The sequence below is a fragment of the Dermochelys coriacea genome, chromosome 11 (genome assembly GCF_009764565.3).
Source record: "Dermochelys coriacea isolate rDerCor1 chromosome 11, rDerCor1.pri.v4, whole genome shotgun sequence".
NCBI lineage: Eukaryota > Metazoa > Chordata > Testudines > Dermochelyidae > Dermochelys > Dermochelys coriacea.
In genome coordinates, this window is record NC_050078.2 from 76,708,726 (window position 1) to 77,285,441 (window position 576,716).

Below are 576,716 nucleotides of genomic sequence, written 5' to 3' on the forward strand. Positions count from 1 at the left end.
ACTTTGGGCCAATGGTATACCAGCACTGAGGCTCTACTACAAGCTGAAATCACAAAAGAGCTAAACTTACTAAGAGCTGAAATTACTGAGTGTTGTGTTAAGTAGTGGGGGAGCCTGAAGATATATTGCAGAGCAGTTTGCGGAGCAGCTCATGGGATGGCTGGCAGAGCAGAGTGGCTGGTGGAGTGGAGCAGTTTGTAGGATGCCTGGAGCAGCTCATGGGGGCGGCTGGCAGAGTGGAGCGATTCATGGGACGACTGGTGGAGCAGAGCCCCATGGAGAGGTGGGGCAATTGGCTTTGGACCATGTAAGGTGCCCCTTAACCCTCCCTCCCCCATCTCCACCCAGGTTGGGAGATAAAATTGCAGATACACTTTCGAACTCTGGTGCTGCACTGACCAGGGACACAGACTTTTGGGGTGTTGGACTTTTGGGGGGAGGGATAGCTCAGTGGTTTGAGCTTTGGCCTGCTAAACCCAGGGCTGTGAGTTCAATCCTTGGGGGGGCCATTTAGGGATATGGGGCAAAAATTGAGGATTGGTCCTGCTTTGAGCAGGGGGTTGGACTAGATGACCTCCTGAGGTCCCTTCCAACCCTGATATTCTATGACTTTGAGTGATTTTGGGTTGCTGGACTCAAGAACCAAAGGGAAAGGACAAACCCCAATTTGCTTGGGGTGCATTTTTTGCTCATGGGTTATGTTATGAATCCTGTTGGTGGTGTTTCCCCAACATAATGCCACCTTGTTTCTCTCTGTTATTAAAAGGCTTTGCAACACTCAGACCCTGTGCTTATGAGAGGGGAAGTATTGCTTCTTGGAGACGCCCAGCGGGGGTGGTATATATTTGTCCCAGATCACTGGGTGGAGGCTCGAGCCGGTTTTGCATTGTGTTATTGGAATGGAACCCCTAGATACTGAACCCGGCCCTTGCTGCTGCCAACTCTGATGGGCAGAAGGGTTACACAGGCAATGCAATGTTTATTGGGGTTAAATCCAGGCAAACATATTGTCATAAATATAAAGGGAAGGGTAAATGCCTTTAAATCCCTCCTGGCCAGAGGAAAAACCCTTTCACCTGTAAAGGGTTAAGAAGCTAAGATAACCTCGCTGGCGCCTGACCAAAATGACCAATGAGGAGACAAGATACTTTCAAAGCTGGGGGGGGAGAACAAAGGTCTTTTCTGTCTGTGTGATGCTTTTGCCAGGATCAGAGCAGGAATGCAGGTCAGAACTCCTGGAAAGGTTTAATAAGCAATCTAGTTAGATATGCGTTAGATTCTGTTTTGTTTAAATGGCTGATAAAATAAGTTGTGCTGAATGGAATGTATATTACCATTACACAAACTTGTTCACTGCTAATATGGACAACACTGGTGGTACACGAATCTGTCATTCACAGGTCAACAAGCGGTTCTTTCATCTCCCCCAGTTTTCTTAAACCCTGATCATTAGGTATTTTTTCCCACCTATTGATCCTGTTACAGTCCAGTTTTTCTACTGTGGAATCAAGGAAGTCTGAAAGCCAACAGTCCCAATTCCAGAAAGTAACTTAATTAAAAGAAATAATCCTAACCTGAGGAAAAATTACTTTATCATTAAGAACTTTAAGTTTCAGCTAATGGTAAAAACTGATTTAAAACAAAATTTTCAACTGATCACATTGTGAAAAAAGGTTGAAAGAATCTGATATGTTCCAAAGTGACTCTTTTGGCTTTCTGCCCAAGGCAGTTCATGGCAAACCATTTTACCAATTAAGTTTTAGGCCTAACTAGTTCAGCTAATGAGAAACTAGTTTATACAGATACATTCAATCTCATTTTTCAGAATAGGCCAGGTTCTGATTAGCCAGAGAACACAATAGATGTTCGGTCATTACTAAGCCAAAGAGAATCTAGTTTTTCCAATAATCCTGCAGAGAGAGAGAGAGAGAGAGACGATTCATCCCTCCATTATAGCATTATATCATCAGTGGATTGGAGGGGAAAATGTCACTGGAACTTTCTCATAAGATAAATGTATCCCATTTCTATAACTATCGGGGTTTGTCCTTATGTTTTATCCCCCAACCTGGCTTGGCGTTGGCATTCACATAGCAACAGATGCCCATTAGCCCATGTCAACAGTCGGTTGCATTGACCATCTTTGTTAAGTAAACTTGGGTGGGCCACAATTCATTTGTGAAATTGGTAGCTGAGTGAGTTGGGGCTGGAAGCTGTGGCCCAGTGTAAAGAGAACCACATCAGTCCCTGCTGGGTGAGGAGGAAAACACACATAAAGGCCCCCCCGCCTGCAGTCACCGCTCCTGCCCATGCTGGGCAAGGGGCAGCCCCATCCCTTACCCCCAGTGAGGCTCCAGGCAGGGGCGACAGCAGGGGAAGAGGCTCACGCAGCTCCCCCTGGCACCCACCATCAGGGAGGCGAGGGAGATTCCTGGACCTGAGAAGGGCCCTAGAAGGACATGCAGTGACAGTGGTGGGGGTGAGTGTGCTGCTGGGGGTAAGAAAGGGGGGCTCCTCCCCCAGAGCTCACTGCTGCCGGCAGGGAAAGGGCTAGGGGGAGTCCTCCTCTCTGGCCCCTGGCCCGGAGCAGCCAGCCTGCACCCCAAACTCATCCCCAGCCCTGCCCCACCCCAGAGCCCACACCCCCAGGCAGAGCTTTCCACACCCTCAATCCCCTGCCCCAGCCATGAGCCTCTCTAACACCCCAAATCCCTCATTCCCAGCCCCAGCCAGAGCACTCATCCCCCCCCACACCCAACCCTCTGCCCCAGCCCTGAGCCCCCTCCAACACCACAAACCCCTATCTCCAGCCCCAGCCAGACCCCTCATCCCCTGGCACTCCAGCCCTCTGCCCCAGCCCTGAGCCTCTCTAAACCCCAAGCCTCACAGCCCCCACACTCCTACTCTCACCCTGAGTCCCTCCCATACCCCAAACCCCTCATCTGCAGCCACACCCCACAGCCCTCACCCTGCACCCCGTCCCATCCCCAAACTCCCTCCCAGAACCTGCACCCCAATCCCCTGCCCCAGTCTACTGCCTGCACCCCAGACCTCCTCCCCCACCCAAACTCCCTCCCAGAGCCTTGGGCAGGTGTGGGGAGGAGTTTGGGCAGGGGCGGGTTCAGGGCACCACCAAAAATTCTACAAACTTGCCACCCCTGCACACAAATGGCCAGCACGGCCAGCAGAAGAGAGGGCGCAGCAGCTAAATCATCCTGCCCTAGCATCATGAGATTTTCCCAGGGCCCCCCAAGTTGCCCGAGGCCCCTGGGCATGGGTCCCCTGGGCCCGGGAGTTAATCCACCACTGCCTGGAGGGGACTCGCCCCTGGTCTGCAGCAGCGATGGCTGCAGAGCTCAGGATCCCGCGTCCCAGAAGGCCTGGAATGCCGGGTGGAGCCAGAACACACGGGGAGCCAATCAGAAGCCGGCGCTCGGGAGGCAATGGGCTTGGTTCACATTGGATCGTTGGCTGTTGGTGGAGCAGAGCGGAGCGGAGCGGAGGGAGGCACAACACAGCCTGGGACGTGCTGGTACCAGATTTGCTGTGACCAGATTTTCCCGTTACTTTGGGGTAGGCTCATTTATTAGGGTTACTCTTCTGGGGGGGGGTCCTGTAAATCTATCCATGTATTGCTTATGTCACTTGTGTGTTCATATGGAGCGCTACTCCTCCCTTCTGCAAGTCCCCTCTGTAGCGAGGTGACGACTCACCGGTGTGGCACCTTCTGCTGGCCGTCTGGGAATTAGCTCTTTTTCCAGTTTACGGAGTGCCCTCCGCAGGCCAGTGTCTCGCCTGCCGCTGGCCCCGTGTCCCTCCCAGACTCTGGTGCCCTTTACCCTGGGGTTCTGCCCCAGCAGTACCCCAACACTCTGGGTCTTCCCTCCCAGGGGAACTCCAAACCCTCTAAACCCACCTTGCCTCAGTGGCTACTGCCAGTCGTCATCTAGGCCCCGCTCACTGGGACAGACCTCACACGGTTCTGCTTTTTTTATCTCTGGGGGGGAGCTTGAGTGGGAGATCAGACACTTGGCAGAAGCTGTTGCCATGGTGGAGAACTATCTGATGTCCCTTAGGTCCAAAGCTGAAACACCAAAAGCCAGTTTTGTGCAGCACTGGGGCCCCAAGTACCACTGAGCCCAAACCTCACATGGGGACTTGGACACCAAATCCTAGCAGAGTTGGAATACAAAGGCCAATAGTGGAGCCCGGAAGCCCACCCTCAACTAGCCAGGAGACATTTAGGTCAAGCAGAGCATCCTCATTAGAAGGGGCCATCCCACTCAGGAGAATTAATGGTGAAGCCTCTTTATCCCATGGGGCTGTTTTGAATGTGAGCAGCCAGGCCATTTCAGATGGGACTGCCCATTCATGGACTTTAATTATGGGCAGGCATGGACAGCGGATAACTGGGCTCAGAAAAGGGGCACAGGGAAAATGTAAGTGCCCTTGCTAGTGAATGGAGTAAAAGTACAAAGATTAAAAGACTCTGGCTGCCGCTGGACCTTGTTCAGGGAGCAGTTGGTGGGGTTGGAAGGAGAATCTAGAGGCATGGTCTTCCTCCAGTGTATCCACAGGGGACATACAACCCTGTCTGATTAGACTGGTGCAACTGACTCTGCAAGACCACACCGAAACAGTGCAGGCCAGAGTGGCCAAAGACCTGGCTCATCTGGTCATACTTCGGCATGAGTGGAAGTTTTTCAGGGAGGACGTCCAGGGATGGCCTGGAGCATCTGCAGAGGGGCTAGAGCCTGGACTAGAAGAACCAGGAGGACAGGAGATGGCCATGGTGGCCAAGAGGTGGTGCCACGAGGAGACAGCCCCATTGGAGGCCAAAGATCCAGGAGAAGGACCACCCTCTTGGGAAAATGACTTTTCACCTGAACTTAACTGGAGCAGTAGAGGCCTGCTACCACCTCTCAACCTGGACCGGCTGTCTAGCAAATAAACATTGTGGAAGAGCAAAGGAGGGACCCAACCATGAGTCAGGTTTATGAATGTCTCACCCATGTGGATGACAAAGAGTTAGACGCTCAGGAGCTGAACCTCTGGCCCTATTTCTGATAGGGGAGGTCAGAATGCAGTGTCTGGTACCCATGAATTTCCAAAGGGGAGGTGCTTCAATGGGCCCATGCAGTGCTGTGCCGGGGCACCTGGGGACAGAGGAGACACTCAATGGAGCGACCATGGAGTTCTACTGGCCAGGCATCCACCCCAGAGGTACGAGCCTATTGTGCCTCCTGCCCCAGGTGCCAGTGGGTGAGCCACAAAAAGATCTGAAAGGCCTCCTTAGTACTACTCCCCAGTGCAGGGTTCCCTCTGGCTGCCAGATGCTGGGACTGGGGGACATGGAAAGGATCACTGGATGATTGCCCTGTTGTGTCCATTTCCTTGGAAGCATCTGGCATTGGGCTCTGTCAGAAGAACAGGATACTGGGCTAGATGGACCATTGGTCTGACCCAGTATGGCCGTTCTTATGTTCTTATGGATTGGCACAGAGCTGGTGGGACCGCTGAACATGTCTGCCGCCAGGTACAAATGTATATTGATGATCTTGGACTATGCCACCACATAACCTGGGGCCATTCCCCTCTGGTCAGAAATGGCAGTTATTGTTGCCAGTAAGCTCATGAAAGTATTTGCCTGAGTAGGGATCCCCAAAGAATTATTGACAGAGCAAGGGACAAACGTCACCTCACAGTTAATGAACAAGTTGTGTGTCCTGCTGCAGTTCAAGTCCTTGAAGATGTCGGTATACTACCACCAAACCGGTGGAACAGTTTAACAAAACATTAAAGAGTTAAGGAAGTTCATGACCACTTACTTCTGACACTGGGACCACCCCACCTGGCCTGCTCAGCACCTGCACGGTGCCCCAGGCATCCACAGTTTTCTCCCTATTTGAATTACTGCATGGGAGGCAGTCAAGGGGAATCCTGGATCTCCTCCGTCAGACATGGGAAGGGCAGAACTCCAGAACAACCAATTTAGTGCAGTATGTTATACAGTCAAGAAAGAAATTGAAGACCTGGGGGGCCCTTGCGAGGGAAAAGTTGCAAAAGGCACAACACAACCAGGAGCAGGTCTATAACAAGGCCCGTCTCTGAGAGCTCCAACCTGGAGACTGAGCAATAGTTCTGCTGCTGACATTGAAATGCAAGCTCCTGGCATGATGGCAAGGCCCTTTTCAAGGTGGTAGGACCGGGTGAAGGGGGAGCGGGGAGGGAGGTTGATTATGAGGTCCAGCAACCCAGAAGGAAGTCGACCCAGGTATATCATGTCAAGCTGTTGAAGGCTTGGAAGGGACAGGAAGGCCTCCTGGTCATCCCATTCCCTCCTGACCCCAAACTCCATACTCAGGCCCCCACATCGAAGATCATACCCCAGTGTTGGTAGGGAAGAATCTGTGGTCCAACCAAGAGCAGCAAGGAAATGGGGTAGAGTGAAGAGGCTGGGGGAAGACAGGTCTTTCTCTTGAAATTCCTCATGGAAAGTTGAACCTGGGATGGGAACAAAATGCTGGTGAGTCCCTCATGCAGTGCCGTCACCAAACCCTGCCCTTTCCTGAGAACTGGCAGGTCCTGTGAGGTTCTCCTCATTTGAACTCTGTTCAGTTCCAGACTGTTTGGACTCTAGGGGACCATACTCCAGCTCAAAGAGAGGATAGGTAGGAAGTGACCCAGGATGGCAGGCTTACAACCTCTGCATGGATGCTTGTCACAGGGTCCTGGGCTGTGACCCTGTGGAGAGGGAAGACTCTGGGTCCCCTTACCATGCTCCGCTTGAGAGCTAGGCCTGAGATGGTGTGACAAAGTGGGGAATTTTCTTCTTGCTTTGTATTGAGTGCTCTGTGTGCCTCAATTTCCCCTGTGTGCTGCATATTTAATGAGGTGGTGGGAGAGGGTGTTTGTTGTTGCAGAGTACCAGGTGTGACCCTACCTAGCAGCTTGAATCCAGACAGCTTGGACACTTTGTAATTTAGTGACTGATGGCCCAAAGGCCCTGGAGGCCTACCCCATCTTGAAGCTAGCTGTTTTTGTTCAGTGGCAGAACAAAGGGCGAAGAGAGACCCCAGGTGATCTGGAAGGCAGTTGGTTCTGGCCAGTGGGAGGTCAAAGAGTGGAAGAGAGAGGGCCCAGGAGATCTGTTTGCATGGGAAGAAGACAAAGGACAGAGGAGAGGCTTTTGGGCAGGTGTTATAGGGTGGCTGGCTGGAAGGAGGTCACTTCTGGACTGGGACAAAGAACAACCTTGAGCCCACTTGGATGCTGGACAGACCCAGATGGACCATGCTGAGAGTTTCCGTGCTCGAGACCTTGAGAACTTCCCATGCTGTGTTCAGACATACAATAAACCCCTCTGTTTTAGGCTGGCTGAGAGTCACTGCAGGCTAGAGATCAGGTTGGCATTGCTCCCTCTGGGGGTGGAGGTCTCGGGGGTCCAAGATGAATGGACTCCTGGTGGGGGCTCACAGAGAGACAAGTGTGCTGAAGGCTCAAAGGTGCGGTCCAAGGAGGCGGTGAAACCCAGGGCTTAACCCCTAAGAGAGAGTACGACTCCTGAGAAGCACCATCACACTGAAGGGGGTTCCCTCCCAGGGACCATACGGAGCTGAGAGAGCATGGGGGCCTTGTGAGTCTGTGACAGATGGGCCAAAACTGTGATGCCTCCCACCTAGGAGAATGGGTAGGCATCTCTACACCCTGCCCCCGCCTTTGAAGCAAAAGATGGAAAACCAGGGATGCTAACCACTAGGCCACCTGGCCCTCCTGAACAAACTTACATTAATGTTATGAATTTTAGCTGAACATTTGTACTAGCCCTTGAAAGCACGAAAACGTTACTAAGTATTATATTGAGATAGGCCAGGTTATATCGGCCCATAGAATATTCACATGCCTTTATATCAACAAATGTCATGTATTTGTGTGTTCCTGGCTCGCTGGGGGTTAGGGTGGGGAATGGGTTTCCTATCAGCAGGGGGTAATTAATGCCAAATTCCAAGGCTGATTATGCAGATATCCAGTGTTTGAGGGTTTGTTCCCCTTCAGTAAGAGAAGCGACTGTTGTTACCTGTTTAAGGAGACTGGGGAACAAAGACAGATTTAGGGGCATAAAAGGCTGTTTGAGCTGAGGGGGTGTCCTTGAGTACATCTACACTGCAGAAATGAAACCTGACAGGGAGCCTGAGCCCAGGTCTGCAGACTCGGGCTTGCAGGGCTCACATTACAGCACTAAAAACAGCCATGTACCTTCCTGCTCAGGCTGGACCTCGGGATCTGAATCCTGGGGCAGCGCGTAGGTCTCAGAGCCTGAGCTTCAGCCACAGCTGAAACATCAGTATGGCTACTTTTAGCGCCGCATCATGAACCCCTTGAGCCCGAGTCTGTAGACCCAAGAGGCTTCCTGCCACGTGTGTTATTTTGCCGCGTAGACATACCCACTGTCTTTCTGGATCCTCTTTAACAACCCATTCATACCAACCCAGCCACTTCATGTCTCCTCCTATGCTGTTTGAGCAGTTTTTTAGCCCTTTTGCACCCCCTGGCTAGTAATCCCTAGGCAAGTAGGTCACTGCTGTGCATATCATTCATAAACATTATACAGAAAATTCTCACTTCATCACATCTCTTCCTCCTTTCAGACAGGACTGAGCAGGGTCACTTTAACTGATGACCTCAAGAATCCCAGAATTGTTATCCAGGGATGCCAAAACCAATCTCCATCTCCTTGGTAGCTGTCCTACCAGGCATGTCATAGAATCATACAATCAGAGAAACACAAGGTTAGAAGGGACCACAAGGGTCCACAATTTTTATAGCACAATTTTCAAAAGAACATAAGAACGGCCGTACTGAATCAGACCAATGGCCCATCTAGCCCCGTATCCTGTCTTCCCACAGGGGTTGGTGCCTGATGCTTCACAGGGAGTGAACAGAACAGGGCAATTTATCAAGTGATCCATCCCCAGTCACCCCATCCCAGCTTCTGGCAGTCAGAAGTTTAGGGGCACTCAAAGGTGATGAGGTTGCATAACTGACCATCTTGGCTAATAGCCATTGATGGACCTATCCTCCATAAACTTCTTTTCCCGTTATACTTTTGGCCTTCACAACATCCCCCGGAAACCAATTCCACAGGTTGTATGTGTGTTATGTGAAGAAGTATTTCCTTATGTTTGTTTTAAACCTGCTGCCTATTAATTTCATTGGGTGACCCCTGGTTCTTGTATTATCTTCCTTATCCGCTTTCTCCACACTTGACTTTATAGACATATCTCATCCCCATCCTGAGTCGTCTCTTGTCCAAGTTGAACAGTTCCGGTCTTTTTAATCTCTCCTCCTACAGAAGCTGTTCCATCCCCCTCATCCATTTTGTTGCCCTTTTCTGAACCTTTTCCATTTCTAATAGATCTTTTTTTAGTTGGGGCAACCACATCTGTACGCAGTATTCAAGATGTGGGTGTACCGTGGATTTATAAAGAGGCAACATGATATTTTCTGTCTTATTATCTATCCCTTTCTTAATGATTCCCAACTTTCTGTACGCTTTTTTGGCTGCCACTGCACATTGAGTGGATGTGTTCAGAGAACAACCCACACTGACTCCAAGATCTCTCTCTTGAGTGGTAACAGCTAATTTAGACCCCATCATTTTATATGTACAGATGGGATTATGGTTTCCAATGTGCATTACTTTGCCTTTATCAGCATTGAATTTCATCTCCCATTCTGTTACCCAATCACCCAGTTTTTTGAAATCCCTTTGTAATTTTTTGCAGTCTGCTTTGGATTTAACCATCTTAAGTAATTTTGTATCATTTGCAAACTTTGCCACTTCACTGTTTACCCTTTTTTCCAGATCATTTAGGAATATGTGGAACAGAACTGGTCTCAATACAGACTCTGAGGGACACCACTCTTTACCTCTTTCCAACATGAAAACTGACTGTTTAGGGCTTGTCTACGCTGCCAATGAAACAGCGGAGGTGTACACACTGCAAAGCTACTTTTGGCAATGACACTGTTCAGTTTAAACAACATAATAAAATCACCTTGACAAGAGTCATAAGGCTTTTGATGCAAAAGTTTTATCGCCAAAGTGCCAGTGTAGACACCATGCTTGATTTTATTGCTGTCATTGACCTCCGGAAAGGGTCCCACAATGCTCATCCTGGTCAGCAGTTCCAATTCCGCTGCCCTGCAACCAGGTAAACAACCTTCCGACCCTCCCCCTTTAAAGCCCCAGAAATTTTGAAATTAGCCCTCCTGTTTGCTCAGCATGGAGTGCTCACATCGCATCTTCGTGGGTGACCATGGCGGCTTTCCCACTTGGAGCACTGTGGAGCCATTGGATCTGTTCGGTATTTGGGGAGAGGAGGAAGTGCAATCCCAGCTGCGCTCTAGCTGTAGGAATTTTGATACCTTTGGCCAGATTGCGCGCAGCTTGCGTGACAAGGGCTGTAATTGAGACCAATGTTCCCTCTAATTTTTTACATCCATGTGCAGAATTAATTTTATTATGTGCACCAATATGGAGATGATGTGTGGTGGGGGTGGGGCCAGGGATGAGGGGTTTGGGAGGGGGCTCAGGACTGGGGCAGAGGGTTGGGGTGCGGGGGGTGAGGGATCTGGCTGGGGGTGCAGACTCTGGGGTGGGGCCGGGGATGAGAGGCTTGGGGTGTGGGAGGGGGCTCAGGGCTAGGGCAGAGGGTTGGGATTGAGGTATGGAGGGATAAAGGATCTAGCTGGGGGTGAGGGCTCTGGGGTGGGGCCAGGGATGAGGGGTTTGGGGTCCCGGAGGGGGATCAGGGCTAGGGCAGAGGGTTGGGATTGAGGTGCGGGGGGTGGGGTAAAGGCTCTGGCTGGAGTGAGGGCTCAGAGTGGGGTTAGGGATGAGGGATTTGGGGTGCAGGCTGCCCCGGGGCTGTGGTGGGGAGAGAGGACTTCCCCCAGCCCTTTATCACTGCAGCAGCCCTGGGGCTGGGACCAGGGCCAGAGGAGAGACGCCTCTCCCCACCAGCAGGAGCTCCGGGGCCAGGGGAGAGGCACCTCTCCCCGTGGCAGCCCTGCATGTCCCAACTTGTTCCCCTCCCCGCTTACCCCCTACCTCTCTCCTCTACAGGCCCCCGTGGCTGCACGCTCGCATGGCCCTTTATAGCCTGCTGCACGGCTTTGCAGCTTAGAGGGAACTCAGAAACACTGCAGTACCGAGCAAAGGTGAAAGAGCTGATGCATGCATACCAGAAGGCAAGAGAGGCAAACTGTGGCTCTGGTGCTGTGCCCCAGACCTGCCATTTTTTAAGGAGTTGGACGCTTTTCCAGGTGGTGTCCCTACCTCCACTGCCAAGAGCACCGTGGATTCTTTGGTGGTTCTGGACCCAGTGGAAAGCGGACCTAATCCAGAGGCGGAAGTCATCGATGAAGAGGTGGAGGCAGAAGAAGATGTGGAGCCCATGCCGGGTCCACAGGTGCTGCGTGCAGTCAGGAGCTGTTCTCCATTCCAGAGTTATCTAGACAGTCTCAGCAGTCACTCCCCAGTAAGCACGAAGCAGGAGAGGGGACCCCCAGTAAGTGGTTTTGCTTTGTAAAGTTTGGAGGTGGGTTGAGGACAGAGAAATGTACAAGGCTGGCTGTGTTTCTGTGTGCTGGGCATTTCCTCACACAGCTAGGCAGTACGGCAGAACAGGGTGTTGATGCACACTGAGATTTCACGGGAATCCTCCAGAGAGATCTCTAGGAAACTTTCCTGGAAATACTCGGCAATTCTCTGCCAAAGACTCCTTAGCAGAGATGCTTTGTTCCTTCCCGCATTGAATGACACTTTCTTGCAATACTCTGCAATCACTTGCTCAGGGACCAAAGCGGCATACTGGCAAGCAGCATAGGGACCGGGTGGAAGCCACAAGCATGCTTCCTTGCTTACTCTCAGGAGTGAGATACCTGCCATAATGACCCCTGCCTATGAAAAACGGTGGGAAAGTTTAGAGTGTTGCCCCCCATAAGTGCACTGCGACCTTTTCACATTGCTTTTCAGCAATGAACAATGTCCCCACCCCTGGGTGCACTCACCATGCTTGGGATGTTCACCGGCATGGGTGCTTGCCTAGGGTCAGTGAGAAAGTGATAGGTATGTTACCAGCGGTATATTTTAATGTAGCGTTTCAATGTCTGCATGTAGTTAACAATAGTGATTATGTTTGTTATTTCTTGTGCTTCTACATATATGACCTTGAAAGGCATCCCCCCCAACATCCCCTAGCAGCAGAGCATCTCCACCAGATAAGAAAGCACCCGACATAGAGCAAGGAAGATATGTTCCGGGAGGTGCTGCAGCATTCAGATGCAGAAAAGATGGAATGCAAGCAGTGGAGGGAAAGCGACAATCAGGGAAGAAAAGAAAATGAGGCGTACACTAGAGACGCCACAGAGAGGCTGATAAAAGTTTTGGAGAAGCAAACCAACATGCTGCAGTCCCTCCTGATGCTCCAGACTGAGCAGATCCGTGCCTGCCCTCCTCTTCAGCACATTCTGAACTCTTTCCCATGCCCTCCCCAAACTCCACCCGTGCATTCCTTTCCGATTTCTGGGACTGTGTGCTTTCCCCTACACTCCACCTCTGCAGACACCATTTCAAACGAAACCTAGACTTACACTCAGCTCTGAAAGTCAGCCCTCCCCTGGTATCTTCTCTCCTCTCCTTCCGAGAGAGAGAGAGAGAGTGTGTGTGTTGGGGGTGGGGGGCAGGGTGTTAGCAATAAAAGCAAGGTTATTTTAATGATAAGCACTCTTTATTTGTTTCCATGCAACTTTATGATAGCAAATGGCAGCTGCAAATCAACAAGCAGTTTTATCAGTTGCTTACATTGAATTCTAGGCCTGAAGAATCACAACTGCTTCCTAGCCTAACAAAATTTGACTTCATTAACCATTGTAGTCCCAAGCATAGCAACAAACATTACTGATTTTCATCTTCGAAGTGCCTCAAGGCATCCCTGATTCTTATTGCCCCACATTGCACTCCTCTAATAGCCTTGGTATCTGGCTGCTCAAAATCAGCAGCCAGGTGTTCTGCCTCAGCAATCCACAGCTGAGCAAGCTTTTCGCCCTTCCCTTCCCAAATATTATGCAGCGTGCAACACCTGGTTATGTCTATGGGTATATTTTCGTCATTAAGGTCTAAGCTGCCATATAGGCATCGCCAGCATGCCTTTAATCTGACAAACGCACATTCCACGGTCATCCTGCACCTATTCAGCCTATTGTTGAACTACTTCTTACTGCTAGCTAAGTTTCCCATGTATGGCTTCATGAGCCATGGCATTAAGGGGTACACCAGGTCTCCCAGGATCACCATGGGCATTTCGACTTCCCCTATGGTGATCTTCTGGTCTGGAAAGAAAGTCCCTGCTTGCAGCTTTCTGTACAGGCCGGTGTTCCTAAAGACACATGCGTCATGCACTTTTTCGGACCAGCCTGCATTGATGTCATTGAAATACCCACAATGATCCGCAAGCAGCTTCAAAAGCATGGAGAAGTACCCCTTCCAATTGATGCACTCCATCACAAGATGGTCTGGTGCCAGATTTGAAATATGTGTACCATCTATCATCCCTCCGCAGTTAGGGAAACCCACTTCTGCAAAGGAATTTTAGGTATACTGCCTCTGCCATGGACAGCGTCCAAGTCTCTGGCAGTAAGTTCAGGAGGAGGGTGTGATGTTGCACTCCATATGATTTTATGAAAATATGCTAGTTCATGTGAATATAATGTAACTGGAATATGTTTCATGCAAAAGGTCTCTTGTAAGGTATCATTACAAAGCTTATAATCTACTGAGTGCATTCATCCTATTTGTATGGATGTATCATTCTTGTATCTGAAACTAGAAATATGAAATATAACTCTGAGGTCCTATTGTAATTATGCAAAACGTGGGCCATTAATGGCGGTTTGGAATCTTGATGGCTCCCATTAACCAGGACAATTGATTGTAGATGGTTCTGTTTACTTGCAAACCTTTCTGTGAGTCAGGCCGGGAAGAATGAAGGCTTGGGGTCTCACAGGACATGTGACCATGTCACCTGGTACTGAAATCCATCTTAAACCTGGTGCTTTTCCATTTAGAAGGAGGGGTGGGGACCCAGAGAGGCAAAAGATTCCTGCCTTGTGCCAAAGCTATAAAAGGGGGTGGAACAGAACCAAGGGGGTTCCAGTCATGAGAAATCCCCTAGTTACCACCTGAACTGGAGCTACCAAGAACTGTACTAGGGGAAAGGATTGGGCCCAGACTAGAAAGGAGTCTGGTCTGTGAAAGAAGCTTATTGGAACATCTCTGAGGGTGAGATTTACCTGCATTTAGTTTTCTACTGTATTAGGCTTAGACTTATGTGTTTTTGTTTTATTTTGCTTGGTAATTTACTTTGTTCTGTCTGTTATTACTTGGAACCACTTAAATCCTACTTTTTATATTTAATAAAATCACTTTTGCTTATAAATTAACCCAAAGTAAGTAAGTAATACCTGGGGAAGCAAACAGCTGTGCATATCTCTCTATCAGTGTTACAGAGGGTGGACAATTTATGAGTTTACCCTGTATAAGCTTTATACAGAGTAAAGTCGATTTATTTGGAGTTTGGATCCCATTGGGAGCTGGGTGTCTGTGTGCTAGAGACAGGAACACTTCTTAAAATGTTTTCAGTTAAGGCTGCAGCTTTTGGGGGATGTGGTTCAGACATGGGTCTGTGTTTGCAGCAGGCTAGCGTGTCTGGCTCAACAAGAGAGGGTACTGAAGTCAGTCCCAAGGGGGTCTCTGTGACCTAAGCCATCACAAGTACCCCTTCCAATTGATGCACTCTGTCACAAGATGGTCTGGTGCCAGAATTGGAATATGCGTGCTATCTATAGCCCCTCCGCAGTTTCCATTTCTGCAAAGCTATCCACAATTTCACGCATGTTGCCAAGAGTCACAGTCTTTCGCAGCAGGATGCAATTAATGGCCCTGCACACTTGCAATAATGCAGCCACCAATGGTCGACTTCTTGACTCCAAACTAACTTGTGACCGACCAGTAGCAGTCTGGAGTCATCAGCTTCCACACTGTGATCGCCACACGCTTCTCCACCAAGAGGGCAGCTCTCATTTGGGTGTCCTTGCGCCGCAGGGCTGGGGCGAGCTCAGCACACAGTTCCAGGAAAGTGGCTTTCCACATTCAAAAGTTCTGCAGCCACTGTTTGTCATCCCAGACCTACGTAACAATGCAATCCCACCACTCAGTGCTAGTTTCCTGAGCCCAAAAGCAACATTCCACCATGTTCAGCTTTTCTATGAATGCCAAAAGCAATCTAACGTTGCTGCTTTCCATGTCGGATACAGCGTCAGGCAACTGTGACTGCCGTTGCCTTTGTAACTTCAAGAATAACTCCACTGCCATTTGCGATGTGCTAGCGAGAGCTAGCGGAGCAGTGCAGGACCCTTTTCTGCAGATAGATATGGTGGGGAGAGCAGAAAACAAGGGACATTGAAAAATGCCACGAACTGAAGATGGAAGCACATGGAACGCTGGGAAGGAAAACAATGCATCATGGGGCATTGAACCCAGACCCATGATGTGCTGCAGTCCCCTCCGCCTTACCACAAGGCCCAGTGGCAGAAGGGGGAGCTGCACTGTGGGATAGCTACCCATAGTGCATTGCTCTCACTGTTGATGCAACTGCCCCAAGTGTGAATGCACTACGCCGCCAGTGGAAGACACTGTGAACACAACAGCGATTTTCTTTAAACACTTTTTGTTTGTCAACCAAACTCTCAGCGAAAAAAACTCTGCCAGGGAAGACATAGCCTCATAACTAGGTTTTGTTTCCTATCTTTTAATGAGTTACTAAGCCATGAGAGGACCTTTCCTCTTAGTATGCTTAGTATGTTTAAGAGCCTTTGGTGAGGGACCTTGTCAAAGACTTTCTGAAAGTCCAAGTACATTATATCCAATGGATCACCCTTGTCCACATGTTTGTTGACTCCTCAAATAATTCTAATGGATTGGTGAGACATAATTTTCCTTTACAAAGTCGTGTTGACTCTTCCACAACAAGTCATGTTCATTTATGTGTCTGATTCTGCTCTTTATTATAGTTTCACCCAATTTACCTGACACTGAAGTTACACTTACCAGCCTATAAGTACCAGGATGACCTCTGGAGCCTTTTTTTTAAAAAGTCAGCATTACATTAGCTGTCTGCAAGTCATCTGATAGAGACACTGATTTAAGCGATTGTGGAGTGTAGACTCTGAAGCAACAAGGCCTCGGCAGGGATTCTGTATGAAAGGACTAGGATCCCCCACAGCTCCAGAGCCCCCAAACCTCTTCTCCTTCCCACTGACCCACCCTGCCCCATTCCTGGGTGCCCTTCCTCCACACTCCTCTTCTTTCCTCCCACTGCTCTCAGCCCTCCCCACCTGCTGGTGCCTTGGGAGCACCCATCCCTTGTATTCTCTTCGCCTTTCTCACTGTCCCATCCCTCCCTGCTCCTCCTGAGCCCTGATCCTCCACACTCCCTTACCCTTCTTCCCACTGCTCTCAGCCCTCCCCACCTGCTTGCATCCCAGCAACATCTACTCCCCTCCCACTGCTCCGTTTCCCTGTCACCCATGGACTCCTGAGCGACAACCTCCTACGCTCGCCTATCAAAAGATGGGCTTACCTGACTGTCACGCCGTCCATGCACCATGTAGTTCTCCTGTTTACTGGACTGTATCTAGAATTGTACCAGCTGCACAGAATCCCCTTCAAATGAGAAAGGGGTGAACACTCTATTTATTCATTACTTTTAATGCATCCAATAAGAATAAATTAAACTAAATTTTATAAATCATATTTTTTCCAAAATGACCGACAACATCAAATACACACACGTCCAGAAATGACACCAGGGAAGGACATGGAGCAAAAAGCCAGGCATGGAAACCTGCCAAAAATTACAGGCTGAGTAAAGGTCAAGAGTTATTACTACTCGGGTTCTGTAGAGACCCCACAGCTTCTAGTAACCAGGGCACAGGAATCCTTACCCAGTGAGGCCACAGTGGCATAGTTCTCCTTCATGACCTCCCTGTAGAGGGCTCTCTGAGCAGGGTCTAGCAGAAACCATTCCCACTTCGTGAAGTATACAGCCAGCTCCTCGAAGGTCACTGGCCCCTGAAAGAACAAGAGTCGCCCACTTAGAACCTGCTGCCCAGTGACAACACCAGGAGAGCAGGGCCAGTAAAATGAATGGTCTGGGAGGGACACGGTAGCAGATTCCCATCCCTATCCCACTCAGAGCAACCAGGAGGCATCGGGGTGAGGAGGGTAAGAGAGAGCCCCTTGTCCCTCCTAGCACACACGGGGAGCAAGGGCCTTCACATTTATCACACGCCTACTAACCAGGGGCTGGTACAGGAGATGGAAGCCCAGCAAGGTCCAGGGATAGTCCCTGGTAGGAATTCCAAATCCACGCCACAAAAACACAATAGATGGCAAATAGAGGAAAGGGAAAGTCGACAGGAAAGAATATAAGTCAACAGTTTGTAATTGTAGAAAATTCATAAGGGAAGCAAAGGACAGAAGGGGGAAGTCTATGGCCAGCAGAGTTAAGGAAAATATGAAGGGTTTTCTTGTAAGTATATTAACAACATAAAGAATCCTAACAATGGTGTTGGTTAATTACTGTGATAGAATTATCAATGATAATACAGAGAAGTATTCAGTGAATACTTCCGTTCTGTATCTGGGGAAAAAAACATACAGATGATACAGTCATGTCATATGATGATACTGACACACCATTCCATTCCATTCCAATAAAACCCATAAGGATGGTAAACAGCAGCTACTAAAGTTAGACATTTTTTAAATCATCAGGCTCAGATAACTTGCTTCCAGGAGTATTAAAAGAACTGGCTGAGGAGCTTGCTGGACCATTGCTGTTGATTTTTAATGGGTTTTGGAACACTGGGAAAACTCCAGAAGAATGGAAGAAAGATAGTTCTGTGCCAATAAACCAAAGGTTTAAAAAGAATGACACAAGTAAGTATAGGACTGTCCATCTGACATTGATACCAGGCAAGATAATGGAGCACCTGATAATTGTACTAATAAAGAATTAAAGGAGAGTAAATACAATTAACACCAATCAACATATGTTTAGATCCTAGCAAACTAACTGCATATTTTTTGAATGAGATTAGAAGTCTGGTTGATAAAGGTAATAGCACTGATGTAAGATACGTAGACATCTGTAAGGCATTTGACTTGGTTCAGAACGATCTTTTGATTAAACAACCAGAACAATTCAAAATTAACATTGCACACATGAAATACATTAAAAGTGGCTAACTGATAGGTCTCAAAATGTAAGTGTAAGTGGTGCAGGGAGGGGTAGCTAGGGGTTGTGTGCGAGCAGGGGGTAGCTCAGTGCAGGGAGAAGGTAGCTAGGGGCTGTGTGCGGGCAGCGGGGTAGCTCAGGATGCATGGTTGAGTAGGTGTGTGTCTAGTGGGATCTCACAGGGATCGGTTCTTGGCCACATGCTATTTAACATTTTTATCAATGACCTGGAAGAGAACATAAAGTTGTCATTGATAAAGTTTTCAGATGACACAAAGATTGGGGAAGCGGCAAATAACGAAGTATATCGGTAGGTTCAGGCTCCAGCACTGGGAGTCTGGGAAGTTTTCCTAATTCTGGCCAGGGGGCGTTATATCCTATTCCAGCAGGATGGAAGCAAGCCCCAGAGTCAACTAGTTCCAGCTGGATGGTCACATCCTGTCCCCTCCCTTTCTCTCCCTTGCGTATTTCCAGCCCCCCTCCTCCCACCTCCAGCAGCTCCCATCCTTCTGTGCATTTACTGCCCCTCTCCCTTCCGCCAGCTCCCAGACAATCCCTTACCTGAGCCGGCTCCACTGATGCCATTTCCTTTTCCCTGAGAAGAAGGGATGATCTGGAGCAAAATGTGGACGTTATTCTGCAGCCTGTCAGGCAAGAAGGGCAACTGGAGTGATTTCAGAAGGGGTTTTGTCCATTTCACATTCTCAATTCATCGCAGGTGTTATCCCTGCAGACAGACATTCTAGGTTCTGCTGCACTGAGAAACACTTAAGGCAGTGGCTCTCAAACTTTTGCATGGTGACCCTTCAATAGCAAGCGTCTGAGTGCGACCCCTCCTATAAATAAAAAACACTTTTAAATATTAACAGCATTATAAATGCTGGCTTGCAATGTGGGGTTTGAGATGAGGCTGACAGCTTGCGACCCTCCATGTAATAACCTCACGACCCCTGAGGGGGTCCCAACCCCCAGTTTGAGAACCCTGACTTAAGGTATGTATACACTGCAGTAAAACACCCATGGGTTGCCAGGGCAGTGGACTCGGGCATGCAAGATTCAGGCTACAGAGTTATCAAAGGGGGGGGCTCAGCTCAAACAAATTGCAAAAGCTCAGTGTGCAGACTAGGGTCTGTGTGCAGACAGGGGGTAGCTCAGGGTGCAGGCAGGGGGTAGCTAGGAGCTGTGTGCAGGCAGGGAGCAGTTTGGGGTGCAGGATGTGGGCTGTATGCAGACAGGGGATAGCTCAAGATGCAGGCAGGAGGTAGTTAGGGGCTGTGGGTGGGCGGAGACCCAGGGGTTGCTCCTGGGGCTGGTTTTGTTCAACATGTTGATTAATGACCTGGACGATGGATTAATTGCACCCTCAGCAAGTTCACAGATGACACGAAGCTGGCGGGAGAGGTAGATACATTGGAGGGTAGGGATAGGGCCCGAATGACCTAGACAAATTGGAGGATTGGGCCAAAAGAAATCTGATGAGGTTCAACAAGGAGAAGTGCAGAGTCCTGCACTTACGAAGGAAGAATCCCACGGACTGACAGGCTGGGGACGACTGGCTAAGCAGTAGTTCTGCAGAAAAGGACCTGGGGATTACAGTGGACGAGAATAGATATGAGTCAGCAAATGGGGGGTTAGACTAGATGATCTCCTTAGGTCCCTTCTAACCCTGATATTCTATGAATGTGCCCTAGTTGCCAAGAAGGCCAATGGCATATTGGGCTGTAGTAGGAGCTGTGACAAAGTGGGACTGTTCTTAATAACAGGTTCAGAGTAGCAGCCGTGTTAGTCTTATTCGCAAAAAGAAAAGGAGTACTTGTGGCACCTTAGAGACTAACAAATTTATGTGAGCATAAGCTTTCGTGAGCTACAGCCACTTCATCGGATGCATTCGGTGGAAAATACAGTGGGGAGATTTATATACACACAGAGAACATGAAACAATGGGTTTTATCATACACACTGTAAGGAGAGTGATCACTTAAGATGAGCTATTACCAGCAGGAAGGGGGGGGGAAAGGAGGAAAACCTTTTGTGGTGATAATCAAGGTGAGCCATTTCCCGCAGTAACAAGAATGTCTGAGGAAACAGTGGGGGAGGGAGGAGAAATAACATGGGGAAATAGTTTTACTTTATGTAATGACCCATCCAACCCCAGTCTGTATTCAAGCCTAAATTAATTGTATCCAGTTTGCAAATTAATTCCAATTCAGCAGTCTCTCATTGGAGTCTGTTTTTGAAGTTTTTTTGTTGAAGGATAGCCACCCTCAGGTCTGTAATCGAGTGACCAGAGAGACTGAAGCGTTCTCCGACTGGTTTTTGAATGTTATAATTCTTGACGTCTGATTTGTGTCCATTTATTCTTTTATGTAGAGACTGTCCAGTTTGACCAATGTACATGGCAGAGGGGCATTGCTGGCACATGATGGCATAGATCACATTGGTAGATGCGCAGGTGAACAAGCCTCTGATAGTGTGGCTGATGTGATTAGGCCCTATGATGGTATCCCCTGAATAGATATGTGGACACAGTTGGCAACAGGCTTTGTTGCAAGGATAGGTTCCTGGGTTAGTGGTTCTGCTGTGTAGTGTGTGGTTGCTGGTGAGTATTTGCTTCAGGTTCGTGGGCTGTCTGTAAGCAAGGACTGGCTTGTCTCCCAAGATCTGAGAGAGCGATGGCTCGTCCTTCAGGATAGGTAGTAGAGCCTTGATGATGCGTTGGAGAGGTTTTAGTTGGGGGCTGAAGGTGATGGCTAGTGGCGTTCTGTTGTTTCTTTGTTGGGCCTGTCCTGTAGTAGGTGACTTCTGGGTACTCTTCTGGCTCTGTCAATCTGTTTCTTCACTTCAGCAGGTGGGTATTGTAGTTGTAGGAATGCATGACAGAGATCTTGTAGGTGTTTGTCTCTGTCTGAGGGGTTGGATCAAATGCGGTTATATCGTAGAGCTTGGCTGTAGATAATGGATCGTGTGGTGTGATCTGGGTGAAAGCTAGAGGCATGTAGGTAGGAATAGCGGTTAGTAGGTTTCCGATATAGGGTGGTGTTTATATGACCATCATGTATTAGCTCCGTAGTGTCCAGGAAGTGGATCTCTTGTGTGGACTGGTCCAGGCTGAGGTTGAGGGATGGAAATTGTTGAAATCATGGTGGAATTCCTCAAAGGCTTCTTTTCCATGGGTCCAGATGATGAAGTTGTCATCAATGTAGCGCAAGTAGGGTAGGGGCATTAGGGGACGAGAGCTGAGGAAGCGTTGTTCTAAGTCAGCCATAAAAATGTTGGCATACTGTGGGGTCATGCATTGTTCTTAATGTTTCCTCTGAATACTGTAGGGGTGCCACAGTTTCCCCTATGCATTTCTTAAGTCTCTAGGTGGTGGGATAAGGGGATGTAATGTTGCAGAGCAAAGAGCCAGTGTCATAAATGTCCAACACTCTGTCTCCTGGCAACTGATGGTCTGGGCTCTTCCCCCCGCAAAGTGAGAGCTAAACTGTTGGAGAACAAAGGAATCAGGTGCCCTCCTGGCCCGGGAAACGGACAAATCCCAGATGAGGGGGGGGCTGGAGAGTGAGTCAGTTTGGAGCTGGCTGGGGATGTGGAGTGAAGTACAGACGTGGTTGTCTGGCTCACTGCCCCTTTTAGTGGACCAGCTGAGGGGTCCTGTTCTCTGTACTTACAAGCTGTTTTAGACTGTGTTCTTGTCATCTAATAAACCTCTGTTTTACTGGCTGGCTGAGAGTCACATCTGACTGCGGAGTTGGGGGGCAGGACCCTCTGGCTTCCCCAGGACCTCACCTGGGCGGACTCGCTGTGGGAAGCGCACGGAGGGGCAGAGGATGCTGAATGCTCCAAGGTCAGACCCAGGAAGGTGGAAGCTGTGTGAGCTTTTTGCCCTTGAGACAGTCTGCTCCCAGAGAGGAGACTTCACCAGAGTCCTGTCTGGCTTCATAGGGAGCAGTTCCAGAGCATCATCCGGGGACTCCGTGACAGGAGCATTGCCAGCAGATCAAGGGACATGATTATTCCCCTCTATTCAGCACTGGTGAGGCCACACCTGGAGTATTGCGTCCAGTTTTGGTCCCCCCAATACAGAAAGGATGTGGACAAATTGGAGCGAGTCAAGCGGAGGGCAACAAAAATGATCAGGGGGCTGGAGCACATGACCTGCAAGGAGAGGCTGAAGGAACTGGGCTTATTTAGTCTGCAGAAGATTAGAATGAGGGGGGATTTGATAGCAGCCTTCAACTACCTGAAGGGGGGTTCCAAAGAGGATGGAGCTAAGCTGTTCTCAGTGGTGGCAGATGACAGAAGAATAAGCAATGGTCTCAACTTACAGTGGGGGAGGTCTAGGTTGGATATTCGGAAACACTATTTCACTAGGAGGGTGGTGAAGCACTGGAATGGGTTACCTAGGGAGGTGGTGGAATCTCCTTCCTTAGAGGTTTTTAAGGGCTGGCTTGACAAAGCCCTGGCGGGGATGATTTAGTTGGGGTTGGTCCTGCTTTGAGCAGGGGGTTGGACTAGAACCTCCTGAGGTCCCTTACAACCCTGATATTCTATGGGTGTAGCTCAGAGTGCAGGGAGGGAGTAGCTATGGGCGGTGCATAGGCAGGAGAGTAGCTGAGAGTGCAGGCAGAGGGTAGCTAGTGGCTGTGGGCAGGCAGGGGGGTAGTTCAGGGTGCAGGCAGGGGTAGCTAGAGGCTGGGTACGGGCAGGAGGGTAGGTCAGGGTGCAGGGAGGAGATAGCTCAGGATGCATGGATGGGAAGGGGACAGCAACGGGCTGTGTGTGGGCAGGGGTAGCTCAGGGTGCATGGAGGGGGTCAGCAAGGGGCTGTGTGTGGGCAAGGGGTAGCTCGGTGCAGGGAGGGGGTAGCACAGGGTGCAGGGAAGGAGTAGCTGGAGGCTGTGTGACAACAGGGGGTAGCTCAGGGTGCAGGCAGGGAGTAGCTAGGGGCTGTGTGAGGACAGGGGGTAGCTCAGGGTGCAGGCAGGGAGTAGCTAGGGGCTGTGTGAGGACAGGGGGTAGCTCAGGGTGCAGGCAGGGCGTAGCTAAGGACTGTGTGACAAAAGGGGGTAGCTCATGGTGCAGGGAGGAGGTAGCTAGGGGCTGTGAGTGGGCAGAAGGTAGCTCAGGGTGCAGGCAGGGCATAGCTAAGGACTGTGTGATGAAAGGGGGTAGCTCATGGTGCAGGGAGGAGGTAGCTGGGGCTGTGTGAGGACGGGGGTAGATCAGGGAGGAGGTAGCTAAGGGCTGTGTGCTCAGAGGGCTCCCCTGTGGTACCTGTTCCTGGAGGCTCTGCCAGCCACAGAGCCGGGTCCCCTCACCCAGGCAGCTCTGACCAGCTGCCTCTGCTGGAGCAAAGGGGGCTGGGAGCTGAGGAGCAGCTTCAACCCCGGGCACCAGCAGCAGACGGGGGAATGCCAGGGCTGCCCACTCCATAGCACCAGGCAGAGCAGCAGCTGCCCCGCAATGCCCGGCTCTGTCTTCCCACCTCTGACCTGGCCAGGGGGCGGGGAGAGAAGGAAGTGGGGAGGAGTGTGGAGCTGCCCCCAGGACTGCCCTGCTCTTTCACTGCTGTTTTGGGGAGGGCAACATCCCCGTACACCCAATTCTGCCCATGGGCTCAGGGCTTCTGCCCCACATAAAACACCTGAGAGCAGGGCTTCATCCCTGCGAGTCCTGGCTTCAGCGCGGGGGTGTGTGTGCCAGGGATGGGGGCTTCAACAGGAGGAGGGGCGCCAGGGATTGGGGTTTCAGCCCCACAGGGGTGTTGGGACTCAGGCTCTGGGTTTGATCTGCGGGGCCACGCGGACCCCCTGAAAGGGCTTGTGGACCCCCATTGAGAACCGCTGTATTCCAGTACCCGTAGCTCCTGTGGGGCACTAGACCTGTGCTTTGTCAACAATAAAACTGGCCGAGCACCTTGGCCACCGAACCGAGCCTGTGGTCCTTATGGACAACCTCGAGGTCTGCTGAACCCACACACTGCCCTTTCTGCTACTATACCCAACAGTGGAGCTCCAAGAGCAGTGACACGAGCACCACTAGCTCCACCCTGCAGCAGGAACCCCACATACTACTCGGGTAATAGGGCTCCCGTCAGCTGCAGCTCAGAGTCAAACACCTCCCCTTTGCTGAGACAAAATCTGGTTTTAGGTGAGTGGCACTGAGCAGGACCTACCTACAGCTCTTCTACACTCAGACAGGGAGCCTGCTCCCCAGAAACAATCCCCACTTGCTACACTGAGCAGCCCCATCTCCATTAGTCATAGGATTTCTCTCCAAAATCTTTCACTTATCCATCATTAAACACAGACAGCTCTCCTATCCCACCCAAAGGCTGACAATCCTCACGGCAGGGAGAGCCCTGTGCTGAAACAAACTACACAACGCAGTGTGCAAATGATGTAGACTGGATGCTCAAGGTACACATGCACCTTTTCCCCTCAATCAGGCCGGGGGGACTCAGACCCACAGCTCCTCATTCACAACCACAGCTCTGTGCCAATCTTCAAATTAATCCCCAGCTTTCCTCACCTCACAATCACACCTCTACCCAGCTACTCCAACTAATGCCTCTGCTATTCACTACAGCTTCACATAGCCCAGTGAATACAGCTGGAGTACATGTGGATAATGCCCAGTGGCTATTGCCAATTCCAAGGGGGCAGAGTTAAGGTTGCACAGGTATGGACCTTCACTCTGGATTTCCTACTTTTGAGAGATTTGAGTGTTGTTGAACTCGGCCTGCTGGAAGGGCTCAGGACAGCACTGGGTAGACTGGATGCTCAAGGTACACATGCACCTTTTCCCCTCAATCAGGCCGGGGGGACTCAGACCCACAGCTCCTCATTCACAACCACAGCTCTGTGCCAATCTTCAAATTAATCCCCAGCTTTCCTCACCTCACAATCACACCTCTACCCAGCTACTCCAACTAATGCCTCTGCTATTCACTACTGCTTCACATAGCCCAGTGAATACAGCTGGAGTACATGTGGATAATGCCCAGTGGCTATTGCCAATTCCAAGGGGGCAGAGTTAAGGTTGCACAGGTATGGACCTTCACTCTGGATTTCCTACTTTTGAGAGATTTGAGTGTTGTTGAACTCGACCTGCTGGAAGGGCTCAGGACAGCACTGGGTAGACTGGATGCTCAAGGTACACATGCACCTTTTCCCCTCAATCAGGCCGGGGGGACTCAGACCCACAGCTCCTCATTCACAACCACAGCTCTGTGCCAATCTTCAAATTAATCCCCAGCTTTCCTCACCTCACAATCACACCTCTACCCAGCTACTCCAACTAATGCCTCTGCTATTCACTACAGCTTCACATAGCCCAGTGAATACAGCTGGAGTACATGTGGATAATGCCCAGTGGCTATTGCCAATTCCAAGGGGGCAGAGTTAAGGTTGCACAGGCATGGACCTTCACTCTGGATTTCCTACTTTTGAGAGGTTTGAGTGTTGTTGAACTCGACCTGCTGGAAGGGCTCAGGACAGCACTGGGCACCCTTAGCACTGCATTAATGAAGTTGTCAGGGAATATGGATGTTCAATAACCAAACAGAAAAGGATGGTTCCCCACCCTGCCTGCCATTCACAGGCCCACACAAGGCAACTTGAAAGGGGAAAGGAAGGGGGATGGAGCTGGGAGGTTCCCTGGCAGTGGGAGGGGGTAGCAGCAGGGATGACTGGCAGTGAGAATGGGGGGAGCAGGGTTGGGTCATGGTCAGGGGCAGCAGCTGGGACTGGGTAACCAGGGCCTGGGTGGTCTCCATGTGGGAGATTTGTTTCTCCCTTCCATGCCCTGTTTCCAGTAGAGAATGGGCATCCCGGGGAATGGCTCAGGGCAACAATTCCCTACCAAGCAAGGACAAAGCACTGCAGATCCAAGGGGTAGGAAACACCCCAAATCTAAGGAGATTTTAAATTGACACCGGAGAATTGGAGAGAAAATGGGACAAAAGCTGAATGGAGAAATTATAAATAATTTGAGAAAAAAAGACTGAAATATTGACAGATTTTATATCCATATTTGATAATTGCTCCCGATTCCATCACATTTCTCTGTAGATTTTATAAATCTTTCAGAGGGAAGTGGCAAAATCACAGGGGATTTCAAGCTCTTCTCCCCCCCCACGCCCAGACAATTTCCTGACTGCTCCCAACTCATACTGTCTCTCCCTCCATCTCTGTCCTTCCCCCACCCTTCTCTGCCTGGCACCTCCACACCCCAGACACACAAAGGGGAACCCCACAGAGCTGGTCTCTTTCCCCTCCTCAATTCCCATCTTTGCCACTGGGCAGATCCTGGCAGGAGATCAATGGCTCAGTGTTGTTAAGGCAGCTCAGATCCCCCCCACAGGTGCATTAACAACAAGTAGCAGATTCCCAGGGGCTGGGAGATCCAAGGCTCCTGGTGACACTTGTGCAGTCACTTTTCTGACCATCCCCCGGTCGCTCTCAGTCACCTGGAGTCTCTGGCTCAGCAGTTGAGGTTGGCAGAGCCTGGGCTGCCTTAGGGGACTAGTTCCAGCCACTAGAGGAAGTCCCCGCCGGGACTGGGCAGGGAGGAGCCTTTCATGAAGGTCTCTCCACAGCACAAACCTGCTGAGGAGCAGCAGCAGCTCAGCCTGGGCTCCCAGATCCCAGGGGAGGCAGCACCATCCCACCCAAGAAACTCAACCCTGATACTTTGAGTAAAGAGAGACAGAGAGAGCAGCCTCTTTTCCCTTAGCAACAGCCAGAGCCCTCTGGTGAGAGCAACTAAGGACACCACTTCCCCGATCTTATCCGCTCCCATGTTAATCCAGAGTCACTCCTTTTCCTTCCTTGCAGCAACTCTGGAGTCAATGAGACCAGAAATGTGACACTGGAGGGAGGATGCCAAAATCTATTTAAACACATCCCGGGAGGGGAGGTTTCAGGCCTTCCTCCCCCCGCTCACCACATCTGGGGCAAGGACTCAGAGCAACTATCTTCCCTCCAAACCCTGAACATCCTACAGTTCTGAAGGGGAGAGAAACAAAATTTGTGGTGATTTTATATTAGTATTTGATCAATGGAGAGAAAGTTATCACTGCCCCCGACCAGCCATTCACACAGCCCTGGGCAATGCTGCTTTAACAGGACACAGGAGGGGATGGAGGAGCCAGACGATTCACTAAACTTCCTTGCCCTGTCACTGGCTAATAATGGCCACCATGGACCCACCCCAGAGGTGGCTGGGTCTCAGCACTGCAGGAAGAGACCCCTCATGGTGACCGTTCACCACCAGCTCTGGGGACCCTTCTGGTGAAAGCAGCTATCGGAAAGTGAGGAGTTAGTACAGGAGGATGGAGCGTCTCAGCTGCTCTGGGCGCTGCCCAGGGGAACAGGGACTGACCCACCCACGCACAGGGCAGCCCCATGAGGGGAGTGAACCCCTTGTCTCACACCATCTGGGGAAAGGAAAAGTAGTTAGGATCCAGCCACCTCTTCATTTTAATGGAAATAAAGGGGGAAACAAATGATTCTCAAATGTGAGAGGGAAAGTTGATCACTGGGGAATTTAACCCCACTGCAACCTCCACTGTGGAGAATGACTCAGGGTAACAGGTTCCCTCCAGAAAGGAGAAGTGGCTTCACGTGAAAAATATTGGGAACATCTCGAAGCCAAAGAGGTTTACTAGCTATCAGGAGCAGCTAATAGGGGAGTTTTGTGAGGGAGTTTACAGGGCGAGTGTGGGGAGGTGCTAGATAAACTTAACATTCTTTAAACTTAAAGCCAAAAAAAAAAAAACTCAAAAAAAGAAAACAACAACAAAGGAATGAGCTTCAGGAGTAAAAATAATAATGCAGGGAGAAGTCCAGCAACAGAGCGGGGGCTATCCAGTTTATTGCACCCAATGCAGCATGTATGGGCAGGTGGTGTGTGTGTGCACTCAGTGCAAGGAGCTTCTGGCCCTCAAAGACTGTGTAAGGGCTTTGGATGCCAGAGTGGGTGAACTGGAGGAGCTAAGGGAGTCAGAGAGGTACATAGATTAGACTTTCTGGAGCACGGTGAAACGGTCCCATCCCCGGTCTGACAGCCTCTGTGCTGTTGAGGAGGATGAAAGTCTCAGGGAAGGAGAACATCCAACTGGAGCAGAAGGAACGATCCATAGTTGGGACACTCCTTCAAGATGATGTATGTTGTATCCTCTCGCACTGAGGATACTCTCCGGGGGAGGAAGTCCCAATTATTAAGAAGAGACAGGTATTGCAATTTTGATTATAGAAACATAGATAGCTGGGTTTGCGATGACTGGGAGAACCGCAATGGTGACTTGCTGGTCTGGTGTGAAGGTTGCAGATCTCTTGGACATTTAGATAGACTTATGTGTAGTGCTGGGGAGGAGCCGGTGGTCATGGTACATGTAAGTACCAAGTACATAGGGAAGGATAGAGGAGCCTGGAGGCCAAATTTAGGCCTCTAGGTAGGAGATTTGTGTCCAGGACCTCCATGGTAGCATTCTCTGAAATGCTTCCAGTTTCACGCGCAGGGCCAGTTAGATAGGCGGAACGATGGATGAGACAATGGTGTAGGGAGGAGGGGGTCAGATTTATTAGGAACTGAGAAAATTGTTGGAAAAGGGGGAGCATATACAGGAAGGATGGGCTCCACCTAAACCAAAATGGAACCAGATTGCTGGTACTGAAAATTAAAAAGGTCATAGAGCAGTTTTTAAACTCAGGGCTGGGGGAGAGCCAACAGGTACGGAGGAGTACGTGGTTTGGACAGAGACATCCCTTAGGAGAGAATCTACTAATGGAGATTCTCTGTGTCCTAGTAAGGAGGCGAGGACGGAAGGTAAAATACAGGTACTATCTGATGAGAAAGTCAAATGAAAAAAAGTCCCATTCAATTACATCATGTGATGGCAGACAGCTAAAAAGTGACAAGCTTTTAAAAAAGTGTTTATATACCAATGCTAGGAGTCTAAATAGTAAGATGGGTGAACTAGAGTGCCTCGTATTAAATGAGGATATTGATATAACAGGCATCATAGAAACTTGGTGGAATGAGGATAATCAATGGAACACAGTAATACCAGGGTACAAAGTATATCGGAAGGACAGACCAGGTCGTGCTGGTGTGCGAGTGGCTCTATATGTGAAAGAAAGTGTAGAATCAAATGAAGCAAAAATCTTAAATGAACCAAACTGTACCAGAGAATCTCTCTGGATAGAAATTCCATGCTTGAATAATAAGAATACGACAGTAGGGCTATATCACTGACCACCTGACCAGGATGGTCATAGTGCCTGGGAAATGCTCAGGGAGATTAGAGAGGCTATTAAAATAAAAAACTCAATAATAATGGGGGATTTCAATTATCTTCAGATTAATGGGGTACATGTCACCTCAGGACGGGATGCAGAGATCAAGTTTCTTGACAACTTAAGGCTATGTCTACACTACCGCAGTAAGTCGACCTACGCTAGGCAACTCCAGCTACATAAATAATGTAGCTGGAGTCAACGTACCTTAGGTCAAGTTATTGTGGGGTCTACACCACAGGGGGTCAAAGGGAGAAAATCTCCCGTCGACTTACCTTACTCTTCTCATCAGGGGTAGAGTACAGGGGTCGACTGGGGAGTGATCTGCAGTCAATTTGGCGGGTCTTTATTAGACCTGCTAAAATGATTGCTGGTGGATCGATCTCAGAGCATCGATCCTGGCTGTAATGCAGACCTGCCCTGTATGACTGCTTCATGGAGCAGCTAGTCCTGCAACCCACAAGAGGAGAGGCAATTTTTGATTTAGTCCTAAATGGAGCATAGGATCTGGTCCAAAAGGTGACTATAGCTGAACCGCTTCGTAATAGTGACCATGATATAATTAAATTTAACATCCCTATGGTGGGGAAAACACCACAGTAGCCCAACACTGTAGCATTTAATTTCACAAAGGGGGACTACATAAAAATGAGGGTGTTAGTGAAAAATTAAAAGGTACAGTGCAAAAAAGTGAAATCTCTGCGAGCTGCATGGAAACTTTTAAAAGACACCTTAATAGAGGCTCAACTTAAAGGTATACCCCACATTAAAAAACATAGTAAGAGAACCAAAAAAGTGCCACCGTGGCTAAACAACAAAGCAAAAGAAGCACGGAGAGGCAAAAAGGCATTCTTTAAAAAGTGGAAGTTAAATCCTAGTGAGGAAAATAGAAAGGAGCATAAACTCTGGCAAATGAAGTATAAAAATACAATTAGGAAGGCCAAAAAAGAACTTGAAGAACAGCTAGCCAAACAATCAAAAAGTAATAGCAAATTTTTTTTAACTACATCAGAAGCAGGAAGCCTGCTAAACAACCAGTGGGGCCACTGGACGATCTAAATGCTGAAGAAGCACTCAAGGACGATAAGGCCATTGCGGAGAAACTAAATGAATTCTTTGCATCAGTCTTCAGGGCTGAGGATGTGAGGGAGATTCCCAAACCTGAGCCATTCTTTTTGGTGACTAATCAGAGGAACTGTCCCAGACTGAAGTGTCATTAGAGGAGGTTTGGGAACAAATTAATAAACTAAACAGTAATAAGTCATCAGGAGCAGATGGGATTCACCCAAGAATGCTGAAGGAACTCAAATGTGAAATTGCAGAACCACTAACTGCAGTCTGTAACCTATCATTTAAATCAGATTCTCTATCAAATGACTGGAGGAGAGCTAATTGTATGGCCAATTTTTAAAACAGACAGCTGCAGTGGCACAGGTGCTAGCAAACAGAGCTGTAAACAGGGGAGTTTGAAAGAGGAGTTTGTATTGTGGTGCTTGTTTGGGGTTTGCTTTTGCTGTGGGGGGTGGTCTTTTGGTGTGGCTTGTGTTTCCCAGATTATCAGGACTTAGGTGGGAAGGAGATGACAGATACGGAGGCAGCTGTGGGAGTGACTCCTGTAGTGGAAGACACAATGAGGATGACTGGATGTGGAAGCTGTGGTATGTACATGATCCTGGAGGGGGGACCTGGTAAGAGTTTTTTTCTGCATGAAATGCCGTCTGATAGAGCTGATGGAGGAAAAGATCCGAGGTTTGGAGATGCAGGTGGAAAGTCTGGTTGAGTTTAGGAAGGGGTTTGAGCAGATGATGGGGCAAAGATGTGAGGTATCTGAAGGGAAAAGCTCAGACTTACAGATGGAAGCAGGGGTGGGGAATTTTGAGGGGAGACTGGGTGAGGAAAGTGGTCAGTGGAAGCATGTGACTAAAAGAACCAGGCAGAGGAAAGACGGGCTAGTGAAGGAGAAATAGAGCTTAGGAACAGGTTTGCAGAGTTGGAAAATGAAGAAGGGGCTCAGCAGGTACTTGTTGAAGGTGGAAGGGTAAGGAAGAAGAGAAGAGAGGCTAGTCCTATAGGAAAAGTGGAAGAGTCAAGGGAGACTACACCAAATATGAGCCCCAGGAGGATACAGGATGGGTTGAAGAGGATTATAAGGGAAAATAGGAATGGAAAGAACTTGCAGCCAGAGGAAACAGGGGAGAGACTGGAGAATAGCACTGTCACCAGGAAAAGGCAGGTCTATGTGATCGGGGACTCTCTATTGAGAAGAATAGACAGGCCTGTAACTAGAGCTGATCCAGAGAATACAAGGGTGTGCTGTCTTCCGGGTGCTAAGATACGGGATGTAGACCTGAGGTTGAAAAGGATCCTAAAGGGAGCGGGAAAGAATCCCCTAATTATCCTTCATGTGGAAACAAATGATAAAGCTAGATTCTCGCTGGAAAGTATTAAGGGAGACTATACTAGGCTGGGGAAGACGCTTAAGGAAATTGAGGCTCAGGTGATCTTTAGTGGGATCCTGCCTGTTCCTAGAGAAGGGCAACAAAGTTGTGACAAGATTATGACTGTCAACAGATGGCTTAGGCAGTGGTGCTATAAGGAGGGCTTTGGGATGTATGGCCACTGGGAGGCATTCACGGACAGAGGACAGTTCTCTCGGGATGGACTTCATCTGAGCAGGGAAGGAAATAGACTTCTAGGATCCAGACTGGCACAACTGATAAAGAGAGCTTTAAACTAGGAATTTGGGGGAAATGGTTGGGAGATGTCCAGGTAATCTCCACGCCAGATTTTAACATTGAGAGGGAAGAAGACGAAGTAAAAAAGGATACAGCCATGGGTAGGAGAATGTATATAAGGAGCGAGGGCGGTGTGGATACTAGTCTAATAGGTTATACTGGCTGTAGAATGACTGTGCCTAATAGGGTACAAAATGTGAGCGAGGCCAAACAGCAAAAATTAAGATGTTTGTACACCAATGCGAGGAGTCTAGGTAACAAAATGGAGGAACTATAGCTACTGGTGCAGGAAGTGAAACCAGATATTATAGAAAAAAGAAAAGGAGTACTTGTGGCACCTTAGAGACTAACAAATTTATTAGAGCATAAGCTTTCGTGAGCTACAGCTCACTTCATCAGATGCTGTAGCTCACGAAAGCTTATGCTCTAATAAATTTGTTAGTCTCTAAGGTGCCACAAGTACTCCTTTTCTTTTTGCGAATACAGACTAACACGGCTGCTACTCTGAAACCAGATATTATAGGGATAACAGAAACATGGTGGAATAGTAGTCATGACTGGACTACAGGTATTGAAGGGTATATGCTGTTTAGGAAAGACAGAAAAAGGTAAAGGTGGTGGAGTAGCATTGTATATCAATGATGAGGTAGAATGTAAAGAAATAAGAAGTGATGCAATGGATAAGACAGAGTCCGTCTGGAAAAAAATTACACTGGGGAAGATAACTAGTAAAGCCTCTCCTACGATAGTGCTTGGGGTGTACTATAGACCTCCGGGATCTAATTTGGATATGGATAGAGCCCTTTTTAATGTTTTTAATAAAGTAAATACTAATGGAAACTGTGTGATCATGGGAGACTTTAACTTCCCAGATATAGACTGGAGGACCAGTGCTAGTAATAATAATAGGGCTCAGATTTTCCTAGATGCGATAGCTGATGGATTCCTTCATCAAGTACTTGCTGAACTGACTAGAGGGGATGCCATTTTAGATTTAATTTTGGTGAGTAGCAAGGACCTCATAGAAGAAATGGTTGTAGGGGACAATCTTGGCTCAAGTGATCATGAGCTAATTCAGTTCAAACTGAATGGAAGGATTTACAAAAATAAATCTGCAACTAGGATTTTTGATTTCAAAAGGGCTGACTTTCAAAAATTAAGGAAATTAGTTAGGGAAGTGGATTGGACTGAAGAACTTATGGATCTAAAGGTAGAGGAAGCCTGGAATTACTTTAAATCAAAGCTGCAGAAGCTATCGGAAGCCTGTATCCCAAGAAAGGGGAAAAAATTCATAGGCAGGAGTTGTAGACCAAGCTGGATGAGCAAGCATCTTAGAGAGGTGATTAAGAAGAAGCAGAAAGCATACAGGGAGTGGAAGATGGGAGGGATCAGCAAGGAAAACTACCTAATTGAGGTCAGAACATGTAGGGATAAAGTGAGACAGGCTAAAAGTCGAGTAGACTTGGACCTTGCAAAGGGAATTAAAACCAATTGTAAAAGGTTCTATAGCCATATAAATAAGAAGAAAACTAAGAAAGAAGAAGTGGGGCCGCTAAACACTGAGGATGGAGGTTAAAGATAATCTAGGCATGGCCCAATATCTAAACAAATATTTTGCCTCAGTCTTTAATAAGGCTAAAGAGGATCTTAGGGATAATGGTAGCATAACAAATGGGAATGAGGATATGGAGGTAGATATTACTATATCTGAGGTAGAAGCGAAACTGAAACAGCTTAATGGGACTAAATCGGGGGGCCCAGATAATCTTCATCCAAGAATATTAAAGGAATTGGCACCTGAAATTGCAAGCCCATTAGCAAGAATTTTTAATGAATCTGTAAACTGAGAAGTAGTACCGAATGATTGGAGAATTGCTAATATAGTTCCTATTTTTAAGAAAGGAAAAAAAAGTGATCCGGGTAACTACAGGCCTATTAGTTTGACATCTGTAGTATGCAAGGTCCTGGAAAAAATTTTGAAGGAGAAATTAGTTAAGGACATTGAAGTCAATGGTAAATGGGACAAAATACAACATGGTTTTACAAAAGGTAGATCGTGCCAAACCAAACTAATCTCCTTTTTTGAAAAAGTAACAGATTTTTTAGATAAAGGATATGCAGTGAATCTAATTTACCTAGATTTCAATAAGGCGTTTGATACCTTGCCACATGGGGAATTATTAGTTAAATTGGAGAAGATGGGGATCAATATGAACATCAAAAGGTGGATAAGGAATTGGTTAAAGGGGAGACTGCAACGGGTCCTACTGAAAGGCGAACTGTCAGGTTGGAGGGAGGTTACCAGTGGAGTTCCTCAGGGATCGGTTTTGGGACCAATCTTATTTAATCTTTTTATTACTGACCTTGGCACAAAAAGTGGGAGTGTGCTAATAAAGTTTGCAGATGATACAAAGCTGGGAGGTATTGCCAATTCAGAGAAGGATCGGGATATTATACAGGAGGATCTGGATGACCTTGTAAACTGGAGTAATAGTAATAGGATGAAATTTAATAGTGAGAAGTGTAAAGTTATGCATTTAGGGATTAATAACAAGAATTTTAGTTATAAGTTGGGGACGCATCAATTAGAAGTAACAGAAGAGGAGAAGAACTCTGGAGTATTGGTTTCAGAGTAGCAGCCGTGTTCGTCTGTATTCGCAAAAAGAAAAGGAGTACTTGTGGCACCTTAGAGACTAACAAATTTATTAGAGCATAAGCTTTCGTGAGCTACAGCTCACTTCATCGGATGCATTTGGTGGAAAAAACAGAGGAGAGATTTATATACACACACACAGAGAACATGAAACAATGGGTTTATCATACACACTGTAAGGAGAGAGATCACTTAAGATAAGCCATCACCAACAGCAGGGGGGGGAAAGGAGGAAAATCTTTCATGGTGACAAGCAGGTAGGCTAATTCCAGCAGTTAACAAGAATATCAGAGGAACAGTGATCATAGGATGACTATGAGCTGCCAATGTGATATGGCTGTGAAAAAAGCTAATGTGGTTTTGGAATGCATCAGGAGAGGCATTTCCAGTTGGGATAAGGAGGTTTTAGTACCGTTATACAAGGCACTGGTGAGACCTCACCTGGAATACTGTGTGCAATTCTGGTCTCCCATGTTTACAAAGGATGAATTCAAACTGGAGCAGGTACAGAGAAGGGCTACTAGGATGATCCGAGGAATGGAAAACTTGTCTTATGTAAGGAGACTTAAGGAGCTTGGCTTGTTTAGCCTAACTAAAAGAAGGTTGAGGGGAGATATGATTGTTCTCTATAAATATATCAGAGGGATAAATACAGGAGAGGGAGAGGAATTATTTCAGCTCAGCACCAATGTGGACACAAGAACAAATGTGTATAAACTGGTCACCAAGAAGTTTAGACTTGAAATCAGACGAAGGTTTTTAACCATTAGAGGAGTGAAGTTTTGGAATAGCCTTCCAAGGGAAGCAGTGGGGGCAAAAGATCTATCTGGTTTTAAGATTCTACTTGATAAGTTTATGGAGGAGATGGTATGATGGGATAATGTGATTTTGGTAAGTAATTGATCTTTAAATATTCAGGGTAAATAGGACTAATCCCCTGAGATGGGATATTAGATGGATGGGATCTGAGGTACCCAGGAAAGAATTTTCTGTAGTATCTGGCTGGTGAAGCTTGCCCATATGCTCAGGGTTCAGCTGATCGCCATATTTGGGGTCGGGAAGGAATTTTCCTCCAGGGCAGATTGGAGAGGCCCTGGAGGTTTTTCGCCTTCCTCTGTAGCATGGGGCACGGGTCACTTGAGGGAGGCTTCTCTGCTCCTTGAAGTCTTTAAACCACGATTTGAGGACTTCAATAGCTCAGACATAGGTGAGGTTTTTCGTAGGAGTGGGTGGGTGAGATTCTGTGGCCTGCGCTGTGCAGGAGGTCGGACTAGATGATCAGAATGGTCCCTTCTGACCTTAGTATCTATGAATCTATAAAACGGGTTCCAGAGGTAATCACAGCAATTACAGGCTGGTAAGCCTGACTTCAGTACAGGGCAAATTCGTTAAAACTATAGTAAAGAACAAGATTGTCAGACACATAGATGAACATAATTTGTTGGGGGAAGAGTCAACATGGTGTTTGTAAAAGGAAATCATGCCTCACCACTCTACTAGAATTCTTTGAGGGGGTGAACAAGCATGTGGACAAGGGGGATCCAGTGGATATAGTGTACTCAGATTTTCAGAAAGCCTTTCACAAGGTCCTTCACCAAAGGCTCTTTAGCAAAGTAAGCTGTCATGGGATAAGAGGGAAGGTCCTCTCATGGATTGGTAACTGGTTAAAAAGATAGGAACCAAAGGGTAGGAATAAATTGTAAATAAGTTTTCAGAATGGAGAGAGGTAAGTAGTTGTATTTCCCCACAGGGATCTATACTGGGACCAGTCCTATTCAACATATTCCTAAATGATCTGGAAAAAGGGATAAAGAGTGAGGTGGCAAAATTTGCAGATGATAAAAAAACTACTCAAGATAGTTAAGTCCTAGGCAGACTGTGAAGAGCTACAAAAGGCTCTCTCAAAATTAGGTGACAAAGTAATGCACACTGGAAAACATAACCCCAACTATACATATAAAATGATGGGGTCTAAATTAGCTCTTACCACTCAAGAAAGAGATCTTGGTATCATTGTGGATAATTCTCTGAAAACTTCCATTCAATGTGTAGCTGCAATCAAAAAAGCAAACAGAATGTTGGGAATCCTTAAGAAAGGGATAGATAATAAGACAGAAAATATCATATTGCCTCTATATAAATCCATGGTACACCCACATCTTGAATACTGCGTGGAAATGTGGTCACCCCATCTCAAAAAAGATATATGGGAATTGGAAAAGGTTCAGTCAAGAGCAACAAAAATGATGAGGGGTATGGCATGGCTGCCGTATGAGGAGATATTAAAAAGACTGGGACTGTTCAGGTTGGACAAGAGACGACTCAGGGAGGATATGAGAGAGGTCTATAAAATCATGAGTGGTGTGGAAAAAGTAAGTCAGGAAGTGTTATTCACTCCTTCTCATAATACAAGAACTAGAAGTCATCAAATGAAATTAATAGGCAGCAGGTTTAAGACAAACAAAAGGAAGTATATCTTCACATAACGCACAGTCAACCTGTGGAACTCCTTGCCAGAGGATGTTGTGAAGGCCAAGACTATAACGGGGTTCCAAAAAGAACTAGATAAATTCATAGAACATAGGTCTATCAATGGCTATTAGCCAGGATGGGCAGGAATGGTGTCCCTAGCCTCTGTTTGCCAGAAGCTGGGAATGAGCAACAGGGAAAGGATCCCTTGATGATTGCCTGTTCTGTTCATTCCCTCTGGGGCACTTGGCATTGGCCACTGTCGGAAGACAGGATACTGGGCTAGACAGACATTTGGTCTGACCCTGCATGGCCATTCTTATGTTCTTGTATTTTAAAATCAACAATTGATAATTATCTGGAAATGACAAAATCTGAAATGTGACATTAGTGTTCAGTAATTAAAAAGAAAAGGGAGCAAATATAAGAAATTTGTCACAAATTAAAGGAAAGTGGAAAAGTTTGAGGGATTTTATATCAATAGTTGACACAAAGTAAAGAGGTAATATCTGAGTGGATTTCATATCAATATCTGATATTTTGTGAAAAAAGGGGCAAAATGTGGAAGGATTTTACACCAACCAATATTTAAGGATTTAAGAAAAGGACAACTTTGGAGGAGATTTGATGTTAATATCAGATGATTAGATGGGGAAAATCTCAGGGGATAATAAATCATAGATAACGAGAGAGAGAAAATGCGACAAAAAAACCTGAGGATGGCGCCCCTGCGATAGGGTTGTAGATAGAAGGGGTCAGGTAGGGAGAGGCCCAGGGAAATCGCAGTGATGGATTGGAGCGAGCAGTGCATGGCTGCTGTGCGTAGGGTCCTTGGGTTGGAACTAGGGTTGCCAACTTTCTAATCCCTGAAAACCGAATACCCCAAGGCCCCACCACCTGTCCCCCGTGTCGCTTGCTCCCCCATCCCCCGAGATTCACTTGCCACCCGCAGAACCAAGCTAGGACGAGCTGACGTGGAGCCTGCTTGCCTGTGCAATCGAGCCATGGCGGGGGTGCCCGCAGCGAAGGGCCAGGGAAATCAGGGGCACAGCAGGGGGCAAACACGCTAGCTCCCCCCTCCCATCCCCTGGATGGCACTGGTACCTCCTTTGGAGCCCGGTCCAGGAGCAGCCATTTCTCTTCCTCAGTCTGGGGGGGCTAAGCAGAGCCGCTCCCCCAGACTCCCCCCGCCCGTGGCAGAGGCTGGCTACTGCAGCTAACGGGACTTTTAGCATCCGGTCAGCTGTGATGTAAAATAGGAAATGGTTAACCAGTAAGCTTTAGCCTTACTGGTTAACCCACCCCGATCGTTAACCCCAGCCACGCCGGCCGGCCAGAGCGACCCTGGCCCCAGCCGCGCCAGGTGGCTGGCAGGAGCAGCCCCTGCTGTTAACCAGATAAACGATATAATTTTAATCGTTTAAATGGTTAACTCTTTAACAATATTTACGTCCCTACAGCCTATGCTAGTTTCCCTTTTTGACTGGACATTCTGGTCGAAAACCAGCCACCTGGCAACCCTATGAGAGTGGGCAGGTCGGGGTTCCCCTGGCAACAGGGAAAATGGTGTAAACCCCCAGAAGGGGACAGGCCTCGTTTGGGAGCCTGAACCAAGGGCTGAATGTAAAGGGCCGAGAGCTGGGGCTGAAGCCCTAGCGAGGAGACGCAGACTGCTTCTTTGTTGGACTCTAATACCCCGGCAGGCTTCACGGAGACTTTGGGACTCGGCCCGGCGGCCGACCACGGAATCCCCCGCAAGCCGGCCGGGGCCTGCAGGGGACCCCGGGGGAGACGAGCTCTGGGATGCTGCACCCTGCTGCTCCGAGATGCTCCAGAGGCGAGTGCCCCACCAGGCATTATCCAGCAATGTACAACAAACAGCACAAGGCGATGGGTCCCCCTTGCCTGACATTCACGGGGCGGCAGGGAGCCCTGGGCAGTGGAGGAGCCAGAAGGCCATGGGGGTGGGCAGTGGGGTCTGGCAGCTGGTGGCTGAAGGGGTCCGGGCTGGGGAGACGGGGAAGCAGCGGGGCTGGGCAGCCTCCGCTTCCCCACCCTGCTGCTGGCTCCCACCCCAGAGGCAGCCGTGCCTCACGGTGCCCCCAACTTGCCCCCATAGCCCCATCCCTATTGGCGAATGACTCCTGGCAACAATTTCCCCCCAGCACACGGACAAATCGCTGCCGATAACATGGGCGGGAAACCCCCCAATCTGAGGCAATTGAAAAGTCTCCGCTGGGGAGGGAAAGGGGCAAAAGCTGTGGCCGAGACCCGAGGACTCAGCGGGGCAGGCGAGGGGAAGCGACAGGGGTTTTACACCCCGACAGGCTCATTCTGGAGCGGCGGGGCGGAGGCGGGAGGATTGTATCGCTCTGGGAGAGGGAAGAGATAAAATCAGAGGGGATTTAACCCCCTCCCCTCCCGTGTGGGCCCCGGCTCTTCTCCTCTCCCTGTAATGTCCTGGCTGCACAGAGATGGGTAAATCTACCCCACGTCACATGGTCTCTCTGCTCCCCACCCTCCTTCTTCCTTTGTCCTGCCATATTGTCTCTCCCCCCGGCCTTGTCCCTGGGGCAGCCTCCGGCTGGCACAGTCCTAGCACGGGAGCAGATCCCGGGGTGGGGAAATCCCGGGCTCCCAGGGACATGGTGCTGAGTCACTTTCCAGCCAAGCCCAACCCTGTCCCAAGCCCCTTGGTTCCCTGCCATCTCCAGCCCGGACCTGGTGCCAGCAGAGCTGGGGGGCCCTGGGCATAGGCACCAACTCCGGGGCTGGAGCACCCTCAGAAAAAAATAGTGGGGTGCTCTGCACCCACCAGCAGCCCCCGCCCCACACTCAGCGTCTTCCCCCCAGTGTCTCCAGCCCACCAACATGCCCTACAGATCAGTCCCCTCCACCGACTCCCACCCTCAATCAGCTGCTCAGCAGCATGCAGAAGGTGCTGGGAGGGGCGGGGGAGGAGCGAGGGGAGGGCGCGTTGAGGGAGGGGACAGAACTGGGCGGGGTGGGAACAATCAGAGCAGAGTGGGAGTCTTGACCCCCATGGGAAGACGGTGCCTCTGGCCCTGGGTGGCTAGTACTGCCAGCCCCGCAGAGGAAGCACCGCTCTGGGCCAGGCACAGAAGCAGCTTTAGCAAAAGTCTCCCCATCAGGGATGACAGATTCTTCTGAAAAGTGTGTGTGTGGGTGGGAGGGGCATGAGGCCCCACCCCTGTGCCTCCTCTTCTCTCCAAGCCCCACGTCCCAGCCAAGCCGGAAGCCACAGCCAGGCTGGGAAGCCCCAGGCCCCTCCACCTGCCTGGGGTGGAAAGGCCCAAAAGCAGCCCCCAGCCCATGTCCCTGCCCTCCCCTGACCCCTGGGCCCCCCGCCCAGTTGCAGGTGGAGGGTCCGCAGCTCCTCACAGCTGCCCGCATAGCTCTTACCCCAACCCGACTCCGGCTTCCGGCCTGGCCATGGGAACTTGGGGGCTGAAGGGCCCAGCCAGGCCATGGTAAGAGCTGCTTGGGTACCTGTGGGGAGCCCCGGACCCTCCACCTGCCCTGGGTGGGAGGCCCAGGGTGTGGGAACATGGGCCGGGGGCTGCTCTTGGCCACCCCCACCTGGGCAGGTGGCGCGTCCGTGGCTGCACAGGCTTCATTTACCTGCTGGGCTCCACTTCAGGCGTGGCTGGTATGGCGGGGTCTTGGGGGGAAGAGGAGCTGGGCCAGGCAAAAAGAGGACAGGACAGGCCCCTCAATTTTCAAAAGTGGGAGGGCCATGGCCCCCCTTCTTCTGGCCCCCCTGCTCCCCAGGGGTGCTGCTGCTTGGCCCTGGTTTCTGGATCACAGGGGAGGCAGCAGCACCCTGTAACGTCACAGCGCTCCCAGCCTGGGGCTGCACAGGAAGTGTTGCCAAGTCTCTCGAGAAAAAGAAACGGCACTGCTTTCCAAAACAGCCTTTCGAACAAGCCTGAAACAAGCCCAAGCCCATTTCCAATTTATACAAATTCCATCATTGTTTTCAGTAGTTCTAATTTTCCTGCACACAACATTGTTACAGGTTAAAAATATTAAAATAATAAATGTGTATGTACGTTATTTAAAAAGGTCATCCCAGCTCTCTCCAGCCTCCTGTGTGCAGCATCTAGCCCAGGGGTGGGCAAACTACAGCCCAGGGGCTGGATCCGGCCCATGGGATTGCCAGTCCCGTGGCGCCGTGGACCCCATGCCGCTCCCAGAAGCGGCCAGCACCACGTCCCCGAGGGGGCAGGCAGAGGGCTCCGCACGCTGCCCTCACCCATGGGTACCTCTCCCCCCTGCAGCTCCCATTGCCCGGGAACGGGGAACCGCAGCCTTGGGAGCTGCGGGGGAGATACCCGCAGGGCAGTGCGTGAGCCCTCTGCCCTCCCCTCCCTCCAGGGACGGGTGCCAGCCGCTTTCGGGAGTGGCGCGGGGCCAGGGCAAGTTGGGAATCTGCCTTAGCCCCGCTGCGTGCAGCTGCCACCCCAGAGCCGCGCCAGGTAAGCAGCGCCAGGCCGGAGCCCACACCCCGAACCCCTCCTGCACCCTGCACCTCAACTCCCCGCCCTGAGCCCCCTGCCCTGAGCATCCCAACTTATGCTGCACCCCTCCTGCGCCTCCACTCCCTGCCCTGAGCCCCCCCACGCTCCTCAGCCCCTGCCCCAGCCCTACATCCATGGCCCTGCCTGCAATTTCCCCACCCGGATGTGGCCCTCGAGCCAAAAAGTTGCCCCCCGCCCGCTCTAGCCCCCTCGCCCCGCAAACACGCGCCCTGCAAGGAGCTGTGACGAGTGAGCGGGCCCGGGCCGGAGGGAGCCGAGCAGCCGGCCGCGGCCCCCGGGCCCCTGCGGGGCGAACGCTTCCTCCCCCGCCCCCGGCTCTGCGGACGCGCCCCCGGGCGGCTCCGGCGCCGGCCGCCTGCCGCACCCCCCCCGCCGGGCCCAGCGCAGCCCGGGCCCCGCCCCAGCCGCTCCCGCACCGAGCACGGCGGGGCTGGGGAGAGCGCGGGGCGGGATGGGGCGGGGCCGGGCCGGCGCCTCCCGCTGCTCGCTCCCGTCGGCTGAGGCGCCGGCCCGGGGCTGGGCACGTGCCCTGCTGGCCTGGGGCCCCCGGGGCAAAGCCGGCGGGGGCGGGAAGAGGCCGGGCAGGGGGAGATCAGGGGGAGGAGCTGGGGCAAGAAGGGGGCGCAGGCGCCGGCAGAGAGGGGGCGGGGGAAGCCGGGGGCGGGGGGGGCATTTTCCCTCGCCCAGGACGCTACGTTTCAGCCCCGGCTTCCCAGGGCTGCCTTCTTAGAGGCCCGGCGCGTCCCAGTGCCTGGCCTGGCTGCTCTGCCCGTCCGCCTTGTGTGTTGAGCTAGCCGAGGAGCGCGGATTCAGGGAAATATTTTACATACACCCCTCCACCTACAATGTTCAGACGTATTTTTAGTGTTTAAAAGAATCTTTCCTCAGCCACGTGTGCGCATAAAGCCTCAGCCCCGTTTACAAAACTGTCTCATGTCCCCTCCTGCGGCCCCGACCGGGTCTCCTTTCCTTGTTCGCTGCTGTAAATGTGCTTTCACTCCATTAAATAATTTACTTAGTTCTTCATCATTTACCTTTGATAATATTGTGAAGATGGATGTCCTTGTGCTATTTATATTTTATTAGCAAACAAGTATTGAAAATATTAATAGTTGCTAGGCTCTCCAGCAATCACATCTGTTTTTAGTGTACTATTTCCTGTTCCTAATTGCAATACAGTCATTTACAGTTTTTAATTATAATGGTTTGTTCTTTTTATAACACAAGTTTGTTCTCTGGGATCATGTTACTTCAAGGTTAACTAATTTCCTGGGTTGCTGACAAAACGGCTTCAGTTTCCTTTGATCCACCACTGGAGATTACCTTTGTCAACCATTGTTTTGCCTTTCTGTCCAGCACCCTGGTGAGCGAGGATGTCACCCCTTGTGTGTAGAACTTGGTTCCCAAATGTTCACTCAAGGTCAGATTTTTCAAGACTTTTGAAAATCCTGTAGTCATCTTTTTAAAATCTGGCCCTAATGGCGCTATCCTACCTTGTTTGAAATCCTTCTCAAAGGAAAATTTCTACTAAACCTTTTCTACATATAGATATACAACCCCATGATAAATTGACAGCCAAGAATTCAAAAATTGTGAAATAAACACCAAAAGACATTACATTAAAACCAACACACACTGGTTCTTTTTATTTGCCCTCTTGCTTCTGAGACTCTAGGATGCACTAGCTCCATATGCATCCGATGAAGTGAGCTGTAGCTCACGAAAGCTTATGCTCAAATAAATTTGTTAGTCTCTAAGGTGCCACAAGTCCTCCTTTTCTTTTTGCGAATACAGACTAACACGGCTGCTACTCTGAAACCTAGCTCCATACACACACTTTTGCTATTACCTCTCTCAAAGAATCCATATCCCCAAAATGATCTTACATTCTACAACATTCAGTATTGTTTTGGCGCTCCAGTAACATATGATTTCTTCCCCCCCCACCGCAACCTTGGAACTGAAAAATGATTAAACATCCTTATTTTTTGTAAGTAATCCCCCATTCTGCAAACACTGAAGTCCACACTTTATTCTTCTGTAACTTCATTTGTGGCATAGATAGCTATTGGATTTTTCTACTGAATTGTTTATACTTTATTTAATTTCATAGCCTTTTATGTGTGCTAGGTATTTTGTTATGATACCGTTTGGGGATGTTCTTCATTCTGACAAGCTTACTGTTTTACACTGCGGAAATCAATTTGTTTTGTTTTTAGTTTATAATGAAGTATCCTGTTACTCCTTTGCACTGGTTGTGAAGTTAACGCACATAAGTTGCGGCGCCTTAAACTCCTGTGTGGATGCTCTTATTCAAAAGTTTAATGGTCTTAGGTTTGACAACAGCAGTCAGGGCAACCATCAAACATTGTAGGAGTCTTTCCCACAAACACTGTTGTGGCCTTTGACCTGTCTTGAACATTTTTAAATTTTGTATAATCAAAAACCTGGTATGTGTGTGTATGGGGGGGTGTTAAGCCCAAAGAGGGGAAGAGAAGCAGGGGAGCAGTCATCTTAACTTTCCTGAGCCCAGCACTTCAGTGTTTGCAGGATGCGGGAGAGAAAAGCCTATGCAATATTTTACAGGCATCAATTTTGGCCTGACAACATTTCAATAAATGGTTCAAGATTAAAATGTAAGGTCGTGTCACTGCTTTTCTCCGCCCTGCACTGGTCAAGACATATACCATGATCAGAAGAATGAGTGCCCAATGGTGCCCTGGTAGAGCCTGCTGTGCACACATAGGGTGTTGGCCTAGCTGTACAGTGATGGCCTCTATAAACAAAGTATGTAAAGTGATGGCATTTATGTCCCATTATTATGAACCATTTGATCCACAATTTTGGTGCTTTAAACTGTAAAGATACCTCATTGATCTCAGCCTCTACATGCTGCTAACCACATGTGATATAAACCTTATCTTTTACTAAGTGTGCACTCCCAGGAAAATTTAATTTAAAACACAGCCTTGTCTCGTACATCTTTCTTACCGTATGATGGTAAAACTAATGAGTCCATGATTGCGATATCCACAAAGGTGTGAGGACACAGTCTGACCTGCTGAGACAAACAGATGTTTTTCAGCTCACTTACTACAGTGTGCTATGGTGTTTCAGCACATGTGCAGGGGTGACCACCGGGTGCAGAAACCTCCAGAAATAGGATGTGATTGCAGTTATTAGACATGTTCTGTATTTGTTTCTGAAGCTATAGAGGATGCTGTCGTTAAAGGCAAGCCACCTGTTGACTGACCTCAGAACTGAGCCAAGAAGCCCTGAGGGGGGAAATGTTCTGAATATCTGCTGGGAGGGATGGCTTTGCTGACAACACAGAGAAGTGTTTGGAAAAGAAGGGGGATGCTGACATTCTTATCAAGCCAGGTGGGAACACTACATAATAGAGCTACGGTAGAGACTCAGGACTAGATTCACAAATGTATCTGGGCACCCTCAGTTTTAAGCTTTGTGACTGCAAGTCACAAAACCACTAACAGACCCTGTCAGTGCCTAAACTCCTCCATTTTCAGGGTAAAAGCTCCCCAGGAGCATAAGTTTCTGTCTGCATATGCTCCAGATGCCTGTCTTATGCCTAAGTCCTGGAGTGATTCATGAACCAGGGAAGATAGGTGGGATATCTATCTTGTGTGTTTCAGAGTAGCAGCCGTGTTAGTCTGTATTCGCAAAAAGAAAAGGAGTACTTGTGGCACCTTAGAGACTAACAAATTTATTAGAGCATAAGCTTTCGTGAGCTACAGCTCGATGAAGTGAGCTGTAGCTCACGAAAGCTTATGCTCTAATAAATTTGTTAGTCTCTAAGGTGCCACAAGTACTCCTTTTCTTTTTATCTTGTGTGTGTGGCCCATTCTGGTAGGCATGGTCAGAAGCCACTTAAGTGCCATTCAGAACCTGGCTGGAGGAAGAAGACATGGTGTCACCACTCACCTTGTAACTCTTAGCCCATGAGTTAGTGCATTCACTTGGGGTATGGGAGACCCAGGTTCAGTTCCCCCATCAGGCAGATGGGAAGAATGGCTGTGAGCAAGGGTCTTCCACACCTCAGGTGAGCGCTCTAAGCACTGGGCTAAAAGCTATAAGGTGGGCACCAGCCCATCATCTTGTTTTGTGTGAAGTTAGGCACCTGCTTACTTCATTCTCATCAGAAACCCCTTAGTCACCTAAACCACCTGACTGGAGGGGGCAGGTTCCAAGCTCTGGGTCCCTAGATGCCCCCTCACAGCTGGGACTTGGGCATCAAACTCTGTGACCTAGGACACACCCCTCTCATCAGCATCTCCCATTGACTAGCTTAGGTGGCTCTCAACCTCACACGTTAGCTTTCATGAATTGCATTCTAAGGAACCCTTCTCTCCCCATTCCCGGTGTACGGAGCCTGGGCCCCAACTCACCACACGGATCCCCGTGTTCTTCCTGTGACTTTCTAAGTGCTCAGCGTCAGGACGCCTAACTTCCATTCACATCCCTTTGCAAATCTAGCCACTGCTGAGGGGTGTCTTTTGTTGTTAGTACTGGGGGTAAACAAGGTGTGTGAGCTAAAACAGTGGGGGACAAGGCACTTCAATTTTATCAGTGAGGAAAAGGCCTAAGAAAATGTCTCTGAAATAAGACCAGAGGGCAGTGCGCTGACATGTGTGCGCCAAGGTACAAAAGTGCAAATATTGTGTTGAAAACTTGTTCCGTATGTGTAACAGTGACAATGAGAGGAGGGGAGGGGGAAAGAGTCTGTGTAAGGAAGAGTGGTAAATTTTGTGCCTAATAGCTTGTGTTTAAAAGGTGTTCATAAGTATTCCAAATACTGTTTACAGTATTTTCAGTGGTTTGTATGTACAGTATTAGATATTTAGGCCATATTGTTTGCTATAGAAACTATCTACTGTGGAAAGAAACTAACAATGCCTTAATTCAGGGTTTTACTTAAACAGCTGTGACGTTTAACTCTGTAGAATGCTTTTCCAAATTACAAAAATACCTTTCTTTGTGTCCAAATTAAAAACAGAGATTTCACAATGGTAGCAAATTGTGACAGGAGTGCCTCCATCCCTCACAACTTGCTACCCCAGGACCAGGAGATTCATAGATTCCAAGCCCAGAAGGAATCACTGTGATCATCTAGTCTGACCTCCTGCGTAACCAGCACCCAAGAGCCCTTCCTCCCTCCTGGGATCTGCAGTGAGACTGAGTGTGGGTGGGGTGGGTGCAGCATCTGGGGTCCAGCAGCCCTAGTTCCTGCTCTGTCTCTGCCTCTCTCAGGGCGAGACCCACCTGGTAGGGTTGCCAGGTGTCCGGTTTTTAATGGAACATCCGGTCAAAAAGGAACCCTGGTGGCTCCAGTCAGCACTGCTGACTAGGCTGTTATAAATCTGGTTGGCATGGGGCTGGCAGGCTCCACGCACAGCTTCGTGTTGCTCCCGGAAAGCGGCCGGCATGTTCCTCTGGCTCCTAGGCATAGGGGCAGCCATTGGGGCTCTGCATGTTGCCCCCGCCTCAAGTGCTGGCTCCGCAGCTCCTATTAGCTGCGCGGAGCCGCCTGGCCGCACCTCCTCCTAGGAGCTGGAGGATGTCGCCATTTCTCGGGAGCTGCCTGAGGTAAGCGCCGCCTAGAGGATCCTGCACCCCAAACCCTCTCCCGCACCCTAAACCACTGCCCCAGACTCCTCTCACACCCAACTCCCTCCTGAAGCCCACACCCCCTCCCGCATCCCAACCCCTTGCCCCAACCCTGACCCCCCCACACACCCTGAGCCTCTCATTTCTGGCCCCACCCTTGAGCCCTCACCCACACCCCAACCCCCTCTCCCAGCCCGGTGAAAATGAGCAAGTGAGTGTGGGTGGGAGAGAGAAAGCAACTGGGGGAGGGGATGGAGTGAGCGGGGGCAGGGCCTCAGAGAAGGGGCAGAGGGCAGGGCAAGGGTGTTCAGTTTTGTGTGATTAGAAAATTGGCAATCCTACACCTGCAACCTGTGGCGAGATGGAGCAACCCCACCCTTCTCACTTCCTGCCTAGCAGGGGGCTGCAGCTTTGAGTGGGGGACTCTACCCCCCTGTGCCCCATGGCAGGGAGTGGGGCTGCAGGGGAAGGCTGGGGCTGTGCTGGGCTCCCACGCCCAGGGCAGGGGGCTGGAATTCCCCTCCTTCACCTCTCCTGCAGAGCCCAGCCACCGGGGGTTTATCCAGTGAAGGGCAGGGAGGCTGCACCAGCCATTTCAAGCTCGGTTCCAGCTGGCCAAAGGAGTTTATTAATATTCCCTCCCCAAGTGCTCGGAGGCTGGGTTTGCTGGTGTGTTATGGGAATGAGCAGATGAAAAACCATTAAGAACTGCCATATGTCTGCAGTTATTGTTAAAGTCCCCATCCACCCGTCTTCCCTCCGATGAGTTATAAATAGCTCAGCTGCAGCCTTGCGGTGGGCACTGCCCCTCTCGCCTCCCCTACTCATGCTAACGTTCTTAAAACAGGATGGGGAACCATGCAGACACTTGGGGCCCAAAGCCATAGCTACTGAGCAGCCACAAGTTAAAATGAAGTCTGGCTCGGTATCTCCCAGGAGCTGGCTTTCGTGCAAACTAACAGATGCTCCCCAGAAACGGACATTTTATAATGGAGGGAATTTTATTGATCCACTTACTGCTGGTGTAACCCGGGGTTCCCTGAACCCAAAGGTCTCCGTAACTTTAAGCTATGAGAGGTGGTTGCAGGACAAACCAAGGGCAATGCAGCGCTTCCATCTGCTATGTGCCTGATACAAACAAATCAAAACCACATGCTTTCACTTTAAAGCCAGGACTTTATTAGTCTCTAGTATTCCCACTGGAACACAAAGTCACTGCTTTGTTTAGTCTCAAGCACACCAAACACAACAGGTTACACAGCACCCCAAACCGATAATTACCCCCTCAGGCGTTTGGAGTAGTATTTGGACTCAGTCGCAGATTTCTGCTGGCTGGTCTTTCGTCTGTGGCTGGAGATCGTCTTGATGTGTCCACGAAGCAATCTGCCTGACCCAAACCCACAGTTCCCTTCTTATACTGAAAAAGTTAGAGACATGTCACTCAAAAAAAAAATGTTACATAGTTAACCAAACAAAATCAGTCCCTAGGCAAAAAGCAGGTATTACAAAAACATGTTACTAAACAAATAATTGTTAAGCAAGCAATTTCCAAGCAGTTAGTTTGGCACTTGTATTTCCCCATAACAACAGTCCTGAAATATAGCCAGACTTCCTGTTTTTCACAAAAAGAACAGGAGTACTTGTGACCTTTGAGACTAACAAATTTATTTGAGCATAAACTTCCATGAGCTACAGCTCACTTCATCGGATAATGTCTTTAATAAAGTAAATACTAATGGAAACTGTGTGATCATCGGAGACTTTAACTTCCCAGATATAGACTGGAGGACCAGTGCTAGTAATAATAATAGGGCTCAGATTTTCCTAGATGCGATAGCTGATGGATTCCTTCATCAAGTAGTTGCTGAACCGACTAGAAGGGATGCCATTTTAGATTTAATTTTGGTGAGTAGCAAGGACCTCATAGAAGAAATGGTTGTAGGGGACAATCTTGGCTCAAGTGATCATGAGCTAATTCAGTTCAAACTAAATGGAAGGAGTAACAAAAATAAATCTGCAACTAGGATTTTTGATTTCAAAAGGGCTGACTTTCAAAAATTAAGGAAATTAGTTAGGGAAGTGGATTGGACTGAAGAACTTATGGATCTAAAGGTAGAGGAACCCTGGAATTACTTTAAATCAAAGCTGCAGAAGCTATCGGAAGCCTGTATCCCAAGAAAGGGGAAAAAATTCATAGGCAGGAGTTGTAGACCAAGCTGGATGAGCAAGCATCTTAGAGAGGTGATTAAGAAGAAGCAGAAAGCATACAGGGAGTGGAAGATGGGAGGGATCAGCAAGGAAAGCTACCTAATTGAGGTCAGAAGATGTAGGGATCAAGTGAGAGAGGCTAAAAGTCGAGTAGACTTGGACTTTGCAAAGGGAATTAAAACCAATAGTAAAAGGTTCTATAGCCATATAAATAAGAAGAAAATAAAGAAAGAAGAAGTGGGGCCGCTAAACACTGAGGATGGAGTGGAGGTTAAAGATAATCTAGGCATGGCCCAATATCTAAACAAATATTTTGCCTCAGTCTTTAATAAGGCTAAAGAGGATCTTAGGGATAATGGTAGCATAACAAATGGGAATGAGGATATGGAGGTAGATATTACTATATCTGAGGTAGAAGCGAAACTGAAACAGCTTAATGGGACTAAATCGGGGGGCCCAGATAATCTTCATCCAAGAATATTAAAGGAATTGGCACCTGAAATTGCAAGCCCATTAGCAAGAATTTTTAATGAATCTGTAAACTGAGAAGTAGTACCGAATGATTGGAGAATTGCTAATATAGTTCCTATTTTTAAGAAAGGGAAAAAAAGTGATCCGGGTAACGACAGGCCAGTTAGTTTGACATCTGTAGTATGCAAGGTCCTGGAAAAAATTTTGAAGGAGAAATTAGTTAAGGACATTGAAGTCAATGGTAAATGGGACAAAATACAACATGGTTTTACAAAAGGTAGATCGTGCCAAACCAACCTAATCTCCTTTTTTGAAAAAGTAACAGATTTTTTAGATAAAGGAAATGCAGTGGATCTAATTTACCTAGATTTCAGTAAGGTGCTTGATACCGTGCCACATGGGGAATTATTAGTTAAACTGGAGAAGATGGGGATCAATATGAACATCAAAAGGTGGATAAGGAATTGGTTAAAGGGGAGACTGCAACGGGTCCAACTGAAAGGCGAACTGTCAGGTTGGAGGGAGGTTACCAGTGGAGTTCCTCAGGGATCGGTTTTGGGACCAATCTTATTTAATCTTTTTATTACTGACCTTGGCACAAAAAGTGGGAGTGTGCTAATAAAGTTTGCAGATGATACAAAGCTGGGAGGTATTGCAAATTCGGAGGAGGATCGGGATATTATACAGGAGGATCTGGATGACATTGTAAACTGGAGTAATAGTAATAGGATGAAATTTAATAGTGAGAAGTGTAAGGTTATGCATTTAGGGATTAATAACAAGAATTTTAGTTATAAGTTGGGGACGCATCAATTAGAAGTAACAGAAGAGGAGAAGGATCTTGGAGTATTGGTTGATCATAGGATGACTATGAGCTGCCAATGTGATATGGCTGTGAAAAAAGCTAATGCGGTTTTGGGATGCATCAGGAGAGGCATTTCCAGTAGGGATAAGGAGGTTTTAGTACCGTTATACAAGGCACTGGTGAGACCTCACCTAGAATACTGTGTGCAATTCTGGTCTCCCATGTTTACAAAGGATGAATTCAAACTGGAGCAGGTACAGAGAAGGGCTACTAGGATGATCCAAGGAATGGAAAACTTGTCTTATGTAAGGAGACTTAAGGAGCTTGGCTTGTTTAGCCTAACTAAAAGGTTGAGGGGAGATATGATTGTTCTCTATAAATATATCAGAGGGATAAATACAGGAGAGGGAGAGGAATTATTTCAGCTCAGCACCAATGTGGACACAAGAACAAATGTGTATAAACTGGTCACCAAGAAGTTTAGACTTGAAATCAGACGAAGGTTTTTAACCATTAGAGGAGTGAAGTTTTGGAATAGCCTTCCAAGGGAAGCAGTGGGGGCAAAAGATCTATCTGGTTTTAAGATTCTACTTGATAAGTTTATGGAGGAGATGGTATGATGGGATAATGGGATTTTGGTAAGTAATTGATCTTTAAATATTCAGGGTAAATAGGACTAATCCCCTGAGATGGAATATTAGATGGATGGGATCTGAGTTACCCAGGAAAGAATTTTCTGTAATATCTGGCTGGTGAGTCTTTCCCATATGCTCAGGGTTTAGCTGATCACCATATTTGGGGTCGGGAAGGAATTTTCCTCCAGGGCAGATTGGAGAGGCCCTGGAGGTTTTTCGCCTTCCTCTGAAGCATGGGGCATGGGTGACTTGAGGGAGGTTTCTCTGCTCCTTGAAGTCATGATTTAAGGACTTCAATAGCTCAGACATAGGTGAGGTTTTTCGTCGGAGTGGGTGGGTGAGATTCTGTGGCCTGCGCTGTACAGGAGGTCGGACTAGATGATCAGAATGGTCCCTTCTGACCTTAGTATCTATGAATCTATGGATACATTCAGTGGAAAATACAGTGGGGAGATTTTATATACACAGAGAACATGGAACAATGGGTGTCACCATACACACTGTAACCAGAATGATCAGGTAAGGTGAGCTATTACCAGCAGGAAAGGGGTGAGGGGGGGATTGTAGTGATAATCAAGGTGGGCCATTTCCAGCGGTTGACAAGAATGTGTGAGGAACAGTGGGGGGGGGGGAGGGAGCGGAATAAACATGGGGAAATAGTTTTACTTTGTGTAATGACCCATCCACTCCCAGTCTTTATTCAAGCCTAAGTTAATTGTGTCCAGTTTACAAATTAATTCCATTCAGCAGTCTCTCGTTGGAGTCTGTTTCTGAAGTTTTTTTGTTTAAGAATTGCCACTTTTACGTCTGTAATCGAGGTAACAAAGAGACTGAAGCGTTCTCCGACTTTTTTTTTATCAATGTTATAATTCTTGACATCTGATTTGTGTCCATTTATGTTTTACGCAGAGACTGTCCAATTTGGCCAATGTACATGGCAGAGGGGCATTGCTGGCACATGATGGCATATATCACATTGGTAGATGCGCAGGTGAATGAGCCTCTGATAGTGTGGCTGATGTGATTAGGCCCTATAATGGTGTCCCCTGAATAGATATGTGGACACAGTTGGCAACAGGCTTTGTTGCAAGGATAGGTTCCTGGGTTAGTGGTTTTGTTGTGTGGTATGTGGTTGCTGGTGAGTATTTGCTTCAGGTTGGGGGGCTGTCTGTAAGCAAGGACTGGCCTGTCTCCCAAGATCTGTGAGAGTGATGGGTCATCCTTCAGGATAGGTTGTAGATCCTTGATGATGCATTGGAGAGGTTTTAGTTGGGGGCTGAAGGTGGTGGCTAGTGGCGTTCTGTTGTTTTCTTTGTTGGGCCTGTCCTGTAGTAGGTGACTTCTGGGTACTCTTCTGGCTGTTAATCTGTTTCTTCACTTCAGCAGGTGGGTATTGTAGTTGTAGGAATGCATGATAGAGATCTTGTAGGTGTTTGTCCGTGTCTGAGGGGTTGGAGCAAATGCGGTTGTATCGTAGAGCTTGGCTATATATAATGGATCGTGTGGTGCGATCTGGGTGAAAGCTGGAGGCATGTAGGTAAGTATAGCGTTCAGTAGGTTTCCGGTATAGGGTGGTGTTTATGTGACCGTTGCTTATTAGCACTGTAGTATCCAGGAAGTGGATCTCTTGTGTGGACTGGTCCAGGCTGAGGTTGATGGTGGGATGGAAATTGTTGAAATCATGGTGGAATTCCTCAAGGGCTTCTTTTCCATGGGTCCAGATGATGAAGATGTCATCAATGTAGCGCAAGTAGAGTAGGGGCATTAGGGGACGAGAGCTGAGGAAGTGTTGTTCTAAGTCAGCCATAAAAATGTTGGCATACTGTGGGGCCGTGCGGGTACCCATCGCAGTGCGCTAATTTGAAGGTATACATTGTCCCCAAATGTGAAATAGTTATGGGTGAGGACAAAGTCACAAAGTTCAGCCACCAGGTTAGCCGTGACATTATCGGGGATACTGTTCCTGACGGCTTGTAGCCCATCTTTGTGTGGAATGTCGGTGTAGAGGCTTCTACATCCATAGTGACCAGGATGGTGTTTTCAGGAAGATCACCGATGGATTGTAGTTTCCTCAGGAAGTCAGTGGTGTCTCTAAGATAACTGAGAGTGCTGGTAGCGTAGGGCCTGAGGAGGGAGTCTACATAGCCAGACAATCCTGCTGTCAGGGTGCCAATGCCTGAGATGATGGGGCATCCAGGATTTCCAGGTTTATGGATCTTGGGTAGCAGATAGAATACCCCTGGTCGGCGTTCTAGGGGTGTGTCTGTGCGGACTTGTTCTTGTGCTTTTTCAGGCGCTTACCCCCGCATGTCAGAGAAGGTGTAGAATTAAGCTCACTTCATGCGATCGCTATTCCCCCGACTTGCCTTAGTTATGCTAAGCCCTGCAAAGGCCTGCTAAATGCAACAAGCAAATAGATAGATAGATAGATAGATAGACAGTCCATCCCAATACTTGGCAGTGGCCTGGACACCCGGTTGGTTGCTAAAATGCCGCTCTACACTGGGACCTAACAATAAAAGGAACAATCCAGTGCAGGTGCCTCCCTGAGGGGAAAGCTCTCTTCTATCTGTACACATCAACTTAATCTAATCTGGGACCCACAAACTCAAATGCCTTAATCACAACTCAGGGGTGCCATTTAGGGAGGGCGGTTCGGGCACCCCCTCCCCAGCTTCATACCACATTTGGGTGAAGTTTGCATCAGGAAGGAAGATGCTGGTCCTCCCTGCTGCCCTGCTATGGAGCCCCCACTAGCCAAGTTGCTTGGGACCAGAAGTCTCCCTCCTGATCTGCTGCACAGAGCCAGGCAGGGGCTGATGTTGGGGTGCCCGTGTACCTGGTCTCTGCTGAGCTGGGGGGATAAGGAGTCTATCTGTGCTGGTGCCCCTGGCTCAGGAGTGGGAGCAGCGGCTGCTGCTGTACTGAGCAAGCATTCAGGCTCCTGAGTGCTCAGCTTGAAGAGACAGTGCGCTGACACATTCACAAAGGCACACACACAGTCTTCCACGCATACCTCCCCCTCATACACACACACACACTGATAGAGTCTCTCTCACGCACTTCCCCAACACTCCCTCTCTCACACGTGGTGGTGGTGTTATTTCTTGGTACTTCCCATCAAAACTTACATAGATTCTTGATAATTTTATTCTTTCAAAGCTCGGTTATTTTAGTTTTTTGACTGGTCTGTGCATTTCATAATTTTATTTCTCTCATGCTTAAAGTTAATTCTTTGCGTAGTGAGTTTTAAAATGCTTAACCTGTCCTGGCCGGAGTAATTATCAACAATATTTTTATTACCATATTGTGCTTTGTCATTCATCATTTAAAGTGGTACAATCAAATAATAGTATCCTTCTAGAATGGAAATTTAGCATGTACTCACCTTAGCAGTGCCAGTTTAAGAAAAAATAGCTAAATACAGAACTTTAGACACTGGGCAGATGACGATCGCTTATTTTCAACTTGTAATTTTCATTATCTCTGTAAAATCACTTAAAATTTGTATGAAAATAAACATGGTTCCAAGTCTGATACTAATAGTAATGATGGAGTCAAATGTTAGCGAGTCACGTGCATGATGGTGATCAGTAAATGTAAATGCCAGAATAATTAGAAAAATAAATTCCCTTTCTTAATAAAAGAAATTATACTACTATACTACTATAGAAAACTCTTTCCTGGTTATCTGGCTGGTGAATCTTGCCCATGTGCTCAGGGTTTGGCTGATTGCCATGTTTGGGGTCGGGAGGGAGTTTTCCTCCAGGGCAGATTGGAGAGGCCCTGGAGGTTTTTTTGCCTTCCTCTGTAGCATGGGGCATGGTTGACTGGAGGGAGGCTTCTCTGCTCCTTGAAGCTTTGAACCATGATTTGAGGACTTCAATAGCTCAGACATGGGTGAGGTTTTTCATAGGAGTGGGTGGATGACATTCTGTGGCCTGCGCTGTGCAGGAGGTCGGACTAGATGATCAGAGTAGTCCCTTCTGATCTTAGTATCTATGAATCTATGAATCTATAAATTAAATCACATATGTTAAAATTAAATAAATACATTTTTAGTGGAAGGAAAAATAATTGATTAAAAAAGAGTAGATAACGGCACAGAGTCGGACACATCACCTCCATATTGGTACACAGAAAAAATTTCATGTGGTGGGAGTGGGGCCGAGGGGTTTGGAGTGTGGGAGGGGGCTCAGGGCTAGGGCAGAGAGGTTGGGGTGCAGGGATGTGAGGGCTCAGGCTGGGGGTGCGGGCTCTGGGGTGGGGCTGGGGATGAGGGGGTTGGGTGCTCCAGGGCTATGGTGGGGAGAGAGGACCCACTCCAGCTCCCCTCTGCCTCCTCCCCTGAGCACGCTGCCGCATCCTGCTTCTCCTCCCTCCCTGCGCTTGCCCACCTGCGAAACAGCACTGGGGGGAGAGGCGGGACCAGGGATTTGGGGAGAGGTCCAATAGGGGCAGGGAGGGGTGGAGTTGGGGCGGGGCCAGGGGCACCTGTACCCCCAGCTCTCTCTCTCCCCGCAGCAGCACCTGGGCTGGGGGTGGGGAGAGGCGGCCCGGGGTCGGGCGGGCACAGTTGCCAACTTTCACTTGGCAAATAAGCACCCTGACTTTCGCAATAAGCCAAAATACAGGTTAGTCCCATTTCAAAACAAGCCAGTCCCTAAGAACCCCAACACCCTCTGTGACTAGATGCCCCCGGAATGAAGTCTGGGACTGTGGTGGGTTCACTCAGCACCCCTGACTCTCTCCCTACCATGCCCCTGCTTGCCAGGAGCAGATCAAAAAAAAAGAAGCAACAAGCTACAAGCCAAAGACTAGCCAACAAGCAACTCACCAGCCAATAAAGCCAAAACAAGGCCAATTTCTGCATCTCCCCGCCGGGCTTGGCATGTCTGCGGGCATGATGCTCTACAGGCTGCTGTGCGCCCGCACAGCTACAGGGTACTGAGGACACCGCCCTGCTCTGAGCCCTGGGTATGGGCAGTCTCACCCCGCAGCGCACCGGGCTGGCTGTAGTCTCCCTGCATCCCCCCCTCCTGCATGGTGCATTGTGCGGGCTGTAGTCTCCCCCCAACCCCCCTCGTGGTGCATTGTGGGGGCTGTAGTTGCACCACGTGGTGCATTGTGGGGGCTGTAGTCTCCCTGCATTCCCCCCCTGCACGGTACATTGTGGGGGCTGTAGTCTTCTTGCGCACCCTCTTTCGTGGCGCGTTGTGGGGGCTGTAGTCTCCCTGCATTTCCCCCCCCGCATGATGCATTGTGGGGGCTGTAGTCTCCCTGTATTCTCCCACCCCCTCCTGCACGGTGCATTGTGGGCCCTGTAGTCTTCTTGCGCACCCTTTTTCACAATGCATTGTGGGGACTATAGTCTCCCTGCATCCCCTCCCGCATGGTGCGTTGTGGGGGCTGTAGTCTTCTTGCACGCCACTTTTGCGGTGCATTGTGGGGGCCGTAGTCTCCCTGCACTACCCCGCATGGTGCATTGTGGGGGCTGTAGTCTCCCTGCACTCCCCCCGCATGGTGCATTGTGGGGGCTGTAGTCTCCCTGCATTCCCCCCCCCGGTGCATTGTGGGGGCTGTAGTCTCCCTGCATTCCCTCCCCCCACGGTGCATTGTGGCGGCTGTAGTCTCCCTGCATTCCCTCCCCCCACGGTGCATTGTGGGGGCTGTAGTCTCCCTGCACTCCCCCCCGCATGGTGCATTGTGGGGGCTGTAGTCTCCCTGCATTTCCCCCCCCCGGTGCATTGTGGGGGCTGTAGTCTCCCTGCATTTCCCCCCCCGGTGCATTGTGGGGGCTGTAGTCTCCCTGCATTTCCCCCCCCACGGTGCATTGTGGGGGCTGTAGTCTCCCTGCATTTCCCCCCCCCCACGGTGCATTGTGGGGGCTGTAGTCTCCCTGCATTCCCCCCCCCACGGTGCATTGTGGGGGCTGTAGTCTTCTTGCGCACCCCTTTCGCGGTGCATTGTGGGGTGTTGTTTCCCCAGGGGGGCAGGCTGTACTCCGTCCCCCAGCGCGTGGCACGGTCCCTGCCGGGCTCCGCGTGACTCTGCAGCCCGGTCCGTGCGCTCGGAGCCCGCCGGGCCCTGCCCCCAGGCTGGACGGGGGCTGCGCAGCTGCTGGGGCGGGCCGGGCCTCGGGCGAGGAGCCCAGCGGAGCCCTTAGCAGCAGCCCAGGTACGGCGCGGAGGGATGGTCCAGGGGCTTCGCCCCGGGGGGGGGCAGCGTGAGGGCAGCGCCCCGCGCAGCGGCCAGAGCCCGGGGCACGCGGGGCAGCTGCGCGGGCGCCCGGGGGCCAGAGCAGCGAGGGACCGGGCCGGCTCTGTTTTACGCTGAGCAGTTGTTGAGCTCGGCGCTCACCCCGACACCCAGTGATCCCGGGCGGGCTCGCTCCCCCGCGCCTCGCGGCTGCATTTTCTGCACTCCTTTTGGGGCGGTGTAATGGCCCATTTACCTGGGTCGCTTTCAATAAAACACCGGCACGACAGTTCCCTCCGCAAACCAAATCCCTGGTCCGCCTGAATTCCAGAAGCGTCTGTTCCGCAACGTTGTCAGTGGGGGAAAGCGAGGATTTATAGGGGAACCTCTTTTGCATCTTTTGCCACGGTGGTTGCTTTTGGCAGCGGATACAAGGAGAAGAAATAGTAACTGACATGGATCGAGACTCCTCTGTCTTTAAAATGCGCCCCTCTGCAAAAATCAATCATCTGCTTCATTCCAGGATTTCCTTCCAGTGTTTGTTGTTGCTGTTGTTTAAAAAACCCAAACAAAATACCTCCCTTTTATTTTCCAAGATCCTTACCATTTCTCTTTTTGGTTTTGGACTCATTTTAGCCAGTCCCCACATGAGCCCTATGTTCCCTAGAATATTACTCTGCATTAATTTTAAGATTGCAAGTTTCTGACCATTGCCATTGTTTTATCCCCGTTTCCATTTCTACATTTCCCTCTTGGCAATCATTGGATTGTTTCCAGTATTTGCACTGGCACAGATGTCCATTTGATTCAATGAGGACAGTTCCTTAACTGTGCACCCACATTATGGAGCTCAGCCAAGCTCTGGGAGTGGGGTTTTACTTGGCACAAGCATTAATTTTGGGATTGTTACAATTTAGGTGGGGTCAATTTGCCAGAGCTCTTTATGGGTTCAGTCCTGCAATTACTTATGCACAAGAACAATGAGGAGTCCTTGTAGCACCTTAAAGACTAGGGGCTTGTCTATACTGTCAATTAACAGCGCTGCAACTTTCTCGCTCACCAAGTTGAAGCACTGTAAAGCGCCAGTGTAAACAGTGCCCCAGAGCTGGGAGCAGTGCACCTTGTTGAGGTGGTTTTTCTGAGAGCACTGGGAGAGCTGTCTCCCAGCGCTGCACCGTGACCACACAAGGCACGTTAAAGCGCTGCCAGCGTAGACTAGCCCTAACAAATGTATTTGGGCATAAGCTTTCATGGGCTAGAACCCACTTCATCAGATGCATGGAGTGGAAAATACAGTAAGCAGAATATATACACAGCACATGAAAAGATGGGAGTTGCCTTACCAAGGGAGGGTGGGGTCAGGGCTAATGAGGCCAATTCAATTAAGGTGGAAGTGGCCTATTCTCAACAGTTGACAAGAAGGAGTGAATATCAAGAGAGGGAAAATTATTTTTGTAGTGCTAACGAGGCCAGTGCAGTCAAGGTCCACATTGGCTATTTCCAGTAGTTGACAAGAAGGTGTGAGTATCAGCAGAGTGAAAATTACTTTTTGTAGTGACCCAGCCACTCCCAGTCTTTATTCAGGCCTAATTTGATGGTGTCCAGTTTGAAAATTAATTCCAGTTCTGCAGTTTCACGTTGGAGTTTGTTTTTGAAGTTTTTTTGTTGAAGAATGGCCACTTTTAAGTCTGTTATTGAGTGTCCAGGGAGATTGAAGTGTTCTCCTACTTGTTTTTGAATCAGGTTTCAGAGTAGCAGCCATGTTAGTCTGTATTCGCAAAAAGAAAAGGAGGACTTGTGGCACCTTAGAGACTAACAAATTTATTTGAGCATAAGCTTTCGTGAGCTACAGCTCACTTCATCGGATGCATTCAGTGGATGTTACCATTCTTAATGTCTGATGTTTCCATTTATTCTTTTGCATAGAGACTGTCTGGTTTGGCCAATGTACATGGCAGAGAGTGATTGCTAGCACATGATGGCATATATCACATTGGTAGATGTGCAAGTGAAGGAGCCCCTTCTTGTCAACTGTTGAGAATAGCCCATTTCCACCTTAATTGAATTGCCCTCGTTAGCACTGACCCCCCCCCCCCCTTGGTAAGGCAAGTCTCATCTTTTCATGTGCTGTGTATATATATACTGCTTACTGTATTTTCCACTCCATGCATCTAATGAAGTGTGTTTTAGCCCATGAAAGCTTATGCCCAAATAAATTTGTTAGTCTCTAAGGTGCCATAAGGACTCCTCATTGTTTTTGCTGATACAGACTAACACGCTCCCCCTCTGAAACCTGTCATTATGCACAAGAGTAACTTGACTCATTTGAGTGGTCCCAGTGCAGCCAATGGGAGGATTTGTGTGAGTGAAGTTATTCATGTGTGCGTATAGGATCGGGGCCTATATTCAGAGTACTCTGCTCTGCTTCATGTCTGCAGTTTACCAGAGTAAAACACTGAAGGAATTGAGTTGAATCATTTGAGTCATAGCAGATGTCTATAGAGAATGGAAATAAGGGCCTCTCATCGTGATTAAGGGGGGCCAAAATTCCTGTACACCTGTTTGATCAACCGTGGGCGGCTACCTGCAGTAACTTGTTCTCATCATATGCTGTGACAGCTATCCATTCAAATCCTGCCCAGACCCAGAGCTCTTGGGGGAGAGGGACAGCAGACTGACCCATTGCTCACGGGGGGGGGGGGGGGGAGGGGATCGGGGAGCACACTGACCCATTGCTCACCGGGCGGAGGGGGATCGGGGAGCACACTGACCCATTGCTCACCGGGGGGAGGGGGAGTGGAGAGTAGACTGACTCATTGCTTACAGGAGGGGGGAAGGGGAGCAGACTGACCCATTGCTCGCGGGGGCAGGAATGGTGAGCAGAGAGCAGACTGACCCATTGCTCACAGGTGGGAGGAGGAGTGGGGAGCAGACAGACCCATTGCTCACGGGCGGAGCAGGGAGCAGACAGACCCATTGCTCACAGGCGGAGCGGGGAGCAGGGAGTATAGAATCATAGAATATCAGGGTTGGAAGGGACCTCAGGAGGTATCTAGTCCAACCCCCTGCTCAAAGCAGGACCAATCCCCAACTAAATCATCCAAAAATTTTGTTTTCTTTTTGCCCCAGATCCCTAAATGGCCCCCTCAAGGATTGAACTCACAACTGTGGGTTTAGTAGGCCAATGCTCAATCCACTGAGCTGTCCCTCCCTGACTGACCCATTGCTCACAGGGGGGAGTGGAGCTTACCTGAGCTGCTGGGTTCTTTCTGTTTCCTTTTTCAGCCTCCTTCAGCAACCCTGATTGGCTGCTGTTCCTCTGGAGGAGGCGGGGCAGTGGAGAAGGCAGCCAGGCGGGGGTCGGGGGGTTCCCTGGGCTGGGCTGAAGACCTCAGGGGGTTGAGGTTCTTGTGTGTGGCAGCCAGGATGGGAATCCCGTCGGGGTGACATCCTCCTGGCTAGAGCGGGTGCCGCTGTCACCCTGGTGTAGCAATCCCATGTGGGAAGGGCAATGAACTGTGCTGGCATGAGCCACCGTTACCCTGGGGCTGTCCCAGTGAAACCGTGTCAGTGAGAGTCCCCTGTAACGGAATTAGCTATGCTGGCACCCAGTCTGCATGCAGAACTGCTGCAGCCCCTGGGTATTGACACTGGTTTCACTTAATCCAGCTGCTGCCACTCGCTGGTGTCGGCAAGGCCTGAGAAACCAAGGCCTGGTTGATGCTAAAAGGTTAGGTCCACATAGCCACGTCGGTCAGGGGTCTGAAACAGCCACCCCCCTGAGTGCCGTAGCCACGCTGACCTAGCCGTCCGTGTGGATGCAGTTCAGTCGATGGAAGAATGCTTCCATCGACCTGGTTGCTGTTGCTTGGGGAGGTGGAGTTCCTACAGTGATGGAGAAACCCCTTCCATTGCTATAGTCTGCACCAGCGCTACAGCGCTGTTACAGCCAGCAGCTTACGGACGGAGGGCACCACAGTTATGCCACTGTACTGCCTGTAGTGTAGACATAGCCTAAGAAACTTTGTTTCCATGCATGGTTGCTAGACTGTACAGCCAAGCATACCAGTCCTTTTCCCTCCCCCTCCCCCCCCCACATCTGCCCGCCCCTCACCCACCCAAAGGCAAGTACTCCAAAGTCAGGAACGGCAAAGTTCCGGTTTTCGTAGCACCTAGCTCTGCAATATCTGTATTAAGGCCTAGATGAAGGATTAGCAGACACCTTGCCAGTGTGCCATGTGCAAGAGTCCTGCTGCTGTGGGAACCTTCAGTCTGACTTGCTTTGTTTTTGTTCTCCTTGGCGCTAACTCTTGGGTGCTAACTAATTGTTTCCCGTGCACAGCCTGCACTGGGTTGCACCTTGGAAGTTCTTCAGGGACTGGGGATCAGGGGAAGGAATCCTTCCCTGCAGACTACTGGAGACTGGACCAGTATTTGCCAGAGGCAGAGAAAGGGAGAAATGGAGGGGCACCAGTGCCCAAGGCCCACATGATAGCAGGGAAATGATTACATGAGAGTTACCCAGTTGGTCCCAGCAAGTGACCTGCACCCACACACTGCAGAGGAAGGCACCTCCCCACCCTGCCGCCCCCAGGGCCACTGCCAAATCTGAGCTGGGCAAAAATTCCTTCCTAGCCCCACCTATGGCGATCAGTTAGACCTTGAGCATAGGAGCAAGAACCAGCCAGCCACACGCTCAAGAGAGAGAGAATGCTCAGGGCCACCTCAGAGCCCTGGCCCATCCTGTCCAGTGTCCCATCTCCAGCCATGGCCATCCCTGGTGCTGCAGAGGAAGGAGAGGGGAAAAGACAAATGGGATACATCGGGGTGGGGAAGGAATCCTGACCTCTGCAGGTGACCAGCTGAAGCACTGAAGCATGTGATTTTAGGAACATCAGATGTTAACTGGACGGGACCCCCGGGTTGCTGAGCCCTGCATCCTACCACCACACGCATCCCTGTCACACACTCACGCTCATATATTTGTCCGCCTCTCTCTCAGAACTAATTAAATTGCCCCCACAAATCCTGTTTGGAGGCTGTTCCAGAACTGCTGCGCTCCCATGGTTAGAAACCTCTTAATTTCCAGCCTGGATTTGTTCCTGGCCAGTTTATCCCGATCTGTTCTTATGCCCCATTGTCCATTAGCTTAAATGGCTTTTCACCCTTGCTGGCATCGCTCTTTGTTAACACAGCAGGGGATGACCCTGTCTGCTCTCAGCCTTTCTCAGTGGTTCTCAAACTGTGGGTGAGGACCCCAAAGTGGGTTGTGACTCTGTGTTAATGGGGTCATCAGGGTTGGCATTAGACTTACTGGGGCCAAAGCCAAAGCCCTCGGGCTTCAGCCCTGGGTGGCGGGGCTCAGGTTACAGGTCCCCTGCTGGGGCTGAATCTCTTGGACTTCGGCTTTAGCTCTCCACCCAGGGCAGCGGCACTCGGGCAGGCTCAGACTTCGGTCCCCCCTCTTGGGGTTGTGTAATAATTTTTCTTGTCAGAAGGGGGTCGCGATGCAATGAAGTTTGAGAACCCCTGTGCAAGGCTAAAGGAGCCAAGTTCCTCCAGTCTCCTGTCAGAAAGAAGGGCCAGATGGTATTGGTTGTGTCAACAGCTGTATAGCTAACAGTGCTTTCTTAAGTTTGAGTAGCAGCCGTGTTAGTCTGTATTTGCAAAAAGAAAAGGAGTACCTGTAGCACTTTAGAGACTAACAACTTTATTTGAGCATAAGCTTTCGTGAGCTACAGCTCACTTCATCAGATGCATTGACATAGCTCACGAAAGCTTATGCTCAAATAAATTTGTTAGTCTCTAAGGTGCCACAAGTAGTGCTTTCTTAGAACACAAGATGCTGGACACACTTAGTGAAAGAATAAATGCTGAATAAAAGTGTCCCAAGCCAAAGCCTCAGTGGGAGAGCCCTGAATGTGCCTGTAGGTTTCCGCTCGTACCTTGATTTGCTTTGTCAGCTCATCGCTAGAGGTTTTGGTCTTCAGCCGCTTACACAGCGTGCAGTTTTGCTTACACAAGTGGTGCCGTGGACTTTGGCCAGATTATCCATGTGTATCAGCATGTGCAGGACACGGGCCTTTAGACATAATCTGCAAATGTGATGACCTAAGAAATGCCAGCTGCCTCCCCTTGGCTTCCTTCTCTTTGTTCTTCAGGTTTCTGATATGAATGTTCCTGGCTGAGCCTGTGGTACAGCCAGGAAGCTGGCCACACTCCTCATTTGCATCTCAGCAAGCCTCCTGAATCCTAGAATCTCAGGGTTGGAAGGGACCTCAGGAGGTCATCTAGTCCAACCCCCTGCTCAAAGCAGGACCAATCCCCAATTTTTGCCCCCGATCCCTAAATGGCTCCCTCAAGGATTGAACTCACAACCCTGGATTTCGCAGGCCAATGCTCAAACCTCTGAGCTATCCTTCCCGCCGGTGCACAGACTTCTGCATAACTGTGAGCTTCCCACATTCGCTCCAACTACTCCAGTGATAGTCAGCCTGTTGTTGCTTGGGATATTCGCCCTTGTGAGCAGTGGCAGCAGAAAGGCCAGCGGTTGGTCTGGGGTCTGAGCATTACCCATCCCCCTTAGAGATGGTTTTCCAAGGACAGAGCTGTGGTGTGTGGGCTGGTGAGAGTGGGGAAGCTTGTGCTGTCACTGCCTGCACTGAAATGGCTGGTCTGCATCAGTTAACCCACCTATACATGTCTAATCCATTAAAGAGCAGGTTTCAGAGTAGCGGCCGTGTTAGTCTGTTTTTGCAAAAAAGAAAAGGAGGACTTGTGGCACCTTAGAGACTAACAAATTTATTAGAGCATAAGCTTTCGTGAGCTACAGCTGATGAAGTGAGCTGTAGCTCATGAAAGCTTATGCTCTAATAAATTTGTTAGTCTCTAAGGTGCCACAAGTACTCCATTAAAGAGCAGTGACTCGCCCTCTCTGTCTGGGGAGCTGGTTCTGCTGTGGGTCAGCTGGTAACGAAGGCTTTTCTGTGCCGCAAAGCTGCACCCTTGAACTGAAGATACAGCTTTAAACTAGTGCCAAAGGCTGTGCGGGTACCCTGAATTCAGTTAGCTTACGTCAGTTTGGAACAGGTTTAAGCTAAATTGAAATAAGCCTCCCTTGAACTGAAGGCAGAGTGTCCACTGAAAAACTGATTTACGTTATATGGGTGCTACTTCTGCCATTGTGACTGTTCTGAAAGAAGTAACCGTATGGTGGGAGATAGACAAACGCCAGCCCAGTGTCAGCACTGAGAGTCAATGAAAGATAGTCCTAAAAACAATGCATGAGATTTACAAAATACCACACAGCAGGAACGAAGCTATGTGGAGATATAGAGGGCAGCCACCCTGCTGTTATCTGAGTCACGCACAAGCCTGATCCGCTTACATCTAATAAATAATAGCAGCAGGTCTAAACCCAGGAAAAGGCCTTGAGATAACAGCAAAACATTCCTCCTACCCTGTAGCAGGACAGGCCAGCTTCTTAGCTGTGCACTTCACAGGCTGCCGCTCAGTGGGAAGGACGGTGGTTTTTCATTGTCATAGAATGTTTTTGCAGCTTTCTTGAGCTCACAGATGGCCAAGAATGGCCTTGCCCAAATGTCAGGGTTTGCCCCCAAGTGTTTGTGAGTGTGGGGGGGAGGGGGGCAGACAGAGGGAAGAAGTTCTCACCGCCCCATAAGGATGGTTATGCTGGGTCAGATCAATGGTCCATCTAGCCCAGTATCCTGTCTTCTGACAGTGGCCAATGCCAGGTGCTTCAGAGGGAATGAACAGAACAGGTCATCCTCAAGTGATCCATCCCCTGTCATCCACTCCCAGCTTCTGGCAAATAGGCTAGGGACACCCAGAGCATGGGGTTGCATCCCTGACCGTCTTGATTAATGGACAGTGACCTTATCTAGTTGTTTTTTGAACCCTGTTGTAGTTTTCACCTTCACAACATCCCCCGGTAACCAATTCCACAGGTTGACTGCGTTGTGTGAAGAAGTAATTTCTTTTGTTTGTTTTAAACCTGCTGCCCATTCATTTCATTGGTGACCCCTGGTTCCTGTGTTATGTCAAGGAGTAAATAACCCTCTTTATTCACTTCACACTACCCTTGATTTCATAGACCTCTCTCATCTCCCCCCTCGGTCGTCTCTTTTCTTAGCTGAAAGTCATAGTCTTTTTACTCTCTCCTCATATGGCAGCCGTTCCATCCCCCTCATAATTTTTGTTGTCCTTTTCTGAACCTTTTCCAATTCTACTGTATTTTTTTGAGATGGGGTGACCAGAACTGTCCACAGTATTCAAGGTGTGGGTGTACCATGGATTTATATGGAGACATTGATATTTTCTGTTTTCTAATCTATCCCTTTCCTAATGGTTCTTAACATTCTGTTAGGTTTTTTGACTGCTGCTGCACATTGAGCGGATGTTTTCAGAGAACAGCTAATTTAGACCCAATTGTATATGTACAGGTGGGATTATGTTTTCCAATGTACATTACTTTGCATTTATCAACACTGAATTTCATCTGCCACTTTGTTGCCTAGTCACCCAGTTTTGAGAGATTCCTTTGTAACTTTTTGCAGTCTGCTTTGGACTTAACTGTCCTGAGTAATTTTGTATTGTCTGCGAACTTTTCTACCTCACTGTTTACTCCTTTTTCCAGGTTATTTATGAATATGTTGAACAGCACCGGTCCCAGTAGAAACCCCTGAGGGACACCACTATCTACCACCTCTCTCTATTCTGAAATCTGACCATTTATTCCTACCCTTTGTTTCCTGCATTTTAACCAGCTACAGCTGTAGCTCATGAAAGCTTATGCTCAAATAAATTTGTTAGTCTCTAAGGTGCCACAAGTACTCCTTTTCTTTTTAGGGTTTACAGTGTGGTTCAATGGCTCTCAGCATCCTCACTATAAAAATTGTTCCAACATCCCTGCCCAATAGTTACTGTAGGTGCACAACTTCATATCTGCTGTATTCACTGGAAAAAAAGGGCCTATTACATTTACTCTAGAGTCAGTTGAATTCTTTTTTACTCTCTGTGGAATTAGCTATGTCATCGTGATGAGTGTGAGGCCACTAGTTTAACAGTCTATATTTAGAACCGGCCTAAAGAGAAAACAAACAAGTTTTAAAGAATAGGCCTATAAAGCTTAACAGTGGTGTCACTAGTAGGAAGTTATGGAAACGGCGCTCCTAACCTACAGACCAGTGGTGAGCTGGAGCCAGTTTGTGCAAACCGGTTGTTAAATTTAGAAGCAGTTTTAGAACCGATTGTTAAGGCTCCCTGAGCTCCCGGCTGGGGAGGCTCCCCCAGTCCCTACCCCGCCTTCCCCCCTCTTTTCAGAACCTCAGGGTGCCGCTCTGGATTGCTCCTGGGCAGCTCTGCAGCTCCTGCTGCATTGAGCAGCATGGTGGGGGTGGGGAGCTGCGAGCTCCAGCGGGCCGCGCGGCATCCAGACACGCTGCCCTGAGCAGCATGGTAAGGGGGCTGGGAGGAGGGGTTGGATAAGGAGCAGGGAGTGGTTGGAGGGGGCGGAGGTTCTGGGGGGGGCGGTCAGGGGACAGGGAACGGAGCAGGGTTGGGTAGGCAGTCGCTGCCCCAGAAAGTCCCAGCCAGGCTTGGGCTCGGCTGGGGCAGCCCCCCAGGTCAAGGGGGCCCCGACTCGCGGCGCTAGGGAGGGTGCCTGGTGAAGGGCTCAGTGTTATAGAAGGGGGCTGTTGGAGACAGGGCCGGCTCTAGGCACCAGCAAAACAAGCAGGTGCTTGGGGCGGCACATTTTTAGGGGCGGCATTCCGGCGCCGGCCATGCTGCCCCTCGAAATGTGCCCCGCCGCCCCAGCTCGCCTCTGCCTGCTCCCCTGAGCGCGCCGCCGCCACCGCTCTGCTTCTCCCCGCTCCCTCCCAGGCTTGCCGCGCGCCAAACAGCTGTTTCGCGCCGCAAGCCTGGGAGGGAGGGAGGAGAAGCTGAGCGGCGGCGCGCTCGGGGGAGGCGGCAATGGTGGAGCAGAGGTGAGCTGGGGCGGGGAGCGGTTCCTCTACCCCCCCACCTGTTACTTCCTGCGCTCCCCCACACCCTTGCTCACCTCTGCTCCGCCTGCTCCCCTGAACGTGCTGCCTCCCCCCTCGCTGCTCATGCGGGGGAAGCTGTAGGAAACAATGGGGGGGGAAGTGTGGCACGCCCGGGGGAGGAGGAGGCAGGGCTGGGGATTTGGGGAAGGGGTTGGGAAGGAGTGGAGCTGGGGTGGGGGGGGCATGAAAAAACAGGGGCTGCCAAAAAATTTTTTGTTTGGGGTGGCAAAAATCCTAGAGCCGGCCCTGGTTGGAGAAGGGGCTTGGTGCTAGAGGGAGGAGCATGGAGCAGCGCCATTGGGGAAGGGCTGTGGGGCCCTGCGTCCTGTCTCGGGGCAGGGGCCACGCTGCAGCTGGTACCTGCACTGCGTAGCCATCCGGGCAGCCGCTCTGGGGCCCCGCGGGCAGAGGCCGATCCGATGCCGCCTCGTTCAGCAGCTGCGGCCGAGCTCCATGCTGCTTCCTGCCCAGCCCAAGAAGCACGACTGGCTGCACTGGGCAGGGAGATCAGGCACCATGTGACTGGGCACCTCATAGGGCCGGGGAGCCAGGCCCCTGGCAACAGCAGCCGCCTCTGCCCCAGGAGCCGGGCAGAGCCGGCTGGTGCCATGGCTGGGGTCTGCCTTGGTCTCCCCCCAGTCTCTCCCGCTCCTGCGCTGTGGGGCTGTCTGGCCTCTGCCGCTCAGGGATGCTCACATCCCGCAGTGGGGAGTCAGGCAGTTGGCAGCCTTTGCCTGCAGGGAGTCGCCGCCCCGCATGCCGGGAGCGACCCCACTGATGCAAGGGCTGCAGGACTCCTGCGCCCCCAGCAGGCACCCGGGATGGAGAACGGGCCTGGGGGGGGGGCAGGACGGGGCAGGACAGAACCTGGGGGGAGGTGGGAGGGGGCAGGACAGAGGCACATCCCTTAAATCAGAACTTTTTATAGGGAACCAGTTGTTAAGATTTTGGCAGCTCATCACTGCTACAGACTATTTAATAGAGAATGGTAACCATCCCACAGCATTCTACGGTGGGGCTTTGATTCTCTGTTAAATTCAGTGGGACTGAGTCACTGCAACATTCCCATTTGCCTCCCCTGGAATTCAGCATCTTGGGGAGTAAAACTTTCCAGCTGAGAGAAACAAACCAATCTGCCTGGCTTTTCGGTGGAACAAGTGGGGATTTTCAAGTATTAGCTAAAGAGTGAGGGAAAGGAACAAACAAACCCCTGTAAACCAGACTTACTGAGAATTGCGATTTATTTTACTTAGTTCTTAAACATCCTCTGAGAACACCCATCTATTTGTGCTGCCCACGTCTTCGAAGGAAGTGTGTATCAGCTTTTTTGTTTTTGCGACTTTGCAGCTAGAAAAAACATATACCAGAGAGAAAGTTCAGGGTATTTGTTTGCAATTATTTTGCAAAGGAATTTGATTTGTTGCCAAACTCTGCTATATCCACAGAAATTCCAGCAGCACCGAGATCTATGGGTGGGAGATTCTCTCTGCAAGGAGACAGAGAGACTGGCTTGAAAGTGGCTCAGCCTGTCTGACGGCCACCTGGGAAAAGGTCGTTTCCCTCTGATGTACCAGAGAACGGCCACGGCAGAGCCATGTCTGTCGAGGATGATGGCTCTGTAATGCACCCCCCTGAGTCTGCAGTGGACCAGCGCTGGAAGTTCCTCGTCTTCTACCTCTGCTTTTACGGCTTCATGACCCAGATCAGACCTGGGGAGAGCTTCATCACCCCCTACTTGCTGGGAGCTGACAAGAACTTCACCATGGAAGAGGTAAGTTTGCGGAGTGTGTCTCTCTGCCTCCCCCACCATGCAGCTGCCATGCACCTGGCTCTGGAGAGCAGCAGTCTGCAACGTGTGCTCCTTTTCAGCATCTCTTTAAGGGCAAGTTAGGCTCCCGTAAACACTGCTCCTGGGGGGCTGCTACAGGGGCTCACTGAAGTGATTCTCTCTGGTGGATGGGAGAGCAGTAAGTGCTGAGATGAAGCAGTGAGGGGGAGGTGAGAACAGCTACGTGCTAGTGATGCAAATCTGTCTGTGAGGTGGGACAGCACCGGACTGGAGTGAGAGGTACATCCATCCGGGACAGGTGTGCTCTCTGTACCAGCAATTCAGAGCCCTCTCCCCTCTGGTAGGTCAGTGTCTGCCCCTTATATCTGTTTGTGCATGCGCAATTCCTTGTGTTTTTCACACAACCAGGCAATGCTCTTCTCAAGCAGCAAGAGCGCCCCAGCACATCTGCAGGGGTGGTGGGAGTTCTTCTCCGTCCCTGTGTGCTAGTCCCCTGCTGGGTTACAGGGTTTGCCTTTAGGTGGATTGCAACCTACTGCCCCTTTGCATGTGGTTCAAGAGCTCCGAAGGCCAATGGCACCTCAGGGTGAGGGGTCCATCTGGGAGGCTGTCAGTGAAAAGGGGACCCCTCTCCAGCGTTATCCAGCGGTGTGAGGGGACACAGCCTGTGCATACATATGCTACATTAGAGTTTGGAGACAGCACCGGTGCCACGTTCTTCACATGAGGCATTCTCAGCCCCTTCGTAAGAGCCGCTACCTCTGGGAGCTCGGTGTGTCTCGCTGAGCCGTGGAAAGGCCACAGGAGGTGCACTCTGTTCCTGTGCCCACAGACTAGCTCGCCCCAGGGCCACCCGCATGTTGGGGCTGAGTTAAACTAAGCTGGTTTTTAAATGTGAGAGCTGGGCCAAGGGTAGCCCAAGCTAAGACCCTGCTCCCTGTAAAATCCTCTGTGTTTAGGGGAGATGCCTGAGACCCCCGCGTCCTGATGGATCCTGTGTAAAGATCCTGCTTCCCCATGCTGTCCCGCTGCCCTCCCCATCCCTGAGTCCAGAGCTGTTAGTTCCTGCTGCATCTGTGCTGTGGCCGCCCAGCTCAGCCAGTGGAAATGAGAAACCCTTCAGACGGGCATGGTCAGAGATGGCAAAATGTAGCAAGGCATAGCCCTGAGTTACCCTGCCTCGCTGGCATGCAGGAGAGAGGAGACAGCTGCGCTGGGTTTCTAGGGGAGGTGTCTGAGTCGCTGTAGTTCTGAGAGGTCAGGCCGTGGGCCAGCTGAATACTGCCGTGATGGGGGGCAGTCTGAGGTGCACGTTTCACATATGGCTTGTCAGGGGAGGGAGAGGCTGTAACATCCTCTCTGTGATCAGCCAAAGGGCTCCTCGGCACTGCCCAGTGCTACCGCGAGGGATCAGCCCTGGGCCTTGTGCTCAGGGCTCCCGAGGCAGAGCCTGGTGGGAGTGACAGGGGAGCCCGGCAGAGAGGACACAGAGAAGGGTGGGTGGGGAGACAGCGATGGGCTGTGGTTCGGAAACACTGGCAATGTGGCACAGCTCCCCCATGCTGTGTTCTCATCTGAGTCTGGCAGGCCCAGAGAAGTCAGCTGGGAGCTGCGGGTACAGAGGAGGCTGCTGTCAGTAGCAGGGAAGAGTGGGTACTTTTCATCCCACTTTATCCCATTGGTTCTGCAGGGCCCACAGCTCCCCCACCTCCCACCCCGTGGGGATGGTCTGTGTGCCAGACCCTGCCGTGGATATGGGCACTCCCAGGCTGTGGGGGGAGCATACAGCATGCTTGGGGACGACATGGTTTCTGGCTGCCTTTCAATCCAGCTGGCCCAGGTGTCATCCCCCGGCGTGATTGCTCTGTGGGGTGTTGGGGGGTGCTAGCGCAAAGGAGACTCTGTGCCCACCCCCTGCTGCCACTGACCCACCCCTGCTGGCCCCTCCCAGAGAGTAATGGGCTCATGTGCTTCCATGGGCCTTGCATCTGAGGTTCTCCAAACTCCGTGACAAATGTGGGTGAGTGTTGTCCCTGCCCCTCTGTCCCTGCCCCTGCTGCTGTTGTAAACAGGTCCGGTTGGCTGGGGGAAGGCGAGGGAGGGGAAGGGGAATGGGCAGTGTGGGGGAGGGCAGGACCTTGAATCAGCGCAGGCTGTGAGTTCCCTTTCTGCACTGTGCCCCCAGCTGCCAAGGGGCCAGATGAAGCCCAGCGCCTCTGTGAATCCTGGCTGAATGCTGGGAACGGTGCCCCTCACACAGATAAGGAGAGTCCTTCTCTCACCCCTTTGTGGCACTAGAGACCCAACCCCTGCTGGCTGACGGGGCACATGCAGCCGAGCCGGGCAGCGCTGGTGAGCAGTGGTACCGCAGCGCCGGCTCCTGGAGGCGTTCTCGGCTTAGGACAGTGCAGTGTGTGCGCTCACCATGCAGCCTCCACGCTGGAGTCGTTACTCTCCGTACTCGCAGCCCGAATGGAATTACATGTCACAGCCCTGGAGGGGGAAATGCCAAAGAAAGCCACCTCAGGAGCATCGAACCTCAAAAAGGGGAACTGCACAGAAGTGAGGACGCTTGTGAAATGGAAATTGAAAACAACATGCCAGGATGAAATGCCAGCAAACGTCATGGAGACTATTTAAAAACACCATACTAGAGGATCACACTAAATCTATACCACAAATGAAAAAAACAAACCCGTATGAGGATAAAAAAAATGCCCCCATGGCTAAATAGCCAAGTAAAAGAGGCACTTAGAGGCCATAAGGCCTCTCTACAGCCTGTTTCTTCCCTCTCAGGTGCCTGGCTTTGCACTGGGGGATTCCAGGGTGAGGAGTTGCACAGAAGACCCTGGAAGAGATCCTGCAGCCAGTTGAAAAACAGGGAAAAGGATTTGCCCAAATCCAACAGTATTTTGCATTGCGCTGGGCTTGGAAATGTGTCGACAGACTCATTCCTGCGCTGGAAACATCATGCTTTTGAAGGAAATGTTTGTGAAATCGGAATTTTGGAAAAGTGGAGATTTTTAATATTGAACCTCCCCCATGTGACTAAACTGGAAAATCCAGATTGTCAGCACAACCCCCCAGTCATGGAAATCTAAACAACTCCCCCAACCCTTACAGTGTCCAAGTGTCCATTGTGGGGTTGAAGCTGGACAAATTTTTGGAAAAATAATTTAAAAAAACGATTTTGCAAAAGTATCTTCCTTTGTCCAAATGCCAGATTTGAACTGTTCTCTTTGGTTTGCAGCACCAACAGACCCATGTGATCATCTGGATGGTATAATTATCACACCATAAACGAACCCTGCCTGGCTTTCCTGGTGGCTTAGGTTTTAACCCAATTAATCGCCTTAACAAGTAGCAGTTTCTGCTACTCTGGAAAGCCTTGGCTGGAGTGCACCTGGCTAAGCGCACGCGATCTGGCATGGGGGTTACAGTGTGCCAAGGACTGGTGCAGAACACTGCGTGGACTAGATCATGTCACCCTTGTGCTCTGTGCTCAGGGCCTCCCTTCTGCCTCGCTTTCCAAGAGGTCAAATTTCAGAGCCATCAGCTGTGGCTTCCTGTGTGAGCAGTTTGGGTATGTGCTGTGGGAGGGGGAAAAACAAGGAGCTTATAAAGAAAGAAACGTGTTTACAAAGGGCTTTTAAAATGTGCCCGTTTTAGTTAACCTTTCTGTGCCCGATGCATGTGCAGAGCCTCGCCAGAGAGGGCACCAGCAGAGCTCCATGGAAGCAGGCCTGTCTGATTGATGCACTGGTGCTAGGGCTGGCGAACGCTGCCCTGCCAGTCAGTGTGTTTGCCTTAGCTCTCGGGGATTATACTAACAGTATTGGGGGTAGGTGTAATGCCTGTGATTACATCAGATGAGATAATCTACTGGTCTCGGCTGCCTGAAAATCAATGGATGCACCTTTAATTTGGGTAGTGTCTTCTGTATGAGCCAGAGCCCGAAGTGCTTCACAGAATCCCCTCTTGGTAGCGCGAGGGGCAGGACGACGGATGGGAGGCAAGGGGTCTGTACTGTGGCCTTGTGGGCCAAGCACGGGATTGCTGCTCTCCCTGACTCGCTTCCCGTCCTGGGCAGGGCCGCTCAGAGGGCAGGGAGAGGCTCGTCTGGGGACTCTGCACAGTTATCAGGCCATGGCTGCTCAGCAATCCCAGCCGGCTGGGGAGATTCAGAAGTGTGGAGAAGCAGGGCAGGGGCATCCGGTCTTTCTGAGGACAGGGAGTCTCCTTCCCTGCTGCCTGCACCTTCCTGCTGGTGGCAGTGGGGAGGGGAGATGATCTCTGGGCACTCTCATTGGTAACGCTGTCCAGCAACACTCTCCACTCTGGTGACTAGAGGGCTGTGTCCTCTTGTGCCTGCACTGACTTGCTGGGACGGTGGCTGCTGGTGCCCCTGTGAGGTGTCCAAAGTGGTTTTCTGACGACTGCAGAGCTTTGTGGGGCTGCAGTCATAGAATCATAGAATCGCTGGCCTGGAAGGGACCTTGAGAAGTCATCTAATCCAGTCCCCTGCACTCATGGCAGGGCTAAGTTTTATCAGACTGTCGCTGTCAGGTGTTTGTCTAACCTGCTCTTAATCTCCAGTGATGGGGATTCCACAACCTCCCTAGGCAATTTATTCCAGTGCTTAATCACCCTGACAGGAATTTTTTCCTAACATCCAATCTAAACCTCCCTTGCTGCAATTTAACCCCATTGCTTCCTGTTCTGTCCTCAGAGGTTAAGAAGAACAATTCTTCTCCCTCCTCCTTGTAACAACCATGTAAGTACTTGAAAACTGTTATCATGTCCCTCCTCAATCTTCTCTTTTCCAGACTAAACAAACACAGTTTTTTCAATCTTCCTTCCTAAGTCATGTTTTCTGGATCTTTAATCATTTTTGTTGCTCTTCTCTGGACTTTCTCCAATTTGTCCACATCTTTCCTGAAATGTGGCGCCCAGAACTGGACACAATACTCCAGTTGAGACCTCATCAGCGCAGAGTACAGCAGAAGAATTACTTCTCGTGTCTTGCTTACAAAAATCCTGCTAATACATCCCAGAATGATGTTCACTTTTTTGGCAACATTGTTACACTGTTGACTCATATTTCGGTTGTGATTCACTATGACTCCCAGATCCCTTTCCGCAGTACTCCTTCCTAGGCAGTGATTTCCCATTTTGTATGTGTGAAACTGATTGTTCCTTCCTAAGTGGAGTACTTTGCATTTGTCCTTACTGAATTTCAGCCTATTTTCTTCAGACCATTTCTCCAGTTTGTTCAGATCATTTTGAATTTTAATCCTATCCTCCAAAGCACTTGTAACCCATCCCAGCTTGATATCATCTGCAAACTTTGTAAGTGTACTCTCTATGCCATTATCTAAATCATTGATGAAGATATTGAACAGAACTGGACCCAGAATCGATCCCTGCAGGACCCCACTTGTTGTGCCCTTCCAGCATGACTGTGAGTCACCGATAACTACGCTCTGGGAACGGTTTTCCAGCCAGTTATGCACCCACCTTATAGTAGCTCCATCTAGGTTGCATTTCCCTAGTTTGTTTATGAGAAGGTCATGCAAGACAGTATCAAAAGCTTTACTAAAGTCAAGATATACCATGTCTACCGCTTCCCCCCATCCACAAGGCTTTTGCCACTGGTAGTAAGGTTCTTCTCTGTGGAGTATCCCAGCACACAGCCTCTGTGGGCTCTCAAACACCCAACCCTCTTCTGCAGTGAGAGGCAGTGTGGAGCTGGACACGTGCAGCTGGGAATGCAGTGGCTGTGTAAGAACAAATAGCAGCAGCTTGGCTGGAGAGCGCCCGTGGCTGGGATCTTCACTGTCTTCTGGTAAAGTCACACTCACTTCTGATGTTCTCTGCCCCACACTGACTGCTCAGTTACTGGCCTAGGCAGGCAGCTTGGGAATGGCTGGATGAGCACGCTAGCCAGAGCCCCTTCTGTTCTTTATTGTGTGAGAGCAGCGCCTGGGCCCTGAGGGAGAACAAGCCGCATTGTGCCAGGACCTGTACATGCATGCAGGGAGGGGTAGGATCTGTTTTATGGGGGGGCACTGAGATACAGAGAGATTAAGGGCAGATTTTCCAAAGGTCACTCCCAGTGCACACATCTATGTTACTGTGGAGTTTGGGCCCGGGCTGGAAGCTGTGAGGGTCCTCTGCTAACATGGGCACTGGCAGAGCTGGTGAGGGCCCATTCCAGGCCCTTTTGCTGAGTCCGTGCTAGTTAGGGGAAGCCTTTGCCTTTCTCTCTAAGCTCCGGAGTTGAAGCTTGCCTGCTTCTGCCCTGGGTCCTGGCTCTGCTGCGCTCCGCCTCTTTGCTGGTGATTACTCAGAAGCCAAAGCACCCCTTGTGGCATTGTGTGGGGAGATCAGGCAGAGAGAGGCCACTGCGTCTGAATGCAAACCCGAACTAACAAGCCACGTGGCCTTCCCCTGGAATCCGCCGCCACCGCTACAAAGATGAGGGGAGACAAAGGGGTGGCTGAAGTGTGTGCTTGGAGTGTGTGTGTGCAGCTACTAGAGATCTTCACGAGCCAGGAAGCCTCAGCCCTGAGAGCAGAATGTGCACCTGGCCTGTGCTTCCCCTCTGTACGGGGGTGCTTCCGCCTCCCTGGACTGCCTCTGCAGGCTGCCCTGCTCTCCCTCTCCCTCTCCCAGCTGTGGCCCCATCTCTCCAGCGCTGGGGAAAGCAGGGAGCAGGCCACCCAGCTCTCCCCTGCCCTCTAGGAGAGGAGGAGACTTTACACTGCTTAAAATACCAGTGGCAACTCTTCATGTTCCCCTGGGCAAGCTTCAGAGCTTAGCCCCGTGTCCTGGGCTGTCAGCCCAGCGCTGAGCTCCCTGAGGGCGGAGAGCTCCCTGCTCACGCGCACACACCAGTGCCAGCAGCAGAAGCTCTGCCCACGCAGGCCCGGCAGAGTAGGGGGCCTGGCGGAAACGTTCTGCCTCAAGATTGCCCCCTTCTCCCATGGCTGTGAGTCCTTCCCCCTCTATCGCACCGGTCCAAGCCTCCCCCATCGACAGTGCTGTGTGTTCGCTGTCGGCTGTGCCTGTACACACTGGGCTCTGGCCTGGCAGGCCTTGCCCTGTGGCCATCTCTGACCCTGCGGAGGAGCTGGGACGCAATGGGGGGGTGCCAGGCATTCCCGTGCCGTGGAGCTCTCTGCACCGCCGGCAGGAACACGGGCTTTGCATGAGAGAGGACTTTGGCTCCGTGCTAGCGTGTCTGTGGGGGGCCAGGCTGGGAGCCCCGCGCTGATGATTTTCATGCAAAGGAATGCTGAGTTCCAGGCAAAGGCATCTGCTCAGTGCTGGGCCCAGCACAAGGTAGGCTGTCGAGTTCACTGAGATAAGGGACCCAGGATTTTATTAAGCGGCTCGGCCTCAATAATGAGGCTGCTGCGAACGGCCTGCTGCTGTGTGTAGGGCCCAAACTGTTACCGTGATTCTAAGACCCCAAAGCTCTTGGTAACTTACTCTTGGCGAGGCGGTGCAGGAAATAACTCCATGGAGACACGGCCGTCCGACTGCTAGGTGGCTGGCACAAACGGCACAAACAGCACAGTGCAAGAGCGCTTTCACTTTATTTAGTCTCAATCACTTCCACACATCCACAACCGGTTAGTAAAACACCCCCAAAATCAATAATTACTGAAGTCTGGAGCTGGCTTTGAGTGGTGCAAGGACAGCTGGCCAATTGGCCAGTCTTCCTGCCTGCGGTTGGGGACCCTACGGTGTGCCCACGAAGTGCTCCCGGTACATCCACCGGCCCCATACTTTCTCTCCTTGTTTGTTTGGCTTAGTGTAACAACAACATGTCAATAAAAAAATTTGTTAAACAGTTTCAAAGTTTAAACAAAAGGTTTCCTCAAACCATTAGTTAATGTGTTTTTGCAGAGTCCGCATGTCTTAAGGGCCCTGAGAAACGCATCCCAAAGGGCAGATACAGATAATTTTCCTGTTTTTCTAAATCACATGCATCAGCAATTTCACCAGAGCTCTTACTGCGAAGGACAGTGGGTCACCCCCCTCCTTGGCTGCTTGCTCAGCTATGCTAAGGCTGTTGCAGAGGCCTGCTAAGATCTACTGATTTAGCTGTTTTTGGCAATAAGGGTGTTAACTGATATTCCAGTTATTGGTAGTGGTCCTGGCATGTTGGTAGTCTGTCAAGATCTCCCTGTACAAAAGGACACGGTTTTGCATGTGTTACCCTTTTTCCCACTGTCTCCAGCAGAACCTCTGAGAGTCAGTGTTTGCTCCTGGCTTTCACAGACAGGCTGTGCTGGAATTAACCTGCTGCTCCCCTGCACATTGCGTGGTGCGGGCTGGTTGTCTCAATTTGAAAGGCATCCCACTGTACTCAGTGCATAACCTGATCAGTAGAGGCGTGTTACTGGGTGCAAGGTCATCCAGAAGTGCAGCCTAAGCCCTTCCCCAGTTCCCCACTCGTGCCCTGCATCATGTACTTCTATCAACTGAAAGAGGCTTGTGAACATGCCTGCCTGGGGGGAAGGCTTCAGATTCAGGCTGACCACAGGCCCTCCCGCCCACTTCTACCTGAACTGGGGAGTGTTTGGTGGGGAGCAGGGCCTGAATCATCCCCCCTTTGGATGTGCCCTGGTGTAGGTAGTGGAGATGCTTCTGTGGCAAAGTGCAGTGTGAGCTGGCTATGGGACAATGGGTTCCTGTGACACTCTGTACCTTGGGGGAGGGCCCTGTAACCCCCACATTTCTCATTTATATATAATGGTGATCTTGCATATGAAGCATGCCGTGTAAGACATCAGGGGAAAGGTTATGAGTTGCTGAAAGTCACTGTTCTATCTAAATATGTACATCATTAGTGCATATGAAGTTATGAGATTGTGTGGTATGGTTATCAGTAAAATGTGCGGTAAGTTGCGGAATCGGCCAGATATTATCTCCCAAGAGACAACAGCAAGGAAAGTAACCAACGTCCGGGCAGGTGACAAATAACCATCAACAACCATTGTTCAGCATGGGAGCTACAGTTCAGTGACTCACCAGCATAAGACCACACCAGGGGAATTGCTCAACCTTGCCTGGGGACTCAGCAATGCCCCCAGACGTGCCTGGACTTGTATTCTCCAAGCACATGGACTAAGGGTATAAAACAAAACATAGGGGACCCATGCTTGGCCCTTTCTTCTCCCTGCACTTATGCTGCAAGCAACAAGGACACCGAGAAGACTGAAGACTCCAACAGAAGACACGGGCCCAGGTTTCAAGGGTGAAACCAGTGTACTATGAACTGCAATATCCAGTGGAGTGAGAAAAGCTGCTTAATTTAGATGTTGCCCAGTCTAATAGGGTTGAGAGTTTAGACTGCGTTCTTATATTTTCTTTTCTTTAGGTAAGCACTCTGACTTTTTGCCTATCACTTATACTCATTTAAAATCTATCTTTTATCGTTAATAAACTTGTTTTACTCTTTATCTTTACCAGTGAGTTTGCCTGCAGTGGCTGGTAAATCTGCTCAGGTTTGCGAAGGCTGGTGTGTATCCACTCTCCATTGATGAAGTAGTGAACCAATTAATAAACTTGCAATGCACGCCAGTATATTCCTGAGGTACAAGGCTGGGAGATGGGGCGATTTGGCTGGTACCTTTCTCTGTGTGATCCATGAGTGGCTGTGGGAGCATTCATGCAATCTATACTCCTGGGGGAATTCTGCACCACTGTGAATGCCCAGAATTTATGTCCCCTGCAGCCTTTCTAATGGGGAAGCAAAGGGAAGCCACAAGAGTGGTCATGCGACCCTTCCCAGCAGTATATTTCAGGTGCCCAGAGCAGCCAGCAAAGAGATAAATCACTGTGGGCAGGAGGCGGGAAGACCTGGCTTCTCAGCGGGGAAGCCTGAGCCGGGCTCAGCTGTTTGGCCTGGCTGGGGCTGGGGAGGATGGGACTTCCTTTTCTCCTGCACAGCATCCAGGGCCAGGTCAGACCCACCCCCAGATTTCTCCCTGGCTGCAGGAGCAGGAAGCTCTGCAAACTCCGCCCCCCGCTTCCTGCAGCTATCCTCAGCTGCAGGGGGAGGGATTCCTGTACAGGGATCTGCTCCACCATCCACCCAACCCTTGTGCATCCAGACCCACTCATACCCAGACCCTTCTGCTGAGCCCCCCCCCATGAGCCCCACTCCCCCTGCACCTGGATCCCCACTCCAAGCCCCACTCGCCCAGCATCTGGACCCCCCCTTTAAGCCCCCAAAACCCAGACCCACTGCTGAGCTCTATCCCCCACACACCCAGACCCACTCCCCGCTGAGCCCCAACCACCTTCACCTGGGCCCTCCTGCAGAGTCGCATTACCGTTGCACGCAGAACCCCCCAAGAAGCCCCTGTGCATCTAGATTCCCCCTGCACCCAGATCCTCGCCTGGCAGAGTTCTTGGCTGCTATGCCGGAAGCCCTGGCGGGGTGATGAGGAATTTGGGGTGTTTCTGACTCCGACAGTTTGCTGAAGTGCCCAGCCTTCAGGGCTCCAGAGCAGACCAGCTTCCAAAGCTCAGCTTGTGCAGTCCTGTTGCTAGAGCAGTGGTGCCCAAACTTTTCCTCTCGCATCCCCCCGACCTGTAACAGAGTTTGTCTGTGCCCCCACCCCGGGCCCGGAGTGGAGTCCTGGTGGCCGGGAGCTTAAAGCAGGGGCCCGTGGCCGAGGCTGAGGGCCAGGAGCAGAGCTGGGAGTACTGCCCTGGCTGGGGTTTGGGGCCGGGGTGGGGTCAGGGCAAAGCTGGGGCTCCCTCCCTGCCCCTTTGTGGGGACTGTCCTGGGCCCTGCCATGCCCCCCTGGATGTTCCTCGGCGCCCCCACAGAGTTTGGGGACCACTGAGCTAGAGCACTGCAGTGCAGAGGTGTGGCGTGGGGGGGGGAGGCTAAAACGAGGTGCCAGGATCCGTATTCAGACGTCTGTGGTCAGCCTGGTCCCAGCCCCCCAGTCAGAAGGTGGAGCCACCGCCAGCCTGCCCCACGCCCTAACATACCTTGCTCTGCAGCCTTCGTGTGGCGACATGTGAGCGTTGGGGCTCAGAGCATGCCCGTTTCCTGCTCTCACTGGTTTGTGTTGCCTTGCAGGTGACCAACGAGATAACTCCCGTCCTGTCGTACTCCTACATGGCCGTCCTGGTGCCCATCTTCCTGCTGACAGATTACCTGTGCTACAAGCCGGTGCTGGTGCTGCAGAGCCTGAGCCACATCTCCATCTGGCTGCTGCTGCTCTTCGGCACCGGTATCTTGGCCATGCAGTTCATGGAGTTCTTCTATGGCATCACCATGGCGGCCCGCGTAGCCTACTCCTCCTACATCTTCTCCCTGGTCACCCCCTCGCACTACCAGCGCATGGCCAGCTACTCCCGCGCCGCTGTGCTGATGGGGGTCTTCACCAGCTCGGTGCTGGGACAGCTCTGCGTCACCGTGGGCAGGGTGCCCTTCATGACACTCAACTATGTCTCGCTAGGGTTCATGCTCTTTGGGCTCGTCCTGACGCTCTTCCTGGAGCAGCCCAAGCGAAGCCTCTTCTTCAACCGGAGCGATGGCCCCTCGCCTTCGGAGCTGGACAGGATGCACCCCGTCGGGGGCAAGCCAGTGCCCCCTGCACCCTCCCGCTGGCGCAGCTCGGCCCTCTTCCGTATGCTGAGGGAGCTCGGCACTATCGCCAAGCTGCCCCAGCTGCGGCTCTGGTCCCTCTGGTGGATCTTCAACTCTGCCGGCTACTATCTCATGCTCTATTATGTGCAGCTCCTGTGGAATGAGATTTACCCTACCACGGACAACAGCAAGGTCTACAACGGCGGGGTGGATGCTGCCTCAACGCTGCTCGGTACACGGCCCTGTCTGCCTCCGGGGGTCCCCCTTGCTCCCCTGCACTGCATGGTGTCCACAGGGGTCTCCGGGGGCTCTTGTAGCACTACCCGGCAGGGGAACAGAGGGAGGGGCTCTTGGAGGCCAAGGGGATTACGAGGCATGAGCCCCACTTGGCATGTTCTGAGCCAGGCACTCATTCCCCAGGAATGCACCGCATGTGACCTTGCTGGGCTTTTCTGAAACAAAAGCTGCTCGGCACAGGGGATTAGCTCCCAGCTGGACGTGAGTTGCTGCTCACAGCGTGCCTCCCTCGCAATGCGTGTCCCAGCCCAGCGCGTTTCTGCGCCAGGCAGGCTCCTGCTGGAATGGGAGCGGGCGGGGTCTAGGAGTCCCTGTCTGGCAAAGGTTTTCTCTGCAGCACAAAGCATTCGATGACTTAGCGGATGAGATGCCAACCCCTGTGTGGATGCTCTGATTTGGGTTTAAGAGCCATTTAAACTTGTCTCTAATTGACGTAAACTAGACCCCAAATTGGTTTAACCCCAAATCAGCATCCACGCAAGGGGTTTAACTAAACCAGTTTGCTGTCTGTCTGGTTGTTACATGGGTGCAGCTTGCCCATGTAGCCACGGGCTGAGTGCAGGAGCCTGGCAGAGCATCTGCCCCCAGACTGGAGAGCTTCGCCTCCGTTTTCATGAGCACTGAACTCACGATTTAATCTGGCAGCACGGAGGCTCTCTGAGCTGTTGCACTCAGCTGAAGCATGCATGGCGTAGCAGCCTGTAGTGAGCGGGGCAGGGGGCATGCCCCGAGTCAGTCCCACAGCTCCAGCTGTAGCCAGAGCTTGGGGGCTGTACCGCGTTGGTTCTGGAGGGTGCCGTGGTAAAGCTGGGCCTGTCCATGCAGCAGCAGGTTGGGAAAGCACTTAGCCAGGGGGCATCCCTAGCCACTGAACCTCCTCCCAGGGACTCTCTGAGTTAAAACTCCTGGGTTTGCAACAGCTCACACCTGTTAACCTCATGGCACTTGGGCCATGCTCCTCATAGGACCCATTTGGACTCAGCAGGGGGCTGAGGTGGCTGTGTGCTGCTCCCGAGGGGCGCCCCGGGTTGTGAGATGCCTCACCACCACCTGCCCTGAGCAGGAAGCCGTCTTGTCTGTGGCTCAGAAGTGACCAGGTAAGCTGTTCCCGAAGAGACAGTGTGCGCACAGCTTGAGTGGCACAGCTCAGGGTCAGGCCTTCAGAACAACTCAGCACGGAGAGCTAGTCAGAGTGACAACAAACAGAAGTTTATTTACCAAGGTTAAAATTTAAGAGCACCAGTAATAAGAACACCAGGTGACATGTAAAACAAAGGGGATAACGCTTCTTAGAATCTAAACTGAACTCTGCCAGCTAAACTCCTTGTCTACAGCACCTTCTCCCCCCGAACAGTTGCCCCACAGCACAAGCCCACATGGCTCACTAGTGTCCTCCGTGAAGGATGAGCCAGGGGTCTGAGCCCCTTCTGAAATGCAGCCCCTCATAAGGCTCTTCTCCTCCATTGCTTGTCCTCAGGTGAGCTCCCCCTTGCTTTCCCATCAGCCTGCTTTTCCTGTTAACTTCACATGCCAGTGGGGCTTGCTTCGTCGCTGTCCATCAGGGAGAGGGGACTAGCCAGGCATGTGTCGGGCACGAGCCCAGGTTGTCCACATGGCCTTGGGACAAATTTTAAAACATGATTTCAGTACATCTGCACACTTCCTTTGCTAGTGTCAGTACGTGCATTTCACTGTGGCATTAGCCAGCAGTGTGTCAGCACTTGAGTCCTCACAGGACACTCTTTGGATCAGTCATAGGAGCGCAGTGTGTTGGGTGCAGTGAGTTTGTCAGGCCTGGAGGAGTTGCTGGCAGAGAAGTGAGTCCTTTGCCTTTTGGCATTGAGAGCTGGTTGAAGGGAGGTGACAGAGCGGTGATGGCTGCGTGGCAGGCCGCAAACGCCTTAGCATGCCCCCCCAGACTCCACGCAGCACCGCGCTCCCAACCGTACTGGTGCCTGCCAAGAGAGTGTGTCCCACGGGAAAGGTAGAGCCAGGGCTGTGCCAGATGTGGCAGGGCTGGGAGGGCAGTGCCATGGCAGAGTGACTGTGAATGCCTTGGGCCTGCTGCTCATTCTGTGGGGCAGACGGGCAGGTGAGCGCTGTGCTTACAGGGGCCCAGCTGCATGCGTGCTGCCAGCTGTGTGGCCCTGGGTTACATCCTGTCACTGTGGCGCCAGATGCAACCAGGCAGGCTCCTGCCCTGGGCACGGGCCCACCCTGCGGGCAGGCTGCAGTCACTGACGCCTTGTCTCCCCAGGAGCCATCACCGCCTTCGCTGCGGGCTACATGAAGATCCGCTGGGCGCTGTGGTCGGAGCTGGTGATTGGCGGCGTGACGGCCTTCCAGGCGGGGCTGCTTTTGCTGATGAGCACCACCAGCAACATCTGGCTCTGCTACGGGGCCTACATCCTGTTCAGGGGTTCCTACCAGTTCCTGGTCCCCATAGCCATGTGAGTTGGGGGGGGGGTCTCACTCTGCTGGGTCCCCCACTAGTAACATGGACACAGGTGTATAGTCCTGGCTGCAGCTGGACACTGGGTCTGCCACCACCCCGGCAAGCGCACTGGGTATCAGAGTGCAAAGAATGGGGGCTGCGGTGAGGGGCTGGCGGCTGGGCTCCCTTTCCAGCAGAGGGACAGGACCAGTGCAGCCGGGGCTTTCCGGTGGGGCCCCTCAGCCCACATCCAGAGAGGCCTGCTGACCCTCGCTCTCCATGTTGGCGCAGTGCCTAGTGGGGCTGGGTGGCACGGGGGTTCGTGTGAGTTGTAGGTGGGACCGTTTCCCATGAGGTATCTCCCAAGCCCCTGGCCCTTGACTGGTCCAGGCCTGGGGCTGGTGCAGGTCACGGCTGTGCTGGCAGTGCCGTAGAGGCAGCTCGCATGGCAGCTGCCTTCTCCAGCCCCTTACAGGCGTGAGCACAACAGCACCACTCCCTGCAGCCCAAAGCACACTGGAACCGGAGCCTGCAGGAGTCCCAGGCCCGCAGCACCCCCCAAGCACTGCCTCGAGGGCTTAGATGGGCTCGAGCTGCCCTGGTGCGGAGGGGGCAGGTCTGCCTCCCTGAAGGCTGAAGCGGCAGAGAGAAGGCCACGGGCACGGCGCAGTCAGACGCAGTGCCAGGCTCTGCCAGCCTAAGGCAGGAGGTGGGCCTGCCAGGAACTCCATGTGGCGTATTTCCTGTGAGATCTTGGGAGGTGATGAGTGAGCACAACCTCTCAGACCCAGGGCGCCTTGAGTGCTCCCGTAAGTAGGCGCTTGGTAACGCCCACCCTGTGCCTCCCATAGAGATCCCAGCTGGGTCGCACAGGCCCTAGCCAGGGACTCCTACCCCTGCCCTATAAACAGACGGACGTGTCACAGGCTCAGCGGGTGTTGCCAGCGCAGGTCCAGGCAGGGCGCTCGTGGCACTGGCTGAGGAGCTGGCTGTACGTTCACCGCCAGACACAGATGCCCCGTCGGTATTTGTACGGTCGTGGCTTTGCCTTGCCCAGCTGAGTGACTGCTTTCTCTTCGCTTCGATGGCAGTTTCCAGATTGCCACCTCCCTCTCCAAAGAGCTCTGTGCCCTGGTGTTTGGCGTGAACACCTTCTTTGCCACTGTCCTGAAGACCATCGTAACCATGATCATATCAGACAAGCGGGGCCTGGGCCTTTCGGTGCATCCGCAGGTAAGGGGGCTGCTCAGCTTCCCCTGGGGAGCCGCTTAGGAGGCCGAGCGGGTGGGGTTGCCCCAGGCCGAGAAGCCTATTGACGGGCTGGTTGGTGGCTGGGCAGGATAAGGGAAACCCCCGACCACTGTTCCCTCTAAGCTGTGTGCATGTGCGTGCACATAGACCCTGAACTCCACGCACACGGCGAAACACGGTGTGCACAACAATTTGCACAGAAGAATTTTTTTGCAGACACGGTCTGTCAAACATCAGAGGGAACTTTGCCCCCAACAGCCATGAAAGTAGCCCCATGGCGGGCAGGGCAGGGTTGTGACTGGGGATCGGTATTGCTCACCGTCTGGCTTTGCCCTGGCTGGTTACTGCGCCCGCCCTAGACCTGTATCATGTGGAAACCCCTTTTGCACTTGAGCAGGCCCCTGCTGGATGGCGCTGCAGGCCAAGTTAGCTCATGCCAACGTGTGGGCCCCCAGCCTGGCTTCCTCCCTGCCCCTTCCCTATTGTTAGGGAAGCACCTGCTACAACCTCAGCTGCAAACAGCTCCCCCCCTGCCCCGTGTGCATTCCTGGATGATGTACGCACAGCAGCATTGAGTCAGCCGAAGAGGGTTAACTTCACCGTGTGCCCCATTTTTAAAGAGCCGTAGAGGCCCAGCAAAGCCTTGGAAAGTGCCCTCAGCCCAGTGTGCACAGGGAACAGTACCCTGGCTGGCTTGGATGGGGAGGGGCTCATGCTTTGCCCATGGGGCCAGGTTTGTGCTTTTCTGCTGCTCACTTTCACAAATGGGAGCTGAGCCCGAGGGCTGCCGAGTTCCCCAGGCCCTGGGAAATGAACACGTGCTTAGGAGGAACTCGCTTGGGAAAAGGCTGATGGAAAAATATGGCACCCTTCCACGGAGGTTGGTGGCGGGAAAGGGGCAGAGTTAAGGTTGTTTGGGCCAATTTAATAGTGTTCCTGTCATAGAGCCACCATTCACCTGCAGCACCCTCTTGTGACAGGCCATGGCAAGACTAATATGCCTGCCTCAGTTTCCTTCTCAGGTAACCGAAGGACGCTACACTAGGCTCTCTTGCTTTGGTAGTACCCCTCCTTGGGGCTGGTTTATTACAAATTTTTCAAAACATAACTCCCCAAACGGTGTAGTTACCAGTCCAGTGTATGTAGTTTTCAAACTCCCATGACATGACCTCCCACATATCACACGCCAGCATCTTCAGCCTCACCTGGGCTCCTCGGGTCCTGCCAGGACACCCTCCCTCCCCCAAGCCCGTCAGCTGGAGGGCAACCCTGCTGTTCCCAGCGGGACCCAAAGCCTTTCCGGTCAAAGATGGGGGTTTCACTCTAGCCTCTCATCCTTGCCCGTAAAGCATCCCTCACTCCCCTCAGCCCCTCTCTCTTCTCCTGGGTCCAGCCCTCCCATGTGGGGACAGGGCTGGCCTTAGAGAAAATGGCACCCTAGGCAAAATTGTATTTGGATGCCCCATCCCCCGCTGCCTCCCCGCATCCCCCCTGGCCCCCACTGCCTCCTCCCTAGTGCCCCAAGCTCCCTTCGACGGCCACATGCCCCAGGCTTGCCCTGCTCCTTGCCTCGGGCGCCCTGGGCGGGGATGTCAGGAGGAAGCTCATCCACTGCTTCCGGGCCTCTGCCCGCAGCTTCAAGCCAGCAGGCACCTTCCTCGCCTGCTTTCGTGGCCTTCCCCGGGAAATGCCTGCATCTCCCTTCTGGGACCGTCCACAGTTCCCCGGCAGCTCTCACCGGCCCCACCCCTGTCCGCCAGGGTCTCTGACACTCAGCCACCCCCAACCTTTTCAGTCACTCTTGCTGCACTGCCCTCTTGGCTGGCTGACAGGGTGCCCCTGTTCTTTCCTGGCAGAGGGCTGCCCCCCAGGCTGGGCCCAGTGTCCGGGGGTGGCCCAGCTCCCGTTCTCAGGGCTGGTGGGCGAGAGCCGCAGCCAGCGTGGAGCAGCCCGCTTACGGCTGTTCCCTTCGGTTGCACGCTCGCCATGATTTTTTGCCGCTCCTCCAGGCCCTGGTACAGCCGCCCCCCCCAATCACACAGCAGTTAACGGGGAGCTAAAGCGGCTACCTGCCGCTGGGTACAGAAAGTGCGGGGAGAGGCACGAGGTCAGCACTGCGGGCTTAACCTGGGCTTGTGCTCTCTCTCCCCCTCAGTTCTACGTGTACTTCGCCTACTTCACGCTGCTGGCGGTGGTGTATCTCGGGGCAGCGGTGTGCGAGGCCGTGAGGCACCGCCGGCGCAAGGTGCCGCAGGAGCCGGCCTTCGCCAAGGAGCTCTGCAGCCCTGCTGAGGAGGCACCAGGGAAGGAGAGGAGCTCGGAGCCGGGCAGCGTGCACATCTGAGTGCAGGTGGGAGAGGAGACGCAAGGGAGTGGCCTGTGTGCATACCCCAGCCGCGTCACCGTCCCAGGGAACGGCGGGCCCATCCCAGCCAGCAGCCAGCCCTGCCGCGGTCCTCTCACCTTCCTCGCCGTGTCAATGCGCAGCTGAGAAAGCCAGTAGCGCAGGCCAGAGTGGGGCTACAGTCCTGGCCTAGCTCGTAGGGGCCGCTAATCCCCAGGCTGTGCTCACTCTTGGCTGCCAGGCTGCCACTCCTGCCCGCGGCTCTGCTCCCATCACAGCCTCAGCGTCAGAAGAAGCTGCACCGTGCAAACCCCAGTGTTAAGAATTGCCTTTGAGGACAGAACGGCGCCAACCCGGAGATCCCGTCCCAGCGCCAGGCCTGCTGCTTTGAGTGACACGGCTCCGTTTCTGATGTGGTTCCTGAGCCGGGTTTTCCCAATCGACACTTGTGCACACACACACTCATTCAGGGTGACCTGTGCCAAGTGAACCAGAAAATCAGGGGGGGGCTACACCCAAGATGTTGCTAAGAAAAGCCATTGAGGCCCTTTTCTTAACCTCTGGTGTCAGCCCTCATGGGTCCCGTGTTCCAGCTTTGCCCCACAAGGGCTAGAAGCGTGCTCTCTGTAGTGAAAGCTGAGTATCCTGTGTAATCACCTGACTCCAGGCTCTGGGGCTTGGAGCACTGCACCCGATTGCCCCTCCCCCCATGCACTGCTTCGGCAACTGTCTGAATGGCACCTGTGCAGCCGCTGCAGCTACTACTGCCCCAGCCAGCTGCTTCCTCCATGGCTCCCCCGGGCCTTGAATCTGCTGCCACACCGGGGGGGGGACACCAGCCATGCCCTTCCTGCACACGGGTCCATAGCTTTACAGCATGGCCCACTGAGCAGCCTTGCCCTGTACTACAGGGCTGGAAAGTCCTTGTGCTAACCTGGGGCCTTGTGGCATAACTACGGCTCGTACTGCATATGTCCAGGGAGCTTTGACCCAAGCAGGACTGTGGTTGGCTCTCCTTGCCCCCCCACTGGGCAGCTGTGGGTCAGGGTCAGGGTCTGGCCTGGGTGAGGCTGAGCGGGTGAGCTGTGCCTTCCTGCCTGGCATACATCAACTGACTGTAACAGATGGCCGAGGGCAGCTGGCAGCCCAGCGCAGGGCTAGGGGGCCCATTGCTGCCCTTAGATGCTCTGCTCCTCTGGGGCCTGCAGCCTGCACGGTGGTGCAGCGGTGGCCACCGGGGCTGGGCAGCTCGAGACCACAACCCTTGTGTGCTGGGGAGTGGCACACAGCAGCCTGCGTGCCCGCAGCCTGATGGGCAGTGCTGGCTGCACACACCCATCTGCCCTTGGTATCTGGGGGAGGTGCCTGGCCCGTAGCAGACACCCCGCTGTGACAATCTGCTGAGGACCCAGCCTTATGCGCGATGTCGTTACCCTTCCCCTCCCCCCAGCCTGGGGGCTAAGCTGCGGGCCAGCAAATACTGCAGGGCTCTGCCAAGCCAAACTGTGCCTTAAACTGTGAACCCCCCAACGCCCAAATTCCACAGCAACAGCTCCCGCCAGCAGCCAGCACCTGTCTGCACACGCTCAGGCAGTAGTAAGGGTTTTGCTGCTTTAAAGAGCTCATACACTGAGCCTGCTAGCTTCCTGGGGGCAGATGCACTCGCCCTCTGGTTAGCGCACACCCCCTTGGCTGGTCACAGGGCTAAGTGCTACCACGGGTCAGGAATAAAGCTGGACGGTTACATGCAAGCAAAAGTAAAATGAGCCCGTGCGGCCTAACGCCCGAGGGACCAACAGCCTCTCATTCAGCGCCTGATTCTCGCCAATGGCCTGGACTCTACCCCTGCCCCCAGCACTCTCACTCCCAGCCAGGACCCGTGGGTCATTGCTCCAGCCCAGCCCCAGCACAGGGGGACAGGCTCAGGGGGTCACCCTGATGAAAGAGGGTGGCCCCAAAGGAGGCCCTTTCTCCTGCACAGCTCCAACCCACCACCTGCTGCCCCCTCCCAGCTGTACATGCAGCCAGGCCCCGGCCCTGGCCAACAGAGCCAACTGCATGGCCACAGCACCTGGGGCTGGGAGGCCCTGGGCACTGCTGGGATCCAACACCCTCTTGGGGATTTCAGGGCCTGCCTTTAGCTCCCAGGTATTCAGCTCGTCACTCCTAACCCCTGCAGGACAATTGCTGCAGCCTGTTGGTGTGAGACTCTGGGTGGCACCGCAGTGCCAGGGGGCCCAGGGCTCCATCTGGTGCTAGGGCTGCAGGGATCTGGGGCTTCATCTGGCACCATGGCACTAGGGACATGGGGGCTCTGTCTGGCGCCGTGGCACTAGGGGCTGCGGGGACCTGGGGCTCTGTCCAGCACCATGGCGCTAGGAATTGCGGGGACCATCTGGCAGCACAGCATGGGGGCCTGGGGCTCCATCCAGCACCGTGTTGGCTGCGGGCACAGGCAGAAGGGGAAGCAGCGAGCTGGTGCGGGGCTGGATTTAACACCCACACTGACTGCTAGGCATGCGCTCGGTAGTTATTGACATTTCACCTTTCCATGGGGAGCCGCAGCTCGGGCTAGGCTGGGGCCTTGCTGGGTAAGTTCAGGGTCCCTCGACCTGTGGCCATGGAGCCGGGGAATCGGCTCCTAGCACAGCACCCCAGGGGCAGCGATGTCAGTGCCATGCAGAGAGGCAGCCCTTGGGCCTCTTCCCCCAGCCAGCCTGAGGCCAGGCAGTGTCCCCCTGCACTGCACAGCCTCGGGGGGGGGGGGGGGTGTCTCAGCTTCCCGAGCATTCCCGCGGCCCAAGGGACGCTGAGCCTGGGAGCTGGGGCTTGCCAGTCCTGAGCCAAGGGCCTTGTCACGCCAGTGGCAGGGCTGTGACTGAGGGACCAATGCAACAGGAAGGCTGGGGCGGGCAGGAGGTCTGTGCGCAAGTTATTAGGCTACTGCTGCATCAGCATGCTGAGCGGTCTCATGGTACCAACCTAAAGGTGTGGGGAACCCCCCAATGCCTTCCCATCAACCACAAAACCTGGCTCCACTCCAACAGGAGCCGGACATTTCTCTGAACAAGAGCACCCAGAGTGACCCCAATTAACCACAACTAGGCTTTGCCAAATTCATGGTCCATTCTGGTCAAGTTCAGCCATCTGATTTTAAAAGGTCAATTTCATGGTTTTAGATGTGGTGGTGTAACCATGGGGGTCCCGACACAAAACGTGGGTGTGTGTGTCATGGGATTGCCAGGCTCACTTCTGTGCTCTGCTGGGCGGCCAGAGAGCAGCGGCTGCTGTCCGGGTGCTCGGCTCCGAAGGCAGCACCCCAGCCAGCAGAGCACAGAAGTCAGGATCACAGGGTATAGGGGGGAGTCACCTTTGCAGGGGCAGGGCCGGCCTTAGAGGTGGGCGACTGTGATCATGGCACCATGGTCCCCCACAGCCTGCTCAAGGTCCCTTTAACCCGAGTGCTGGGCCCAAAGCCAGAGAAGGGCAAGGCTGAGGGCACCCCAGCCAGGGGTTCCTACCATGAACCAGGCTCCAGCTGCTAGTCCCGGCTGGGCTGGGGAGAGACGGGATTTCCTCTGCCCCTGCATGGACAGCATCAGACCCACCTCTGGGAACCTCCCCCGGCTGCAGGAAGCTCCACAGCTGCTCTGACTCCACAGCCCACCCTCACTTCTTGTGCTGCCCTCAGAGCTGGGCTCCCAGCCAGCCAGGTCCCGGCCATGGGAGTGGCCGCTGCAGGGGAAGAGGAAATCCCTCCCCAGCCCAGCCCAGCCCAGCCCAGCCATTGAAGTCTGGCACATGACAGGAGCCCCCCTCCACTAAACAGCCAGATTTCACAGTCCCTGATGTGTTTTTCATGGCCGTGAACTTGGTAGGGTCCCAGTGGTGACATTCTGGAAGGGACAGTAAATCTCATGTCTCGGGTGTCAGCCAGACTCGAATAGAAACCAGAATGAGAGCAAATGTGGATACTGCACAAGACGAACCTCAGATCTGCTCCACGCAGGTGTTCCTCTGACCTTCTACCTGGAGGAAGCCAGAGTTCAGCTGCCTGCGTTTCTCAAGGGCTAGCTCCCATGCATTCACACCCGTACCTCTCTCTTCACAGCCAAGTGACTGGGAGTACAAGAGGAGACGTTCCTTTATTCAGTGCCTTTAGAAAAGGTTTAAAGAACACAACTGACAAAAAAACAAAAATCCACAGGCTTTAAATTGCATTAATTACACAAATACAGTAGACAAGAAACAGGAATTGTGTGACTTGCACAGCCTTTATGGTAATAATTTCAGTACAGTAAGAAGCTAGTTAAAAATTTAGCACCTCAGATTTCCAAAACTGATTAAAAAAATCCTTTAGACATTAGTGCTTCACAAGTACGGTATATGAGGAGTATAAAAGTGTGTGGAAGGCTTCTGGCTTTGAGGTGGGACGTTCTCCTGGAGATGATGCTCAGCTGCAACATGGGACCTTAAATCCCACACCCAGACGTTCTCCTAACATTCAGACTTGCCCGTCACGGGCTGGGGCTCCCTCTGGAAGTCAGGTTTTATGGCAGCAAAGAAGCACCTCCACCCCGTAATGCTCATGGAGGTCACAAAACCTCCTGGCCCTGACACCCAGTATTGCTAGAACAGGTATTTTTCCATCTGCCCTCTGGAAAGTGTCAAACTTCCCCTGCCCCCAAGCAAAGGAGAGTACATCCAGTCCCCTCGTCAGCGCACGCTCCCTAACCAGAGTAAGGCACATGTTGGCCAGGGTTTGGTGTGGATCGGCTGGGCTAGCCTGCGGAGGGGACACCCGGCTAGCCAGTGCCCTGTGATGGGGAAGGCACTGCCCAGAACAGTTGGGGCGAGGATTCGGCTTCCATTTTACTTTCCTCTTATAACAAACCCATTTGGTTCTTCCGAAAAGGACACAAGTCTGCTTTCAAAGGACTGAGCAGCTCCCAAAGTACTGCCCCACTGGCAGCTTACCCATGCCATGGGGGGGACCCACCTCTCACCACCCATTGCGGGGAGCAGGGCTCTGCTGGCAGGAACCCTACTGCCAGCTCAGAGGCACCTGTGGCTGGGGGCCTGGCCCCACTCCAGCTGCCCTGGAATGGAGGGAAGAGGGGAGGCGAAGCCAGGGGCTATCAGACCCAGCTGAGGGGGAAGCCGACCTGCAGACAGGGACACAGCTAGAGACTCGGGGCCTTTCGCCCAGCAGGGCGCGTGGTCCGCGACAGACAGCAAAGCCCTGGGATGCTCTCAGACCATGCGGTGACAGCCCGCACTGCTCCGGCTGCTCCCGAGGCCAGAGTGCTGTCCAGCGGGGGCCGTCACCCACCCCATAGCCCGAGGACTGGCCGGGCAGCCAGCTCTCCAGCTGGTCCTCCCCGTCTCCACGAAGAGCATCTTGTGCTCCAGCATCCTGCGTGGGGACCGCAGGGCCCTACCTGTGACAACCATCCTAGCAAGGGGGCAAACAGAACCAAGGGGAGTTCACCCAAGAATACAACTAACCTGGTTAAATATGAGGGGGATTAAAAGAGAGCCCCACTGCATGTGCAACGGAGATGAGGCAAGGGCCAGTACAGCCAGCCGGCTCAGCCCTCCAGATGCTGGCCAGCACCGGGCTGGAGTTTCAAACTAGCTCAACACTCTTTGGCTTTTCATCTGCTTCTCTGGGAATGGCTGCGTGAAGGGGGAAGTGGCTGCCCCACGGGGGTCCCTCCTCTCTGTGCTCCGAGGCGCGGGTGGGGGCAGGTCACTTTTTGGAAGAGGTCATGAAGCTGTTCTCGATACACAGGACGATGAAGGCGTTCTGGCAGCTGCTCACCTTCTGCTCCAGGAGCTTGCCCGAGGCCAGCGAGGAGGCCTGGCCCATCACCACGCTGTCGTCCGTCCTCCATGTCTCGCAGTAGCTCTCTGTGAGCCGGCGGCCCTTGGCGTCAGAGCCGTGCCACACGTTCTTCTGAGGCCTGCCACACAAGGCAACAGCTCACTGCCAAGCCCGTGGGCACGAGCAACGGCTGGAGTGACACTGTTTGCCAAGAGACCCTCCCAACCAACCCTGGCCTCCCTTCCAGGAGCAGCAGGCTAGGCCGGAGCTGCCAGCGCTCCCTCCCCTGCAGCTTCCCGGGCGGCAATGAAACACAAAACTGCACAGAGACTGCGACTGCAGGGAGGGGGGATGGGACAGGACCAAAGCCGCCCTGGGGAGGGAGGCTCGAAAACCGGCGTTTCCAGAGCAGCCCAGCATGGAGGCCCCCTGCTCAGTGAGCGTCACTCGTTTGCACGGAGCCCCCACCTCATCCAACCCCCCAAATCCCTCCATTCCCACAAACAAAGCCAAGAGAGGGCCCTGAGGAATACAGCCCAGTGAGCTCCCCCGCCTGGCGGGGGGGGGGTTCCTCCCACACAGAGGGGAGCCCGGCTGGCTGGACACAGCCATGCTATCCAGGCAGGAAGGCCAGTCCAGAGTTCACGAACAATGTGGCCCCTGTTTGAGCCAGCACTAGCCAGAGATCTTACAACACCCGGACCAAGGGGATCCACTCCCTCCCTCTTCCCTGCCCGTTACCGCACGCTGCTGGTTACACAAAGGTTCTGCCCCCCCTGCCCAGCTTGGTGACTGCGGGCACCTCGCAGGAGTCAGCTCCCCACCGCCAGCTATCACGGCTCTGCTTCCCTGCACACAGGGCAGATCTGGGGAGCAACATGCAATCCAAGCCCATGGGAATTAGCCTGGGGTGGGAACTCGGCCCAGAACTACCCAGCACACAGGCTAACCCCAGCCCCTGGCACTGCACTTAGCCAGGAGGTGGGCTTGTGCCCCCTGAGGAGCCCAGCACTTGCCCTGGGAGGCTAACAAGCCTTTCTCACACGCGCTGTTCCTACAGCAGACGGCTCATTCCTGGCAGAGCCAGCAGCTTCTGCCCATGGCATTCGCTTGCCTCGCGTGATGCTGGTTGGGAATCACGAAACCCCATCCCCTTCGATGTCAGCCCGAAAGGGGCCCCCCCGTGCTGGGGGGACCCTGCAGCTGCAGGAGGCAGCTGGTCTGGGGCACCTACCACGCAGAGTCTCTCAGGACATCTCTTCCGTCGAACGAGAGGATGCGAGCGCCAGCTCGGAACTGAGCCTCCGTGCCCGAGAACAGCGCCTCCCAGTTGTTAAACAGCACTTCATCCTTCAGGAGGAAAAGCTCGTCACAGCACGCAGCATCGTGTCTGCTGCGACAGTGCGCACACAGACCAACCAGAGCCCCACTCCCCCGCAGGACGCACAGGAGCTCGGTCTCTCCTGCACTCAGCGGGCAGCCGTCGGGAAGCAGGGCTGCCGGCCCAGTTCTGCACGAGGCTCCCATGCTTCCCGCGAGGTGCTACCACCCCAATCCCCACCTGCCGTCGTGGGAGTGAGGGCGCTTGGTGCCACTTGTCGGATCAGGCCCTGCCACTCCAGGGGTGGGTGCACCAAGCACTGACGAAGGGCTTGCTGCACCTGCGTCTGCTGCGTGCGTTGCTGGCACGCTGGCCTGTGCTTGTGGAGGCCTGGGCTCAAATCCTGACTGGGTCACATATGCCGCGGGGCTGACATGCCCCGCACACGTGCTGCCTGCACCGAACTGCCCCGGGGCTCAGCAGGATTGCCCTCCCCAGGCAGTGCCGCCAGTGTGGGCAGAGCTGGAGGACAGAAGTGGAGCCCACCTTTGCCAGACGCCCCTGCTCCAGCCTCTCCGAGTGCTAGCAGGCTAAGCCCAGGGTGTGTACGTGCCCCATGCCCCGCATCCACCCCCGCTGCGTACCCGGAGGTTGACAATGGGCACCCCGCTCCTGTCGGCCCTGCGCACGATGCTGTACAGGTCTTGCAGCCGGGAGGACAGGAAGGCTCGGAACGTGCCCATCAGCCCGACTGCCCGGGCCTGCTGGAAGCACTGGAAGTCTGCTCCCCGGATGCCGCGCATGCTGCCGCTCAGCGGGGCGTTCAGTGCCACCAGATGGAGCTGGAACGACAAGGCAAAGAGGACCCTACGTGGTCAATGGCCATCGGCATCTTGCCCTCGCCCCCAGAGCCGCTGCCCCCTCCTGCCAATTGTGTCCTCCCAGCGCCACGAAGAGACCTGCCGTGCATGGGGAGCAGGCAACAGTGCCCGCTCCAGGGAAAGTTCCAACGTAGCTCCTCCTCAGAGGTCACCTCCTCCAGTGCTACCAGCAGCATCTCTGCAGGATGCTCCCACAGAGGCCGGTAATGGTCACAGGAGCTAACACTGCTATCCCTGGTGTGCCCAGCCAGTACCAGCAGCACCCCCAGACCCAGCCCAGCTTTTGCCGCGCGTCCCTGCCCCTCCCCATGCTCTCCTGCCAGCCAACGCACTATCTGCCCGACAGGGATCTAGTCTGGCTGCCTCCTCCTGGGGCTGGCAGGCTCCGAGCAGCGGGGCAGGGCTGGCAGGCCAGGCACAGCGCTGGAAGAAGGGGTGCGGGTGGGGATTAGGGGCATGGTAGAGCTGAGCACGACCCTCGACTTTAGCGCCTGCTCTCAGCATGAATGCAGGTGACTGCATAGCCTGGGGGGCCCTTTCCCTCTCACTCTTCCCAGGGACAACCCCCGCCCCCAGTCTCTGATGGTTTGGGCCCAGCTGCCTCGTTGCACTGCAATAGGGTGGCTTAGGGCACTATCCCCTCTGGCCGCGCGCACAGCTCTGCTCTCACTCGGCAGGGGCAGCAGCCGGGGAGGGCAGCCGTGGCTGGACAGTACTCACGGCGGGCTGGAAGTCGTGGTGCGCGTGACCCGCAGAGGGGGCACTCTCGCCCCGGCGGTGGGAGGAGAAGCTGTCCAACAGCTCTTGCTGGGGCTGGGCACTGTGGGGCGAGTGGTCGGGAAGGCGGTGGTGGTTGGCGATGCTGTCGTCTGCTCGCCAGGGCCGGGCTGTGGAGGAGGGGCTGTGCTCTCGGCGCGGGTGCAGGAAGTCGGAGGAGGCAGTGCCACCATGCGAGTAGTGGACACTCGGCGGCTTGTCGTACACTTCGTTGTCCTGTTGGGAGAGAGCGCGATGCTCACTGCCCAGCCCCGGGGGCTGGCGAGCAGCCCCGGCCAGCTGGAGGAGAGATCCCTGGCTCTGTGGGGCAGAGTCGCACTCCGTAGGCCTGAGAGCACAGCCCTCGGGGGGAGAAAAAGGGGCTCACTTACCAGCCCCGGGCTGGAGACGGAAGTGTGTTCCTCCAGCTGAAACAAAGCAAGGAGGCTGACATTACTGGGGGAGTCAGGCACCCTCTGTCCAGGCAGAGCCAGGCTCCACGGACAGCCACACCAAACTAATGAGAACAGTCAGTAAAGGGAAAGATTTCGGGGGCCGTTCCAACGCAGCTGGCAGGAGGCTGTGGTCCACGGGCTGCCCAGTGACCACCCCCGCGTCAGAGGGTGCCAGGCTCTGTGGAGGAGCGAGAGGCAGCATGCTCCAGCTCCATGCAGACCACAGGCTTCACCACAGACTGGCCAGGGCCGAACCCCCCTCAAACCTGTGCCAGAAATCCCACGCGTGGGGCTACAGCTCAGCATGGGCTTACTATGTGGGGAGATTCCCAGTGCAGTGGGGGGGTCCCTGAGCACCTGGAGCATGTGTGGGGGGATTACCAGTGGGGTCCCTGAACGTGTGGGGCATGTGGGGTCCATGAGCAGGTGGGGTGCGTGTGATTCCCAGTGGTGGGTCCCTGAGCAGGTGGCGTGTGTGGGGGGGATTTCCAGTGCAGTGGGTGTCCCTGAGCGGGTGGGGCATGCGAGGGGATTCCCAGTGCAGTGGAGGGTCCCTGAGCGGGTGGGGCATGCGAGGGGATTCCCAATGCAGTGGGTATCCCTGAGCGGGTGGGAGGCAGAAGAGGCTGCCAACGTTCACTTAGCAAGCAGCATCTGGGGCTGCGAGTGGCCCAGCAGTGCCAGGGGCTCCAGCAGGAGCGATCGGGAAGGGGAGCTGTGGGTGCTGGTACGCTGGGGGTCAGTGCAGTCCACACCAGGGGGACGGTACAGGGCTTCTAAAGAGCATTCCCTCCTGTCCCTGAAGAGAAGGATTCTGCCAGCCCCACAGCCGGGCGGCGTTCTGGCACTGTGACGATCCAACCCATGCTTCCCTCCCAACGGGGTGGGCAGTGCCTGTGAGCAACACCTGCCTCGCCCACAGCCCAGAGGCTCCAGACCCAGCCCACCAGCCTGGATAGGAGAGCAGCTGGAGAGCACCAGGGCCCCGCACCACCCCCACTTCCCAGCCAAGGGAGCCACACGAGTTTGCTGAGAGGGCCCCCACTAGCTGTGTGTCATTAATCCCCAAGGGACAGGGCTGGGGTGCCCTTCCTGCCAACGGCTCTGGCAAGCCAAGCCGGGAGTTGCAGCAGCACTAAATCCCAACCTGCCCTCCCCATCAAACTGCCCCGGCCCCACACGCTGGGTGCAGGGTGTGCCAGGAACAGACTGGGCCACAGGCACCAGGAGAGCCCCATGCATGAGAAATGGCCCCTGCCCCTGTGCTGTTTGCTCCCCTTGGCACACAGAACAGGCACTGCCAGGCTCAGTTTCTGGGGCTCTTCCCTGGGAGTGGCAGTCCCAAGGGCCTGCTATGTGTCAGTCCCACGCTCAGCCCTCATTCAGCCTGCCTGAGTCTGTCAGCAGAGAACGGCCGGGGCTCTTCTCAGCCCCATTCTGCCCAGCACGCAGGGTGACCCTGCCTTGTTTATCCGGGAGCCGGACGGTCAGAGGTCTTCAGATTTCACCTCTGCCCATGGCTGGACTGGCAGCAGGCCCAGCTCCTGCTGCTGGAAATGTCCAGGAGGCCTCTGCAGGGCGAGCAGAGCAGGCTGCAGGGTTGGGCTCGAAGGCCCCGATCCTGACAAGAGACGCATGCTCAACCATACCCACTGTGGGTCTTTCCCTGCCCTCCACAGGGCTGCTCCTAGGGCATGTGCTGTGTAGGACTGGGGCCTTGCGCCAGGCGCTGCCAGGCAACAGACCTGGCCCTGGCTGGGCCCCAGCACACCTGCGGTGCTCTTCAGACAGATTTGGACGCAGGTATGCGCACAGCAGCCTATCCTCCCGTAACAGTGGCGTTCATCAGCCCCAGGCCCCACCTGGCCATGCTAACAGGCCCCTTCTGCTGTATGACACCCGCACAGTCGCTCCCCGGTAGCCTGGCCAGGCTCGGCAGAGCCACCCCGTACTCACCCGGACTCTCCGGAAGCCGCTCCGCACCCGGACGTACAGCTCTTCTCTGTCCTGTACGAAGACCAGCCAGCCCTCAGGCACCTCCTGGGCCATGCTCAGCATGGACTGATACGATGGCAAGATCCGCAGCTGCTGGGGGACACAAGCGTCAGCGCACAGGCAAGGGCTGGGCTCAATGACAGGATGAGCCTCTGCAGCCCAGCATGGAGGTACAAGGGGCGGTCTCCCGTTGGCCCCGGGGGCGAGTGCAGCAATGCTGCACAGCTCCCGACGCCAGCATGGAGTTGGAGGAGAGGGCGGAGAACGCCATGAAATGGGCTCAGCAGCAGAGGGCACATGAGCACTGGATGCTTAGTGCTCCGGCATCAAAGGGCTCAGAGATCACCCCTCATGGAGGCTGTCCAGTGGGTGCTGGGTTTACACCCTGTGTTCTGGAGCTGCCCTGGTGCATCAGAGCAGGGCCCTGCCCAGGACAGCGGCCAGAGGCTTAGGGGACAGCGTGAAACTCCTCTGGACAATTCTGCCATCACCCACCCCGGGGGAGGCTCCTTCCTAACGCCAGGGATGTAGTGGCTGCTGTATCTCTTGGCATGAGAGCTGATCCCTCTTGTGCCCTTATTCTTGCCATGGTAAGCCTGCATGCTGCTATTCTTACAGTGGTCCAATCCTTTTCTGAACCTGGCATCTCTGTTTCTATAATATCTTGTAGCCCTGAGTTCCACAGCGTAATTCTGCCTCGGGTGAATCAATTTTATTTTGTCAGTTTAAGATTAGCTGCCCCCCTAGCTTATTGGATGTCTCCTTGTTTTGCTCAGGAGGGCCTCACGCCTGGCCTTCTTCATGCCACTGGGGTTTATCTAGTTAGAACGACCCCTCGCCCCCATCTCCTCTCTGCACTGAACAGCCCTGTCTGTCTCTTCCCATCTATGAGTGTTTCTATGGCTCGACAGCTTCCACTGCTCTTCTCGGCCGAATGGCGGATACCTGCCTCTCACAACAGGCAGCGTGGCCTGCTGCAGAGAAGTGGGCGATCACTGGGACACAGGGCCCTCCTGGCACAGAGTGGCACCGCAGAGGAACCACTCTTGCAGCCACGCTGCAGTCACACAGGAAGGACCCGCCGCCTCCCTAGGTAAGCTGTGCCAAGGGTTGATTCCCCTCACTGCTAAAAATCGGCCCCTCATTTCTCACTGCAGCTCCCAGGCAGGGGGGCTTCTAGACTGGAGAGCCCCCTGTGCCATGAATCTCTTGGTAGGTACTTACTGTCCCCGCCCCCCTTCTCTTTGATAAACGCAGGGGTTTGCACAGATCCCCTCACGTGCACAGTGCAGTCAGCTCCGTGAGCCCTACGGCATGGGGCTTTTGGTCCCCTGTCTCTGCCAGTCCTTCCCACGTGGCTCTGCTCACAGCCCAGCTCCCACAGAGGGTATCGCTTGCTTTGCATTCATGCATGCCACAGGCAGGCCCCCGACTGCCCAGCCAGCACTAAGCAGAGGGCACTGATTTCCTGACTAGTGCCACCCCTGGCAACCCTATGGCCTGGCCTCTCCTGCTCCTCTGGGGTCCCCATCTGGATCCCGCTCTGCCCTTCACCCGGGATATTCCTCCTGAGAGCAGATTTCTGAGCTCTCCTACTAGGGCTTGTGTCTGGGTCTCCCCACTGCACTGCCCCCGCCCTCCCCCAGGCCTGCTGGGCAGCTCCGGGCACCCTGCTCACAGACAGGCCCTGGCCAAGACCGCACACGCCACCTGTCCCCTCCCCACAAGCCCTGCCTTACCCCGGAGGAGGTCAACGACCCGCTGGTCCCTGGAGGTCCTGGTGGCCCTGGAGGCCCAGGTGGGCCAGGGATGCTGACAGCTGGAAGGAAGAACAGGCTGGCACTAGGGGGGTTTAGTACCTTGGTAACCAGGCAGGTCTTAGGCCTGGTGGGGGTGGGTGGGACGCGAGGGGCAAGAATGAGTGGGGAGGCAGAGCGTGGGGAGGGGCACAGAGATGACTTCCTGGGCACATACTCACTTTGTCTGTGGGGTCCTGGAAAGGAGGGGGGCCCGGGAGGCCCAGGGGGACCAGGGGGGCCCTGCCGCCCCTCGTACCCAATGCCAGGGGGGCCCTGAGGCCCTGGGGGGCCAGGCAGGCCTCTAATGCTGTCCCCCTTGGGACCCTGGGAATGCACAAGGGAGAGTCTTCTTCAGGTTAAGACACACAATCACTCAACCCACCCCTCCCAGCACCATCCAGCCCCTGCAACCCCCCTGCCCCCAAGGATGCAGAGCGCTTGCTTCCCCCTTGTCGACCCTCCCACCCCAGGATGCCAGGCGCTCGCTGGCCCCACTGGCCTCGTGAGGCCTTTCTCCCTGGGCATTGGGCAGCTGCCTGACTCTGTGGTCAGTCCCATCTGTACAGTGGAGTAGCATTGTATATCAATGATGAGGTAGAATGTAAAGAAATAAGAAGCGATGCAATGGATAAGACAGAGTCTGTCTGGGCAAAAATCACATTGAGAGAGAAAACTATTAGAGCCCCCCCCCGGGATAGTGCTTGGGGTGTGCTATAGACCGTCGGGATCTAATTTGGATACAGATAGAGCCCTCTTTAATGTTTTTAATGAAGTAAATACTAATGGAAACTGCGTGATCATGAGAGACTAACTTCCCAGATATAGACTGGAGGACCAATGCTAGTAATAATAATAGGGCTCAGATTTTCCTAGATGCGATAGCTGATGGATTCCTTCATCAAGTAGTTGCTTGACCGACTAGAGGGGATGCCATTTTAGATTTGGTTTTAGTGAGTTGTGAGGACCTCATAGAAGAAATGGTTGTAGGGGACAACCTTGGTTCAAGTGATGAGCTAATTCAGTTCAAACTGAACGGAAGGATAAACAATAAAATCTGGAACTAGGGTTTTTATAAATAAAAATAAATCTGCAACTAGGGTTTTTGGTTTCAAAAGAGCTAACTTTCAAAAATTAAGGAAATTAGTTATGGAAGTGGATTGGATTGAAGAATTTATGGGATTACTTCAAGTCAAAGCTGCAGAAGCTTTCGGAAGCCTGCATCCCAAGAAAGGGGGAAAAATACATAAGCAGGAGTTGTAGACCAAGCTGGATGAGCAAGCATCTCAGAGGTGATTAAGAAAAAAAGCAGAAAGCCTACAGGGAGTGGAAGATGGGAGGGATCAGCAAGGAAAGCTACCTTATTGAGATCAGAACATGTAAGGATAAAGTGAGACAGGCTAAAAGTCAAGTAGAGTTGGACCTTGCAAAGGGAATTAAAACCAATAGTAAAAGGTTCTATAGCCATATAAATAAGAAGAAAACTAAGAAAGAAGAAGTGGGCCCGCTAAACACTGAGGATGGAGTGAAGATTAAGGATAATCTAGGCATGGCCCAATATCTAAACAAATACTTTGCCTCAGTCTTTAATAAGGCTAAGGAGGATCTTAGGGATAATGGTAGCATGATAAATGGGAATGAGGATGGGGAGGTAGATATTACCATATCTGAGGTAGAAGCGAAACTCAAACAGCTTAATGGGACTAAATCGGGGGGCCCAGATAATCTACATCCAAGAATATTAAAGGAATTGGCACATGAAATTGCAAGCCTATTAGCAAGACTTTTTAATGAAACTGTAAACTCAGGGGTTGTACCATATGACTGGAGAATTGCTAACATAGTTCCTATTTTTAAGAAAGGGGAAAAAAAGTGATCCGGGTAACTACAGGCCTGTTAGTTTGATATCTGTAGTATGCAAGGTCTTGGAAAAAATTTTGAAGGAGAAAGTAGTTAAGGACATTGAGGTCGATGGTAAATGGGACAAAATACAACATGGTTTTAAAAAAGACAGATCGTGCCAAACCAACCTGATCTCCTCCTTTGAGGAAGTAACAGATTTTTTAGACAAAGGAAATGCAATGCATCTAATTTACCTAGATTTCAGTAAGGCGTTCGATACCGTGCCACATGGGAAATTATTAGCTAAATTGGAAAAGATGGGGATCAATATGAAAATTGAAAAGTGGATAAGGAATTGGTTAACAGGGAGACTACAGCTGGTCCTACTGAAAGGTGAACTGTCAGGCTGGAGGGAGGTTACCAGTGGAGTTCCTCAGGGGTTGGTTTTGGGACCAATCTTATTTAATCTTTTTATTACTGACCTCGGCACAAAAAGTGGGAGTGTGCTAATAAAGTTTGCAGATGATACAAAGCTGGGAGGTATTGCCAATTTAGAAAGAGACTGGGACATCATACAAGAGGATCTGGATGACCTTGTAAACTGGAGTAATAGAAATAGGATGAAATTTAATAGTGAGAAGTGTAAGGTTATGCATTTAGGGATTAATAACAAGAATTTTAGTTATAAGTTGGGGACGCATCAATTAGAAGTAACGGAAGAGGAGAAGGACCTTGGAGTATTGGTTGATCATAGGATGACTATGAGCTGCCAATGTGATATGGCTGTGAAAAAAGCTCATGCGGTTTTGGGATGCATCAGGAGAGGCATTTCCAGTAGGGATAAGGAGGTTTTAGTACCATTATACAAGGCACTGGTGAGACCTCACCTAGAATACTGTGTGCAGTTCTGGTCTCCCATGTTTAAAAAGGATGAATTCAAACTGGAGCAGGTACAGAGAAGGGCTACTAGGATGATCCGAGGAATGGAAAACTTGTCTTATGAAAGGAGACTTAAGGAGCTTGGCTTGTTTAGCTTAACTAAAAGAAGGTTGAGGAGAGATATGATTGCTCTCTATAAATATATCAGAGGGATAAATACCGGAGAGGGAGAGGAATTATTTCAGCTCAGGACCAATGTGGACACAAGAGCAAATGGGTATAAACTGGCCATCGGGAAGTTTAGACTTGAAATTAGATGAAAGTTTCTAACCATCAGAGTGAAGTTCTGGAACAGCCTTCCAAGGGAAGCAGTGTGGGCAAAAGACCTATCTGGCTTCAAGATTAAACTTGATAAGTTTATGGAGGAGAAGGTATGATGGGATAACATGATTTTGGCAATTAATTGATCTTTAACTATTCATGGTAAATAGGCCCAATGGCTTGTGATGGGATGTTAGATGGGTGGGATCTGAGTTACTACAGAGAATTCTTTCCTGGGTATCTGGCTAGTGAATCTTGCCCATATGCTCAGGGTTTAGCTGATCACCATGTTTGGGGTCGGGAAGGAATTTTCCTCCAGGGCAGATTGGAAGAGGCCCTGGAGATTTTTCGCCTTCCTCTGTAGCATGGGGCATGGGTCACTTGAGGGAGGATTCTCTGCTCCTTGAAGTCTTTAAACCATGATTTAAGGACTTCAGTAGCTCAGACATAGGTTAGGGGTTTGTTAAGGAGAGGGTGGGTGAGATTCTGTGGCCTGTGTTGTGCAGGAGGTCAGACTAGATGATCAGAATGGTCCCTTCTGACCTTAATATCTATGAATCTAGCTCAGGGATCTCCCTGCCCCTCCCCGAGTCTCCTGAGACTGGTCTTATGAGGGACCCCCCTGGGGAGGGCTACAGTGCTGGCTGTATGCTGCCTGCCCCGTCAAACTCTCCATCACTGTGCCCAGGTGTGCCCACCCTAACCCCATCCCCTTGCCAACAGTGGCACCTCACCGGAAGGCCAGGATAGCCCTGAGGACCTGGAGGTCCAGAGACGCTTGGTCCGTACAGTCCTCCCCCGCCGGGCTCCCCCTTTTCTCCTTTCAGTCCAGGGTCCCCCAGGTCTCCTTTTTCACCCTGCCAAAGGGGACTGACATTAGTCTGGGCTGTCCGATGTCCCCCTCTCCCCCCACAGGGACAGGGTGCTGTGAACTCCTCCCCACACCCTGCTGCCTGCAAAGGCCAGGACTGGATGAACACAGCCCCTGAGGGCAGGGATGCTGTGACACGTGCCCTGGAGGGCTGGCAAAGGCTGCGCCGCCCGTCCCTGCAGTGCCTGGGTGGTGCGTGCTCAGTGGGGACAGACAAGCAGAGCACGCCAGCTCCAGGGAGTTACCGGGTCTGCCCTCTGCAGGGTGCCCCAGGGGTGCTCAGCCTGCGGCAGTGCCCGTAACACAGGGTGCCACCTGGATAGTCAGGGACGCTGAGCGCGGGCATCACTTCCTGGGGTCACAGCGCTGGAGCCAGGCGCTTGAGCCACACCAGTCTTGCCCTGAAGCCACAGCACAAAGGGCTCTCCGTGTGCAGCGACAGCTGGGGACGCCCCCTGTGACTCCTGCCAAGGAGGGGCATCGGCTCCGTGCACTCCTTCTCCTAGTGCCCTCAATGGCAGCAGTCTTGCTGATTCCCAGGGGGCAGCCCCACATCTAGGCAAGGCACTTACCCGGAAGGTCGAACCAAATTCGTTGAGATCATAGGGGAACTGGCCTGCGAAGAGACAGGAACAGAGTCAAGTGTGGCTAGCGGGTGCTGTTAAATCCCACAGCTGAGGGTCCTGGTACATTCCCTGCCACTCTCCCCACTGCTTCGTCCCCAGACAGCTACCAATGGCTCACCATGCCAGGCTGGGGTGACTAGCGCCAATTGCAAGGGCCTTCTAACACACTAACGGAACATTATTAAGGTGCAAAGTCAAGCACCCGGAAGGTAGGAAAGGCTGGAATTAAGGCTGCCCGTGGGAACAGCACTCTGCCCCTTTGTGTGCATTGGGATATCGTCTCATGACATGATGGCTTGCTGTTGTTTCCTCAGAACCAGAGCACAGGCAGGAGGTGCTCCCTGATGAGCGGCTAGTCCATATTTGGTTTTCTTTTCATCATTCAGGCCTTATTTACTGCCCCCTGTTCAAACCCTGCTCTGAATTCAAATGACTCATTTCCTCATGAGCTTTTTTATGTAGCTCAGCACTACGGTATCCGAGTGCTCTACAAACAGTACTGCATTTATCCGCTCCCACTCACCTCTCATTGTGCTGTATTATCCCCTTTTTACAGATGGGGGACTGTGGCACAAAGAGATTATGGTCAAAAGTATCCACTAATTTGGGATGTCCAGTTTGAGACACCTAGACATTGTACAGCACAGCTCCCATTGACCTCAGCCACAACTGTGAGTTCTCTGCACTTCTGCACCTCACACCCCAGGGCACCCTGAACATTAGGAACAAACCAACCAAACTTTCATAGGTGGTCACTATTAAGTGACTTTCCCAGCATCACACAGGAACTCTGTGGCAGAGGCAGGGATAGAATCCAGTTCTGCAGGGCAGCATTCAACTGCCTTCCCCACAAGACCATCATTTCTCTGCCAGCCCCGCCTCATTTATGGCGCACCTTCCAACTTCAGCAACAATGGAGGCAGGTCCCTGCAGACAACACCCTCCTTCGCTGCACAGCCCTGACGCTGCCTCAGGGCAGATCCGCCCTGAACGAGGCCAGGGCCTCACCTCCAGGGAACATGGAGTTCACAGCTCCCGGGCTCAGCCACCCACGTCTCTTTGTGGAGACTGCCAAATGGTGCGATTTGCACTGACCTGGTCAGCACGGTCTTGCACACGCCAATGCAGAGCCATGAGGCAGGACCAAGTCTGGCGCAGCGCAGAAGGAAGATCAGGGATGAGCTCACTTACCTGGGGGCCCTGGGGCGCCTGTGTCACCTCGTTCACCCTTTTGTCCTGGGGCACCCTGGTAGCCTGACAAAAGAAAGCACCAGCACTGGCCTAAGACCGTTCGGGCAACGGAGGAGAGAGGCCGGAACTACCGCAGCTTTTAACTGCGCCCACCACGTGCCCAGGGCGGCACTCCTGGAGTAACTGCAGGCCAATGCTGACCTTCCAGTGGCAACCACAGGACACTGGAAGGCAGCACACACCCGCACAAATACCCTCCATCCGAGGTGTGGGGGACTGCACAGCCCCTGCCACGTGACGGGGCGCTACTTGGCCATATGCTAAAGCAACCATGCTGCACATTTCTACTGGCCAGCAAGAGATATGAAAACAAAACAGTCCCCTCCTGAGCACCGGAAGAGACAGAGTGGTTCACATGCACAGTCAACTCCCCTGGCAGCGAGAGAAACAACCGAGCAATGGAGTCAAAGAACAGGGCTCTGGGTGGGGTCCAAGTGCTAATGCAGAAGAGACATGCTGGAGGTGGGCTTCCTAGCGTCTTCCCACCCTAACCAGAAGCTAATGGCAGGATCTCTCACCACACGAGAGCCATAGCCCTCCACTGGCAGCCAGCAGCAACAATCTCCGTTTGCAGCTAGAATGACGAAGGCTATTAGCACAGCCTACACCCAGCATTATCCCTAACAGCGACCAAGGGTGTGCGAGGCAGCTCCCCAGCCAGACCGACCACGGGTGCTTACCAAGTAATGTTAGTCAGGCCCTACCAGGGGGTAAGATGCCATAGCCAGGGGAAGAGATACAGCCATCAGATCCGGGGTTACTCAGGAAGTAGGGCTTGTGGAAAACTTTCCACCAAAACTGTTTTTGATGGAAACCTGGCTTTCTTAGGTCATGAACGCTTTTGCAGAAAATGTCTGCTTGCCACAGAAAATGTCAACTTCTCATCAAAAACCCCAATGCATGAAAACCAGCACCTGAAATATTTTAACTTGGATATTTCAGTTTCCAGCCAAAACATTTTGGGTTTCATCTCCTCACTGAAAAGCTGAAATTGCGATTAAAAAGAAGGATTTGTTCCTCTTTGTAGGACCAGCTCCGTTCCCTGCCCAACCCTATCAGTGAAGATTGCAGCATAACATGGCACAACACAGTAACAAAGGGGTCCATTATCCCGTAGCCAGCTTAGACATCCCATAGCATCCAGCACTGTAGAATCCAGGACAAGGGTAACCAGTCATTACAAACAAGCCCCCGCTTTGTACGTCTCCTGCTTGGGGCTTTCTAAAACCCCACCCTTCCTCACAGCCATGCTAAGATCTCCAAAGCCGTTCAGGGCGGCACCATCACAAAAGGTTCATGGGAAAAGCTCTGATTTCCTTCCCCCTTTGCTGCAGAAAGCCCCAGCGCTAGCATCATCCTTACCAGGCAATCCTGGAGGGCCGGGAAGGCCCGACTCACTAAATGCCTGAAAAGATAGAAACAGCATCGCTTTAAAACAAAGCACGCTTGCCGCGTGCTACAGCCAAGGTCTCCCTAATGATGCTACGTTAGACCATGTGCCAAGTATATGCACAGAACCTCCCCTCTTGCTGGGACTCTCCCTGCCAGCAAGCAGGGCTCACTGGTTCCTCTGCGTTTCCCAGCGCAGACGTGCTGTGACACAAACCATCCACCTCATTAGCGAGCACCATGATCACTGGGAATCCAAGATCCTGCCGCCTGCCCAGTCCCACATGCTGCGCGCAGGCCTGGTGAAGTAGGTGGGCTGTGGGGCTGCCCAGTGTGCAGGGGGCAGAATCTGGGCCTAGATTTCACTCTCGGGTTTCAGAGCAGGGTTGGGTGTTTGCTCACTCTGGGTTTAGGACTGCATGGTGCGTGCAAGGCTAAACCAATGACAGACTGCCATGAATGGCCACTGCCCAGCCCCTGCCCAGCCCAGCCCTGGGGAAGGCTTTTCTCGGCCGCTACAGGGGGATGGCAGGCTCCATGCTCCCACCACCCCGTTGCTGGGCCAGCACGGGGGTTGCTTGGCTGGTCCTGGTTTCTAGGTGGATTTACCCTGAAGTTGTTGAGCAAGACAGAGAAATAAATGGGGGGCCCTGGGCCCTAGGAGACGCAGCTCACTGCTCTGGGTAGCTGGACATGGCACCTTCTGTGCAGTGCTCTGAGAAAGAGGCTCTTCCTCTGGCTGGACGATGCTGCGAGACAAGTTAGCTATTGGGCAGGCTGGCTAACCCAGCGGGTGTAGCATGCAGCACGCACTCAGGCTGTCATCCTTCAACAGCTCCCGAGCACACTGCCTGTTAGCCCCCCTCCCCAGTTGTGCTCATGGAGTAAGTGCTCCTGGACACGCCCACCTAGTGAAAGCACCCGTGTGCCCATCTGTGTGCCTGCCGCCAAGCACATAGGGGGCAGTAAACAGTGGGAACACCTTTCATGGCCCTGGCCATTGTGTGACCCTGACCCCAGAGCATGGTGCGATGATGTGCCAGGACTGTTACTCACGTTATTGTCGTAGATGGACACTACACTGCCAGGGGCACCTGGGGGCCCGGGGAGACCCGGCGGACCCTGCAGAGAAAGAGTTCATTGGGTTTCAGGCGGCTGGACTGATGCAGTCAGCCTGAGGGTCTTACTCCTCCGCAGACTAACCAAGACCCCCACTGCGGGTCTCTGCCCAATACAGCTGGACGCAGACACCCATGTCTCCGAAAGCACCTGGACACCTCTGCCCCTGAATGCCCAAATGGAGACGCGGAAGGCCTGGTTTTCAGAGGGGCTGCGCTGGGGTCACTGGGAGTGGCCGAGGGCTCAGCCCCTCAGAGTCAGGCTCTGGGGGCGGTCTCAAGTCAGGTACCCAAAACCCTGAGGCTTCCAATGTCAGCACAGACTTATAGTCACAGCGCCGTCATCCACACTGCACCACAATCATGGGCCTGGAGAAAGGCACCCAGGGGTAGGGTTAGGGGAGGGAGAACACACACGTTCGCTGAGGGGGGCCAGCTCTCCTGGGCACGTTCACTGAGGGGGGCCAGCTCTCCTGGGCTGCCCACAGGAGAGGAAGGTCGAGGCTGGTGCCAAGGGAGCAGACCAAGGAGAAGCAGCGGTTGTGAGCCAGTGCACGGAGGGTTTTGAATACAGACAGCAGCAGCGAGCCCTGCCTGATGGGCAGGCTGGAGATGGGCACAGCGTGGCCAGGAGAGGGAAGCAGTGGCAGAGGCGGAGCATGGGAAGGGGGACGAGGGCTTCAGTGAGCCATTGGCATTCATCATGGCCCCCTTCCCCCTGCCCTCTCTGCCCAGGACTGGCTCCCTGCTGGCACTGCCATGCAGCGCCCAGTAGCGTGTTGGCAAGGTGGGGACAGCGGCAGAGCGCCCGTGACTGATGGCTGTTCCCCTCAGGGCCCTCCGCTCCTGGACCCTGCACAGCAGTAGCTAGGCTAGGACACGTGGGGACGGCTGCCCCTGGCCCACGTGCCTCTTTCCTTTCACAAAGCAAACCAAGCTCCACGCCGACAACATGGACACCCTGAGCCCAGCCCTCTCCCCGGGGCCAGCTCTAAGGACGGGGCGGATGCTCTGGCTGCCGACCACAATCCATCATCTCCTCTCTGATTGGCTGGCTGTGGGGTTTTTCGGTGCTGTGGTGGTCGGGGAACCCTGAAAACGTTTTTCACCCTGGGTTGCTCTTGCCAGCATCCCTGTCCTCCGTCCACCCCCCAGCCCAGCCCTCTCCCTCACTCATTAAACCTGTATGGTGCCTCTTCCCTGTGCTGTGATAGTTGGCTCTCTGGGCAGGGACTTGTCCTCTGCACAGAGCCAGGGCAATGCGGCAGGCCATTGCCAAAGTCAGCTGCAGCACCTCCGGCATGCCATCGTCCCCGGGGGCACTCACCTGCAAGCCGAGCCCTCCGGGGTCCCCCTTCTCGCCCTTCAGCCCGTTCATGCTGGGACGACCCTGTAGATAAACATCAAACCCAGGGTTCAGAATGGAGTAACATATAGTAGACACTGCTCACTCCCACAGCTGTGCTGACTCCAGCTGACGGCACAACACCACACACTGCACCCAGGGAGGGCTGTCTTAGGCAGCATTCCTCTTGCTAAATCAGAAGGGAAAAAGCCCCCGGGAGGGCAGGGAACATGCCTCCAACGAATCGGAGACATTTGCGAGCCCCCAAACTCTACCACTTGATGTACTTCTCCTGACCAGTGCTCTGACCATCCAGTCTGAGCTCCCGTACCGCACACTCCAGAGACCTGCCCCACAGTAATTCCCAGCACAGAGCTGGCAGAAAAACAGCCGATGTTGGCTTAAAAATTGTCAGTGCTGGAAAATCCACCACGACCCTTGGGAAATCGTTCCAATGATTAATTACTATCACTGTTATAAATGTACACCTTATTTCCAGTCTGAATTTATCTGAAATAAACTTCCAGCCATTGCAGCATGTGAGAGCTTTTCTCTGCTAGACCGAAGAGCCAGTTATTAAACATTTGTTTCCAATGTAGGCACTTACAGACTGTGATCAAGTCACCTTCTCTTAGGTAAGCTACATAGATTGAGCTCCATGAGTCTCTCACTGTAAGGCAGGTTTTCAACTCCTTTAATCATTCTCACGGCTCTTCTCTGAACCTCTCTAATTTATCAACATCCTTCTTGAATTATGGGCACCAGAACCAGACACAGGATTCCAGCACTGTTTGCACCAGTGCCAAATACAGAGGCAAAATATCCTCTCTACTCCCACTCAAGATTCTCCTGTTTATGCATCCCACGATAGCAATTGCTCAGCTTGCTTGTGAGCATCTGGTGAAAACACGAGCACAGCGAGAGCTCCCCAAGTGAGCCAAGCTGTGTAGCATCACCAGTATTCCCTATTAGTCTCAGCATGGGGGTGTCTCCACTTCTTTCAGCCAGGGAGGTAATGGGGGCAGTGCTAGCTAGGGAAAGGAGCACCAGACCCAGCTCAGGGAACAAACCAGAGACAAGTTAAGAGAAGTTCTTACCGGTCTGCCAGGAAAGCCGATTTCCCCCTTCTGTCCAGGTCGTCCATGCGGGCCCTAAAGGGGAGAGCAGGAAAGGAACACACACTCAGACTGCACACCCGTGCAGGAATGACATGGGCAGAAACAGGGGGATAAGAAGTGCAGCTGGCTCTGTGCTGAACTACTAGATACGAAGGACAAAGGACACTGGAGTGGAAAAGCCTGGCCATGCTTCATTCCTTTGTCCTCAGCATGCACCTCCTGGCTCTGTGCATTCCTAAGTACATCAGAACAGCCATACTGGATCACACCGATGGTACATTCAGCCCAATAATCTGTCTTCCAACCATGACCAGAGCCAGGTGCTTCTGGCAGTCGGAGGTTTAGGGATACCAAGAGTGTGGGGTCGTGTCTCTGACCATCTTAACTGATAACCATTGACAGACCCATCCTCCATGAACCGATTTAGTTCTTTTGTGAACCCAGTTATACTTTAGCCTTTACAACATTCCCTGGCAGTGAGTTCCACTGGTTGTCTGTGCATTGTGTGAAGAAGTACTGCCTTTTGTTTTAAACTTGCTGCCTATTAATTTAATTGGGTGACCCCTGGTTCTTGTGTTATGTGAAGCGGTAAATAACACGTCCCTAAGCACTGTGTCTGCATCATTCATGATTTTACAGACCTCTGTAACGTCCCACTCTTCAGTCATTGCTGAACAGTCCCTGTATTTTTAACTTCTCCTCATATGGAAGCTGATCCATGCCCTTAGTCATGTTTGTCACCTTTCTCTGCACCTCTTCTCATTCAGATATCTTCTTTCAGATGGGGTGACCAGAACTGCACACAATATTCCAGGTGTGGGTGTACCATGGATTTATACAGTGGCATTATGACATTTTCTGTTTTATTATCCATCATTTTTCTAATGGTTCCTAACATGGTTATCTTTTGTTGACTGCTGCTGCACATTGAGTGGATGTTCTCAGAGAACTACCCACAATGACTCCAAGATCTCTTTCTTGAGTGGTAGCAGCTAATTTAGATCCCATCATTTTATATGTAGAGTTGGGATTATTTTTTCCTATGTGCATTGCTTTGTATTTATCAACATTGAATTTCATCTGCCATTTTGTCACCCAGTTTTGTGAGATGCCTTTGTAACTCTTTGCAGTCTGCTTTGGACTTAACTATCTTGAGTAGTTGTGTATCATTTGCCAATTTTGCTACCTCACTGTTTACCCTTTTCCAGATCATTTATGAATATGTTGAATAGGACTGGTCCCAGAACTGGTCCCCTGGGGGACACAACTACTTATCTCTCTCCATTCTGAAAACTGACCATTTATTCCTACCCTTTGGTTCCTATCTTTTAACCAGTTACCAATCCATGAGAGGACCTTCCCTCTTATCCCATGACTGCTTACTTTGCTTAAGAGCCTTTGGTGAGGGACCTAGTCAAAGGCTTTCTGAAAATCTAAGTACACTATATCCCCTGGATCACCCTTGTCCACATGCTTGTTGACTCCCTCAAAGAATTCTAGTAGATTGGTGAGGCATGATTTCCCTTTACAAAAACCATGTTGACTCTTCCCCAACAAATTATGTTCATCCATGTGTCTGACAATCTTGTTCTCTACTATAGTTTCAACCAATTTGCCTGGTACTGAAGTCAGGCTTACTGGCCTGTAATTGCTGTGATCGGCTCTGAAGCCCGTTTTAAAAATTGGATTCATGTTAGCTGTCCTCCAGTCATTTGGTACAGAAGCTGATTTAAATGATAGGTTACAGACTACAGTTAGTAGTTCTGCAATTTCACATTTGAGTTCCTTCAGGACTCTTGGGTGAATCCCATCTGGTCCTGGTGACTTATTATAGTTCAGTTTATCAATTTGTTCCAAAACTTCCTCTAATGACACCTCAATCTGGGACAGTTCCTCAGATGTGTCACTAAAAAGGAATGGCTCGGGTGTGGGAATCTCCCTCACATCCTCTAGGGTGAAAACGTATGCAAATAATTTATTTAGTTTCTCCAAATAGCCTTGTCTTCCTGGAGTGCTCCTTTAGTCTCTCCATTACCTAGTGGCCTCACTGCCTATTTGACAGACCTCCGGTTTCTGATGTACTTAAAATTTTGTTGCTGTTAGTTTTTGTGTTCTTAGCTAGTTGCTCTTCAAATTCTTTCTTGGTCTGCCATATTATACTTTTACACCGGACGTACCAGAGTTTATGTTCTTTTCTGTTTTCCTCACTAGGATCTGACTTTCACATTTTAAAAGGCGCCTTTTTGCCTCTAGCCACCTCTAGCTCCCCTGTCCTTGACGGCTGGGCCTATCCTGCAGCTCAGATAGTGCACGTGAGTTGTAGGCATTGCTCAGCACCGATTCACAGACATCCAGGTTGGAGGCCACACACTTGCTCCTGGCAATCTGACCCTGGCTATATAGAGTCAGAAGGGCTCCAGAGCAAGCTCTGGGGTTTGCCAAACCCTTGGTTCCTCTGGCCGACGGCCCCGTGTGGGGCTTGCTAATGAGCACTCACTCTGAGCGCCACCCACTTGGGCTGGTATTTCTGTCGCAGATCCAACTTCGGTACGTCTCAAACCAGTTCTGAGCAAGACAAAAGGAGGCTGCTCCGGAGTATGAAGACCATCCCCTGAACACACAATCTGTTTGCGTGACCCCCAATTGTAGTAAGCACCTGGCACACAGAGAGCGTGAAAAGCCATCCCTTACTGACAGAAGGCTAGAAAGATGTAGGTGCTAACTTACTGCTGGGCCCATGGGTCCCACGAGTCCCTGCTCACCCTGTGTGCAAAAAACAGGAAAAGAATTAGCATTATGATGCACATGTGGCCACCCACAGTCTCTTCCTGGGGCTATTTCTCCATCACCCCCATGCTGATGTCACCTCCCCATCTAGGGGTGCTGCGGCCCTCCCTGACCAGTGGGAAGGAGGATTCAGCAGGCTGTGCCTTCCCTGTAGTCCCCAGCACCGCTCACCCTGAGCACAGCTACTAACAGTGCTCACGTACCGCTGACAGATACAGGGGCCCTGGGACATTTGGGGAATTGTGTCTGCATTGTCGACAACACACTCGACTGCCCTGCAACCTCTCCAACCACGAGCCAGCCTCAAACTCTCCTCGCTCCTGCAGTGAGCTGATCTCCCTCGGCAGGATCGGCCCTGGCAGCTGTGGGGGGTCGAAGGGCAGGGACGGCTCAGTGCCCTAGCTGAGCATCGGAAGGAGGTGTGGGGGGGTGAGCTGAAGGAGATGGGCGCAGGGATAGAGCAATGTAGGCCAGTGGTTATTGGCGCTTACAGTGTAGTGAGTCATGACCAGTCGTTGCAGCCCCAATTCCCCAGGCTGGCATGGGGAGTGAGTGTGAGCCCTCACTACATCCCCCGGCTGCTCAGTGTAGCCACTGCCCCCCAGAGGCAGAGAAACCTTCATGTGAAACTAGCCCCTGCCCTGGGGCTGGCCACCCCCCACTTCCCAGAGCGTGGCGCTCCACCCTGCCCTGGAGCACCCAACGCTGGGTGAGCACCCAAAGCAGGCCAGGTGAGAGCCCGAGTCCGTGCGTGACCTTGTCTCCTTTCGTGCCGGCCGAGATACCCGTCCCATCTGGGCCGATGATTGCTCCAGGCTCTCCTTTCTCACCCTTCCAGCAGGAGATAAAACAAGCAGGAGTCAGAAGAAAGACAACCCAGCCCCTGCCCAAACAACAGCTGCCTTCCCACGGCTCTCTGTGACTGCCCAGGTGGCAAGGGAGAGCTGCTCTCAGAGTTTCTCTAACAGTTAAGTACAAGCCCATGAGTGCCACAGAGGGCTACGCTCCGGCTGTGAACTCACCCTGGATGGGGCGGTGCTCTGCTGCACTGCCCAAGAGCAGACTGTGACCTAAGAGAGGTATGGCTGACAAATGGAGGGGGACTTTTGTCCCTTTCCTCTGCTTCTCCACTATCTCTCTGGGCTCCCAGTGTGGGAGACCACAGTTTACCGTAGTAAAGTGTCATCGCTAAAGACTGGGGCTAATGAAAAATATTGGCACAAATTACTCCTAGATTCTAAGGCCAGAAGAGATCACTGCCATCATCCAGTCTGAGCTCCTGCACAGCACAGGCCAGAGACCTGCCGCACAATCATCCCTAGAGCAGAGTTTACAGACCAATGTCCAATCTGGATTTAAGAAGTGCCAGTGATGGAAAATCCATGACCGTTGGTAAGCTGTTCCAATGGTTCATTGTTCTAATGGTTAAAAATGTATACCTCATTTCCAGTTTCAACTTGTCTAGCCTCAACTTCCAGCCATTGGATCCTGTTAGACCTTTCTTGGCTAGATTATTAAATATTTGTTCCCCATGTTTTGTTACCCAGGTAATCAAGTCACCCCTTAACCTTCTCTAAGTTAAAGAGGTTGAGCTCCATGAGTCTATCACTAACAGGCCTGTTTTCTAATCTTTTAATCATTCTTGTGGCTCTTCTCTGACCCCTCTCCAATTTATTAACATCTTTCCTGAATTGTGGGCACCAGACCTGGACACAGTATGGAAGCAGCGGTTGCACCATTGCCAAATACAGGGGTAATATAATCTCTCTGCTCCTACGCGAGATTCCCGTCTATGCATCCCAGCATCGCATAGCTCAGTTTGCTCAGCTTCATTGTGAGCATCAGGGGACAGAGCTAGCACAGCAAGAGCTCCCTGAGCCAAGCTGGGGCTTCTCACGGCATCATGGAAACCCCATGATTGGAGACATTCAGAACAAGACTCAATGAAAGGCAGCAGGGAGCAGTCCTGCAGCAGCAGTGGGGATGAAGGGATGGGATAAGCCAGTAGGTGATTTTACACCTGGCATTTCTCTCATTCCGCTGGGTTCACTGGGAGCACAGCTGCTCTCCTATTACTCTCGTGGGATCTGGTGACTCCTCACAGAGTGACGGCCGCCAGCATGGTAACCCAGGTACCTGAACCAATATGAATTGCCATGCCCCATGGGACTAAAGGAGTTCAAGGCCAGTGCTGTGACAGGACTGTGTCTGGTCCCTTCCACTATGAACTGGGAGTCAGCGAATACCCATCAGTGGGGCTGGGAGTCAGAGAGCAGGAACTTTGTAGACACAAGAAACATCACATCACCACAAATCAAAATCATCCAGTGAGCACTGGGGACAGAGACAAGCAGACAGGCCGGCCTACCTTTGGTCCTGGAGTACCTGGGAAACCTGGCACTCCTGAGTCTCCTTTAGGTCCCACTGGGCCCTGCAAACGGAGGCAGGGAGGAATAGCCATGAAGACAGTGTAATGATGCAGGATACCCCTTTACTTCCAGTACTGTGGGCTTCCCCCAGGGGGGCTGGAACAATCTGTACAGTGGGGGTGCTGAGAGCCACTCAACCAAACTGTAAACCCTGGATATGATGGAATCCACTTCAAGCCATTGCCCCTAGTTCCAGCACCTATGACTTCTCCCAAGGTGGGGCAGGCAAGGAGATGCCTTCCCAGGGGTTAGAAAGCTCAGGCCCACAGAAGATGTTTGCAGCTTGCTTCACAAGAAGCCTGGTTGCTTTGGCAGGCAGGAGTTTGCACTCAATGTATTTGGTCAAAAACACCCAAACAAAGGTCTGCAACGTATTACTGCAGGCAAATGTACTGTGTGGCCCCAGCGTGTCTCGCACAGCCTGTGTAGCAAGCGCGTCTCCACAGACAACGTTACACGGTCGTGTAAACCCGTAACACTCTTGAAAGTGACGGGAATCGAAATGAACCTCAGCTCTGGCCCAGTCACAAGCAGGTCTCCACAAACGCCCCGACCCAGCATCTGACAGAGTCGGCGTCTCGTGGGTGCCACGTTAGGAACAGGAAAGGGGCCAGATTCCCAGCTAGTGTGCGCAGGCTTTGACTCCAATGGGGCTACACGGATTTACACCAGCTGGGGATCTGGCTCAGAGAGAAACTCAACATTTAGCTCCAGGTCCGGACTGTGAACACCCCGGATTGGTGAGTGTCTGGATCTGGGGGGTTGGTTCGGGCTCCCACCGGGGACATGGGCTCCTCAGCATGGGGCACAGGTAGCCTTCCCATTCTCAGGGCTCTGTCAGTAAAATCATAAAGCTACTCACCGGGAAGCCAGCTTGACCTTGTCTGCCCTGAGGAAAGAAACAGACACCTGTAAACTCTCTCTCCTCAGGCACTGGGATAAGTGTAAAACCATTGATGCACAAAGGGGACTGCTGGGGCTGCTGGCTGGGCAAATGGCAGGGGGATGCTCAGGGCTACGTACCTCAGGGCCTGGCAAACCAGCTAATGCTTTCTAAAAAGGAAAAGATACATATTATACCACAGATCCCCACTGTCTTCCTCCTGCCTACCTCAGTGATGCCAAGAACTGACTTTCTGCCAAGGGAGGGGCTGACCCAAAGCCCCCTGGGGTCAATAGGAGACTTCGCACTAACTTCAGCCAGCTTTGGCTCAGGCCCACTGCTCTGCTTGTTAAGGGCGATGTGCCCTCTCCCAGCGTGAAATGCCCCAGCCGAACTCGAAAGGCCATGCCGATGGGTTCTACGGGTTTGGTCCTTTCCACTTAGCGCCACTTATTCCTTCTCCCACTGTCATGCTTTTATCCTCTCTGCTGCACGCAGCCATTGTGTCAGGGCCTGGAGACACACGGCCACATGTACACGATATAGGCTCTGTGCTGAAGATCTCACCGTTTAAAACAGCTCGAGATAACCAAGCAAGCTGTCTGAGCCGTTAGGAACATAGCCTAAGACAGACCTCTGCCCATTTACTCAGTTTAGCTTGTGCTTAACCGTCCCATCAGTTTGTTCTAGCCCATGTCTTTAATCACTCATTCACACGTCCAGGGGCACACAAGCGTCCTGTCATCATGTTCAGGGTGCACACAGGTGGCGCTGGACTGGGCTGGATTTCCTGCGGTGTACTTTTAATTATGGCACTGGCCTGGTCTAGCTCCCATTTGTCTGCGTTTCAGCTCCAGCCAGCTCTGACTTCCCTTTGCCTAAACCCTCCCATCTCTTCTTTCCTCTGCCGGCCCTTACTGGAGCTCCCTGCCCTCCCACCTGGCTCTCTGAACAGTGCTAATGTTCACACAGCTGAGTTTGCAAAATGGCAACAGCCTCCACTCACACAGGTCCTGATCCTGCAACTGGAGGAGGACAGGCAGCACCCGGCCCCTGCCTGGAGCCCCGCCCAGGCACGAGGTGCAGCAGGGCACTGCCACTTGCAGGGCTGGCCCAGGCATTGCCTCTCTGAACTCACAGGGGTATCAGCATGTGGGAGCGCTCTCAGTTTCGGGGCTTTTACTCCAAGTTAAACAGGTGCTTCTCCCCAGGGAGCAGCTCCACAGCCCGGACCAGTCCTGCCAGCGGTGACACTCTTGCTGAAGTGGGTGGGTGAGATTCTGTGGCCTGCGTTGTGCAGGAGGTCGGACTAGATGATCAGATTGGTCTCTTCTGACCTTAATATCTATGAAGCTATGAAAGTGCACTCAAGCGCAGCCCGGCTCCAAGCTGCATGAGCCGTGGGATGCTGGGGCCCCAGCTGGGGGTCGGCACCAGCCCATAGTAACTCACCAGTGCCAGGCAGGCACGAAGGTGCTGCTCAGCCTGATGCTAAACCCAAGGGAACTGGCACACAGCAGCCGGTTGTGACTGCTGCAAGGGTGTGGGCAGAGAGGGAACAGCCTGGGCAGAGGGGGCCCAGAGACAGGAGTGCAGGCCACAGGGGAGACGCGTCCTTACCTCTTCACCCGACGCATAGATGACCTGCCCCGGGGGTCCAGGGAGCCCAGGGGGGCCTGGGGATCCCACTCCATCTTGGCCTTGTTCACCCTGAGAAAGACAATTCAGTGCAGGCTTCCTTCCTACCGCATCCAACCTCAGCCCACATGGCCCCTTCTCGCAACTGCAGGGCCCTCCCCACAAGCCTGCCCCCCCTTACCGTGGGCCCAGGCCCTCAAGCCCAGACCACGCCCCTCACTGGGCCCCCGAGCCCAGACCGTGCCTCCCCCACCTTGCCCCCGTGGTGCCCAGATGGCACCGCCCAGATGGCGGCCAGGCCCCCGATCCCAAACTGCACCCCCTCCAGCCCAATGGGGCTGGATTCCCAATCCTAGCCTCCCCCCACCGCCCTGAGCAGCTGGGGGTGGAGACAGAGCTTGGCGATCAGAGCAGCCCAGAGGCTGGTGGGCCAGAAGCTGGGCTGGGCCGGCATGGAGGGAAGGGAGCCAGCCAAGCCGGGATGAGACACTGTTCAGAATCAACAAGGGACCAAAATACGCACACAGATGCCACCCCCGAACCAGAACAGAGCTCAAGGGGCTGGGGGAGGTCGCGCCGTGTGCTCCCCAGAGAACGGCAGTGTGCACCGGCACCCAGCACAGTACTCACCTTAGACCCCTGGCTGCCCTTGTCACCCTTGGGTCCCTGCAACGAGAAGCAGGGGCGAGAGCTGCTCACCTCCACGCCCAGGAGAGAGAGACAACACAACACAACACACAATCTTCACATTGCTACGGTGGCCTCTGAATCCACACTACAGGCGTCAAGTGGCAAAGTGCCAGCCTGGCAGAAGGGGCAGGCTCCGGTACCTACGAGGGTCTTGCGCTCACTTCAGAGACAAACTAGTCCTGCCTCTGCCATCACGGAAACAGCAGGGGAGCTGGTCCAGAGAGAGCAAAGAGACAGAACAGGCTCTAACGTCCCAGGACGTCTCCTGTGGCTAACAGGCTGTACCCATTAGCGACCGTGCGGCGAGGGACAGCCCTGGCGGGAACGGCGCCATCACACAGGCGAGCCGCTTGAATGAACTGGGAACGGAGGAGCTGAGCCTGACGAGGTAACCAAATGGGGTGAAACAGTCCCTCTTGGGGCTAGCAGGAGCTGCAGCTCTGCTGATGAGAACGCTCCTGCCTCTTGGCATGGCCCGTCCTGTCCCCAGGGGAACAGCAGATGCCCCCCATGATCTATCTGCTAGTGGAGTTTATACACCAGTGCAGTCTCTGCACCTGGGGCAGGGCAGGGCACCAAAAGGAATTGGAAACCTGGCCAAACACAGAGCAGAATGGGACCCTCTAGAGTGCTGGGGGTGTGGGCAGGGACAGCGCGTGGAAGAGCTGGGAACCAGGTGGGGGTGGGAAACGATGGCCAGGGACAGGCTGTGAACAGACCAGGCAGGTCTGCTCAGCCGACGGAGAGCGACTCAGATGCATTTTATCAGTCTGCAGCGAGGACTTCAGTGACAGGGCAAGGGACACCTGACATTTGCCACTAGGAAGCAGACCATTTGTATGTGTCACATAGCAGTGAGAACAATCCAGGCCCTGCATCCGCAACCAGCACGTGCTGAAGTTGCCCCACTACAAACACCTGGGCAGGGGCTCTAAGAATAACAGAGACTCCACAAAGAGTAGTTAGGGTGGGTCAGGGAGCTGGAATCCCGACACTCACCTGAGGTCCTGGGAAACCTTCCAGCCCTGGGCGCCCATCCACACCTGGAGCCCCGTGGTCCCCCTGGAACACACAGACAATCGTAGCACACTGAGACTTTGCTTTTGGCACTGAGAGCCCTGGTCTTTGAGGGTGTGACTCGCATTCCAACAGTCCAGAGTCTGGCTGCCACAGGGCCCCACCCAGCTCTAGGCAGACCTCTAAGCCCAGAAGGCACTCTGGGCAACCTTGCTCTAGGGTCCACACAAGGGTTTTTGGTGGATTCTGTGTCACAAAACCACACACTTTACAAATCTGCCTGATGACACTGTTGAGCATTTTGAAATATCAACCTGTCATTCCATCTCGCCACCCCTGTCCCCCCAGAACCAGTAAGACCGTGTGTGATCTGCCGCATACAAAATTAAGTTCTAATCTATGAAATGCATGCATTTAATACTTGCTATAGCCATCAGTACCTATATATTTGAATCACAGAGGTACAAGAGGAGGGGAGTCGGGGCAGCCCTCGATTTTCATTAGATATACCAACCACTCTTTTAATGTGAAAAATATTCAGCACATTATATTCAAGAAGAAGAATAATTTGAACCAAATTCTTAACATTGGAATCATTATAAATGATTAGTGATCTCCCTCATTCAGACCACTAAGTGCCCCAGGATGAATAATACGAGTCATTGCTTGTGATCTCCCAAAGCTAAAGCTGATTTCGTCAGGTCATTGCTACACACTACACCTCCCTGCCCTGTACAGAACATGGTCCATGGCAGTTTGGCGCGGTTGCATATGCATCTCATAGATTTACAAGGTGCATCACTCTCACAAGAGTACTTGTTTAACTTCAAAATATCCAGAGAACAAGCACAGCATTGTCTGCTACAGTTTTTGGAAGGAGAGACTTGTCATGGTGGATCCATCCCTAATGGATTCCAAGCACTTTTACCCACACACGCATGGAGATGTGCTCATTTTCCATTTTCTTTAAATGCTTTGGTCGTTGAGGGTAAGGAGCTGAGCTCTGGTGGTACCTTTGCCAATTTTTGCTGACCGATTTCTGCCGTGTGTCTGACGTGGTGGCAGTTTGAGTGTTTGTAGCTGGCAGCCATGAATTTGGTTGCCTGTTCAAGGACACCAGGCTCTGCTGCACTGATGTCACTCTGCAGAGAGAGGGAGCATCTAGCACACAGAATCTTCAACAGTGCCTTTGCCAAGACCATACTAGTTAGCTACTGTATCACAGCCTGAGTGCATGGGAAGGTAACAGCCCTTGTACAAGGTGAACCTGTTCCTAATTAGCAGTAGCATGGATGTCTAGTCCAGCTCTCCCTTGGATTGAGGGGGTTCCATGCTCACTAAAGATATTGCGCCCTGTTTGCAGTAATGGTGCAGGAGCAAGACAAATACATCAGTGTAGTCTGATAACACGGATATTCCCACCTGTTCCTCTTTCGCGACCATCACCATTTGTTTTACAAGGATGCTGTCGGCCTCCTCATAAAAGACGGTCATATCTTCTCGGTTGATCACCACACCTCCCTGATTTATTTCAACTGGGCTGCCGTCTCTGCCTGTGATGATTAGCTTGTGCTTTAGTATGAGTCGTTAGTTAAACTTCTTGTCTTGAATGAGTTCTATACAAATCTTATCAATCAACTGTGTCTTATTTTCAGTAACCATCAAGAATTTTCTGTGGAGGTGTGACAGAGTGTGCTAAAGAAAAGGAGTACTTGTGGCACCTTAGACACTAACAAATTTATTTGAGCATAAGCCCCAGGGTTCTATCACTCCCGCCATAGAAAAAGAGCAGCAAAGAAGCCCTCCAAGTGGCCTAGACAGACTGTGCAGGGAGCAGCAAATCAGAGGGTTGCAGACCCATTTGGAAGGAGCTGTAGAGTGAGAGTCAGGCAGTTGCTGCCTGGAGTTGGAGGAGTGAGAACTGTGTTCCAGGCTGGCTGAAGGAGCAGCACCACAGACAGATCAGATGCTGGCAGGGAGCAGGGGAGTAAGAGAGAGGGGTCCTCACTGGCTGCTGGGACGGCGAAGAGGACTTCGGCCTTGCGGTAAGGTGAAGGTGAAGGTGCAGGAGTGGGGGAGTGGGCCAGGGAACCTAGCAGCACAGTGATTAATTAAAGGGGTTTTGTTTTGTTGAAAGCCCACAGACTGTGTGTGAGACTTGGCTGGAGGGCTGAGTCACTGAAACCACCTGAGAAACCAGCCACAGAAGTCACCACAGACTGAGGGAGGTGCAAATGCACACCCAGGCAGGGGGTGCTCACGAGAGGTGGGTACCACCTTGTTGCAGGAGGTAGCTGTGTGCTTATATTCAACAGATGCACTTCCGTTTGTTTCTGTAGCTCTGCTAGATCTTGCGACCCTCTTTGTGCTGAATTCTTGGAACCTGCCAAAGACAAGATACACATCACCTGCTGCTCGCTTGTGCTCAAGGCAGACTTTGAAACTGGTCATAAAGTCCTTGATGATACCACCTGCTGGCCAGTGAACTATCCAAAGAACTGCGGAACCGCCAGTGAACAAGCCGGTGATTTCTTGTGAAGTATATCTAGTTGACACCTCAGTCTGCAGCTGCTTCTTGAGGCTTGGTAGAGGAGCAACTCCTGTGATAAAATATTCTTGATGTCAACTTCTCATGAACTTGCTTGTAGGCCAATCACTTTTGAATAGATAAGGCTAGTATCCAATACCAACCTGTACCTGCTTTTTTTGGTCACTGCCAGTGCCTCTATTACCCTTGACATTGTGTCATACAACCATCTGGGCCAGCTACGTTCAAATTCTGGCATTTGGCGAACAGCACTTGTAAGCGTGTGTTCACTCATTGCTTGTGGCGTCTCCTGCTGGCTGTCCTGGGAATTAGCTCCGCCAGTCTTGCACTCTCCCTCCAGTGGTGTCTTCCCCCACCTTGTCTCACTCCGTGGCCCTGCTCACTCCAGGATCAGCAGTCTTCTCCTCATGGCTTGGCCTCTGGCCAAGTCAATAAGGTCCTCCCCTTCTGGGGCATTCAAAGTCTTTTCAGACTCACTGTTCAGCTGGTGCCTCCCATAACCTGGCCACTCCCCGGTGACGGGTTGGGGAACCCAGGCCCACCCTCTATACTGGGTTTTAGTCCAGGAACCCTGTAACAAGCAGCCATGGTCCAGGTACAGTCCTATGCCTTGCTGCTGTTTCTCTGGGCTTCTTCCTACCTGTCTGACTTCCCCACTCTCTGGGTTTGCCAGCCTCCAACTCCCTCCCCACAGAGTGACTGCAGCCTACCCCAGCACCAGATCCCATCTGCAGTCAGTTACCTGGCTTTATACAGACACTGCCTGTTCCTGCATAGGTGAGACTGTTCCTAATCCTGCCTAAAGTGTCCCTATTTGCGGCCTCAGTAGCTGACTGGGCCCTCCTGACTAGTGAGAGAAGCACATGCCATTACAGTGCGTCATCTACACTGACCAATGGTGGTGCCACTACCACCACCGTCTGTTATTGCCCTCTGGTGCTTCCTGGGGTGTAAGGGATTGATGCAAAGCGCTAGCTTCTTCAATGGCTTCTCTATCCAGTGCATCTGCACCAATGCTGAATTTCATTACTTCTTTGGGGAGCACTCGTATTTGTGCCTCATTGGGGTCTTTCATGTTTGCAATGTCTTCCACCAGCCAGCTGCACTGGTCAAGGCTAAGAGCCCAAATCTTGAGCGTCTCTAGCTTCAGGCTGATCCCAATGAGGCACCCATCCGTCGCCTGACATGGCATCCCGGGAGGTATGCTGCCTGCCAGGGGTCCGTATCCGAGCCGCTACAGAAGGATTGTGGAGGATCATCTGGTCCTCTATTACCCCATGCTGCTCATCCATGTGGGCACTAATGATACTGCGAGGTATGACCCTCAGCAGATCAGAAGTGACTACAAGACTCAGAGTAAGGGTGAAGGAATTCGGAGCACAGGTGGTGTTCTCTTCGATCCTTCTGGTCAAGGGTAGGGGCCCAGGCAGAGACAGATGCATCCTGGAGGTGAATGCCTGGCTGCAAGGATGTGTCACCAGGAGGGCTTCGGCTTCCTTGACCACGGGATGCTGTTCCAGGAAGAAGGACTGCTAAGCACAGATGGGGTCCACCTACTGAGGAAGAGGAAGAGCATATTTGTATACAGACTGGCTAACCTAGTGAGGAGGGCTTTACCCTAGCTTGGAAGGGGGCATGTGATCAAAGCCCACATGTAAGTTAAATACATGAAGACCTGGGAGAAGGGTCGGAATCTGGGGGGGAGCATAGGCTGTTACATCAGGGATAAAGGAGAGACAAAAGAGAACTGGGGGCGAGAGGAATCAAATCAGTATCTTAGATGTCTGTGTACTAATGCGAGAAGTATGGGGAATAAGCAGGAAGAACTCGAAAAGCTAGTAAATAAACACAACTATGACATAGTTGGCATCACAGAGACCTGGTGGGATAATACACATGACTGGAATATTGGTATAGAAGGGTACAGCTTGATCAGAAAGGACTAGCAGGGAAAAGAGCATGGAGGTGTTGCCTTATACATTAAAAACATATACACTTGAACTGAGGTTGAGATGGAAATAGGAGACAGACTTATTGAAAGTCTCTGGGTAAGGATATAAGGGGTAAAAACCAAGGGTGATGTCATGGCCCGGTCTACTACAGACCACCTAACCAGGAAGAAGAGATAGATGAGGGTTTTTTTAAACAACTAACAAAATCAGCCAAAGCCCAGGACTTGGTGGTGATGAGGGACTTCAGCCACCCAGCCATCTGTTGGGAAAACAACCCAGCAAGGCACAGATTATCCAACAAGTTCTTGGAATGTATTGGAGACCATTTTTTATTTCAGAAGGTGTAGAAAGCTATGAGGGGAGAGGCTGTTCTAGATTTGATTTTGACAAATAGGGAGGAACTGGTTGAGAATTTGAAAGTGGAAGGCAGCTTGGGTGAAATGATAGAATTCATGATTCTAAGGAACGGTAGGAGGGAGAACAGCAAAATAAAGACAGTGGACTTCAAGAAGGTAGACTTTAGCAAACTCAGGGAATTGGTAGGTAAGATCCCATGGGAAGTAAGTCTAAGGGGAAAAACAATTGAAGACAGTTGGCAGTTTCTCAAAGAGACTTTATTAGGAACAAGAGCAAACTTGCCCACTGCATAGGAAAGACAAGAAGTATGGCAAGAGACCACCCTGGCTTTACCAGGAGATCTTTAATGATCTAAGAATCAAAAAAGAATCCTACACAAAGTGGAAATTAGGTCAAATTACAAAGGATGAATATAAACAAACACCACAAGAATGTAGGAACAAAATTAGAAAGGCCAGGCACAAAACAAGATCAAACTAGCTAGAGATATAAAGGGTAACAAGAAAACATTCTACAAATACATTAGAAGCAAGAGGAAGACTAAGGACAGGGTAGGCCCGTTACTCAATTGGGGGGGGGGAGGGCGTGCGCACGCAGGGGAAATAAGAACAGAAAATGTGGAAATGGCAGAGGTGCTTAATGACTTCTTTGTTTCGGTTTTCACCAAGAAGGTTGGTGGTGACTGGACATCTAACTAGTGAAAATGAGGTAGGCTAGAGGCTAAAATAGGAAAAGAACAAGTTAAAAATTACTTAGATAAATTAGTTGTCTTCAAGACACCAGTGCCTGATGAAATGCATCCTAGAATACTCAAGGAGCTGACTGAGGAGATATTGGAGCCATTAGCGATTATCTTTGAAAAGTCATGGAAGATGGGAGAGATTCCAGAAGAGTGGAAAAGCGCAAATCTAGTGCCCATCTATAAAAATGGAAATAAGGACAACTTGGGGAATTACAGACCAGTCAGCTTAACTTCTGTATCCAGAAAGATAATGGAACAAATAATTATTCAATCAATTTGCAAACATCTAGAAGATAATAAGGTGATAAGTAACAGTCAGCATGAATTTGTCAAGAACAAATTGTGTCAAACTAACTTGATAGCTTTCTTTGACAGGGTAACAAGCCTTGTGATTGGGGGAGGAAGCGGTAGACGTGGCATATCTTGACTTTAGTAAAGCTTTTGATACTGTCTCACATGACTTTCTCATAAACAAACTAGGGAAATGCAACCTGGATGGAGCTACTATAAGGTGGGTGCATAACTGGCTGGAAAACCGTTCCCAGAGAGTAGTTATTAGTGGGTCACAGTCATCCTGGAAGGGCATAACGAGTGGGGTCCCCCACGGATCTGTTTAATATCTTCATCAATGATTTAGATAATGGCATAGAGAGTACACGTATAAAGTTTGCGGATGATACCAAGCTGGGAGGGGTTGCAGGATAGGATTACAATTCAAAATGATCTGGACAAACTGGAGAAATGGTCGGAAGTAAATAGAATGAAATTTAGTAAAGACAAATGCAAAGTACTCCACTTAAGAAGGAACAATCAGTTGCACACATACAAAAAGGGAAATGAATGTCTAGGAAGGAGTACCCGCGGAAAGGGATCTGGGGGTGACAGTGGACCACAACCTAAATATGAGTTAACAGTGTAACAACTGTTGCAAAAAAAGTGAACATCATTCTAGGATGTATTAGCAGGATTGTTGTAAGCAAGACATGAGAAGAAATTCTTCCACTCTACTTTGTGCTAATTAGGCTTCAACTGGAGTATTGGACTGGAGTGTCCAGTTCTGGGTGCCACATTTCAGGAAAGATGTGGACAAATTGGAGAAAGTCCAGAGAAGAGCAACAATAATGATTAAAGGTTTAGAAAACATGACCCATGAGGGAAGATTGAAAAATTTGGGTTTGTTTAGTCTGGAAAAGAGAAGACTGAGTGGCGACATGATAACATTTTCAAGTACATACAAGGTTGATACAAGGAGGAGGGAGAAGAATTGTTCTTCTTAACCTCTGAGGATAGGACAAGAAGCAATGGCCTTAAATTGCAGCAAGGGCGGTTTAGATTGGCCATTAGGACAATTTCCTAATTGTCAGGGTGGTTAAACACTGGAATAAATTACCTAAGGAGGTTGTGGAATCTCCATCATTGGAGACTGATAAGAGCAGGTTAGACAAACATGTGTCAGGGATGGTCTAGATAATACTTAGTCCTGCCACGAGTCCAGGGGACTGGACTAGACGACCTCTCGAGGGCCCTTCCCGTCCAGTGATTCTGTGTCACCATGGCTGCAGCTATACCTTGTGAAGGTGGTTTCAATGTACGTATCCTATTTCTGGAACATGGTGCAAGACATCCTCATCCTTTGTGAACCGCTCTAAGACGCTATCTGGCGCGGATTCCGTGGGTCACAGGTCCTATAACCCTTTCCATGTTAGGCCTTGCTGAAGCCCTAGGCATGGATAACAGTATGAACCAAAGTAGGCCTGGTCTTAGCAGAACAGTAACACACCAAATATTAGCTCGCCAAGCACGCACCTTCCTGACCAGAGAGCATGGTACAAGAACATCCTGCATTCTCAAGAGAGTCTCGGGCAGCCATGTGTTAGTGTCCCTGTGACCCATTGGACAGGGCGCTAGGACCGTGCTTTGCTAACAATAAACCTGGCCGAGCACCTTCGCCACCAAACTGAGCCTGTGGCCTCAAGTAACGTTGAGATCTATGGATCAGCAGGTTGCTGAGTGCCGCTAACGCTGGTGCTCCTGAACAGCAGAACCAGCAGCATCAGAACAGCAGCATTCTGCAGCTCGACCGCCGCCAGGCAGAGCGGGCTCGCCCAGCCGCCAGGAAGTAAGGCAGCATCAGCGTCACTGTTTCTAGATGCAGCGGCCTGTCTCCTCTCTCTACATGTACGTACACCATCACGTCTCAGTTCGGGGCAGGGGAGGGACGTACCAGCAAGGTATACTGCTAATGCAGACATCACATATGTACCTGGGAGCTAACCCTGCTGCATAACAAGGTATTACTCTGAAGTGTTCGTTACAAATAACTGAAATCCAAACAAAGTGGTTTCATGCGTCAGCTGGCTTGTCAGTCAGGAGGGGCTGGAGGATGGTATCAAGGGCTCACATTTCAAAATGCTCAACAGTGACAAGGTGTCAGCAGGGAGGCTCTCTGAATTCAGGGTCTTGACATTCAGAATCCACAAAAAAAAAAAAAAAACACCCCCACCCCTACAGTCTAGACACTAAAACACGCTTTTTTGGCTTGAATTGGCTCCCGGTCTTCTAATGTACTGGGCGGGGCAGGAGTGGAGCCATCATCCCTCCGGCTAGAACTCATAAGACGGGGTGGAAGATTTTCTGCAGCTCTATGAAGTGATCCTACCTTTTGTCCTGGCAAGCCAGGCAGCCCAGGGCTGCCAGTGTCCCCCTGGAAGGTAAAGAACAGTAAATCAGTAAGGAGGAGGAGCTCTCCTGCGTGTAGCATGGGAAATGGGTGCTGGAAATGCACATTTCAGAGGTTGCACAGACCACCCCATGGATCAGGCATGTGAAGGGGCCAAGGGGCTGACAGCCAAGCTCCCTGTACCCATGCTATGGCTCACCAACACCGTCCTTCCTTCCAAGGCAATGATTTCTCAAGGCACAAAGGGCAGTCAGATGGCTAATTTCCAATGACTCAGCAGCAGCCAGGCCCCTACCTGCCCTTTGTGCCTCTGGAAACCTCCGCCCAGGCTTTCAGAGCACTCCTGGGGATGGGGTGGGGTTTGTCCCCGCACAAAAACAGCTCCTTGCTGGGAGAGGCATGTCTCAGCATAAACAACTCTGCTGGGAGGCAAAGGAATAACAAATATCACGGAAAAGTCCTGGGGGGACATCCTGGCTCCAGGGAATTCAATGGCAAAACTCCCTTCGATTCAGCAGGGCCAGGATTCCTCCCTTGCAGACTGGTAGTGGGGCAGCACTCGGCTGGATAACAGCACAGCGACACTCTGTGTAATGTGTACCGCATTGACCAGATCATGTGGGAACGCGGAAGTCAGCGGAGAGCACAGCAGGAGTTAGGATATTTTGCCGTTGTCTCAAAAAATCTGAGCAGTAGCCTTTCGGCGTGGTCGATCTGACCAGCGCTCAGAACGGACCAGACATGCGCTGGTCAGATCGACCACGCCGAAAGGCTACTGCTCAGATTTTTTGAGACAACGGCAAAATATCCTAACTCCTGCTGTGCTCTCTGCTGACTTCCGTGTTCCCACGTGATCTGGTCAATGCCTATTAGAGAAGGGGGCAGGATCGTCTGTAACACATGCCAGAGTGGAGAACATAGGAGGGCGGGGGAAAGTTCCCCACTCTGCTCGAGAGGGGGACTCCCCCGAGAACAGCGCTCCCCAGGGACAGGAGCTGGACCAGCCCCAGGGATTGGCCCTTTCATCAGAGGACACGTGTCACTGTACTCTTGGCTGGGGCTGAACAGTCCAAGTCCTGCTAGGGCAGACGGGTACAAATAGATTCCCAATGGCTCCTGACCTTGAGTCCGGGGAGTCCCGGTGGCCCCTGTATGAACAGTGAATAAATACAACACGGTATCAGGCGAATGAGCGTGTGTCCCCTCAGAAGCCCCTGAACCGCTGGGTACTTTGGTGTTTGTTAATAATTTCACTACAGAATGACACCAGCGGAGCCCCCAGGATCACACGCTGCCCCTGGGGGCGCTGTCGCTCACTCCCAGCCAGCACCAGCAGGAGAAGGCTTTTCCCAGCATCCCTCCCCCCCCCCGCGCTCTGCAAACACCTGCCCCTGCTGGCTTCACACTCCCTGCCTCACAAGCTGGCCTGCCATGGGTCCGGGAGGGTGCTGCCCGGCCAGCGGGCCTGCCGGGGGTCCGGGCGGGTGGCCTGCCGGGGGTCGGGGCAGGCGCTGCCTGGCAAGCTGGCCTGTTGGGGGTCTGGGAGGGAGTTGGCAGCTACAGGCTCGAGCTGCAGACATGAAGTCCATGGACTTGGGGGGTCATTTCCTTGCTTAGCACCCTGTGCAATGCCCGGTTTCCTGGGCAGGGTGGAAGAATCCTCAGGAAGGGAGAGCCAGGGTTAACTGACGGCCAGGGGGACTTACCTGCAGCCCTTCGGGTCCGCGTTCTCCAGGTAAGGTAGAAAGGAAAGGCATCCCCGAGCCTTCCATGTCGCCCTAGGGTAACAAACACCCGGTGAGATGCAAACACGGCTCACTCCGCCACCCAGGCCAAAGTGAGGGCAGAGGCATGGAAGCTAGGCTGTTTTGTAAGGCAGAATCACAACAAGCAAACAGCAAATGGGAGCCGTGTCAGCCGGGAGCCCAGGGCCTAGCCGTCAGCTTGGCCTTTTCTTCACATAGCGAAGCAGTGGTGGCATGTGGTACCCGGGGCACAGCATGCAGGCCTCTGTGCTCGGACAGCAGAACAGCAGCCGCCTGAGAGGCACCGTTACTGTGCACAGCCAGAACTCCCAGGGGCAGGCCCTTCCCCTCCCCGTATCCCGCCGGAGCAGTGGGAAGGGAAAGGTTCCCCACACACTGGGAGGGACACTGGAGTTCTGCCCCACCACACTGCTGCAGGGCCTGCCAGCTCAAAGCCACTTGACTAGCGGGTTGCAGGTCAGAGTGAGGGGGCTGGGCACACACATCAGCCCAGAAAGGGGGTCCTACAAGCAAGAACTGGGATCCCATTAGGGTCCCAATGGAGGGTCCAATGCAGGCACCAGAGCGGGCAGACAACACGCTCCCTACGGGACCCCGAGTCCAGCCCCGCAGAGCACACAAACAATGTGCCCTTTGCAGGATCTGCCAAGTGGGGCCCGCACAGAGCACACGGGCAACGTGCTCCTCATGGGATGCCCGGGTGGGGCCCCCAGAGCACACGGGCAATGCGCTTCCCACGGGACCCCCTCAAGTGGGCCCCCCCAGAGCACATGGGCAACGTACTCCCTGCAGGACGCCTCGAGCAGGGCCCCCAGAGCACAGAGGCAACATGCTCCCCCTGCAGGATGCCCACTAACTCATGGCAGGAATGGAGTGTTAGGATTTCAATCTGCTTAGCAGCCACAGCTGGTACTTACAAATCCAACCTCGTAGCCTGGCCCAGGAGGTCCAGCAGGGCCTGGGGGACCTGGTGGTCCTCGTGGTCCCATAGGTCCAGGAAGGCCTGCCAGCCCGGTTTCCCCTGGGGCTCCGGCCAGCCCCATCTCGCCCTTACCGCCCTGCAAGTAGGAACAAAAGGAACCCTGTCACGCAGCCATGCTATGGCCCGAGCTCTGAGGCCGCAGAGCCTGCGGGGGAGGGTAGCTCCCAGGCACACATGGCCCTGTCTCGCCAGAGCAATGGGATCGAACAGCCCAGAGCGGAGGGGAGCGTTCCCTCCCCCACTGCCCCGCAGCCGGAAGGACAGCACAAGCCAAGACTGAGCAGCAAATCAGACAAACAAAACAAGCGACCCGAGACCCATGTCAGTTGCCAGCACTTCCCAGCCAGTCCCAGAACCGCTTGCGCTGGCAGATTTGATGAGAGACACAGGCACATTCTGGGTGAACGCACCTTTCAGGAAGGTGAGAAACTCACCCCCACAGTTAGTGCCAGGTACGGTGAGGGCAGGTTCTGCGTCCTCACTGCTCTGCTGGGGCACCCTTCCTCTGCCCTGCAGCACCCATTCCGCTCCTGAGCGGAGACTGCCAGTCCCACCCCTGTATCGCAAGATCAGTGCTCTCTGCAGAGTGGAAAACGTCCCCCAGGGTATGTGCATGAAACTACCAACCTAATTCTTTCTAAGGAAATGCTGCTCAAAAGCCTGCCAGCTGGAAAGCCAATGAACTGAGTCAAAGTACCTCTCCACACACGTACAAGGAAGCAAGGGAACGGCTAGCATCCCTCTGCAAGTTACATGTGCAGAGACCCTGCACTGTGTCTCCTAGTACAATTCTGTACGTCCTGGGAGCTCAGAGGCATGCCCCTGGCTTAGCCCAGCCCACTTCATGTTTTCCTCATTGGTCAGACAGAGCCATTCGCTGCACTCGGAAGTTTGACTTTGCATGACATTTCCCTCTCACTATCAGAGCATTAAGGGTTGTGCAGACGGTGGGCAATACAGAATGAAAATACCGTATGGAAGGAGCAATATTCAACAGAAATTGTGAACTACGTTATCCACGTTATTAACTCCTCAGACAGTAATAAAGAAAAGGTCAGCATTTCAAATGCTTTCCTGCTTGCACTGAATAAATGCTTTTACAAGTACCTATAAACCATACACAAAAGAGACCTGCAATTAACCCAGACATGCAATTAACCCAGGAGACGGATGCTTCTCAGGCTTGCTTTGCCTCAGTCTGTCACTGCTTTGTGTTTCTACGCTGCCACCAGACTTTTAAATCTAGTAGCTCTTTATATTCAGTAACACAACACTTCCACTGATCTCATGGAAAAAATTCCAACCAATTTTGTAGCATAAAAAGTGTAATTCCATAACTGATGACATGTGATCACTCGCCTCCGGTGTAAGAGAGGCAACCACCCCCCACATGGCTGGGCAGAGTTTGGATGCACTGGACTCAACCTACAAACAAGCTCAAAGAGCACAGATTTGCCATTGATAACCTGACATGCAGAACCACACAGAGCAACTGGATTTAAGTGACTTTCCTCCATAGGATTCTCTTATTTTTGACAGCGAGAGCTCTGAGACACATGCGCCTGTCTAAGCCATACCGTCGGCACGCATGCACGGAACCTTTACCTCGAACCTGGTCTCTCCCACAGGTGGGGATGTAGAGTAGTAAGAAAGCAGCTCTAGCAGGTAGGAAGGGATAGGAGGCAGGTTGCTCTGATTAGATGGGAAAAGAGTGAGTGGAGACGGAGAGAAGAGTGACAAGAGAAAAGAAATCATTTCCTATGAGCACTGGTGGCAGAGCAGACGTTACAGCCCCATGGCCTTCCAAAACAACCCTTTGCTGGGAAACAGGCTCAGGAGTTCGTATTCCTATCTTCTGTTAGATCAGTCCCAGATTCCACACGGGACCTAGCAATGAGCTCAAACCCAGAAGCCAGCTCCTGCCCTGGCTGGTGTAAATCAATGGAGCTCTGTCAACTTCACGTCTTGATGCCAACGTGCACCAGCTGGGCGCTGGCCCCAGCGGCTTCGGTTTAGCACAATGGATCCACGTGCTCACCCTGGGCCCTCCGACTACCCCTCCAGAGTAGCATCCATGTGAGTGGAGCCCAGGCCTTATACCCACCCTGTGCAGAGCGATGCATCTCACCCGCTCCCAACAGCTGGGGACATGGCCTGGAGAACTGCAGATCTAGGCCCCAATTCTTTCTAGCACTCAGGCCCAGATTTAACGGGAAGCCTCCGTGTCTCGCTGCTGTGACTGAGTCACAACGGACACAGCGCACGCTCCAGGGCACTGGGGAATTGCAGCCTCGGCCCAGAGCTTCCGCACCCTGGTGCTCAGCCAGAAGGGCTTGAGTTGTTTTGTGCCCACAGACCCTCAGGAAGAGCATGTGTGCTTCCAAGCACATGCTGCCCTCACCCAGCCCAGACATGACATCAGTTATACGTGTGCTCTGGAGAGCGAGACAGAGGAAAGAGGCAGGACAGAACAAAACACCAGTGGCAGGCAGAGGGGAACATGCAGGGAACGGGACCCACAGTGGGTAATCAGGAGACTGAAGGAGCCACTGAATTGGCCAAGGGTAAATGGCCTAAATGCAGGTACTGATCCACTGTATTCATTCCCAATTCAAGTATCTCTGTGCACCGCTCGTCGACATGGGAATGGTTGTCTCAGGAATGGCAATTGCTGTAAGCTAGTTGGCCAGCACTCCTCCTCTTATGTGGATCATCCCCTGGATTTGATTCTGGATTTCTATTTCTAACGGGGCGCTCTATCTACTATTAAAACTCCACGCGCTTGAGCGCCAGAGCCAGTTTTGCAGCACTGAAAATTCCCAATATTTTAAAATTACATTGAGTTCCTTCTGCGTGGGACATCCATCAAAAAACCAGCAGAAATAGCCTTTCCCAATTAGGAAAACTACACTTTGGCTTTCTTGGTGGATCTAGGCTGTGGCAGTTCTCGGAAGAAAATAAAAATCAAGAAGAAGAAATTAGAGACCCAAGAGCTTGAAAGAGAAGCCATAAAGCAAATGGCTTTTGCCATATGGAATTTTGTTAAAGTTTAGATAATGTTAAGGTCCCGTTTCAGTTTAAAGCACAGACGTCCGAATAGTGACTGTCAGATGGACGCCTTGTGGGTATGGGGAAGGCCTGACCGTGCGAAGCCTCAGGGCGGCATGGAATTCTGCTCACAAGAGGAGAGTAAAGTTACACAAGCGAGTGTTTGCAGGATTGGGGCCTTATCCCACATCAGTGACTGCATTGAATGTGCTGAGCATACGAGTTAAAAAGTATTTCCACTAGTCACGTTGTAAGCTCAGCCAGGATTGTGACGAGCCCTGAGCCAAACTGCAGATATACATGGGACAGTGTCCTGCACCAAGACCTCCCCCATGCTGATCCGTGGCTGGGAAAGAGAGTTGCTCTCCGACAATCGTGCTGAGGTCTGAGGTATCCTTGTATCCTCCTGGCCAGCATGTAACACCTGCTGCTATGCTGGAAGCTGTGCAGCCATTGATGGGAAAGCTCTTTACCGTAAAGGTGCAGAGTCCCCATTTCACAGGTGGGAAAGGTGAAGCACAGAGTGTTTCCTGGTCAGCATCACAACCCGATTCAGTGACTGAGCTGGCAACAAGATGGCAGTGCCCTGGCACCACACTGCCGGCCACCACTCAGGAGATGTGCGAGCGGCACATCACGTGTCACGTTTCCCGTCTCTTCCTGAACTTAGCCACACATCACAGGCCTGCCTGTGACACCTGCCATGAGCTCTCCCTTCCACCCACCCTGGCTGGGTACAGCCTGCAATTGAACGAGAGCAGATAGATCCCCAATGGAATCTGGGTGCTGGTTTCCAAGTCACCTGCACTACAAGGGGCAGAGTTATCTCAGAGCAAGACAACAGTTCTGGGGGAGGGGAGGTTACTGTACCTTGGGTCCAGGAGCTCCGGGGAGGCCAAGCTCGCCTGGGTCCCCCTGGGAACAAGAAGGGAAGGAAGAGTGAATCGTCAGACAGAGTGCTGCAGGCCAGGGCAGAGGGGAGAGCTGTCCGGTCCAGTGGCACACTAGGACAGCTGGGGGGACTGTGTAACCTGGAAGTCATGGTGGGTTACCTGTTCACACACTTCTTTGGAGTCTTTTTTGACACAGAGCTGGGGATACATTATTACCTCACACGCCCTTAGCTACAAGTCTGGGTACACTTCCACCAGCAGAGCTACCACAGCCCTGCTCAAGATCCGATCCTGGGCACCCAGGACAGTCGCAATAGTGACCAGAACAGCTTCCCGCCACCAAGAAAGCTACCACAGTTAACACAGGTCTGATCCCCGATTTCTGGGGGCGCTCGCTCCCTGGTGCACAGCATGCGTGGAGCACAAAGGATCCTGCCAGGTGTGTGGCAGTGCACAGACTCCAGCCAGGACACTGAAGGTGTGGCACGCCGTGAAGGACTGCAGCAGGCTTGCACAGCAGCCTCACACCGGCTCCACACAGCGGCCGCACATCCCACACTCTGTCCACGAGGGGACGCTGGGAGCAGAGGCCCCGTCCATAGTCCCCAGTCAGCCGTGATCATTGGGGACCCTGCTGCAGGTTTGCACTCTGTGGGCAGGGACAAGGCAGCCTGCGGGGACCAATGTCAGCCCGAGTCAGTGGCAACCACCAGGCTGCCATCCGCAGTGGGCGTGCTGGGCAGATGCCAGCTGAAGTGGGGGCATATGAGTGGGGTGTGGGCTGCTTTATTTTCCACTCCCTGATAGCTGCATTTCCTGCTATGCCTCCTGTCCAGCCCTCTCCGTCTGTCCGTCACATTCGCTCAGCACACCAGGGGCACGCAAGTTCCCTCCAGCCCTTTGCCACCGACCCCTGCCGTGGGCCAGGCTTGCTCCTGAGATGGGATTTCTTATGACGCTCTATGATGTGTACTATTTGAGCACCTAGAAGGCCAGGGATGGCCCTGGATCCCTTCGTGTTAGGCGCTGCACAAACGCAGAGCAAGACCACACAGCTGCGGTCGGCTCACAGACTGCATGCCCTGACCTGCCCCCAGCCACCGTTGTGATATATCCCATACTTTTCACTACCCAAGGCAAAGGATACTTGTTCTGACTCCAGGCAGGGCTTGGGGCAGGACAGAGCTACCCCCAGGCTCTTGCCAGCCTCTAGCCAGCGAGTTACTGCAAAGAGTCTGTGGTTCTAGCCCAGGACCCATTAAGAGGGGACACGTACCCGTTCTCCTCGAAGCCCAGGCTGGCCAGCAGATCCATTTTCTCCTGGAGGACCCGCAGGACCCTGCAAAGTTAGAGAGAGGTAATGTCAGTTGGAGGAAACATTTCAGACCTGCCATTTTCATGCTGGTTTATTGCATTAACTCTTTACATGTCAGAGGAAAAGGTCCAGCTGCCCTCAGCGGTACATGGCCACCATGCTGCGCACTGACAGTCACGCCCGGGAGTTGCTTTAGCTTTCGATGAGAGTCACTGCACACCGGGCTCCTCGTTAGCCATGCCCCCTGCTGGGCTCCTCTCCAGCCATGCCCCAGCCCAGGCCGTCATCCCTGCCAGGCTCCTCTCCAGCCACGCCTCAGCCCGGGGACGGGCCGCCAGCCACCAGCCCAGGCCATCACCCACTCCTAGAGCTGACACGTTTCCTCAGGTGTCTCCATCCACTCTATTGCCCCGCACCTCCCATCCTCTGACCACCCAAGCTAAAGGCAGCACCTGGGTATGGCTGCTGTTCGTGTGTACCAGGTGTCCATCCACCCCGAATTCCAATGAGAATCAGTGCCCCATGCCCCCCCATGCTCCAGCACCTCCAGCCAGAGCAAGACCCAAAGGCCCTGGCACTGGCCCTGCCATGGGAAATGCTGGGGCACTTCCCTTAATGCCGGCAAGCACCAGGAACAGCCCTGGAACACATCGCCATTCCCACCACATGCTCCCCTCCACGCTTACTGGTAGGCCTTTGGCTCCGGGGATGCCAGCTCTGCCTGGCAGGCCGGGGGGTCCTGGCAGCTCAGTGCTGTTCATCCCAAATCTTCCTGGCTCTCCTGGCAGGCCAGGCACCCCAGGAGGTCCGGGGGGCCCTGGTGGGCCTCGGGGGCCCTGAAAAAGAGTAAAGGATGTTTGGCTGCACATGGACACATGTTCTCCTGCGCCTGCGGCACCATCTCCAGACGCCAACTGGTGTCCCTTGGCATGCCATGTCTGGTGCCACTCACCATGGCAGCCTGTAGAATACCGCCCAACACCAGGGCAAATGAAGCCCTCAAGAGGCAGCTGGAGCAGCCCCCTTCCCTGCGCTTCACCACTCACCCGGAAGCTTTCCAGATCGCCTCCAAACCCAGAGCCTTCCATGTCGATGAACGTCTGGAAGAGAAGCACACAGACGTGACTCCCATGGCACAGGGGAACTGGCACACGTTGCCAGCAGGGACTCAGCCCGCTTCTGTGGTGCTGGGGAGTGAAAGGTTCAGTTGCCCAGACCTCGGCCCCTGCTCCTGAACTAGCAGAAAGCACCTCCGGAGAGGCTGAGGGAGTCAGACTGGACATGGGGGGGAGCAGTTTCTTATCCACACCAGCACAGAAAGCAGGACAGTCCAACTACAGAGGGCAGATACTCCCCACAGGCAAACGCCCAGCACGAGGCTCAGGTGCTGCATGAACCCACTCACAGCAAGGCCTGAGTGGGGCTGAGGAGGTGCCCAGACCTTGGGCTGGCCTCTGTGTAAGGGCCATATCTCCCATGGAAAAGGTGTTGAGCCCTGAGCCCTGCTGCAGCCTCTGTCTACGGGGCCCAGTCGGCTTCCTCCGGCAGCGCCGAGCACAGCCTCTGTCTACGGGGCCCAGCCGGCTTCCTCCGGCAGCGCCGAGCACAGCCTCTGTCTACGGGGCCCAGCCGGCTTCCTCCGGCAGCGCCGAGCACAGCCTCTGTCTACGGGGCCTGTCTGCATAGACTCTGTCTACGGGGCCCAGCCTGCTTCCTCCGGCAGTTCCGAGCACGTAGCAGAATCCAAGATTCCGATTCCAAAATTCCAGTTTTCTGTTGGTTCCAAATCCGAGTGAAGAACTGACATTTCAAAATCTCTCATGGAACACAATTCAAAAATTTCATTTAGGAAAAACTGAAATGCCATTTAATCAAAACGTTTCATTTCAACTTTATTGATTCAACTTTTCTGCTAGAGTATAGAATGATTTGTAACATATTATAAAAGTGAAACATTTTGACTGTTATATAATGATATGATATAATATGATGTGACATGACAACAATAGTCAAAACATTGACTTTTATATAATATTATAAATGACAATATAATAGACTTATTTTATAAATTGGTGATTGGTTTTGGAATGGGTATTGGTAATAATTGGTTTGGTAAATGATCCTTTGTTTACTCCACTCTTATTGTAACTGGTAATTTCCTATTGCAATTAGTGCAACAAAATAGTATAAAAATAAAATTAAAAATAAAATAAATGACAGGACATATTAGACAATGACATGACAGAATAGGCAAAATGTCTCTATTATCTAAGATTGAAACAAAAGATTCGCAAAAAGAAAAGGAGTACTTGTGGCACCTTAGAGACTAACAAATTTATTTGAGCATAAGCTTTCGTGAGCTACAGCTCACTTCATCGGATGCATTACTTTTTCATCGGATCCTTTTCTTTTTGCGAATACAGACTAACACGGCTGCTACTCTGAAACAAAAGATTGTGACCTCACTGAAAGGAATAAACTCATAACTTTTCACTGAAAATTGATAAAACTGGTAAGTTCTGGTGGAAGGATTGATTTCATGGGATCGGCATTTCCCAACAAGGAAGCGTTGCGTAGGGATAACTGTGAGCACCCTTCACACTGCAGAGTGGAGCTGCTCCATTTTACTGCTGTACTAACATCACAGCAAGTGCCAGCTCTGCCAGCCGCTCAGTTCCATGGCAGGAGCCAGGATCTGTGCCCCTCAGCAGGACGGTCAGCGCCAGGTCCTCGGACCCAATGCCAAAGGGCCCCCAGGAACGTACCAGCTTGTCCTGTTTGGAAGAGAGGCCCGGTGTCCCGGGCGGTCCGGGCAGTCCAGGGGGGCCTCTTGCGCCGACTCCAGGCTCACCCTAAGCACACAGAAGAGACAACAGAGCTTGTAACACTGGCTCTCTGTTACTCCACTGCACATTAAGCACACAAAACAGGGTGGTTCCAAAGAGGTCACACCTGGGGCCAGAGAGAGCCAGTTAGACCCTCCCTTCATGCCACCACTCAGCCCGTGGGCCAGGAACTCACCTTCTGCCCCTTGAGGCCAGGCTCCCCAGGAGTTCCAGGGAATCCCTGGGGCCCAACATCACCCTGCAAAGGGAAATAAAGAGACTGATGGGGAGCGAGAGCCAAGGGCCTACTGCATCCCAGAAGGTACACTGACCACCATCCTTTTTGTAACAGCCCTTAATGTATTTGAAGTCTGTTCTCAGGTCCCCCCCTCCATCTTCTCCTCTCAAGACGGAACATGCCCAGTTCTTTAAGCTTTTCTCACAGGTCAGGGTTTCCAACCCTTTTCTCATTTTTGTTGCAGTGCTCCGGACTCTCTCCAACCTGCCCACAGCTTTCCTGACGCGTGGCACCCAGACCTGGACCCAGGACTCCAGCTGAGGCCTTGCCAGTGCCGAGCAGACCGGGACAGTGATCCCCCATGTTACACATGCCACCCCTGTGAATATGCCCCAGAGCACTGGCCCTTTTCACAGGTGCATTCTAAGCAGTGTTCCTGTAACCCCCTGCTAGGCCTGTAGAGAAGCATGCATGGAGCACTAGGAAGCATGCACTACACAACAATGACTCAGCCCATCCCATGTTAAGAGAACAGGAGTACTTGTGGCCAGTCCCATGAGTGTCTGCAGGTGGCACACGCGTACACCAGCACACTGGCAGTGCGAGGGGGAAGCAAACGGTGACACTTACAGGTTTCCCGTCTTCACCAGGATCACCCTAGAGTCAGAGATGGAGAGGTGTTAACGAGACAGGTAGATATTCACCACCCAGCCACGCCCTGGGGGATGCGCTGTGCTGCCCTGCCCTGCCCCCGGCTCCTCAGAGTACTCCCCATCCTCTCTTACCTAGCACCCTGGGGGCTTTGGTAGGGTTTCAGCAGCACCAGCCAGGGCTACTGCCACACTTTGCCCCAGCTCAGAAGCCCCACCCGCGCAGCCTGGTTCAGAATATGTCAAAGCCCCTCTTCTCTCCACTGCATGTCTGGAAGGGAGGATGAGCACCCCGAGATCACCCCCAGCTCCAGGACCAAACAGCCAAGGGTGGCTGGGTCTGTGCTGGCCCCAGCAGCTCTGGCAGGTGGCACGACAGGAAACTGGGGTGATGGGAAGTGCAGGCCTGGAGCAGGGAAGGAGGCAAGAAAGGGAAGCAAGGAGATAGGCAGAGGCGGGGGGGCCAGCTTGTGGGCACGGAGCGGTAAGGAGAAAGGGGAGCTTTCTAATCTCATTCAGGTGGGACCAGTGGAGAGGGAGAGGAGATGGGGACAGAGCGACGAACAGAGCAAGTGGCGGTGGGGGGAAGGCAGGGTCCTGGGCAGCAGGGGACAGACGCAATGCAGCGGGACCCAGCCCATAGCCGGGACGCAAAGGGCCAGGGTGCGTGGGGAGGGCTGGGGAGGAGAGTGACAGGGCCCTAGCTGGACAGAGGGAGCTCTCAGCAGCGAGCACCACAGATAGCACTCCGCTGGCATCTCCTGGGACAGGAAGGCATTTGCTGGCCCCCGTCCCAGAGAGAGCCCAGCAGCCCCCAGGGCCCAGCCCCCAGCTTGGTTGGGTTGAAGTTTACTCACAGGCTCTCCATCTTTGCCAGGGAGGCCGTTTTTGCCGGGCAGTCCTGGGGGCCCTGTTGGTCCTGGAGGCCCGGCGACCTGCTCCACCACAGAGCCGTCCAGACGCTGCACCGTAGAGCCAGGGGGCCCAGGAGATCCCTGGGCACCTGGCTCCCCTTTCTGGCCCTTTGAGCCGGGATACCCAAATCCTGCACTTCCCTGGGGATGAAAGGGGAAACCATGAGCCACGAGCTGCATTCCCCGGCCTGGCCTGGGCACTGCCTGTGGCCGGGATCCCCAGGGTTCCCTGCTCCCTCACTCTGCACTGATGCTGTGCCCTGGAAATGCCCAGGCTCTGGCCTCGCTGAGCTGGGCCCAGCGTGGGCCCAAGGCGTGATGCAAAATGCCCACCTAGTTCCCTCAGCCAGTCCCACATGGAGAAGGAACGAGTCACCTCTGGGATTCTCTGGCTTGGCTCTGTCTGCGCACACAAGCTGACGCAGGCAGCCCCACAGCCTGGGACATGCAGCCGATCACACTGGATGCAGTGCTCCCAGCCCCCCCAGAGGCTGAACTGGCTGATTTCCCTGCCCCAGCCTCTGTTCTTGGCCTGAGGGCTCCTTGGAGCAGGACACGTCAGGAAGGGGCCTGGTACGTAGCAGGCTCTGCTCCTGAGACAATGCCAATCACCACCACCATGGTATCGGATACTGCCACAGGCCACGCCAAGCCAGCCATTCCAGTGCAGCAGACAGTGAGCCCTGTGACCCAGTCTGCTCCTGAATGCCCGGGGAGGGTTATGAGCTGCAAGCTTGGGCAGCATGTCTGTTGTGAGACAGCAGCATGCCAGGCACCTGCTGAGGAAAGACAGGCGCTCTGCCCAGCTCTGGCGTCACTCCCAGCTTTCTTCTCCCAGGGCCTGCCGCACCCGAGCGGCCATTAGTGTGTGCTCCCTCTCCCCCACCCCGCTGTCGCCCGGGCTGCCTGCCGGCCGGTCTCACAGGCACTCGCTCAACATGCACGTTTGTGGGAGGCGAGGATGCCAAGCCAGGACAGTGAGGGATGTGTGAGAACTGAGCAAGGCCCCTGGGATTTAGTCCTGGGCGATTGCCTCCGAGGGTCTGATTCAGCAAACGAGGGCCAGTGGATTCGTGTGCGAATCTGGGCCTGGCTTCCCGACACACGGAGCCGGGGAAGCCAGCAGGTGCTCTGGCCTCTCAGCACCACTCGCCCCCAGGCCCCGCATGGAACATGACTCGTCAGTCAGCCTCCACAGCAAGGGAACAGCATGGACAGCACAGCCCAAGGCCATGCCGCGGGCCTGGGCCGACACCCAGCAAGAACGCCAGCCAGCAAGAGTATATGCCCCTGTCGGTACAGCGCAGGGGCCCCCTGTCTGTAACCCCACTTCTGTACAACACCCCGTGGTCACCGTGCTCACCTTAACACCCAGGTCTCCTTTATCTCCCTGCAGAATAAAAGAGCAAAGCATCATTGCACCGACAGGCGTCCTTGCTTAACCCGCACCCCGGCAAGTCATGGTGCGCGCTCCCCTGACATCACTCTCAGCGCACATGCAGCTAGAGCCGAGCCAGGCGCTTCCTGGAGCAGCACTGTACAAGGGAGTTCAGTGCAATGCAGTCCTCTGGAGCCTGGACATTGCCACCCCTAGGAGAGGTAGGGACGTCAGCTTGGCCCCCATGCGCACAGCTGTTGTGAAGGGGCTTGATCCAGCCGAAGGGGTGGGGGAGGGTGCTCCTGACACCCTGCTGACATCAGTGGGTGCTGGAGGCTGTTGGCACCAGGCAGGGCTGTCCCCATCACGCTCATCTGACAATGCATGGGAACAGCCTCTGCACACACACTGCTCCCCTAAACACGGGGGATGTGTTCGCGGGAGCCGCTGGGATTTGCCCAGAGTGAGCGTTTGCAGGGCTGGGCTGCTTTGCTCGAGAAGAGAGTCTCTCTTACTAGCCCTGCCAATGCTGTGGCTGCTTCCCACCAGCTGGGCGCCCTGCTATGCCTGAAGGACACGGGGAGCTGGGAGGGGAGGGGGGCTGGCCCGCAGTCAGAGCCCGGGAGCAGGGAGGGACTCGCTGCCTGCTCTGGCACAGACTGAGGCCCTGGAACAGGCAGATGGTGAGAAGCGCCTCACACCATCACCAGCTGCAGGAGGGGGAACTGCTCAGCTGTGCCTGACAAGCCCCGCCACGCACCTTCGCCCTTTGTCCCAGGTCATAGCCCTGCCCTTGGCCTCTTCTTTGTTGGCTCTTCCTTACTGCCTGGCTTAATGTCATCTCCCCTTTCCCTCACTGCCAGATCCTCGCCAGCAGTGCCCAGTCTGCTGGATCTGCTGCACAGCCAGATGCTGGACACTCATGACCGGCTCTCTGCTCTGTTCCCCTTATCAAAGCCAGGCTGTCCCCGCTGAGCCCCACCACTGCACTGCACACGAGGGGTGGTCGGCAGGCCAGGGGCTCCAGGGACTCTCCCACTGAGGCAGGAGGAAGGGGCGAGTGCGCTGGTGTCTCTGCAGGCAGGAGCTGTGGCATGGGGAGGTTCGTAATGTGCTTCGGAGCCCGGGGATGAAGCTGCTAGAGAAGCACTAGGTACCACCACTGACCTTGTCACCTTTGGTGCTGCCGCCTGCTAGAACCACGCCGGTTCCAGAGTCCCCTTTTGGGCCACGTTCACCTTTCTCTCCTGGGACCCCCTTTTCACCTTTTGGACCAACCCTGGCTGGAGTGAAAAGCCACATATGGTTACAGGGAGGATGCAGGGTCCGGCTGGACAGTGCTGACCGCTCTGCTCAGGCAGGGCTGGGGTGCGGGACAGCCACACCACACAGCGTGTTGTGCTGAAGACACCCGGGCGTGAGGGCTGGGCAATCTGGGGCTCTCCAACACTTCCCCACTAGTGGGGCTTGCACCAACTGTCACAGGCACATACTTTGTCCTTTCCCGAAGGACGCTTGACCCCCCCACTCCGCCCCAGGCCCCATCCCCACTCCACCCCTTCCCTCAAGCCCCCGCCCTGTTCCGCCCCGCCCCGCCCCTGCCCTTGCTCCTCCTGCATGCCCACTGCAGGTGGGAGGCGCTGTAAGGGGGCTGCTAGTGGGTACTAAGCACCCACTGTTTTTTTCCTGTGGGTGCTCCAGCCCTGAAGCACCCACGGAGGCAGTGCCTATGCTAGCTGCTGCTCCCAGCTGTCTGATGGCAGAACAGCCGGAGACCCCCGGTGGGGGACCCCCTTCCCCAGGCTGTTCATCTCTCCATCTTTCTAGACAAAGGACTTAGGCTTTGCAATGCTGCATGCAGCAACAATGGAATACCCTTCCAAATCTGGGCTTAACTGATTTAGGAGCCTAGGTCCCATTTTCCAAATGGAGTTGGGCACAATCTCACTAACTGTCAATGGCTCCAATGTGTTCAAAGATGCAGCTCACTGCCTCAGAAAGCAAAATGGAGGACACACCACATGTGATGTCACAAGCACACCGTTAGGGCTTCCCCACAGAGAGGGAAGCTGAGCTCCCTGCATCAGCCCCCCCGCTGGTAGCAGAACAACAGACAAGGAAGGCAGGCAGGCCATGGGAGAAGTCCCTCCCAGGAGGCTCAGCCTGACGTATCTGAGAGGTGCTGGGTAGGACAGCCCCCCGACCTGCTCTCGAGGCCCCCCGACCAACCAGCACGGTGACATGGAGGGAGCTCACAGCTTCAGCCAACCCCACCACTTTGCAGGGATCTAGCTACTGGCACGTTGAACACACTCCCCAAGCAGCCTGCATGAGCCGCCAGACCCCAAGAGGACCCCTGCTTCAGGGATGCCACAGAAAAAGGTGGCTCCACTTGCCTGTCTCAAGCCAGCTGATCAAGTTTGCGGCATTTCTAGTTTCTACTTGCTCCAGGTCATTTGCAGTTATTGCCCCTGCTTAACATCTCTGCAGGCTGGGTGGCAAAAGGGCAAATGCTAGTTTTACCTGCTGTAGAAACTTGCTGGGGACCTTCCACTTGGATTTGCTTGGTTTGCAGCTGAGAGCCCACGCTCACTTTCTCCGCTGTCTCCCCAGCGGTGGGGGGAGAAGTGACCGGGGGAGGTTCCGGGAGCCGCGACACAGCTGGGGTCCCCTGCGCAAGACCAGAGAGGGGAAGAAACTTGAATGCCTGAGAACAGAACTCCCTAATCAGTCAATGAGACCCAGCCCCCCATGAGGCCTGTTGACATTCCAGGCTGGGCAGTGACACAATAGGAATTTGTTTCATTGCTTACTGGAGGTGGTTACAAAGAGCAATGGGGAGTTACAGAATCAGAGATCCCAAGGTCAGAAGGGACCGTTGGGATCATCTAATCTGACTGCCTGTATCGCCCAGGCCATAGGACTGCTCTGAATTAACTCCTGCTTGTGCTAGAGCAGGTCTTGTGGGCAAACACCCAACCCCGATTTAAACATTGCCAGGGATGGAGAATCCACAGTCCAAGTTAGTATTTGTATTAGTGATGCAAAGCAACATTGCATTGTAAAGAGGGTTTAAAAAACAGCGTTAACCACTCAGAAACAAAAACCCCACAGCAGAGCCTTCCCCCAGGCAGGGCCAGGGCAGGCCTGAAAGGAGGAGATGGCCACATGTGTCTCTAAATGGGGACCCATGAAGACACTCATTCTGGCCCCAGAAATGCATATGCACAGTGCACTAAAGACAGGAGAAAGCTCTGAATGTCCTGGTGAGCCAACAGCCCCAGTTTTCCCCTGAACTTTGTACCAAATGCTGCTGCTGGTGGCCCCGAAGCAGCTGTCCTTATTCCAGCAAAGTGCCAACTAATCACCCTGGGAGTTTTGCCTGAGGAAGGACGGCAGGATCAGGTTTGGTGTGTATAAGGGACTTCAGAACGGTGCTGTGTACCACACGGGTTTGGAAGAGAGCCCAGGAGAAATACTTCTAGCCATTACTCCTGTCCAGTCACTGGATGGCGTCGGCATTCCGTGTTCAAATGCAAGGCAATAGCACGTCGGCCGTGTCTCACGGAGCTTGTAGAAATGTTCCTGTTTTGGGGCTCACCCCTCAAACTTCCAGTGGAGGGAAAATATCCTGCCTTTTCTCTTACGTTTGACATCTCCGATGTAGATAGGACTGATTCCTGCAGGCGTTTCACAGACCCAGAGACAGCTTTCCAGCTGGCCCTCTCCTAGCTCTCATCTCATACATACCAAATTCAACATCCAAAGCATTCTGGGAGCAATCAGTTGTAAAGTGGGAAAATGAAGGCTGGGGGTGCCAGGGGGTGCCAGTGTTTCAACCCCAGCGGGACCAGCTCTCCACTCCAGAGGCCACAAGCATAAGGCCACACCACTAGTTTCTCTGTCCTGTTCTTCTCCCTTCATTCTACTAAGAAGCACAAAGGGGGCAGAGTATATAGCTGGAGACCGCCCAGCACGGGGCACACCTGGCTTCTCCCTGCCCCTCTCTGCAGCCCTCCACACAGAGTGCATGTCTCAGAGGCAAGGCCAGAAGAGACCACGATGGTCATCTAGTCTGACCTGCAGAGCACAGGCTGGAGACTCTCGCCCAGCGATTCTTACATGGTAAGTGATGGCTAAGCTAGACCAGGTCTCTTAGAACAACATCCAGCCTTGATTTAATGAGTCCAGAGATGGAGAACCCTGGGAAAGCTTCCAAGGTGAATCTCCCTCACTCCTCACACCCGATTTCTGTCCAGCTTCAGCTCCCAGCCACTGATCTGATTCTCCCTGTGTCTGCTAAAGAGCTGCCTGTCATCACAGATCTCCTCCTCACATGAGTACATACAAACCACCAGCAAGTCGCTGCTTCACTTCTCTTGGATAAACTAAACAGATCGAGCTCCATCAGGATCTCACCATTAGGCAGGTTTTCCAGACCTTGAATCATTCTTGTAGCTCTTTTCTGACCCTTCCCCAGTGTTCAATGTCCTTTCTGAAGTGTGGAGACCGAACTGCGATTCCAGTGATGGCTTCACTGTAGAGGTAATACCAGCTCCTTACCCCGGTTTACTTGTCCAACGTCTCAGTTGGCTTACATGTACAATGGGGGAATAACCACCACCGGCTGCCTTCTAGGCAAGGCTCCATGCACAGCTGAGTGCTAAGGGCTCTCACAAACATCAGTCGAGAGATGTCAGAGCAGAACTCAGTCTTCTGGCTCCCAGCTGAGTGCTGTCTCCCCTGGGCAGGGAGGGATCTCAGTGAGAGGGAAGAATCTCTCTCACGCCCCTCTCCTCAGAAACGTGGTACCCTCAAGAGCTCTGTCATCGGCAGGAACTGACCTCTAGCTGCACCACGGTGTGCTGCTGTTTGGACGTACTCTCAAGGGGAGGCCAGCTGTCAGCTGGGGGTGGGGGGAGTACAGCATTTAAAACGCCAGCACTACCACTGCTCTACAGGGAAGCAGCAATGGCCTCCTTGGAACAGTGGTGTCCACGGGGGAGGTTACTGTATGCCAGCATCCAGCTAACATTCCCCAGAGTGCCATCTCCTTAGTGAAGCATGCCTGGTACGCCAGTCAACCTCAGAGGTAGCGAAGCCAGGCACCCTGTCACAGCCTAAGTCCTCACTGCCCTCAGCAGCAAGGAGCCACGCAAATGGAACACTTCACTCATTCCAGTCCTCATAGCTTCACTGCCTTTAGGCAGATCCTGCAGGAAGGGAGGTTGGAAAGGGAGGTTCAGCCAAGCAAAGACCCTCTAAAAATGGCTTTGTGGGATTGCAAAATTACTGCCTCTCCGTGATTTTCACCTCAAACCTGTTCTGCCTACATGGCCAGAGAGTGCTGTGATTTTCCTTGTGCCACCCCTGCACATCCCCTGGAGCTGTGACACATAAGCCAGGCATCACCACCGGTAGTAAAGGAACGGTGGACCAGGTCAGGTCCTTAGTGAAAGCCACGCAACCCAGCTGACCTCAAATCAAGCTTTCACTGACATACGATGCTGTGGAACTGCAGTAGTTTGGCACAGCTTTAACTGATTGGAATTTAAACAATTCTTTGGCAGCACAAGACAACACCCAATCTGCTCTGTCTCCCACAGCTGTCTTGTCTCTGCAGGGCGACTGGGAATACAAACAGCAGGGTTTGGTAGGTCGCCATAGACCTGCTCGTGGAGAGAGTCGGCAGAGAGCTGCGGCACTGGGGCCAGAGTTACAGACGTTCTATCGGAGAGGCTCTGCAAGCCAGGTCTGACTAACGACGAACGTGAGTACTGCCAACACTCAACCGCAGAGCACACCACAAGCAGGAAACGCCAAGTCCTTTTCAAATCCACCCTCTTCAGCTGCTCCAAAGCATTAGCGCACTGCATCGTCCCCCCTGCCCTCCAAACCCATCCTTCAGAACCCGGACGCAATGTTTGGATTGAAATCTGAACTCGTGATGATAAAAAGGCAAATTTCCAGGTGCTAATGCACATCCGGAGGAAAGAGAAGGCTTAACAATTCTCTGGCCTCTTGGAAACAGAATAAAATCTGGTCTTGAGAACTGAAATTTCAAGGCGTAATGGGCTTTATGGTAATTCAGGGGTGAATCATGCTGCCATGGCAGCAAAATAAGGTAGTTGTGCACCCTACTTTCCTGGGCAGGTAGTACAGTAACTGTACTACATACATTACAGATGCTTTCCCATTACAACCCAGTGGATCAAGCCGATGGCTGCTAAGAGCATGTGTGTGTTTTTGGAATCTGTACAAACTCCTAAAACACCCTGGAGGGACACCTGGCTTGGGGCAACCGCAGAGAACAACAGCAGGCGTGGGCTTTCTATTGCAGCCATACAGCAGTAGGTAACACGCAGGGGAGGGATTAGACACTAGCCTGAATAGACGGCCAATTCCTAGCCCAGGGAGTTAACACTGCAAGCCTTCGGGGAGTCTGGTTCAAAGGAAAGCTCTAATTCAGTTACCAGTCTCTTCAGAGTCTAAGCCAGTTTTCAGATTCCCAGTTGGCTTTTGTTCCAGTTGCACTAGTTAAAAAGTGTGATACAACCTGACTTACAGGCACGGAACTGCTCTGTGGCTCAGTGCATCAGGGGGACGTGGTCAGGACAGCTGGCACGATCCAGGGTAAAACACCATGCTGTTCGCACCTTTCCCAATGGTTTCACTGATAGCAGAAGATCGAGAGGGGGGACCAGCCACAGGATAAAAACATAAGTTTATGTCAACAAGGTGTTTACTTCCTGCACTCTGGGATGGCTGGAAAGGGAGAAATCAGGACCCCAAGCTACTACTCATCTTAACCTAGGAAGAACCACCATTCATTGGCAGAATGACTGTCAATCCCCCCGGCTCTCTGCTGTCCACTGCAGCAGTAAGGATAACTGTGAAGGAGGCACAGAAGGCTCCACAGAAAGAGCCCCCGTCCCTCTGCCTGCTTATGTGGTATTTAGCCATTTTGATGGGGCCTGTACCTGGAAGGGAAAAGCAAGACCAAGCCGGAAAGGACCCACAGCCTCAGACTCACCCGCTCCCTTCCTGATAGGTGGGGCCCTTCTTCAATTCCACTTCCAAAATCTCCAGACGCCTACATCGTTCCAAAGGAGGGGGGAGAGAGAGAGGGAGACATAGTCAGCAGACAACGTATCCAGCATACCTGAGTGTTCTGATCAGGGTACTCGACAGCACTGGCTGCTTCGCACCCAGGCCCCGCATTCTCCTGTGGAAAGTGTGCGTCTCAAACCGCCTTTGGTTGCCTAGCAATGAGATCCTTCTCCTGGGTGCTGAGAAGAGTATTCACATTGGTCCCACGCTGATTCTAACAAGGACTTATAAGCCTGAAGAGTCAGCTGGTCCCACCAGTGGCACAGGCTGTTCGCTAACATGACTCAATAAAAAAACCAAAAGGGGAAATCCTGACTCCATAGAAATCAATGGGAGTTTTGCAAATAAATCACTGGGGCCAGGATTTCACCCTGGTTCAGTGCACAGAGGGGGCTTTGGCTAGAAACTAAAATTCACAACGATCACTTGACACTAGTAGCTAGTTAGCCTGTTTCCTCCATCGTGGCAAGCCTCAGTGCCCGAGGGAGCAGCTGGAGAAGACACCCCCCATTAGCAATGGCAGGAGGCAATACTACCACCTGGGGTCTAGTCTTCCATGAAATTCCCGGACAAACCCCCAGCCATCAAGCACTGGGGCGGGGCAGATCTCCTGTGCTATCATCTGACCTGTTGAGGGAATGGGGGGATGACAAAGAGAGAAGGATGAGTGTCCATGGGAGATCCTTTCTGGGCGTGAGGACACTGCACTGCCCGCTCTCCCCACCCACCTTGGGTGTTACTATTTCACAACAGCAGTTGTGTCTGGTATGGCAGGAGCCTGGGGGGAAGAGAGATTTCACACATCAAAGAGCAGACCAAAACCACACAATATAATCTATATGTTTTTACAGCTCATGTTGGGGCCAATCTCATGATTTGTTGGGGTCAGGCTCATGACTTTTGGACATTTGGGAAAGGTGATCCTGTGTGGTAAATTGCATATTAACTTCCAGCAAGCAATCTGCTAACAGCTGGAACCAAGATAAGTTATACAACCCTCTGTGTAAGCAAACCACGGCTACAATACCGAGCCATGGCAGACAGCACTCACCATATCCGTATCCTCGTCCTGTTCCTCACACTGGAGATCAGCGGCCTGGCGATCACCTGTCACTTTCAGATCTGCAATCACCCCCTGTAAAACACATACCAGCAATCATCACCAGCAAACAATCATGGGTAGCTTGCGGGAGAGTGTGTTATCAGAATCCCTTGCCACTTATCAGTGGCCATCCCCCTGTTAGCTGACTGGCTGGTGGGAAAGGTTCACAGTGTGAATTGCAGGTAAAGACAACCAAACGCAGCTCCCATTTCAATTGGGATCAAGCCCAAGGAATCTGATTGCGATTCTCCTGCATTGACGTATTCCCAGGGTAAGTGAATCAGAGCCTGTGCTTAATCACAGTGGCTTGCTAACTTCTTAAACCAGGGCCAACACAGCTACTGCACCCACTAACAACTTCTGGGTTTAATTTGAGTTGTTTCTCAGGAGTTCTGTGGTGTGAATTACAAACGCTTCTCACTAATGCTCAGTGTCAAAGCTTTGAGGGAAGGACGGAATGAGCCCATCCTCTCCAACCAGTGAATAATTGCCTCCTCCTCCTCTCTGCACTGTGTGGGCCACAGCGGAACCAGCTCTTCACGTTCTCATTGGCACTGGAAAGGTCATGCTCTACTCACACAATATGCAATGAGGTGGCTGACTTTTGAACTGTATTCTCCCTAATTTAAGAAGTCAGCAAATTGCTGTGATGAAGCACAATTAGCCTGGGAATATATGAAGCCTGCTTGCACACAAATCCAATTTGCCACAAAGTCTTCTGTTACGTAACTGGCAAGCAGTTAAAGGATTTATCCACCTTGCTTGAAATAATTTTTCCTCACCGCTGTGACCCATCTCACCACAACAGATTCTGAATTTGCCAGTCCCGTATTAACCTCAAAAAAAGAAATGGCCGAGTCCCGCCGATTTTCTGAAGGGTTTAATGCTAATCAAATGCAACTTTAAGGGCTTGCCTCATATCCACAAAAAACGGACATGGGGTTCATACCGGTTTTAGGGCCACGGTTTACTCAGCTTCCAAACTTTAAATGAACTCCTGACAGGACTCTCAACTGTAAGCGGTGAAGAGAGGCTGGAGCAGGGGCTGCAGTTATCCCGTGGCACAAGCAGGGAGAATGACCATGCCCATGGAGAAAGACAGCCTTTTTCGTTCCTCATGCAAACAACTATTCACTGTGAAGTGTAATCTCCCAAACTGATAACTGCTCTGTGATCAGGAGCATTTTTCCTATCATTTGTTACAGTGGAATGTGACGAGATACAGTGAATTAAACAACAACAAAAGAACAATGGATTTGGTCAGTTCCGATGTGGCCCATTTTTCTGGTGAGATAAAAGCAGATGAAACTGGAACCCTAATTTTTTGTTATAAAACTGAGCTCTCAATTATGTCAGGTTTCACACATTCAACAGAAGTATCAGGACAAGAAATGCCAATGGTTTTCCTTCCCTGCACCAAACCCTCAACTGTGCTGAAGACATGACACCAGTCCCACTGGCCAACCTGCTCCAACTGCTAACTAGGTGTCTGACCAGTGTGGTATGCCAGAGATCAAAATTACAAGGGAGAAAACAAGTCTGAACTGTTTCCTAAGAACTATTGTTGACAAAGCATGAGATAATAAAAGTCAGAGCAGGAGCTGCTACCATCGGCCTGGGACATGGACAGAGGACATCTCGTACTCTGCTCTGCTAGGTCCCAACGCACACGGGGGCAGAGAGCCGGCACTGTGACTATACATCACGTCAGTGCCACTCCAACTCGATTTGAGGGCTGGCGGGCACGTGAGCCTTGGGCCAGTCCTTAGCCCAGGGGGGAATTGCCACCCTAGAGAAGAGGACCTTATGAGCTGCGTATCTGAAGCTGGCAGCTGATGGTGGTGTCTGTGTGTAGCCGGAGGTCACATGTGCATCCCCCACACAGCCCTGTCCCTTGCTGATTTTCAATAGCCCACCTGCTCGGAAAGAATGGAGTGCAACCAAGCTCTTCCCCAACTGCCAAGGAATCCAAGGCTCCTAATGATTATCCAGGGCCATGTGGTGGGTTGGGGCTCTTTCCTGGGACTCCACACACCAGGCCAGGGCCAGGGCCAGATTAATGGCATGGCGGAGGGGTGGCCTGGCCAACCCTGAGTGGTGCTGTGATACCATGGGCCAGGTTGCAACAACCACAGTGGGGGGACCAGGCCCAGCCTCGCGGGAAAGGATCCGCCACCACAGGGTTAATGCAGAGTGGGATCTCCAACACCCACCTCCCCACCCTTAGGACTCAGCTCTGCAAGAGGCCGGGAGAAGGGCATGTTGGCCTTGGACCTGTCATGGGTTATTCCGGACCTGTCAGGACAAACCAATGCAAACAAGAGCTGAGCGGTCTTACCCAGCCAGAGCTGGGTGTGAGCACGCCAGGGCTCTGCATCCACACATCCGCTTGCCACGGGGCGCCCAAGGACTGACACTTCAATTTCTTCATCCTCAGTCCTGTCTCTCTAAACAAACAGCTACATCCTAGGGCTCGTTTGATACTGGCCTCCATTTGTGTTTCTTAATGTAACCCTAAGCTTCCTTCCCATTTATTTAGTTTTAAACAACTACTGTATACAGGCAAAGCCCAGATTTATACAACTCAGGACAACAAACTCTGCTCCAAAAAGCCACTCCTGGATGATCACCTGGCACCAGACCCCACCCGGCAGAGAGTTCAGAAATCTGTCTTCCAGCCACAAGGCTGAATTACATCCCTGCACAATAGCTCGGAACTCCTTGGTCTCCGCTAGGAGAAGATACTGACTGATGATCCACAAACGAGAAGTCACTGAATACCTGCTATACAGGATTTATTAGTATTTGCCTGATGATTGATCTCCATTACATAACATATGTTCTCCTCGGTTCACTCTGGAAGTTGCCTTTCCCCACTCAGGAAAGGCTGTAAGTGTCTTCAAAATGAACTGCAGAGCTGGCTGAATTAACCAACAGAGTCACTCACTACAGTAGTGTAAAATGTTGCCAACTCATTTATTAAATGACTATCCAAAGAGCTCCAATTGCAGGGAACAACCACAGTACAAGGTGACTATTTCTGACCCACAAGTCTTCTGGATGGAAGTGCTCTGATCTGGCAGATGAAGAGAATGAAAGATGCTCTGGCTTGCGGTGAAGAGCAGGTACAGAATGTCACTACATGGTGTGTAAGAGAGCTGCAAGGACAGCAGAGAGCTCTTTACACAGGCTGGTCTCATGGCCCGTGCTGTACGTGTGCGTTTAACACACACACACTTACGGAATACATGTTTCAGTAATACTGTCTGAAGTCCTGATTCTGACACACCAAAGTCACTGGGACAACTCCGGCTGACCTAGACTGGGTGCAGGAGTGAGCCCTTCGTTTGCACAAACAGGCCATTTGAAAAGAGACTACTAAAAACCGCGCTGCCTGGTTGCTGCTAAGGCCCCAACTGGGCCCTCATTTTCCCTTGCAGGGAAGCCTTGCAGCTGTGACATCAATGGTGCTCCCCCGAAATGCAGGGACTGAGCTGCAGGATCAGGGTAAGGAGGGGAAGGGTTTTGGGATGGGGACCTGCTGGGGATGGTGAGGGGTGGTAAGGGCAGGAGCAGGGAGGACTAAGAAATGTATTTGGTTACATGAGCCTTCTTGCATCCACCCGCGCTACCCCACCCCACCTGCAGTGGGGACCTGCCCTGCCACCATGGCACCCCACCATGCCCAACCCTGCCCGCAGTGACACCCTGCCCGCCACGCGACCCCACCATGTCTTGCCCAGAGTGACGCCCTGCCCGTCACGCGACCCCACCATGTCCCAACCACAGTGAAGCCCTGCCCTACCTGCCATGCAACCCCACCATGCCCCGCCACGCCCGCAGTGACACCCTGCCTGCCCTGACGCCCCAAGAAGTCCCGCCAAGCCCTGCCGCCATGACACCCACCATGCCCCGCCCCGCCTGCAGTGATGCCCTGCCCACCGTGACACCCCACCATGTCCAGCCTCGCCCCCATGACACCCCAACATGCCCCGCCCGCAGTAACGCCCCACAATGCTCCACCATGCCTGCTGGCCTTGACATCCCCCTCCTGTGGCAGAGACACCACCTCCTGCACGCGCAGTAACCCCACCCCACGCCCGGACATGCAGTGACCCCATGCCCTGACCCGCCCCCGCAGTGACCCCATGCTTGCTAGCTAGCTCATGAATTTGAAGTAATTTATTTGTAACCCCTTAAAATGGGTAATTGTGAAAACAAGCAACCTCAGACCTTTCTGCAGCCTCCTCCTGCCTAGCTTGGTGCCATCTCTCCTTGGGCCAGAGTCTGCTCTTAGCGACTGGGAAAAATCCAGACAAATTTCACTGGGGGAAGTGAAAGCAGGCCCCAATCCTCAACCCCTTCCCCTCCTTCTGGCAGAGTCTGACGCCAGGGATTGTGGGAGTGCGATATGCAAATGGTAAATGAAAGACTAGAACAATCCTACCAATACAGAAATCAGAATTAAGTCAGCCCTTCGGCAGTGTGTGCCAGAGATTCATGCGCAGAACTCCTCTGGTGGGAATGCCCCTCCCCTTTTCCTCCCCTAAACCTCACCATAATGCACTCACACGCCAGGCGCATGTGTTCCCGCTGAGGTTTGACATCCACAAAAGGCAGGTAGGAAATTGGGACCTGTGGTTCCCTGGGAGAGCTGGGGGTCCATTTCTGAGTCTTGGCCTGAGACCACAGATAAAAATATGGCCCCTTAGCCTGCCAGGGCAGGAAGTGAGAATCGGCTCCCAGTCCCTAGAGAGAGCTTGCAGTACCAATGCAAATGGGCAGCAGACGAGCTGAACACCCATGCCCCACTGCACTGGGCAGAGACCAACTGGTCAGAGCACTTCTAGCTTGCCCTGGTGACACACAAACTAAGCAGAGCTTAAAGGAAAATGGAAACATTTGATGCAATATTGGGGCAGATCACCATGGCCCCACTGACAATTTATTGGGCCCAGAGCTCCTCTGTCTTGCTAGATGCTGCCCAGGGCCTTTCTTGGCTCAACTAGCCTATAGGTACACAACTGGTGGAATTCGACCGCTGGATTAACACAGCGGGCCTCTGCTCAGGTCCGCTGCTCTCCCTACAGGCCACACCCATCAGTGCACAAATTCACATTCCGAGATTCCAAGGCCAGAAGGCGCCATTGTGATCATCTAGTCTGAGCTCCTGTACAGCACAAGCCAGAGACCTGCCCCACAATCATTCCTACAGCAGATTGTTTAGAAAAACATCCAGTCTGGATTTAAAAAGTGCCAGTGCTGGAGAAAGCACCCCTACTCTTGGGAAATTATTTCCATGGTTAATTACTGTCACTGTTCTACATTGACACCTTATTTCCAGTCTGAACTTGTCTGGCTTCAACTTCCAGCCATTGAATTGTGCTGTACATTTCTCTGCTAGAAGGAAGAGCCAATTATCAAATATTTGTTCCCCATGTAGGTGCTTATAGACTGGAATCAAGTCACCCCTTCACCTTCTCTTTGCTACGCTCAATAGATTGAGCTCCACGAGTCTCACTATCAGGCCTGTTTTCAGTGCCCGCGAAGATAGAACTCCAACTGCATGACACAGACTTGAGGCCAGACTTTCGTTCATGTTCAAAGGCATTAAAATGAGCGCCGTGTCTGGCACTGAAATCCGCAGCCCCTGGGAATGGGCTGCGAAGCAGTTGCTGTGGGAAGCATAATGATGCACTGCCTCCTTGTAAAGCCACAGAGAGCAGGAGGGCCAAACGCTACAAATGCATTTGGCTCAAGAGGATCCCAAACGGCTTTTGCTTGTGTGACTGCCGTTTGGTTTTCTAGCCAATTTTGGGGAAAAGCGAGCTCCAGTGACCGAGGAGAGCAATCCAGAGCCTCTGTAAGGCTCCACACCAACATCTCTTGTGTGAGAGACGGGCTGTGGACTGAGCCACACACTCCTGTGCTGGGCGGGGGGGCGGAAGAGACAGGACATCTATGGGGCAGGAAGATGGCAGTGGAAGTAAAATCTGTTTGGTGGGAGATCTGTGGCTGCTTGAGGAGGGTGGAAATGTAGACTCCATGAAAACCAGCCAAGCCTACTTCAATTCACCAGTATTGGTCCAATGTGTCAATGTATTCTAGGACTTACACGGAGCATAGCAGCTAATGCTCTAACAGGACCAATCCAGGCTCTCTTGGCTAGTTCTGGGGGGCTGTTGTCAGCTCTAGAGTCTGCCAGGTTTTGTGCTCTGGGCTGGCACAAGCTTCTTCCCATTTTACATGGAGAGTGCCTGGAGGACAGGTGTTGGCGGCCAGATGTCTGCACAAGCCCACAGGCAGACTGGGGTTCCCCTGTGGGCAAGGTAACTGGTCTCTGGGACACACCAGAGTCCCCGCTTTGGAGCTTTCAGGGCAATTTTGAATTCAGAGAGGCCCCAGAGAGTTAAAAGATTCACTTGTCTAGCTGTATTGCAAGCCTTAGCATGTCCATTAATTACACGCAGAGCAGAACCCAGGCCAGCCAATATCCAGGTGACGGAGAGAGGCGGAATTCAGTCATATATGCTTTTGTGGAGGAATATTCCGGACGAATTCTCCTGGCCCTCCACTTGTATACACAATCCCTGAGCACGAGGCAGTGCTGGCAGAGACTTTCACACAGGGAAGAGCACCTCATGCGGATGGGTTCACGGATAAACGCTTCTTGACCTAGCCCAATAGCACATGATTCATCAGCAGTATCTAAACCCTAACCAAGGATCTGGCACAAGGAGACACTGATTGAACAGTGGGAAAGGCTTTCTGCTAGCAAGCATTAGTCTAGCTTTCATGTGCTCCCCAAGTGATCAGTTACAGCCCTCTGCCGGCTTTTTTGTCTCCTAATTATCATCTCAAGTCACAGTCAATAACATGAATAAAATGCGGTTTTATGTAGAAACCTTCCCCCTGCTGGAACCAAATCTCACACGTGCAGACAGCATTCCTGAAACCCCACGAAGAGCCGTGCTACAGCCTGAATGATTTGGGGTGGGACACGTCAAACCAGCTGCCCCGACATGCACCAGTCAAACCACACCAAAGTAAACACAGCTTTGAAAACACCAATGCTGGCTGGTGTTCACAGATTCATACAATCATAGATTCCAGGGCCAGAGGGACTACTGTGATCATCTAGTCAGACCCCCTGTATAGAACAGGGCAGAGAACTTCCTCAAAACAATTCCTACAGCAGGAAAAACTTCCTTTCCTTTTAGAAAAACATCCAATCTTCATTTTAAAATTGTCAGTGATGGAGAATCCACCATGACCCTTGGTAAGCTGTTCCAATGGTTAATTATTCACACTGTTAAAAATATACATCTTATTTCCAGTCTGAATTTAGCTAGTTTCAACTTCTAGCCATTACATCTTATACTTTTCACTGCTAGCTGGAAGAGCCCATTATGAAATATTTCTTCCCCATGCAGGTACTTACAGACTGGAATGAAGTCACCTAAACTAAAGAGATTGAGCTCCATGAGTCTATCACTATAAGGCAGGTTTCCTAATCCTTTAATCATACTCTTGGCTCTTCTCTGAACCTCTCCAATTTATCAACATCTTTCTTGAATTGTGGGCACCAACACTGGACACAGGATTCCAGCAGCAGCTGCACCAGTGCCAAATATAGAAATAAAATAATCCTCCTCCTCCTAATTGAGATTGTCCCGTTTATGCATCCATGGCTCACATCAGTTCTTTTGCCCACTCCATCCCACTGGGAACTCATGTTCCGCTGATTATCCACTACAACCTCCAAATCTTTCTCCAAGTCATTGCGTCCCAGGATAGAGTCCCCCACCCAGTAAATATGGCCTATGTTCTTTGTTCCTAGATGTACACATTTACATTTAGCCAGATTAAAATGCACATTGTTTACTTGAGCCAAGTTTACCAAGCAATTCAGATTGCTCTGAACCAGCGACCTGTCCTCTTCATTATTCACCGCTCCCCCAATTTTTGGGTCATCAGTGTGTTTGACACCTTCTGTTGCTCCATAGAATCACAGAATATCAGGGTTGGAAGGGACCTCAGGAAGTCATCTAGTCCAACCCCCTGCTCAAAGCAGGACCAATCCCCAATCTTTGCCCCAGATCTCTAAATGGCCCCCTCAAGGATTGAACTCTCAACCCTGGGTTTAGCAGGCCAACGCTCAAACCACTGAGCTATCCCTCCCCCCTCCTCCAGCAACACAGCCCAGTTGCACGGCCCCTCCCATGGGAGTGTCTATACCTAGCTCTTTCAGGGAAACGTCCCACTGGTGCAGCACCACCAGCAGCAGGACTGCAGGAGCACTGATAAAGGTGATGCCGCTCACCTCGATTTTGAGGACATGTCAACAATTCTAGTTTGCACTAGTGGGTCGTTGCGGGACTCCACACACCACTTCGGGAAGAACAACAGAGCCGTTTGTCCACTTATCTTGATTGAGTTGCCCATGGTTTCTGTGCCTGGTGCTTCCAGCTGCTCCATGTGATTCTTCTCAAAGTCCCCACCACACCACACCCACTTAGGGCGCAGAATGTGATCACTTGCCAGTTCCTCACAGGGTAAGTCAGAAACGTTCACTTTGCTTGGGGGCATGATTCCCAAGTCATTTATTTGATCTAGTTTTTGCCCGAATTAAATTCAATTGAGTAAAACTATTTTCCTTTTTTTAAACTGAATTGTAATTAATGTGTTTCAACTTCATGAATGCCCACCTAGCTGCCATATAGACAGGGACTACAAATCAACAGAACAGAAATCCGCATCCTTCCTCAGATTCACTGAGAAGCAAATCAACCTTCAACTTGCCCCCCAGCTCCTCAGAAGCAATAAGCCCATTGGAGATACTATACATTCAGTGCCTAGTTCACTGGCACCAACCCCAGAGAGCCTGGCAGCCGAAGGAGGAATGTCACCCGGGTTTGATCTCCGTGGGAGGCACAAAACATACCACAAATACAAGGGTTGCTAGACCCATAAATTAAACTGGCATTTGGAAATTCACTTGAAGATGAAAGGTGTTAGTTATTTCCACTTCATCTGTCACTCTGGATGAGACACTAGAATAATATTTGGATTCACTTAAACAGCACAGAGAAGTCTCTGTAAAAACAAACTTCAACAAAGGCAATACTAATAAAAAGAGAAGTAATCCCCTCGTGCCTGGCAACTCGGAAAACCAGCGGGAAGGCACTGATCTAGAATGCTTTCCTCATGATGGTTTAGGCAATGATCACACTGCTCTGTGAGTTGCTTCAGGAGATGTATCTGCCTCATCCTTCCTGGTCAAAGACAGTCTGATTAATGCTCCTCACATTTTTGCACTTTTGACTCCAAATCCATCATCTGTTACTAAACATCCTGCCTGAAGTTTCTGCTCAGGGTTTCTCCTCCGAACGGCCGCTCACTGGGAGCATTTGCAAGCAAAGGCAGCAGAATCGTATTCCAGGCGACATTTAAACAGAGGCTGCTTAGCCAGGGTGGTAACTTTCCCCAGTTTCACTAAATCAGAATGTCTTCCCAGATTGGAGTCCTTGCTAACACAGAGTTATGAGGGAGAAGATATGGCCCCTTAACATTCATAAACCATTAGAACGTACTAACAGTAAGCTCCCGACTATGCTAACTCAGGAATTCATCGTTAAATTTCTGGCAGTGTCCATAACACTGGGACACATCCCTGGCTCAATTCCATGTGAAAAGACAGGCCATACTTACGTGATGGGGGACTCTTTCAAAATCATGGGCTCCCAGGAAAAAGATTTGGGGGTCATGGTGGATAATCAGCTGAACAGGAGCTCCCAGTGTGATGCTGTGGCCAAAAGAGCTAATGCAAACCTGGGATATATAAACAGGGGAATCTAGGGTAGGAGCAGAGAGGTTATTTTACCTCTATATTTGGCACTGCTGCTGGAATCCTGTGCCCAGTTCTGCTGCCCACAATTCAAGAAGGATGTTGATAAATTGGAGAGGGTTCAGACAAGAGCCATAAGAATGATTGAAGGATTAGAAAACATGCCTCATAGTGATTATGTTCACTGAGTCTATCTATGGAGCTTAACAACGAGAAAGCTGAGGCGTGGCTATAAGTATCTCCATGGGGAACAAATATTTAATAACTGGCTCTCCAGTCTAGCAGAGAAAGCTCAAACACGATTCAATGGCTGGGAGCTGAAGCTAGACAAATTCAGACTGGGGAAAAAAGCATAGTTTTGTAACAGTGAATAATTAGCCATTGGAACAATTTACCAAGGGGTATGCAGGATTCCCTATCACTGAACACTTTTAAGTCAACGTCGGCTGTTTTTCTACCAGCTCTGCTCTAGCGATTACTTTGGGGCAGGTCTCTGGCCTGTGCTGTACAGGAGGTCAGATTGGAGGAGCACAATGGTCCCTTCTGGCCTTGGCGTCTACGAAAGGCATGCACACCAGTAGCCACACCAGTGTGTGCATCCTGCCACTGCAGTGTACAACTGCAGAGCATCCCTGTATCCATGTATGCAACAAGGCGGGTTACGTCTCCCACTGAGAAGCACTACACAAATTCTTCCAGCTTAGGGCACGTCTACACTACAAAATTAAGTCAACTTAAGTTAAGTACAGCCACTGCAGGAATTACTGTTGCTTTTCATGTGCACACTACCCTCCTTCTCTCCATGGTGTGTGTCCTTACCAGGAGCACTTCCACCCACTGAAGTGAGGCACTGACAGCTGGCGCCCCTACTCCACCCCCCGCCCAAGCCGTCAGCCCCATGGCGGGGGAGGGGCCACTCCAGCTCTGAACCCCACGTGGGGTCGACAGCCAACAGGTGATGTAAGTAACGCAGTGTCTACATGGACACTGCATCACCATGACTACACCACCCTAAGTGCTAGGACACTCGTGGAGGTGGAGTTATTAGCTCAGTGTGCTGGGCGACTTACATCTGCGGGAGCGACACTGTAGTGTAGACACGTACAGAGTTCGGTCAAGGTAAGCTGCCTTGTGTCAACCGAATGCTGTAGCGTATACCAGGCCTTAGACTGGGAACTGTGTCCCAAGCAGCCTGCACTATGGAAATGCTCCCCCCGACTGCATGGTAAGGCCACAAAGAGTTAAACAGGCATTTGCCCAGTGCGTTTCCCCACTGCCACTGGTTACCCAGAATGAATTCTTTTTTTTGCTAGTTATTGAATAATAAAATAATTAACGCCCAATTGTCCGACTGCCCCATTCCCGTCTAGTGGGATTTAGCCCTGGATTGTCAGCATCCCTATGGGAGTCAGGCACCTAAGTTACACAGATGGTCAGACCAGATGAGCAGAATGGCCCTTCTGACCCTAAATCTGTGACACACACCTTCTGCTGGGGGTGCACAGAGGAACTGGCTATACCATGGGGATTTTCCCAGGCCTCTAAGAGGCTCGCCCAGAACTCAAATCCCAGGGTGGGTGTGTGGATGGGTATTGAGGTGGCTTTGAGCCATCTTTGTCTGTGCTTGATCCTGGGCTGCTCCAGGGGCTGGAGAAGCCCTGGGGTGACTTAGATAGCCCTTGGGGCCTGTCTGCTTTAGGGCAGCCTCTGTGGGCTGCCCCAGGTATCCAGGCCAGGGTGCTACAGACCACCAGAGCACGCCCCCAACTCCAGAACTCAGGAGAGTGCCTGGAGGGCAGCCTTCCAGCTGCTTCTCCAGTGCTTGAACTGGGAGACTCCTCCTACAGCCAGCTAGAGGGGCTTTAGGGCCCCTTGGCACCTCTCCAGCCCATACGCCTGGTGTACAGGGACCAGAATAAGGGTGAGCCTCTCACCCGGTGAATCTCACTCCCTTAAGCTTCCTTTGAAAATCCCATCCCATACCACACCGCAGCTGGGACAGCGCCATGAATCTGAACCGGGGCAGGTTTCCTGTGAATGGCCTCCCTCAGCATCTCCTGCCAGCACTGCCAACCCTCACTGAGGCCAGTGGCTGGGAAATATCAGTCAGCAACTCCAGTGACAGTTGCTGGGGAGATGCACCGTGTGTTTGTATGAACACCCCTCTGAACTCTGCGCCCTCCATCAGCATAAAGCTTTCTCCCCACAGCACTGTGGGCCAGCTCAGGGGAGGGACAGTTCCTGGTCATTTAGGAGAAATTCATGAACATCCGCTTTCTCTTGCATGCCGTTTTTCTGCTCTAGAACCTTTGTTTTCCAAATTGATCATGCTTTTGCACCAAACAAGCAAACACCTGCCACCTACCAGGAATGCTGGGTTCAAGGCTCTTACTACAATGTGAAAGATTAACTTCCCCAGGTAACCTGAGAACAAGCAGGCTGACCAATAATTATTAACCGTTCTGGTTCCCTAGGGAACTTTTAGTGACCTCCCTCCCCCCATTAAGTCCATTAGGTCTGAACTGGAGCAATTATAGTCACCAATTCAAATATTTTTTAAAAACTTAGAAACAAGGGAACTTTGTGATTCTATGATTTGTGAGACCAGTAAATTTAAAAACAAACAATCATAGGTTTTCTTAGCATATGTTGTTCCTGTACAATTGTGTTCTGGATGAAAGGAGTTCAATTTAAGACAAAATTCTAACTGCAAGAACTACTGGTTGTTAGAAACAATATGGCTCTGTTCTCACAGTAATATTCCACATAGGTTTAAGAGAGTTCCATTTACAACATTGTATAACCCTGTTAAAATGCAATCAGTTTTAAAAACATGTCTCCACTAATCACCTGCTCTCCTTGCTTGTCTACGGATTTGCAACTATCTTGGCAAATAGTCAAATATCTGCTAACAAAGATAGACTTTGGTGCCATTAAAATTTTCCAGCTAACACATAATATTTTATCAGCCAAGGCAACAGGCAGCAAAGGAGATGAGTATTTTTAGAAGAGTGCAGATTCAAACTGCTCTTCACAATTGAGCCTGCCCTTATTCTGTCAGGGACTTGGAAAGGGTAACAGAGCAGTGCTGGGTGCTGCCGAAAGAGCTCACCACCACTGAATCCCACTCTCTAGCTTACATTCCATTCCACACACTATTGCTCCCATTCTTGGAAATGATATGCAAAACTTTCCCATTGTAAATGATTTCTGAGAAATGCACATACATACTCTCCCATGGGTGGTCACTTGCCACAGCCTCCATTAAATCTAAAACCCTTTTGACCCCCAAATCTAGGCAAAGCCCCACCAAAGAGGACCACATCTGGGCCAAGTTTCAGGTTTTTAGCTGTAGTCCTGTTAAAAAAAGGAATTAAACAACCAACCAACCAAGTTACACTCCCCCCGCCCCCCCACACACACGTGCCCACTCTCCCTGTCCATTTTCTGCTCCTGATTTAATTGGAACCAGTGATTTTGGGCTGTGGAGGACTTACCTGGTATTTATCTGGATCAGCCCCTCCAGCCTGAGCCACAAAGAGCCCAGACCCATCCTCCAGTTCCATCTCATCGGGAGAGCGCTCAAAGCGAACCCGGTGAAACTCCTCACAGTTCAGGTACAGAACCACCTCGTCATCCTCCACGCTGATGGCAAAGCGAGACCACTCGTTCGCCAGGGAAGGCACAGAGAAAGTTGCAGCTGCATACGAGCTCTCGGAGCCCGGCTCCGTGTAGTAGAAGATGATCTGTTGCTTTCTGTGCTGCACGGCGGAGAGCTTCACCCCGACGTAGATGACCGTCTGTGAGGCATCTGTGATGGCAAAGAGTACACCAGCCTTGTCGGTGGTGGGCTGAACATGGAAAAGGAGCGAGAAGTCTCTATAAAAGGGGCTAGGCAGGTGGTACCGGGCCACTTGACCGGTGTTGGCATCTGGCCCGAAGACATAGGCGAGAGTGTTGTCAGGGCCATTGACTTTGGTTATTTGCTCCGGTGGGGGATCTCCAATCAGCTGCAAAAGACTGACTTCTGTGCTGAAATGTTCTGTAAGAGAAGAAAACAGATATCAAAATCAAGCACATCCTGGTTCAATGCAACAGCGGGAAGATGTCAATGCCGAGTGCACCGGAACCACAGGCCTCTACTGCCCACAAAAGATCACCTCGTATGCTGACGCCAACAGGGCTCCGTGCAGACACACAGACTGAGCATGCGCGTGCCGCTGCCAGGGTAGGGCCCGTGTCAGCCCACGCGCTGCAGACTTTTAGGACGATTGGAGCAGAGCACGACCGCTACAGTGCTTACTGGTCACATCAGGAGTAATACTAGTTTCTAGACTCTCCTTCCTCGCTGCAATCTGCACTGCTCCAAGGCATCAGGGTTGGGAGTTACTGAGATGCACGGCATCTTATTAGCTGATTGGCCAGAACGCTGGGCGAGTATTTTAAAAATGCTGCTGTTCTTCTGAAGGTGTAACATAGTGATTGTGGCTTTAGGCTGAAAGGTTCACACTCCCATCTCTGCTCATTCGTTTCTGGCATAAACTGAATTAACCCTGGCGGGTCCTGTAGCTGGTTAGCCTGGACATTTTAAACAATCTCTTTCTTGGGTAAGATTTTACTCTGGTGCCCTGGTGTTAGTGGCTGGATAAATCTGATCTGAACTGGGGGCACTGGGTGTGTACGTTGGGACATCTGACAATAAGGCGGTACCTGAGGCTAGCTAAACTGGCAGAATCACTGAGTTCTCTCCCAAAGATGAAGACAGTCAGTGAGTCAAACTATGTTTATATGACCCCCTTTCTGATCCCATTCCTTTACATCCACCCAGAGGAAACTCTCCTACTTGCCTTCATTGTGGTGGGAAATACCACCTCTGGAACAGAAACAAGAAGCCAATCACATCAAGAGTAAGCGCGTTATCGAAGCAAACAAGGGGGATACATTTTGTGTTTCAGTGCCTAGGGTCCAAGACAAGCAAACCCCGCTGCAGCAGACCATTAACAGCAGTTATACAGAGCCACAATTATTAGGAGCTTTGCAGGCAGACATGTGAAGTCCAAGGCGTGTGTTACATTTTGAGAGCCCCGTTCAAACACTGCACACAAAATTTGCTCTGCTGAATCAGGTCCTAAATTAACTGGGTAAACTTTTTGTTCCCACAACAAAAGAAAGTACAGTATGTTACAAAAAAAAACAGAAGTGAGGGCTCACATCCCCTTTGGTACAGCGCTGGTGTGGTTCAGCCAACGTTTTTAATTAAAGGCTTTATCTGGGATCTCCCCCTTGTTCTGTCCCACATTACTGAAGGTGGCTGGTAGCTTCAGATAATGGGAGTTGGATGTGAGCTGTGTTATGTTAGGGTCACCAGCTGTCCAGTGTCTCTCCTGACCTCAGAGGAGATGGAGTGGGCTAGGGAAGCACCTAACACACTAGACACTGAGTCCAGGAGAGAGAGGCTGCAATTCTCATCCAAGCAGGGCTGGGAGGAAGCGCCAGGAGCGAGCGAGGTAGCAGTCAGAGCATGACCACCCGAGGGGTGCTGTGCTTGGATTCATACAGGAACACGCTTGTGCTTGTGACAGACAACAGGAGCTTATTCTCCAGCTACCCTTGCCAAACTTGGCCCAGCAAGTCCAGTAACATCTGTCTACCCCGTCTCCCATTTCCTTCCTTTGTTTGTAATTTAGTTCCCACACAGGACAATGAGGACCGTTTCCAATGGAAAAGCCACAGCACAGCCAAGGGCGAGATGGAAGCAGGCAGCATGTAGAGATGGAATTCATACGAATGACAAACGCGTCTCCTTTCTCTGCACAGTTCGAAGCTTAGAGCGTCAGCCGGTACATACATAAATATTACTAATTATTCTTCCTTATAGCAACCAACAGTTACAGTTCATATAAATTACACAAGAAAATAGAGCGGCGTCCAAGGAACACCTGCTGCCATCACTACCCCAGAAACGCTGCCCTTCTCCAGTAGCCCAGGGTTTTAATCAGCAGAGGGGATTACCGCCAAGGGGAGAAGGGAATGTGTGCGTGTGGGATCCAGGGAGTGATAGGTTTCTCCGTTCCCTGTCAGATTCCTCCAAGGAGAGCAAACACATGCTACTACCTTCGAGGGTTTATGGGAGAACTCCCTCCGTCTCTCAAGAGCACATCATGTTTGACAGGCGCACAACAAGTTACCTCATCAATTCAGACACACGAACTTGACTCTGGGGTGGCTTCAGACAGTAGCCAAGGGCCCTTGCAGGGCAAAGCAAAGCACAGCCATGGGATAAAGGCCACGGGCACTCAACAGCCCTTCCGGGGTTCATTGGGAGGGATATCAAGGAACTAAGTTCAGCCGGAGAGAGTTTGCACATGGCGGGGTGAAAAGCCCAGACAGGCTCGGTCAATAGAAAATAACCATACTGCCAGTGCTGGGACCGATCTACAATGGGCACGTGTACAGCTCAACCGGTTTCACGTAACGCAGCCCCGCAGCGGCCCAGGGTATGTGCAGCAGCTCCCGCACCGGGCATGTCTAGGAGGCGTGACGGCAGCATGCGCAGATATACCTGAGCTGGGCTCGCTCTAGCTAGACTGACGCTCGCGCGACTAACAACTGGAGCCTGTAGCAGCAGGGGCAGGCTCTCAAATGCACACCCAGGTCCTGGGCAGCGTTGCACTGGGGAGGCTGCTGTTAGCAGAGTTCCCTTTGGTCGGGTCTACCAAGGTCACGGGTAGCTCAGGTACGTGCCCCTGCACTGCGGTCACACCTGCTGACCGCTGCATGGATACACCTGGCTGGGGCTGATTTTAGTGGGAGCATCGCTCTTCTCATTCCCTGCTCTCCTTGTCTTACATGGGCCCAAGCTGCTTCCAGCTGCACCTTAAGGGCCACTGGTTTGCTGCCTGCGAAGACTCCAGCTCCCCACAGCCCCGACTGGCACTTGGGTCATCACAGGGAACCTGGAGACGGATCCATTCACTCTCTGCAGCTCACGCACTACTTTTCCCCAAGAGCCCCCGCCTGCGTGTGTGCCAGGGTGCCTGCTCAGCCCGTATCTTGTCTGACTGGCACTAGACGTGGCACATGCCGGTCAGAGAGGATGGTACGTACGAGTGCAACGTGTAGAGACAGGTGGAACGCACCTCTTCCGCTCTGCCCTGGCGGTGGATACAGCTACAGTTAGAGATGCACCATGCCAAGCAAGCCCCAGCCCAGCCGTCTCAGCCATTAGCACTGACCTGCACCCCACCGCGGCCCTGCGGGCCTTGCTACACTCTGCTAGTTGCAGTTTACAGACTGCAGAGTTACCTGGGTGCTAGAGGGAGCTGGCCAGAGCTAAATCAGGTTCAGACCCACGTTACACACAGAATCAGGGTCGTCATTTCTATGCAGCATGTGACAGAGGTGGAGGAGTCTATCAAATGGAAGCAGCAGTAAAGAAACGGCGAGGGCTCTCAGAAAAGGGAGTTTGTCACGGAGTCTCCGGGCGATGCTCTGGAACTGCTCCCTATGAAGCCAGGCAGGACTCTGGGGAAGTCTCCTTTCTGGGAGCAGCCTGTCTTCAGGACACACAGCTCACCCGGCTTCCACCTTCCTGAGTCTGACCTCGGAGCATCCAGCATCCTCTGCCCCTCCGTGCGCTTCTCACAGCGAGTCCACCCAGGCAGGGTCCTGGGGAAGCCAGAGGGTCCTGCACCCCAACTTCGCAGTCAAACACGACTCTCAGCCAGCCAGTAAGACAGAAGGTTTATTAGACGACAGGAACATGGTCTAAAGCAGAGCTTGTAGGTACAGAGAACAGGACCCCTCAACTGGGTCCATTTTGGGGGGCAGTGAGCCAGACAACCATGTCTACACTTCACTCCATGTCCCCAGCCAGCACCAACCGAAAGCTCTCTCCAGCCCCTCTTCCTCTGGGCTTTGTCCCTTTCCCGGGCCAGGAAGTCACCTGATTCCTTTGTTCTCCCACCCTTTAGCTCTCACCTTGCAGGGGGGAAGGGCCCAGGCCATCAGGTGCCAGGAAACAGGGTGTTGGCCATTCTCTGTGTCCAGACCCCTGCACATACATGCCCTCTATGGCTCTACAATGATCACACACCCTTGTCCCACCACCTAGATACTTAAGAACTGCATAGGGGAAACTGAGGCACCCCCACAATATTCAGAGGAAACGTTACCCGCTCCGTCACAACGTTCTCCTGGGATAACTCTGCCAGCGAATAAAACCAATTAAGCCTGAACTAGTGCACAAAAGTATCCATCTGAGTCTGGCCCCTCATCTCTGGACTAAGGACTTGCCATCAAATCCCTCGGGGCAGTGCTGTGGGAGTGTATTTGGGGGGGCTGGGGGCACTCCAGTATTTAAAGGGCCCAGGGTGTTGCCCCGCCACATCTGAAAGCCCCGAGTCCTGCTATGGTGCCAACATTCACACTCACCAAGTTACAATTCAAATGCAGTTAAAAGGAAAACACAACATGCTACAGGCTAATTGCTTAACAAGGCCTCAAGTAACTGAGGATGGGGAAGACATTGCTCTAGCTCTGTTGGCCCTTTCCCTCCCCTCCCGCAGCTATGCCAGCTCGCTCCTGCCCCCCGGGCACCGAAGAACGTGGCTCTTGAGAGCATACTTTGTGCCCAGTGCTCTCTTCATATGAAGTGTGAGTACAGCACTGCTGGTGTCCTCAGCGTGCGAACGTGCCGCTTACAAATCCCAGAGACAGACCAGCACCAGTCCAGGTCCTCAGTTGTGATTCCATTCCCAAGGCCCCGCTCCCAGGTGCCAGCCCCTAACGGAGAACATTGCAGATTCTGAATGCTCATTTGAAGCAGCATCTGTTGCTTTCTGGCAGCAGCTGCGCTCTGGGGGGCCAGCTGACACTAGCACCTGGTTCAGTGGAGTTTCAGTTATTTGTTCTTGGATGGAAAATCGAATTCCTCCTGCAAGCGCAGTGGGATTCCCTGTGGCAAGCCTCTCACGGCTCTGCTGAGGGGTCAGGCTGAAAACTTTTTCCTGCAAATGTGAACTTTGCGACACTTCCTTCCCCTTCCGTTCTCACAGCTCAGCCACCGGGAGCCTACACAGCTCTGACAACTCTTTGCCAGTCAGCCAAAAAGGTTACAATCCTGGGGAATCTCATTGCACCGCAGAGACCACCAGGAACAGACCATTGTGCTTGGGAGAGTGGAGAGCTGCATCCCAGGGCAACAGAACTCCCACAGGCCTGGCCTCCACAGCACGCACCGCCTTAACTAAAATCGTTTTTCAAGTCAAATCAGTGAAACCATTGCACATCCAGCCAGGATAACAATAGCCTGAGCCCAGTTCAGAGGGCCACCACGTAACACACAGGCTTTCCCTTCTTGGCTACAGTCCCCCAGCACACAAGGCAGCATGTCCAATGCCACAGGGGGAAGTGCAGGCTCACTCTTCTCAGGACACGCAGGTGGATTCTCCGGCTCTCACAGCCTTTCAGTCCCAAAGGAGGGATTTTAAAGAGCCGTTGTAGCCCACGCCCAGGTACTGGGCTTGGCACAGACTCACGCTGTGCAATTCTAGGCCCCATGCCACAGAAGGGGTCAGTCTTGACCATTATGGTCCCTGCTGGCTTCTGCATCTTGGAACCACTGGTGGAGCACAGGACTGGCTGGCAATGGAGTGGCTACGTCAGAGGCTTTGTGAAGGACCTTTCAGGTAGGGACAAGCTCCTCAGCACAGGGGAGGAGAGGAAGTCAGTGGAAGGACTCAGATGCAGACAGAGTGATGGGCAAGCAGTGGCAGTATTCTGAATGGACTCGCAGGGGATGAGGTTTCGGTAGTCAAGCCATGAGATAAGGAGATTTGGTGGTGTGGAGTGAGAGAAAAGTCTGAATCTGCTCCCTGATACACAGGCAGGCATTTCCAATGAGGGGTCAACAACAAGATGTAGGTGTTGGCAATATTTTGCAAAAGCAAAATATTTGCCAGTCAAATTTTGCACCTACAAGAGAACGCCACGTCAGGCTTCGGGGCTTGAAGGCATCTTAGCCATGGAGGTGGGGCAGCAGAGGAAGCCATGTGAATTGACAGAGCACCCCACTGATCCGTCGAAGGCAGACAACTCAGTAAAAAGTCTTTGTTAGAAATGCAGGAGGTTGTGGGAGGAAGCAAAGATTTGGAAGGAAGGGACAGGACAGAAGACTGCTAAGAGAGTACAAGCTCCCCAGAGACTTGAAGAAATACCCCCTTGTACAAACCTAACACTTTGCAGGCAATGGGGAAAACAGGTGGCACCTGGTTAGAACCATGTGCATTTTCTTTAAGCCCTGTGGGTAAACCACATCACAGATCCCTGGTGGTAGGAGTGCTGGAGGGGCCTTGGCCCATTTAACTAGTGGGTATGTCTGCCCCCTGGGGGAGCAACAGCAAGCCCCATCTATGGGGACCGCTGGTGAGAACGAAAATAAAAGTCCTCCTCCCGCCCCACCAGCACTGCATGGGAAAGTCTCCTGGATTGACACTCCATGTCTGGAGTCAAAGCTTCCAGATGAGCTAATTACAAGAAGACAAACCCTTTTATTCTTCTCAAGGCATGTTGGGGTTTTCTAGCCAGAAGGGTCTCTCCTACCAGCCCTGGATGAACATCTGGCTCTGTGCAAGTCAGTCGGCAGTAAATTCCTGTTGTTTTGGCAACACTGTGCATCCTCTCCCCAGCGCCCACACATTGGGTGCGAGATTTTTCCTAGCGTATGTCAACTGTTAGGGCTGGTGCCAACTTGGAGCAAGTGAGCTACACTGCACTGCCATTTAACTCCCAGTTTACCGAGAGCAACAACTTAAACTCAGGATCCCCCATTACCCTGCAATTAGAGCTGCTCCTTGTTTTGTTCTGAACACACATCTTCTTCTTCCTTTGATCACTCCAGTGCCTGCCAAATTAACAAAAACCTCTGCAGCCAGATTAAACAAAAATCTGGACCCAGAAACGGCAGAGGTGCAAATGTACACATTACAGTTACAGCAGAGCAAGGTACAGCCAGAAATGTGCCGTGACCCACTGGCCAAGAGCTGTAAAGCCCCCATGGCACAACGACTGAGCACTGGCTGATCCCCCACTTCATATGGGATTCTGGACGCATTTCACGAGCTGGGCACACAGCAGAAAGCGTGCAGGCTTCAGTCCTTAGTAAGCATGATACATTCAACCTTTAGGAAGATTTTGAGAATATTCAATGAAAAATAACTTGGGTGCGCCACTGAAGTCAGGGAATGAGAACATCAGGGTCCCGGTTGCCCAGGCTCGCTCAGGTGGCAGGTGGGCCACATCTGTCTGACCGCTCAGTGTCCCTCACAGCCATATAATGTGCACTGCAGGAAGAGTTAATAATGTGCTGAGCGCTCATCCTTCCAGGAGAACGGCCTTAGGGGGTGTGTGTGGGTTCAGGTGTTTTTCTTTGGCCCATTCAGAGCTACTAGAACAGCTTGGCCCAGTTTTGAAACTGTGACCATTTTTTGTGGCAGGGGAGAGGAGGGAACCAGGATGAAACTGTGATCCTTAAGCGAAGCCCATTGGGCACCTATACAGCTATCCCACAGCCAGTACCCGCCCTCTACACAGAGCTTGGCCCCACATCCCTGCTACTCCCCTGGCTGACCCTCACTGCCTCTCCGAGTTCCTAAGGCAAGAGCAACCGTGGTGCTGGCTCTGTGACACAAGGTGTCAGTCCCTTCCTGCAGGACCCAGTCCCCACAACAGCTGTGTAAGCCTAGCCTGGCCTGAATGGCTGAGCTGGGCTGTTATGTGGCAGGTGAGACTGGGGTCACAAGGGACCTCTGATGAACAGCTGCGCTAAAGAATGCTGTGGTCATCACTCCCCGAAGCCGTATACGTAGAGACTCTAGGCTCTCCGGGGCAGGGACTGTCTTGTTTTTTCGTTGTGTGTACAGCACCTAGCACGGGGGCGTCTTGATCCTTGACTGGGGCCACTTGACGCTACCACAATACAAAACCAAATAACTTTTAACCAGAGTTCTCTGAGATGGCTCTGCATATTCCCACTCAGGGGTACCGTGCCCCCTTACAGTAAAAGCCTCTTCTAGCAATGTCAGCTATAATGCTCCTGCGCCCCCCCCCACCCCCACCCCTCAGCATCACGATGCACAGAGGGCGAGCCAATAAAGGGGCAGAGCAGTACAGGAGGCTGGGGAAGGCAATGGGGGCACCACCGCAGTTCCTTCCCCCACAAAGCCAGAGATACCGGACAACCAGGACTCTGACAGAGAGGGGAAGGCAGGTGGGAAATGTGACTATGCAGAGCCATCTCCTATAACTCCAGTTACAGGTAGCGTTCGCTACTTCTTCAAGGGGCTCGGCATATTCTCACTGATGAGACAGATGGATAAGCAGCGCTGAAAACTAAGCCGGAGGCAGGCCCAGAGTCCTGGTTGAATAGACTGAAGCACCATCTTGCTGAATATGGTGGCCACCCTGCAAGCCAAGTCCAGAGCATAGTACTTGGTGCAAGTCCACCCAAGTCCAGTTTCAGCTTTCAGCAACTGGCACCAGCCTAAGGCGGGCAAAGGAAGCAGCCATAGATCTAGCAGAATGCGGTCAAATCACAGCTGGTGCAGACATTTTCACTAGTGTGTAACATTCAGCAATATATTGTTTAATCCACTGAGAAATAGTCTGGGAAGAACCAATATACCCCATGTGGTTCTTGGCACGATACAAACAATCTAGGTGATTTATGAAAACCTCTTACTTCTGTCCAGGTACTGGGCGAGAGCTCTTCTATCATCCAAAATATGTAGAACTAATTCCCCCTTTTTAAAGTGTGGCATGGGGGAAAAATCCAGCTAATTAACTGTCTGATTGATGCAGAAATCAGACACCATCTCAGTTAAAACTCTGATCAGGACTGACAACTACCCTGTCCTTATGAAAAGAAGCACAAGTGGGTCTGTCATACGGGCATTCAGTTCACTCACTCTCCTGGCTGATGTGATGGCAATAATGAAAGCTGTCTTGATAGATAAATGGTAGAAAGAAAACACAGTCAAAGATTCAAAGGGTGAATTCACCAGCATGGGCAACACCAAACTGAGATCCCAAAAAGGAACAGGCTCTCTCACAGAGGGAGACACATTTGATAAACTTTCATAACTGAACAATGACCAAACAGCAATCTACCATCAACTACAGCAGGGGTGGGCAAACTTTTTGGCCCGAGGGCCACATCTGGGTGGGGAAATTGCAAGCAGGGCCATTAATGTAGGGTTGGGGTGTAGGAGGGAGTGCAGGGAGTGGGAGGGGGTCCGGTGTGCAGGAAGGGGCTCAGGGCCAGGGGTTGAGGCAGAGTAGGGGTGCGGGGTCTACGAGAGGGCTCAGGGAAGGGAGTTGGGGTGCTGGAGGGAGTGTGGGGGGGAGGCTCAGGGAAGGGGGTTTGGTGCAGGGAAGGGGCGCAGAGAAGGGGGGTGGAGTGCAGGGAAGGATGCAGAGTGCAGGAGGGAGCTCAAGGCAGGAGGTTGGGTGCAGAGAGGATGTGGAGTGCAGCAGGAGGTTGGGGTGCAGGCAGGGGGCTCAGGGCAGGGTGCAGGAGGGGTTGGGACTTCTACCCGGAGACGCTTACTTGGAGTGGCTCCAGGGTGGTAGCGGCACGCACTGGGGCCAGGGCAGGCTTCCTCCCTGCCTGCCCTAGCCCCACGCCACACTGGGAAGTGGCTGGCACCGCATCCTTGTGGCCCCGGGTGGGAGGGGGACAGAGGGCTCCGCACGCTGACCTTGCCTATGGGTACCTCTCCCAAAGCTCCCATTGGCTGCGATTCCCCATTCCTGTTCCACAGGCAATGGCAGTGCGTGGAGCCCTCTGACCCCCCCCCCCCCGGGGCCACAGGGACGTGGTGCTGGCCATTTCCGGGAGCGGTGCAGGGACCATGGTGCCACAGGGGTGGCAGTCCCGCGGGCTGGATCCAAAGCCCTGAGGGGCTGGATCCAGCCCATGGGCCGTAGTTTGCCCACCCCTGAACTAGAGTGCGATATGTGAAGATGGCTGTCAAATGAACCTTTAACAATGAGCTGGATAACCCCTGATGTTTTAAGTACATTGGTACTCCAGAACACAAGGAACAGGAGCAGAGATAAGAGAAACAGGTTGTCCCTTTATGCAAGTCTGATGTCTGGACTACTTTAGATAGTAACAGTTTCTAGTCAACTGTTTTCACAAGTTAATTAGCATGTCTCACACAGACGAAGAACATGACTGCTCAAGAGCAGGCAGAGACAGAATCCGATTGCCCACACCCTGAGGTAAGCTCATGGGCTCAGATGAACGATTCGGCTGGGACAGGAAAGGACTCATTAAAACTCCACCAGAAATTGAAGGAGAAGATCAGTAAATCACTGCTGACATGGCCAATCCGGGACAATGAGCATCATCCATGTACTGTCCTGTCATATCTCCCTTATCACCTCTGAATCAATAGGAAGGGGGGAAAATGTGTACATCAAGCCCTTCCCTCAGTGCAAGGAAAGGATCTGAAGCAGGAGAGGTGACACTTTCTGTTGACCCTTGGTCTGAACAGGTCCAGTATTGGTCGACCCCAGCTGGAGAATACAGTTTGGACCAACTGATTCTTTAGGGAAAATTCATGCAGCCGAGAGCGGTCTCTGTTCAGCTGTCTCCACAGCCAGATGCAGGGCCACAGAACAAACATCATGACAAATACACCAATCCCAGACTTATCCCCTCTGCACACAAGAGTTGATGTAATACATTGCTGACGCGTTGTCCATCACCACCTGCACAACCCAGACGTAGGGATCTCTCCTGAAAGGACCAGTGCCCTCAAACTGTCAAATGATTCAGATGCTCTCTCCAACTCTTTGACATCACGTTTGAAGTCACTGTCCAGGATGGACCTGGAGGATTGAACTGTACACCTCAAGACCACCAGTCTGGAGAGACTAGGAGATTCTGAGGCATGGTGATCAACAACTGAAGGCTGTCCTGCCTTGGCCTGCAGATCTGAGCTATTCAGTGTTGCAAAGGGCTCATGCTTAGATGGGCAAATTGGACCATGCAAGTAGTGGCTGTCATAAGACCCATGAGACACACAATGAATTTTACATCGCTAGATCTATCACAGGCACTGACTCATCTTGATAAATCTGTCCTCTAGCAGAAACACTCTGCCTTCCACAGAATCTAGCATGGCGCATATACAGGGGATCCTTTGTGAAGGGGAGGGGATCGACTTTGAAGAATTGAGAAAGAGCCAGAGTTCTGAAAAGAGATTGGTTGCGAAGCTGATATGGTTTAACAGGTAGCCTTCAGGAGCCAGTTGTCTAAACAGAGGTAAACAAAAATACTAAAACACCCTGATTCCTCAGATGAGCCATTACCACAGAGAAACCTTTTGTAAAAACTTTGGGCATCCTGAAAAGACCAAATGGAGCACCCTGAACTGGAAGTGGTGACCAGTCACTCCAAACTGAAGGTATTTGCAATTATTTTGGCAAACTGAAATATGAAAACACTTGTCCTTTAGACTGAGTGATGTGAACCAACCCATGACTGATCGCGAAGGAGATAGGACATCTCTTGTACTGGAAAGAGGCAACGGAGGGACTCCTAGTGGAGGGAACCCAGAGAGCGACCTGTCAATCCCACACCCTTCAGTTATCCCAGCAATTCGTCTACCTTTTCGCTGAAAAGACCCTCCTCCTCAAAAGGAAGGTCCTCAGCTTAGTTCTAGTGTCCACAGATTGGGAGTAGGAACAGGCTTGTGGGCTCCTGATGGTCACAGCAGATGCTAGTGCACTGAAGCAGAGCCCCGAGCACTAAAACAAGGCTCTAGGTGCATGTCTGGCTACCTTCTGGCCCTCCGTTAGGATGGCATTCGCCAGCCTTCTTCTATTATCCAGCAAACCCTGTAAAAATAAAGTCATCTTTTTCCATAGATTAAATCAGCAAAGGGCCATGACCGCCTGATAATTTGCCACTTTAATGCCCAAGAGCAAAGAGAACACCTTTCTCCCCAGCGAGACAATCCTTTTCCCCTCTTTATCAGTTGAAAAGGAATGTGATAGTCTGGACCTCACCCTGTTACTGGCAGCAGCCACCACCACCAGTGAATTAGGGACAGCGTGGGTGTAAAAGTAGGAAAACCCCTGAGGGTATCTGATACAACTTGTCTGCTTTCCTAAATACAGGTTGGCAAGAAGCAGGCACGGTCCACATGGATTTAGCTGGCTGTAGCAAGCCATTCAAAATGGATAGAGATAATCTACTCCTCGAAGCAGTCATATTATATCAAACACTGGGTGAGAAGCCTCTTCCACAGGCACTGCAGAAAGATTTGAAGGTGGCCACCATAAGATCCACCAAGTTATGGAACTGCATAGCATCTTCGGGAGGAGAGAAGGTCAAAGCCACCCCGATATATTCATCCAGTAGTGAACTGGGCTCATAATACATTTCCAGATGCTTCTGATCGAGCAGAGGAGCTACCTCCTCGGACATTCAGGCAACACTGTCAGTAATGCCGATGGATCAGGAGGAGTCAGATCCATGGATCTCTGGACCATTAGATCCTTAGCAGGCAAAACATTACCCCTCCATCCACTCGAAGGGTAATTAAAACACTCCTGAGGTGGCCCCCAGTAAGGCCACAGGCCCCCAGACTGCCAGTATCCCCAGCAACTAGGGGTTGGGAATGTGTCTGCAGAAGGTGGACCATAGGCTGGTCTTCTCTGTTCTTTCTCTAGCTCCCTCCTTGTATCCAGTATAAACTAATCGTAGTAGCAGAGGGTCTGAAGGGAAGAATGGAGATCCAGCTCTTTGTAGAAAACCTGTAAGGGTTCTAAGCGGAGGAATCATAGGGTGGTCTGGGGGAACATACCAACATCTTCTGGCTACCTCCTCCTCCTAACCCGGGACGAGGAAGATGACCTTGGAGCCAGGGACACCCTGCGTTTCCCACTGGAACACCAATGAAGCAACTGGAACCAGCAAGCGAACCCAGGTTGTCACGGTGACAGAGCACTCCGGAACATAGGCAGAACTGACCCAGGAACAGACAGCGGATCCGTGGACGACACCACCAGATCCAATGTTAGCCATAAAGTCATATCCCTCGCTATGGAAGACGGACCGGATCTTCACTTCGGAACCATTGTCAGACTAGGACAGACCTGACAGCGGATGCACTGGAACCAGCACTGCCAACAGTGGCCATTTTGTCTCTAAGCTTCTTTTCCTTCAGTGCTGTGACTGGCGGAACTGAAGGCACTGACGGCCCCGATTCTGACGCATTGAGCAACTCCATCTTCCTGGATCTGGAAGCGGGAATTGGAACAGGCCCTGGTCCTGCAGCTGCAGGGATTCTGTCGGGGTCAGAGAGTTGGCAGGAATGAGGTATGTACGGCTGAACTCTCTCTCGACCTTTCTTCCGGAACCGGGGCAGTTAGATCCAACCACGTTGCTCTCAGTTTGGACACTTGCAGCCTCAGGGATTTGACTCAGGGAGATGCAGGAAATGAGTCTAACCCAAAAGGGGCAGCAGCTTCATGGAACCCTTCAGGCGCTTGGAGCTGCTGGTAGCCACAGGGGAAGAGACTGGCCTCTTAGACCTAGGATTTGAGTCCTGACTGGGTCCAGAGGGTCTGACCTCAAGGGCTTCCTTTAGGAGGAGGAGCTACAAGAGAGTCTCTCTATCCTTGCGTGCTCCGGGAGGAAAAAAGTTTGACAAATTGAATACCCAGGAGGGGGACTGCCCTTCCCTCAGACACTTGAGGCACTGCACTTGGTCATCAGATGTGGAGAAGACAGCTGGACAGGAAGCACACCACTTAAATCCCAGCTTCTTCTGTTTCTTTGGTTCCTCCCTCCATAACCCAGAACTGGAAGAAACCTTTATTCACTAACTATATGGAAATGAGCTAACACTATCTATTTCTAAGCAGAAAAAAAACTAACTCCAAAGAGCCTGGAGCGGTTCCCATATGTCACAGCACACGGCTGGAAGGAAGTGAGATGGGGAGGGTGCTCCTGCCCCTTGATAGCCTCGTCCTCAGTGCGTCGTGATGCTGGTGTGGGATGGCGGGGGAAGGAGGAATACTCTAGCACAGCCATTCTCAAATTGTAGGTTGGGACCCCAAAGTGGGTCATGTCCCCCTTTTAATGAGGTCGCCAGGGGATGCCCGAGATTTGTTGGGGCCCAGGGCCTAAGCCAAAGCTCGAGCCCCATCGTCCAGGGCTAAAGCCAAAGCCCAAGGGCTTCCGTCTTGGGCAGTGGGGCTCAGGTTACAGGTCCCCTGACTGGGGCTGAAGCCCTTGGGCTTCAGCTTTGCCTCCGTCTGCCCCCCCTTGGGCGGTGGGGCTTTGGCCCCCCACTTGGGATGGCAGGGCTCAGGTGGGCTTAGGCTTTGGTCCCCCCCTCCTGGGATCATGAAGTAATTTCTGTTGTCAGAAGGGGGTCGCGGTGCAATGAAGTTTGAGAACCCCTGCTCTAGTGGACACTGCTAGAAGAGGGGTTTTACATAACGCACCACAAGGTGACGACGTACCCAGAAATGGGAACCTACAGAGCCACTCAAAGAAGAATTACAGGTTTGACATAGAAGAGAAAAAAAGTCAATATATTACTGTAATGCCTCTGGTCACTGTAGGGTTGTGACACAGACACCCCCCCACCCGCTAAGGGTCTCAGTTCTTTGCAAATAACTCTCCCTTCAGACCTGACAAACTCATTACACCAAATGTGTCTTGCAGGACTTTTATCTGTAACAAAAAATTAACAAAACCAGGAATCTGGCCAGAGAGGGTGCATGCATTTGGTAATTCTCAGCATTACTGTAGTACAGAAAGCTCCAAGAAGGGATCAGGGCCCCACACCGTACACATACAGATGATCCATGCCCCAAGGGCCTAGCTTACGATCAGCCCAGACAGAACACTGAAAGGCAGGCAACAGGAATCAGTTGAAGAGCACAGACATTCAGGGAGAACAGCACCCCTGAGGACAGGAGCAGACCAGTTCACACACGTGGCAGTGAAGGGGCAAACATGCAGAGAAAGTCATCCTGCTCCACATCCTCATCCTCCTCCACATCCCCCTCCTCAGTGGGCAGGGAGCTCTGTGAACCAACCTGTCCATAGCCAGGGTGCTGTACACTGCTCTACCCGTACCAGAGGAAGAGCTGCATTGCTGCAGCTCTCACGTGACCACCACCATGACAGGCAGATTTCTAAGGTCCTAGATCCCGGACTCCACTGGAACTGCACCTTTGACAATCTCCTCTCTCCACACCCCTTGAGGTAGGCTGCAGAGAATCATGCTCATCATGGAGGGCTCTATAATGCAGGAGGGGTGAATGTCCTTTACAGCCCAGGAATAATCTGCCTAACACCAAAAATTAAGTACCACTGAGAAACCCCGGGCTGCTTGAGAGAAACGCTAACCACATCTAAACTCACTGCCTCACAAACAAGCCAGTCATGCTGGATTTGTGTCTGTCGTGCCACCACTGCCCATATAATCTAAAAGAGAAACGATCTTTTAACAAACTTAAAATAAGGGTCACCAGAAAAATGCGCACACGGATGGTGTCTATCAACTTGTTTATTATAAAAGACACAGATAACTGAACTCCCTAGAGCAGTGCTACTCCAAGTGGTGGTTCAGGGACCGGCTGCCAATCTGCACGCACATTGGAAAAAAAATATTGCCGGTCCCCCACATCAGATAGCTTGAGAAGCACGGGGCTAGAAAATACCTATTTCCATTGGCCGCTGAAGCACGGAACATTTATTATAAGCAAGAGAGACAAAACGCTTTCCAAGCATGTAAATTTAAGCCATCTGATCTCAGCAGCTGTTGTGTGCAGTTCTGTACAGTGTCTGCGATCGGACCATGGAGTGGTTCTGGGAGAACAGGTGGAGCGTATCTTTCACTCTATGGAATAAACACTCCGCACACAATCGGAGCACTTTGCTTTCCCAAGAAACAGCAAAGGGCCTCTCATGCCCCTACATTGAAAAGATTGCACCTCCTGGTACCTCCCAACAGCGGGCAAAGATGCTCATAGCAATGCAGGCATTCTGGACAGGAAGCATCACATACTTGTGGGAACAGGCAAGGAGGGGGTCACATTTAAAAAAAAAAATCTATGGATCTCAGTAATATAGAGCTAGATGCAACTATGGGAAATGGCCACAGCACCCTGTGAAGGTGTGGGATTGCCTCTCCTAACATCCGTCCACTCCTCTCTGTTTACAAAGGGGCTGTAGAGCAAGGTTTGGGGCAGCTTTTTAAGTGCACTTGAGGCAAATGTGACTATCGTACATACACCACCCTGCTCTCAAAATAGCTTGTCAGTGAGTCCATTTGGGAGAATTACATGGGTTTGGTTCCAGGACATACTGGAAGTATTTCAGTGAGCAAGAAACTATTATTTTAAAGGGGATCACTCAAGATTGCTTTTTTCCACAATTGGACTCAGTCAAGTCTGACCTCCAACGTAACACAGGCCACAGGTCCCTGAATTAACTGCTGCTTCAAGTCCAATAGCTGTCCCGGAACGAGAGCATCTCTTTTAGGAAAACATCCAGTCTTGATTTAAAAATGTCCAGTGATGGAGAACCCACCACCAATCCCATGCTAAGTTGTTCCAAGGGTTAATCACTTTCCCCATTACAAATTTGTGCCTTGTTTCCAGTTTCTCAACATGCTTCTGGCCCCCTGAGCACATGTGGCAAAGAGCTGTCAACATAAAAGTTAGACTTTCGTTACCTGAAACAGTCCATCAAGATTCATCTCTCAAAGAGTTTAGAAGTATTTCAGTAACCAGCATTCTCCTTGTTAACCCTAACATTTGAGTACCACCCAGGGGACCAGTCAAGGTCCTGTGGCATTGGGTGCTGTACAAAAAACCAGTGCCTTTCATGTGGAGATTACCATCGGTATTGCTCAAAACCATACAAACTCCTGATCTCCCATTGTTTGGTTCCAGCAACTTTCCCTCCCTAGTGTCTGCCCCACATCCCAGGCAAGAAATCCCCGGACTTTCACAAGAGCACACAGAAGGGTATGTCTACACTGGGACAGCCAGATTTGAGCTCGCTCTGCTTGAGCTAGTGTTGTAAAAATACCAGTGCATATGCTGCAGCTTAGGCTCTCAAGACCATGCCCAGGTCCCACGGGTCCAAGCGCTAGGAGCTAGTTGGAAGTCTCTGCTTGAGCCGTAACATCCCCCCCAGCTGTTTTTAGCATGCTAGCTCGAACCTCATTGTTGCGTGTCTGTCTACCCACACTGCCAGGTTCACTGCCAGCTGCAGTGCAGGTACATCCTGCCACCACATTGCAAACTGTGGCTGCTCCTCCCTCCCACACATGGGGTTCTGCTCCTGCAGACTTCTGAAGTGCAACGCGTCGTGCCCCAGGGCCGGATCCCCTGGCCATGAATCCGGGCAGGTATTTCAAAGCAGAGACAGAGCTTACAAATTCCGTTCCACCAAACTGGGGCAGCAGAGCAGAGCTGAAAGTGAATGTGTGTTTAGGGTGGTGCCAGTGGGGCTGATAAGAAGGGGGAAGCAGACAGGGGTTTGCCAGTAGGGTGAGTGTCTGCACTCAATGAGAAAGACTGCACTGAGAGCTGTGTTCACTTCTAGGGCTGACCAAGAGATTCCCCAGGGCTGCTGACTACAACAGCGTATTGTCCTATAGCTGTCTGCAGCTGAGAATATTACGAGAAAGGAATGTCAGAAAATTTGGGATGTGATGCAACTATTTTGCCCCTGAGCTGGTGCCATGAATGGAACAGCGGCTGTTCCAAATCCTCAAGGTGATGAAATTCCCCACAATATTGTAGGAAGGCTGATAAAACCTATGCTGGAGGCTGTATTATCTTTGAAATAACTAGAGTCTCATTAAGCCTATGGGATCCACGTCTGTCACATACAGAGCACTCGGGAACATAGCATGGCCTCCCCTGCCAAAGCATAAATTATCAATCCTTTAAATCCCCTAAAGCAACAGTAGAAAAAACAAAACAACTTATCACCCAAATAAAAGAGAAACCGAAAGAGTTAAGCATGCGGTTAGAAGCTGCCGAGGGATGCAGCAGTTTCTCCTACACATGTAAGAGCTCAAGGTGAAAGCAGTTCTGCCTTTGGAAAATTCTGGCTCTGATCCTCCTCTCTCCTGCAACACTTTACACCAGTGTAAACCCTCGGGGGCCGGTTCCCAGTTACTCCATTTTGAGCATGGGGCAGGAACAGAAGACTGGGGGTCTCCACCATCTTTACACTCCTTATATTCTGAGACCATGCAGGGACCTGTCCAGTGAAAGTTAAAGCAGTCTCAGAGTTGCTCGAGTTATGTTCCACTTCCCACAGCCCCTTGTGGCCGCATCTCTCACACTGCCACCGACATATTCGGAAACCAGACTGCAAAAAGTTTGTAATTTAAAACACTCATTTGGGGGCTCGACTCTGGCTCCCTGAACGCCTCTGGCCGACATTAGTGAAACGTCCCCATTGGTTCTGGAACCCGGACCCTGGAGCATCACACTGGCATGTAACACTAACCAGAGACTGAACCTTACACAAAGCGATGCTGACCTCAACATCAACTCCTTCAGCTCAGTGCACAGCCGCAGGAAACCATATAAATGGTTCAAAGGAAATGCGCTCCCTGATAGCCGTCTAAGGCCCAGATCCTCAGCAGCCCGTGACACACTGATCTCACTGCAGGATTGGGGCCGGCTTCACACAAGCACTGCCAGCTCTTCCTCCCTCTCTTAAAGTGCACCTTATTTTAATCAGATCTCTTTAGATGTGAATTATACAGTACATACAAATATCCCTCCTGACCCGCGGAGCATCAGAAACAGGCAGCATTGAGCTCTTAGGAATATTAAGTAAAGAAGTAATGCAGTAATTTGAGTGTAAAGAAAAACTTGAAATTCCCATGTACTCAAAGCCAAGATATATATTTGCATGTGGAGACAATACTTGGCTTTATATGGCACTTTTCATGTCCTAGCAAAGGAATGAAGCAGACAGCTGTAGTGGAGCGACTGCCTACCTGAAAGTAGCAGCCTTCCCATGCTCTCACGCAGCCTCAGATGTTAGACCTGTTTTCCAAGCTCTCCATCGTGCGTGAACAGGACCCAAAAGGAGGGACTCCACAAGACATAACAGCCATACTGTGTCACACCAATGGTCCCTCTAGCCTGAGGGCCACATCGGGTTTCCAAAATTGTATGGAGGGCCGGTTAGGGGAGGCTGTGCCTCCCCAAACAGCCAGGCGTGGCCCAGCCCCCAACCCCATCCGACCCCCCCTGCTTCTCACCCCCCCTGCTAGCCCCCCACGGGACTCCTACTCCACCCAACCCCCATTCGCTGACGGCCCCCCAGGGATTCCTGCCCTATCCACCACCCACTGCTCCTTGTCCCCTGACTGCCCCTGGACCTTCTGCCCCTGACTGCCCCCACCACCCCATCCAACCCCTCCTCTCATTTCTGACTGCCCCCCTTGGATCCCTGCCCCCATCCAACCATCCCTTCTCCCTGCCCCTGACTGCCCCATCCAACCCCCCCTTCTCCTTCCTAACTGCCCCCTCAGGACCCCTGCTCCCATTCAATCCTCCTGTCCCCAGCCCTCTGACCACCCCGACCCCTATCCACACCCCTGGCCCCTGACCACCCCCTTGAACTCCCCGGCCCTCTATCCAAACCCCCCTGCTCCCTGCTTGCGCTGCCCGGAGCACCAGTGGCTGGCAGCACCACAGCCAGGCCACGCAGCCCAGAGACTGGGTCAGGCTGGGCTCTCAGCACCCCCGCCCAGAGCAGTGCGCCAGTGGCGCAGTGAGCTGAGGTGCGGGGGAGGGAGGATAGCAGGGGAGGGGCCGGGGGCAAGCCTCCGCGGCCAGGGGCTCAGGGGCCAGGCAGGAGGGTCCCATGGGCCAGATGTGGCCCACAGGCTGTTTGCCCACCTCTGCCTTAGCCCTACTGTCTTCCAATGCCAATGCCAGGTGCCCCAGAGGGAATGAACAGAACAGGTAATCATCAAGTGATCCATCCCGTTACCCATTCCCAGCTTCTGGCAAACAGAGGCTAGGGACACCATCCCTGCCCATCCTGGCTTATAGCCATTGATGGATCTATCCTCCATGAACTTGTCTAGTTCTTTTTTGAACCCTGTTATAGTCTTGGCTTTCACAACATCCTCTGGCAAGGAGTTCCACAGGTTGACTGTGCGTTGTGTGAAGAAATATTGCCTTTTGTTAATTTTTCAACTTGCTGCCTATTAATTTCATTGGTGATCCCTGGTTCTTGTGTTATGAGAAAGAGTAAAGAGCACGTCCTTAGTCACTTTCTCCATACACCAGTCGTGAGTTTATAGACCTCCGTCATCTCCCCCCTCCCCCCGAGTCTGTTTTCCAAGCCGAACACCCCCGGTCTTTTTAATCTCTCCTCCTAAGGAAGCGGAGCCGTCTCCCTGCTCATTTTAGTTGCCCTTCTCACGTCGCACAAGGGAAGGGGGAGCTTGAACTGATGTGGAGGGGAGGAGGTCTTGTCATGAACACACACCACCTCTCCTGCAACCTTGGCTTCGTGGCTCTGCATCTCCATTGTCGATAATTTACAACAGCAAACAATGACACCAACAGAAGGCTCATAAAATTGGGTCTAAAATAAATGAAGTCCCTCTGCACGAGGTACAGTTGAGAAACACGGCAGCTGCTGCTTTATTGAGAGGTGTGAAGCCACAATAAGGAGGTCACTTCCTTACTCTTGGCAAACAACTAGATTTTAAGGGGCCAGCCAACCATTCACAAGAGAGCAGTCCAGAAGACAAGCTGTTATAAGCCACAGGGAAAGAGAACTGCTTTCTCTGCTCACTGCAGTTTTAGGCCAAGGCACAAAGTTTCTTTGAACAGAAGCTATCAGCTGAGCTGAAATGCCAGGTTCAGGTGTCAGGATGAGGAGACACCTCTTTCAGAGCTTCACTCAGTTTACAGTAAAACACGTTAACATTTCTTCTCTATTAAAAACACACATACATAAGGGGTTACACTCGCTGTGCGCTTTGCAAGGACTGGAATGACCGCTCGTCAATCCGGTACATTTTGATCCTAACCATCAACCTTTGGAAATTATTGACCGTACAATCAAGATAAATATTTGTGCCTACAAAGAGCCCAGGAGAGTGGAGACATGCTACTTTGTTTGAACCCACTTTAAATACACCTAAAACCTTTCCCAAATCTCTATTGAAAAGAACCAAAAATACTCCCAAAGCAGTGATGCTAGGTGGCAGGGCCTGAGCACTCAGCAAATAGAACAGCTTTAATGAGAAGAAAATGACGAACCATTCCTGACATCAATAGCAACACTAACACTGTGACCTGGAATCACAACACACTGCATCGAAGATGGCAAAGCAGCTCAGTGCTGCATGAGACAAGTCATCCAACACTGCGGGGCTCTTCATGGGCGCCAAAGTCCCACAGCAGCAAGCTGGTGTTAACGGATACATGCAGAGGGGAAAGAAAGGGGAGTTGCAGCAGCAGAGAACTAACATGTGATGGAAGGAAGTGTAAAATATAGCACTTCTGGCAATCCCAATCCTGCAAAAATCATGAGTCAGGCCTCAAAAAACAGGAGGTTGGCTTAAAAATCATGACATTTTTATAAAAACCACAAACACTCAGTTCTCTGCATTTGCCTCCCGGCTTCTGAGCCCTCAGGGCATGCTCTGGTCACCATTACAGACCGCTCTGCCAGCACAAGGGCTAGAAGCTTATTTTATTTTTTTAATGAGAGCAGAGATCAGTTCTCACCTAGTCACATGACTCCCGGAGCTGGGGCTTTAAGGAAGAGATTGAATACCATGAGTTGGCACTGCTCAAGCACGTTCTCTGGACTCTCTCACCTCCATTAATTGATTTTCCTAGACAACCAATTCCTAGGACCCTTTGGCAGGTAAGTTACACCCTGTGGGAGCCCCAGTGGGGCGCAAAGGTTCGCCAGGCCACAGGATTCCACGCCCAGGGCACAGTACCTTTGTAGGTCTGAACTGGAGCTTCACTGAATGCTGGAACATCCTGGGGCTCCAGTCCACAAACCACAACAATTGCCTTGATATATTCTGCAGCTGAATATTGTGCGCCAGTGTGGTCTCACAGCAGTCACACTGACCTCCTTGACACTCAACTCAATAATGCTGTGAACATAGTGTCAGGGACGTTCAAATCAACTCCAGTCGACTGGCTCCTGGTACTATTGCACATCCAGCCTCCAGAGACGAGAAGAGCTGCTCAGACATCTCGCTTTCTTAACCATGTCAGTGCAAATGCAAGAATCCCGCGGCACCATGACCTGCAGAACCCGCCAAAGACAAGATTAAAATCCCGCAGCCCTCTATGGAACCGCATCAAGACCCTGACACCCAACTTCGATGCTGAGGATCAATAGAGAGTCACATGGAGCATTTCGACCGCTCCAAAGAAACAGCTTTGTTGACCCTGCCAAGGAACCGCCGGGTTTTGATTTATGTCGGAAAGACTGATGCAGGTTGAATCGCGTTGGGACAGCTCATGGGAGATGTGGACAAACCCTCTTTGAATGGAAAAGGAGGCAAACGCATGCATGCAACTGTGGACACCAGGCACAAAAGAAGGAGCATAGCATATTTGAGCGTCCCATTCATTCTTTTGCCGGGGGCCTGAAGGACATTCACCAGCTTGCTGCTGCGGCAATGTGTTGGCTCTCAAACTCAGATGTAAATTTGTAGTCGTTGCTACTTTCCCAAGCCATACGAAAAAAGAAAACCAAATGCCCCAGGAGGGCTGCCTCACCAACCACGCCCCTGGCTTTGTGCTGTACCAGTGCCAGACACTTCTGTTTCCAGAGCTCAGCACCAGGGGCTGGCGAAAGAAAGGAAGCTGCAATTCCAGGGCAGAGTGATGAGCTCTCACACGCTCCTTCACCATCAGTCACACCCTGGCTTAGCCAAACTTGGGAATTAGACCTATCCAGGCCTCTTGGAGGACATGCCCCGTCTGTGGCACACAGCACTCCCTGCTTGCACATCTATAGGAGCCTTGGGATGAGACTGCATGTGGTGGAGGAAGAAGCGGATTTGTGGCTCCCCAAGCCAGGGCCCACAGGACTGCTCAGGTTCAAGGCAGGGAATTGAGACACCCCTCCCCAGGAGAGCTATGCCTGATCACGTGAACGGAGCCACTCCCAGGAGGCTGCATGCTCCGGCACACAGAGGGATGGAAGGATCAAAGTGTGAAAACTAAATCTTCTGGGCTACCTGGTCAGGCCTTATGGCCAGCACTGGTGTTTCCAGTTTCAAGAACTCCTGCCTTCCACAGGTTCAAAGAGCCCCAATACCCAGCCTGGCAAACTAGAGAAAGAAATCAAAGCTGTTGTGTACCTAGAGAAAACAAACAATGAACCGAATTAAATATCATACAATTTAGAAATTAACCCATACTAGTGGGTTGTGTCACCGGGTGAGGTAAAATACAGCAAAACGGGGCAGACTTTATACAGCCTCCCACATCTGCATGGAACGGCCAGAGAAGGGGAGGAATGGGACAAGTTATGTACCCTGCAGGGAGAGAGAAGTCCAAACCCCTCTCTTTCTGCAGTATCCCCATACACTCCTGTGGAAATCTCCAGGCCATAGGAAATTCTAACTTGAGGTGGGAAACATGGAGCACGAGCAGCTGAACTGTTAAAAAAAAACCCAAACTACACAAGTACCCCATTGCCCTTTAATCACCCTAAGAAAGTGAAAATCCAGAGAATGTTCTATAAGTAGCTTTTCCCTAAATACAAAATGGTGAGTCAGCTGCTTGGCTTTGTCCCTGCTCACGGCCCCATTTCCATAAGCTAGCCAACAACAGCTTCCCTAGCTTGCTTTTCTTTTTTTGGACTATTAGCCTGGGAACTTTTAGCTGTGCAGGCCAATACGCCCTTGTATGTAAGAGTTGAATGACCGACAGCATTCCTGAGAACATTGAATGTGCACCCTTGAGGGACAGCCTAAAACAGTAACTCTTCAGTGTCAGGGGCAGTTATTAATGAAAGGTCAAATCTAGTAGAGAGCCATCCTTACATCCATAAGAGTATCCAATTGTCGCTGCACTCTCCTCCTTCCCTCTGGTCAAACAGACCATCTGCTTCAAGGCATTCTGGGTGCACTTTATACTTGCTGACTGGAATCCCCACATAAAGAATTACATTTTTTAAAATGGGCCTTCAAAGTCATTGCAATTGAGCTATATTGAACTTAACTCCACAGACATGACAAAAATAAGGGGAACAAGGAACCTACACACACATGTAACTCCAAGAGGGCTGGCCAGGCCTGTCTTTGATAGTCAGATGCTCTGTACAAATTAACTGGTGTTGTGGTGAAATCACCCAACAGGACACATCAGCAGTTCCAAGCACAGCACAAAGATGATCCATGTCTCCTAAAAATATCCACATCATAGTCGTGCTAACACACTGATGAAAGTGCCCTGGTGTACTTTATTTCTAGCTAGACTAGACCATACATGTACACTTCGAAAAGCATGATGCAGTTCCTGTACTCCCAGGCAGGCATGTAGAGAATGTAAGTGTGTTCACAATCAGTGACACTGCTCTGATTGGTGGTTCTAGCCCTTTAGAGACCAGCCCCTATACATTCTGCATGTGCGCAGAGACACACACTTTTTTGGGTTGACTTGCACTAAACAAAACGCTGTCCCTGCTTCCCCAATAATGGGAACCAAATATTTGCTAATGTGTAAATAATTAACCACAACAAAAGGAGCTCACTCAGCTGTCCTGCAAAACACCTTAAGGTCTCCAAAAAGAAAGGTAAGCAAAGCTTAGTGCAGATGAGGTCATGGCCCCTGCACTACACAGAGTACAACGTCTACAGGGGAAACACAGCAGAGTTTGGTCTATAGCTTCCAGGAACTTAGCACCCTGCTCTGGAAAGTTAGGGGTGCCTCATGGAAAGCAGAGCTACACAGCTCAGTACTCTCCGCCCCGGCTCGATCAAGCCATCCAACGACGCGGGCCAGTGTCCTGCACTCCCTCCACAGAACCCTGGGTTCTTCCTCACCTGGAGTCTCTGTGATGTCCTCTGGCCTGTGCGAACCAAGACGTCAGACTAGACAACCACGATGGCTCCTTCTGAACTTAGAGTCTGTGAACTCATGACAAGCTAAGTTCCCTCTAAGCTGATGGTCGCGTGGCAGCCTATTAAGCACTGTGCAGGCGGGGCAGGAAGAGATGCCTCTCCCCCAGCCCCGGACCTGCTGTGGCCAGGGGAGAGGCACTGATCCTGCAGCCCCAGCCTCGGAGCTGCCGCGGGGAGAGGGAGCTGGGGAGAATCCTCTCTCCCTGCCGTAGCCCTGGGGCAGCCTGCACCCCAAACCCCTCATCCCCGAGACTGCACCCCCAGCCAGAGCCCCCTCCTCCCTGCACCCCAACCCCCTGCCCCAGCCCTGAGCCCCCTCCCACACTCCAAACCCCTCGGCCCCACCCCCACCACCTGGATTTTGTTATGTGCACCAATATGGAGGTGATGTGTCACACCTCACCTCCATATTGGTGCACATAACAAAATTCATTCTGCACATGGATGGGAAAAATTGGAGGAACACTGACGACGAGAGGTCCTTTCTTCTGCAAGCGACCACTGGGAAGGAAGGCATCACGAGGGGAGAGGAGCGTGGAAGAATCTGCTCCTTACTAATGCAAGAACATTAGAAAAAAATCTGACAGTCTCTGAGTGGCTGCTGAACAGAATATCTATTGGAGCCCCCCAGGAGCTGCTCCAACATCGGAGAGCTGCCCACGCTATGGCCGTCCAGCAGAATGCAAAAGTCCTGCCATACACCCCGTGCCAGGCACAGCTCTGCTCAGCAGAAACAGGACATGTCACGAGAATGCAGCACCACCTAGAGCAGCGTGGGAAGCCATCAGCCAAGGACTTATCTGCATAGCCCAAGGAATTGTTAACTTAAGGCGCAGAACACTGGCAAGCCCAGGGAGAACTCAACAAATACCGCAGGTTGCAGGGAAGGAAGAGCTGAAAGAAGGGACATGGCATCCCTATTAAAACCTCTGCCTCCTGGCTTCACTCTGGCCTCAGGGATGTCAATGCACAGAAAAGATGGCCCAGGCAACTCCAGAGCGAGTGAAAAGCCAGTGCTCTTGGGCTGTGGGAACGGTACTTTGGTGCAGCGTCTGAAGTAGGTGCAAGCCAGACACCAGAACAACAGGGTCTGAACCTGGTTAGCGATGCGAGACATTCATTTTTAATCTCCTGAAACAAAAATCCCAGTATTTCTAAAACCTCTTGCAATAGGAATGGGCCCTGGATTGCCCAGAAAGCAATGATGAATTGATGGCAATATTTATTTGAAAGAGCTGAACCCAGACAGAATTAGATTAAAAAAAAAAATCTGCTCAAAGCCTTAGATGGAGCTAGTGGGACAGGACTCATTTGTTTTAAGTTTCACCCAGTGCCAGATCCCAGCCTGTGCTCCCGCTGCCCCCAGTGCCGTTCCTGCAAGGTCTGGATTCTAGATGCTGCCCATGCTGCCCCCCACCCTTCCCCAACACTGTATACACACAAGGGGGAAGGGCCAGTAGATCTGTGGGCAAATGCAACATTCTCGATTTTATACACTTTAGAAGTGTCCATTTTACACAGTGGATTAGTGAAAGGACTCTCCATCGCCCCCAGAACACCCGCTAGCAGACAAGTTCTAACCACCTGCAGATCCCACAGCCAGGGAACGTGGCGGGAGGGAGCCCAGCTCCAGAGTTGGGGCATTTTAATACAGTATTTTGAAGAGCTAGCAGGATTAGTATTGATTTCAGACCTTTTTAGGGCTGGGAACCTGACACAGAACTCTCCTCTTTCACTAGTGCACTGCGAAAGATAGACAGAGAGAGCAACCTTTGGAAGGAATTTCATTCAGACCAGGTGGTGCAGTGCGCAGGGGACCCCCAGAGACAGGGAAGGTGGGAATGCCCCCAGCTCAGAGGTAGGGCATCGCTCAGGACCCAGTGACAAGCCTGCACTAGTGAGGATAACAGCCGCGGAATGACAGAGGGATGGGTCCGTGTTCCTGACTGTGCAAATCAGTAGAAGGCTTGGTTGGTGCACATGCAATTACTTGAAGGAAGCAGGGACCAGATAGGGAAGGAAATTGGAAGGCAATGTTCACTGCCAGTGAAGAGACCCTGAGCACCAGGGACGTACGGCGCCCCATCCCAGCATTGCGCCATCTTCCCGAAGCCATGATAGGCAAGCTGGAATCACCAGAGAGAAAGCTGCCTCCAGTAGCAGACAGTTGATTTGAAACAGACTGACCCCCCCCCAGTTCTTCGAGTCCCCCACCAAATGTGCAAGGACACTATGAAAACTGCCCCATCACCCTGCTAGAATGCACGAGCCACAGGTACGGCTCCACGTACAACGTCATCAGTAGCAGTTGTTCAGCAATTTCAGACCCTTCGCTGGCAGCAGAGGAGAGAATAAGAACGTAAGAGTGGCCACACTGGGTCAGACCAATGGTCCATCTAACCCAGTATCCTGCCTTCCGACAGTGGCCAGTGCCAGGTGTTGGATGGATTCCACTCATCCCCAGCCCTCTGACCCAAAACTAGAGGGGTTGTGGGGCTGGGCAGAGAGAGGGGAGAGGAGTCACTTGCCCCCATCCCAACTGCCTTTCACCTCCTTCAGCATCTGGCTCGGAGCACAGGCCTTGCCAGCAAAGCAGTCTGGGCACTTGGGCTAGCGGGACTGGCCACAAGCCAGAGCCAAGCTGGCAGAACTCTAACAAGAGCAGCCCCAGACTGTCCCATTCCTCTCGTGGCGCAGACACACCAATGGAAGGAGAGGGCAGGGGACAGCTTGGCGGAAGTCACTGCTTTACCCCCACAAAACCGCAAAGTTGGCAAAGCAAGTACAGATTTAGCTTACCTGGGGGAAGAAACAGAAAAATTGGTAAGAAACATTATCCCTGTGATATTACCTGCAGAGACATTTACAAACACACAAGAATACCCAGCATCCTCTGCAGGAAGAGAGTCACATGATATTGGGAGGCGCCCCTCTTTCAAATGAATCCAGCACAGATCTCTCACGGCTTCACAGAAGCCCCAGCACGGTGGGGGTGTTATCGGAATAGAAGCATTGCACCCAGGGACCAACAGCAAGCAGAAAAACCATTCCAGGTAGTGGTGGCACCGAGATGTAAGAAGCCCCTCCCACTCATGCAAAGCAGCCCGAATTTCCACTTCACTGCCATGATGGAAATAATTCGGTAATCTGAAATGCTTTATGCCCAGGTTGTTGCAATATGGCAGATCGGCTGGGAAGGGCAAGCAGCGACCCGCTGTAAGAGTCAATCCAGGAAAGAAAGAAGCAAGCCCTGCGCTACCATTGTTATGAAGTTGCATAGTATAGGTTAGTAAATCAAACTCAAGAAATTCAGAATTATTGGCAGAAAAAAAATCCACAGAATTAGTTGCATTTGTATTAGAAACAGCATCATTATGGTTCCTATTTAAATCAGCCACTGCTATCCCAGAATGCTTTGTGGTAGGGTCAGTGCTTTGCACTGATTGGCTGCTGTTATTTTTAAGGCTGCGACGGGCACTATTCCCGTAAGACACCGATTGGTTTGAATGTGCAACATAATGGGATAGCCAGTTGTCTAAAGAACCTGTCAGCTGGGCTGGAATCCCGGCATGCACACTGATATCTGTCTGCAGCTCCCGCCAGTCCAGAACGCTTGCTGTCGGTGAAACTCCTCCTCTCTTTTCTGAGGCCGCTCCCCTGCCAGCCCTTGCTTGTGGGAGGGCAGCACTTTCCTGACCCTCTGCAGAGAGGTATTCCTGGAAAGGCCCCATCTCGCCACGAGCACCTCCACTTGGTGAAAACGGGAAAGAAGCACTACCTGGAGGAGCCGCTGCAGGCTTCTGTAAGAGCGCCCATGACCTGTTCCAGGCAGGCGGAGGTCCTGTTGGCATGGGAAGCGAAGCCTCTGGCTGCCTGGTCCCCAGCAGGCCGTGGCCATCCCCTGTCGAGTTGGCAGTCATGTTCCCAAGGCTGGCCAGCCCCGTTACAGAGCTTGCAGCAGCCAGGCTGGTGTGAGTGGTTGTCTGAGGTGCAGCAGCTGTGGGCTCCCCTGCGTTCCCAGTCTTCCGGGTGGTCCCTTCATCCCACAGCTGGACCAGGCTCCTGATGCCCTCTGCTACGTCCAGGATCTCAGCCCCCACCCCCGCGATGTTCTCCCCCTTGTCCTGGGACACGGAAGGTGGTGCCAGAGCGGGGACAGCAGTGTCCGCGGCTGGTGCCTGCCGCGTGACTGGGAGAGTGCTCCATACTTGGTCCCCTGGCTGCACGGTCGCCGGCACAGGCACCGGTGTTGTGATGGCCACAGGAGAGATAAGCGGTTCCGCCGTCTGTCCCTCCGTAGCGGGGCTCTCTGTGGGGGGCAGGGTCGTTACCTTGGGGGTTTTTTGGCTCCCCCAGAGCCAGTCAAAAAACTGTGCCTCCACCAAGGAGCAGCAGCAGATTAGCAAGAGCAGGAGACACAGACGCTGCTCAGCTGGAGCCATGAAAAATACAGCTCTGGGAAAAAAGTGTCCTGAAGCAGACCAGCGTCCGTCCGGGGGAGCTCACATTGGTCTGTCCTCTGCAGCTCCAGGAAGCATGCACAAAAACGAAGGGAGGCGTGGCTAGCCAGAGCCCCTGCCAAGCCCTGCTCCCAACCAGCCAGCCTCTCCTGCTCCACACCCTCCTTCCCCCACAGGGCAATGGGACGTGGGGGCTGGCTTCTGAGCACACCTGCAGTTTTATCCTTTGCCCAAACCCTCCTGCAGCTCCTCCCTGGGAGCCAGCAGCCCTGCACCCTTGGTCCACGCTCCAGAGAAGCATTCTGCCATTTATTTCTCAGCCACACCCACTCACTAGCCAGGGACCTTTAACTCCTCCTTGCCCACGGCTCAGCACGTCCAGAGATGTCTGCCCCTTCCCAGCCGCATGCTTGTGTTTTAGTAGCTGTTCTCCTGTAATTAGACGTGAGCAAAACTCTGGAGCGTGCAGGCTGCTTGTCAGACACACGGGGGAGGCGGCGGTGAGAACAGTGCTGCTGTCAGAGAAAGCACCGCGATGATTTGCAGTCAGTCACTTCACCCCTTGGGCTCCTTCTCTCCTCACACAGCCCAGCTGGCAGCCTCCCCACTCCTTACTCCCACTCCCTCGCAGGTATTTGCTCTTGCAACTGTGGGGATGAGGCATTTCCTGGGCTTCCTTCTCCCCTCGGCTCAGCGGGGCAGCTGCACCCAACGGGGCGGCCCAGAGTCACCACTGGTGGTGGACGAGCTGCTCAGCGTCTCTGCGGTCCCTGCAGACATAGGCTACCCAGGGAATGAGGTAAATGAACATATCCCAGGTGTCCTGGCCAGCCCCACTCTCTTCTGGGCTGTACTCAATGGCGCTGGCCCTCTTGGAGAAATGGGGTTCATGGACAGTTTGTGCTGCAGTGACCCCCTACCCACCACCCATAGGCAGACATTCTGTTGTCTCGTGGCTGCAGCCAGGATTCCCAAGAGTTATTCATCCTCGTTTAATGTCAGCGAGTCGAGATGTTCCCCAACGCTGGAACAGGAGGGATTCAGGATCTAGAGCCACAGAACCACCCTGGCATCGATGTTCGAGCATCAGATCACAAGCCTTTCACCGTGGAACGTTCTCAAAGGAGCTGCTGATAGCTCCCCATGTCACGGCATCCCTGCAAGCCCTGCAAGGTGATGTGTGCGTGTGTAGTGTGCCAGAGTGGTGTGTGAAAATATGTCACGATTTTCCACTGGAATGCCAAGCGCCTACTTTGGTTAGCATCATTCCCCGCAAATTTGTTATTCCATTTCCTTTCCCTTTCCAGCCTCACAGGGCTAATCTTGCCAGGTAATTCTATACAAAAAAAATATATTTTACTTTTAAAACCAGCAATCCAAATATCCCCTCATTTTCATGCACATTTTAAAAATCCCAGAAAATAATCCTGCAATTTCTACTGTGTTGCAGATATGGGAAGTTAGGAGAAAATGACTATTATTGTCAAGACATATTTCCAAACCAAACACCATTTACAGTATGCCAGATACATGAAATTAGACAGAAGAAAAGTGGGCACTGAAAGAACAGACGAGATCTAGTTGTTAATATTGAGCTTTGAATCCATCGCACCATTGCACAAAAGACCTAGAAGACTTCTGAATCTGACACACTAAAAATGTGGAAGCATTGAAGACAGTTTGAAAAACAAACCACTTGCACACCTGCTAACAGACTGTCTCCCACTGACAGGAAAGGCACCAACTCTGAGACTCAGGCCTGGTCTACACGAGGAAATTAGGTCGGTACAATGATGTGGCTCCAGGGTGTGAAAAATCCACACCCAATGATGCAGTTAAACCAACCGAACCTTCGGTGTAGACAGTTTTGGGTGACAGGAGAATTCTCCCATCCACCTAGCTACCGCCTCTCGCGCCCGGGGGGGGGGGGGAGGGGAGTCATCTTCACTGACAGGAGAACCCCTCCCATTGCCGTAGGTAGCGTCTTCATTGAAGCCCAACAGCAGCTCACCACTGCAGCGTTTAAGTGTAGCCCTGCCCTGATACTCGCCTGCTCACAGAGCATCCCAGACCTTTGGGCACCCATTCGAAGCTCAGCCTCTCGGGAGGTGCTGCCAGCCATGGGCAGAGACGTGGTAACTCTGCTAACAGCTTCCCCCATCAGCCCCCCCCATCCCACTTGGCCGGCCCCAGGAGCTGTGAGGGGAGCCAATGCAGGGATGCAACGTCAACCTTACACCACACAGGGGATTCCCCAACCCCAGGCAACAAGATTTCCCAGCGCGGAGGCGTCGACTGCTTTCTGGCCCCTTTATGCCACAACAATGGCATATAGGGAACACAGCCCAGCACTGCTCAGAGTGCAGGCCACAAGCTGGTGATGTAATTCAGGCTTGTGCTATTGCAAAATGAAAAGTGGCATAAAACACCTTGGGTTGTGGCCATATACACGGTTCCAGTTACACTGAAATTCAAATAACTTAATTGGTTAGTCTGTTCTTCAGCTCATACCAGGCAAAAAAAGAATTTGAACTTTTCTGACTTCACACTTGTTCCTATAATTAGCCAGCCAATGGGACCTGGGCCAAGAACTATCCGGGGGCCAGACCATTTGCTAGTCACATCTGCAATACACTTTCCCCTCCTGGAACCCAGGCATTCTGCTTGTTCCACACCCTGTGCAGCCACGATTTAAAGTGAGGAGCTTCTACAACTACGCGTCCCTTTGTTATTAGTTTCTTAATGCACATCATGAACCAAAACAAGACTGAACAGGTGGCTCTGATGGCTCATGTACAGCGATGTATGTGGAGAGATCTTTGGGAACGTCCCCATATTCATTTGTCAAGTGCCACAATGAAGTCAGTGGAAAGACTCCCATTGAGCTGCGCTGCACCCACACACTGGGCGAACCGGGCTGGACACAAGTGCCTTCACGCTGAGGAACGTCACGCTAAGGACACCAATTGGTGAGAAAGGGTAACAAACCATGCAGAGCAAGGCATGCATGAAACGGTCATTCCACATTTCCTCTGCGAGTTCTTCTATATCCTTGCAGCAGCCTAAACAATCCCCCTTGCCCGTGCAATTCCCTGGCTAAGCAACAGCCAAAGCCTTGCTGTGTAGGACAGGAGGCACAACTTCTCCCCCTTAGCCTAGGGCTGACCGTGCTTGCCCCGAAGGACCCTCCCACTCCATGTAGCCTGCGGAACAAGAAGCCCAGAAGCAAGACGAGAGGCATTCTAATCCTCATGTCCGTTCTGCAGGACAGTGCAAAGGGCTCTGATGCAAAGTGCGCAGGAGTCAATGAGGGCCCTTCCAGGGACTGTGATGGGCTTTGCATCACTTGGCGAATGGATAGTCCTCAGTAATTCACAGATGATTAGAGTACAGGGCCCAGACAAACCAGTCCACCCCTCACGTATGGCACAGTGGCCACGGGCTTTCATCCCGTAATTCCTGCATTTTGTGAGGATCCCCTACGTATCTGGGAGAGTGGTGTTCCCTCCCATCCTCCAGCCCGCCATGCTCAAGGGACTCTTCTCCCTAAGTTAACCAGACCCCCCTGGATCTCGAGCCGATTTGCTCTTGGGACTTCCCAGAGATTAACTTCTTAGACAGGACTCTGCAGCGGAGGGGAAACCCTTCATTCCAGCCATGCTTTGTGTAATCTGTCAGATCAGAATCAGCATCCTCAGAAATAGTAAAGCAATTACTTGGAAATTCCATTTCTGAATAGCTCAACATGCCTAATGCCATGTAATCAGCCTTGTGGAGGAGATTCCTCCACAGAGCACATTATGAGCCTGAGTGCACAATACAGTCTAGTAATCACACCATTTCCTGAGCTCCCTTCACTCCCCTCTTGGCTCAGATCTCACCAAACACCAGCAGGGACTTGCAGTGCAGACTCGCACAGCAGATACCAACTCTCAGACACAGCAAGGGTTTTCACACCCAAAAGAAGGAATGTAGGAGATGGTCTGGTTCACCATCTATCCCCACCCATCACTGCAGAGACCCTCCAAAACCTGGACACTACAGCAACAGTGGGGGAGGGCTAGTAATCGCCAGCATCAAGTTCCCTGTCAAACCAGTAACAATGCAAACACCGGTCTTCATCTGCCTTAGAAAGGCAGAGACTTCACAACCTTCATTTTGTCAGGTCATGTGGTTTATGCCAAGGAATGGGCCGTGGGCTACTGTACACTAGGGAAGACCGAGCAAGCACCTACCCAGACCAAGCACAAGCAGCCACAAGGGCAACGAAAAGGACACACATATCTTGGACTTTGCTGGTGCCTGCAGGCGAGGACCATATGCAGTTGGGAGTGGGGCAATGCAGAGGCTGGTCCCACCAATGTGAAGAGACACTCGAGAACCCTTTACACGATGCAGCCTGGCAGACACCTGTGCTGCAGGTTTGCGTCTAGCCACCTCCCCCACACGATCATGGCCCCAGTTTCATCACTAACCCAGCGAGAGGCTCGCTTCCTAATCGGAGCCCATCTGAGCTGCAGTGGATCACGCAGCTTCTCCTTCCCATTGCTCTCTTCTTCAAATAAACTCCAGATACATAGAGGCCTCCATTTTAAACTGCACCGCACACCTCCTTTGCAGCAGCCAGTTCTTCTCAACTTGGAATGGCTGCGCACGGGGCAAGGGCTCCTTTTCTCTGGTGTGTTTCCCATTCTCCCAGGTCCTGAGATCCACGTACCCATTTAGATTCATACCGGGTCAGCCCAGGGCACAACGCTGCCCGTTCCCAGGCCCTCAGTCACTCCTGAGGACATCCCAAAATTGTCCGCCATGTTCCAGAACTGTATATGTACGCGACAGGGTCTGGATTCTCACGCAGCTCTGCCCCCGATTTCCCTTTTCCAGGCCCTCTACGTACCAGTGCTTCAGTGCACGCAGTCCCCTCCTCTGCTGCTCTGGATACAGTCCGGCTCCCCCATGCCACTGCATTAGAAATTAACCAGGTTACAAGGGAACAGCCCCCATCATTAATAATAAACAGCTCTTTATGAAGGACATACAGAGTAGGTAACTACCCCGCTTAAGAAATTAAGGGGACTTCCTACTCAAATGGCAGTTTCCTTGTAAGTAGTATAGCCATGCTCCACGGTGGGTAGTGACAGTCTAGTGGGGTGCAGGAGGAAAGTTGGAGGAGTTGCACTGTATGTAAGAGAGCGGTCTGATTGCTCAGAGCTCCAGTATGAAACTGGAGAAAAGCCTGTTGAGAATCTTTAGGTTAAGTTTAGAGGCAAGAGCAACAAGGGTGATGTCGTGGTGGGCATCTGCTATAGACCACCAGACCAGGAGGAGGAGGTAGACGAGGCTTTCTTTGGACAACTAACTGAAGTCTCCAGATCACAGGCCCTAGTTCTCATGGGGGACTTCAAACACCCTGACATCTGCTGGGAGAGCAATACAGCAGTGAACAGCCAATCCAGGAAGTTTTTGGAGAGTGTTGGGGACAACTTCCTGGTACAAGTGCTGGAGGAACTAAGTAGGGGCTGTGCTTCTCTTCACCTGCTGCTCACAGACAGGGAAGAATTGGTAGGGGAAGCAGAAGTGGGTGACTACCTAGGCAGCAGTGACCATGAGATGATTGAGTTCAGGATCCTGACAAAAGGAAGAAAGGAGAGTAGCAAAATACGGACCCTGGGCTTCAGAAAAGAAGACTGACTCCCTTAGGGAACTGATGGGCAGGATCCCCTGGGAGGCTAACATGAGGGGGCAAGGAGTCCAGGAGAGCTGGCTGTATATTAAAGAAGCCTTATTGAGAGCGCAGGAACAAACCATCCCAAAGTGCAGAAAGAATAGCAAACATGGCAGGTGACCAGCTTGGCTTAACAGAGAAATCTTCAGTGAGCTTAAACTCAAGAAGGAGCTTACAAGAAGTGGAAATTTGGATAGATGATAGGGAGGAGTATAAAAATATTGCTCGAGCATGCAGGGATGTAATCAGGAAGCCAAGGCACAATTGGAGTTGCAGCTAGCAAGGGATGTGAAGGGTAACAAGAAGGATTTCTACAGGTATGTTAGCAACAAGAAGGTGGTCAGGGAAAGTGTGGGCCCCTTACTGAAAAGGGGAGGCAACCTAGTGACGGATAATGGGGAAAAAGCTGAAGTACTCAATGCTTTTTTTGCCTCGGTCTTCACAGACAAGGGCAGCTCCCAGTCTGCTGCACTGGGCAACACAGCATGGGGAGGAGGTGAGCACCCCCAGTAGTGAAAGAACAGGTTAAGGACTATTTAGAAGAGCTGGACATGCACAAGTCCATGGGTCCGGATCTAATGTTTCTGAGGGTGCTGAGGGAGTTGGCTGATGTGATGGCAGAGCAATTGGCCACTGTGAGGGGGGATTTGATAGCAGCCTTCAATTACCTGAAGGGGGGTTCCAGAGAGGATGGAGCTCGGCTGTTCTCAGTGGTGGCAGATGACAGAACAAGGAGCAGTGGTTTCAAATTGCAGTGGGGGAGGTCTAGGTTGGATATAAGGAAACAATGCAAACAAAGCTAGCTCAGGCATGCCTGCACCTGCCACGATCACACCTCCCAATTGCAGTGGAGACGTACCCCCTAAGCCGTGTGGTTACAGCAGCTACGTACCGTTCCGGGGTGGCTGACAATACATGATATTGCCCAAGGATTCTGTGTTTCCTTTAGCTGGCAAAGGAATCAATTTTCTTTCCTTCAAGATTCAATTATTTTCACTATGTTTAAATTTATATATTTTATTTTTATACTGGTAAAAAATAAAACAATCCAAAGAAAGATGCATGTCTTAAACCAAACCACTGCAGTGGCAGTGCTGTCCTCTATGGCTGTCCCCACCTAATCCCTCCTTCATGCCATAGCTACACCTGCAAAGACTAACCTATGTGCTTTTCTTTATCCACTCCGAGGAGCAACTTTGCTCTGAATGGCTCTATTCACAGTGTGTAAAGCCAAGCACACGGGTAGTCCTTACAGGACTGAAAGAGACTGCATGGTCAGTGGGGCTTGGGTACGTCTCCACTGCAATTGGGAGGTATGATCGTGGCAGGTGCAGGAGTGCCTGAGCTAGCTTTGTTTGCATTGTGTTTCCTTATATCCAACCTAGACCTCCCCCACTGCAAGGTCAATGGGGTAAGGACTGTGTTCTCTATGAACCCAAACATACCCGAGTGCTATAAAATAATAAATCATAACATCCTAGATACGAGCAGTTCATTCTAGATTTCACTAAGCAGGAGGTCACAGAAAAGAAGCAGTGTGTTATTTCTACGAGTATCAATTTTCGTCATTCAGCTACAAAAAAAGTATGAGAGATCAATTTAAAAATTAAATGTACAACTTTCTATAGCTTAATACATGCTTTTGGCAACACTCCAAAAGTACTCCCAGGGAACATAAAATCCTAGTTTTCTCCAATAAGACACATTTTCCACTGTATTTTTAAAATGTAGTTTGAATAAGTTTGCTAATTAAAATATTAGTTGACAGTAACAATGCCATATTCATGCTTTGTTTGAAAAGGAACTGAGGTGATGTCACTTCTAGAGTATTTTTTGGCAACAGATACATCAAACCATGAAATAGGCTACAACTAATTGAATACTGAACGCATTTTTCTTTTTCTTTCGATAAAGTTTCCATATTCAACATTTACCCTTGACAGACTACACTAGAGAGGGAGGAAAAGTAGAGCACTGCTTGGCTCATTTGAGATCTCGACAAACAAATATAAAGATCAAGGAAATGAATTCTTCAAACTTTTAAAATAACTCGAGTGAAGTAATATTGTTTAAAAACAAATGCTTAGATATTTCGATCCACAAGTTTCTTCTTTCTATCAGATGATGACAGAGTTTTGTTGCAGTCACCTTCTGATGGTACATCTGCATTCCCTCTCCATGACAGCCAATGCGCTGTGTTATCTGAAAGTGCACATTCTTACACATGAAACCAGAAGAAAACAAACCCTTGACATGATCTGCTAGGTAGCTATACCGGTAACTATGTATGTCAGAGCTTCTGCAGGGCTGCCAGTACTAAATCACTGCATTTTCCCCATCTCTCTGCTTTCTTTTAGGAGTCTTTTGGTTTGGTTTAAACTGGAACCTATACTCCATATCTCCACACCGTGAACCCCCTGCTACCATTTACCCCACTTCTGGGACTCCTCTGAATCCCTTGAGACATGTTCCAGTCCCGACTACAAGCATATGCTGCATGTTCCACTCCCAGACATTGGTTCTCCCATTAACACATGCTCTCCTGAATCCTCAATGGATTCCAGTCCCCAAATCTCTTGGCTGTCTTCTTTATCTAATGACAATGAAGATGACTCCAGCTGTTGAATTAATTCACCAGAAAGGAAAGGAAAGGAAAAGGAAAGGAAAGAAAAAGAAAAGATCCTGGTGCAATACCAAATACTGGATAACTTCCGCCCAAAACCAATTAGTGAATTCAGCTCCCTCCCTCCCCATTCAAAAAAGGATGAAATTAAAATTAACCTGAATTTAAAATTCTGGAAGAATTCCCTTCTGCCCGCGTGTCGCACACACACACACACACACACCCCCCCCAATGCAATTTCAAACACTTGCTTTGAAAAAGAGTAGCTTTAACTGCTCGCTAAAGTGCAGTTCTCCTCTGAAAGGTGATTCTGTCAAAAGGGCATCTTTCTCAGCAGGTCCAATTCCTGTGTGTATTTATAATCCTACCTACGTACTTCAGGGACAAATAAGAGGTATGTGTTTCTTTAAAACTACTTTTTACTATCAGTCTTACAGAGCCATCACAACTGAGAGAGAGAACTGGATAAAGCCTCACCAGCAGAATTGTTACACTCATCCCCACTACATCTGCATGGCCCCACTGACACCTGGGCAGTCCATCTGATACAGGTGTTGCTGAGAGGACAATGGGACTTCACAGGTGTAACTAAGAGCAATATATGTGCAGCAGAATTCTTCTTACTCTTAAGTAAGAGGCAGGAAGAAGTCAGCTTGGCTTTTCAGATCCCAAGATGAATGGGAAAATAAACAATTTTACTTGTAAATGGAGACAGTTTGATCAGGCATCAGACAGACACCATAACCATGGAACCCCTGGTGCCAGTTTCACAAAGTCTCTTTTCAGAGTGGAACCAGTAAGTGCTTAGACTGATGGCACTGCAGAAAGCCCAGAGAGAGAGAGAGAGAGAGAGAGAGAGACGCCTCCCCTTTCAGTGCCAAGAACTGACGCCACCTTCGTTAGTGCAATAAGTCTTATTTTTGAAAAGTTAAATCGAAGACATTGAGTTATCTGGGAGCCCTCATTTAGGGCTTGTCTGTGCGAACATTTGATTCGCAGCAAGCTGGGGTGTAAATCTAGCCCACCCAAGCCGGCCGTGCACCAAGTACCCATGCAGACCCTGCCACTGCGCACTGACAGTTCCCTGGTGCATTTATCCACCCCCATTTCACAGCAAGGCATGGTTAGTGTGTGCCAGCAGGGTCCACATAGACAGTTAGTGAGGGGCAGGCTAGTGCGAGGCTGATTTACACCCCAACTTGCCATTCACTAAGTATCCATGTCGACAAGCCCTCAGACAAGTTCTGGCAGCCAGACCTGCTTCAGTTAGGCTCACTTTCCACACTTGGGAATTGGTGGTAATTGTTCTGATACATGTCGTTGTCCCCTGTGAGGGGGGAATGGGGAGGGAAAGGTCAGATGAAGGGATAAATGAGACCCAGCACCAGCAATAGCCAAGTCAGCCCACACGGACAGCATCAGTCCCTCAACCCAGTCAAGGAACCCTAGAGGAAGTGACTATGTGGAAAAGATCCTGGGTGACTCTCTGTACCCCCAGTTCTACCCACCACCCCAAACCATCATCTTTACTCTTAACCAGGACACCTGCCTGTTGGCTGTTTCTTTCCTGTGTGCCTCTTTCTTCTCAATTTCACAATCCCCTGACCAGCACTCAACTCAGCCTGTGGACAGGCCCTCATTGTGAAGCAGGAAATACACAATCACAGATCTTCAGAACATATTTTGGGTATAGCTACATAATTCCCTCCACACATTCTGACCATACATTTTGCAATGAATTATGACAGCGGGCTCTTGGACAAGATCTCACATGCCACCATTTGGTAAACTTAATATGCCTCCCTCTGACCCAGGAGATCCCTGGAACACTCTGTGACCCCCTCTGCCAGTTGGCACCAAGAGGTCTCTGGATCACAGATGCACCGGGGGGCAGACCAAGGGAAGGGGAAGGTAAGGATGAGAACTCCCGAGCTAACTTTCTTAGCTCCTCCAGATGGGCTGACCATGAGGCTGTCTGCTCTGGAAAACTCACTCAATCGTTTTCTCATACTGCTGAGGGAGAGCTGCTGCTGCCACCCAATTGTTATGAGTCATTTAAGGCATTTTCCTCTCATGCAGCTGGGTAATTTTGCTGGGTCTTGTCACAGATATTAAACAAGATCTCCAGATGTGCTGATGTCTCATTCCAAACGATAGATTCCAGTATAGCTAATCCCTCCAAATCTACTCTGGGATGAGGGGCCAAAGGCTCTGCTGGCATGGACGGGTTCATTTCCTGGGTGAATGGACTTTCACCCCACCACAAACACTGAATTTGGCTCAGAGTTTTCTCTATAAATCTCCCCACTGTATTTTCCACCAAATGCATCCGATGAAGTGAGCTGTAGCTCACGAAAGCTTATGCTCAAATAAATTTGTTAGTCCTCTAAGGTGCCACAAGTACTCCTTTTCTTTTTGCAAATACAGACTAACACGGCTGCTACTCTGAAACCAGAGTTTTCTCTGTTAGAGAAGTCCCCCGCCACCCCAGCATGGCAGCAGCCCTCAAGAGACATGCCACACAGGTACACCCAGTGCCCTAGGAACTGGGTGCAGTACAGGGATGGGTCACGCTTTGCCTCAACATGAGCAGAGAGTTTGCATCCCCTGCAGTTTGCTGGTTCATATCAGCACATTCTTTCCCATTCACCAGAGCGTGGCCAGCTACAGGGGTCTGTGGGTGATTTTCTGTAGCACTCACTGAGGTCAGTATAGCCTGCTTGGGGGATAAAATCTGAGACCAATACAAGCAGAGCTAGCGCCTCAGAGAACAAAACAGGGCTCACTTTGTACAAACCCAACTGTTTAACTCTCAAAAAAAACCTTTAAACCCCATGACAATAGACATTCATTTGTGTCACAATGCAGCTGTTTATGAACGAACACACACACACACTTTTAAAGAATGTCCATTACATTTGCATTTTACTTTTGTTTGGACACCATGTTTCCAAAGGGTGAAGATTTCTCAGGCCACCTATCCCTGACCCCCGCCCCCAACACTGTAGGTGATGGCTCCCCCTCTCCTGACCCTGTCACCTACAGGCCCCTTATTTTCCCCCTTCCCATAACACTCCATTAGACTCAGATTCCATCCAGAACCCCCCATGCAGTAGCCTTCCTCTCTCATTAACCTGACAGGCTCTTGCCCACTGCCTGACTCATGATTCCAAACCCTGCAGATTCCTGCCCAGCCAGTTCAGCTCCCTTCTCACCTCCAGGCCTGGATCAACGTCCCTTCCTCCTTGCACCAAAACAACAACTCCTTCGCCCTGCTCTTCACTAAAGTAGGTCCAAACCCCGGCCATCACCCCCTTCCCTAACCTTCGCTTGCATGGCCGACTGTGCTATTGCTCACATTGCAAGCTCTTTGGGTAGGGACCATGCCTCCTTCTAGGTTTGACATAAGAACATAATGCCGGCCATACTGGGTCAGGCCAGTGGTCCATCGAGTCCTGTGTTCTGTCTTCTGACAATGGCCAGACCCAGATGCTTCCAAGGGAATCCCTATCAACCACTCCCAGCTTCAGAGACTAGGGACACCCAGAGCACGGGGCTGCTTCCCTGACCATCTTGGCTAATAGCCATCAATGGACCTATCCTCCATGAACTTATCTATTTTTTTTTGAACCCAGTTATAATTTTGGGCTTCACAACATCCCCTGGCAACTGGTTCCACAGGTTGACTGTGCGTTATGTGAGGAAATACTTCCTTTTGTTTGTTTCAAACCTGCTGCCTATTAAGAACCAGGGGTCACCCAATGAAATTGAGTTATGTGGTTCTCTTTTGCAAGATGAACAATCTCTGTTTATTAATCTCTCCTCCTATGGAAGCTGTCCAATACCCCTAATCATTTTTGCTGCCCTTCTCTGCACTTTTTCTAATTCTAATACATCCTTTTTTAAGATGAGGCGACCAGAACTGCAAGCAGTATTCAAGGTGTGGGTTTACCGTGGATTTATATAACGGCATTATGATTTTTATCGTCTTATCTTTCCTAATGGTTCCTAACATTGTTAGCTTTTTTGTCTGCCGCTGCACATGAAATGGATGTTTTCAAAGAACTATCCACAATGATTCCAAGATCACTTTCTTCAGTAGTAACAGCTAATTTAGACCCAATTATTTTGTGTGTATAGTTGAAATTATGTTTTCCAATGTGCATGACTTTGCATTTATCAACACTGCATTTCATCTGCCATTCTGTTGCCCAGTCACCCAATTTTGTGATATCCCTTTGTAGCTCTTCACAGTCTGCTTTGGACTTCGCTATCTTGAGCAATTTTGTATTATCTGCAAACTTTGCCACTTTATTATTTACCCCCTTTTCCCAGATCTTTTATGAATATATTGAACAGCTCTGGTCCCAGTACAAACTCCAGGGGGACACCACTATTTACCTCTCTCCATTCTGAAAACAGACCATTTATTCCTACCCCGTGTTTCCTATCTTTTAACTAGTTACTAATCCATGACAGGACCTTCCCTCTTATCCCATGACAGCTTACTTTGACAAGATCCCTCACCAAAGGCTTTCTGAAAGTCCAGGTACACTATATGCACTGGGTCACCCTTGACCCATGCTTGTTGACTCCCTCAATAGATAGGTGCGGCATGATTTCCCTTGACAAAATCCATGTTGACTCTTCCCCAACATTCATGTTCATCTAGGTATCTGATCATTCTGTTCTTTACTGCCTGGTGCTGAAGTCAGGCTTACTGGTTTCTAATTGCCGGATCACCTATGGTGCCTTTTAAAAAAAAAAAAAAAAAAAAATTGGTATCACATTAACGATCCTCCAGTCATTTGGCACAGAAGCTGATTTAAGCGATAGGTTACATACTACAGTCAGTGGTTCTGCAGTTTCATATCTGAGTTCCTTCAAACTCTTGGATCCCATCTGTTCCTGGGGATTTATTACTGTTTAATTTATCAGTTTGTTCCAAAACCTCCCCTATTGATGCCTCAGCGTAGGACAGTTCATAAGATAAGTACAACAACCAAGTACTTCAGCGATGTGGCGGAATGTCATTTACAACACTATCAGGTCTAAAGGTAACAAACCTGAAAAGACAATTGTCACATGACAGCTTTCAGCCTAATCAGCGCTCTCCTTCTCATACTAGTGGTTTCCCTTAGGACTGAACTCCAGGGAGACTTCGCCAATGTAAAGCCATGCGTCTGGCTCCTCGCATTCTCCTTCTTGGCTCCGTGGTTTTTTCTGTTCTCTCCTCTGTAGAGTGACAGTCTTCCTTCCCAAATCCCAGACACCTCCCCTTCTGCCCCTCCCCTCCCGGCCTTTGCATCTGCCTCCTCCCAATACACAGTCTGTTCTCCTTCCCCCGCCCACCCCCATTCAGCTTTCCTAGGCTCCTAGCACTCCACTTCTCCCCTGGCTGGCTGCTCATCTAACTTCCTGGGTCAGCCCGTCCCCCAGGTGATACAGAAATAGAGCCACAGCACATGAAACAATCAGCTTGTCTCCAGCCCAACTACTTATTTTTTCAATTAGTGTCCACACGTTACCTGTCTTTGAAGTGTGCAACCGGAAGTGTAATAGCTACACCTGAAGAAGAACTCGGTGTAAGCTCGAAAGCTTGTCTCTTGCACCCAGAGACTGTGGTCCACTAAAAGATATTACCTCCCCCACCTGAGCTTCCTAAAGAAAGTTTTCCCCTCCTTTATGGCTAAGCAACAGAGCACATGCTCTCTTCAACACCAGGACACATACCAGATGTAACGTCTGTTTTTCAGTGGAACTTGGGACTCAAACATAAAACAACTTCCAGCATTAACTTTAAAGTAAGATCCATGATAACTGTGTACCCAATCTGAAGTCACCTGATGCTATTTCATATCACAACATACACTCTGAGACCCAGGAAGGAAGATGGATGTGCTGCTGTGGGCCAAAAGCTAATGCAACCCTGAGAATGCATAAATAGAGGAATCTTGAGTAGGAGCAGAGATTTACAAATTACCTCAGTATTTGGCACTGCTACTGGAATCATGTGTCCAGTTCCGATGCCCATAATCCAAGGAGGATGTTGATAATTAGAAAGGGTTCAGAGAAGAGCCAGGAGAATGATTAAAGGATTAGAAAACATGGCTTACCGTGATAGACTCCAAGAGCTCATGTACTTAGCATACCAAAGAGAAGGCTAAGGGGTGACATGATCACAGTCTAGAAGTACCAATATGTGGAACAAATATTTAATAATGGGCTCTGTAACACAATGCAATGGCTGGAAGTGGAAGCTAGACAAATTCAGACTGGAAAAGAAGGGGGTAGTTTAACGGTGACAGTAATTAATCATTGGAACAATTTCCCAAGGGTCATGGTGGATTCTCCAGCACTGACAATTCTTAAATCAAGACTGCATGTTTTTCTATCATATCTGCTCCAGGATTATTGTGGGGCAGGTCTCTGGCCTGTGTCATACAGGAGGTCAGACTAGATCACAACAGACATACAATTTTCAGTATAGCAGAGAGAGGCTTAATCATAAACTATCCAAAATGAGTCAAAACAGTTTAATATGCAAAAGGGGGAATTTCAAACTCGCAGTCTTGGCAGATTTAATTAATGAGGTTTACAACAAAACCGGTCTTCGCACTCAGGAAGCCCTGTAACAGCAAGAGATGAATTCTGTTCCTCTTAAAACTACAGCCACGACTAGTCAACACCACAGCAAGTGAGGAATTCTGCTCAGTGAAGTGCAGCACAACGCTGGCTGTGTTGGGTAAGGCCCTCGGCATACAGATTCGCCGGCACCTCAGGTCTGCTCTGGAATCCCGGCCCCTGTCCCAGTCCTGCAAGTAGCGGCAGGCAGACCTACCACAGTGTGTGTGCTTTTCTGATGTGCACAGGTGAGCAGTCAGGGCAGGATGCACTGTGACATCTGGCCCCCGAGAACAAGTCATCAGCATGTAGACATCGTGTCTTTTCAGGTGTGCTCATTCCGGAACACTGGAAGCCAGGTATCTGCTTACAGAACAGGATCCAGCAGTGGGGGTTGTTCAGATGGGCTACTGCAGCCCTAAGTCCTGAACCATCAGTGCAGCACTTTGGGGGGCCTGGAACTGCTTGGGGCCCTGTCCCTGCCGGAGAAACAGTATCTGATATGAGTGCGGGGGGGGAGGGGGAGCAAGGGAAAGAAGGAAGAGAGCAGAAAACAAGGCTTCTAACAATAGGGACGAAGGGGAAAAAAGGAAACAAAACAAAACATGCCCACAGACAGGGCCTCTCATCAGCCAGCCACAGAGGGGAAGTGCTGCCTTCCACTCCAGACACTGGAAATGCTCAAGCCTCCATCCACTGGCACAGCCTCGGTCCATACCCCCTCTTGCAGGGGTGCCATTACCCACTTTGCACATTTCTGACATACACCCTGGCTGATCTGTTTCATGGTGAAATGGACAAAACATCCAGAAAGCCGTGTCTCTCAGGGAAGAAAGATGCAGGTCATTGTGGATTTCAGTGGCTAGAGCAAAGAACACGTTGGGACAAAACCGACTGCAAATAAACAGACACACAGCCTGAAAAAATGTACTTCACCTTTCTCTTGGATTAAACAGTTCCTTACACAAAGGGGTTTTGCAATTCAGCCAGAACTAAACAGGAATGTCAAGGAAGATGGGGGGCAGAGCTAAAGTTTTCACGAGGTGCTCATCATAACTGAGACTAATTAATTTAATGTTCTTCTTCTCACTGAACTTCACTGAGTGTTCGTTTGCAGCAGGACAACTCCAGAACTGAGATCCCAGGACATGTGTCTGTCTTTTAAATGACTACAGCGATTACTGCGCCATTGAAACTATTAGCATAAATTACGTTTCTTATTCCTAGGATATCTGAAATTAAATACACAAGCCTACAGTCTGGACTCCTGGATATACAAGACAGCAGTGAATTCACTGCTGAGTATTGCACTTGACCATTCTTCTTACTTTTCGCTGGGCAGAAGAAAGACAAAAGGGAACAATTTTGAAGCAGCTGCAAAAGCCAAACAATCAGCGAAGACAGGGATTCCAGGTGCCTACCAGGCCTTACAGTCATTAGTGCACAAATATTCTGCATAATATCAAGAGATACTAAATGCAAAATAGTCTTAATTTACATAAAAAGAACGAACATTTCACGTAAATGAGGAAATTCAGTGTGTTAGAATTCCCACATAACCTGCCCCCGAAAGATATCAAGACGACTGTTTCTAGGTCAGACCAGTCCACCTGTGACATACAAGGTCTGGGGAAAATCTCTTTCAATTGAACTGATTTGTAAGTTTTTAAAACAAGACTTTGTGCCTGTGCAGTAATTTTCTCTCTTTTAATGAGCATCAAAACATCTTTTTTCTGACTTAATGAATACAAGGAATCATTCAAACAAACTAAGTAAAGATCACAAAGGGAAGAACTCAGAAGTCAGCAAATACCAACTCAGACTGCAAACCTCATTCAGTCAGCAGGTCAGACGACACACAGCCAATGCACTGCACAAGAAACGGCAAATGCACATCTTTGAACAGTGTCTTTATTCTCTGTGCACTGTCTGATCAACACTTTCTGTGAGAGATGCAAAGTTGCAGTGCTAACCCTCTGCCTTGGGGTGACTTCCAGCCTGCACGAGGCAAGGGTACAGCAGAACAAACACCATTGTGTATATTACAACCTTGTCTGAGCTCCTCCTGGTGGACACTGTATAGACCCAAACTTTGGATCCCACATGCTCTTCAGCTGGCTGGGTTGGACAGTCCAGTCCTGGTCTCAGGCTCTGGGCTTCTAGATACATGCTCAGGGTGCAGATCTTGTACTTAGTGCCCCTCAGAGCGATGGAACACCACAGTCCCACTGCTCAGGCCCTGAAACTATGCTGCTCTCCCCAGCAGCTGTCGCCCACTCCACAGAGCTCCATGGAAGCCATGCATGCTCTAGAGAACTAGCCCCCCTGCAGAACCACATGGCAATCACAGCATGGGGGACACAGACTGTGCCAAGGCATTTCTAAACCAAGACCACTTATAGGCGAGGCACAAGAGAGATACAGATCAACAGGAAACACTACACACCTGCGTGCAGAACCCTATCTTGATTTCTCTCCCCTCAAGAGCCCCGTGGTCTGTGCGTCCTCCAGGGCGCCCAGGATTCTTCTGCACCCCTCTCCATGTGCCAGCCTTGGCCATCTGGCTCTGACCTCTTCTCAGATGGATGGTAAGAGAGCCTCCTTTTATAAAGTGCCAGTCCCCACACACAGAGACCCCCCTTGCTAGCTTCAAGTCCCTTGTCACGTGATTCCTTCCTTAGTTACCGCCCCCCAGACCAGGACAGCTGGCTCCTATGCTGCAGGCAGCTTAGGGTTCCAGGCTGCAGCCATTTGGAGGCAAGACCATGCAGGTTACAGAGGCTTCGTTGCTCGCCAGTGTTCTGCTAGGGCCAGGTAATTCAATTGCTGACTCTCTTCCTCAGGGACAGACTTCCCGTTCCAGCACAAGAGGTGTGATGCAAGGGTACCGGGAAAGACACATCAGTAAGGGCAAACATACAGAGCGGTCACATGAAATCCAACCGGAATAGAGAAGTGCCACAGCTCAAGGTGACTGCCCCTGTATTTCCCCTCCGTGGTCCGGCAAGGGCACTTCTCTCACCTCAGCTGCAGCCTTTCGGAGTGGAGACCAGCATCTCCTTCCCCCCTGATTAGGGTATTTCCAGTTCCCTCCTTCCACTGTGTGTTTCCCACCAAGGAGAGCCTGCCTAAACAGGCCTGCTTGCTTTCTCTTCAGGGGTTGCTATGGACAGACATCATCACATAGCTCTTTCAAAGCAAGCCCGCTTCATTCTTAAGGTACAAAGCAGCACAGAGAAAACATATTAAAAACAGTAAAAGAACCTCCACACATGCTAATTACCCCAGGCATCACCCCACCCCAAGGGCTTCTTACAAGTTCCCCAGAGCTGCAGCTCACAACAAGTGCCCAGTCTTATGGGCCCTCCCCTAAGAACTGGGGCCCTCCCCAGACGAGGGGTCCTGTCCCTTTGCTGGATCAAGGAGGCGGCCCCAAGTCTGGCTAAAAGCCTGGGTTTTAAGCTAAGGTCTTGTCTGTGGACCCTGGAGAATCCGGTTTGAACTGGTATGTGCATCCCCCTCCAGTGGGCTTCAAAGACTGAAAATGGAGGCGGTTCATTAGCATATCCCCCCACTAGAGAAGATGCGTACAGTGCCACACCACAGACTGTTGCATTTCCATAAAATGTGCCCAGAGGCGTTCACCCTAATTCAGTAAGGTTTGACTTGACTCAGTGAAGTTTACCTTAATGCCTAAGGATATTGTCAGTCTGTCACAGTAGGTCCGCCCAGGCTGTCAGGATTCGTGATTAGACTGTGCTATGATGCACAAGTGGCAGAGCTACGGTTAAGCGGGCAAAGGGTTTCGTCGTGCTCTGGCTGTGGAGGGCTCCACTGTGCAACCGTAACATTCTGCTCTTACCAGGAGGGGGTGGGAGGGGTGGAGGGAGGCCTGTGGACCAACCAGATTAGCAGTTGATATTCAGGATGCCATTCGTTATTTCATATTTTGCCAGCTGGGATGGAGAATAGGAGCAGCAAATGCAGTTACGTGACAAAGGCTGTAGTAATTTGCAGGCACTGTTTTCCCTGGAGAGGTTCACATCTGTGAGCATCAGAATTGGGGTGTTGTCACCATCTGTGGAAAGGAAGTGACAATCACCTCCAGGGAAACGGTGGGGCAATGTGGGTTGAGCCCCTTCCTCCAGATTATCCACATCACAGGACTGAGGTGAACCTACCTGCCTACAGAAGCAACTGCAACCGTACCACACACTCCTGTGGTGGGACTCTGCATTGTCCCCCCAAGACCCCCCAGAATCCCAGTGGTTTTGGTGCAAGCCATGCATTCCTGCCTGCCTGCCCTTTCTTCTGGGGCGCTGCCTTCTTCAGTTAACTTTTAGTTTCCTGTATGTTAAAGGCAAAAGCAGCCTAGACAGAGACAGGCACTTTGCATAGTTAAGGGATGTTGTTGACCTGAAATCTAGTCCGAGTTAAAAAAGTGGTTTCAGGCTCTAAAATCTGATCCCTTCATGCCAATTGTCTATGATTTTACTCTGGTCTCTCCCCTCCTCCCTCCACTGACAAGCTGAGCCAAGCAGCCTTCCTTCTCCCAGCCTGCCCCACCTCTGAATATGGGGATGTGTTAAATCTATCATCCGTGAGAACAGCCTTTCCCCAGATTCCACATCCGGGAAAACCATGCTGCACTGTATTCCTCATCCACTCTCCTAAACTGTGGATTCATGCACGTCTCTCTAGCAAATGACTCCTTTGGAAGAGAAAGTGGTTTCCCAGATGCTGGATTCAAGTCTCCTTGGACTATACTTGGTTTATCTTCTCATCAGGAAGAAGCAGTATTACGCTGGTCATGACCCAGATGGTGTACAGCCCAGTACAAGCCTATTTCTAAGTGTAGCTTTCTAGATTTCCTCTCGCCTCTCCCCAGTGGATTAAACTTCTGCCACGAGACACAAAGAAGCAGCTCCTTTGGAGCCACAGAGCTGCACATTAAAGCTACTCACTTAAGTGAAAAGTTCAAATGGAAAAAAAAAAACACCCTCAAGAGGTTTCAGAATGAGAACCAAGAATGAGGTTTCAGCCTCTGATGAAGAGATCAACTGCGGGTCAGAACCCAAAGTCATGCCTTGTGAAATGGAGGAGCTCACTTAAACCTCCAACCTCCATTCAGTAAAAGGAAGGTTGAAGGACCCTTGGTTTCACACTGGCCAGCGAACATGATGCACAGTCTTTAGAGTCAGCCATCTGGCTTAGACAGTATGTAACAAAGGTCATTATAAAAGGACTTGGAGCCAAGCTACCAGAGCCATGAAGTATGGTATAATAGACGCTTAACACCATGGTGGGTGCCCTGAGTTGCTAGAAACAACAAGACAATGGAGTTTGAATCCTTCTAAACACTGATGTTTCAAATTTTCCATCAAACTCAGCTGTCATTTCACAGTTCGTTAGTCGTCACTAATGGCAGGGTATTTTATTTCTTCTGGCACATTCGCTTTGCTCCAAGAATAGGGATCTATTCGCATGCATGGTGGACACACCAGAACGAGGACCTGAAAGGGACAGTTGTTTAGGCTGCTCTCTAAATTTCTTCCTAAATGCATTGACCAGCACTGACCTAGGCTGAGACCGTTGAATAGTTGGCAAGGGCTACAAGAAAGGGCAGGGTGCACTTCATTAGTGGGCAGCAGGCTCCCAGCAGCTGGAGCTCTGGCTGGAGGAACAGGAAGACTTGGCTGGTGCAAGCAAGTTGACAGCGTGGAAGGGCAGTTCAGGCCCATGGCTGCAGGAAGGATTCCAGGCCTTGGCCACTAGAGCAGGGGGTGCATGGCACTGCGGGGAAGAGGAGCCTGCCAGCTAGGCCTCACCAATCCCCTGTCAGTTACAATTTTTTCCTCTATCTACAACTTGGTGGGCAGAGCGAGTCCCATTCAGGTCACACCGAGATATTCAGCCAGTCAGGGCTGCTGGACGGGCCACACATACCAACCCCTCATTGAAAAGAGGGGATTGTCGGGCAGGAGCGGCCCAGGCTCTTCCCACCAATGCTGGCGAGAAAGGGCCTGTCGGAATCTGTGCACTGGCAGGGTGAATTGCGATGGGATTATCCCAGACTCCCAGCACACTCTTCGTTGCTATAGATATTCACAGATTCCTTGATCCCAAGGCGAGAAGGGACCACTCTGATCATCCAGCTGACGTCCTGTGGTTCTCAAACAGAGATCCGGGGGCCCCTGGGAGGCTGCAAGCAGGGTTCGGGGGTCTGCCAAGCAGGGTCACTGTTAGACTCACTGGGAGCCAGGGCAGAAAGCCGAAGCTCCGTCATGCAGGGCCCGGGCCCTGCCACCTGAGGCTGAGACCAAAGCCTGGGCAACTTAGCTTTGTGGGACCCCAGGCAATTACCCGGCTTGCTACCCCATAACACTGGCCCTGGCTTTTATATGCAGAAAAACATTGTTGAGGCACTGGTAAGCCATGGAGTTTTTAATAGCATGTTGGGGGGGGGTCCTCAGAAAGAAAAAGGTTGAGAACCCCGCTGTATAGCACAGGCCAGAGACCTGCCCCACAAAAGTCTTAGAGCAGATCTTTTAGAAAAGCATCCAACCTTGATTTAAAAATTGTCAATGATGGGGAATCCATCATGACCCTTGGTAAATTGTTCCAATGGTTTAATTATTCTCACCATTAAAAATACACCCCTTCTCTCCAGTCTGATTTTGTCTAGCTTCGACATCCAGACACTGGATCGTGTTTGACCTTTCTCTGCTAGACTGAAGAGCCTATTATTAATACATGTTATCCATATAGGTCGGTGATGGAGTGCAACTCAGCATGCTAGCGCCTCCTGCTGGTCATCTTGTGGATCAGCTCCGCAGGTCAGTATGCCAACTCCCGGTGGTGTCTCACCTGCTGTCACTTCTGCTCCTGGACCCATATCACTTCAAGGATCACGGTGTTCTCTTCAGGACACAGCCCTCCGGCTGTGCAGCACTCTGTAAGCTCCCTCTTCTGGGCAGGCTGTACCGCAGTTTGACGGTCAGGCCACTTCCTCAGTGGTGAATGAGTATAGGGGGACCCAGACTCACCCACCCACCCACCCACCCACTACTCCAGGTCCCGGCCCAATGACCCTGTAAGATAGTAGCCACGTGCTGCATCCTCTCCAACTTCTCAGTCCATTTCCATGGGCACTTCCCTGCAGCTCCAGCTCCTTCTTCGCCCCTTGCCTCAGGACCTGAGTCTGCAAATTCCGCAGCCAGCCAGAGCTCTTCCCTAGCTCCTGTGGTCCCTGCTAGCAGCACTGCTCTGTCCAGGGTGCAGGCTTTCTTCTGTCTGCAAGGCAGCCTGTCCTCCAGGGAGCTACTGAAGCTGCTCTGACCTGCAACTCTCTTATATGGGCCTGCTCAGCCCTGATTGCTGCTCCTCGCAGTCCCCCTCCTATTGGCTGCTTTCTGCTTAGAACTCCACTGACCCCTTACAGTGTGGCCCCATCACATGGTACTTATAGACTGAAATGAAGTCACTTCTTAACCGTCTCTATGTTAAGCCAAAGAGATTGAGTTCCATCCATCTATCACTATAAAGTATGTTTTCTAATCCTTATTGATTATTCTTGTGGCTCTTCTCTGACCTCTTTCCAATTTACGAACATCCCTCTTGAACCGTGGGCCCCAGAACTGGACACACACTATTCCAAGCTGCTTTCAGACCAATGCCAAATATAGAGGTAAAACAACCTCTCGACTCCTACTTGAGATTCCCCTGCTTATGCATCTGTTACACTGTCTGGAGGGTCTCACAACTTAGAGTGCCAGCCTCAGGGGAGACTGTCAACAACCCCAAACCGGTGGTATGTTCCATAATTAGATTTCACCAACCCAGTAACAAATGTGAACAACTCTTGGATCACTGAAACAGTCTTACTGTGGAGTCACAAGCACACCCCTTGGGCGCTCCAGTCTATCTTGCCACCCAGGCAAGCTGGACTTAGTGATAAACGGTCACTTAGAACAACCTGAATATTTTGTGATTTTTGGTGCAAGTCCCAAGAGACCAGTCACTGACCCCAGGTCAATTGTACCTTAGATCTCACACCAGAGACAACGCTTATATCAATGTTCCCTCTAATTTTTTACATCCATGTGCAGAATGAATTTTGTTACATGCACCAATATGGAGGTGATGTGTGGCGGGGGTGGGGCTGAGGGGTTCCGAGTGTGGGAGAGGGCTCAGGGCTGGGGTGAGGACTCTGGCTGAGGGTACGGGCTCTGGGGGTGGGGCCGGGGATGAGGGGTTTGGCGTGCAGGAGGGGGCTCAGGGCTAGGGCAGAGGTGCTGGGGATGAGGAATCTCTCCCCGGCCCTGGCAGCTCCAAGGCTGGGACTGGGGGAGAGGCATCTCTCCCCGCCTATGCGACCCTTGATAGCCTGCTATGCGGCCACACAGCTTAGAGGGAACTTCGTTTATAGCCAATCCTCTAGTAAACTAATTAAGGATTTACAGAACAAGGAGTAATGGTCTCAAGTTGCAGTGGGGGAGGTTTAGATTAGATACAGACACTCCCCAGGTTACGCAAACCCGATTTAGGCAAATCTGCATTTACGGAAAAAGTTCTGTAAGCTAGAAATAGAAGGTTGTGTTGGTTTTTTTTTTTTGCGCATAATGGTCAGAGATACGTTTCCGACTTATGCAAAATTTGAGTTATGCAAGGTGTTCCAGAACAGAACGATTGTGTAAGTCAGGGAGCATCTGTATTAGGAAAAACTTTTTCACTAGGAGAGTAGCGAAGCACTGGAATGGGTTATCTAAGGAGGTGGTGGAATCTCCTTCCCTAGCGGTTTTTAAGGTCAGGCTTGACAAAGCCTTGGCCAGGGTGATTTAGTTGGGGATTGGCCCTGCTTTGAGCAGGGGGTTGGACTAGATGACCCTGAGGTCCCTTCCAAAACCTGATATTCTATGATTTACTAACTAGTTAAAGAAATGAGAGCATTATTTACAGGTTAAAGCAGACAACGTATATCCACAAATGAGTTCAGTCAATGGTTCCCAAAAGTGACAGATGTAGTAATCTGTCTTTTCAGGGCTAACCCAGGTTGATCCTGGAGATCTCTGCTTTTTGTTTCTTAGCTCCAGCCCTTGTAATAATCTGAACAGAAAAGAGATGAAAATCTTCATGTCAGCTACCTTTATTTCCCTCTTCCACAATTCAAGCTGATGGGACGTACTCTCTCACACATGGCCCTCTTACACCAATGAAGGTGCTATTAAATCAGCCTTGTGTTGGGATGCCCAAAATGGCCATTTAGCCTGGAGAGCTCTTCTGGATGGGCAGGGGAAACCACTTCTCCTGCCTAGGTTCACAAGTTCAGAGCAGGCATTTTTATGATTATAAAGCAAAACCTACATATTACCTTATAACACAAGATACTGACATTACAAGTAAGATTAATGCATGCAGCAATTTACAAGCGTTTTAGAGTCTAAACTCTAAACACATCCATACAACTCAAACACCCATCCTGAACAGCACTGACACACAGGTTTGCTGGTTTGGTTTCCAGCTCTGAATTTATCAGTGTTCAGATGTCACGGCATCCCAGGACCACATTACGGCTTTTGGCCACAGTGTCTTACTCATCTTCCTTCCTCGTGTTCTCTGTGGGTGTGTTGTGATATGAAATAGCACTGGATGACTTCAGATTATGTACACAGTTATCCTGGATCTTACTTTAAGTTAATGCTGGAAATTTTTATGTTTGAGTCCCAAGTTCCATTGAAAAACGGACATTACATCTGGTATGTGTCCCAGTATTGAAGAGAGATTGTGCTCTGTTAAACCTCTCTGCTAACTTTCTTTACTGGAATCACCATCTCTGGGTGCAAGAGACAAGCTTTCGAGCTTATGCTGAGCTCTTCAGGTGTAGCTATTACACTGTAGTTGCACACTTCAAAGCCAGGTAGAGTGTGGACACTAATTTGAAAAAATAAATAACTGGGCTGGAGACAAGCTGATTGTTTCACATGCTGTGGCTCTCATTTCTGTATCACCTGGGGGACGGGCTGACCCAGGAAATCAGATGAGCAGCCAGCCAGGGGAGTGCTAGGAGCCTAGGAAAGTTGAATGGGGCAGGCGGGGGAGGGACAACGGACTGTGTATTGGGAGGAGGGCAGATGCAAAGGCCAGGAGGGGAGGGGCAGAAGGGGAGGTGTCTGGGATTTGGGAAGGAAGACTGTCACTCTACAGAGGAGAGAACAGAAAAAACCACGGAGCCAAGAAGGAGAATGCGAGGAGCCAGACGCATGGCTTTACATTGGCGAAGTCTCCCTGGAGTTCAGTCCTAAGGGAAACCACTAGTAATCAGAAGGAGAGCGCTGATGAGGCTGAAATGTCTTTTCAGGTTTGTTATCCTTACAGCTGATTGTTATTTAAAGCACTTACTTGCCGCATCGCCGAAGTCCTAGGTGTTGTACAAACCTAGAAGGAGGAACTGTGTCTGCTGCTCAAAGCTGCTCACAATCTGAGCAACAGCACACCCAGCCAAGCAGATGAAGGCTCAAGAAGGAGGGTAACTGCCCAAGGTTTGACACAATTTAGTGAAGAGCAATTATCAACATCCTTCTTGAATTATGGGCACCAGAACTGGACACGGGATTCCAGCAATGGTCGCACCAGTGCCAAATACAGAGATAACATAACCTCTCCCCTCCTATTTGAGATTCTCCTGTTTAATCATCCAAGGATCCCATTGGCCACAGCATCACACTGGGAGCTCATGTGCCAACGATTACCCCCATGACCTCAACCTCTATTTCAGAGTCTCTGCTTCCTGTAAGTATGGCCTGCACTCTTTGTTCCTAGATGTACACATTTACACTTTAGATGTACTAAAAGGTTTGTTTAAGCCCAGCTCACCAAGCGATTCAGATCACTCTGAATTAATGACCAGTCCTCATGATTATGTACCACCTCCCCAATTTTTTTTTGTCATTTGCGAACTTTATCAGTGATGATTTTATTTTTTTCTTCCAGATCACTGATGAAATGTTAAATAGCATAGGGTCGGGATCCCACTAAGAACACACTTGCTCTATGACAAGTCCTCATTTACAGTTACATTCTGAGACTTATCAATTAGCCAGTTTTTAATCCATTTCATGTAACATGTTAATTTTTTATCAATATGCATTGTACCAACTCGAACACCTTACAGAAGAAGCATAAGTCTACTACGTCAACACTATTACCTTTATGAACCAAACTTGTAATAAGAAAAGGAGTACCTGTGGCACCTTACAGACTAACAAATTTATTTGAGCATAAGCTTTCGTGAGTTACAGCTCACTTCATCGGATGCATTTGGTGGAAACTTGTAATCTCTTCCAAAAAAATATCAAGTTAGTTTGACAGGATCTTTTTTCCGTAAACCCATGTTGACTTGCATTGATTACACTACCCTCCTTTAATTCTTTATTAACTAACTAAGTCCTGCTCCAACATCTTGACTGGGATCAATATCAGATTAACAGGCCTATAATTACCTTGGTCCTCCCATTTAACCTTTTTAAATACCAGCACATTAGCTTTCTTCCAGTCCTCTGGAATATCGCCCGTGCTCCAAGACGTAATGAAAATCAACATTAATGATCCAACAAGCTCCTCAGTCAACTCCTTTAAAACTCTCGGATGCAGGTTGTCTGGAGCTGCTGATTTTAAAATGTCTAACTTTAGCAACTACTATTTAATACCCTCTGGAGTTTCTAGTGGAATGGAAAGTGTGTTATCTTATGATATGGCTACATCACCTGGCCTTTTCCCAAATACAGACCAGAAGTATTTGTCAAACACTTCTGCCATTTCTGTTTGGCCAATGATAAATTGGTCAGTACTTAATTTGCTTTAGAGTCTTCATGGGATCCCACTAAGAGCAAGGGATGCTGCACACATTTGTAATATTTTTGTACAAGTTTCTGATGCAAAGGGCCACAATGGAGCAGACTCCATCCACGGAGCTTCCACCCTCACAGGGTCACTCTTTCAAATACCTAACTTCTATCAAAAACAAATCTGTCTGGTTTACTTTTAAACCTGGCCTTACAGAGTCTGATAAAAGTACATTTTGGATACCTCCCAATGGCAGCGTTGGCAGCTTTCTGAGCTGCCACTCAGCCATCCCAGGGACACAGCAGCTGTTTCTGGCTTCCTATTCGTTTCTCTAATCTGTTATGCTTTGGAGTAACAGCTGGTCCCTGTAGAGCAGGGAATGAAAAGGCGTGATTGGCGATGATGCCCTGGCAGCCTCTCTGTGAGAACACCAGGCTCTCCTTTCCCATGTATATCAATTAAAATGTTATTGTGCTTCATTTCAGTGGTCACCAGTTTTAACCAATTCCACCGCCCAGTCTGACAAGGGTAAGCCAATGAGGGAATCAACAGATATCTTACCATTGGGTTTGCAGGCTGCACCCATGGGCATAGCCCTAAGAACGACACACATTAGTTCTCCCCACAAAATAAATGAGAGAGTATTATGACTAAATTTAGTCCTTCTAGAGTCACAAACATCATTGGATAGAATGCAGGGAGTCACCTACTCATGCAGCTGCCTGCCCATTTCCAGTGCTAGAGTTTTACCAAACCATCTGCACAGAAAGGGCAGTCAGCCCTGTGGGTTCCTGTCCACACATCCTACTCCCAAGCTCCTTTGCACAAAACCACTTGAAAAGCAGTGGGGCAGCAAAGCACCTGAAGGACACCCAGCAGACCAGCCCTGCTTATACCTCGGGGATCTTTCCCCATTAGTCAATGCTGCATCTCCTCACACAGGCAATGGAAGAGAAGAAATATTGCGGGCCCGATCAATGCCCACGGACATCGATGAAAGCCTTTCTACTGACTTCAGTGAGTTTGGCTACTGCCCTCACAGCACAAGGTGACAAATCCATGTCCTGGTTCAGCAAGGCATGCGAGCATGCAGGTGTTAAGCTGTATTAATTGTTTCCATGGTGCTTCCTCCTGCTGCATGTTTGTGTGTTGCTCTGGTGCGGAAGGACAATGAGGGAGTCCTGCTGTCGTGCTTAGGAAGGTGAAAGTGCTGGCACAGACTTTTCACCGTCGTTCAGCAGCACTGCAGCGAGACCCCTTCATACTGATGTGCAAGCCTCTTACCTAAGCCCACTCCCCCAGGCCTGTCTCATTCCCTCCCCCATTCCAGAACTATGGACTCCAAGTTAGCGCACACCAAGGCCAGGCCAGATGCAGGGAACTGTGAAGTAAACTGAAGCAAAGAAGAAAACACAAGCCCACTGCCAAGTAGGTCTGCTCTCTCCCTGCAACACTCAAAACCAATCTGTTTCGCTACCAGTCTCGTCCTTTTCCACTGGGCAAACCCTGGTTCTTCCCAATGTCTTCAAACCAACTGACACAAGGGTGACTGTGCAACATCAGCACCACACCAGAGAACGACAACTTTTTGCTCCAGTAGCATCATTAAAAGTAAATGTTACTCACTGTGATGGGGTGACCTAGGCCCTGCTGGAGGCCTAGTGCCTGTGTGGGACAAAGCTAATCAGAAGGGGCTGCAGGGAGCAGCCAATCAGGACCTAGCAGGCTAGTATAAAAAGAGCTTCAGGACCAGCATGAATTCAGTCCCTTGCTGGAGGAGCAAGGATGGCGTGCCTGGCTGGCTGAGGGAGCTACAGGACCTCGGACAGAGCCGTGCTGGCAGAGACTGGGGGGAACGAGAAGGAGCTCCGGGCTGGTTGCTGGGACTCAACCAGGCCAAGATCCTGAGGTCAGGGTGAAGAATGTGCTGGGGCCGTGGGAAGCGGCCCAGGTAACTGTAGCAGCGATTAAGTTTCATTTAGAGGGATGCAGCGGATGGCTGCTATCTATAGCGTCCTTGGGCTGGGATCCAGACTAGTTGGTGAGCACGTATCTTCGCCCCCGCACCACACACACACACTGCCAACAGCCACTGGGGACGTGGCCTGGACACTGATGCACCCCAGAAGGGAAACTGAACTCTTTTAGTGGCCCAGCAGGAGAGCTGGGTCCAGAAAGGCTCAGAGTGGCCTGGGGCACCGCTCCATACCAGAGCAGGAACAACCTGAGAGAGCCAAGAAGGGGCTGAGAAAGAGTTCGACAGGAACCTTGTCTTTTCTGAAGCTGCCGCCTTAGCTACACAGTCATTTTTGGGGCATCTTCCCAGGGTGCTTTAAAGGCTTAGGAAGAAGCATGACCTGAGCTTGAAGGGGTGTTGGATCTGATCTGTCCAAGGACAGATATACAGGGGATGGGGTGGTCTCCTGGGCTGGTGGAGGGGGCAGTGGCAGGGAACGTTCCATGGCCAACAGTCTGAACTTTATTTCCCTGTTCTTCCTAGCCCTGCACTTAAGGGCCAAACAAAAAGAGCACTTCTGGGAGAGGTGGGACTCCCCAGGCAATGACACACTTGGAGTGTCTGTCGCTCACCAGCATACCCTCCAGCAAGAGAGGCAGCGTCTGAAGCATGATGAACCAGGCATAGAGAGAGACCAGGAGAGACCAAGTCTCCTGGGGGAAAACAGCCCTCTCACCTAAACTAACTAATTATAATAACAAGAACAACAACTCTAACCTAACTAACTTTGAGAGGAAAAGCAACGAAGAGAAGGCCATGTACACTTTAGCTGAGTACGCACTAGGTGGACATGCTAGTGTACCGTCACAGGCTGAGGGCGGTTCGTCTGTTCACTGCTACAGAGCCTTATGCCTGCCATGAAGAGGCATAAGGTACATACACAGGCCAAATGGACAGTGCTAACTAGAAATCTCCAATCAAGGCCTTGAGACACGTGCACCTGAAGTGAGCTCCCATAGGAACGCTACTCAAAGAAGAACGGTTATTCTTTACCTGCTGATGCAATGCAGCAGAGAGAGTGAGCACATTTAACACACTATTAGACTGAAGGTGGCCATGACCCCATTGTTAAGGTTGTCCTAGCAATGCCAGTTTAACAGGAGGTTTAAACGTTCATTTAGTAACGGGCTCATGGCAACACCAAAGTCAGGCCACGGAATGGAACCTTTGAACACGGTTCGAATGAAAACTGCACAGAGAGAACGGTCCCAAAATCACAATGGGAGTGCGACACTGTCAGACTCCCCAGTAACATCAGGGAATATTCTCGGAACTGGGAACCAGGGGACTATGAGTCCCAACTCCACCTCTTCAAGCTGCTGTTTTGTTCCCCTGCGTTTCACTACCCTTATGACTGCCCAAGGCCATGCACCACCCCAGGAGGCAGTCAGGAGTGAGCTGCTGCATGCTCCCCTCCCCCATTTCCAATAAGTTAACAGAGGTTATGCAAGGTGAGTGCCCGGCAGACCAGGTCTCTAACATGGCAGACCCAAACTTTAACCAAGACAGCTAAGCTATCTTGCAGAGTGGCTCCTCCAGCCTCGGTTACCCCATCTCCAACCACTGAGCATCACTTCCCGCCCAGAGCCAAGGACAGAGCCCTGGCTTCTGGGTCACTAGTTCTGAGCTCTGACTAAAGAGCAGCTGTGTAATGCACCAGGAAAGTGTCTCCAGACCTCCTCCAACGGATGCTCTACAGAGATTAGCAACTGCTCCTGTGGCTCAAGCAGCAGGGGTCAGAGCTGGGGTTTGGCAGGTCCCAGAGTTCAAACCCTGCTGCTGGTTGGGGCTGGAGGTTCAGGGAGAATAGTGCATTGCTCACAATGTGAGGTGTCCTTAAAAGAGGTATTGAACTTAAAAACGACAATAAGTTGCCAACTATAGGGGTGAATCACTAAACACACATTTTATGTTTCAGCCGTTCCACAGGCACTCAGCTTGCAGGGATCGCAGGCTGCCTGGTGCGAGCGCAGCTCCCGCCCGGTACTGCTTCAAAAGGAGAGAGGGGGCCTTTGATTTCCCCACCCCCTCCAGCTTGGTCTCCACCAGAATAACACGCAGGGAAGCTAACGAGCACACAGGATGCTGCTCATGGAACGCATGGGCCTTCACTGCCCCACTGCTTCCTCTCAGAGAGAGAAGCTGCAGTCAGGGAGTGAGGAGAGACATGCCGGGTCCAAGCCACACCCTCCTGAGATGCCTCTCAGGGACTCAGTCACTAAACACTCACGGGCCGCCACTCCTCCACCCTCTCAAACCGCCAGCGCTGCTCCCCTCGCTTCCCTTTGGTGAGCCTGGAGCAGGTGCTCGTGCTAATCCTGGCGGCTGTTCCCAAGCGCACTGCGGCGGGCCCCTCACACAGTTGTCTCAGAGCATGGTGGAACTGGTGTCACCACTTCTCAACCATTCCCGCGGTGCTGGCACGGTGTCTCCTGACAGCCATGGCCACCAGGTGGCAAACCTGTGGCCTGCCCGGACAACACGTTTCCCAGGCGCTCTGGGGGCTGCAGCTGCACAGAGCCATGTGAGTATCTGTCTGGCTCAGAGACAAGAAAGCAGCACGTGAACTGCTTTGCACATGGGCTAGTGTCATTTCTCCCTTCTGCAGGGAGCTGCTGAGTGTGAGCCATCCCAGTGCTGTGGGACACGATTCCTGCTCTAGCCCTTAGCCCACACTGCCCTCTTGCTCCAGTGCTCCCGGCCAGCTGTTTCCAGCAATGCTGGGGGTGAGAGAGCTACTGCCTTCCTCTCTCTGAATGGGACGTAGGACCAGCCAGTATTCCCTGACACCATGGCCATGCTGGTTCCGCAGCGGCAAGGAGAGATCTAGCACATATGTTCGAGGGGTCCTGGCAGAGCATCTGCAGATTGCTACATTTCTTCCCACACTTCCTGGGCCTCCCCAGCCAGTCGGATACCACGGCGCTAACACCCAGAGAGAGAACGAGTCCTGAAGAGGCTGGTGGAAGTGTGCCAATCTCACTGGCTGTCCTCACTGACCATGCTCTGAGCTCCTGCAGAGGGAGACACACGGGCAGTCCCAAAGCAGACACTGGTCAGACTGCCCAGGCCTACCCCACTGTGTTATTCCCCTCCCAGACTCCCGCCCTCCTTTCCACTTTCAAACAGCTCCCTTCATCAAAGGCAACTCACATGCTGCGCTGAGCCACCCTGCCCTGGCCCTCCGCGTTACCATTGGTCATGCATCCATGCATGTCTTTCCCCAGCCAACCAAACCAACTCGCTGAAGGGCTGAAAGGGGATGTACACCAGGAACTGGCCCCCAGCCCAATGAGGCTCCTCACCACCCAGCCCAAAGCTAGATACAAACCCAAATTTCCACCAGGTCAGAGGGCAACCATTCCAGACTGAAGGCAGCCAGCTCGCCCTGCCCTTACAGCCCAGCAGCACTGTCACCCCCTTTGTCTGCTCTACTAAGCTCTCCTGTTGGCCTCCAGGAAGGCAGCCCAGAGCCGCCCCTTACAACAGATGTACTAGTGGCCATCATACTACATCGACATCAGAGCCTCTCACACCACAAAAAAGCAGAGCTTAGGTCCATGCCCATCATGGGAAATGAGATGTCCCACTGCAAGACGAGAACAGAACCTCTTCTCCCAGCCTGGGGACCTCTGACAAGGGACTCTTCCCCACGCTCAGCACGCGTTGAAGGCTGGTAGAATGGAGGAGTATGAGAAGCTCCCCCGTCACTGCTTCCACCAACAGGCAGGCAGGATTATTTCCTAGGCTGGCCATGTGGAACAACCTCCGTACAGCGCCGCCAGAAGGCCCAGAGTGTGTCTGACATTTCTTCCAAGTTCCTGCTCAGGGAACTGCTTCTCTGTAATGCAGGGCTCCAGCTCTGCACAGTCAGTGCACTAAGAGGATTTCATTTATACAAATAAGAGGTGTGTTTTCCCCACTCCGTAGACCCTGGGTCACACTCTGACCCTGCTCCCCACCCCACCCCAGCTGCTGTGAGATACATAACAGAAGCAAGATCTTAGCACCTTCTCTTCTGCATAGTGTAGCACTGTAAGGAAAACTGGGCTCTGGAGACCCCACTTCTGGACAACGAGAGGGATGCTGTGACCCACTTGCGATTTTGGATGGGTCCCCACTACATAACCATGTCCGCCAAGCCCATCCACGTGAGACAGCTTCCCCTCCTGTAGTCTCTCCATGCAAAGCCCAAAAGCACTTAGTGTTCCATACATTTCACATCTGGAAGGTTTGGCCACCTTGTGCTGCAGTTTATTTGTTCCTGCTTGTTCCGGTTTACTCTTCTGTGCATTCTCCTCCCAAATTCTAGGTATTTATTTAAACTAAAACAAACACTTTTCCTGGTGCAAAGACTGAAGTTAAAAGAACTAACTCATATAGGGAAGGGAGGTCCCTGTGTGTCCAGCAGCCAATTTCAAAGATACAAATGTGTTTCCTGTGCCCCAGGTTTAGCAGCTCTCTGTCCATGGTCTTAGCCCAACTGGCTGGCAGTCACAGCAGGAGGCCCCAGGCTGAACACACTGGGAGACATGTGGACACTGCGGTCAGAAGAAGAGGGTGGCTGAGCTCAGAGAAGCCGGGGCCCTGCTGCTGACCACCATAGTCACAATGATATCCAGGCACGCACACACAAAAATCAACTTTGCCAAAGATGGGACAAACCAGTGAAGTTGAAAGACCTGCAACAAAAATGGTCAAGAAGGAACTTCATGAACATGGGGTTGTAGCACCCTCTAGGCCTTCAGTTCTGATGGGAATAAGCTGCAGTCAAAAATTTGAGTATTTAAAACATCCAGTCTCCTGGTCCAGATGAGCGCACCCAGGCCGTGAAACAAATGGCTGCAGACGGGATCATGAGCTCGAAGTTAGCGCCACATGCCGAACTGGAGGCCAGTTCTGAAGATCCAAGGCAGAGTTTCTATCACAGCTTTTAGTCTCCAACTGACAGCGTTAGTCCCAGTGCCCGGAGCAAACTCCAGTTGGGACAACAGCCCAAGTACTCACAGCTGGATACCAGATCCGCTTTCACTTCCTGCGCTGATCTATCATGCAGTATATCTCTGTGCTGTTAAATGGCTGCTGTGTCCCACTCCAGAAGTGGCTGCACTTTGGAGGTTAATATATTCTGGGTGCGGTAGGATTCCTGGGGCAGAGAAAGGCAGGGGATTTGTTACCGGGCTGTTCCTATTGCCTTCACCCTGGTAAGCCAAAGGCAAAGCACTGGCTTCCTTACTGTTACACCAGTGGTGCCCAAACTTTCCTGTCACGCTCCCCCTTATCAGCAATGGCTCCTTACTGTGGAGCTAGGGGCAGAACTGGCTGGGGACAGAGAGGGAAAGAGGGCAGAACAGCGGCTAGGAATTGTGGTTGGGAGGCGTGGCTGGGGGTGGGGCCAGGAGCGAAGCACCCCACAACTCCCTTGTCTCTGCACATGCAGGCACACACTCTGGGAGCAGCTCCCCCCTCGCCCTTGGGGAAAGGGGCTGGCCTGGCAGAGCAGCTGGGGATGGGCGGGTGGGGGAGACAAACCTAGGGCCTAACAGCTGGGGACCTGAGCCAATAACCACACAGGGCTGCTCGCGGGTGAGGCGGGGAATGGACCTTGCGGCGGGTGGGGCAGCACTTTCATACAGGGGAGCATCACGAAGAAGAATCTCTGCCATGCAGCAAGGCTCTGCTCCACTCCCAGCCAGGGAGACTTAGCCAAGACAGCTGCGTTCCCAGGCCCACAGGCACCCTCTAGCGGCCTCTTCCATGCAGCTCTCCATGCCAACCTTGCACGCAGGGAGAGAGGGAGCCCAGTGACCGTGGGGCAGGAAGGACCAAATGCTGCTGGCAGGGAGGGTGAATCGGGCTGGGAATGCAGTCACAGGCCGGAAAGCTCAGGGCTGGGGGTACCAAGGGAGAATGGGGTCGGGAAGGGGCCCATGAAGTGGTTGTGTAGCAGGCCTCCACCCCACACCTCTTGAACGCTGACAGAGGACTGGAGAGGAGAAACAGGGCCTGTCCTGGCTAAAGCCATCACGGCTGTCTGTCGTATCTGACAAGGTGGTCCCGGCCTCTCACCTGTTCTCTGGCAGCTGCAAGGCCCATTGCCAGGAACAAGGTCACAAACGGATGTCACACAGGCACATGCAGACTCCCACTGAAGAGCTGAAGTTTGTTGCACCCATCTCTCCAAGGGTTTACACCCCGTATGGACAGTTGCTCTCCATTCAGGCCTGACCTCGGCTGTGGCTTGAGTGGTATCGCGATTGATGCCGAGAGGCTGCCTGAGAACCATTTCTGCACGTTCCCATTTCAGCTCAGATCAAAGGACTGTTTTCGGCACCCATTCCCATACACAGCCTGTCCGTCTCAGCGGGGCTTTGATCAGCAGTGCCTCAATGCTGGATGCTGCCCCATGTAGATCCATTCACCCTTCCCCAGCCCCTCCCTTCTCTCCCAGTTCACAGGCAGGGGCTGCAGGCGCTCCCTTAGCACGGCCAGGGCCAGAGCCAGAACCGTCCAGCAACAGCCAAGCAGGTGATGGCACTCCCTGCTCCATCAGAAAGTCCAGGCAAGGGGACCCAGTCTTAGAGATGACTTGCCGTGGAGTGAGGAGCAGAAGGAAGAGGAGGTACCAGCGTCGGGCAGCGAGCAGGCTGGCTAACGGTGGGACTGGAGAGTAGGGACAGAGGAAGGAGACCCAAAACAGTTAATAGCAATGGGGGTAACTGGCCCAGAGGCTGCTTCCAAAGGAAGGAGACTCCTCCCTTCTCTAGCTGTATGTGAACCGCTGTGCTTCCGCATTGGGATGATGTGAGGGACAGGGAGACTTCCCCAGTGACAGGCAGGGAGCAGGAGGCTACAGTGGGGCAGCTGAGGAGGTCTAGGCAGATGGAGTAGGAAGGGCTGAAGGTGTGGAAGTTAGCTTTAATCCACCAACATCAAGGCCATGCTCAACACGCTCAGCTTGACAGACTAGGACATGCATCTGAATGGGCGACGGTAGACTCCTGAAAAGTCCTCTATAGGGAGCTGAAATTCAGAAAGCGCAGGCGGGGGCCTCAGCACGAACACTTCACAGACACCAGCGCACACTCCAAAGTCACCTGAATTTGTGCAGTTCGAGGAACATTTTGTCAGCTGCTCAAAAGGAAATGCTAAATATTGCTACTTACAAACCAGAGTACAAGGATCCAAAATCATCCTGCACTATTTATTCAAGAAAAAACAGCCCCTGACCACACTGCTTTTGGAGACTGAAAAACCGTATCGGTACGCTAAGAGAAATCGACCACGAGAGGGAGCCACAGAACTGACTAATGTGAAAGGGCTTTGATGACCAAAATAAATCTTTTGTTGGTGAATATTACAAGGGTTCTCTTACTGGAGAAAAGGAGATGGCTGTGTTATCTTTGGGTCTTGTAGCGCCATGTACCTTGCCTTAATTGACTTTAAATATTCTACCTCAACAAAAGTAACAGCAACACAAGAGCACAGAGTGAAAAGGAAAGCTGAAAATCGGTTTAACTTTTCAAAAAGGAAACATCCTTAAATTTGGCATCCAACCTCCAAAGCCTGAATGTCTGCAGCAACTGTTCTTTTAAGGGGTATGCTTTCATCTCAGCAAGTGGGAATTGCTGCACATCATACACGCCAAAGTGATAACACTCACCAAGTCTGTGCGGGTTTCTGGCCACACACAGAGCGCAAGAATTACTGCACAGGATCTGTATGTCAGAAAATAAATTACTAACCTTCACCCAGTGCATCAGAAACTCCCTGTCCAGGCTGAGCTGCCAGCCACAGTGTAGCAGGATGCTAGCTGTCCAAGTATTAAAGATAATCTAAGCAGGAACTTGCCTTTAGCAAAACACGAAGCCTTCCTTTGGGGCTACACCAATTCCTCCCTTCCCTATATCCCTACATTCTTTGCCAGAATATATATTTTAAAAGAAAACAGAAAGAACAAGACAGGTCGGTACACACAGATTTCTCTACCTATCCTTCCAGCTCCATTGGAAACAAAACAAAACTGAAGTGGTTCAACAACTTTGCCTAAATGTCTATGCCAAGACAGCCAGAGACATGCATCAGCAGCTCTGGGCACAGCTCGGGGAACAAGGCTTGTGTTTAAGTCTTGAAGACACTGGCTTTTATCAGATTACTCAAGGACTGAAATACACCTTGGAAGCAGTTTTTAAGTTAGTTAAAATCCAGAGATTCACCCCAACCCCAAATCAGGATGTAACAATGAACTGAAATCTGATTGTGCATTGAAACCCACAGTAGTAGTTTCGCTCAGACCATCCAGTGCAGTGTGTTGAATTCAACATGGAAGTTCTTCTTTTCATGAAAGACAGGCCAGACGCTTGGCACTTGGAAGCCTAGGCAAACTGGTTTGTCAGGGGGCGCAGTACAGCTGTCATTGCGGCTGCCCAAAACTTTCCACTGTTCGCCCTCGATTTTCAGTTTGCTCCAAGTGGGCAAGCACTAATCTTTGGGGCTGTACTTGGCCATTTGTTCTCTGCTCCAGATGGAATTTTTTTTATGTAAAGTATGAGCAACAACAATGCCAAAGACAATTCAAACAGGTCATTTTGGCTCTGTACAACAATGCCTCTTGGGGTGTGAAACAGGGTCTTGGAATTTGCCCTGGTGCAAAGTGAGACCTTGCCCTGGGCCTGCCTCCCAGAGGCATTCTGCTGAGAAATTTGTGAATGGCTGTGAAGCACTCAGCTGCGGCTATGCTGAGCGCCAGAGAGAAGCCTGAGGCAATCAGTCATTCAGTGCAGGGCCTGGATGGCAGGCAGTAAATACGATACAGACCACACAGCGAATGAGGATGATAAAAAGAAATATTGAACACAGGTGCCTCATTCATTAAGCACCATCTATCCCAGGCACTAAATGGGGGGGATCCTGTGGAAAAAACTGCGCACAATCTCAAATAATTAAAGCTGCATAAACACAGGATGCCTTAATTCTTGTATTGCCTAGTTTTTGAGTCTTGAGTCTGCATCTTTAATAATATTCGTTTAATGGTTATTGTAGGAGACTAACATGTAAAGATCACATCCCTCTTGCTAGGCAAAATTTAGTGGTACTTGCCAACCAAGTGTCCTACAGTCCCACAAACCTCTGCTTTAAGTGGCCCCAAATACCTTTGAGTCACCAGTGGGGACGGAATCTCTTGTATTTCTATGCAAAGTCTCCTTTCAGAATGACTCATGCTCTGTAAAAGCTCTCGCTTTACTGCTATGACTTACATACAGAGCCCCAATTGTAATACGGTACTCTCCACCAGTATCTGCCTAAGGAAGCATTCCCAGAACAACACAGATTTGCCTGGCTGTAGCACTGTATGACACAAGCAGCACATTGCACAACCTTCTGATTGGTCTCACCGGTTGTCACACGCCACCCCTTTCTCACTCTGTGCACAAGAGAACTCCAGGCACATTTCCTGTTGGGGTCAATTACATCCCCCACACACACACCCAGCAAGCCAAGGAGTGGGTTAAACAAAGGAGAAGGCCATCCAATAGATGGGGAGCAGCTTCCATTGGATCCGCAGGTGGGCGGGTGGAGAGATTTACTGCACAACAACCTGGAGTGAGCTTGCACAGTCATCAATAAACAAGAACAGGTCAGGCACATTGGGCTGCATTAGTAGGAGCGTTGCCAGCCGATCAAGGGAAGTGATTATTCCCCTCTATTCGGCACTGGTGAGGACACATCTGGAGTACTGTGTCTAGTTTTGGGGATCCCTCTACAGAAAGGATGTGGACAAATTGAAGAGAGTCCAGTGGAGGGCAACGAAAATGATCAAGGGGCCTGGGGCACAAGACTTACGAAGAGAGGCTGAGGGAACTGGGCTTGTTTAGTCTGCAGAAGAGAAGAGTGAGGGGGGATTTGATAGCAGCCTTCAATTACCTGAAGGGGGGTTCCAAAGAGGATGGAGCTCGGCTGTTCTCAGTGTGGCAAATGACAGAACAAGGAGCGATGGTCTCAGTTGGCAGTGGAGAAGGTCTAGGTTGGATATTCGGAAACACTTTCAACTAGGAGGGTGGTGAAGCACTGGAATGGGTTACCTAGGGAGGTGGTGGAATCTCCATCTTTAGAGGTGTTAAGGCCTGGCTTGCCAAGTCCCTGGCTGGGATGATTTAGTGGGGGTTGGTCCTGCTATTTGAGCAGGGGGTGGACTAGATGACCTCTTGATATTCTATGAATAGTCTCTAATATTCCCTAATATTCTATGGATAAGGCAGCCATGGCGCCTCTCAGCAAACTCCTCCTGCATGTCTGCTTCCCCAGGAGAAGGAGCTGCCCACTGCTCATATTCAGAAGGATCCCAGTACCCCCCCCCCCCCCCCCCCCGCAGCCTATAGCTTGTACAGAGCTTGCCACTGGCTGTATGTAGTGTGAGGGACTGCGTGTGTGAGGTGAGGGGAGTGATTATTGATACCAAAAGGGTTCCTCTCCTCCCCTCCACAATATTTCATGCCACAGGACCCTTGCATTATACAAGTGAGCAGCACAGCCGAGATAGGGAACTCTGCAGGCCGGGCTATCAGTATACAGACCTAGGAAAGAAAATCTGAGTGAAGAATTCTAGGTGGGCAGTTAATAGTCTCTGCCAAGTGCAGGGCAAGTACTTACAGACAGGGGAGGGTTCTATAAACTCTAAGGTTTGATACGGTGTTTGTCATAATGTATCTTCCATCCAAAGGGGAGGGGCCAGGTGAACAAGTAGCCTGTCTTGCCTGTAGGAACCTGCATGGAACTCAGAGAGAGAGAAGCACCAGTTGCATGGAGAGAGGAGTTTAGAGGAGGCACGAGAAGCCAGTCTGTGTGCACATGGCTGGAAGGTTAGCTGCAGAGTTGTAGCAGCTCTGTAAAGAGTTCTGTTAATAAAGACAACCATTTAGATTGGCAAGCATGGAGTCCTCTCCCATTATGATCCAGCCCATTCTACAATGAGGCACTATGTAAGGTTAGAGTGGAGATACTATGGACCCTGGGCTGATCATTCCCATTTGCCAGGGCGCAGGTGGAAGGACCCACCCCCCATGGGTAGGTTAGTCTTGCAGCAACAGTAGGCTAGTGGAGTGGTTTTGTTTTTGTTTTTAAGAGGCCTGGGGAATGTCATGGCCATTCGAGTAGCTTCCCACAGGAGGCAGGTTCAGACTGAGACAGCAAGAAAACCTCATGAGAGAGAGGTTGTTTCTCAAAACCCCAAAAACTAAATGCAATGCTGGTCAGTCCGTTTCCTCTTGCATCAGTGACTGGCCACTGCCAGAGGCATGCTACTAGGAGTGGCGGGACCAGTGTCAGAGGCTGAATGACAAGTCCAGCATCTTGAAGCCCAGAGATGATGTGGTAACCAGACAATCTCTCGAACACCAGCCTTTCAGGAGGGACGGAAAAGCTGAACATCTGTCCTATACAGTATGACTATTGGTCACCTAAATATTAATTGGATACACCACAGGTCCTGCTGGTCTAGCTCCATACAGCCTACCTTAGCGTGCAAGTCCAGGCAGAGCTTAGAGGAGCACTGGTCCATGCTCATACCTACCTTTTTCTACCTGTGAGGCCCCAAGGCAAGGGAGGGAAGGTCCTAGCTCCGGTCCCCAGAGTGGATGGTGGAGAGAAGACATGAGCTCCCCAACTCCCAGATGAAGAGCCCTCCAGCATGCTGTGGAAAGAGGACTCCTTTCTGAGGAGACATTCGGGTAAGGGGATGAAGTAGGTCATCTCCAAAGTATCTGAATAGGGAACTGGAAGTCCGCATAACCTCACACACACCCCAGTTCTCTCTGCAGGTGTCACGAAGATAAAGGAATATGCAGGCTTGTCTACAAAGGGGAATGGTCCTAAACATTCAAGCTGGCTTTGGAGTCCATTTAGAACAAGTCTGAAAACTAGCTGGAGCAGCAACTGGACCAGGGTCAGGTACCCAAAACTGTCCTTGTAACTACTTTCGTTAAACCAAAATGGTATGAATGGTTGAGCACCATTCCCAATGTAGACAGGGCACTACTTACATTTCTTCCTACAAGAGTCTGCTGGGTGCTCACTTTGGAAGAGTAACAGAGCAACAGTGACTACAAACTTATTGTTTGCAGTGTCATTGTAGCCGTGTTGGTCTCAGGATATTAGAGAGACAAGGTGGTGTGGGGTAATATATTTTATTGGACCAACTTCTGTTGGTAAGAGCCAAGCTTTTGAGCTACACAGAGCTCTTCAGCTCTGAATAATCCCCAAACAGTTATATTCTGTAACAGCAAGGGACTGATTTAAATCAACACAATTTTAATCATTGATCTTACTATTATTTAAATCAGCAAGCGGAAACCTGAATATAAACTATTGCTTTTAATCATGTTTTGCAATAGTACTTTTTAGTTATTCCCTAAAAAAAAGTGATTCTTCATTGGTTGGTGCCATTGAAATATGTTGATTACAACTAAATATAGGACTTTAGAATTGGTTATTTTTGCTCACCAGGAGAATACATTAGATCTACTCATGTTTATTTAAGTGATTATATGGTTTAAATTACATTTATGCAGATGCTTAATTTTTATATATTATTATGTTAGAAAATGGTGAATGATTCATTTCTTATTTACTAATGATGATTAATATTTAATTTCTGATTTGCATCAACCTCTATTTGGAGGGGGGTACAAATACACTAAAACAACAGCATTTAAACCAAATAAAACTACCTTAAATGTGCTAGATACACAAGAAAGTAAAAGTTGATCAAAAAGGTTATCCAAAATATGTTTTTGTTTAAAACTAATTGATTTATTAAACAGGGAAAGGATTATCTGTAGTTAGTGAATTGTACTCATTGTTGCTGGTCACCTTGTCCTTCAAGAGTTTAGAACTAGTAGAGCTCATCCTTTCTTGCACAGTTTTTATTCATAGAATTGGAAGGGAAAAACAAAGCTTTCCTGCTTTTTCAACTCCCAACTGGTTTCCTTAACAGTCTGAACAAACTAGACATTGAACTGAATTAGCTGAACAAATCAAAATGAAGAAAATATTCTCTCTGCACCTGCACCACTGTCAAAAACTTCAGCAAACAACAGTTACAGGTGCTGTTGTCACTAACTTCCACCAGTGCAGAGGTTTGACTTTCTTTAAAACCTGGCAACAAATATGTACTGCTTAAGACTACTTTTATTTTAAGATTTTTAGTTTTATTTAGTTTTAATAATTATTGCAGTTTAGGGCTTAGTTTGTCATAATTTCACATTAATTTTAAATAGGTTTAATTTAAAAACCTCTGTTTAATTAAATAAAATAGTTAAATTTAAAAAAATCCAACAGAAGAATTTCTCAGCGACTGGTTTGGTTTTTTGGGTTTGTTTTTTTTTTAAACTCATTGATCCTTTCTCCCTCGACTGTTACATGATGGCATGCTGCAGCTGTTGCACTGCTCTGGTTTCAGTCACCTCACCTCCAGAGAGAGACAGCAATACTCCTCAACTCCAGAGAAGGATGAGTGTTATCTCTCACAGCAGGCATGTATCACATTCAGGAAAGATAGTAGTAAGTGAACCTTTACACCAAAAATGGAAAGGTGCAGTGAGATCTGATAAGACCCACTTTGCTGACCTGTCCCACACTGTAAATGGAGAGCAGTAAAAGAGAGGTGGAAAGGCAACATATTTCAAACAGAAAGAAATATTTCTTTCCATGCCATACGTCGACCTTTGGAATTCAACACCACACAGGTCAGAGAGAGACGTCTACAGCTTTTTAGAAGGGCTGGATTTTTTTTTTTTTTTTTTTAAGCACAGTTAGTGTTTTTAGCGGGCAAGCTGAGACAACGTGCTAGCAGGGCAATCAAACCTTTTGTGTGGAGAAGCACTGCCTTCGGGGATAGAAAGCATTCAGCTCCCTTCCCATGGCCTTTCTTTGCAGTATCAAGCATCAGCCACGACAGAGGAAGAGAGCAATTCCCTGACCCTTTATGGCACATGCCATGTGCCTACCGTGACAGGCACAAAATACCAGACACTGAAAAAAGAAAGCACTGATTTTGGGGGAGATTTTCTATAGCAGCAGCAGATCCTACCGCACAAATCATTTTGTAGGGGATGGTGACATGAGACAAAGCAAACTGGGGAACTGGAAGTGAAGTTCAGTTCAGCTCATGAGCAAGGCAGGCTTGACAGTGTCCTCAGGCAGCACTGCCAACCCCATGCGTTCAAACAACCACAAGAGCCAGGCCCCCAAAACCATGAGAGTTTTAATAATAAATAATAATAATAATAAATGTTGAATTCTCTTTCTTTCCCTGCCAGCATCTCAGCTATTCAGGTGCACTCAGATTCACAGCTTTCCCTCACAGCCAGGAGGCTAGAAAGCTGAGATTCTAGTGCCTCTCCTGAGTCCAGCCCCTGGGGTTGTAAGAAAATCACCAAATATCATAGGACTGGCAATAAAATTAAAATTCAAATAAACTGCAAGAGTTGATAACACTGTCCACAGAACAGAACCCTGGAAGGGCTGAAATACTGGATGGTGCAATGTTGATGTGCCATGTACAGAAACACTATTTTAGGTCAATTCTGAAGGACTTTTGGTTCCTTGAGGAAGTTCCACCCCCACCCCGAGTCCTCTGAAGTTGGAAATCTGACACCAAACCACCTGGTCTTTCCTAACACATTGCAATTGCCCAGCCCCTAAGGGTAGCTAGGCACTTCGATGCAGAACTCAAGATGTGAAATGATAGGGAGATTAGATTAGTACTGGAAGTAGCCGTGCTTTGGGCAGTTAAATCCCCTTTCCTCCTTGCGGTTCCTCCCGCCTGGTGGGGAGAAGTTGGTGGTTTCTCCCTCACCTGGCTGGGAGGATGCAGCAGGGGCACACTGGTTCTTGTGGCTAAGCAGGGAGCCTGCTCCCGGGCACTCAGGTCAGCAGTGAGCATTGGTTACAGACCTTGGACGGTGCAATAATGGCCCTGACAGACAGTGAGGACACAGACATGGCCAGCGGGCAAGAAACAGGGGGCTTTCCAAGCCCCCATGGCATTGAGAAGTGGCGAGATCACCCCAGAGGTCTGACCCGAGACCAGACAGCTCTCCCAGCCTGGCTCAAAACACACACACGCCCTCATCCACCCATGGGAGAGCCAGTGCTTTAAACCTGATGCCCTCAGCATGACAGCTGCCTTCCCCCGCGCCCTGTCTCCGTACTGGGATGACCAGCAAGACCCACAAGCTACCAACTCGCATGACAAAAAAAGCCACCCTTGCTTGCGGACATACCCCATTGCAACTGAGTCAAGGAGAATCTGGAACAAAAGACCACCTGTTTAAAACAGGCAGTGGCAGCTTTATCCCAGCTCAATAACAGCTCATGATTCACCAGTCAGCCTTGTTTATTGACACACTAACCACAAAGACTTTCCCACTGAATACAGAGACCTGATGAAAGTCCGGACCCAACTGAAAATTAAAAAGGGAAATCAAGTGTCGCTCAGCCTCAGGCGTGGAGCCCAGCTGGGAGAGCTGCAGTGAGAGCAGGTGTGTCCGGGGAGAGGGGTGAGGGCAGTGCCAGTGCAAGGCGGCGGGGGCCATCGGTAACTGCACGTGTTCCAAGAGGGCTGTCCCAGCCGCTAGCTCTCGCTGGTCACCGCAGGCGCTGGGTTAGAGTGGAGCTCAGGCTTTGCTCCAGGCCGCTTTCCAGCGGCATGCTGAGGCTCCATCAGTGGCTCTCCAGCCCGTCCACGACCCTGCCATGCTCCAGCAGCACATGGCAGAGGTAGGAGCAGAGCACTGCTTCCTAATGCTCACATAGCTAGCACGCAGAGCAGAGCCCCAGCGGAGCGGGGATGGAGCAGACGCAGAGGCGTGGGAGCAGCCTGAGCAGGGCTGTGTCTGGCAAGGGAGATGGGCAGAGCTGCCAGCGCCTGTGACAGTAGCAGTGTCTCAAGCATGTGGGGACTTGAGGAGGAGAGTGCATGCAGGGATGCAGTGGGGGGGGGGGGGGGGAGAGGAGAGGCAGATAGCAGGGAGAAGGAAGAAGAAAAGGAAGGAGCAAATATCCATGCCACAGCTCCCACCTGCCCCAGTGACTCTCAGCTGCACGAGCTGTGGCCAGAAGAGAGCCTGTGAGCGCTGCAAAGCCAAGCCCCACAGCTACAGGCTGGCAACCTGAGGGGACGCTGGCAGGCAGAGAGGCAGGAGGGCAGCACATGCTTCCAGACAGCACTCTCTCTAGGCAAGAGCACTGAGAAGAGACCCCCCCCACAACATGTCCCCCTGTACATGCTGAGGTTGTGATCCACCCCAACTCCCAAATCCTTCTCAGCCATGCTGCTGCCAAGTCAGTTATCTCCCATTCTGTATCGGTGCATTTGGTTTTCTTCCTAAGTGTAGCACCTTCCATTTGTCTTTTCTGAATTTCATTTGGTCGTCTATAGCCAATTCTCCAATTTATCAAGGCCCCTCTGAATTTTAGCTCTATCCTCCAAAATGTTTGCTGTTCCCCTACCTTTCTGTCATCACTTCACACGCTGCGTCCCATGAAACGCGGGTGTATTGTTACATGCAGGTCAGTAGTTACCATCCACTGGGGCTGCCCAGAGAGGTCACACAGGGACAAGGAAGAAGACCATAAAGCTATCACAGGGCTTGGCCCATTCTGGAGCCTTAGGGGATATTTGTGGGGGTATTCATGTGACCTGTAGGCAAGAGCCAGAGGAACATGCCATTTAATTTCCACCCCCAGGTCTCCACCTCTTTGGGACGTCTGGTGAACCTGGCCAATCAGAGACCCAGTGGCACCAAATTCAAACTGGAGCACAAGCACCAGAGATGGCCTGAGCGGGAGGTGCAGAAGAAAGCCCACGCTTGCCCAAACCACTGTCCAAGGAGAGGGCTGGCGGCTCAGCCACGGGCCACCAAGAACAGGGGTGCCACTGCAGACAATGATGGTGCCACAAGCCTACCAGGAGCCCCAGCACAACGCCAGGCTAGGAAGCAGCTGGCAAAGTCCAGGCACAGGGACCCTGAACCCAAGCCAGCCAGTGCACCCCAGCCAGGGAAGGGATCTCCCCCTGTGGCCTTCTGATCTCCACACTAACAGCTCTGGGATCCTAAGCCTTTTCCTTCCTTCACACGGCAATACCCCCACAAGTCTAGCCCCTCGTTCACAAGGCCATCACAGTCCCTCTGCTTTGGCTCCCACCTTTCCTTAAGCCACAGGTCATTTCTGAGCTCCCCCACCAGCTAACATTGGTCCCCAGAAGGCCTGGCAGAGAGAGTACTGTCTGAGGATGAAGTGAGCTGTAGCTCACGAAAGCTTATGCTCAGATAAATTTGTTAGTCTCTAAGGTGCCACAAGTACATCCTTTTCTTTTTGTGAATACAGACTACATGGCTGCTACTCTGAAACCTGTCTGAGGATACAAGTCTTCCTCCAAGGGGAAATCACTGCCAAGGCAAATAGAAACTGATGGGATTTTCAGAGCAGTGTAAGGGAGTTAGGTGTCTGTGTCCCTTTGGCAAACCAAAGCTAAGACAGTAGGAAGTCCCATTTGCTCCTAAATCAAAGTATTTTCATGTTATGGGTTCACCTGAAGCTCTGTGACCCTGGAAAGCACTTCCGTACTCTGCCAAGAAATACTTGCTGATGGGCAAAAGGGAGCTGAGTTGTACAAAGCAAACATCTGACATCAAACACCGCTTGTAAACATCCCAAACCTTCGGAAAGCCTCAGGAGTACAACGGCTTGTTAAGAACCAAAAGGCGGCGTTTCAGTTTCAGATTTCTAAGTTCCCCTGCCTGTCAGCCGGCTCCCCGCAGGGTTCCGCTTGTGTCCTGACAAGCCAGCAGCAACAGATCACAAACCCAACTGACCATTCCCACAGAAACACAAAGAATTCTCTTCTAAAGAAGGCACATGCTGGGATTTCAGAATGACAACTGGAGGTTTTGAGACGGGGTTTTTGTTTCCATGGGTTTGTATCAGTTTCTAGCCAGGTATATTCTATTGTACTAGTCTAGGCTAAAATATTTAGAAGGATGACAACGAATGCTGCCAGAGTACAGCATCTGTGTGACAGCAATTGAATGGAATACCAGGCATTGCCAAGACCAGTGGAGTTCGATATTTACAGGAGATGCCTATATTACAATGTTCAATATGGAAGACCTAGCCAACATGAAACAAACAGAATTTGTTAATAGTCCACCGGGGGAAAGAAGGTGAAACAAACCCACAGAACTCCCTCTTTCCTAAAGCAGAAAATTTAAGAAAATGATCCTTAAAATTGCTCAGCCATATTGTCAAAGTGCCGCTATTAGCAATACCAGCTGAGGTTCCATCCAGTTTGGCTGGCTGAGGGCTTGTCTACACTTAAATGCTGCAGCAGGTGCAGCTGCCTCACTTTAGCGCTTCAGTGAAGACACTGCATACACCCTCCGATAGGAGAGCGTCTCCCGTCGGCGCAGGTACGGTCAGTAGCTGGGAGGCGGTAGTTTCTGTCAATGGGAGAAGCCCACCCCTCAACATAGCCCTGTCTACACCAGGAGTTAAGTTGGTATTACTGCATCGTGTCGGGGGTGGTAGTTATACCAATGTAAGTTGCTAGTGCAGACCAAGCCTAAATGTAGTTTTTCAAGTGTGACCAGGACTAAATCCCATGTCCTACAACAAGCTGCCCTGTGCCCACTGGGAGCTCATTATGGGTTTGGGGCAGCAGGAAGAATCTGAGCATCCCATTAAAGTTCCAGCCTGGAGGCTCCCACACACATCTAGATAACCTTTCCTGCCAAGAGTTTCAAACTGTCAGCATAATCACATCCAAGCGAGGTGGAGAAGACCAAGGCTGAGAACGAGGTTTCTAACTCAGAAGAGCAAGCAACATTTCATTGGGCTGTCGGGGTCATTCCCTGGAAAAACGTGATTTGCCAGATAATCCTCCGCAATACAGGAAATTGCAACACCCTTGTATAAAATTATGCAAACGAATGTTAGCCTTGTTATCTGCGATCCAGACCTGGATGTAGCCTAGCAGCAGTTTATATTCTGTTAAAATAGCACAGACTGCAAATACTATCAGGCTGAAAATGCACTCACACATTTCCCATCAGACACATGCAAGAGTCTACAAGGGTTAACAAACAGAGATTAACTAAATATACCAGCTCAGGGTCTGAAGAGCTAGAATACAAGTAGCAGCTTTTATCATACACTAGGAATGCCCCAATGCTGAGATATTTTGGGTCCAAAGTTCTAATTACTGCTCAGAAATTGCGAGATGGCAATTAACACTGCCCCCATCCCACCACCACCACCACCACCTCCACCTGTGTGCTCCTGGGACTTCATGAACATTTTCAACCAAAAGAGGCAACACACAAAATAAATGTTTCTGGTTGGAGCAATTAACACATTGGGAATGACAGGGAAAGTAACTGAATTTCAGAGACAGCTGGTATCTTTAAAACTTAAGGTGTTTGGGATTTTCATCTGCTCATCAGCTGAATAAACCAAACAACCAGCTTAGACACTCATCATGATGTATTTATTTATTCATTTATGATGACCTTGAGGAAGTTGCTACATCTCAAGTGTTTGACCTCATACGTGCAGGACATCTGTGTGATGCATTCCAAGATATGGCTAACAAACACAGACTGTAGTGCAGATTGTCAAATAAATGAACTAGACCGAAACAGGGAAAACAGCTGAAAAGATAGGATGCACGGTGTAGGTGGCTTCATATTAAGCTACCTACTTACAGGCTATAAAGACTATGTGTTATATAAATGTATTTTAATTAGTCTGTTGCTTGGTTGGATGGAGAGAGCCTTGACTGGATGACAATGTGAAAATAAATTTCTGCAGGTTGGGATGGTCATGGATTATCTTGCCTCTGGTCCCAACAAAAAACCACAGCAATACTCAACCATGGTTTAACAGCCTGTACCTGAGTAGCCACCTCTTGGAATAGCAGAGGGCTGTGAAGGGTCAGGGACAAAGGCTTAGTAGCAGAGCGTTGGGGAAGGAAGCTAATGCAAGGTCATCTGTCTGGGACACACCTGGTTCTATCATCATCAAACATGCCCAGTCTATTGGGGACCGTTCTGCCAACCAGAGTGACCACACTTAATGGTGCTGCACCAGGCATCGTGTAGGGAAGTTCCTAGGTCTGGTTCAATCCTGCTAATTTATTAATCTCTGGGGCGGCCCCTCAGGCAACGCCAGGTAGCGTTAGGCATGCACCCCTTTGCATATCCATGGAGAGTTTGTGTGCGTGGTGTGCTGAGGTGACTGTCCATCTGGTGACATCGCAGAAGAGCATGCAATGCTACTTTTGATATAATGAGCAACTGAAGGAAGCCAGATTTTTGGCGAGACTGACATTTTGCACAAAATCAAACCACTTTATGCTCATCTGGTGCTGACAGCACATATGGGATGCCTCTAGCTGTTGTATGTCCACCTGTACGAAGGCCAGGTTTCTGACTCATACAGAAATAGAGGTAGTACATGGGCTTGACAGATCCTGAACTTCATCTCAGCACAAAGACATTTCTGCATCCAGAAGCAAGGTGCAGACTGCATGAGGAGGCAGAAACAGCTATTAGTCAAACGCCCGCCCAGTTTACTGTGATCATTTGAACTCTGCTTGCAGCCTAGGTAGATTAACGCCGGCTATAATAAAGTGGTGATGAGTTAATCCTCTATTCACACTGTCTAGGAGCCACTTCATCAACATTAACTTCATACAATAAAAATGCAACAGCACTTTACACACTGAGCCATCTCCAGTAACGAAGATACATACATAGGTAGCCTATGTATATTTAAATATTATATGGATTTAAGTATTAATTCACCACTTCTGGTTTCCGTTCATCACCACCTCTAATTTGCAAGTGCCACGTACGTTGTGATGTTTCAACCCTGTCCACACAGCCAACAGCTGTCCATACATCAACCATGAACCTGGAATCTCATCCCAGCAAAATCTCTCTCTTTTGAATATATATGGAAAAGGTCTCATCTCTTGACACGTCCAAGCTGATGACTTGAGAAAAATGCTTCTCCAGAGTGAAAGGACTGTTACCAATAGCAAACCGACCAAGAGGAGTGATGTAAAAACAAGGGCCTTAATGTTCATTATACCCTAAAGGCTAAGTTGAGATGAGAACGACAGACAGTCCACATTAGGCCTAAACACAAAAATGCAGGTCTGTTTTCTACCCTGTGCTGAGATGGGAGGGAGGAATACAGAATGAGACTGTGCTCCAGTGACAATACCCAGAAGAGCTGGTGCTGGAGTCAAAGAGGGCTTCAGATGGTGACTCGTCACAGTTCCTGGTGGTTCTTCAAGTACAAGCACCCCTTCCGACTGTGCTAAGCAAACAGAGCCTCCTGGGGACAGTATTGCACCACAACACCTATCAACCAAGAGATGAAACATCCTCCCACAACACCATCCTTGATAAAATAAACTATTAAAAATGTCACTACTGCCACAGAGAATGACAAGATAACCCTGGGATAGCCCCCTCCTTGACTCAAAAACACAGGCCAGCTGCTCTCTAACAAGAGCCGTCTGTTAATCACACAGGAAAACACGCCACTCGGCACAGGCCATCAGCTTGGATTCATTTGTTTATTCCACACCCTCCTTCATCACAAATGTGTATGTTCTCTGTCCTTCCCCACTTTGTCTTTATATACCAGCATCAAAGTAATTATGCTTGGGGTCTGTACCTAAAATACACTTAGTTCTAGCTACTTCATCACCTTATTTTTATTTTAATTTTCCTTCCTTTTGTTAATGAACAAGCTTTTATTGCAAGAAACGTTATCGTGCTTTGCAGGATTTAAAATCTCAGCGGGACCCTGTTACACACAAGGGGCAGCATTAGGGCTGCAATGGGAACCTTAACTCCAAAGTGCTTAACTTTTGCTCAGTTAAAATCTCAACCTTAACACTGCATTAATGTGAAGCACGCGTGTAACATGCAATATAATCTAGGGCTGCTCATCCAGGCTATGTTACACAGTTCAGGAACAGCAGCTTTAAGCCTTTATTTTCTAAAAATCTCATTGAAATGTCAAAATCGAAATCCTAGAATACGAAGGCTGAGAGCATTATTTAACTCATTCATAGGGGACTGACTCAAATGAAGTTGATACAGAGACAATAGTAAGAGATTAAAACTCTCTCTCACAAACACAGTGATGTTTTCACTAAACTGTCTCACTTCTCTTTGGCCCTCTTCCCTAACACGCTCCGGGCCCTGTCCTTTGGTCGCTCAGCCCATGGTGATTCCAGCAGTGTCAGTCATACAGTGGGAGAGTTTATCTATAGAGTACTTTTAACTTGATAGCCATGACGGAAAATACGTGCACCAAGGGGAACCTACAGAATTCTAATTCATCACAAACCTGCCCCAGCGACAGCATCTCACCCACTTCCAGGGGAGGCTACAAAAGTATGTGAGACGGACTCTCACCAAATATCCCCTCAGCTGGGAAAGAGGAGACCAGGCATTCAAATCTCACCTCTTCCAAGTGCTGTTTAAATTCTCATGTGATTCACTATCTCTATTTTCTCGATTAGCACCACAGACCCCAATCTAGAAGATGGTTAGGGAAGTTCTGCTGAATACATCCTCTAATTATTTAAATGAGCTGGCAGGAACCAGAGTGCAAGCCCAGAACCCAGATCTCCAACATGCCAGACCCCAATCTTATCCACTGTGCCACACAGCCTTTCAGAGTGACTAAACAAGTCTGTGTTATTCTGTCTCAAACCACTAAAACCATGCTCCCGTCCCAGACCAGGGATATAATTCAGGACTCCTGATTTTTGCTGACTAGTCAACAAGTTTCGAACTTTGGGAAGGTGGGTGTCAAGTCCTCTGCCAGCAGCTGAGCTAGGAAAGGACTAATCAGTACTCCTAGAGCTCAAATAGCAAGCTAAGGATCTGAAGATCAAGGGATTCAAAAGCCTGTGGCTGAGTTATGGGGGAAGGGGATGAGATGGGGTTGTGTGTGATTTGCACAAGGAAAAGACCATTTAAAAACAGGTTTTGTATTTAATTACTCTGATAATGTAAACTATGGCGTGAATCATGAAAACAAACGTTTCACAGTCACACACTGTGCCTCCGTAGCACACTGGTCAGCGAGAGAGAGACATAACTCCCACTCTGTGCCCCATCCACACAAGACACGACAAGGAGCAGCTTTGTCAGAATCCGTAGGCATCAATGGACAGTCACAACCCAACTGCTGCTGGTTTGTGACTGAGGGGCTCATCTCCCTCGCTCCTTTAACTGTTCTCAGACTCACAATGCAACAATAGCCCTGCCTGCTCCACCCTGGTCTCCTACCTGTGGGCTGCTGTAAAGTAAAAGCACAAGGCTCTACCCAAAGCACGCTGAGATGGGTTTCCAACTCTCGGCTGCTGTTTGAAGGATGAGTGCTGTAACACAGATGAACTGCTGCCTGTCGCTGCTGTTCCCAGCACAGAGGGATTGTAACCAGTAAGTGCAAAGATGCTGAGAGCCTGGACAGCCTCTCGGGGTGTGCACAGATAAAAGGCACCAACAAAGCTACCAACAAATAGGTTACCGAATTCCTCAACAGAGGCCACACCGTAGCCCACTGCACTCAATGGGAGCCTTTCCACGGACTCCACTGCACTCTGGATCATGCCCTAGAGGTCAGGGAGAGACCCTGCCCACTCTGGTGAGCTCAGGGGCCAGAAGCACCCCAAAGCCAGCTGGGGAGTCCCCTGGGAAGGGGCACTGGAAGTACCCCACCACTGAAAGCCAGATGCAGGGTGTACGCAGGGACTGTAGGGGAAGTCAGGGCCACAGAGAGACTCTGCTGCTCCAAGCAGACCAGGGCTGCACTGATACCAGAGGGCTGCCCCAGCTCTCGCAACACCCTGCAGTCTGGAAGGCACATGGGAAGCTTAGACCCACCTTAGCCCCATCCCCTGGGCTGGGCTGCTCCTCTGGGAAGTGTGGCAGAGTCTCAGCCTACATTTAGCCCCCGCATTAGGTCTGAGTAGAAAGGCTTTTGGCGAAGGGACAGAATCTTCCCCTGGCACCAGCCTGGAGCCAGGGTGTCAAAGAGTCTCTAAACCACAATGTGACTTGCCAGTTCCACAGTGCCACCCAATTCCCTCTCAACCGGCAGTACATGGCAATGACTGGTTAAATGGATTGCGTTACTACGCCAGGCTGCATGTCCCGAACACTGCTCCTCCTGGAAGTACGCCAGGCTCAGGTATTCTGCCATGTTCAAGGGCAAGAAATTCACAGGTTCAGCAGCACTCCGAGCATCGCTCTCCACTCACCATCAAGGAGGAGGAGCCTGTCCCACTCACACCCCACGCTCTGATTAAAGACTTTACACATGGATTTACACAACCACCATGCACAGCAGCAAAAAACGCAGAAAAGAAGGACAATGGCACAAGGAGCCTGCATACTGCCAGCCACCCAGTCACACAACCCAGCACCCTGGGCGCACTGTCAGCCATGGGCATTGGTTTTTTTTGTGGTGTTTGGTTTAAAAAAAAAAAAAAAAAAAAAAAAGACACTTTCTGAGCAGGGGCATTCAGATATGAGGTTTGTTTGCAAAGCAGCTGCTCTGTTTTGCTTTTACATCGGTAAGGAGAGTTCCCAGGGCAGCAGCGGCCCCCATCACACCTCCCTAGCAGCCAGCACTTCTACCCTAACAAAGGCACACGTTTACCATCAAATGGCACAGCAGCGTCCCTCACACAGAAATGCAGAACTCACTTCTCCTGACGTCACACAAAGAATAGCAACGTGCCCGAGGGTGCATCTGTAGGATCTGATGCAGCATCTGGAAGGGCTAGCACCACACATCTCCTCTGTAACACTCCTACATCAGTAGCTGCTGGGCCAGGCCCATGACAAAGGAGGAGAGCGTGGCACTGAACCCTGGAGTGAGGGTAGCTGCACTACACACCAGGCCCTGGGCACCCTGCAGCAAACAGGCCCAAGCATGTTGCTGTGCCAAAGTCGGAGCCCTGAGGCAGGCCGAGGTGAACGCAAAGCTGCTTTTTTCAGACACGGTTCAGGTCACATGGGGCTGTCCCCATGTTTTCCATGAATTGCAGATTTTTGTACGGACAGCCCAGGACTGCACTGGAAAAGCTGTTGGTGAAGCAGCTGGGCCTGGCGCAACTTGGGATGGGGCAACTGGGACTTTCTGGCACATGGCCTAGATTCCCAGTACCCAGCAGGATTTCCCCGCCCCCCCGGTGGGCAGGACTGGATGGGACTACTTCGTTGTGGGGAGGGAGGAGCAGAACTCCCCACCCCCCTCCCGACAGCGCTCAGCTGCCCCAATGCCATCGTCCCAGCATTCACGAAGGGGTTGGAAGCGGTGGTAGGAGCACACTGACTGGATACATCTACTACAGCTATCGGCAGTGAAACAGCTAACGTGAGCATGTACATTGCCATCCCTAAGCCCCAGAGTCAATACTGCATGCAGATCTGGTCGCCCCATCTCAAGAGATCTATTAGAATTGGAAGAAGCAGAGAGAAGGGTGATGAACTGATAAGCGGTATGGACCAGCATCCACAAGAGGAGAGATTAGCTGGAACTGTTCAGCTCAGAAAAGAGACCAGGGAGGAGGGGGGGCAGCAATGTGACAGAGGTCTACAAAATCACGACTGGTGTGAAGAGAGTAAATAAGGAAGTGTTATTTACTTCTTCTCATAACACAAGAACTAGGGGTCATCCAATGAAATGAATAGGCAGCAGGTTTAAAAACCAAAAAAAAGGCAGTATTTCTTCACACAACGCAGTCAACCTGGGGAACTTGTCGGGGATGTTGTGAAGGCCAAAAGTATAACTGGGTTCAAAAACGAATTAGATACGGTGATGGAGGATAGGTCCATCAATGGCTATTAGTCAAGATAATCAGGGATTCAAACCTATGCTCTGGGTGTCCCTAAACTTCTGACTGCCAGAAGCTGGAACTGGCTGAACAGGGGATGGATCACTCAATAAATTGTCCTGTTCTTTCATCCCCTCTAAAGTAGCTGGTAGCAGACCGGACACTGGGCTGGATGAACCCTTGGTCTGACCCAGTACGGTCGTTCTTATGGTTTTAACACCCATGAAAGTAACTAGGCAAGCACCCTGCCTCCCACAGGTATTGCTTCAGGCAGTCTGAAGACAAGAGAAAAGAGCATGGTATTGTTTTGCATTTGATTTACATCTGAAAGGTTCCCCTTGCACCAACAAGGGCTAGGAACACTCTGTTTTAAAGGCAGGTAGTATCCCAAAACCCAGTCCCACTGCAAGCAGTGGAGTCTGCAGTGAATTCCCTGGCCACAGACTGTGGAATACATGGGACCCTGAATACACTGCCCACCTGCTATGGATGCATAATCCATATGTAAGGCTATGTTTTAGTCACGGGTATTTTTAGTAAAAGTCACGGCCAGGTCACAGGCAGTAAACAAAATTTCACGGCCCGTGACCTGTCCATGACTTTTACTAAAAGTATCAGTGAATAAAACTTGTGGGGAGGACTGCCTGGAAGCTCTGCCGGTGTGGAGGGAGGGCAGCCCGGCTGCTTAGGGGCACGGGGGGGGGGAGGAAGGGGGCACAGCAGCGCATGGCCCCACCCCCTGCTGGTTCAGGGGCGTGGGTGGGGTTGCCAGGGCCGGCAGGCTCCCTATCTGGCTCTGCACTTCCCTCCCCCCAGCAGCAGCAGAGTGAGGGTGGGAGGGGACAGGGGCAGGGGCATGGGCTCGGGCTCCACGGAACTGGCGACATCCCCCTCACTCAGCTGCTAGGCGGAGGCGTGGCCAAGCAGCTCTGCACGCTGCCTCTGCCTGCAGGCACCGCCCTGCAGCTCCCATTGGCTGCAGATCCTGGCCAATGGGAGCTGTGAAGCCAGGGCTCTGGGCAGAGGCAGAGTGCAGAGTTGCTTGGCCACGCCTCACCCTGTCCCATGCCCCAACCCCCTGCCCCCTCCCACACCCAAAGTCTGCTGTGGGACGTGGGGAGAGGGCGCGGTGGCCTGAGAATGCCCCAGCTGTAGCCAGTGAGACTGGAGCAGGGACTCCCTGAGTCAGGCACACTGGCCGCTGCAGAAGTCACGGAGTCCGTGACTTCCCTGATAAACTCGCAGCCTTAATTATGGGTGGAAGAGTAGCACCAGCACAACCACTCCGAGTTTTTAATGCAAGGGACAAACATCAAGGAAAGGCCTGTGTCTCCTAACCCACTGAGTCCCACGCAGTGCTCCTCAGGCAGAGCACCGGCTCCCGGCAAAGGGAGATGCGGGGGAGGGAGGGGAAGCACCATTGAGTGATTAAAGCAGTGCTCCTTTTAGTGCTCCACTAAGCCTAGAGCAGGGGAAATGAGAGTTACTAATCCTGGGGCAGAGCCAAAATCAAGAGATCACAGTCAGCATAGAGAATCACGAATAGAGATCACAGTCACCATAAGCTAGCCTGCAAGAGAGACACAAGGAAACGTGCCGAAGGACTAGAGTGTTTGGGGGAAAGGGTCAGATGAAGATTAAGAGCCAAAGTCTCCTACAGAGCGAGACCGCACGCACCACAGCGCCCTTGTGAAAGCACATGCACCGGACAGACTCCCAGAGCTGCTTCAGTTGTCACCCACTTTGTCCTCTTGGGCTGTGAGCAGAGCATTCCCACGTGTGTCGAACAACACAGCTACGGTCCCACTCACAGCATGACTCTTGAGACCTCTCAGAAGGCTTCTGAAAACAACATTTCAAATACAAACAAAGCGCTTCCCTCAGCACACAGGTGTGAGCTGCCTTGGGACACACCCAGGATCTTCTACCTCGGCTCCAGAGCTGCCACTTCTCCGCAGAGAGCACAGCTCTGCGCTGATCCACACACCAGGTGGGGAGGGGGGGAGCGAGCCTGTCAAGAGCAGCATACGCCCCCTCCTCTTAAAATGAATCACTGGCCCCTTCTGCATGCGCCGGCCCATGTCAGCCTTTACACGCCCTGGTGCTCAATGTCAACTGCACTTACAATATTATAAACAGACAAGGCCGGGGAGGGAATCTCCTGTTGGACCAAGTTGTGTCGGTGAGAAGCTGGTCCAATAAAAGCTATTACCTCACCCACCTTGTCTCTCTAACACGTAGGGTCCGAAGCAGCTCCAATGCCCACAGCATTAGAAGCAGTCCCCGCTTTGAACAGCTCCACGGAGGGCCGGGCTGCGAGCCCTTCCAAGCCTGGGGGAGGCCAGGAGAGCATTCCCCTGCTCTGGCTTTCAAGGAATGATCCATGGGGTCTGCTTTCCTTCACTGATCTGCTCACAGGGCTAATTGACAGCTCAGAGATAAGGCGACAGGGCGATAGGAATGGAATGTGACCTCCCCAAGAGCAGTCAACCCCCAGCTCTCACTGATAAATCACCTCCGGACTGAACTGCCCCGCGCTCTGCAAAGAGTCAGCTCCCCGGCATTAGGCCAGTCCCAGACAGTGAGTCCCTCGTTGCCCACCTTCTGTAGATCCAGTCAAACACCAAATAATCTCAGGTGACTCACAGTGTAACAAGCCAGCAGAGCAGCGGGGCCTGGAGGACCAACGGCCGAGAGGGGCAAGAAGCCAGAGGATTCCAGCACAGCAGGGAGGATCTGGGATGGGGGTGCCATCTTCGCAGCAGTGTGTGTATGTGGGGCTCGGTGGAGGGCAGAGGAGGACTGTGCTGGCCTAAGTGCAGGGGTGTGAGAGCCTGGGGGATGGGCTGTGGTTGGCACGGCTCAGCTGGGGCTGGGGGTGAGCACTTTGGGCGAGTCCCAAAGGAAGATGGAGGCTGAGGATCAGCATCCCACCTGGCTGGAGGTCCAAACCGAGCAGCCACCTCAACCAGCTAGTGCACCTCAGCTGTGCATGCACCACTCAAGGCGAGGGGGGTGGGGAGCGGAGGGTTTTCAACACCACTGGAGGTGGGGGAAGGGATTGTGCTATTGTTTTTTCACCATTGCTGTTGAATTCCTTTCAGTTCCCATCCCATCAGCCTGTTGATCCATTCCCTGGCCTAAAATCCTTTCATACGGATGGTCTCAGAACTCCTCTGCGTGCAATTGGGTCTTTGGCTCAGGGGCTGCCAGATCCACGTAAGGAAAGGGGGATCTAATGCCTGACCCGGAGAGAAACAGGACATGAACCAGCACTTGTGCCCAGCATGGTGGGGGGGGAGCGGCTAAGCAAAGAGGATTACTGGGGCTGTATGCAGCACCAGAGACTATTTGCACCAAGATTAGAAAGAAGAAGAAAAAAGTAATAAATTAAGTACATGAGAAGCAGGAAGCCTGCTAAACAGCTAGTGGGGCCCTTGGACGATGGAGATGCTAAAGGAACGCTCCAGGACAATCTGGCCATTGTGGAAAAACTAAATGAATTCTTGGCATCAGTCTTCAAAGATGAGGATGTGAAGGAGATTCCCAAACCCGACACATTAGGTGACATATCTGAGGGACTGTCCCAGATTGTGGTGTCCTTAGGGGAGGTTTGGGAACAAATTGATAAACTAACAGTAATAAGTCACCAGAACCAGATGGGATTCACCCAAGGGTTCTGAAGGAACTCAGGTTAAAAATCACAGGTAGTAGTTCTGCAATTTCATATCTATCATTTAAATCAGCTTCTGTACCAAATGACTGGAGGCTATCTAACGTGACGCCAATTTTTAAAAAGGGCTCCAGAGGTGATCCTGGCAATCACAGGTCTGTAAGCCCGACTTCAGTACCAGGCAAACTGGTTGAAACTCTAATAAAGAACAAAAAACTGTCAGACACATAAATGAACATAATTTGTTGGGGAAGAGTCAACATGGTTTTTGGTGAGGCATGATTTCCCTTTACAATCTACTAGAATTCTTTGAGGGGGACAAGCATGTGGACAAAGGGGATCCAGTGGATATAACGTACTTAGATTTTCAGAAAGCCTTTGACATGGTCCCTCTGTAATATTCCCTCCATATTCTTTATGAAAATATGCTTATGATATGAATATGACATAACAGATATACTTTATGCAAGATGGCTCACGTGAGATATCATTGGAAAGATTATTATTATCCAGTGTGTATGCCTGTATCATTTCTGTATTTGAAGTTAGGGATATTAACTATGTATCTGTATTTCAAATGTGTTACTTGGGTGTCACCCCAACCAGCGCTTCAGGTACAACAATGGAAAAGCCAGACAGGGCTAATGGGCCATGAGCAAAGACTGTAGAAGAGCTTAGTCTTCCTGTGGACGCTGGAGACAGCCTATGAGCAATGGCTGCCACAGCCATGCAGAGACATGGGTCCAAGTCACCTGATATTGGATACCCCTTCTCCCCTTTTGGAATGTCAGTGGTTTTCCACTAGAAGGCAAGGGGTTCCCGCCATACACAAGAGCTATATAAGGCAGGGGAGTGACATCATCATGGTTCTCTCCTCTGCCTCCCCACCTTAACAGACATTGAAAAAGACCTGGAAGCAAGAACTGTATTGTGGAGAGGAAGACTGAAACAAAGCTGAAAGGCATCAGGCTTGTAAATAATACTAACTGAGGTTTCAAGCTGGAGACCAGTGCATCTGCCTTTCAAGACGTTCTGTCATCTGCCTTCAACAATATCTAGGGTGAGAAATACTATTTATAATCTGTTTTGTTCTGTCTTATCTCTTATATTCACTTAAAATCCACCTTTGGTAGTTAATAAACTTATTTCTTGTTTATAATAAAACCCAGTGTATGCAATTTCTAACTGGGTGGGGGCAAGAAGTGCGCACATCTCTTCACATTGAGGAAAAGGGTGGATTTTTATGAGCTTATGCTGTGCAGATTTTTCTATACAGTGCAAGACGGTATTATTTTGGCTTTATCTCCCAAAAAAAGGGGCGTACACACGAGTGCTACGGGAGTCTTCTCACATAGAGCTGACTTCAGTCTGTGTCTGCAGCGGGATGTGGCCATACCTGTGGGGTGTGTGCTGCAAGAGGCCAGAGAGCCTCTTCAGCAAAGCAGGGAGAGGGAACCCAGGCTGACTGAGCAGGGAAACCTCAGTGAAATCCCAGTACATCAGGTGGCATCCCAGAAAGGGGGGTCCAACCTGTAACACCCTCACCAAAGGCTCTTAAGCAAAGTAAGCTGCCATGGGTTAAGAGGGAAGGTCCTCTGATGGATCAGTAACTGGTTAAGAGATAAGAAACAAAGGGTAGGAATATATGGTCAGTTTTCAGAATGGAGAGAGGTAAATAGTGGTGTCCCCCAGGGGTCTGTACTGGGACAAGCACTATTCAACATATTCCTAAATGATCTGGGAAAAGGGGTAAACAGTGAGGTGGCAAAATTTGCAGATGATCCAAAACTACTCAAGATAGTTAAGTCCCAAGCAGACTGCAAAGAGCGACAAAAGGGCCTCACAAAACTGGGTATCTGGGCAACAAAATGGCAGATGAAATTCAATGTTGATAAATACAAAGTAATGTACATTGGAAAACATAATCCCAGCTATACATATAAAATGATGGGGTCTAAATTAGCTGTTACCACTCAAAAGAGAGATCTTAGAGTCATTGTGGAGAGTTCTCTGAAAACATCCACTCAATGTGCAGCGGCCGTCAAAAAAGCGAACAGAATGTAGGGAATCCTTAAGAAAGGGATAGATAATAAGACAGAAAATATCATATTCCCTCTATATAAATCCATGGTATGCCCACACCTTGAATATTGCATGAAGATGTAGTTGCCCCATCTCAAAAAAGATATATTGGAATTGAAAAAGGTTCAGAAAAGGGCAACAAAAATGATGAGGGGGATGGAACAGCTGCCGTATGAGGAGAGATTAATAAGACTGGGACTTTTCAGCTTGGAAAAGAGACAACTAAGGGGGGATATGAGATAGGTCTATAAAATCATGACTGGTGTGGAAAAAGTAGATAAGGAAGTGTTATTTACTCATAACACAAGAATTAGGGGGTCACCAAACAAAAGGAAGTATTTTTTCACACAACGCACAGTCAACCTGTGGAACTCCTTGCCAGAGGATGTTGTGAACACCAAGATTATAACAGGGTTCAAAAAAAGAACTAGATAAGTTCATGGAGGTAGGTCCATCGATGACTATTAGCTAGGATGGGCAGGGATGGTGTCCTTAGCCTCTGTTTGCCAGAAGCTGGGAACAACAGGGGATGGATCACTTGATTACCTGTTCTGTTCATTCTCTCTGGGGCACCTGGCATTGGCCACTGTCAGCAGACAGGATACTGGGCTAGATGGACCTTTGGTCTGACCCCATATGGCGGTTTTTATGCAAGATCAGCTGGTTGCATACAAGTGAGGACCTCTAAAAATGCAGGTATGTGGAAGTCCATAGAAACAATAGGTTTTTTCATAATCCCCCCAAACCAGCAGGAACACTGATATGTTTAAATCCTATTTCCAGACATATATATATATATCCTATTTCCAGACAATAATGGACAACAGAGCTTCCTTGAGCGGAATGCAAACTTGATGAATTAAGGCTGTGATGATTCATAAGAACATAAGAATGGCCAGACTGGGTCAGACCAAAGGTCCATCCAGCCCAGTATCCTGTCTACCAAGGGAGTGAACCTAATAATCTAGTGATCTCTCTCCTGCCATCCATCTCCACCCTCTGACACACAGAAGCTAGAGACACCATTCCTTACCCATCCTGGCTAATAGCCATTAATGGACTTAACCTCCATGAATTTATCCAGTTCTCTTTTAAACCCTGTTATAGTCCTAGCCTTCACAACCTCCTCAGGCAAGGAGTTCCATAGGTTGATTGTGCGCTGAGTGAAGAAAAACTTCCTTTATTCAGATTCCCTGAACTATCATACCTTCTGGAGGCAATGCCTAAGCAGTGTGCAACACAGAGCTGCTATTTCAACTACTCCTCGGTAACAGATGTTTCAGAGGAGGTCCAGGATCTCCATCAGATTCTGAGTACTGAGTCAGAGGACAGAACATTAGCATTGGTCTGTGAAATCCTGGGAGGAAGGTTAGCGTAGGAACTTCTTCAGTCCATGCAACAGCTCAGATTTAACGAGGGGGGCAGGAAGGGCAAACAGGGCCTTACCAGAAGTCTTACAAAGCCGCTAACCAGGTTGTAACACAGAGGAGGGCAAACTACAGCCCGCGGGACACTTCTGGCCCTCAGGATCCTTCCCTCTAGCCCCCAAGCTCCTGTCAGGGAGCAGGGTAAGGACAGGTTTGCAGAGGAGCCAGCCCAACCCCCCAGCAGTGCGGTGAGAGGGGCAGAGCTTGCCCCTCCCCTTCTGCTCCTCTCCCTCCCTGCCTCCCTCGCAGTCAGTTCCCCCAGCACCTGGGCAGCATGGATGCAGCTCTGGCCAGGCAGCATGGCTATAGTGCGGCCAGACCTGGTGCTCCAGGGCAGTGCAGTCAGGGGGAGTTCGGGGGGGGGGGGGGGAGGAGGCAAGGAGCAGGGGGAGCTGCAGCAGGGTGGTCAAGGAGCCTGGGTCCTGCTGCCAGGGACAGGAGCAGAGCAAATCAGGGCCCACCCTCCACTTCCGGCATGCTTGTCCCCTTCCCCAGCAGCTAAGCCCAGACAGGGAGCGAGCCCTGCCCGACTGCCAGGGAGAGCAGCCAAATGAGCAGAGGAAATGCACAGGGAAAGGACTGAGCCCTCCTTTCCCCCAACCCACAGGTAATATGGGGCGAGGAGAGCAGGGAGGGTTGGATGAGAGCAGGGGTCCCGGGGGTGGTCAGCAGAGGAGATTGGATAGGGGCGGGGGTCCTGGAGATGGTCAGGGGTGTTTGGATAGGATGCAGGAGTCCCAGGGGGCAGTCAGGGGTGGGGAGCAGGGGAGTTCGATGGCGGTGGAGGTTCCAGGGGGCTAGGGTGGGAGCGGGGGCCAGGCCATGCCTCGCTGTTTGGGGAGGCATAGCCTCCCCCAGCCTTCCCTACCTGGTCCTCCAGACAATTTCTGTACCCGATGTGGTGCTAGGGCCAAAAAGTTTGCCCACCCCATTGTAACAATAGCTTTTCGCAGTGGTGCTGTAGTGTTCCATGCACAAGCTGAATATGCCCTCATTGTGACACAGTCTGAGTGGGTCACAGTGTATTCTGTGGGGAGGAGCTGCTAGAAATAGTATCATCACTGGTGGGGAACACCTGACCATTTTCGATGTGCTGTTCATAGCAGCTTGCACCCCCATTGGTCAGGGAATCTTGCCAGGTCACACCTCTCCTTGAGGCACTCCAGCATTTCCACTTCCGGGGGACCGAGGAGGGCGGTACAATATCTAAAACCAAAATACACTCAGTCCCAGGCTAGCCTTTTCCCTGCTACACTGTAACCCTTTGGAACGGCAATCACCTTGAAGACACTGTGGCCTCCGGCTCTTCCACAGGATGGAAGAGGTTGCACTGCCCAAGCAGCTCCTGTAATTCGACTCAGGCATTCTTCTCTCTCTCTCTCTCTCAAGGACACAATGGTATTTGCACTGGAAAGCTTCCTAAATAAATACCATTAACCACAAGGCACCTGTTTACCTGGAGGATCCACTACTTGTGAAACATGCTAGAACAATCTGAAGAGGATGTAAAACATCCTATATTCCTTGGTCCTCTGTGTATTTTAATGACAGGTTTCAGAGTAGCAGCCGTGTTAGTCTGTATTCGCAAAAAGAAAAGGAGTACTTGTGGCACCTTAGAGACTAACAAATTTATGTGAGCATAAGCTTTTGTGAGCTACAGCTCACTTCATCAAATGCATGTCACCATGAAAGGTTTTCCTCCTTCCCCCCCCCCCCCTGCTGCTGGTGATGGCTTATCTTAAGTGATCACTCTCCTTACAGTGTGTATGATAAACCCATTGCTTCATGTTCTCTCTCTCTGTGTGTGTGTGTGTGTGTGTGTGTGTGTGTGTGTGTGTGTGTGTGTGTGTGTGTGTATAAATCTCTCCTCTGTTTTTTCCACCAAATGCATCCGATGAAGTGAGCTGTAGCTCACGAAAGCTTATGCTCTAATAAATTTGTTAGTCTCTAAGGTGCCACAAGTACTCCTTTTCTTTTTGCGAATACAGACTAACACGGCTGCTACTCTGAAACCTGTTCTTTTTGTGTATTTTAAGTGCACTTCTTAAGTACAACTTGTGTCACCACTTTTCTCTGGCACAAGAAGGACTCAGACAGAATAATGGCACGTTTATCTTCCCGGGTCTATGGCAGATGGAGTTCCCTTTCTGTGTGAACTCCTGAGCAACCTTAAGTATCAATCCATAATAATGAAATATTCAAAGCATTCCTTTGTCAACAGGGCTTCTCACACTGCTATTCAGCTCACAGGTGCTCTGGGATCACGAATATCAACAGTGAAAGTCTTTTCAGGATCCAAAGTGATGCTGCCCTGTTTATTACAGGGATGCCTGTTTCAAGCTCCACGTGGAGAATCTTAATTTGTGGTTGATTTAGCAAGTCTACAACTGCGGAAGCAATACAGTTTGAAATGATAAGTGGCACTCTCTGATTTCCAGAGACGTATATAAAGCACAGGTACCTGATGCTTATCATTGTTAACCCTGAATGGCTCCTCTCTCCACGTCTGTGACTCTCCAGTGGGCTCCTCCTGGCTGAATTTCACACATGCCAGGTAGAGTCACTCTCCTTTTACAGTCAGTGAACCTCTAATCCAAGCTTACTGTGATGAGAGAAGACTCTTTGCAGCCGGTAGGAATTTCCTGAACTGAAATGTCCTCTCCTGCCTGCTGGTTTATTCAAGCACAGGTCTGTAGTTATATTGTCCATGAAATCTGCGATATGCAAATCCCCATGTGCTGCATTTTACACTCTGAATTCCAGTAGCTTGGGGATGCCAGAGGGCCATTTTCTCATACAGACACAGGTCTGTGGAGGGCTTGCCCGGCCTACAAGCCACAATGCTTGCTTCCCCTGTCGGGAGTTGAGAGTACACCATGCACCTGGATTCGATTAGCCTCATGCCGCTAAGATCTGCAGCATACCGGCAGGAGCCGCCTGGGGGGGATTCCAGGCAGCTGGGTCTCCTGCCTTGAGCAGCGTATAAGTAATTCAGGTTGAGCTAGCATCTTTGCTATAGGTACAACCACTGCTCATGTTCTGCACACCCTCTAGCTCTTCTGCCCCTCTGCAAATTCAAAGGGGCTAATCTCCTGGGTAAAGGAAGCAGGTTCAACGCACAGAGCGATGGGCAGGGTGGCTAAGATGAACTAAGCCACTGAGGGAAGGAACGGGCAAGGAGAGGTGCCACAGAGATGTGCCACCCCTGCTGAACTAGGGAATTCCTCATGTGCCAAGGAGGAGGCTGTGAGGGTGAGCATGGGGAGGTACAGTGTGGAGTTCAGCAGCCACTCGTGAAATGATGCACAGGGACTGCTCGTTCCCATGAGCAGTGCATTTCACGCTCAGAAACAGGTTCACGCTGGATGGAAAGTTTACAGTGGAACTGTCCACATCAAAATGTTTCACAGGAATGTGTGTAATTTTTGTTTCCACTGCTGCATCAATTCATATCATTTAGACTATTCTATTAAACTAGTCATTTTAATTTATTATATGTATATTATATTACATATATAATGTGTATTATATTTATTATTTTAAATATAAAACTTTAAACAAAATCTTTTGATAGTCCCAATTCAAAGTTCTTTGGAATTTTCATTCTGAAGACATTTCAAAATGCTGGCTTTTTGTTCCAACACATGTATTTCTCCCACCCCCCATGTTGGAATTTTGCAAGGAATCAGAATTTCAGTTCCTGAACAGTTCTACCTGTCAGTACGGGAATGAAATGGGATTAAATACCCAGGACAATTCCCTCCCCCCATTTCCTGCATTGGCTACTCTGATTCTAACCCCACACACAATGAAAGCACTGTCAACCCCACCTTAGAGCTTGTCACAGTATGAAATTAAGCAGAACATCCAGAACTGCCCAATGGGCATGTTGGCGTAACTAGATCTATCACCGTTTTCTGCATTAGTCAGGTTCTGATTTACACCACTAGTGTGCCAGCTTGTGTTGTGCACTCCTCTTTGCACACTGTCAGCAATGACAAGCTGAGCATGTGAGCACACAGCTTACCAGGCTCTCTCAGATCTCCCACCAGCGGTCTGCTGGCACCAAGCACAGTGTGTGCAGTTATCCCAGAGAAGAGAAGCCAATTACAAAAATGTCCAACGAACATGCCCCCCTAGAACTCCAGCATGGAAAACCTTTGCACTGAAGGTTTGTTAAATGCTGGAATTCTTCCCCATGGCCCAATTAAACATCATAATAATAAACCCCCAATCCTACAAACAGATACATGCAGGCAAAGGGGGTTGACACCACCCAATGGGCCAGTTGCAGCACTGGGGCCCAGAACTATAATCCCCATGGCCACTGAGTCACATCACTTCCCATAAGGGCCCTGTGCGGGGTGAACAGCTGTAGTGCTGACCAGACCGAATACCAGGTTGGGTACTGTTGCTGCATTCAGGTGCATAGGAAAGCTGAGTCTCTCAGGCAAGCGAGGGAGAGAGTAGCTAGCTCAGGGGGAGACACAGTCACATAGACCATCCTACTTTACAGTCTGGCTAAGTAATGACAAGCCATAGACAGGGGGTGAGCTTTGGGACAAGCACCCTATGGTGAGTGAGGGCGGACGACATGGGAGCCCCACCAGTTCTGATTCACACACAAGTCACCACCGAACCCATGAAGGAGAAGCACGCTCTCACCTAGCACTGCTGACGGAGAGGTTGACCAGAGAAGGGAAGAAAGCCAGAGCTCAAGGATTTGTTAGTGTTCTGCTTAGGCAGAAGTACAGAACTTCTGTAGTTCAGATAGAGAACAGGACACAAGACTGAAGCTAAGCCAAAGAGCAATGTTTAAACCTAAGACCAGGAGAGCAGGACTCAGTCCAGTGCCAAGGAAAGCCAGTAGAAAGTGCAGAACATAAAAGCAATGGGCCACAGGCTGAGCAACAAACACCCTCTCCAGCCCCGCCATACTTTGCATGAAGAGTGGCAAACATCTGGGGATGCACCTCACTGGACTACATCAGCTCAAGAGGCACGAAAGAAAGAAAACCTCAGAGAGACAAAGATGAATGTTGAGGGATGGTAACTGCCTTTCTCACAACCCACCCAGACAGAGCCTCCCAACACCCTGACAGCTTTCAACCACACCGATGACACAAAAATAACAGAACTGTTCCCCATGAACTGAATCATTTACAGAGAGGGAAGCACACCAGCTAAGGTAAGCTGTAAGTGGGATTTCCAGGAAGGGTAACAAAAGACACAGTGGGGAAGATAAAGAGAGAAGAACAGAGCTTCATAGGAGTTGACTTCATGTATCACAATGCACTTATTCACGAAGACTCAAGCTGAAAAAGACCAAGAAGGAGCAGGCTCAGCACAGGAATGGTTGAATTCGCTACACTGCAGCAATTACTATAACAGAGGGCTATTTAAAACATCTGTGTTCCCCAGAGATTTGATTAAGGTAGTCAGTACCACTTGTGCAAGAAGACATTTTCCAGAGGCTAATGCCAAGCCAAGAGGAGAAGCTGTTCTGCTAGAGGCAATACCCGAGTTTTAGGTGAAGGCACCCAAAAATGCAAAGTCACCTACACAAGATCTCCACATTTAGAGTTATGAAAACAGCGTGTGTGTCTGATGCCACAGCTAGACCCTGATGGAATTTGTGAAGCCACAGAGAGGGTCCTTGGTACTGAGAGACTATGCAGAGAGCTCCACCATGCCAGCGAATGCTGTTTGGGATCTGGATAGCCCAGAGGCTTGCTGACAGCTCCATAGGTGAGGGACCAGTATAATGTACAAAGGAAGCCTAAAGTTGCACCTCTTTTCACCAGCTTTATACATGGTAACGGAGCAAAAACAGGGACACCCTGGTGTGCCCCTTTGCAGGCCAGGTTTAAACTGAAATCCTAGTACTTGCTAGTGAGGCACACCACCCATATTCAGGCCAAAAGTCCTTGTTCCATGCCTGGCGGAGTGAACCGATTTCTCCTCGCAGCCACAGGCTGACTGGGATTTCACCAGGGTGGGAAGTGGGAGATTTCTCCATCAGAGAGACAAGGACCCCCAGAGCTCCCTGGCTACATCGAAGAAGCACAGCCCGCTACAGCTCTGGTGGCCAAGCACACAGGGTAGGAGGGAGCTGTACCTCCCCCAGGCTCACACACCCCCTTTGGGGGAATGGCTGCTATGGGGGATGATTTTAAATCACAAGTCTTGCAATATATGGAGGTTACTTACCTGCAACCGGAGGTTTTTCAAAATTTCCAATCCCCATTTGTATTCCATACGTAGGCATGAACGCCATGCACCTGGGACTGGAGATCTGGAGCAAGTTGTGTCCGCTGGTCGGTGCCTATGCAGTCACCCTCCTCCCTCGTGCTTTGAATCGAGGGCTTAAACTGTGGCACAGACCAACAGCTCCCCAGTTCCTTCTCTTACCACGAATCTGACAGGGTCTGAACCAGAGGGGAAGGAGGGCGAGTAGTGGAACACAGATAGGGACCACACATCTCAGAGAAGCACATGTATTCCACACATGAGAGATCAGTGAACAGTACTCAGGGAGGGAAGGTGCAAGGATGTAGTTGGTATGAGTGCCTCTAAAATTACTGTCCCAACAGCTGCATCTGAAGAAGAGGCCTGAACTAAGGCATAACGCTTCATAAAAGGTGTGAATGGAGCTCCAGGCATCTACCTTACAAATGTCTAGTACAGGTAACTCAGAGTGGGCCTTCATCCGGGAGAAGAATACACTGAACTGATAACACAGCATGATGCATCCAGAGATCTATTGGAATGGGTTACCTGGACTTGGAATGGGTTACCTAGGGAGGTGATGGAATCTCCATCCTTAGTGGTTTTTAAGGTCTGGCTTGACAAAGCCCTGGCTGGGATGATTTAGTGGATGTTGGTCCTGCTTTGACCAGGGGATTGGACTAGATGACCTCCTGAGGTCTCTTCCAACCCTGATATTCTATGATTCTATTTAGTCTCTAGGCAGAGAGCTCTTGTCCTTGCAATCATTCTGCAACAAATAACCTTGCTGTTTTCCTAAGTGGTTTCGTTCTTTGCCAATAAAAGGCCAAGACCCACCAGATGTCAAGCGAGTGCAGTCTCTTTTATCCAATAGAAGCATGGGATTTGGGGAAGAATATCAGCAAGTGAACATGCTGGTTCATGTGAAACTCAGAAATTACCTTGGGGATGAATTTTAGGTGGATGTGAAGAGACTCGCTCTCTATGAAATATGGTGTATGGCAGGTCAGACATGAGTGCTTCCCCCGTCTGGCCAATGTGATGGCAACTATGACACGGAACATGTGGCCAAATGTTTCAAAGGGTGCTCGGGTAAGTACTGAGAGTACCAAGTTGAGGTCCTATTGCAGCGTGGGTTTCACCACCAGCAGGAAGGTCCTCATGAGGCTTTTCAGGAATCGAATTGTGGTTGGGTGAGTAAAGACAGAGTGGCCATCCACTGGAAGACGGAAGGCACTGACTGCTGCCAGGTGGACCCGCAATCAGAAAATGGAAAGTCCTGACATCTTGAGGAAGAGGCGATAGAATCAGCAGGTATCCTGCTATTTTAGACTAATGATAAATGTTTCTGTTGTGTCAAGGTAGAGAAAAGCCTCTATTTAGGTAGGGAGCATTTTCTGGTGGAGACTTTTCTGCTGTAATCGAGGATAGTTTGGACGGCTTCTGAACATGAATGTTCCAGGTCTGACACCCATTCACATACCAGGCTGTGAAATTAAGAGCGTCTGGTTGGGATGTCTGATTCTGCCCTTCTCTTGAGTTAACAGACCCAGAAAGGGTCAGAAACTGATAGAAGGATGGGTTGACACTCATAGGAAGACCAGCCACAAAGTTATCTGGGCCAACAGGGTGTGCTAAAGATGACCCTGGCCCTGTCGTGACAAATTTTCTGCAGAACTGAGGTAGCAGGGGAAGGGGAGGAAAAGTGTAACTCAGATGATCTGTCCAGGATAACAGAAGGGTATCACCCCTGAAGTCCCAGCTTATACAGCTCTGCAGCAGTAAAGAATGAATTTCTTGTTTGCTTGAGAGGCAAACAGGCCCCAGAGATGGCGTTCCCCACTGGGTAAAGATTTTGTTTCAGACAGAATTGTGAATTTCCCACTTGTGGTTTGTAGAGATTTCCTATGGAGACTGTCCGCCAAGTGTTTTGCGCACCTGGTAGGTATGTTCCCCACAGTAATGTGGTTTCTGATGCATCAGTTCCATAATCTCACTGCCCCTTTAACCTAGAGGAAGAGATTTCACTCCATCCTCTTTGTTTCTAAACATGAATTTAAATTTTATAAATGATGATTTCGTAACTCAGAAGTGTTGCAGCCAACATGGGGGAATTCTGTGTTAGACCTTGTCCTAACAGATGAAGAACAGCTAATCAGAGAACTAAAAATAAATGGTAGTTTAGGTACAAATGATCATGACATGATCACATTTATAATGTGCAAGCTGAATCAAGTCCAAACCAGTAATGTATATATATTTGGTGCTTTAATAGGGCTAGTTTCACAAAGTTGAAAACAATTGAGCCAGATCAGATGGGAGAAATAATAATCAGAAAATGTGAATGATAACTGGGAATAATTTACGAACACTTTACTAGATGCCCAAATAGCCAAACTACCACACTCCAGGAAGAAGATCGTACTGATTAAAGAACCAACCTGATTTAGAAGGGAAGTGATGGCAGCTGTCAAAAATAAAAATATATAACAAGTGGAAGAAAAAGGAAGTTGATAGTAATGAATATAGATCAGAAGCTAGGAATTGTAGAAAATTGAAAAGGGAAGCCAAAGGACACAATGAGCAATCTATTGCCAGCAGAAGAAAGAACATTATGAAGGAGGTTTATTTTTTTTTAATATATTAAAAACAAAAAGAATCCTGACAATGATGTTGGTCCATTACTAGATGGAAATGGTAGAATATCACTAATAATGCAGAAAAGGCAGAAATATTCAATAAATATTTGTTCTTTATTTGGGGAAAAACAGATAAAATATAGTCGCATCATGTGGTGATAACACTTTTTCCATTCCACTATTCTCTCTAGGAATCTTGAGCAGAAGCAGAGAGGTTATTTAATCTCTCTATTTGGCATTGGCCCAACCACTGCAGAAACAGTACGTCCAGTTCTGGTCTCCACAATTCAAGAATGATGTTGATAACTGGAGAAAATTCAGAGAAGAGCCACGAGAATCACAGAATCATAGAATATCAGGGTTGGAAGGGACCTCAGGAGGTCATTTAGTCCAACCCCCTGCGCAAAGTGGGACCAATCCCCAACTAAATCATCCCAGCCACGGCTTTGTCAAGCCGGGCCTTAAAAACCTCAAAGGATGAGTCAAAGGATTAGAAAACACATTCACAGTAATACTCAAGGAGATCAATCTATTTAGCTTAAGAAAGAGAAAATTAAGGGGTGACAATTACAGTCTATAAGTACATATATGGAGAACAAATATTTAATAATCGGATCTTCAATCGGCAGAGAAAGGGCTAACACGATCCAATGGATGGAAGTTGAAGACAGAAAAATTCAGAAGGGAATTAAGACATACATTTTTAACAGTGAGTCTAATGAACTACTGGAACAGTTTACCAAGGGTGATGATGGATTTTCCATCACTGATCATTTTTAAATCAAGACTGGATATTTTTCTAAAAAAGGTCTCCCCTAGGAATTACTTTGGGAAGTTCTCTGTCCTTTGCTATGCAGGAAGCCAGACTAGAATCAGCAGTTCTCAAACTATGGGTTGGGACCCCAAAGTGGGTCACAACCCCCATTTTAATGGGATTGCCAGGGCTGGCGTTAAGACTTGCTGGGGCTTGGGGCAGAAGCCAAAGCCCGAGGCTCACCACCCGGGGCCAAAGCTGAAGCCCGAGCCCCACCCGCCTAGGGTCGAAGCCAAAGCTCGGCAGCGGGACTCAGGTTTCGGCTTCAGCCCTGTGCAGTGGGGTTCAGGTTACAGGCCCCGCACCTGGGGCTGAAGCCCTTGGACTTTGGTCCTTCCGCCTGGAGTTGCGGGGCTCGGGCGGGCTCAGGCTTCAGTCCCCCCTCCTGCCGTTGTGTAGTATTTTTTGTTGTCAGAAGCGGGGTGTGATGCAATGAAGTTGAAGAAACCCTGGACTAGATGATCACTTCTGGGTTTAGACTCTATGAATCTATGTTGCCTCACATTATCTGGATGTGACAGAACCGTATAAGGGGGAGGGAATGTCATAGAATCATAGAATCATAGAATATCAGGGTTGGAAGGGACCCCAGAAGGTCATCTAGTCCAACCCCCTGCTCAAAGCAGGACCAAGTCCCAGTTAAATCATCCCAGCTAGGGCTTTATCAAGCCTGACCTTAAAAACCTCTAAGGAAGGAGATTCTACCACCTCCCTAGGTAACGCATTCCAGTGTTTCACCACCCTCTTAGTGAAAAAGTTTTTCCTAATATCCAATCTAAACCTCCCCCATTGCAACTTGAGACCATTACTCCTCGTTCTGTCATCTGCTACCATTGAGAACAGTCTAGAGCCATCCTCTTTGAAACCCCCTTTCAGGTAGTTGAAAGCAGCTATCAAATCCCCCCTCATTCTTCTCTTCTGCAGACTAAACAATCCCAGCTCCCTCAGCCTCTCCTCATAAGTCATGTGCTCTAGACCCCTAATCATTTTCGTTGCCCTTCGTTGTACTCTTTCCAATTTATCCACATCCTTCCTGTAGTGTGGGGCCCAAAACTGGACACAGTACTCCAGATGAGGCCTCACCAGTGTCGAATAGAGGGGAACGATCACGTCCCTCGATCTGCTCGCTATGCCCCTACTTATACAACCCAAAATGCCATTGGCCTTCTTGGCAACAAGGGCACACTGCTGACTCATATCCAGCTTCTCGTCCACTGTCACCCCTAGGTCCTTTTCCGCAGAACTGCTGCCGAGCCATTCGGTCCCTAGTCTGTAGCGGTGCATTGGATTCTTCCATCCTAAGTGCAGGACCCTGCATTTATCCTTATTGAACCTCATTAGATTTCTTTTGGCCCAATCCTCCAATTTGTCTAGGTCCTTCTGTATCCTATCCCTCCCCTCCAGCGTATGGATGTCTTGCATGCTGGGTGAACTGCCCTCAGTTCCAGGAGAATTATATGAATTCTAGCCTGCCAAGGGAATCTTGCCCAGTATGACTGTCCACTTAGACTCCCTATGCTATGAAGTATGCATCCATAATTAGTCATGTTGAATGTGGGTGGAAGGAAAGGGACGAGCGCTTGCACCTGTTCCATTGTTGTCTGAAAGAAAGAAGCTGTGACTTTTTGAGGGACTGTTACCTTGGTATTCACATTGTCCTTGTATGGTGAGAATAAACAGACTGAAGCAAGGCCTGCAGGCAATGGAGGAGAAGCCTAAGAAACAGCATTATATATGTACATGCTGCCATGTGGCTTAGTAGGGAAAGACAAATCCTGATTGTGATATGAAGTCTGAGGGAGACTTGAGTTATCAACGTCTGAAATTGGTCTACAGACGTTCTGAAGATAGGCCTTCACTGAGGACAAGAATCAAAGTGGACTTTTTTCTGTTTACAGAGATCTCCAATGATATCAGGAGGAGGAGTAAGATATGGTAACCGATTGAGCCTCCTGGCTCCTGGCTTTAGTAGCCAGTCATCTAGATATTGGTGTTGGTCCTGCTTTGAACAGGGGGTTGGACTAGATGACCTCCTGAGGTCTCTTCGCTAGATTGAACTATCCGTATTGATAAGCTGAAATTCTTTTCTCTAATACTTCAGTTTTCCTTATCTCCATTCAAAGGCTATCTTTGGGATGCCTTAATGGCTGCTAAATCCAGTCTCTGGGACTGAAGTGATCTTGTGTCATTTTCTAGCTCTGCCACAGACTCCTGGTCTGACCTTAGGCAAGTTAGTTACTTTATCCCTCTGCCTCAGCTCCCCATCTATACAGTGGGGAAAATATCAATTCTTTAACTCTCTGGTGCTGAGGATACATTTTTTAAGTAAGAGCTTGTGGCCTAGGAGAAGCTGCAGTGGACTGGGAATCAGGAGATCATGAGTTCCAGTACCATCTCATGTACTATGACCCTGAGATACCGTGGTGGTGATAAACTGTTGTGTCTCTAAGGCTTGATAAGGCTGTCCAAGAAATACTTGGATTAAAAAAAAAATTCTCAAGGTAACTTAACATTGAACAAACACTGGTAGTGGTCCCTGCAATTCAAAATATGTTGGAGGAGCAGAGTGGTGTAGTTTTCAGTGCAGCTTCTCATGAACCTGTTCATTGGATATGTAGAAGACTACATTCTCCAGAGCTGTCAGTTTGATGTTAGAGTTGGTGGTGATAGAGATTCATTCTGTGACAGGTTGGACAGGTTTTTCGTACGAGTGGGTGGGTGAGATTCTGTGGCCTGCGCTGTGCAGGAGGTCAGACTAGATGATCAGAATGGTCCCTTCTGACCTTAGTATCTATGAACCCTGATAGTCTATGATTCTATGATATGGGAAGATAGTGTAGCCATTGCGTCTCCTCTGGGCCACCACCTTCTTTGTGAAGGCTCCTGGGTGCTCTCACCAGCCTCAATGGGAGCACGGTGAACTGGCAGCACTCTTGTTGTACCACAAACCTGAGAAACCTTCTGTGGGACTGGGAAATATCCACATGAAAGTAGGCATCTCTCCTGTCAGGAGCCATGAACCACGTGCTCTCCTCCAGGGAGGGAATTATTGTTACCAGTGTCAGCAGGTGAAATTTTGATTTGGAAATAAAGACATTTAGTTGGCATAGTGTGAATTCATTGTTGTTTCACCTGCTATAGTACCATTCATATTTAAACAGTATGACGGTGAACTATTTCGTTTATATATATTATTCTCACAGCAAATAAATTAATACCTTAATTGGTTAATAACACAGTAAAAGCATCCTGATTGGTTAATAATTAAACTACACAGTGTTTTAATATCACGCACTATAAAGAGCCACAGGAGACATGTTAAAGAGCCACTTATAGCTCACAAGCCACAATCTGACTATCACTGATCTAGACACAGTATCAGCTACGTCCACTGCGACCTGGAGTTAGCCACCAGCTTCCCTTTATCAGTGAGGACTTGAAATCGAGCCCTGTCCTCCTGGGGAAGTTTGAAATAATTTGTGACATTGTAATTTGCTAACAAGGCTGGTAGTCAGCAATTCTGAATTGGAGGCTGACTAATGAAAATACCTTCCCTTCCCAGAAGGCCAAAGCATCTAATTCCCATGTCAGTGGGAGCAGTCTTGGGATGCTGTATCCCGCATCACTAAGGAGCCGGGCACTGGATGAGTAAATAGGAATTCTGCCCCTTTAGCTGGCATGACCTCCTAGGGGTTCTGTCAGGACTGACCCCTCTCAATGTGGAAAGGCTCATCTGGAACATGGAATGAATCCAATGAGAAGGTAGGATCCTGTTCCAGGATGCTGTACCAGCACACGAATGCTCCATCTTGTGGACATGGTAGGGGAGGACTTTCTCCTCCTCTAGGTGGTTTCTTCTGGTGTTGTAGCATCTCTGAGGAGGAGACTGCGGATAGAGTAAGGTAAAGATATCCTCCAGCGTGGTAAAGTTTCAGTACTTTCTGGAATTCAGGAGCAATCTATCTGGCGTGTCCAATGAGCTCATACTGAGAGGACCCTACCTGGAATGTGCCAGAAATGTTGAATGGGGTCCAATGTGGAACTCTCAGTTAGTTTGCAGGGGCTGATCTTTCAGCCAGTGAGACGAAGACGAAGCCAGTACTGTCAGAGCCTTCTTCCTTTGTGCCTTCCTTTCTTGGGCAGAAGATGTATGCAGACCTACTTCCTTACAATCCACCCAACTTGGACCAACACAGGGAAGGATATTTTCTTAGAGGTAAATCTAGATGGGAGATCTGTCTTTATGCCTATGGATCACATCCCCAGTTCTGTGAGAGTTTCTTAGGCTTAGCGGTTTTGGCCTCTACTCCATAGCCCTTGCTCGGAGGGATGCTGCCTGCAGTCTGAGGCTGCTGAAACAGGGGGTCTCTCTGGCCTGGACCTGATTGGGGTCTCATGGCTTTCTCCCTGAAATATTTCCACAGATGGCCCTCTTGTCCCTCCCAGGTTTGGGGAGGGAAGGAGCGGCAGGTGCTGCACTTGGCTGTGATGCGAGTCTCCCCAAGGCAGTAAAGGCACCGCTGGTGTTCATCATTGCCAGAGAAGGAACAGGGTCAGGAGATACAGTTCTTAAACCCCAGGACTCTGGGCATAGTCCTTCTCCATGCAGAGAAGTTCCCCAGGATTGGGAGAAACTAACCAACCCATACTAGTTACACAAAACACTAAAGCACTAAGGCTAAGATTACTAAAAATGATTTACAAATTCTGAAAGTAGAGGAACATTCTTCTGGACACCAAGGATTCTGACTCAGGCTATGCAGTGGTAAGGACAACCTAAAGAGGCATCAGTCTATGCTGCCCTTTCTGCCCTTGATACAGAGCACAAGGACGACAACTGTGCAGGCACGGATCAACAGCTACTCCTTGTCACAAATCTCCAGTCTCAGGCCCACAGAGCCCATGTGTGGAATACACACAGGGCCCAACACCCGAAGAAGAGCTGGTGCTTTTCCTCCTCCACAGCTCCTGGAGTCACGTGCCTAAATAAGAACCTCAACTTGTCTTAAAGAGAGAGAGTTTCTAGCCCTCCTGGTTGTGTAGAAAAGCCAGGAAACTCTAGGACTGAAGGGCAGGCTAACAGCTTAGACAAGGCAGAAGGCAAAGAAAGGGAACTTGGCACATTGTTCTGATAATATCTCATGGCTTTTGGAGGCCTGGCTCCTGCTTTTGAATGTTTGAAGTTGCCGATACTACCACTAGTGGCTCCAGATAGCAGTTGGACTGTGCAGATTGGGGATCAAATATTGTGGCTGGAACAATAAAGTAGTAAAGATTTTAAAACATTTCAAAAAGGGAAATAAGGAAAAGCTGTTATGGTGTAGTTTTATTTAGAAAGTAAGAACGTACGATGTGCTACTGTAGCTGATATAATCCTGACTAGACATAAGGTAGCCATGTTGGCTCCTCGTGTTTGAGGAACATGCAGTGCATGCATCACGTTAAGAAATGGAAAACTCGCTCTGCAGTTAAAATTAAATCATGGTAGCTTTTCAGTGACCCTTTTAGTTCTAACTGCAAGCAACGCATTCTCAGCATTCCTCTTTTGTTCCCACATTTAGTCATATTCATCAGCAACCACAAGAGATGAACAAATGTAAGAGATGAACAAATGTAACTTGTTTACAGAAAAGAGTCCAAATAGAGTATGTCAGGTTGCTCTCAGATTGCTCAGTATTGAGTGACAGTTTATCAGTGTATGGGAAACAATATTTTTCCAAAATTAGCTAGAAAATGAAAAGACAGAGGATTTTCTCAGATAGGACCTTCCAAATTTCAAATGAACTTGACCATTTAATCAACGTTAACCCCCTGCTGGTAAATGGATTCTGTTTATCTTAGAATCAAATAAAATTCATGACCACATACACCCAAACCAAAGAGATACCCAGTGCTATAAATCAGACTATTTCTCATTCTTCTGCCTCTTTTTACTTCAGAGACAATACTTTGACTGTTGGCACTAGTTTTGGGGCTTACTTCCACTCTATCTGGGGCTTTCTTTTAAAAAAAATGAGGAAGCAAGATCTCCTTTTAGGAGGTTCATTTCATCCAACTGCAGTCTGCAGAATATATTGTCACCAGAGAACATGTAGTGCCCACAGCGCTTAAATAGGAAAAACAACATTCAGCCCTTAAACCTGTGCTGTTGTGCAAGTTTAAATTAGTTTAACAGAGAAATATAGTAATTTGGCTCTTTAAAATAAAAAGACAAAATGTGTTTAAGCTTTAGAGAGTCCTTTAACAGGAGCAGAATCTCATTTCTCAGCTGTCCCTGGAGAACTGAGGCAAACATTAAGAGGATGGTCACATAAACACCTTATATCGGAAACCTACTGACCGCTATTCCTACCTACATGCCTCTAGCTTTCATCCAGATCATACACACGATCCATTGTCTACAGCCAAGCTCTACAATATGACCGCATTTGCTCCTACCCCTCAGACAGAGACAAACACCTACAAGATCTCTATCATGCATTCTTACAACTACAATACCCACCTGCTGAAGTGAAGAAACAGATTGATAGAGCCAGAAGAGTACCCAGAAGTCACCTACTACAGGACAGACCCAACAAAGAAAACAACAGAACGCCACTAGCCATCCCCTTCAGCCTCCAACTAAAACCTCTCCAACGCATCATCAAGGATCTACAACCTATCCTGAAGGACGACCCATCACTCTCACAGATCTTGGGAGACAGGCCAGTCCTTGCTTACAGACAGCCCCCCAATCTGAAGCAAATACTCACCAGCAACCACACACCACACAACAGAACCACTAACCCAGGAACCTATCCTTGCAACAAAGCCCATTGCCAACTCTGTCCACATATCTATTTAGGGGATACCATCATAGGGTCTAATCACATCAGTCACACTATCAGAGGCTCGTTCACCTGCGCATCTACCAATGTGATATATGCCATCATGTGCCAGCAATGCCCCTCTGCCATGTACATTGGCCAAACTGGACTGTCTCTACGTAAAAGAATGAATGGACACAAATCAGACGTCAAGAATTATAACATTCAAAAACCAGTTGGAGAACACTTCAATCTCTCTGGTCACTCCATCACAGACCTAAGAGTGGCTATCCTTCAACAAAAAAGCTTCAAAAACAGACTCCAACGAGAGACTGCTGAATTGGAATTAATTTGCAAACTGGATACAATTAACTTAGGCTTGAATAGAGACTGGGAATGGATGAGTCATTACACAAAGTAAAACTATTTCCCCATGGTATTTCTCCCTCCCACCCCACCCCCCACTGTTCCTCTGATATTCTTGTTAACTGCTGGAATTAGCCTACCTTGCTTGTCACCATGAAAGGTTTTCCTCCTTTTCCCCCCCTGCTGCTGGTGATGGCTTATCCTAAGTGATCACTCTCCTTACAGTGTGTATGATAAACCCATTGTTTCATGTTCTCTGTGTGTGTGTATATAAATCTCTCCTCTGTTTTTTCCACCAAATGCATCCGATGAAGTGAGCTGTAGCTCACGAAAGCTTATGCTCTAATAAATTTGTTAGTCTCTAAGGTGCCACAAGTACTCCTTTTCTTTTTAAAAAGGAAATAGTTAGCCTAGCCCTTTCGCACTTCGTGATGCATAAAGACTGAATCGAGGGGTTGGGGCTTGGGTTTAGGGAAGAGGGTCTGTGACTGTGTGCTACATTTGAACTACTGAGCCCAGGGAAGAGCTGACATGGGATCTCACAGGATAAAACAAAACTGACTTGCAGCTTTTCCTGCTGGTTACTGAGAGCCTATGTCGTTCTGCAATACAGAGCCACAGTCACCTTCTAGAGAGGCGAGATCCTGGGAGATGACATGTCCCAGGGGAAATGCTCCATCTCCACCTTCATAGACGCACAGTGCAAGGCCAGAAGGGACCATCAGATCACTGACCTCTTGTCCATCACAGGCCATTTAATGTCACCCAGATAGCCCTGTACTGAGTCCAATGCCTTATGCTTGGCTAAAGCATACCTGCCCAGATGGCATCTAGGCTGGACCGGAAGACCTCGAGGGTTGGTGCATCCACCACTTCCCTTGGCAGTTTGTTCCACAGGTCGATCACCCTCATTGCTAAAAATGCATGCCTTACTTCTAACTTGAATGCGTCTGGCTTGGCGTTCAGCCATTGATGTTTGCTCTGCCTCTTGCGGCTAGACTAAACAGCCCTTGACTGCCCAGAATTTTCTCCCTATGAAGATATTTGTTCACTATAATCAATCTGTGATGGGTTTCCCCCCAGGGTGCCACCTGGAACTGGGTACCACTGAGCCCTCTGACCAACCAGCCTGGGCTCCCTCTCACACTGTGCTGCTGTGACAAGCTGCAGACATGCTCCTGGCCTTACACTTCCACCGGCATACACACAGGTAGGGACACACCCAGCTGCTATTACTTACAGGCTCTTTGACTAGCCACTGCACGAACCAACAGTAGAAAGGCTAAAGCCAGGTAACTCAGCTCCCCAGGCACGCACTTCCTCTGGAGTATAAACCCAAAATTATACCGTCTTGCGCTGCACAAGGACCTGTATTGCGTAAGCTCACAGAGTCCCCCGCTCTCCAATGTGGAGAGGAATATACAAACAGCCCCTCTGAGCTAAGATTCCCACACACTTCACTCTAAACTCACTGGTATAGATAAAGCAAAAACAAGTTTATTAACTACAAAAGATAGATGTTAAGTGATTATAAGCAATAGCAAACAGATTAAAGCAGATTACCTAGTAAATAAACAAAACACACACTGGGTCTAAGATAGTAGAAAGATAGGCTACGAATTAGCAAATTCTCACCCTGGCTAATGATACAAGTAGGATGCAGATCCTTAAGGGACATGCTACACTTGCTTTGCAGCTTGGAATCCCCAGGTTTTCATACACAGGCTAGAAATCCCTTTAGCCTGGGTCCAGCACTTCCCCCAATTCATTCTTCATTCCTCAAGGGTTTCCAGGAGAGTTCTTGTGTGGGGAGTGAAGAACAACAGATGGGGTTACTCCCTGCCTTATATAGTTTTAGATTATGGCAGGAACTTCTGTTTCAAAATTTGGTTCCCTGACCAGTTTGTAGAAAAAATACTGACATCCCAAGATGGAGTTCAGAGTCATATGTCCCTGTAAAGTCATAGCAGCCATTAGTTACAGGCTGTCTGAAGTGTTCTCAGGAAGGCTTACCAGGTATGAGACAAGCTTCTCCTAAGTGCTATTGTTTTCCCTAATGGCTCATTACCCTGAATAGGCCCTTCCCCAATCACTATCTAGACTGGAAGCATCTTGCCTAGTGGGCGTCAGCCAGGTGTAACTACATTTGAAATACAGATACATAGTCAGTATTTATAACTTCAGATACAAAAGTGATCCATGCACACAAATAGGATAATCATATTCAGCAAATCATAACTTTCCCAATGACCCCTCACATGACTTATTTTATACAAAAGGCATCGTAATTATGCCATAATCATTCCATAACATTACTATGACGAATATGGGAAGCAGTGTCACACAAGCCACCTCTGAATCTTCTTTCCAACAAGCCAAACATATGGAGCGCAAAGTCTTTCACTGTAAGGCACCATCTCCAAGTTACACCAGCAGGAGCGCAGGTCTGTAGTCCCGGTGGGCCATACCTCCACAGCCAAGAGTTCATTACCTGAAAAACACCTATTCTTCTGTGCAAGTAGGAAGAGGGGCCTCAGCTCCTGGCAAGTGGCCAGTGCAGTCCTTGGTTTGGCAAAATAGGGGCATCTGGCATATCTACCTATCTGAACGAGATCTGCTCCCAAAATTCTCCCAAAGTCATAAAACAAGAGTGAGACTAGCCTATCTGCAAGGCAGGACGTACACTAAAGAACATTGTAACTTTCCATACAGGTCCTGATTTTTCCAACATGTCAACAGGAGAATGTTTCTGCAACAAAGCCAGACCAAGTCTAACGATTCAGACCTCAGCTCAGAAAGAGCCACAACCAACGTGTCCAAGGCTGCTGAAGCAGAGAGAGTTTCAGGTTTAAGAGCACCTGGTGCAGAGGTAGACGCCAATTGTAAGTGTGTAACTGGAAGCTATGCAGGCCTGTCACTCTTCAGTCCACCAACATTAACCACTAACTCCAACCTGTGGGTCCCAGGTGTGGAAGCAGGAGTCTGCCTGTGTTTTTCCCTTTTCTGAGTAAATTTCTTATAGAAACCACTAACTAGATCAGTGTCTATTGCAATCGATGATTGCTATGTGGAGAGCAATGAATCAAGCCACCGTGCATACCAGTTTTCAAAGTATCCGCTTCCCCCTCCCTGTGCCTTCACTTCAGCGTAATCAGTCAGTAATATTTAATCACTAATTGGAACTCAGCCGACAGTCTCATTTTTCTCGAGACACAGAGAATCCAAGCCAGCCTAGCAGCAAGGCTAAGAATAAAGCTGCATTCAGCTGTGGATTAGGTAGCTGCGCTTAATGCCTTTTCTACAGCTATATTTTTTTAAATCATCCAATACATCCCCAAGGGCTCTGTTGTTCATTCCTGTTGGGCAGAGACTGGGCTGAAGTCACCATGTTTCAGGAAAAGATTTTCTGACCAGTCACCGCAGAACTAAGACAGGTGTCCCAATACTGGCTTGTGTTCTGCATGTGCAAGTGAATACACACACGTATTTCTAGTTAAAAGACAGGCCTTTCAACTTGGTGTAAAGTTCTTATGGGTTTTGTTGGGGTTTGTGGAAGGCGGGTGATGTGGAAGATGGAAAAAAGTCCAAAAAAAGGTCTCTCTAATCACATTAAAACCACTCCTCACTCTCGACTGCCCAAACTCAGCAGAGGTCATGTAAATAGCAAGCATACCAGCTTGGGGGAGGGGGGCAGCACTGGTGAGTGAGGTACCACTGAGAATCTCAGGGAAAGAGACATACCGAGAGCTACCAGCAACAGATGGACTGGGACCCAACGGGAGTAAAGGGAAAACTCCACTCTGTGTTAGAGACAAGATGGCACAGAAGCACTCCACTCTCAGAAGGGAAGACATTTCTCACTTGAACCCTGCTGTCCTTAGACTAATCACAACAGTGCAAGTGTTCCAGCTTCATGAACAATTCAACACTTCGGCTTTAACTGCAATCAGAGTTTAGCAAGCTCTCATTCCGGGTGTGACCCTGCACCTGAGCATTGCAAACTCTGATCAGGAGAGCCAGACACAGGCAATGAGTGTCATCAGGGTGCCATGGGCAAGGCGGGAACCCTCTGCCCTAGTCTACAGTAAGCTCATTTCTCTATAATTTTCCACTGGTAGCAGCACTAAAGTGGACAAAAGGCACCGATGGCCACTGGCACCACGCTGTCTGGATCTGCTCAGACCAGGGTGAGATAACATGGGGCTCTGCTGGTAACCAGGGCTTTGGAGCTGTGCTCCAGCTCCGCTCCAGCTCCAGGCAAAAACCGGCAGCTCCACTGCTCCGGAGCTGCTCCGGGCTCCGCTCCAAAGCCATACTGGTAACGTGGAGCATGGTCAACACTAGCACGTCCATGGCTGCCCCCTTAGACGAGCTGAGCCAAGGGCGGGGTTTTAGCAAAACCAAGCCGTCGTGAACCCTGCTGACACGAGCAGGGATGCAGAGAACCCACGGTTGCTGCTCAGACTTGGAGTACTCATTCGGTAAGTCAGCATTCTCTAGGACACAGGGCTGACATCTCCCTCTCCACAGCCCACTCATCTAAGGAGTCCAGAGACAGCGCCTCCCACTTCACAGCTGTTAGAAGTGATCACATGCAGAACCAACCAACCACCTCAGTCCAACTCAACATCCCAGACTGGCATGGGACATCTGGTTCGCAGCAGGAAAGCTCTCCTTGCAGAGGGACAGGCCGCCCTCCGAGTGTCCACAAGCAAGTGCAATCAGTACAGTCTGGTGGGCCATTCACTCACTTCCCCTGGAGGATGCACAGGGCACATCCCTGCCAATTCAATGCAATCAGATTTGCCTCCACACTTTTGCGACTGTTTTGATTGTTGGTTTAAATAGGCCTTACCTGAATGAGAACAAAGGGGCAGGGGTGGAGCTACGGCCTAAGAAACGTAGGGTCCAGTAGAAAATGTGTAGCCTAAACCCTGCGGAATCTGGCGCTGACTACCCAGTGCACAAAGTGAAAGCAACTGTGCTCCAAGTGCTGTCACAGGCAGAGTCAGTGACTTAAAATGAACAGAGGAAACACATCTGCCCCCTTAAACTCCCTGGTGTTACCCACAACAGTGGCAGGTGCAGCATTTCCAGGGAGGAGGAGGAGGACTGGATGTTCCTTTAAAGTGGGGGCTGGACACTGAAAAGAAACTGCAAAAAGCACGGTGGGGCACCACATTCCTAGAGTCTTGGTGGCTACAGAGCAAGTGTTTCCTAACTGACACCCTTGTAAAGTCAAACTGAAGTCCTCCCTTCCCCCGCTCTAAGAAAGGCTGAAGAAACCCTGCTGCCTTCAGATTATCTCCTCTGCGATATCTGTGCAGCGACAGCCTTGCTCTGGGGAGCAGAGTCAGCAGATGAGTACGTACAAACTGGTGGCGTAGCTGAAGCTTAGGAAAGCGGGACATGCAGGAAACTTGTAAAAGACTGAACTTTGTTTTCTGGGCCAAGTCCGCCTGCCTGCGTCAGGATTATTGCAGTCACACCGTGTCCCAGGGCAGGAGGCAGCACCCACTGATTCCATGGGCTACTATTACCCAAGGGGTGCTTTTATGGAAATGACTTTCCAAAGGGGGAGGAGGCTTGAGAAGATTAAGGAAAAGGGGAATTCTCAGTGAAGACTATGGCAGCATCAATGGGAATGTAACATCACACAGAACACTGAGTCCTTTGGCTCTGTTCCTGAGCTACAATGCTGCCATTATTTTGCTGACAACTGATAATTATCTACAAGCTGAAAAACACTGGTATTCCCAGCTTGCCACAGAAGGGTTTTGCCATGTCCCTCTTAATTACACCAGCAGGATTTACATACCAAGAACTTCAAAAGCAAAAAAACGTGACTAAAAGGATAAATGAAAAAAATAACCTGTAATCACCCCTCCACTTCCCATTCATGGAAACCTGAGTTCACTCCCCCGCCAAAAACAGTAGCAATGTTTCGGTAAACAAACTAGGATAAGGTTTAACTACATCTCAGAATGATTGTCTCAAATGGACCCTTATACAGGAAGAAAGGTGGCCACTTCACAGGGGAGCAGACGTGAGCCGTGTTTCTAAACCGTGTAGAAAAAAACCCCACTTTTCACTTTGGGGGAAGAAATTCTTTTAGGCAAGGAAGGGAACACCCCAGTGCCTGCTGTCTGTAATCCTTCACACTTTCTTTTGCCAAGGACACCACAGAGGGAGAGAATCCTGCACAACAAGGCCTGTTCTAGGCTCAGCCAGCAGAGATGGGCCACTTGCAGCAGACATGGAGTGAGGGCCTCTGGCCCGTGCCGTGCAAGCGACCCCAGGTGTTGCCCATGAGCACCACTAAATCGTGAAAACCTCAGTAGCCACTTTTCAAACTTTGGCCTTAATCTGTATTTCAGATTTGCCCTCCATGAAAGGGGGATAACAATAGTTAGAGCACTTGCCTCCAGAGGGTGCTGGGAGGCTTAATTATGGTTTGTAAAGTAATTAGCCATCTTCAGATGACAGTGAGAGTATGAACCGTACCAATTTCCTGCAGTTAAACTGTAAACTGGGAGTTCATAAAATTAACCTCCTCCTTGTTGCCAGCTCACCCAAACATTTAGCAATCACCGACACAAAAGCCTGTGAGTAGCTGGAGTCTCTAGGACACTACTAAAGTGGAGTGACTAACCCCAGCCCTGCTGGTACTTTTAGAACAGGGAATGAGTTTTTACTTTAACCACCCGCACGGGCCGCCCATCCAAGTAGCAGTTTCTTTGCATGCTACATTCTGCCTGAACTTTCTTCAGGAATATAGGTGCTCTAAATCAGTGTTTCTCAACCTTTTCGATACCGGGCACCAGCTTCCTAACCTGTGTCGGGGAGATCTCAGGGACCAGCACCAGTCCACAGAGAAACACTGCTCTAGGGAAAAAAGCAAAGAGACTATTCATCTCCCAGCTCTTTACAATTCTTATGTAAGAAAGGCTCACATTCTTCCTGTCTCGTCACTGCTGTGTGGACATCATTAGGTCACATGACTCCTTCCCACACCAAAGGGCCAATGCAACAACCTCTGTGTGACACTACACCCCATATTCATCATGGGGGTGTGATTATGGTATGGTTATGATATAATTATGATGCATTTTGTACAAGATGAGTCATGTGAGGAGTCACTGGAAAAGTTATTTGCTGAATATGATTATCCTATTTGTATGCATGTATCATTTTTGTATCCGAAGTTATGAATATTGACTATGGATCTGTATTTCAAATGTGTTTACTCTGGAAAACACCCACAGCTAGCATTTCAGGTACAATAACAATGAAGCAAGACAGTGCTAATGGCTCATCAACAAAGACAATGGGCTATGGAAAAGCTCAGCCTTCCTGTAAACATTTCAGCGGGCCTGTGATGGCTGCCATGAATCAGCAAGGGCACGTGACCAGGCCACAGGATACTGAACTTCATTCTGGGTACCTGTATTTTTCCACAAATTGGGTGGAAACTGAGTTTGGAACAAAGGATTCCTACCATATGTTAAAGCTATATAAGGTGGGGTGTGATATCATCGAGTGGCCTCAGTCCCCACACAAGAGAACTCCTGTAAACACCTGACAAACAAAGACTGAACTGAGGCAATTGCTGGTCCCAGGGTAAAAGGATTTCTAGCTTGTGTATGGAAACCTGGTGGACCGCTTGTATCATCAGCCAGGGTAAGAAATTGCTAATTCATATCCAATCTTTCTACTATTTTAAGCTTAGTTATCGGTTTTGTTTATTTGCTAAATCATCTGCTTTGATCTGTTCGCTATCCCTTATAATCACCTAAAATCTATCTTTTGTAGTTAATAAATTTGTATTTTTGCTTTATCTAAACCAGCGTGCCCTTGAGTGAAGTGTCTGGAGAAAAATCTCAGCTTGATTAACACAGGCTTGTTGCATATCCTTCCCACGTCGAGGGGAAGGCGAACTGTATTAATGAGCTTACCTTGTACAGATCCCTGTGCAGTGCAAGATGGTATAAATTCAGCACCAATGTGGACACAAGAACAAATGGGTATAAACTGGCCACCAGGAAGTTTAGACTTGAAATCAGACGAAGGTTTTTAACCATCAGAGGAGTGAAGTTTTGGAATAGCCTTCCAAGGGAAGCAGTGGGGGCAAAAGATCTATCTGGTTTTAAGATTCTACTTGATAAGTTTATGGAGGAGATGGTATGATGGGATTTTGGTAAGTAATTGATCTTTAAATATTCAGGGTAAATAGGCCAAATCCCCTGAGATGGGATATTAGATGGATGGGATCTGAGTTACCCAGGAAAGAATTTTCTGTAGTATCTGGCTGGTGAATCTTGCCCATATGCTCAGGGTTTAGCTGATTGCCATATTTGGGGTCAGGAAGGAATTTTCCTCCAGGGCAGATTGGAGAGGCCCTGGAGGTTTTTCGCCTTCCTCTGTAGCATGGGGCATGGTTGACTTGAGGGAGGCTTCTCTGCTCCTTGAAGTATTTAAACCATGATTTAAGGACTTCAATAGCTCAGACATAGGTGAGGTTTTTCATAGGAGTGGGTGGGTGAGATTCTGTGGCCTGCGCTGTGCAGGAGGTCGGACTAGATGATCAGAATGGTCCCTTCTGACCTTAGTATCTATGAATCTATGAAAAAATTTGGGTTTATACTCCAGCAGGGGGTGAGAGCCTGGGGAGCTGGGAAATTGGCTGGTGTTTGCAGTTTTACTTTGGTGGCTTAGGTATAGCATGAAGGTAGCACAGTTTGGGTGTGTGGCGCCACCTGCTGTTGTGTTGGGTGACAACCGGACCTGGTGAGGCTGGCTGTATCTCCAGCAAGCAGTGTGGGAAGGGCCAGCCCAGCTGGCTGGCTAGAGGTGCACAGCAGTTCCCACAGCTCCCAGACTGCCACCCCAGGGGTGACAACCCGTTACACTCATTTCCTGGTTTAAGCTTTGTAGGTTTCATGAGCTTTGGAGTCTTTTTGTAGAGAGGTGGAGCTCCAGGGGCAACACAATTATGTCCCCTCATGCTCTACAGGTATTTGAGGAGGAGCAGCTGCTACCTCTCTGGATTTATATCACACTTTCCTTGATAAACACTAATTTTTTTAAGACTGTTATAGCCTTCATGGTTTGCAGCAGGAACAGAGGGATTGTCCTTGGCTCAGAGAGATGCCCCATGGAAATCCATTCAGTTGGAGCCACGCTATAAGAGGTCACCAATTGCAACTTCTTGCCTTGGTTTTGCTTCGCACAGCTTGCTGAAGACTTGCTGCTCAACACTCCTGCAGCATGCCATGGCCAGGTGAAACGCTGTACTGGACACACATTCTCCTCTGCCCCACGGCTCAGAGGAATGTGCCCTGGGAGCCAAGGGCTCATGTCTACTGCCACTGAATGGTGGTGTAAATTCTGTGTCCTGCACAGCTTTAATCACGGAGTGAGGCCTCAAAGGTTAAACTCAGATCTCTAATACAGCAAGTGCCATCCTCAGGCCCTCAGCCACACTGACTCACCAGCTCTGCTATGCTGTTTGTAAGCAGGGCTAGCCATGCATATGGAAACCCAATGTTTCAGTGCGTGATGCATCCTTCATTAATGGCTAGCCCACAGACAACAGCCTACTCTGACTGCCAGCTATTGCAGTTAATCCTTCAGCTGCAATGGTGGAGGTCTGTACTGCAGTGCACAGTCTAAAATTCAGACTGGAGGGGGTGATAGGAGCAGGGAGGAGAGCCAAGGTATCTTACAGTTGCACATCACCATTTTGTTTTTTCTTTTAAAAATCCTAGGAAATTATACATAAAAAATGATGTAAAAGAATATTAAAACCACAGTACCAAACTTTGAAAGTTAGGAAATGCCCAAATGAAGTTTGCCTGAGTCACCTTAACTCTGCCCCCTTGTACCATGTCTTACGATACAAAATTTGGTTTAATTTTAATGGATACTGTGTGACTAAACCCTCAAGCTAGCTTAGAAAATTTTGACCTCTAATCACATTACCACATACTCTGTTTTCCCCACAGGACGCTGTCTGGCAAAGTTGGGTCAGAAAGCAGGATGGAATAGGGAAGGGAAGATGGCTCAGGAGCCTAAATGGTCACAGGCCTCTGTGTGATAGCACAAATCATTGTTGCAATGTAAGCTTGTGTCCTGAGCCAAGTCTATGTTCTTAGGCCATGATCCAGAGCCCACTCAAGCCAATGGAACAGCTCCTGCTGACAGCAGTGCACTCTCATGCTATCAGAGCAGAATACAAGGTTCATACTGTGGCTCTTTGTTGCTCCTCTCAGATCCTTATTCCAAGGACCAGCCAAGGTCAGCTGCTGTCTGGGAACAGCCTTGTGTTCAGGAACCCTTTGCAACTGTAGCCTTCATTAGCCATTTGTGCTGGCCCCTGCCTACCCTAACTACAATCTAATGTACACGTGCCATCTTAATTATGGGTCTTTGTTTAGGACACAAGACTTATTCCTCCCAGTTACACTAGCCGTGCCATTCAGCAGCCCCACAAACCCCACTACAAAAGCATAAACATCACAGCTTCAGCTTCTCTCTCACACACCCTTAGAAAGAAGCCAACCCACAAAAACGATAGCATCCCGTTGCTTTAGCAGAGTCTGAGTAAACCTGAACTACCCGCTCTTTCATTAGAGAGGCTAGGAATATATCGCAGTCGTGCCCCTGACAGTGGCTGACTCTGCCTTTTTGCGCCTCCTCCAGATGAAAATAAAGATGCAGTCATTCCCATTTCAGCACAGCAAAGGCATGCTGACCCGGGGCACCTGGCCATGTCTGAACATGCAAGCCCAATCTTTACATGCACGGAATTAAGTCTTGGCTATGCATATTTTCCCCTCCAACGTCTTGTTTTATGAATAAGCATGGCCTTTTCCCGTAGGAATCAGAGAAGCCCCGGACTATACACAGAGGACACTCTCAGTGAAAAGATTAGTTTCTTGTCTCCGAGAAATGAATACAGCCATTTATAGTAAAACAGGCCAGCGATGCACAAAAACAGCAGCCAAGAGCAGCTCATCACCGACTCCAGGCAGCCCACACAGCCATCCAGAAACTCATTTCCCTTTGTCCAGCGGGATATGCCCTTTCTCCAGGCTCTCAAGTCTTTCACATGACAGAGCCTTAGAGAGGATGCACAGAACAGTCTCCCTAAATTTCTAGGCTACAATTTACTGACCTCTCTTTCCAGGTTAACTCCAATACCCTGGGTCCTCTCATGACTGAATCTATCCACGTACTGCAGTCCCTTTATGCTGACTCCACCAGAACAGCCCCCGTAGGAGTTCCATCAATGTATGCGGAGTCCCAAAGTGCTGCCACAGAATGCCTTTTGCCATCCCCCGGGGTCGGTGTATGGGGTAGGCACATTCCTGGGAAACAGGAGGCATGGCTGGGGTATTGCGTTGCTCTGGCTACTCCTGGCTGCCGGAGCGGTGCCGAGAACCCCTTGCCCCCAGTGAGCCAGACAGGGCAGTGCATTAACCAACACCAGGTTTCAGCCTCCGGAGGCGAGGCACCTTCACCTGGGTGCCATGCTGAGCTCAGAATTCAGGCAAGAATAGAACAGGCCCATGCCCTTGGAGACTTGTTGATGCTGTGCCGTGAGCACTCCTCTCTCCGGCAGGATTCCACAGAGGACAAGCCCAAGCTCCCCAAATATTAGACAAATATTAGACAATTCAAACACACACTCTGTTCTGCAGGAATCTGCCAGGAACAGGGAGTGTGCAGGTCCATTCAGCACTGCACAATGTCTGCTAGGTGCAGGGCAAACGAAAGTCTCACTTGTTCCGGAGGAGGCGGAGAAAGACAAACTGACAGCTGTAGAGACTAAAAAGGACAAAATCAGTCTGACCCTTACTAATTCAGATGGGGGTGGGGTGGGGGGGGGAGATAAATTCTTAATTCCAAAGCCAGAATGGATCATTGTGATCATCTTGTCTGACATCCTACATAACACAGGCCAGAGAACTCCCCCAAAACATTTCCTAGAACAGATCATTTAGACAAACATCTAGTCTAGATTTAAAAAGTGCCAGTGATGGAGAATCCCCCCCGACCCTTGGTAAATTGTTCCAATGGTTAATTACTCTCAAGGTGGGGGGGCCGGAACAGGAGACCAAAGAGCTGGAAAGAAGTGAGATATTTATTCAAAAGAAATTAAAATGTTCCAGACCTGTTTGCAGTTAACAATACTCAGGGCTTCAAATATTCTCCACTGTGGGGGGAAAAAAATTAACTCCAAAATTCAAAAGGAGAGCTTTCCATATTTTCAAACTAAATGGAATTTGGGGAGTGGAGGGGGGGGAAATATCTCAGTGGTTTGATCATTGGCCTGCTAAACCCAGGGTTGTGAGTTCAAACCTTGTGGGGGCCATTTAGGGATCTGGGGCAAAAATTGGGGCTTGGTCCTGCTTTGAGCAGGGGGTTGGACTAGATGACCTCCTGAGGTCCCTTCCAACCCTGAGATTCTATGAAATATCCTGTCCATGTCAGGAGGGGTGTGGGGATAAGAAGGAGCAGTGAACACAAGCTATCAATTGTAGATTTACTTTTATCTTACAAGACTGAGAGGCTGCTAGGACAGAACTCAGAACATAATGTAAAACCAGAGCATACAGGTACTCCTCAAAAAGAAAAGGAGTACTTGTGGCACCTTAGAAACTAAAATTTATTTGAGCATAAGCTTTCATGAGCTACAGCTCACTTCATCGGATGCATTCAGTGGATGCAGCCGATGAAGTGAGCTGTAGCTCACGAAAGCTTCTGCTCAAATAAATTTGTTAGTCTCTAAGGTGCCACAAGTACTCCTTTTGCGAATACAGACTAACACAGCTGCTACTCTGAAACAGGTACTCCTCAGTCGGTCTGGATGGCAGATTATGCAGTTTGGTCTAATTTAGCAAGTTAATGTAACCGAGGGAAATCCTTCTCCTAAACACTGTCCGTGGCTTTTGTGAAAAGTTTTAAGAGGACTATTCTCCTGCTGCATACGGCAAACCACTTTTGAGACTACTCCAGTCCGTCCTAGGCTACAAAGATTAATTTAAAGGGACAATGGGCCATTGCACTGCACCGCATGTGGTCAGCTACACCAGCTCAAAAGGGATACAAAAACCTACCTCATCAGAATGGTACCATCCTACCCCAGCTTTGTACTGCTGTAAATAACTACACAGGATACAGGCCATGGTGAACGCAGCCCAACGCTAGGTCAGAGTCAGCTCAAACATTAAGTCTGGTGAAGACAAGCACTGAAAATAACCCTCGAACTGACAGGAATGTTTCCATGAAAGATCATAATATGGATATTTTGAGCATACAGTCCACTGTGATGTCTGTAACCCCAAAACTGAAGTATTGTAGTGCAGTGGCTCTCAACCGTCCCAGACTACTGTACCCCTTTCAGGAGTCCGATTTGTCCTGTATACCCCCTAGTTTCACCTCACTTAAAAACTATGTGTTTACAAAAATCAGAGAAAAATACAAAAGTGGCACAGCACACTATTACTGACAAATTGCTGACTTTCTCATTTTTACCACATCATTATAAAATAAAACAATCGGAATATAAATATTGTACTTGCACTTCAGTGTATAGAGCAGTATAAACAAGCCATTGTATGAAATTTTAGTTTGTACTGATAGCGCTAATGCTTTTTATGTAGCTAGTTGTAAAACTAGGCAAATATCTAGATGAGCTGATGTACCCCCTGGAAGACCTCTGCATAGCTTCAAGGGTACCCGTACCCCTGGTTGAGAACCACTGTTGTGGTGGACCGGAGAGAGAAAGGAACTAGAAACTGACTATAAACAAACGTGAAAGCAACTCAGCAATTTTCATTACATCCGATTTTTAGAAGTTAGTTCAGTTTTAGTAAGATTTTTTTAAAATATGGCATTGTAATCTATTCATGTCCCTATTCTTCACATGCACACTCAGTCCAACTACCTCCAAGGGCAGCACACACAGGAAGATGGCTATATGTGGAAACACCCTCCGTGTGCAGAATGAGGCCCTACATGGTCAACCATGCAAAGGCTTCCACAGAGTTCCCTGGGCTTTGAATCAGACCACAAGCTACTGAAATTCACAACAGTAAGTAACAAAATTTTATGTAAAGCTTAAAAATGTTCCTTTAAAACAGCAGCTAGGGACATTTTCATTTCAAAACTAATTCATGTTTGGCAGCAGTGCAAGTTCCACAGACATCACCACTGAGTCCTAGAAAAACATCCTTAAAAATCAGGCTTTGGCGATGTTCTATTTTCCTTTGAAATACATTCATTATATTCCACTGTATTTACTTTTAAACAAACATGAAGGAGCTTACTCTGAATATTGAATCAAATCATCATGATCTTATAGAATTCTTTATTTCTTTATTTGTTAACTAGGGCCGCAATTATGCTATCGGTACAGATGGATGAATAGCTACAACAATGACACTTTCTTACACATCTGTCTCCTATCAGCTTATGCCGTGGTGGTGTAGCTGTGAGAGTCCCAGGATATTAGAGACAAGGTGGGTGAGAATATCTTTTATTGGACCAACTCACAGAGTGTCACAGTATATTTCCAGCCCTGAAGAAGAACTCTGTGTAGCTCGAAAGTTTGTCCATCTCACAAACAGAAACTGGTCCAATAAAAGATATTACCTCACCACCTTCTCTCTCCTACCTGCTTAGTTTCCTGACAGCAATATATTTGTACTACCCACAGTTCTGCAGAACCAAGCTGTGCTCCCACCTGCTTCATGCACTGACAACGGAACTGCCCACTAATGAGCCAGTCCTGCAATGCGCTCCACGCAGACAGACCCTTCTGTCTGCACATATCTGATGGCAGAATCAGGGACAGTTTTGATCATTTTGAAAATCAGTAAAGAATACTTTAATAAAAGAGCTGCCAGCAAACATGCCACCACAACCAGCTCCTGGCATGAAAAGGTAACAGAGAGAGCACTGCCATGATTACCAAGACCCATCTGTTCAGATGGGAGAGTTAAAGCATGCAGATGTCTGTAAACTGGACTCAAGGGACTCTGCAAACTTCCCTGTGCCAGAAGTGCATGGAAGCGCCAATCAGCATTCTGGACAGAGACGCACCTCTGCAGAAAAACATGCAGGGGTACTTTGCCATGGGACGCTACACCAGTTTTAGCATGTCTGCAATGGCCTCGTCAGATTCCATCAGGAACAATAGCCGTTCGCCATCCACTGGAATTTTGCCAGTTCTCCTGTAGCCATTCTCTAATTAAAACATGTAGACACTTGCAGTGCAGAGTTGCAGGCAGCACTGAAAGAAAGGAAGTAAAGAACTGCCAACTTCGGCATTTCTTCAAATATATGGAGCACAAAATGCTCCCTTTCAAGCAACTACTTAAAAAACAAAATGTAGCCCATTTGCTGAACCAGGGGTAGGGACTACAAACAAACAGAACTTTCCAAAACCAGGCCAGTGTGAAAACTGGCACTATCCCCATCTTACAAAGCTTAGAAGAAAACAAACCAGCTACTGAAACACTTGCAGACTGATTCAGATTATGCAGCCAATAATTTGCATCCAGCATGAGCAGCAGAAATGACCACTGCTTAACTTTGCTATTGCATCTGTTTTAAATAGCTTCCCAACTCACTATGAGAGAAAACTTCAACTAACTGGATCAAGCATATTCTTTGAGGAATTATTTTCATTGGAAAAGTTGTTTACTCTGCACTTCTAGCTCACTCCCCAATTAACTAAATGCAATGGCAATTTCAAAGAACTTTGTCCTAACTCTGGTGACCAAGTTATTTGCATCTCAACCATGAATATCAAACCTGCCTCTTACACTTACAGCGCTGACAAAACCTCAGCTTCTCAGGGCAGCAAGGCAGCCATGTGCCACAGCTTGGAACAAGTAGTGTGCTCAATCTGACCACCCTGGTAACAAAGGAAGAACAAGCCACACCACCAGTTCTGACTGTAAACAGGACACAGAGAACTTAAAATGCAGTCAATTTAAAAAAAATTAAAAAAAAAATAAAGTCCAAAGCAGTTGCAAGTACAATACTTGCCCTCGAGTCGCCCTGCCAATCTGCATAGTATTCTAATCACATTTTCCTATTTTAAAGGTTTCCCTCTGCCTTTTTGCAGTATAAAAAACCCACACAAGCAGATTTTAGAATAAGTTTTACTGTACTTTTGGCAAGCTGCGTTTTTCCTGTTTGTCTAGATCCGGCTGCCTGCTGGATTATAAAGTCTTCAGCGCACCTCCCATCTGTGTGTGTACAGCGCCTAACACAATGGGGCCCTGGCCCTGGCTGGGGCTTTATGTGCTATCAAAATACAAATGAAGAAAAAAAGAAAAGGACAAGAAGAAACAGACTCTGAAGCCAATATAAGAAAAGATGCACTACAACCTATTTCAAGAAAGGATAGAAAGAGAAGTCCCCCATCGTGTATAGCCTATGTTCTCTGTTCCTAGATGTATATATTTAGCCATATTAAAACACACAATTTGCTTGCGCCCAGTTTACCAAGCGATCCAGATCAATCAGTATCAGCGACCTGTGGTCTTCATTCTTTATTACAATCCCAATTTTTGTGTCATTTACAAACTTTGTCAGCAATGATTTTGTTTTCTTCCAGGTCATTAATTAAAGTTTAAATAGCATAGGGCCAAGAACCAATCCCCACTAGAATCACACCCATTCAACGATGATTCCCCATTCACAGTTAGATTTTGAGACCTGTCAGTTAGCCACCTTTTAATCCATTTCTTGTGCCATGTTCATTTTATATCTTTCTAATTTTTTCATCCAAAAGTTGTGTGACATCAAGTCAAACACTTTGCCGAAGTCAAAGTATATTACATTAACGCCATTATCTTTATCAACCAAATTTGTAATCTCATCCAAAAAAGAAAGCAAGTTGGTTTGACAGAATCCACTTTCCCTAAAACCCATGTTGATTGCCACTAGTTATATTATCCTCCTCTGATTCTTTTTAATTGAGTCCCGTATCAGCCACTCCATTATCTAGACCAGGTAAGAACCTTGTACTGAAATACCAGGGCATCGATATTGTGGCTGGAGCAGGGGAGAACTAAAAATTCCTAATTCACATTAACATAATCCTCTTCAAACAAGACTACATTAATGTGAACTACCAACCTTTTAGTTCATGCCCAGTGTTCACACAGGGGAGTTACTGCTAGTCACACCCCCAAAGTCCAAACTGCAGGGTGTGCAGACTGAGCCCCAAAAGCAAAACATCAGCAGAATGAGAATCGCCCCTGAAGGTTGCCATAAACGCATTGCCCTGCTGATGCAAGCGTTCCATGCCTGCCAGCTATGTAGGTGCCATCTCCCATACACTGTAGGACTGGAAGGAATCTCAATAAGTCACCTAGTCCAGTCCCCTGCACTCAAGGCAGGGCTACCGAATAATTTCCCTATTCGGAAGGATGACATTACTTTCCTTTAAAACAATATGAACACCCCAATTTGGGTCTCTTCCAGGGGAGTGTAAATCACAAAGACTATAAGCAACTCGGAACAGGAATAGAGCAAATACCAACAGACCACTACTGCTGTTCCACCGCCACTACTTTTAATCATTGACGCGCTCTGGATACAGATTAACTTTCTTTGCTTCATTATTTTTTTATTGTTTTGCCCCCTTTGAAATGCGAACTGCACTCTCATACATGAGCCAAAAGGCGGTTTTCTAGGCTGCAATAGACACAGTTGCTTGTTTCTTGGCAAATTTCTACCGCAACTGCCTCTCAACAATCCTCATTTTGACAGGTGTCCCGCATGTTATAGCTAAATTTACATCTGACTCTCACAAGCATGATGTCAGCACACTTATACTTCCATAAATTGACAGTGGAAACATCCATAAGAAAACTAAGGTCACAGGAAATGTTAAAGTTTAAAAGAAACACACCATTTTTTCTGGGAGCTGCATGCTAGTTGTTTCAGAAGGTACACATACAGGGTCAGGATCAGTCAGTTTAGCGGGAATGTGGACTAGCTGAAATGTTTCAACTAGGCCTCATGACACTCCCAGAATACACTGCTTCCGCAAACTGAGCTGAGAACTGTGAGGTAGGTACAGAGAGCACTGCAGCTGAAATGGTTTAGGACAATGGTTGTCAACCTTTCCAGATTACTGTAACCCTTTCAAGACGCTGATTTGTCTTGCGTACCCCAAATTTCACCTCACTTAAAAACTACTCACTTTCAAAATCAGACCTAATAAAAAAGCATCACAGCACACTGTTACTGACAAATTGCTGACTTTCTCATTTTTACCATATCAATACAAAATAAATCGTGATACCCCTCCCCCCAGGTTGAGAAACACTGGAATAGTACATAGAGCAGTATGAACAAGTAATTGTCTGTATGAAATTTGAGTTTGTACCGACTTCACTAGTGCTTTTCATGTAGCCTGTTGTAAAACTAGGCAGCTCTCCAGATGAGCTGATGTACCCCCGATAGACCTCTGCGTACCCCTGGTTTAGAACCACTGGTTTAGGAGAGCACCAGTATGGACCTAGAACAACCTGCCAGGGTTCTTATCGCAAGCCAGCATGACTAGTATAGACACATTGAACCACCTATGCTTAAGCCAGTCCTGGTACAAACGGATCCCTTCTCTATTTAGGCAAGGCCTGTGTGTCCCACGCCAATGCATGCAGGGACTACGAGCCCAACCCTGTCAGGCACTGAACACCCTCAACTCCCCGCTAAGTTGTGGAAAACAAGGGCATCCAGCTTCACAGCCACCACAACCAGCATTTAACTTGGAGCCTTCATACTGAAAAATGATGACATAAGCCTCTCCAATGGCCCTTGTAGAGATGTTGCATCACATGCTGTTGGGAGCAACTATTCTTAAAAAGCCCAACACAAAGATACCCCGGCATGCGCACATGCAAACAGCCCAGGGTTTGAGGTACAACCTAATACGAGCACTGCAGAAGGATTTCTCTTCATTCCACCGCACTTTCTTCCATCCTAATATGTACAAGTGACACCATTTTCCCACATTGGACTGCTAATTGTCAGCTCCTCTGGTATGAGAGAAATGGCTTGTTCCAAGGAGGGGGCACAGAGCTGGCACCACATGCCACAGCAAGACTCAATGAACGTCATCGACATTCTAAAGCATTAATCTGAGTTGCTGGGATACCAGCAAAGGAAGAAATGCAATACTTACAGATTAGTGTCTAGACTGCATGACCTTTCCCTTGGTTTGCTAGATATAATTGGGACAAAAATCTGGGCCTCATGAGTCGATAGCTGCTTTAAGAAAAGGAAGTTATTTGTAGTCCCTAAGAGAGGGGACCTGGGGAAGGGCAGAGACATTCCTGCAGTGAAAAGGCCATTAAACTACCTGTTTCAGGAAAACGATGTGCAAAGAAATGCAGTCCTTGCAGTCTACTGCCAAGCCTGGGATTTGCCCAGCAACCATGCCTGACAAAGGGCTCTTTCATGAAAGGGGACAATGTCAACTCTTCAATTAGCAAGGAAAGAACTGAAAGAAGATTATTGCCTCCAGTGCTGCCCTTGGGGGTGGGGCACAGCCTCCTACTATTAACTCCATGCCAGCTGAAGTGAGGGAGATGAGAAGCTTGGGAAAGCAGGCGCTATACAGAAAGGCTAGCTGGTAAGCCCTTCTGTCAAGCCAGGGCCTCGCTGCCCTTCAGGCTCAGTGGAAAATTAAATTCAGTCATCAAGCAAACTGAAGCCTTGAGAAAGGCACAGTATGTCGTTTGCTCTCTCTCTGGGGCAGGGTCTGTCTGTGCGTTTGTACAGCACCTAGCAGAATGGGCCCCAGTTCTGACTGTATCTTTGAGCGCTACCCTCAATAAATATCACTGCCACCATCCAGGCCCAATACACAGGGCACAGCTACCATGGGCGTTGTATCCAGAATATCACAACATTTCCACCCTGGGGTGACTAGCAGGGCTTCCTCTTGGGAACTCTGATAAAGGCTGAAAGTAGGACAGCAGTGATATAAAGAGATTAGAGAAAAACATTTTGCAAAGCAGCTTGGCCAGTAAACAGCAATGGGAGCCGTGAAGAGCATGGCTGGGGACTGCAAGTGCCTTTTTTATTCTTGGATATCAAGGCCAGAAGAGACCATTGTGATCATCTACTGACCTCCTGCACAAGTCAGGCCACTGAATTTCACCCAGTCATTCTTGCACTGAGCCCAACAACTTGTACTTGAACTAGAGAATGGCTTTCAGAAAGACACATCCAATCTGGATATTAACACTCCAAGTGATGGAGAACCTACCTACCCCAACCCTTGGTAAGTTATTCCAATGTTAATTACCCTCACAGTTAAAAAGAATTTTAAAATGCCTTATTTCTAGTCTGGGTAACCCGTGTCTGGTCAGACAGCATGTGTGGACTGAACACACGAAGCACATACTGTGGGTGATGCACCCACGTATCCCTTACAGAATGATGGCTGCTCCCACACGTCGGCTGCATCTGGAGCACGCCCTGGCCAGACAGAATCTTGGAGATAAAACTACACTGGCAGCCCACATGTCAGGCGCTGGTTCCAGGTAGTCAGGCCTGGTGGCTGCAGCAGAGGTCAAAGCAGGATGCAGGGTCAGGACTGGGCCGAGGGCAGTGCTGAAACTGGGATCCAGGGACAGGTTGTGGGTCAAAAAAAGGTCAGAGTCCGTAGGCAAGCCACATTGGTACCACAGCCAGAGTCCGGATGCAGCCCAAAGGTCAAATCTGGGTGGGAGTTAGGTGCAGGGCTGGAGCAGGTCAGCAACAGTGCTGGAGCAAGTTCAGAGCAGGGCTCAGGCAAGACTGGGGCAGGAACAGGAAGCAGATCTAGAGAAGGTTGGGAGCCTAGGGAGTCTGTCATACCGCAAAGCAGCAGGAGGGTTCCCGGCCAGGTAGTAGTGCTGTTGCCCAGACTAACTTGCAGCTCTGGCAGGGTTGAGAAATAGAATGTAGGACTGGAAGGGACCTTGAGAGGTCATCTAGCCCAGTGCTTCTCAAGCTGTCGGATGTGGGGGACTGGCAATTTTTTTTTTCCCCAATGTGCGTGCAGATCGGCAGCCGATGGCTCACGGACCCGCACTGGTCCATGGACCACCACTTTGAGTACCACTGATCTAGGCCACATCTGGGTATGGAAATTGTATGGCGGGCCATGAATGCTCACAAAATTGGGGTTGGGGCTCTGGCAGGTGGGGGTGCTCGGGGTGGGCTCTGGGTGGCGCTTACTTCAAGCAGCTCCCGGAAGCAGTAGCATGTCCCCCCATCTGGCTCCTACGCGGAGGTGTGACCAGGAGGTTCTGCTGCGCACTGCGCCATCCACAGGCACCGCCCCTGCAGCTCCCATTGGCCGTGGTTCCCAGCCAATGGGAGCTGTGGGGGAGGCACTTGTGGGCAGCATGCGGAGCGGATCCCCCTGGCTGCCCCTATGCATAGGAGCTGGAAGTCAGAACATGTTGCTGCTTTCGGGAGCCACATGGAATGGCCCCCGACCCTGCTCCCTGGCTAGAGTGCCAGAGTGGGGCAAGCCCCAGATCCTACTCCCCAGCAGGAGCTCAAGGACCGGATTAAAATGGCTGGCCAGGCAGATGTGGCCCACGGGCAGTAGTTTGCCACCCCTGATCTAGACTGTACCTGACAGGTGTTTGTCTAACCTGCCCTTAAACACTTCCAATGATGGAGATTCCACAACCTCCCTAGGCAATTTATTCCGTTGCTTAACCACCCTGACAGTTAGGAAGTTTTTCCTCATGTCCAACCTAAACCATCTCACTGCAATTTAAGCCCCTTGCTTCTTGTCCTGTCCTCAGAGGTTAATGAGGACAATTTACCTCCCTCCACCTTGTAACAACCTTTTATGTACCTGAAAACTTATCTGACCCGGCTCGGCTCAGCGATAGCCCCCGGGCACCCTGCAGCAGCCTGAGTCACTGCCGGGGGCTGATAGAGGAATCAATGCAGTCGAGTTGTTGCTCATCCAAGTGATGACTCACTGGAGCCCGCTAGAGAGATGGGTCATGGCAGCTGGGTGAGCAGCCCTGGTCTGGCTGGGGGTTCACCTCACAATAAACACCTATTAACTTGCCTTTCCTTGAACAATCAGGGGGACAGTTTTTGTTGGAGGTGGGTATACCACACAGTAGGTCTCACCTGACGATCTATGCATTGACCAACCATTAGTGCTCCAGTGACTCACAGAATGAGACATTGAGTCAGTCAAGCAGGGGAGGATTCAGCATTGGGAGAGAAGGTGATTCATGAGAGAGTCTCTCCCTTATCAAGTTTCAGAGTAGCAGCCGTGTTAGTCTGTATTCACAAAAAGAAAAGGAGTACTTGTGGCACCTTAGAGACTAACAAATTTATTAGAGCATAAGCTTTCGTGAGCTACAGCTCACTTCATCGGATGAATGCATCCGATGAAGTGAGCTGTAGCTCACGAAAGCTTATGCTTAATAAATTTGTTATTATCTAAGGTGCCACAAGTACTCCTTTTCTTTCTCCCTTATCAAGTGGTTTAAGGTACAAACACTCATCAATTCCAAGGCTAGAAGGCGCGGTTGTGACCACGTACTCCAACTTCCTGTATAACACAGGCCAGCAGCCTGCCCCAAAATAATTCCTAGAGGAGATCTTTTTGGCAAATGTCAAATCTTGATTTTAAAAGTGCCAATGATGGGAAATCCACCATGACCCTTGGTAAATTGTTCCAATGGTTAATTACTCTGACTGTAAAAAACATGCATCTTATTTCCAGTCTCGGTTTGTCTAGCTTCAACTTCCAACCATTGGATCATGCTAGACCTCTCTCTGCTAGATTGAAGAGCCCATTATCAAATATTTGTTCCCCATGGAGGAACTTACAGACTGGAATCAAGTCATCCCTTCACCTTCTCTTTGTAAAGCTAAACAGATGGCACTCCTTGAATCTATAAGGCAGGTTTTCTAATCCTTGTATCATTCACTCAGCTCTTCTCTGAATCTTTTCCAATTTAATGAACGTCCTCCTTCAACTAAGGACACCAGAAGTAGACACAGTGGGTATGTCTACACTACAAGTAGATGCCTGTGTCTGGCCCGTGCCAGCTGACTTGGGTTTGGGGGGCTCGGGCTAAGGGGCTGTTTAACTGCAGAGATGTTTGCTCCAGCCCGAACATCTACACCGTAATTAAACAGCCCCTTAGCCTGAGCCCCACAAATCCAAGTCAACCCAATCCCAGGATAGAGTCCCCCATCCTTCAAATATGGCCTACATTCTTTGTTCCTAGATATACACATTTACATTTAGCTTTATTAAAACGCATTTTGCTTGCTTGCACCCAGTTAAGAACATAAGAATGGCCATACTGGGTCAGACCAAAGGTCCATCCAGCCCAGTATCCTGTCTGCTGACAGTGGCCAATGCCAGGTGCCCCAGAGGGAGTGAACCTAACAGGTAATGATCAAGTGATCTCTCTCTCGCCATCCATCTCCACCCTCTGACTAACAGAGGCTAGGGACACCATTCCTTACCTATCCTGGCTAATGGTCATTAATGGACTTAACCTCTATGAATTTATCCAGTTCTCTTTTAAACCCTGTTATAGTCCTAGCCTTCACAATCTCCTCAGGCAAGAAGTTCCACAGGTTGACTGTGTGCTGTGTGAAGAACTACTTCCTTTTATTTGTTTTAAACCTGCTGCCCATTGATTTCATTTGGTGGCCCCTAGTTCTTATATTATGGGAACAAGTAAATAACTTTTCCTTATTCACTTTCTCCACGCCACTCATGATTTTATAGACCTCGATCACATCCCCCCTTAGTCTCCTCTTTTCCAAGCTGAAAAGTCCTAGCCTCTTTAATCTCTCTTCATATAGGACCCGTTCCAAACCACTAATCATTTTAGTTGCCCTTTTCTGAACCTTTTCTAATGCCAGTTTACCAAGAGACCCAGATTGCTCTGTATCAGTGACCTGTCCTCTTCATCATTCAACACTTCCACAATCTTTGGGTCAACCGCAAAAATTTTATAAGGGATGATTTTATGTTTTCTTCTAGGTCATTGATTAAAAATGTTCGAAGTGTAGGTCCAGACAGCTCATTCCCTAACAGCAGCAGCCACGTGTTTCCAATGCATTTACTAGAGTAGTGGGAAGCATTTCCAACTCTCTGTGTGTGTTGCAGGGAGCAATCTGTTGTGAATTAGCAAACAGACAATTTATGCAATTATAATCAGATTAAGGAATCTTACTTTTGTCTGGTATCTCTATGACAGAGTTGCAAGAGTGGTGTTTTGGTTTGCTTTTTGGTTGTTGGAGGAGAGGGAATTTGGTCTGCCTGAAAGTGAGTCACGATAAAACCTACTGGATTTTCATGCACACGTCACCGGGACCTACAACACACCTGGACGGAGCAGCACCTGCAAACTGCCTCACAGTCACCCAATCAGGCAGTGCACATACTTTGGGGATGTGAAAAACCATCCAAGTGGGTAGCACATGGAGAGTAAATGTTTGGCACTTGTCACCTGAGTCTATATTTGAGACTGGGTCCTCCTGGATAGAAGTCAGGGTATTCATTCTCTCTCTCTCTCACTCACACACACACACGCAGAGCCAGCACAGTAGCTAGCATGAGTCACTAGAGAGCAAAGAAGCCCACAGCACCGCAGAAGATTTCCAAGTGTAACCACCACCACAGGGGATTTATGAGGAGATTCCAGGGGCCACTGAAGGAAGCAGGGTGTCGCAGATCACACATACACACTCACTCACTCACTCTCACACTCACCCCCGCTGTGCTGAGAGATCAGGGAGTGTCTTTACTGTACTAGGCTCTCTGCAAAGGGCAAACTAAAACAGGGCACTATACTAAGTTCCCAGGGCATCATCATGGCCACAGGGCCATTAGAGACAGGGATGATCTAGCACTCCCCAAGGTGGTACTGAAGCTGTCACAGTGAAGGAGGTAGCTATGGCTGCCTCTTCTTCCATGCCCCTCACGTGCCCAGCTGGGGAGGCCTCTCTCCAGGACTGGCAGCTTGCGCACTCTCTCTTGGGCAGAGAATTTTTATCCCACGCAGGCTCCCCACCCCTTCCTTGACACGCACACACATTTACTGTGCAGAAATTTACTCCATCCCCTAGGATTTACTCCATCCCCTAGGAGCAGGTCAGCAGCTGGATGCACATGGGGAAGCCAGGGGGAGGGGGTAAATCTATCCATGCTTACCTGAATATTCCTTTCTTCAGGTAATCATAGAATATCGGAGTTGGAAGGGACCTCAGGAGGTCATCTAGTCCAACCCCCTGCTCAAAGCAGGGCCAACCCCAACTAAATCATCCCAGTCAGGGCTTTGTCAACCCTGACCTTAAAAACCTCTAAGGAAAGAGATTCCACCACCTCCCTAGGGAATCCATTCCAGTGCTTCACCACTCTCCTGTAATAAGGGCCACAGCTGTGTTACGCTGGATACTTCAGCCAGCTTGCAGCTTGGGGGTACACCCAGACTCTCAGCCACTAGCATCAGAGAATGGCCCCGTCCCCCAAAGTTCTCTCCACTTGTGGGAACTTCCACAGCAAGGATAATTCAATTCTACTGTCCTAAATTATGGAGTATGTTACATGTAGTTCGAAGGAAAAAAAAAATATCTCCTCCTGCACAGGATGAAAAACTCTCCCTAATGACAACAAACCCAAATCTTCATACGTCAATTCCCACCTCTATTCTGGATGATCCATTTGTCTGCAGGGTGCACTGGATTTGTGAATCTTATCACTCAAAAACAACATTTCCAGGTAAGCATGGATAAATTTTCTACTAACTCTGGGAAACATGCAGATGGAGATAAGGCCACAGAGGGCAGCTACTGGCCAAGCACTTGGTCCAGCTACCACTGGCAGAGCGGTATTTCCACTTGTTGTCCTTACAGCCTTCATCAACTTGCCACAGGACCCCAATTCCTTTCCACGGGGTCTGGCAGGAGTCACGAGTGTCAGTCAACTTTTCTGATGACTCAATAGCATGAACTTCCCACAAGGTCTCCCATCGGGTCATTAGGGTCATTGGGAACTGATTTGTCTGAACCTGAAGCAGCAAGCTCCATATATCTATGTGAAACATTTGTAACCCACTCTCTTTTCCGGGGAGATCCCTTTGGCTATGGGGTTGGCAAGTCGAGAGGGCCCGTATTTGCAATAGTGCCCACCCATGGCAGTACCGCTGGTGGCAGCCTGCGGGGATGCTCAAGGAGCCCGACGACAGCTCATATTTTCCTTGGCCTGATGTCCCCGAGAGTTTTCATCCCCGTAGGAGGGGGGCCGAGGTGACACCTGCCTGGACTAGGCTGCCCTGGAAGGACTGGTAGCAAGGAGGCCCCTTTCAGAACCAAGTCTCTGAGCTGGGAAGATGGCCACAGGTACCTTCCTTCACACCATCGGCTTGAATTTGAATTAGCGTGCCCAAGGAACCTTCCGGCCTTATATGGAGGGGTGGGGCTATAAAGACACAAACCGTCATTACAGTACTTGTTCTCCCTCTTCTGGGGCACTGTCCCGTTCATCACTCCCTAGCCCCCTGCTGCGGGGGGCAGGAATGGAGCGGCACAGAAATCTGCAACAGGCACTGGGAACAGTTACCTGGACATCAGGACACTGCAACCCACAGAGGCAGCTGGAGACAAGTAGCCCCATATTTTCTCCAGTCTTTTAGGTTGTGGCAAGAAATCCCCAACCTTCTATTACACCTTCCCTGAGCACGGGAGGAGGGACACACACATTGTCTAGGGCAGCTGCAGGCCTCTGAAGCAGAGTTTCATAATACCAGGTACACCCTGCCTGAAAGAGTCTATCCTCCTTACTTTCTGATCCCCTAACCCCAACTCAGGCAGCTGCTCTCCCAAGCATGTGTGTGTACATACCCTCACACACACACACACACACACACACACCTCCCACGCCTTCCACCCCAAGTAGTCAGGCGTGACTGGGACAGGCCTGTTCTTTTCTGCACGGACCTGCCGTGCTGCACTCTGCAAAGGTGAGCAGGGGAACCAGGCGCTGAGATTTATCTTTTCCTGCTGCACGCTTGGGAAAGCTTCTGACACTGCCTGACACCACTCAGTCTTTTGTTCCTGGGCTGGAGGCTTGCAAGCAGGCAGAGCAGCCCATCGTAATGGAGCTTAGCGCAAAAAAACATTAAGGGTACATAACAATGAATGGCATAGAGGGTAAATTACTTGATATTATGAGATAGCTGATGAAAGTGAAAGCAACAAAATTAAAAACTGGTAAAAGGAAACTACTCCCCCCCCCTTGCATAACTAAGCTGTGGAACTCATTGCCATGGAGTTCAAGAGCTGGGCAGGATTCAAGGAATGGTTAGAAGTGTTTATGGCTAACAGGAACACCCACAAGTACATTAGGATAAACAGCTGAGGCCTCAGAGGTAGGCTTGTGATGTACCTCACAATATAATCTCCACAAAGAAAAACGTTCTCCATATCTGCGAGTTAGTATGCATCACAGCGTCCAAGGGCTTGACTGCTAATGTGGAGAGAGTAAAGGGGATCTCTCTCACGCACATGTGCATGCAGTTCTCTTTGCAAGGCAAAAACATTCTCAGTTTAAGCCATACACCTAAAGGGGTCAGATGTAAGTCTATGAATCCATAGCATAGGTTTGACTTTATATCTCCTGTATTGCTGATACCTCAGTTTTGCCCTCTCAGTGGCTCTCTGTTCACTGATAGGACAGGGCCCTCTGCAGAGTTTGTGGTTTGGATGGACATATTTCAGAAGCTGCGTTAGATTACTGAGCCCGTATGTGACTTATTTTGTACAGGTGCAGGAGGGAGTTCGCTCGTGGAGTTGGAGGATTAGCAATTTTCTTATTGCAGATTTTAAAGAGGGATTTGAATGGGACACTGTGGAAAACATCTTTGGGTGCTACTGGTTGCCAGATTGCATGGAGCTGCCGGGGGTTATGCAATTGCTCCAGGAAGGTTGTGCAGAAATCTACTCTGTAGGATCAAGGCTCTGCGTGTTCCAATGAATTTACATGCATCTTCTGGTTCCTCCATTTCCAATGGTTCCTCTCATCACACTCACTAACACACTGCAGCTTGGTGTTAGCATGACAATTTAGGAAACGTTTTGATATTTTTTGCCAGACCATGTTCCTTTCATGGGGGAAGAGGGTCAAATCTCTTCGCAAATGTGTTCTGCTGAATGGCTAGCACTAGCCTGTAGTTACAGCACCTCTCCCGAGGTTAACAATGCCACCTTTTCGCTTATCTGCGGCGGCTTGACTAACAGATAAACCTGCAAGCAAAGCTGGGTTGGCAGAAGAAGATATGCCAGGAAGAGAGCTGAATCCAAGCCTGCTGACCCAAGCAGCTGGCCAGGTATCAGATACCTCACTGCACAAACAGAAGTGCTCTTCTTCTTCGAATACCTGGGGCGAAACCTAAACCCTTTAATAGATCTCCAGCATACCTTCCTCTTTTTACTGCCAGCCACAATAACAGCTGTTTGGAAATCCAACAGGATAATCTAGACAGAAACAGGCAACTGTTCCTCTTGCTTCATGAACCTGGGGGAGCAGTCAAAGTGACCTGGTATAAAACAGCACTTGTGTGGTACCTTTGTTAAATAAACCAACCAACCAAACGCAGCCGAATACCAAAGGACTACCAAGGGTCCCATCCACTTAGCCACATCTGCACAGAAAGAAATGAATCTGGGAAAGCATTTTGGCAAGTTTTTGCCAGATTCTCCCGTTTTTAGAGGAAAAGCCGGGCTAGCAGCCTGACTTACATCCCACTCTGCTACTATACATTAGCTTATTTTGGGACAGGATTCTGCCAGTTGGACTTGCATTGAGCCGCACCCTGAGGCTCACTCCTGCACATACACGTGCATGAGTTGCTCACTGAAGCGAAGGTACGCAGCATGTAAGTGCTCGCAGAGGGGCCCTGCACTTGTACCTCACTCAGGTGGTGACTAATGCAGTCTCCTCTCCCATATATCTTACTGCCTTTTCAAAGGAAGAACAGAGATACAGTCACAGTGAACCGAGGTGACCAGTGGATGCAGACGATGTTTCTATTTGGAACATACCTGTCATACCGAAAGGGGAGAGGAGCTGAGACAGGAGACCAGACAGAGAAGCTTACTCCAGCCCGTTGAACGTGTACAGAAAGAGTACAGGTTTCAGAGTAGCAGCCGTGTTAGTCTGTATTCGCAAAAAGAAAAGGAGGACTTGTGGCACCTTAGAGACTAAAATTTATTAGAGCATAAGCATCTGATGAAGTGAGCTGTAGCTCACGAAAGCTTATGCTCTAATAAATTTGTTAGTCTCTAAGGTGCCACAAGTACTCCTTTTCTTTTTGAGAAAGAGTACAGTCACAGCGGCACATACAGCCCAGGGCACTTCTCAGCCAGTCTCCAGCTTCCAGACGTGGTTTCAAAACCCTTTCAGCCAGCATGGCTGTGGAGCAGAACAGACATGCTAGCCGTGCGAGTAGTGTAGAAGCAAAGTTAGTGTAGTGAAGCAGATGTGCCCAGTTGATGGCTGCTTTCCAGCCAGAACCTCCCCCTTCCCTGGCTGAACCCTTCCACAGAAAGGGCAAAGAGTGAGTTTATTTAACAATGGCCTCTGTCTTCAGGTTTTATTAGGCTTATAGCACTTCAGTGATTCCAGGCCCCTCTTGCTCAGTTAACATGTACAGAATTCTTTTCCCACCCACCAGTTCCGCAAATTCAGGTCTCAAGGACAAGCAAACTAGTCACCACTGTGAGTTAGAGTCCACAGGGCGAAGCCTACTTCCCACACTTGCCTTGCCCCACTGCTGGAGTGCATGCACAGGTGTCAAAGAGAGCAGAGTTTGGCCCTGCCATGACACCTTTCTTTTGCTGATGATGCAGAAGATGGCTCAGAAACTGGCTCTTCCCCCCAGAGCACGGCTGGCACCACAGTACTCCTCTTGTCACGAGAGCCAGCAGGTCCAACTCTGAATGCACATGGCGGCAGGTCCACGGGGTAAGAAGGTGCCGTTTTTACAGAGCTGCCTTCAATGAATGGGGGCAGGGCTTGTGGACATGCAGGATCTATGTTACATCGAACGAGCACAAAAATTCACAGTCAAGACGGAGCCTTAAATCCTGCTCCACTGTGGCAGCACAAAGATGCAAAACGGCCGAGTACTCTGAAGCCCCCACCCAGGGGGCGGGGAAGGCTCTACGGTCCGAAGATTCAGACAGAGTCAAGGAAGCCACTAATATGAGCAGTACTAGACCAGCTCCCACCAGCACTCAGCGAGACTCTGTCCAGTCCACAAAACGCACAGAGCGCTTCCTTCCTTCCACAGCCGTCACGCAAAGATGCCGCTTGGCAAGACTTCATAATTGGTTGCTTGACATCCAGCAACCAAATATTTCCAAACAAGAGGCCCAGACGGACTTTAACAAGCCATTAATGAAGGTGTGATTCTCTCAACCCCTTGCGCAGCCCTGCAAACACTACCCTCCTTTATCACTCCACCCACCTCCAGCCCCCACATCCAGAAAACCTTCCTTTCAGCAGGAGACAGCTGGGAAAGTCTCCGGGAAGCCCATTTGCACACCTCACACACTGTCCACATTGCACATGCACTACAGACAGCACACTCCTGTGCCAGAGGCTAGGTTCCCCCATCCCGCCACCCTCCCAGCTCCCTCTGTCTTCGCCCGAGTGGAACAAGCTGGCAAGGCTCTTTCCCCTCCACAGCAGCATGCTGCACTATCCCAGGAGGGCCAGCGTACACCATACTCATTGAATCCCTGCATCTAACCCCTGGGTGGAACGCCTCTGGGGCCAGGCTTCACCCCAACGGGAACGACTATGGCCAACCCCTCCCTCCGCTGTGCATCACCGAAATGGAAACAGAGTCAGACACAGGACCTGGAATTCCCCCCTCTGATTTATACATTTATTTGACACAAGCATAACTGAAGCAAGACTGATCACTCTCTGCCCGCTGCAGACAGAGGCAATGCTACAGTAGGGAGAATCCACATTCCTGACATGGTGTCAGGCACAGGAGGGCTCCTGGACAATGAAAATTCCAGGCGCTAGGGATTTGAGATGCAGAAACCTCACGCAGGCATCAGAAACAGACTGTTCTGCAAACGGACCTTGGAGTGGAATACGGGGCTTGTACTTTATTAGACAGAGCACACATGAAAGTAAATACCATGGATCATGTACCGTGCCATACCTGGGCCCCTCACTTCTCCTTAGGACGAAGCCTAAATATCCGATTTGTTGTCTAGCTGTCACCCAGTCCAGCCACTGACAAGAGCTTGGCCCGTTTCGCTTCTGTTTAGGGTTTCCACTCAGGCCCCGATGCACTAACACACCGATACAATGGCTACTCTGCAAACAGGCCGGGGGGAGGGAGGGCAGCATTTGGTTTTGTTGATCAGACAAACATTCCTGCTGGTCTTGGGTTTTGTGGTGAACTTATTTTGAAGGGAGCCCTGTGTAAGAGGGACAGCACAGGTATGGCTGGCCCAAATCTGAACCCCTACCAGCATGCAACTTCCACTTCGCTCTTCACACGCACTTGGCTCAGAAAACATAGCCCTGATCCTGCAATCCTTACTCAGGAGAAGCACTAATCGCATCCTGGACACTGCACGGTACCCCAAATCCCCAGGCAAGGGATGAGCCCAAAGAAGTGCTCCCATCATCTGCCCACAACCTGCTTCAGCCCTGCCGCCATGTCCACTTTATTCACTCTTCCATCCCCACCAGCACGGAGAAAGGGTCCCCCCAACCACAGTTCCCCAAGAGCCTCTCCCTGTGCTCCAAACTGGCACTGCCCTCACCCCTAGACCTCCGAGCACCTGCCCTGGACTGCTTCTCATGGGGAGGGAAGGGCAGGACCCAGCAGGAGGCAAAGCAAGCCTGTCTGGCTGGTTGGGGGCAGGTGGGGGAGAATTCCTGGGTGAGGGTGGGTGGGCAGACTCCCATGGTATAGCATCCCTGAGAGAGACCTCATCTCCCTGGGCTCCACGCAGTCCTGCTGGCTTGAGGCATGACCAGCATCCCAAAGGTTAATGCTCTGTCTAGGCTAAAAAGCCCATCACCCACAAATGGGGGCAGACACATGAAGTCCCTGGGATGTCCCCTTCACATTGTGGGGAAGCTGGGTTCACAAGCAAAGGCATGTTTCCCTTTAGCAGAGAGAGGAATTTGGAGAAGAGTTAGCTCAAGCCTACAACGATGCCTGCAAACGCTATGCCTGAACACCACCATTTTGCCAGCAAAGTGCACATGTCCCATACAGGGGTAAGCACAAACAACCTTCAGAGATGGCAGGGTATTTAGCATGCCTTAACGATGGTTTTCACAAAACGATTTGGTTCATAATTGAAGTCCACAGTCAGTCAGAACAACTATGAAGCAGCTAAGCCAACAGCACTCAGGCTTCAATTTATCAGCCATATCAGCTGCCCTGGAACAAGCCATGAGGAAAGACTTCCATGTTTGGCTTTTCTGCTGATTTAGGAGATTTTAGCATTTCCCTAATACGATAGTGGGAGGGAAATACTTTCACATGTCATTTCTTCGACTGGGAAAGTTAGAAGTCTCCATATAAAGTGAACAGATCTTAGTCCAACATTCACAACACACACAGTGCAAGTCACAGTGCTATGTATGTGTATTTAAGCTTATCAAAAAGGTGCAGTTTAGCCATTAATCAACAATGCCCAATTCATCTTGGTTACAGTCTTAGTGCAGGTGCAGTGTGGAAAAAAGTGGACCTTTTAATTAGAGTTTAAATTTGCTATGAGTTTTCTGTTGTATCTGCAAAAAAGTAAAGGGCCTGTAAGCTGACATAAAAAATTGAATAATTCAATGCATTAGAGGAGCAACAAGAGGTCTCATTGCGCTAGATGCTCTACCATGGTAACTTACAGTAGTCCTTACTGGTCTGTAGATACAAGTGCTCTTATACATACTAGACCACTGCACAAATGATCTTACCTCTGTCCAGATGCCTGGACTCTGCTCAGGAGAACACCCACCACCTGGACAAATCACTGGTCGGATGGTTCAGTAAGAGGAAGCTTTTGGAGATAAATGAACAAAGCTGACCAAAAACCAAAAGAAAAACAAAAACACACCACATTTGTCAGTGCCAACTGGCAGAGGACACAGGGGTACACGTATCTCCTGGATTCACCAGAATGCTCGCACAGTCTCTAATGAAAGCCTGTATCCTAGTCACTGCGAGAGGTATGAACAGAAAATGTGAGAAGTTATGTATAGATGCTAAAAATTATGTTCTCTAGGCCTTGTTGTTTAAGGCAGGTTACTCAGAGGTAGCGTCTTGAGACAAACTTCTCCGGAGAGGAGGTGGGGAATACTTCTCTCCCTCGTGGCCCACTGCATGTCTCACAACAGAAGTCTGTGAGCATACAGAGACAAATGCTGATGAGGCGCTGGCAGAGACTTCAGAAGGAAATTAACTAGAAGAGGAAAGCAGCAGGGCAGGGGGAGGAAAAGACCCTGTTTCTAGGTCAGAAGTGGGCAAACTATGGCCCGCAGACCATATCTGGCCATTTTAATCCAGCTCTTAAACTCCCATTGGGAAGCGGCTCTGGGGCTCCAGCCTGGGAGCAGGGTTGGGGGCTACTTCACATGGCTCCCAAAAGCAGTGGCATGTCCCTCCTCCAGCTCCTATGCAGAGGGGCAGCCAGGGAGCTCTGCTCCACACACTGCATCTGCCCCAGGTGCCACCCCCCACAGCTACCATTCACCAGGACCCATGGCCAATGGGAACTGCAGGGGCAGTGCCTGCGGATGGGGCAGTGCCTGCGGATGGGGTGGCATGCACCAGAGCCACCTGGCTGTGCCTCCACATAGGAGCCAGAAGGGGGACATGCCGCTGCTTCTGGGAGCTGCTTGAGGTAAGCACCACCCGGACCCATCCTGAGCCACCCCCCAGAGCCCCAACCCCGTGCCCCAGCCCTGATCCCCCTCGCGGCCTCCAAACCCCTTGGTCTCAGCCTGGAGCACCCTCCTACACTCCAAACCCCTCATCCCCAGCCCCACCCCATTCTGCACCCCAAGCCAGAGCCCTCACACACACATCCCATCCCCCTGCACCAGCCCAGAACCCCCTCCTGCACTCCAAACCCCTCAGTCTCAGCCCAGAGCCCACTCCTGCACCCCAAAGCCCTCATCCTCAGCCGTACCCCAGAGCCCACACCCCCAGCTGGAGCCCCCTCGTTCACCCTGAATTCATTTCTGGCCCCACCATGCAGCCCGCACCCCAACCCCAATTTCATGAGCATTCATGGCCAGCCATACAATTTCCATATCCAGATATGGCCCTCAAGCCAAAAAGTTTGCACACCCCTGTTCTAGGTGAAGATCAAAGGTCTGGTCTGATATACCTTGGGGTGCAGAGAGACACCCTTGCATCCTTCATCTGTGAAGACAGAGTGCCAGCGGGCTTGATCTTATGAAAGGGGAAATCTTAGCCATACTGGCTGAAAACACTGGGAAAAAAAGGACCAGAGTAACTATCCTGTAGGAGACAGGAGAAAGTCGTGAGAGTTAAGTTTAGGCTCTAGAAAGCATGTTATGGTTTTGTCTTGTATGCAGCTACCTGTTTCCAATATTCTTTCCTACTGACTTTTGAATCTCTGTTCTCCGATGACAAGCTTATTCTTCTTTTCACTATAAATATATCGAAGTGCGGTGTGATCAGCAGAGTGGCGATCCTGAGTAGAACCTTGCAAGCTGGTGCACCCTGTTCCTTTCGGAGCAGCCACCTCGAACGTTCTGTGAGCTGGGCACTCCAGCGAGATGCTCAGAGGGCTCCAGGATCGGCGAGTGACTAGCGCTGACCAGCAGAGAGAGCGAGGCCGAGAGGCCAGGCCTTGTGCTGCCAGAGGCTGGTGGAGTCAGCCTGGATACCCCGAGAAGCACCACACACATTTCCATCTAAAACCGGTGTTCACTACTCTTCCAGTTCACTCACAAGATCCCTGTAACTGGGCAAGATTAGGGAGGTCTACAGTCTTTTCCGTGCGCTTCCTTTGTGCCCTTGGCAGCATGTTGCCAAAGTCCCAGTTTGGTTGATGGCAAGTAACACATCCTGTCTCACACTCTAGCAGGCTGACATCATCCTCGTGTGCTCATTCTTCCCCAGACCGTGCAAGGGAAAGCCTACCAGCAGTGCCGACACTGACGTGGAAGCCGGCAGGCAAGCATACAGAGAGACAGAAGAGGGGAGCAGACCCCAGTTCATGAGCTGTCATTGTTTTCAGGAACCTCCAGAAGACCTCTCCAAGCATCAGCTGGGAATCAGAAAAAGCCCTACACATTAAACAGAACATTAGACAACTCAGCACATGCTGTCGGAAGGGGCTGATTTTTCCACAGTGATTCCCACAAAAACACCCCTCTGGCTTAGAACTGGACAGGCTTGAGACGTTCCGGGTCAAACCTCCTCACTTTCTGAGGCAGTCCTCGGAGTTTGATGAGCTCCTGGAACACATCAGGATCAATCCAAGAACCAATCACACAGACAGAAAGCTAACCTGGCCCCTACTATCCCAACCGTTAAGCCAGAGTGAAACACATTTGCACCACCAGCTCCCCTCTCAACTCCAAAGGCCACCCTGCCCCCAACAATTTAAAGGAATGGCACAGTTGCATTCAGGTATCCAATTGCAACACACTGTCCACCAGCTTTCCATTTAATGAATGCTTTCCACTTGCTGCTAGGATTGGCTGAACAACAGAATGAACATTCACGGAATGAATTCTGCCAATATCAGTGTAATTATTTGCTGAACAGTACTTAACTACTGAACTTAGAGCTGGTTGGATATCACAAAAAGTATCAAATAAATTATGCAGCCCACACCAGTAAAACTCACTGCCTCTCCCCTCTTTGCAGTTTCATTCTTTAATCTACTAGATCAGGAGGTATCATTCTCGCTCACTTTGCTCTCCCTCCCTCATGGTTTTAATCCTCATTACTGTAACACTGGAAGGTCTCATTGTCCATATAAATATCCAGCCCTTTTTTTAATCCTGTTAAGATCTTGGTCTCACTGACATCTTTGCAATGAGTACTGCAGGTTAATTATGCATTGTGTAAAATACTACTACTTCTAGCCAACTAGCGAGCATTACTAAATTGTAAGGTATTTATATACTGGCTAGTGCATATGTGAATATTCTTATTTACCAAACAAATGTCTAACTCTTTGCTAGCCCATCTGGAACTCTTGGTCTCAATATCTTGTGGCAGCGAGTTCCACAGATTGCATGTTGTGTCATTGTAAAATTCACTAACTCTGTCTCTAAAGCAGCGTTAGAACCTCAGTGCTCTCTGCTTCAGTTCACTCCAAACCCAAGATTCTACTTTTGCCATGGACTGTTTGAAAGGCGCTCAGACCATCACAACGATGAGTATAAAATAAATACCTGTGTGGATGGATAGAATTGTGATTCATAAATGCAATTTTGTGAAATTCCCGTATAAATCCAAAAAGGGACTGAACAAGAAACTGAATGAATGGAGCCTATTTCCCCAACAAGTTTTCCGTTTGTCCTGGGAGTTTCTCTCTCCTAATAATACACTGTGTTATAGACACAAATTTATAGACACATACTATATTCTTGGAAATATTCACCCGATACATTCTCAAATGTCAGATGGGTTTGAAGATCACTAAAATGCTTTATTAATCCCATAGCCCCAGCTGCTACTATGTGTCTGATATTTAATCTTAGAAGTCTACTTTATCATTTTGTTTCAGAGTAGCAGCCGTGTTTGTCTGTATTCGCAAAAAGAAAAGGAGTACTTGTGGCACCGTCTCTAAGGTGCCACAAGTACTCCTTTTCTTTTTATCATTTTGAACTCTCTTCTGAAACCCCAGCTTTAATTCTCTTCTTGGTAAACTGTCAAACTGTTAAAAGAAACATAGCACACTCTGGAACTGTTAAGTATTTAGAGCTTACTCTGGGAAATCACTGAAGAACAGGTTAGTCTAGAAAAAAAAAAGTTACCATGCACACAAGAGAATAGCAGGGAGGGGAAAAAAGGATTAAATGAAATGGTTTAAGAACTTCTGCTGGTTAAATTGCCCATAACACACAACCCAAATAACCACACAGTAACATTCCAGGGCAGAGCAAGGAGGCCTAAATGCTCCCACACCTTATGATCCAGGGCTGCTCTGGAGAATCACGGCTATACAGTAATTACCTCCACATAAAGAGAGCACCCTAGACGCCGTTTGCCTTCAGCTTCGCGCCATACTCTCAAACAGTGCTATATATAACTCCACCATGTCCCCTCAGCCAGGCTTCCTCTCCTTTCCAGGCAGGACGGAGGGAATTCTTTGCCCCAGAGCTCTGTACCTTTCACACCCTCCACTGCTTTCCACACCACCACACCAAGAGCTGTGGACACAAGCTCCAGCGTGAATACTGCCATCTCCCCTTGCCAGCTCCACTGCCAGTCTGGGCAATTAGCAATCCCCCCAAAGCCAGGGAGGGCAACAGTCCCCCCACTCCAATTTCCCACCTCAGTCCGCTCTCTCCTTTGACACCTGCCCCACACGCCGCAGCTCAGACACAGAGCTCCCACCCCCCACACGTACACACGATGGACTGGCCATGCACCCTTGGCCACTCACCAGGCTCCCAAGCAGGTTATCTACCACCAGCCTGGACGTCAGACAACCAGACTGCCATGCCAGAGCACCCTCTGACACAGTGGCAACTGCAAGAGAAAGTGACCTAGGACCCCTGGGAGGGTTATGTGCAGGCAGCTGCGCACACAGAGCAGAGCAGGTTTTACAAGTCCACGTTTTTCATCCTGCCCCCAGGATAAGCACCCGCTGCTCCAATCAGCCCTCACGACCTAAGAATCCCTCGCTCCTGACAGCGGAAAGCAAATGCTGAGAGGATTTTCACTGAGTCACCGCTCCAAGGAACAGCTCTGGGGAAAAAAAAAAAAAAAAAATACTCCAGATCTACGTGTCCCACACTGAACCATGTTGCCAGCCCTCAGGAAGAAGGGCAATGCCCAGATACCTACCTACAGCAATTCCCCGGGGCTCAGGGGTATCTCAGGAGTGAGGCTGGAGCTTGGAAAGAAGAGAGCCGGATAAAAGAGGAAGAAAAGGGCCATTTCCTTCCTGGACTCAGTTAGCCCAAGTCCAGAGACAGCCCATCACTAGGATGACCAGATGTCCCGTTTTTAAAAGGACAGTCCCGTTTTGGGGGACTTTTTTTATACAGGTGTCTATTACCCCTGATCCCCTGTCCCGTTTTTTCCACAGTTGCTATCTCATCACCCTCCCCATCACCCACCGTAACAGCTTATTGCAGGGAAGAGACAAAAAGACCGAGGCAAGGTCTGAAAATGCTGCCTTCCATGGAGAGGCTGAAGCAGCTCACTCTATTTAGCTTAGCAAAGAGAAGGATACAAAGGGACTTGGATCATGGTCTGTAAACATGCACCTACACAGGGACATTTCCAATAGCAGAGCCGACACTGACAGAACATGACTGCTCACTGGAAGCCGAAGCTACGGGAAGTAGAAATAAGTTGCAAATTTTTTTTTAACAGGGAGGATTTTTTAAACGAATGCCACCACAATGTCTCTGAGGGACAGAGTGGGTTCTCCATCACTGGGAGCTCATCAGCTAGAGTGTCTAAATCAAGGCTGGTTGTCTTTCAAAAAGATCCACTCTAGCTCAGCCAGAAGTTTTTGGGCTTGATGCAGGAGTCACGGCGTGATGTTCTCTGGCTTGTGCTGTGCAGGAGGTCAGACTCGATGACTATAGCAGTTCCCTCTGGCCTTAGCATCAGTAACTCTGGGAAAACTTTTGCCAGTCCAATGAAAAGGGACCTACAAAGGATTTTAAAAGAACTGGGGCATGTGTTTCTTTCTGGGGTGTATCGAAGGCCTAATGAAGGTTTCTCCTGCTTGTTTTTTTCACCTTAGAAATACCCAGACTGTACAGACTGCTCCATGAAAGACTCGCCTCTCCGTGGCTGCCCGGAGCAGGCCCTTTCCTCTGGGAAGTGGTGAGAGGAGTAGTGGGCAGCGAGGGTGACCCTTGCTGCTTCTGCCTCCTTGGGCACAGCAGAGCCTCCTGCAGCGAACAGCGAGTGGGGAACCCTGGGTCATGCTATTAAGATCTAGGTGGGGGAGGGGGGGGTTACCAGATGCAGAAGCCTTAGTCCTTGAGCTAACAGGTCTCAGGTATATATTTCAAGCGCTGGTAGTGCTGGGGCTACATCCTCCACTGTCCTAACTCCATCGAAGTCAGTTGAGCTTGCTGATGTACACCCATTGAGCATCTGACCTGTGCTCACAAGAGCTCTTGCTCTGGAAGAGCTGCAGTACTGGAAGGCACAGTGTGTGGGGCAAGGACCCATCTTCCACCCAACCCAGGTGCGGTGCCTGGCTGGCTAGCTCTGCTACAGTGCTTCTTCGTTCTCCCAGCGTCCAAAGAAAGGAACACACATCAGTGAAGTCTTGCAAAACCTCTCTGGTTCTTCTCCCCAGGCGACTGGTAAACTCTCTTAAAGAGCCCAAGTGACCTACCTTTCCACAAGGATCACGCACACGCGCGCGCCCCTAACCTGGGCAGGGAATTCCAAAGCCCTTTTCTCCCAGCAGCCTTCCAGGCAACTCTGCTGGTCTGAGACCCCTAAAGGTGTTAGGGTGAGATAAAAACAAACTGCATACAAAGATGGAGATAATGGAGAAGTCAGTCCCTGCTTTCACAGGCAGGCCCAGCACTCTCTAGCCAGCTGAGGGGGAGGAGAATGATCATCTTTTAGGTGAACTGCTGACCCTCTGTGCACACAACCCAAAGGATTTACTGTTTTCCACAGGGTGAGGGCTTGCAGGCTATTCAAAGGCTTCTGCCCCAAAGAGCAGAAACTGAAGATACCTGGAAACAGGCAGCTTCAGAAGATGAGACCCTGCAGGCTCTATCTGCCAGTCCCTGGAAAAAGCCCCCGAAACAGCAGACACATGAGCTAGCTTCCTCCTCCATTAGGAACGGATGTCATGGCTCAGAGCAGCCAGAGAACCAGCAGCACAAGTGGGCACCCGCCAGGCTCTCTCCCCCCGACCCAGGCGGCACGCAGACGCTGGAAAGTGGCTTAGGCCCTGGTCCACACTACAAAGTTAAGTCAAGGTAAGGCAGCTTGCACTGACCTAACTACATAAGCGTACACGCTACTGAGTTCCTCCCGCCACCATAACTCACCTGCTGTGCTGACCTAGTAAATCCACCTCGACGAGAGGCAAAAGGCTTAGCGCGATGTAGTTCGGGCAATGCAGTGGCGGTACAGACACTGTTACTTGCATTGCCTGTTGGTTGTCAGGGTGGCTAACAGCTGCTGATAGGGTCCCTATTTTGAATTTGGGGGCGAGGGGGAGTGTTCCAGCTAGGAGCTCTGCAGAGACCACCCCGGGCTCTCAGCCTCCCACACTGCCTCTCTTACATCAGTGAAAGCGCGCCTGGTGAAGGAGGATAGTGTGGACATGAAAACCCACAGTAATTACTGCAGTGGCTATATGTCGACCTAACGTAAGTCGACTGAATTGTGTAGTGTAGACATGGCCTTAGGCTGTAAAGTCTTTGAGCAGGGATCGTGCGGTACCCAGGACGGAGAGGTCCCAGTCCATGATAGAGGTTCCTGGGTGTTCTGACAAATCAATAATAATGCTACCACTCACCATACGAAGATGCTCATGGGAAAGAGGAAGGATTTACCTTGCAACAATTAATAGCTCTTCATGTAACAAGGACATGCTTGGGCAAAGCACTGCTCTCAATGGCTCAATTTGCAAACCTTTCATCAAGGTGTGGGGAGGGAGGGTTTAAGACACCAAGATGGTCTCCCAGCTGCTTTAAAGGGCTGATTTTCTACTTTCACAGGTGTTGACCCAACAGTTCATTATTACTCTTGCTCCTAAGGGCTGTATACAAGCTAACAAGTTCACTAGGCCTGTTTGGATTTATGCAGCTTCTACCAGACAAGACTCTGGAGGAATAAGGAGGCATGAGTAAGATACAGGACAAAGTCAGGAGACATAGGCTGTATTCATGACTGCCAAACACATGCTGTAGGACCTGGGTGAGCCACTTAAATCCTCCATGGCTGTCTCTCACCTAGAAATATGAATATTTGCTGCCTCCCAGGGGCAATATTGGGTGGTAGTGTATACTTTTCTGTTGTGACTATGCCTAGAGATACCCAACAGGCACACGGTAGGAACTGAACAAACAGCCTCTGTGTACTATCAGTCCCCATTTGTACCACAGATGCTCCCCATGTGTGATATGCATGACACTTACCTGCCTTGCAGGGAGCCTGAGAGACCAAATTCAGCAGTGCTTGGGAAGCCAGGCAGCATCCTCAGTTGGAAGGTGCTGTGGAGCACACTGAAGTGCTGTCACTTTACGCAAATGAGCAGTGTTCTTATTTTCAAGGTAAATCAAGTGGCTAGGCGTTTCTCCCCAGACTGTCAGCATCACAAATCTACTCTGCCCCTTTACACACAGGGTCAGAACTTGCACATTTCAGGAGCGCAGTAATCACAGCATTATTTAGGAATGCAGGTTCAGGGACATATTGTCCCCATTTTCCCATTTGAGTATCCAATAGCAACTCTATTTTTGCTTGGCCAACATCAAAGCACACAAGTTATGTTGCCAAGCTCCACCTCTCTGGCATGAGAGAAAGTCTTTCCGTTTTAACCTGGACCATACAGACAGGCAGGACTCAGCTATTCTTAAACTCCAGCAATGGGGAGAAGAAACACCCCTCGGGACCCTGGCGCTACTGCCTCGCACAGAGGAAAGAGGCCGAGAAATTCTCAGGGTGTACTGCACAGAACGACGGGAAGCTTTAGGGGAGGAAGCCTTATCTGCAGACAGTGGAGAAGAGCATCTCAGAGGGAAGGTACACACTGCCGCAGTGGAGATTTCAGACAGAGAGGGAGCAGCTCGGTGGATTCCAAGTGTCCGCTTTGACGTATTCCATCTCCTGCCACCCGGTTCTTGCATCTAGGGTGGGATGGCTCAGTCCTTCACTCCCAAAGTAGATAGATAACAGAGTTCCAGGCGCTTTGCTGCTCGGATTGTTCAGATAAGGCTTTACAAACTGAAGTCCTGTCAGCTCTAGAAGAATGTTAAAAAGACCCAAGCCCCCTGACCTGGCCTTCTAACCATCCCGCAGCATCACCAAGCTCATCTATAGAAGCAAGCTCCCCACAGACCAGGACACACCAACTCAGATCCTGACGGAACAGCAGCTTCAAAACCTGCAGACACATCTCCACTGCTACAATGATCAACACCCCCCACGCGCACGCGCACACACACACACCTTTCGAGACCCATGGGTCCTACGCATGCCTATCACAACTCGCGGCACACTTCATCCAGTGCACTAAATGCCCAGTAAGAACTTGTGAGTGAAACCAGATAACCGCGATGCTCTCTGATGAGCACACACAAACAGATGATAAAAGATAAAAACACCGTCACCTGTGGGTGAACACTTTTCACAAAGTGATATCGCTCCATATCCGACCTATCAGTCCTCGTCCTCAAAAGGAAACCTGCACAATGCTTTCAAAAGATGAGCCTGGGAGCTTAAATTCATAATTCCGCAAGACACTAAAAATCATGGACTGAACAGAGACCCTGGATTTATGTTATGTTATTACAACAATCTGTAAAACCACTAACCCCCCTTTTTGTTCTATGAATGCAGAATGGCTAACTGGGCACTTCACCGTGAATGATCCATTGCAATATGTGTCAACTCCTTTTGTTGAATCTGTTCCACACTCGGTACCTTTCCCAGATCTGAAGAAGAGTTCTGTGTAGCTCAAAAGCTTATCTCTCTCACCAATAAAAGACATTATCTCACCCACCCTGTTTCTCTAAAGAGACCATGAAGCACTGTGTAGAAGCACGTTTCCCTAGCATCACTGAACAACAATGCCGCCTCCTTCAGTGGTAATGAAAGGCCAGTTCCCCTGTACCGTAGCATTTTACATTCTTGCAGGGTAATAGTGAAGCTATGATGCCAAACTTCAAAAACCTCTTTACTACACCACCTATTTGATTTAGGACATTGTCTTCTAAGTCCCTACATTTCAATTCTGAACCATCATACTCTGCACTGCCCTTACATATAAATCAACCCTAAATGCTGACACCCTACAACGGTAAAAAAACGCTACAGAAATCCTTTTGAAACAACTCAGAGGCTTCCCCTGCCTCAGAGCTTTTGGGTTTTCAAAAATGCTAAAAAAATCAAACAGGCCACAGATCAAAAATAAAGCATGATTCTTTATACCCTTGACTGGAGGAACCCAATGAGAGACACATTTAATCGAGAGAGGGGGAAGTCTGCCGGAAGGTGAGCTGCCCAACCAGCTATTTGAGAGCTGCCCCGTGCCACTAGCAGAGATCTCAGACGCACAAAATACCAATGCACAGAATATAGCACAAGGCCAACAAAGGGACGGGGTAGAGGAGGAGACGTCTGTTAGACAAGCATAATTTTCCTTTCCATCTGCAGACAAGCACTTAACTTGACCAGCTCTGTGCTCAGGGTATACCGAAGCTGACAGTACTCTTCAACTGAAAGATTTCAGATCTACCCAACTCATGTATTCTTCTGCCATTCGTTTGCCATTTTACTTATCGGGCTGATCATTTATTAGTACCAGACTGGAGCTTGGAAAAGAGATGACTAAGGGGGGATGTGATTGAGGTCTATAAAATCATGACTGGTGTGCAGAAAGCAAATAAGGAAGTGTTATTTACTCCTTCTCCTAACACCAGAACTAGGGGTCACCCAATGACATTAATGGACAGCAGGTTTAAAACAAAGACAAGGAAGTATTTCTTCACACAACGCACAGTCAACCTGGGGAACTCTTTGCCAGAGGATGTTGTGAAGGCCAAGACTATAACAGGATTCAAAAAAGAACTAGATAAATTAATGGAGGATAGGTCCATCAATGGCCATTAGCCAGGATATGCAGGAATGGCATCCCTGGCCTCCGTTTGTCAGAAGCTGGGAACGGGCAACAGGGGATGGATCCCTTGAGGATTACCTGTTCTGTTCATTCCCCCTGGGGAACCTGGCATTGGCCACTGTCGGAAGACAGGATACTGTGCTAGATGGACCTTTAGTCTGACCCAGTATGGCCATTCTTATGTTCTTATATTCCAATTCATATTTATGTAGTCAAAAGCGGAAAAATACACAAGACAAGGAGAAGAGATGCAGAGCTACCGGGATAAAAAACAATCACCTCTGCTTAGAAAAACCCATTTCCAAGGCGCCCGTTAAATATACTGCATGCACACATGATGCGAGTGTGTTCAGATACTGAAATAATGTATGTCCACGCTTTAGAATATATTCTTAGTGCATATTTTGTAACTTTCACTAGTGCCAATTATGCATCATTATGCACAAACATCAAGATGGAAGTATGCCTCAAATCACCCCTATTCTTTCTGTTGAACTAACCTTAACTCCATTACCAAACCACACTATGGCTGGTAATAAATAGACTCCATTTCCTGCAAAACCACTCAAATAAAGAGGCCCCTGGGAAATACGCCTATGTGCTGAACCGTATTTACTGAAACGTCTCAGGACCCCTTAGAGATCATTGAATTTATCTCATTTCGTAACAAGAAAAACCATGACCATCATGTCCAAAATGCAAACTCAGTTAGTATATGGGATAAATATACTATTTATATATATATCTGTAACCATTTACGGACATCTGCTACAAACAGTCTTTAGGAACAACTGATCTAATGCGCATTTGCTCACAAACTGAACTCAATTACAATGTGCATCCGTGTCTAAAGACATTAGAGCACATAAAAAATCTAGACAGTTAAGTGGCATTCACAAGAGACAGATAACTTTTCAGCTCACTTGCCACTAGAATAGCTTACAGAATAAAAAATCCTTGAAGGACCATAGAAAAGAAATGCAAAGCAGAGCAAACCTTGTAGTCACAGAATCATAGAATACCAGGGTTGAAAGGGACCTCAGGAGTCATCTAGTCCAACCCCCTGCTCAAAGCAGGACCAACACCATCTAAGTCATCCCAGCCAGGGCTTTGTCAAGCCTGACCTTAAAAACCTCAAAGGAAGGAGATTCCACCACCTCCCTAGGTAACACATTCCAGTGCTTCACCACCCTCTAAGTGAAAAAGTTTTTCCCAATATCCAACCAAAACCTCCCCCACTACAACTTGAGACCATTACTCCTTGTTCTGTCATCTGCCACCACGGAGAACAGTCTAGATCCATCCTCTTTGGAACCCCCTTTCAGGTAGTTGAAAGCAGCTATCAAATCCCCCCCATTCTTCTCTTCTGCACACTAAATAAATAATGCCAGTTCCCTCAGCCTCTCCTCATAAGTCATGTGCTCCAGCCCCCTAATCATTTTTGTTGCCCTCCCCTGGACTCTTCCCAGTTTTTCCACATCCTTCTTGTAGTGTGGGGCCCAAAACTGGACACAGTACTCCAGATGAGGCCTCACCAGTGCCGAATAGAGGGGAATGATCACATCCCTCAATCTGCTGGCAATGCTCCTACTTATACAGCCCAAAATGCCGTTGGCCTTCTTAGCAACAAGGGCACGCTGTTGACTCATATCCAGCTTCTCATCCACTAACTCCTACGCCCTTTTTTACAGAACTGCTGCCTAGCCATTCGGTCCCTAGTATGTAGCGGTGCATGGGATTCTTCCGTCCTAAGTGCAGGACTCTGCACTTGTCCTTGCTGAACCTCATCAGATTTCTTTTGGCCCAATCCTCTAATTTGTCTAGGTCCCTCTGTATCCTATCCCTACCCTCCAGAGTATCTACCACTCCTCCCAGTTTAGTGTCATTGCAAACTTGCTGAGGGTGCAATCCATGCCATTCTCCAGATCATCAGTCCTGAGACGCTGAACTGAATGCCATCAATGGCAGAATCATTCTCCTTCAAATCCTTTGTGGTATAAAGGAAATGGGGGCAGAGAAGGCAGCTTAGGGCCTGCAATACCTAAACAGCCAGTGGTTTGCAGCTGTTTAGAAAAAAGCAGGGCCATCGCTCCTCGCACAGCAAGCAATTCTCTCCCACACGCACATGCATCAGCACGGGAACGGTCACTCGGAACAGACAATGATTCACCCAGACCAATATCCTGTTCATCCCAAGGACTAATGGCACCATCAGAGGGAGGCTAAAAACCCTGTAATATACATAGTTATGTGATGTGATATACTATGAAGTAAAGTTTCCTGTTCCCTGAAAGAGAAAAATGGATAGCTCTTGTATTTTTGACCTTGTAAGTCCAATTCAGAAGGCTCTCTGTATTCATTTAAACATCTAATCCCTTTCTTTTCATGTACCAAGCTATTTGCCTCAGTAACATGCACCAATGAGTTCCACAGATTCATCGTCTGTTGATAAAAGAACCACCAACTACCCTATACCTCACAAATCCCCCTGGCTAATGCCAAATGCTCAAAGCCATATGAAAAAGTGGAGTTCTCAGCTTGCCAATGCCAGAGTCAGATATAGCCCTGACAGTTTCTGAGATACCCAGGATTAAAAGAGTCTCTGGCCCCAGATGTCACAATGCTATTTTGTAACAGCTCCAGGACTTAAAATAGCACATCCTGGCCCTTGTATGACAATAATTGTCTGTCTCTGGAGATCTATAACTGGCATTTAATTTCAGTGGCCACTGTGAAGGCTGAAAGCATCCATGAAGTATGGGTAATATCATATATACGGTCTAGCACATATTTTAGGTGGGTACTTGACAGCATTTGGACAACTTGTAGCCAGCTCATCCCTAGTTTCTCTGTTTACCTGCCAAAGGTTACATTAGACTCAGTACCTTTCTCCTTTCCAAATGGGGCTGGAAACGCGTCCAGAGTCTGATGCAGGGGTTGCTGTGAAGAGAAGGCGTGTGTATCTATGTGCATGTGTATTTATTATACCTATCTCACACCCACCCACCCCCCCCGCCCCACGGAAAGGAGCAGAAACATGGCAGAACATCTTTTTGGTAAGTTTCTACTGAAGACAGGCCTGAGTCAGACAGCTCAGACCCGGATCTGAGCCTGGCCAGCGTCCAGCGGATGTTTGGATGTAAGCCAGTCTCTATTCCTTAGTCTACCTGCTAAGCTGAGGAAAGCTGATAATCGGTTTAGAAATTTTTAACTTGTTCAAATAGTTGTACAGTTTGTGTTGCATGGGGTCTGTATGTATTACTGCCACAGGTTACGCCTACACTGCCTTGCAGTTAGAGCTACAAGTGCACATTGGCATGCTGCTCTGTAACTCTGCCATGTGGCTGCCGTGGGATGTGAACTAAAAGGTACCCAGTTCTCATTAATGAAGTCCCCTTTGACCAAATAAGTTAATGTGAACTAGGTACCTTTTAGTTCACGCCTGCAGCACCCACACAGGGGACTTACAGTGCAGCACGCTAGTGCAATCTGCAATTCACACCCCCACAGCACGCCGTGTGGGGCCACGGAGACAAGCCCATAGATCTCAGACACCGTCTCCACTCCATGTATAGGGCTCTAGCCCCCACATCCTCAACGTGGATGTCCTTTTATCTTCATTACTTCCATCCTGGAGTCAGTTATGCCCGATGAGATTACATGAAATGCCTTAACGCGGTGAAGGCTATAGCTTCCAGGTGTTTGATTCTGTGACATATCGCAGAAGTAGCTGCAACAGCTCTCGGATGCCAGGTCTGAGAGTCACCTCGTTCCCCACTCCCGCCTCAAGGGAAAGGAAGCCTGGCTTAGCCACCCAAGCCCTCTCCTCGGGACTAGGCCAGCCCTTACGTTGCCTGGCAGGGTAACAACAGAACATGCTCTCTAGAGACTAAACTTAACAGACTAACCCATGGTCTAAAAAAAAAAAGTCTTCTCTCAGCAAAGTCTTTGCCATGTCTTCCACCAAGGAAGGCAGAGGTCTCATTTTCATGAATGTAAACGTGCTGGCAATGTACTTCTTAGGTACAGGATAAAGAGTGTCTCCTTGCTTTCTCCTTATACCCCCCAAAGTACATTGCCTGTACTCAGAGGCAAGATACCCCCACCCCAGGCTGATTCTCATTATATACAAATGCACAAAGCCTTGGAAACAAGCAGGGAGAACTGGAGGTCCTGGTGATGTCAAGGAATTATGACATGATTGGAATAACAGAGACTTGGTGGGATAACTCACATGACTGGAGTACAGTCATGGATGGTTATAAACTGTTCAGGAAGGACAGGCAGGGCAGAAAAGGTGGGGGAGTAGCACTGTATGTAAGGGAGCAGTATGACTGCTCAGAGCTCCGGTACGAAACTGTGGAAAAACCTGAGTGTCTCTGGATTAAGTTTAGAAGTGTGTGCAACAAGAGTGATGTCATGGTGGGAGTCTGCTATAGACCACCGGACCAGGGGGATGAGGTGGATGAGGCTTTCTTCCGGCAACTCACGGAAGCTACTAGATCGCATGCCCTGATTCTCATGGGTGACTTTAATTTTCCTGATATCTGCTGGGAGAGCAATACAGCGGTGCATAGACAATCCAGGAAGTTTTTGGAAAGCGTAGGGGACAATTTCCTGGTGCAAGTGCTAGGGGAGCCAACTAGGGGGAGCGCTTTTCTCGACCTGCTGCTCACAAACCGGGTAGAATTAGTGGGGGAAGCAAAAGTGGATGGGAATCTGGGAGGCAGTGACCATGAGTTGGTTGAGTTCAGGATCCTGACGCAGGGAAGAAAGGTAAGCAGCAGGATACGGACCCTGGACTTCAGGAAAGCAGACTTTGACTCCCTCAGGGAACAGATGGCCAGGATCCCCTGGGGGACTAACATGAAAGGGAAGGGAGTCCAGGAGAGCTGGCTGTATTTCAAGGAATCCCTGTTGAGGTTACAGGGACAAACCATCCCGATGAGTCGAAAGAATAGTAAATATGGCAGGCGACCAGCTTGGCTTAATGGTGAAATCCTAGCGGATCTTAAACATAAAAAAGAAGCTTACAAGAAGTGGAAGGTTGGACATATGACCAGGGAAGAGTATAAAAATATTGCTCGGGCATGTAGGAAAGATATCAGGAGGGCCAAATCGCACCTGGAGCTGCAGCTAGCAAGAGATGTCAAGAGTAACAAGAAGGGTTTCTTCAGGTATGTTGGCAACAAGAAGAAAGCCAAGGAAAGTGTGGGCCCCTTACTGAATGAGGGAGGCAAGCTAGTGACAGAGGATGTGGAAAAAGCTAATGTACTCAATGCTTTTTTTGCCTCTGTTTTCACTAACAAGGTCAGCTCCCAGACTGCTGTGCTGGGCAACACAAAACGGGGAAGAGATGGCCAGCCCTCTGTAGAGATAGAGGTGGTTAGGGACTATTTAGAAAAGCTGGACGTGCACAAGTCCATGGGGCCGGACGAATTGCATCCGAGAGTGCTGAAGGAATTGGCGGCTGTGATTGCAGAGCCCTTGGCCATTATCTTTGAAAACTCGTGGCGAACGGGGGAAGTCCCGGATGACTGGAAAAAGGCTAATGTAGTGCCCATCTTTAAAAAAGGGAAGGAGGAGGATCCTGGGAACTACAGGCCGGTCAGCCTCACCTCAGTCCCTGGAAAAATCATGGAGCAGGTCCTCAAAGAATCAATCCTGAAGCACTTAGAGGAGAGGAAAGTGATCAGGAACAGTCAGCATGGATTCACCAAGGGAAGGTCATGCCTGACTAATCTAATCGCCTTTTATGATGAGATTACTGGTTCTGTGGATGAAGGGAAAGCAGTGGATGTATTGTTTCTTGACTTTAGCAAAGCTTTTGACACGGTCTCCCACAGCATTCTTGTCAGCAAGTTAAGGAAGTATGGGCTGGATGAATGCACTATAAGGTGGGTAGAAAGCTGGCTAGATTGTCGGGCTCAACGGGTAGTGATCAATGGCTCCATGTCTAGTTGGCAGCCGGTGTCAAGTGGAGTGCCCAGGGGTCGGTCCTGGGGCCCGTTTTGTTCAATATCTTCATAAATGATCTGGAGGATGGTGTGGATTGCACTCTCAGCAAATTTGCGGATGATACTAAACTGGGAGGAGTGGTAGATACGCTGGAGGGGAGGGATAGGATACAGAAGGACCTAGACAAATTGGAAGATTGGGCCAAAAGAAATCTAATGAGGTTCAATAAGGATAAATGCAGGGTCCTGCACTTAGGATGGAAGAATCCAATGCACCGCTACAGACTAGGGACCGAATGGCTCGGCAGCAGTTCTGCGGAAAAGGACCTAGGGGTGACAGTGGACGAGAAGCTGGATATGAGTCAGCAGTGTGCCCTTGTTGCCAAGAAGGCCAATGGCATTTTGGGATGTATAAGTAGGGGCATAGCGAGCAGATCGAGGGACGTGATCGTTTCCCTCTATTCGACACTGGTGAGGCCTCATCTGGAGTACTGTGTCCAGTTTTGGGCCCCACACTACAGGAAGGATGTGGATAAATTGGAAAGAGTACAGCGAAGGGCAACAAAAATGATTAGGGGTCTAGAGCACATGACTTATGAGGAGAGGCTGAGGGAGCTGGGATTGTTTAGTCTGCAGAAGAGAAGAATGAGGGGGGATTTGATAGCTGCTTTCAACTACCTGAAAGGGGGTTTCAAAGAGGATGGCTCTAGACTGTTCTCAATGGTAGCAGATGACAGAACGAGGAGTAATGGTCTCAAGTTGCAATGGGGGAGGTTTAGATTGGATATTAGGAAAAACTTTTTCACTAAGAGGGTGGTGAAACACTGGAATGCGTTACCTAGGGAGGTGGTAGAATCTCCTTCCTTAGAGGTTTTTAAGGTCAGGCTTGACAAAGCCCTGGCTGGGATGATTTAACTGGGACTTGGTCCTGCTTTGAGCAGGGGGTTGGACTAGATGACCTTCTGGGGTCCCTTCCAACCCTGATATTCTATGATTCTATTCCAGTGTGCTGTCTTCCCGTTGATTTCACATCCCCCATTGACTTTGTATGTAAATGATTCAGTTGTGTTAACCCAAGAGACAGGCTGACAGAAAACCTGTTTTTCAACTCTGCTTAGATACAGACTTTAAAACGTATTTCCAGTATGCATAGATAGAATCTGTGTATGGAGTTACATAGCCATTAACAGGCAAAAACACTAACAAAATGTTAGGAATCATTAGGAAAGGGAAAGATAAGACAACAGAAAATATCATAATGCTGCTATATAAATCCATGGTACACCCACACCTTGAATACTGCATGCAGATCTGGTCGCCTCATCTCAAGAACGATGTACAGAGAAAGGTACAGAGAAGTGCAACAAAAAGGATTAGGGAAATGGAACTGCTTCTGTATGAGGAAAGATTAAAAAGACAGGGACTGTTCAGCTTGGAAAAGAGATGACTAAGGGGGGGGTATGACAGATCTATAAAATCATGACTGGCATGGAGAAAGTGAATACGGAAGTGTTATTTATTTGTTCACATAACACAAGAACCAAGGGTCACCCAATGAAATGAATAGGCAGTAGGTTGAAAAATGAACAAAAGGCATACTTCACAGAATGCACAGTGAACCTGTGGAACTACTTGCCAGGGGATGTTGTGAAGGCAAAAAGTATAACTGAGTTCAAAAAAGGATTAGATAAGTTCATGGAGGATAGGTCCATCAATGGCTATTAGCCAAGATGGTCAGGGATATAACTCTATGGTTTGGGTGTCCCTAGCCTCTGACTGACAGAAGCTGGGAATGGACAACAGGGGATGGATCACTTGATGATTTCCTCTTCTGCTCAGTCCCTGTCGGAAGCCAGAATACTGGGCTAGAAGAACCATTGGTCTATACCCAATATGGCCATTCTTATCTGTATGTACATTTCACTATGGTATTAATGACCAGTGTGGCCCTGGCTTTTATTTAAGACCTCCCGTGACATTCTTTGATGAAGCAGAATCAGGATATTCATCCCCTTGCCAGGAGGCACTGAGGGGTTCCTGGGTCACAGTAGTAAGAGAAACGGAAGAATCTTAATCTACTAAATTCATCCAAAGCAAGGTTACCAGCTGACCTGGTCACTGTCTGAGTACCAATGTGGGGAACAGCATTCTAGTAGCACTGGACTCTTCTTTAATCTAGCACAGAAAGGTAAGACAAGATCCAATAGCTTCAAGCTGACGTTAGACAAATATGGATACAAACTAGGTACATTTGTCAACAATGAGGGCAACTGACCAACGAAAGGCTTTACCTAGAAACCTTTGTGGAAGCTCTATCACTTGAAGTCTTTAAGTCAAGACTGGATATCTTTCAAAAAGAATGCTGTAGCTCAAACAGATCTTATGGGCGTGACGCAGGGTTCACTGCACAAGGCCCTCTGGCCTGTGCTATGCAGGAAGCCAAACTAGATGGCCCCATCCGGCATTGACATCTATGAAAGCTGTCTGCCAAGAAGCAATGCTCTCTGCTCTACATGTGCGTCTTCCTTCTGTGAACCATTTCCTATTCTGGCCAGGAAGCCTGGCTGCTAATACCGCCAGAGGACGAAAACGCTGCAGGGGAGGCAGAAGACTGGGAGTCAAGGGGCCCAAGGGTGCCGATGTCCTCAGAGGATCGTGGCCTTGCACACTATCCCTACTCCTGTGTGTCATGCTGGACCAAGGCCCAAATCCATTGACCTGTGGATCTAAGTCCTGGGATGGGTCCCTGCTTCAGCGTGCTGAGCTATTCCCAGAGGAAGTTGTTTCCTAAGGCCATAAATAATTAGTCAATGCAACATTCCAGCTCCTGCTCTGGGTTCCCAATCCGTTTACGTTGGGGGTGCTGAAGTCAGCTATTATTCTTGTTCCATTAAATTGCGTTGCTTCCCTGCTCTCTCATTCCACCTTAACCACCCCTGCTCTAATGTGGGGGCTGCTAGCAGACACCTTAGGATTTGTGCGCACACAGACTCCAGCTCATGCTCCTCCACCCAGAATTGCTTCCAACAAGCTGAGCAAGACAGCAGCTTAAAGTAAAAGCAGTTTTCTTGTTGTAGGGGCTTTTGATGAAGGATGTTAACAGAAACCAAATTTAAAAAAAAGCTCTTTAAAGTAACCCACCCATTGGTATTTAATCTGTTACTACTATTCAAAGTTCATATTATGGCAGTGCGGAGAAGCTCCAAACATTCTGTGCTTCCTACTTCATCGTTTTTTCTCTATAGAGCGTGTTCTGCTTCTGTACTCACATTCCTGAGGAAAAGCGATCTACAAAACTGAGGCCCTGCTCCTGCAAGGATCTCCACAAAGGCAGAGTCCTGCGCCCGTACACAGCCCCACTATAGCTTGCAGGATGCTGCAGAATTTGAGTTCGCCAAAACAAGACCATGCAGGATGAACTGGAGAGTTTATAGAAAAAGATGCTTAGCTGCTTTGACAGACTAAAGGGGATGCAGCCAACTTAAAAAAACGTAATGCTTTGGTCTCAAAGTGTTTTACTTTCAATTGTTAAAAGCATCAGCGAAGATTATTGTTACTGTAGGGAGAGAGACCAGAGAAAATTACTCCCTTGCTCAGTGACAGTGTGTGTCTCAGCCCTTTGTGTCCAGCCAGTGTCATGGTTTGCCCTAAACCAGTGATGCTCAGACTGCGGCTTGGGAACCTCCAGTGACTCTTTAAAGTACATTATAGTAAAAACACTGTGTGATTTAATTATTAAGTAATCAGGATACTTTTACTATGTTATTAACCAATTGTAGAATCCTTGGTCAGTCATTTTGCTGTGAGAATTTAGAGACACGCATGTGCGTGTAAATGAAACAATGAATTCACACTGCTGTGGCTCTTTGGGGTGATGCTGATCGCTAACTTGGCTCCTGAACCACTGAGATTGAGTATCGCTGCCCTAGACGTTCATCTCCCCCTTGCATGTAAGCCTTTCACAGAGCGACAAGTGGGAAGAGAGTGTTATAAATATAGGAAGCTCTGCCTGTAAATGCACAAGTAGCACCAGGAGCTATGCTCAGTTAAAGTTACCATTTTCAAGTTGCTAGTGACGCTTTAAAGGCATGCGAACCCCACAATGGAAGCGATTACATGGAAGGCTCTGTCCCAGGGCACCTGTCAGAACTGCTCCAGCCTGAAGGACTGACCAGGGAGAGAGCAGTATGGAAGGGCTGAAGCAGGCGGTGGAGCTGGCACCCTGCTGGAAGGAAGTTCTCTCTGCTTGCAAAGATCTTCACTGCAGAGGCCAAAGCACTAAGACGGGGTGGCCAATCTGAGCCCGAGAAGGAGCCAGAATTTACCAAATGTACATTGCTAAAGAGCCACAGTAATGCATCAGCAGCCCCCATCAGCTCCATCCCCCCTGCTCCCAGGGCCTCCCGATCAGCTGTTTCGTGGCATGCAGGGGGTTGGGGGGGGGGGGGAGAAGTGAGGGCACAGCAGGCTCGGGGGAGCGGTGGAGTGGGGGCAGGGCCTGTGGCAGAGCCAGGGGTTGAGCAGTGAGCACCCCCTGGCACATGGGAAAGTGGCGCCCGTAGCCCCGGAGTCGGAGCCTGTACAAGGAGCCGCATATTAACTTCTGAAGAGCCGCATATGGCTCCGGAGCCCCAGGAAGGCCACCCCTGCACTAAGACCTTGCCTGCACTGGAAACATGACCTGCTTCCAGCTGCTACTATGGCTGTAACTGCACAGGCCTGACATGCCAGCAAGGAAAGCCAGGACTAAAACTGGGGAGTTTGGTCCCAAGCAGGGCAAAACTTCCCCTTTGCAAACTGCAGCTTTCTGTGCCTGCATACAAGGTCTGCACAATGCAGCTTTAGGGGTGGTGGGATGGGGACTGCCTAGAAGAGTTGGAAGGAGCAAAAGGCTTCCCCTGGGGGGGAATCAGGGGGAAGATCATTCAGGCTGCTGCTGCTCATTCACTCAGTGAGCAGGAGAACTAGCCAGGTCCCCGCAAGGCAAGAGAAAGGCTGCAGAGCAGACCACTTTGTGCTGAATTTTCCCCTCTATCTGGAGGATATAAGCTGTTTGCTGGCCTGATGAATGAGACACCGTCTGCAAGCCCGGAGGGAAAGGAAAGGCCTAGAAACGGAGGGGGGAGGGGGGGAAGGTGCTTTCTGTCTCTCCAGTGGAGCCCAGCCTGCACCTGGCTTGGGCTCCGAGTCTCTGGCATATCATCTTTTTCCCCGAGGCTTGTTTCCTTTAAGGCTCCTAGACACAAACAGAGCCCTGACAGAGGGGATCCAGTATACAGCTAAGGGTTGGTTTTGGTCTCTTCATATCAAAACAGAGATAATTAAAGCCTGGGCCGCAACAGGTTAAAAACAGAATCAACTAGTCTTAAACTAAATCACATGGCTACTTCCATTGCAAGCCTGCGGAATGCTCTGCCCTCAGATGCATACTGAGTGCACTCACCTTAAAATGAAAAGGAGGACTTGTGGCACCTTAGAGACTAACAAATTTATTTGAGCATAAGCTTTCGTGAGCTACATGTATTATCCGATGAAGTGAGCTGTAGCTCACAAAAGCTTATGCTCAAATAAATTTGTTAGTCTCTAAGGTGCCACAAGTACTCCTTTTCTGTTTGCGAATACAGAGTAACACGGTTGCTACTCTGAAACCTGTCACCTTAAAATGTAAATGGTTTACCAATACTTATCTTTTTTTAAAAAAAAAGCAAATCTTAAGCCTGTGCCAACCTCATCTGCTGCTAAGTGCTCTCTGTGCGTGACATTTTGTGGCAGTCCTCTCTACAATCTTTCCTCAAGCAGGAGTTTGATACGTTAACCTCATCCTCCTCTGTAATGAAGGTTTGTCAGTCATGCAGTATACCCTGCCTGATTCTTCTTTTCTCTGCATGTTGTAGGCAGTATCTTGATGCACACAAGTAGGAGCAATATGCAGTTTACTTCTGTAATCTAGCACTGTAACAAGAGACTATTAAGGATTGTTCATTTCAGAGGGCAGAGACAAACCTTTACTTTATTACTTGTTATATTACAGTATTACCCTTTTTTTATTCAGAGAGGTTTAGTTTTGTGGTGCCGAGTCTTCTTTCAGTTATACTTTGATTTGGGAACATTGTACATGCAAATTATTCCATCATCGGGTCAATTTTCTAATGCATTTTATCCTCTATTGTATGAGATTTCCTCTATCGGATATTCATTTGGAAGAGAGTTACCGTGTGTCGGGGTGAATGGAGAGTATTTTCTTTTCAAAGCTATTACGTGAAGCTGCTTGTGCTGTACTTTCCCTTCAAATGATGCCCTAAACTTCAACAGCTTGCATAAAGAAAATCTCATAACCCAAAATGCATGCTATGCCTTTACTTTGACTTATTACATAGGAGAAAGAGAGCAAATCTCAGCCTGACCTCTGTAAACCTCCATCCCTTTGCCCTAACATGTTAACTTCAGAGTAAGCAAACTGACATGGCAGCCTTTTAAGTAGCTTTAGGATTGTTCCTCTTATCTACCATCAGTGTTAAAAAGCCCCCCACCCCTTCCTCCTTCCTGCTCACCCATACAAGTCTGTGCTTCACTTAATATAACCTGCACTTCTGTTGCTAGAACAAATCACTCCCACTTAGGTATGGTGCACAAGTACTTTTCAACCTTATAAAGCCAAACAATACTTCATACTAAATGTACAAAAGAGCTTAAGTATGCAGAGCCCATGTCTAAATAGGTTTCAGAGTAGCAGGCGTGTTAGTCTGTATTCGCAAAAAGAAAAGGAGGACTTGTGGCACCTTAGAAACTAACAAATTTATTTGAGCATAAGCTTTCGTGAGCTACAGCTCACTTCATCGGATGCATTCAGTTGTGCAGATGTACAATACTTAATTCCACAATATTCCACTTGAGAATAGGCAAAGCTATAAAAAGGGATCACAAACCTGACACTCACCACATGTGTAAAATAGTACTCTCAACACATACCGTCTGAAATATCCATTTAACAGATTCAGCAAAGACCTTCAAAAGCTGTGAGGATTACGACAACTCAACAGGACAAAATACTGAAGGTGCAACGGCCCCTAATCAAGTCCCATTCTCATACTGGGAAAAGCTGAAAAATAAAAAAACTGGGGAAACTGCATTCCCAGAACCGCCTTCTACAGCTACAAAGCAGACATGTCCCAGCCCACTATCTCTGTCCCATGTCCCATCTCTGACAATCATTAACACTTATTAACAGACACCATCAATGGAGCAGAGTGTCAATAGCTAAAACAGAGAGACACAAGGTGGGGGAGATATTATCTTTCCTTAGACCAACTTCTGTTGGTGAGAGACAAGCCTTCGAGCCACACAGCCCTCTTCCTCCAGTCTGGCTAAAAGAGTGATTGTGGCCAGGCATCAGCTGTACGACTGTTTCTATTGCACCACAGGGTACATTGGTTTATATACCAGCATGTGGCAAAACAAACATGGCAGCAGTAGAGCCATGCAAAACCATGGTCCACAACGTCACTCATGTTCCACCTGGCCACGGGGGGGGGTCTTTTATTGGACCAACTGTGGTTGGTGAGAAAGACACGTTTGGGAGCTTCCAAAGAAGAGCTCTGGGTGGCCCCACAGCCCGCTCCCCGCCCCACACCACACACCGCCCCCCCCACAGCCCGCTCCCCGCCCCACACCACACACCGCCCCCCCCAGCCCGCTCCCCGCCCCACACACCACCGCCCCCCCCCCACAGCCCGCTCCCCCCCCACACCACACACCGCCCCCCCCACAGCCCGCTCCCCGCCCACACCACACACCGCCCCCCCAGCCCGCTCCCCCCCCCACACCACACACCGCCCCCCCAGCCCGCTCCCCCCCCACACACACCCGCCCCCCCACCCCCCTCCCCCCCCCCACACCCACCCGCCCCCCCAGCCCGCTCCCCCCCCCACACCACACACCGCCCCCCCAGCCGCCCCCCCCCCCCACACCACACACCGCCCCCCCCAGCCCGCTCCCCGCCCCACACCACCACCCCGCCCCCCCACAGCCCGCTCCCCGCCCCACACCACACACCGCCCCCCCACAGCCCGCTCCCCCCCCCACACCACACACCGCCCCCCCCACAGCCCGCTCCCCGCCCCACACCACACACCGCCCCCCCCAGCCCGCTCCCCCCCCACACCACACACCGCCCCCCCCAGCCCGCTCCCCCCCCACACCACACACCGCCCCCCCCCAAGCCCCTCCCCCCCACACCACCACGCCCCCCCCAGCCCGCTCCCCCCCCACACACACACCGCCCCCCCCAGCCCGCTCCCCCCCACCCACACACCGCCCCCCCAGCCCCTCCCCCCCACACCACACACCGCCCCCCCACAGCCCGCTCCCCCCCCACACCACCCACCGCCCCCCCACAGCCCGCTCCCCCCCCACACCACACACCGCCCCCCCAGCCCGCTCCCCCCCCCACACCACACACCGCCCCCCCAGCCCGCTCCCCCCCCCACACCACACACCGCCCCCCCCAGCCCGCTCCCCCCCCCACACCACACACCGCCCCCCCAGCCCGCTCCCCCCCCACACCACACACCGCCCCCCCAGCCCGCTCCCCCCCCCACTCCGCCTGCCGCCAGGAGCGATTATCGCGCGGGAGCCCGAGGCGCGGAGCTGGAGACAGGGGCGCTGCCGCCCCCCGGCTTGGCCCCCGGCCCCGGGCTCTGCCCCTCAGCAGCCCACCGCGGGGCGCGCTCCGGCCAGCCCCGCTCCCGGCCCCAGCCGCCCGCCCCTACCTCGCTCCGGGGCCGCCGCCGCCAGCAGGACGCAGAGCCCGAGCAGGAGCCGCCGCGGGGGACACCTGGAGAGGGGAGGGGAGGGGAGAGGTGAGGGGAGGGGAGGGCAGGTGAGGTTCGCCCCGCGCCGCCCCGCCCGGCCCGGCCCGGCCCGGCCCCGCTCACCTGGCGCGCATGGCGGGGCTCGGCGCTGCGGCTCCGGCCGGGCTGCGCGGCGTGTGGCTCGGGCAGGGCTGCGCGGGGCCGCGTAGGGCAGCGCGGGGGAGGCGGCCGCGCGGTCCTAGCGCCGCCTCGCCGCAGCGTCCCGCCCCCTGGGACCCGGGTGCCCGGCCAGGCCCCCCAGGCCCCTGCTCCCCGAGCCCGGCGCCCCGCAGGGTCCCTCCGCCGGCTGGCCGCTCCCACGCGTGTCCCCGCGGGAGGGGGGGGGAACAGCCCAGCCCAGCCCAGCCCAGCCCCCCCGGGCTTCACTCCGCCCTGCGGCTAAGGGGGCCCCGGGCCCTGCCCTCCCGGCTAGGGGCTTGGCCAGTCCCCCGGGAGTCACGCGGCTGGCGGGCTATTGGCCGGGCTCGGCTCGGCTCGGCTCGGCGCGGCGCGGCGCCTGCAGGGCTCTGCTGCTGCCATCCAAGCCGTGCGAGCCCGGCGAGAAAGCCCGGCGGGGCCCCTGCAGCAGCGAGCAGCGCCGTGGGGACGCGGCCGGGGTTCTGGGCTGGGCCTGGAGGGAAGGCGGGGGGAGGCGAGGAGGTGGTAGTTCCTCCCAAGCTGCTTTTGGAGAGCCGGGCTGGGCTGGCGAGGCAGCGCAGAAGACACCTTGGGTGGACTGTCCAGGGACTGGGGTGCTACTGCAGAGCCCAGGGGGACATGCCTAGACTGGCAGACTGCCTCCGTCAAGGCTGATCCGCCTTTCCTCTTCCTTGGGGGATGCATGGCCCTGCTGGTGGAATGGGAGCTGCTAGGGGTTTGGTCAGATCTGGATTTTGCAATGGCACGGGCAAGTTTTTGATGCTTCTACATTTCTGTGACAATCAGGGTCCAGACACTGCAAAGAATAGGCCATTGAATCAATGGATCATATACCATATATGTCAAGTACGGTCTCTTATGAAAGCTGGCATGCCCCAGGTGGTCATTATGAGCTATCAGGGGGTATCCCTGTTAGTCTGTATCCACAAAAACAACAAGGAGTCCGGTTGGACCTTAAAGACTAACAGATTTATTTGGGCATAAGTTTTCGTGGGTAAAAAAAACCCCACTTCTTCAGATGCATGGAGTGAAAATTACAGCTGCAGGCATTATATTAATAACACATGAAGAGAAGGGAGTTACCTCACCAGTGTTGACAGGGTGGATGTAGTCCACTGCCAATAATAGAGGAGGAGGTGTCAACTCCAGGAGAGGCAAAGCTGCTTTTGTAATGAGCCAGCCACTCCCAGTCCTTATTCAAGCCCAAATTAATGGTGTTAAATTTGCAAATGAATTTTAGTTCTGCCATTTCTCTTTGAAGTCCGTTTCTGAAGTTTTTTTTTTTCAAGTATAGCTACTTTCAAATCTGTTATAGAATGTCCAGGAGGATTGAAGTGTTCTTCCACTGGCTTTTGCCTCTCCTGGAATTGACACCTCCTCATCCATTATTGGGAGTGGACTACATCCACCCTGATCGAATTGGCCCTGTCAACACTGGTTCTCCACTTGTGAGGTAACTCCCTTCTCTTCATGTGTCAGTATGTAATGCCTGCATCTGTAATTTTCACTCCATGCATCTGAAGAAGTGGGTTTTTACCCACAAAAGCTTATGCCCAAATAAATCTGTTCGTCTTTAAGGTGCCACTGGACTCCTTGTTGCTATGAGCTCTGTTCACACATTGGGCTGGGGTTCTGAATTTATGTATATAAAGCTGTACTCATAATTTGTGCTGCAACGTTCAATGCCACCTCACTACGGGGAGGTGAAACAAGCAGACAGAAAGGGGCCCCCTCCCCAGCCAGGGGAGACTAGCTCCAATTCTAGGGCATTGTGCAACCCAGGAAAAGACAATGGTGGGCCATGAAAGTTAATGGGGAAACATTCAAACAGCTTGAAAGTGAAAAGAAAACCCTAGTCATGGAAAACTGAGGGCTTGCCTACGCTTATAGCACTGCAGCTGCACCACTGCAGCACTTAGTGAAGATGCTACCTAAGCTGACAGGAGAGCTTCTCCCATCAGCACAGGTACTCCGCCTCCCCAAGAGGCAGTAGCCATGTCAACAGGAGACTCCCGTTTTTCCACACCCCCGAGAGACGTCGTTATACCAACATAAGTTTGTAGTGTAGACAGGGGCTAAGAAAGGACGGAATTTTCCCCACCCTGAGTAACCATGAGTCATCTTGAAAAGAGAATAAATATCTTTTGAGAACAGGCTCTTCAGCCGCTATAAACTTTAAGTTTAACTTTCCCGAGGAAAGCTCCAAGTCTTGATGTGATACAACCAGCATACAAAAAAAATTACTAATTTTACTATTTCAGTTTATTCATTTGCTCAATAACATTACCAAATTGTGAATTTGATTATATATATTATCATAACTTCCTTTTTCAGGTGCTACAACTGCTGCTCTGGTGTCATCTGCACAAATTGAAAGAAGCAGGTCCAGTACTATTCAAAATCTTAGCAAAAATTATCCAGTTTTCTATTATAGATTAGTTGCCTATGAGAGAAGATCAAGATATCATAAACGTCAAGGACTTAGATTTTTCTCTGAAAAATTCATCGGGAATTTTCATCAATCTACTTAAGTTTACTGTAGGACACGATCCAAAATTCAAGGAGGCTCTGAAAACCACTCCGAAAAATGCAAAGTACACTTCTGCTGAAATTCAGAATGAAATAATTGATTTTATGAAGAAGATGGTTTTGAAAAATATTGTTGAAGATCATCAGAAAAATGGTGAGGTAGTGTCACATTTCAGGCAGAAGAACTTGTCCAGGGATGCTGTGAATGTAGAAAACTTGTCCACTGCTTTATGCCACTCTGTTGATGACAAAGCCAACAAGAAACTTACTGGCGTAGCCCAAGTACACGATCTCGCTGCTGAAGACATTACACAACAAATTTTGAAAGACCTCTATGATCTGGGTCCTGACCCACAAAATATTTTGTTCTTGGTTTGGTAGTGCCAACGTTGTGTCAGGGTGCAAAGCAGGTGTACAAATGCTTTCACAACAGAAATTAAAGCAAATACCTTACACACACTGCTTGAATCACCAGTTACCTCTGGTGGTTACTTGTGTGTGAGAGAAGAGCTCAGCAGTAGATAGGTTCTCAAATTATAAGTCTCTATACAAATTTTTTTGCAGGCATAAAGTGAGTGTGGTGTACAAAGGCCAACACCTGCAAAGACTCAGAAACTAGATGGACTGGTCACCTGAAAACCTTTGAAAGAAACAATCCTCAGTAATTTGGAAGAGATTCAGAGTATTCTGTCAAACTTTGGATATGGCGACTTGTTAACTGAAGCAGGAGGGCTGTTGGAAGTTACAGAACAATCCAAATTCTTGTTCTTAACTGAAGTTATGAGTATTATTTTGAAAGTTTTTGTTCCTGCGAACAGTTACCGTCAAAAGGAACTAATGCATCTTGCTGAAAGAGTTGAATTGTTGACTGTTGCCTGTGAAAAACTTCAACAAAAGAGAGAGACATCTGAAGATTTTATCTCAGAGGTTTCATCCAAGCACGCTGTCTTGAAAGATGCATCTGATGAGGCATCAACATTAAGGTGTGCCATCAAATGAACCAAGGTATTTCCCCAATCATTTGAAGATTCCATAGTCACCGAGCACTTACCAGGATTACAAAGTATAAATGAGCATCAGTGGTCCCAGATTTATCATGAATTGATTGATGGAACCAGTGGTGAATTGCAAAGAAGATTTTCTGAGAAGAACTCCAAGTTACACAAAACCCTGTCAGCAATCTTTTCTACCAGTTCTCCAGACTTCTTGAAATTGGAATCACTGCATGCTTTGATTGACTTGCTTGGATTAGATATTGAGAAGGTGAATGTTGAAATGGCTGTATATAAACCACTGATGAGAGAAATTGCAAAGAATTTGAAGAAGTTTTAATGCTGCCAAGGAATAAAAGGAGGCTTTCTCATGTATTTTTGAAATATCTATAGTGCTCTTGTTGTTTGGAGCATCAGCTGCAGCTTGTGAGAATTCCTTTTCTTGTCTGAAAGAATTTTATCACACCAAATGATGAGCATGACTCATGTAAGAAAGAGAAATGGAATTCTCCTGCCATATGAAAGTGACATGACTTCAAAACTGAACCTGGATGTCTTGGTGGAGGAATTCAGAGGCCATTCTCCAAGAAGATTTCAACTTTAGTCTCATGAAAAATCTTTACATTACATAGCACTTTCATGTTAAGATATATACTTTTATGTTTCTGAATCTTTGAATTTTTTGAATGCCTGAATATTTGTTACACTGAACAATCACATATATAGGTATCTCTTATTTTTTCTTATTTCATAAAAATAAAGTTAAATACAAGCTTTTAACAGACTGTGTTTTTCAGTGTGTTCATGAACATCTGAAGACACCTTTTGTCATGCAGTCGCGCCCCATCCCCCCATGTCGATGTCCTAGCTATGCTCCAGAGTGCGTATCTCTGCCCCACAGAGCAAGAGGCACCCTACCCTTTGATTCCCATACAAAGACAATAAGCCATTGCTTAGAGACTGACTGCTCAAGAGGAAGGTCCACCAGGTACATCAGAACAACCTGAATTATGGCTTTGGGGCCAGAAGGCTCTTCGGGGAGCAGCAAAATCTCAGGCTCGTTGTTAGTTCGTGCTGTACGTGAAACAGAACAGTCTCTCCTCCAAGCTCCACCCCACAGCACAGCACAGACCCACATAACACACAAGAGCCCAGACACAAAGCTGGACAGGTTCAGTGGGAAAGCACCATTGTAACACCCCACCCAAGTGTGGGGTTCAGTGTGAAAACCAAAAGAGCAGAAAATAAAATAGTTTAACCCCAGTGCCATTCTTATGTGGGAAAAGCCAGAGAGAAGAACAGGAAAGAAAGGCACCTGGATGCAGCAGGGGCAGAAGATACTTTGGAGCTGGGTTTGTAACAAGGCACTAATAGCACAGTGAAAGCCGGGACTAGCAGCACAGACATGCAGCAACATCTGAAATCTGGCAGAGGGTTCCCCCGGGGGTGGCTGTTTCCTAGATGGCCAGTTCACCTGTCTTGCACCAGCCTGGCTGGTACAAAGGAGCCATTGGGCAGCAATGAATAGAATGACCCCTGCTCCCTGTCTCCACACCATTCCCATTCAGAGGAACTTTCTTTCAACAGCTCCCTGGGTTTGCATTTCTGCCAGCCGGTCCCCTGCTGGAAACCAGCTGATTTGAGCACAGACTCATGAAGACCTCCTCACCTTCCCCAACTGTTGCATTCCCCATCAGCAGTTCTGCCCTTCCTGTTGTTCGATAGCTGCTCCCTGATGCTACCCATCTGAGCTAGCCGTGCTTAGGGGAAGGCTCAAGTGTTCCTCGGCTTCTTCATTTCCTCCGGTGGGAGCAGGTTCCCACCACCAGAGCACTGTTCTGAGGCTCAGGCCCCTCCAAAAGCCTCACACATGGCTGGGCTGCAGCCTGCACAGGGAGCTTATTCCACAGACTAAAACACCAATGGACAAGGCTTTGGTCTCTTCTGGAAATGGTTTATGTAGCTTCCCTCTGGGCTAGAAGGAGAGCCAAATGGACATAACGGGGCAGAGATGGGGCTGGCCTCAACTTAAGGGAAAACATCATCTGGGCATTCCCCACACCAAACCCCATTCAGGTTTGCACCTCTGAGGGCAGTGCAATCCAGCACAAGGGTGGAAGGGTTTGCAGAGGGGCCCTGAATAGGCTTCTAGCTACACAACCCTGAGTATGTCTTCTGCCCCCTCATCCATCCAACATGAGCCATTAGAAAGGGCAAAAGGCCAGCTCCCGTTTCTTTCTTGCTCCATGCCCAAGATCTGCGAGCTCCTTTCCGCTGTCACTCTTCCTCCTCTGGTGTCAGGGCTCCCCTGGGCCTCGACTCCTCCTATCCTATCCAAGATCCCTTCCCCAGCTCCACGTGTTCCTTTTCCTCTGGCCCAGCACTGCTCTCAATTACCTGGCATGTTGCATTGACCAGATACGTTAGAAGGGTGGTTGCATTAACGCTACCAGCCGAGAGAAAACGACACTAGCCAACCACTCTTAAGAAACACCCTACAGGGGACGGTCTGTTTTGCAGGCTATATACAAAGAACTTGCCAGCTCCTACTCAAGAGCACAAGTCAGTGATATGAACGCACGATCTCACATTCTCTCTGTAATGCTCCATTGTGTTTAGTAAAGCACGAGTGCCTGAGTAGCAGAAAAAACGAGATACCCATGAATTCTGGTCCTCTCCCAGCCATGAAAAGTGCTTTGGCATATTCCAGCTGATCCAGACCAGAGCGAACAGCTCAGCTTTGTGAAGGTGCTGTAGCTGTACAAGTCACCTTAGAAAGAGTGAGCCATTTAACTGGTCTTCTTAAACATGGCAGGATCAGGACTAACTTGGTCCTTCCCTCTCCAGTTCAGAGCTCTTAGGTACAGGTTTATGAATCCTAAGAGGAGCATGGGGTTAGCTCTTATTTTGTGAGATGTGTAGTTAATTTAACCTTTTTATGGAGGTTGGAGGAAAGAGTGAAATTAAATATCAACATTATAAGTACTTATTAGCCCTACTGGCTAAAAGACAAGCTGGGCTGCAGAAGGGGAAGACTCCGGGCAGCATCCCTGCATTGCTAGGCCATGGTCTGCTGAGCACTGCCCTTATTGCACAATTAGCAAAATTTCCTGATACTACAATGCTGGTTTTGCTCTACTTAACTTGAAACATACAATTTTCATGGTGTGATGCAACTCCTGTGTCTTAGCAGGTACCATAATGTCCATGAAACAGCTCATCAGCACACCTGATCAGCAACAGGGTAGTTTTCAGTGTGCAGGCATCCTATGATAGACAATCATTAATGTAGAAAGGTATTGCCACAATACCACCAAGTGCCCACGTGTTCCGCACACCTCCTCTGATCTTATGTAATGCAGGGAGATGGGTCACGGCTTGTACTACCACACACTTTTATCCACAGCCTTTCATCTCATGCCATTTACAGCCTCATGTAATACTTCTGAAATACGCCCTATGTTGTTCTGCTGCATTTCGGAGCCCGCTGGCAGTGTGTTTCTTACATTCAAACCCTGGAGCCTGCGGCATATGCAGAAATCTGACTCTTCCAATGCTTGCAGTGAGGTTTTGTCTGGTCCGTAGCTTGCATTATAGAATAACAAAGGAGGACAGTGCAAGGATTTCTGGTTGTCTCAGCCGCCTGTTTTGTCTGTCTTTTAGATTGTAAGCCCTCTGGGGCGGGGACTGTCATTCCATGTTTGTACAACACCTGGCACGATGGGGCCAAACCTGGTCAGGCTCTAACTAAGCAGGACTGCAATATTACTGAAAATAAATAAATAGAAATAAAATCCTTGTTATGTTCCAGTGCAGCATGATTTTATGCAGCTGGGGATGTTATATTGGCATTTTCCCAGTCAGTGCTGAGGGATTCGCGGCTCATTTCTGATTTTGCATTTGGATTTCTTTCCCTGTTATATTCTTGCCTGGGTCTTTGAGTTGTACAGAAAGCAACCTGCAGGGCATGGGCTGTGCATTTACAATACAGACAGGCTGGGGTTTTCAAAGGGCTCCCCAAGGCACCCACGCTCCCCTGGATTTCACTGGGAATTGGGCACCAAACTCCCTTTGTCTCCTTTGAAAACCCCAGCCACAGTCATCCAAGTACAACATTAAATCCGTTCGCTGCACATTAGAAGTATTTCATAGAAATGTTGTGGACAGGTGCAGGCTGAAACTCATATTGAACGGTGGTTCTGGGAAAGCAGAACATATGCCAGCTAGGGTGAGAGTCCAGGGTCCCGGATAAAATTTGGGAAACACATCTTTAAAACAGAAAATGACAATATCGCTGGTGACAATAACTTCAGAGTAAAACCATCTTCAAAAAAAAAGATCACTCTTGGACGGTGATTGAAAGGAAAGAGTTACAAGAACTTTTTTTTAGTCAAGTGAGAAAATAAAACCCCTACAGTACTTTCCAGCTTTGTTCCCCTCTATATAGAATCATAGACATGTAGGGTGTGAAGGGAGCCCAAGAGGACATCTAGTCCAGTCCCCTGCACTGACGGAGGACCTAGAGTGAGAGGTATTATCCTACAGTTGTTAAAAATCTCTAAGGCCAGGAATCCCACAAGCTCTGTTGGTAACCTGTTCCAGTGCTTAGCTACCCTTATAGTTAGCACATTTTCCCTAATACCTAACCTGAATCTGCCTTGCTGCAAACTAAGCCAATTTCTTCTTGTCCGACCCTTGGTGGACATGAAGAACAATTGATCACAATCCTCTTTTCATTGGAACAGATTCCTCACCTGATGTAAACTGGAAACTGAAGTTGGTGGCGCTACGCTGACTTACAGTCTGACCCTTTATGCACAATGAGTGGCTATTAAAGAGAGAAAATACTTCATCTCCAGGTTCTGGTAACATCCTAATCCATGCAAACTTTGCGTTTCTGATTTACAACAATGAACATGTCTAGAGCCACGTAATATCCTGCTAAGAACTTGTGTTCCAGGCCAGGACTTTGGAAGGACTCAAATAATGACAGACTCCTGAGAATCCACTCTAAGTCATAAAGCAGACCGGTGTATGCTGGGACAGAACTCCTGGAAGTAGGGTACTCAGAGTCCTTACCTCTCCTGGGCTTTCATGGGAATTCTGAGCCCACATCATCTTCTATAATTGGGCCCTTGGAGTCTGATTTTCAATTTTGTCAGACCCAACACTTAGTGTCCTCCCATATTTCTGTATTTAGTGTATCCCCCTGCTAAAACAGTCAGCTGTGTCTGTGCGTCTGTCCCAGCTTCTCTGCTGTGCTGAGACCCAATCGGGGAGCTATCCAGCTAGACAGTCAATATTTCATTTCCTAGATTCACATCAAACCAGCAGCCAGGCCTTCAGGAGATACAGGTCTGCAGACTATAGTGAGGTTTTCTCCACCTTGCTCTTTGGAATTCTGCTTTCAGAGTTTTTGGCTAAAATAATACTAAATAACAAGTCACTAAACTGACCTTTGATGGACATGATGTCAAAACACAGTTGCTGGCCACTGCCTTTTTTCCTCTCCAAGCAACGCATCATCCACGGAACGCATACAAACCTGCGTAACACATGTGCCGGGGCTCATCACCAGCACTTCCAGGGAGAAAGATCTGCCCATGTGGAAACAAACCTGCTTTTCTGAATTCCAGCACCGCTTGCCATTCTGCTTGACCTCATGCCCCGTGGAAAGTCAGGCTGCCGGGCAGCTGGAAAGCTCATTGGCATGAGAGCAGAGTGCCGAGTCATATTCATATTGGCTCTCATACTCGAGTGCCGAGTTTGCCCACCCCTGTGCTAGATTCTGCAAGCCCTCTGCCATGAATCTGCCCGAACTAGCCATACACCTAGCTGCTATGAGTATCATTCCTGTAACATCTGCTTCTGTTCCCTGTTCTATATCATCCCGTGTACCTACATGTAAATGTTGCCCAGGAATAGAAAGCGTAAATGTCCCCCTTAGCATAGCTGACACAGGAGCAGTTTCCCATGTCAAGAAAATGTTCTTGCACCGTGTTTGATGTTTCAAAGTAAATATAGATAATGGAGTTCATCATTTAAATCAAACCATATCTGTGGTAAGAAAATGAGAGAGAACTCTTTCCAAATCAACCAAAGGACAAACAGTGATGCTCTCACGGTAATTCAATGGCTTGAACTCACAGGTTCTCGAGCCCAGCCCAGAAGGTCCTTCTGCCTGCAGGCTTTACAATTCTAGCGAAGTGTGTCATTTTTGTCTGCATGTGTAGGCCCTGAACAGATTTCCCAGGGTCCCGATTTCCTCCCTTCCCCCCAGTCTAAACTGTCTTCCTTTACTCTCCGTGGGACCATATATTTTGCTGCTGAGAATCCCCCACTTTGCAGGTAGCCAGGAAAAGAGCTTTTTGCTGTGGCACCGTAATGCCAACCTGTATCCTGGGGCTCCAATAATCAGTTGATTGACAGCTCCATTCAGAGCTGTTGTTGCGAGCTCCACTCCATTTTGCCTGGACACTAAAGGCACCATCAGCATAATTTGCATGATACGTAGTTTGCCCAAAATATCACAGCAGCCACCCTGCAGAATTATTGGAGTCTTTTTTTTCTCCGGGTGGGGGAAGGAGCTCAGCAATGTCAGCTCCCTAGCATCCAAACATTTCTCTGTCTGCAAGGAGTCCATGCTGCATGTTAGGACAGTTCCCCACGGACAGGACTTTCTGTGCTGCTGGGTGAACTATTGCAGCACCAGCACCAGATTGGCTGGAAGAAGTTACCCCGAGACAGGGTAGAAGAGAACATTTGAGTGCTTTATCCTGCTTGTTCTCCTTCTTTTTCAGGTCCCTCCCCTCTCCCGTAGAAGAGGCCAGCATTCATTCTGCTGGTTACATCTCACCCACTGGCCGACAAGTCAGCGAGGGAAGGAAAGGGAAGCCTGCCTAGAGAGCAAAGTCACTTTCACTTCCAGCGCTACATCCACCTTCAACCCCAAAGGAGAAAAACCCAGGGCAGGCTGTGCTCATGCCGAATCATGCCTTCCTCCACAAATAGTCCTCCTAGTCTCCTCAATGGGCTTCCAAAGTCGAGGTGCTGGAGGAAATGAGCACCGTTGTCCTTGATGGGGTTGGTGGATGCTGAGTTACGGGCATCGCGTGGAGGGAAGGTGGCACTCCAAGGGCAGGAAGTCCTGTTCTTCAGGGACCCAAGAAAATAAGTGAAAATGGGATACATCTTTTCTTATTTATCTGGAACAGTCAGCAGTGAACCCTGAGAGTCAGAGGGCCAGACCCTCTCCTGGGTACAATTCATTGACTTCAATGGAGCTCTGCTGCTTTACACCACCTAAGGATCTGGTCCAACATATCTGGCTTTCATTTTTCAGCTCATGTTCAGGTGTTTCTGCTTCCAGTGCAGAATGAGCAGCCGATTCCTTTGGGGCAAAATTCTGCCCTGTACAGAAGCCACCATCTTAAATCCAGACCAACTCCACTGGCTTTGGTGTAGTTACTCCTGATTGACACTGGTGTAACTGAGAGCAGAATTTGGCCCATTGGTATTGAGCAGTCTGAACAACTGTGATTAGTCTAGTGTAAAAAATAAACAGCTGTGTAAGTGCATCCTGCAAATAGCTGTGGGACCAGCTGTCTGAGCAGGGAAGTGTGTGTCGAAATAATTACAATAATTTGTTCCCAGTTGTCTTATCCTAATTATGACTATTACCATTCCAAAATACACACGGCCCAGCGGTATAATTTACCTGACCTATATTTATGACAAGCTCTGTCAGCAATTCACAGGCTGATTGTTTCTCACAAATGGTTTCCTGAAAAAGTGAAATAGCTTGAGAAACATCAGGTTGAACTGCTATTGTCCACAAATCAGACCATTATATCCATGAGCTCCATGAGCCCTTTATCGGGGGTTAACCACCTGCCCTGCAGGGAGAGACACAGGCTGGCATGATCTCTAGGCGTGAGGGATTGGAGTTTGGTTTGGATCCCTGAGTTAGCTAAATGATATTTAAAGGCTAGGGCCCCAATTCATCAAAGTGGTTCAGCATGTGCTTAAACTGAAGCATGTAAGCAGTACCACTATCATGCTTACCCTCTGTGTTGGTGCAGTCCTATCTCTCCTGCCAGGGATTCCCTGGCATGAGGGAGCTGCAGTGGGTGTAGGACTGGTGTAGCTGGCCCCTATCCCATTCTCTCTAGCGACTCCTTGCACAGACAGGAGTCATATCGGAGGTCACTGTACCTCAGCTCTCCCCAGGTGGCCCTTGTGGGCCATTGCTAGCTAGCACAGACTAGATGGGGCAGGGCAGAGGAGCAGAAAACTGTAGCTGGACACCTACCACCTGCTGCACTGATTAGAAACTCAGTGTATCAATCGAAACTGCTATCATGGGCGTGATTGCAGCTCAGATAGACTTTAATCATAGAATCATAGAAGATTAGGGTTGGAAGGGACCTTGGGAGGTCATCAAGTCCAACCCCCTGCTCAAAGCAGGACCAATCCCCAACTAAAGCTTCCCAGCCAGGGCTTTGTCAAGCCGGGCCTTAAAAACCTCTAAGGATGGAGATTCCACCACCTTCCTAGGGAATCCATTCCAGTGTTTCACCACCCACCTAGTGAAACAGTGTTTATTAATATCCAACCTAGACTTCCCCCACTGCAACTTGAGACCATTGCTCCTTGTTCTGTCATCTGCCACCACTGAGAACAGCTGAGCTCCATCCTCTTTGGACCCCCCCCCCCTTCAGGTAGTTGAAGGCTGCTATCAAATCCCCCCTCCCTCTTCTCTTCTGCAGACTAAATAAGCCCAGTTCCCACAGCGTCTCCTCATAAGTCATGTGCCCCAGCTCCCTAATCATTTTTGTTGCCAATTTGTCCACATCCTTTATGTAGTGGGGGGGGGGCCAAAACTGGACGCAATACTCCAGATGTGGTCTGACTAGTGCCAAATAGAGGGGAATAATCACTTCCCTTGATCTGCTGGCAATGCTCCTACTAATGCAGCCCAATATGCCATTGGCCTTCTTGGCAACAAGGGCACACTGCTGATTCTTACCCAGCTTCTTCTCCACTGTAATCCCAGGTTCTTTTCTGCAGAACTGCTGCTTAGCCACTCAGTCCCTAGTCTGTAGTGGTGCATAGGATTCTTCCGTCCTAAGTGCAGGACTCTGCACTTGTCCTTGTTGAACCGCATCAGATTTCTTTTGGCCCAATCCTCTAATTTGTTGAGGTCACTCTGGACCCTATCCCTACCCTCCAGCCTATCTACCTCTCCCCTCATCTTAGTGTCATCTGCAAACTTACTGAGGGTGCAATTAATTCCATCATCCAGATCATTAATGAAGATGTTGAACAAAACCAACCTCAGGATCGACCCCTGGGGCACTCCGCTTGATACTGGCTGCCAACTAGACATCGAGCCATTGAGCCCAACGATCTAGCCAGCTTTTTATACATTTTATAGTTCATTCATCCAATACTTCTTTAACTTGCTGGCAAGAATTCTGCAGGAGTCTGTATCAAAAGCTTTGCTAAAGTCAAGGTATATCACGTCCACTGCTTTCCCCATATCCACAGAGCCAGTTATCTCATCATAGAGGGCAATCACGTTGGTCAGGCATGACTTGTCCTTTGTGAATCTATGTTGTCTTTTCCTGATCACCTTCGTCTCCTCCAAGTGCTTCAAAATGGCTTCCTTGAGGGCCTGCTCCATCATTTTTCCAGGGACTGAGGTGAGGCTGACTGGCCTGTAGTTCCCAGGATCCTCCTTCTTCCCTTTTTTAAAGATGGGCACTACATTAGCCTTTTTCCAGTCATCTGGGACCTCCCCCGATTGCCATGAGTTTTCAAAGATAATGGCCAATGGCTCTGCAATCACATCAGGCAACTCCCTCAGATGCAGTGCATCCGGCCCCATGGACTTGTGCATGTCCAGCTTTTCTAAATAGTCCATAACCTGTTCTTTCACCACTGAGGGCTGCTCACCTCCCCCCCATACTGTGCTGCCCAGTGCAGCAGTCTGGGAGCTGACCTTGTCTGTGAAGACTGAGGCAAAAAAAGCATAGAGTAGTTCATCTTTTTTCATATCATCTGTCACTAGGTTGCCTCCCCCATTCAGTAAGGGGCCCACACTTTCCCTGACCTTCTTCTTGTTGCTAACATACCTGTAGAAACCCTTCTTGTTACCCTTCACATTCCTTTCTAACTGCAACTCCAATTGTGCTTTGGTCTTCCTGATTACATCCTGCATGCTCGAGCAATATTTTTATACTCCTCCCTAGTCATCTGTCCATGTTTCCACTTCTTGTAAATTTCCTTTCTGAGTTTAAGCTCACTGAAGATTTCTCTGTTAAGCCAAGCTGGTCGCCTGCCATGTTTGCTATTCTTTCTGCACTTCGGGATGGTTTGTTCCTGCACCCTCAATAAGGCTTCTTTACTATACAGCCAGCTCTCCTGGACTCCTTTCCCCCTCATATTAGCCTCCCAGAGGATCCTGCCCATAAGTTCCCTAAGGGAGTCAAAGTTGGCTTTTCTGAAGCCCAGGGTCCATATTCTGCTGCTCTAGGTAGCATGGTCACTGGAGCAGTTCGATGCACCAGTGCACACTTCCGCACAGGTGATACCAGTCTGCCTGAGACCCTGGGCAGTTACTCACAGGGCCAGCCCCTGCTTAAGCCTGTATGGCCGCAGCTTCACTGCTGCAGTAATGGAGCTGGCTCACCTACCTCTCGATCAGCTGAAGTCAGCCACGGAGTGCAGTGCAGACATAGTCCTCAGGACCCTAAACTGTCATGTGCAGAGCCAGGAGAGACCCAGGTGCCACCACTGCCCGAGCCCCTGCAGTGGCAGGGGATTGATCAGGCGAGACATGCCCACATAATGCCAACAGGTGACGAGTGCCCCATGCTGCAGAGGAAAGTGAGCCACTCCCCCTCCCCCAATACCCTGCCAGTCTCACCTGGGGGAAAATTCCTTCCTGACCCCAAATGTGGTGACCAGTCTAACCCCAAGAATGGGATCAAGGCACACCCAGCTGGACAGCCAGAAAGCAGATTCTCAGAGCACTGGTCTATCACATCCGCATCTTGTCCCCAGCTCTGGCCAATCCCTGATGCTTCAGAGGAAATGGGGGAAATGTACAGCCTGGGAAACATCTGGCCAACTATACACTGGGGAAAAAATCCCTTCCTGGCTCCCGCAGGTGACTGGCCAAAGCCCAAGATTCGATGACAGTTGCTGTCACGAGGCAGAGCTGCAAGTATTATTAGCACTTTGAGGGCAATGCAGGCAATCCTCATGAAGGAGGGGGAGTCCTTCACCTCCCCAGTTAGCTGTCATAGTGTTTAATCAGGGCCAAATTAATCTTCTGTGGACCCCAGGGCCAGGATCATGGCCTCGCCCCCCGCTCTGCCCCGAGGCCCCGCCCATGCTGCACCCTGAAGCCCTGCCTCCACTTGACCTCTTCCTCCTGAAACCCTGCCCGCTGCTTGCATGGGAGGGAGAAGGGGCGGAGAGGAATGAGCAGAGGGCTTTAGGGGAAGAGGTGGAGCAGTGGCAGGGCCTTGGGGCAGAGCGGGGAGGCAGAGTCCTTCTGAGTGTGGGCCCAGTGCCAAGGCACGTTGGCACTATTGTAAACCTGGTACTGTGTTTAATCACCCTCACTGCTAGGAAAGTGCAACTTATTATGTCGATTGAATTTGTCTAACTTCAGCTTCCAGCCGTTGGGTTGTGTTGTGCTTGTGTCCACAAGCTGGAGAGCCCCCTGGGCTCAGACCCCTTTTCCATGGGTAAGGACCGAGACACAGCGATCAAGTCACCTCTCAGCTTTCTCTGCGATACGGGGAGCTTCTTAGGGCTCACATTGTATGGCTTATTTTCCAGCTCTGGGATCATTTTTGTGGCCCTCCTTTGAACTCTCTCACATCCTTTTTGAAATGCAGACCCCAGACCTGGGCACAGTGTTGTAGTAGTGGTCTTGCCAATGCTGTGTACAGAGGCAAGATCACCTTGCTTCTTATGCATCCTGGTTCACATCGTCTCCTTTTGCTGGAATGCTGCACTGAGCACTCAGGTGAGATAATTATCAGTGATGACCTTCTCTGAGGTCACTGCTTTCCAAGGCATCCTGTAGGCATATCCTGCATTCTTGGTTCATGCATTGGGCTGTATTAAAACGAATTTTCTTGGATTGTGACCCTTTAACCAGATGATCCAGATCATTCTGCCACAGGAACCTGTCCTCCTATATTTACTACCCCACCAATCTTTGTGTCATCTGCACATTTTCCCAGCAAAGACCTTGTAGCATTGTCTAGATCCTTAATAAAAATACAAAAGAGCATTGGACCAAGAACCCGTCCGTGGGGGACTAGAAACAGCTCAACTCGTTGATATCTTCCCATTAACAGCTACATTCTGAGATCTGTCAGTGAGCCAGTTTTTAATCCATCTGATATGGGGGGCAGGGATAGCTCAGTGGTTTGCACATTGGCCTGCTCAAACCAGGGTTGTGAGTTCAATCCTTGAGGGGGCCATTTAAGAATGTGGGGCAAAAATTGGGGATTGGTCCTGCTTTGAACAGGGGGTTGGACTAGATGACCTCCTGAGGTCCCTTCCAACCGTAAGATTCTATGATATGTGCCTTGCATATAATGTGAGTTTTTAAATCAAAATGTCATGTGGTAATACATCAATTGCCTTAAAAATCCAGGTATATTATATCAACACAGTTGCTGTTATCAAGAAGCCCTGTAATCCTATAAAAATGGATAACCTTTTTTTTTGACAAGACCGACCTTCCATGAATGCATGCTGACTGGCAATAATGATAGTTTTAGGTTCTACCTCTTTGGTGATAGAGTTCCAAATTAGCTATTCCATTACTTTGCCCGGCATCGACATCATGCTAATCAGTCTATAGTTCATTTTACCCTTTTTAAATATTGGAACTATGGTGGAAGTCCTCCAATACTTTTGCATTTCCCCAAAATAGTTACAGATTTCCATTAGTGGTTCAGAGAGCTGCTCAGTTTGTTGCTTTAAGATTCTTGGGTATCTTCTGGGCCCATTGATTTGAAAGGGTTTCATTTGAGCAGATGCTGCTGCACGTTCTCCGTTTTTTTTTACAGATGGTAAACTTTCTATTCTATCCACAGCATCATATGGGATGGATATATTCTCCTACTTCGTTCCAAATATAGAACAGAACTATCTATGGACCATTTCTGCCTTTTTTGCATCACTATTTACAGTTTTACCACCTGCATCTTGTAATGGAACTATATCTGACCTAAGGGCTTTTTGTGTTCCTAATGTGTTTAAGAAATGCCTTCTTATTGTCTTCAACACTATTGACCATTGACATTTCATTGATTCCTTTGGCTTCTCTTATCAGATGCCTACATTTTTAAACTTGTAACTTATATTCAGTATCATTTACTTCCTCTTTTTTCTATCCTTTATATGTTGTTTTTTTATGTTTTATTGACACTTCTACATCTCCTTTTAACCAGGATGGCTTCTTGCCCAGTGTAACTTTTTTCGTGTCTGTGAAATCATGGCTTTTAGGGCATCCAGTAGGATGTCCTTGAACAACACCTATATGGCTCATGACTGGTAATCGCCATCTATCTTAATAGAAGCCTGGTGTTTCTTTTCGGCTTCTCCCCCATTTCATTCTGGAAAAAGCCATCTCGAGTACTAAGAGGGAAAGCCTGACACCCTTGCAATCAGTGGAAAGCCCCCCATTAATGCCAACAGAGCTAGGATTTAACCTTAAATATTTTATTTAGACCCTTTCACTGTAGGCAGAGCTGGCAGTGCGACATATAGTTAAAGTTGCTCAATGTGTTCTATTATAAGATCCTGTTTTCAGTTGCTTATAACTTTGCCGAACTTTAACTGCTTGGTTTTAAATTTATATGGGGTGTCTGCCTAATGCTGAATTTTTTGGAAAAATCTTAGTTCAAACAGTCAGCCATTTCTGAGAAGGAGATTAGGGGAAATACATTGTTTTGTCCATGTTTTGTTGAACAGAGAAATCTCAGTTTGCACAAGTTCAGTAGAGGCTTGTAAGAGTTCGGCAGCTAAATTCTCTGAAGAGTCTGCATACACTGAGCGTACTGTGTCCCCTCACAACTAGGGTTGCCAACCCTCTTGGTTTTGCCAGGAATCTCCTGGAATCAGGCCCTATCTCCTGGAGGCTACTGAAGCCAATCTGGGAGATTTTAGGGCACTAAAAGTCTGATGGCACAGCAAGGCTAAGGCAGGCTCCTGCCTGCCCTGACTCCACACTGCTCCCGGAATCGGCTGGCACGTTCCTGTGGCTTGGTGGGGGGTGGGCAGGGGGTCTCCACACACTGCCCTAAGCGCCGACTCCACAGCTCCCATTGGCCGGGAACTGTGGCCAATGGGAGCTGTGGGGGCGGCACCTGCAGGCAGGGGCAGCATGCAGAGCCTCCTGCCCCCCTCACCCCTCCGGAGCTGCAGGAACGTGCCAGCCGCTTCTGGGAGTGGCGTGGGGTCAGGGTAGGCAGCGAGCCTGCCTTAGCCCTGCTGTGCCATCGACCGGGCACTGCCCGAGGTAAGCACTGCCCGGCTGGAGCCTGCACCACACACCCCAACCCTCTACCCCAGCCCAGAGCCCCCTCCTACATCCAAACTTTCTTCTAGACCCCGCACCCCGCACCCCCTCCTGCACCCCAATCCCCTACTCCAGCCTGGAGCCACCTCCTGCACCCAGACTACCTCCCATAGCTTGCACCCTGCACCCCCTCCCGCTACCCAACCCCTGCCCCACCTCAGTGAAAGTGAGTGAGGGTCAGGAGAGTGAGTGACAGAGGGAGGGAGGATGGAGTAAGTAGTGTGGGGCCTGGGGGAAGGGGTGGGGGGCGGGGCAAGTGTGTTTGGTTTGTCTGATTAGACAGTTGGCAACCCTATTCACAGCTCCTCCATGCCACCTGGACTGGACATGTGGCACCTCCACCGAATGACCGCCCATGTTCCATCCTGGTATGGTAGGGGCTGAACTGCGCTGTCATTGCAATTGCTCCTCCTGGATGTTGCAGGGAGAGTGATAGCACAGGGGAGACAAAGAGCCCCCTGCTGAACAAGCAGTACGGTAGAGAAAGCCACTTGACTGGAATACAGAGGGGACCTGTTGGGGATGGGAGGGGGAATAACCACTCCTCTGCTGCTAGCAAATATCTGTGAACCCACTGCTAAAGTGCGTCTCATCCTCTCTGCTGCGGATCCACACAGAGGATGACAACCTACTACTGCTACCAGTTACTCCATTAGTTCAAGCAGCAGAGGTCTGAGTTGTGGATGTCAAGGTTCCAAGCCTGCTGATGACCCATAAGGGTGTCAGTATGATGCCACAGGATGGATTTTCTGTTTTTGCTTTTTTTAAGAACCTAGGAAATTACACACTAAAAGCTATCTTAAAAGAACATTATTAAGGCTGCGAACTCAAGCACTCAGAAGATAGGAAATGCCAGAATTAAGGTTGTCTGTGTGACTTTAATTTGCCTTCCCTCTTCCTTGTGCCTATGCATTATAAGACAGCCTTTAATTACATGATCACATACTATTTTCCCCCCAGAAGCCCCTGCCTTATTGAGTGTACTGGCTAGACCAGCTCTGGGCATGATTCGGGGCTGTGTAGTGAAGGAGGCTGTTATCAATAGGATCCCTGCTTCTTTGTCACAGAGGTTGGGAGGCGCACAGTGAATGGCGCAGCTGCAGGAAGAGAAAGGATGGGCTCACAGTTCAGGCAGCTGGATGCTGCTCTGCAGTATCAGATCCTACCCCTACCTCTTCCATACAAAAGTCAATGGGTTAAATGCCCAGCTGGTGAAAAATAGCATTGTTCCATTGGAGTCAATAGGCCAGATCCCCAGCTGGTGTACAGCAGCGTTGCGCTCTTGAAGTCAGGGGGCTAAATTCTGATGAAGCGTCAATTGGCAGGAGACGGAACGCATCGGTGACTGTTAATGAACAAGAATAAATGCCCTCCGAAACTGGATTCTCTCTCTGCCTCTGCCACAGAGTCCCTATGTGATTCTGGGTGAGTCACTTAAAATCAGACTTTTCACAGGCTGTCACTACTTTTGCGTTCCTCATTTTTTGGCCCCAGTTTGAGAGGCTGGGGTTGATTTACAGACGTGCTGAATGCTCACAGCTGCAGCTGAAAGCAACAGGCGCTCTACTATGAACACTACTCCCTCTAGAATGCTACGTACTCTGCAAAAATCAAACTCAAACTGGGCACCTGAAATGAGTGGACACTTTTTACACGAATCTCTCTGTGCCTCAGTGTCCCATCTCTAACCTGGAGATACTCCCCACTTATCCCATGGAGATGCTGTTGTGGAGATAAAGTCATTCATTTGGTGAAGCACTCAGATGCTGTACTGAGGAGCACCGCAGAAGAGCCGAGGAGGAAATTTGTAATTCTGCTTTCACAGCAGGGTTTGAACAGCGAGCAGTAAATCCGGCCTTGGGCCACACACTGAACAATGAAGAGAAAACAAAATATTGAACAGCTGCTCGGTCAGTGAGCATCGTCCACCCAGGCAAGGGTCCTGTGGAAAAACAGGATGTGATCATGTTATTAAAGACTGTATTATAATGAATACACACAAGAGGGCTGCATTAAGGTTCCATGGAGGACCTTAATTCTGGCACTTTCTAACTTTTGGATGTTTGATCTTGCAACCTTCACATTGCTTTGAGGTAGTATTTTGTGTGTAACTCATAGAAAGGACAGGGTACCCCAAGGGTACGTCTACACTGCAATTAGACACCCACAGCTGGCCAGTGATAGCTGACTCGGGCTCACGGAGTTCAGGCTAAGGGGCTGTTTAATTGTGGTGTAGTCATTCAGACTCGGGCTGGAGCCCAGGGTCTAGGACCCTGCGAGGGGGGAAGTCTCAGAGCTTGTGAGCCTGAATGTCTACATGGTAATTAAACAGCTCCTTAGCCTGAACCCAAATCAGCTGGCACAGGCCAGCGGTGGGTGTCTAACTGCAGTGTTGACATACCCTACGATGGTTTTATTTGTTATCCTTAGGTTTGTCTCCCGATAACCCTCCTGTCATCTCTGCATTGGCTATGATTGCAGCTGTTGGTATCCAGCCAGGGTTGATATTGGTCCAACCCACTGTGTTGCAACTTGGTGGTGATATTTTCATGACATGCACAAAGATCCAGGACTGTTGAGGGTGGTCATGTGGGCATAGCTGCAATTTCTTTGTTAAACTCTTGAGGCAGCCAGCATACCCACACACATATGTTAATGTTTGTTATTTACACTGTCAAAGAAAGCAGCTTTGAGCCCCCCACTTCCAGTGAGCTGCTCTTCTGTGTCTCTAGAGGGGAGCTCCATCTCACTCCAGTCAGGGAGGTTCCATCTCGACAAACGGGTGTTACAGGTGGACACAGGAAGCGTGTCTTGCCACAGGACTCAGACAAATTAGAAACGGTCACACTTTTGGAAAGTTCCGTGCCACTGAAAGTGGCTAGTTAATTTAAGAGTAGCATAAACACGGTGAAACGGACCAAATTACAAAGCAATAGAATTCACTCTACACTTTGTAAATAGCATTTAAACCAAGCCAACACCCATTACACAAACATTCCCACAGTGAGCCACATTTCCCCTGGATCAATCAAATTCCTGTCCGGAGGTACAACATGTGGGAACATCAGCAAATGTGTCAGCTCTCCCGGAGCCATTCCCCAATGCCATTCACTGATTCACAGAGGAAGAAGGAAGGCGGAGCTCAGCTCCCCCCACAAACACCTCTGCACTTTCTTTACAACCGATTCTATATTGATTGAAAATACCACATGTTACAAAGTCTGCAGAAAAACAATCAAGGGCCCTGTCAGCTCCTATATAGTCCTGCATCACCCATCCTCCCACCTCACACTGCCTGGACCCAGCAGGACAATGTCAGGGCCTGGCCATGGGGAAAGCAGGCAGTGGAAACACCACGCCCACAGAAGACTTGCTAAATGCCTTCGGAATGAGGAGAAGAGCCAGAACTGACTCTTGACATGTGACTGTCATGGATTCTCTTGCGGGAATGTTCAGGGTCAAGGCCATAGCAGCTACCGTGAATCCCAGAAAATCCAAATAGGATTTTTGTATCTCCTATAAATCTGGAGGCACTAACAGATGCGCTCTAGACAAGCTGTGAGGGCTAGTGGGCTAGGATAGCACCTGCAAGCTGACTTGTGATCGTGCTCCAGAATTTACATTTGCTGGGGCAATATATGGCACACAATGTGTTTGATTGGCTTGTACATTGAGCAGGCTCTGTTAACACTGACCTGAGCTGGAAGTAGCATTAAAATGGCAGGGCTCACATCAGAGCTAGCCACCGTTGCACGCTAGCGGGTGAAGAATCGGTCACACTTCCTGAAATGTTATTGACAATTATTTTGTCCTGTTTACATTATCACTTAAATACTGGTCCATGTGGATCCATTGTTGAAAACTATTTTCAGTAAGGTTTCATTTTCCTAGTGCAGGCAGGGCGTTTGCATGCAAGCCACACAGAACTTCTCTAACTCAATTTCTCCATGTAAAAAATGCATCTGATAATGCCATATACCTAACATGGGTGATGTGAAGGTTAGTTGAAGTTTGTAAAGTCCTGTGAGATCTTCAGAAGAAAGATCTTCTCTCTGTGAACAACAGAATAGGTTAACCAGAGTATATATTCTCTTCTAATAAATTCACCCATCTAAGGCCTTACAGCTAATCACAGCGTAATTTATTGAAAAGAAAATTGCTTGCATTGTTTGTATAAGAATCTCCTTGGAAGGTAGAAACTGAAATCTGTTCCTTTGCTGGATTCCCTTGTTTTCTTTCCTCCTATAAATGCTAGGACAGCAACATCTCTTCTGCAAAAAGGGCACTGAAGAGTTTGTTTCAGAAAGAAAACCCACACATGGAATAATTAAGCAGAGTTTGCATGCAGATTTTTCTAGCTGTAAAAAGAAGGTTTGGAGCCTGCTGGTCCAAGTGTCCATTTGAACTGTGAGAAACAAGCACAGTGTTTTACCTGAAAGCACTGGCTGCAACAAATTTTCACTCAATTCACAGCCCTGCAGGTGCGAGCCGGGGTTCGGTCCTTATGGAAGGGCAATGCACTTCCTTTCAGAACACAAGCCTGTACACTGGAGCCCAGGAATGACATTTCAAACTTCTCCTTGGATTTCTCTCCCTCCCAGTCTTGGAGAGGCTGGTTCTGGCTGCAGGCCCCTGGGGGAAACCTTGTTTACATGACCATGAGGATTGCAGCCTGTGACCCTGAGCCGATCTCAGAATGCCAGCTTAAAGCAAAGGAACTCCAAGCTTGTCTAAACTAATATGAAATCCTCCTCCTGCCCATCCCCTCTGCCTGATCTCCCTCACTTTTCTGGCACTAGCAAACATTAAGACTCCCACACAGCATGGAAGTTGGAAGGTCAAAGCCTGGGGCTCTCTTTATTATGCTGAGTCACTCAGATAACAGGTTTCAGAGTAGCAGCCGTGTTAGTCTGTATTCGCAAAAAGAAAACTCAGATAACAGTGATAATTGCCTAATAAATAGGAAATGCTGAACTCTTTAGGCCATGATTCGATTTGGGGTGTGTGTTTGTGTTTCAGCCTCCTTCCTGCATAGTTTAATGCAGATATCCTAATGTTTAAAGACCAGGCCCAGCTCACCTGTGTAATAACGTGGCCAGCAGAGGATAGCCAGCAAATTGTGATGCTTTTTGTTCAGAGCAGCAGCCTCTCTCCAGTACAGTAGGTCTAAAGAAACCTGGTTTGCCTGTAGTGAAATGCACAGAGGGGGACGTAGAACGATCCACACTTTAAAATACACCCAGATGTCTAATGGGTAGAGTGGCTAAAAGCCAGCAGGAGGCCTTCATTTGCAAGCCTGAAGTGATCCTGCTAAGAACTAGTAGCTAGAGTTTTGCTTCCTGACTTGGTTGGTGTGACAGGGCGCGGCTGTGTTAGAAAGAGATGACACTGCTGGAGAGCAAAGAAAAGGGTTAAAAAGAGGTTAGACATTCAGAAACCCGTGTGGAAGCGACCTGTGATGCCTTTTGTTCTGCCTCTCAGCTCAGTTCAGTGTGTCTGGGTTTTAACTTTCCCTTGCTGGGTGGGACTGGAGGGAGTTTCCAGTTACAGATTAGACCATTTTGCTGTGTAGGAAGGACAATGCCGCCAATGAAAAGCTTCCCACAGGAAATCGTCAGTTTGTGCTAACACCATCTATGTGTTTTGCAGATTTCCTTTCTGCAGCTGCCATGATCTGAGAACGTAGGTGTCTCCATCCCAGCAAAGGAACATGAGCGACGGAAGGTCCTGACTTTATTATTTAACAGTTCACGTACCCTGGTGAGCTACCTGGGGCTGGCTTTACCATGAGGCGAATTGAGGTGGCCACCTCAGGTGCCATACTGTGCGGGGGGCACCACTAGGACCCAGAGTTTCAAAGTTTTGGCCCAAGCAAGGGGACATGGGGGCATCATTTGAGCGCTCCCCCTCAGGTGCCAAAATGTTGTGAGCCGGTCCTGGAGCTACCTGTTGGTTTCTCTCTCCTGAATCTCTGTATGGCAGAAGAAAGAGCTGCCACTGTGTGTGTGTGTGCGTGAAGGATGACCCCCCTTCTCCACCCCCGGTCTGTCATGGCATGACACAACGATTTAGGTGTCATCCGCTCTTGCAGTGGGAAACACTAGTCTCTCTTTTGAGATTAAAAACTAACTAACAATGGATTCGTGGGGGACACTGTCACCTTCCCACCCCAGATCATTGCTGTTTGGGGTTTGCTGAGGTACCGGGCACTGTATAGTGACTCCTGCCAGGGACTGATACAGATGCTGGTACTACGTCCCATTGTCTGGAGTGTTCTTATGGGGCCATCACATCTCCCTCAGTTTTATCCTGTGCTATTTAGCACACCTATTCCTGTGTATTACAGCTGGGAATGGTCAGGGCCGGATTAAGACCTTTAGCGGCCCTAAGCACTGAAAAGATTATGGTGCCTCCCCATATGTAATTCAAATTTAAAACAGGACTATACCATAAAATACAATTTTATTTTTCCAAATGACACAAAACTTACATGTATGCTGAAATTAAAATAGCTTCTTTCTAGATTTTCTGAATATGAATTCTAGTTCTTGCATCTTGTTTGCAATGTTTTCTGCCTCTCATATAGTTTCTCCCTTTTGTGATTGGTCTTCAGGTATACTTTCTAATGCATCCACAATCTTTGAGTAGGACTCCAGAATTGCACTTGTTGCCACTGCATGTCCCTCCCAGCGAGTATTAGAAAGAGATTTCAACACACGATCATTGCCCAAATGTGTTTTAAGAACTGCCCATCGGTGTGTTGAGGCAGAGAAAAATGTATAAAGTAACTGGACTGTTGAGAAAAAACTTACTGCCACCGGACAACAATCAACAGCACTGAGGCCAACAAGATTGAGAGAGTGTGCAGCACATGGTATGAATATGGCATATTTGTTCTGTTCTGAAAGCTTCTTCTGCATCCCTTGATAACGCCCTGACATGTTGGCAGCGTTGTCATAAGACTGACCTCTGCACTTTGAGAAATCTCTTTTGCAACCTTGGCACAGATAATGCAGTACTTGATTTGCCATTTCTTCACCAGTGTGGCTTTTCAAGTTGAGGAATGTTATAAATCGTTCAACTGGTTTTCCATCTGTGGGAGACACATATCTTAGTACAATACTCAATTGATCAATATGTGAAAGATCAGGTGTAGAGTCAACAGATAAAAAGAAGTACCCAGCAGTACTTATTTAATCCACAATAGCTGAACGAACTTTGTCACTCATTAGACCAATGAGTTCATCACATATTGTCTTGGATAAGTATGATGGGTTACCTTTGCCAGCATTCCCGTATTTTGAGATATGGCCTGCTAAAAATGAGTCGAACTGAGCCAAAAGCTCCAACAATCCCAAGAAATTTCCATTCTGCAATGATCCAAATGTGTCATTTGATCCCCGGAAAGGCATACCACATTCAGCTAATGTTTGAATAATAGCTATAACATATAACAGCAAGACACGTTGCCAGTATTCATGCTCTCCTTTAATTTGTTCTTCCAATTTTTGTGTCAATCCAAAGCCCTGTCTTCAATTTAAATATGTCAACATTGAATCTCTGTGAGTAGTGCTATTTTCATGTTGTTCAATTAAAACAGTATTCTGCCAGTCACTAAATCGGGATTTTGAAGGTTTATATGCAAAAAGTTTGCAAACAAAACAGTACACAGACCCTGTTGATGGTGAATACAGCAGCCATTCTCGAGTGCATTTCTCATCATTCGCTTTCATGTCAAAAAATATTTTTTGTGGACAGTATCTTGTTTGTTTGCCATTGGTAAAAGTCCGACGTGATTTCTCAAATGGCCCGGTATGGTGTTGACAGTCATTTGGTCCATGATCTATCCAGTAAGCTACATTATCAGAACTTAAATCAACCCATATACCAGGATCTTTTCTCCTATTATTTACAGCATGAGCAGCTTTGGTCGCTGACACATCCACACCTTCTAGAACAATATCTGTTTTACCACCAGGAATAGGATGATCAGTTACAGTCTCTGATATATCCACATGTTTTGGAATGGTGTTTGTTTCACTAATAGAAGAAGGGTCAATCTCTGAAACACCTACAGGTTTTGGAATGATGTCTGTGCTACTGAGAGAAGATGTTGCTTCTTATTGATTCGCTTTGAAAAAAGATGTCAGCTTTGGAAGATTTTGGAAAATTTCACTAGATTTTTGTTTCTTTTCTTCCGCCAGTTTACATTTCTGTGCTCCACTCGGTTACGTTTCATCCTGCTCCTTATCTCAGTTGTCTGAATTTGAAAAAAAAAACAAACGACACAATGTACACTATTTTTATGTGTATATATATATGAAAGAAAAAAACGAATCAAGTACGTATAGCTCAGATGAATATATCAATAATAAAATATAAATTTAATGCAATACATGACAGGATCTGATTTCCTCACATTATTTTGATCTATGTTAGTAGGACGCCCCCTTGGTTTAGGTGGGGATAAGTAATAAAAAGAAAATGGATAAACGGGGGAAGAGTGTGTAGTGGAGTGTAATGAAGTCTAAAAACGTTCTGATTTTTCCCATGATGATGACTTCGATGCTTTTTTTGAAATATCAAATTTTTTCCCCCAAAAAATCTCATTTTTTTTGGTGCCCCCTAATTGGTGGTGCCCTAAGCAGCCCTGGGAATGGTTACGGCTACAGTATGCTACCCTAAAGAGAGCAAAACTCATGAGACAGACCCCCCCCCCCAAAATTACAAGAATGGCCCCCCAAATCATGAGATTAAAAAAAATACCTCTTGTGTTTTTTATTCTGTTGTTTGTTTGTTGAGCTCCCCCAGCCCACCCCCCTTGTGTGGGTGACAGCTAGTGCTGCCCACTCTCCCAGACTTTCTGGGTAAAGGGATCCTGGCTCCGCTCCCAGAGCTCTCACCTCACATCGGCCCATCCCCTGCTCCCCATCTGCACATCAATCCTGTTCCCCAGTGCATCTCTCAGTTCAGCCCTCCAGACTCCCGCTGCTCCTCCTTCCCCCACTTCCCAGGTGGGCGCTGGATGGGGGAGGGGGAGAGTCATCGTTATGACGCTCTGTACCTCGGGGGAACACCCTACACCCCTATGTTCATCTTTATAAAATGATTGTGTGGTATCCAATGCAAAGTTTGTCATGTTGGGTGTCTTCAGAAGACTCATGATGCACTGAGCATGGCTGTTATAGTGATGTTATAGTAAATGTTACAGTAATGTTATAGTAAGGTAATAGGTTATAATTTCATGTATATCATTATGAGGCTGAAAATGTATCTTCATGGCTTAAAATAAGCCCAGGAAAAAACTCTCCAAGAGCTGAGAGGCAGTTCACACCACATCAGGGCAGGTATGGGACAAACCCAGCCCAGCCTCACAGGAACGAAGAACGCTGGCCTAGGCAGCAACAAAAAGATCGGTTGGACTCTCGAGTGAGTCCTCCATCCCACTTCCTTTGGTCAGTTTGGGACTGTGATGAGGTAATGCTCACCTGACTCCGAATGGGGGGGGAGCAAAGCCATGAGGGAAGAAAGAACATGATAAAAGGGAGAGACATTTTCCATGCTCTTCCTCTCTCATAGAATCATCTAGTCCAACCCTCTGCTCAAAGCAGGACCAACACGAACTAAATCATCCCAGCCAAGGCTTTGGAAAGACGGGCCTTTAAAACCTCTAAGAATGGAAATTCCACCACCTCCCAAGGTAACTCATTCCAGTGCTTCACCACCCTCCTAGTGAAATAGTGTTTCCTAATATCCAACCTAAACCTCCCCCACTGCAACTTGAGACCATTGCTCCTTGTTCTATCACCTGCCACCATTGAGAACAGCTGAGCTCCATCCTCTTTGGATCCCCCCTTTAAGTAGTTGAAGGCTGCTATCAAATTCCCCCTCACTCTTCTCTTCTGCAGACTAAATAAGCCCAGTTCCCTCAACCTCTCCTCATAAGTCATGTGCCCCAGCCCCCTAATCGTTTTTGTTGCCCTCCATTGGACTCTCTCCAATTTGTCCACATCCCTTCTGTAGTGGGGGGACCAAATCTGGACACAATACTCCAGGTGTGGCCTCACCAGTGCTGACAATGCTCCTATATATACAGCTCAATATACCATTGGCCTTCTTGGCAACAAGGGCACACTGCTGACTCATACCCAGCTTCTTGTCCACTGTAATCCCCAGGTCCTTTTCTGCAGAACTTCTGCTTAGCCAGTCGGTCCCCAGTCTGTAGCGGTGCATGTGATTCTTCCTTTCTAAATGCAGGACTCTGCACTTGTCCTTGTTGAACCTCATCAGATTTCTTTTGGCCCAATTCTCCAATTTGTCTCTCTTCCACCTCCATCTACAGATGTCACCACCAAGTGACTGAAGTACTGATCAAAGCGGAGAGCCTGGCTGAAGGGCAACCAGCCAAGCTGTGGTGAGAAGCATCTAAGTTTGTAAGGGCACTGAAAGTGTTAAAAGATCAGCTTAGAAATGCATTATGCTTTTATTTCATTTGACCAAATCTGACATATGTTTTGACTTATAATCACTTAAAAGCTATCTTTATAGTTAATAAATTTCTTTGTTTATTCTACCTGAAGCAGTGCATTTGGTTTGAAGTGTGTCAGAGACTCCCCTTGGGATAACAAGCCTGGAACGTATCAATTTCTATGTTAAATTGATGAACTCATATAAGCTTGCAGCATCCGAAGGCATAACTGGACACTGCAAGATGGAGGTACCTAGGGTTGTGTCTGAGACTGGAGATATTGACTAGTGTCATTTGGTTACACAATCCAAGGAGCAGCTTACATGCCAGAGGCTATGCGTGAACAGCCCAGGAGTGGAGCTTCTCACAGCAGAGCAGGGTAAGGCTGGCTCCCAGAGTCAAGGATTGGAGTGAACTAGCAGATCACCGGTCTGCATAACACCAGAGGGGAACATCACAATTTCTCTGCCCCTATTGTTCACAGAAGGGTCGGGCGAGGTGGCCATCCTGAGCTGCTGAGCTCTATGCTCCCTCCTCCAAACCCTACTGTGAGAATGGCTTCTGGTTCCTGAGGGTGGGGAAGGGGAAGAGAGAGAGATCCCACTTCCTGCAACAGTTCTTGATTGGTTGCTCTAACTCAGGAGGCGGGGCATTGGGCAGGCATCCAATCAGATGATTCTCTTCCCCAGGCAGGGCTGATATTTTCTAGAGGGTGGAGTTTCATCATTGCCAGCTGGTTCCAGCCCGGCCAATCCCATCACTGCAAAATCATTGTGAGAGCTGGCAGCACTGAGGTTGCTCATTTTTAACACGAGGATCCAGAAGTGATCCCGGCAGTTACAGACCAATCAGCCTAACTTCAGTATCAGGCAAACTGTTCAAACTCTAGGAAAGTTAGCAGACACATCAATGAACATGATTTATTGGGTAAGAGTCAACACGGCTTTTGTCAAGGGAAATCATACCTCCCCAATCTACTAGAATTCTTTGAGAGGGGTCAACAAGCATGTGGATACGGGGGATCCAGTGGATATAGTGTATTTAGATTTTCAGAAAGCCTTTGACAAGGTCTCTCACCAAAGGCTCTTAAGCAAAATAAGCAGTCATAGGATAAGAGGGAAGGTCCTCTCATGGATCAGTAACTGGTTAAAAGACAGGAAATAAAGGGTATGAATAAATGGTCAGTTTTCACAGTGGAGAGAGGTAAATAGTGGTGTTCCTCAGGGGTCTGTACTGGGACCAGTCCTATTCAACATATTCCTAAATGATCTGGAAAAAGGGGTAAACAGTGAGGTGGCAAAATTTGCGGATGATACAAAATTACTTAAGATAATTAAGTCCAAAGCAGACTGTGAAGAGCTACCAAGGGATCTCACAATATTGGGTAACTGGGCAACAAAATGGAAGACAAAATTCAATGTTGATAAGTGCAAAGTAATGCACATAGGAAAACATAATCCCAACTATACATATAAAATGATGGGGTCTAAATTAGCTATTACCAAGAAAGAAAGAGATTTGGGCATCATTCTGAATAGTTCTCTGAAAACATCCACTCAACATGCAGCAGCAGTGAAAAAAACGAACAATGTTAGGAACTAGGGCTGTTGATTAATCACAGTTAACTCATGCAATTAACTCAAAAAACTGAATCGCGATTAAAAAATTAATTGCATTTAATCGCAATGTTAAACAATAGAATACCAGTTGAAATGTATTAAATATTTTTGCATGTTTTTCTACATTTTCAAATATATTGATTTCTATTACAACATGGAATACAAAGTGTCCAGTGCTCACTTTATATTATTATATTTGATTACAAATATTTGCACTGTAAAAATGATAAACAAAAAAAATCAATTCACCTCATACAAGTACTGAAGTGCAATCTCTTTATTGTGAAAGTGTAACTTACAAATGTAGATTTTTTTTGTTACATAAATGCACTAAAAACCAAAACAATGTAAAACTTTAGAGACTACAAGTCCACTCAGTCCTACTTCTTGTTCAGCCAATCATTAAGACAAACACATTTGTTTACATTTGCGGGAAATACTGCTGACTGCTTTTGTTTTTTACAGTGCAAATATTTGTAATCAAAAATAAATATGAAGTGAGCATTGTGCACTTTGTATTCTGTGTTGTATCTGAAATCAATATATTTGAAAATGTAGAAAACATCCAAAAATATTTTTAAAAAATGCTATTCTATTATTGTTTAACAGTGTGATTAATCGTACAATTAATTTTGATTTTTTTTTAATCACTTGCTAGCCCTATTAGGAACCATTATGAAGGGGACAGTAATATCATAATGCTGCTATATAAATACATGGTATGTCTACACCTTGAATACTGTGTACCCCTCTGGTGACCCCATCTGAAAAAAAAAAGATATTAGATAGTAGAATTGGAAAAAGTTCAGAAAAGGGCAACAAAAAATTATGATGATTATGGAACAGCTTCCATAGGAGGAGAGTTTAATAAGACTGGGACTGATCATCTTAGAAAAAAGAAATGATTAAGGGAGGATATGACAGAATCTATAAAATCATGACTGGAGTGGAAAGAGTCAGTAAGGAAATGTAATTTATTCCTTCACATAACAAAATGAAATTCACCCAATTAAATGAATAGGCAGCTGGTTTAAAACAAAAGGAAGTACTTCTTCACACAACGCACAGTCAACCTGGGGAACTTGTTCTCAGCGGATGTTGTGAAGGCCAGAACAATAATGGATTAAAACAAGAATGAGATAAATTGATGAAGGATAGGTCCATTGATGGCTATTAGCCCAAGATGGTCACGGGCACAACCCTGTGCTCTGGGTGTCCCTAAACTTCTGAGGGCCAGAAGCTAGGACTGGCGGACAGGGGACGGATCACTTGCTAACTGCCCTGTTCTGCTCATTCCCTCTGAAGCATCTGGCCTTGCCCGCTGTCAGCAGACAGGACACTGGGCTGCTTAGCTCATTGGTCTGACTCAGTATGGCTGTTCTAATGTTCTGTATCAGTGATCTGTGCTGGTCTACACCCAAATTTGCACCAGTTTAAGGAAAGGTGCCTTTTTAAACTGATGTAGTTAAAGCTGTGCCAGTCTGTGTGGAAACATGCTTCTTTTGGTTTAGCTTAATCTGGTAAAATCTGCCTTCGGGCTGTGCCTGGACACAGGGATTGATAAACCAGCTGAAAGTCAGCAAGCAAAGGATAGTGGCCAATGGCATGTAGCCAGCTGAGAAGAAAGGTTCAGTATGCATTGGAACTATGTCCTTTGTTAATGAATGCCTTCATTAATGATCCAGGAGAAGAGTAAACAACATCTCAATTCAATTTTCCAAATGTGTATATTAAGAGGTTTTGCAAAGACGGACGAGGACAGAGACAACATGCCTGGAGCTGGAGAGGGGAGGAACACGGACAGAAAACAACAAAACGCACTTCAGACTGGAAAAGTGCAAGTCATCAAGAATGTGGAAATAATCTGAACCCCAGACATCCACTGAAATGGAGCGATCAGGACAGCAGTAATGCCGGAGAGACTGTGCAGCCGCAGCGGGCAGCACATTACAGACACGTTGGCAAGATGACAGGGCACCAAAAATGCTAACCCAGTTCATGCAGAGGCGTGACACCGTGACTGTGTAACCATGGCGAGGCAGCGCCTGGGGACAGCTTGCTGTTCTGGGCCGTGCATGGGGAGGCACCACACCGTAACCATGGCGAATCACTGTAGGAAGAAATACGTTAAGATCTAAGGCCCCCATGTTTCCCTCGGGCACAAATGCATGGAGTGGGGAAGAAAGTACCACACATTTGCAGGGCTCTTCCTGCTGTGGAATTGCAGAAATGGCCAGTAAAAGTGCTGGTGGCCTAGGAACGGAGGACACCCTGGGCTCAACCCCCTCCTAGGGACTGTCACCCTGTAGCTCCCACACCAGCCAACAAAGAGGCCAAGACAGCAGTTAGGCTACTCGTGCCTGAGGGCCCTGGGTCTGGCCTATGGTTCTTCTGAGGGGGAACTGCAGGCCAGTCAGGGCAGTTAGTCCTGCTTCAGGCCGCAATATCAATCTGCAACTGATCTGGATGTTCTTCCATCGCGCTGGTGGCAGAGGGAGCATGCTGCTCACTGCAGCTGCTCCCTGGCCCCAGCTCCTCTCCCCCACCACACATGCCCCCTTTTCTGGGTGGCTGATGGGTGGTGGAGATGTTTGGGGAGGGAAGAAAGGGGGGTGCCTGGAGCAGAGGGTGTCCCCTTCAGTGCGAGCAGCTGCGGTTTGCCCCTGGCCTAGTGGTGATGAAGAGGGAGTGGAGAAAAGAGCCAGGAGGAGATGAGTGGTTTAGCAGGGAAGAAAGGCTGTAACTGGAGGTTTCCGGTACAAGTGAGAAAACAGCTGTCTGGACACTGTCAGGAGAAACCTTCTGCATTGGGAGAATTAAGGCCAAGGGACCTTCTGCCAGGAGAGAAGCAGTAGAGACTACACGGGTGGAACAAGCCTGTGCTCCCTGCCTAGGGCACGTTACGGGTCTGTTCTAGGGCTGCCAGGCGTCTGGTTTTCGAAAAGGGAACCTGGTGGCTCCAGTAGGCACTGCTGACTGGGCTGTTAAAAGTCCGATCGGTGGCGCAGCGGGGCTAAGGCAGGCTCCCTGACTGCCCTGGCTCCATGCAGCTCCTGGAAGCAGCTGCCAGGTCCCTGCAGACCCTAGGCACTGGGGTGGTCAGGTACTGGGAGGCTCCTCGCGCTGCTCCCACCCCCAGTGCTGGCTCCGCAGCTCCCATTGGCCAGGAACTATGACCAATGGGAGCTGTGCACACCACGCAGAGCTGCCTGGCCACCCACGTGCCTAGAGGCGGCAGGGATCTAGTGGCCACTTCCTTGGAGCCCTGGTAAGTGCCTCTGGGACCCCGCATCCCAACCTGCTGCCCCAGCCTGGAGTCCTGTCCCATACCCCAAATCCCTCATCCCCAGCCCCACCCCAGAGCCCACAACCCCAGCTGGAGCCCTCACCCCCCACATCCAACCCCCATGCACCAGCCCAGAGCCACCTCCTGCACCCTAAGCCCTTAATCCCCAGACCCACCCCAGAGCTCACATCCCCAGCCTGAGTCCACACCCCCTCCTGCACTCCAAACCCCTTGGCCCCAGCCTGGAGTCCCCTTCTGCACGCCAAACCCTTTGTCCCTGCAACCCCAAGCCGGAGTCCTCATCCTCCCCATGCACCCCAACCCCCTGCCCCAAGCCAGAGTCCCTTCCCAAACCCCAAACCCCTCATCCTGGCCCCACCCCAGAGCCCACACCTCAGCCAGAGCCCACACCCCCTCCTGGGAATTGTGTCTGAGGCTGGGAGAAAGGCAGAAGTGGGAGCAGGACAGGGATTACTTGCAGGTCTGGAGAGTGGCCTCTTCCAGAGCTAGGCTGAAACCAGCTTCACATCTGCAGGGGCTCAGCATGGGAGAAAACGGAGCTCCTCAGCCCCTGAAGTGCAAGAGCACCAACCGAGGGCATTCTGCACAGCCCACGGAGAACCCCAGCAGAGTCAGTGCGGGTCTGCAGCCCAGCCGAGTGAACACCAGGGGGCAGGGACCCCCCTTCTGCACCATTACCAGCGAGAGGCCCTTTTCTTCTGCAGCAGCTGCAGGGTGGGCCTGGCGTCACCCCGCAGTTATCACACTAGTGTAGCTGGGCTCAGCAGAGGTACGTGCTGAATGACATGGGGCAGGCCGCCCCCAGAGCCCCACGCCCACGTGTCCTCCCTGCATGCAAAAGGGGAGGAATTCCAACCTCTCCATAGCGCTGCTCCAGAGCTCCCGCTCGTGCAGCGGGGCAGAGTCTAGGCTGGGGGGAGCAATTGGTGGGCCAGGAATAGGGCTGAATGGGGAATACACTTCTGTGCATGGAGCCTAGGAAACAAGCAACCAACCAACCAACCAACCAAACAAACAAATACAGGCTGGGACTGGGATCCTAGGGGCAGCTGCAATATTGGGGAGTCCTAGCACTGTAACCCCCATGAAGCCATCATGGAGCAATCGGGGCCAAAGCCTACACAGAAACGCAGAAGCTCAATGGCCGCAACCTGTTGGGGACCCCCCTGGAGCAGCACACGGCCCTGGGGACTGGCCCTGCAGCTCATTCTGGGCGGGTAGGGCTGGGGAGGATCTGGCTCCCTGAAAGGAGGGCTTCTGCAAGGGGGCACTCATGGACATTTCCTCTCCCAGGCCTGCTTCAGTGGGTTTGACTGTGGGAGGGGCCAGTGAAACCCCCCTGGTTTCAGTGGGGCTGCAGCAGGGTAACAGAGAGCAGATTCTGGTCTCTGCTTGAATTATGGTCTTCACACACACCCTCCCACACACCCAAAACACATGCACATCCTCTGATGCACGTGCGCTTGTGCACACACACGTACACACCTGCATATGCATGTATATTGGGCACATTGGGCTGCATTAGTAGGAGCATTGCCAGCAGATCGAGGGACGTGATTATTCCCCTCTGTTTGGCACCGGTGAGGTCACATCTGGAGTACTGCGTCCAGTTTTGGGCCCCCCACTACGGAAGGGATGTGGACAAATTGGAGAGAGTCCAGCGGAGAACAACAAAAATGATCAGGGGGCTGGGGCACACTATGTCTGAGGAGAGGCTGAGGGAACTGGGATTATTTAGTCTGCAGAAGAGAAGAGTGAGCGGGGATTTGATAGCAGCCTTCAACTACTTAAAGGGGGGATCCAAAGAGGATGGAGCTCGGCTGTTCTCAGTGGTGGCAGGTGACAGAACAAGGAGCGATGGTCTCAGGTTGCAGTGGGGGAGGTCTAGGTTGGATATTAGGAAACACTATTTCACTAGGAGGGTAGTGAAGCACTGGAATGCGTTACCTTGGGAGGTGATGGAATTTCCATTCTTAGAGGTTTTAAAGGTCCGTCTTGCCAAAGCCTTGGCTGGGATGATTTAGTTGGGGGTTGGTCCTCCTTTGAGCAGGGGGTTGGACTAGAACCTCCTGAGATCCCTTCCAACCCTGATATTCTATGATTCTATGATACATGCACACACCTGCATTGCACACACACCTCACTGGTACATACTCGACTGCTATTTCGCACTAGCTATTGGACACAAAGGGTATTTCCTCTCTCTCCCCCTCTGTGACTCATTCCACACTTTGGAAAATCACTGCTTTTTCAAACATAAATAGAACAGCTACAAAAATAGTTCCATGGGAAAGCGAAGAGGGCAAATGCTTCCTTTGTTCATCATCAAATAAGAGTTACAGGCTGCTGGCATCTGATGGTTTGTTCTGCCTTTCGAATGCATGTAGGAAATAATTTAAACAAGAAACCACTCTTTTCATAGTCGCATCTGCAAAATGTCAATGGGAAATGAGAATAGCTGGCTGAGCCCAGCAAGCCTTCAGAGCTGGGGTAATATGGGAAACAGATGGACCTTCGAGCCACATGGAATTGATGCCAGGCATCCGCAGGGTCCACAGGCCCTAGCCGTCCATTGCTGCTCAGCCCCCAGTAAGGCACTGCAACTCGCTCTGGAGCAGCGACCTGTTGAGGCCAGTGGGCAGATTCTCCTCTTGCTTTCACCAGGGTCAAAGTAACTTCAGGGAAGACAATGGGCTGGACCCCAGCTGGTGTAAACTGGCGTTGCTGAACTGGAGCTACACTGATTGATACCAGCGGAAAATCTGGCTCACTCGAGCCATTGCTGTCACTGGGGCAGCACAGGAGTTAGGTCTGGGGCAACTCTTGGCCTCAAACGCTCTCAGCCTTGACTTCAGGTCCGGTCTACACATAATTGCTCCAGATCCCCTCTCTTGGGTGCGGAGGGGATACGCTTACATTTGTGGCTGATAGCACTCTAGTGTAGCTCAGTGACAGGCGGTGGGAAGGGGGCTCCACCAATTTAACTCAATAGATTTAGGAAACAGCTGAGTTAAACTGAGGCAATTCCTAATGCGTAGGTAGCCCCAAGGATGCCTCTGCGCTAAGCTAAATCCACGTCAAAGTTAACGGCATTATCCGCTGAATTGCTCCTATTCTATGTGGGTTGTAATACTGCATTCATTACCATAGCATCCAAGTGCCTTCCAGTTGAGCACTGAGCAATGTGGCTACTTCCAAGTTTGTTCTCTCAGCTTCCCCACCCCGGAGGAGCCTGTTTAGTGCAGTGTCTTGTTTTGGTAGGGTCTTAGGGTTAGTTTTTTCAATATCCATGAAGCTCTATATTTGTGTTAGAGGTGGCAGGTCAAGGACATGCGTCTGGCACTTGGAGTGGAAAGTGGGGAAGTTTGGCATAGTCCTTAGTACCTGGGGAAGTTCATTTCAGTCTCAGACCAGCCCCCAAGAAAGTCCTGTCTTCTGCACAGATGAGTTTTGCCCTTATGGTAAAGAGTTCTCTTGTGCCAGAGGAGCAAAGTTATTGACCACAGCCTTCCTTCCAGAGCTCTAGCCTCTTTTAAATAGGCACAGGCCATTGGAGTGCCTTGAAGAGATGGACCAAGACCTTGAACTTGACTTGTTATTCTAGGTCAGTGGTTTTCAACCTTTTTTTCATTAGCAGATCCCAAAAAAATTTCAAAGGGAGGTGAGGACCCCTTTGGAAATCTTAGACATAGTCTGTATCCCCCAAGGATCCGTGGACCACAGGTTGAAAACCACTGGGAATCCAGTGTAGGGAGCAGAGGACAGACATGTTGGGCTTGCAGTAGCCTGTGTAGCTGAGCAGACATGCTGCCATGTTCTGTACCAGTTGGAGTTTCCTAAGTGATGAGGATTTCAAGACCAGGTGCATCAAATTGCTGTAGTCCAGCCGAGAGGTGGCAAAGTAAGGAATAATGGAGGCCAGGTAACTGTCCATGTGAAGGGGCGTCTGCCCTGCACTGGCCCTGATAGGGTTAAAACCCAGCCTGGAGGGCTGCAAGGAAACAGCCAATTAGAGCAGTGGCTGCAGCCAATTAGAGCGGCACCTGGATCAGCCAATCAGGGTCCAGACGGCCCATATAAAAGGAAGCTCCAGGCCAGAGCAAGTCAGTCTGTTGCAGGAACCCCGAGGGAGGGGACCGGCTTCCTAGAGGGCTGCAGACACTAGCCCTGTGAACAGGGCTGCTAGGGCTTGCAGGCCCGAAGCCCCGGGAAGAGGGAGAATGAGCCAGAGGCAGGAGCCGAAGGTGCTGGGGCTGCGGGAAAGTGGCCCAGGGAATTGAGACAGACTGGTGGAGAAAGAAAAGAGGGACAGCAGGAAACTGTTGTTTACAGAGCCCCGGGCTGGGATCCACAGTAGTGGGTGGGCCTGGGTCCCCCCACACTCGCGCTGAAGAAGCAGCCAGGCTATGGACTGCCAAGCCGCTGCGCGGCGCTGCTAGACTGTTGCAGAAGGAGTCTCCCAGAAGGGGGGAACTCAGATTGTGATACGGCCAACGGGCTGTGCCACGAAGCAGAGGCAGTGAGACTGGAACTGCAGTGGGTCTGCAGGAAGAGACAAGGACGGGAGAGCCACCACTACCGGAGGGCACAGCCGCTGACCAGAGCTAATTCCCGAAACGGCCAGCAAGAGGCTCCAGTGTGGTGCGAGACCCTGTGACAGTCCACCTGGATGGGTCGGAGTCTCCTAGCCAACCAGAGATGGTAGAAAATGCTACTCATGAAGGTTGCTGTGTGAGACCTCAGCGTTAGTGAGGAATCCAAGAGTACTCTTGGACTACAGATTGAATTGACCAATTGGGGATGTGAACTGTCAACCCAAATTGATGGAACTGTGGCTGAAAACTCTTCAGAATGCTTTCCTCCGCCCAACAGCATCAACTCTGTCTTGCTTGCTTCAGCTTCTGCATCCATGAACTGCTCTTGCCCAAGCGCTGGGCCACACTGGCAGTATGTGGTAAAGGACAGATAGAGGTATGTGCCAACGGAATATTACTAGTTTCAGAGTAGCAGCTGTGTTAGTCTGTATTCGCAAAAAGAAAAGGAGTTCTTGTGGCACCTTAGAGACTAACAAATTTATTAGAGCATAAGCTTTCGTGAGCTACAGCTCACTAATGCATCCGATGAAGTGAGCTGCAGCTCATGAAAGCTTATGCTCTAATAAATTTGTTAGTCTCTAAGGTGCCACAAGTACTCCTTTTCTTTTTGCGGAATATTACTGGCACTTGAGTCCGTGTTGTCAGCTCACCTAATGGTTGGCGATAGATGTTGAAAGGACCAAAGAGAGAATTGGTCCTTGTGGAAGTCCACAAATGAGGGGTCTAGTGGTGGAGGTGCAGGTTCTCATCACTCCTCCTTCGGTGCATCACTCCAGGAAGGATTCAAACCAGTTTAGTGCATTATCCTGGACTCCTGCTACATTGCAGGTGATACTGCTGTATCTCATGGCTGACAAAATCAAATACTGCGGCGAGGTCCAGGAGGATGAGAATGTTTGTCTGTCCTCTGTCCATAGACAGCAGAAGATCATCCATCCGTGCCACTAAAGCAGTTTAAGTCCCAGATCTTGGCCTAAATACAGATTGTGCTGGGTTAAGGATATTGGCTTCAGTTAGATGAGCTTGTAGTTGGCCTTTTGCTAGCTCCCGAGGCCTGGTCTGCTCTTAAACGTGCACTGTACTGGCACACCTAGGTCGATTAGGGGTGTGACTTTTCCCCAACATTGCTGTGCAGTAAAATCCCAAGCATAGGTGTAGCTAGACCAGTGTAGTTATGCTTATCTGGTTCAAGGAATCTGCATAAGTTATACCAGTAGAAGCACTTTCATCTCCATCTAACTGCAGTCACACTAGAGTTTGACTGGGTTAGCTACCCTAGGAAAACCCACCTAGTGTAGAAGGAGGGTTAAGAAATGTGCAATACATGGGAGGTGATAATAATGATTAAAGCACGTGCATTACAGAGAAGTAGTCATAGGAAAGCCTGAGTCAGTGAGGGAATTCTGGGCAGTTATGAGAGTGAAATTAACATGAATAATCTCCCTCAGAACACCATGCTTGCCACCATGGAGGTCACCTCCCTACACACCAACTTCCCACACAATGACAGAATTGCAGCCTGCCTCAAATATCTACAAGACAATGGACAATGCTCTGATCTCCACCCCAAACACACTGTCGAACTCATCCATTTCATCCTCACCCAGAACAACAACAAACACTTTATCCAAACTGTGGGAACAGCCATGGGTACTATGATGGCTCCCTAATATGCCAACTTCTTAATGAGCCACTTTGAGGGAGCATTTCTGGACAAATGCACCAAGAAACCAATGATATATCTGAGATACATCAATGATATTTTCATCCTCTGGACAGACGACCTAAACCCCCTCACAGATTTCCACCACAACTTCAACAACCACCACCTCTCCAGAACTCTCTCTAGAACTCTCCCACATCAGCTTCCTGGACACCACAATTGGCTTTCTCAATGGAACCCTACAGTCAGCTATATACACAAGAAATCTACGGATCACCACACCTACCTTCACAGATCTAGTAATCACCCAAAACACACCAAGAAATCTGTTATTGACGGCCAGGTGCTTGGCTATCACAGAATATGCTCCAAGAAGAAAGTTCAGGCTTAACATAGTTTAACACACTTAAAAGAAGGCTTCACCAAACAAGGACACACCATCATAGAAGTAGGTCGCATCATCAAACAGGCCACCCAATTACTCTAAAAGACCCTGCTTCAATACAGGAAAAAACCCACACACTTCATGTCACCACCAAATGTCATCACCAAAGGTGAATACATCAGACATTAGGAGCAACTGGATCCAAGAGGTTAAAATGAAAACCGTTATGTAATCTGAACTGTATCAGGCACTGCCCCTCCCATTGCAATTCCAGAATTTAAAACCGTTCCACCTGCCATCCAGGCTTTCTGAAGTATGGACTCCAGAGGCACTCAGGGACCTGAATGCTGAAGGATGCTCATTTTGTGACATTCAGGGCCCAAATCAACCCCCTGGATGTAGTAGTGGACAGTAAGGATTGAGAATGATGGTCTCTTGAGAACCAGTTTAATTCGCCATAGACTTTTCCAGGAAGTGTTTTTAAGACTGGGCCCCTGAGATGTAGCATAGTTCCTCAGAGATGCTGACTTTTATTTTTCTCCGTGGGTGCTCCACCCCCGAGGCCCTGCCCACATTTGCCTTTTCCTGCCCCTACTCCGCCCCTTCCCTTAGACCCCCACCCACCTGCCACCTGCTGCTCTCTAGGGTGACCAGATGTCCCGATTTTATAGGGACAGTCCCGATTTTTGGGTCTTTTTCTTGTATAGGCTCCTATTACCCCCCACCCCCGTCCCGGTTTTTCACATTTGCTGTCTGGTCACCCCACCGCTCTCTGCCCTCCCCCAAGTGCCTCCTGCCAGTAGCCAAACAGCTGATCTGTGCCACCGCCAAACAGCTGTGGCTGATGGATGCTGAGCACCCACTATTTTTCCCCCTGGGTGCTGGAGCCCTGGAGCATCCACGGAATCAGCACCGATGTAGTGCCCTGACGTGCTGTATGGGCAGGGGTGAAAGTAAGTCGAGCGACTTACCGGTACTCTGGGGCCAGCTCTGGCCCTCGGAAGGGGCGGGGCCTAGGGCAGAAGGGCCGGGGTTGAGGGGGTCAGAGCCAGCCCCAGCCCACCCTGTAAGGTAAGTGCCCCCCCCCACCGGGGTAGCAGCAGCAGCCCAGGGCTCCGGGGGCTATTTAAAGGGCCCGGGGCTCCCCTTTTCTACTGCCCTGGCCCTTTAAATAGCCACTGGAGCACTGAGGAAGTGGCGGAGCTCCAGCGGCTATTTAAAGGACCAGGGCAGCAGAGGCAGCTGGAGCCCCGGCCCTTTAAATAGCCCCTGGAGCCCCCTCTACCCCAGGGCTCCGGGGGCTATTTAAAGGGCCCGCGGCTCCCCTGCTTCTATTGCCTCAGTCCTTTAAATAGCCCCCGGAGCCCTGAAGTAGCGGCAGTGGGGCTTCTTGGCGGGAACCACAGCCGCGGGGGGAGAGTCTGGGTTCCAAGTTGTTCACACAGAAATGTGGCTTTTGGCCCCCACATAAGTGCAGGGTGAGCTCTGCGGAGCACAGGTGCAGCCCTCAGAGAAATCTTGGTTGGTAGATGATGCCATCCAGAACTTCCCAGTCTCCTGCCCTTGACATCCAGCTGATCAGCCCTCCCGCTACTCCCTCAGACATGTGGGATCCATTTCCTTCTCATTAAACATACTGCCTGTCTGTGCCAAATCCAGGCAAAGCTGCTGTAATCTTAATGACTTGGTATTGTTCTGCCTGAATAAAGTCATCGGGGCCAGCTGTATGTGAAACGACACGCTGCTTCCATGTGCTTCCGGGAAACTGGAAACTGTTTCTGGCGTTACTCCGCGCACGGCTGGACACCAGTGGTAGGCTCCCTCGAACCTTAGCCCAGGTCGTCTGTCCCCCAGCTCCATCAGCTCCTGCCATATTGCTGCTACATGCAAGCCTGGCTGTAAAAACCTCAAAGGGAGGAGATTCCACCACCTCCCTAGGAGCTGACCCAGGACCTGTAACACTGCAGGAACCCCAGCTCTGTGCTCCTTACTGGGTCAGGACAGGTATCCATCTGCCTCCCACCAAAGGAGGAAACGGGGAGGAAATGGTGCCTATACACAGAGGTGAAAGTAAGCTGGTATGTCCCGGTACAGCGTACCGGTAAGAGCCGGTGCACTGTACTGGGGCAGCCTGGCTTCTCCAGGGGGCAATTTAAAGGGCCTGGGAGGTAGAAGCAGGCTAGCCCCAGGCCCTTTAAATAGCTGCCGGAGCCCTGCAGCTGCTACCCCAGGGCTCCAGCAGCGGGGCTCTGGAGGCAATTTAAAGGGCCCGGGGCTCCCCTGCTTCTACCGCCCCAGTCCTTTAAATAGCCGCCGGAGCCCTGGAGTAGCAGCCACAGGGCTCTAGCAGCTATTTAAAGGGTCCAGGCGGTAGAATAAATAACCACAGGAGCCCTGCAGCTGCTACCCCAGGGCTCCAGCAGTGGGGCTCTGGAGGCAATTTAAGCCACTGCTGGGAGCCCTAGGCCCTTTAAATTGCCCCCTGGGGAAGCCGGGCTGCCCCAGTACAGTGCACCGGCTCTTACCGATACGCTGTACCGGGGCGTACCGGCTTACTTTCACCTCTGTGTATGGGCACCAGCCTCGCTGCCTTCAGCAGATCTAGCAGCACCCCAAATCCCTCATCCCTGACCCCACACCAGAGCCCGCTTCCCCAGCTAGTGCCCTCACTCTCTCCCACACCCCAACCCCCTGCCCCAGCCCAGTGAAAATGGGGAGAGTGAGTGACAGGGAGGGGGGGATGGAGTGAGCGGGGGGGCAGGGCCTCGAAGAAGGGGCAGGGCCTTGGAGAAGGGGCAAGGCAGGGCAAGGGTGTTCAGTTTTGTGTGAGTAGAAAGTTGGCAAACCTATCAGTTTCTCCCCTTGTCCTGTAGCCTATTCTGCCCATAGGAGTATCTGGCCCTCCAGCCAAACCAATTCCGGAGTCACAGATTCTTTCATCAAAACCCATCAGAAAGATACAAAAAAACAACCATCAGCCTGGCCGGGCTTGGCAGATAGTCGTGCTGGCAAAGATGTGATGGCTTTGTGGATGCTGCTGCTCCTGGGCCGATCGATTCATAGAAACATAGAATATCAGGATTGGAAGGGACCTCTAGGAGGTCATCTAGTCCAACCCCCTGCTCATGGCAGGGCCAATCCCCAACTAGATCATCCCAGCCAGGGCTTTCTCAAGCCGGGCCTTAAAAACCTCTAAGGATGGAGATTCTACCACCTCCCTAGGGAACCCATTCCAGTGCTTCACCACCCTCCTAGTGAAATAGAGTTTCCTAATATCCAACCTAAATCTCCCCCACTGCAACTTGAGACCATTGCTCCTTGTTCTGTCATCTGCCATCACTGAGAACAGCCGAGCTCCATCCTCTTTGGAACCCCCCTTCAGGTAGTTGAAGGCTGTTGTCAAATCCCCCCTCACTCGTCTCTTCTGCAGACTAAATAAGCCAAGTTCCTTCAGCCTCTCCTCAGACATAATGTGCTCCAGCCCCCTGATCATTTTCATTGCCCTCCGCTGGACTCTCTCCAATTTGTCCCAACCTTTCTGTAGTGGGGGGGCCCAAAACTGGACACAATACTCCAGATGTGGCCTCACCGGTGTCAAATAGAGGGGAATAATCACTTCCTTCGATCTGCTGGCAACGTTCCTACTAATGAAGCCCAATATGCCGTTGGCCTTCTTGGCAACAAGGGCACACTGCTGACTCATATCCAGCTTCTCATCCCCAGATCCTTTTCTGTAGAACTGCTGCTTAGCCAGTTGGTCCCTAGCTTGTAGCAGTGCATGGGATTCTTCCATCCTAAGTGCAGGACTCTGCACTTGTCTTTGTGGAACCTCATCAGATTTCTTTTGGCCCAATTCTCCAATTTGTCTAGATCACTCTGGACCCTATCCCTATCCTCCATTTTATCTACCTCTCCCCCCAGCCTAGTGTCATCTGCGAACTTGCTGAGGGTGCAATTAATCCCATCAATCAGATCATTAATGAAGATGTTGAACAAAACTGGCCCTAGGACCGAACCATGGGGCACTCCGCTTGATACCTGCTGCCAGCTAGACATCATGCCGTTCATCACTACCCGTTGAGCCCGACGATCTAGCCAGCTTTTTATCCATCTTATAGTCCATTCATTCAGCCCATATTTTTTTAACTTGCTGGCAGGAACAGTGTGGGAGACCATATCAAAAGCTTTGCTAAAGTCAAGATATACCATGTCCACCGCTTTCCCCATATCCACGGGGCCAGTTATATCATCATAAAAGGCAATCAGGTTGGTCAGGCATGACTTGCCCTTGGTGAATCCATGTTGACTGTTTCTGATCACCTTCCTCTCCTTCAAGTGCTTCAGAATTGATTCCTTGAGGACCTGCTCCATGATTTTGCTGGGGACTGAAGTGAGGCTGATTGGTCTGTAGTTCCCCGGGTTCTCTTTCTTCCTTTTTTTAAAGATGGGCACTACATTAGCCTTTTTCCAGTCATCCGGGACCTCCCCCCCATCACCATGAGTTTTCAAAAATAATAGCCAATGTCTCTGCAATCACATCAGCTAACTCCCTTAGCACCCTCAGATGCATTAGATCTGGACCCCTGGACTTGTGCATGTCCAGCTTTTCTAAATAATCCTTAACCTGTTCTTTCAGTACTGAGGGCTGCTCACCTCCTCCCCATGCTGTGCTGCCCAGTGCAGCAGTCTGGGAGCTGACTTTGTTTGTTAAGACAGAGACAAAAAAAGCATTGAGTACATTAGCTTTTTCCACATCCTCTGTCACTAGGTTGCCTCCCCCATTCAGTAAGGGGCCCACACTTTCCCTGACCTTTTTCTTGTTGCTAACAGACCGTTCCTGTTACCTTTCACATCCCTTGCTAGCTGCAACTCCAATTGTGCTTTGGCCTTCCTGATTACATCCTGCATGCTCGAGCAATATTTTTATACTCCTCTCTAGTCATCTGTCCAAGTTTCCACTTCTTGTAAGCTTCCTTTTTGTGTTTAAGCTCACCGAAGATAGCCAAGCTGGTCGCCTGCCATATTTGCTATTCTTTCTGCACATCGGGATGGTTTGTTCCTGCGCCCTCAGTAAGGGTTCTTTAAAATACAGCCAGCTCTCCTGGACTCCTTGCCTCCTCATATTTGCCTCCCAGGGGATTCTCCAGGCTACGGGCTGACACATTCCTCCACTTGCTCAGGGTTTCCAGTAGACTTCTGCTCCTCAGGGCCTTTTGCTCTTTCTCCTACTCAGTCTTCTCTTCAGGCTACTTCCCAGAGAGACAGTACACCCCTCCTCCCGTCTGGGTCTCCTCCCTGCAACGGGGCTCCCTAACTCCTTCTGGAGCCAAACCCCTGCTCTCTCCTCCACTAGAGCCTTATTTCTAACTAGGCCTGGTGGACCCATAAGCTGCACCCAGCCTGGTTACTGGGCCCTTCAGTCCCATATTAACCCTTTTGCAACCTGGGTTGGGTAAACACCCCATGACAGTCCTCCATGATCTTTTCCCTGGTTTGAGATAATCCCTTGTTTTCAGGAGGTCAAAATTCACACAAAAACGTAACCCATACCAATTCTCCCTAATTCAGTATTTGCAGTCACTGGAGTGTGAGAACAAAAGCAACACAGCTCGTGCTAGCTGCCCAATTCTTAAACAGTTGGCAGGGCCTGGTTCAGAAGGACAACCCCAAGATTTTTCAACCTTCTTTGGGGCGTACTTCCAACATTGTCTCTGGCTGTAGAACATCAGGCCTGGGTTTAGCTGCACTGTGGCTGGCAGTTTTTGTGTCCAGAGCAGCGATACTCAGACCTCAGTGGTTCAGGAGCCAAATTAGCAATCAGCGTTGCCCAAAAGAGCCAGAGGAGTGTGAATTAATTGTCTCATTTACTATTTATATATGTAGATTATTCTCACAGCAAATGACTGACCAAGGATTCGACAATTGGATAATAACATAGTAAAAGCACCCTGATTGGTTAATAACGTGGGTTGATTACTAATTAAATCACACAGGGTTTTACTGTCATGTGCTGCGAAGAGCCACAGGAGACACATTAAAGAACCACTTGCTGTTCCCGAGCCTCAGGCTGTGTATCACTTGTCTAAAGAGCTTGGCGCGTAGGCGAAGCTGTGTGATACATTATGCCGTTCATTTATTATGCCCTTTCGACTGCTTCCATCGCTCAGTGTCCAGTACTCCAGCTCTCCTTGGGATTTATCTGATTAGCTGTGAGTTTGAAAATATCAGCTTGTCAGAGAACTTTCCTCTTTTTCTCCCCAGCTGTGGGATAGCCCTGAAATTACACCTGCTGCCGGCCCGGGAGAGAAACAGCTCAATCCTAGACCAGTGACAGATTTCAAATCCCCTTGACTGTGCCCCAGCACGGCTCAAAATAGGAGCTTTATCTCACTGGCGAGAGGAAATTCCCAGCTGCTAGCCTGAGGGGACCAAATACGATGGATTCGAGCGCTGGGACCGAGAAGCTGAGAGGTCATTTTTAGAGGTCACTGTAGCTCCTTCTGAGCCCTGCACAGGTGGTAACACATACCCTGGTTCATCAAGGCACTTTGAGAGCCAATGGGGCTCCCAAGGGTAAAGTTCTGCAGTGAAGCCAATGGCACACTCCGCATTTAAAGGTGTGCCCATGTGACAGCTTTCTCAGCTCACCCAGATCTGTGAGCCACTGCGTTACCGCTGTGCCTTAGCAGGAGGGCGCTTTGCTGCGGCTAAGCTGGGAATCTGTCCCCGACATGCCAGCCTGCCTGCCTTGCCAGCAAACCCTGCAGCATCTGCCAGTCCAGCCCTGCCCCACAGGTAACAAACAGCGATCCCCACTCCTGGAGTTCCCAGGGACGCCTCCCTGCAGCGTCCTGCCCCTCTCCCTGGGACCGCTGCCTCCAGAGAGACCGAGCACACAGCACCCTGCTAGGCTGGCTGAAGACTCCCCCTCGCCTGCTAACACACAGCACTGGGATGGGTTTGTAACAAAACAAGACTGAGTTTATTAACAAAGGACAGAGATTTAAGTAGGGTGAGCCTGAACATGTAGACCTGGGCTCTGAGACTCTAAGGTGATCAGATGTCCCGTTTTTATAGGGACAGTCATGTTTTTTGGGACTTTTTTTATATAGGCACCTATTATCCCCCATCACCTGTCCCGTTTTTTCAGAAAAAAGAAAAGGAGTACTTGTGGCACCTTAGAGACTAACAAATTTATTTGAGCATAAGCTTTCGTGAGCTACAGTTCACTAAGGTGCCACAAGTACTCCTTTTCTTTTTGCGAATACAGACTAACACGGCTGCTACTCTAACCTGTTTTTTCAGAGTTGCTATCCGGTCACCCTATGAGACTCGCTGCTGTCAGATCCTACTTGCTGTGTTTACACCCCCCCTCTCTCCCAGTTCCTCACCTCCCTGTCCTGGTACTCCCTCCCCACTCCCCATTCCAGCCACACTGATCCTCAGTTTCCCCCATGCTGCCTGGCACCCGCAGCAAGACAATGACAGCACAGGTGAGTCAGGTTACCTGCTCTCAGTTCTGGTGCCCAGCGTCACACATGGCTCCTGGCTGCCAGGAGGAGCAATGCCAGGGAAAGTGCTGCTCAACCCCTGCGGCACTGGGATTGGCATGCAACACCTCTCTTGTGGCAAACAGGAGTAATGGGAGTAGCCAGTCCCACTGTTTGGGGTTGTCACTGACAAAGCATTTCAACTTTCCTTTCAGTGGCTTATTAAATCGCTCACTAGGCCTGTGACGTTATCTGGTCAAAATATGAGCATATAGATCATTGTTGCAACCACTGTTATATATTTGAAACAAATCTTGTACAAAATGTGGCATGTAAGATGTCTATGGAAAGGTTTTGATTTGCTGAATATGACTATGCTATTTGTATGCATGTATCATCTTTGTATTCAAAGTTGTGAGTATTGGCTCTAAACCTGGATTTCAAATGTTTGCTCCTGGAGTAACGCCCACACGGTAGTTAGCCAGCACATCTTTGAGGCACTATTCACAGTGGACCATGGGAGACGCCCATCTACATCGAATGGACTTTTCTGTGGACGTTCCTTCTGAACTATAGGTAATGACTTCCTGCTATGACTAAGCGAAATTGGACATGGACTGGTGACTTGCCCATGTGACTCCAAACTCCATCTTTTACCTGTAATTTTCCATTAGCTGTGCTGAGGGCTTTGTTTGAAACAATGGGTTTCCCTCCACATGGCAGAAGCTATTAAAGGCCCCGGAAACACTTTCATTTTGCCTCTACCCTGCTCCAGCCTCTTTCCTGCTCAAGCCTCTGGACTACGACCCAAAAAAGAAAAGGAGTACTTGTGGCACCTTAGAGACTAACAAATTTATTTGAGCATAAGCTGTAGCTCACGAAAGCTTATGCTCAAATAAATTTGTTAGTCTCTAAGGTGCCACAAGTACTCCTTTTCTTTTTGTGAATACAGACTAACACGGCTGCTACTCTGAAACCTGGACTATGACCGTATACTAATGGGAGCATTCTAACCAATAGACTCAGGTCCTTCCAATGATTTGGAAGCAACTAGAAATTTATCAAGCCAGCAGTTTATTCCATCACTGCTACAAGCCTGAACCAAGAACTTTGCAATTAATGTATGTATTTGAGTCATTTAACCAATTTTAATGCTCACCTTTCTTTTATAAATAAACCTTTAGATTTTAGATACTAACGGATTGGCAACAGCATGATTTCTGGGTAAGATCTGAGTTATATATTGACCTGGGTGTGTGGCTGGTCTTTTGGAATCAGAAGAACCTTTTATTTGATGAGACTGCTTGTAAAGAACCACTCATCTTTAAATCCGGTGTTTTTGAGAGTGATACAAGTACTGGAATACCTAAGGATACTGCTATGACTTCTTGTTAGCCAGTGTGATGAAACAGAAGTGTACTTTTGTTGCTGGTTTGGTATATTTTATGGGAGAATAACCTTCAGTTTTGGGGTGTGTCCACCCTATTTCTCAGCAGTTTGTCCTGAATTTGGTATTCTCAGTTGTGACCCATGAAGGCGCGGGTACAAAACTACCAGTCTTTGGGTGACACATGGACGTTTCAGGAATGGGACCTTCAGGATGGAGTACAGATCACTCATCAGCTGGGAGGTGAAGTTGGTCCCTTGATCTGTTAATATTTCATGGGGGAATATCTCATGTGAGAAAAGCTTCAAGAGTTCAGACGCTATCACCAGAGCTTCCACGGAGCGCAAGGGAACAGCCTCCGGGTACCGGGCTGCACAGACGATGATCAGCTTGGTTTGTGGATCGCTTTCAATCTGGTGCAAGCACTCCTTGAGCGCTAAGTGCAGATACTGCTCACTTCATGGAGGCTCCATTACCTCATAATTACGGAGGCCAGTTGTTCATAGGCATGCTCAGTGCAGGGTTGTTTCTCTGTTCTTAGACTAAATGGCTTCCAGGGCCCGACTGTTACCTTTTCTTTCCCTGTGTGTGTTGGCGGCTGAGTTGCTTGGGACATTCCTTCTTCATGGTCATTGGCTTCCCACGGCTCAGCAAGCTCTGGGGAACTCGTACTGATGAACTCGGATCCTCACCCACTGTCCGGGCTAGTGCATTAATGACTAGCCAGAAAAAAGGCAAGTCCTGGCCTATGTTTAGAGGGTAAGCCGATTTTTCATCTGTTGCTACTGCAGCATGGGCTCCCACTGTCTGTTGTTGCTGCTGTCTGGGGTATGTTTTGACATCACCATGTGTACACTGTAGGCAGATTGTGTGGTTAGGGGTGTTATCACCTCTGACCATGGAGGTCTGAACCACCCTCCGACTGCAAATGGAGTCTAAGAGTCCTTGAAACATTTTCCCTTGGGCCACCACCAGTACCATTAGCTTAGAGGGAGTCGTGGGCTGTTGGCTGGACCCTGGCTTGTGGGTCCTGCTCCCGTTGTTGTGGTCCCCTGGATGAAATTGTATCTGCGCCCAGCTGTTTTGTCTCCCTGGGACTACTCCTGCTCTGAGGGGTAGTTTGACCATCTGGGCTGCGCCCCTCAGGGAGATTGTTGCTGATTCTTGCTCACTCCCGCCCCCAGGTCTCTCACAGCTCCATCCCCTACCCATCGAGGCCTTGGGTGATTCTGCCCCTAGTGCTCCTTTGGCTTCTATGAAGTCCTCCATTGGTTTTCCCACTTCAGATATCATCTCCCAGCTGTACTGCAGCACCCACTCCTTGCCTTTCACGGGTATTGTCTTTATGAATTGTCCCAATGGCCTCGGCCACCTGAGCCCGATTGCTCCTTGGGATGGAGCCACTTCCAACAGTGTTCCCTCAACTGTTGCGCCACTGTCTGGGGCCTCGCCAGCCACCCCCACGGTAGCCCTCCGTTCTGAACCATTGAGGGTGGGTCTCCTCAGAAATATCCAAATAGTCCAAAATGGCAGACTTTACTTGTTTGTTGTCTTTTGCCAGCTGAACAGAGGCGGCTACGATGGGCCTTGGACAGGGGTTGTCCTGCCCCTCCAGTCACTACCAGAGCTTCGTTCCTGCTACCGAGAAGCAGCATGGGTCTTGGCGTAGAGGCATAGTTCAGGTGACTACGTCTAGGGATGACACAAAAATGTCATGCTTCAGAAAGTGCCTACAGCTGCTGTCCTTACGCACTGCCATGTGGAGGCGCTAGGTCCGCCAGGGCAGTGGGATTCACTGAGAAGGGCTGGCGGGTCGGATGAAAGAAGCTGGTTGCTAGGAATGACTAGTGGGGACAAGAGGAGAGAGGGACTCCCCCTTTGTTCCTGCTCCTTAACACTCCTCCCCCTTAGCACAATCTGATGTCACTGAGCTGCGGTAGCCGGTGACTTGTGTTGGTGCCCGCAGGGAACCAGACTGGACCAGCAGCTGCATGGCTCAGGTGCATCCTACCTGCACAGAGAAGAATAAGCAGAAGCAGCCAGAGTGAAGGCTGAGGACTCGCAGGGGACTGGTTACCTCAAAGGTTGCCCGTGGAGACATGGGGCTTCAGCTTTCAGCTGTAGGGCAAAGCTAACCTGCTCTGGCAGCACCCTAAAGTGAAAGCACCTGAGATGAGCTGATGGTCTCTGTCCCAGGAGCGAGTGAAGAGGTCTATTACCAAAAGCAGAGCACACAGCTGGCACTAGGCAGCGCCTTCCTTTGGGGGTGTCAGATGAAAGACTGGGTTGTCATGGAGATGGAAAAACTACTCCCCACTAGAGAAATGGGCAAAGTCCAGAGTCGTGTGTGAGTTACACTTGGTTACCCCTCTTGCCAATAACCGAGGGGGTCTGAGTGCGGTCATTACGCACTGGGGAGCTGAAGCCAGGTGTACATTAGGGGGCGACCTGCTTTATCTTTGACCCCCCTTCTGCCCTCCTGCTAGCTGCTTTGCTCTGTACACTCTCTTCTGACCCCTTGGCGTGGGAGTTCACCAGCTGAGACCTCCTTCCACCCAGGCCTTGTCGGCACAAAAATTGTCCCTGGTTTAACTAAAACAGGGTTTTAATTTGATTTAGTTAAACTGTGTGTGGAAGCTCTTCAATCTGCGTGCAGTTGGGCTGTATCCATTTAGCACCTGAATGAAACTGACTTTACTGACTTTTCAGTCTTCCGTGTATTTACAAAACATTAGACTTCACTTCCTCCAGGAGAGCTGGGTCCAAGCCCTTTGCTGACAGCATAACCATGAAACGGGACATTTCCCATGGACAGAGAGCTCAGGAACATCACTAGCCTGCCACTGCCCCATGCACTGTCTTTTGGGTAGTTTTGGCAATGCATGGTGGGGCAGAAACAAGTCACGCAGGGTGACTGGGAGCAAGGGGTCAGTTTCCCATAATATAATTTCTATCCCATAACTTTTGCACCTATTTTCAGTTTCCCTTGAACCTATGCAGAACTTGTCACTGTCTGTCATCTCTGATGGACGCATGGAACCTGCACGGCTCTGCACTATTATCATGAGCATTGCAAGCGCAGGACGCATGATCCTCCAGTATTTGCAGAGCTGCAAAAAGAACTGTGGGGAACATGACGATTTCCTGGCAGTCAGTTTGCTGCGGGACATAGCGAGAACCAATTCACGATTGTTGGTGTCGTTCATGGAGCAACTGCAGATTGTGGAGTGCTGCTTCAGGACCTGAGAAACAAAAGACTGACTGGTGGGATCCCATCGTAATGCAGGTTTGGTATGATGAGCGGTGGCTGCAGAACTTTTGGATGCCTGAGGCCACATTCTGGGATCTGTGTGCCGAGTTCACTCCAGCTGTCCAGTGCAGAGACACTGAACTAAGAGCTGCACTGACTGTGGGGAAGCAAGTGGTGATCACCATGGGCAGTGGGTATCATAGGCTGGAGGAGGCTGTGCCTCTCCAAACAGCCAGGTATGGCCCCGCCTATGCTCCGCCCCCAAGCCCTCCTCTGTGGCTCCCCCTGTGCGGTGGCCCTGGCTGGGGCTGAGGCTGGGGCCGTGCAGCCTGCCCTCCTGGTGCTCCAGGGCTGGGGGGCCTAGCCTGGGGCAGGGGTTGGTGGCTGAGGTGTGTGTGGGGGGCTCTGGCGTTGTGGGGGTGGATGGTGGGGCCTCTGGAGGAAGGGGCGGGGCTGGGGGCTAGCCTCCCCCAGCTGGTGGTTCATGCGCTGCCCAGGGCGATCACACTGTGGGAACTTGCAGCGCTAGATTGCTACCAGTCAGTGGGAAGTCATTTGGAGCAGGAAAATCCACTGTGGCAGCCGTAATCATGCAAATGTGCAGGGCCATTAATCATCTCCTGCTACGCAGGACTGTGACTCTCCGCACTGTGCAGGACCTAGTGTCTGGCTTTGCAGCTTTGAGGTTCCTGAACTGCAATGGGACAATAGACTACACCCCCCACCATTTTGGCCCCAGAGCACCTTGCCACAGAGTGCACCAACAGAAAGTGCTACTTTTCCATGGTTATGCAAGTGCTGGTGGATCACTGGGGATGTTTCACTGATATCAGTGTGGGCTGGTCAGGGAAGGTGCGTGATGTGCCCATCTTTAAGAACACAGGACTGTTCAGAAAGCTCCAGGCAGGGACCTTCTTTCCTGACCAGTGGATTAACGTGGGCAATGCTGAAATGCCAACCGTGATCCAGGGGGTCCAGCCTATCCCTTCCTCCCCGGCTCGTGAAGCCACACGCTGGCCGCCTCGAAAGCACCACGGAAAGATTCAGCTACAGGCGCAGCAGGGCAGAATGGCGGGTGAATGTGCTTTTGGTAGATTGAAAGGGCGCTGGCCTTGTTTACTCGCCAGATTGGATCTCCGTGTGACAATATCCCAATGGTTATAGCTGCCTGTTGTGTCCTGCGTGATATCGGTGAAGCAAAGGGGAAGAACTTGCCGTGGGGATAGAGGACGGAGGTGGAACAGCTGTCTGCTGCGTTGGAACAGCCAGACACAGGGGCGGTCAGACGAGCTCAGTGAGGCGCTAAGGCCTAGGGAGGCTTTGAAAGAGCACTTCCAGGGCAAGCCACGGGAATGTGCTGTGGTGCCCGGCGCTGCTGTTTGGGGGCTGGTCAGGAACTGCAGGGTGCTTGCTGCACATCTGTGCATAAAGCCCTGCCAGGGCTGCTAATAATGTCAGCGTTCTTGCTGTACAGTTATGACAACTACACTGTTTGCCCCTGATCCTGTGGGTTGTGAGTGTACAAGGCCATAGCTTTCCCTGCCAGCAGGCATTGTACACCAGGTGTGTAAACTAATGAAGATGATTCACATCCAAAATAAGAGTTTTGCTCAGTTAGGAAAACAGCACCTGACAAACAGAAGAACATAAAAGTAAATATGTTGTTACTTAAACCAGTGTGGGAACCTTCATAAATAAAGACGAGGAAGGAGCACGGATGCACGTTGCAGTGACCCAGCCATACAGGGCAGGCAGTGGGTGTGCAGCTGGGGCTGGCCAGGCTTTGCCCTGGTGTGCAGTGGGAGGGAGAGGCAAGGGCATGCTGGCTCTGAGGGATGGGGAGACGGAGGAGGTGCAGCACTATGCTGCCTTCTCCACCACCTGCAGTGGCAGTCGAGCCTGGGATTGTGGAGCCTGGAGCTGCAGCACTGTGTGTGCCGACGCGTCTCCCTCTCCTTTTCTTGCACCCTCTCCTGCCCGGGTTCCTTCTCCATGCCGCCTCCAGGCCCTCTCTTTCAGGCCCAAGGCAGCAGAGGCTTGCAGGGTCCCACAGACCATGTCCTCTTTTTACTCCTCCTTATCTGGTCAGTTGCTGCGCTGATGCGGAGGGGGAACCCCTCAGGGCTGCAGTGGCAGCAGCTACAGATAACATTCGTGGAGGTGCCGTGGTCAGTACAGTATGTACAGAAAGGGAAACATAAGGTCTGTCAGTCCCCGCTTCCCTTGCTCCCCCAGAGTGTTAAACAAGAACTGCTTACTGACACTTCTGCTCTGGAGTGCTGGATCACAGTGCAACTAACAGTACCGGCCATGGTGAGTCTGGCCTGCAAGGGGTGAGGGAAATGGGGAGGGAATTGCTGGGGTGCATGAAAATGAGCGTAGGGCTCTGGGACTGGCTGGACTGCGGTGGAATAATAACCAGGTCCTGGCTCATGGCACAGCTGGATCCCCTGGTGGCCTGTCCTGAATGCTCCTCCTCCTCTTCCTCATCCACATCCTCACTATTCACGGCTAGGGTGACCAGATGTCCCGATTTTATAGAGACAGTCCTGATTTTGGAGGCTTTTTCTTTTATAGGTACCTATTATCTCCCACTGTTGGCCTTTTTGGCAACAAGGGCACACTGTTGACTCATATCCAGCTTCTCATTCCATTCCAAGGGTTCCACTGTAACCCTTAGGTCCTTTCTGCAGAACTGCTGCCTAACCATTCGGTCCCTAATCTGTAGCAGTGCATGGGATTCTTCCGTCCTAAATGCAGGACTCTGCACTTGTCCTTGTTGAAGCTCATCAGATTTCTTTTGGCCCAATCCTCTAATCTGTCTAGGTCCCTTTGTATCCTATCCCACCCTCCAGCGTATCTACCTCTCCTCCCAGTGTAGTGTCATCTGCAAACTTGCTGAGGGTGCAGTCCACGCCATCCTCCAGATCATAAATGAAGATATTGAACAAAACTGGCCCCCGGACCGACCCTTGGGGCACTCCGTTTGATACTGGCTGCCAACTAGACATGGAGCCATTGATCACTACCCGTTGAGCCCGACAATCTAGCCAACTTTCTATCTACCTTATCGTCCATTCATCCAGCCCATACTTCTTTAACTTGCTGGCAAGAATACTGTGGGAGACTGTACCAAAAGCTTTGCTAAAGTCAAGGAACAACACGTCCACTGCTTTCCCCTCATCTACAGAGCCAGTTTATCTCATCATAGAAGGCAATTAGATTAGTCAGGCATGACTTGCCCTTGGTGAATCCATGCTGACTGTTCCTGATCACTTTCCTCTCCTCTAAGTGCTTCAGAATTGATTCCTTGAGGACCTGCTCCATGATTTTTCCAGGGACTGAGGTGAGGCTGACTGGCCTGTAGTTCCCTGGATCCTCCTTCTTCCCTTTTTTAAAGATGGGCACTACATTAGCCTTTTTCCAGTTGTCCGGGACCTCCCCCGATCCCCATGAGTTTTCAAAGATAATGGCCAATGGCTCTGCAATCACATCCGCCAACTCCTTTAGCACTCTCGGATGCAGCGCATCCGGCCCCATGGACTTGTGCTCGTCCAGCTTTTCTAAATAGTCCCGAACCACTTCTTTCTCCACTGAGGGCTGGTCACCTCCTCCCCATGCTGCGCTGCCCAGTGCAGCAGTCTGGGAGCTGACCTTGTTCGTGAAGGCAGAGGCAAAAAAAGCATTGAGTACATTAGCTTTTTCCACTTCCTCTGTCACTAGGTTGCCTCCCTCATTCAGTAAGGGGCCCACACTTTCCTTGACTTTCTTCTTGTTGCTAACATACCTGAAGAAACCCTCCTTGTTGCTCTTAACATCTCTAACTAGTTGCAACTCCTGGTGTGATTTGGCCTTCCTGATTTCACTCCTGCATGCCTGAGCAATATTTTTATACTCCTCCCTGGTCATTTGTCCAGTCTTCCACTTCTTGTAAGCTTCTTTTTTGTGTTTAAGATCAGCGAGGATTTCACTGTTAAGCCAAGCTGGTTGCCTGCCATATTTACTATTCTTTCCACACATCGGGATGGTTTGTCCCTGTAGCCTCAATAAGGATTCTTTAAAATAGAGAAATCAGTCAGGTCCTTAAAAGAAGGATTTTATTTAAAAAAAGGTAAAAATCACCTCTGTAAAATCAGGATGGAAAATAACTTTACAGGGTAACAAAAGATTCAAAAACACAGGAGAACTTCCTCTAGGCTTAGTTTCAAAGTTACAAAAAACAGGAATAAACCTCCCTCCAGGAAAGGAAAATTTACAAGCAGAACAAAAGATATTCTAACACAACTTGCCTAGCTTTTACAATTTTTGTAATATGAGAGACTTTTAGGATGGTTTATAGGAAAAAAAGTTTTCTGACCAGATGCTTTTCTGCTTCCCAGGAGAACACACAAAGACAAAACCTTCCCCTCCCCAAGATATGAAAGTATCATCTTTCCCCATTGGTCCTTTTGGTCAGGTGCCAACCAGGTTATTTGAGCTTCTTAACCCCTTACCCCTTAACCCCCCTAAGGAGGAATTCTAGGCTACCCTTAGCTGTATTGTTTTGACAGGAGTTAATTATGGTGACCAGAGCGGTCAATGTCGGGCATTGTGGGACAGTGGCTGGAGGTAACGCAGGGTCTACACCAGTGGTCACCGGCTGGTTGATTGCAATCGACTGGTCGATCCTAGAGGATCTCCCAGTTGATCGCGATCTCTGGTGGTGCAGTAGGGCTGATGCTAAGGCAGCCTGCCCCGGCCCCAGGCCGCTCCTGGCAGTGGCCACGGCGACCCTGGGGGTGCAAGGGCAGGGGTCTCCCTCCACGCACTGCTCCTGCCTGCAAGCACCGCTCCCGCAGCTCCCATTGGCCGGGAATGGGGAGCTGTGGCCAATGGGAGGTGTGGGGGTGGTGCTTGCAGAGAGGGGCAGCATGTGGAGCCATGTGTCCCCCTCCCCCACCGCTAGGGGCCGCAGAGGTGTATTGGCCCCTTCTGGGAGTGGTGTGGGGACGGGGTAGGCAGGGAGCCTGTCTTAGCAGCAGCCACTCTGCGCCGCCAGTCAGGAGCCGCCAAAAGTAAGTGCTGCCTGGAAGGAGGATGCACCCCAAACCCCTGACCTGAGCCCCCTTCCAGAGCCAGTACCCAAACCCCCTCCTGCACCCTAACCCTCAGCCCTGACCCCCCTCCCAGAGCCAGCACCCCATACACCCTCCTGCACCCCAACTCCCAGCCTTGACCCCCCCCTCCCAGAGCCAGCACCCCGTACCCCCTCCTGCACCCCAACTCCCAGTCGTGACCCCTGTCCCAGAGCCAGCACCCTGTACCCCCTCCTGCACCCCAACCCCTGCCCCAGACCTGACCCCCCTCCCAGAGCCAGCACCCCATACCCCCTCCTGCACCCCAACCCCCTACCCCAGCCCTGACCCCCCTCCCAGAGCCAGCACACCATACCCCCTCCTGCACCCCAACCCCCTGCCCCAAGCCTGACCCCCCTCTAGAACCAGCACCCTGTACCCCCTCCTGCACCCCAACCCCCACCCCAGCCCTGACCCCCCTCCCAGAGCAGCACCCCATACTCCCTCCTGCACTCCAACCCCATGCCACAGGCCTGACCTCCTTCCCAGAGCCAGCATTCCATACCCCCTCCTGCACCCCAACCCCCTACTCCAGCCCTGACCCCCCTCCCAGAGCCAGCACCCCATACCCCCTCCTGCACCCCAACCCCCTACTCCAGCCCTGACCCCCCTCCCAGAGCCAGCACCCCATACCCCCTCCTGCACCCCAACCCCCGCCCCAGCCCTGACCCCCCTCCCAGAGCCAGCACCCCGTACCCCCTCCTGCACCCCAACCCCCGCCCCAGCCCTGACCCCCTTCCCAGAGCCAGCACCCCATATTCCCTCCTGCACCCCAACCCCATGCCACAGCCCTGACCCCCCTCCCAGAGCCAGCACCCCATATCCCCTCCCACACCCCAACCCCATGCCCCAGCCCTGACCCCCCTCCCAGAGCTAGCCCCCTGTACCCCGTCCTACACCCCAACCCCTGCCCCAGGCTCATCCCAGAGCCCCCCCCACACTTGGCCCCAGTCCAGAGCCAGCACCCCCTCCCGAACCCCAACCCCCTACCCCAGCCCGGTGAAAGTGAGTGAGGGTGGGAGAGAGCGAGCAACTGATAGAGGGGGGGATGGAGTGAGCGGGGCAGGGCTTTGGGGAAGGAGCAGGGCCTCAGGGAAGGGGTGGGGTAGATCCTGGGTTACCCTTAAATTCAAAAAGTGATCTTGGGCGTAAAAAGGTTGGAGACCACTGATCTACACTCATGCTGCATTGACCTCCTTACATCGACCAGGGCTCAGCGTCGCTCAGGGAGCTGGTGGTACTATGTCAGCGTAATGGGGTAGTGTAGACCAGGCCTGTCTTCTGGCCCACCCCTGGTAACCACTGGAGCCTCCTGCTGCTCCCCGTGGCTACTTCACCCTCTCTCGAGTTCTGTATTCACAGGAAAGATCCCAGGGCTTTACCCCTCCCCATAACTTCTCCTTGTCTGGTACCAACTCCCCTTCTCTTCGGGGAGGGACAGCCGAGCTCTTCCCGCAGACACCTCTCACTCTCCTCTTCCTGGTTTTACCTCAGCTCTGCCTGTCCTTGCCCAGCTGGGCTTCATCATCAGATAAAGCCTATCAGCCCTGACTCTCCTCCAGGTGCAGCCTGCCACAAGGTTAATTGGCCCTTTTTACTGACTCAGGCCTGGTGTGGGGTAGGCGCCCCATCACCTCAGGCCATCCCATTACCCTTTTTAAATATGGGCACAAAGTTTTATTCCAGTCTTCTGGAACTTCCCTGGTGCACCAGGCCTTAGTGAAAAATCAGCATTAAGGGTCCAGTGAGCTCCTCAGCCAGTTCTTTTAAAATTCTTGGATGCAAGTTCTCCAGACCCGCTGATTTAAAATTGTCTAACATTAGTAGCTGCTGTTTAACTTCCTCCTGAGATACCACTGGAATAGACAGGTTTCAGAGTAGCAGCCATGTTAGTCTGTATTCGCAAAAAGAAAAGGAGGACTTGTGGCACAATAGAGACTAACAAATTTATTTGAGCATAAGCTTTCGTGAGCTACAGCTCCGATGCATCCGATGCATCCGATGAAGTGAGCTGTAGCTCACGAAAGCTTATGCTCAAATAAATTTGTTAGTCTCTAAGGTGCCACAAGTCCTTCTTTTCTCAGTGGAATAGAAAGTGCTTTCTCCTACATCGTCTGTTTTCCCCCCAAATACAAAACAGAAATATTTATTGAACACTTCTGCCTTTTCTGCACCATCATTTTGACAGATGAACACCCACTCAGCACTGTCAGCACGGGGGGACAGCATGGAGCTGCAGAGAAGCAAAAGCAGCATCAGTGCCCTCAGAAACATCCCCCCAGGGGAGCCCATTAGAGAGCCAGACAGGCTCCCGGGGGAAGTGGCTCCAGCCCTCCTGCTGAGGGCACAAAACTCTTGGCTGGACACACATTAGAAGAGTCACTGCAGATAATGTCCTTTCCCGGGTGCCACAGGATCCTTCCCTGGGGCCTTCCTGATTTCTAGGATGGAGTCAGGGCAGTGTAGCTCACCCAGCCCCAGGGAGACAGTCCCAAATCTGCAGTCACACAACTCAAGGCAGTAGAAAGCTTCCGGACCCCTCCCCGGCTCTGGAATGCACCCTTCCTGGGCGGTGATTGAGCATTGGCAGGACCATCCATTCCCAAAGTTGTTCTTCCCATGCTTGGTACAGGAGCCAGGCTGGCTCAGATCTGCAGGGCTCAAGGAGCTGCATTCAGAGCAGGGCTTGGGAGTTTACAGGGTTCAGACCTCAGGGTCAGGCCCAGAGCTGGTAAAGTGCATGGGGATCCTGATCGCCTCCTGGAAAGGGGGAACATGAAATCAGTTTGATTTCTCTGCCTCTGCCAGCACCCCCCCCCCCACCTCCTTCCTGCACTGCTGCTCAGGAATACTGGGCCACTGGCTTCCTTCCAATTCAGACACCCCTGCATTAGAGCATCTGAAGGGAGAAGAGACACACAAAGCAGCTAGGCTGAGAAATTCTGGCAGGGATTTTCCAGAAGCCTCTGGGAGTTAGGGGCCCAGCTTTGATTGGCTTTCACTGGAAGAACCTCGAATTCCTGCAAGGCCCATTGAGAATCCCAGCCTACACACACAGTGTTTGAGACCAAACCAAAGCACTTCCAAAGAGGCACTCCTGAGCTTCCCACTCTTTGGGAAACCTCACTTACCCTTTTGGGGGTTTCCATAAAATGCACCACTTCCCTGCTTCAGCGCCACGGCGCAGAGAGGGCTTCGGTTCAGGAGATCCCATTTCCAGCAGCGATTCTAGGAATCGCTTCTTTCTCAACCCCCTGCAGGCTGCAGGCCGCACTCTCTCACAGGCCATCCTCCTCTATGCTCGCCAAATGTTGTGCGACCGTAACACCCTCATGGCCTAGATGGAGTCTGCTCTGCAGGCCGCTCCAGCGGAGAAACGGCACAGGCAGGGACGCAGCAGGGAAAGTCCCTCCCACCCCAGGGGCACCCGTTTCAACCCCCCGGAGTGACACACTCACCGGAATAGTACAGTGAATATAGGAAAGGGAATATTTATTCACAGAGAGGTGAGATGAGAAAAACAACAGGGGGAAATATAAGGGGAGCAGTAAAACAGGGTTACAGCCAACACGAGGCCCCACACTCTGACAGGGCAGACACCGAGCAGTGTGTCTGCACACAGAGTTCAGGAGTCCTGGGCAGAGTTCCAGTCCCGTGGTGAGTCTTGGGTGCTCCTGGTCGTCTTCGGCGCCAGTGAACTTCCCCCAACAAACCCCTCCGGTGCCCTCTTCTGCCGCTCTCTGCAAAGCCACCCAGAGCGACCACCTCCCCACTTACCGAGCTACAGCCTCCCTCCTTATTCCCAATGCAAAGTCACCAGCCCCAGTAGTCACGGCCCCATACAACTCTGGGCAGCAGTGATACTGGGTCCAGCTCCAGTTTGTCCTTCTTGGTTGATTCCTCCCTGGCACGGTGCTCCTCCTGGCTCCTGTCCTGGGGTGTCCCCGGTCCAACCCTCTGTCCCTCCCAGGCTTCAGGCAGGTTCTTGTCTGTTTCACTGGGGGCCTGCCTGTTGCAGGCCTCTTGTCTGGAGCTTCAGACACACCCACCCCCTTGCTTTCCTTCTTCCCAGAGGGCTGGACCCACAAGCACTTACTCTGGCTCAGGACAAGGGTTTACAGGGGCCACGCTCTCTAAACCCCCAGGGGGTTACAGCTGCACATTGGGAGCAGAGGGGCTAGAGCAGGCTTAGCTGCCAAACTCTTAACACAGCTCTCCTGGACCTGTGCAAACTGGCATTTTTCAAAAGCTCATCACTTTGCCAAATGTGGGTGGTTTTCCACAGGAACAGCGAAAGGCTGATCCCAGAGTGACCCCTTCCCGCCCCATCCCCCCCATCAATTCCAAGCTTCTCAGTTTTCAGAGTAGCAGCCGTGTTAGTCTGTATTCGCAAAAAGAAAAGGAGTACTTGTGGCACCTTAGAGACTAACAAATTTATTAGAGCATAAGCTTTCGTGAGCTACAGCTCACTTCATCGGATGCATTTGGTGGAAAAAACAGAGGAGAGATTTATATACACACACACAGAGAACATGAAACAATGGGTTTATCATACACACTGTAAGGAGAGTGATCACTTAAGATAAGCCATCACCAACAGCAGGGGGGGGAAGGAGGAAAACCTTTCATGGTGACAAGCAGGTAGGCTAATTCCAGCAGTTAAGAGTGATCACTCTCCTTACAGTGTGTATGATAAACCCATTGTTTCATGTTCTCTGTGTGTGTGTATATAAATCTCTCCTCTGTTTTTTCCACCAAATGCATCCGATGAAGTGAGCTGTAGCTCACGAAAGCTTATGCTCTAATAAATTTGTTAGTCTCTAAGGTGCCACAAGTACTCCTTTTCTTTAAGCTTCTCAGTGAAACAGATGTAAGAATTATTTGAACATGGACAAAATAATGTAGGTTCCTCTGATCTCATACACTGAAATGGTTGTTTTCCTCCCAAAACTCAGCCAAAGGCAGATGCACGGCATGGACAGTGCTGCCAGTGCGTGTACACACATACACACACACACACGCACACACACACACTTCTGCATTTCCCCTGCCGTCTCCATCCCACTAATGAGCCATTAAGATTTGCACATGCCTTACCACAAGACTTTGGGCTCCTTCCTCTTCCCTCCTGTCCCTGGGTTTGTGATGTCCTCCTTTCTGTCAGGCCAAAGCCCATTTGTTCACTCTTTGGGACTCTTGTCTTGTTTCTGTGAAGTACCTACTTTTGGGCACTCAGAAATACTGTTTCTTTCTCTAACTCTGCTTGCTTTTGGGGGCTATTTATTCTAGCAGTCTGACTCCGTTTTGTGTAGGTTGATGCTCTCTTGCTCCAAGTCCCTGTCTTGTTTCCATGGTTCTATGGAAATGGAATAAATCGAAGATTAAACAATAGAGCATGTGGGTGTGGCCTTTCTCTTTGGAGGAAGCCTAGTGGTAGGAGCGTCTAATGCTAAAACCCTAATGCTGAGATTATCAGAGGTTTATCACAAGAACAACAACAGAAACCTTCCCCAGGCATTTGCAGGCTGCCTTTGGACCTTTTTCACTAGCTTAACAAACACACAAGAATTTGTCAGGCTCTTTCTTCATGGCAAAACTATGCCTGGAATGTTTCTTTAAGGGGCAGGTGGGATGGTTCCAAGGAAGTCTAATGGTCTGAGTTATCCCAAATCCCCTCTTCAGGGAATAAGCCAAGTGGAACCTTTCAAACCCCTCAGGGAGAGAATGTCAGTTTCACTCAGCGCAGCAGCTGACAACCCTGTTCTATAAACAAGCAGAATCTGAGCAGACAAGGTTGCTCTGTGTTGGCATCTACTGCTCAGAGCTTAGTTCTGTCCCTTCTCGGCGCAGTTTGTTGCGCTATCCTTGGTGCCCATAGCAGGATAATGAGCCCCCTATGTGTTCCTTCCCACAAGCCAGCATGCAGAAGTAGCTGATCTATTTGTCCCTGGCTAGGCTCAGACCTCAAAGGAACTGTTAGAAGCAGGGAAAATTCTCACACCATAGTTGTACTTGCTTGTGCTTTGACATTCGGGAATTTGTCTTCACTTCCATTTTCCAGAGACAGTGTTGTATTTATTTAAATGGAATATATGGGCCCAAAGAGTTAGAGGTGGTAACATGACCCTATCGCTGTCTGGCATTAAACTGTTAAACAAAGCTTGGGGTTTGATACCCAGAGACCTCAGCCTGCTTAGTCCCAAGGCAAACACACCATTAAAATCCTTTTAACCTTTTATTAAAGATACAGAAAAGAAGGGGAAAGGTTAAAACATTTTATATGTAAAATATTAAGTGCAGCTTTCATTCTAACAACTTCCCTTGTTCACTTGCCCTTTCGCTGTAGAGTTTTTATAAGGAAAAACTCCTTGTTTCCCTATTTTTTAGCTGATATTAAAGATAGCAATAGCTGACCTTTTAGGGAAAAAGGCAGGGAGTGAGCTGAGAGGGGCTGCGGTGGTTGTCGTTTTGGAGATTCATAGATCCCAAGGCCAGAAAGGAGCTTTGCGATCATCCAGTCTGACTTGTATAGCCCAGGTCAGAGACCTGCCCCCAAATCATTCCTAGAGCAGAACTTTTAGAAAAACATCCAGTCTGGATTTAAAAATTGTCAGCGATGGAGAATCCACCATGACCCTTGGGAAATTGTTCCAATGGGCTTCCATTCTGAATTTGTCTAGCTTCAACTTTGATTATGTTGGACCTTTCTTGGCTAGGTTCATAAGTCCATTATTAAATATTTGTTTCCCATGTAGGTACATCGAGACTGTCATTGGGTCACCCCTTAACCTTCTCTTTGTTAAGCTAAATAGATTGAGCTCCTTGAGTCTATCACTCTATGGCAGATTTTCTAATCCTTTCATCATTCTTGTGGCTCTTCTCTGAACCCTCTCCTCTTTATCAACAGCCTCTTTGAATTCTGGGCACCGGAACGGGATGCAGGATTCCAGCAGCAAGTCACACCAGGGCCAAATGCAAATACTCCCGCTTGGGATTCCCCTGTTTGTGCATCACAGGATCCCATTTGGCCACAGCATCTCATTGGGAGCTCAAGTTCAGCTGATTTTCCACCATGACCTACAAATCTTTTCCTGAGTCCCTGCTTCCCAGGATAGAGCCCTCCATCCTGTAAGTACGGCTGACATTTTTTGTTCCTAGTTTCATACATTTACATCAAGCCATATTAAAACATATATTGTTTGCTTGTGCCTAGCTTACCAAGTGATCCAGATTGCTCTGTGTCAGTGACCTGTCCTCTTCATTATTTACCCCTCCCCTAATTTTTATGTTATCTGCAAACTTTGTCAGTAATGAAATATTAAATAGCATAGGGCCAAAAACCAATCCCGGTAGGACCCCACTGGAAATACTCTCTCACAGGGACTGTTCTACATTTACAATTACTTTTTGAGAACAATCAGTTAGCCAGTTTTTAATCCATTTAATATATGCCATGTTCATTTTATATCATTCTGGTTTCTTTATCAAGGTGTTATGAGGTACCAAGTCAAAAGCCTTAAAGCTGTCCAAGTACCTTACATCAGCACTACTCCCTTTATCAGCCACGCTTCTGATCTGCCAGGGGCCTGGCCTGCAGCAGAGCCAGCAATGAGCACAGCTGGCCCTGAGACAAGCGTTTCAATTGGCTGCACCACCTGACTGGCCGAAGGGGGCAGCAGGCTGATACTTAAGCTCAGTAGCAGCAGTAGTCCAGCGGCTGCTCAACACATTCCCAACCTGCAGCTGTACGTAGTCCTGTCCCCGCCTCCACTGTCTCTAGACTTGCTCCAGACTCTATCTACTCCTGCTCCAGCCCCCATCTTCTCCTTGACTTCTGACTTCCAGCTCTGACCCTCGCCTCTGCCTTCTGACTGCAACTCCAGTTAAGCCTTCAGCATAGTCTTTGGTTTCTCACACCTGGCTATGACCCTTGACTTTGTTCCTGGACCTGCCCCATCATGATTCAGCTCTAACTGGTAGACTGGATTCTTGTTCCAATCACTAGGCCAGAGAGCCCACAACTCAGTCTTTGACATAATCCAATCTAAAAAAGCTATTAAGTTAACTTGGTTTTCCATAAAACCATGTTGATTGGCATTAATTGTATTACCGACCTTTAATTCTTTATTACTCGAGTCCTGTATGAGCTGCTCCAATATTAAAGCCTGGGATTCATGTCAGGCTGACAGGTCTATAATTGCCCAAGTCATCCCATTTATCCCTTTTACACATTGGCACAACATCAACTTTTTTTCTGTCTTCTGGGACTTCCCTGATGTTCCAAGATCTATGCAACATTAATGGTGCAGCAAACTCCTTGGCCAGCCCTTTAAAAATTCTTGGATGCAAGTTATTCTGATTGCTGATATAAAATTGTCTAATTTTAGTAGCTGCAGTCTAATATCCTCATGAGTTATTGTTGGGATGGAAAGTGTTTCATCATCATCATTGCATGATAATAACTACATTTCCCCCCCCCAAATATAAAACAGAAATATTTACTGAATATGTCTACCTTTTCTGCATTATTATTGACAATTCTACTATTTCTATTTAGTAGTGGAGCAATAACACTTTTAGGATTCTTTTTTGTTCCTAATATACATAAAAATCTTATTATGCTTACTTTTTTGGCCATATATTTCTCCTTGTTTCCTTTTGCTTCCCTTATCAATTTTCTACACCATCCAGCTTCTGATTTATATTCATTGTTATCAACTTCCGATTTCTCTTATTCATTATATATTATTTTTTATAGCTGCTTTCACTTCATCTCTAAGCCAGGTTCATTTTTTGACCTTCTTTCTCAACTGTGACTTTTTGGACAAATAAATAAATGTTCTTAAATAATTCCCAATTGTCAGTCACTTTTTTTGGTTTAAACTGTCTCTCCCAACTGATTAGGCTGATAATCTGACAAGCCCCACCAATCCTGCAGGTGTGCTGGATATTCACACTGCTTCACTGGCGCTCGAATACACTGCTCATGCTATCTCACTTGGATGCTAGTGGAGCTCTCAGGGGAGGAAAGTTTGTGCCCTGGGTGCTGTTTTGCTGAGCTGAATTTTAACCTAGTGCACCTTGACCACTTCTGCCATTTTGGAAAGAGAATTACAGCACTGTGAAATGGTTAGTCACAGTGAACCAGTCTGACTGCAAGCCTTGCCATATACCGCAAAAGGTTAACATTAGAGCTGGCTGGAAAATGGAAATCCCTGCCCATGGAAAATTTTGTATTTTTGAAAAACGTTTTGTCTTGAATCAGGATAAAAAGTGAAAAATACCAAATTTCTCCTGGGAAGGGATTTTCAGGAAAATTCCATCTGAGGAGAGCTGAAATAATTTTTCACCAGTTCCCCTGAAAGGTTCTTGTCAATTTCTCTTTCTCCCGGAGTGAAATTGACAAGAGCTCTCCAGGTGGGCAGTTGCTAAGCCCTCATTTTGATTTTCCTGATGAAAAATTGAATTTTTCTGGCAATATTAAAATTTCCCCACAGAAACTTTCAATTTTTGTAAAAAGGCAAAATCCCTGGGATGGAAAATTCCCAACGAGCACGAGTGAACATTTGCCACCATAATCAAGACAATTCCCTGACTCTTCTGCCCTTTCTCCCACTATTTTCCAAGGGCCTCCATCATAAACAGCCTGCGCCAAACCAATGTGTATGTGCAGAAGAGGGGATATGAGTCTAAGGAGTATAATTCAACCTCAAGCAAAGGGGCTGTTGATTGTAATCGATGGTAAATAACCAAGGGTTTGAAAACTATGCTGAGAAGGCCCCTTTTAAAGTGTTGATGCTGTTACCAAAACCAAATGATGTAAGTTCCAAAACAAGTAAGTTGAGCTGTGTGTTCTAGCAGGGGAGCTCCCTCCTCATCATGTGCTAGTTGATATAATTCTGGTATAGCAAAGCAGAATGAGCCAGCCAGGCCAATCCGATCTCATTTAGTTCTTCTGGCATCAGAGCTTATCCCGTGCTATCACTCTCTCACACGCTAACCCACTCACCTTTGCACCCACTCACTCCCCCAAACATTAGACAGGCTTGAAATGGAATGTACCCCTCAGACATCAAGAGGAAATCAACTCCCACATCTTAAACTAAGCCAGTTTATTTTGTGAGTGCTTTCCCTGGTACCTAGGCCGAAGATTTACTGTTATTTATGAGCATTGATGCTGCAGGCTGCAACTACAGTTTGGTTTGCTTCCTTATCTGTGGTATTTCTTGTGTTTGTGGCTGATGTGTTAGTGCAGAACAGTTCCCATCCAAAAGAGATCATGGCAAAGACACATATATTTCAGATCCAGACTCTCTGTCTCCACAGCGCCCTCCCATCCATCCAGCCTCCATCAACAGCAAAAGAGTTTCTAGGCTAGAAATGACCAAGCTCACCCAGGAGCTGCCAATGCCCCTTGTTTACTTTCCACAGTAAGTAAACTGTGAAATGCTTATGGATCATAGTAAGGGGTCAGTTCTTGAGGGAGGTGGGAGCAGTATCCAAACAGCTACGGCTGAGCTGGCTATCTGCCTCGTGGACTGGGACATGTCTCACAACCAATTTAGTCCTATCTGCTTTGGAGCCATTTCACTACAGAGGAATGTTGTTCTCTCCTCTTCCTACCTACAAGTTGGGTCTCCCCAGTTTGTGTGATAATAGAATTCATTCCATTTGATTTGTTCCTCGCTGAAGCTGTGCACACAAGCTGAGAGAACCCTTGCCCTTGTGACTCTTCTCAGGAACTTATGTTGGGATAACTATGTTGCTCAAGGATGTGGAAAATGCACACTCCTGAATAATGTAGTCACACCCACCTAACCCCCATTGTTGATGGAAAGGCTTCTGCCTCTCGGGGAGGTGGCATACCTACACTGACGGGAGAAGCTTTCTCATTGGGCACAGGTCACGTCTTCACTAAGCACTGCAGTGCGGTAAGTGTGGACAAGCCCTCAGAGTTAGCCTGTGCTGTATTATGTCTCCAGGCAGTGGTGGACACACACCACAGCATGGATCCCAGATGCATCAGGCATGGACCTTGATGGGATATACTGCACCTACTCCACACCACTTCGCCAGTTGGGCGAGGGGCTAACACAGCGATTGCATTTGTGGTTCACCTTAAAGAACGACTGCAATGAAAGCGGGAAGAAGGTGGATCTGTGAGCCTTCCCGGAGAGAAGACCCTGGGCGTGGACAGGCACTGAGCAAGGACTCTCCTGGCAGATGTCTCCTGTTTCCCTCTGTGGGGGAATCTCCCCCTTGATCCCATGGAACAATGGGGAGTCTCCCCCCAGCCATGGTCAGGGCTCCACTTTGAATCCAAGAAGGGCTGGATTATGCTGCATGTGGAGACTGTCCTTCGACAGGCCAGTGGTTTTTCAGTTCAGTGTCTGCCTCAGGGCCTCCCCCCCAGCCATGATGCGGGGTGAGCCTGCAGTTCAGACCCAGCAGCCAACCCCTGAGGGGGTCATGCAGGTTCCCCTGGGGGAGGGTCAGACCCATTGCCAGGTGGCCGCATGCATCCCAGACAGGTTAGACCCACTCAGATTGTTTCTTAGGATCCATGTATTTTTAGTAAAGTCGGCATTTCTTTCTGCTTGAATTACCATGAAGGCAAAATAGCATTTCTAGGCTCCGAGGTGCCTGCTATGTATTAGCTGGGAAAGTGCCAAGGGCCCTAACGCAGAAGCCCCTAGAAATAAGCCAGAGGTGGCCAGAGCAATCTGTTTCCCACATTGCAGTGACTCAGCTCTGCTGGGGGTTTTACACACAGGTTATAGGCTCTGGCTTGTGCTCAATCTGCGCTGTTCATTAGGTGCCCATATAAACATTTCTGACTGTCCCCTCCCATGCTCCTTCCCTGAGGAGAGAGAGCAGCTCCCGGGGGTGTCAGTGGCTTGCACTTTCAGGGGAGAGAGTCAGAGAAGGGATGTGAAGAGGGAGAGCTTGGAGCCTCTGGCCTGCACCAGAAGCCAGCTGGGATGGTGGCCAGGCATGGAGGCTTCCCGGCAAGGCTGAGGCAGTGCCCTCAGCAGGAACAGCTTCTGGACCCCAAGGGTTGCCTTGACCAGCACCACGTGTGACAACTGCCAGCTACCTGGTCCCCACAATGGTTTCACCACATTAGTGACCCTCGGTTAGCTAATCCATGGTAAGAAAGCACCTTTCTTCCAAGTGTGTGTGCAGTGGTGTAAAATCCTAGAGCGGACAAGGCATGGGTTGCATTCCCTGATGGCAGGCAGATGAGACCAGCCTGTACCCCCCTCTTGGGGTGACCTTGATTAACTCTGTCCGAACTTAACATGTAGACAACTAGCTGCAAGTAAGCATACACCTGGCTGTGCCGGGAAGACACAACCTCACACTTCCCCTTGGGCAGCCTGGCCTCAGTGCAGCTGATCAGCCTGTCCAGATGGGAGTGGAAGCCCCACTCATTATTAAGGTTGCCTGAACTGTCCTATTATAACACCCTCTTGTCAGTTGCCTATAACTTCACCAGACTCAACCGTTAGGGGTGAAATGTGCTGGCTGGCTTCCTGCATCAGGCTGAATATTTATGGAAAATTTGAGCCACAATAGTTCAGCCATTTCTAAGACTGATTCTAGGGAATGACACCTTGTTTTGCCCACGTTACATTCTCTGCGAAACTCTAGGGCCAGAGTGCTTCAGAGCAGGGGTGTGCCAGGGAGGTGACTTTTGCCAGTCTTGTGAAAACCCACCAAATGATAAGCCTTTGCAAAATTGCAGTTTGCACAATGACAATGTAGACTAGCTAGAGCTGGGCAGCCAATTTCCCAAAGGTTCTGTCCACACTGAGCTCACGTCAGCCCGGGGCCAAGCAGAAGTTCGTCAGGTTTAGGTTTAGACACCTGCAGGGTGTCTCTCCTGGACTGTGACCCCCCCACCCCAGGGGATTCGGTCCTGCTGGGCACTTTACAAATGAAGTTAGGGCTCCACCAGCGAGTTCAAATCACTGTCGGTTTTTCACGGAAGAACTTTGTTTTCAGATTTATCTTTTCAAGCCCTTGCCCTGGTTTCCTCGCCCCGGGTGTGTGGGACACAGCCCCTGCTATCAAAATGTTCCCCCTGCCTCCTACTTCGTTATAACTGTGGGTTAGATAAACAAACACCCCCACCGCCCACCTGGGCCCCGCTGTCCCCCTGCTCAGCTCCCCTTCCCTGCCATGCAGTTCCATGGGTGACTAGCAGCCAGACAGAATGGGCAAGCCCTTTAGAAGATCTTAGGGGAAGGTGAGGCTTATCAGAAGATGCCTTGCCAATTTCACGAGATTGCAGAGGCTGCCATGGAGCACAGGGCAGAGCGGGGCCAGAGGTGTTAGTGGAGGAGAGGGGCCAGCTATGGGCTGAGGGAGCTGGGAAGAAGCACTAGCCTGTTGCACTTTAACTGCTGCTTAACTTCCCACTAAGATATATAATAATAAACACTAACCAGAGAATTCATCTCACCATAGCTCTGAATATCCGGCTCCCCGGGAATTCAGCTGGGAGCTGTAGCCTCCCCCTGCATCTGCAGCCTGGCAAGAGCTCTACTCCCCATCCACGGGGGAGCTGGGTATTTTTGTTATGATTAATCATCTGCAAGGAGTGCGTTTCCTCCTTCCTCGTTCGTGTCGGGCTCCAGCCCACGTGGGAAGGTCTACACGGCTATTTCCAGCCCTGGAGCAAGAGCCCCGCAAGCCTGCCCCAGCGGGCCCGGGCTTGGAGACTTGTGCCGTGGGTGTTCTGTAGTGCAGACGTACCCAGAGATGTTACAGCCAGCAGGGAGTGCTCTGGATGAATCTGACCTGCAGAGCACAGGCTGCTGCATTTCACCCCGTGGGTCCTGCACTGTGGGGGAATTATTCTCCCCCACGATGTATGGGACACCATGGAGCCCGACAGCTTCTGGCTGGGCTAGAGCCCATCTCCCAGACACGCACAATCTCAGTGTAAAGGCTCTTCCACTAGCTCAGCTGTGTCACGCTGCCCGGACTAGCTGCCCCAGACCCCTCCTGCTCTCTCTGAGTGACCCTGGCTAGCTTGAGAGGTCCCCTGCCTCCGGGTGGAATCCCAGGAGTCTCCCGCTCCTGGCCAGCCCTGGCTGCAGTCTAAGCCCTGGGATGGATGGGGCTTACCTCTGCAGGCCTGATGGACCTTCAGGCAGCACCCGCAGTTCTGTCCCCCCAGGAGCAATGACGCTGTAAGCGGTGACCAGGCTGCCGCCTTCCAGCGCGTATTATTTATTGGACTAAAACAATGATCCGGTCCATACGTAGGCCTGCCTATCCTGAAAGCTTACTATCCGCTGGAGCTGGGGAAGGCCTCAGGTGCTTTCTGACGCTCCCTCAGGACCTGTCTCTCTCTTCCATCCAGCCTGGTCTACCCAGGGACAGCACCTGACAACTGACCACCTCCCTTCTCTCTCTGGAGAAGAGCTTTTTAACCATGGGTAGACCCGTGGCGTGGCAATTCCCAGCCTGGCAACACAGCTGTGTCCCTTTGGCCCGGAGGCTGGCAGTGGGGCATGGTCCCTGTAATTGCCTTCCACTGTTTGTTTCCCAGCGAGTTTTCCTCACAGCCCGCTGTCCCACTAGCAGAGTCTATCGATCAGCACACTGCAGGAAGGTTTGTAACCCAGCAGACACTTCCCCTCACTGACCAGGTCACATATACTATTCATACATTTATTATAGCTCAGCATTCTTAGACTGTCACAGCGCATCTCCATGCCCGTCACAAATCATCCCAAAGGCCCCTCACTGGGAAGTCACCATTTTGTCCAAAGTGAATTTGTCTAACTTCACTGCCCAGCCACTGGGTCTTGTTCTGCCTTTGTTCACTAGACAAAAGAGCCCTCACCATCAGAAACCATCGCCCTGTGCAGGTTCTTACAGACCATGATATAATGAGGAGAAAACTTTGCATGACATGTGAGAAACCAGGAAGAAACATCATTGTCACGCATTTATTTCATTTCCATGCAGCTCAAACATCTCTCACGTGGTAACTTCCCAAGGGAGCTGCAATCTGTGTCATTGAAACCCTCAGAAGGTTTTGGAAGTGCTCCTGAGAGACTAGAAAGGAGAGTGAGTTCAGAGAGCTCCTGCTAAAGCATTGTTTGTTTGACTTTCTTTCTTTCAGTCACCCGAATCAGGCAAGTGTGCTTCCTGCCGGGCAGCATACAGCTATATCCTACTTTGCTCCTGAGGATCTACTGGAGTGGGGGACCTCACCCCCGACAGGATCTGGAATGAAACATGACAGAGCCCAGCCTCTCTCCTGTTCACTCAGGAGAACTTCAGCAAGTCCTGGCCACATGCCCCAGAATGGGATTTTCATTCTCGGATTGCTAGCCACATGTTCTCACTTTCATTTACACACTCTCCTGAGGAAGTTTTTAGGTCTAAATTTTCCCTATGGAATCTTAAAGTGCAATTTCCCTTTGAAAGGTGACTCTTAAAGATGGCTCACTGGGGCTCCGTGTTTATTTTCTCTCCGTGACTGCCACTCAAAAGGGCTCAGTTTACAAGTAAAGGGCTGGTTATTTGACCTGCCAGTCCTGTCCACAGGGAGCAGCTCTGCTGTGCACCACGGCCCCGCTTCAACAGACCCTTTCCAGAGCAGAGCTGCACTTGACAGTTGCTGTCTGATGCAGGAAGGGACCCACTTTCTAAATAGATTAATTCTGGTTATTTTAAAATCTGTTAGATTTACAGAGCTATTATTTACAAGGATTTCCTAGGATTGTTCTGTCCCTGTGCTTTTCCATCTGCCCGGCAATAATAATTATCTAGCAAAAGAAATATGCCGAACAGGACTCAGTGATACCAGCATACAAGAGCGACGCTTGAAACCTAAGTTGTTAAACTGCAGCTTTCATTTCAGCCCACTCACTTACATGTGTCTGTGGAAACCAACATAAGGAGGAAAAATGTTATTTCTGAGCTCCTATGAAGGTGTAATAAACACTGGAAAATAAATAAACAGGATGAAAACAAAAAAACCCTGGATAATACCTCTTAAGAAAGAAAGAAAGAAAGAAAGAAAGAAAGAAAGAAAGAAAGAAAGAAAGAAGATTTTATACTGGCTAGTTCTCATTCTCTTTACCTGGCTCCAATGCAGTGTGGCGTGCACAGAAGGAGTTTTCACACTCATGATAGGTGCAACAAACAATCTTTTTTTCCCCAAACAAAGTTTTGTTCTTTCAGTGCAATGTCACTGATGAACAATTTGGCAAACATGCCAGCACTAGACACAAAGATTATGACTGATGTTGAACCAAGGCAAATATTTTACCCCAAAATGATGATGATAATACAATAATGACGTCAGCAAGTGATGATGTGAGTAAACCTTTCACGCTGCTCATCAGGATGAAATGAAGGGACTCTGGCCTCTTAAATGCTAGGTGCTGGAGGAGAGGGAGAAGCCCAAAATAAGGCCAGAAAACTCTCCTTGACGATCTGAAAATAATTCACAGAAGGGCTGCCAAGTGCTATAGAGCAAACTTGGGCTGAGTGCCAGGGTGACTCTGCTCTGATTTCGGAGTTTGGCGATGCATTTTTCTCAGCATACAATCTGGGACAATATCTCCTAATTGGAGTAGTGAGGGTGGAAAATCTGCAGATGACTCAGTTATTTAGGTTAGCCAGGCCAGCGAAGACTGGGATGAACTTCAGAGAGGCCTAAACAAGGTGGACAACATGATGGCAAATGAAAGTCAATGTAGATAAATGCGAAATTGGAGGGAAAAATTTTAAGTACTCACACATCTTACAGGCTTCTAAATTAACTGCATCAGCTAAAGAAAGAAAAGGAGGACTTGTGACACCTTAGAGACTAACAAATTTATTTGAGCATAAGCTTTCGTGAGCTACAGCTCACTTCATCGGCTGCATCAGCTAAAGAAAGGGACCCAGACATCCCTGTGGACAGTTCAATGAAAACCTCTGCTCAATATGCAGCTGCAGTCAAACAAGCAAACATGATGTTTGGATGCGTAAGAAGTGAGGATAGTGAATAATGCTGAAAATATGACAATGCCTCCTAAGAGGGGAGACCATGCTGCATTAGTGGAAATGTGTCTGACCAGCCAGACCAGCCTATTGAGGAGAATGGGGGCATGATGCACCCGAATTAGAACTCCCATGAGACACTGTGGCTGCCCTTCAGAATCAAAACAGTATTTTGATTTACAATTTTTTACCAAAACCTCAGAATTGTCTGTGGATCCCCCTCCACTCACTTGCGGACCAGGTCCCCCAAGCCCCTGGACAGCCAGAGCTGTTGGAGCCCAAGGGCCCCCAAGGGCGGCTGCTTGCCCTACAGTAGAGCATTCCTGGCTGGAATTAGACTGTCACCCAGGCTTTGCTGAGGTCACCGTGCTGCCCTGCCCTAAATGCTCTTAAAGCTCCAGCTCCCTTGGCTGATGGTGATTCACAGCTCCTCTGGGGTGGAAAATGAAGCCAATAGAGCTGTGCTGGCTTATGACAGCTGAGGATCTGGCTCATTAAGCAGATCACAATGGCTGACTTGCACCTCCCCAGAGACACACGCATGCCTCCCAATGTCCAGTGTAAGGGGGGTAGCAATCATCAGAGAGCTAGCCCTTGGAGAAACCCAGGTGGTGGGAGGAAGTTGTAGGCCAAAAGCCTAATGTGGAGAAATTGTCTCTGGTAAATTTTACTCCATTTCGCTTATTTTGCTAGCTTTGAATTAGTAGAAGAAACTGTAGCCTTGAATTAGTAAGAAAAAATTGTTCTAAGTTTATTCTTTGCTGACTGTGTTAATGATTATTCTTAGAAGGACAGAAGTTTTATGGCTGTAATTATTGCCTTATTTACTGTTTGGTGTGTGAGTGAAGAATGTATGGCATACTAATAAATTGAGAAAAGACAGCTGGGCCGGATGGTCAAGAGGGGAATGGAGAAGTGGAGAGGCACCAACTTTATTATCAGAATCACCTGGATGGCAGATTGACAATCCTAAGGCAAAGGCATACGTCCCAAGAACAAGATAAGGAGTTGATCCAAAGGGACGAGATAAAAACCAGTGGCGGAGCCTCCTGGTAACAACTCAAAATAATGCTAATTAAGAGCAACCTTGAGATTGACAGCTCCAGTGTGACACAGCAAGGTCTATAGGCTTCTATGGAAATTTATTACTATAAAAGAAGGGTGTATTGCCATTGGACTTTGGGTTAGTTCTACATCAACATTGGCTCTTTGAATGCGTTCGACAGAGACCCAGCTCCCCTCCCTCATGTGCAGTTTCAGCTGGCCACTGGAACTGACCGAGCAACACTAAGGACTGGTAACTATAAGATCCAGCTGCAGAATCTTTTGGAGGTGTGTGTGTGTGAATGGAAGCATATGCTGACGTTAATGCTTAAATTGTACTCTCAATAAACGCAGCGTATTGCCTTATCCCCTTTAAAAAGATTCTGTTTGCTTCTTATAAGCATAACAGTTTTGGTGGAGAATTGCAGTGGGAGAAACAAGGTGAGACACCGTGCTTATTGTAAGAGTCTGCATAAAGCAGAATTGGTCGATCATTATAGAATTTGGTGTGCACACCCTCAGTTGTAGCGAGCCGAGTAAAATAGGAGGAAAACTTAGAGTTTTGTGCTCCACCCTGAGCACCGGAGTAAACTCTGAAGGATATAGGAGTTTCAGGCGGTATTTTCTGTATGAAACCAAGCTCTGAAGGCTACAGGAGTTTGGGCAGTGTAGTATTTTTTGTGAGTGATATTGATGTGCTTTCACAATTTTGAGAGAAATGTTTAAGAAAAGGGACCAGGAGGGGTGGGGGCTAGTTGAGGAGCCCACCCTCCTTGCTAAAATGGTAGTGGAACAAAGCCTGTGCCCATGAAAAGGGGCAGTTCAGCAAGAAAAGCAGGATTGGGCCCAGACAAGCTGGCAGGCAACAGATAAAGAGATTGGAAACCATGCTGGGAGCCCTGTGCTAGGGGGCACAGTGGTGGAGTAAGGGAAGCAGTAAGTACAGGCCTAGGAAATTCAAATCCCTGGGACAATACTTGAAATGGTGATATCTGAGCTGAGGAGCTAAGCAAGTGATTTAAGGAGGAAAAAAAAGTTAACTCTGCAGAGGCTGGAGGGAATTAAGCAGTTGAATGTTCTAAAAATGTTAGAGGCAAAGGAACAATCTGATTTAAATCATTTAACTATGAACAATTTAATCAAATTTACTAAAGAACAGAAGGGTTTTCTATTGGAATTTAACTGCCCCCAAATGTATAAAAGGGAACGTTATCTATGTACAGCTGTGTAAAATAATTAAAGCAATGCAATGGATGTTAAAAGAAAAAAAAAAAGTAAAATTTTAAGAACCTAAACCAACACTCCTGGTTTGTAAAACCCTGTTTTGTAGGTTTATGATGACTTGGTTTTGTTTTGTTTTTAAATAATGCCACTAAAAATCTATTTGAATCTTTCATTCAAAGTTGCAAAACCAACAGACACTTTTTGCCAGACACAGGTAATTAGTGTTGTTTGGCTAGCATTTAACCCTTAAGGTACCACAATGCTTTATCAGGTTTAATATGTTTTTAAATAAAGACCAAAGTCATGGATGTAATAAAGGGCAGCCAAGAGCTGCAGTAAAAATAAAAAAAAGGAAGAAGACAGTGCCCTCTGGAGCAACAGCGGGGGTAAGGTGCACAAAGACTCAAGGTTAGAAACACTGAGCCTTAATGCATCCGATGAAGTGAGCTGTAGCTCATGAAAGCTTATGCTCTAATAAATTTGTTAGTCTCTAAGGTGCCACAAGTACTCCTTTTCTTTTTGAGCCTTAAGGTGGCTCTAAGTAATCAGATTGTCACTGTCACTTTAATACAAGTATATGAAAATTCTGTGAGCACAAAAAAAAGGCATTATAGTAATAATACTTTTCCTCTATTACCTGTCAATAAACTTAAAGCTTAGCACAGCCGAAAAACTATTACAAACCTGCTCTGCTGTATAAAAAGGAAAATCACCTCATAACTGCACAGTGGGATATTTCACCCTAAACCCTGAAAAGGTAGAAGCCATTGAAACATGGCTTACCCATAGAATAAAAACAGAGGAAAGTATGGGGGTAATTCCTCTGTTCTGCCTGCAATCAGTAAGGACATTTGTAAAAAAAAGAAGTAATTTAAGCAATAATCTGCTGCCTGCCCCCAGGGGGTAGAAACATGTTTTTCTTGTCTTTCAGAACTTCAGAAAAATATGGTACCAGCTGAGGAGCAACTCAGAATACTTCACGACAAAAATGATATTTGATGTTGTTTGTCTTGTTGCTAGCATTGTTGTGTGTTGTGTTTAAAAAAAGGAGAGAGAATACTGCATTAGAAAAAAAAGAACATAAATTTTAAGCACAAAATAAAATTACCAAAGAAAAGAATGATATGTAAAAACATTGGTTACTGGAAAAAAAATCAGTAATAATTGGCAAATCTTAATCAACTTCCAGCCTCCAAGCCTAAGTGTACCTGGGTCTAGTATCGGGAGAGAGGGCAGGCAAGTAGACCAGCAAAAAGACACTGCTAGAAACGCCAGCCCCCACAGATGCACTCTCCTTACGAGTCCCTTTGGGTGGATTCAGTTTCCTGCAGCCACATATTGACAAATCTGCTGAGATTACGCTTCCTTTATGGAAACCGGTAAAGAAAAAGACTCAATGGCCGGAACAGGATTCCGCCCTAAGTACTTTGAAGCAAAAAGCAGCCACAGCTCCAGCTTTACACTTTCCTGAGGAATCAAGGCCATTTGTTATCAGTCTGGCTGCTAATGACATAACACAAGCAGCTACTCTACTGAAAAATAAAGAAGAAAGAAAGCTGGTGCTAGTAGCCTGTGAATCAAGGAAACTGCAAGGTGCAGAATTAAATTTTGATCCCTGTGAACGTGAATGCCTAGCAGCTGTCTGGGCAATACTGACCTTAGAGCCACTCACAGGCACAACGTCCAGGGCTGGCTCCAGCTTTTTTGCCGCCCCAAACGTCAAAGACAAGAAAAAAGAAGCAGGACCCGCCGCCGAATTGCTGCCAAAGACGTGGACGTGCCGCCCCAATCACGGACAGAGTGCCGCCCCTTTCTGTTGGCCACCCCAGGCACCTGCTTCCTTCGCTGGTGCCTGGAGCCAGCCCTGACAACGCCCATCACTATTCAGAATACTCACACTCCCCTTAAATATATTTTGTCAGGCAAACTGATGGAAGGTAAGGTTTCTAATACCCGCATGATCCAGTGGACCCTCATTTTAGTTAACAGTGTCAGTCTACTGACAGTGTCCAAACCAGACATGCTGAAGCATGCTTTAATTGAAAAAGGAAATAAACATGAGTGCTCAGAGATCACTCTGGAACAGAGGATTACTTCAGTGCAAGCACCCTCTCTTGAGGAATTGGATACTGTAGGCCAGGAAAAACACGTCTGGTTTACTGATGGGAGTACAATGGTAATTAAAGGGAAAAGATGGATTAAATATGCCACTATTAACCTAGAAGGGACATTTGGCCTATAGGTCAGCACAACATGCTGAACTTCACGCTGTATACCAAGCTTTTAAAACAGTATGAAGGCTCCCCACAAGACCTGTGTATATCTATGCCGATAGCGATTTTGTGTGAAAGAGATACAGTATTGGATGTGTTTCAGAGTAGCAGCCGTGTTCGTCTGTATTCGCAAAAAGAAAAGGAGTACTTGTGGCACCTTAGAGACTAACAAATTTATTTGAGCATAAGCTTTTGTGAGCTACAGCTCACTTCATCGGATCGGGGGGGCATTCAATGAAGTGAGCTGTAGCTCACGAAAGCTTATGTTCAAATAAATTTGTTAGTCTCTAAGGTGCCACAAGTACTCCTTTTCTTTTTTAGTATTGGATGTATGACTGGCAAAGAAATAGGTGGAAAGCAGCTAATGGAAATGATACAAAAGTGGTATGCAGGTATCGGGACCCCCAAGGTTATAGATGCAGACAATGGGGGTGCATTTGTGGGAGAAATCTTTACCATGATGATGCATGCCTTGGGAATTAAGCAAAAGTTTAACATCCTGTACTGACCTCAATCCTCAGGACAGGTGGAGAGAATAAATCGCACCATTAAGGAACCACTGAGGAAAATGGTAGACCACTCAGGTAAGAACTGGCCCGAAAAGCTGCCCTTGATCCTGGCTGCCATCCGCAGCAGTGACAGGCTGAGAACAAAAATCCAGCCATACCAAATTTTGTTTGGGCAGCTGATGCGATTAGTAATTCATCCCAAATGCCTCACTAGAGATTCTGAGGAATACCCTATGGCAACACAGCAAGGTCTATAGACTTTTATGGGAACTTATTACTATAAAAGAAGAGTGTATTGCCATGGGACTTTGGGTTTGTTCTGCATCAAGATCGGAGCTTCGAATGCTTTCAACAGAGGCCCAGCTCCCCTCCCTCGTGTGCAGTTTCAGCTGGCCACTGGAACTGACCGAGCAACATTAAGGACTGGTAACTATAAGATCCAGCTGCAGAATCTTTTGGGGGGTATGTGTGAATGGAAGCATATGCTGATTTTAATGTTTACATTGTACTCTCAATAAATGCAGTGTATTGCTGTATCCCCTTTAAAAAGATTCTGTGTGCTTCTTATAAGCATAAGAAAGTGGTCCCAGCCAAAACCAAGCTCCTAGACTCACAGCTGGCAGGCCTGGTGGGTCTCCGTGCTCCCACGGCCAGCACAGGGCTGGGAGGTCCCTTTGGCAGGTCTCCCAGCAGAGTGCCATCCTCCCATCCATCCGAAATGTGGGACTGGGTGAGCTCCCATCTCCCACAGCCCCATGAAGAGCGTGCCAGAGTGAGCGGGGAGGGTGTGCCAGGGTGCCCTGCTCTGCCATGCTGCCATCTCAGCGGCGGTGAAGGGCAAGGCGATCAGAGGGTGCCATGGAGGGCCTGGTGATGGGTGTGGATTGAGCTGGAGGACAGGGTCATTGCTTTTTGACTTTGAGAACAGCGCTGAAGAGCTTTCAAAAAGCGAAACATTGCCCCGGATGGGGCTGGTTGGAGCCCAGCACCGCTCTGACCACATGGCCCTGTGGTGAGCAATCCCCCACTGGCCTGTGAAGACAGTGTGCTACCTGCTGTATACAGCCAGAGGGCACAAAGCAGGAGGAAGGGAGGAGAGCAGGGGAAGGATCTGGCTCTGTGCTGGAAAACACCCCTGTCACTGTGTGAGGTTCAGTGACAGGAATGTACTGACTTCCACAAGGGTGAAGAGCTCTGGGTGTTGTAGGAAGGAAGAGCTAAGTGCAGCTTGGTCTCCTCCTTAGCATGTAGGCTTGCTTTTTTTTTTGTAGTCTTTGATTTTTCAGAATGTCCTGAAGTAAATCAGCACTGACAGAACATTAATTTTAAATAAAAGGTGCCCTCTGCCTTTCCGCAGCACTGGGTTTGTGGGGAAAGGGCTGCAGAGTTAGCTCAAGCCATTTTGCACTTCCTTGGGGCTGGTGTAGGTAACAGCAATATCTCAGGCCATGTCTACATTTACAAATTATAATGGTGCAGCTGTGCCTGTAGCCACGTTATGCCAACGGGAGAGAGATCTCCCGTTGACATAATAAACCCAGATCAACGAGCTTCTCCCGCTGACATAGAATCATAGACTCATAGAAGATTAGGGTTGGAAGAGACCTAAGGAGGTCATCTAGTCCAACCCCCTGCTCAAAGCAGGACCAACATCAACTAAATTATCCCAGCCAGGGCTTTATCAAGCCGGGTCTTAAAAACTTCTAAGGATGGAGATTCCACCACCTTCCTAGGGAACCCATTCCAGTGCTTCACCATCCTCCTAATGAAATAGTGTTTCCTAATATCCAACCTAGACTTCCCCCACTGCACCTTGAGACCATTGCTCCTTGTTCTGTCATCTGCCACCACGGAGAACAGCCGAGCTCCATCCTCTTTGGAACCCCTCTTCAGGTTGTTGAAGGCTGTTGTCAAATCCCCCCTCACTCTTCTCTTCTGCAGACTAAACAAGCCCAGTTCCCTCAGCCTCTCCTCGTAAGTCTTGTGCCCCAGACCCCTGATCATTTTCGTTGTCCTCCGCTGGACTCTCTCCAATTTGTCCACATCCCTTCTGTAGTGGGGGCCCCAAAACTGGACACAGTACTCCAGATGTGGCCTCACCGGTGCCGAACAGAGGGGAATAATCACTTCCGTTGATCTGCTGGCAATGCTCCTACTAATGCAGCCCAATATGCTGTTACCCTTCTTGGCAACAAGGGCACACTGCTGACTCATACCCAGCTTCTCGTCCACTGTAATCCCCAGGTTCTTTTCTGCAGAACTGCTTCCTAGCCATTCGTTCCCTAGTCTGTAGCGGTGCATGGGATTCTTCCGTCCTAAGTGCAGGACTCTGCACTTGTCCTTGTTGAACCTCATCAGATTTCTTTTGGCCCAATCCTCTAATTTGTCGAGGTCACTCTGGACCCTATCCCTACCCTCCAGCGTATCTAGCTGTCCCCCCAGTTTAGTGTCATCTGGGAATTTGCTGAGGGTGCAATCCATCCCACACCAGCGCTTATGCTGGCAAAAGTTATGTCGCTTGGGGGGGGTGTTTTTTCACATCCCTGAGTGACAAAAGCTTTGCCGACATAAATGCTAATGTAGACATGGCCTCAGTATTCAGGGACTATCATTGTGTCTGGAGAGAGGGTGTGGCTGGCAATCTGAAATTCCCCGGGAGCTATCTGCTGCAGTTTGGAGTGGGCACTTGTCTGGGTGCTGCGAGTGGGGTGTGAAGTTAAAAATAAAGCTAATGTGGAGAACAGTCCAGACGCAACCTTGCTTCAGTTTCCTTTTGTCCTCTTTCCTGGAGGAGCTGCCGGGCTTGCCTTCAGCATTTATTGCTATTGTTGATGTTTCTCTTTGCTGGAGATTTTTGCAGCCTACAATAATACTAACAAAGCTGGTGGTTTTGGTTTCACGGCTGGTGCATGTTCCTTATCTGGACAGGCAGAAGAAAGGAAGCCACTGTCCAGAGGTGTTTTAGTGTTTGCCTCTTTGGTTGACTAACTAGAAATATGGGACTACAGGAACAAGACAAATCAATTTTGTGGCTCAGTGTAATCCTAACCGTGCCACTTCCCTGAACTCCCCTAGAATCCAGGAAAGGCCTTGTTGCAGCTGACAGGTGAATGCCAGTAGCATACTGGTGGGAGATGTGGGCTGTTTTAGACAGCAAGCTGGTGTCACCGTCCAACGGGAGCACCCACCCATGCCAGAAGTGCAGGGAAGAGGCTGGCAGGAGTTGTTTGGCAGCCTGACTGGGCGGGTTCACTCACGTTGCACTACTCTTTATTCTGATTGTAAAGTTCTGGGGAAACAAACAGGTCCGTTGGCACCCTCTAGTGGTGCACGGCCGTCGTGCAAAACACCTCTCCTAAAGGATTTGTCCAGCTCAGTTAAAATCATCCTTGGGGGTAGCTAGGCCCATCAATTTAGCAGGGCTGTCTCTGCTTCCCATGTGTCTGGTCTGTACAGACCGCTATCCTATGAACAGGCAGTGAAACAAGACCACAGCTTGCATTAGCAAACAAGAGACGCACTAGAAACTGGAGAAGAGGAAACAGTGGCTCCTTGTGACCAATCATCCACACCAACTCACTCGTTGTTTAGCTGCATACAAGCTGTACAGTGCACACTTCAGAGTCTGGGTTGCTCAGAGACATGGGGCTAGTTCTGCAGAGGTCTCCTATTAGTGCCCAGGAATCTCTCTGTAGCCAGCGAAAGCTTCCCAGACCATGTTATCTTCCCACCAAGGCCTCTGTACTCTGGTTCAGCGCAGGGATTGCTGCTATAGCTGATGTGTGGCCTTACTGGTGCTTGGGCCTGCCCCATGGTGTCCCCAGGTCCGGGAGCCCCTTGAGGTCATGGCTCTGCCTTCGCTTCCTTTGGCTTCTCAGCCATGACTCTGCGTGTGCCCTCCTAGTGCCAGGGACACCGTGGCGGCGGGAGGCGCGGCTGCCATGTTCCTGGGGCCTAGACGTCCAGAGGTGTGCCCACGCTGCTGTGCCCATCCGTGCTGGCCAGCAGACTGCAGCCAGTGCCAAGTGTCAGTCAGTTGCTTGTCTGCAGGAGCAGGCAGGTAGCAGGGCAGGAATTGCACTCTCTGAGTGCACAGCGACTGGCTGCCCTTACAGAGGCTGGGTCTAGCAGCTCACACTGATGCCCGGTGCCTTCCCGGGAGCGAGGTACTTCCTGTGGTCCATTCTGGGTTCACAGGGGATGGTGCAGCGCACACTGGGCTCCTCCCCTGGCCAGTACCTGCAGGGCCCGGTAGCCTCAGAAAGGCCACACCTCCCCAGCCACTATTGTATTGCTGTCCACAGTCAAAAGAGTTAAAGAAATGGATAAATTCTTTCACTGTCTGACATTACGTGGTGTTCTAAAGGTTTGGGGAGGGGCAGTTCTACCGAGACTGCTGTGTCCTTGGTTCCTTGGCAAACTCCCCAAATTACTCATTCTAAAATTCAAAGTTTATTGATCAAACACAAGAAAAACCAAGCAATTAAAACAAGCAGTTATACTGACACTGAAATCAAGGGATCCTGCAAAACCAACTTACTCAAAACTTTTAAAGTCTCTCTCCTTTTGGAGGCAAAATACCAGAGTCTCTTATTTCCAGAACAATCTGTCTCTGATGAAAAAGAAAGGGTTAATTTGACTCTCAGTCCTGTTGTGTAAAGGGTATTTGCTTCTCCTGTTTCTGACAGACAGACACAAGGTGGAGGAAAGATAGGATACAAAAGGTGGGGAAAATATGGCTTTGGCTGATGTCTTTGGAGCACTGGACAGCTGACGTTTTGGCTGGCAGGTCAACCATGGCACCTGTTGCTTGGACCTGGTTCACTTTCAGGGATGTCATCTGGCTGCGTCTTTTTTCCTTAGACAGGGCAGGGCTGCGGCCATCTCATCTCACTGTGCTGATGCAGTGCAACTGATTGCAGGACTTGATGAAAAGTCCAGCGTGAGAGAGAGGCTAGGAGGAAGGAAATAGTGGGGCAGAACGTGACACAGAAGGGAAGAGAGACAGAACAGGATCTTATCTGTCTCTGCGATGCTGGCAATTAGGTGTTCCCACTGATGGGCTGGGGACTGGATGTCATGGTGATTTTCAGGACACCCAGGTGAAAAACAAAGGTCCTAGAACAAGAGCAAGACCTGCCGGCCTCCTCCTGGAAGAAGCCTTTCAGTCTGGTCTGCTCCTTCTCTCTGGGGTCAGGGAAGATGAGATGAGACAAGATGCCAGGATGCCAGATGGGACAGAAAATGAATGGAAAAAAATACAGTCAGCTTTTGGAGTCTCTTTTTTAAGAAACCCCAAAAGGGGGGAAGTGGGCTGCATAGTTCCTCTCCCTCGTTATTTTGTCCACTACTTAGGCCTAATATCCATCTCACCAATTTTGGGCCATTAACTTGTTCCACATGTTTTCAGTAGTCTTTGATTCACATCAGCAGGCCCTATTTGTTTGGACTAATTTAGTCTTTGTCTGGTTCTTTTGAACCTGTTCATAACATTCATTACAGACAGCAACTTGACTGACTTTTCACTACCATTTGTTGCTATAGGCTATTGTAACTTTTAATGAGCTTTCATGTCCTTTTTACAATTGAGCTCACACTTAGAGTAAATGTGCAGACTCAGTTATCATAACACCACCCAGCACCTAAACGGGTTCTCCTGAGTCTCTCCTCCCCCAGCTGCTCCGTTCCACCTCTACCCTGTCTCTGTCATTTAGGCTGAGCCTGTAAAAGGTGGGGGTGGGGGGGTCGCCAAACCTTCTGTTTTCAAAACACAGCCACATTTTGACGTTTTTTTTGTTGACTGAAATATTCTGAACTTCTCCATGGAAAAGAGGGACATATGGAAGTGTCTGCAAATAAATTCTGCCAATGCACCTCTGTGCACCCCTAGCTCATGGGGCTAGAACAACTCTGGTCTGTGCTAGTGATATGTGTGTATAGTGACTCCTGGTGAATTCCTGCTTCCCCAAGGTGGTGAGAGTTTGGGAGAACTTGGCAGAGAAGAGAGTTCCCACCACAGAGCGTCTCAGAGCCTTGTGCTGGAATCGAGGACTGTGTGAGAAGAGAAATGTCCAGCAAGGAATCCGCCCACAATGGGGCTGGGGCCCTGGGCTGGCCGAGATGGACTGGTATGTAGCTTCCAGTGGTGGGACCCCTTGGTCCAGGAGGGCAGGTGGACAGGCAGATGGGTGCTCTCATTGTGTGGTAGCAGTTAGCTCATGGCTGTAACTCTTAACCGGACTGCAGTTACACTGCTACCAGCATGACTGGTCTGACACAACTGAGTTTAATGTGTGGGGATGTCCGAGCCCTCACCTGGGCTACCCTGCCACAGTCTGAACCACCACCTGGTTGAGGGAATGCTGAGTCTGGATACAGGGTGATTTGAGGGAACAGTTGTGTTAGAACTTGACCACTAGCCTAGCTCCTATGGTCACATAGATAGTAAAGGCGAGTAATGGCTGGGGTGGGCTGGGCTTGGTGGCCCATTGTGCATGGCTGCGGAGACAACGAATCTTCTTCTGTCCCTCGCTTAAATTTAAGTATTAAAACCTTTATATAAAAAAAATAGTTTTACATTGCTACAATTCTATTTATGACAAACTGCTGTCATGTGTCTATCATGCAATGTCAAAACAAATTGCACCACAAATTTTGCCTTAAAAGGTGCAGATTATTTTGAACGGGATTATAAAAAAAAACTTGAAAAAAACCTGGAATTTTTTCAACCACTTAAGCTCCATTTTTAGAACTTTGAAACATACCGGGCGAGTTATTTATGTGTCAGGGTTATTATTGCTTTTTGAAAAACATTTAATGGAAAAACTGCTCACAGTTGCTTTTTGTTTTCCCGCAAATTACCACAATCTGTTTTTTTTGCCCACCCAATCCTGCTCGCAACAAAATACCTTTTACCTGCTCCCACTAATCTGGCCGCCGGTCCGAGGGGGGCAGGGGGGGGCTCTCTGGTGTGGTACATGGAGGGGACGGTGAGGCACACTGATACCTCTTGAATGTAGTGGGGAGTTGGGATGGGGGCTGCTGATGATCTGGACGGTGCTACAGGCCCAGTTTGTGCCGGTGGCCTGGAAGAGAGCCTGTGAGCTGTACAGGGAAGGGGAGCCGTGGGCTGTGAGGGTTTCTGGCCCACACACAGGGCAGGGTGGGTGGGCAAAGTTGTCTGGTTTCTAGAACAAGGCTGGGTGGGCAGGTGGAGTTGAGGTTGTTTGTGGAGTCTTTACCATGAGTTTCCTCATTGCCAAATGTGCAGCTCTTTCCTTCTCTCTTTATCAGTCAGGAGACAGGGCTGTAGTAATGTTGCTATCAAATGATTCCCACTCATTTTATGGTGATCTGGTTTCTGATCGGAACACCCGCTCGAAAAGGGATCCTGGTGGCTCCGGTCAGCACTGCTGACCGGGCCGTTGATGTCCAGTTGGCAACGCCGCATAGCGGGTCTGGCAGGATCCCTGCTAGCCTCCAAGCCGCGCGGTTTCCAGGAGGCAGCCGGCATGTCCCCACTCTGGCTCCTATGCGTAGGGGCAGCCAGGGAGCTCTGCACCTTGCACCCACCCCAAGTGCTGCCCCTGCAGCTCCCATTGGCCAGTAACCATGGATGGGGCAGTGTGCAGAGCTGCCTGGCCATGCCTCCACATAGGAGCCGGAGGCGGGGACAAGCGCCTCCCAGAGCCTCCACCCCAAGCCCCCCTCCCCCCTCGCACCGCAATCCCCTGCCCCAGCCCAGAATCATAGATTCATAGAATACCAGGATTGGAAGGGATCTCAGGAGGTCATCTAGTCCAACCCCTTGCTCAAAGCCCCCTCCCACACTCAGAGCCCCCTCCTACACTCCAAACCCCTCTGTCCCAGCTCAGAGTCCCCTCCTGCACCCCAAATCCCTCATTCCCAGCCCCACATCAGTGCCCACACCCCCAGCTGGAACCCTCACTCCCTCTTGCATCCCAACCCGCTGCCCCAGCCTGGAGACCCCTCCTGCACCCTGAACCCCTCATTTCTGGCCCCACTCCAGAGTCTGCAGCCTGCAGCCAGAGCCCTTATCTCTCCTGCACCCCAGCTCCAGGAGCCAGCCAGTGAAAATGAGTGAAAGTGTGAGGGTGGGGAGAGCGAGCCACGGGGGGGGGTGTGGAGTGAGTAGGGGGTGGGGCCTTGGAGGAGGGGTGGGGCAGGGGGCGGGGCAAGGGGGTTTGGTTTTGTGCCAGTAGAAAGTTGGCAACCCTAAGTCATTTACACCCTCAACACTCCACTGGTCAGGCTTTTGGCCTGGGTATCACCAGTGTTTTTCTAAACATCGCAGATTAACCCGGCTCCATCTAGCTGGGAGATGAATTATCCCTGAAACGCCCGCAGGGGTGTGAGATGAGAGGGCTGCCTGGCTGGACCAGGGTGCTCCATTCTGCAGGCCCCGTCACATGTGCACCTTCACGCTGAACTGTGACTCTCCCTGGCTTGTAGGAAACAGCTGCTTCGGGGGAGCTCCCTGGGGAGCAGAAGGCAGTTCTGTGAGCGCACGTGGCGAAGCTGGGGAATGGACATACACCAGGACAAACCAAACACTTGCCTTGGATTTGCAAGTGCTAACGTGGCTGTGTGTACAGGGCTTGGCTCTGGCACGCGTCGTGCACATGCCAGGAGCCCTAGAGGTGCTACCTGTGTTGGGGGAAGCTCGTGTGAAGGCTCTGGGGTGGAGGCACTTGGCCGGAGCAGGTCCTGGTTTGGGTGCTAGCTCTGCCATGAGCCCTGTTTGCTCCACTCCCTCCTGGCATCTTGGGAAGCAAACTCAGCTTGTGCAGAGGAAGCACCTGCCCTGCAGCAGCGGGACCAGACTACTCCTGAGAGACCCCTAAAGGGGGATGCTGGGAACCCCCAGGAGCCCAGCTGGACACATTGCCGGGCCCTGGAGACCTGCCCGCCTCCCCAGGGCAGGAGATGGGGGATCCCTGCCCCAGCACCAGCAGCTCGGCCTGCTCCCAAGGGGAAAGCAGACATTTCCTGGGGGGTCCCTGGAGCATGGAGGCCGAGTGCTCCTCCACTGCAGGTGAGGGGACCCCCTGGACACGAGGAGGAGCACGGGGCCATTAACACCCAATCACTCTCTCAGAGTCATTGGGGGGACCCAGCCCAGGGCTCTGGCCTGAGCCACTTAAGCCCAATGACGTCAGTGGGAGTCGCAGAGCCACCCCCTGCAGCGGCTGGGAAGTGGGTCCCTGATGCTTTGGGGGCAGGCAACTCCCAGGGAGGATGGGACAGTGAAGGGCCCTGTTTGCCATGGGGCTGAGGGGTCTGTGGGAGGAGCAATGTGGGGATCTCTCTGCCATGGGGCCTGAGGTCTGAGGGGTCTGTGGGAGGGGCAGGGTGGGGATCTCTCTGCCATGGGGCCTGAGGTCTGAGGGGTCTGTGGGAGGGGCAGGGTGGGGATCTCTCTGCCATGGGGCCCTGGGGCTGAGGGGTCTGTGGGAGGGGCAGGGTGGGGATCTCTCTGCCATGGGGCCTGAGGTCTGAGGGGTCTGTGGGAGGGGCAGGGTGGGGATCTCTCTGCCATGGGGCCCTGGGGCTGAGGGGTCTGTGGGAGGGGCAGGGTGGGGATCTCTCTGCCATGGGGCCCTGGGGCTGAGGGGTCTGTGGGAGGGGCAGGGTGGGGATCTCTCTGCCATGGGGTACTTATGTGGGAGCAGAGAACATTAACCCTTCTCTCCCTGCTATGCTCCTCTGTGTCTCGTCCCCCCAGCAGCAGTCGCCCTCTCCCCAGTGCAGGGGAGCTGGCCATGGAGAAGGAGGAGAATCCGGCCACAGAGGAACATGCCCAGAGGTTGGTCATGGAGCATCAGCTTGGCAGACAAGGTACAAACATTGTTCCCCTGAGGGGAACCAAGTCAATGCTGCCCTTTGTCCCATCCCAACTCCCTGCGAGGAACTTGTCCCAGATGAACCCCAGCCCTCTAATGGGGATACCTATCCACTCGGAGCTGGAACTCCCCAGAAGGGGACATTTTCCCCACACAATCTGGGGTCCCCTCCCCGCAGAGGCCCTGTCCCTGCCTCTGCTGGAGGAGGTGCTGGTTTTGGGAAAGGGGGGCCATTTTCTGGCCTCCCCCATGGTGGGCGTGAGACCCGGAGCCAGTTTGAATGGCATGGGGGTCCCTGCCTAATACACTCTGTCCCCCTCCCGCCACGCAGGGTTCAGGACATGGCTGAGCAGATCCACATCCTGCCCGCCATCCTCCCTGCACTTCGCAGCACAGAAGAGCCGGCAGGACACCCTGGAGATGTCCAGCTCTAAAGCGGCGTGGAAGAAGGTTTCGCAGTGAGTAGGACATAGCGGGAGGGCAGGAGACCTGGATGAGAAGGGACCTCCCCAGGGCTGGGGGAGAGATCAGTGGGGCTGAAGGGGGAAGCAGGGAGCAGGGATTCCTGGGGCTGAGGACTTGGCAGCAGAGAAGGGGAAGTTCTGGGTGTAAGCGCTAGGGAACAAACAGGTGGGGAATTGTGGGGCTGGAGGGCCACTGAGGCTGGAGGTGGAGAGATGGGTGCGGGGCTGGGGAGCACCGGAGGCGAGAGGAGGGGGCAAGTTGGAGGGGAAGGAAGGATTGAGAGGACAGGGCCCAGCTGTGCTGGGGGGATTCTGTTGGCTGTGTCTGGCCACTGGGCAGCCTCCTCTCTGGGAAGCACCTGGGGTCGGTGAGGTCTGAATTTCACACACTCTTTGTGGGGAAATTTGCTGCCTGAGGAACTGCCCTGCTACTCTGGGTCCAGTTCTGTCCACTCCAGCTCCCAGGTCGCCCTGTGCAACCTCAGGTAGTGGGACTTCCCACTCAGCTCCCCCCAGCGCCGGTGCAGCTGAGGCCCAGAGTTGGGAGTCCCTGCACTGCCCAGCTGTGGCTGTTCCCTCCTTTGGTGGGGGGGCAGGACGGTACATTCCCTGTCTCCTCACTGGGCTGGGGATTTCGCTGCTCTGATGCGATGGCCTTGGGGAGGGGATCACTGGAGGGGCCTCACTGGAGGGGCAGCAGGGCCCAGTGGGGAGGGCAGGGGAACTGGCTCTATTCCAGCCCTGCCACTGACTGGCTGTTGACCCCGGCTGCATCACTCCCCTGCTTGGGGTCTCAGTTTCCAGTCTCGCTGCCTGGTGCCGAGTTCCTCACAGTTTCACGAGCATGTTAGTGCCAGTCCCAGCCCCTCACTGGAAAGTCTGATACCGGCTCCTCTCTCCTGCCAGCAACCTGCAACCAGCCCTGGATCCAGAGCTGGAATCTCACCTTCTGTGGGCCACCATGAGCGGCGTGTTCACCATAGGCAAGGATAAGGACCCTCCCATCCAGGTTGCTCCTTGTCCCACTCCTCTGTGCCAGGAGCAGCTTCTGGGCCCTGTTCCTGCTGCTCGCTGGAGCTGCTGAGGAGGTGAGAGATGGGAACCGACCAGGGACAGTGTGGGGCAGGAAGTTAACAGAGGAGCAGGGAGGGGCCCTTCCTCCATCAGAGATTCCTTTACCCTCCATGGGGGCTCCTTTCTTCCTTCCATGTTCTGTGCTTTGGAGCCTGGAGCCTGGCCACAAGCCCAGCTCCCAGCCACAGCTGCTTGGCTCTGCCACCCTGCTGTGTGCCAGGCCCTTGGCAGAGAACCGCTAAGATCAAGGCCTGATGAGGGGCCAGCTGTCATCCTGCCATGAACTCTGGCCAGCTGCCCGCTGAGGGATCTGAACAGGAGAGGCTGGGCTGTGTGTTTGGGGGTCTCATTGGGGCTCCCCTTAGCACCCATGGTTCCATGCCCCTGACCCTGGGCTCTCTCTCCTCTCAGGCTCTGCCTAATGCCTAGTTGTGACTCTGGATAGAATGCTGAGGAGCCTGCTGGCAGCCACCCCAACACGGACCAGCTGCAACACGTCTCGGAGGTGAGCAGGATGGGGAGAGGCCAGGGGATGAGGGGATTTCTGTTTGAACCCTGTGGGGGCTGCAAAGGAGACCCTGGAAGATCTGCATTTCCCTGCTGTCCTCCTAGATGGGAACCCACTGGGCCAAAGGATCCGCTGTTCTGTGGAAATAACTCTTGTCTCAGACCTGACAAACTCATTACACCAGACACATGTCTTGCAGGGTATTTGTCTATACAGGGTAATATGTAAGGTGTCTGCAGAAAGCTCATCACTTATCAAGAGTCAGAATCATTGTGAGATGTATGCATGGGTGATATTTGAGGAATAATGTAACTCTGTCAGAAGTATGCTTTATGGAGTAAAAGTTAGTCACCAGGGGATAATGTGTCTCAGTGATGGGCCATTCAAGCCCTTGTTGTCTCCCCTCCCTTGTTAGCCGGTGATGTAATGCAAGGCTTACCTGTGTAGCCTTGCTCCATCCCAAGATTATCAATGGAAACTATGAGACAACTGCAAATAACTGAAACTACTTGGGGTGAAAAAGGAACATTAGAACAGACAGGGAATGGAGCTGTCTATGAATAGCGACTAAAAACTGGTTCAGCATAACCCAAAGTAGGGAGAGGCCTTGTGGATCCATTTGCTGAGGAAACATCTTGCAGAGCAGGGGGAATTTAATGAAATTTTGGGTCCTGGTTCCTGTGAAGCCAGCCAGCTCTGCAACAGCTTGAACTTCTTGGGTAAACCTACTTTATGCGATACGAAAGGTAACTCTGTGTAGAGCCTAGTTGGCATTTTCAGATTTTCTTTTGTACTGTAACCATTTGTTTCTACCTCTCCTCTCTTAGTTGACTCTCTGTTCTTTCTTAAATAAACCTTCTCTTGGTGTATTACAAGTGCTGTGTGGTACACAGGAGTCATGGTTTAAGATAAAACAGGTAAACTGAGGTATGCTGCTCCTTTGGGGTAGAGGATCTGGGATTTCTGTGAGTAGCTGGTGTCAGGGACTGGATATCACAGGGGAATGAGTGAAAGGGCCTTGGGGACTGGGGTGCACCTGTTGTTAACCTGCAAGGCGATGACAGGGCTGGTATAGCCCAGAGGAGAGGGCTTGAGTGGCTCATGGGCTGGCAGTGTTAGGAAGCGAATATCCAACCACCACAGGCAAGGCTCCCTCTCTCTAGAGGCAGGGGGTGGGTACTAAGATGACCTTCAGTCCTGGGTACCCCAAGAACTGTCCCATGATGCAGTGTGTAGTTATGTTGTAATGCCTGTTTGCTTAGCTAACTATTTTATATTAAATACAGTATTTAATTTTATCACTTGTGTCATTCATAGTCCTCCACTAGCTTAAATGATCTGTACCCGCCCTGCAGGCTTGCACCTTAAAGAAGTCAGTTTGGTTTTACTCCTTACTTCAGTGGCTCTCAGCCTTTCCAGACTACTTAACTCCTTTCAGGAGTCTGATTTGTCTTGTGTATCCCCAAGTTTCACCTCATTTAAAAACTGCTTGCTTACAAAATCAGACATAACAATAGAAAAGTTTCAGAGTAGCAGCCGTGTTAGTCTGTATTCGCAAAAAGAAAAGGAGGACTTGTGGCACCTTAGAAACTAACAAATTTATTTGAGCATAAGCTTTCGTGAGCTACAGCATCCGATGAAGTGAGCTGTAGCTCACAAAAGCTTATGCTCAAATACATTTGTTAGTCTCTAAGGTGCCACAAGTACTCCTTTTCTTTTAACAATAGAAAAGTGTCACAGCAAACTGTTACTGACAAATGGCTTCCTTTCTCATTGTTACCATGTAATTATAAAATAAATGGATTGGAATATAAACATTGTATTTACATTTCAGTGTATAGTATATAGAGCAATATAAACAAGTCATTGTCTGTATGAAATTTAAGTTTGTACTGACTTTGCTGGTTCTTTTTCTGTAGCCTGTTGTAAAATGAGGCAAATGTCTATATGATTTGATGTATCCCCTGGAAGACCTCTGTGTAACCCCAAGGATACATGTACCCCTGGTTGAGAACCACTGCCTTATTTTAACTATTGAATTGGGAACACATGAATGAAAGGTTACAATTGGTGCAGTGAAGTGTAGGATTGAGTGATTTTGGAGGTCATTGGGGAATGAGAAAGTCAGAAAAGCTTTAGAGAGCAATTACTAAGTACTGTAGTGCAATCTTTTTATCATGTAAATGCAACTTACAAATTTAATTTTTTTTGTTACATAATTGCACTCAAAAACAGAACAATATAAAACTTTACAGCCTACAAGTCCACTCAGTCCTTAATCACTAAGACAAACAAGTTTGTTTACATTTATGGGAAATAATGCTGCCAGCTTCTTATTTACAATGTCACCTGACAGTGACATCAGGGCATTTGCATGGCACTTTTGTAGCCGGCATTGCAAGGTATTTACATGCCAGATATGCTAAACATTGATATGCCCCTTCATGCTTCAGCCACCATTCCAGAGGACATGCTTCCATGCTGATGATGCTCGTTAAAAAATAATGCATTAATTAAATTTGTGACTGAACTCCTTGGAGGAGAATTATATGTCTTCTACTCTGTTTTACCCACATTCTGCCATATATTTCATGTTATAGCAGTCTCAGATGATGACCCAACACATGTTGTTTGTTTTAAGAACACTTTCACTGCAGATTTGACTAACACAAAGAAGGTACCAATGTACGATTTCTAAAGATAGCTACAGCACTCAACCCAAAGTTTTAGAATCTGAAGTGTCTTCCAAAATCTGAGAGGGATGAAGTGTTGAGCATACTTTCAGAAGTCTTAAAAGAGCAACACTCTGATGCGGAAGCTACAGAACCTGAACTACCAAAAAAGAAAATCAACCTTTCTGCTGGTGGCATCTGACTCAGATGATTAAAATAAACATGAGTTGGTCCACACTGCTTTGGATGGTTATTGAGCAGAACCCGTTATCAGCATGGATGCATGTCCTCTAGAATGGTGGTTGAAGCATGAAGAAACATATGAATCTTTAGTGCTTCTGGCACATAAATATCTTGCAACACTGGCTATAGCAGTGCCATGCAAATGCCTAGTCTCATATTCAGGTGACATTGTAAACAAGAAGCGGGTAGCATTATCGCCTGAAAATGTGAACAAACTTCTTTGTCTGAGTGATTGGCTGAACAAGAAGTAGGACTAAGTGGACTTATAGGCGCTAAAGTTTTACATTGTTTTATTTTTGAATGCAGTTATTTTTTGTACATAATTCTACACTTGTAAGTTCAACTTTCATGATAAAGTGATTGCACTACAGTACTTGTATTAGGTGAATTGAAAAATACTCTTTTTCTTTTGTTTTTTACAGTGCAAGTATTTATAATCAAAAATAAATATAATGTCAGCACTGTACACTTTGTATTCTGTGTTGTAATTGAAATCAATATATTTGAAAATTTAGAAAATATCCAAAACTATTTAAATAAATGGTATTCTATTCTTGTTTAACAGTGCGATTAATTGCTATTAATTTTTTAAATTGCTTGACAGCCCTATTTTCAGGTAACCATTTCAGACTTTTATGCCTCTTTACTTGTACCCACTTAAAATCTGTCTCTTTGTAGTTAATAAACTTGTTTTATTGTTTTATCTAACTCACTGTGATTAATTTGAAGTGTCTGGGAAATCACATTTGGGGTGGCTGGTTATGTGCATATTATTTCTATTAATGCAATAATGGACTTGTATTGTCCTGGAGAGGGCTGGGCGGTGCAGGGCATACATTTCTGGGGGGAAATCTAAGACTGGGGGTGTGTTGAGGTCACCCTGAAGTATATAACCCAGGCTGGTAAGAGCCAAGGGGGGGCTGGCTGGCTGTACAGGCAGACATAGCTGGGAGTGACTGTCATGCTGGTGGCTGTTTGTGAACAGTCCAGGCTAGAGGCTATGGCAGCAGGGCATTGTAAGAGCAGGGGTGACAGAGCTACTCAGTAGTCTGGATTGTACCCAGCTATGTCACAACCGCAATTAGGGTGTCTGCAACAATTAATCACCGACGTAAAATCCTACCTGCACCCCACCAGGGTGTCTTACTCCAGCTGCTGCACAGGTGTTTGGGAAAGTTGACTATACGTCTTCTTCCATCTATATTTCCCAGAACTGAAGAAGTGTTGGGGAGTTGAGAACGCGTCTACCCCGAGCTGTTGTTAATTCCAGTCCCCAGAGAGCCTAAAGATTGATTCCAGTCCAGGGTGACTAAAGACCCTAATACGGGTGTGACACTCTGTACCTTGGGGGAACACCCTACACCTCCATGTTCATCTTTATAAAATGATTGTGTGGTATGCAATGCAAAGTTTGTCATGTTGGGTGTCTTCAGAAGGCTCATGATGCACTGAGCATTATTATTATAGTGACGTTATAGTAATTGTTACAGTAATATTACTGGTTATAATTTAATGTATATAGTTATGAGGCTGAAAATGTATCTTCATGGCTTAAAATAAGCCCAGGCAAAAACTCACCAAGAGCAGAGAAGCAGTTCACACCTCATCATGGCAGGTGTGGCAGAGGTGAAAGTAAGTCTAGGGACTTACCGGTATGGGGCTGGGCTGGGGCCGGCTCTGGCCCCCAGAAGGGGCGGGGCCTTGGGCAGCAGGGGCAGGGCTGAGGGAGGTCAGAGCCAGCCCTGGTCCACCATGTACCGTCAGGTGCCTCCTTCCCCCTCCCCGGGGTAACAGCAGCAGCCGGGGGCTCTGGCAGCAGTTTAAAGGGCCCTGTGCGGTAGTGGCGGCCAGAGCCCTGAGCCTTTTAAATCGTCCATGGAGTCCCGCTGCTGCTTCCCCAGGGCTCCGGCAGCAGGGCTCCGGGGACGGGGCTCCGGCCGCCACTACCACTTGGGCCCTTTAAATTGTCCATGGAGCCTGCCGGAGCCCTGGGGAAGCGGCGGCGGGGCTCCAGGGATGATTTAAAAGGCCCAGGGCTCCGGCTGCCACTACCACCCAGGACCCTTTAAATCGCTGCCCCAGCCCCGCCGCCACTACCCCAGGGCTCCGGCAGCGGGGCTCTGGCAGCAATTTAGTTAATAAATCTGTTTATTCTACCTGAAGCAGTGCGTTTGATTTGAAGCATGTCAGAGTCTCCCCTTGGGATAACAAGCCTGGTACATACCAATTTCTTTGTTAAATTGACAAACTCATATAAGCTTGCAGCGTCCAGTGAGCATAACTGGACACTGCAAGACAGAGGTTCCTTGGATTGTGTCTGGGACTGGAGATATTGGCTAGTGTCATTCTGTTGCACAATCCAAGGAGCAGCTTACATGCCAGGGGCTGTGCGTGAACAGGGACTGTGGGGTTCTCACAGCAGAGCAGGGTATGGCTGGCTCCCAGAGTCAAGGACTGGAGTGACCTAGCTGTCACCGGTCTGGATAACACCAGAGGGGAACGTCACAACGGGTATTCGGAGGTGATTGATCCTACATTTTAATTCCCAAAAGAATCCAAAGGATCACTAGGAAACTTCTGCTAGTGATTGTACTATGGAGGGAAGCTGTGCCCCTGTCCTCCACCTATATTGATTCCAGTCCAAAGAGAGGCTGAAGATCCAAATAAGGATATTGGGGAAACTGAGTCAGTTGCTGACTTATAAACTTTAATGTGCTAAGAGTACATAATATTAAAGAGACCGTTTTTTTTTTACACCAGTAACTACTAAGTGCGGGGACACCTCCTCAATATCTAGTGTTATAAAAGCCCTGAGTTCCAGACTGAACAATTAATTTTAATTACTTTTGTTAAATCTTATATTGTCAGTCCTGGGGCAGGTCTGGACCACACAGTAAATGTAACAGACCAGCAAGATCTCTCTGGATTTGTGTGGATTTTGGTTAACCACAACACTAATCACCAGAAAGTTAATAGCAAAGTTTCAAAGGGAGCAGCAATGAATTTTTTTACTGTGCAATGCTTCAGACACAGTTTAGGCAAACAGTAGAACAATATGAATTAGGTACGAGGGAGGTTACAAATATTGCAAACGAGGCAAAGGACCTCATTGTTAGAGCGTCCAATGAATTTGAACAGGTTCACATTAGAAACCAGCATCTTGATCTCCATTTCCAAACAATGCTCAGCTATGGGACAGAAACATATGGCTGAGGAACTTTGGGATCCTACCGAGGAGTTAGAGATTTGTAACACAGCCACATAAGTAAACTGGCTGAGCTTTGTGAAGAGCCAGGATTTTAGTACAGATAATCATCTTTTAGAGGAAGATTTGGTGGTTTTGGATGTGAAAGAAGACATTCTGGTTTTTAGGGAGATCTTGTTGGAGACTAAACCTGTGGCTATGGTTTCACGGGGAGATGAGCCAGAGGAGAAACTGGACCAAAAGTATAGTGGAGTGTTGTCCAGGTCCAGAGCTCAAAAGTCTGAGAGAGAAAGCTGGCTCTGACCCAGAGCTGTTCCAGTCAGGACAGTTTGGTTGTGATACAGCCTGGAGCAACAGGAGTTTCTGTTCCAGATTTTTGACAGTCCTCAGCATCAAGGAGAGGGTAAAGTGTTAGCAACACCAAATTCTCCTTCCTTTCAAATGTTGAGAGATTTTTAATGTCGCCGGACAAAGTATGCTGCAATCTATTACTTTGAGTGAAACAGGAGGACGAGGCGACATTAAGGAGGGGCAGAGGGGAACTCCTGCTCCCCACCCCCCGGGTTTCGGACCAGAGGTCTGCTCCCAGCGCATGCCCTAGTCCCAGATGAAGCTCCTAACTGCAGCTCAGCTTGAGTGTGGAATGTGATAAATTCTGGGCTGCTCCCAGCTCCTGCCCTTGGGCCAGGGAGTTTGTTTGTAAACAGAGGTTTCAGAGTAGCAGCCGTGTTAGTCTGTATTCGCAAAAAGAAAAGGAGTACTTGTGGCACCTTAGAGACTAACAAATTTATTAGAGCATAAGCTTTCGTGAGCTACAGCTCACTTCATCGGATAAATTTGTTAGTCTCTAAGGTGCCACAAGTACTCCTTTTCTTTTTTTGTAAACAGAGGCAGGCTAATTAAGTTAACAAAAGGCTTGTCATTAAATTAAATAAAGGATCATTAGATGATCCTGAAAGCATTGCCAGACACTCCAGTAAAAAGATACGAAACAAAGGGTAGGAATAAATGGTCATTTTTCAGAAAAGAGAGAGGTGTATAGAGGTGTCCCCCAGTGGGTCTGTACTGAGACCGGTGCTGTTCAATATATTCATAAATGGTCTGGGAAAAGGGATAAAGAGTGAGGTGGCAAAATTTGCAGATGATATAAAAGTACTCAAAAAGAAAAGGAGTACCCGTGGCACCTTAGAGACTAACAAATTTATTAGAGCATAAGCGATGAAGTGAGCTATAGCTCACGAAAGCTTATGCTCTAATAAATTTGTTAGTCTCTAAGGTGCCACGGGTACTCCTTTTCTTTTTGCGAATACAGACTAACACGGCTGCTACTCAGAAAAGTACTAAGATAGTTAACTCCAGAGCTGACAGCAAAGAGATCTCACAAGAGTGGGTGACTGGGCAACACAATGGCAAATTAAATTCAATGTTGACAAATGCGAAGTAATGCACATGGGCAAAATATAATCCAAACTATACATATAAAATGATGGGATCTAAATTAGCTGTCACCCATCAAGAAAGAGATCTTGGAGTCATTGAGGATAATTCTCTGAAAACATCTGCTCAATGTGCAGCGGTAATCAAAAAAGTGAATAGAATGTTGGGAATCATTAGGAAAGAGATAGATAATAACATAGAAAATATCATATTGCCCCTATATTAATCCTTCTTTAATACTGCGTGAAAATCTGGTCACCCCATCTCAAGAAAGACATATTGGATTTGGAAAAGGTACAGAGAAGGAGAACAGAAATGATGAGAGGTATGGAATAGCTTCCGTATGAAGAGAGATGAAAAAGACAGGGACTTTTCAGCTTAGAAAAGAGATGACTAAGGGGGATATGATAGAAGTCTATAAAATCATGACAGGTGTGGAGAAAGTAAATAAGGAAGTGTTATTTACTCCTTCATATAACACAAGAACTAGGGGTCACCCAATGAAATTAATAGGCAGCAGATTTAAAACAAACAAAGGAAACAGGTTTCAGAGTAGCAGCTGTGTTAGTCTGTATTCGCAAAAAGAAAAGGAGTACTTGTGGCACATTAGAGACTAACAAATTTATTAGAGCATAAGCTTTCGTGAGCTACAGCTCACTTCATCGGATGCATTTGGTGGAAAAAACAGAGGAGAGATTTATATACACACACACAGAGAACATGAAACAATGGGTTTATCATACACACTGTAAGGAGAGTGATCACTTAAGATAAGCCATCACCAGCAGCAGGGGGGGGAAAGGAGGAAAACCTTTCATGGTGACAAGCAAGGTAGGCTAATTCCAGCAGTTAACAAGAATATCAGAGGTTTCAGAGTAGCAGCCGTGTTAGTCTGTATTCGCAAAAAGAAAAGGAGTACTTGTGGCACCTTAGAGACTAACAAATTTATTAGAGCATAAGCTTTCGTGAGCTACAGCTCACTTCATCGGCATTTTTTCCACCAAATGCATCCGATGAAGTGAGCTGTAGCTCACGAAAGCTTATGCTCTAATAAATTTGTTAGTCTCTAAGGTGCCACAAGTACTCCTTTTCTTTTTAAGAATATCAGAGGAACAGTGGGGGGTGGGGTGGGAGGGAGAAATACCATGGGGAAATAGTTTTACTTTGTGTAATGACTCATCCATTCCCAGTCTCTATTCAAGCCTAAGTTAATTGTATCCAGTTTGCAAATTAATTCCAATTCAGCAGTCTCTCGTTGGAGTCTGTTTCTGAAGCTTTTTTGTTGAAGGATAGCCACTCTTAGCTCTGTGATCGAGTGACCAGAGAGATTGAAGTGTTCTCCAACTGGTTTTTGAATGTTATAATTCTTGACGTCTGATTTGTGTCCATTCATTCTTTTACGTAGAGACTGTCCAGTTTGGCCAATGTACATGGCAGAGGGGCATTGCTGGCACATGATGGCATATATCACATTGGTAGATGCGCAGGTGAACGAGCCTCTGATAGTGTGGCTGATGTGATTAGGCCCTATGATGGTATCCCCTGAATAGATATGTGGACAGAGTTGGCAACGGGCTTTGTTGCAAGGATAGGTTCCTGGGTTAGTGGTTCTGTTGTGTGGTGTGTGGTTGCTGGTGAGTATTTGCTTCAGATTGGGGGGCTGTCTGTAAGCAAGGACTGGCCTGTCTCCCAAGATCTGTGAGAGTGATGGGTCGTCCTTCAGGATAGGTTGTAGATCCTTGATGATGCGTTGGAGAGGTTTTAGTTGGGGGCTGAAGGTGATGGCTAGTGGCGTTCTGTTGTTTTCTTTGTTGGGCCTGTCCTGTAGTAGGTGACTTCTGGGTACTCTTCTGGTTCTGGAAGGATGGTCTCTGTGGGTTAATATGTTGGTCAGAGGTGTGTTGGAAATATTCCTTGAGTCTGAGACGTCGAAAATAGGATTCTAGGTCACCACAGAACTGTATCATGTTTGTGGGGGTGGAGGTGCAAAAGGAGAGGCTCCGAGATAGGACAGATTCTTCTGCTGGGCTAAGAGTATAGTTGGATAGATTAACAATATTGCTGGGTGGGTTACAGGAACCATTGTTGTGGCCCCTTGTGGCATATAGTAGTTTAGATAGCTTAGTGTCCTTTTTCTTTTGTAGAGAAGCAAAGTGTGTTTTGTAAATGGCTTGTCTAGTTTTTGTAAAGTCCAGCCACGAGGAAGTTTGTGTGGAAGGTTGGTTCTTTATGAGAGTATCCAGTTTTGAGAAACTAGACAAGCCATTTACAAAAGAAAAAGGACACTAAGCTATCTAAACTACTATATGCCACAAGGGGCCACAACAATGGTTCCCGTAACCCACCCAGCAATATTGTTAATCTATCCAACTATACTCTTAGCCCAGCAGAAGAATCTGTCCTATCTCGGGGCCTCTCCTTTTGCCCCTCCACCCCCACGAACATGATACAGTTCTGTGGTGACCTAGAATCCTATTTTCGACGTCTCAGACTCAAGGAATATTTCCAACACACCTCTGACCAACATATTAACCCACAGAGACCTTCCTGCCAACACTACAAAAAGAAGGATTCTGGGTGGACTCCTCCTGAAGGTCGAAACAGCAGCCTGGATTTCTACATAGACTGCTTCCGCCGACGTGCACGAGCTGAAATTGTGGAAAAGCAGCATCGCTTACCCCATAACCTCAGCCATGCAGAACACAGTGCCATCCACAGCCTCAGAAACAACTCTGACATCATAATCAAAAAGGCTGACAAAGGAGGTGCTGTCGTCATCATGAATAGGTCGGAGTATGAACAAGAGGCTACTAGGCAGCTCTCCAACACCACTTTCTACAAGCCATTACCCTCTGATCCCACTGAGAGTTACCAAAAGAAACTACAGCATTCGCTCAAGAAACTCCCTGAAAAAGCACAAGAACAAATCCGCACAGACACACCCCTGGAGCCCCGACCTGGGGTATTCTATCTGCTACCCAAGATCCATAAACCTGGAAATCCTGGACGCCCCATCATCTCAGGCATTGGCACCCTGACAGCAGGATTGTCTGGCTATGTAGACTCCCTCCTCAGGCCCTTTGTTACCAGCACTCCCAGCTATCTTCGAGACACCACTGACTTCCTGAGGAAACTACAGTCCATTGGTGATCTTCCTAAAAACACCATCCTAGCCACTATGGATGTAGAAGCCTCTACACCAACATTCCACACAAAGATGGACTACAAGCCGTCAGGAACAGTATCCCCGATACTGTCACGGCTAACCTGGTGGCAGAACTTTGTGACTTTGTCCTGACCCATAACTATTTCACATTTGGTGACAATGTATACCTTCAAATCAGCGGCACTGCGATGGGTACCCGCATGGCCCCACAGTATGCCAACATTTTTATGGCTGACTTAGAACAACGCTTCCTCAGCTCTCGTCCCCTAATGCCCCTACTTTACTTGCGCTACATTGATGACATCTTCATCATCTGGACCCATGGAAAAGAAGCTCTTGAGGAATTCCACCATGATCTCAACAATTTCCATCCCACCATCAACCTCAGCCTGGACCAGTCCACACAAGAGATCCACTTCCTGGACACTACGGTGCTAATAAGCGATGGTCACATAAACACCACCCTATATCGGAAACCTACTGACCGCTATTTCTACCTACATGCCTCTAGCTTTCATCCAGATCATACCACTCGATCCATTGTCTACAGCCAAGCGCTATGATATAACCGCATTTGCTCCAACCCCTCAGACAGAGACAAACACCTACAAGATCTCTATCATGCATTCCTACAACTACAATACCCACCTGCTGAAGTGAAGAAACAGATTGACAGAGCCAGAAGAGTACCCAGAAGTCACCTACTACAGGACAGGCCCAACAAAGAAAACAACAGAACGCCACTAGCCATCACCTTCAGCCCCCAACTAAAACCTCTCCAACGCATCATCAAGGATCTACAACCTATCCTGAAGGACGACCCATCACTCTCACAGATCTTGGGAGACAGGCCAGTCCTTGCTTACAGACAGCCCCCCAATCTGAAGCAAATACTCACCAGCAACCACACACCACACAACAGAACCACTAACCCAGGAACCTATCCTTGCAACAAAGCCCGTTGCCAACTCTGTCCACATATCTATTCAGGGGATACCATCATAGGGCCTAATCACATCAGCCACACTATCAGAGGCTCGTTCACCTGCGCATCTACCAATGTGATATATGCCATCATGTGCCAGCAATGCCCCTCTGCCATGTACATTGGCCAAACTGGACAGTCTCTACGTAAAAGAATGAATGGACACAAATCAGACGTCAAGAACTATAACATTCAAAAACCAGTTGGAGAAACTTCAATATCTCTGGTCACTCGATCACAGATCTTAGAGTGGCTATACTTCAACAAAAAAGCTTCAAAAACAGACTCCAACGAGAGACTGCTGAATTGGAATTAATTTGCAAACTGGATACAATTAACTTAGGCTTGAATAGAGACTGGGAATGGATGAATCATTACACAAAGTAAAACTATTTCCCCATGGTATTTCTCCCTCCCACCCCACCCCCCACTGTTCCTCTGATATTCTTGTTAACTGCTGGAATTAGCCTACCTTGCTTGTCACCATGAAAGGTTTTCCTCCTTTCCCCCCCCTGCTGCTGGTGATGGCTTATCTTAAGTGATCACTCTCCTTACAGTGTGTATGATAAACCCATTGTTTCATGTTCTCTGTGTGTGTGTATATAAATCTCTCCTCTGTTTTTTCCACCAAATGCATCCGATGAAGTGAGCTGTAGCTCACGAAAGCTTGTGCTCTAATAAATTTGTTTAACAAAGGAAAGTATTTCTTCACAGTCAACCTGTGGAACTCTTTGCCAGGGGATGTTGTGAAGGCCAAAACTATAACAGGGTTCAAAGAAGAACTACATAAATTCATTGGGAATAGGTCAATCAATGGCTATTAGCCAGGATGGCCAGGGATGTGACCCGATACTCTGGGTGTCCCTAAACCTCTTTCTGCCAGAAGCTGGGAATGGGCAACAGGGGATGGATAACTTGATGGTTACCTGTTCTGTTCATTCCCTCTGGGGCACCTGGCATTGGCCACTGTCAGAAGACAGAATACTGGGCTAGATGGACCATTGGTCTGATTCAGTATGACAATTCTGATGTTCTTATATATAACCCAGATGCATCTGTTCCCCACTGTAGCCCACTAGACCCAGTCCACTCCCAGAGCTGGGATAGAGCCCATGATTCCTGATGGGGTCTCTCTCTCTTTCTGCAGTGTTAGTAACAAAGTAATAATATATATTAAAATTTTAACCAGTGTCCCTGCTTAAGTGACTTGCCACAAGATGTCAGAACATGTTAGTATTAGAGCTCAGAAGGTCTAATATTTATATAATTGTCTTTCTTTTATATAGGCATTAGATACAGCCCTCATGTCAGCTAATTACTAAGTTATCTTCCAAAAAACTAGAGTTTTCGGGTGCCTAAATAGCCTCTGTGTGATGTTATCTTATTAAAATATGACCATGTAGATCGTTATTGCTACCACGGTTATATAATTGCAACAAATCTTGTACAAAGTTTGTCAAGTAAGGCGTCTATGGAAAGGTTATGATTTGCTTAATATCGTTATGCTATTTGCATGCATGTATCATTTTTGTATCTGAAGTTATGAATATTAACTATGTTTGCTCTTGTGCCCACAAGGTTTTTAGCCTGCACATCTTGAAGGGACTATTCAAGTTAAATGGCTCATCAAGGTATACTTAACTCACAATGGACCATGGAAGACACCGATCTACACGTAATGGACTTTCCTGTGAATGTTCTAACTAAAGTAAGGGTAATGGCTTCTGATATGACTTAGTGAAACTTGAATGTGCATGTGACTTGCTCATGTGACTCCAAACCCCATCTTGTTACCTGTGATTTTCCACTAACTGTGCTGAGGGTTTTGTTTGAACAATGGGTTTCCTTCCACTGGCAGAAACTCTACAAGGCCCTGGAAACATCTCCATTTTGCCTCTTTCCTGCTCAAACCTCTGGACTATGGATTTATACCAATGGGAGCATTCTAACCAAGAGACTTGGGTCCTTCCAATGATTTGGAAGCAACCAGAGATTTAACAAGCCAGCAGTTTATTCCATCACTGCTACAAAAGAACTTGCAATTATTGTATGTATTCTCTCTTTTTATAAATAAACCTTTAGCTATTAGATACTAAAGGATTGGCATCAACGTGATCAGTGGGTAAGATCTGAGTTATATATTGACCTGGAAATATGGTTGGTCCTTTAGAATCTGAAGAACCCTTTTGTTTGGTGAAATTGGTTTTAAATAATCACTCATCATTAAGTCTAGTGTCTGGGTGTTGAATCCAGGTCTGGAATACCTAAGGAGGCTGCATTTTTGACTTCTTGTTAGCCAGTGTGGTGAGACAGAAGTTTACTTTTCTTGCTGGTTTGGTCTATCTCATGGAAGAATAGCCACCAGTTTTGGGGTGTATCTGCCCTATTTCTCAGCAGTTTGCCCTGAATTTGGTATTCTCAGTTGTGACCCACTTATTCACGGTGACGCCCTGGAATCATGGATAAATTGCCCCAATCTGAAATGGCGCCCCCGAGTCCACAGTACCCTGCTGTGCTCCCCCACAAGAGCCGCATTAACAGCAACTCTGCAAGTGACCCCCATGCATCATTTCCTTTTCCTGGCAGCTAGTCCAGAAATAGGGGATAAGAGCTGGCTACTGCTACCAGCTGAGGGATTTGTTGGGTTGAGATCAGCTAGTAGAAGCATGCAATTGTGACAGAATCTGAGACTTCAAGCTCCTAGAGTCACCTCTTACCTTTATAGACCTGCCCTTTCATCATATCCAGCTATTTTAAAGGTTAGTGTGATAGTAAAGAGACCCCTTTTAAACCCTTCACTAACACAAGACAAAGTGTGCAATATTCATCATTAACTCTTTATTTCTACTCTGCTGGCTCCCAAACTGCTTTTCCTCCCTAGAGCCACCAGCCACTTTGAGTTCTCCCTCTTTTCTCCCCAGGTGTGGTCACTTGATTGCAGCAGCTTGATGGTCCAGCTCTGCTCTTTCCCTTCCGTTCTTCACTTCTTTGGATGGCTACATTTGCCACTGAGCAGCCTGATGGAAATACCTGAGTCCTCTGTCTGAGCATGCCGGCCCCGCAGGTAAAGCCAAACCCCCCTGAGAGCAGTGGGAGGTTAGCCTGGAGTGTCAGGAATGGAGGCTTGCCCATGGGGACTCTAGCCATTGCAGCGGCTGCCACCTACATGGTGAATCCTCCAACTCATTGCCAAACGGCTCTTCCACATTCTGCAAGCTGGCCTCACTGGCTGACGATCTAGGAGAACAGAAACTCTTTGTTAGAGCAGGAGAGTCTCTTCAATGCTTCACTCTTTGCATGGCTCCCAGAGGGTCACAGTGAAACATGACTGGGAAGCCTCTAGGAGTCTCTCCAGGAGCTTCCTGCTCAGTCACTTGGCACCCACTAGCAATGGTCTCTGACAGTGGCCCTGCAGAGTGGGGCTCAGCAGATGGTCCCTTCTCTGGCTTCCTGAATGGGAGGGAGGTTGGTCTTGTCATTTACAGCCTGGCTGTCAGAGTCTGGGCTCCTGGGTTCTCTGGCTTTAGATATGGGTGTGGTCTCGTGGTTGGAGCTGGACTGGTCTCAGGTCCATGCTTCAGTCCTGCCTCTGTCAGTGACGTTGTGGGTGACCTCGCAGCCTGTTGCTTTCCATCCCTCTGCCCCAGCTAAGAGGGATAATACTGGCCCACTTCAGGGGGGCTGGCAGGGGTCACCACTGTCATGACTCAAGTTGGAGTGAGTTGTGCTCTTGGTAGTGAAGGGCCCAGATTCAGTCCCCATGGATGCCCATGGTGTCTGTATGTGGCCAGGGTTGTACTCACCTAGCATGACAGGCTGTTTAGCCCATTTCTGGCCATGCATGGTGCATCTGCTCCTGGCCCTCTCTGACACACAGCTCCATCACACACAGGGACATGGGCCACCAAGGACAATCTATGAGCTCCCATCTGCTGTTCAGCTCCAGGATGGATGGTGAGCCCTAGTCAGACCATAGAAAGACAGGGTGGTGTCCTCCAGGGGAAACTGCTGGAGCTTCAGCCTCTGCCCCCACCTACACCCCTAAGCAAAGGAATTCACAAGTGGTCCCTGATCCCAGGCAGAGAAAGTAGCTCAGCTGAGACCAGGGTGGGTGGAATTACTGCTGGGATTGATTCTAAGAGAAGAGGAGATTTCTCCTCTGCTCTAGGGAGATTCCCATAGGAAAAGCAGCTGGGGTGGGGGTGGGGGCAGTACAAGCACTACCCCTCAGCCCTTGAAGAGCAGGCAACCAGGACTCTGGGAGCCAAGGGACTGGTGTGTCTTGTTGGAGGGAGCAGAGCTGGAGAGCAGAAAAGGGCATTGGAGAAATTGTACAAAAGTCCATCATGTAGGGAACAGAGGGAACAGCATCCTTTGATTGTGGGAACATTGGGTCCCCTGACCCTGAGGGCTGGAGATGCTGGTAACTTAATGTTAGTCAGGAAACTGCTGAGGCAAAGATTGTGACTTGATAAGATTCAGTTTTAGTCACTACAAAGTGTGTTTTGGCTTTTTTGTAACCAAACTTGTCTCTTTCTCTTGCTTAGTATCACTGAAATCTCTGTTCTTCGTTACTGTGCATCCCAAACCATCCCAGTGCTGTGTGTTCAAGTGAGGTGTGAGTCTCCAGCTAACCTAACAGGCTGAGATGTGCCCTGTCTCTTTGGAGGCAGCAAACCTACTTATTTCTGTGAGTGTCCAGTAAGGGGACTGGACACAGTAGGGGGATGTCTCTGGGGAACTGGGGTTCACTGACTGTTACCTGCAAGACAAGTTTTAATCTGGCAGTCTGACGGAGTTTGCTGGCAAGGCAGAGGCTGGCGTGTCTGGCAGCCGACACAGCTTGGCAGCAGCAGAGCTCTCACCTCCTGAGGCAGTGGGGTAACAGGGGCTGACAGTTCGGGGTGTCCTGAGCAGAACTTCAAAGATGGAGAAGAAGTTCCTGTTTGTTTCATGCTCATAAAGCCAGAGCAAAATGGCCAAGCAGGGAGGGGAGAAGAGAGTGTACCAGGGGAAGTGCTGGGGTGGGACCCAGTCAAGTTCCCACCTCTCTCCCAGGTTTGTGGGTGAGACCTAGGACAGGTCTCTGTTGGACAAAGGACACACCCTGCTCCTTACAATGCTCTGTGCCCATGGGAGAGAAGGGCTGATTCCCTCCTTGTGAATCTCAGCAGCTTCCTAGGAACCAGCCAGTGCTTTTCTCTGAGGACCTTCTCCTGCACCTCACTGTGGTCTAATGCTCTCACTCCCCAAGCTGGCCAGGGGCCTTGGAACTAGTGCTCAACAGAACCAAGCAGGGCCCGTCCTAAAACATCCACACCTTCCCTATGTCCCTGAACGAGGAAGGGCCCCAACGCTGCACTGCACTGACCGACCAAGGGTGGCCCAATGGGCTCTCAGGTAGCAGGATACAATGGAAACGTGGATCATCCAGTCTCTCATTTCCAGGCCTCGCCAGGGTTACGGTAAAATTCCTGCTGCCCCTCCCCATTATGCTCACCTACAGGATGTGCTGGACTTTGTCTGAGCTGGGGGTTGCTGTCAGCAGGCTGAAATCTTCAGCCTGGCATCCCTGTTCTCTGTGCAGGCCTCGTTCAGAGCCTGCCAGAGGAGGGATACCATGGGTCAGGGCTATGGAACCTGAGGCTACCCCTGCCAGGATGACGGCTGGGTCTGCCGTCCTTGCCCAGAGCAGTTCTCTGCAGAGGGCCTGCTACACAGCAGAGGAGGGAACAGCCAAGCTGCTAGGGATGGGAGCTGGGCTTTCTGGCGAAATCCAGGAACCAAGGCACAGCATCTGTAAGGAAGGGATTCCCCACAGAGGGGCAACAATCTCCCACAGAGAGGGAGTCTCCCCCTGACACTATTAATTCTGTGGCCTGTTCCCATCTCTGCCCACCCCACCCTCACCTCAGCAGCTCCAGCTATGGAAGAGAGCAAGGACCAGAGGCCTTCCTGCTCCTGGGACAGAGGAGTAGGTTGATGATCTACCCGGATGCGGGTGTTGGCCTTCCCCATGCCCCTGGGCAACACTCCATGCAGGGCAGTGCACAGGAACTGTGATTCCTCTTCCGGATCTAGGGGTGGCTTCAGTTTCCCGGCAGGAGACTATGCATGAGATCTTGCAGTTGGGGGGTGACACAGGCACTCACATGGGCATGGAAGTTGGAGGAACAGGGCAGAGGCCTGTGTGGGGCAAGGAGGGCAGGAATTTGGGAAGCAAGAGCAGAGGAGCCAACACTTTCTAAATGTGAGTCAAGATTATCCCCACTTCAGAGATGGAGAAAGTGAGGCACCAGGCAGGATAGTGACCTGGCCAATGTCAGGCTCCCACTCAGTGGCAGGGCTGCAGTACAACCTGTTCCCTGCTCTCATCATTGGACCCTGCTGTATGACCCCTCCAGCCATCCTCTCCCATAACCATCCTGAAACTGCTGGACTCAAATCAACCCCCAGACAGGAGAGAGGGACTGTTCCCACCTGCTCTGCCAAAGGAGGGGAACAGCCACTGGTGGGAGGTGACCTGGGAGTGGGAGGGAAAGTGATTCCTGCCTCTGGGCCTGAGCAGCAGTGGGGTTAGGGGATCCAGGCGGGAGGGTCCTGGAACCTGAGGTTGCACATGGACACCATGAGTTGTAGACGATTGCGCTGGGCACAGAGTCTAAGGGCAGCTCCTCAGACATCTCCTGTGATGCCCAAAGAAAACAAAGGAGCATGAGAGATTCAGGCCCCATTGACCGATGGGCACTTCCCATAGAAGAGGCTACACATTGCTCCAGACACAGCCTGCAGAATCCCACCCACAAGCTGAGCCCTGTCTCTAAACCCCTCCCAGCCCCACAGCTTACTCCCCACCCCAACCTCAGCAGCCCTTCCCATCTCCCCACCCACTCTCCAATACCAGGCTGTTTCCCTAATGGAAATGGGCTTGTAACAGAGTTCACTCACCGCTAGGTCCTGACCAGGCCTGGTGTTACAGTTTTCCTTGCTGGGCTAGCACCCCCACCGATAGTCGCTCTGGCAGTTTCTTGGCTGGCAACTCAGCCCTCTAGCCAGGTGACCGTCCTTTAGTCCACTCCGTCCTGGGTCGCACCCATCGCAAACTAAAAGTCCAAAAATGTCTGTCCAAAACAGAAACAAGGCCTTCCGCCCTCGTGGGGGCTCTTCCTCAGCCTGACTTTGGCTCGGCCTGCCCTTGCTGGGCTTGGTAACCCTTTCTATGGCCTTGTAGGTCCCCTTGCTTGGGAACAGTGGGAGAACCTGGTACTACCCTGGACTCTAGGTTCTGGTCCTGTACCGAACAGCTAGGTCTGCTCCTGTTCTTTTGCTGCGGTTTTCCCCTCAGGTGAGGCTCACTTTATAATCCATTTGGCCTAGCTCCAGGCTTTGCAGCCCACAGACCAAACCACCCTGTTATATACCTTCTTCCCTAAAATCTGGCCCAAACTAGGGGCAAGTTCTACTCTTGTCCAAGCTTCATCCCTTGCCATCTCATCACTATCACCTGCTGCGCGCTTGTACAGCCCGGGGCACTGGGCGTCTCCAGCTCCCCTGCCAGCTCGCTCACCAGAATTGAGGCAATCCTTCTCTTCTGCAGTATCCCAGTGCTCTTCCTGCAGCTCCTCATTCCTATTAACAGCTGCTTGCAGAGCCTGTTCTGAAGCCACTAGCTTCTTCTGTAGCCTTTTTGCTACTGCTGCTGCATCCCCCAAAACCTTTTCCATCAGGGTCTGAGGACCCACCATGGCCTGTTCCACCCTTGTGTTTGTCCCTACTTCAGCCTGCTTCAACTCTGGGCCAACCATTTCATCCTTCACCTCCCTGGAGCACCCGACAGGGTGTGCTCGCTGAGAGTCTGCAAGGTCCACGGCCATCACTGCCACCTCCACCTTGCCCGCTTCATGTGTGTTTGTGCCAGAGTTCACCTTCTCCTTTCTCTCTACCTTCTTGGGGCCCTGGCCCCTCCTTTTGCCACTCACCAAGTTCCTAAACAGGCCGTGTCTTTTGTTATGGCCTACTTCTCTGCAGCAAAAACAGAGATCTTTTGTCTCCATCTTGGCATTAGTCCAGGCTTGTACACTTTCTCATGCCCTGCTCTCCTGGACTAACCTTCTCAGCATAGCCCAGGCATGCTCTCCTTATCTGCTCTTTTTTGTCCATGGGCATAGCAGACCCTGGGTTGATTTCCCTTTGCAGGATCTCTGACAGGTATTGCTGCGGCTCCATGAAGATTGCCAGCTGCGTCTGTAGATCTGCCTGCACTTCCTTCTGCTTCTGTTGGTTTTCTAGGAGCTGCTAGAGAAACCCCTAGACCTGCTTTGGCTGCTTAATGAGTCCCTGGAACTGAAGTGTGAAATCCAGTGACCAGCTCGGTCCCTCGACACTCCCGCTTCAGGGGAGAGACCTTCCTTCAGCAACCAAGACTTCCATCAGCCCTCAGGGATGACAAGGGGAATTCAATCTGGCCGATTATGCCAAACGTAAACAAATCTACTCATTGTTACGTGCCTCCTGGTGACAAGGCAAGGAATCACAGCCCTCTCGCTGGGCTAGCGTACCCCATCAATGGTCGCTCAAGCACCACGGCAGTTTCTCAGTCTGGTAACTCAGCCTCTGGCCGGTCACCACCTTTAGTCCATCCTTCTGGGGCTCAGCTTGCCTCACACTAAAAGTCCAAAGAGGTCTTCCCACAGAAAGAAGTCCTTCTGCCCTCACTGGGGCTCTTGCTCAGTCTGAAGCCCCCTTACTGGGCTTGGTAGCCTTCTTTGGGTGCGTGTACACCCCCTTCTTTGGGGCCGGGAGGGGAACCCAGTCTCACTCTGACACTGGTACCAGCCCAGGGCCCCCTACCCAACAGCTAGGTCTGCTCCTTTCTCTCTGCTGCAGTTTTTCCTAGGAAACTTCCTACCTCTCTTTTCAAGTTCCCCTCTAGGCTTTCCTTGTTGCTCTGAACTTCCTACCTCGTTCTCATTCCTGTTCATAGCCCAGCTGGGTTTTATCACCACTGAAGTCTGGCTCTTTAAGGGGAGGTACATGGTTCCTCTCAGGTAGGGCTTATTCTGTAATCAGTTTGAGTAGGCCCCAGGTGTGCAGCCCAGGGAAAAGCACCTGTTACAGGCCTGCTCTGCCTAGTCCTGCTGATACTGGGCTGGGGTCCTTGCTCCCCATTTCAGAGCTGGTTTCCAGAGGGGCCAAGTACACACAGGCCCCACTGGATGCAACTGGAGTTTTGCTTGTTCTGGTGACTCTGACATTGAGACTCATCATCATGCAGAGGCTGACAGGTGTGGTGAGGGGGCTGGAGAAACACCCTGCTGATCGGAAGGAGGTCAAAGAGTCGGGACTCTGGGAGCTGAAGGGTTCATTTGTCCTGCTGTGGGAAGTGGAGCTGGAGAGTGGCATGATACTCTCTTCATGCCTTAGGGGCTGAAGCCTCCTGCCAGAAATGCTCTCAGGAGTCCAGGGTCGAGGACATCTCTGGGGAGCTCCTACTTAGGAACAAAACAAGGGTGGAACATTGATGGAGATGCCGCTGTCCCAGAGCGGGGATCCAGGGCCGGGGGAAGCTCCCAGCCAGGCTATGCACCAGGAATCCCATTCCCCCACCCCCAAGAGACCCCCACGGCCCAAGAAGTAAATGGCTCTCACCTCCATGAAGGAGCAGAGTCTTCCATCTAAGCCTCTTTGAGACCCAGCACTGCTTGGTTTGCTGGGACGGGGTGACCTGTCCCCACTGCTCCCTGAGGTGGCTCAGCTGCAGGCTGTGCCCATCTGGGAGGCTGTGACAGATCCCAGGACCCGGAGAGTAGGCTCCTATTCATTTCCCACTGAGAGACCCCGTAGAAGGGCCAAGGGGAGAATAAAGGGCAGGAGGTGAAGCTAGCCCTGAACCTCTGTCCCATCCCTGCCTCCTCAAAAGTGGAGCTTTCTGAGCTTCAGTTGGGCAGATGGGCTGTAGCCCTGACACAGAGCTCTGTCTGGGAGCAGGGGGAATGGGATGGGGGTCAGGCCAAGGAAAGGGGGAAGGGGAAAGGGAGTGAGTGGAAGAGCTCCTGCTCCAGATGAAGGCATTTTGGGGGCAGAAGGAAGGACCCTCCTACACAGGAGTTTCTGTCAGTTCCGGGGGACTCCATTCCCCTTCTACTAGCTCCCCATTTGCAGTGAGCCAGAGCAGTACCTGCAGCAGGGAGCAGGAGTGGCTGGCATCCTCAGAGGCACAGACCCTGCGGCGCCTCTGGCACCTGGTGCAAGTGCCGGATGATGCGGAGCTGGCGCATCACGTTGGCTGTGACGTCCTCCTGCTGCAAGGGAACGACAACTTGTCAGAGACTCACATGCCCCCCAGGAACTAGGGGGGATTAACAGCACATGGAACCAGCAGCATTTCCACCCAGCACCTGCCCACGTCTGAGGGATGGATTCACCCTCCTGACCCCCAGGATGGAGTCGTCTTGTCCTCTCTAGTGACCTCCAGTGCCAACCTCCCTCCTTGTTGGGCGAGCTCCTGCCACATCCCCCTCAGTGCCTCTGACAGCTGTTCCACCCCCAACCCACCTGGGGCCACCGCTCAAGTTCACAGAACCCTCTCCCCCACCACCCCCGCCCAAGTAGGGCAGGGAGGGGGCTCTAGCAGGGTGGTGGGGGGCAGGAGGAGGGATTCTGGCCTCAGTGAAGTGGGACGTTGGGAGGTTGAGACCTTTCCTCAAGTCACCCCAGTGATAATGCTGAAGCCGCATGATGGCAGCCCTGGTGAATGGGGCAGGTCGGCAGCCCCTGCTGACTGAATCCTCCTGTTCTTTCTAAAGCGGGTCCAGTCCTGCCAGCAGCAGGACCAGCTTCCCCTGCCCATATGCCTCAGCCCTGCCTGGCCAGTTGCCATCACCTGTCAGTCCTTGGCCTCCCAGGCTGCCAGTGATGGTGGCTTGGGTGACATAGATACTAGGCACCTGGGCACTGGGTGCGGCCCTGTGGCTCAGGCAGGAGAGGCTCGCAGAGGGCACTTAGGGGGCTCTCCTGCCCTTCCCAGGAGCGATAGCACCGTGTCCTAAGAACATAAGCCCAGGATGAGGTAACGCTGGTCATTAATTAGCGTGGCTAAAGCGCTGGGTTGGAGCTGCTCCGGGGACAAGCTGGCTCCCTCCTGCTCATGGAGGTGAATTCATCCCCCTTCTCAGGAGCACCTGCTCTGACTCTCACTCCCCACCAGGCTCCTTGCTGCCAGGCCAGCGAATGGCGATAGGATGGGGATGAGGCCCCGGGCCCCACCCCGATCTCCTGAGTCTAATCCATCTGCTCACTGTGTCCCCCATCAGCTGCTGGGCTTCCCCCAGGAGGGAGGAGGCCAGGACCAGCCCAGCCTGGCTGACACGCAGCAGAGGATCGTGGGTGGCCAGCACTGCCGTCCGGAGGAAGAATCTTCTCTGCTCCTCCGAGAAGAACTTTCCGAAGACCTGAAACCAAGAGGACGTGAGGCCTGAGCAGGTTGCCCAGAGCCAGGCTCCATGTCCCGGGGCTGGGACGGCATCAGCCTCTAGTGGGCCAGGGGCAGGGGTGCTGCAGTTGAGGCAGCTGATTCCCTGGAGGCTTTCAGGGGCCCTTGGCTCAGCAAAGCCCTCTTAGTACAGGGTGGCCAGCACTTAGGGATGCAAAGCCTGTAGTGGCTCTTTCTGGAGGGCAATTTATGGCAGGGGCTGGGCTGGAAACAGCTCAGTGCGGGGGAGCTGGAAGCCCTGCTGGGCAGCTCATAGTGATGACGGGACCTGCGTTGCTCCAGCAGAGAGCTCTCCTGCACCTGGCGGGGGGCTTGGAGCTGACAGACCAAAGGTCTATTCCCCCCAACTGAGTGATTTTCCTAGTGGCTGGGTCTGGCGTCTGCAGCTCCTGGCCTTCCTCCAAGGGGAATCCAAACTGCAACATGACACAGACAAGAAGTCTCAGGTCCCAGTCCCCACCACACAGACGCTCCTGTGAACCTTTTGTTCTGGGGCAGCAATTCAGCTTGTGGGAAGGGGGACAAGCTCACAGGCTCTCTCACGTGGCCTCTGAGGGGGACAAGGAGCGGAGAGACACCCAGAGCCATAATCCTTCATTAACTCCCTCACCCAGGGATTCTCCTTATGTCACGGAGCAATGGATCCGTGTCAGACACACAAATCACGGCAACTAGCAAGGTTCAAGGTGGGACCTTTAGTATCAGCATCCCACACTGGAGGCTGGATAGGGAACTCTGAGCTGGAAATGAGGAGTGGGCTCTTGTGCTGTCTCCAGGAGGCAGCTATGCAGGGAACCCACCCAGCCAGCCCCACTCGCTAAGCCGTGCCATGCCCTGGCAGAGTGTCCTTACCTTCCTCACCCTGGCTGTGTTCCTGTAGCCCAGGAGCCTGCTGTCCTGGTCCCAGTCCCCCTTCCCACAGACCTTTTGCCTCGTGGACGGTCAGCCCTGGGAGAGAGAGACACACACATGTTTGTCATTCTGGTTGCAGTGTCTGTGTCCTTCCAATGCATTGGTGGCTGCACAGTGGGCAGAGTCCTCGCTGCATCCCTGGTCCACTAGAATTGCAGGGAGGTGGAGAAAAACAGAGAAAGAGACAGAGAGAGACTCATCCTCCAGCTGGGGTCAGTCTGAGAGAAATTGGCTGGGGTCCCATTTCCCAGCTGGATTCCTTACCCCTCTGGTGCAGCTGGTAGAGCCGGTAAATCCCCTCCCTGGCCTGCTGTCTGATGTCCTTGGTTGGGTCACTGACAAACAGATCCAGCTGTGCCACATGGTGACCCATCCTAGGGAACTCTGCTGAGTTCAAATGGAAGGGAGAGGAGAGGGGACTCCATCAGCATTTTCCTATCAGCTCCCAGTCCCCCCTGGGCCAGGAGTCTCCTTCCCCTCAGCCCCTCTGCAGGAGATGCTGGGGGAGAGAAGCTAGAGCGAGACCCTTCATCTTCTCTGCCTCCAAGGGAGCCTAGAGCTGCTCCAGGATGCCAAGAATGGACCCAAGGCCAGGCACAACCTGGTTGGAGGCAGGGGCTGGAGCATGGACCCTTAGAGGCCCAGGGTCACCACCAGCCAGGAAAAGAAGAACTTGACTCAAGCCTAGCTCATTCCCTGCTCTGACTCAACCTCCCCAAGAGGAACACTCCTAACCCACAACCCCTGCAGCAGCAGATCCTACAGCCCGCCGGAGCCAGCCCGCCTATGCCTGGAGTCAGGAAGCTGGGGTCAGAGGTCACTTATGTCAAACTCAGGGAGGGTGATGGTGAATTTGAGCAGGGCCGTGCTGCCCCTAATGGCCCTGGCTCTCTCCTGCGACACCCTGGACATGATCCAGAAGTTGACATGCTGTGGGGGAAGGAGACTGGTCAGGATCAATGGGCAGATGCATGAGCTGTGCAAAGGACCCCTCCCTATCCCCAGAGCTGAGACATTGTGCTTGGGGGGAATATCTGAGTCATTGATCGCAGAGCTTTAGAAGGGGATTGTTGCACCCAGGACGATGCTTGTATGCTGCAGGTCATAAATTGTCATTGTCTCTCTAGATTGGGACAATGTTCGGTGTCAGGGCTGGTCTCATCCTTCCTGAACTCCTGATTCCTGGACAGCTCACCGGAAAGGAGACTGATCCCTTGCCCCTCCCCGTAGCTCAAGTCTTTGGTTGGATGAAGGGAGTGACTGTGAGGACAATCCCCCCCGGAATCTCAGGTCCATTGCAGAGAAGGGCTAATTCCCTCGGGTCCTCCTGTTCCTCTAAGAAGGAGCCTGTGCCTCTTCTCTGAGGACCATCTCCTGGATCTCATGGTGGGGTGTGTGTGTGTGTGTCAGACTCTCACTTCTCAAGCCAGCCAGGGGCCCTGTGATAAGTGCTCAACAGAACCAGGCAGAGTTCTGGCTTGAAGTCCCAGCTCCTTCCTCTGTCCTTCAAGGAGGAAGGTTCTGACACTGCATTGCACCGACTGCCTTGACCAAGGATGCCCACTGGGGGCCCAGCTAGGAGGACAGACTGGAAAATGGATCTTCCAGGCTCTTCTTAGCAGTCCTCCTAAGAGTTAAGGTAAAATTGCCCCCCACCCGCACCTCTCCTCATGGGGCTCACCTCCAAGATGTAGTGGAGCCTGTCGGTGTCTGGGGACTCTGCCAGCAGGTTCCCCAGCATGGCATCCAGGAGCTCTGGCAAGACCTTTTGCAGAGCCTGCAAAGCAAGGGAGAGCTATGGGTCAGTGTTAGGGAAACTGGGGCTACACCTGCCACAGGATGGGAAGAGGGGTCTCTGAGAAGCACTGGTGAGACCCCCAAACACATGCCCTGGCCTCTCTCATTCACATCCCACTGCTGGCAATTAGCAAGGATTCGATGGCGGGATGACAACTGACTCTTCAATCCATGACCTTGGCAAGTCTCTGCGGAGGGCCTTGTAGGCAGCACAGTGGGGAACAGTCAAGCTGCTATGGATGGAAGCTGGGCTGCTGGGCAAAACACGGCATATGGAAGGAAGGAAGGAAAGTTTTCCCCAGGGCGGGGTAACATCATCCCCCCTGGAGGGAAGGATCTAACCCTGCAGCTTGTTCCATCTCTACACACCCCACCTCTATCTCTGGAGCTCCAACGAATCAAGGGAGCAGGGACCAGAGGGCACTCCTGCTCCTGGCAGGGAGAAGTAGGAGGATGATCTACCTGGACGTGGGTGGGGTCCTTCTCCGCGCCCAAGGTGAAGATGACATGCAGGGCAGATCGCAGGAGGTGGGTCTTGGGGCAGGAATAGCGCCTGTTCCCTAGACCCCACTGCCTCTCCTGTATCTGACTCTGGGAGTGAGCCTCGTCCCAAGGCCCGTGTAATGTTACTGGAGTGAAAAGAACAGCCCAGCCAGGAGAGAGGGAACCTTCCCACCACCTCTGCTAAGAGGAGCCACCCAGGAGTGGGAGGGGCAGTGACTCCCAGCCCAGGGCCGGAGCAGCACCGGGGTTAGGGGAGCTGGGCGGGGGTGGGGGGGCCTCGGTACCTGAGGTTGCCCACAGAGATCAGGGAGTTGGCAAGGACGGCGCCGGGTGGAGAGTCATCAGACAGCTCCTCAGTGAGCTCCTGTGAGACCCAATGGAGACAAAGGAGGGTGTAAGATTCGGGCCCCACGGACAGTTCCCAGTGTGGAGATTACACAGCCAGTGCCCCACACACCCAGCAGGATCCTCCCTCCTGCCCCTCCAACTTGGTCCCTGCCCAGGATTCCTGCCCAGCTCAGTCCCCTTCCCCTTCTTCCCTCCTCCCTGTCAAAACCCCCATCCAATACCATCCCGACTACGAGCTGGGAACATGTGATTCCTTGTCCCCCAGCCTCAGCTGCCCCTCCAGCCCCACAATTCCCCCACTGCCCACTAGTGACCAATCTCTGAACTTCTCCCTTCTCTTCTCCCCAGTCCTCAGCCTCAGCAATCCCTGCCCTCTGCTGTCCCCTCCAGCCTCACCAAGCCTTATCCATTGGCCCGGGGAGACCCCTGCCCATCCCATGTCTCTCTCCTCTCTCCTCCCTCCAGCTGCCGGGCGCCGTGTCTCGCTCACCACAATCCTCTCCACTACAGCCGCCTTGCAGCAGTGCGGCTCCAGTGTGTCCTGCCCTCTCTGCTGTGCAGCGAGACACGCGGGGTGGATGGCCTGCAGGAACGTGAGCTGCTGGGCCTCATCCTGCACCCACCAGGAGTGGGGTGAGGGGAGAGAGAGCCAGTTAGCCAGGGACCTCCTGCCCCAGCCGCACCAGTTCCTGGGCTCAGGCCTCCATGGAGGATAGTGGGGACCCACCCATTGTCCAAATCACCCACGACTCCTACACAAGCAGGGTCAGGAACTGGGACAGTGCCTGTGGGAGGAGGAGACCCCCGCTGGTGTGTGACAAATCTTGGGGGTCTCAAATCATAGAGGAGAAAAATCCTTGTTAGGGACAAGATCTTGTTCAGGGTTGGGGATGCTGGGAAAGGGCAGGACAATCTCGGTTCCAGCCCAGCTGGGGAATGTGCCTTTTCTCTGCCCTGGAGCTGCTCTTGGATGTCCTCAAGAGCAGCCTCCTCTGTGGCCACGTCCACCCATTCCTCCTCCTCCTCATCCTCTGAGCCCCTGGGGGCCCTGCACCAGGGAGAGAAGGGGACAGGGTGACGCCTGCTAACAGGGGCATGGTAGGGAGAGCAGGGTTAATGTCCTTCCTTCCCACCTCAGAGACCCAGGGCAGATTGGGCCCCACACCCCCCCTCTCAGAGATGGGCCTTCAGCCCCCGACAGCTTCAGGAGCCCACAGCAAAGATCCTGGCCCCCCGGTCTCTTGGGAGGTGCCTGTCCCCCACCCCCAGAGCATCAGGGACCAAAGTGGCAGCAGCTCCCGGTGCCCCTGCCCCCCAGCTCCCCTTGCCGCAGGGGCAGCTGTGTGACTGCTGCTGGTGTCAGTGGGGTTTGCGTGGCTCAGGCCAGACACCTGGGTTGGGGGACCCCCCCCATTAGCACTGGTAGAGCTCCTGGGCCCAGGGAGCTCACAGCCCCTTCCTCACCCCTCCTTGAGCCCGGCTCCTCACCGGGAACGTCCCAGGCACTGCTGCTGTCCCACGGGGAGCGGGCTGAGCTGCTGGTGCTGGGAGGGGGATCCTCCACCTCCTGCCCTGGGGAGGCTGCAAGGTCCTCGGTGCCTGGGCAGGGCAATGCCCCCTGCTGGGAATCAGGGCTGGGCTCCTGGGGCCGCTGCTGCCCACACAACAAGCCCCAGAACCACCCTGCCCAGCTCCGCTCCTGGGCTGGGTCCTGCCTGCCCAGCGGCCTCCTGGCCCAGCTCCACTGGGGCCTGCCAGCCGCCTGCGCCGGGAGCGGGTTCCTCCGCCAGAAGGCTGGGCACGTCCACCTCCTGGCCCAGCCAGGAGCTCCTTCCCCACCAGCGGGGCTGCTCTGCTCCTGGGGAAGATGGCAGCCGCTTCCCTCAGGCTCTGGGGCCACCTGCAAAGCCTCCTTCCTGAACACCCTTAGGAGCCTGGCCGTCCTGGACCCGAGCGGGGAGCAGGCATGAGTCTGGGGTCAAGGCAGCCTCTCACTAATGGGCCTTTTCAGTCCCACCCCATCCCTAACCCAGCCAGAGCAGCTCCGCCTCCCCCCACAGGGGTGCAGGGAGTGCAAGCTGCACACACTGGCAGGAGTTCATTGCATGATCTGCTCCCAACTTTCCCCCCGTCATCCCTGGTGCTGCAGTGCCGGGGAGCCTCCTCCTTTTAGAGCAGTGGGGTCAGTCACAAAGACCATCCATCACTTTGGAGAAGCAGCCCCCTCATGCAGTCCCAGCCCATACTCCCACCCAGGCGAGAGAAGGAACAGAACCCAGGAGTTGGGACTCCTCCTTGGAAACCGTTCCCCACATCAAGGTCACAATATCCCAAGTCTGAGGAAGCCCAGGGCCCCCTCGTTTCCCATTGATTTCCATTGTCAGCAGCTCACAAGGTCTGGCCCAGCTCAGAGACTGTCAGCCTGGGGAACAGTCTCCCATCAGGGAAGGGCTGGGAGCCCCATTGCTGGGACCTTTCCAAACACTCTGGAGATGGCTCTGGAGAAGGCCCTGCCCGGTCAGAGAGTGAGGGGATCCTGGGGGCTGTTTGCAAATGAAATCTCCTTTGAAATCTCATTCCCCCCTCTATTTCTGCCTCTCCCCAGACAGACAGGGGAAGCCACAGAGGAACCCTAATGCCACTCACTTGCTCTAGGTGATGGAGCGATGGATGGCGGCTGTTCAGGGTCGCCAGCTGTCCCTCGCCCTCCTTCTCACTCCCCAAGCCCAAGGCAGGCTGGAGAGGGTGGTGACCTGAGGAGTTACCTTGCCCAGCCAGCAGGCAAGGTGATGAGTCTGTCTTATTGCCAAGGGATGGAGAAACTCAGCCAGCAGCAGGGAGTGCAGAACACCGCGCTAGTGTGGGGGTGACAGTGCCTATCCTGCCATCCCGCCACTTTACACACCTGCAGGAAGCCTCCCACCCCCTTGGGCTGTAGGGTCTGGGACCCCAACCCTACTGATGGGAAACAGGCCTGAGGAGGGGAAGCTCCTGATTCAGAGTCACCCCATGTGTCAAAGCCAGGGAAGGGACCCAGGAATCCTTACTTCCAGGCCTCTTCACTGACCACTGCTGCACACTCCCTTCCACAGCCAGCAATTACAACCAGGCCCTCATGTCCGGTCCCCCTGCCTCTGAGAGGGAGTGTGCTCTGGTATAGTGACTGGACCAGGACATTGGGAGGCAGAACTCCTGGGTTCCATTGCTGGTTTTCCTACTGACCTGTGGGCCTTTGGGCCAGTTGCTCCCCCTCTCTATGGCTCTGTCCCCAGCGGTCAAATGGGGATTTAATACTTTCCCATTCATGTAAAGTGCAGGAAAAGCTGCTCTGTCAGCATTAAGCAGCATCTGACCATTAAAGGTCAGCGTGCACTGCCCAGGAGTGAAACCCTCTGGGGTTTCAGTTCTGCCCAGTCTATAGAGAGGAGTCAAGCCTGGAGTTTGGCTCAAGGAGACCAAGTCTCCAATTTTTTAAGGGCATTTTGAATTCTAATCCTGTGCTCCAAAGTGTTTGGTGTCATCTGCACATTTTATAAGCACACACTCCACTCCATTTTCCAAATCCTTAATGAAAAGATTGAATAGTACCGGACCCTGGACTGATCTCTGCCCGACCCACTAAGTACACCCTCTCAGTTGGACAGCCATACATGGAGAAGGAGCTTCCAACCAGTTGTGCACTTACATTATCCTAAGTGCATCTAGACCACATTTCCCTAGTCTGCTTGTGAGAAGGTCCTATGAGACTGTGTCAAAAGCCTTGTTAACATCAAGATCTATCACGTCTACTGTTCACCCACCTCCACTAGGCCAGTAACCCTGTCAAAGAAGGAAATTGGATTGGTTTCGAGCAATTTGTTCTTGACAAATCCATGCGCACTAGTCCTGATAAGCCAATTACCCTGCAGGTGCTTACAAACTGATTGTTTAATAATGTGTTCCAGCATCTTTCCAGGTATGGAAGTGAGGCTGGCTAGTCCGTAGGGGTCCTCTTTGTTCCCTTTTAACGATAGGTACTGGCTTGTTAATGGATGGGAAGATATTCTTTTTCTGGGATCTCAGAAGAGAATTGGTGCACAGCACCTGGTTTGTTAAGGCCACAAAAATGGAGGCAGAAACCTCTCTCTCCTCCTGGCAAAGGACCCCAGGTGACTAAAATAGTGGGACTCACACTCCTGAACAGGCTTTAAAAAAGACAACGATTCAAATTTGGCCCCAACCATTTCTTCTTGCCACAGACTAGCTATTTTTGAAAAGTTTAGAATTCCTTGGTGCTCAATACCCTGAAACACCCCTTTCTCCTTTGCAGAGGGCTTTGACGCCACTTATCTCACCCCAGCTCACCACTGCCCAGAGTTAGAGAATTGTCCCTGTTCCCATGGGACAGATGGGTCCTGAGGTACAGAGAAGGGAGGTGACCTACCCAAGGTCCCACAGAGCAAGGCAGTGGCAGAGCCAGAAAGAGAAGCCACCAGTTCTAACAGACAACTGCCCCCTCTCCCCTCTCCCCCAGAGGCAGGGATACAGCCTAGGAATCCAGATGGTGGGAACATTTTCAGGGAAGCTGTTTTTGGTCAGAAAATCGCATTCAGACTAAACCGTTTTTTTCTTGAAATCATAACAAGTTGGATGCAAATTCTCTGCAAAAATACTTGTTTGCCAAACAAAAGCATCTCCTGGTTGTCACAGTGTATTAAATTGTTTCATTGCACAGTAAAAGGAGACACTGTGATCTAGAAAAATAGATGAGTTGCTTCAGTCTGAGCTAAGTAGCTGCTGCTCTTAACAATTTCAAAATAATAAAATAGAATCTTTCAGCTGTCATATTATGTCATAATCTGATACGACTCAACATGATGGGACTCCTCATATTATGCAATGCTACTAGGGACACTCTCCAGTGGATCCCCATCCTCCACCCTCCGTGAGATAGGGAGGAGAGGATTGTTATCTCTACTTAACAGAGGGAGAAACGAAGGCTGAGAAAGGAGAAGTGGCTTGTCTTAGGTCACACAGCCAGTCAGTGGCAGAGTTGGGAATAGGACCCAGGAATCTTGATTTTCAAACTAGCCACCACATCTTGAATTTCATACCTTGAATGATCAGAATAAAGTGCTCCCAAATGAGCTCCACACCAACAAGAGCTCATAGTAATTATTCAGCAAGTATTTTAGAAGAACTGGAATGTTAGCGAGAATCATGAAGTGCTCAGAGACAATTAATGCAGAGACGAGTCAAAATTAGCCAAACATATAATTGGTTATGACTTATTTGCTTGGTTTTAACAGAGAACAACAAGGACCTGAGTCTTCTCCCTGTCAATAACCCCCTGCTCATCCAATCAGGGTAGAGACTGAGGGGCGGGAGGCTGAGCATTCTCACCAAAGAGCCCAAAGGATGGCCCAGGTCACCACTGGAGGGGTTCACTGGAGATGTAAATATTCCAGCCCCACCTTTTTGGGTGGGCATCCCAGAATGAGAGCTGCAGTGCACTCCCCCAAGCCCCCAGCTCCTGGTGGTGGGATGGGAGCAGGGAAAAGGAGAAAAAAAGCAAGAGAAGAAGAGAAAGGAGGGAGGGATGGAGGAAAAAGAAAACCAAAAAGGAGAAACCCCAATGTCCCCAGTGATTCTATGGAACAAAGTCTTAGGTAGGGAATAAAATTCTGCCACCTTAACCTAGTGTTCTCTGTGCCTAGAATTCAGCCAGCACCAGGTGGATCATGCTGAACAGGTTCCAGACCTCTCAGGGGCTCTTACCTTCTAAACAGGGACGTCCGTTTTCTAGTAAAATCAGTAAAAAGAAAGGAGAAAACTCGAGTGTCCTCCTCATGCTCACGTACGTGAACCCGAATTCTCTCGCAGTCCTCAAGGAGAGACCTCGAGAAGGAGACTTGCTGCAGCGAAGCTTAGCAAGGTGAGGTGAGGTCGCCACCTCCCCGCCACCTTTGACCAATAGGCTGAGGTCCTGCCAAAGGCCCTTGTGATGTCACTGCCACACCCACGCCTCCCCTGCCCCTGGCCAGCCCCTTTGGATGGTTGAGCTGCTCCCTGTGGATCACCCCACTCAATGACTGTTGATTCTGGGGAGCCATCAGGCCACATATTAAAACATCAGAGGCTGCTCCCCATGCTACACTCAGTTTTTCATCAATTAGTCGACTTTCGGGCCAGAAGGGACCATTAGAGCATTTAATCTGACCCCATATCACAGGCCTTCTGTATAGCACAGCAGCTAGGTTTTGACCAGTCACGTTCCAGAAAGGCATCTAGTCTTCATTAAAAGACATCAAGAGATGGAGAATCCATCACTCCCCTTGGTAGTTTGTAAATGTACAATCTCCCTGCCATTTCTTAACCTCACGGGCTGTTCTCATGCTCTGTCAACCCCACCCCTATGTTAGCACTCCAGACGCCTGAGGGAGCAGGGACCAGAGGCCATCCTGCACCTGGGACAGAGGTGGCGCTTGATGATCTACCTGCACATGGTGAACATGGTGCAGGACAGCACTCAGGTCATACGATTGCAGCTCCAGTTCCAGGGGCAGCTTCCGTTTGCTGGCAGGAGACTGTATGAGACCTTGCAGGTTGGGGGGTGGGATAGGCACTAACATGGGCATGGAAGTTTGGGGAATAGGGCAGAGGCCGGGGTTGGGCAAGGAGGGCAAGGACTTGGGAAGCAAGAGCAGAGGATCAAAGACTTTCTGAATGTGGGTCAGGATTATCCTTATGTCAGAGAGGGGGAAAGTGAGGCACCACGTGGGAGCAGGACCTGGCCGATTTGTCTCTAATAATCTGAATAATCGCTACAGCGAAAATATAAAAGCTATTAAGTGTCAGAAAAACATTAATCAGGGAATTTCAGGGCTGGTCAGAAAATGTGTAGCATATGGCATAAACCATTGTGTGCTCTGACACCGTACTGGTCTTGGAGACAGCAGTATGTCTCTTGGATAGAGGGGTTAGAGGATCTTTCCCTCAGACACACAACTGTCAATAGTTTGGAACAGAAACTCCATCTGTAATTTTGCTCACTGATCCTGCCACAAACTCCACCCTCCAACCATTGTGAACCAGGACCAGGAACACCATTCCACAGTCATGTTTACATGCACCTGCGTACCTGCAGACACTGCAGCTGGCACATGCACTGGTGCTGGCGCTGGCGCTGTGACGTGAGCTGGATGAACCACCCTGCTGGCCCACATATCCAGCATTCTCTCCCTGAGCAATCGGTCCTGCACCCTGCTCCTCCTCTGTTCATCCAGGAGCCCCTGGAGCAGTCTCTTTTCATGGACCGTGTCCCTCTCCTCCTTGGCAATTTTGAATCTGGCTGAGGCAGGGTAGGCTGAAGTCGTGTTTTGGGGATATTTACCAATACTGGCTCTGACTTTGTTTGTGGCGGGGGAGCCCTTAATATTTTAGAAATATTGGAGAACCTAGTAATTTTCCAGGCAAGTGGTGGGATCCCATCGAAGTATGCAGAGGAGCTATTCAGGGAAATGGTGCGTGAACAGCATCAACCCTCCTTCCGAGTGAGCCTGCCAACAGAAAAGCCAGGATGATTCAGGGCAAAAGAATGCCTGCTGCAGGAAGCATCATCTAAAGTCACCTTCCAAGGAGTTAAGGACAAGCCAGGGTAAAAAAGGATTCAAAATTCACATTGTTACTGCTAGCTGGGGTAATAATTTTCTGCCCAAAATATGCACCTGCAGCATTAGATCAGCGTACCCAATATAACAAAAGTCTCTACTTGTAAAAATAGGCCCTCAGGCCAGCTAGGCTTGTTAGCCGTTAACAATATGGAAAGCTGTAACTTCAAGGTTTTTTGCCCTCTGTTTGGCCTTGTGATGGGGAATATAAACCTCACACTGGGCAAGAAGGGTTTAAGGAGCTGCTCTGGTTTCAGCCAACCCCACCCCAACACCACCTGCAGGGGATGCACAGACTGGGGGAGGATTTCAAAGGGAGCAGAACAGCTCACTTGTGGGCAGACCAGGCAAGAGGACGACCTCTACCTTGCAGGTCCTGAGGGAAGGCAGGATCTCTCCCACTGCAACTGCCTGAAGGTCCCTCCCTGAGGGAAGAGACGACCTGCTTCTGTTATACCCAGAGATGGAGGCATTTCCCCCTCACACCTACTAACCAGTTGTTGGGTGTTGATTCCCTGGCTTTTGTTTATGGACTAACCCAGAAGCTTGGAACTGGCCTGGCTGGAGGGCCAAATCATGAGAGTAGGCAGCTGCCACCCCAGGAGGGAGAGAGCTGATTTGGAAAGTTAGCCCTTTCAGTGCACCAAATGTAAATATGGCTGGTTGGGGCTGTCCCCTATCGATCCTTATTGATTAGTCAAGTCATGGTCACTGGCCCCAGGGCAACTGTTACCATCCAGTCTAGTGATGTGTTCATCTTTCTTCACCACAATGAGGCCCACAATAGAGTCACCCCTAGTTGGGTCCAAAACTTTGTGTTAGAAAAGGATCTACAATTTTTTTAAATCTCCAAGGATGATTTACTCCTGGCTCCCTGAGACCTCCCTGTCTGTCCCCCAACAGGAAGTTCCCCCTGTGAACCTAATTGTGTCCCCACAAGTCACAGTCGGGTGCTAAAGGAGAAACTGAACCTGCTCTCTGCTTTGGATTCAGTGAACCGTCCTAGCCCCAGGCCGGTTCCCCTGCTGGGCTGGGTTAGTTAGTTAGCAGATTGACCCCTGCCCATTCGAGGGCCTTGGGTTCTCAATAACCCAGAACTTTAAACAGGTAATGATGTGTCTAATGTCAAGTGCCTGCTTTGCTTGTAGTCAGCATGCTCACATGGACTGAGCATGCTCGGTAACACTGCTGAAGACCAGCTGGCCTCATTCTGCACCGTCCCCCTGTCCCGTCCCCCTGTTGGCAGGCACGGGTCATCTCTGGTTATCTGTAAGCCAGGGAGAGTCTCCAACTCACCTCTCACGTTCTTCCCTCCATGGGAAGGTGCAGTGGGAGAAAGATAATGTGTTCCCCTGGCCGCGGCAGCGTGGGATTCCTGGCGTTGCAGCATGCGCTCCAGGAACCCTCAAGCCTCCCGTATCAGCTCTGCGGCAGAGCTGTTATGACTCAGGGAAATCCCCTACTAGATTTGGGGTAGATCTGATGCCGCCTCAAGAAACACGTGCTAAGCCTTTAGAAATAAGTCATGCATGTACTCCTCATTCAGCTCAGTATGCGTGTGTGTGGCCTAGGTCACTACTTCACAAAATGCAAAAATTAATATACACATCTTCAGGATTAAGCAGTTATTCTGTTTTCAGATTCTGCTTGGGTGTGCAACTTTTTGACAGGTTTTGCCATTTTGGCTTAATAGTGGTTTCACCTTTACTGATGGGTCTGGGATAAAATACCCTATGTAGGTGTCTTACATAGTTGATAAAGCCTCTGGTTACAAGACCCTCCTTTCCTTAAAGAGGTTAAAGGTCATTATAATACGGATCCTTTGGCCGTTAAAATCAGAAAGCAGGTTGATTGGCTAAGCAAGGAGCAGCGGAAGGAGATGGGTGGATGTGTACTCGGGTTACAGTAAAACACATCCCTAACCTTACCCCAGTAGCCCCCTTGAAGAGAGAGGTTCAGGATGTCATTCCAGACTTAAAGGAACTGCAAAGGCAAGTTCAAGTTTTAAGTCAGACCATCCAACATCTGCATAAATTAGTTTCCCCAGGAGCTCTAGTAGGAGGTTGGATTAGGAATAATCCTCTCCTTAAGGATTCACTTTACAAATCCTTTGAGGGAAATCTTGACATAATTGATGGGATTTTAATGTACACATAATTGATGGGATTTTAATGTACATTAAACACCAATGTTTAATAACATTCCTGTGTGAGTGGTTGCAATCCTCGAGCTTTCCCAGGGAGCGTAGAATACTCTCCGGGACCTTCCCTTCGATGAGTCAAACCTCTTTATTGAGAAAACCGATGACTCTCTTCATTTTGTTAAAGACTCAAGCTCGACCTGTAAACCACGACCACCTCCTCTACTTCCTGCTTTCTTCTACTGATGTCCTGCCAAGCCTCAACACAAACAACAGACTCAGAGGGCCTGCTTCTCAGTCCCCTCTACCACCGCGACCAGAACCGGTTCCCAGCCCCCTGCTAGGAGCCACTTTTGACGTTTTAGTCAAGACCCGCTTATGGTAAGCTATCACTTCAGCCAGGCGGGTCAGCGAGCTAGGGGCCATCATAGCTGACCCTCCCCATACAGTCTTTGAGAAGGCAAAGGCATCCCTTCCCTGCCACCTTACATTTCTCCCCAAGGCCGTCTCTGAATTTCACACCAACCAGCGTATTTGCTAACCTGTAGTTACTTACTGTAACTTACCTTTTTTCCAACCCCCACCTCCCCGCTTCTCCCGAAGGACAAGAGACTTCACTCCCTCGTTGTCCTGCATGCACTGGCTTTTTACCTGCAAAGAAACACATTTATCAAAGCCATCAAGGCTCTTTATCGTAACAGCAGAGAGATCTCGAGGTCAAGCTATATCCTCTCAAAGAATCTCTAAGTGGGTTTCTGGCTGCATCATGGAGTGCTACAGGATAGCCTGCTGGGGATGTAACAGCCCACTCCATGAGAGCACAGGCCACTACTCTAGCATCACTGCAGGAAGTCCTGGTGCAGGACATAGGAAGAGCAGCCAACTGGCGTGCCAGATGCACATTTGCTAGACAATATGCACTAGGCCAGGCCTCTGCTGTGGATTCAGCAGTGGGATCTGTAGTACTGTATGTATCTTTGCTGCCACCTTCCTTGCCCGCCCCACCCCAGCTCCAATCTGAGTGCTGCTTGTCAATCGCCCACGTGTGGAATACACATAGGGACCAGCACTGGAAGAAGAAGAAATGGAGGTTACTTACTACAACTAGAAGTTCTTTGAGATGTGTGGTCCCTATCTATATTCCACTACCTGTCCTCTGCTTCTGCTTCTGATCTGGTTAGATTCATTGTAAGAAGAGTAACTGAGGGGGCATCAACCTGCACCACCACTTATGTCCTCACTTGGAAGCACCAGGAACCTACTGTACATGTGCAGGCCAATAGACACTGTTCGACACCAGACCTGGGCGCATGATGCCCATGTATGGAATACACGTAGGGACCACACATCTCAAAGAGCTTCCAGTTACAGTAACTTCCATTTTCTGAACATTTAAGGAGGCAAGCAATTCAAATCCAAGTTGAGGGAATAAAAATGGATGATTACCTGCAATTATTGCAGATGTAAGGGATATATGGTAGAGAGATACCTTGAATGATGGATATCTAACGATTTCTTCTGGCCCTCAAAAATTAGAAAAGCAATCCACCTCTACTTGTCCCCAAGTAGGATCCATCTAGGAAGACAATAAGAAAATGATTCATATCATGTGGTACACGGGTTAAGGATCCTCATCAGCCAAGGTCAGGCGTTCACCTCCCCAGCTACAGAAACTAAAATGGTTAAATGAGAGTATTGTTAATCTAGGCAAGAATCTCTTATAATTTGCATATGTATAAACCTCTTTCTCCCTCCCAACCTAGCTAATAAATTCAAAATTGCCAAACTGGAGTCACACCCTGCTTTCTTATGCAGTGTTTTCACGCCAGGCTAACTATGAACTACACATTGCGTTCCCTGTAAATCAAATATACCGTGAATAATCTGCCTTTCATCCCCAATTAGCATCTCCACATTTGTTTGCCTTGCGAGTCAGATCGACATCATTCTCTATGCGAAAAATGTCACCTTTTCTATTGTAAGTCTTAAATAATGTGAAATACTTAGGTATAATCAGAGAATGTCTGGAGTAGGGCTTCCAAATTTAGAAATTTATAAGTATGATGTTGATTTTCTTTGTAAATAATTGTTGCACTCGAAAAGTAATAGGAATTGTCTGGCACAAGGGAGGAGAAATGTTAAGATAAAAAACAGGATATAACTTTGGAATATTAAGAGAAATTGCTTAAAGGCGGGGGGAGGCGGATCCCAAGATATAGGCGGGACAAATAATAAAATACAATCCTTGAAATAAGTCAAACTTAAAAAGCTTCCAATGAGAAAAAGATTAGGGAAATTGTTACACTCTCGTGCCATGTACTGGATTCCAATGGAAGCAGCGGAGAAACAGAGAGAAATGGAATCTGAGCACCCACTTGACACGTGTTCAATAGGAACCAGAGGTTGGCCCCCTCCAAGGAGCTCTGAAACTAGGCAGGTATATAAAGATGAGGTTACCATGGGCTCAGGAGAGTTAACAGAATCCAATACAAGAAACTGCAGAATAAGAACATAACATAAGAACGGCCAGACTGGGTCAGATCAAAGGTCCATCTAGCCCAGTATCCGGTCTTCTGACAGTGGCCAATGCCAGGTGCCCCAGAGGGAATGAACAGAACAGGTAATCATCAAGTGATCCATCCCCTGTCACCCATTCCCAGCTTCTGGCAAACAGAGGCTAGGGACACCATCCCTGCTCATCCTGGCTTATAGTCATTGATGGATCTATCCTCCATGAACTTGTCTAGTTTTTTTTTGAATCCTGTTATAGTCTTGGCTTTCACAACATCCTCTGGCAAGGAGTTCCACAGGTTGACTGTGCATTGCGTGAAGAAATACTTCCTTTTGTTTGTTTTAAACCTGCTGCCTATTAATTTCATTGTGTGACCTCTAGTTCTTGTGTTATGAGAAGGAGTAAATAACACTTCCTTATTTGCTTTCTGCACACCAGCCATGATTTTATAGACTTCTATCATATCCCCTGTTAGTGGTCTCTTTTCCAAGCTGAAAAATCCCAGTCTTATTAATCTCTCCTCATATGGAAATGGTTTCCTACCCCTAACCATTTTTGTTTCCCTTTTCTGAATATTTTCCTATTCCAATATATCTTTTTTGAGATGGGGCGACCACATCTGCATGTTTCAGAGTAGCAGCTGTGTTAGTCTGATGCATCCGATGAAGTGAGCTGTAGCTCATGAAAGCTTATGCTCAAATAAATGTGTTAGTCTCTAAGGTGCCACAAGTACTCCTTTTCTTTTTGCACATCTGCATGCAGTATTCAAGATGTGGGTGTACCATGGATTTATATAGAGGCAATATGATATTTTCTAGGAAAAGAGAAGCTCAATACAATCTATTCCACCTTGAAACAGTGTCAAAGGGCTGGGTCCGAAGGTGCTAAGTTGCCTAACTCTCCTCCCAGGTATTTCCTAGGAATCCTATTTAACATTGGTTGTTCAACACATGGTTTCAGAGTCCTTTCAAGCTCATAACTCTTCCCAAGTTGTTTACATTAGCCACATTGCCTCCTTACAGCAGTTACATAACAATATGACAATGATACATAAACATTCTCACTTTTCATACAGTGATATTTCTCAAACTTAGTTCAGTAAGGTTTAACTTAATTTACTAAGCTTTGGTGAGGAGGTTGCAGGAAATTGCCATCTCTGTCTCAGGCAGTGAGAGGAGGGACAGGTCTCGGACACAGGCTGCTACAGGTCAGGGTCAGAGGCTGCGTTCCTGCCCCTGCCACCCCCTGCCAGCTCGGCCTCCGTCAGCAACGCAGAGCTCAACCCTGTATTAAGGCCAAGCCACAATTCAGAACAAAGACACAGGCTTTCTCACAGCGGGTGACGGGGGAAGTGCAGGGATTACAGCGGGTGCGGGGAGTCAGGACACCTGGGTTCTACCCCGTGTCCAGGGCCGGCCTTATGGGAGGGCGACGTGGCCGACAGCCCAGGGTGCCCTGGTCAGGGGGCACAGGCTGGTGGGCCTGGGCTGCCAGAGCGGGGCGAGGGAGGGTGAAGCGGGGACTGGAGCCCCTGACCAGCTGGGCGGTGGGTGGGGCCAGACGTGGAAGCCGGGCGGCCGCAGACGGCTCCTGGAGTGAGACGCGGTGCTGGCCCAGCCTGGGAGCCCGGCATGCCCCTTGTTTTCCCGCCCTGGGCCGGGCCTAGGCTGTGAACTGCACGTGCCCCTTGGGTCACAGCCTGCCACTAAAAGCTTGTTGATGTGTGTGCTGCCCTACAGGGCCAAACTGCGAGTTGGCCCAGGGCGCCGTTTTCCCTAAGGCCGGACCTGCCTGTCTCCGTCGTCCGTGCTCAGAGCAGGAGTCTGCACTGTAATGCCCCCGGGAGCTGGTGGCCCCTCGAAGCCAGTCCCAGCTCGCCCGGCTCCGGGAACACGCGGGGAGCTACCTCCGCGGCCAATCAGAGCCAGCGCTCGGAGACCGGGCTTGGTTTACACTCGGTGGTCGGCTGTTGCGGGAGCGCAGGGAGACGCATCACAGCCTGGAGCTGCCCGCTGACCTTCCCACGCCTATACAAAGGGAGACTTTGAACCCCCTGGGCCACGTCTGTCAGCCACAGAGACCAGCAACCCGGGGGCTGGGGAGCGAGTCGTGGCCAGGCTACCAAGAGCCGCCCGAATTGTCCCCTGGACTGCAGAGCAGGGAGACTCCAGCCCATCCCGTTCAGGGTGAAGCCCCTTGTAAGAGACCCCGTTTGTTTGTTTTGTTGTGAGTTTTCGGCTGGCCGACGAGTACATCACCCTTCCCAGAGCAGGTTCCCAACCCCCGTTCTGCCTGGGCCAGGGCTGGGAGGGAGCCGGGGCTCGGGGGGGTTGGGCCCGTTGTGAGTGTGGGGGGTGGAGGGTTTAAGGTGTTGTCTGTGGTTTAATATTCTAGTTGCTCCTGTTCTTTCCTTAGCTCCAGGCCTTTCTTCCCCCTACCTAAGAGCTCCCCCTCTTGTTGTGTTGTTACCTGGGGCATTGTGATCGATTTGTACCCCTTGTGCACTAAACACGTCCCCAGGGCACAGGAGCCCTTGTGACCCAGGCGCTAGGAGGGGCCCCCTGGGGTGGAGTCGGCAGGTGCCAAGAGTCTCAGGACCTGACCCCACTGCTCTGAATGGGTGGGACTCCCCTGGTGTCCCTGTGCTGGGATGGCGGGGGGAGCTTCGGGGGCAGCCTGTCCTATCAGCTCCTGCCCGTGTGTGCAGAGCTCAGCCCAGGTGCCCCCCGGTGGGCATGGGGTGAAGGGGAGTCACCCCAGCTGGGGGGCCAGACAGGCCCATTGGCGAGAGGCTGCGTTGCCCAGACTCAGGGCTGCTCTCTGCGCAGTTCCAGGATGGACGTGCTGAAGCGGATTCTCGGGAGGAAGGCTCTGCAGGTAGCCCCGGAGCCAGAGGTGGCCATGAGCAGCCTTCCTGACCAGGAGGAGACCAGGCATCAAGCGGAGAGAGACCTGGCCCAAGTTCAGTCTGGGTAGGCAGGACCCAGCCCACGAGAGGAGCCAGGCAATGCAGCTCTGGGTTTGCTTCTGCTGGAAGGCCAGCCCCCAGAAGCCCAGCCCTGTGGGCCAGCAGGAGGCATCCCCAGGGCGGGAGCTGGGGGATCGCTGCCCCAGCAGCTCAACTGGTGAAGGAGGGGAGAGCGGCCACTCCCTCGAGGCTCCCTGGAGCATGGAAGCTCAGTGCTCCTCCACTGCAGGTGAGGGGACCCCCTGGACATGGGGAGGAGCACGGGGCCATTAACACCCAATCACTCTCTCAGAGTCATTGGGGGGACCCAGGCCAGGGCTCTGGCCTGAGCCACTTGAGCCCAATGACGTCAGTGGGAGTCGCAGAGCCACCCCCTGCAGCGGCTGGGAAGTGGGTCCCTGATGCTTTGGAGGCAGGCAACTCCCAGGGAGGATGGGAAAGTGAAGGGCCCCATCTGCCATGGGACCATGGTGCTGAGGGGTCTGAGGGAGGGGTAGTGTGGGGATCTCTCTGCCATGGGGCCATGGTGCTGAAGGGTCTCTGGGAGGGGCAGCGTGGGGGTCTCTCTGCCATGGGGTCCTGGGGCTTTGGGGTCTGTGGGAGTGGCAGTGTGGGGGTCTCTCTGCCATGTGTCCCTGCAGCTGAGGGGTCTGTGGGAGGGGCAGAGTGGAGATCTCTCTGCCATGGGGTCCTGGGGCTTTGGGGTCTATGGGAGGGGCAGTGTGTGGATATCTCAGTGTGTGGACAGGGCCCAGCTGTGCTGTGGGGGATCCTGCTGGCTGTGTCTTGGCACTGGACAGCCTCCTCTCTGGGAAGCACCCGGGGTCCGTGGGGCCTGAATCACACATTCTCCTTTATCTCTTTTGGGTTCCCAGGATCTAACTGAGGAGCTGCCTCAGGTCCAGTGCTCTGTCCTCTCTAGTTCCATGGTCACCATGGGCAATCTCAGGTACCAGGGTCTCCTTCCTGGCTCCCCCAACCCTGATGCTGCTGTGGCCCAGAGCTACCTCCTCCTCCATGGCCAGGTTCTTCTCCACCTCCTGAACAGCCTCCACTGATGGGTAAGGGAACCCATGGCCACTCAGACACCATGGACACGGGTGGGGATTGAATCTGGGCCCTTCACCACCAAGGGCCCAAGCCCTGTCAGGCTCCCTTTCAGGAAGCATATAGGCTTGTTTGTCAGCCTGAGATAGAAGTTTGGGTTTGACTTTTTGATACTCTTATAGCTTATACTAATATTTGTGAAGAACAATGAACAAAGACACCGTGTGTTGCATTTCCCACAACCAGATGGAGCTTTTAGTACAAGGAGAAAAGATAAGGGATAGAGCTAAAGTGTTACAGGGTATGGCAGGAGTGTTATATTTGAGCATACGCTGGGAGGCTGCCTGCCTCTTCTCTCAAGCCAAGGTCAAGTAAGCAGTTGGGAGGGGCAAGGAGGGTTTGGGGGGAAGGTATGAAACACTAAAAGGCCAAAGAAATGCCTGTCCCTGACCGAGCACAACCTCCCCCCTCTCCCCCCATGGGATACAAAAGAGGTGGGACGAAGACCCTAGACTCACGACCCTCCAAAAGGGAACATGCCCATAAGCTGTAAGGGGTGGGATCGAGGGTATATATTGCAGGTATATTTGGGCCTGCTAAGAAAGAGGAGGTGGGAAATGGAAATGGGGAATAGGGAAGGGGACAGGGGGTAAAGGCTCTGCGGTGTCAGAGCCGGGAAGAGGAACGGGGGTAAACGCTCTGCAGCGTCGGAGCCGGGACTGGAAAACTGGGAAACAGACTCTGCCGGTGTGTAGAGCTCTGGAGCAGCTTGCTTGGAACTAACCCCAACAAACATCACTTACCTGCACTTTGGACTTCTGGTCTTCGGCTTTCTGTCTGCGTGACAGGAGCCAGGGGAGGGGGTGAAGAGAAAGCCCTCTAACAGAAGGCTCTGCCTGCAGACACCCCCTCTCCATTGCCACTGCCCGATTGTTGCCCGCAGTGACAATGAAGAAGCAGGAGAACTCCTGCGAGAGATCCCCAGGGCTGCACTGTGGGTGTCACTGGGACATTTCTGGGACGCATTTACAGAGTGTTCTGTTGGGCCATTTTCCTTCTCTAACCCAGGGTTTCTCTGCTCCCAGATTCTCAGCCAGGGAGGCCACCCTGCGGAATATGGCCCAGCAGCTTGGCGATGGGCTGCAGGAATCACCATATAGGTGTGTGGCAGCTGTAGCATCTGCATTGACCATGGGCCAAATCCTGCAACTCTGACAGCCCAAGATACCCTCACTGATGGCAATAGGAGTGTAGCCTGCGTAACTAGCTCCTGGGGGCAGGACATGTAGAGAGAGGACTCAGAGATGCAACAAACCAATGGCCAGAGAAGTGAAGGATGTGAGTGAAAGAGGAGAGCTAGGACATCTTGAAGCTCCTGCAGTCAAGGGATCCCAGCTGGGAGAGAGAAGATGGGAAGCTCTCTCTGGTGGTTGGGAGCAGTGCTGAGAAAAAACAGTTTGGCAGCTAGATCATTAGAAATAAATATGAAGTTAAGCAGGTGTGCGTCTTCTGGTGTGATGACGTGCATAAAATGTGTCTCTTTACTATGACGCTGGCAGACCAGGTGCCAGCGCATGCCAAGGCTCCTAGATCTCACTGACCAGTGACAAATGCACAGCTGGAAACCAATCTGGCTGACCTGTGTTTTAGCACTGTTCAAATAGCTAGTATAGTCATAGGAACATCTGTAGTGTTTGGACTGCAGGGAGAGGGCCAGACTTGTAATCATAAGCAAGAGATCCCCAGCTGGTTAGCCTGGGTTATCCCTAAAGACGAATAGAGCTTGCCTATTACAGCAGCTTCTGCAGTCTTTGAAACCTAAGGGGGGGACGATGACCCTTATTTCTGTACTGCTGATGTGCCACTTGGCCTGTGCTCAAGACGGGCTTTGTGCTATCACACGGCTGCTGCATCTTGCCTCAGCCCACAGCCCTCCTGCAGCCCTCTGGCCACTCCTGGCTTACCAGTGGCGCCATTTCAGATTTTGGGGGGTGGGGGCAACTTTCACTGTGATTCCAGGGGCTACTTAGGCACCTGGAAACTCTAGTTCAGATAATAACTTAGGAATTAGCTGACAGGAGCTCTGTATCTAATTCCTATAGAAAGAAAGAAAAAATATATACAAACACCAATTAGAACCACATTTTAAGTTTATATGTAAATTTAGAATGATCAGGAGATAATACAGCAAGATATTCCCACTCCCAAGCCTTGGGGTATCAGTTCTGGAGCTTTAACACAGATCTCAAACACAGGTTTGACACTTTGTACACTATCTTTAGTAGAGACAAAGAAAAATAAATCAAATCTGCTTGCTTTCTCTAACAGATACACTCTGTGTTACTGTCATTATCGCCTCTATTTTAGTCAATTGTTTTTCACTCCACTAAACATGTATTTACTTAATTTTAACATACGTGATTCAGGTTTTTTTCTCTTTTATTAAGAAAGGGAATTTATTTTCCTAGTTATTTTGGCAGTTATGTTTTCTGATCACAGTCATGTACGTGAATCCCTAACATTTGACTCCATCATTGCTACTGACATCATACTTGGGGCCGCATTTATTTTCATACAAATTTTAAGTTATTTTACAGATATAACTAAAAATACAATTTGAAAATAAGCGACCTTCATCTGCCCAGTGTCTAAAGTTCTGTGTTTAGCTAGTTTTTCTTAAACTGGCACTGCTAAGGTGAGTACAAGCTAAATTTCCATTCTAGAAGGATACTATTATTTGATTGTACCACTTTAAATAATGAATGACAAAGCACTATATGGTAATAAAAGTAATAATGATAATTACTCCAGCCAGGACAGTTTAGACATTTTAGAACTCACTACTCAAAGAATTAAATTTAAGCATGAGAGAAATAAAATTATGAAATGCACAGACCAATCAAAAAACTAAAATAACAGTACTGTAATCGTTAATTAACTTTGAAAGAATTAAAATGCATTGTGCATTTAAACAGGAAGTTCCAAGAAGTAATAACAACACCACCACCACAAGTGTGTGTTGGGGAAGTGTGTGTGTGTTTGTGTGTGTGTGTATGTGAGAGAGAGAGAGAGAGACAGACAGTGTGTGTGTTGGGGGAGTGTGAGAGATAGAGTGTGTGTGTGTGTGTATGTGTGAGAGAGAGAGGGAGAGAGAGAGAGACAGACAGACAGTGTGTGTGTTGGGGGAGTGTGAGAGACTCTGTGTGTGTGTGTGTGAGCCAGAGTGTGTGTGTGTGTGAGAGAGAGAGTGAGAGACAGAGCATATGTGTGAGAGAGACAAAATGTATGTTGGGGAGTGTGAGAGACTGTGTGTGTGTGTATGTGTATATGTGTGTGTGAGAGAGAGAGAGACGGAGTGTGTGTTGGGGGAGTGTTAGACTCTGTGAGTGAGAGATGGAGTGAGAGAGGGAGTGAGTGTGAGACACCATGTTCTTTCACTGATGGGCACAACACACAGTTCTGGTGCAGCACTTGTGCTATTACAGCCAGACATAGAATCATAGAATATCAGGGCTGGAAGGGACCTCGGGAGGTATCTAGTCCAACCCTCCGCTCAAAGCAGGAGCAACCCCAACTAAATCATCCCAGCCAGGGCTTTGTCAAGCCTGACCTTAAAAACCTTTAAGTAAGAAGATGCAAATGTTGACACCAGAGATGCACAATTAGCATGGTCTGAACATAGCCACAGGTTTATTTAACTGGGGAAATGCAGCCTGACCTTCAGATCAGTAACCAGATCCTCTTCGGTCTGTGTGCCCTCGCCTAACAGCTTAAACCAAATCAGGGAGGAAGCTTTGGAGTTCATGAACAATACATAGGTCATCTTTCAAGGCACAGCTTCTGTTTGAGTCCTGGCCCTTAGTCAGGCATGTGAGTGGCATCTAAAAAGCCCATGCATGGAGGCTTAGCTGGAAAATTAAAGGGCAGTCTGCAATTTAACCTGTGGTGTCAGCTGTGCTCACATTACAGGGGAGGAGAGGTGGGGGCAGTGCTGCAGAGGGAGGGCATGCAGTCCAGGGCTGGGGCTCTCTCCTCCATGGCTGAGAAGCAGCCCCTGGGGCTGATTAGAGAGATTGCAGATGGCCTCCAAAGGGAGTTCTACAGTATTTGGTGTTCTCTTATAGCCCCAGCTCCTGGAGTCATGGGATTTCATGAAGATTTAGAAGTAAGTTTCTAGCCCTCCTGGCTGTGAAGAGATGTTTGGAAAGGTAGCTCCCAAAGACCCTAAAGGTAGAAGCAGATACAAACTCTAAATGTCTGGGCTTCAAAAAGCCCATGACGTGGGTGGCCTGAGGCATGATATTTTGAACACTTGCCTTGGTGACACTGTGATCCTAATGTGGGCCCTGGGGAGAGGAGAAATGAAAAGCAGGGCAAAAGCAGGGGAGGGGAGCCTGCTTAGGGTTCTCCCAGTAAAGTGGGGTCCCTCAGGGAGAGGCGGGGACAGGGATTTCCTTTCTTGGCAAACATGTTTTTCTGGTTTATGGGCGATAATTACTTGTGAGGTGTTAATGTGGGAGAGGTCCTCCAGATGAGCAGACATGATCTTACCAGGAACAATCACGCTCCTCTGTACAGGAAGAATGAACAAACTCGCACATCACCGGAGTCCTCTAGTGGGGACATGTGAGCACAGCAAGAATACAGAAGCAGGCGAAGCAAAGCGACTAAAACAGCATCACGAGGGACAGAAGCAGGAGAGGATCAATATATAGCCTTAGTTAAGGGAAAAGTGTCAGGGGAGGTCCAGCAAGTTCTGCACTTGGAGGGAATCTGGTGATTTCTTGATTAGTTACTATTCATTATCTATTTGAGGATGGTTGCTAAAAGATGGGTGTTTTTGTCTCCTGCACCTCAGCAGAAAGGTGCAACCAGGCAAACAAAGGGCATATTCTTGCTATTTGTGTTTGTCCCAGTTCACAGCAGGGGAAGCTTGGGGACAAATATTTGGCCTATCGTACAGTACTTCCCAAACAGCGGTGCTGCTGTGTGACAGGAGATGGGCTCCTGCTCCCTGAGAGTGCGCTTGGGTCCTGGTCAAAGAAAGCTACTTTGGGGGCATTCTGTCTAGGGGCAGAAAGGTGGGGAGGAGGGGTTCCTATGGAGGGTGTGGAGTGAGAAGGGGGAGTGCATGGGGTCAGTGCCATGAGGGCAGGAAGAGAAGGGGGCTGGAGGAGTGCGGGGATGGGTGCAGAAGGAGTCTGTGGGCAGAGCACCACAGAACTAGAAGAAAGGAGAGAAGGTGTGGGGAAGAGGAATGCAGTGATGAGAGGAGAGAAGATGTGGTAGTAATGAGGTAGGGGGACATGGTGATGGGAGAAAAAATGGAGTGAAAATGCCAGCCCCCTAAGGGACTCTCCCTGAAATGACAGTAAATTGCAAGAAGGGTATTTAGTAAATCACTCCAGGGTAGCTCAAGTTGCCTAGAGCTCTGGGATGTAGAGCACGGTCGACAACCCCTCTCCTCTGGGCAATGGGACTCTACTGTAGGAAGAAAGCTCATCCGTGCGGGAAACAGAGCTTTCCCGGGACCGATCCCAGACCATGGAATGAACTCTCCCAGGAACGAAGGACTATCCCAATCCTCCCCAACTTCCGCTCCAAGTGCCAGGCCCAGTGCTACCTGTGTATTAACCCCCACCCCCTCCAGCCCTACAATACAAGACACTCCACTTCACACTCTTCCCGCACGGAGGGAGGATGAGAGAACAAGCAACATATGACTGCTGTTAGTCACACTGCATACTACACTACCAGAAAGTGCTCAGATACGATGGGCGCAGTATAAGACTTGATATAGAAAGGAACAGAGGATTATGGAAGTTGGCAAGCACCTTGTTGTACTGGCATCTCGCTCATCTCCCTGCCAGCACAGGAGTGCTTCTAGTACCATGCTCCTTCAGACTTTTAATGTTCCCCAGCACAGTCTCATACAGGGGATCTCAGCTCTGTTCTTCATAGCATAGTATAGCCCATGTTTTAATCATGGCCTCCATAGCAAAGGTTGCAGAAAAGCTTCCGTTTAAAACTCAATTTTGCATCCCCCTCTAAAATCCACAAGAGCAGTCAGAGCAGCCTAAAATTTAGCACCTGGGGTAGATACTACAAGTCATGGACAGGCCACGGGCCATGAATTTTTGTTTACGGCCCGTGACCTGTCCATGACTTTTACTAAAAATACCCGTGACTAAAATATAGCTTTAGTCATGACCCGCACTCCTTGAATTTGGGGGTGCAGATTTCATGGGAGCAGCCATGCTCCAACCCTCCACCTGGCAGCCAGCTGGCAATCGCTTACCTGGGACCCATGAAGCCCAGCCCCTGTGTGAGGCTTTGCCCCGGAGGTCTGGTTGGTGGAGTCCCAGAGTGTCTGACTAGCCGGCTGACCCTACCTAAGCCAGCAGCAGGAACAGGCAGCTGTCTGAACAACTGGGCTCCACCCTGCTCTACACTGGGTGCCTCCTGCTCCCCTGGCTTGACTTCCTGGGAGCCCGACCCAGCGTGACTCCAGGCATCTGACTGGGGTTCCTGACCTCCATTTTGTCTCTTACCTCTGACTTCCTGGTGTCCTGGCCCAGCCAACTCTTGATTCCTTTCTCATGCCTGCGGACTCTGGCTCTGACTACTAGGTCTGGCTGCCCATGACCTTGGTGTGACTTGAAAATCGAGCACCCCCCAGAATAGTCGCTGGCAAGGCACTTAAGGTGGCCTAATTATATATTCAGTTTATGTCTATCATTGGCAATCTTATCATGCTACTAAAGCTTTGGACATTCATTTGATTGCCCAACCGTGCAGCGGCATTCCGTGGTAGCTATTTTGGAATTTGTTGGTCTTCCATTCTAATAATATGTCTATACCAAGAAAGCTGCTGAACCTGAACCAGTGCTGAGAGGGGTGGTGGCTGGATGCGGTTTTGAATATCCTTGTTTCTGATCTTGTCCTGCCACTTGATAATGGAGCGGCTGACGGAGATGACAAGAATTGAAAATGTGAGTCTGGTGTTTTTCAGCCTTTCTCCATGGCCATGTGTCACTTCCATGCAATAAAGTTGGTATCACTGTGGTCCTGTAGGGCCACAGCTTTGTGGTAAGTTTGATGTCATGATGTCCCCACAGAGGCCACTGAAGGACACAAAACATGGCAACAGCTGCTGCTGTATGAGTGGCCACCTCTTTTTCAGGCATCCTCAAGCACTGTCTGTGGTGCTGCCCAAATAGTTGACAGTTTCCACCTGCTCCATGTCCGCCCAGACTGGTTAATATTGAGCTGTTTGTAATCTGGAGAAGGCATCCCTGGCCATTACCATCTGCAGCGGGGAGGCTGCCCTACTCCCGGAGGTGGGGGGTTAAAAGCAGCCAAGCTAGGCTGATTGGGGAAGCAGCCACAGCTGTGACCAGCCCAATCAGGGCCCAGCTGGCCCTGATAAGAGGGTAAACCCCCAGGCTGCAAGCCTTGTTGAAGGCCTATGAAAGGTACTGGGGCTGCAGAGGGCCAACCCAGAGGCAGCAGGTCCTAACCCCTAATCAGTGATGAGTGGCCATTACTGACTGCAGTCTGCCCCAGTGAGTGGGGGCTAGATGATGACTGGCAGTAGCCACTGAGACAAGGTGTGTTTAGAGGAAGATAGGAAACCATGCTGCAAATCAGCGATGCCCTCTGAGGTTGGAATGTCTGCAGCGTGAGGTTGTTTATACCGATGCCGACCATCTTTAATAATCTGGTCAATTGTCCCTGTAGCTGAAATGACCAAAAGCTTCTCTGCCATGGAGGCGAAAATAACCAATGAAATCTTGCAAAAGAGCCATTCTGGTATCCTGTGTGTTGGTGGCAAATGAGAAATTGGTGCCTGGAGCATACCAAAACCATGCAGAAAATGAATTATTTTATGTGCTGTAAATTTGGTAAAAGTGAAATAATACAGTCGTACCAGACTGATCCATAGATTTTTAAGGCCAGGCTTGACTGCCATGTTTGTGTGTGAAAGACAGAGACCTTCTCTGGTGTACTGAGGCCTGTGCTGGAATTGTTAGCTATCACTTAAGAGCGGGGTATGTGTGTGTGTCCTGGTCCTGCTTGTGTAATGCAGACAGACCCCGGTCATCCTTGGTGGGTGGGATTGAACCGGAGAGCTCTGGAGCCTAGTGCATGAGCCTCTATCACATGTGTTAAAAGCCAACTGACTGTTAGCTAAGGCTATGGAGCAGACTCATTTTCTCTCTCTCTCTCTCTCTCTCTCTCTCTAAGAGGTCTTGGTGCCACTAGATGGGACAGAATACCACATCCAGGAGTTGTGTGGGTTACACTTGCTGGCTGAGGGGATCAGTAGCAAAGTGCACAATCAAAGTTAATGTGGAAAGAGCAAATTTAAAGCAGGGTGGGGTGAGTGTTGACTCATTGTCTTAGGGAGCAGCCTGTTTTCTTTCTGTCTGTTTTAGGTTCTTATGTGTTACAGTTCTGGATTCTAAGAAATAAAGTACAGGCTAGGTGGCAACCTTCTGGCAAGAGTGTTTGCTTTTATCTATTTCTCTGTGTATATGCCATGAACATACCCCTCCCACCCCGCTGGAAAATACTCACTAGCCTAAGGGAAGAGGAATTTGGATTTTGGGTCAGCTCTTTCACTGACTGTTATTAACAGAAGTGCCTTTAGTGGTCACATCATTGACACAGTCTAATAGCCCTACCCTAGGGCAGGCTACTAGCATTTCTCCCATGTCACCAGCTGGGCTAAATATGGGCTTGCACAAGATCACAGACCAGGGCAGCTAAGAGAAGAGTTTTGGCGGGCATAGCTGCAGACAGTGTGCTTGGAGACAGCAGGACCTGTTTGGTCTGTCTGTGAGTTTGTTTGCCCTCAGTGTACAGGCTGCATATCTGGATCCCTGAGTAAGCAGCTGAGACAGGTCTGTTTGTTGGTGCCTTGGTAAAGGCTACAAGGCTCTGACCCTTGGCGCTTTGATCAGCTCTTAAAAGTCTCTGCAGTTAAAAGTCTCTGAGTGGTTAATGTCTCCCTGGTGGTGAGGGGTGGAACTGGGCTAAGCTAAGCAGGGAGACTTTGTATAACAAGTCACTTGCTGGGCAAACTTGAGAGCACCAACAGAGGCAGCTCCCAGGGAAGTTTCAGAGGAAGCCGAGAGATGGAAGGCGAGAGGCTTTCCTTCCAGGTTCAGCTCTGTGTGTGGTTTCAAGCTGGCAGAGATGGAGCTGTGGTGCTGACCTGCAATAGATGTGCCATGTTCTCTTCCCTACCTGAAGCTAGAAGGGATTTCATGCACATGAGGAGCAAGTTGCTGGCTGTGCTGGAGGGGAAGATCCTTGGATTGGAAGGGCAAGCTGTGATATTGCTGAGGAGTTCCTAGACAACCATGTTCAGGAAACATCAATACTCCAGGTTCAAGGAGGAATGGAGCTGGCCACCAAGGAGTTGGGGAGAGAGGAAGTCAGAGAAGAGGCCTGGTGGTTCGTAACCACATATGGCAAAAGGTCACGTCTGCATTCTACACAGCTAGAGATGGACAAGGGTGGGCTCAGATGGCTACCAAAGAGAAGAGGTCCAGGAGGAATTCCAATTTCTGTGGCCATCAGAGAAAAGGCCGTAAGGAGCAATTCCACATAGCTAGAAGTTTCCAAATGATACCAGGTCCTCCATGTGGAAACTGTGGAAAATACCTCTTAAGATCCAGCAGGCCCAAGGGAAGGGAGAGATGTATGGCACATGTCTGTGGAGGGCAGGTTGGCCCAACCTACAAGAAAATCTAGTTTGCCCAAAAAGATTTGTCCAACTGTCCAAGGAAGACAGATGATCCTCGTTGGGGATTCAGTACTCAGGAAAACCGAAAGAACATTCTGCAAGGGACAGGCGGCCAACAGGACCGCATGCTGACTTCTTGGAGCCAAGACACAGGACATCATTGGTGGTGGTTCATACTGGCATTAATGTCATTGGGTTGTGGGATTTCTCACAAATAGTAGATGACTTCAGCAAACTCAGAAGTGTGCTGGAGAAGAAGAATGTCCTTGAGAGCCTTCCTGTCCCATGAGCAAGGGAAGGCAGAAGATTCTGGAAGTGGACTGCTGGTTAGGTAAGGGGTCTAGGGTTTTGGTTTTGTGGAACATTGGCCCACCTTCTATGGGGAGAAAGGACTGTATAGTTGGATGGCCTCCATCTCAGTTGAAGGGGGACCAATCTCCTTGGGGACAGGTTGGCTAGAGTAGTTACGATTAGACTATTAGAGCATTAAATTAATAACAAAAGGGAAGGGTAAAAAGAGGGAAAATATGTGCACTCAGCACAGAATTGAAATGTTGAAAACAAAATTAGTCAAGGAACCAAAGCACATGAAGAGAAAAAAATCTTGAATTGCCTATAAACCGATGCTAGGCACCTGGGTGACACACAAGAGGAATTTGAATGGCTCATTTATGAGCATAAATTTGATCTAATTGGTATTGCTGAAACTTGTTGAGATTCCCATGATTGCAATGTTAAAATCAATGGTTATGACACATTTAGGAAGGATCGAGTGGGTGAAGGGGAGGGGAAGGAGCATCTACATAAAAATGGCATCACCTGTTTCTGAGTCACTGATAATTTGGAAGAAACTTATCTTGAATGCTTATGATCAATGTCCTAACAGATAAAGCACAAGATGGGGTAATCGCTGGCGTTTCCTACAACCCATCAAACTACACTAGAGAACTGGATGTTGTGCCAATATTTTAAAAGGGTAAATGGGATGACCTGGGTAATTATAGGCCTGTCAGCCTGACGCTGATTCTTGGCAAGATAATGAAGCAGCTGATACGGGATTTGATTAAGAAACAATTAAAGGAGAGTAAACTAATTAATGCCAACCAATATGGGTTTATGGAAAATAGAGCCCGTCAAACTAACAATATAATTTTTGATGAGTTTACAAGTTTGGTTGATAAAGGTTGTTGATGTAATATACTTGGACTTCTGTAAGGCATTAGACATGGTACCACAAGCCGTTATGATTACATATCCAGAGGTAGATACATTTAACATGGCACACATTAAATGGATTAAAAGCTGATTCAGTGATAGGTCTCAAAGGGTACATCTACACATCAGAGTCTCAGAGCTGTGGGGTTTGTGCTATGGTGCTAAAAATAGCTGTATGCTGAACATGGGTTTGGATGAGGGCACCAAGACTTGCTGCCATTCGCTGTGTAGACATACCCAAAATCTAATTGAAATGGGCAATTGTCTTCAAACAGGGATGTTTCCAGTGGGGTCTTGCAAGGATTAGTTCTTGGCCCTCTGCTATTTAACATTCTTGTAATGTATAAATGGCCTGGAAGAAAACAAAATCACCACTGATAAAGTTTCTAGATGACACAAAAATTGGAAGAGTGAAAAATACTGGCAAGAGCAGGTCGGTGATTCAAAGTGAACTGGATCACTTGTATGCAGTGTAGCTGTAGCCGGGTCGGTCCCAGGGTATTAAAGAGACAAAGTGGGGGAGGGAATATCTTTTATTGGACCAACCTCTGTTGGTGAGAGAGACACGCTTTTGAGCCATCACTCTATATCTGACCTATCAGTCCTCATCGTCTAAAGCAGTGGTTCTTAACCTAGGGTGCACGCACCCCCGGGGGTGTGAGATGCCCTTTCTGGGGGTGTGAGACAGGCCAGATTTTTTTAGAAGATAAATCATCGAAAACACAAATTAAGCACAGGCACGTCAGTACAACTACTTTGTTTCATCAGACCTATGTATTTATTAACATTATACATTTTTTTAACGATTACTGTAATATACAAAAATATATATCTAGGTTAAAAGAACTGACCTACTTCAACGATTTTTGATAAGGAGTGCAAGAACATATTTTGATTTTTGATAAGGGGTGCGAGAACATATTTTGGGAACCAAAAGGGTGCAGGCTGCAGTAAAGGTTAAGAACCACTGCTCTAAAGAAACCTGAACAACACTTTCAAAAGACAAGCATAGGCACTTAAATTCATAACTTTGCTAGATACTAAAAACCATGGGCTGAACAGAGACACTGGATTTATGGCTTATTACAAGAATCTGTAACCCACTAACCTGCTTTTTGTCTTATGACTACAGGGATGTCAATGGGCCGCTCTGCCTTGAATGATCCCTCAGAATATGTGCTAACTACTTATGCTAAACATCTGTTCCATCTTGCATTTAGCTGTGATGCTTGGAGCACAGTTGCCAACTTTCATGCGGTAAATAAGCACCCTGACTTTCACAATAAACCAAAAATCAAGCTAATCTCATTTCAAAACAAGCCAACCACTAAGAACCCCAACACTCTATGTGACTAGATTCCCCCCCCCTGGCCTGCAGTCTGGGTGGGTTCACTGGTGGGTTCACTGTGCACCCCTGACTCTCTCCCCACCTTGCCCCTGCTTGCCGGGAGCCGATCAAATAAAAGAAGCTACAACAAGCTACAAGCCAAACCCTAGCCAATAAACATCTCACAAGCCAATTAAGCCAAAAACAAGCCCAATTTCTGTATTTCTCTTCATGGGTTTGACATGTCTGGCTTGGAGTACCTTTCCCAGACCTGAAGAAGAGCTCTGTGTGTCTAGAAGGCTTGTCTCCCTCACCAGCAGAAGTTGGTCCAATAAAATATATTACCTCTAGATCACTTGGTAAGCTGGGGGCAAGCAAATAATATGTGTTTCAGTATGGCTAAATGTAAATGTGTACATCTAGGAACAAAGAATGTAGGTCATCTTAGAGCAGGGGTGGCCAACCTGTGGCTCCAGAGCCACATGCGGCTCTTCAGAAGTTAACATGCGGCTCCTGGTATAGGCCTGACTGCGGGGCTGGAGCTACAGGCGCCAACTTTCCAACGTGCCAGGGGGTGCTCCTGCATTAGTAAATTCTGGCTCCTTCTCAGGCTCAGGTTGGCCACCCCTGCCTTAGAGACTCTATCCTGGGAAGCAGTGACTCTGGAAAAACATCTGGGAGGTGTGGTGGATGTGGTGGAGTTCCCAGTGTGACGCTGTAACTCAAAGGCGAATGCAATCCTTGGATGCATAAACAGAGGAATCTCGAGTAGGAGTAAAGAAGTTATTTTACCTCTGTATTTGGCACTGGTGCAACTGCTGCTGGAATACTGTGTGTCTGGTTCTGGTGCCCACAATTCAAGAGGGATGTGGATAAATTGGAAAGGGCTCAGAGAAGAGCCAGGAGAATTATTAAAGGACTAGAAAATGTGTCTTACAGTGATAGACTCATGGAGCTCAATCTATTTAGCGTAACAAAGAGACGGTTAAGGGGTGACTTGATCACAGTCTGTAAGTAGCTACATGGGAACAGATATTTAATAGTGGGCTCTTCAATCTAGCAGAGAAATATATAAAACAGTCCACTGGCTGGAAGTTGAAACCAGACAAATTCAGACTAGAAGGAAGATGTACATTTTTATCAGTGAGGGTAATTAACCGTTAGAACAGCTTACCAAAGGTCCGGGTGGATTCTCCATCGCTGACAATTTTTAAAATCAAGGTTGGATGTTTTTCCAAGAGCTCTGCTCTAGGAATGATTGTGGGGCAGGTCTCTGGCCTGTGCTGAGCAGGAGATCAGACTAGATGGTCACAATGGTCCCTGCTGGCCGTGGAATCTATCAATCACTTCTAGCAGGTAATATACCAGAGCCAAATCTCATCCACTCAGCTACACTGTCTGTAAGATGTAACTCTGCCAGAACGCTGTGCCTGGCTATCCTGCCTGCAACCACCGTTCTGCCCACTAGAGAACACTCCTCCCACAGAGATGGGAATAGGACCCAGGCGTCCTGATTTATTCTACTGCTGGCTGGGCAGTTTTGTCAAAGGAACAAGTGCAATTAGAAGGCTGAGTTCCAAAGTGTATGAGAGAGCAATGGGACTGGCTAGCTAACGTTCCAGCCTGGGCATGCTGGAGAAAGAGCGCCATCATGACTGTAAAAAGAAAAGGAGTACTTGTGGCACCTTAGAGACTAATACATTTATTTGAGCATAAGCTTTCATGACTTACAGCTCACTTCATATGCTCAAATAAATTTGTTAGTCTCTAAGGTGCCACAAGTCCTCCTTTTCTTTTTGCGAATACAGACTAACACGGCTGCTACTCTGAAACCTGTCATCATGACTGTGTGTGTGAAATAGTGTGGGCTCGGGAGAGTGTCAGATAAGTGGAGCCGGCGTGGGTGCGGGCTGGTGTGAAATGGGTAGAGACAGAGAGAATATAAATTCCCTTAAAATCTTCTAAAATACAGGGAATTGCTCTGTGCAGCCGTATTGGTCCTAGGATATTATACAGACAAGGTGGCTCAAGTAATATCTTTTACTGGACTAATTTCTGCTGGTGACAGAAAGAAGCTTTCACACTTACAGACCTGAAGAAGAGCTCTGTCAGCTCAAAAGCTTGTCTCTCTCACCACCAGCAGTTGGTCCAATAAAAGATATTATCCCGCCCAACCTTGTCTCAGGAAATTGCTCTGACATTTCAAAGTCTGCCAAAGGCCCCCATCTCTCCCATTTCAATTCTTCGTTGTTTCCCTACTTCCGTTTGCCTGGCTGCAGGCCTGGGCAACTCCCTCCAGTAAGGCTGCTCTTTTGCTGTTGTTGGCCCAAATGTATAAATGCAGGAGTCTGAATAATTTGGACAAGGTTTGGAGAAGTATCTATATCTCCGGGTGCTTCTTTGCATCAAAGCAGCCCTGGAGGGATCTCTAGTTCAGCACATGCAAAACAAATGGTTCTCCCAACTTCACAGCTTCATGTCTTTATTTCTTGCATAGCAGGACTACAGAATAGCAGAACCCACTTCAAAACAGCTATGCGAGCAAGCAGAGGAGGCTAGACAGGGAGAGGCTGCTCTGGGAGAGCCCCTTCATCCTGGGGGTAGACCTGTCAATAAAGGCGGTCCCTTATGCCTCCTCTATACCCCTCATTGTAGACTCTGTTGCCAATGGATGCTTTGCTTTCTGCGTTCTTGTTCTACTAAGGAGGTATTACTGGGCTCCTGGCAGAATCAGAAGGTGGAGATCCCAGGTGCATGCCTAGTGTGGTATCCAAAGCGAATGTCCAATGAACTGAAGCGTAAAGATGCAAGGCGGCTTTCCTTCCTTCTCATCCTTTGCTGGTTTTGCTGGATTTGTATTGTTTGGTTTCATGTTTCATTTTCATCTCTGGTTTCTATCAGAAGCCAGGTGGTAGTGGGTTTCTGCGGGGACTGGGGAAGATCCGGATAGTAGTGAGAGAAGCTAGGTTGGTCTAGAATTCTGCTGGTCCCTTGAATGTTAATCATCTCTCTTGGCAGTGAATGCCAATTCCCCTGATGTCACACAAATGACATTGAGCTGCCTGGCATGTCTGTGCCAAACTCCAGTTGAATTTCCAGCTAAACTACAGCTGGGTTTCCTCCTCCTCTTTCCTCTGAAATGGTGACCTATATTTACTATTTCAAACATTCCTTCTCATTGGGGGCTGATTAAAGACAGAGCTATGCACTGTGGCTGGAAGAGCTAACGGAAAAGGGCCATATTCTCTCTTTGAAGTGTGGACCTTTAGCCAGGCCACATCCCAGTTCCATTAAGACTTAGTGTGAGTTGTATAACTGAAGCCTTGTACCTCAGGATGAGATCTGCTCTGAAGCCGGGTGCTGTTGGAGCGCTTTGATTAGGAGGAAGATGTTAAAGGAGAGTCTGAAGAGGGTGGGGAGATGCCTGCTTGCAGACGTACACTGGTACTTAGCATGCAGTGCTGGCCAAACAAATCTGGTACAAAGTTTTGTTTCAGGGTGTCTATGTTTTCCCCTAAGACAAATATAGTCTCCAGTATCACTGAGTCCTTCCCCCTCCATAAATCTATCCCCATATTAGGCTCACCTACTTGGCAGGCAATGTTGATTTGCAATAATTTCAGAATTCTGATTTCAATCTTTCTGCTTCTTAGCTGTCTCTGTGGTTCTTATTCTGTGCAAGAGGGTCCCCAAGGACTGGAAAGGAACCAGTGGCCTTTCATTTTTCCAGAAAGCAGGAATGGCATGGCAGAAAGCTGTCTTTATTAATTCCATAATATTCCCTTGGGTTTGTCAACAGCATTTTGCTAACCACTGCATTGAAATGATCTCTTTAGTTTCTGAAAAATAGTTTGCATGTTGCTCTTTACAAATGATTGCCCTGGAATCATGGAAGGGGCTATTTGTTCTTCTCAGATAATTCTAAGTGACTGCAGAGACAGGAGAGGGGGCCAGTCAGGGTGCTGACCAGCGGCCTCCCTGATAAACAGCTGTAGTTATGTACCCAGGCTGCCTATGAGATATTTGGCATCTTCTTTAGGTCTAGGTTTCTCCAAATGGCCTGACTGAAATGTAGCAACATTTTTGTGGTGTTCTTCCTTTGCTGAAGAATCTGTGTGCTGGGGTATCTTGTGACACAGGGTCTGTAGGAGCCACTGGGAACCCCTGAAGAGGGCCTTGCTACATGAAATTACCCTGACCTTGAAATCCACTCATCAAAATGCTTGTGGTTTCTGTTTTGTTGCCAGTAGGACATTAGGAAATCATGAGCCAGGGACATCCATGTGTAGCTAGAGTTTTTAAATTGAAATTTTGGTTTCAGTTTTTTACAGTCGAGAGTGCTGTGCAGGGCTGGGAGTGCACTGCTGTTTCACTGGTCCCATTCAGAAAAACACAGAACTGAAAGCAAAATGGAGACTTTGTGGTGAGGGCAGGGGATGGAGAGCTGGAAGGCTGGGTTCATTCCTGGCTATGGCTCAGCTTCCTGTGGGAGCCTACGTACATTACTTACACTCACCTTTCCCAAAGTGTCTGCTACCGGTGGGTCCCTCTTTTTACAGGTATCCAACACAAAGCAGTAATTCAGAGGGAGCTCTGAATGATAGGCACCTCTGAAAACCAGGTCCCTGGTATCTCAAATTGGGTGCTTTAAAATGGAGGATCCCCAGAATTAGTGGATGCTTTCCACCAGATTTAGGTATTTAGCACCTACAGATGCATACAGGCGCCTAGTGGAATTTTCAAAAGCACCTCAGTGCCTATCTGCATCTGTAGGTGCCTTAACACCTTGCTAATCTGGCCCTTTGTGCTCGACTTTTCCATCTGTAAAAGAGCCTACCTCTCAGTGGCATTGCTCAGTTAATTATGCTGAGAGTCTCAGATGTGGGTTTCATTCTTCCCCCATTTTGCCACGAACTGTAATAGGAGCAGAAGCAGGTCCTTCAGAAGTACCCAATGTTAACATCAGTCAATGCAAAGTCTTGTTTATGATGAAGAGGCTTCCGAGTTCTGGTTGGCGTAGGAAAAGGTCACATCCCTGTTAACAAGGCATGTTAGCAGAATCTTGGATCAGCAGTTTTAAAGTTGAACACAAGCGTCCTCAGCGTGTGTATCTGATCAAGCTCAGTGAAGTCAATAGGACTGTGCTCATTTACACCTGCTGGGAGGATCAAGCCCATGAATACCAATGAGGCAGTGCTGACTGACACCAGGCTGTGGATCTGGCCCATTGACTTCAATGGAGAGACACCAGTTTATACCTGCTGGCGGTCTGGCCCTGAAGGCTACCAATTACAAACTGTTTCATTAATTGTAGCTGAATTGAACTGCTGTCTTATAACATAGAGACATCTCAGACTGGAAACCATCTAAATATTGAGATTGTATCAAACTCAGGATTGTCTCAGAGTGATGCTTGTTCAACTTAAGAGTTTGTATCTGTGGTCCACATTCTGATCTCTGCTACACTAATGCAAGTCCACAGTAATTCAATTGAAATGACTGATTTAAATTGGGTTACTCTTGATTTACCCCAGGGTATGTGGGATCAATATATCACCCTCTAAAACTGTTCCACTGAATTTTTTCAAACTTGACTTGGTTTGTAAACTCAAGTCAAGTTGGAATGTTATGGTTGTGAGTGCCTGACTGTGGAACTCCAAATAATTGTCACAATTCATTGTACTAATTAGAGACATCGAAATACTTGTTTGCATCTGCACATCAGATGGGTAGAAGTTCAAATACTTTTAACTCTGCCCTCCCTATGATTGCGGCTAGTTGTGGGTGCATAATTGGTCCTTCAAAACTGGAAGGCCATTTAAGGTCCTTAAAAAAATCAGGCCCAAGTAATTTTTAAAACAATATTTATTTAACTTTTGTAAAACTAATATATATAAGGACTGTAGTTCATAACAGAACTGTTTCAGTTCTGGTTCTTTCTATTATCGTTTGTATTTGCCACCCTTTTTTAAAAATATTTATGTAGGAAAATAATGTGTACTGGGAATATTTTGTTCGCCTTTTTCTAATTTTACCTATAGTGCTGTAAAATGATACAAAGCTTCATGAATAAAACTGACAAAATACAGGGATAGGTTTTTCTCTGTCAAACTGTCAGTTACAGTGTCATCCACGGTTAAGCAAGGTAGGAAAGAAAAAAGAACGAAATAGGGAGAAAACAAAGGAGAGCAGTAAATTCACCAAATTCCCTTTACTGTAGTTTTCCTCTCAGTGAACATTCTAGTCTTTCGTGGTGTTTTTTTGTTCAGATAATTTGTTGAGGCATAGCATATGTGCACAAACTTGTCTTCTTTCTAAGAGAGTAGCTGTGCTGGTCTGTTGAGTTACAATGTTCCAGGCCTATGGGCCCATTCCAGCAGGGAGGGAGAGCCAGGCTTTTTCATCTCCTACAAATAATGGACTAAGTAGCCTGCAGCAAATGTTGGGTTGGCATTCAGTTCTCCCTGGCACAGTCCTAAGAGTACAGACATTCCAGCAGTATGCTTCAAAACTCATGAGATTGGCTTTAAAAACATATAATTTAAAATAGTTTTGATTTGTTTGTTGATGGTGGAGTCTTCAGGGCTCATGTTTTCAAGATTTTCTCTGCAAAGAAGAGGTTACAAACTTTACTTTAAAAAAAAAAAAAGAAAGCTGAAATTCTCAGACTCATATGAATCCAGAAGCTGGGGCTTTAGAAAAAAAATATTGTCAGCTTTCACATTGGGCTGGGTAAGAAAATCCTACCCTAACCTGACATAGAGGAATACAGGAAAGCTTGCATATTTAGTTTATGCCTGAACTCTTCCAGGGATAGGAGTCTATCTAAAAAAAAAATCAAATAATTAAACCCCATTGTTTTTCCTACCTCCTTAAAGTTAGGAAGGACAAAGTAGTGCTGACCAAGTGAGAGTAAAGGGGGAAAATGATTGTCGACTTTAAATCTGGTACATACACATCTCCCTGAAGGAAGTGTCACAGCTACAGCTGAGGGAAGGAGACAGGTGATGCAGTATTATGTTTTCCAGGCCTATGATAGACCTCTGAGCCAGCACCCTGGTCACTGCAGTCCTAATTAATTACCAGAGCAAACCTCGTTAAGAAGAGCTATGCCTAAATGGTGGGCTAAGGAGAACTGAGAGGCTACTTAGGCCAAGAAGCAGATGGTACAAAAGGGCTAGGAAGGAAGTAAACGAGAGAGGGAGATTGTTCTTCCCTCCCTAAGACTGTAGGTGTAAGGCTATATAGCATACAAGAGTGTTGGGAACCAACCTTGTAAATAAACTGCACTGGGTGTTTCACCACCATAAGGTGTCTGAGCTGTTTGCGGACTGGAGCAGGGGCAGGAGCGAGCGGTCCCTGCCACAGTTCCATAGAAGTAGCAGGAGATTTTCCACAGACCTTGTTCCATTTGTACTTTAATGGGGTAGCGTGACTGTATGCTTTGCAATACAGCAAAGAGAATCGCTCACACTCAGGTGAGCTATACAACAATTTTAAGCTTAGCTGAATCTTTCCTGGGCCAGACAAAACTAGTGATAAGTTACAAATCTGTGCTGGGACAGCAATCGGAAGCATCCAACAGAGAAAAAAACAGCAGTAGCCAGCTGATTTGGACCACAGACACATGGTCGACCCAGCTAATTAGGAGTGATGCCTTGATATCTGCCACCCTACAAAATTACATGTGCTTGGCATTAATCAGAAATTAGCAACTAATCAGTCCCTTTGTGTTGTTTTTCACACACACAAACTTTGTAGAAAACAGCATTATTCAGATGGCAAAGACCTCTAAAGTTAGGAAATGTCACAATGAAGATCAGCTGTATGACCTTAATTCACACCCTTTGGGCAAATGCATTATGATGCAGGCATTAATTACATAATCACACACTGTTCATTCCCCACAGGCCTCCGGCCTCACAGAGTGCATGGGATGGACCTGCTGTAGGGGTAGAGCAAGGTTGTGTATGTAGTGAAGGAGGCTGGTGTCTGTAGGACCCTCCCTCTATTGCAGAAGTTGGAAACTGTGGTGAATGAGGCAGGGGCTGGCAGGAAGAGCAAGGATGGTCTCGTGCTTAAGCCAGTTGAATGCTGCTCTGGAGAACTGGATTCTGTTCCTGTCTCTGCCACAGTGTTCCCATGTGATACTGGACAAGTTACGTAAACCAAACTTCATACGTGGTCAGTAATTCTGATTTGCAGAAGTGCTGAGCACTCACAGCTGCAATTGAAGTCCGTGAGAGCTGGACTTCGAACATATAAAGTGTTAAATCCTCTGAAGAATCAGGCTCTAGTTGTCTCAAATTGGGCATCCAAAATTAGTGGAAAGTTTTGACCTTAATCTGTCTGTGCCTCCATTCCCCACATGTAAAATGAGGTTAATACCAGCCCTGGCCTCCCAGGTACAGTGAGGATAAATTCATTGCTGTTTGTGATGCACTCAGACACTGTAGCGATGAGCGCCACAGAATTTCCTGGGGGAAATTAATAATTCTATCTTTGAAGCAGGCTTTGAAAAATGGGCAGTAAATAAGGCCAGATGCCACCCATTGAACATCGAAGGGGAAAAATATTGAACAGCTGCTCATTAACTGAGCACCATCCATTCTGAATCTGGCTCCTACTGCATATGGTCCTCTGGAGAGCATTGCCCAGTGCGTGTACTACTGTCCCCTCACTGGAATTAGTGTCATTCTAGTCAGACACTGGAATCTGTAAAAATGACATCTTGTTGGTCCATATTTATCCCCCCTCAGTGGATCCATATCAAGTTTGTTCAGTTTATAAGTCAAACCACGATTTCTGTCCCGTTCTGCAGGGCCAGGAGAGCCACACATGTATCGTGAAATCACACCGTGTTCGAACAGTAAAAGATTCCAGCATCAGAATGTAGGTGGCAGCTTTGTAAGTTGATGGAAGGGGTAGGAGAAAGCTTACTCTCCCTCAAGCAGTGGCGGATTAGCCACTGGGCCACTGGAGCCTGTGCCCAGGGTTCCTGGACAATTGGGGGCCCCCCGGAAAAATGGGTACCCCAGCAACCCGACCCGCTCCGCCTGCCCTCCCAGTGCTCCTGACGGGGAACAGGTCAGAGCATGGAGGCTTGCCCCAGCAGGAATGCCAGGTGGGTGGGCGGAGCGGGGAAAGCCCCCATGCCCTGACCCCACTCCCTGGCAGGAGTGCCAGGTGGGGCAGGGCGGGGCAAGTCTCTAAGCCCCCACCCCATGTCCCTGGCAGGAGCGCTGGGACAGGACCGGGGCCCCCCACTTGCTGTGGCCTAGGGCCCCCCCAAAACAATAATCAGCCTTTGCTCTCAAGACATAACAGCATGTGGAGCTGAGTGAATCCTTGTATTTGGGGCTCCTGCTCTCAATTAATACAAGAGGCAGGTAGGGAGTTAGATCGTGCAAATGGCCCAGCATATAACTGAATATTTATTTTATTGGTGCCTTTTCAGAGAATGTGAGCGCACAGCGCAGTTGGACAATCTCTCTGGTTAGTTGCCCAGTTCTTAACAGGAACCATGCCTGTGTGCTGTATTTATGGGCCCTTTCTGTTGCGATCTGAGCTCTGTGCTTATTTGTTTTCAGTTGATTTGCAAGGTAGACACGCAAATAAGTCTGGCTGCATCCATTCTCCGGACATTGGTCTGACAGAGCTGCTGATGCTGTCATGGCTGCAGCGTGGGGAGCGGGGCTTCACCAGCCCATGGACTAAAGTGGTATTCAGAATGAAAAACAGGTCAGCAGCGGAGGGAATAGCAATGAGAGGCTGGAAAAGAGCTATAAATAGACGTTGCTTTTAATCCTGGAGGAGGGAGCAGAGGGGAGAGTTTTAATTCCCATTTCAGAAACAGCACTCATAACATTGAACAGGAGGCCGGTCTCCTAACGCAGCCATTGTTTGTTCAGGACTACGGATCAAATCCCCCGCCTCCCTACATAACCAGCCGCTGCTCTGCCCCTGTGCCATGGCTACTCTAGCCACGCCGGCTGTGAAGACTCGCTGTTCCAGCAGGATTTGGGTTGTGGTTCCCCCGCTGCTCAGTGGCCCTGTCACAAGACAGCGGGGCCAACGCACAGAGCAAGCTCCAGCCGTGCCCAGGTATCCCAGGGAGTCTGTGCTTCTCTCGAGTAGACAACGTTCTCGTTGGCCTTGGCACAACAGACTCGCCCCCAGAAATGGGCCCAGACCCAGTCTGTAAAGGGATGTCTGCAGAGCACTTGCTGGCGGTTTGCAAACCCTGTCGGGTCACGTAGGGCTGGCTCGTCACATTGCCATGCTCAGTCGCACTAAAGGAAACAGCTCATACTAAGAAAAGCTGTCTGTGTTTTTACCTTCCCCTGTAAGCAGTGGGGGTAGTTGTAGGGTGACCGGGTGTCTGGTTTTCGACCAGAACACGGGATTGTAAAGGGACCCTGGCGGCTCCGGTCAGCACTGCTGACTGGGCCATTAAAAGTCCGTTGGCGGTGCTGCGGAGCTAAGTCAGGCTAGTCCCTGCCTGTCCTGGCTCCGCACTGTGCCCGGGAAGCGGCCAGAAGGTCAGGCTCCTAGGCGGGGCAGGATGGGGGAGAAGACGGAGGGGTGGGGGGCTCTGTGCGCGGCCCCTGTCCTGAGCAATGGCTCTGCACTCCCATTGGCCAGGAACTGCAGCCTGCGGGAGCTGGGGGTGGGAGAGGGGGGTTGGTGCCTGTGGGCAAGAGCCCCCTTGCGCAGAGCTGCCTGCTGCACCTCCGTCTAGGAGCCAGACCTGCTGCTGGCTGCTTTTGGGGGGCAGCGTGGAGTCAGGACAGGCAGGAAGTCTGTCTTAGCCCCCGCCCCGCAGCGCCGCTGACCGGGAGCCACCAGAAGTAAGCCCACACCCCAATTCTGAGCTCCAACCCCCTGCCCCAGCCCTGAGCCCCCCCAAACTCTGAGTCCCCTCCTGCACTCCAAACCTCTCATCCCCAGCCCCACCCCAGAGCCCACACCCCCAGCCCAGAGCCCATACCCCTTCCCACACACACTCTGCCCCAGCCCAGAGCCCCCTCCCACATTCTGAACACCTCATCCCTGACCTCACCCCAAAGTCTGCACCCCCAAATGGAGCCCTCAGCCCCCTGCACCCAACCCCCTACCCCAGCCCAGAGCCCCCTCCCACACCCTGAACACCTCTGCCCCATCCCCCAGCCTGGAGCCCCCTCCTGTACCCCAAACCCCTCATCCCCAGCCCCAGCTGGAGCCCTTATGCTCTCCTGCCCCAACCCACTGCCCCAACCCAGAGACCCCTCCCACACCCTGAACCCCTCACTTCTGGCCCCACCACAGAGCCCAGACCCCAAGTTAGAGCTTTCACCCCTAGAATTATAGAATCATAAAAGATTAGGTTGGAAGAGATCTCAGGAGGTCATCTAGTCCAACCCCCTGCTCAAAGCAGGACCAACAAAGCAAGGAGGGGGAATGTAGTGAGCGGGGCCTGAGGGAAGGGCAGGGGGCATGGCCTCAGGGAAGGTGCAGGGCTAGGGTGTTTGGTTTTGTGTGATTAGAAAGTTGGCAACCCTAGGTAGTTGTCCCAAGGAAGGGATGTTGGGTGTGAATGTAAAGTGAGGTGGGCCATGAGACGTATTGTTATTAACGTGTGGTTCACAATGTGGAAAAGTTTGAGAAGCTCTGACCAGGGCTTGTCTGTGCCTGCATTCTAGCTCTAAGGATCCTCATGCACAGCAGAACCTTCCTGCCATGCTGACAATTCCTGCTAGCAGCCATTCCTGGATCACTGGTGCTGATGGGGCCTGTAAGTATATGCTTGATTACTGTTAAAGCCCATCCCAGAACGCCTCCAGGGCTACAGATCTGGGGAGCTGGGATAGTGGCAGACGCCTTCCCCCCAATTCTTTGGTTTGCCACTGGCTTTCTGATAGGTGTTGCTGCATGGTGAGGTTCAGAACTTGACCTGAAGTATGTTTAAAACACTGCAAAGCTGTTCTGATATATTGCCACATCGCGACACTTGGGAAATAAATTCCTCTTCGTTGGCTTGACTGTTTGATTTTAGTTCTTACATACGACAGAATGAAATGTTTTCCACTCCCTTTAAAATAGTTTCAGGAAGAGTCAAATTGTGTCTCTCTGGTTACAGATTCCAAATCCCCTTCCGATGACTCAAAAGTGCCTTTTCTAATGCAGCTAATCCTTGCTCCAACTACTGCCATTCCTTTCTATACCATACACTTTCTCCCATGGGCTATTCCTAGTGCTTTCGGGGCCTCTAAGGATTCCCGTAGTAAGTCAAGACCAGAGCCATGCCTGGTATGGCAAAAGCACTACATTATTCTGCATAGCAGAGTTATTTTAGGTAATTCTTTAGAAGTTTTGAAAACTTGTTGTTTTTCTCTGCATAAAGAATGAAAGCGTCCATGTTATCTTGTAATCATGGCACCTTTTATTGTGGGCTACTATATCTATGTCTGGAATCCAGAAAATCGATTGGCCTTTGATGAGGAAATTCTGGTGCTTTGCTATAACTTCAGTCTGTCCTTATTTGACTAGTTATTTTCAAGCAACATGTTCTTTGTATTTCATTTTTGTGCATTTTTCATATTTATTTCTGTATGACTGTTTATTTTAATGGTTGCCTCTGCTCACCTCCAAAAAATAACTGTTTGAAAACTAACCACTTCTCTTCCTCTGAAGACGGCACAGTTGGACTAGTTTTCCCGGCTACCCATGGTAACTAAAGCAACCTTTCTTTGTGGATGGCAAGATATGAAAAATAGCACAAGTAAAGGCTCCAGTCCTCCAGAGACGTATGCATGTGCTTCACTCTATTACTCAAGAAATTCCCAGGCAGTCAAGTTCAGCACATGCATAAATCTTTGCCGGACAGGGCCAATATTTGCAATTTTAATCTAATCTAATTTAATCTAAATCAGCTCAACCACACGGTAAAGTACAATCAATATCTTGATTTTAGTGAGGCTTTTGACACAGCCCCACATGACAGTCTCCTAAGAAAACAATATGGTCTAGATGAAATTCTAAAAGGTGGAGGCACAACTGGTTGACAGACCATACTCAAGGAGTAGTTATCCGAGCTGTGCTGTCAAATTGGGAGGATTTATCTTGTGGGGTCCCGCATGGGTCAGCCCTGGGTCTTGTACTATTCAATGTTGCAGCTAGCAAGGGATGTTAAGAGTAACAAGAAGGGTTTCTACAGGTATGTCAGCAACACGAGGAAGGTCAAGAAAAGTGTGGGCCCCTTACTGAATGGGGGAGGCAACCTAGTGACAGAGGATGTGGAAAAAGCTAATGTACTCAATGCTGTTTTTGCCTCTGTCTTCATGGACAAGGTCAGCTCCCAGACTACTGCACTGGGCAGCGCAGCATGGGGAGGAGGTGACCAGCCCTCTGTGGAGAAAGAAGTGGTTCGGGACTATTTAGAAAAGATGGACAAGCACAAGTCCATGGGGCCGGATGCGCTGCATCCAAGAGTGCTAAAGGAGTGCTAAAGGATGTGATTGCAGAGCCATTGGCCATTATCTTTGAAAACTCATGGGGATAGGGGGAGGTCCCGGACGATTGGAAAAAGGCTAATGTAGTGCCCATCTTTAAAAAAGGGAAGAAGGAGGAGTTGGGGAACTACCGGCCAGTCAGCCTCACCTCAGTCCCTGGAAAAATCATGGAGCAAGTCCTCAAGGAATCAATTTTGAAGCACTTAGAGGAGAGGAAAGTGATCGGGAACAGTCAGCATGGATTCACCAAGGGCAAGTCATGCCTGACTAATCTAATTGCCTTCTATGATGAGATAACTGGCTCTGTGGATGAGGGGAAAGCAGTGGATGTGTTATTCCTTGACTTTTGCAAAGCTTTTGACATGGTGTCCCACAGTATTCTTGCCAGCAAGTTAAAGAAATATGGGCTGGATGAATGGACTGTAAGGTGGATAGAAAACTGGCTAGATTGTCGGGCTCAACGGGTAGTGATCAGTGCTCCATGTCTAGTTGGCAGCCGGTATCAAGCGCAGTGACCCAAGGGTTTGTCCTGGGGCTGGTTTTGTTCAATATCTTCATAAACGATCTGGAGGATGGCATGGATTGCACCCTCAGCAAGTTTGCAGATGACACTAAACTGGGAGGAGTGGTAGATACGCTGGAAGGCAGGGATAGGATATAGAGAGCCCTAGATAAATTAGAGGATTGGGCCAAAAGAAATCTGATGAGGTTCAACAAGGACAAGTGCAGAGTCCTGCACTTAGGACAGAAGAATCCCATGAAATGCTACAGACTAGGGACCGAATGGCTAGGCAGCAGTTCTGCAGAAAAGGACCTGGGGTTTACAGTGGACGAGAAGCTGGATATGAGTCAACAGCGTGCCCTTGTTACCAAGAGGGCTAACGGCATTTTGGGCTGTAGAAGTAGGGGCATTGCCAGCAAATCAAGGGACGTGATCATTCCCCTCTATTTGACATTAGTGAGGCCTCATTTGGAGTACTGTGTCCAGTTTTGGGCCCCACACTACAAGAAGGATGTGGAAAAATTGGAAAGAGTCGAGCGGAGGGCAACAAGAATGATTAGGGGGCTGGAGTACATGACTTATGAGGAGAGGCTGAGAGAACTGGGATTATTTAGCCTGCAGAAGAGGGTGGATTTGATAGCTGCTTTCAACTACCTGAAAGGGGGTTCCAAAGAGGATGGATCTAGACTGTTCTCAGTGGTAGCAGATGACAGAACAAGTAGTAATGGTCTCAAGTTGCAGTGGGGGAGATCTAGGTTGGATATCAGGAAAAACTTTTTCACTAGGAGAGTCGTGAAGCCCTGGAATGTGTTACCTAGGGAGATGGTGGAATCTCCTTCCTTAGAGGTTTTTAAGGTCAGGCTTGACAAAATCCTGGCTGGGATGCTTTAATTGGGGATTAGTCCTGCTGTGAGCAGGGGGTTGGACTAGATGACCTCCTGAGGTCCCTTCAAACCCTGATAGTCTATGATTCTAATGTTTTCATTCATAACTTGGATAATGGAGTGGTCAAAGAGAAAGAGCACAGGTTAATTTTCTGATTACAGGATGAGTTTTCAGGGCCGGCACTTAGAGAAATCTTTTGACATGTAAACTGGGCAAATATGAGACAATAAATATTGAAAGCTCCCAATCAATGTTTTAAGTCAGTTGTCTGATTGCAACCATACTTTTCTCTTCTGTCTTCCAGAGAAACAAAATGAACATAATCAAGAGTTAGATTCTGATAACTGTATTCTTGGCTTCAGGGGCATCTGCAGATGAAACTTTAGCCTAAGACAGATTCTGGAATTCCAGGTCAGTTAGATATAGAATCCAGTCTTTTGTTTTTATATAGGAATAACTTTAATATTTTGGGGGGACGTTTGCACTTCACCAGTGTCATACACCCAGTGATTTGTTCTGGCAGGGTTGTTCCAGGCTGAGTTCCTGGCTTTGATATTACTTTTCAGAAGCGTAGCATAACACACCCTGGAGAATCCTGTGGACTTTGGAAGGAGGAAGGGAAGCCAAATGCTGAGCTGTGTCCCTGTACGGTTGGTTTGTCCTTTGAAAGATTATTTCACCCACTTCTAGCTTAACAGCAGGGCTGGAGGCCTCTCCATCTGCTGGGCTCAAAGCTATAACTGAGAATTAGATTTGGTGTTCTGTACCCACACAGCAAAGCAGCATCCACAATAGGCCTGGCCTAAGGGACAGAGTCTCATAATGTGTGCTCAGGATCTCACTACAGCCTGCCATTTTATTCCTATGCAACAGCATTGTCTGCACTGGGGTTAGTCCTTCTTCTCACTGATGTGAGAGCAGGAGATGGCCTCATTTGTTCTCACCTACTATGGCAATTAATGCGGAGACCTGAACATGGTACAGTCCCTTGTGCGTGCCACATTTGCTGTATTATCAGTAAATGAGTGCCGCAGTTGGCACGGCCATTTCATTTTCAGCCCCGTCCAATGCCCTGCTGGAGGTGGGAAGGTAACGGGAAGCACATTTCAAGGTACAGCAGTGAAGGGCAGAAGCTGAGCCTCGTCATCACAGACCTGCAGTTACCTCCTCAGGGCGGTGTGAGTTTATCAGGCTGGGAGAGAAGGGGCAGAAACTGATCACACTGAACACATGGGTGCTTTAGAACCTCCCTCCTTGTATCGGAGCTCAGCATTGACCTCCAAAGAGTACCCCTTGGAATCGGTCGGGCCCAGTGCCGTTCCCAGCACCGTCTGATGGCACGGTCCCAAGGCCGCAACCTGCAGCCGGCTTTGTGCCCCTCCCTTGCTTTCCCACCACACAGATTGCCTGGGAAAGTGAGCCCTTCGTGTAAGGCTGCAGCATGCATCCTGTTCTGTCTGGAGGTGGGGAATCCTTCGCCCAGGGGACAAGCTCCTTGGGACACCTCTGCAGCAATGTTCTTCCCTGCAGTTTGCATCACTGACACGATGGGGCTCTGCAGGCATCTCTTGAAAGGGCCTCTTTACAGAGTGACAAAAAAGGGAAGGTTAGTGAACCATGCAGGTTTCAGAGTAGCAGCCATGTTAGTCTGTATGCACAAAAAGAAAAGGAGGACTTGTGGCACCTTAGAGACTAACAAATTTATTTGAGCATAAGCTTTCATGAGCTACAGCTCACTTCATCGGATGCATTCAGTGGAAAATACAGTGGGGAGATTTATATACATAGAGAATATGAAACAATGGATGTTACCATACACACTGTAACGAGAGTGATCACTTAAGGTGAGCTATTACCAGCAGGAGAGCTGGTGGGGGGGGGGCACCTTTTGCAGTGATAATCAAGCTGGGCCATTTCCAGCAGTTGACAAGAACATCTGAGGAACAGTGGGGAGTGTGGGGGAAATAACATGGGGAAATAGTTTTATTTTGTGTAATGACCCATCCACTCCCAGTCTCTATTCAAGCCTAAGTTAATTGTATCCAGTTTGCAAATTAATTCCAATTCAGCAGTCTCTCGTTGGAGTGTGTTTTTGAAGTTTTTTTGTTGAAGAATTGCCACTTTTAGGTCTGTAATTGAGTGATCAAAGAGACTGAAGTGTTCTCCAACTGGTTTTTGAATGTTATAATTCTTGATGTCTGATTTGTGTCCATTTATTCTTTTACGTAGAGACTGTCCAGTATGACCAATGTACATGGCAGAGGGGCATTGTTGGCACATATCACATTGGTAGATGTGCAGTTGAACGAGCCTCTGATAAAAGAAAAGGAGTACTTGTGGCACCTTAGAGACTAACAAATTTATTAGAGCATAAGCTTTCGTGAACTACAGCTCACTTCATCGGATGCACGAAAGCTTATGCTCTAATAAATTTGTTAGTCTCTAAGGTGCCACAAGTACTCCTTTTCTTTTTGCAAATACAGACTAACATGGCTGCTACTCTGAAACCTGTCATTATGCGAGCCTCTGATAGTATGGTTGATGTGATTAGGCCCTATGATGGTGTCCCCTGAATAGATATGTGGACAGAGTTGGCAGCGGGCTTTGTTGCAAGGATAGGTTCCTGGGGTTAGTGGTTCTGTTGTGTGGTTGCTGGTGAGTATTTGCTTCAGGTTGAGGGGCTGTCTGTAAGCAAGGACTGGACTGTCTCCCAAGATCTGTGAGAGTGATGGGTCGTCCTTCAGGATAGGTTGTAGATTCTTGATGATGCGTTGGAGAGGTTTTAGTTGGGGGCTGAAGGTGATGGCTAGGGGCGTTCTGTTGTTTTCTTTGTTGGGCCTGTCCTGTAGTAGGTGACTTCTGGGTACTCTTCTGGCTTTGTCAATCTGTTTCTTCACTTCAGCAGGTGGGTATTGTAGTTGTAAGAATGCTTGATAGAGATCTTGTAGGTGTTTGTCTCTGTTTGAGGGGTTGGAGCAAATGCGCTTATATCGTAGAGCTTGGCTGTAGACAATAGATCATGTGGTGTGGTCTGGATGAAAGCTAGAGGCATGTAAGTAGGAATAGCGGTCAGTAGGTTTCCGATATACGGTGGTGTTTATGTGACCATCGCTTATTAGCACCGTAGTGTCCAGGAAATGGATCTCTTGTGTGGACTGGTCCAGGCTGAGGTTGATGGTGGGATGGAAATTGTTGAAATCATGGTGGAATTCCTCAAGGGCTTCTTTTCCATGGGTCCAGATGATGAAGATGTCATCAATGTAGCGCAAGTAGAGGCATTAGGGGACGAGAGCTGAGGAAGCGTTGTTCTAAGTCAGCCATAAAAATGTTGGCATACTGTGGGGCCATGCGGGTACCCATGGCAGTGCCGCTGATTTGAAGGTATACATTGTCCCCAATCAAATAGTTATGGGTGAGGACAAAGTCACAAAGTTCAGCCACCAGGTTTGCCATGAAATTATCGGGGATACTGTTCCTGACGGCTTGTAGTCCATCTTTGTGTGGAATGTCGGTGTAGAGGGCTTCTGCATCCATAGTGGCTAGGATGATGTTTTCAGGAAGATCACCGATGGATTGTAGTTTCCTCAGGAAGTCAGTGGTGTCTCGAAGATAGCTGGGAGTGCTGGTAGCGTAGGGTCTGAGGAGGGAGTCTACATAGCCAGACAATCCTGCTGTCAGGGTGCCAATGCCTGAGATGATGGGGTGTCCAGGATTTCCAGGTTTATGGATCTTGGGTAGCAGATAGAATACCCCAGGTCGGGGCTCCAGGGGTGTGTCTGTGCGGATTTGTTCTTGTGCATTTTTTCTGGGACTTTCTTGAGCAAATGCTGTAGTTTCTTTTGGTAACCCTCAGTGGGATCAGAGAGTAATGGCTTGTAGAAAGTGGTGTTGGAGAGCTGCCTAGCAGCCTCTTGTTCATATTCCGACCTATTCATGATGACGAAAGCACCTCCTTTGTCAGCCTTTTTGATTATGATGTCAGAGTTGTTTCTGAGGCTGTGGATGGCATTGTGTTCTGCATGGCTGAGGTTATGGGGCAAGTGATGCTGCTTTTCCACAATTTCAGCCCGTGCACATCGGCGGAAGCACTCTATGTAGAAGTCCAGTCTGTTGTTTCAACCTTCAGGAGGAGTCCACCCAGAATCCTTTTTGTAGTCTTGGTAGGAAGGTCTCTGTGAGTTAGTATGCTGTTCAGAGATGTGTTGGAAATATTCCTTGAGTTGGAGATGTCGAAAATAGGATTCTAGGTCACCACAGAACTGTATCATGTTCATGGGGGTGGAGGGGCAGAAGGAGAGGCCCCGAGATAGGACAGATTCTTCTGCTGGGTTAAGAGTATAGTTGGGTAGATTAACAATATTGCTGGGTAGGTTAAGGGAACCACTCTTGTGGCCCCTAGTGGCATTTACAGGTTTCAGAGTAGCAGCCGTGTTAATCTGTATTCGCAAAAAGAAAAGGAGTACTTGTGGCACCTTAGAGACTAACAAATTTATTAGAGCATAAGCTTTCGTGAGCTAAGTGAGCTGTAGCTCACGAAAGCTTATGCTCTAATAAATTTGTTAGTCTCTAAGGTGCCACAAGTACTCCTTTTCTTTTTAGTGGCATTTAGTAGTTTAGATAGCTTAGTATCCTTTTTCTTTGTAGAGAAGCAAAGTGTGTGTTGTAAATGGCTTGTCTAGTTTTTGTAAAGTCCAGCCACGAGGAAGTTTGTGTGGAAGGTTGGTTCTTTATGAGAGTATCCAGTTTTGAGAGCTCATTCTTAATCTTTCCCTGTTTGCTGTAGAGGATGTTGATCAGGTGGTTCCGCAGTTTCTTTGAGAGTGTGTGGCACAAGCTGTCAGCATAGTCTGTGTGGTATGTAGATTGTAATGGATTTTTTACCTTCAGTCCTTTTGGCATGATGTCCATCTGTTTGCATTTGGAAAGGAAGATGATGTCTGTCTGTATCTGTACGAGTTTTTTCATGAAGTTGATAGATTTCCTCTCCATACGGCTAAATTCAGTGCCTTGGATAATGACAGGTTTCAGAGTAGCAGCTGTGTTAGTCTGTATCCGCAAAAAGGACAGGAGTACTTGTGGCACCTTAGAGACTAGGACTAATTTATTTGATCATAAACTTTTGTGAGTTACAGCTCACTTCATCGGATGCATTCAGTGGAAAATACAGTGAGGAGATTTATATACCATGCAGGCAGACTGCCTTCAGTCCCACTCCCCGAGCGCCCCTTCTGTCTCCCTCACACGCTCTTCCTTCATTCTCTGCTCGTCCAGAGGATGCCGGCCATGGCTGCCTCCTGCAGATGGGGTTTCCTACACTGCCCTGTGTCAGACTGGGCTATACCAGCAGCCAGCCCCATCAGCTGCTGGCCTGGATGCAAGCTGGCAGCACAGACTGGAATCCAAACTGGTCCGAAGGAATAAGGGCTCATGACCCAGAAGCAAATGGCAGTGACAGGCAAAGAACTTGCCCAGAGCGAGGGACTGCAGCCTGAATCTATTTCAGGTGAGCACTGAAAGGCTTGTCTGGGCTTCAGCTGCAGCTCCTACACGTGACAGGCACCAACTGGGATTTCATGAACATTACCCAGGTACTTGGGTGCTTCCTTGGCTGGGTGGGCACTGGGGGCCCACCTGGAGGAGGCCTCTGTATTCCTGTCTGAGAGGTTGTGATCTGGGAACTCCTCGGCCAGGCTCTGGGACCTGCATTCTGACCTCTGCTCAGTTGTACTTCCCCACTGCACCTCATCTCTGGGCCCTGTGCATGCCCATAAACCAGCTCACGCCAGTCATAAAGCAGGGGCTTGGACCAGCAGACATAGTCCACCTGCAGCTTTACCTGCTTCCATCTCCTTGGGATTTCGAATCTCACTCCTATTATTTGCCTTTACCACAGATGCAGTGTCCACTCTGCCTCCCATTGTCCATGAGCTCCCCTCCTCTGACAGCGTGTGTTAGTGCTGGGTGTGTGCATGCAGTGTTAGTATGCGAGTGCATTTACATCCTTACCCTCAGTCTGTAAACAACATGATGTGCCTCTTTGCCCTTGAAGATGCTCTCTTTCTTGCTGGATACATGTGGGCGTTTTTCTCATGGTGACAAATGCAATATCCTTTTCAGCCATTAAAAATAGTACAGAATGTAACACAGACATCACAAGCGCTACGCAACGTCAATAAAGCACGTGCTAACTGCATTCAGAACTGGCTAACTGACAGATCTCAAATTTCATTGATTGTGGGTGTTTTTAGTTGTGTTCTGCAGAGACTGGCCCAAGCCCAGATGCTATTTCAAATCTTTATAAATGATTTGGAAGTAAATACAAAATCACTGCTGCTAAAATTTGAAGATGACACAAAGATTGGCAGAGTGATAATTAATGAGGACAGGACTATCATATAGAGTGATCTGGATCACTCAGTAAGCCAGGCCCATTCGAACAAAATTCATTTTTATGCAGCTAAGAGCAAGGTCAACATCCAGAAACAAAGGTGCATGGCCAGGCCAGACTTACCAGTTCTCCTGTCCTCATTTTAAACAAGATGTTGTAAAACTGGAGAGGGTGCAGAAAAGAGCTGAAAAAATGATTTGAAGGCTGGAAAATGCCCTAGATTGAGATACTTAAAGAGCTCAATCTGTTTTGCCTTTCAAAAAAATCAAGAGGTGACTTGACTAGGGTGTTAAAGTGTCTTCATGAGGAGAAAACACCAAGTAACAAAGGGCTCTAATCTATCATACAAAGGAATAACAAGAACCAAGCGCTGGAAGCTGAAGCCAGACAAAGTGTAAATTGTCTATAATGCAATATTATATTAGTTGGGGATTGGTTGTGCTTTGAGCAGGGGGTTGGACTAGATGACCTCCTGTGGTCCCTTCCAATCCTGATATTCTATCATTCTATGAATATAATGAATAGTCCAGACAATAAGGTCAAAATGAAGCACTTTGGCATTATTGAAACAAAATATTCAGAGAAGGTTGCTTTGCTAGTTCTGAAACTTCTTTGGAAATTTTGTTTCACAGCAAGTTTTGAGAGTTTCAACTTTTCATTCCATTTTGGGGTGAAAGGAAGTTTTGACATATCAGAATTTCGCACAGAATAGAAAGTCCAGGTTTTGATGAGCCATGTTGAAGACAGAATGATTAACACCTTCCTGGGGTTTTCTGGGTTTTCACCACTATAGTACCTGAGTGCTTTGTAAATCATGAATTTATCTTCAAAACACCCTTGTGAGGTAAGGGGCTGGTGGTATCCCCATTTTATACATGGGGGCATGAGGCACAGAGAAATTAGGATCACAAGTGTCCACTAATTCTGGGTGCCCAATTTGAGATGCTTAGGACCTGCTTTTCAGAGTGTTTAGCATCACACAGCACTTTATATGTTCAAGCATCACTCCCATTAGCTTCAGTTGCAGCTATGCATTCTCAGCACTTCTGCTAATCAGACCCCAGAGCCTCAATGTTGGGCGCTCAGAAATGAAGAACACACAAATAGTCACCACAGGTGAAAATTTTTTTTAAGCATCTTGTCCAGCATCAGATAGGAATTCTGTAACAGAGGCAGGGCTAGGACCCAATTCCAACAGGGGAGTATTCTCTGGCCCAATGATAAATCATTGTCATTTACAGTGGCAATTCATAGTCATTCATAATGACAATGAATTGCCCTAGGACCAGGGGAAGAGCATGAGAGATGAAAAAACGCTGTTCAAATCCCTTCTCCTTGGGGGGAACTGAACTAGGGTCTCCCTCCCATATTGTGGGTCAGTGCCCTAGCACTGGGCTGGAGGAGATAAGGAAGTCCTCTCCCACCCCAGCCTATTTTGAATCTAGTCCTCCTATGTGTTTGTCAAAATGCCCAACAGCAAGCGAAACGTTTTAAGTTGGGGCACCAGGAAATGAAATGTTTCATTTTGCAATTTCCAAAATATTTCTGGGTTTTGGTCCAGCCAAACCGATGTGGTGAACGAGACACCAATTTGCGAATAGTTTCAGGTCAACCAAAACTGCAGTTTTCAGCGACTAAGCTACTTGCTGAAAAGAATTGCCTGGCTCTCCTCTTTCTTATATTCCTCTGAATGGCTAGCAGGTAGATTCTGTTGTACATATTCCTTGGGATCTGAAACACTTTGCAGTTTGCTCAAAGCACGACCCAGTCTCCCTGCTGGGCCAAATTGAGCAGATTATTTGCATGACCAGATTTTTGACCCATAAGCTGCTTTTAGCAAATATCTGTGAACAGCCTTGGTGATTATCTGCAGAATAGTTTACACACCCACATTTCAGTTTAGGTTGTTGCTGTGGCTGTTGCTTTGAGTGGTCACTGTTTGCACTGGGAAAATGGTCACTCTGATCACATGGTGTTATTTCTGTTGCTTCACTGGATAACACCCAAAAGAACTTTCAAGATGGCCAGGTAAACACTCCCGGTGTTGATACTTGTGCAAACACCCATTCAAACAAGTGTCTGTGACACCTTCCTTTTCCATTAGCATTCTTGTGAACAAACACAACTGCCAGAGGTCGTGCATGCTGTGGAAGAGGAGGAGTAGGTTCTGTTGGATGAATGGTGGCAAATGTTTTCAATACACTGTTTGCCCAAACTTCTTCTGAAACAGGTGATAAGGGACACTGCCCTATTCCTATACACTCTATACTGTCAATCCCATCTCATCATGTTCATGTTTAAAGTAATCACTAATAGAGAAAATTAAGTACAACTGAGTTTATGAAACTCCAAACCAGAAATAGAGATACCATGATAACTTAGCTCTGTCCCTTTCTGCTTATGCATTCTTCTGGGAGTTTTCAGTACATGGCCACATAACCCTAGGCAAGAGTTGACCAACAGGTTTATGCACATCAATGTGTTGACTCCGGGGAGATCTGGAAATGGGACATACCTTATTGCGGGAAGCAAGCAAACAGGTTGATATTTAGAGATAGGTGGCTTATGGGCCAGATATTGCACTTTTCAAATCCTGCCCTATTGAAGTCAGTGGTAAAACTCCCCTCAAGGTCACTGGAGCCAGGATTTGACCCATTATCAGGACTGGGCCCTATGTGAACAGTCACCCATGGTGTAAAATGCCTCTTTGGGGTCTGAGTGCGAAGTGCGCAGCCTCCTCTGACCCCCTGGTGCCCCAGGAGAATGGTTTCTAATGCGTTCCCAAGGAAGCTGTGACAATGCACCCCTTCCTCCTCCAGCTTGGTGTGCGTGGCAGAAAATAGCAAAGAGAGGAATGGGTCCGCGAGCGAGGCATGGAGGTGGTGCAGAGGAGGCTGGGCTCCCCACACCAGCACGGCAGCCATCCTGCCTAGCTGCTCGGTCACTTTGTTATCCACCAGCTGCAAAGTCTTCTGGCGAGGCTGGGGTTGTTTTTTCCATCTCCATTCTCTTCCCAGGGCTGGTTTTGTCAGGGATACCAATGGAGACTGCAAGCTTGGAAATCTTTTAGCTTGCCTTCCTTTCCGCAAATGGACAATGGCTCTGTTCATTAGGTGCCCACCCAGGGGGAGATGTCATTTTGGCTCATGCAAACTCCTGGCTTTTCTCAGCTTATCTCTGCAGAGACAGTGATGGCTTCAGCCTGCTCACTTCCTATTATGTCATTTGCTTCTCCACGTGCGGGTGCCCTGTCTGTCTGCCTCGCCGTGGACTTGTCCACAGAACAAGCGCAGCTGCATGCTGCATCTTTTGGCTTCCTACACATAGAAACTTGCCTCCTTTTGGCTTGTGGTTGAGTTCTCGGAGGAAGGGTGAAAAATAATGGGAGCCCGTGACGTGTGTGTGTGCAAGAGAGAGAGAGAGTGTGTGTGTGTGTGTGTGTGTGTGTGTGCGCGTGAATAGGTTTTTCTTGCCTGAGCTGTGCCTAGGAGGGGATGCGACATCATTGAAGGCTGCCCTTTGAAGCTGATCTGTTCTGATGGCATGTTCACTGGGACATTAAAATCACTGCCTCTGTCTGTGTAAAACATACAGAATGTGGAGTGATGGGAAGCCAGGTCAGGAAAGGATTGTTCTCTCTTCTTTGCAATGCACAGTGTCATTAAAAAACTCCAAATCACTTAGCCCGCAATCATAGCTCCACTACATCATCATAATTGGAGCTACCATGCTGGGGTACAATTAGATACTACTTAGAATTTGAGAAATCATTGCAGTGTTTTATATATATATGAACGATATATATATATATTACACACACACACACACACACACACACAGAGTACATGATACAGTTGCCTGCTCTCTTGATTATGTATTGATTCCCAATTAGCATTCTGCCGTTTGGCAGGGTCCTGGCTCGAGATCAGACGCAGAATTATTAGAGTTGTTACTATGATGAGAACCCCGATTGTGCTTGGGAGAGACACTCCCACTTAGGAAAGGCCTTTCGACCTTGTAATATTTTCATTATCACAGTTAGCAAACTAACAAGCACTCCAATCCAGCACGGTAGGCAGAGATCATACAATATGGTCAAGACGTCTGGCGTCAGATCATTTATATACTCACACTATTCCATGTGGAGACCTATGAAGGATGAGACAGGTGATCCATGAGTGGTCTTATTTCTGCATGAAGTTCCCAAAGGCATAGGCTGTGGTTAACGTTGGGGTTACCAGGTGTCTGGTTTTCAACCGGAACACCCAGTGGAAAAGGCACTCTGGGGCTCCAGTCAGCAGTGTTGAGTGCCCAGGATAGCTCTGTGTGGAGGAGGAATCAGGGCTGTGCAGTGAAGTAGGCTCGTGTCTGAGAGACACCTGCCTTATTTGCTGCAGAAGTTGGAAGGTGTGGAGTGAATGAGACAGAGACTGAAAGATGAGGAAGGCATGTCTCCTGGTTAATGTCCTAGACTGTGATCAGAATATGGCCCAGATCACCCCATTATTTTTGTGCAAAAGAGAAGCAAGAATGGCGGCTGACCGAGGGCCTGAAATCCCCCCCAAAAGTGCGTGAACACAAATTTTTGGTTTGATAGAAAGAAAAACAGATACTAAAAAAGCAAGTGTGGGGCAAGAACTGGCTGATCATTGGCTGCCTGGCCCTAGGAGAAGGCCCAGAGTTTTCTAATGATCAGTGGGAGATGAGTGGTTTATTGTGAGGGCTGGTTACCAGCTCCTGGGGATTATGGCAGAAGCAGAACGAGGAGACAGGACAGAGCTGTCTGAGCTGGGGAGAGAACAATCAGAGATCCTACTGAAAGGGGGCAGGGTCATTCCATTCCCAACCATAGGCAGTGTCACACCAGTGCATGTAGGAAATGTGTAGCCATCTAGAAGCCCTTCTCAAAGGGAGTGTAGAAACAGCCCTACTTGGCCTTCTCAAGCTGCAGGGAGGCCATTTGTGTTTGAGTTACTGCTGGAGTAGGAAAAGGGTAACACTTATTGAGTGGGCTTGCGTGGTGATGTTCTGTGCTGTGCTGGAACACTCCAGGGAACAGGTGAATTTTGCTACCAGAGGTGAGAGAAACTGCCCAGTTACTCCCACCTCCTTTCTGTCTGTGAGATGACACTAGAGTGTGTCAGTTTCAAAGTGCCCACAGAAAAGATCAAACCGTGCTGTAGTCCATATCTAAATTACCCGATCATATTGAATCACAGCACTGAAAACTGCCAGATGAGCCAATTCTGCCAGCCTTTCAGAGACTCAGCTCGCTTCCTGACTGCTGCATGTATTCCCCATGTAGTTCCAGTCCCTTTGTAGAAGAAATCTCCTTCTTTGCACATATACATTTATTTCAAGCACACGCCTCCTAAGATTGCCTTATTTCCTCCCTGCCACCAATCCATATGAAGTCAGTGGAGGTCTGTAGAGGTATAGGATCTAAACACATCATTTAGACTGAGGGATCCGGGCCTCAAGGAGTTTTAAAAAAACCCACTTCCATTATCACACAAAACAAATATACCTCTGCCTTCCAGGTTCTGAAATGCCTGCATTCCTGCCTCTATTCCAGCTAAAATCAAATCAGGAGGCCAATCACACCAAATTTGCCTTAACATGTAGGTTCACTTCAATATAGAATGCAATATTTTTCTTGTGCATTTATTTTGTGCAACACATTTAAAAGGTGCGATACACATTTATGCACAAAGACTATTGGCACAATAGTAAATTATTCTCCTCGCAGACATGCCCATGTGAGAACAGCTGAAAATTCTCATAGCATTTAGTATAGAGATGCCAATTGTGGCTTCATAGTGAAATCTGATTTGAGTTTTGCACATAGAACAGGGTTTGTTAGGTAAGAGAAATACATTGTATTGGCCCCAAAATTGCAGCACTTACTCTCTGGGCACAATGAATTTTCTGAGAATTTACAAGTAAATGGATTAATTAATTTATGAGTTCAAATTAATTAATTGGTCCTTTAAGAAATTTGTTTCCATAATGATCTTAATAGTGGTAAAATGCATTCTTGAAACTTCCCGTATTTTAAAAGTCACTGAAATCTTCAGCAGGGGCTACATTTGAATAAATATTTTTAAGATTATTGGTCATTTTCCCCAATATTCTTTGTACCTGAAAGCTAAAGGATAGAGATAGCACTGGGCACCCATATCATGTTAACTCTGCCCTGGAGTGACACCATAATGAAAAAAAATCTCGTGTCTTTAAGCATCAGATGAATCCCAAGGGGGCCACAGATTACGCACTTGTCCTAGTCAGATGGAGCTCGATCCTAAAAGGGGCCAAGCACGCAGGCGTGGTCCAGCAAAGCACTGACGCACATGCTTAACTTCAAGCATGCGGACTGCCCCACTGAAGCCGAGGGGACTATTCACACGCTTTAGGTTAAGCACATATTCAAGTTCTTTCCTAAACTGGGGCCAGTAGTCATGGGCTGGCTCCAGCACCGTGTGGGAACCAGCCAAAAATGAGTGTGTGTGTGTGTGTGTGGTTACTACAGGGCAGAGTTAAGGTGATTGGGGGCCCTAGCTGTGCCTTTCCATGTCACAGCAGGTTTCCGTTCACCTTAACTCTTTCTTGGGTTTATAGCCTTTGATGGACCTATCCTCCATGAATTTATATAGTTCTTTTTTGAACCTTGTTATAGCACTGGCCCTCACAACATCCTCTGGCAAGGAGTTCCACAGATTGACTGTGCGTTGTGTGAAAAAATACTTCCTTTTGTATGTTTTAAACCTGCTGTCTAGTAATTTCATTTGTGGCCCCTACTTCTTGTGTTATGAGAAGGAGTAAATAACACTTCCTCATTTACTTTCTCCACACCAGTCATGATTTTATAGACTTCTATCATATCCCCTGGTTTCAGAGTAGCAGCCGTGTTAGTCTGTATTCGCAAAAAGAAAAGGAGTACTTGTGGCACCTTAGAGACTAACAAATTTATTAGAGCATAAGCTTTCGTGAGCTACAGCTCACTTCATCGGATGCATTTGGTGGAAAAAACCACTCTATATGGCTAAATTCAGTGCCTTGCATAATCACAGGTTTCAGAGTAGCAGCCGTGTTAGTCTGTATTCGCAAAAAGAAAAGGAGTACTTGTGGCACCTTAGAGACTAACAAATTTATTAGAGCATAAGCTTTCGTGAGCTACAGCTCACTTCATCGGATGCATTTGGTGGAAAAAACCACTCTATACGGCTAAATTCAGTGCCTTGCATAATCACAGGTTTCAGAGTAGCAGCCGTGTTAGTCTGTATTCGCAAAAAGAAAAGGAGTACTTGTGGCACCTTAGAGACTAACAAATTTATTAGAGCATAAGCTTTCGTGAGCTACAGCTCACTTCATCGGATGCATTTGGTGGAAAAAATGCATATCATATCATATCCCCTGTTAGTTGTCTCTTTTCCAAGCTGAAAAGTTCCAGTTTTATTAATCTCTCCTCATATCGCAGCCGTTCCATACCCCTAATTATTTTTGTTGCCCTTTTCTGAACCTTTTCCAATTCCTATATATCTTTTTTGAGATATGGGGCGACCACATCTGCACACAATATTCAAGATGTGAGCGTACCATGGATTTATATAGAGGCAATATGATATTCTCTGTCTGCTTATCTATCCCTTTCTTAAGGATTCCCAACATTCTGTTCGCTTTTTCGATGGCTGCTGCACATCGAGTGGATGTTTTCAGAGAACCATCCACAATGACTCCAAGATCTCTTTCTTAAGTGGTAACAGCTAATTTAGACCCCATCATTTCGTATGTATAGTTGGGATTACGTTTTCCAGTGTGCATTACTTTGCATTTATCAACATTGAATTTTATCTGCCATTTTGTTGCCCAGTCACCCAGTTTTGAGAGATCCTTTTGGCAGTTTGCCTGGGACTTAACTGTCTTGAGTAATTTTATATCATCTGCAAATTTTGCCACCTCACTCTTTACCCCTTTTCCCAGATCATTTATGAATATGTTAAATAGGACTGGTTCCGGTACAGACCCCTGGGGGACACCACTATTTACCTCTCTCCATTCTGAAAACAGACCATTTATTCCTACCTTTTGGTTCCTATCTTTTAACCAGTCACCAATCCATGAGATCAGAGGAGTAGCCATGTTAGTCTGTATCCACAAAAACAATGAGGAGTCTGGTGGCACCTTAAAGACTAACAGATTTATTTGGGCATAAGCTTTTGTGGGTAAAAACCCCACTTCTTCAGATGCATGGAGTGAAAATTACAGATACAGGCATAGATATATTGTATATACTGCCAGCATATCTATGCCTGTATCTGTAATTTTCACTCCATGCATCTGAAGAAGTGGGTTTTTTACCCACAAAAGCTTATGCCCAAATAAATCTGTTAGTCTTTAAGGTGCCACCAGACTCCTCAGTCCATGAGAGAACCTTCCCTCTTATCCCATGACTGCTTACTTTGCTTAAGAGCCTTTGGTGAGGGACCTTGTCAAAGGCTTTCTGAAAATCTAAAAAACACTATATCCACTGGATCCCCCGTGTCCACATGCCTGTTGACCCCTCTCAAAGAATTCTTATAGATTGGTGAGGCATGATTTCCCTTTACAAAAACCATGTTGACTATTCCTGAACAAATTATGTTCATCTCTGTATCTGACAATTTTGTTCTTTTTACAGTTTCAACCAGTTTGCTTGGTTCTGAAGTCAGGCTTATTGGCCTGTAATTGCCGGGGTCTCCTCTGAAGCCCTTTTTAAAAATAGGCATCACATTAGCTATCCTCCAGTCATTTGGTACAGAAGCTGATTTAAATGATAGGTTACAGACTACAGTTAGTAGTCCTGAAATTTCACATTTGAGTTCCTTTAGAACTCTTGGATGAATCCCATCTGGTCCTGGTGACTTATTACTGTTTAGTTTATCAATTTGTTCCCAAACCTCCTCTAATGACACCTCAATCTGGGACAGTTCCTTAGATTTGTCACCTAAAAAGAATGGCTCAGGTTTCAGAATCTCCCACATCCTCAGCCGTGAAGACCAATGCAAAGAGTTCACTTAGTTTCTCCACAATGGCCGTATTGTCTTTGAGTGCTCCTTTAGCATCTCAATCGTCCAGTGGCCTCACTGGTTGTTTAGCAGGCTTCCTGCTTCTGATATACTTAAAACATCTTTTGCTATTACTTTTTGAGTCTTTGGCTAGCTGTACTTCAAATTCTTTTTTGGCCTTCCTAATTATATTTTTACATTTCATTTGCCAGAGTTTTTGCTCCTTTCTATTTTCCTCAATGGGATTTAAGTTCCACTTTTTAAAGAATGCCTTTTTGCCTCTTACTGCTTCTTTTACTTTGTTGTTTAGCCACGGTGGCTCTTTTTTGGTTCTCTTACTATGTTTTTTAATGTGGGGTATACCTTTAAGTTGAGCCTCTCTTATGATGTCTTTAAAAAGTTTCCATGCAGTGGTTTCACTTTTGATGCTGTACCTTTTAATTTCATAGAATCATAGGGTTGGAAGGGACCTCAAGAAGTCATCTAGTCCAACACCCTGCTCAAAGCAGGACCAATCCGCAATTTTTGCCCCAGATCCCAAATGGCCCCCTCAAAGATTGAACTCATAACCCTGGATTTAAGCAGGCCAATGATCAAAGCACTGAGCTATCCCTCCCCCCTAAATTCCTGCTTAACTAACCTCCTCATTTCTGTGTAGTTCCCCTTTCTGAAATTAAATGTTAGTGTTGGGCCACTGTGTATTTTTTCCCGCCACAGGAATGTTAAATTTAATTATATTATTGTCATTATTACCAAGCAGGTCAGCTATATTCACCTCTTCAACCTGATCCAGTGCTCCACTTAGGACTAAATCAAGAATTGCCTCACCTCTTGTGGGTTGCAGGACTAGCTGCTCCAAGAAATAGTCATTTAAGGTGTCAAGAAACTCTATCTCTGCATTACTATCCAGAGAGATTCTATGGTGCAGTTTGGTTCATTTAAGATTTTTACTTCATTTGATTCTATGCTTTTTCACACATAGAGCCACTCTCCCACCAGCAGGACCTGGTCTGTCCTTCTGATATATTTTGTACCCTGGTATTACTGTGTTCCATTCATTATCCTCATTCCACCAAGTTTCTGTGATGCCTATTATATCAATATCCTTATTTAATATGAGGCACTCTAGTTCACGCATCTTATTATTTCGATTCCTAGCATTGGTATATAAGCTCTTTAAAAACTGGTCACTTTTTAGCTGTCTGTCATTACATGATGTAATTGAATGGGACTTTTTTTCACTTGACTGTTTCTCATCAGATCCTACCTGTATTTTATCGTCTTCCATCCTCTTCTCATTACTAGGACATAGAGATTCTCCATTAATAGATCCTCCCCTAAGGGATGTCTCTGTCCGAACCACGTGCTCCTCTGCACCTGTTGGCTCTCCACCAGCCCTTAGTTTAAAAACTGCTCTATGACCTTTTTAATTTTCAGTACCAGCAATTTTGTTCCATTTTGGTTTAGGTAGAGCCCATCCTTCCTGTACAGGCTCCCCCTTTTCCAAAAGCTTCCCCAGTTCCTAATAAATCTAAACCCTTCCTCCCTACACCATTGTCTCATCCTGGCATCGAGACACTGCAGTTCTGCCTGTCTAACTGGCCCTGTACGTGGAACTGGAAGCATTTCAGGGAATGCGACCATGGAGGTCCTGGACTTCAATCTCTTACCTAGCAGCCTAAATTTGGCCTCTAGAACCTCTCTCCTATCCTTCCCCATGTCACTGGTACGTACATGTATCACGACCACCGACTCCTCCCCAGCACTACACATAAGTCTATCCAGATGTCTCGAGAGATCCGCAACTTTCACACTAGGCCGGCAAGTCACCGTGCTGTTCTCCCCGTCATCGCAAACCCAGCTATCTATGTTTCTAATAATGATTTTTCATATTCATATGATTTTTGTCTGGGAATAATAAGCTAGTGTGTGATTTCTTCAGTGATATTACAGAACTGAACTACTTGCTACTTTGTTCTGCTTAAAATAAATGTATCGCTCTCAGGGGTACTCCTCAGTTTAGATCCCTTTTATCTTCTGTCTCCATGGAAACAGTTGTGGATTAATTTTTATTATTGTACATAGTGCACATGGGAAATGCTGAATCACGAAATGTACAGTATAGACAGTGCTCATGAAGTTAGAGACCAGTCTCCTGGGACAGCCTTCCTCTTTTACTTCCACATGCCTCAGATTTGAGTGAGTTCCCCATATTTTGGCTTTTAAAGCTACAGCTGTATAAGCAGTGTGAATTTTGTGTATGCGCACACAGGGACGCCCGGCATGGGCAGCAAGTCCCTGGTGCTTTCTGTTTGTGGAAGATGGAGGCAGGCGGACTGCCTCTGTGGATGCTGGGGAAGCATGCCAGGAGCAGCAGCTACTATAGGCTGTAAAAGATGCTGCACTCCCTAAGCCGCCTTCAGCGTTGGCTTCAGGCTGCCAGGGTGCCTGGAGGAGGGTGAAGCGACTGCCACGGACTCCCCCAGCCACCTCCAGTCTGGAGGCTTTGATGCCGTTCTGACTTCTCTTCGCCTGGGCTCAGGAAGCACCAGTGCTGGGATTCTGGCTGCCTCCTGCAATGGTTCTCTAAGAGAGGTGTGAAGATCTCCCTGTGCCCACCCCACGGGAGATCTGACCAGCAAAGGCCAGAATGTGGTTCATGGGTGCGAGTGGACTGAGAGAGGTGCTTGATCCAGGTCAGGGCTTTGCTAGCTGTTTCCTGCAGTGGTGGGAAGTAACGAACAGGCTGCCCAGGAGTGGATCAAATAGTGGCTGAGGAAGCAGGGGCGGGGATGCAAGGAGCCCCCCAGGCCAGCACAGAAATGGTGTTTTTCTGAATTTTAAATTCTCTGCACTGGGCAGTGCCATGGCATGGCTCGGCTCACAGGCACTGGCAAGGGACCAGGGATGGATCACTTATTGATTGCCTGTTCTGTTCATTCCCTCTGGGGCACCTGGCATTGGCCACTGTGGGAATACAGGACACTGGGCTAGATGCACAGGCGCTGACTCCGTGGGTGCTCTGGGGCTGGAGCACCCATGGGGAAAAATTAGTGGGTGCTCTGAACCCACCAGCAGCCAAGCTCCCTGCCCTGCCCCCCCTCACCACCTCCTCCTCCCCTGAGCGCACCGCATCCCCGCTCCTCCCTCCCTCCCTCCCAGCACTTGCCGGCCAAACAGCTGTAGCAAGCTCCAGAAGGGAGGGAGGGGGGAGGAGCGGGAACATGGCATGCTCGGGGAAGAGGTGGGGCCGGGGCAGGGATTTGGGGAAGAAGTTGAATAGGGGCAGGGACTTTGGGGAAGGGGTTGGAATGGGGGCGGGAGGGGTGGGGCAGAAGGGGGTGGGGCACCCACTGGCGCCATTAGAAGTCAGCGCCTATGGCTAGGTGAACCTTTGGTCTGACCCAGTCTGGCCGTTCTTATGTTCTTATGATGCAGCAGTGCAGGACGCAGGCAAGCAGCCTCGGGCTTCAAGGGCTCTCTGAGACTACTCGGCTCTCAAACGAGGCTCCTTCTCCATGGAGAAGAAAGGAAGGAGATGCTGCAGGGCTTACTAGGGGTGAAGTCAGCTGCATGACGTCAGCAGCATTCGTCCGTGTGTCCTTGACCCACATGCGCGCAGTCAGACTCGGGGCTGGGGCTTAGGCTAGGGTTGCCTGTGGGATAGAACGGGACTCCAATGGCCCAGCCAGATCCCAGCACCTCCTTCCCGTCCTCCCTCGCACCGAGCACCATGAGGCTGCTGGCTCTGCTGTGGAAAGTATTGATAGTGACACAGATCATGCATGACACTATAGGTTAGTTTTGATTTGCTCCCAATGAGCCCACTTTCCACAGCACAACTGCATATTTCATTCAAGCTAAACAACTGAGGTGGGGGGTGGGGGAAGAGAATGTCAATTCTTGCTTTTTTTTAATCCGTGAGCATTGGTGGAAAGTGCCAATATTGCATGCCTTCTCCAGAATCCCTGCATCCTGCAGCTTGTTCTGCATACTGAGAATCCAGACCAGACTGTTCTGTCTAAATTAACAGAGGCCAGAGAGATTTTTGCAGGGCTGCAGACAGTGGAATTTGGAAAACAACTCCTTTGGTTTCCCAGCGAGTATTGTTCAAGGGATACCTCAGCTTGCAATCATACTTTTGCCTGAAAGTTTGTTGCCTGCTACTGTTAAAAGCAACTCCTATGGTGTAACTGAAAAAGAGTAGGGAAATCTGTATTTTTCAGTTGGTTCCTTGTAGTTGAAAACACATGTTGTTAATGCTGAGCATAGCAACCCTTAAGTACCTTTAAAAATCTGGGCCTTTGTTTGATTCCCTTTTGTTTTGTGGGTCTTGCACAACCAGAGCAGTGGAGATAAATGTCCTTTAGAAATAGGAAAATGTGACTGGACAGCCAGAGCAAATGGAAAGGGGACCCCAAGGGAGGTGAAATGAGTTTTAATGTATTTTATGAAACTGGCTAGATTGCAAGTTGATGGTACCAGACTGAGCTCTCTCTAGCTTCCTTTAAGCCCTCTGTACAGATCCCATGGCTTTATTTTTATACGCAGGCACAAAACTTTAGGTTAAAGCTAAGCTTGCCCAGCTGTGACACCAGTCATTTGGAAAGTGCCTTTCAAAGAATGGTGCATATTAAAGAAAGCCTCACCTTTGGACAGTTCCTCTTAAATGTAGCCTCAAACTCTGCAAAGCAGGGCTGCCCAGAGGGAGGAAGTGGGGACAAAAGGGGCCATTTGCTGCAAGCCACCACTGGTGGAGTCTGAGAGTGGCATTGCAACTTGGTGCATGGGGGTCGCAGTGCCATGCAAACTGGCCCAGCCAAATTTGAGTGAGTGCCAATCCCATGAACTAGGTCATAGCATCACTCATTCAGATGTGGTCCAGCTGGTCCGCTATCCACAGAGGGGTGACTTGGCCACACCTGAGTGGTGCTGTGACCCTGTGCACCTGTTTACAATGCCTGAAGCAGGGAGCTGGATTTAGCCCTGCAGGACAGGAGCCGCTGCTGTGGGGTGAGTGTGTGGTGGGCTCACACCTTCAACTCTTCACATCACCTTCAACTCTTCATTCACCCTCTACTTTTCATTATTTATATTGGAATACTCCTGTAATTAGACTAACCAAAGTTTAAGGGTTTACAATATATTGCAGCTCATTAGTCTAGTTCAAAGTAGTAGTATAACACACACAATGAAAAGTAGAACTGCTGGAAAACATCGTAATATTTGATTATATTAAAGGGAAACAGTTTAAAAATTCCTTAAGTACTTATTTCCCAAATTTTAAGGCATGATGTAATTTTTGCATTAAAAATTCACGAGAATATGCAAATGTATTTTTTTATGAATTTCCAAATATTAAAAATGAAAAAATTAAGACATGAAATAAAAAGTATAATTAAAAATTAACATACATAAAATATCATAAATAATGACAAACTATATGAACAGTGCAATTAGTTTATATGTATGACAAAAGTAATTGAACACAAATACTGTATTTTACATTTTTGCTATTTAATATATGTTCACTTTTAACTCACACTGCTTAAATATAGGCAACTGTTAGCAGTTAGAAATAGTAAATAAAGAATGTACGCTAACACAAAAATACAATGCTGATAATAATTCTTGATAAATACTTTGTGATTTTTTGGAGGCTGCAAATAATCATATATTTATCCTTTAGATTTCTGGAAAGCCAACTTTTTCGTGAAACTGTGGCATCCTTACACTCTCTCCAATGTTGTTGACTGTTAATCCAAGTTACATAGTAACTAGAGCTAGCCAGAAAACAAAAATTCTGTTTTGCAAAAAAAATTCAAGGTTTTGAGATTTGGTTTTGTTCTGTATCGGAATGAAATTTACAGCTTTCAAACATTTTCATGAAAAAAACGTGAGAAAGAGGTACCCATCCCTAAACGGCCAATAGCCTGGGATAGGGAAGATCTAGGTCTGAGTCTCTGATCTGAATTAGACAGAATAAGGCTTTAAATCTGCATCTCCTGCATACCAACTGAATGAGCTAACCACTGGTTTGTTGGCTGCTCTGGGATGGAGCTCTCTCTGATCAGATATTCTAAAGAGTGACACCCAAAAGTTTCAATGAATTGTCATTCTCCAACAAAAAGCGTAGTAAAAAAATTCCCCCAAAGCTGTCTTAGTGACCAGTATACATAATATTGCCATAATGAAAAATGACAACCTCAATTAACATCTGATTTTGTATATATAATACTTGTTTTTTTCAAGCTGATCATCAATTTTGATTTTTATCACAAAGAGAAGGAGTACTTGTGGCACCTTAGAGACTAACAAATTTAAGCATCAGACCTGCCTATTGATAACGAAACACGAGGAGGTGAATCTCTAGTGGAAATAGCACAAGCCATAAAACCCATACACTGATTCAGGGGTTCATAGAATTTAAGACCATCAGTAGGGACCATTCGATCATCCAATCTGATCTCATGTATCCGCAAGCAATTAAATTTCAGCCACTTACCGCAATACTGAGCTGAACAATTGGTGTTTGTTTAAGCATAACTTTCCGAAATGCATCCAGGTTTGATTAGAAGACACCAAGAGATGGAGAATCCACCACTTCCCTGTGTAGCTTGTTCCCCTAGTTAATCACCCTCATTAAAAATTGTGTGTGATTTCTAATTTGAACGTGTCTGGCTTCAGCTTCCAACCATGTGTTCTTGTTCTGACTTTTTCTGCTAGAGTCAAGAGCCCTTGAGTGCCTAGTGTTTTCACATCAGGAAGGTACTTATATACCGTGATTAATCTTCTTTATGATAAGATAAACAGATTGAGCTCTTTAAGTCTCTCACTGCAAGGAATTTTCTCCACCCCCCCGATCATTTTGTGGCTCTTTTCTGCACCTTCTCCAATCTTTCAACATCATTAAAAAATGTCGCCCCCAGAACAGTTTGCAGCATTCGAGTCTCTGTCTCGCCAATGCCGTGTACAGATGTAAATCACCTCCTGACCAACTGCTCAGCACTCCCCCCTTTACACCTCCCAGGATTGCATTAGCCCTTTCTGCAACACCATTGCTCTGGAAACTCGTGCTCAGTTGCTTGTCCACTCTGACTCTGTCATGTATTCTGAGTGCAATGCAGACCAGTGAGGGGCTTGTCACCACTCAACCTGCAGCTCTGGGTGCTTCATAGTGCTTTGCTGTTGTAGCGCCCAGCCTGGGACCCCCACAGCCAGCCTGCCAGCATGCAGGTCACACCCTGACGTGGGTTTGTGTGAGACAGCTCTGACCCCAGCAGCCTGTCTACAGCCCCACTCTGCCTTCCACCAGCCTTGGTTACAACCAGCGAGCTGACCCCCAAAACAATCCCAGTCCCAAATTTCCCCCCAAACCGTGTGCCCTGAAATGGCTGGCTCTCAACTGGACCGCTCAGAGAAATAATACACTATGTTGTTCCTTTAAAGAGATAAAAGCACATCACAGCTTATTAACTTAACTGGGGTAAACGCATCCTTCCCTACAAACAGCACTGAGTTAGTTTATCATAAAAATAAAACAAATTTATTAACAACAAAGGAAGTGATGCCAAGTAAAAGGAACACCGTTAGGAATGGTTACAAGTAAAAATAAAAAGTGAAAACACACACCTAAAAGTCTGGAACTTAATCTAGGCTTTGTTCAAGATGGTTTCTCTCATCAATCTTCCTTCTTCCCAGCCATGGCTGTCTTTCCCTCAGTCAGGACCTTTCACAGAAGCACAAGGGGCTGGTTTCCCTTTTCTTCGTAGGTGAAAGATCTTTGCCTAAGCCAATTTCTTACTATATTCAATTCCAGAGACTTTAACTGCCCCCAGCCTCTTGGTTAAAGGACCCATCTTCCTTAGCTTGCAAGAGCTCTCTTCCCTTTTGTCTGTCTTGGGCTGGATGCCAAAATGGCTTCTATCCTTGCTTCTGTCTTCCAAAGGTCAGTGACCTTGTTTCAAGAGGCCAGATGATCTCATGCTGTTCTTCCCTTCCTGTGGGCTTCCCATCCTCCTGCTGATTTCTATGGAAAATGGAGCCTCCATTGTTTCTGGTCACACCTTGTTTAATTTCATTGGAGACAGGTAGTTAGATGGCTGTGATGTTCCCTCCTGTCTGGGAGAGACCTGTTTCTCCCTTTGTTTAGACACAGATTGCAAAGCCTAATATCCATAATTCCTTACATAGTGTTAATGCAAACACTGTACAATGATACTCATCACCAGTGTGTCACAGGCTTTCATAAACCACCTCACTTGATACACTTTTATAACACAGTGTTGCTATATACAATCAGGTGAGCCAATTGCTTATCATTAGAGGTTCACACCTCCTGTCTTTATAGCCCAGATAAAGTTTCTCTTCCCTGCTGGAAGCTGTCTCCTGCTCTGTTTGTTAGCTTGCTAGCTTTATTTCCATAGTATGTAAATAGAGCTTCATTATCTTCAGTGTGGAGGGAGGCTGGGTGGTAACATCAGGACGTGTGCATGAAGCAGGTGGACAGCAGAATGAATTTGATTTGACTGGAAAATGAGCAAGGCACAGACAAGAGCAGGTCTGATCTCTTTGACACTAAGCGTTGGAGAAAAAAAACACCGTGATCTACTGAATATTGGGGTCTGGGAAGTGGATTTGGAAAACTAGCACCTTTCTGTAAGAAGAGCACAGACAATCAGTGTGGGTGTCTGTGAAAGAGACTGTCTCTTTCTGAAAAGTTCAGCCGTTACCACTTAAAAATGTATTTGTGCTACTGTGAAAACATGACACTCTGGATCAATCACCCCACCTAAAGTCCCTGATGGCCTTTCTGAAACCTGCTCTTAATAGCATACCCTGTTCATGCAGGGGGGATATTATTAAAAGAGTCAATAGACAGACCAGTGTCCAGATAAATGCAGCCTGCAGTGTCAAGAACTATAGCTTTACATCACAGCTGCTTTCTGATTGTTTTTATCTCAAGGAGCTTCTGAGGTATTTAACGTTCATAGAATCATAGAATATCAGGGTTGGAAGGGACCTCAGGAGGTCATCTAGTCCAATCCCCTGCTCAAAGCAGGACCAATCCCCAATTAAATCATCCCAGCCAGGGCTTTGTCACACCTCTAAGGAAGGAGATTCCACCACCTCCCTAGGTAACCCATTCCAGTGCTTCAGACTCTCCTAATGAAAAAGTTTTTCCTAATATCCGACCTAAACCTCCCCTGCTGCAACTTGAGACCATTACTCCTTGTTCTGTCATTTGCTACCACTGAGAACAGTTGAGCTCCATCCTCTTTGGAAACCCCTTTCAGGTAGTTGAAAGCAGCTATCAAATCCACCCTCATTCTTCTCTTCTGCAGACTAAATAATCCCAGTTCCCTCAGCCTCTCCTCATAAGTCATGTGTTCCAGCCCCCTAATCATTTTTGTTGCCATCCGCTGGACTCTCTCCAATTTTTCCACAACCTTCTTGTAGTGTGGGGCCCAAAACTGGACACAGTACTCCAGATGAGGCCTCACCAATGCCGAATAGAGGGGAATGATCACGTCCCTCGATCTGCTGGCAATGCTCCTACTTATACAGCCCAAAATGCCGTTAGCCCTCTTGGTAACAAGGGCACACTGTTGACTCATATCCAGCTTCTCGTCCACTGTAAACCCCAGGTCCTTTTCTGCAGAACTGCTGCCGAGCCATTCGGTCCCTAGTCTGTAGCGTTTCATGGGATTCTTCCGTCCTAAGTGCAGGACTCTGCACTTGTCCTTGTTGAACCTCATCAGATTTCTTTTGGCCCAATCCTCTAATTTGTCTAGGTCCCTCTGTATCCTAGCCCTACCCCCAGTGTATCTATCACTTCTCCCAGTTTAGTGTCATCTGCAAACTTGCTGCGGGTGCAATTCATCCCATCCTCCAGATTATTAATGAAAATATTGAACAAAACCAGCCCCAGGACCGACCCTTGGGGCACTCCACTTGATACTGGCTGCCAACTAGACATGGAGCCATTGAACATTACCTTTTGAGCCCGATGATCTAGCCAGTTTTCTATCCACCTTATAGTCTTTCTATCCACCTTATAGTTCAGTAGCATGTGAGCTGCTCCTGGTAAAATGGAACATCTCTGCTTGCCTCCTAATTCCACATCTGCTGAGCTGCTTTAAATGATTTATAATGAAATAAAATTGTAGGTTCTTAGCCCCTGAAGAGAGATCATCATATAGGACCATAGCGTGCCATACCACCTCTCTGAAACGAATTTGCAGCTAAGTGCATGACAGTGGCAGTGTGAAGCGGGGCCAACGGGTTGGCCTAAATGAGTGCAACTCTAGCATGTTCAGGAAGGTCCAGCTGAGCTCATAGAAATGTATTCCGAGGCATGTGATCCTACAGCTAATGCAGAGCTTCCCAATTGTGGTGTGTGGAATTGTTAGACGTGGTAACCTCTAGAATGTTGGGAATCATTAGGAAAGGGATAAATAATAAGACAGAAAATATCATATTGCCTCTATATAAATCCATAGGACGCCCACATCTTGAATACTGCGTGCAGATCTGGTCACCCTGATCACCGAAAATATCATAATGTCTCTATATAAATGCACGGTACACCCACACCTTGAATACTGCGTACAGACGTGGCCGCCCCATCTCAAAAAAGATACAGTAGAATGGAAAAGATACAGAAACAGGCAACAAAAATGATGAGGGGGATGGAATGGCTGCCGTATGAGGAGAGATTAGATTAGGGACTGTTCAGGTAGGAAAAGAGACGACTCAGGGGGATATGAGAGATGATAGACCTAGAGAGGTCTATGAAATCATGAACAGCATTTACCCCTTTACATAACACAAGAACCAAAGGTCACTCAATGAAATTAGTGGGCAGCAGGTTTAAAACAAACACAAGTAAGTATTGCTTCACGCAGTGTGCAGTCAACCTTTGGACCGCGTTGCCTGGGATGTTGTGAAGGCTAAAAAAAAAAAAAGAAAAAAGAAAAAAAGAACTGGGTTAAAAAAAGAAACTGGTAAGTTCATGCAGGAACAGCCCATTAATGGTTGTCAGTGAAGGGAAAGACAACACCCCCAACTGCCTTTCCCTCCCTCACCCCCCCACTTTCTTTCCCCCCAATGACTGGAGGGGTATTAATGGGCCACTTCACCTTGAATGGTCCCTTGAAATGTGTGTTAACTACCTATGATAACCAATTTGTTCCACCTGTGTTGCTCTGAGTACCTTTCCCAGACCTGAAGAAGAGCTCTGTGTCAGCTCCCAAGCTTGTCTCCTTCACCAACAGAATTTCATCCTATAAAAGATATTACCACACCCACCTTGTCTCTCTAGGTCTCCAAATGTAATTGTAAATGGGGAATTGTCATCAAGCAGGTGTGCTTCACAGGGTCACGTAGGGATCAGTTACTGGACCAATACTATTTAACATGTTTATCAATGACCTGGAAGAAAACACTGAAAAAGTTTGCAGATGACTCAAAAATTGGGGGAGTTGTAAATAATGAAGAGGACAGGAGGTCACTGTATCCATATCCACTCTGATATGGATCGCTTGGTAAACTGGGCACAAGCAAACAATATGCGTTTTAATATGGCTACATATAAATGTATAGATCTAGGAACAAAGAATGTCGGCCATACTTACAGGATGTGGGACTCTACCCTGGGAAACAGGGACTCTGAAAAAGATCTGGGGATTGGGGTGGATAATCAGCTGAACATGAGCTCCTGGTTCGATGCTGTGCCCAAAAGGGATAATGCAAACCTGGGATGTATAAACAGGGAAATCTCGAGTCGGAGTAAAGAAGTTATTTTACCTCTGTGTTTGGCACTGGTGCAACTGCTGTTGGAATCCTGTGTCCGGTTCTGGTGCCCACAATTCAAGAAGGATGTTGGAGAGGGTTCAGAGAAGAGCCACGAGAATGATTAAAGGATTAGAAAACCTACCTCATAGTGATAGACTCAAGGGGCTCAATTTCTTTACTTTACCAAAGAGAAGGTTAAGGGATGACCTGATCACAGCCTATAAGTAGCTACTTGGGGAAGAAATATTTAATAATGGGCTCACGAATCTAGCAGAGAAAAGGTCTAACAAGATCCAATAACTGGAAGTTGAAGCCAGACAAATTCAGACTGGAAATATGGCATAAATATTTAACAGTGAGAGTAAATTAACCACTGGATTCTCCAGCACTAGCAACTTTTAAATCAAGACTGGATGTTTTTCTAAGAGCTCTGCTCTAGAATGATTGTGGGGAAGGTCTCTGGCCTGTGTCATACAGGAGGTCAGACTAGATGATCACAAGAGTCCCTTCTGGCCTGGGAATCTCTGTGTGTGTGTGTGTCTGTGTGCGCATGCGGGACGGGAGAGGGTGGGGGGATCTAATCCTGGAAGGCTGGGGGGATGGTTTCTGGGTGTCGGGGTGTTGGGAGGGAGAGCATTCAGCACCGAGAGGGTGGCCCTGAGCTGTGTAGAGGTTAGGTAGGAAGAAGGGGGAGTTTTGGAGTTGGTGGGGTCTGGGTTGGAGGGAGCTGAGGTGCTGGGCAGGTGCTGAGCGGGGAGGGGATTGTGACAGTCTGTACCCCTCTGTTCACCCCTTTCAGAGAATTATGCTAAATGTTGTACAAAGTGTGCCTTGTGAGGGATCGTTTGAAAACTCATGATTTGTTGAGCATCATTGTCCTGGTAAAGTATGTGTGGCAACATCGTATAAGATTCTACTGCGTGATATTACTGGGGCATGCTCCAGCATGTTCGGAAGGGCAGTCATAAACCAGTTCCCCAGTGCCTGAGCCAGGTGTTGACAAGATCGAATGGCCCACCACCTGATTAAGTGGCCAGTCTTTGGCAGGAGAGTGGGTGTGGGTTCAAAAAAGAACTAGAACCTAGATAAATTCATGGGGAATAGGTGCATCAATGGCTATTAGCCAGGATGGGCAGGGATGGTGTTTGTCTGGTAGCCTCTGTTTGTCAGAAGCTGGGATGGGCAACAGGGGATGGATCACTGGATGATTACCTGTTCTGTTCATTGCCTCTGAGGTACCTGGCATTGGCCATTTCAGGACACTGGGCTAGATGGACCTTTGGTCTGACCTTGTATGGCCGGTCTTATGTTCTAAAAACCCTACATTTTGACAAAGAAACAAGCTTAAGGTTCCTGTCCACACTGACTTTCTGTCTCCTGAACCTCAGCTGGAGAAGATTCTTGCACAAGAGAAAGTGCTATAAGAGGAGAGAGCAAATGCCCCAAATTCTCTCTCCTTTGCTACAACAGCATCAACAACACTTGAAGAAAAAAGGAAGCAGCATTAGACTCGGGGTAGGGGAGAGTGGGGGGACAAAGGATTCAGCCAATGAGACTGCTGGAACATGTGGCAAGAGAGACCTTTGCTTTGAAATCACTTAGCTTGTTAAGTTAAGTGCTAGTTGCATTTTACCTTTAATTTCCTTGTAAGCAATTCTGATTTTTATACCTCATTACTTATAGTCACTGAAAATCAATCTTCCTGTAATTAATACATTTGTTTTATTATTTTATCTAAACCAGAGTGTGTTTGGATTGCAGTGTTGGGGAAAGTCCATCCGGGATAACAAGATTTATGCATACCATTTTCTACTAATGGAATGACAGACTTTCTATGAGCTTGCATTGTCCAGCAGGGTGATGGGCAGCACGAGAGGCACGTTTCTGGGGGGAAGTCTGGGACTGGGAGTTTGCTGGTGTTGCCTGCAGTGTGATTCATGAATGGCGGGCTCTCGCGCTCATACAATGTGGCCGGGGGTGAGTCACACGCTGAGGCTGGGGGGAGCAGGAGCGGCTGCTCTCAGAGTGGACATTCCCCAAGTTGGAGAACTGAGGGGACACAGCTGTCCAGCAGCCCAGACTGTACCCTGGGGAATGTCCCAGGGATGGATTGGGTTACGATGACTGAGTGAAGGGGGGTGGAATCGAGTAGGAATGAGCATGTTGGTGACTCGGTCAATGTGCCCCAGTGCTCTGTTCTGGAGGGGGAGGGGGTCTTTCTCTTCCCTCTTCCCCACCAGCTTCCCTTTTTCCTCCACAAAACACTTCTGTGACTCCTCCGAGCAGGTCTGAAAACTTGCTCAGCCTGCAGACGCCGCGTGCTATCTGGGGCCCCGCTCACCTCTGAGTGGTTCTAGTGTGAATGCACTATGACACACGCTGCGGGCCCCTTACTAAGAGCTCTGTGTAGCTCAAAAGCTTGTTTCTTCCACCAACAGAAGCTGGCCCAGTAGAAGACCTTGTTTCCATATTAACCATGAAATACAAATACCTGTCAGGGAAGCACAGGGCTTGAACCCTCTGCTATAAGGCCCTTAGATACCAGTAAGTGCCAAACTACCACCCACTGCCCTTTTAGTAGCTGCTAGAACTGCAACCTCAACACTGGCAGAGGACACCAGTCCTAGGTGCTGATTTGTGGAACTTTGGGGATCCTGATTGGTTCCCTGCTTTTATTTAAACCAAGCAGAGGAACCGGAAGCTGTCTATGCAACTGGGTTTCTCCTGCTTAGGATCCTCTTCCACTGCCAGACCCTACCTGCCTCCTGACAGCAGACTCAGTCTGCTCTCTGGCCTGTCTCAGCCTCTGACCTCCTGGCATCTGACACCTCCTGGCTCCCAACTCACACTCAGACCACCTGTGTTGTGATTGTGATAATACCCCAGCGATGATCAATTGGCATGGAAATGCCTGTAAATAAATAAAAATGCAGTTAAAAAAACATAGGATAGTAAAATGAAGAGCTTTGTCCTCAGAGAGCTTTGCACGTAGCAGTCCCGTGGCTGGGCTTCCCAGGCATGAGTCCTCGGCTCTGTAGGCACCATGATATGTTTGGTAATGGTCAGTGATCTGCTTCTACTTTCTTGAGGAATAATCTCCTTTTCCATTCCCAGCCCATATTCTGATGATGAGATTTGTTGTGGGCCTAACAATAAACTTTTTGATAGTGTTGAAATGTCAAAAGACTGGTGAGATCTCAGAAATTCCTGTTCTGGGTATTCCTTGTAAAGTATTTAGGATAGAGAGGTATGAGGGCTTATAGTTAAGGCATATGCCATCTTTCTTTGCTTTAGAAACAGTATCCTCCAGAGAGGTAAGGTTACCTTTGTTGGTTTCTCAGTTACTGACCAGACACCTCTTTTCCCCTAAGGCAACCAGCTGCCATTTAAAATGTTTTTTGTTCTGAAACTGGCTAAAATATGCATGGAAATTCATGCAAAAAGTCTTGACATTTCATTTCATTTCATGTTATTTGAGGGTGGGGGCGCTATCTTTCTTCCTTCCCACCCCCTTCTGCCTTCCTCCATTTGTGCTCTTTCTGATGGGTGCTTGGTGTTCTCTAACACAGGGACAGGTTCTGCCATGTGCCTTGGATGGTACTTCAGTTTTTGCAGCTACTGGTTCACAGAAAACTGAAGGACCTCGGTTAGTAACACACAAGTGCCAATGTTTGTTAAATACCAGTAGTTCCCAGTTCCAAGTCAAGCCAGTGCGGGTGAACAGGCCTGGACTGTAGCATTCATTTTTTGTCTTAAGAACTAGGGTACTTGCTGTGTAAAAAGCCTTTTTTTTCTACCCTCTATCACTCAGTTTATTAACTGCTCCGGCTGCTCTATTGATTGTATCGATGGGCTGTGCATGCCGCAGTGAACTTATTAAGAGAGCAGCAAAAATAAAACAACAACTACAAAAAATAACCCCACCCCAACACCAGCATAACTGTGTTGTGCTTGATTGGTTCTGTCATCTCCATAATTAGATTTCTGCACCCAACAGACCTTCATTCCCATGCTCATCCTTTGCAGAGGGATATATGTAGAAAGACCAACATTAGTATCCCTAGTAGTTTGACTCAGAAGCATCATATATAGTAGTATACAGTAATATATAGTAATAATAACCTTTCAAGTGCCAACCTCCACTCCTAACTGCATCAAACATTCTTTTTATAGTCAGCAGACCCATAGGCACAGTCAACAGAAACTGGTAAACTGAAAAAATGGAGGTTTTCACGGTTGTATGATGAAAAACATCTGGCTTAAATTGACACTCTGCACTCTTCTATTGTGACTCATTTTGTTGGGATAACCATGGAGATTGCACAGAGAGAAACGTCTTCAGTAACTGGGAAAGAGGAGTCCTAAATAGTCCTATCTTTACAGATAACCAATGTATGTATGTGGGAAGCTACCAATAATTGATAAGCTGTAATCTGGTAGTATACTGCTAGAAACATTTCTTTTTTACTTTAACTTGGTTCAGTGGTTAAATAGCAATAATGCCTGAATTCTACTCTGTGATGGATAGGCACATTTTGCCAAGTGGTTCTCAGATCTGTATATTTTCTTGCAGAGTAATTGACTTTACAAAACAGAGCGATATATTTTTCATTTAGTTGGGGATTGGCCCTGCTTTGAGCAGGGGGTTGAACTAGATGACCTCCTGAGGTCCCTTCCAATCCTGATATTCTATGATTCTATGATTAAAAATTGAGGGTGAGCCATGAATATGTCATTGCAATGAAATCTGCCTTAAGAAGTGACCACTCGAAGAACCAACAAAGTTAGAATGAAATCCTGACTCCCCTGAAGTCAATGGCAAAGTCCTTATTGACTTCAAAGGTGAGAAGATTTCTCCCTCTGTGTCTGAACAGAAATGATCTTATAAGGGGAGAGTAGAACTGTCCCGGGAATGATAAGAGATAACTTGAAGTGGTCTTTTAAGACAGGAAATTGCCTTATAAGGAAGTCTCTTCTACAAGTTCCATTGTACTTAGTTACAATGATTAGCACTTGGTATTTTTTTCTTGGATAAGATGCCTGGAGTGGGTAAAGTTTAAAATGCATCAAAACTAAGTTTCAGAGCTCACCCTGCAGTAAGAAATGTGGGGACTGAGTAGAAGAGTGTATACCTAAAGAGGAAAACACAGCAAGGTACTCATGAAGGCCATCTTTTCTGGGTTCCTTTTGTTGTGACTGTGGATGAGGCAAATAGAGCTTTCCCCTCCTCAGCCATAGCATCTATGAATCCAGACGAGCAAGCTCTTTGGGTTTCTGGGAGGCATCTGCTCTGCCCAGTGCCTCTTTGAAATGAATTTTTCTTGATCCCCCAGGGTATTGTTGGGGAAGTCATAGAGGGAGGCCTGCAGCTCTGAGCTGAAAGGACTCTCACCACTCTTGGTTTTCTTTTTCTTCTTTTTTTTAAGGTCTCTATTTCAAAAGTAGGAAATGAAACGTAAGGTACTGCAATAAAGAAACGTTAAACTTGCACCATTATCATTTTAAAAATTCAGGCACTACAGAAGTTAAGGTCCCTACAGCATTGTTAGCAGGGCCATGTGGTGCATTTGTGGCATTTTATCTCTCCGCTTTTCTCATTAAATATATCTCTTCAGAATATGTTACTGCTTGGTTTTGAGCTCCCTGGCCACCAGGAAATCCTCAACCTTTCACTCTAACACTGGTACACTCCACCTGTCCCTCCAGCTTCTCCCATGAGTTGCCACCTGGAAGTAACTGTATTTCTCTCTAGGTGCTGATCCTTGCTAGTCAAGTTGCCCAGTGACATTGTCATATCATCTCATGCCAGATTGAAGAGAAGTGGGATCCAGCCCTTTTACCATGGCCCAGCCCTCTTCTCATGTCAGTTTTGCAGGACACCTGGAAATGTATTTTTCAGTGTAGTCATTTTTGAATTGTGTGCCCCAGTGATCTGATCAGAGGGACATTCTGTCTTTGGTAGGTACTTATCCATCCCCCCTCGCTGTAGCAGCTCACAATCATTAATGCAGTTATCCTCACAACACAGGGGAGTGAGGCACAGACAGACTCAGGGCCAGATTTTTAAAGGTATTTAGGCATCGAGAAGGTTATTTCCCAAAGCACCTGAAACTCATTGATTTCAATGGGGATGAGGTGCCTGGGTTCTTTTGAGAAGCCCATGAGTGGCCTATGTACCTTTAGGAAACACAAGTGACTTGCCCCATGTCACGCAGGAAGTCAGAGGTGGAGCAAGAAATTGAACCAGCACCCCCTAGGCTAGCAGCCTGTCCACTGAACTGCCCTTCCACTATACAAGCTGAGCATGTCAAACCTTCCCCATGGCTTGTTTTTCAGGTCCACGCTATCCAGTTGTGCTGCGAATTGCTGGGTTCTGTTCAGTGCAACACCCCAGCATGCCCCATTCTGGTGATGCCATGGACTTCACAGAACTGCTCTGGAGCTGGAGGCCGGCCTATAGGGAGAAGGTAAGCTTTGCCCCGCATCAATAATATTGTGTCATTAAACAGTCTGAGATTATCTTATCTTCTGTTGGCAACCCAAAGAGACTGAAAAACAGCTATAAACAGGGCATGTGATGGCATGGAGAAGCCAAGCGCCCTCCAGAGCTGGTCTGTTGTTGTATGTTGGCTCCAGGTTCAGAGTGGTTCTGTGCTGAGTTTGGATGAACCAGCAAAATGTTTGCTGGGGCTTGAGTTTGATGTGAGCCATCACTCTGTGGAAGAACTGGGTGCTGTGACTGAGGAAAATAAAGGTGTGGTTTTTTTATATTGCCCGGAGGGCGGAGTGTACCTCTCTCTCTCTTTGGCTGAGCATTCAGCAAGTCATTACACAGCCCTCAATTTTTTAGGTTAGTTTTACTCATGTGTCCGTTCTTTGGAAATGTTGTGGCAAAATATCCTCCTGGATTTTGTGTTTCTCTCCTCTCTGTTCTTGTCTCGCCCATGCTGTGCTCCTTCCACTGTGTCCATCAGAGGGTCCATTAGGAGATGATAAAGAGCCAAGTTGAGGCAGACAGGCTGGGGGTCGTTCTCATCTGTCGTGCTGCTTTTGTTACTAGAGCGGGAGATCAGTTTTGGCTTCAGGCCATTCTATTGTCCAAGTTATTGACAGCCACAAATGGGCAGCGGGGCAAAATTTTCCATTAGTGAGGGGGAGGTGGGAGCATGGCTGGCTCACTTTTCCAAAAGGGCGAGAGAGCTCTGTGAAGCAGAAATGAAACAAGTTCACACAAATCAACTTCTCTCTCCTTCGTTTTCCGTTGTTGATAAGCCACACTCCGTAATGTAAGCCATAGGACAGAACTGACCAGGAGGACCCTGTTCTCAGATAGATGTTACGCACAACTCTGTGACAGAATGACACTCTGGACACAGGAACGGAAGAGACATTTTACATAAGGGGTAATATTTTAAGAGGATTTACTGTCATGCCTTTAAAGCAACCAAGCACCTCCAGCTGAAGCCCAATATAATAGAATCTGGCTGGCAGTAACTTCCACAGCTGAAGGTGATATACAAGCCTTCGATGCTCATGGGTTGAGGCAAAATTCTGCCATTATTTGCTCATCAGCAGAGGAGAGATGGTGAGACTTGAATTGGGAAAAGCTGGATATGCGCAAGACTTGCTGCCTGCAGTGTATACTTCACTCAGAAACAGGGCGTTTTGCTTAAAGTGTTGACCATTTTACTGGGTTTGGGATGGGGTCTGTAGTCCAGGGGCACTACCAGAGCAAGGACTGTAGAGAAAGGAACTGGTTCCTAAAGTGACAGTCTCCTCTGAGGGGAGGCTTGGCCTGGCATGGTGCCTGCTGCTCTGGCTGGAGCTCCTGTTTCTGAGAGGATGTGGTCCTGGAGTCCCCACCCCAGCTGGATGGGGGTGGTTCTGCTCCCACAAGCTCTAACCGCTTTTCCTCCCATTTCTGGGTTTGTGTCCTTGCTGGTCATTTGCTCTCTGACATGTTCCAAGTGCTCTGGCCCTCAGATCACATCCCCACCTTGCCCCCTCTGTTGTCCCCATCCCCCAGATATTAGAAGTGATGCTATCCCCAGCTGGATGTGCTCGCAGGGGGGCAGCTCTGACCACAGTCCCTCTGTTAACCTCATATTTGGAGGGTTCCTGGTATGGCCTCTCTTGGACGTCCATCTTGCACTAAAGGGGAGGACTAGGGGCAGGAGTCTCTAGAAAAGCAATGTGGGCTCAGGCTGGGAGCTTAGGACTCCTGAGTTCTCAGCCCACCTCAGGCGCTGATGTGGCCATGGGGTCACTTAACCTTTTTGTGCTTCAGTTCTCCATCTGCAAAACTGAGACGGCACTTGCCTCCCTCCCCGCGGAGCCAGTCAGCGCTCGTATGGCAGTTCTGAACTGCTGGGCACCAAGCTACCTAGCTGCTTAGTCTCTCTCCTGGGGTGAGGGCAGCGCTGAATTCATTCCCCCACCCCACTCCACCCCACCCCGGTACAGATCTGGCACGTGGTTATGTTGTAGTACCATCTGTGAAACACCCTGGGAGGCCACTGCAGCTGATACATGAATCCATTGTTCATGGTGCCAGAATAGAGCCTCTCACTGCTCTCACCAGTAACTAATCACTCTGACGCACGAAGGCAGGAGACTCAAGCACATGGGGTGGAATTCACCCTGGCGCCGAGAGTCAGCACAAAGCCTCCGTTCCACTTCAGTCCCATTGAGCCCTGTAAAAGAAAAGGGCCAGCTGTGCGCTGACGGATGGGGAGCACTGCAAGTCACTGCAGCAAGGACATGCGGCGGGAAAGGGCAGGTCTGATGCAGCTGTGCCACTGTAGTGCTTGAGTGAAGATGCCCTACGCTGATGGGAGAAGCTCTCCTGCCGGCATGGCGCTATCTACACATGGGGTTTGGTTGGTATAACTACAGATGTTTGACCCCCCCGAGTGACGTAGTTATACTGATCTAGGCCTGTAGTGTAGAGTGGCCAAAGCAAGAGAGACACAGAGAGGGACCTGGAGAGAAAAAGAGAGAAGAGAGTCTGTAGGGAAGCCAAACAAAGGACAGAAGCAGCATTGACCCTGAGGGGCAGCAGACTAGCCTATTAACATGACAGCTAGGAACTGAACATGTAAAGGACACAGTCTCCCTTTGATCTCTGTGCAAACCTCACGGGGAAGTGCTGCTCTGGACTGAGGGCTTGTATGCAGTACTATGTGCACATCCTGCCCCACGCACCATCAGTGGAACCGTTCACACCCTTGCCTTTGATCCAGATGCAAAAGACCTACTAGGATATGTCTGCATGGCATGTGGACACCCGCGGCCGGCCTGCCAGCTGACTGGGGCTTGCAGGGCTCGGGCTAAGAGGCTGTTTCACTGCAGTGTAGATGCTGGGGCTTGAGCTGCAGCCTGAACTCTGGGATACTCCAGTCCTTCTGCAAAGCTGATGTCTGCCCATCAACAAAGAGTTAATCTCCAAACTCCCCAGCAGACACCAAAGCAACATATCTGCCCTTGGAGTGTCTTTCCAGGCTTTGAGCCTTAGCTTGGATCACCAGGGTGCCTGGGTACTAAGAGTTGCAGAGCTCGTGCTCTCACTTAGGTTCTGGCTGAGAATGAGGAGAGATTCAGCACATATATAGCTGCACAGCAATGAGATGCAGGCAGGCAGCAACACAGCCAATACTATCATCTAGTGCATGTGCTAGCTACGTGGTAAGGGGCTTTGCATGACTCCAGAATCTTTGCAATGTCTGTGGAACACCAGATGCTCATGGCTTGGCCACACACTCTGGATAGCATCGAGGAGAGCACTGGATTCTGCCGTTGCAATCTATTTCTTTTTTATGCTACATACAGTCACTCTTACAAATACCTTTTTCTCCGGATCTTCTTTTTCGGGGACAGTGGCCTCCCCTAACGACCTGTTTTTAGCACTGAATTCATAAAATTCCATGGAGAAATGAGGATCATGAAAAACACATGGCCCTGTTGTTTCCAGCACTGGAAGCGTTAGAAGAACTTCTAGAACACAGGGTCTGGCTACACTTCGAGCGGGCGTTGTAATTGGCAGCACGAGTAGACATGCCCACGCTAGCTCTGACTGACCTAGCAGGCTAAACACTGAAATGGAGCCACGGTGGCGCGAGCAGTGGGAGGGTCTTGCTGCCCCAAGTATGTGCCAAGGGTCTCAGACTGGATCACACTTGGGGTGGCCAACACCTCCTGCTGCTCAGGTCACTGCAGCTCCCCTCTATTTTTAGTGTGCTAGCTCAGTCAGAGCTAGTGCGGGTATGTCTCCCAGTGCTGGACATTATACCTCACAGCTCCAGTGTAGATGCCCCCATAGAAAAGTCTCTAGAGCTGACCCTTTGGGAACTGTTTCTTAAACAGCAGAACAGACACATTTTGACAATTCTCTTCCAGACTGTGAGTTCCCATCTGGTTCTGACATGTGCGTTTTCTTTTCTTACCATCGAGAACATTCTCTTTCCTGTAACCATGCTGCTAATCTTGAAATGTCTTTGAATAAACTTCGTACACCCACCACACCATACTTCAGGCAGTAAACATGGACTCGGTGCAGATATGGGAGTTCAGATTCATGACCACTGGAGTTCAGAAGCTTTTCTTCATGCAGTAATTATCTACATACATTTTGTATCTGTCTAAATATCTTTTTAAAGGAGATTGTTTGAGGAGGGTTTAACAGTTTTGGTCTTCATACATGTTAGTAATTAAAAGCGTTCACACTAGCTATATTTATAGAGCTAATCCCAAGGATTAGCACTGTGTCTTTACGAATTGTGCGGCTACAAAATCTTCATACACGTCATTGAAATCTTTCTTTCTGATAATGTGCAGCACTACTAATTAATGAATCAGGAAAGGTTTTAAAAGTGAGCTGCTGAGGGGGGAAACTGGTATGGCCAAGTTCTGTTCCTTATGATGGGAGGCCTGAGAGTTGTTTGTTTTGAATTCTCTAATTCTCTTAAAAATAAAAATAATAGAAAGCCTTGTCTCTCACATGGCTGCTGGTGGTCTCAGTTTGTAGAAAGGTGGCTTGGAGCTTTCCTAGCCCTGAGTTGGAGAGGAAGAGGTGTCAAATCTCTACCAAAGAGCTCTTTTCTTCTTGCTGTTTGGCAGGTGCTAGAGCTAAATATGGTGCTAACAAACCTCAAGAATTGGAAGTCAGTGACATCACTTCCCCTCTCAGTTAATCCAGGCTCACATGTGTGGTATCTGTGATGTTGTGATCCTCCTGATCCTCTAGTCATCCAAAAATATGAATCTTTAAAGTTAATAACCAAGCAGAAATCCACACTTCCTCCTCCCACTATAAAAAACCTACTCAGGCTTTCTTCACTCAGCATAAAGAGGCAGCAACAAACCCATTGTTCCCCCACCCTCTTAACAATCAAATCCCTGGGCTGTTGTTTTTTAAAGAACATTTCAGCCCTGTAACTTCTCTTCGGGGCTGATTATTCTCTGTCACATACCACCCCCACCGGGAGCAACTCTGCTGCTATTGCCAGATCTGCCCAGGTGTAAAACCAGCATCAGGGAGTTCAGAAACAAGCTCCAGATGACGCCGCTTAGTGGCTTTGGCTCTTCTTCCTGAAGTGGGTGCCCTCATGTAAACCCACCTGAACAGCAAGGGTCCATTTCTGCTCTCAGAGATTGACTGCAGGGTGGGGTGGGGAAGGACGAGGGGAGAGGGTGTTGCCTGAGTCTAACTGAGGGTAAAACCTGATCCCAAAGTGTAGGCTTTAGGGTGAGGTATTCTGCTTTTTGTTTTGTGCTCTCTGATCCTGGTTCTCCTAGTGTGGAGCAGATTGCTAGGAGCACAACACACTGGAAGTTGAATCTAGAGAAGTCCAGTCTGGAAACAAGATGTAAATCTGTAACCGTGACAGCAATTCACTATTGAAACAATTTACCAAAGGTCGTGGTGGATTCTCCATCATGGACAAGTTTTAAATCAAGACTGGATGTTTTTCTAAAAGATCTGCTCTAGGAATTATTGTGGGGCAGGGCTCTGTCATAGGTGCTGGGACTAGGGGCGCGGGGGGTGCTGCCGCACTCCTGGCTTGAAGTGGATTCCATTTTATCCAGGGTTTACAGTTTAGTTCAATGGCTCTCAGTCCCCCCACTGTATAAATTGTTCTAGCCCCCTGGTCTCTGGCCTGTGCTATGCAGATAGTCAGCCTGGATGATCACAGTGGTCCCTTCTGGCCTTGGATTCCATGAATCTACCCCTGAAGAATCATCCTGCCAATTCCCAGCCTTTAAAAATCATGAGTCAGACCCAAAAAATCATGAGAATTTTTTTTTTTTAAAGTTGAGTTTTCTTTCTTTGCCTTCTGGTAGGCTCACACTAGTGTCACGTTCCCAAGATTTTCTCTGCAACTGGGAGGACTACAGACTTCCTTTTAAAAAAATGAAAGCAGAGACTCTCAGCCTATCGCATGCCTCCAGGGGTGAGGGCTTTAAGAAACACGCCACATCTTATGAGACTCTCCAGAAAATCGTGAGAGTTGGCAGCAGCAGTTATAACTCACTGGAAGGTGCTTTACAAAACATAACCACATGCATATGATTTGTGAAACCTGGTGATTTTAGCTTTGGATGAACATGCAAGAGCTGGGGTCATTAATAAGAATGTAGTCTAGAAGGTGAAGCCTTGTAACTTGTTTTGGTTAATACCGCTCATAGAAAACACCTATAAATGGAAAAAGAGATTCCAGAGTACCAGATGCGGCACACAGTTATTACTCAGCCTCCTACAACAAAAAAGCAGCCGTCCTCTTGTTAAAAAACACAGAGTGGAAATTGGTTGAAATGCTGAAGATGTGTAGTCATCATTAGCTGTCCATTCATGATCAAAAAGGGAGCTGGACAAACAGATCTTTGATGGAATTCCATCGTGATGAGAACATTATCCAAACTCAACATGAGCTCTGCAGATACAAGCATAAATCATGAAAAACCCGAAACAAGGTCAACTAGCTAATTCACCCTTTGCCCGAAGGCGCTTTTCCGCATTTGGGAAGTGCTTCCCCACTGTGGACACAAACCAAAGGAAACCAAAATGACAGAGCCAACAATGGAAATGACTCTTGAAAGACATCATTTGTGTTCCACTATGACCACAGCAGTATAATTTATAATTGCTAATTATTGTAATGCATCTGTTTCCAACACCTGTGAAATAGGGCAGGAGACTGAGCTCCTTGTTCATTCCTGTACCACTCTACCATGCCCAGGCTCCTGGTGACTGGTTGTTCTGAACCAATGCAGGAACTAACAGTGTTGCAACATCCAGCTTCACAGTTTAACAATGGCATAGTGGTCTGCTAGACACAGGGCTTTTGAGAAACCCCTAAGGGATCTCCAGGTGAAACTCACCTCTGTGCAGAGGGCCAGACCAATTCTCTGTGCTGGCCTTCTGCCCAGGGTGAATTTCACCCATAGAGTTCTAGCTGGGTGGATCAGATGGGCCATCCATAAGTCTTATAAAGTAGCAATACATTCATGGTGGATAGGTCCGTCAATGACTATTAGTCAGGATGCGCAGGGATGGTGTTTGCCAGAAGCTGGGAATGGGGTCTGCAACAGGGGATGGATCACTGGATGATTCCTGTCTGTTCATTCCCTCTGGCACTGGCCACTGTCGGAAGACAGGATACTGGGCTAGATGGACCTTTACCTCTGACCCAATATAGCCTTTCTTATGTTCTTATGTCCAGCTTCTGTTGGTGAACGAGACAAGCTTTTGAGCCACACAGCGCTCTTCTTGAGGTCTGGGAAAGGTATTCGGAGTGTCACAGCTCAGTACAAGGTGGAACAGAGATTGTTTAGCATAAACACAACTCTCAGTTACATAGTAGTTTAAATCTTCCCAACTCTACGGGTCTCAGAACATATTATGAAAATATATCTTGAATGTTTGGAAAGGCATCACAATGATTCAACATGACCTCCACCCCTCCAAACCAAAAACAAAAAAAACAGTGAGGAAAAATTCTCTGCTTTGTGCTGCAGATCTCTCTCCATATGGAACCAGAGGGCAGGACATGCCACAGAGATCTGCAGTGCAGATAAAAGATATGCATGCTACTTATCCCTGTAAGCTCCAGGTTCTCTACAAACCCCCATTTGTTTGTTCAGACTTGGGTGAACGTAGCTCGAATCATCCCAAGTTTACAGCATTGTGGTTTCTGAACCTACTGACCCATATATATCAGCATCCACCAGGGAAAAAACCCTGCATTTTATTTCCTTGAAGCCAATGATTTCTGAAAAGCAAGTAGACAGAGAATTGTTCATCCTATTAGGGACTGAGTCTACAGGCCGGTTAAAAAGAATGCTGCATGGGAGTTACTTCAACATAAAACTGCAAAGACTTTTTAAAGGGCAGATGGAAAGTGAGGGCCTCAAAGTAATAATTGGTTCCTCGTTTTGAGACTAGTTCTATATCTGATTCCACTGGCAAATTGCTTCCACCCCTTCTTGCTTTGGACCTGGTGCCAATGGCAATTGGTAAAGTGCCAGATTAGGAATGCAAGGCTTTATGATTGAAGGGAGAATGCTTTCATGGGGAAAAATAGCAGCAAATACATAGCTGAATGTGTTAATACTCTGCAGGGTGGAGGGAAGAGGGAACGTTCTGTTGACACTACATGTTTCCATAATTTGACCCTTCCACTTAATGTGAGTTTGAAGGGGAACCAGTAAAGTTAATTGCATTGATCCGGGAAGTGGATTATTTGTGCATTGTCCTGCCCCGAGGGGAAACAGAAACCCTGAACATTTGTTCCCTTTCTCACCATTGTTTCCTGCTTCCCCTTCACGCCCTTCCGAAGCAATTAGTCAGAGAGCCTGACCTACCACAGCACCCCTCACAGTGTGAACACGGGTAACCTTGCTGGGGGCTATGGGGAAGTTAACATATAGGGAAGTGCAAAGAGATGGAAATATTAGTGTGTCCATTGTGTTCCATGGGTAGTGGTCCCACCTCCCCTGCACTGAAGTTTCTCCTGCTCTGGTAAGCCTGGCATTCGCTTACTGTAATGTATTGACTTGTCAATTTCTGCATGCACATTTTGAAGGCAAACACGGAGTTGGTGCCGATGTTCTGTTATTTCTCTTTGGCTACTGTAAAGATTAACTTGCTTGCCATTTTGACAATTGAAACTTAAGTGCCACTCTGTGTTCCAGGAAACACATTTAATGTTGATAGTGACCGTTTATGTTAACCCCCAATTGATTACCGCAGCTCAATAAAGCTGACATTTTATTAGCAGACAATTGCTGTTAAGTTGAGTTTAAATTCAGCAGGTATTTGTGACGCATACAGTAATTTGAGGGGTCCTCACACCACTGTCAGAGAACCATTTAGATGAAAAGAAATTCCATATGATCCAAGAGACAAATTTCCTTTTACCAACCAGGGAACATAAGAGACAAAAAACATGAACACAGGTTCGAAATCCAGAAGCTGATTTAATGTGCCTGTGTGTGTATGTATATGATTTTCTCTAGACTAGGATTTTTTTGAAATTTGAGGCCAATACAGTCTGGCATAAATCCCCTCCCCCAACATTTGCATTGCTTTATCTAAAGAGAGTCTCTGTTCTTGAAAATAGTCAATCATTTTAATCTCAGCAGTGCTTGTTCTGAGCCTTTAATCCCACTTGCTTTCTGTTGAGGGAGAAACCTAGCATAATTTTTGTCTGTCTGTCTCCTATATAATTATTGAGAAGATTAGTTGCAGCCAGATTTAGACAAGTACACTTAGGTGGTGGATAGTGTTGATCTGGAGTGGAAGAGTGAGGATGGTGATGCTGGAAGCAGGTGCATTTCCCCTTTTTCTTCCTGTCTGGATGTAATTGGTAGCATGAGGGTGTTTCCAAGCCAAGGGAGAATGAAGGGAAGGGCTGGGTTGGACTTGATGAGCCAGATTTGTTTTTGCTGCATGGTTTGGAGTTTTCGTAATAGTGAGTTAGCACATTGTCCCCACAAGTAACACTGCTTGAAATAAAAGCATAGCATCCTTAACATTGGTGTTGTTCAGAACTTTCTTAGACCCACTGAAAACTCTATTTGAAATAATGAATCGCAAAACAAAGACATTCAAATATATATTTACATTATAGATTGCGGGCTCCCCTTTTCACTGCATCCCCCCATGGTAGAATGCAGCTCCCAAAATCAGGGGCTCCACCCACTTCTACTTAGAATTCCTGAATCTCCACCACCCGTCATGATATAGGCTGAGGTTGGGGTTGCCAGGGCTGAGTGCCTCTGAGTCCTGGTATAATTGCAACACTCAGGGTGCCTACTGTGGGGTGCAGAGCACCACTGATGTAGCACTTCTTCCACTGCTCTGAGAACCCATGCCCCTTGTAACACCATGGCTATCACAGAGTTAACTGGAGTAGCTTCAACATGAATGCAGGATCAGACCCTATATATTATTCTAAATAACTACTGTTGTCTAATATGCAAGCCATATCCACTGCTCCTATGTGCTCCCGCCAGCAAAGCTGATAACATGGTAATTTCGTTGATTAATTTTTTTCATTCATGACAGGATGGTGGAAAAACTCAAAACCAGACAGCAGGTGAAGTGTTGATTATACACCAGCCTTTGACACATCAATGGGAGTTTGCTGGCTCAGTGAGAGCAGGACTGGCCCTTAGATAGCAAGCTGATTTGGAGCATCTGCTTTTTGCCTCTGGAGAGGGAGTTCCAATTCTGGCACGAGTTAAACACAGGGAAAACAGTGTGGTCTTCTCCATTTTGTTAAACAGCCAGACAGGTTGACATGACTAGCAATCTCTAGCTGAGGGCTCATCAGAGTCCAGGCTCTGGAAAAGGCCAGGGCTAGCAGGCTGGTGTGGCGGTGTGGAGGAGAGACTTTGAACAGCATGGTGAGGACTTTGCCATATAAGTGCTTTCATTGTCACAAGCAGTTACATTTATTCACAATCATTTAAAAAGGATTCCTTGAAGGTGTTTTTTGAATTATGCAGTGGTGATATTTTTATAAAATATAATGAAGCTAGGGATGAGCAAAAACGAACTCAATTCTTTCCTGCTCTTTTACAGCTTTTATGTATATATATATGAGTATCTAGATAGAGATGGCACTTACAGTTGTTATGTACGGACATGTTAGAGATAAGGAAGTTATTGGGAAATGGGCATTATCCTGGACAAACCCCTTTCACTGCTAATTGCTCGGATTGTATGCATTCCTGGCAGAGTGGAATTGGTGTAGTCAAAAGAGACAGCCAGTGTGCCCAGCCATAGCTCCCAGACAGTGTGTACATTAGAACTTGTTTCTTTGAGGCAATGTTGGCTAAGCTGCCAGTGTGAGCCTCTGTATTCACCAAACACCAAGGGCTTGTCACATTCTACCCGGGAACCCACTCAATATGGCTCTTTAATAAGAGAAAAGCTAAAGAACTCTGAGCTAGAACAGCAGCACCAGACACTGGTATGGTTCCTGGGTACCTGGGAAATGAGGACAGTGTAGAGTAGGAGTAAAAGAGTCGGCATGTTTGCAATGTGCTGTGATGATGTTGTTGTAAGAAAGGTGGATATTTTGCAGCCCACTTTCAAACGTATGATTTTTACTGTGGAGACAGGTTTCCACTTTTTCTGTAGTAGGGCTAAAACCGTGGAGCACGAAAAGAGCACTATGATTGTTACAAAGAAGTGTTAATCTGACACAGGGATGTCGCAGAATTTAGGACAGCTGACAGACAGCATTCGGCACATCAGCCTGATGTGAAAATAGGACTTGAAGCAATCACAGTACATGTCCACAAGGGTGGCCTAAGGTTGGGTGAGGGTGCCACCTCTGGGAAGAGCCTTGATGTCCCAGTGGGTGGGAGCTGTCTTGATAAAAGACCATTGAATACCAGGGTTGGAAGGGACCTCAGGAGGTCATCTAGTCCAACCCACTGCTCAAAGCAGGGCCAATCCACAATTTTTGCCCCACATCCCTAAATGGCCCCCTCAAGGATTGAACTCACACAACCCTGGGTTTAGCAGACCAGTGCTCAAGCCACTGAGCTATCCCTATCCAGGTGGTACCTATTTGCAATTATGTTAGGTCTTGTATATATCACTGACGCTATCTATGTTACTAGAGTCAGTCAGGCAGTGCTGGATGGATGGCAGATGGATTTTGGTGGATGACATTTCTTCATCACTGAGTCATTTCTTCATGACTTGATCACATTTATAATGTGCAAGCAGAATAAAGTCCAGACCAGAAATATATGTATTTGGTGCTTTAATAAGGCCAATTTCACAAAACTGAACACAGTTATGAGCCAAATCAACTGGGAAGAAGAATTTAATCAGCAAAAAAAGTGAATGATAATTGGGAATCATTTAAGAACATTGTACTAGATGCCCAAAAAGTCACAATCTCACATCTGCAGAAGAAGGCAATGCTGGTTAAAAAAACAGATTGGTTTAGAGGGAAGGTGAAGGAAGCTGTAAAAAATCTTTAAAAAATTATATAACAAATGGAAGAAAGGGGAAGTTGATAGTGAATATATAGGAATTGTAGAAAATGGATAAGGGAAGCAAAGGGACACAAGAAGAAATCTATGGCAATCAGAGTTAAGGACAATAAGGAGTTTTTTAAATATATTAGGAACAAAAAGAATTCTGACAATGGTATTGGTCCATTACTAGATGGAAATGGTAGAATTATCATTAACAATGCAAAAAAGGCAGAAGTGTTCAATAAATATTTCTGTTCTGTATTGGGGGAAAACAGATGATATAGTCTTATCATTTGGTAGTGATAACACTCTTTGCATTCCAGTAGTAGCTCTGGAGGATGTTAAACAGAGTCTACTAAAGTCATACATTTTTAAATCAGCAAATCCAGACAACTTGCATCCAAGAGTTTTAAAAGACTGGGCTAGGGAGCTCGCTAGACCATTAATGTTGATTTCCAATAAGTCTTGGAATACTGGGGAAGTTCCAGAAGACTTGAAGAAAGCTAATGTTGTGCCAATTTTTAAAAAGGGTAAATGGGATGAGCTGGGTAATTATAGGCCTGTCAGCCTGACATCGATCCTGGGCAAAATAATAGAGTGGATGATATGGGACTTGATTAATAAAGAACTAAAAGAAGTTAAAATAACAGGCAAATTCACAGGGGTTTATGGAAAATAGATTCTGTCAAATTAACTCAATATCTATTTTTGATGAGTTTACAAGTTTGGTTGATAAAGGTAATAGTACTGACATAATATATTTCAACTTCTATATGGTGTATAACATTTTCATTAAAAACTAGAATGATATAAAATTAAGTGACACACATTAAATGGATTAAAAACTGGCTTACTAATGGGTCTCAAAATGTAACTGTAAATGGGGAATCGTCATTGAGTGGGTCTGTTTCCAGTGGGATCCAGCAGGGATCATTTCTTGACCCTATGCAATTTAACTTCTTTATCAAGGATCTGAAAGAAAACATAAAATCATCACTGCTAAAATTTGCAGGTGACACAAAAATTGGTGGAGGGGTAAATAATGAAGGGGACAGGTCATTGATTCAGAGCAATTTGGATCACTTGGTAAGCTGGCTGCAAGCAAACACTATGTGTTTTAATATGGCTTGATGTAAATGCATATCTTTGGGAACAAAGAATACAGGCCATACTTACAGAATGGTAGACTATCCTGGGAAGCGGTGACTCTGAAAAAGATGTGGGGGTCATGGTGGAGAATCAGCTGAACAGGAGCTCTTAATGTGATACTGTGGCCAAAAGGTCCTGGGATCCATAAACAGGGGAATCTCAAGTAGGAGGAGAGAGGTTATTTCACCCTGTGTTTGGCACTGGTGTGACTGGTGCAGGGATCTTGTGTTCCATGCTGGTGCTCACAATTCAAGAAGAATGCTGATAAACTGGAGAATGATTGAAGGATAGGAAAGCATGTCTATAGTGATAGACTCAAGGAGCTCAATCTATTTAGCGTAACAAAGTGAACACGGGGCTCTTCGGCATAGCAGAGAAAGTTCTAAGAAGGTCCAATGGCTGGAAATTGAAGCTAGATAAATTCAGATGGGAAGTAAGGTGTACATTTTTAATGGTGAGATTAATTGGAACAATTGACCAATTTTTAATCAAGATTGGCTGTCTTTCTGAGAGCTCGACTCTAGGAATGATCATGGGGCAGGTCTCTGGCCTGTGTCACACTGGAAGTCTGACTAGACGATCATAATGGTCCCTTCTGGCTTTAGAATCTTTGACTCATGTAAAGGAGTGATTAGAGAATGTGTACTGCCCTGTAGACAAATGGACAGGAATGGGGATGGAGCACAGATACATCCAACTAGCACTCTTCAGGACAAAAAGAATATATGGTGAAGCTTAAAAAAGGTGCCAGAGTCAAGTCCTGAGAATGGCTGCAAACCTGTGCTGATCAGACCCTAGAGCAGCAACATGCTAATTACCGGAGATTGTGCTTATCTGGGCCACTCTGCAGAGAAATCCGGCAGGTCCTGGGTTCCCTGCCATGGCCAGAGCACAGAGCTGGGGATATGGGGAGCACAGGCACTGGCTCAGGTTCCCATGCCTCTTTGAAGGTGGAGCTGGAGCATCTATGTGTCTCATCTCTTCTGTTCCCCCCCCCCGCGCGGGGCTCTAAGTGTGTCCATGTAGATATGGTCAATATAGATCAATATCTAGATCAATGTGTGTTACTGTGTGTTACTTTCTCTATCCTACATCCTCTTTCTGTGCTGGCATTGTTAGGACTCCTGCCTGGACTCTCACAAGACAGAACTTGAAGCCAGCAGAGTGTTTCACAAACTGATCTGCACAGTTGTCTTGGGCCATTGGAGTGTTACTGAAAGGGAAATGCTTGGGTTTTAAAACCGTACGAACAAAATTGGTGACCAAATTTGAGGAGCTTTTGTGGCAAAAATGTTCACCAGTTTCCAGCTTCCCCCCTCCCAGTGGTGAATGTGACTGTAGTAGACAGTGTGTGTTAAAAATGTACAACATCCTATTCAGAGATGGAGTTCATCTTTCTTGGGAAAATCTCTCCAGGAAGAGAATGTAGGAGAATGATACTGGCTTCTGCTTCAATTGTGTTATAGCAGAGGCCCCAAATGAAAGGATTTCTGCCTCTAGACCCCTCTGACCAATCCTGAGGAACAAGCATCTTAATGTTGTGGTGTGATTAATGGTGGGAATGTGTGTTGAGCCTCCTTGCATGGGACTGCAAGAGTTCAACAGAGAAATGGGCCTTTTCTAGGGTATTTTGCTTCATGAGCTTTGGAGACTTAGGGGTTACAGCAGCCCTGACTCAAATCAGCCCACAACTCCACGCAGAAGCCAGGCGATGAGAAAACACCAACCTACACCTTACGCTGGAGCGGCTTTCCCGGCTGGAGATGCCAGATCCACAGTAGGTGTCGTCACACCTCAGCCGCCAGCCCAGTGAGCCAGCTGTGTCCCTGGGGCCGTTTGTTGGGTGCAGAGTCAGGTGCCGCTTAGGCTGCAGGAGGAGGAAAGCTGGTGCAAAGCTTGGGCTGTGGCTGAGAGCCCAGTGACCTGCCCTTCCCAGAGAGCCAGAGCACGTCTGCTAGGTGAAAGCCAATCCCTGCTCCACTTGGTGCCCCCGGACCCATCCCTCTAATACCCCCTCCCCCACTGCTCACCCGAAGTTCTCGCCCCCTTGCTCCCCACAGGCAGCTTTGCTCCCACATGCCTTACCCCCACTTTCCTTTTTTAAACGTGTTAATCTCTAGCCCTGGTGATGGTGGAGAAAAGCTTGAAACAGTGACCCCCAGAGGCTGTAGAGTCAGAAGTCCTCCCGCCACCCCACAAACATACGGTGGGGGACGGACCTCCTACTCCATAATGCTCTTGTAATCACGCCTGGGTCCTTCCATGAAAACAGACTTGATCCAAATGGGATTGTTCCCATTTCTTCTGCCATTCTCACAGCTGTTCTCATGGGACAGTGTTTCTCAACCTTTCCAGTGTTTCTCAACCCCTTATTCAAAGTCAAAATTTTTCATGACCCCCTTACATTTATTATTAAAGTGAGAGTAAACCATGCCTCAGTGATAAGGACAAGCCAATTCAATGGAGTTGTTTGTTTCGGGCAGTTGATGGGGAAAACTGGACCTAGAAGGGGAAGGATGTGCAGGGGGCTGGGGGAGCCAGATTCTCCTTGCTTTTGATTGTAAGAATATTTTCAATGTTTTATGGCCTCCTGATGAGAAACACTTTCCTGGGTTTTGAGGGTCGAGGCTTTACCTGCTGCCTTTGTCTTGTTCATGCGCCAGCTCTCTGTGTGATCTGTAGAGGGGAATCTACTGGAAAAGTTTGTTCAAATTTCACATTTGCCACATACAGCAGAAAATTCCCGCTCTTTGGGGGTGTCTACACTGTAATTAGAAACCCATGGCTGGCCTGTGCCCGCTGACTTGGGCTAAGGGGCTCAGGCTAAAGGTCTGTTTAATTGTGGTGTGGACGTTGGGGCTTGGACTGGAGCCTGGGCTCTGGGGCTCTGCAAAATGGGAGGGTCCCAGAGCTGGGCCTGGAGCCCGAGCCCGAGCCTAAACGTGTACATCACAATTAAACAGCCCCTTAGCCTGAGCCCCGCGAGACTGAGTCAGCTGGCCCAGGCCAGCCACGGGTGTCTAATTGCAGCGAGACATTCGCTCCGAAAGGGTGCCATCTGATTAATATTGGAGCTCTTTTCCTGTTCTTGTTGAAAGTCCTGGCTGGTTCATCCCCATGGCCTCAAGGCAACCTGATTTGCTCAGTGGCCTTTTTTTTTAAAGTCATTGAAATGACAACATCAGTGTTGGGTGCGTCCCTGTTTCAAGGAAACCAAGGGCTCTGGGAGAAAATAGGTCACATGCTCTTCGTCCCATGTCACGTGATTCCCATCCTGAGGCCAATGAGGTTTAGAGCCCTCTGTGCTTTAGAACAAAATATCACTGTAATTTTTTCCCCTTAGCATTTCTCATCGTTTCCAAACGTGAAAAGGGCGACCATCTGTCTGAAACCCGCATCAAACCAAATCATTTCTAAAGCAGCTGTTTTTTGGAGGTAAGAAGATTTAAAAGATCGTATTTGTGGAAAACCACTGCTGTTAAATAACTTCTCCGACAAATAAAAATTAGTGGGAAGCATGAAATATAAAGGTAGTTTTTGATACCAAATGCGATAAGAGAGCTTTGAAGTCTTTTAAGAGGCTTCTTAAGTGAACCTCTTAAGAAGGTTTCTTTAGACATATTTAAAAATCTATGATAAGACAGCCATGGTAGTATAGATTTAGAAATGGTTACAATTTTAAAGAGAACAAAATGAATTGAAGGTCAGCTACTTGAACAATTTAGATATCTTAACTTAATAGCTATTATTTTACTCTTTTTTATAAACAAGTTGGATAGTGAAAATAGTAATTGTTTTTACCTTGGTATGGTGTATAATTTATTTCCATAACCTACTGTTTTATCAAATATTTCGATATAATAAAGATAATGTCATTGGGTATTAATATGACCCGTCCCAAGTGTTAAATCAGAACAGGCTAAATCTGCCTATTAGGTATAATTTACAGTACATCCTTCGTATATTGTCTATAATATGCATATATGGAGCACAAATAGAATGAAAACAGAATTGGTGATATTAATGTATTGCAGCTGGAAATGGTAAAAAGGAAATGATTAATTCTGGTATGACAAGATAATAAAAATCAAAACATGTATGTTGTCTATATAAGAGACTTTTATCGCTTGTGAATTAAAAACCTTTGGCTCGCCATTGTGAAATGCATGCAAAAAAAGTCTGATATTTACCATCTTTATGTTTGTGAACTAGTGTCTCTAATTCTTTTCAAATAATGAGGGAATATATTTAACTACATTTTGGAAAAAGAATACATTTTATTGATAGTATTCTCTTTTCCTTAAAGTTAAAGTATGTTATGAAAGGGTCTTTTGCTTTAAGATTAAGTTGTACATTAGATAAATTGTTTCTGATTCCAACATATTCCTATTACATGTTCTTATAACAAGTAAGTTTAAGTTTTGTGTTAAAATTTCAGAAAGTCAAATATTTATTTTTTAAATAGTGTTGCATAGATCAGTTGTTCAGAAATCCTAAAAGATCACCCTGGAATTCCAGAGATTTTTAGACAATTGCTTGCAGAAATATTTTTTCTGTAGTTCAAATCTTCTACAGTACGTCATTTAATTTTAACTTGAAATGGAATATAATACAATTTTCTGTCACTCAGAAGTGACGTGAAAATAACTCAGAAACAATGACTCTTCAGCACTGCAACTAAGATACAATGAAGGTCAATGATTTTATAGACAGATATATCAAAGATGGACATTTTCCTACATTTCCAAATTGAAAAATCCTGAAAAGTTGTAGCTTTGGGGAAATATTTTGTGTTATATTTATGACTACACAATTTCAGTGTTGTGCAGTAATTATTTTTTAAAAAAGCCCTGAATCTCAGATTTTCCCCTTTTTTATGAATTTTCTTTTTCTGAATATTTTTTTATATTCTTTGATTTAAAACTAAATTTTTATTTCTTTGTCCTGAATGCTATGATAAACGTTTTCCTAATCTGATTAGATATTTTAAAGTATTCGTTTCGTTGTCACTGCCTTTCATCAAAAAAAAAAAAAAAAGAGAAAATCCTTTAAAATGGTTTGAAGACTGTTTAAAAGTTTGTATTTGTGGTGGGTATGTAAATTCCCTCATTCCCCCATATTTCTGTACTAACAGATTAGTTTTGAAGCACAAACTGTCACAAATTACGAGCACAATATAATTAATGATACAGAATGCACATTGACAATGTGTATTTTGACTTATTGGAAGCTGAGTTTATTGACGGAACATTAAAAAACATGTATGTCAGTACAAAAAGACACAATATTTCTTAAATTGCAAAATATTTCCTAAGTTAAAACAAGAACTGCTGTGTTATCAGTAGTAATTTATGTGTCTCCTGGTGGAAAAATTAAACGGTAGCTCTTTCTAGAGTGATGTGATCTTTGGTTTTGAGTTTAAAAATATGCTGTCCCATTTTTCTAGAAATAGAAATGCAACAGAATGAAATGGTGTTTGTCTTGTGCTAGAAAAATATAGCACCCCACTGCCCTGGACAAGTCACCTCCCCAAATCATGAGAATTGTTTGCTGAAATAACATGAAACATTGACAGCCCATTAATTGCTAGAATGGAGTTAGCATTGCTTTCTCACTGCTGTTTTAGCTATTAGATCTTTCAGTTTTCCATGACACATATGTCAAAGTGTATTACTTTATAAATATGATGAACCAAAATATATATTCTTTTCTGGATTATTAATTTAAAAACATAAGTTTTATATTCAAGTTTGTTGGATCTAGAATGTCATTAGTGGATGAGGTTTTTTATGTTGCTTTTGCTGTGGAGAGTGCTTTGTATGCATAAAATGTTGATTCTGGGACACTGCTGAAGTGTTTTACTGTCCAGTTCCTTAACAGTTAACAGCACAACGGATTATTTCTCAACAAAATATTTAGGATTGTGCCTACTGGCTAAATGGATACATTCTCGCACCAACATCAAGGGTGAAAAGGGAATAAGGAGCTGCTGAAGGAACATAGCACATCTCGGAGGTGTGCGTGCGTACATGCCATCGGACTACAGTGGCAGGTTGCAGCATGAGTGACTTGAATTTACAAATTGCCACCGATACTCCTTTTAAAAGCTGAAAAGGAAAAATAGTTTGATTTAATTAATTTCAGCAACCCACTATGAAAGCTGTATCTCTTTGGGGTTCCTACCAGGAATGTCACATCCGTTATTTCCTTCTGTCCTGCCTTTACCATAATATATATAGAGAGAGAGTTATGTGCATAATTGATTTTTTGGTTCATAGGCAATTAAAAAAAATTGTTTCAGGTCAAACTGAAGACTATTTTTTAAAAATTATTGGTGAATCAAAAAGTAGGGGAAAAAGTTTTGTTTTGATTTTGAGCTTTTCTAAAAATAAAAAAAAATAAAATGAAAAGTAATTTCAAAATGAAAAGTTGTTCCAATCGAACAGTTCACGTGCTTCGTTTTGAAAATGTCAAAACAAAACATTTCAACTTTTAAGGATATTTTTTTAGTTTGTTTTTCAACCAAAACAATTTGCAAAAAACAGCATATATTCGTGAAATGTTTCTGTCTGACTCAAATTTGCCTTTTTCATCGGAAAAAACTTTGATATAAAAATTTCACCCAGCTGTCTATATATCCTTTTTCGCCACTTTTTCATCTTTGTTTGAACTGGTAACATACATATTCCATTTGTAAATGTCTTACTATTCAGAAAATGGATCATTAAACACAGTGCTAATGCATTAGGGGCAGGCTATCAGATGCACAGCTTCACCTCCACCCCTCCCTGTTTGGGTCTTTGGGCTGCAGGGCCGTAGGGAGGGAGCAGTCGGTGCGGGGACTGCACTGTGCACGTCCCTTACATGGCTGGGCTTCCTTCCCCCACACTTGCCTAAGGACCAAGCACTATCTGCGGCCCTGATCCTGCAAACACTCCTCACATGAGCAAAGAAATACAAAGGCTGAAGTGTTGGCAGCATTCCAGCCTTTCTAATGAATTGCCAAGGGCTTGATCCTGAAACCCTTACTCATCCACTCATCCACTCACTTCAACTGGCTGATCCTTAATGAATATACAGCATTACTAATTAGCCATCCTGGTAACCTCCCCGCCCAACCGACCATTGGTCTGAGAGATGAATAGATGAGAGTAGCTTTGGCTCCTGCTAGATTGAGGTGAAGCTGATTTTGCAACAGATCAATTAATCATTGGTGTATTTTGCCCACTGCTTAGTCCCGGGGGTATACAGGACCCACTACAGGAAAAAGGAAAAGGAAAACAAAATCTTCTCTTGATTTTAATCTAGGTTGAGATTTAGCTGAAGTGAAAACAGATCTGCAGTGACAGTTTTTGAGCCTGCTGTCAGGGTCTGACTCGAGCCTGGTCGGTGCATGCACCCTCAGCATCTGCGGGGTGCATAATGATTTCCAAGATACATTGTCCTTGCCAGCAAAATACAGACATGATGGTGTCCCAATGAGGTTAGATGGCTCTGCATTGCCCTGCTTTATGACCTTTGTCTTAAAAATTCAGTGTATACCACCCATAGTTTATTTAGTCTCTGGTATATGCTGAGGAGTTACTAACAAACCTACTTAAGTTCTGCCTACACCATGGAAGGATCAGATTAAATTGTTGTAGTCAGTGTCCCTTGCATCCTGCTTTTGCAAAAATGCCTAGCTAGGACAAACCGATAGGAAGTGGTATCCATAGGTGGTATCCATAGGTGCTGGAATGAGGGGTGTTGAGGGTGCGGCAGCAGCCCCTGGCTTGAAGTGGTTTCCTTCATATCCAGGGTTTACAGTTTGGTCCAATGGCTCTCAGCACCCCCACTGTATACATTGTTCCAGAACCCCAGTGGTATCTCTTTTTAAAATATGTTTTTCTGCAGTGCAGGCTGCTTGATCCTCTATGCTGCCGTGAAGTTTGGGTCAGCTGATTTCTCTAAACCCTTATTTTTCCAGCATTCATAAGCAGGCAGTAAACGAGTGTTTCATTGCAGAGACCTGATATATCCTGTATCAGCCAGAGGTTCATTTATACAAAGCCTGTTGTGTTGAGTCTTTAATGGTAGGAATGTAGTAAACAGATCCAATACAATTGTACTCTTTTCTGCCGCTCTTCTGTATATACCAGATCAGATTCTCAGCCCTAGATCTGTCCTCTCTGCAGTACCTGAGCAGTGTGAAGAGGATGTAATCTGGCTGCAGATGGCCAGTGAAGATCTCCCCAGATGGAGGGGAATTATCAACTGGACCTGCCTCCTACACTAACTTTGCCCTCCCCGCAGACACAGGGCAATGGGTTGGGGGAAAGAAGGGGGCATGCCAGGGTGGAAAGCAGAGTTCTGTACAGCCGTTCCCAGCTGCCATGTGGTCCCCCGGGGACTGTAGCTAGCTGTCATAAATTAGAGCAACTTCCAGGTTGCTTTAACTCACCCTGGGGCCTGGCCTGGGGCAGCTGGAGATAAGGGAGCTGTAACCAATGTCCTGACACTCACCCTCTGCACTGAGCAAATCTTGATGCAGGTAAGAATCTGACCCTTAAGACGCACCGAGGTTCTGTCTGCTGTGGCAGCTGAGCCGCGTGGGTGTTGTACTTGTCCCCATGTGTCTGGCAGTCACTCAGTGGTGGTGGATGGCCACTGTATCATACCTGTTCAGTCTAGGGCTCTGTGATTGCGTTGGTCCATATTCATGGTTCCACAACTAACCCCACTGGCCTCCCACCACGAGTTTCCCTGTACCCTGCCACCAATGGAGACTCCTGAAGCACTGTTCTGTGGGGTACATGGGGGGGAAGTATATTCAGGCTCTCTCTGGCCTCCCCTTTTTGGCAGTGGATCTGTGTTGCCCTACTGTTCCCAGGCAGATGGAGGGTCGGGCGTGTGTGTATCCTACTTCTGCATTCATTCCTGCCCAGAGATGCTGCACTCAGTGTTGCTTCACATGATAGACACGGTAGGTGCTGCTAGGTTGATTGTATGGAGATGGGTTATGTGAAGCTCCCAAGTTTTGCTAAATGTGGATCTGTGAGGATTTGCAGACTCGATCCAGGGCACCCTTTTGAAATGCAGATCATAGAATCATAGAATATCAGGGTTGGAAGGGACCTCAGGAGGTATCTAGTCCAACCCCCTGCTCAAAGCAGGACCAATCCCCAACTAAATCATCCCAGCCAGGACTTTGTCAAGCCTGACCTTAAAAACCTCTAAGGAAGGAGATTCCACCACCTCCCTAGGTAACCCATTCCAGTGCTTCACCACCCTCCTAGTGAAAAAGTTTTTCCTAATATCCAACCTAAACCTCCCTCACTGCAACGTGAGACCATTGCTCCTTGTTCTATCATCTGCTACCCCTGAGAACAGTCTAGATCCATCCTCTTTGGAAACCCCCTTTCAGGTAGTTGAAAGCAGCTATCAAATCCTCCCTCATTCTTCTCTTCCGCAGACTAAAGAATCCCAGTTCCCTCAACCTCTCCTCATACATCAGATAGATTTGGTGTATTAAACTGGGGCAGAAACATGCCTCTTTTTTCACAGACATTTTAACTGTCTTGGAGAAATCACCATTTCCCACCCCACAAAATCTGCCTTTCGTTTTCTCAAATGTAGGAAAGAAACACAAGATCCAAACCTGAATGTCCACAGTACTGGGGAGTGAGTGGATCTGGGATTTGCAGATAAAAAGAGGATGGTTTCCTGGCTAAGGATCTAGTAGGAGCTGCTCTCCATGGTTAATAACAATGCATAGCACTTGTGTATTTATTTCGGTCCTATACAAAGTCTACACCGAAGCCTGACCATCCAGCGATCTGGGCGCCCTATTTGAAAATGGAAGAACATAGTTTAAAATAATGGTTCTTTGTATTTCAGTAGGCTCAGAAGCCTCAGGTGAGATCAGGGTCCCATTGTGCTAGGTGATGTACAACCACATAGTAAGAGACTGTCCTTGGCCCAAATTGTTTACAATCTAAATAAGACAGACAAAAGGTGAAGGTACAGAGACCTGGCCAGCCTGGGATAGGACCCATGTCACTGGACTCCCTGTATATTTTTCCAGATGTCCCACCTTCAGTTTTCCGTGCAGTTTTCTGTTGTTTTCAGTCAGGGCTCACTGATTTCATAGCTTTAACTTGTAATTGTCTCCCTGCCATCTGTCACGAGATCATCAGCAGCCTGACGACCCAGATCCTCAGCCCCGATATGGGCATGGGGCACAAAGCTCACTTTCCAGGGCAGCTGGGATTGTCCCTGCGTTGGGGAACTCCTGCCCTCCATGGAGCTTGCTACGCTGGTCCTACTCCAGCCACGTGCATTCCCGGCTGTGGAAGGGGACGGGGCTAGAGTGCAAGGCATTCTGGAACTCCCTGGCCAGTGGGGAGCCCCCAGTGGGACCATTACAAAGCCATATAGGTTAGAACAGGCCTGGGGGAAGTCATCTGCTCCCTCAGGTCTTTCGCGCTCAGCGCTCCTGATCTGAAGGCTGGGGGCCCTTGTTCTGACTCAGCCATTTTCAGTAAAATAGCTGGTCATCTAGAATCCCATCGGCTTCAAAGGCAGCAAGAACAGGGCTGGGCCAAGCTGGGGGGATGCAGCGGTGTATGAGGGCAGGGCAGCTGGGAGAGCAAACACCCTGCCTGCCAGAACGAGGGTCCCAGCTCTCGCACGCACTCTCTGCTTTCTCCCTCCTCCCCTGCTGGATTTGTCCTGTGGGAGATGGCACTAGAGACCCCCAGGAGGGATTGGGATGGTAATTCCGGGGGAGCGGGGTGGCCCAAGGAAAGAAGCACAGACTAGCCTCCATGGGTTGGGCTGGGCTGGGCCCAGCACTCCCTCAGCGTCAGGCAGGAAGCTAACTAACAGGGTTGCTGTATGGTCAGGTTCCCTCCCAAGGAGAAGAGGACTTTCCCCTCTGGAGCCTCCGCATGCAAGAGTCGCCAGCAAACAGGCCTCACTTTGTTTTTAATCTCTGCATTTTAGTGAGATCCTGCTCCCATTTGGTGTGACCTGCCTCGTGGGGGGTGATTGGGAGGCGCCATCCCTCCTGTTGTGCCGGGAATTGGGTTTAAATTTCATAGCACAGTGTGGTGTTGCTGGGATAACATGGGAATGCCCGGTGGCCTGCAGAGCGGCTGGTGATGTGCTTGTAGCACAGGGTCTTAGCGCTGTCTCCTGCCAGGCCAAGTGTAGAGGATAAGGATGAGCACATGCTCTTGTGCCCTGAGCTTCCTTGCACAGAAACAGAGCTACAACGTAAAGAACTAAAATGCCCCTGCACTTGCCCTTGTTGTAATAGAAAGGGTCACAGTCAGCTGGAAGGAAAGAGCCAGCCTGTTAACGATCTGAACCGCAGCCGACCGTGTGAGCAGCTACCGTGACTGCACAGGGTAGTTGCTCACTGGGTCCAGACAGTGCTTGGCTCATGTGCTGGAGTTGTAAGGGCGGAGTAACAGCGTCCCCTTTGGTTCGCTCCCTCATTGTACCTCCAATACAGGAAGTGGCTTTAGCATCTGCTTCCCAAAGACCCTTCACTTGCAGTCTGGGAAAGAGGGTTAGCTTGATCCTGCCCTAGTGTTCTAGAGCAGGGGGGTTGGGGGCAGCCAGCTGCAAAGAGTGTCTCCCAAATGCAGTCAAGGCACCTGCACTCTTAGAGGCTTATGCGTGGTCCACACAAAGAATGAATGAGGAGCTCCCAGGGCCTCATCAGAATCCAGCTTCTCTGGTTGTATCTGCGGTGGTGAGAGCGAGCCAGTGCTCAAATGACTCCCTGGAGAACCAGCCCCGCTGCTCCACAGCTCCCTGTGGCTTGGCTTGCCAGGGGAGAGCACACAAGAAAAGCAGACTGCAGCCTGAAAATCCCTCTGTTATGGAAGTGCATGTGTGTGTGTGTGTGCATGAGTGCATGCATGCACAAATGCAGAATGGGTGTGTGCAACACTGGAATCTAGTGTGTCAGACGAATTGCTCCTCAGGGCAGGTATAGTTTAAAAGTAGCAAACATGTCAAAGATCATCACCTTTGTCATCATTGTCACCACTGCTGGGTTTTGAAATGGTATTTTCACGCTCTGTTGGCCCTCTCCCCTGCATTCTACCCACTGCTCTGTCTCTGCCAGGGGCACATCTAACCTTCCGAATCTCAGAGCAACTTGAAACAATTACAACAAGGAGCCTGGTGGCACCTTAAAGCCGAACAGATTTATTTGGGCATAAGCTTTCATGGATAAAACACCATCTGAAGAAACATGCATCTGAAGAAGTGGTGTTTTACCCACGAAAGTTTATGCCCAAATAAATCTGTTAGTCTTTAAGGTACCACCAGACTCCTTGTTGTTTTTGTGGATACAGACTAACATGGCTACCCCCGATACTTGAAACAATTAAATACACAGGATAACAGAGAATTGCCCCTGCACAATATAGAATTATTCCTCCCTTCCCTTCCCTAAAAATATTACACCAGTCTGATCTCAGAAAAGGTGGCATTGGGTCCTGGATGAGTGACAGGTCCAAGGTCCAGCATCTCAGGTATCTGCTGTGATGGAAAGAGAAATTCCCTCCTCAGCCGAGAGTCTGACACCTGCCCATGCGAGGGCTGGAAAAGGCAGACTGCAAAGCTGGCACTGTCACATTCAGAAAGGCTGCTTTACATCCCAAGGACTGGGATGCAGGGCTGAGACCTTGCCCATCATCTCCAGATTTCTGTAGCTAAAGTGGCACATGCATTCAGACCTGGTCCATGTTTCCAGGGATTAAAAACAAATAGAGATGAAATGAGGTAGCAAAGATTGCTTTGCTCTCCAGATGAGAGGATTTGAGGAACATCGCTAGCTCAGTGGATTGAGAGCCAAGGAAGATTATTGGGATGATGTTGCCTATGGATTAAAATGAGAATGGTGAATAGGCTCCAGCAGAGTGAAATAATGGGGGAGTCCCAGATGGGGAGGTTGCCGGATGTCTATTTTGTGTACAAGATCACATGGGTTGGCTCCTCACCCTCTCCAGCAGCAGACGGGAGTGCGTGGGAGAAGGGAGATGCACTGCAAAGCACCAAGGAGAGCTCATCTGTGGAAGTGACATTGAATTTATTTTTAAAACATATTTTAAAATTGGGCTTGGCAAGATGGATGGTGTAAAGTGCAGCTCCAGAGCCCTGAGCGGGCCCTGCAGAGGGGACAGGACGGACTGCCACGCCGTCAGCGCAGGGCCAGATTCTGAGGCCTTTGTGCAGGACTTAATCTGTCCAGCTCCTACAGAGGTTGTGTCATAAGGACAAAGCAAGGACTCACATCCCATGGTGAGCCCCAGCCTCCTGGCCTAGATCTGCTCCTGCCGGGCAGTCCGCGTAGAGCTTAAAACAAAGGACATTCCCACAAAGAAACATCTCTGTTGCTGAAGGGGATGGATTGCCCATGCATGCAAACCCTTAAAGTAAGGCAGTGTCCAGTAAAGGGATGGTTCTGGGACCTACCTGAAACCCTATACAGCAGAGCCAGCATTTCCACAGACACACCCTGCTGAGTGGAAATAAGTCACATCCCTTCCCCCCACCCCCCACCCAGCATATCCAGGGCTCGCCATCACAGTATAACACAAAGCTCTGACCTCAGGCTTCCCCTCCAGAAAAGGCCGTTGGTGGTGCAAGCAGACGCATACTGACGATGGCGAGATGGGGTGAAGGCGTTCTGTGTCAGGGTGATCAGGAGGAATGTGGGGTGCTCTTTGTGGTATTTCTTGTTGGAGGCCAGTAGCAAATGATTTCCCCCCTCCCCACAGCAGAAAGGAGGAAGCAGGTAGGGACTGTGACTCAGAGGGATGTCTGCGTGAGAGCAGCTCCTGGGGTGGTGCCGCAGATACACCAGCCTGCACCCACGGCTGTGCACAATCCACCAGCAACAGATTGGTATTGAACGGTGACTACTGTGTACAGGGTGGGTATCACTACAGTCTCAGTTCAGCCTCACCTATCTCCTGTCTCATACCTCGTCCTCCCCTGCCTGTAGCCTCAGAGCTCCCTTCATCCCCTCTCCCCACGGGCTCCAGAGAACTTCCCATGTTAAGGCCCTGTGTTCAGTTGCTTCGAACTTTGCCCAACTTTAACCGCCCCAACTAAACTTTCCACCTAGGGTGTCTGCCTCAGGCTGACCTGCCTGGGGAATGCTTCAGCTGTATCACAGAACTAGATTATGAAAAAACCTCCATTTTTTTATTTTGCCCATATTAACAAAATGGTCGTAAGTTTTTATTAGCATTATTACGTGAGAGGCTTTAGCACCCTCCCTCCTTTTGAGCAGGGAACTGAATTTGGCCAGGGGGCAGGATTGCCAAATAATTTCTGAAATATTACAGGGCTCATGCCAGAGTTGTCAGGGCCTTGTGAGTTCCCCAGAGCTTCCGATACTTATCAAGCAGCAGCACTATCAGTAGAGTCGAAATGGGAAATGAAATGATTCCATCTGGACAGCTCAACATGTAGGGAGCAGAGATGAGTGAGGACTGAGGAAGTTCAAGGTGTAGGTGGGTCTACATACATGCTAGAAAGGAGATCACTCCTCTGTGCAGAGGGGAGAGACTAGTGATTGGCTGTATATTGAGATCACTGATGGGATCTTGCGTTTGGAGATGCAGCCAATGTGAATCCAGGACTAAAACAACAGCCCATATCATGTAACTTGTCAGTACTTGGGGTTATTAGGATAAATTTTCTAACTATAAGGACAGTTAAACTCTGGAATAGCTTCCAAGGGAGGTTGTGGAATCCCCATCATTGGAAGGTTTTAAAAATAGGTTGGACAAACATCTGTCAGGGATGGTCTAGGTTTACTTGGTCCTGCCACAGTACAGGGGGCTAGACTTGATGACTTCTCGAGGTCCCTTCTAGTCCTACCTTTCTGTGATTCTATGATTTTGGGTAAGGTAAATACACCAGAAAAAAGCTTTTCACATTGTTTGGAAAGGTTGCATGATGGAAGTTACAGAGTTTTGTTTTTCCTTTTGCCACTCTGTCACTTTTCCAAAATCGGCGATATTTCCAAAAGTTAGAGTCGGGGAAAAAAGAAAACAATTATTCATTTTATTGCACTCAGGGGTAAAATAGAAAAAAGGGGGAAAGGGAAAAAATGAAAATTATAAATAATTTAAAAAACAATTCATTAAAAATGTTGACCCACCCTCCCAAATGTTTCCAATGGAAACAAATTTGAAATTTTGAAATATTTCACAACATTGAGTTTCCATTTTCTGACCAACTGTGCTCACAGTGAAGAGTTTTCAAATCTATCGATGGACTCAATGGAACATGCGGCTGGTTCCCTGCACTGGCTGCTGTCCCCCTTGTTTACTCTGGAGGCTGGTGTCATGGGCCAATCAGAGGTGCGTGTCGGCAGCTCAGTCGGAATGAGAGATAGTGTGTGTGTATGGGGGGACTGACAGTGAAGGGCCTTCAGAGTGAAGACAAGCAGCTTACATTTGATGTGCTAGAGAAGTGGGCACCAGTGGAAGGATTCAAAGAGAGGAATGACATGGGTAAGGCATTGGATGTTGCAGTAATTGAGACACGAGATGATGACACCTTGGATGGGAATTTTAGTTGTGTGGATGGATAGGAAAGGCTGTGTCTTAGAATCAGTAAGATTTAGACATATCCTGGATAGGAGGCCCTAGAGAGAGGTCCAAGTCCAAGATGATGTCTGGGTCATGGCCCGAGTGACAGGTTTGATGGTGGTGTTGTGATTGTCCATAGGGCTCGAGAAAGCAGGGAGCTGTGAGGGCTCCGGGGGAGGGATGGAGTGGATGTACAGCTGTTTTAGCCATGTTGAGCTTGATATCCATGAGGAGACGTCAGAGAGACAGGGCATGTGGAACAAGGCAGGCTTTACCCCACACTTGCAAAGAATCTCCTGCCATGCACATAGTGTTTTTTAGGCAGTGTTATGGTCCAAACTTAAACAAAACAGTTTTTCAGCTCACCCTGTGCTGTGACCCACTGGACCTTTCCGGTTCTTACGGCCTTCCCCTCCCAGGGAACTGTGGCAGTCCTCCTGCTCCCATGCCTGTTCCCAGAGCGCTGCCACCCAGGGCTTGTCCCCCTGGGGGCCCCTTTTCAGGACACTTCTTCTCAGGTTCTCACTGCCTCCCCTCCCGTGGGAGCTCTGCTGCTCCTGCTGCCTGCAGCTTCCCAGCTCTGACGCATGGGATCCGCCTCCTTCCCCAGGCCCAGGTGCCTAATCTGGGTCAGTTGATGCTGCACAGGGCACTGGCCCTGGTCCCTCTGAAAGGGCCAATGTCCCTTGGAGCACTGAGATTTTAGTTTGGACAGGAGGAGACTGGTCCTGGGAAACAAGTCGGTCTGTGAGTGGGTAGTTGTAAGCAGAGACACCTGGAATTCCTGGCGGACTCCACTGTACCAGGGCTTAGGACAAATGGGCCCGCACAGCCCTGGTTGAGCCCCCCTTGTGGATGGTCCCCACTCTGCTATATTAAACCCAGCCTTTGTGTCGCACGTGATTCCAAGCCAGCCTGGGCAACGTCCAGTCACTCGATCTTGCCGCAGATCCCCCATCTGGCACCTTTCCTTGGGATGTGGAACTCTGCCATCCAACTGCCCTAGGCCCTGACACCAGTGCTGACCCCCTCCCCCCAAACTTCCCCAGACATCCCCTCCCCCGAGTGTCACCCCAATGGTTAATAGTTTAACCATGTGGCAGGCGAAGTAAGGAGCATGCAGGCTTTGCACAGTGGTTTCTAAACCCACAGTAACCTTTACACTCAGAGCGTACATGAGTTACGCTCTCCTCCCTAGTCTGTGCTCACCCCTCTGCTGAGCCCTGAGGTCCAGGCCACATGTCAGCAGGTAGGCTGCTCTGTCTCCTGCAGTCCTCCTGTTACCTGGTGATGCTCGGCTGGTGAGATAGAGAGACTGGAGTCTGTTCCCTCTCTCATATGATTCACCTACAGGCTTCAGAGTCCCAGCTAGGTGGCTAAAGACCCTCGCCTCTTGGAGATGGATTGGAAGAACCAGTATCTGGGTCACTCTGTCTAGCTAAACCGTTGTTCCCATAGGGAAGAGTTGTTCAAATGTGGTGGCCCCTTGACAGCACTCTCCTTTGGGGCAGATACCCTGGCACCAGGTCCCCTAACACCAGAGGGATGTTACAATCCTGCATGGCACATACAGGATATAGAGAAGATCATCATCTAAGCAGCACTCAAAATGGAGGCTGAAATACAACATGGCTTTCAAAGACCCAGACTGGGGACACAGATATAAACCTTGACTTGTCAAATGAACAAATAGTACTTTGGCAACTGTTGCAAGATGTTCAGCTGCATGAGGAATGGGATGGTGAATAATACAGAGACTATTAGCATAGCATTGTATGGAGCAGTTGTGCAGCCTCACCTGGCATACTGGTCATGCCATCTCGCAATGGGTAGTGCAGAACTAGAGGGGTTCAGAGAAGGGCAACAGGAAGGATCAAGGGCTTGGAAAAACTCTCCTATGAAGAGAAATGGAAAAGCTGGATTGCTACATTAAATAACAAAAGTATCCAGAGTTATCACAGTTAGTACGAAGAAAGAGAGGTTGGGAAGGGATAAAAACCGTGTGCTTCAGGGTTTAAGCCAATGCCTAACTAGTAGAAACCAGGGTGAGGGCGAATGTGGGGGCTAAAGTGCTGCAGGAGGTTCTTACATGTAAGAACCGGGTGCTGACCACTGTCAGAGACAGGCCGCGGGATTATATGGACCTTGGATCTGATCCTGTCTGGTAATTCCTAGGATCCAGTGGGAAATGAATTTCTCTTATGGACCTTTTCAGGTGGAGAGATTGGCCCCTTTCAAAACCCATAATCCAGTGAGTCTCGGCACAGGGTTGGAATAGGTTTTGATTGTGTTTCAGACATCTCTAGCTAAGGGCAGGTGAGCACCTTCCACAGAATCAGTTTCCTGCTATGGAACCAGTTGGGGGAGCTGTGGGCTGTTGTCTTCTTTTATTTTCCTAAATTCCCCAAAGCCCCAGAAACCCCTCCCCACAATCCCCATTTTCTGGCTCTCCATGTGCATTTTCTTTTTGGAAGTTTCACTGTCCCTGCATATTCCATAAACATTTGCTCTCCTGGGGGAGATAAAATGAGAAGATCCAACTCAACGTGCACTGTCTTCTGGGTGTGATTGCCCCACCATTGTTCGCCTGGGGCAGGCCCTGGATCTATGGCTAATCCCACATTTTCCAGTGGGGCTCCTTGTACAATCCGGCATGAGAAAGGGTGGCAGACGTGGGCCCAGCACCAGCTCTGCACTCTTGGCAGGTAGAGTTTGGTAAGCTCAGGCTTTGTTTGGTTCTTGTGCTAGTTTCCTGGTCGATGTAGGAGCAGTAACAGCCTTCCAGAAATTCAGGCTTGTTGGTTAGAGGAAGATTTGGTGTATGCTTACGATGGGTGTTAGTGAGAGGAAGAGAGCAAGTGAGCTGCATATGGAGGGACTCTGCTAAGCATAGCAAAGATTTTTAAAAGTGAAAAACCAGCAATGCACTTTTAAACTGTGGTTATGGTCTGTATCCAGCTCAGTGGGCGCCTGTCACCTTCCATGATATTAATAACGGTAACCCAATGTGCGCATTGTGTCCCCTCCATGACACGAGCACAGGGCACCTTCTTGGGATGGAGCTCTCCATAGCTCCTGCTGTCCCTGCTAGTGTGGGGGAGCTGGAGGGCCACAGCGTCAGTGCTGGGTCAGATCTGAGGCTGGGGTATCTGGTGCATCAGTGAATTAGCCACGGTCCATGGAATCATCTCTTCCAGAGCCAAGAGATTTCCCAACAGAAATCCATGTGGAGATCTGTTAGTTCCCTCTGGGTTCCCTCCGTGTGTCTGGTGCATGCAACCCTAGCATGCAACCCAGCCTACAGCTGCACAGCTCCTGCAGGTGTCGAGGGAAGAGAAGCGGAGCTCTGCAGATGACACCAGCCACGCAGGGCTTCTCCTGCTTCAGTGGTTCTAGGGAATTCCCCGCTTCCAGGGAGGGTTTCCCTGCCTGTCTAGCCCTGCCTTCTCCAAAGCTTTTCTTGGCACAAGGTGACAAGCTGCCCAATATTATTCTAGGAATATCCCTTATAGAGTAGTGTTTCGTGGCTTGACTTCAGTTGGGCAATAGCAAATGTTTGTTTTCATTAAAATTTTTAGTGGAAAATTTTTATTTTTCATAAAAAAAAAACCCTGAAATGTGACAAAAACGCGTTATCTTTGACTATTAGCAGTAAATAGGCCCAATGGCCTGTGATGGGATGTTAGATGGGGTGGAATCTGAGTTACTACAGAGAATTCTTTCCTGGATGTCTGGCTGGTGAGTCTTGCCCACATGCTCAGCGTTCAGCTGATCGCCATATTTGGGGTTGGGAAGGAATTTTCCTCCAGGGCAGATTGGCAGAGGCCCTGGGGGTTTTTCGCCTTCCTCTGCAGCATGGGGTACGGGTCACTTGCTGGAGGATTCTCTGCACCTTGAAGTCTTTAAACCATGATTTGAGGACTTCAGTAGCTCAGACATAGGTTAGGGGTTTGTTACAGAAGTGGGTGGGTGAGATTCGGTGGCCTGCACTGTGCAGGAGGTCAGACTAGATGATCATAATGGTTCCTTCTGACCTTAAAGTCTATGATTCTAAAAACTAAAAAAATACAGAGGAAAATCAGACACTTTCCATGAAAAATTTCATTTAGTCAAAACCCCAATTTTCCATCAGAAAAGAAAATCTTGATGGAAAATTTTCTCCCAGTCCCACTCTCAGTGCAACTGTAAGTCCCTGGGAAGCACTGAGATCCTATGGAGATAGGTGCTGTGCGAAGAGATTCGCAGAAGTGGGAACGATAGCTGGAAACCATCTTTGAAGCATGAAGATGGCTAGTATTTCATTTTTTCAAATCTTCCAAATGAATGGAGCATGAGGATTTGGAAATAGGCTCCCAATGGACCTCAGGTTAGTCATCCTGATGGGGAAGAGGCAGGGCCAGGATAGATACCCACTGCTCATGTAAATGAATCCCACATCTCCAAAACCACCTTTGCTCTGAGCCCCTGGGTATCTCCTGTCTCCAAGCTGCACGCAGATTCATGCAATCCTGGATCTGCAGTGAGAGCTGGGCAGCTTCCATGGGAGCAGAGAAGATTCTTGGGTCCCTGGCATATATGTTTATAAAAACAAACAATTGTTTGGGGGCAGGGGTTGATGGGAGCCTGAGACCCACTGTCTCCCTCCCCTACTGCCCTGGGGTGGTTTCTTTGGCATGATGGGACCTGTCATTTCCTGGCTGACAATCCTGTGTCAGAGATGCAACCAAGGGCACTATCTTGCATGCACTTGCTCGTCAGTGGATGGTGCTCAGCTGTGGAGAGTGCTGGCCCCGGAGGAACCACACTGTCCTTCGGTGTCTGTGCCCTACACAGCAGTCAGGAGAGGTGGGGAGCCAAAATGACTGCTCTAGGGAGGGGGCAAGATTACAGTGGCCATCTTCAAGAGGAGATCACCCCATGCTGTCAGCACAGATAAGGCAAGGATTTGGCTCTTTGATATTTAAATACTATATTGATGATGATGATGGTATATACCCTGGTAGCAAGTTGCTACAATGTGCACAGCTATGCTGCTTATTTTCCTAGCACCCTGAATACTGATTATAAAACTATTGTTTTCCTCTTGATAGACTCCCTGCAGAATTCATTCTCCCTTTTTAACCTGGGTGTTATTTTGTCCCTTGCAGTATTGTTTGCAGGGCTGCTTGTGGGATTGAAAAGGCAAATACCATCCCAAGGAATTATCTCTACATTAGGCACAATATACAAGCCTTGTAGAGGCAGGCTACATATATGCTGAACTGTCAAAAGCCCTGCCCAAGCAGGTGACCATGGGGTGGCTGTGTTCTGTCCCCACCTCTGGTTCCTTGCTAACCCAAAGAGAAACCACTGCACCAGGTCCCCTATAACTGCAAGCTGGGGTTTATGGGTCCATGCACCCTGCATTGTAACCTACATACATCCTGCCCTCCTTCTCCCCACCCCCCGTGCAGATAATGTGTGTCCTTGCAGGAACAAACTGGACAAGAGAGGATGGGGATAAAGTGTAGCACTGGGGCTAGGGTGGCCAGACAGTGGGCATCCAGTGGGCCAGATCTCGGTCCCATTGACGTCAATGTCAGCATTGTTACTGACTTCCTTGGGCCAGGTTTTGGCCCATGAAAACTGCTTTTATAATGTGAATGGGCATCTCTCCAAACTCAGCCTGGGCCCGGATCTAGCCCATTTATATTCACTGTAAATTGGAGCTGATGACTGGGCACCACTTCCCACTACCTTGTGAGACAAAAACAGGCTGAGCACTGAGACCCCTTTCTAAATGCAGACACCGGAATCCTACTCTGATTTTACACGAAATGGCATTCCCGGCTGTGACCAGAGAAATACTGCCTTTATCAAACGGATGCTCTGTCTCTGACTGTGCTCCACTGAGGATGGCAGTAGATTTACGCTGCTTTACACAGCTGGGCTTCATGTTCAAGAGTCTCTGCAAGGGAACACTGCCTGCCAGGAGATGGAGAAGAGGCAAGAGGGCTGCTCAGTCAAGGCAGCATGGCATGGGCGTTAGTGTTCTGGGGAAATGGCTGGATCCAGTGAGAGGAGACGGCAAAGTACATTGGGCTTTAGTGTCTGTTGCAAGCTAATCCCCAAAGAAGGTCTTAAGGCAAGGTGTGACTCTACGCTGTGCACGTGTATAATGAAGATGGGCTAGAGTTTTGTACCAGTGAAACCCACTCGGTCCTGTTAACGAAGGACTGTGCCTTGCTCCCAGTGCTGCGCTTGGAGTTATCCCCCCGAGGATACAATTTATCGCCGAGGTCCTGTAGGAAAATACAACCTCTAATAAGCTCTGTCAGTTTCTGCTAGCCTGGCCCACACACACACCGATGTGGGTACCGAGCTGTTAAACGCAATACGTCAAAGTGGCAGTGTCCCTTCCCAAGCCTTTCCTCGGATGGTCACATTCGGGGAGGCAGCGGGAGCTGCAGCTGGATCTCTCTGCTGCCTCCGGGCTGTCTCTGAAAGGAGATTCCTGAGGAGCGCCTGTCACTCACACTGGAATCCACTGTGGGGGTGTTGTGCCATTGGGGCAAAAGCATAAATAATTACAGCACTGCAGGGCTCCTGCGCCAGCCTCGCCGGGCCCAAACAGCCTTATTGGACTGATCTCATCCTCTCTCAGTTCCATCCTGTAAAAGGACACCAGGAGCTTGTTTTCTTAAATAGCTTTTAATATATTTTAATTTGTAAAGTTTGAGACCATTGCTTCTCCAATGGACCCTGTCCATTTCACATTGCAAGGACATGAGGCTTTTCCTTCCCTGCATTTCTTATAGCGCTGACAGCCACCCAGTTATTTTTGTTTACTTCTTTTTGGGGGCCCGAGTGTCACTTTGGATATCAGGGAGCATGTGCAGTGCTCTGGCAATAGTGTTTTCTTAAGTTTTAGGGCCAGTGGGGACCATTCTGATCCTCTAGTCTGACCCTGTGCAGAACACAGGCCAGAGACCATCCCTCTGTGATCCTGCATCCATCCAGCTGCCCTGGCTCTGCATGTGTGTGTGTGTGTGTATGTGTGTGTGTGTGTGTGTGTGTGTGTGTGTGAATTTGTTGCTAAAGGGAGGTATCTCCTGAAAAGTGACTTGTAACAATGGCATTGTAGGGCCCCATGTTTGCCCCTCAGTAACATCCCCTCCAGGGAAACGAAAAGCTGTTTTTTCACTGCTGGCCCCGCAAAGCCAGCCTGGGATCCGCTGCTTACCTGTGTCCGCGGTGGCTGGCATGCCATCACCAGCCACCAGGGTTCTGCCATGTGAATGGAGTTTGCTATTCTCTGCTGCTGGATGTGGCACACACCTCTCCGTAGCGGTGGAGGCTTGGCTGTGCTAGAGAGCATGCCGAGTGCTTTCAGCCGGGAGAGGCAGCAGATGTGACCAGGTTCGGCTCCGGTCACTGAGAGACGCACTAGCGGCACAGCGCTGGGGTGTGCCGTTGTGGCCCAGCATATGGGAAGAGGTGGTGTGGCACTGCACTATCCTGCAGGAGCTCGGAGGGGCAGAACGCCCTGGCACACATGGACAGCCTGATGCCCCTGCAGATAGCTCCTCCCTCATGGCCTGGTGCAGGGGGAGGCAGGGCCATGCATCACTCCCTGCCTGGGTGTCTGCCCCACCCTCTTAAGGGGGCTTGCACCCCAGGGAGCAGCAAGGGGTAGTCCCTTGAGCACAGGGGCTGTAATCCATTGTTCTCACTTCACAGTGCTATAAAGGCCAGGGGAATCCAGCACACAATGAATGTTTTTTTATTATAACTGGACTCTAGGATCCTCTTGTTTGTGTGAAAAATCTCTTTGTTCCCCACCAGAGTGTGATTGTCCCGTGGCGACGCACACTGGCAACTGCCACACTAGGCAGCTCAGGATTACGTGTGCCCATTGAACCGAGACAACAAGGATGTCTGAGCAGAGTACGGCATAGACACGTGGTATTGGCATTAGGCAGAACAAGATCACTTGGGATAGCTCAGCAGGGCCACATTCTGGCTCACAAGCAGGAGTGGCATAATGACTTTCCCTCAATGGAAAACACCATAAGAAATGTGTGCTGTGCTCTCTAAGACAGCATGGAAAGGAGAGCCCACCCCTAGGCCCTGCGGGATGGGTGCAGAGAGGGGACCCCGGCCCTAGGTTCTGAGGGACGGATGTGGAGAGGAGACGGTGGCCATAGGCCCTGCAGGATGCGTATGGAGAGGGGACCCCAGCCCTAAGTTCTGAGGGATGGGCATGGAAAGGAAACTGCAGCCATAGGAAGCATGTGTTGGGGGCTACCCCAGCCCTAGGCCCTACAGCTGTTTGGATTTTATCTCACCAGTGATTCAGAAAGATTCTATGTGGAGGCCGATAGCTGGTCCATACTGAGAGATATTGGGTTTATGTGGTCAGTGTCTTCCGGCATCAGTGGTTTGCCCATCTCCTGTGGGGCAGTGGTTCATGCAGGCACCTTTTCTTAACTCTGACCCCACAACTCAACCGTCTTTCGTGCTGGCAAAACACCATTGCTGAGCTGCTGCTGAGAGGGGCATTGCTGTCCTCGAGAATAGACCTGAGCTAGAGCAGCTGCCCCTCGGAGCAGCGCACTGCCGTGCCCTGGCTCTGCTCCCTCTGCCCTTGAGCTGACCTGGGCCCCTTCTCCTTGACCAACACCAGCCCCCGACTGTGGTACAGCAAGGTCTCTTCAAGCTCTCCTGCTTTGTGCCCTCATCAGGACGGGGTGAGGAGAGCCCTCAGACCCCAGCAGGAAGGGAGCAGAGCCTTTCCTCATTCCCCATTAAGGGAGGGATAGAGCTGTTCCCGTCTCCTGCCTTCCCCAGCTGGCATCCCCAGCGGGCCCCAGGCTGCCTCTCCCTGACTTTGGGGCTCTTTGGGGAACAATGCCCAGCCCCCTCTTGAGCCCCCTGCAAGAGGGAAGGACAGCCTCTTCTGCCCCAGAAGGGAACACAGGGAAGGGGCATTGACCACTGGGTTCCCCAGGAAGACTTCACATGTAAGAGGGGGTGCCAGGAGCTGCCAGGGCCAGGGTCTGGGGAGCTGGCATAGCCACTCTACCCTCTCCTCATTGCCCTGGCTACAGAGCGAGCTTTTCCCCTAGCCCTGACAGGCCAAGCCTTACTCCACAGCTCTCAGCACAAATGTCGCGCTTCACGCAGAGCCCATTCATTTTACAACCCCCAGGATACTCGAAAGCTAATGGGAAAGGCTCGTAAAACCTCTGGTTCCAGGAGGCTCCTCCCTCTGCACTGCATCCCCTAGTCAGGGCCAACAGGGCAGTCCCAGGGCTGGTCACTTTCTTGATTAAATGAATGTTATATCAAAACAAAATAAGGCTGGAGGATCTGCCCACCTCCCTCCCTTCTCCTCCTCTGTCCTATGCGCTGTCCTCTGGGGCACCAGCACCACTAGAGTTAAGATTGCATCAAGCCATCTGTTTGAATGCTGACTTTTCTAAGTCCTCTACAATTGACATGTTTTTGGGATTTCTTTGAAATGAGGTATGCCTCAGGAGAGCGCCGGGTTGGGTAAGTGACCCAAAGGGGGAGTCATCTGAGCCAGGTCTTCTGGAGATACAAGACAGTTCAAAAAAAGCTTCTAGGTGGGGTGCTTTTTTATTTTGGTGAAGAGCCGGAGATCAAACTGTTGATATGATGCATTTCCAGATGGTCTCAATCAGTCGAGTTTTAACCAAGGTAGTGTATGGCACCCATTAAACCTTTGGGAGACCCAAACTGAGAATGGTGTCAGAAAATGTACATGTTTACATTGTAAATATGCCAATATAGAAAAATAGCTAGAAGATTTCCAGTCCCACCATTTTATATGCTCTTCGTGCTCTGTGTGACAGAGATGGCAATTTCCTGCAATATCCTTGGGAGAATTTACTGAATTAAGTTTAAGTATCTTTGGGTCCACTGTATTAAATGAATTACTTGTGTTATTGTGGGCTGGGATTGTGTGTAACCTCTGGAAGGGGGAGATGTTATGTGACAGATGTGAGACCTGGGAGTTCAAACAACTGTACTGAACATTGTGCCAGACAAGAATGGACTCTTCGAACAAGATGTGGTAAGTGGTTTTCCTGGGGAATATCTAGGGACAGGTGAAATGCAAATTCTCCACCTGTGGTTATGCCAAAACCCAGCCTTTTGAAGCTGTGCCCTGAGGAGAAGGGCATTGTCTGCTGATCACCTGTTACCTGAGGCCAAAATCAAAGGCCCAAGTTGAATAGGAAAGACTGAACTATTTGTAGTTGTTTGTGTCAGTTATGAACTTGTAACCATGGGGCAAACCCAGTTGTGGGTTTTGAAGGACTGACTCCTACCAGAGCCCAAGGTTGGAGTTGGGGTTGACCTCTGGTAAGCTTTGTCGCATGCGTGTTGGTTCTTTTCTTGTGTTTTGTTTTCTCTGTAATGCTTTCACTTTAAGAATAAATGTGCTTGCTCATAAAGAGCTGTGTGGTAACTTATAACTGCTGGCAGTCATGCTGTTCATAGCCACTGGAGAGAAACCAAAGTGTAGATGCTGGCATTTTAGGCAATCTCACTTGCTGGGAATATCACAGTGTAGGTAGGGAACTGTGCAGCCCAGAAAACCATGTGTCAGAAAGGAGAGAGATGCAAGTCTCTGCCCAAGAGATGATGGCTGAGGAGGCAGAAACCTTTAGGCGTGTGCCCTTGGTGGACCATGAGGGGAAATACAGGTGCCGTTGCCCTGAACTGTCACACTCTAAACTCCGACGATTATTCAGATTACTTGGTGTGCTTCCTGAGGGCGTGATGATGCTATTAGCCAGGATGGGTAGGGATGTGTCCCTAGCCTCTGTTTGCCAGAAGCTGGGAATGGACGACAGGGGATGGATCACTTGAGGATGACCTGTTCTGTTCATTCCCTCTGGGGCACCTGGCATTGGCCACTGTTGAAAGACAGGATACTGTGCCAGATGGACCATTGGTCTGACCCAGTATGGCCATTCTTATGTTCTTATTTCCGATCTTTTGTAAGCTTGCTGCACAATCCTTAGAGTTGTTTCTTACTGTTTCCTACCGTTTCTGACTGGCATTGTTAGGGAGATGGCACACCTTTCCCCCAAGTTACAGGAAGTAACCATTGCTGCTCTTCGTCTCTGGACATCGTAAGCCTGTTCCCTGAGCATATGAGTTCTGAAGTGCCTCTGCCCTGTGCTGAATGCTGTCAGTTCCCTGAGATGTCTATGGAACTGAGATCACTCACATAACTTTGCAGGAGTCCCAATATATCAGTATTGACACTTGCTTTCATTTGCTGAGGAATTTCCCAGTTAATTACTTCTATTGAGCCTGACTGCTAAGGCCCTGAACCTGCAAACTCTTGTGCATGTGCTTAACTTTGCATTCTGTTTGGAACTGATCTATTTAAATTGGTGCAAATTCCAGTGAAAGAGAGATCAGAAGCTGGCATTTTGTTTCCAGTGGTGTCTACGTGTGAGATACTTGCAATCAATCCTCCAAAATCTTAATGCGTAGCTAAACATTTCTTCATAGTTTTAATAAATTATCTACTAAGGAGGGCTTAAATGCATTCATTGTTGTGTGACTGGGCATTGCTTAAAACGTGGTGGTGGATTTAATGAATGACTGGAGCTCTGTGATATACCGAATGTGTCCTGTCAGACCTTCCTAACCAGTTAGCACCACATAGGACAGTTGCTTGTAAACCAAGTTGTTAAGATATGCGGAGCAGTTGTAGCCATGCTGGTCCCAGGATATTAGAGAGACAAGGAGGGTGAGGTAATATCTTTTATTGGACCATCTTCCGCTGGTGAGAGGAACAAGCATTCAAGCCACACAGACCTGAAGAAGAACTCTCTAAATTAATAAAATGATATTCCTGAAAATGCTAGAATTATCAGTATTCCCCAGCTTCTAACACACATGAGAAAACTGGAAAAATAAATGGATACAAATCATGCTTGCTTGCAGTTTACTCTTTTAGTAAGATTAAGTTATTGTTCTGCCCTAATTACATTCTGCTTCCAATAATTAGCATGAATAGTTGCAGCTCCATTCAGATTCGTTAGCATGAAAAATCAGTACTGTGGGACAATTATTTTAACTCAGTTGAATGTTCCAGTCACATTGTTGGCTGTTTTTGATAAAAGGGGCTATTAATACCAGGTGACATAGAGGGTCTGATGATGATTTCATTGGTGCCGGTTTAACATTTCTCATCAGAATCAGGCCCAGTATTTGGCAAACCTCCATGCTGGTAGAAAGTCATTGATGCCCGGAAGGGAGCATTTACTTGCAAAATGATGACTGGAACGTTGACATTTTTCAGGATCACTTCCAATACTGTTGTCCCTTAGACTAGACAATGTAATCACAGCAAATAGACCCAAAGGATCTGGGGTAATGGAGGCCAGTACAGCAGTAAAGTACATGGCATAAAGCACTGTCTATCCACCTGCTAGGAAATGCTTCCATTCCTTTAGCTACACATAGTAGGTTATATTCTGCTGTCCCAATTGCTATGGTAATCAGTGTATTTCAGATGTTAGCACATACTATCTTGCAGTATTCTGAGGCATGGTACCACAGTACTCAGACTGTTGGGGATGGCTAACTAAGATTTTCTACGGCTGTCCGGCTCTCCGTAGCTGAGCTGAGATTGTTGCTTGGTCCACCCAGTGTATCTTCACTGTTCACGACAGCAAGTGGAAGGTTGTGTTGCCTCCTATCATTTCTGATCTCCAGAGGTGAAATCTGTCATTATTTACATGAGTAAATAATGGTGAAGGCACACAAAATGGTATTTCTGCCCTTCGCTTCAGTCTTTATAGATTCAAGTTACAAAAGCAAGGAGGGGCTCTTTGAAACGTGTGAAACTTAGAATAAAGGTTACTGCAAAAAAAAAAAAAAAGAAAAGAAAGAAAGAAAAAGGCTGAAGATCCCAAAAGAAGGGTTGTGAATTGCTCAAACCAACTGAGGATTGCACATTATAGTCTTCTGGAAAAAAAATCAGTGGGCCAAATTCAGTCTCCAGATGTACACACAAAACACCCAGTGAAACAGCTGAAGATGGCCTAACATCGAAGGGCAAAGCTTTATCCCAGATGTGACTGTCTGAGCTAGCTTTGGCGGCACAATTTACATTATAAGTGCTCCCCCGTCTATACTCTTCCCCTCTCCCTGCTCCCAAATACACCTTAGGCAAGGGAACTTTCAGCTGCCTTAAAGCTGGTAGTGCCAGCTTCTGCCCCAACTTCCAACCCCCAACATCATTGTAAGGGGTGTGTCAGGGCTAGGAGAGAGTAGGGCAGAGCTCCACTCTGCCAGCCTCGGAGGACATAAGCTAGAGCAGTCTTTTAAGTCATTTCAGGATCAGGGCCTGTGAAGACCGACCCATAGAATGAGGGTGTTATAACTGGCCCCTGGTGGCCTGCTCGAGCTCCTGTACTACACAGGTCTTGATCACGGGACAGACTCTTGTTCTCAGAATGTAGTCAGACTAAAGCCAGGTGAACCACAAAAGGTTCAGAGATCTGGTTTGTAAAGAAACCCGAAAGTGTAGATGCCAGATGGAACAAAAATCTTATGGGAATTGGTTTTTAATGTGATTTCCAGAACTTACTGCTTTGGGTCAGGCTAACAAAATAATAATGGGGCTATAAAAGATAGATAGAAACACTATTTCTGGGACTAGATAATAAAGTCAGGCCGACTTTGAATAACTGTAGGAAAATATTATTTGGCCCTAGAAAACAAAGAAAAAAAGAGCATTGCCAATAGTTGGGATGAGCAAGGAAAAGGCATGTTAAAGGAGTGGAAGAGAAGAAGGATAAGAAGATTTTAAGACAAGGAACAAAGGGAGCAAACACAAGAGTGGGAGAATACTGGTAAGAGGGGAAAGGTAGAGAGGACTGGGTCAGATGATTGCATTAAACATCAAGTGCAGTTGAAGAAGAAAACGGTGAAGTGAAGAAAAGAAGCGGCGGAGGGAAGAGGGGAGAGAGAAATGCAAACTGTGAAGGAGAGCCAGTATTAGACACACTGCATGAATTTGAACCGACTGAAGTGTCTGAAGAGAGGATTTCAGATCACCATTGTAGAAATTGAAGTAATTGGCTTTCATCCAAAAGGACATGGAAATGAGACAGGCTGAAACAGTGTTACGGCTATACAAGAGTGAGGGAGGAAAGGTGGGACATAATTGCTTGTCAGCAGAGATACAGTGCCAAGAGGGAAGTACAAAGAGGCAAAAGTAGGTGATTGAGATGAGAGTCTTAGGAGACACCCACCAGAGGAGCAAGGAAGATTCTCATTGCAGGATACTTGAAATGATCAATCAGATGAGAAGCAGGAAAATCACTGGCACGCAGAACCCAGAAAAACATTGTGTGTGCTGAGGCAATGAAGAAGTGGGGTGTAATGAATGCCACAGTGGCCGATGGGCCAAGCAACAAAATGGAGAGAAGTGAGGCCTTTGGATTTTGCTCCATGATATCTTGAATAACTGTAGTGAGGGCTGTGTGAATGATGTAGGTGAAGCATGGGTTTGAAAGGCCCAGGCCACCAAGCCATGGAGGATGGAATCGGACCAGTGAACAGCCTGTTCTGAGATCTGAGAATGGAAGAGAGGAAGGCAATCGGGTAAGCATTAGAATAAGGATTTGTAAGGAGAGACTAATGGAGCTAGAAGGACTGGAGCTGAGGGAACAAGTATGTTCCTCTGTTCTTGCGCCAAACTGTGGTGATGAAGAGCTCTTAAAAAAGTCAGCAAGATTAACATTGGTAAAATAAACTATTTTTCTTGAAAACCACTGCACCTTTTTGCTCACACTTTCCAACCTGAATCAGAGACCAATCATAGAAAATTTCAGGCTGAATAATTAAAGTTTGCCAACATCAGAAATAATTGAAAACACAGAGTTATAATGGGAAATGTTTGGCAACTTTTATATAGGTCTTGCTACCTCTCTGCCTATAGCATAGCACATTCTAACAACATAATTTTGTTAATTGTGGATATATTTCTATGTACAGAGTCCCTATTGCAGGGATTAATAGATGTTTATCTTTTGTCACAGCAATCTTTTCTTCCTGCTCCTTCCATCTCCAGCCTGATCATAATATTCTGTATTGACGTCATAATCCTGAAATTTCTGCATCTAGTCCTTCCCAGCTGCTAACATGCATTGCTGAAAATTACAGGATTAGGTCTTAATGGCAGGCTCAAGCTGCAGGGAGAAATGAGGAGAGAGCAAGAGAGAAAGCTCTTACCTAAGCCCCAAAAATCCCCAGTTTAGAGGAGAACTGGAGTATGTAAAATACAGAAAAATCAAAAGCTATCCTCTCTCCACTTTATTTTTCTGAACGCTTGGTTAGATGCCCAAAAAGCTGCAATCCCATGACTGAGGAAGAAGGCTGAACTGGTATAGAGGGGAAATGAACGCAGCTATAAAAATGATATATATTATTATAATATAATTATATATATTATATATAATTATTAATAATGCAATAAAGGCAGATATGATAAATACAGGTTTCAGAGTAGCAGCCGTGTTAGTCTGTATCTGCAAAAAGAAAAGGAGGACTTGTGGCACCTTAGAGACTAACAAATTTATTTGAGCATAAGCTTTCGTGAGCTACAGCTCACTTCATCAGATGCATTCAGTTGGAAAATACAGTGGGGAGATTTATATACATAGAGAACATCCATTGTTTTATATACATAGAGAATACCCATTGTTTCATGTTCTCTGTGTATATAAATCTCCCCACTGTATTTTCCACTAAATGCATTCGATGAAGTGAGCTGTAGCTCATGAAAGCTTATGCTCAAATAAATTTGTTAGTCTCTAAGGTGCCACAAGTACTCCTTTTCTTTTCATGATAAATACATATTTCTCTTATGTATTTGGTAAAAAACAGATTGTGTAATCATATCACATGATAACAGTCTTTCCTTTCCACTGTATCTCAGGAGGATGTTAAACCGCACCTGCTAAAGTTAGACATTTTAAAATCAGCAGGTCCATATAACTTGCATCAAAGAGTTTTTAAAAAGCTGGCTCAGGAGCTCGCTGAACCATTAATGTTGATTTTCAATGGGTCTTGGAACACCAGGGAAGTTCCAGAAGATTGGAAGAAAGCTAATGTGCCAATATTTATAAAGGGTAAATGGGATGGATGACCAGGTAATTATTAGGCCTGTCAGCCTGACATCAATCCTAGGCAAAATAATGGAATGGCTGATATGGGACTGAATTCATGACGAATTAAAGGAGAGTAATATAACTAATGCAAATCAACATGGGTGTATAGAAAATAGAGCCTCTCAAACTAACTTGATATCTTTTTTGATGAGATTACAATTTTGGTTGATAAAGGTAATAGTGCTGATGTAATACACTTAGACTTTTGTAAGGCATTTGACTTGGTACCTCATGACACTTTGATTAAAAAAACTAGACAGATATAAATGAACATGGCACACATTAAGTGGATTAAATGCTTGCTAACTAATAGGTCTCAAAATGAAACTGTAAATGGGGAGTTGTCATTGAGAAGTGGGGTTTCCAGGGGGGTTCCATAGGGTTTAGTTTTTGGCCCTTTGCTAATTAATGTTCTTATTAATGACCTGGAAGAAAACATAAAATCATCACTGATACAGTTTTCAAAGGACACAAAATTAGGAGGAATGCTAAATAACGAAGAGGTCAGGTCACTGATAAGAGCGAGCCGGATCTCTTGGTATGCTGGACGCAAGCAAATAATGTGTTTTAATATGGCTCAATTTAAATGTAAAGTGTCATAGAGTTTAAGGCCAAAAGGGATCACCCAATCATCTAGTCTGACCTCTGTCCCCAACAACTGAAATTAGACCAAAGTATCACAGCCCACAGGAGACTAGATTGTGCTGTGCCACAGGCAGAGAATAGGAAGGACCAATGTGCACTGGTAGCTCAGGGCCCCGCAACGGCAGGGAAATGATTGAGACATACCCAGATAATCCTGACAAATCCCCACTTCCCACTCTTAAAGTTTAGAAGAAGGCAGAAAACCCTAAGGTCCCTGCCAGTCTGGCCTGGGAGAAAACTCCTTCCCACCCCACCTATTTTGACCAGTGAAACCCTGAGCATGCATGAAAGAACCAGCCAGACAAGCCCCTGAGAGAATGCTACCTCAGATCCCTGGCCCACCCCATCCAGTGTCCCATCTCCAGCCACGGCCGGCCTTGATGCTTCAGAGGAAGGAAATTAAAAAACAAACCCAGACTACATGGCGGGGGGAGGGGAGAGATCCCTTCCTGACCCCTGCAGGTGGCTGGCTGAAGCTTTAGGAACATAAGACGTAAATTGGAAGTGAGCCCCAGGACTGTTGAACCCTACCCCCTGCCATCATGAGCAAAACCATCACTGGAAACGCCTCACCTGATTTGCCTGCTTCACAGCAACATCGCATTGGTGGTTCGTGGGTATCCTGTGATCGACTCACACACCCAGGTCTCTCTCCTCTGTCATTTCCAACTGATGAGCCTGCAACTTGTAGCAAAAATTCTTATTATTAGACCTAAGTGCATGACCTTGCACTTTGTACTATTGAATTTAATCACATTTCTGTCACTCCTGTCTTCAAGATCATCTAGATCTTTCTATATAATATTTTGATCCTTCTCTGTATTGATGATGTCTTCCAACTTCACATCGTCAGCAAGTTCCATTACCACACTCCTACTTTTTGTGCCAAGGCCATTAATAAAAGTACTGAATAAGATTGGTCCCAAGACTGATCCTTGAGGACTTCACTAGTAACCTCCCTATAGTTCAGTAATTCACCTTTCTGCACGTGTTGCCTTCTCCCCTTTAGCCAGCTTCTTATCTATCTTACAATTCTTGTACTGATCCCCATCTTCCCTAATTTTACTAATAATTTCCCATATGTTACCGTGTCACTGAAGTCCAAGTATTTTAGATCTACTGTTCTTCCCATATCTAAAAAATCAGTTATTTTTTCAAACAAGGAACATTTAAGAACAAAGAATGTATGCCACACTTACACAATCAGGGACTCTACCCTGGGAAGCAGTGACTCTGAAAAGATTTGGGAGTTATGGTGGATAATCAGCTGAACATGAGTTCCCAGTATGATGCTGTAGCCAAAGGGGCTAATGCAATCCTTGGATGCATAAACAGGGGAATCTCAAGTAGGAATAGAGATTATTTTACGTCTCTATCCGCACTGTTGTGACCACTGCTGGCATATTGTGTCCAGTTGTAGTGCCCAAAATTCAAGAGGATGTTGACAGATTCATAGATACTAAGGTCAGAAGGGACCACTCTGATCATCTAGTCCGACCTCCTGCACAGCGCAGGCCACAGAATGTCACCCACCACTCCTATGAAAAACCTCACCCATGTCTGAGCTATTGAAGTCCTCAAATCATGGTTCAAAACTTCAAGGAGCAGAGAAGCCTCCCTCCAGTCAACCATGCCCCATGCTACAGAGGTAGGCAAAAAAACCTCCAGGGCCTCTCCAATCTGCCCTGGAGGAAAACTCCCTCCCGACCCCAAACATGGCAATCAGCCAAACCCTGAGCACATGGGCAAGATTCACCAGCCAGATACCCAGGAAAGAGTTTTCTGTAGTAAATCAGATCCCATCCATCTAATATCCCATCTCAGGGGATTTGGCCTATTTACCCTGAATATTAAAGATCAATTACTTACCAAAATCCCATTATCCCATCATACCATCTCCTCCATAAACTTATCGAGTAGAATCTTAAAACCAGATAGATCTTTTGCCCCCACTGCTTCCCTTGGAAGGTTATTCCAAAACTTTACTCCTCTGATGGTTAAAAACCTTCGTCTGATTTCAAGTCTAAACTTCCTGGTGGCCAGTTTATACCCATTTGTTCTTGTGTCCACATTGGTGCTGAGCTTAAATAATTCCTCTCCCTCTCCTATATTTATCCCTCTGATATATTTATAGAGAGCAATCATATCTCCCCTCAACCTTCTTTTAGTTAGGCTAAACAAGCCAAGCTCCTTAAGTCTCCTTTCATAAGACAAGTTTTCCATTCCTCGGATCATCCTAGTAGCCCTTCTCTGTACCTGCTCCAGTTTGAATTCATCCTTTTTAAACATGGGAGACCAGAACTGCACACAGTATTCTAGGTGAGGTCTCACCAGTGCCTTGTATAACGGTACTAAAACCTCCTTATCCCTACTGGAAATGCCTCTCCTGATGCATCCCAAAACCACATTACCTTTTTTCACAGCCATATCACATTGGCAGCTCATAGTCATCCTATGATCAACCAATACTCCAAGGTCCTTCTCCTCTTCCGTTACTTCTAATTGATGCGTCCCCAACTTACAGCTAAAATTCTTGTTATTAATCCCTAAATGCATAAATTTACACTTCTCACTATTAAATTTCATCCTATTACTATTACTCCAGTTTACAAGGTCATCCAGATCCTCCTGTATAATATCCTGATCCTTCTCCGAATTGGCAATACCTCCCAGCTTTGTATCATCTGCAAACTTTATTAGCACACTCCCACTTTTTGTGCCAAGGTCAGTAACAAAAAGATTAAATAAGATTGGTCCCAAAACCGATCCCTGAGGAACTCCACTGGTAACCTCCCTCCAACCTGAC

The 576,716-nt window shown here is 49.3% G+C and overlaps 2 protein-coding genes and 2 long non-coding RNA genes across 10 annotated transcripts; 1 reads left to right on the plus strand and 3 right to left on the minus strand.

Annotated features, from left to right (window-relative positions):
• The first annotated feature begins 57,797 nt into the window (after positions 1-57,797).
• SLC19A1 (solute carrier family 19 member 1) lies at positions 57,798-89,053 on the plus strand. The gene is made up of 6 exons (XM_038422302.2): positions 57,798-58,005; positions 69,539-69,864; positions 80,993-81,737; positions 84,060-84,252; positions 85,328-85,469; positions 87,643-89,053. The coding sequence occupies exons 2-6, from the start codon at positions 69,688-69,690 to the stop codon at positions 87,829-87,831; spliced, it is 1,446 nt and encodes a 481-aa protein (XP_038278230.1). The 5' UTR covers positions 57,798-58,005; positions 69,539-69,687; the 3' UTR covers positions 87,832-89,053.
• Positions 89,054-91,957: 2,904 nt separating this feature from the next.
• Positions 91,958-333,106, minus strand: COL18A1 (collagen type XVIII alpha 1 chain). Of its 7 annotated transcripts, none has more exons than XM_038421864.2 (43): positions 332,866-333,106; positions 332,701-332,765; positions 164,911-165,455; positions 151,516-151,599; positions 150,388-150,447; positions 145,878-146,025; positions 144,522-144,637; positions 143,340-143,366; positions 141,920-142,117; positions 141,043-141,069; positions 140,371-140,433; positions 140,115-140,201; positions 138,396-138,449; positions 138,036-138,185; positions 137,311-137,373; positions 136,012-136,056; positions 132,029-132,169; positions 131,052-131,123; positions 130,467-130,493; positions 129,325-129,369; positions 121,049-121,111; positions 119,990-120,025; positions 119,342-119,431; positions 117,862-117,891; positions 117,701-117,727; positions 116,778-116,840; positions 115,166-115,240; positions 114,350-114,385; positions 111,602-111,655; positions 110,487-110,549; positions 109,098-109,163; positions 108,015-108,057; positions 106,593-106,655; positions 105,348-105,391; positions 104,639-104,761; positions 101,045-101,189; positions 100,806-100,885; positions 99,028-99,159; positions 97,009-97,044; positions 96,581-96,853; positions 95,624-95,821; positions 94,893-95,008; positions 91,958-93,797 (listed from the first exon to the last, which is right to left on the minus strand). In XM_038421864.2, the coding sequence occupies exons 1-43, from the start codon at positions 332,874-332,876 to the stop codon at positions 93,584-93,586; spliced, it is 4,098 nt and encodes a 1,365-aa protein (XP_038277792.1). In that variant the 5' UTR covers positions 332,877-333,106; the 3' UTR covers positions 91,958-93,583. The 7 variants fall into 7 exon arrangements, with proteins under 7 accessions (XP_038277792.1, XP_038277793.1, XP_038277787.1 ...); XM_038421865.2 differs by having other exon boundaries at positions 99,028-99,156; positions 332,866-332,991; XM_038421859.2 differs by lacking the exons at positions 332,701-332,765; positions 332,866-333,106 and adding an exon at positions 194,387-195,137.
• A 105,335-nt stretch (positions 333,107-438,441) lies between these two features.
• LOC119863549 lies at positions 438,442-445,021 on the minus strand. Its single transcript, XR_005295635.2, has 3 exons — positions 442,985-445,021; positions 439,840-439,997; positions 438,442-439,273 (listed from the first exon to the last, which is right to left on the minus strand). It is a non-coding gene; the product is annotated as an uncharacterized LOC119863549 (long non-coding RNA).
• Positions 445,022-452,854: 7,833 nt separating this feature from the next.
• Positions 452,855-459,999, minus strand: LOC122458218. The gene is made up of 3 exons (XR_006278134.1): positions 459,988-459,999; positions 458,094-458,098; positions 452,855-452,935 (listed from the first exon to the last, which is right to left on the minus strand). It is a non-coding gene; the product is annotated as an uncharacterized LOC122458218 (long non-coding RNA).
• Between the last annotated feature and the right edge of the window lie 116,717 nt (positions 460,000-576,716).

What these genes read in the sequence shown, in the direction of transcription:
- COL18A1 (XM_043505771.1), bottom strand. Translation starts at nt 194,339, where the DNA reads ATGGGGCCTTTCCAGGAATACCTCTCTGCAGAGGGTCAGGAAAGTGCT. An exon ending in AAGGTTTCCCAGGACCTCAG is followed by an intron (nt 120,026 to 121,048) that starts GTGAGTGTCGGG and finishes TTCTCGTTGCAG; the next exon opens with GGACCCAAGGGTGACAAGGG. An exon ending in AGGGCAGCCAGGGGTCTAAG is followed by an intron (nt 119,432 to 119,989) that starts GTGAGTACTGTG and finishes TGTCTTTCTCAG; the next exon opens with GGTGAACAAGGCCAAGATGG.
- SLC19A1 (XM_038422302.2), top strand. Translation starts at nt 69,688, where the DNA reads ATGTCTGTCGAGGATGATGGCTCTGTAATGCACCCCCCTGAGTCTGCA. An exon ending in AGAACTTCACCATGGAAGAG is followed by an intron (nt 69,865 to 80,992) that starts GTAAGTTTGCGG and finishes GTTGCCTTGCAG; the next exon opens with GTGACCAACGAGATAACTCC. An exon ending in TGCTGCCTCAACGCTGCTCG is followed by an intron (nt 81,738 to 84,059) that starts GTACACGGCCCT and finishes TTGTCTCCCCAG; the next exon opens with GAGCCATCACCGCCTTCGCT.